Raw genomic sequence first — 487,514 nt, 5'->3', positions numbered from 1 at the left:
CATTATAATAATAGAGAAACAACAGAGAGTATATATTCTTTTTCAAGTAATAGCAATATTTTTCAATGTAGCAATATACATTAAAATGTTGAGACCTGAAGTTAAATGTATATTTTAGAGGAATATAATAAATATTCAAAATCATCATTTTATGCTTTTAGAAAATCCTACATCTTATAAAACAAGAACTTAATATTTATTGATTGACTAGCCGTCCCTCTATGTGCCACAAAGCAAGCTGAGAAAATTTTTGGTTTGGCCAAGTGGTTGGGGTGGGAAGAGGGAAGCAGAAGAAATAGAACAAATTAAAAGAACCAATGCATCTTCTGGAAACAAAGTGTGACATCTAAAAAATTTCCCATGCCAGCATCTTCAGAAATAAACGGGGATGTCCTGCAGACAGTGCTGGACATTAAGTTGCAATGCTGCGAGTGTGGTGCTATCGCATCAGCAGGGTCCCTCCCTGGCACTTACCCTGAAAATGGTGTCCCTACAGTGCCAGTTTTGGTCTTGGCAAAGAGAAGCCACACTGCAAAACCACTGGCTTCTACAGGATAAAAGTCTTGCTATTTCTACACATCCTACATAGAGGAAGAAACCTCACACTTAACCGGCTCCAGCTTAGTTTCTTGACCTGTAAGCAGGTTCTGGTTTTAAGCTACACAGCTACACACAGTCCACAATAATTGCTGATGTATCTCACATTCTGTCTCTACATCATCTTGTGCCTTGCTGGCTGGAAGAGTGGTACTTGGCTTGGCACGGACACGTGGGCAGCCCAGGGTGCTGACATACAACAAGCATATGCTGAAATGTGGGGGAAAGTGAGCTCTCTTAGGAAAGATGGAAAATGAAACAAGATGCCACCAACACTGAGAGAGAGAAGAAACCAGATATGATCCTTTAGATGACTTGGTGGAAGCTGCTCATGTTCAGAGACAGTAGGACCAAATTCAGCTCTAATTAAGTCACTAATGTTACAGGGGGATAAACATGATCTTTTATGCATCACAGGTATGAAACAGGAACACAGAAGGAACTCAACTCCTTGAGTTCCAGCATGAACACTGTGGAATTTTCCTGAGGAGGCCTGAGGGATGTACCCTGGGTCAATTTCTCCCAGTAATCTCACTGTGGCAGATGCTATCAAGCACTGCAAAAAGGTTCTTATGTGCATCACCAGGAGCTCTAGCTTGGAACCAACCAGCAGCAGGCAGAAGGCATCTCAAATGTAGCTCAAACTCCTGTGCCCTCAAGGCAACTGGTGGCAACAGCTTTGAAAATCCAGCAAGATTTTTTTTTTTGTTTGCTTCGGTCTTCATGGTGCCTATAGCTAAAAAAGTGGCAAATATTGACACTCTGACTCACATGCAAGCACATCTTTAGAAAAAAAAAAGAAAAAATTAATTTAAAAAAGCCCTAGCAAACTTCCCAAAATAGGCCAGATGCTCCCAGTGCTTTTTGTCTTCTCTGATCTGTAACAGCCATTGCCTCTGGAAATCTGTTTGCATTTACTGGTCTTTGTGAGCACCCCCACTCAGCACAGCAGAAAAAAAGTCGCTCTTGATTCTCCCGACCCAAATCACATCACTCACTACACCCTACTCTGCTTTTGAGGGGCTTTCACTTGCTGTGCTGGGCTGTGGGACGCTGCAGCTAAAATTGGATCTAGGCAAGAACAGACGGGTAGGGAGGTCTCTGTCAGAGTGGGTCACGCAAAGAGTTGAGACCCACGTGCCCCAGCTAGGCAGTGACTGACACACTCCATGCACCAAGCTGACACCAGCACAAGCCGAGGCCCTGCAGCTGCCAAGGGGTGCCCTGGCTGTACCCCACTGAGCAGCTCCAGCACAGCCCCCCTTCTCCCCTGCACGCGCTGCTGCTGCCCAGCCAGAGCCAGGCAGCAGGCACCTATTATATAAGTCTGCTCCAGGATGCCTGTCCTGTCGCCTCAGCACTGAGTGATGGATACACTGGAAAATGTTTTTTATTGCCTTCCTCATCAGGGAGACCAGTGCTCTGTGGAAGACTCTGATCCCACACTGCTCCTAGGCTGCTGGAGTTAAACATAAAGCCACATAAAGAAAGGATTATTCAATATGCAGCAACATAAGCAGATACATCTTACTGCAAAATAGGGCCTTGGATTAATCTGCTCATGGGAATTCAGGGGAAAGGAAAAGCAGGGAGCAAAGATCTGCAAGATGACAGCAGCACCAGACACATTGTTTTTGTTTCAGCGTAGCCTCTACACCAACTCATATGGGAAGAAGGTTACTCAGGATAGGCTATGTTTATGCCATACGAGTTTCTGTTATCTCTTTTATTATATTGCCTAAGTGCATAATAACTCAGTGATTTATTTGTAGCACTCCCTGAAGTAGATAAATGTCATTATCCTTATTTTCCCAATGCGAAACTCAGGCCTGGAGAGCTTAAAGGCCAGATTTTTATGCATAGGAAGGTGCTCAGCTCATACTGTAATTAAAGGAAGTTATATACCTACATATTTTGACAACAGAAATCAGTGGGGCTGTTAGGAATTTCAGGTTGCAGGCAAACCTATCCACTGATTTTATACAATTGAAAGTGCTCTGCTCTTGTAAAAATTCTAAGTTTTCTTTTCTTTTTCAGCTAAATTCAAATATCTCAACACAGTCTCCACTCTGTCAGACACCTCTGCTGTCTAAGATGTACTGGCTACTAAAGAGTCATGGGTGGTTTTTTAATTTTTTTAATAAGCTTCCTTCCCAGATAGGCAATCTCTCACTTTGCTGGAGTTGTTTGTTGTTTTCTAATACTTTCCCTTTGGTGGTTATTCCACAGATTTCTGGAAATTTACAGAGGAAAAGTCTTACAGCATCCTCAATAACAACCATCCCTTCAAATTGCACCTCCTGTTTCAGGGCATTCAGCACAGAACAAACCACGAGTCCTGTGTCGCAGGCTGCTCTGAGATCTGCTATGTCTGAAAATCCTGGTCTCAGGTGTGGGCTGGAAAGTGAGTAAGACTTGCTGAGACCCTTCTAAAGTTTATGGCAGTCTTTGCCATAACATTGTGGAATGTTGTAAGACTCCCTATAGGCAGCAAAAAGTTAAAATCCTGCTAATGCTACTGGAGTCTTTGTGAAGGAGCAATTTTTCAATTACACATAATTAATAGTAATTACCCTTTATCTTCAGAGACCAGAACAAAGAACAATTAATCCATCTTAACATCCCCGTTATGGAGGTATTAAATATGGGGGTTTTACACAGCAGATTACATAGTAAGTTATCTGGTTTACAGTTGAGTCTGTGTTCCCTAATATGGAAAGGAAACAGAAGAGAACCCTGAACTATCTAAACTAATATTCTAGTTCTTGATTAATTTAAGTAACTAGTTTGGAAGCAGCTGTTAGCTTCTTGCAGCAGCTTGCTGCAAATGAAGTGTGCTGCCTACAGATCTCTTCTACAGGGCAGCACTTTTACCATATTTGATAAATAGTAACATTCAAGTGGACAGTTTACTAATTTTTGACATATCTCTATGAATAAGGTATTTACAATTATCCCCACTGCAGAGCTGGAGAAAATGGAACTCAGAATTCTAGGTCCAGCTTCTCACTTGGCACATCACCTTTTTGTACGGCTCTTCTCTCACATTGGTTTTTGCTGCACATGGAGACCCCTGATTCTGTGTTCATGCTAGGCAGCACATGCCAAACACACAGACACTTAAAGCCCTTTATCAGATCTTAATATTTGGCTTCAATATTCAATGTGGCTTCCAATTTCCAATATCTTAATGGAAGCTCACCTTATAAACATATGGGATGTCTCTCAGAGCACATCTTGTTTTTGACTATTAAAAAATCAAAGAAATGTGAATTTACTATTTTGAACTTAAGCAAGTAGCCCAAGATCACACTGCCAGCACTGAAAGAGGCTGCAAGAGAATTTGCTTCAAACACATGGTTTTGCAAGACAATTACTCCTTATGGCAGGATGACAGCAAAGACAAGGGCAGTGCTGCAGGCAGCACACAGGGCAGCTCATGTGGCAGCTCTGACAGACCAGCAGTCTCCGACCCATGACAGCTTGGGTGTACAGAAAGCTTATGATTAATGATTACAGGTTAGGGTGATAATAAAAGGGGATAGCTTTTAGTCTTATGTGTATTGATCTGAGGGAACCTGAACTCAAAAGTGAGGAGTAGAGAGACATAGAAAATGAGGGAGAGTACAAACGAAGAGACCTAAGGGAGAAGGAGAATGTCCCAAATGTTAAATGAAAGCATCTGCATGAAAAGCTCCAGGCCAGCATGCTCACAGAATGCACTCTTCTGTCTCAGTGACCTTGTGAAGATAAACTGAACAAAAAGCTTCAGGCAACATCAGACAGGATTTAAGAAGCAGTTTTAATTTTAGCCAAATTGTTTTGTATTTTCAGTGCTGAGGTTATCTGGGGATGCAATGTGCATACAGTGGAACAAAATGTAGTTGTCTCCCCCAGCTCTGCTACCACACCTGATGGCAAATTCAGTCCTGTGCTTCCAGAAAGAAGCAAAAATCATTATTTTGGCTACAAAGGGAAGATATAATTGTGGTATCACAAGGACAGAGTATCGCAATGATCCTAATTTTACTCCAGAACGTGATTACTTGGCTACTTCATGCACAAGCAACATACCAGACCTATCCTCCAACACAGTATGTGCTGATATGCCAGTTCTTTCCACTCACTTTATGTCCTTGATCTCTATCTCCAGACTGACAGCTATTTACCATGAAGAACATGCTTACTCCCCCTGCTTACCTTAGCTTCCTCATCTATAAAATGGATGCATTCTACCTAAAAAGAGTGCAAGGATTCACTAAAATGTGTGTGTGTGTGTACGTGCATGTGTGTTATTGAATACATTTACTAGTAATTTTAATTACAGCAAATACATACAAACCCTAGGAGCTGGCTGCACACAAGATAACATGCATTCATCACAGTCTATTGCAGTCTATTCCATACAAATATGTTCTGACCTGCAACCTGGAGATACAGATGGCATGTAAATCCAAAGTGAGGGTCTAGACCTTCAAGCCTCTAGTAAAATGTCAAATAATGAACTAAAATGGTAATAAAACCAACACAGACGGGTTGGTACTAGCCCCTCTGCAGGCACACTACCACAAATAACAAACAGAAGTTGGGAAAACAAGACTTCAGTATTCCTCCTGCACCTCCCTAGCACCACCACTTTATTGGACAATCACTGATGAACATTCATAGTGATGGAGAATCTTCTACCGAAGGTTCTCAAACTGCTTTACAAATTGTCTTTAATGTGTATGGACAGTGCATGTTATTTCCCCCTGTCCTTGCATGCTCTGTCCTCCATAACCTCTGTTTGGTAAGATATCCAAGGCCACATTGTCTCTCCCAGTCTGCAGAAGACACATCCATCCTCTCTCTTGGCAGGTCTCTTGACCCATTCTTCAATTTAAATAACATTTTCTTATTTTTTTTCTCTCTCTCACATCTTTTCTTAGGAGACACTTCTTTCCCACCTTGAGTATAACTCACCATCACTTGCAATAGTTTCTTGAATCCCTGACACTGGAATCCATAGTGCAGAGTTGGCAGAGGATGAGAGTGAGGAGATGGGAAAACAAACGTGAAGATGTTGTAACCTTTTAGTCCTGTGCTGTCAGCTCAGCACCCCAGGATGCCTGACTGGACTTGCACACCTTGTACTAACACAGACAGTGACTGTGCAGGGAGCTGTGGTGACTCAGGTCTGCTCGGTGCATCCTCCAAACCAACAACAGGGAACTAAGGCAATACCCTACGTGAAACGAAGCAGCACGGGGCTATCTCACAACACTGCTCTCTGCACCATGTCTCTCCTAATCAGCCTTCTGGACTGAAAGCAGAGGCCTGTGCTGCACACAGGGCCCAGCCTGTAGCATGCACAGTGCACATGTCCTATTGGATTACAGGGCAGAGTGCACTCACATGCTCTGCTTGTCAGAGTCCAGCGTGCCTCTGCGAGAAGGAAATAAAGGAGGGGATGGATAAAAGCAACCTGAGCAGCACAGGGCAACCTGAGCCCTTTTGGAAGGCAGGATGGGGGATGCCACCACAAACACAGGGGCAGCAGGAAAACATACCTGCCAGGCACACTGTAAGCCTAAGCTGGAATCTCACTCCGCAAAGAAAATCAGTGGGAATCTTCATGGACTTTAATATTGTTCAAAAATGTGAGACTAGCTTATCACCTAGGAGCTCATTGTATTGACAAGTGGAACAGATTACAGTTAGATCTCCATTTGGATACTAAAACACAGAGCAATATGGCAAAGATCAATGCAATGCAGTCCTCTCATCGAGAAAATGCTTCTGTCTGCATTAGCTTCAAAACTGCCCCCAGTCCCTTGGATCGTGGCCCAAGAGAAAAGGTCTCTTACAAGTCCATTCTGGGCTTCGTGCTTTTTTCTCCCCAGGCAACTCACATTTTGCAGTTCTTAGAAAAAAACATGACTTGAAAATGAGATCACGGGTGAAGGAGAAGAGTTAATAGCCAAGGGGAGAGAGCAGCAGAACAGGCATCTGTTTCTGAGGGCAGAAGTTTATCACCCAGGACAGGATTTCCACTGGGTTTATCATTGTTTTCTGTGTCTAGAATGAAGGTCATTAAAGATGTTTCCACTCTGAATTAGCAATGAGTTCCCACTTTATACTGTCTCAGCACTCCTATGTGACTTGGCTCCAAGAACCTCAGTTAAACTCTTTCTCCCATCTCATATTCAGATATCTACCTCACATCTTTTCCCTTATTCCCCTCATTCCCTTCTCCTCAGTTAATTCTACTACCAGATCTTTTCAAAGAGTCCTCCCTGCTTCCTCGTCAGTGTCACACATCACAGTTTGGGACACCACTACAGAAATAATTATAAGAAGTAGCTCTGTTCGACAATTTCCTTAGCTGTTGTCATTAATCAGCACATGTCCCCAAACCCCCAATACCTGGAGCCTGAGGAGCTACAAATTCTGGAGCAGTTTTCTGCGGCAGCAAAGACAGAGTCCTTGAGGAGCACCGGGGGGGCTCTGGACGCTCCGTTGAAGCCTTCGAGGGGCCGGTACTCGCCCGCCTCCTCCGGACCTCCCGCGGCTCCCATCACACGGAGACGTCCCGTCTCCCTCACTTAGACTTCTTAGCCACAAGACAAGGGGGGGCTTGGCCAGGACGGGTGGGTGCGACGCAGCGAAAGGGACCAAAGGCATCTGACCTCCGGCAGCCCCGCTGCCCCCTCAGCCGCCCCCTCAGGCCGCCCCCTCAGCCGCCCCCTCAGCCGCCCCCTCAGGCCGGCCCCTCAGCCGCCCCCTCAGCCGCCCCCTCAGCCGCCCCCTCAGGCCGGCCCGCGCGCCGCGCGCGCCCCCTGGCGGAGGGCGGGAGCAGGCGGGGGCGGCGCGCGGGACGCGGACCGCGCGGCGACAGGGACAACGGGGACCGGCGTGTGCCGGGAATGGCGCGGGCAGCGGGACCGGGGAGCCATCGGGACCGGGGAGCCATCGGGACCAGGGAGCCATCGGGACCAGGCAGCCATCGGGACCGGGGAGCCATCGGGACCAGGGAGCCATCGGGACCAGGCAGCCATCGGGACCGGGGAGCCATCGGGACCGGGGAGCCATCGGCCGCGGGACTCGGCACTGCTGAGGCCGCGCCTCAAGTGCTCTGTTCAGTTCTGGGCCCCCCAGTCCAGGAAGGATATTGAGGTTTAATATACTCCAGCCAGAACGTGCCAGGATTTCTTCCACTAACAGTGCAGTGGGTCCAGAGGAGGGCAGCGGAGCTGGGAAAGGGTCTGGAGCGTATGTCCTTGTGAAGAGCGGCTGAGGGAGTCTGGGGTGTTTAGCCCGGTGGAGGCTCAGGAGGGACCTTATCGCTCTCTACAAGTACCTGAGAAGGAGCTGGAGTCAGGTAGAGATCGGGCTTTTCCCCCAGGCAACAAGCGACCGGAGAAGAGGATGCAGTATTAAGCTGCGCCAAGGGAATTTTAGGTTGGTCATGAGGAGGAACTTCTTCACGGAAAGGGTGATCAGACATTGGAATGGGCTACCCAGAGCGATGGAGTCACCGTCCCTGGAGGTGTTTAAGGAAAGACCGGAGTGGTGTGGCTAACGTGGTGGCGACTGGTCACAGCAGGGGCACGGTGACCTCCGGTCTTTTCCAGCCGAAGCGCCCCCGACTCCGTGACGCGCCGCCGGCTCGCGGCGGCACCGCGCACGCGCGGCCCATGGTGGGAGGCGGGGCCGTCCGGGGGCCGCGCTGTCCTCCCCTTGACCCCGCCCCTGCACGCCGCCCATTGGCTACAGCGCGCGGGGGCGCCTCCCCATTGGCCGGGCGCGCCGTCCGTCCGTGCCGCGCGCCGCGCCGCCGCCGCCATGGTGCGGTTCAAGAACAGGTGAGGCGGGCGGGAGGCGCCGCCGCGCCGTGCGGGCCGGTCCCGCGCCGTGCGGGCCGGTCCGGCGCCGTGCGGGCCGGTCCCGCGCCGTGCGGGCCGGTCCGGCGCCGTGCGGGCCGGTCCGGCGCCGTGCGGGCCGGTCCCGCGCCGCTCACGCCGCGCTGTCCCGCAGGTACGTGCTCTGCGAGGTGGTCTCGGAGGACCCGCGGTGCCGGCAGTGCATCGAGGACCGCGCGCTGGGCCTCGCCGTCAGAGACGCCATCGCACGGGTGCACGGGGACTACGGCCTGGCGTGCTGCTCCGTCTCCTTCACGGGTGCGGGCGAGACGGGCGGCCCCGGGGGAGCGGGATCCCTGCGGGGGTGCGGGATCTCTCCGGGCCCGCTCACCCGTGCGTGTGTGTCCCGCAGTGAAGTACCTGAACGCCTACACCGGGACGGTGCTGCTGCGGTGCCGCAAGGACTCGTACCGGCTGCTGTGCTCCGCGCTGCCCTTCGTGCGGCACCTGGAGAGCCGCGCCCAGCGCTACCCCTGCTTCCTCAACACCCTGCACGTCGGAGGTCAGGAGCCCCCCGGGCCCGGGGGGAGGACAGAGCTGCAATCATCCCTGCCACGACGCTGTGGTGCTGCTCTGGATCCGACAGACGTTTCTCGTGTTACTAACAGCAACTGCTTTCAGCAGATCTAAATAAGAAACAGGCACCAGCAGTTCTTTTTTGAAACCCTCGTTAATTTTGTTTGAAGCTTCATTACATTTATCACAAAACCAGAGAAGCAAATACAATGTTACATTATTTTAAAATATATTTTCAAAGTATGGTATCTTCTGATTTGTGAAAATTAACCCCCAGGGAAACTAACAGGCACTGCGTGTTAGAAATTATTACTCCACCACTTAACCTCAGCAGTGCAGAAATGAAGTCTACAGCCCCTCTGTAGCATTTGCATTAACAACCTTGTTTCCTGGGGCATTTGTCACTTGACACAATGCTCTTTGGGAAATACACACACAGCTCTGAAACATTTGGTTGTGCAGATTGTTACATGCTGTTCTTGTGACTTCCACAGGTACCATAAGAACATGTCAGAAATTCCTGATTCAGTATAACAGAACACAGCTGCTGAGGTTGTTGCAAAACTGTACAAATGAAGGTGAGTTTCTCCAGCCACTTTCCTAAAATGTAGCCTCAGTTCCTGGGGTTTTTGTAGGATACACTGGGCTACTTCTGAATCCTTGGCCTGAGAAATGTTTCTGTGTTTAGAAGTGGAGGACAGTCCAGGGTATGTGGAGAGATCAAGCAATAACCCTATGTTGCTTTCTTAATTGCAGAGGAAAGACAATGTATACAGAAGTCCTTGCTGAGCTGTTCCCTTACAGAAGAGCAGTCTCAAAGTGGAGATGAGGAAGAGGATGATGGCACAGAGTCAGACTGAATATCACTTGTTATTGTTCACCTGTATTCTGCACTTGTTTAATCAGGATGTGACTGGTTATCTTCAGTGTTAAGCAGTGCAGGGGACTGGAAAAGCATTTGTTCATAATTTAGACTTCATTCCCCATTCCAAATGTTTTTAAACAAATTAAAAAAAAATAAAACATTATTTCACTTAAGTAGGCTACTTGCCTGTTTCACTCCAAGAGTCAAAACCACTTGCACTCCTGAGGAGTGTAGCAGCTCAACGTGTTCTTCATGCTGAGGTAGAAGGGAGCTTTAGGAGTTGGCACAGACAAGGAATGCAGTTATTCTCCTTCAGCATACAAAAAGCATTAACATCTGCTTTTTACTTTAAGTGCACTGTTAGCCACAGGGCTATCCACTGTTTTGAGTGAGAAAAGCACCAGTTGTGTACACAGGAGCAGTGAGTACATGGAATGTAGGGCAGAGCTGCAGGGCTCAACTCCATCCCCCCCGTTATAAAACTCATAGGTACAAGTACTGCTTAGATATTTATTAAGTTTACACCAATCAGTTACAGGAAAGTAGCATTGCTGGTATTATCTCGAATCCATAGGAAAACAAGATACAATTGAAGATGCTGTCCCTGTGGGGGCTGCCCCTGCAGCAGGGACAGCCTGCCTTGCCCACATCACTTCCCTTATCCTAGTGCCTGTGACACGTGGAGGTGAGTTACACCAGCTCCAGCTATTCTCTCTTCCCAGTGCAAAGAAAAGTTGACTATAAATGTGCAGAGATAACAGAACACAACAGATACTGGTTAGACACTTAAGTAGTTACTCCTGTTCCTTAGCTTAAAATGACTTGCTGTAAAGACAGTTCACTGCATATTTGAATCTCTCTAAATTGTTTTCTCTGCCCTCACCAACTGTTTTCCTATATGCATTTAAAGTATTGACAGCAAGATGTGTTACCACTGCCAGGTATCTTGTCTTGGTTTCTTTGCAGTCCCCTGACAAGCTGTACTGTCTTTCATTGAGTGGGGTTAGTTGTGACCAAGCGTGAAGTCAAGCTGCTTTCAAAGAATGTCTTGCAGGTGTTTCCTCTATCCTCCTGCAGCAGTTGGAAGTATTCTTTACCTCCCTCTCCCCCTGTTCTTTCTGGTTTACAGCCACATGTGATCGGCTCTTTGGTACCAGCTTCCCGTGAGGCACACACGTGGAGCCTGTTGCTCTGAAATCAAGCACCCATGTACTAACATCAGCTTTTTAAACAGGGACACAACCACTGAGTGCCAGTGGTGTTGGAATACCTGACTCCAGGTGCCTCAGACACACACTTCCTTGTTCAGATCAGTGTCAGAGGGACGAGCACACTGAAGCCTGTACCACTGGGGCTGAAGACAGCACACTGTCAGTCTCCCACCCTAAATTCAGTGGTACTTTTCACCAGTGGCCTGCAATTAATTCTGCTAGCAGGAATGTAAAATTTGAATCTGTGCAATGTTCTAGGGCTCCATGCTGCTATGACAGCTCAGCTGCAGCATTGTAAGTGCATGTGCGTATGATTTATTGCAACTGTTGGCCTTGACTGGTATGTTACACCTAAAATTAATTTTATTCAACAAAATCCACACCACTTGACTCAGTAGCTCAAATCAAACCACAAGCAGTGCAGAATGTGACCACCCAAAGAAAGAGCGGGGAGGGGTCCAGAAGAGACATGTTCATAGCACAGATCAACTTAAACCCCAGAACCAAGCACATACAGGCCCTTATCCCAGTACAAGAGAACCCCAGTTTCTTGCTGGGGTGTAAAAGTTATCTACAGACTTCAGCTATCAGTTGTTCTTCCAACTCAAAGAGTAGCCAGTGTCAAACCATCATTCAGAAGGTTGCCAGGAGCCCTAGAGGGGAGTGTTTATTCTAGATGATCAGGTTAAAAAGAATAAGTAGCCCATGGTTGGGAAAAAACAAACAAGAAGTAGCAGCCTCACTCACCCACATTAAAACAGACCTGAACAACTGAGAGAAGTCAGGAGGTTCCTTCTACCACTAGTGCCATTTTGAAATACAAAAATCATCAAGCCACTTTAAAACCAAGTAGCCAAATTCTGCTTTACACTCACCTCAGCTTTGTATCTTTCCAAGCCAGGAGAACAGGAGGAATCCTTGCTCTTTCTTTAGGAAAAGAACAGGTACAGCAGCTAACACTCTAAAGCCAATAAGCTGTTTTGCCTGTATCCAGTGCAGCCAAAGCCAGTTTCTCGAGAGCAGTTTGACAGCTTTACTGCAACAGCACTACTGTCAGTCAGCTGGACTTCTGCCCATGGATAAAGGCTCTCTACCTTTTCTCTTGGATAATATTGCAGTACTTTGGCAGTGCCACACAGCTATAAGGATTTTCACACTGCTTATCAGGCCCAAAGGACTGACTCAGCAATTAGAAGCCTTGGCAGATTTGTATCTGGGTTGTTACTTCCAAAACTGTTTCAGTATGAATTCATTAAACAGGTGGAATCAAAACATATTACTTCAACATATATTGTCATGGTTTCCTCCTGAAGCCCCTAGAAGTCCTGGAAAAACAAGCTTAGGCTGTTCAAATTTAAATACTTAAACTATAGCAGCAAAACAAAGCAAAATTAAAAGAAAACCAGGAGAGGAAACTTCTTTTGAATAGCAGAATCACTTTGTGTGAACAACAGAGGTGCTGAACAATAGCTTCTGCTTCTGTTTCTTTCTTTTCTTGCCTCCCTTTTCCTCTGTGAAGAATGAAAACGATACTGTCATTCTTATCATGGAAGAGGAACATCACACAGAAATGATAAATGACTCTTAAATCTTCCCTGGCTTAAGTGGCTTCTACAGATCCACAACACTTACTATCAATTCACTGAACACCAGGTAGTTTAACAAAAAAATTACTGCTGATGAACTAAGGGAGACTCCATCACGCCTGAAATACAATCACAAACATGCCTGAATGATTGTAAAGTTGCTGTTGCAGCAGCAGCTCCTAGGACTGCAGCATCCAGCAGCTTGCCTTTCCAACAAGTATCACTTTGATACGTGTCCAAAAAAACCACAACTGGAGCAGACACTCCACTGAAACTCCCAGGCCCTCCCATCCAACTCTCCCCATCATCCAGTGCAGTCTCCAAACAGAAGCCAAAGCTAAAAATCAGAACTGAGCATTAAAAATAAGTTACACCAGCCAGCACCAGTTTTAAGTTTACCTCAATTTGTTTCACATTCCCTAATTTGAAATTTCAGCTAGCAGTTACCTTGACATTTTGGTCAAACTGAAGTGGTAGTTCTGCAGCTCAGGTATTTTTAGTTTAGAAATGTATAACCTGAACTTCCTTAAGATAAAGTTTAATTTAGATTCCAGTAGAGACATGGCCAACATGATTGTCAAAAGCCATCTTTGTCCTAACAGGATTCTTTGCTAGTTGGAGATCTCAGCTCCCACTAAGAGGCTGCTTTAAGCTGACAGAAGCCCTAGTCAAGCTGTTCAGAAACCACAACCTGACAATTTTCAGAACTGTTCTCTGGCCAATTTTTGGTCCCCAAAACTGCTGCTTTCACTTCTCCCAGAGAAAGAAGGAGAAATACTCAATTTTTTCACTTCAGAAAGTTTTCCTGCCCTTCCCCCTGCCTTTTACCTGATAAATGATCAGCTGTGGACGGTTTGTCCAGTTTCAGGAGAGCTGCCTCAATAGCTTGGCTGAAGGAATTCTGGAAGCTGGGCACAGGTATCCGGTCAGAGCTGTCACTTTCTCCATCACTGTCTCCAGGCACAGGGAGTGCCAGAGTGTTCTCATCTGAAAGAGGGAAGGATGTGCAGAAGATTGTATAAAACTTTCACCACACAAATGCCCCTCCACACTCCAGATCCTTATTTTGAAGTTACAAGATTTCTCACATTTAGGTGCATGGTAAAGAACCTGAAGTACTAATACCAAATGTTCTTACCTCTTGTCTTTGGAGCAGGTTTAGGCCACGTTTCTGGTTTTGCCTTTCCAACTCTCAACATCTATCAAAACAGTTGTAGGATATGATTAAATTCCACATTCTTGAACAATCCTGCAGACCCACTAAAGTGGCAAGAAAATCTAGAAACCCTTCAAGCACTCAAACCTTATGGTGTCTCCCTAAGATTTATCCCACATTGATCTTGTAGGAGAAGCAACTGTAGTCTCAGCCTAATCCCCAACTAAGACTCAAGTAATTCTGACAAGATTCACTCTGCTACATGGTTTACCTGGGCAAAGGAAGGGAAGGGAGACTCTTCTTCCAAGCTTCCACAGAGCAATGGGCTGACCTGGCTGGCAGCAGGTGACAGTGGAGTTGGAACAGACTCTACAGAGAAAGGAACTGAGAATTAAAGCCAGTTGCACTTGGCCAAGGCAGTCATTATGCTGCTTATCAGGACATAACAGTAATAAAGTTTTATTATCCTGAGTAATTACTCATTTTGATCTCATTGGTTCTCTCCATCAGTCACACAGTGGGATCTCTGAAACTGCCTCAATCTTTTCATTTAAGGATTATTTGCTTGTGAATTTCTTTTGGGTTGTTTTTTTTTTTCCTTGAGGGGCTTTGTTTACTTATTTTAGAAAGCTGGTGGGGGGTAGAGCTTTTTGTTGGGTTTATTTTAAAATAACGTGTTGGAGAATATGGAGATGACAAAGAAAAAAATGCCACTAGTGTTTTCCTGGCAAACACTTTTCTTCCCTTTTTGGGGCAATTGTTTCCTTTCTTCTGCCTCGTGTAAAAGATGGGGTAGCTACAGTGCAGATCTCATATTGTCAAGGTAGAGACAGTAAAAAGAAGACGAAGGAACAGAATGTTTCTTAACCATGTCTGCCTTTTGTGTATTATCTCACAGGCAGCCTAGGAAAGAATCACAGAAAGGTTTGGGTTGGAAAGGACTTGAAGACCATCTCAACCCACCCCCCTGCCATGGGCAGGCAAGCTTTTCATAACACCAGGTTGCTCCAAGCCCCATCCAACTTTGCCTTGAACACTTTCAGGGATGGAGCAGCCAGAGCTTCTCTGTAAAGAAGCTGTTTTCGATCAATATTGAGAAAGTTTAGCATGACGACCTGAGCAATAGATCCCAAAAGAATGATCAAGAGCTAGATGTGATGTGTTTTTCCACATGCTCACCTGTCTGAAACACAGGGCTTCTGCCAAGAGGAGACTGACAGATGCCCTGATGATCAACACTGGTAGTTTCTCCAGGGCAAGAGGTAAAAGCAGGGAACTGCTGCAGATTCTCTAGAGCAATATGGACCTCTGGATCTAGAAAGAGATTTTAAATTAAAGCGCTACACAATGCGGGGGAGGACTGTCAATATGCAAGTCATTTCAGGAGTCTAGGAGGTGCCAACTCATTTCTTTCCACCCTCTATTTGGAGACCAGTACAAGCCCTGCTGCTGGATGGAAACAGTTTCTAGGCCTTTTTTTGCTTTCTTCACTTTTCACTTTACATCGTGATTACTATAAAAACAGAGAGCAATGTACACCATGGAGATAGCTGTGCCCTTGAACGCCCTCCATCTCTCCCAAAATGCACAAGTATGCAGCAATTGCATAACATCACTTAACATCCTGACTAAAACAGCTTATGTTTTTCATTACACAGACATTGTTCCTAATACTTTGTAATCTTGTTCTAAGTACACACTACAAACTACAGGCCTTAGAGTTCATCCTATAGCTCAAGAAACCAGCTCAGCAACCAAATATGACTGAAAGCCCACCAGTTATGTGCCATCACGACTTACATTTGCCCTGTTTCTTGTTTTCTTCTATCTCAATCCTGCGTTCACGCCGCCGTTCATCACGAGCTTTCTTCTGCCGCAGACGTTTCCTCTTTTCAAGGTCATCTGGGAGCAATGCACAATAGTGGATATCAAAAACCCCACACCAATACTCTGGAAAGGTTTCCTCCAGCTCTGGGAACAGCCTTATAAGACATTAGTAACAAAATACGCTCACAAACAACATATGCTCTTCCAAGCAGTTGGGATTTTTTTATTCTTTTTGTAGCTGCTGTCTGTGAAGCAGCGAGATGGGGCTGCTCTGTCCAGCAGTCACCAGACAGTTGGTGCAAGAGGAGTAAAGTGCTAATGTACATTCTTTTTGCTACCATTAAAGGGATAAGAATAACTACAAACCTGAGAACAACTCTAAAGTCTCCTTGGAGATGACAGGTGGCTTCAGAGCCAGTTCACAAATGCTGAACTCACAGGTGAGGGGCAAGTGACAGAGGTAGCGATGACGCTGTCTTATATCCTGATAAAGAGAGAGTGATACAGAGAGTGATACATCACCACAAGGACTAGAGGCAGCCATGGTGATGAACAGAAAGAGAATGCACAATATTCATCAAATCAAATGGAAAAAAATAGCACCAGTGACACAATAGTTACTTTAGAAACTACAAACACATGATGGATGCCCTGAGTCAGAATCAAATGTTCCAAGATCTCCACCAGCTACATAATAATCAGCTGGATGCAGCTACTCCAGCTTGCTTACTGATTTTCATGTTCTTCCTCCCTTCTCACTCACATCACTGGAATAAAATTCTACAACACCAGACTTGCAACACAAATATTTTTGTACTGGACCTTCTAGGGAAAAAAAAAAATCTATATTGCAGCCTACTTATGAAAAGCAACATAAGGCCCAGCACCTTCCACAGATGCCCTTCATAGATTAGCATCCCTACCATACTTATTATTTCTTACCCCTGAGGTGAATCAAGTCTCCTCTACAATGACCAACCTGCTAAAACAAGGCCCTTAATTAATAAGAAGATAAAATAACTACCTCTGTCATGGAGTAGCCAGTTATCTCCACTACAGCTGCAGTTATCTTCTCTGGACTCTTCTCCAAGCTGCCATATTCACGCACAAGGCATCGAACGTTCACAGGGTGAAGGTACATGCACTGCCCATCCTCCGCTGAAAGGCAACACATCATCACTCCTTCCTTGCCTGTTCATTTTCAGTATCCTCCCCACCTCAGGATATCCTCCACTAATAAAATTAAAGCTCCTTCCTGAGTTCCTGTAGGACTTTTATTTCACAAGGGTTAGCTGCATCTAATGAACTGACAAACACGCTCCTCAAGGAGGGTCTCAAAGGAGGCATCTCTGCCCCGACAATTGCAGGATTTCATTGCACTGACCTTGATAGAAATAGTAAAAAGGAGAGTTGCCAAGATGTCCACTGCTAACTGTATCTTTAGATTCTTGGCAGCTTGTTTCAGCTGGATTTGGTTCCTCTATGGGGTTCATAACAGGTTCTCCTACAGTGTCCACCTCAGGTACTTCCTCCTCATCCAGCACTGCCTCTTCTACTTCCACAGGAGGCGAAAAGGAACTTGCCAGGTCAGAGGAAGGCTCCACAAGCTCTTCATCAAATGCAGAGAGATATTCCACATCACACTACCACAGCAGAGAGTACAGAGTTAGTACCACACCACCTACTTCAAAGATTATCATCTCTGCAAAAATCTTTGGCACGAGCTCACCGCACACTGCAGTGTGAGGTGGCAGAATTAAGTGCTAACAGGATCTGCCAGAGCAGATCTGTCACCCACCTTTTTCTCTTGGGAAACAGACTCCACAGCTTTGGAGCTTTCTAGGACCAGTTCTTCCACAGCTGCACTGATTCCAGCAATGCCATTGTTTTTATCCTGGTCAGCAGATAGTGCTGTTTCTCGCTCCTGGAGATCATCCAAAGGGATCAAGTTTCAATTTGCCCTTTAAGCCAGGAGACCACCCCCACAGTTATTTTTAGCCTTGCCCTGGCATTCCTTTACTGGAATACCATCTCATAAAAACCATTCTGCTGTGTTATCCTGAGCACCACATCAGACAGCTGGGGCCCAAAGGCTACAGTCTCTTCCAAGGTGTAGAATGCTACTCCAGCAGCAAACACCAGCACCTTGCTAGAAACCAGAATAATCCCACACAACCATCCATGCAGCAGAACAAGGATACTGAGCATACTCTCAAAGATAAAGCTACTAAAAGGCTCCCAAGAGGTTGTTACCTTCAGCTCCTGGATAGCTGCCTCAATGAAACAGGCTTCTGGGGTGTGTTTTTCTTCCTCATACTGTTTCAGTAATGCTGCTTTCTCCTCCAGGATCACCAGCTGCAGGACCTGCTCCCTGGATGCCAGAAGCAGCTTTGAATACTGACTGTGCTGGTCATCTGCACAGAAGGAGCACCAAATCATTAATATCTGCATGAAGATCCACCAGTTTGGACTGCTGGCTTCTTCTGAAGTTTTGTTACTGTTCACTTTTGTGAGTTACTCCCTCAAGGCAGACACCACTCAGGAAGAGTTTGATACAGACTCCACAAATTACCATTGACAAGCTGGTGTCACATAGCTGCTCTGACTCGAATCTCCCCCACACAGCACTTCATCTGCCACTTTGCCATCGAGTTGCTACACATCAGTAAAAATGAAGCCTAAACTTCTACACTGTAGGAGCATCACCTTTGAGAAGCCTTGAGGGCGTCAAAGCTTCCTGAAACAATGCAGTCTGCAGCTTCTTCCTCTTTTCTCAAAAATACTGCTGTTGGAAATTTCTGCAAAGCCACCCTGCCTTGGCTCAAACTAGTTCATATGCCCATACGTATTAAAAATCCATACAAAACATTATTACAAGGTTTTTACAAGAAGCACAGCAGAAATAGTAAACTAAAGAATTGCAGTTTCGCAAAAGGTGACCATTGCTGTTACTTTACAGCAACCACAGCATCCCATATTAACACAATCCCTGCATTCACTGCTCCCCAAGGGTCCAACTTTGTCTACAGACACCAAGTTAATGGTGAATTTCCTGGCTTTAGAGTGTTCTCAAATCCTAAATTTGTTCTTCTGTTTGTTTTATGAAAAGACTTAAAGTCCCCTAGTTTCAAATACCGAGAAACATGCAAGACCACAGCCTGCATGCTGGCTATCCATCACACATTAGAAGACTTGACTTTTTCCAGAGAGTTTAAATGCATGCAGCCTTTCCTAAATGTGACTGCAAAATGAAGTGAGCCAAGACAGCCCACAAAGCAGCAATGTTCAGTAAAATTATTTCTTTAGTCACAAAATTTTTGCGATACTAACAGATAAGATGATGATGAGTTAGTCACACTCTTGACTGCAGAAAACTGAAGATGTCAGGCAACAGATGTTTGGAATAAGGTTTGCAATAATTTTGATTATTTCCCCATAGCATTCACTGACTTCAGTTGATAAGTGAAGATGATGAAAACCTTGTTGAAGATTACAGCCTTGAAATAGTTTAGACACAGAGACAGTTATTTTTGTGAAGCTGTATAATGAGTCAGGAGGAAAATAAAGTTAAGGACACTGAAGAGCCAATAAAAGCAGTAAGAGTCACACCAATGACTGCAGGATACAAAGGACACATCAAACTATAAGCAGTGACTGTAAAGGCAGGAGTCTGCAGTTCAGTCACTTGAAGGGACAAAGGACACAAGTTAAAGCCTCAACAGAAAAACAGAGTGAGTAGAAAGATTACTGTTAATATGTGGTCATCAAGCTTTTCCACTGCTAAGCCCCATGTTTTGCAGCCAGGGTCAGTTGTCCCTACACAAATCCTGGTCACAGTCAGGAACAGGATTGCAGCCACCAGCATTGAGATACACTCACCTCTGATGTAAACAGGCTGAACCACATTCATCCACTGGGACTTGGGCAGTGCTACCAGAACACCTTTCTCTCTTCTCATCAGTTGCATTGTAATGGTGTCACCAATTGCATACTGACGTGTTTCCATAGCAACGACACTGCAACGCACAGAGGAGGTTAGCAGTGTAAACATGACATTGCAAGAAGATGCGTGATTTAATTAACATCGTCTCACCTCTTGAGGTCCTTCTTATGAACAGAGCCATAACAAATAGGACACTTACTCCAGGTCTTCTCACTCAAGGAGAGATAGTGAAGGATACATGCCCAGCAGAAGATGTGCCCACAGCGGGTGATCTTGGCAGCAGTTGGTGGGTACAGACATATGGGGCAAGAGGGCACTTCATGGCTACAGATGCGCTGGAATGGCACATGAGAAGAACAGTACAAGTTTTACACTCAGAAATCAGTTCCAGGCATCCAGAATAAGCCACCTGTAAGATCTATTCTAACATATTATCTTCCAGCTCCTTAGGCTCTGTTTATTTACCACGAAATTAGTGTACTGTGAGCTAACACCTTCAGACTGCACATGGAATAACCTTTTAAGCAACCCATCTTATTTTTTATGTCTTATCTCTACTCTAATGACATTAAAAAAATGAGTCTTCTCATGTTTCCCCTCACGTATTCATCATCTCTAAGAGTTAGCAGCATCCTCATCATGTGAATTCAGACAGTGAGAAGGCAAGCAAGCTCTGTGGCCTCTCCCACAAGCAGACTTGTGCAGCCCTGTGTAACTGTGAGACTGAACTTACCCACTTCCATGAACATGCTAGGTCTTATCAGACACTTTGGTAGCATCTCTGTGTGGCAGAGACATAACTGCCAAGCAAGCACCTTGATTTTTCAGCTCCCTTGTAGTGACAGGTAACAGTAAGCCTAACTCCTCTCCACCTACACCATGCACCAGACTGTCTTGGCAGATATAAATTACTGCTTGAGGCAACCCAAAACTTCTGACCACAATTCTCAAGAGATTTTCCATTTTGTTGCTAGGCAAGATAGGCCACCTATGCACAGAATAATTCTTCAAAATTCTACGCTCTAGTCCTCTTCTGTGGACTCATGCCCAAGTTTTCTGTTAATATCTCGATCACAAGGACTCTGTCTACAGAATGTCAGATACTATTTTTGATGAGCTCCCATCTGCGAAAGCAAGAAGAAGCTGCTAATTTTCCTAATAGATTTTAGCACTTCTCTTTTCCTGTCATGAAAGTATTTCATAATATATTCCATGACAGATCTTTCCCAGTATTGTGGGAGTGACAGAAAAGGCCTCAACTCAAAAACAGATGAGTTTTATGTAACATCACAGAGGGAAAGAGGTAGTTAAAGACAGGTTGAGGTTCTTAAGAAGGAAAAAAAAAAAATCTAGCCCATCACAACTGACCACTTGCTCCACAAAGTCCCAGTTGACCAAGGTATCTGGATCAGCAAAGTGGACTGTGTAGTCCTGTTCTTCAGAGACAACAAACTGGCAGCTGGGGAAAGGCAAAGAGACAGATGATCCACTCAGTTGTTTCTAAAAACTTTGAGAACTATCCTATAGGATTCTCTCAGCTTCTTTGTCCAGCAGAAAACTGCTGGATGCAGTCAGTAACTCCTATCAACAAGAAATCAAGAGTTCAGTTCACAACCAGATTTTCAGGATACAGGTGTGTCTAATTTCAGTTAGACACAACATCACACAGTAAGTACAGAATGAGCCAGGCAGACTGGTTTTCCAGAAACGTGTAGGAAACAGTCAGCTGCAATGGAGATCTATTAAAAAACAGGGAATCCACAAGGGGAAAAAATCTTGTCACAAAAACTACAACTACTAGGGTTCCTGCAAATAGACTTCACTACAATAAGCCACAAAACATTATGGAGCAATCAGAAGCATCAATGCTGAAAATACTTTTTATCTTTAACATCGTCAGAGATAGGATGTCCTGAACACACTTCAAATTCTGGGGAAACTTCCAGTCAAAAAGGAATTCTGCTGCTAGGTTACTATATTGATCATCATTTGGGTTATACTGCATACTTTGGGGCCCGCATAATAATCAGCATTTTAAGAACTACAACCCATATAAGTAATTGCCTTTGGGACTTAAAAATTCAGATTAGCTTTCATCTAGCAACTGCTATCCCTTCTATCTCAACAAAACAACTTTTGGAGAAACAACCATGTTCTATAAGGAACTACACAGATATTCCCAAATAGGAGTGTCATGTCCCAAAGCCACACTTGAAAATTTGAGCAGAGGATTTTTGTTTGTATCTAAAGGACTCGCTCCATCAGATGCCTTGCTAATAGGTGAAGACAACATCCCTTTAAATACAGTCATTATCACTAAGAACACTACAGAAAGGTAATTTCACCCTGGAAAAGACGAGAGACAATTAGTCAAGCCCACACACAATTCCCTGGCTTGTCACCCCTTACAGCTCCATGCCTCTGCAGAAGTCTAAGAGCCCCGTGGATCTCCCACTCACTTGGCCTGCAGGAAGAGCTCCTTGTTGAATGGTTTATGTCCCCACTTGTTCCTTTTCCCCCAGTTGCCATGTCCATTCCCATCAAAATGTCCTGCTTGGCCACGGGGTTCAAAAGTGAAGTTCAGTAAGTGGTTCAGATTAATCTTCTTGGGACCAGAGAACTGGGCAGGGCTGAACTCTGCCCGTTGAGCCTCTGCTACCTAAGAGAGAACAGCATTTGTTAGAAATTGCTGGAGTTTACAGCCAAGGCATCAGTACAGGTGGACATCCAGGCCCCATCAGTGATAGCACACAGATCATGCAGCATCCACTCACTCACCTTCTCCCTTCCCTGTTCTGCAAATCAAGTGGAGCAGTGTTAGAAATGCATGAGAACCTGAAAGTCAGAACTCAGTGCTCTTACCCCACGCTGAGCAAAAGGAGGAGAGAGTTAAAACAACCACAAAGACAAGTAAAAGCTGGCAAAACATAGTCAAGAAGTAGTTCAAATCCTGACAATACTCATTAAGACAGTAATACAAGCCTGATTACCATTTGCACAGGCTGTTTTAGTTAGTTTTCATGTAATGAAGCAACAAGTCAGAATTCAACAGAGGCAGTAGGTGAATTTTCAGCCAGTGATCTAGGTGAGAAGTGCTGCTCATCCACCAGCACTGAAAAACCAGAGTATCAGTTAAAGCCCACAAATACTCGACATTATTTAGACCCACATCAGCATAAAAGCCTCAATCTGGTTTGTTGCCCTGATTTTTAAGTGTTATGAAAGTTTTCAAGTTCTCATAAAACTTCTTTAGCCTTCTGATAATGTTTACATATTCGAGAGTCAGAGTTCCCACACAATTTCATGTATAAATAGAACAGTTTACATATTTCTCTGTGGGTAGAGAGAAATGATTGACTGATCTTTGGACCAGTGTGGTTGGAGAGGTGGTAATTCCATCCTCCAATCCACGGTCACCTTTGGAATTCTATAAATACCAGATGTTTGAATAAAACCGGCTCTTGTTCTCTTTTGAACTTACCAAGCTTCTGTGTACTCATTCCGTGTCCAATAGCGACACTGGTTTTACCTTGGTATCAGCAAGGCCAATACAATTACTTTTGTAATACCACTATCACCTGTAAATTTGCACCCCTGAAGTGTTGGACACAATCTATCTTCAGAGGGCAAACTTTGGCCTGTTTCGAAGACTGGTTGGCAGAGTCCCTTGGAAGGCAGGGCTGAAGGGCAAAAGAGCCCAAAAGACTGGACATACTTCAAGAAATCTTAAAGGCACAGGAACATGCTGTCCCCTTGCACCAAAAAATGAGGGAAGACCAGCCTGGCTCAACAGAGAGTTTTAAACGGAACTCAGGAGAAAAAGGAATTTATGACCTGAGGAAGAAGGGATGGGAACTCAACAGGACTACAACGATGTCATGAGGTTGTGCAGGGAAAGAAGTGAAGGGCCACAGCCTGACTAGAACCTAATCTGGCCACTGCTGTAACAGACAAAAAGATGTTTCCATAAATACATCAGCTACAAAAAGTGAGCTAAAGAAAATCCCCATGCTTTACTGGATGCAGAAGGAAACACAGTGGCAAAGGGTGAGGAAAAGGCTGAGGTACTTAATGCCTTCTTTCCCTCAACCTTTAATAGTAAGGCCAGCTGACCTCAGGGCACCCAGCCCCCTGAGCTGGAAGGCTGGGACAAGGAGCAGAACGAAGCCCCACACTCCAGAGACACAGTCAGTGCCCTGCTGTGCCACTCAGACACCCCCCAAGTGCATGGGGCTGGATGGGATCCACCCACAGGGACTGGGGGAGCTGGCAGCAGTGATCATCGTTTACCAGCAGTCCTGGCAAACTGGGAGGTCCCAGCTGACTGCAAGTCAGCAGATGTGACACACACCTACAAAAAGGGCTGGAAGGAGGATCTGGGGAATTACAGACATGTCAATTTGACCTCCATGATGGGCAAGGTTATGGAGGAGATTATCCTTCAAGCCATCACACAGAGCGTACAGGACAACCAGGGGATCAGGCCCAGCCAGCATGGGTTTATGAAAGGCAGGTTCTGCCTGACTAACCTGATCTCCTCCTATGACAAGGTGACACAGTGCATGAGGAAAAAGCTGTGGATGCTGTCTAGTTGTCTACCTGGACCTTAGAAAAGCCTTTGGCACAGTTTCTCAGAGCATTCTCCTGAAGAAAGTGGCTGCCCATGCCTTGGATAACCATACCACTGTGAGTAAAAAACCTGTCTGGATGGCTGGGCCCAGGGAGCAGAGGGACACGGGGTGACATCCAGCTGGGCCCCCACTAGTAGGGTTCTCCAGAGCTCAGTATTTGGGCCAGTCCTGTTTAATCTCTTTATCAATGATCTGGACAAGGGGATTGAGGGCACCCTATGCAAGTTCACAGATGACACCAACTTGGGTGGGAATGTATATCTGCTGGAGGGCAGGAAGGCTCTGCCGAGGGATCTGGACAGGCTGGACTGATGGGTCGAGGCCAGTGGTGCAAGGTTCAACAACACCAAGTGCCAAGGCCCTACACTCAGGTCACAACAGCCCCTTGGAATGCTCCAGGCCTGGGAAAGAGCAGCTGGAAAGTTGTCCATCAGGAAAAGACCTGGGGGTGTTGGTAAACAGCAGCTGAACATGAACCAGGTGTGCCCAGGTGGGCAAGGAAGCCAGTGGCACCTGGGCTGTACTAAAAATAGTGTGGCCAGCAGGAAGAGGGCAGTGAAACTGTGACACTATAAATTTTCACAAAGGACCCGTGTCATGTGTCCATGGCCTGTCGTGGCACCCATTCCTCAGATGGCATTTTCTCTTAGAGCAGAACAAAGAGCACTCCTCTTCTGTAGTTGCCAAGTTGCTCTGCTCACACTCCCTCTGGCATCTCTACGATGTTAGCACCTTTTATTACTCTCTCCCTTCCCAACCCAGGAACTGAACACAGCAGATCTATCTAGGCAGGTCAGGGTGATCCTCTCATCCCAAGAAAGGAGGCCTTGGAGTCATGGCATTACACTTCTCACCTCATCTCGTCTTCCACCATTAGAAGAGCTAAAAGGTTTGCCACTTCCGCCGCCGCCTCCCCTTTGAGGGGGCATCTTGTTAAAAGCTTTGCTTTTCTGTGAATTGGAGCGACGGGGCTGACTGGAAAAGTTCTCATTTTTTGAATATGAAGTTTCTCTTTTACGATTATAACGCTGTTTGGATCCACTTGCATTCTTTCCATCTGAAAGGAAAATAAAAGAAGAATCAGATCAGCAGCCTCGGAGTTGTACTCACCTCAGCTAAATTCACCTCAGATATGAGCCCACCTCAGCCACTATCTTAAGAGTAGTGTTTATCAGGACATTAAATCCCCCAGCAACCCAAACCACTTCATTCCTACCACTGGCCAAAGAGTTTAAAATAATATATTTGCTGTGCTCTACCTTTTTTTATAAAAAGAGTTTAATTTCTTTTTTCCCGATTTGGAATTGCCACCACCAAATATTAGTGTGTTACCTGGTACATTAAGTTATAACTATTAATATCACATACCACATCTTCATACCCCATTATAAGAACTGACAAGAACTATTTTTCTTCATTTAATTTGCCTAAACCACACAATTTATCATATTTATCACACATAAAACACACTGTACAAATACACCGCTGCCTGCGTTTTTCTTAAAGGCTTCCATTGCCTGTTTTCAATCACTTCTGCACTTTTTGCTTAAAAGATCCCAGCAGATCTAATTCTACCTTAAAAATACTTTTATGTCATCAGGCCAAAAAATGCTAATTGATCTTGAAGCACAAACCAAACACTTTGTGGCCTTGCAAGGAACATACTCAAGACCCAAGTACTAAGTCCACCAACAACCTCTGCAACAAGAGCTGTCTGCCAAAACCTGTACTTAGCACACCGCTGACCCTGACACAGGACACAGTGGTGAAGCACAAAGCAAAAAAATGCAGGAATAAAGAGCAGAAAAATCAATCCAGCTCTTGAGAGGGGTATTCTGTGCCTCAACAGCTGCTAAATCAAACTGCTAGAACAAAGTTAATACTATGAAGGCATTTCTAGTAGTCTTAACACAAGATCAGAAACGCCCAAGGACACAACACGCTGCAGACTGTGTGCTTAACCCAGCACTTCCACTACCTGCCCCAAGTTTTATTTGTAGCAGAGGTACGGTGATAAGCTCAGAAACAAAACTCCTCAGGCCCCACAAGACATCTATACACACCAACCAGCCCCAAAGTCACTCTGGATACTCAGTAAACATTACACAAACAGCAAGACCTCACACAATATCGAGTTGCACTTTATAAAAGTTTCCCTTTTCCCACTTTGCAGTCTTCCTCCCCACCCCTTAACATAAATTTTACGTGGCAGGCAAACACATCACTGTGATTCAGGATCATGTTTCTCATATGGGCAGTTTCATTGCCAGTGCTTCCAGTTTTTCCCCTTTCCCAGCACCACTTCCCATCTATCCAAGCATTTAAAACAGCTGGAATGGCATCATCCACATGAAGTAGCCTTTGTTATTTTAAGTTTTTTCTTCCACCTGCATGCCCCAGAAAAGGTGAGCTGAGAACAGGATGGTCTGTGTGTTACTGTATATTACTGAGGATCCAAGTTCTAAAGAATAAATTAAGCAATAAAAGTGGCTGGACCAGGTTCTGTGCTGGTCTGCTGTTTCCTGCACTTGTCAGACTTCTCTGGCTGCAATTACAGCTAAAACAGGACACTATCATTACTTCCACACGATGTGACAGGCCCATATTGCAGACAAACTTCATCATCAGAATTGGTAATTTACTCTGCTATTCAAAAGGCTGATCCTTTAATTCAGAATTAAACCAACTCTGTCAGAACCACAGCTGGGTAACTCAAACACATGCCTGCATAGCCGGCAGTGCTTTAATACACATCAGGCTAAAAAGACATGGCTTGAGCATTATCAGGAAAAAACACACCAGAAGTTGCCAAGTACTGAGGGTGTGACCAGGTCTGGCTGAATGATTAGACAGACCTTTTTTTGAGAATGTTTGTAGGGAAGAAGGAATAACCAACACCTCAGAGTCTCTGGTAAAAAATTCAGTAGTTTTGAAGCAGTTTCGACTACTCCTTAAGTTACTCCAGAGCAGAATTTGTCAGCTTAGAGCTCAACCACCCTCTTATATCTCTAATTTCAGCAAATGCACTAGAGGGGCACATGCCTGTTGTGCCTGTACCACTTTGCAGTTTCTCTGCCAACTTCAAATGGGGAAAAGAAACAATTCAAAAAAAGTCAGTCTAAAGTGTGTGTTTACAAGTCCCTGAACAAGGAACAGCTCACCCCTGGAGATGACAGAAGAATCTCCTACAACTTAAAGTTTTAATAGAGTTACTCACCACCAGCTTTGTGGGTCACATGGTTTACACACATTCCTGTCATACTACAGGTCCTTTTAAGGCACCTCCTAGAGCCTTTGGGAGTCACTTCAGCAACTCTCACATTTTACAGGAAAGAACTCTCCACTTGTGCCTTTTCAAAAAGGACCCTACAACAGTCTAACAATGCTTCAAACCTGATTTTACAGACGGGCTGTTTCACCCCTTCACCACAAGAATAACCGACCTCAGCAGAAGCCTGGTCCGTCAGAGTAGTAATGAAACTGGTCAGCAGACAACCAGGAGCTTGGAGAATGCATTTGTAAACTGGAACAGCTTTTCCCTACCCTGAATCTAAGCAACCTTCCAACCTTTCCAGCATGCCACACGTCAGGGAGCTCTCTGCTTTCTATCATCAATCCCAGCACTCCCACAAAGGGCAGGACAGGCTACACGCTGGCACAGAGAAAAGTGGAAGATTCTCACCGCCAGCCTCTCTTTTGAAATCCCAGTTTTAGGCAGGTAGGATTTGGTAATTTCTTCTTTACTTACGTTCTTGGCAAATGAGGAGTTAGCAACAGCCAGAGTGCTGGTGAGATACTTACTCTTCACTCAGGTCCTCAGTTAGTCCTTTTGCTGTTTTCATGGCATCTAACATATATATATATATACACAGATTTGGTGGATTTATCTATCCATTCACACTCCAAGAGACTTATAAAAAAATACTGGCTGTATAACTTAAAAACACTAGCAAATCAAATTATTCTGGGATTTTGGAGCAAGCACTGACATTTGTGGTTTCTCCTGCTGCTAGAGGACCTGTATCTCCAAAGATCCGGAGAGGGGAGATGAAGTTCACAGCATTAGAAGCACCTGTAGGTGACCACTTGGGCACTGGAGCTGCAATATTGGCTTGCTATTGGGGTGAGAACTGCTGTTTCCTTCCACCTTTTTTCTGCTGAGCTGTACTGAAGCCAGCAGCATTGCATAAGGGGTCTGGATCACACTAAAGCCACAGGGTGGTTTCATGAAAACACTCTGAGGCCACTGCTGCTGCCAAGGCAAACATCCCAGTGAGCAGGAGGTGACCGAGCTCTCGCTGCCCAGCCAAGCAGGCTCACACTGGGTGATAAGGCCCAGGAACGTTGTGACAACTGTCCATCAGCTCCAGAGGACTGCAGAGAACCCCAACAAGCCTTTTCTGCCTTAGCTACTTTATTCCACTCTAAACGGATGTGATTCCTGTTGGCACACTAACACAACATTAAGAAACTTTTCTGTTAGAAGCTTTCAGTTTAATTTAGTCTCTGAGGCCAGATTTGAAAGATAGGAGGAATCAAACTTCCACAAACAGAAGGGAATACAGTACTCTATTTAGCCAATTTCCAGCAGCACTGCAAGAGAAAGAGAAGGCTCAGGATTAAGCATTTCTGCATTTCCTCAGCTGGACAGTTACAGCAGGTAACTCTGGAAAGCATCAAACGGCAAGTGCTTGACTGGATTTAACCCAGTGACCACCTGAGGAAGGTCTGTGGTCCATAAGATCACCTTCCATTTCAGGAGATGCAAGATTTCCAAATACCTGGAAATCCTATACCTGTGTATTCCTATAGATCTACTATATTATATTACATATAAAATACATATTCCTATTATAGATATCCTATATATATACACCTATACCTGTCCTTAAAGGGGTGCACCACATCAGCTACAAGGACAGTGATAAGGAACTCAAGAAAAGGATTCCATATGGTGACATGCCAGTGTCCTACACCCACCAGCTATGAAAACATGGCCACAGTTTTGCCCAACTATTTGTTTGCCCTAATTTCACCAAGGAAATCTTTTTGTTTTAGTTTTCAGTACCCTCCAGTTAAGATATTCCTAAATAAACATCTACTCCTATGAAGAGATTCTAATTTGTCCAGCTGTCTTTGATGCCCCGTAAGGGAAGAAACTCATCCCTCTGCCCTCCGCTGTAATTTAGAAACAAGTATCACTGAAGTAGAATTATGCCATGACAAAATTTTCCTCTGTTTTATTTAAAAAAAAAAAAAAGTTTTGGGGCTTATTTAATTAAAAGTTTTGGAGTAGAAGAGAACAGTCATCAGGATTCCTCTCCCCACTGCTCCTGAGCTACCAGTGCCATTATTTCAAACCTGTGAAAGGTGACATTCCACAAAAAAATCACTTAACATTTTTATTCTGGGCTGGAACAACAGTCCTTTTACATCCTTCCTCAGTCCAGATACTGTGTCTTCTACACGAAGGGGTACCAGCCACAGCATAAATCATCTTAATCCCTTCCTGAAGGATGTCTGTATTCTGTGAACAATCCTCCACAGAGCCTCACACAGCACTACAAAAGAAGCTGGAGTGAGGAGGTGTCTCTTGGCAAGACAGGGACAGAAAAAGCTCTTCTTAAAAAGACTTCCAAGTGCTTGAATTTGAAGTTAAAATTACATTGTAATTGCACAGTTACACCACAACCTGGGGAGCTGTGGGTGAATCACCTCCCATGTCCCTCTTCTGTCCATCCTGTGGAAGGCCAATTAACACAGGTGAAGAGCAGGTAATACTTGGTTACCCAGGACACGACCATGCTTAAAAGGTCCAAAAGGGAGTCAACAAACACCTCCAAGATACTTATTTTGTTAACCCTGTGGAGTGCACTGCTGCCTTTTCAGAGGCCTCAAGTAATACAGCTGAAACTAACCACCCAGGAGGAAGGAAATTAGTACAGCAATGGTGGTGGAGCAACCTGTTGACACTCCCTCATATACTTCCAGGACTAAAATCACCAATTTTAATCCCTACTGGCTCATTTCCAGGTTTTAGAAAAAAAAAAAAAAAAAAAAAAAAAAAACAGAGGTTGCCAGGAACACTCATTCTTTTCCTAAACAAGTTTAGAGAGCTATGTGGGCTTAGGTCTTACCTTGAAATGACGACAGGAACCACACTGGCTTCTGACAAACTGCTCTGTCAGCAGAACCAGCTGTTTGCAATGCCAAGTGAGACACTTTGGGTTGAATGCCAGATGAGCAAACAACAGCCAGGTAACCCTGAGCTCCCCCAAAGCAGGTCACTGACACACGGGGCAAGGGGCATGTACAGACACCAGACCCCCTCGGTGAGGTGCAATACGCAGGTACAAGATGAAGTTAAGGGCTCTATTCACAAGCACTGGGGAATGTATGTTCTTACTACAGCACAGGGCTTTAGCGCTCAAGCTGCTTACTCCAATACTAATGAAGATAAAGCATTAATCCTTAAAGGAAGAGGAGCGTAGGAACTCCAGCTCACCAAACAGCGAGCAGAGCCGGAAGAGGAAGGAAAAAGAAACCAAAAACAGGCAGTGACCTGAAACGCTGCCTATTAAACCCAGCTGAGACACGAACAACCCGACCAGGCGAAGTTCAGCGTCGCCACACGGCCGTCCGTCCCCGCGGCCCCACGCCCACCGCCCCTCCCGCGGCGCCCCCTCCCAGCTCTCACCGCCTTTGGGCTTAGACTCCCCCGCGGCGGGCCCGGCCGAGGCGGAGCGCGGCTGCTGCCCTTTGCTGCCGGCCGAGGATGCGGGCGCACCGGAGCCGCAGGGGCTGCTCTTGTCCATGGCGGGGGCTGCGGGGGTCGCGCCGGGCGGGCTCTGCAGCATCGACGGGCGCGCCGGGCGAGCGGCGGCCCTGGCAGGGGGGGCACGACGGGCGCTGGCGGAGCCGGCGGGGGCCCAGGCTCATGGCCCGCGGGGGCGACCGGCGGGGGCGGCGCAGCGCGGACTCGGCCTCCTTCATGGCGACATCTTCTCGCTGCTCCGCTCGAACCGGGGAAGGCCGCGGGAGGCCGGGCCGGGCCTGCGGGGCTCCGGGCGCGGGGGAGAGAAGAGCTGCTCACGGAGCCCCGCGGGGCCCGGCGCTGCTGCCGCCCGAGGGGTCGGCACCACCCCGGCACCCACCGGCTGCTCGGCGCCGCACCGGCCCCGGCTCGGCCGCCGCTGCCCCGTAATGGCGACGAGTCGCCCGCAGCAGTGGCCGGACCCGGATGCAGCCGGTCCGGGCGGGCCCCGGGCATGACGGGACTTGTAGTCCCGGGCCGCGCGGGGCGTGCCGGCAGCCGCGGGCCCGCCCCTCGCTCCCCAGCCGGCACCGGGGGGCTCACCCCCCCCTCGGCAGGATAGAAAATCATTTGGTGGAAAATCATTGCCATCCCCTTGTAGCAGATAACCGCAAAAGTTAAAAAAAAAAAAAAAAAGTACCTCATCAGGCCTACTTGAAGTGATATTTTTAATTTTTTCCCTCAAAGGAGAAAAAAAAAACCACAAGGCAATTCGGATCCTAAGGACATTTCTTTTAACCTTTAAAATGCATTCTTGAATGCATCTCCTGACGCCTTTTCCATTATTTTAGGGATGAGAACTTCAAGTTCTGTGGGAGAGCAATTCTCAGCTTCTTAAAAAAAAAAAGTACAAGTGGAGCATGTAGGGGCAGCTTTACCCGCATAACTCATCCCATGATCTGAATGTACAGCCCCGCAAGCACAGCTTCACTACCAGATTTGTATGCACAGGCCACATGCTCTGTAACACCAGTATCACCAACAAATGCAGGAATCTGTGTTTTACACGTTTCACACAAATCCTCTATAAATACTTGTGAAAAATGCATATTTTATGATTGGCTTTTCGCAAATATTAAATTGAATACTATATGTATTATGTTATATTGATTAGAAGCGCTGTATTAACATTTTAATAGTATGGTAAATGTAGTTTTGTAGTTAAAATAGAGCCTATGTATGTGGGGGTTTTTTTTACTAACTCAAGCAAGAGATGAGATAATGAAGAAACTCTTCACACAGAGATGACAATGATGGGGGCCCATAAAGAATTACTGCCTCCTTATCGGAAAAGACAAACATTCTTCCACCTTCTCTCCGTCTTTATGGAACCACCAGGATTAAGGGGAAGAAGTTGACAAAAACCAGAAAAGTTCTTCATTTGCAAGGAATTTATGCATCATGTATGAGATGTATGAATATGCAACAGGCTACTGCTTTTAAAGATTATTCCTTTGTTCACAAGGCATGCTTATCGGGCTTAAGTGCCCGAGAGCATCCGGACGCCCGTAATTCTTTGCTTTTTATTGTCTTGTAATTGTCCTAACTTTAAATTTTCATTACTCTAATTGTATTACTATTTTTATAACCATTTTATTATTATTAAACTTTTAAAATTTTAAAAACCAAGTGATTGGCGTTTATAACAATACTATTTTAAGAAAAGCCTCATAAAGGCATTATTTTAACACCTGATTGTTCCCTATTTAGGTCTATTATTCCTAGAATTACTGACCAAACTGGGAGTGTAGTTACCACAGAGTTTAGATCTTCTGGATTTTTGGGGGGGTGAAACCCACAACTTTCTAACGGAGTTGCTCCTCCGCATTTGAAAAGAAATAACAGCACAAGCAGTACCAGAAAGAGAGCAGAGAGACACAAAACTTTTAAAAGCAAAACACAATGTTTTTATTAGCAAATTAGCTTGCTGTGGAAAGAAAATAAATACAAGGAAGTCTTCCCCCAAATAAAAACAACCATATAGTTCAAATAGTGCTCGACAGGAAGGTATTAGTAGCAAACACTTGCGCTCCTTACGTGAGCTGCAGTGCCACAGCCAACACTGCAGAGACCCAGTGGCACCCGGCAGAGCATCGCTCCAGACAGCTTCGATATCCTTTAGCATAAACCGTAATAAATACCTATAACAAAAACGCATTCAAAGTTCCAGGAGCAGCTCCCTGCCAGAACCGCCCGCCAAGCAGCCCCCCAGGTACTGTCCTGCCGGCGCGCTCTCGGGCGCCGCTCGGTGCCACCGCCGCGGCCGGGCAGCGTTGGCAGGGTGTGCCGGGCCCGGGAAGGGCGGCACGGGAAGGGCGAGGCCGCGGCAGGCCCCGCGCTGCCCTCACGGCCCGGCCGCGCTCCGCCATCCCGCCATCCCGGCCCGGCCGCGCTCCGCCGTCCCGGCCCGGCCGCGCTCCGCCGTCCCCGCCCGGCCGCGCTCCGCCGTCCCGGCCCGGCCGCGCTCCGCCGTCCCCGCCCGGCCGCGCTCCGCCGTCCCGGCCCGGCCGCGCTCCGCCGTCCCGGCCCGGCCGCGCTCCGCCATCCCCGCCCGGCGCCTCCGCCGTCCCCACCCGGCGCCTCCGCCCCCGCCGCCATTGCTGCGGAGCGCCCCGGCCACGCCCCCGGCGCGCCGGCCGCCGGCCATTGGTCACCGCCAGGAGCTCCCCAGGAGCTCATTGGCCAGACGCGGATGATGGGCGGGGCTTTCCCTAGCCCGGCGTGGCGCGCGCCCGCTGCCATTTCCATGGCGACGGGAACGCCGCCGGTTCTGCGGCCGCTGCGGCCCCGCTAACCGGGGACACCACGGGGAGCGGCTGCGGCCAATCTCTGCCCAAAACGATTGTAATGCTGTGGACGCTGCAATGAACAGAGAGGGGATTCGGTTAAAAGCCTCCCGCTGCTGCTAAAAGCACCGTTTGCTGTAGAAGAGCGTGCGTCGTTCTATTGGCCTGGCTGGCCGTTACCTCTAGCTGGTCAAGGAGCTTTGAGCCCACACGGGGAAGTTTCTGAGTTTTTTCTCAGTACGATAGCTGGTATCAGCAGACTCTGGGGTTACTGGAAAATCACAGATGACACTGGGCTTATCTTCAAGGCTCCACATACTTTCCTTCCCTGCAGCACGTCACCAGGAATAGGACATGGGACAGACAGATGGCCTTCAACCCAGGCCAAGGGCTACTGCAGCTCCTACTTGTCCCTGGCAGAGCACAGGCCTGTCTAACCACAGTACTCCTTGGTGACTTATGGATTTAGCTCAGCATACAGGTAGCCTGTATTTTGGAAGAGATTTCTTTGAGCTGACACCAGGCCCCAGGAAAAGTCCAAAGTATCACATGATGACAGTATTTCACTTTTCCAAAAGTTCCCCCTTGATATCTGGCGTGGATAGTGTTTAATGAAAGGCTATTACAATCAAATGAAAGGCTATTACGATCAAAGATTTATCCTCTTTGTAATGACTGTGATTGCTCTATCAACTTCCCATTTCTCCACAGCCCAAATGGACACTGCAGAAGCTGCTGGCGCATTCCTTTGGCATGTCTGTATCCTCTACCACAGCTGCTGATCACACATGGGTGTTTGTATCAAGCAGTGAAGAGGGTCTAGTTGCAGGAGCAACCCCCTGGCAGGCCCACCTGCCAAGCAGCCCCACGGGTGTTGTCATTCCCCACATGCCCACGGTGCCACCACTGTCACTGGGCAGCATCAGCCGGGTGTGCCCAGCAGGGGCACAGGTCGAGCAGCAGCAGCTCAAACACGGGCTCACGTTAAACACAAGCACCGCCAGCCCTGGCACCCACACTCAAGCACCCCTGGGGCTCCCACTCCCCTGTGAGTGCAGCTGCTGTCCTTTGTTGCCAGGCCCGCAGGGGTGGCTCCACTCCATGCCAGGGTCAGGACCATGCCCGCTACTGATGAGTGACCCGCAGCCGTGGCCGGATCCGGATGGAGCCCAGGCACAATGGCACTCGTGGCCGTGGGCTGCAATGGGAATGCTGCAGGCCCCACACACCCCCTCAGGCAGCACTCCCCGTGGCTCGCCCAGACCCAGCCATCCACCATCACCACAACATGACAAATCAGCCAGAAATAACACCCTGGCTGGGGTAGAACTTGGCTTTTATTCTCCAGTACACTTCTCCAGAGACAGCAGAAAAAAGAACCAACTCAGGTTTTGGGACAGCACATCCAGCAAAACAAGAGGGGAAAAATTATTCTTTTGATTTTACTTCTATAAAATAAGAGAATTTAGGAACATAAAGAGCTAAACACTGTCAGTACTTGCATAGCACTAGCAGTAACTGGGAAATACAGTAGATGGCTATAAAACTTGCAAAAGCAAAACTGCTCCAACAGCTCTAGTAGCAAAGGAGGAGCCTTCTCGAAAAAAAAAAATAAATACAAGGAAGACTTTTTTGGTACTTTTCCTTTTTATATCCACGATGTAATTTCATCTATTACAACATAATCCCTGCCATTGCCCTTGAAGATCAAGGCCTGTGTCCTCAGGAAGGCTGCAGTAACTAGTCAGAGTCCTGTAACTGGATGCAAGTTTCAGTAACAGTCCATGGTTCTAGCCAGACTTGAAAAGAAGAATAGCGACTTGGCCGAGGTAGAAGTAGATGAAGTGCTTGGTCTCATGAGTCACGTAGCTGCCAAAGTTCCTTCCCACGATGCAGTGCCACGTGGGATTGTATTTCTTGTCAAACTCCTGTAAAACAGATCACTACAAATTAAGAACTCTTCTAATAGGTATCTACCTTCTGAGCAAGGCAATCAGAGGAAGAACAGATGCTCTTAAGTACTAGGATTATTTCATTTACATCTTATTGCTCATCTGCTGCTTAGTCAGACACACAAAAACCCTAAAGCACTTCCTAACTGAGCAGTAGTAAGTTTAAAACATTACTTTTGTTGAAGGAAAGTAGTCTTCTATTCCCCCATAATTCATAACATGATTGAATCTACAATTCCCAAGTAAAAGATTTACCATTAGTTTTGTACTCACAGAGATAAAGCCATAATTTAGACTTCACTGTTTATCAGCAGCACAGCTGCTAAACAGAAAATTTTCTGCCACAGGCTCTATAACAACAGTATAATAAATAAATCTAAGCAGTTGTGATTTACATATTTTTCAAACAAATCCTCTATAAATTCCCAGCAGTTGCAACAAAGGATATCTGAAAAGTACTAAACTCTCTTTTCAACTTTCATAGATACTTTCTGCATCTGGAGAAAAAAAACCTGTCTGTATTCTGGTGATAGCAAACAAGTATTTCTTTAGTAGGAGCAATCGTTCTGCATGGATTAATTACTCCTCATGTTAGAGAAGCTTCTCCACCCCAAGTATCCCAAATTTTAAAGTTACCTCCACCCCCGGTATCTTGGAGCAGAGCCCCAGGCTTTGAGCGGTACAGCAGCAGAACAGCTCCAGCTGGGTGCCTTCAGAAGGACCCCGAACAAAGAAACTGCCAGGCAATTACACCCTCCCAGTCTCGGTTCCCCACCCTTCACAGTTCTGACTAATAGTAACATTAGGGGCTGGGGGCTTCTTGTTCTTTATTGGGTTTTTTTCATTGGCTCAGGACAGTCTTTTGTATCTCTCATGTTGTGATTTCTGATGACAGTTATAACTTCCTTATTTTCCAGCTTGAACCAGCTCTTGAGGCCCTTATTCACAGTTTTAGGTAAAAGTTAACATACCTATGTGAAAATTCACAGCTTGTGGCCTAAACCTTTATCAAACTTAGCTCATCATGCCAAGCAGTTAACTCCAGACAGTTTCAGTCCAATCGGCCTTAACATTTCAACAGCTCTTCCACTCAGATCGCTTTAACTTCTACTGACGCACTTTGATTTCCCCGTTCTCCTGAGCTGACGAAGCAGGAAATATAACCTGAACTAGATCTTTCTCATGTATTGTTAATTCTACATAAAGGATGACACAGATACTGCAAACAACAGATAACCAGAGCCACCAGGATTTTTTTTTTTGTCTTTTGCTTATATCACTATGTACGGAGAGGTGTGATTACAGAGAATTGCAGAGAACTACTTTCCCCCTGCTATTTTTGATCCAGCTGGCAAGAACTGTAAAGAGATCCTTAAGATTATGATAAATACAAATGAAACCAAGAATAATAAGGCAGCTCTCAGAGGAAAACCAAAGGAGAGCTCAATAGAGTCCCTGTGTTTTGTACCAGCTCATCAGTCACAGGGACAGTCAGGTGCCACGCTAGCCTCACGTGGACAACAGACAGTGGCAAAAAAGGCCATAAGCAGAAGGCGCTGCAAGAAAAAAGCAGCACCTAGAAAGGGCCACGTAAAGAAAGGGTGGGTAAAGGAACACATGGACATCAGCCTAAAGAGAAAGTCCAACTTGATTATCTAGCATCTCTAGAACTTGTTTTTCTAGCACTACTTGCCTAGCAGCATTCTCCCCGATTGATTTTTCATGTGCATAGAGATATCATGAGCACATAACAAGCCAACATCTACCTTCTTTATGTGAGCAGCGATGTCCTTCTCAATGTTGTATTTCTCCAAGGCTTGAGTTGCACATTCCACAGCATCCTGCTGCATCTCTTCTGACATGTCCGCATTTTTGATCACTGCCTTTCGATCACTCATGATTGCCTGCTTGGAGAGAAAAAGAAGGAAATTCAAAGTTGCAGGAGCACCTGCCAGAACCACCTGCTGCCAAGCAGCCCCCGTATCGCCGCGCGGTGCCCCCGCCCTGGCTGGGCATGCCGGGCACGGGCACGGGCACGGGCACGGCCCGAGCGGCGGCGGCGGCTCAAACGCCGGCTCACGTCCAGCACCCGCTCTCCGGCCGGGAGCCACACACGCACCGCCGCCCTCCCGGCCCGCCCCAGCCCCGCTCCAGCCCGGCGCCGCCCGGGAGCTCCGCGAGAGAGCGCGGCCGCTGCATCGCCCGGCCCGACGGCCCTTCGCTCCCCCGAGGGAGGCCAAGAAAGCCCGGCACGCGCGGCCAAGGGCTCGGGGTCCCGCATGGCTACAGGGTGCCGCCACCCCGGCAGCTGCCGGGGATGCGGGGAAACCGGAGGCGGCGGCCGGGGAAGAGCCCAGGCACGGGGGCTGCCCAGTCCCAGACTTCCCGAGCCGGACCCGGCCCCTCTCGCCAGCTTCCCCTGCCCCGTTTTCGAGGCCGGCAACGCCTTGCGCTCACCGTGGAGTGGGCGCGGAGCCGGTGGCGGTGGGGACGGCGCGGAGCGAGGCACGCACTCGGCTCCGCCGCCGCGGCTGTTTAACCGACCCGCGCGCGCCGCCGGCGCCTCCGAGCGCCCCCAGCCCCGCCCCCTCAGCCCCGGCCGCCAGCCATTGGTCACCGCCACCCTCACCCCGAGATCTTATTGGCCCCGGCCCGGCGCTCTTGCAGGGTTTTGCCGCAGCAATTTCTTTCAGCCCGGCATGCCTTGCGGCCGTTCCCATGGCGACCGGCGGCGATGCGCGGCGGGGCACGGCCTTGGGGCGGCCCCGGGGCCCAGCCGACCCAGCGCGGGCCCGGCCAGGACTGGTGGCTGTCAGGCCGTGCGCAGCCCTTCCCCGTCGCTTTGTTTTTTTTTTTTTCTTCACGGCTGAGCTGCTTGAACGCAGGAAGGAAGACGGGGAAGGGATACCCCGAGCACCGGTACAGGTTGGGGTCTGACCTGCTGGAAAGCGGCTCTGCGGAGATGGAGCTTGGGGTCCTCGTGGGCAACAAACTATCCCTGAGCCAGCAGTGTGCCTTGGGGGCCAAGAAGGCCAATGGACTCCTGGGGAGCATTAGGAAGAGCATTGCCAGCAGGTCAGGGAGGTGCTCGGCCCTGGTGAGGCACATCTGGAGTGCTTTGCCCAGTTCTGTGCTCCTCAGGACGAGAGAGACACGGAGCTCCTGGAGCGGGTCCAGTGGAGGGCAGCACGGATGATTAAGCGACCAGAGTATCTCTCCTATGAGGGAAGGCTGAGGAAGCTGGGCCTGTTCAGCCTCAAGAAAAGACGGCTGACAGGGGACCTCATTCATGTGTATAAATGTCTAAAGGGTGGGTGTCAGAGGATGGACCAGGGTGTTCTCAGTGGTGCTGATAAATAGGACAAGAGGCAGACAACAGGCAGAAACTGATGCACAGGAAGTTCCACCTGAGCAAGAAGAAGAATTTCTTCACTGTGCAGGTGACTGTGCACTGGAACAGGCTGACCAGAGAGGTTGTGGGGTCTCCCTCAGTGAAGATATTCCAGAACCGTTTGGACACAATCCTGTGCCATGTGCTCTGGGCTGACCCTGCTGGAGCAGGAAGGTTGGACCATATGACCCGCAGTGGTCCCTTCCAGCTTGACCTGTTCTGGAACTCTCTGAATGCAGCTGGTCACCGGTGTCTGTGCAGTGTCCGTGACTACAGCATGAGAGGGACTCTCCCAGTCACTGCTCTGGTAGGCAAAGATCATCTGTCACTATAGCTCAGGCTGAGAAAAACACCCAACAAAACCAAACATGATGCTTTGGAGGGCATCCTACTGCAAAGGACATAGAGTCAAGAAAATATTATATGAGGGAAAGAGGGGAAGATCGAGGTGTGGTCTGATGATGGTGCTAAAAGTCCCAATATTATATGAGGGAAAGAGGAGAAAATCGAGGTGTGGTCTGATGATGGTGCTAAAAGTCCCAATATGGCAGGAAGGTGCTGGGTGAGGGAGCCCAGCTCATGCCCTGGGAATGCAGTCCCCGGGCTGACTTTAATAGCACGATGTCATCTCTCCTGAGAATGGGTTAAGCAACTTCTTTGTATCTACAAAGCTGGCAGAACTCCTGGATGATTCAAATAACGTGATAAGCAGGGCAGGTTTTGGAAAAAAAAAAAAAAAAAGAAAAAAAAAAAAAAAGAAAAAAAAGAGAAAGGTGTCTAAGTGTCCTAATGCTCCTGACTGGAATCGAGGCATCTTTCACTCCTCTTGCAATTCATCAGCCTCCCTCGTGTTCCCCACGAGGCTAAAGTGAAGGAAAAAGCAAAACAGAGAAAACAAAGTTGAAGAAAACTATTTGCAAAATTACTCAAGTCCACCGTGAGGGTTGTGTTGGGTTTGGGTTTTGGGGTTTTTTTCCCGGTCACGTTTGTCCTCGCAGCACAGGTTCCGTCGCGCCGCGGAGCAGCGGTGGCACCGGGGGCCAGGAGGTTCGGTGACCGTGTCCGGCAGCGGCGGCGGCCCCTTGGGCTGCGGAGAACGCGCCGCTCCCGGGTCCGTCCCGGTAGGAGCGGCGCTCGGCGGAGCGCGGCTCCCAGGTCCGGCGCTCGGCGGAGCGCGGTTCCCGGGTCCGTCCCGGTAGGAGCGGCGCTCGGCGGAGCGCGGCTCCCGGGTCCGTCCCGGTAGGAGCGGCGCTCGGCGGAGCGCGGCTCCCGGGTCCGTCCCGGTAGGAGCGGCGCTCGGCGGAGCGCCGCCCCCGCGCCGGCGGTGACCCGCCCCGGCGGAGCCCGAAGATGGCGGCGGTGCGGCTGTGCCGGTGCCGCTGCCGGGCGCTGCTGTCCCGGCCCGCCGGCGCTGTGCGGGCGCGCCGCGGCTTGGCCGCGGGGCCGGAGATGCACTTCGGCTTCCAGAACGTGACGGAGGAGGAGCGGAGGGAGAAAAGTGAGGGCGGCGGCGGCGGCGGGAGAGGGCGGGCCGGGCCCGGAGCCGAGCTGGGCTCCCGGCAGCCGGTGATCGTTCTCCAGAGAGCCGGGGACGTGTTCGGGCCCTTGTTTGAGGCGTTACCGGGAGTCTCGGTGAATAATATCGCTGTTACTTCCCTCAGCTCGGGAAGGCTGTGTTTCTCCAGAGACTTGTCAGGCAACAGGCTCAGTGGATTCAATTTTTTGTTTTGTTTTGTAGTGAGTTTTCTCGTGGTATTTTTCAGCTCCACATAGTGGACAGACCTCCACGGGGCAATAAAGGTCACGTTTTACTTAGACATAAGCATTTTTAAGTAAATTGCATCTCATTCCCATTGCTCTTTCTTTGCAGTTTATCAGGTCTTTGAAAATGTGGCCAAGAAATACGATGTAATGAATGATTCAATGACTCTAGGAATTCATCGGGTGTGGAAGGATATCCTCATGCATAAAATGAACCCTTGCCCAGGAACACTCCTCCTTGATGTTGCTGGGGGAACAGGTAAATAATTTTGGTGAGTTCCACATGACAATGCCACACTGTTTTTCAGCTGTTGAAGTCTGCTCAGAATTACATGTCCTGCTGAGGTTTTTCTCTCGCCTTTAGCTCCCCGTCTTTAAAACTAGTGAAGCATCTACTTGACTTTCCCAGAGAAGGGGTGAGAACTGATATCTTTGTGTGAAAGTGTTATAGTCCTGCCATGATATGTTATGGGAAACTGTGGTAATTTGTAGAATGTCATGGACTCTTTGATCTTAATAAGTCCCTTTTTGTCTATATACATGTACACACACACTCTTTCTGTGTCTATCACAGTATGTTTGAGGGAGTGTTTTTATAAATATATACGACTAAAAAGAAATAGTAAGTCGGTTGGATGTTCAAAGCCTTATGTTTCAACTTCCTGGAGTCAGAAAACATTACAAAATGTGTATCTTTCCTTTGAAACAACTGCAGGTGACATTGCCTTTCGATTCATTAATTATGTTCGCTCTGTACGACAACGCCAGCTCCAGAGGAAGCTAAAGCACCATCAGAATTTGTCATGGCAGGAAATTTTTGAGAGTTACCAGAAAGACAATTTTAATTCACTAGGGGATTCCCAAGTGGTGGTCTGTGACATCAACAGAGAAATGTTAAAAGTTGGGAAGCAGAAAGCACAGCACCTTGGCTACTCTGAAGGTAAATAAATGCATTGTACTGTGGCAGTAACATTCCTGATAGCAAGAAATCATAAGGGACAGAGTTTTTTTTTGCTGTTTCCCTATGTACATTCAGGTAGAGTGGGAGCTGTGCATGGGGAAAAGGAACATGAGTTGCACAGTCACTGATTGTGCATTTTGTCTGCTTGCCAATAGCGTGGACATCCATGCTCCACAGACAGACATGGTCTTGATCCTTTGGGGGCTAGGAAGCAACACAGCTGCAGCTGCATCACATACTGGTGGTCCTGATGGAGGGAGTGTGGCTTTTCATGTTCCTCAACCTGTGGGAGCTTCCTAGCAAAATGTGTTAAGTGTTTTGGCCATTGTTGCATGGCAAGATGTTAGTAATTGTCTATAACTACACTTTAAGCAGAGATTCTCTTTTTACAACTTTGCCATAAACAAATGGCAGCCAACAGTGCTTTCCACTATTATGCAAGTTTTGGGTAAAAATCTTTGTGGCATATACACACGGTGTGTATGTGCAGAACATTGTTTTGGCTGATCTGCAAAATGAACTACTCTGTCTTGAAAAATTCACAAGTAGAGGCCAAGGTGTCTTTCTTCTAACATAACTGCAAAATGGAAATATTTGTTTTCAATATGACTTTAAAAATAATCAATTCCTTCTAGAATGGGTAAGTTCTAGCCTTTCTGGAGCAGTCTGAGCTCAGTTGTATGACTTGTCTTTCACTACAGGCTTGTCCTGGGTACTTGGGAATGCTGAAGAGTTACCCTTTGATGATGATAAGTTTGATGTTTACACAATTGCCTTTGGAATCCGAAATGTAACTCGTATCGATTTGGTAAGTTACTATAGTGTATCCTGACATGGGCTCCTTATGATATTTCAAGGGATGCAAAGTAGGAACTGCTTTGGATAAAGGAAGGTCTTAGTCTACTCCTGAAACATTTAAAATAAGTGCCATGTAGTATGCAACTTGTGTTAATAGTAAATGCAATTAAGTGCCCCACCTTTGTCATAAAAAGATAGATTTATACCAGTTGCACCCGATCCTTCCAGCTTGGCAAGCTACACAGTGTCTTCCTAAGGCAAGGGGCTGCATGCTACAGTCATTCCCCACCTTCTCCTGGCCTATGGAATGGATGGATCTACACGTGCACGGGGCAGTCAGTCTGCATGTCTCAAATCTTCCTGCAGCACCTGATCTACAGCCCACCAACAGTGGGTCCAATGCTTCCTGTCCCCTTTTGTTTCCCTGCCTGAGCCAACAGAACTGCCAGAGCAGAGTGGGGAGGAGGCTGCTGCCCCCACTGCTGTTGAACCAGGCTGTTCAGCCCACTTCTGCTGAGTGTCTTTACACGGGCTGGTGGCAGAGCTTCCCATAAAGAACAAGTACGATTTTAATTAGGATAAGTAGTACTCTTTGTTCTGAACTATCTCTGTCCTTTGAGAAGGACTGGCTGTTGTGGGGGCGACACCTGTCTGGATGCACTCCTTGTCTGTTTCGGAGGAGTATGTTACAACCTTGGCAGAGCTCCTGTGGAAGGTGAAGCATTTGCATCCAAACCACCTTGAACCATATGCCTTTAAACTTAATGTGCATGTGGCTTTTCCTGGTGCTTTGTCTGCACCCTTCCAAAGCACAGGCTCTTTGCCTTCATGCACACAGCAGGCTGGTAGCAGAGCTCCCTGGAGACCTGATACAAAACACACCCAAGCTGCCAACTCTTTTGCAGAGCTCCTGTGTAGTGTTGATATTTTATCCCATAGGAACAAGACAGTTGAAGTAAAGCAGATGTACAACCTTCAGAGGTTCTGGAATACAACTCTGCTCTTGTATGAAAAAACATACAGTTTTAAACAGGATTTTGTCTAGATTCTTGTTAGGTATTCTATATTGATGCAGGATGGAATTTGCAAAGTAGCCAAAGATTTTCTTCTTCTTTCTCTTTCCTTCCTGTTCTTACACGTTGCTCATTCGAAGCCCAGTATCATTCCTTCTTTGAACCTCCGGGTGTGCCTCACAGTAAAATCTTTTGATTGAAAAAAAATTATCATGCCTGTTTTTGATTTTCAGTTTCTTGTAGCTGAGTCACCTTCTCCCTTTTGTGTTTGGTCTGTAATTATAAGAGCTCTGCCAACAAACTTTCATCAACTGCGAGTAGGGAAAGAAAAGAAAATTGCAAACCCAACATCACAGTTTTGACACAAAGCCTTGTAAAAATCTATTTATGTAACAGCAAGAGTATTTGTGCTTTGGGTTTGTGGCACATTTGGGGGTTTTTTTATACTTGGGATGCTTCTCTACAGTAAATATTGCAGATTGCCAGTCAGGATACTCTTAATTTCCCTCAGTTCATCGGAGTTGCATGATAATATCACATGGCATGATAACAGGCAGGTGCTGTTCAACAGAAGCAAACTTATCACATCTGCTTTGTCTCAGGCACTTCAAGAGGCCTATCGTGTGCTGAAACCAGGAGGAAGATTTCTCTGCCTTGAATTTAGTCATGTCAACAACCCTCTTCTTTCCAGGTAGGAACATGGTGATGCTTTATGCCAGGTCACAAGGCTCTCTTGTTTGTACAGACAGAATAAAAGGTGGAGACACTTTGAGACCACATCTTGGTGCACTTTTAAACTCAGCTACACACTGCATAGCCTAGTGGCACAGAGACCAGCTCGTGTTGGAGAGGGTTTAAATTTGTTTCTATTAATCTGTATTTACCATCTCTCTGTGCAGGCTCTATGATCTCTACAGTTTCCAGGTTATCCCTGTTCTGGGTGAGGTTATTGCTGGTGACTGGAAGTCTTACCAGTATCTTGTGGAGAGCATCCGACAGTTCCCCCCTCAGGTAAGGCAGGATTTCCCCAGATTCATTAACACACAAAACACAATTCCAGCATAACTTGTGACCAGCTGGCTTACAGGCCTTCAGGTTGTTAATACTTATGGCACTTATTTTTCAGGAGGAGCTGAAGGCAATGATAGAAGATGCAGGCTTTTTCAAAGTGGATTATGAGAATTTAAACTTTGGCATTGTTGCCATTCACTCAGGTTTCAAACTGTGAGTCTGGGGAGCAAAACACCAAAAGTATCATTTTCATGAGGGGTATGAAAGCTGTGGAATTTTAACGATATCAAAAGGAGTTCTAAGAAGTTGTGCAGCAGATACTTGCTCAGCAGCTAGACTCAGAAGAACACAAGTTACCTCTCCCCACCAAGAAACCTGGGGAGTGACTCCAGTGGTGTTTCTTACACTTGCATTTCACTTCAAGTGCAATGTAAAGGATGTGGCCAAAACTGAGCAACGCTGACAAGCGAAGCACGTTGGCAGTGGGAGTGGATAAAGAAAGAGACTGATTAGTCTCCAAATAAGATACCTTTTTTTACTAAGCTTTAAAGGAGGGCATTATACTTGTGAGAACTAACTTGGATTTATGAAATAACTACAGACTTTTATGAAGCTGTTATTATCTTTGTCATGTGGAGTTTAAGGATTTTTTCCCATGACTCCTTCTTTCAAAGGCAAATGGAAGGCTTATGAAATAAAAGGGCTCTGCATCAACTTTCTTCTACTTAAATCAGTCTTGTAAGAAGGTTTCCTGAGAAAGGATGGATTTGGGGTGTGGGAATAGAGGTGGGGATGTTCATCCTTCATTCGCATGGCAAAAAAGAGGGTAATTCAAGAGGGCAAAGGGATAAACTTGTTCCAACAGTTTTATTAGCAAAGAAGCCATCTTTTGAAAGAAAATAAATACAAGGAAGACATTTTTGCTTCTATATATAGCCACAATGAAAATACCAGCCGCTACAGCAAAATCCCTGACCATTAACAACACAACAAAAGACCTGAAGATCAAGATGTGTTTCCCCAGGAAGGCTGAAGGTGGGAATCAGTGTGCAGTCCTGTAACTGGATGCAAGTTTCAGTAACAGTCCATGGTTCTAGCCAGACTTGAAAAGAAGAATAGCGACTTGGCCGAGGTAGAAGTAGATGAAGTGCTTGGTCTCATGAGTCACGTAGCTGCCAAAGTTCCTTCCCACGATGCAGTGCCACGTGGGATTGTATTTCTTGTCAAATTCCTACAGAATTGAGAATTAGAAAGTCAGCATTTTCATGGTAATTATACTAATATTGTCTAACAGTTGGGGAGGTTTTTTTGGCAATGATTTGTCACTTGATAACAAGTATCACTTTTGGAAGAAGGCAATTAAGGAGCAGCATATGCTCTTAAGCACAAGGATCATCTGTCACTTTATAACTCATCTGCTGCTTAGTCATACAAAAAAAAAAGTGCTTCCAAGCAGAGCAGGAATGAGCTTAAAACATATGTTTGGGGAGGTAACTTTTCCCCTGCAGTCATGCCATGATCTCAAACCATAACTACTAAGAATTTGCTTGTTCTGAATCTCCAACAAAACTGGTATTTTGACTTCATTAGCTGTTTTTTGCAGTAAGGATGCTGAAAGGACACTTGATGGAAAATTCTCTGCCATATCCCTGACACCTGGTCATGAGATGATGATGTGACATGCTGCTGTCATGAGCCTGCTACAAATAAAATCCTGTGTACAGGTCTACAGTGAGCATACCCATGCAGTCAGTGGATTTATACTGCAGTACCTAACAGCTGTCAGCTGAAGAGATTTTTCTGAGGACATGGAAGTTTCTGTTCTGCTCAACCAAACCCTTCAGCTCCCTGCAGCTCAGTCAAGCTCCCAGTAGGAGTCAAGAGAGAAAATGTGACAAAATGTAAGCTATGAACCATCTGTTCAGCATTAGCATGAACAGCTTGTCTTACATGTGGTGGGAAAGGCAAAAAACCAAACCCATTATTACATGGTCGGCAAACCACCACTCTTTAAATAGGCTGCACAGAGCCCGTGTCTTGTACCAGCTCATCAGTCACAGGGACAGTCAGCTGCCACTCTCTGCTCAGCTGGACAACGGGACAGTGGCAGAAAAGGTGTTAGGCACTACAAGAGAAAAGCAGAAGGACCTAGAAAGGTCCACATAAAGGGTGGGGAATGGAACAGAAAGAGACAAAGTCTAACTTGATTATCTGGTGTCTCTAGAACTCGTTTCTCTAGAGCTACTTGCCTAGCAGCGTTCTCCCCGATTGATTTTTCATGAGCACATAACAAGCCAACATCTACCTTCTTTATGTGAGCAGCGATGTCCTTCTCAATGTTGTATTTCTCCAAGGCTTGAGTTGCACATTCCACCGAGTCTTGCTGCATCTCTTCTGACATGTCCGCATTTTTGATCACTGCCTTTCGATCACTCATGATTGCCTGCTTGGAGAGAAAAAGAAGGAAATTCAAAGTTGCAGGAGCACCTGCCAGAACCACCTGCTGCCAAGCAGCCCCCGTATCGCCGCGCGGTGCCCCCGCCCTGGCTGGGCGTGCCGGGCACGGGCACGGGCACGGGCACGGGCACGGCCCGAGCGGCGGCGGCGGCTCAAACGCCGGCTCACGTCCAGCACCCGCTCTCCGGCCGGGAGCCACACACGCACCGCCGCCCTCCCGGCCCGCCCCAGCCCCGCTCCAGCCCGGCGCCGCCCGGGAGCTCCGCGAGAGAGCGCGGCCGCTGCATCGCCCGGCCCGACGGCCCTTCGCTCCCCCGAGGGAGGCCAAGAAAGCCCGGCACGCGCGGCCAAGGGCTCGGGGTCCCGCATGGCTACAGGGTGCCGCCACCCCGGCAGCTGCCGGGGATGCGGGGAAACCGGAGGCGGCGGCCGGGGAAGAGCCCAGGCACGGAGGAGCCGCCGGGACACGCGAGGTGCCCGGGCTCCGGGAGGGCTGAGTCTCTGGAGCGCCCGCGCCCCGTCCCTCACCGCTCGGGCGCTGCAGAGCGGACGGCGCTGCGCTCTGCTCCGTGCGCGCCTCGCAGCGCCTCTGCCCCGCCCCCTGCGCGCCGGCCGCCCCCCATTGGCCACCGGCACCGCCTCCCGGGCGCCCATTGGCCAGTGCTGCCGTTCCCTGAGCGCCCATTGGCTGCGGCGCGGCGCCCGGCCGGGTTTTACTGCGGCGTTGTCTTGCGGCCCGGGATGCTCCGCGTCCGTTCCCATGGCGACCCGCGGAGTGCGGGAGGTGACGGGAGAGCAGGGCGCACCCTCTGGGATGATCTCGTGGGTTTGGGCTCTGCATGGAAAGCTTCCACCCCTGACTCCCGAGCTACTGGTCTGCTGCGCCAGGGGACGCTTAGGTTGGACGTTAGGAGGACTTTCTTCACAGAACTGGTGGTTAGAGACTGGAAGGGGCTGCCCAAGGGTGGTGTCCCTGTCCCTGGAGGTGTTCAACGAAAGACTGGACATGACACTGAGTGCCGTGGTCTGCTTGGCATGGTGGTGTTCGGTCACCGACTGGACTTGAAAATTTCAGAAGTCTTTCCTAATCTAATTCTGTGATTCTGTGTGGCATCGTCATCAGGTGATCCTGGGTAAAAAACTTGTTCCTTAAAGTATGCTCAGTCTCCAAGGCATTGCAATGCCCCAGCTGTTTATAGAAGCTGTGTCCACCAGCTTCTGTAAAACACCTTTCCATAGCTGATATGTGGGCCCCAAAAGCCATTTTATTACTTGCCCCAGCCTGGATCACAGAGATGATGACTCTGACCAATAAGAGACTTTGTTTCTCTTTGGAACAAGCTCTTGTTGGGAATAGCCCTTTCAACAGTATGTGATATTACTGAAAGAATACTGGGATATCACCTGGGGCAGCTGTTTCAGTAATAGACCCTTTGCTGGGAGTGAAGTCCACCCATGTCAAAGGACGGAGATCCATAGCTTGAGAGTGGCACTTGATCACCTGTCCTGTTCACTTGTCTGTTTTCAGTTGTGTCTTTTCAAGTCACACTAAATGACCTCTGGTAGAAATCTCTGACCCATGTTTACTGGGTAGGATCAAGTCAGCTGCAAACGTTGTTCCTTTAGTGAACCAAATCTATCAGACTTTTATGCCATCTTTTGCAGACATCACTATTTCTGCAACTCTTGTCTTTTTTGTTTGTGTTTGGTTTGGGGGTTATTTTGGTTGGTTGGTTGGGTTGGTTTTGTTTTGGAGGTTTGTTTTTTTTTGTTTAAATGAAGCAAGATGTTTTGGTAGAACCTCAGTGCTCTGTTTTCTTAGTTTCACTCTCCCTGGGGCACTTTCTGCTTACACTCTTGTCAGCAGATAGAACATTGCTGTTGAGTCTTCCACAGCCGGTGATCTGTTAATAACAGGACTCTGAACCATGTCTACAGCAAACAGCACAGGATGATTTAAAAGAGGTTTTTAAATACTGGTTGGTAGGACTCCCATTTCCTTGTAGAATTTTTAAAAAGCCCACCTCAAGAGCAGTCATTCACCTCACTTGAAATGTAAATATTTTGCATATTCATACAGTGTAGTTACCTGCTCAGTGTCATTCAGAGCAAAAGCAGCATAACTGCAAGCAACTCTTTGCTTTTGCAAACTCTAAGGCAACCTCAGAAGAATACACGGCCCCCAGAAATACTGAAACTGCATAATGTAATACTTTTGTCACTCTAGAATACCTCAGGAATAACTCCTGACTCCCAGGTTTTAGCACTCCAATTAGAGATACAATTCACAACTTTGCTTGTGTTCTTTTGCTAGAAACGTGAAGTTTTGAGTGGTCTTGGGGCCACAGTAATTAATTAATTTCCAGAACTGTGTTCAGTATCTGCAGCACTTGCGGTAGTTCGTTGAGTACTGGACAGTTTTGTGCTGACAGAATGGAAGCATTTAACAATCCTCCAAGTGCTTCCACTGAAGTTCAGAAACACCCACGAAATCTCTGAGGAGGTGGTTGTGTTTGGTAGCTGCAGGCAGATTTCTCCGCATTTATTAAGAAATGGTTTGCTGAAGGAACAATTGTGATGACGACTGCAGGAAATGTCAGTGTGGGTGAGAGGCACGTTGTTAATGAGAAACATTAAAGCCTGGGATACATGAGAGTCCTGCTTGTTAATCAAGAGTATAAAAGTGCAGTTTCCCTCGGGACAGAGCTGCAGGGAAAGGCAGAACAAATAAACACAGGAGATGATAGCTGGGGTAGAGGAGGTGCTGAAGAAGACTGGGTAATGGATAAGGTATCTCATGAGATTGCTCTCCCAGTTTAGGCTGTAAGCACTTTTCATGAGGTGGGTTTTTACTCTGAGTTGCAGAGGTGGTTTTTTACTCTGTGTTGCACAACCCATCACTTTACTAACAGAGCTTTTTCCTGGGGCTTCCTGGGGCTCCTAGTTAATACCAAAACATGAAATAATCATTATTAGCAATAAAACAACTTCCATCTTCTTTTTCTTTCCACAAAGGCGAAGTAATCTCCACATTGAAATTTTCTATGTAAACCTGGTTTATATGCAAGAGCTTCCAATCCAATTTTATATCTACAGTTTTGTGGTGGTGGAAAAATGTCAGCAGCTCTAAATGAGGTTGTCTCCATGGTCTCCAGAGAAACTGGATCCATTTACTGAGGGCTGCAGTGAATGCAGGGGAGCTAGCACATGAGGGGTCTCTCTCCCTCTCTCAAAGTGCACCCAGGGCCCAGGGGGGCTCAGCACCACCAGTGTTAGACCCACTGAGGCACTGACATGCCCTGCCCCACAGGCAGCTCATCTGCCCTCTGTGAGCTTTTCTTTTTGGTGGTTACAGGTGTCTGAGTCAAGGTTGTAATTCCCTTATTTGTGGTGAAGTTGCATCAAGCCCCTTCATTAAGGAGATGTGCGTTTTCCACTTTGAGGCTTGGGCTGCAGGGAACAAGCATCAGGCAGTCTGTTCTCTCACTGGAGTGTGTGGGAGCAGCACTGAACTGGCAGTTTTAAGTTTAGCCTGTGCTGCATTGGGAGTGTGGGATCATCTTGTCCAAATTGTTGGTTTAGCTGTTGCCTTTAAATAGTTACTCGATGCTATTTTGGGTTACAAGCTCCTGCAGCCATTCAGTTCCCTCTCAAATTCCTCTTCCTTTTTCCCCATTCTCTCTGATGGTCAAAAGAAGAGGCCAAAATGGACAGATCAAAGGGGGAACTTCTCAAAATGGGAATTACTTGATATTACGATTGTGGTATTAATCATATTGTTTGACAGATATTTGAAGTCTTTCCTTGTTATGATTTCTATACACCTCATAAATTACTTACAGGCTGAGCTTGTATATTTGTAAAACTTCAACATTTGCAGGGTGTGAATCGTGACAAGTCTGAGGCTAAAGCAATAATACAGTGTTACAGCTTTGCAGAGAATTGGATCAGTGGTGTTAAATACAGGCTTTATTTCAATACCCTTGAAAGAATTCGAGTATCTTAGTAATTACATGTTTTATGCATCTATATGAGTATATTATGGATGCTTAAACAAATAATTAGGTAATTGCACAATGAAGAGTGGGACGAGGGTTTGCTCTCACCTCCAGACAGCAAATTCACTTTGCAAATAAAAGCACCAAGATCATCTGCCATGCTGCCATCCAGCTTCAGAGACATTGAATATTCCAGCAGCACTACTAAACTTTTACACTTTCTTTCTTCTGTCTTGCAAGTGCTCTTCTTTTGACCAAAATACATGCCAGTGTGTTTCAGCTGTGACTGCACAAAACTTCCATTTCCCCCAAATAAAATACTCAAAGGGCATTTAGGCTCTGGGCTGTCACTAAGAGCCCTGCAGAAAAGTCTCTCCTTCTTCCAGCTTTGGTAAAGGGATGTTACCTGAGAGAAAACATAAAACAAGTTGTGTGAGACCAGCTGTAAGTTACCTTGTGGGCAGGACACCTTGGCATGGAAGTGCTTCTGCAGTTTACTCCGTGTACAGGCTGCCTAAATATCCTGAGAAAGTCAGGAAAGTAAGTCCTGCCTGACTTCCTGTAAGGAATTTCTCAACATGTGCAGTAACTTCAGAGTCAGGCCAGCCTCTGTGCTGCTTCTGGACTAATAAACTGCACACTGTTTTACACAGATGGCTACAGTCATTTCTTTTACTGCTCTCTATTACTGACTAGTATTTCTGAAAGTAAATGCAGCTATGGCAGGTTATTTTCTTCAGGTTAATTCAGGTGAGATTAAGAGATTTTTGTAAGCAAGTCAATACCTGGTGGAGCTACAAAATACTCCTCTACTTTCTCTCTGGCATTTTCCAGCAGTTCTTTGGTGCAGTTGCCTTCTGTCACATCATCTTGTCTGAGATACAGACACCTGAAAGACAAAGATTACTGGTTGTCTTTAAGCTGTTCTGTGAATATGAGGTAGGAAGGGTGGCTTATCTCCAAATCTGGTTTTGATCTCTTAAATAAACACTGAGACAACTACTGGAACATTTTGAAGCACCCAAGAATGGCACTGGCAGGCATCTGGGGAGCAGTGTGACAGTTAAGACAGATTAAAGAACTGAAGTTCACCTTTGCTTTGCTCACACATAAAAATTACACGTGCCAATGACACCTTTCTCCCACACACAACCACAGGAAGACGTTTTGAGCAAAGGGGCCACGTGCATGGTGATTCCCAGGGAAAAGAGGTCCCAGAAGCAAACAGTCTGAGGCATTAACAGATAAAAGGAGGCTGCTGCGATTCACCACCTGTCCTCCAGCACTGAATCCATCGGTTCCACGCCGTCGGTGTTTACTTGATGAAGCTGATCAGCAAACTGGATCGCTTTGTGCAGCCGCTCCACGCTCGCCGAATCCCGGAAATCCACCAGGGCCAGGTGCTCCAAGCGGTCCAGCACTTCCACCGACACCTTGTGCTGCACAAAAGCATCAATACGGACAAAGTCAAAAATTAGCAAGTTTAACAGTGCTACTTTCTTTTAATTAGACACTTGTTACGCGTCAAAACCGGAGTTTACAAAGAATCCTAAGATCGCTAAGGCTGGAAAAGACCTTTAAGGTCATCAAATCCAGGCCACTGGCAGGGACCCGCCGCTTGCTGTCCCTTCAGCGGGAACGCAGCCGGTGTTTGACGCTGCTGCCGCTGCCCGGAGCGGTGTCCGCGGCGTTACCCGGAGCGGTGTCCGCGGCGTTACCCGGAGCGCTCCGTGCGGCCGGGGCCCGCCGTGCCGGCTCTCGGGGCGCGGGGGACCCCGCCCGGCGCGGAGCCACCGCCCGACGAGCAGCGCGCGCATCGCGGGACGCCGCCGGCGCGCCGGATGTGCGTCACGGGGCGGCGCGCCCGGCCCGGCCCGGCCCGGCCCGGCGCGGCGCGATGAACAGCGTGGGTGAGGCGTGCACCGAGCTGAAGCGCGAGTACGACCAGTGCTTCAACCGCTGGTTCGCCGAGAAGTTCCTCAAGGGCGACAGCGCCGGCGACCCCTGCGGGCAGCTCTTCAAGCGCTACCAGCTCTGCGTGCAGGTGCGTCCGGCCCGGCCTCCTTCACGCCGTCCCCGAGCGTCCTTCCCCCCGCTGACCCTTCCTACCGCCGGCCCGCTAGCCCAGGGCAGCCTCAGGCCTCACCAGCGGCCCCACACGCAGCTCTGCGTTTCTCTCGCCCTGGTCTGTCATGGTCATGCCCTGGTCATGACATGGAGTATTTTCCAGGCGTCTCCTGTTTTTATTGTGCTTCTTAAGGCCGCTGTGTAGGGGCTGCAGCACGTTTCTGTCAGACCGACTGTAGTTCAGGGAGTTCTCAGTACGTCCTTCAGCAACTCAAACGCTGAAGCTTTATTCAAACCAGCCTTTAAGATTACTTTTTCTAGATCACTTGTGTTTTTACATGATTTCTATTCAGGCAACAAGCGTTAGCACAAGAGGTTACAGATTTAAGCTGCAGCAGGGAGGTTTAGGTTGGACATTAGGAGGAATTTTTTCACAGAAAGGGTGATCAGACGTTGGAATGGGCTGCCCAGGGAGGTGGTGTAGTCAGGGTTTAGGGAGAGCCTGGGCATGGCCATGGTCTGGTTGACACGGTGCTTTTATTACTCATGGGTCATAGGTTGGACTCGATGATCTCAGAGCTGTTTTACAGCCTGACTGATTCTGTGGTTCTGTGTTTCGTACCAAAGAGAACATCACGTAGCCCTATAAAGAAGTGCTGAATTTAATTATTTGGTTTTCTTTTTCTTCTTTTCAGAAAGCAATCAAGGAAAAGGACATACCCATTGAGGGCCTGGAGTTCATGGGCCCAAGTAAAGGAAAAACTGAAAACTCCTCTTGATGTTGGCTGTATGGCTGGAGTCACTAAGAGGAGCCTTTGGACTAAGCCATCACCAGGTGTACCACACATGCCACCTGGAGAAGACCTTTGTTAACTGCCTTCTAGGAAGTGACAGATATTCTCTGCTTGTGAAAACAAACAGCTGAAAGAAAAAAAAAAAAAAAAAGACTGGATCGTGCGGTAACTGCTGCCTCCTTGCCAGTGAAACTTGGCGGTGGTTCAGCATCTAACGGCTTAAAACTCCATGTGAACTAACTTCCTGCTGAATGTACTCTGTAATGGGGCAATGCTGCTTGCCGTGGGCTGAGGTGGGTTCTTTTTGACTGACTGCTCTTGCTTATGTATGTAACTCTTGAAAGTGTTTCAAAAGAATATGAAGGGGGTTGATGTTCTTTCTGTCATCTCTATGCTGCTGAGTTTTGGTGATGAAATTAGTTTCTTGTAATGCTGAATGCTGAAGGGCTTAAGCACTATTTTGTGTCGGCTACAGAGATGGTTTAAGAGCACTAGTGGACCTGCAACAGCTTGGCTAAAATAAATACAACCAGGTTATATTTTGTTCAAGTAGGTAACTGTGCACTAGAGTCTGATTGTGCCCCCTAGGAGGGATGGAAGTGGCCTGCTCAGCAGCTGAAGAGAAGCCTTTGAATGCAGAGGTTACTTCAGCCTTTTCTGAGGTACCAACACATCCATGAACTTGAATTCTCTCTCCTTTAGCATTACACATTTCTGGAGTTTGATCCTCACACAGGGATGAGGCAAAGCTTGCCCCTCTCCTTTCACCAACACAGGTAAAAAAGATATTATGGCCTGGGGACAAAAGATAACTTCATAATTCTAGAATTACAGTGAGAAAAAAAAAAAGAAAGCTTCACTCTCTGCTTTTAATTACTACTAATTATTTAAAGGTTTTACTTAAAAAAAAAAAAAAAGATGCAGTTCTCAAACATTATAGCTGGCCTGTCTGCACCACAGCCCCTCACAGACCCCAGACACTGAGTCCTGTGGGCCTTGTGCAGAGATCAGAAGTGCTGCAGCCTGAGGCTGTTCCTGTGCCAGTCACAGAGCCAGGTGAGCCACCCTCCTGTTCTCAGGTGCAGAGAGCTCCTACAGTGTCAGCACAGGGCTGAAATACAGCACTGAAAAAACAGGCTTTTGGCAAAGTGCAGCAGGTCTAAGGGAAGAATCTATAAACAGCATTTTGGAGACAGCTGACTGTAGCTTTTCTTTTTTAAGGAATAACACACAAAACCAGTTTGCTTTTCTATGATCTTCATGTAGGGCTAAGTGTAACATGACTTTGTCAGCTTTAAAACAACTGTGCCCATCAGTGCCTTGTACTTTCAACACAGGAAAACTTTGTCTCAACAAACTGGTAAGCAGACAAAAAAATCACATGGAAGCACGGGGAAGGGCATCCTGCAGTACCACTTTGAGATTCTCTCTTCCCATCCATCACTCCCTTCAACGGCAAGATGCCAAAGCAGCTGCTGTGTTCTACCTTTTGGGAAGAACCACGTTAATGACAGCTGAGATAGAGCTCAGTTTCACATTGTGCAAAAAATACAGAAGTTATAGTAAGAACTTGAAAATGGTTGACTTGCAGTGAGCAAAAACTTGAAAATTAAAGCTGTACTGGCACAGGCTCATGCTGTTGGCTATTTCCTTCTGCTTCAAGCAGGTTCTGCATGACACAGTACACGTTATACACACATAAGCAGTAGAACCAAAATTGTGTTTTCTTCTGCAAAACCTGTGTGAGAGACTTTGTACAGACTGCAGCTTTATGGAAAGCAGGGTGGTGAGCAAGATATGTGCTGATACACCTGAAAATTTGAGAGCTGAAGGTGAACAGTGTGAAGGCAGAGCTTAGCTCAACATCTTTGCTGCCACTCCCTCTGCCAGAAGGGACCAAGAGAAAATCACCTTCATGACTGTTAATAAATATTGCAAAAGCTGATAATGGAGAATGTGCTTCAGTATATACTGAATTTTAATCTACGTATCTGTTCTGGCTGTGAGTTTAGAGTCATCAGTTAAACCAGACACGAAGAATATGAAATTGATTCATGTCCTATGCCAAATGCATTCCTGTTGTTTGTGTTACAGACAGGAACATGTGTTACCATTCAGGCAGTCAAACCCCTTTGCTCCTGCACTCTGTCCTGTGGGAAACTTTAATGCTTTATGCCAACACTGAACTAGAAAACTCCTAAGGATTCAGGTAAACAAGTCAAATACCAAATTCACGTTCAGAGTTGTTTATTTAAAGGGCCCCTTCACAAGTACACACGGGGGCCACAACACCATTCAGCTTCATCTCAGAAGAAACAGAGTTTCTGAAACTATGACCCCAGAAATGATGGTTCCCACTCAACATTCTGGTTCATGATGGGGAGAACCAAAGTTCCGGCTGTTGTCAGGATCTTGGTTTTATTCTTCATAACCAGTTGGGAGAGCGTTAACGTGGGGGTTGTGAAACAGAGTTTTATTCCCATCACCCCAGGGGAAACGCTGTTGAAAGAAGAAAGAAAATGAGCCAGTGGCAGCTCGTGAACAATCCCTACAGCACCTGAAACCAAGAACAGTACAGACTCAAACATCAATTCTCACAGGTTATTAGTGACAGGACACGAGGAAATAGCCTCAAGCTGTGCCACGGAAGGTTCAGGCTGGACATCAGGAGGAATTTCTTCACAAAAAGGGGTGCTAAACATTGGGACAAATTGCCCAGGCTGCTGGGGTCACCGTCCCTTGGAGGTGTTTAGGTGTAGACTGGATGTAGCACTTAGTGCCAGCATCTGGTCGACAGGGTGGAGATGAGTCAAAGGTTGGACTCCAACCTTTTATGATCACACAGCTTGACAGGCTGGTGAATTAAGCAAGCTGGCTCCCAGGGTATAGGAAGCTAGAACTGGAAAACTCTCTCCCTTAGCTGGGAGCCACAGTCTCTGAACAGCACAATCTTTGCTCTTACTGAAACATCCACCGTGCTGTGTTATGAAGACCCCAATTTTTAGTTTTTGGGATCTCCACTTCTACCTTTTAGATCTGTTTTACTTTTAAGTACAGCAGCTCTAGGACCGAAACATTTTTCAGCAAGACATTAGGAAGATCACTCTGGGGTGGGAAGGCCTGTGAATGTCATGGGTACTTCATCAGAGCTGTGACAAACCCTTACTGCCTCAGAAACAGCCGCGAGCTGGTACCACAGCCGCCTGATGCAGCAGTGGAGAAAGGAAAATGGCAATGTCAGCGGAAGCTCTGCAGCCGTGGAGGAACCGAGGGCTGCAAAGCGGCGCGGGCAGAAGTACCTTGGTCCTGATGCGGAGGTGGGAGTAGGGCAGGAACTCGGGCCGCTCGTGCCCGTGCTGTGCCTTCAGGTAGCAGTTCAGCATGCACACGGCCACGCTGGGCAGCGCCACCACGAAGGTCAACGTCTTCCACATGCGGGCTGGGCGGGGGCAGCGGGACAGCGGTTAGAACAACAACCTCGGCTTTCATCAGCGTTACCGACCCGACGGCGCGGTGACCGCAATTAGCGCCTTAACGAGGCACTGATGAACCCTGCGGCCCTCACTGCAGCGCGGGTCCCCTCCGCGTCCCTAACAGGGATCCGGGCTCACGGTGTAAGCCCCGGCGGGGGCCCACACCGAGCGTCTGCCATGCCCCGTTCCCGCAGCGAAGGGCACCGACTGTCAAGGGCAGCCGCGGGCCCCGGCTCCGCCCTCGCCCCGCAGAGCCCCGTTACCTCCGCCCTCCTCGTGTGCCCCGGCCGCCGCCATGCCGCGCGCCGGCAGGGAGCGCGGGGCGGCGGCGCCGAGCAGCAGGCGGGACACCCGTCCGAGGGCCGCCATGTCCTCCTGTCCGCACACCGGGACCGGGACCGGAACCGGAACCGCGCCGGGCGGAACCGACGGCAGCAGCGGCCGCGCTGACCTTGAGCGGGGCCGCCCGCGCGCACGCGCCGCCCTGCGCGGGAGGGGCGGGGCATGACGTCACGCGGAGTGGCCTGAGGGGCGGGCCGGCGCCATCTTGGGGCTGAGGGCGGAGCGGGCCCGGTCGGGGCTGAGGGAGCTGGGCCCGGAGGCGGTGACAGAGCCGCTGACTCGCGTAGCTGGGAGGGGACCTCGGGCAGCATCGTGTCCGTCCTCTGAGCGAACATTGCCGTGTCAGTCAGACCATGGCACTCGGGCAGCATCGTCTCCGTCCTCTGAGCGAACATTGCCGTGTCAGTCAGACCATGGCACTCGGGCAGCATCGTGTCCGTCCTCTGAGCGAACATTGCCGTGTCAGTCAGACCATGGCACTCGGGCAGCATCGTGTCCGTCCTCTGAGCGAACATTGCCGTGTCAGTCAGACCATGGCACTCGGGCAGCATCGTCTCCGTCCTCTGAGCGAACATTGCCGTGTCCAGTTTTTCCTCAGACACCTCCCGGGACAGTGATTCCACCACCTCCCTGAGCAGCCCATTCCAATGCCTGATCACACTTTCTGTGGAGAAGTTACTCCTGCTGTCCAACCTTAACCTCCCCTGGTGCAGCTGGAGGCCATTTCCTCCTGTCCTGTTGCTACTGCCAGGGAGAAGAGGCCGATCCTCACCTGCCCACATCCTCCTGTCAGGCAGAGAGCGATGAGTAGTTCAGGGAGTGGAAAGTCCTCGGGCTGTGGGGTCAGGGAGAGTGCTGGGGATGTCCCAGGCATGAGGGGATCAAAGGGCCCTCAAATGGTGCAATTCTGTTACCACTAATGTGTTTTTAATTACACGGATTCCTGGGATGATTCTACTGAAATAATAACATTACTTGAATGAACACAAGATCTCTAGGGAAAAAAAATTTACAAATATCTAGATTCTCTTTTTAGTTCTTTATTGGGGCCTGGCTGTTTGACTTTTGGCAGAAGCTGTGTAGGTGGACAGTACATTTTTCAGCACTTAAAACTGCACAGCAAAACGAGAAGATTGCCATGGTGATTATAGAAACTATAACAGTAAAAAAGCAAAGAAATGGAGCTTTTGGGAAGGACGATGGTAAGGGCTGGTCTGAGAGGAATGGCATGAAGGAATTGTGTTTTACTCCAAACAAGGTTGCTGTTGGAAGGAGCAGGTTGGTTGCTCATGTGCACACCTTGGTCCCATGGAATTGGTCACTTCTCTGTTGCCAAGACCAAGGCATGCAGCGTGGCATGGCTGTACGATGGTGGGGAGATGTGTTTGCTGCTGGGGAACAGGATTTCTTTACCCATTTTCACTCAGAGCAGGGCTTGTGTCCAATTTACTGTGTAGTATAAAGGAATAGTAAGATGGCCAGAACCTTGGAAGGCTGTTGTGAAACACACCTTGGCATAAAAATATTGCTCAGTTATTTACTTTATCTGGGCACTGTAAACTGTTAAAAGTGCTTTGGTTTCTTTGTTCTTCTCTTATTTTTTTTAAAATTACAATAACCTCTTCCAGTACTTTGCTTTTGTATGATTTTAATTAATAAATAGTTTTAAGGACAGCTTTGCTCCCATACTGAAAGAAGTTATTCCCAGGTACTGTGTGTACCTGCACAAGCGTTCTGTCAGCATGGTCATGATGCATTTTGTACAAAGCAGCCCTCAAAGCACCGGGGCTTGCCACGTGCACACACACCTGCTTTGCTAAATCCACACTGGAGGTAGATTTGGCCTTTCCACACCTTCATCCTTTGGATTCAGGCTTATGACATGTCTAACGTATCAGACTTTTAATTTAAAAGGAATTTGCATGGGGATTTTTGGGGGAAAACAGAAGATCTGAGAATTATGTGGTACAATATTTCGGTGATGGAACTAAGACTAAGTTCTGTATCCTAAAGCAAATTTGTAGCAGGAGCTACATAAACAAAACTACTCTTGTTTGTAGCAAAAAAACCTTTAAGTAAGCAACAGACAGTAAAGTTTGTGAACAAGAGAAAACAAAGAACCAGCAAAATAAGCAAACATCTGTCTAGGATGAGGAAAAATTCTCTCTAAAATAAAACAGGTTTGTGAGCTGTGCTGCTGCAGCCTCAAAACAACATGCATGTGTTAAGCAGGAGGTGAGAGCAGCCAAGGTTTGCTTCTCCCAGGTTTTCCGTGACACCTTTGCTCCTCTGACAGTCTGGAAAATGCCCTTAGGAGAAGGCAGTGGTGGCACCTCTTAGCACAGCTGCCCCAGGAGCTCACCCATGTAGCTCTAAGGGGCTCGTGGAGAGCAACTGAAAATGGGGTTTAAGTCTGTCCTGAACTGGAGTGTGGTAGCAGGTTCATTGCAGTCTGAGTTACACTGATGTAAAATGGGTCTGTCTTAGTCTTCATCATCCCAACAGCTGTGATTAATCTCTGTATGAGGTGTATCAGGAGTTTAGTGGGTCTGATTCACATCTTTAAATGTAAATTAGGAGTGACTGCTGGGAGACACAAAAGATTCCGTAAGAATAATTTCTTTTAGCTGAGGGAAGACAGGCAGGTATTGAAAGAAACCTAGATATTTTAAGAGTATTGTGATTAATGTTTTGATGTAGTTGTATGAAATGTGTTTAACCCTACAATATGTGATGGTTATTATCACTGTGATTATTGCAGTCCTCCTGACAGCATGTGTTTTTACAAAGGTGTGTGGGAAATGAGGGAACAGTCAGCTCTGGCTCTGCAGCTCTGACTGAATTATTGACCCATGGCATGGGAAGCCCCTCTCAAACTCACTACTGTGCCCTGCAGAAAGGGTTTCAGGTATGGTTTTCCCCCAGCTGACCTATCTGAGGGCCTAGAGCTTGATTTAGAAAATACCTTATCACCTTTAAAAATCCAGGCCTAAATCCAACATTTTGAGGAATTTTCATCAGCTACCTTTTTACAAAAGATCCAGCATCCCCGGAACTTTCTGAGTGCAGAAATGCTACAGAGTTAGCTCTGAAAAGGGACAGGAAAAAAAAATATTAAATATATATATATGTATGTATGTATGTGTATAAAGTGGTAGTAGCCAGTCACTGAGAGAAAGCTGTTTCAGAGTAGAGGTGGGACAGGTGGAGGTCAGGCCAGAACTCCTGTTAACTCACTTGGCTGCCCAGTACCAGTGTCCTGCTGGGCGTGCAGCAAGTGACATGTGACACTTTGATGGTGTTGCTGTTCTGTTTAGCACAATTTGAACGATTGCAGGGAGCTGGTGCAGGTGGAGTTCGGTAGAGTTGATGCAGTACAGTGAAAAGGAATGTTTGTAGTGCAAAAGCAAGCTCTGGTTGTCTGTCCATGTGCACAGTAGTGTTGTGGGAGCAGAAGGCTTTGGCTTTCAGGTGATGGCCCGAAATTTAGTGAGTTTTGAGAACCTCCATTCCACCCTGATTCCGAATCAAAGGCCACTTGCCAAAGACTCAAAGACTTTCACCTTCCTTTCAGTTACTTTTCCCAGGTGCAGCGGTGGCTGGCAGCGAGAGGGCAGGATACCAGCGAGTCACGATGCGCCGGGAGGGAGGTACCGCCGGCGCCCGGAGCAATGCCGGCCCGGCCCGCCTGGTGGCAAACTGCTTTCACCGTGCAGTGAAGGGCCTCCGTTCATCAGGTCTGGGAACAACAAATGCGCTCTCGGGAACTGCAGGCTGTAATCTCATCCCCGTGGATTTTCGCGTTTTCAGGGCCCTGCTCATCCCTCTCGAATAGCAATATTGCCTCCATCAGATAGAGTTTTAACAAACGCGGAGTTCGTGCTGCAGAGATAGCGTCAGTGTCTCAAACTCTACGAAGTTTCTGGGGGCAAAAGTTTTATTCATCTTCTCCCTGTAGTCCTGGAACGGCAGAAATCAATATTCTGACATCTGTAAATCCTTTGTTCCCCTTTTCACCAGTGCTTTATCAGCTTTGGGAGGGAGGGATGGGGGGAAGAGGGCCTTGAGAGAGCCATTGTCCCTTCCCTCGGGAATGATCTGGAACTACTATGCAAATCTTCATTTGAAGACCCTGGGAACTGGGGGAGGGCTTTAGCTGCGAGCTCAGTGGGAGGGGAGCTCTGAATCCCGGCTCACACACTCCTGCCTAGCGCAAGGAGCTGGGAAGCGTCTTTTGAACACGCAGAAGAGACATTTTGTGCTTTGTGCGCTCCTGTGAGGCTTTGCACTCTTTATGTCTCCTGTTTTGTGCCTTTTTTTCTGCCTACTTCTTCTAAATGTTTGCATAAGAATTGAGGGCAGGGGAAGAGATCCAAGAGCTGCGATTAGCAGTGATGAAGTCAGAAGGGTGCAGCACCTCTCCTGCCTCCCTCTCACACCCTGGAGTCTCCCAAGCAGTGGAGCAGCTGCAGTGGTTCTAACACACCTACATCCCGATTACTGGCATTAGCATACGGCACGGGCACAGATTCAGTAAAGCAAATGATTCAGCTGGTCAGGAGTAGCGGAGTAGAAAAATTTGCAGTTCTGAAATTACCGCGTTGTAGCCAGGTCCTAAGAAGTCACCTCTTATAGGGACAAAGACCCAGAGAGCAGAACCTGCTTTGTGAAACCCTGTGGGCTGTCCTGGCTTGGCTCCAAGCTCCGTGTCACCTGTTTTGTATTAGGGCAGGGTCCCACTGACTGCCAAGTTTCCTGGAAGTTTTGTAGGATCCTCTCTAGACCTCATGGAAGGGGAGATATCCTGGCCTGACTTTGTAGCCACATGGATCAACAGGACAGTGGGGGAGGGACAACTCAGATGCATATCTAGGCATTTTTGTTTTTATAACTACTCTAAAGGTAGTCATAGTCCTTTTGATTTCCTGACCTTCATTTTCAGGTCGTCTGTCTAGTCGTTTATTTTTCAAACTTTGAGGGGTTTAATGTTCCAGAAAACTAAATTTTACTTTTGAACAATGACAGCCCTGGAAAATGCAACACAACTCACTCTCTCCCGGACAGCTGAAAAGATGTGACCACTTAAAAATCTCATCTTCTTTCAAAACCGTAGGAACTGAGCCCTGATTCTGTGTTACCTCCCACGTCAAAGCCAAAGCAGTGTAAACCACTGGTGTTTGTCCTACAATTACTTTACTGCTTTGTGGAGGTAAAGTGCTTCACAAGCTTGGTCTCATATGCACAGTTGGGTCTGAATCTGCTCTCGTTTTCTGTGTGTAACTCTAGCATGACTCAGCTGACTGGGGTGAACCCCTGGAATTGTGCTAGCTGGAAAGCAGCCTGGACATGCCCTCTGGCTCCTGTAAGTGGCCCCAGCACCTGTGCACGCTCCCGCATCCGTGCAGATGCTTTTCTGAGTACACTTGTTTGCATGAGGGCTGGTGTGTGAATGCACATTCTTCTCACCCACGCCTCACATACGCATGCAAACACACATCCTCGAGTGCACACAGTCATTCCCTTTCTCTCATACACGTTTGTGCACATACACAGACCTTTTTGAAAGCTCCTGTTTTCAGAAAGGTTTTATTTATAGGTCCTGGCTGGTTGTGAATGTGAAAGAGAGAAAGCCCCTCAGAGGGTTCCTTTCATGTGTAAATCAGCCTAGGCTGAGAGCATTGGGGTCACTGAGAGGAGGATTTCACTCTTAATTACTCAGAGAGAAAGCAGGCAGGGGACTTTCTCAAACTAATAGGGTTGTTCTCTGCTGGGGAAATCAGCTTGAGACGCCCAAATTTCTCTTGCATCAGACTTCGGGCTCTGATTCACAGGCCTCTTCTGCCAGTAGCAAGAGCTGTCTATGTGGCACTCGGAACAAACAGTTCAGCTTCCAAAACAGCTTACTTATCAAAAATGGTTATGCTCACTCTAATAATTGGGTGTTCTTTGGAGACCAATGGAAGAGCTGACCTAGCTTGCTTGGTTTTTATGCTACTTTTATTGACAAAGATATTAGTCTGTGATACATGTATCTGTGACTCCATCTTCAGTATTCTTTCAGACCTGAAAACTCAAATTTCTCTGCCAAGTAGAAAAATGGTGTCCAGAGATTAGTCCAGTGAGCAGGACTCTGAAGTTGAACTTGAAACCAGAACTGAATTCCCAGTTCAGCCACCGAATGCCTTTGTATCCTTAGCTGTGGAATGGAATAATCTCTCTGGAACAGGGCTGTTAAGAACAAAAGTCAATATGTATTATGATACTCTTGGTAATAAGGCTGTGAATGCCAAGGTAAATGGGTGTGTCTGAAGAGATGTGTCTTTTTCCTGGGATGCAATACAAGCACAAGCACGGGAATTCCTCTGCTGAAGTAGAATTGTCACCTTTCATCTCTGATCATAAAACTGAGTCTGGAAATCTACTGCAGAGGTGAGAACTCCCAGTCACAAGTCATTGAGTTGTCTAGAGGGACTTCAGGACCTGCTTGGGCCACCACACACTAATAGAAAGTGTAGCTGTCAGTAGTTGCAGGAAAGGAATCTGTATTGTCAAGTGCATACTCATGCGAGTGTGCACTCACATGTTTTAACTTCACCTGACAAAATTTACATCTTCTCATCTGTCCTTTTCATACATGGCCTCTGCTTTTCTGAACAGGAAATAAATGCATTGAGGGCTGAACATTCCCAGCCCAAGCACAAATACCCTCCTGGGAGCCTTGATTCAGGATTCTTGGAGCTGTCGTAGTTCAGCTTGCCTGGGAAGGTGGAGGGGTTTGTCTGGGAGCACCTGTTTGAAGATGCTGTCATAGTGGTGGGAGCCATCGGCAGATGAGGTCAGCAGACTGAAGTATCTGCAGAGGTCAGAGGGAAATGAATGGGTCATTTCTTTTGCAAATGAAGAGCTGCAGCCTGGAGCAACCTTAGTAGAGCCCAGCATGTGGGTCCAGGCCGTTCCTTTTATGACCTAATGGAAATGGGGCTCAAAAGGACTTCCCTGATGGAGTTCTGTCTCCATTAAACAGCCTTTGATATCTTTCCGTCCTGCAGCATGCACTGGTATAGAACAAGAATTGGGGGTTATTCTGGCTACCAGCACACTCAAGAGGATGAAGGTTTTATGGCTGCATAGAAAACCTTGGGCTGCAGGGTATCCTTATTGCCTTTCCAGGAGGAAAGTCTTGGTTTAAGATGTAGAACACATGTATATTTCTGCTTTAGTGCTCCTTTTTACTCAACCTACACTAAAATAAGTAAATCCAAGGGCAGCTTTAAAATAATGCACATAACTGACCAATGGATTAAAAAGCCTGGATTCTGTTCTTCATTCTGGTTGTAAATTTTCAGTTACTCTGCAAAGTTCTATGGATGCCTATGCCTCACTTTTTCTGCAAAACACTGAAGAAAGGTAGTGCTTTTTGGTGTTTTTTTTTTTTTGTTGTTGTTTTTTTTTTTTTTTTTTGGTAACATCTTGAGGATTTAGGGTACAGGATGCTTTGTATATACAAAATATCACTGTTAGCACTGTCTGTCAGTGAAATCTCTTTTAGTCTACTTTTACGCAACGTTACTTTCTCTGAATTGTTGATTTAGAATTAATTTTAATGTTATATAAACGATGTCAGTTCTCTCTTGCCATTTGCTGTTTTGCTTCTTTCCAGACCACCGGGGAACTCCTTTAGCTGTGACATTGTAATGGGAGGTGGAGACACCTCGAGGAGAAGGTCGAGACAAGCAACAGCAATTACAGTCAATAACATCCTGACTTGCCTCGATTACAGGTTTGTGTGTGATCTGTGCATGTCATCTCTCCTATGAACAGGTATTTGCAATGAGGCAGGACATGAAAATAACTGTCTCCTTTGTAGGAGCTCTAGGAGCAGCTTCCTATTATTATCACTGTCTTTTCACAGCTTCAAGTAGAGTAGGGCAAGATGAGTGTTTTAAGGGAAGGCAGCTAAGGTTGGAGTCAATGTACTCAGGGTTTTCCCTCACTGCTGTGATGTTACAGCCATGAAAAGCAGCTAGAAGTTAGAACAGTCTTGGGACTGCCAGAACTTACACTAAAGGGAAACGTGAACTTTTGTTTAAATTTTACTTCTCAACCTCTGCTGTGTGTGAAGGGTTGTTTTTTATGGCTTTCATCTCTATTTTCCTTTAGAAACCTCAGAAGAACTGTACACCCTTCAAATCTGTGTTGATGTGTTTTAAATGTATGATGTGGAGCACATCCACTCTCAGTAGGCTGCAGGAAGGAGCCATAAAATCATAACACATCTTTGGAGGGGTAAGCTTGTTCTTTATTTCCTAGAAGCTGGGTTTACACCACTTTATGTAGGAAGAGCTGCAGGACAAGATGAATGTTCCTGAGGTCTCAGAGACAATTTCATGTTTGGGGTAAGGCTGAGGTTAGCTGTGGAGCCTGTGTCGAGGCAGTAATTTGACAGCAGATATGGGCACACAGTAGTGCAGGCTCTGAAAATCGCAGAAGCCTGCTGAGTTATTGTGAGCTGGAGGAGCTTTTCTGTTTGTGGGCACATGGGTCTGCCTGCCTCACATTGTGCAGACATAACTGAGACATAAAGGAGGCTGGCAAATTGCAGAACAGAGATGGAAGGGGGAACAGGGGGCTGAAAAAGAAAAGTTAAGAGTTCATAGACAAAGGACTCAAGCCTAGTTGTGAATTCCTAGCAGGTACTTGGTCTTTAAATGAAAACATTTGTCAAGTAACATACTGGTTTTATGTGGGAATTGGATAGATATCTGCAAAGTTTTGGTTTTTGTTTTGTTTTGTTTTGTTTTGTTTTTTTGTTTTGGTTTTGGTGTGATTACAAGAGATTTAACAGAGAAAGCAGTTTTACTTTCTCCCAAGGTATGTATTTTTTCATGTACCAAAACTATATAGGGCAGGCAGTATAGATGACAGCACACAAAGTGAGACACAGATATAATGTTTCTACAGATTTGGACTGATTGTAAATAAGGCATATAATGTGGTTTCCTTCGGGTAGTGTCTGACCGTTCCACCAACAGCACTGGTGAATTATCCAGGGCCTTGCATCAGCTGCACTTTGCTACACCTGGCTGCTGATCTGTGTCCCCTGTCCCACAGACCCACTCCTCTTTTACCTGGCAATGCACCTGGCGTTTCCATTCTGAGCAGCACCTTTCTCAGACCCTTTATTATGTCTTGGCACTGCACTGGGACCTCAGTGTCATCATATAGTGCCTTGGCTGTACTCAGCAGTGGCTGTGATCAGGCTGAATGTCTGTGCTGTGCCTGTCGCTGAACTGCTGGGACAGATGCATTCCACAGAGCACAGCCAGCTGCTCTGTCTGGGCTGTGTGTAACCCCTTTTTGGTGCCTGTCGGGGATGTAACAGGCTCTGCACAGCAGCTTGGTAGGCAGTCCCACTGCCACACCTCTAGCTGATGCACAGGCTTGTAGTATTTTTTGATTGGATCCTCATTTGAAATTTGTTTTTGTTTATTTGTTTTGTTTTTTAAACTTTCAAAAGCTTTTTCTTGGACCCTGAACCATTCCTATGCTGGTGCCTTGTGAGTTAGTAAGGACTCACAAGTTTTTGGTAGATGCGTGCAGAAAGTAGCTACAGGGTTGGTCATTCCTGTAAATCGTTGGATTCTTCATAAATTTAATTCTGGGCTTTTCCTTAAAAGCCCTCTCCCAAACTGGACACAAGACAATGGACACCAGCAGGCACAGCTCCCAGTGACGAGGATATTGTCACATATCCAAAAGCCTGGTGGGAGGAGCAGACATTAGGTCTGAATTCATCCTGGCAGGGAGATTTGGCTGAGAGAGAAGGAAAAGAAGGTCAAAGGCAGCTCCAAGGAAACGGCTTTGGTTTAAAATGTTTCATTAGAGTTTTCACACTGGAAATACAAAGTATGAGAATACAATTACTTGGCAGAGAAGCCATATTTAGTAACAGTCCTGTATACTTTCAGTGCTCTATATGGAAGGAGACACAATATATCCCTGGCCACCTCAGCAAATTACGGGTTTCTCTTCATAAATGTGTCTTTTTTCCAAAATATTTTACATATTTTGGAGGGGTTTTAAATCAATATTGATAAAATAAGTTCTTTCTTCAGTAGATCATTGCTCTCTTCTGTATCCATGTAAACTTTGCAGGGCAGACTGGCTTTATCTGAGCAGTGTATCAGTGTCAGTGCAGCTGGGAACAGTTTTGGGATGCTCACCTCATGTTTTTTCCCTTCCCCTCTCTGTCTGTCTTTGATTTTTCCTGCTGTAACTCAATAAGGTAATCACAGACACCCTTCTCTAAAGGGTTAGTTTTTCCTTATTAATTCAAGAAGTTGCCTTTTTGAAGATACTTGTTATCTGCCACTTGGATTTTGTTGCCTCAGGAAGTTTCACCTTTCCATGCAGGCAGGGCTGGGAGTTTGGACTGATGCGGATACCTGCAAGACCTGCCAGTGCAGGGCCATGGTAGGTGTCACCTGTGGGGAGGTAGGAAATGGGGTACCAGTATGTCTTGTCTGTGTTCTTCTTATGGGACATAGTTTCACCAAACAGCTGAGCAACTGAAATGTCACAGAGGAATATATGGTGTGGGTGGCTTTTTTAATGGGAAGCCAGGATTAGTTTACATTTGCATTTTTTCTGGTTTAAGTTATAAGCTAAAAAGGCTTTGTCATCTCAGTGGCAGTTTTATTTTGGCCTAGAAAGAAGGGTTTCCCAACAGACTGGCAAAACACAAGCACACATACAGTGCCCTGCAAAGGTAATTCCTTACCAGACCCTGAAACAGCTGAAGTACAGGTTGTCTGTCTTGCACACTGCTAATCTCTGTGGCATATTTGTACCCAGGTTCCTTTGTCAACACCTGGAATAATTTTTATGTTCTCTTTTGGCCGTGCTGGGCAGTGTGCTGACAGGGCCCTGAGCGCACCAGCTGATTCTGCAACCTCCTACTCCCGTCCTACAGGTTTGGCTGCCTGTGTTTGAGGTCTGTCATGATACAGTGGAATGCAATCTGGGATCAGAGTGCTGTGAGATGAGCTGTCTGCCAAAGAGCTGGGAGAAGCCAGCTGGGGCCTCCCCAGTTCCATTGGGAGCCATGGCACAGAGCTGCCCTTGTCCTCAGTCCTCATTTGGGATGGGCTGTAAGGCTGTTTGTGCCTGACTGTGGACCTGGCTGTGGCTGATCCTGACTTGAGTTCCTGGCTTCGCTTCAGACCTGGCACTTCATCCCTGTGGGCTCACTGATCTCCTGGCTATATGTGGTCACTGTCACCAGAGCTGCTCTGCTCTTCTTGCTTGGTCACTGTGTCTGTGTGCTCCTTTACCCAAGGCCCCTGCTGTCCTTGCTGCCCGCCCTGCTCACCTTTGCTTCTCAGGCTCCCCAAGCTCCTCTGCAGCTCCTGCTCTGCCCACCTCCTGGCATGGACCACAGCACCTCCGTGTATCTGAGACTCCTGGAGGGGATGGGCAGTGATATGAGAGACATTATTGCTATGACAATAAGGAAGATGTGGCGTTAACTTTGCCTCTCTTCAGCTACCTGAAAAGCCAAGGTGAAATTCAGGTCTATCAGCACGAGCCCGGATGCCGGGAGAGCAGCCGGCAGGAGGAGCTCGCTGGACACGTCGCTGGATCGTTCCCAGGCAGTCACAGACGCATGTTTCAAGGGCATCGCTTTAGATCTGCCTTCTTGGGACTTTCTTGCAGACAAACCACCAACAGCAGAAGACAGAGGAAACTTCGTGGTATTGCAATCGAGCAGCCCCAGTGTTTAATATTAAACTTTTTTTAGACTTTGCTCAGCTTGTTTCTCCCACCATGATGCTTTTATCTGTCATTATTTTTGATACTTGAGGTGTTCAGGAAGATATTGAGGATGCCTTTTAATCCCTAGAAGTGGCCAACTGTTTTATTTTCCAAGAAAGCCAGCGTAATTTCTTGGACAGCATTCTAACCACGGAGTAAAGAATTCAAAAAGAATGTTTGTCTTAGCATAGGAAGATATCCTCCTGGAGTCCTCATGACCTCTGAGAGGACATGCAAGCAAAAAGCTCTGAAATCTATCAGTACCACTCTGATTATTGGCTTGACAAAGTTATTCAAACAGTTCTGCCTCCTTGTATACAGTTCACCTATGTCTTCTGTGAGAAGCGGGCACAGAGGACAGTAGTAGCTCTTTTGCACAGCACAGTGTTCTCATTAGTTAGGTGCAAAGTGTCACTCTGCTTCTTAGGGCCAGTCCTGCAGCCCTAAATTTCACAACCTCCATGGCTGGGCCTCTGCACCACCTTTAAAAATAATTAAGATTTTTTTTTTAATTGGCGAATTCTTTGCTTTTGTAAGTCTGTCCCTCATTTAGTTACTAAATGGGAGCTGGGTGCCTTCTGGTCCTGAAGGTTGCTGTAATAATTATTTTGATTCTGAATGTGCCAGAAACTATTCTAATGCATATCAGTGTAAATTAAGTCAATAGAGATTCTTCAAATTTATCCTGGTGTTCAAGAGAATGGAATTCATGCACTTCAATTTACAGCTTATTAAGTGATCAGAATTAATGAACTTGCAATGACCTTTTCTGTTCTTGTTTACACATTTTCTTCCTAGTCACACATAATGTACATGATTTAGAAAACCTAGAGAGTTGAAAAGGCAGCATGTGGGTCAGATATGTCCCATGGAGCACAGCATTGTGCTTCAGGCTTTAATCATATTTTCAAAGCTGCAGTGTAGAAATGGCATCTCTGTTGATACTCAGAAACCCAGCTTGATTTTTAGAACCCTCTCTGCATTCTTAAAGCTAGAAAAACACTTGTATTGAGGAACAGTGAAGGAGTTCTTCAGAGTCACTGGATAGATGCTGAACAATTCCTTTTTTTTTTTTTTTTAGCATTATTTTTCAATGTGGTACTGTATTTCAGCCTGGAGGTTGGGAATAATACAAACCATTGGATCCATCTTTCCTTCTATTCTGAAATTTGGAAATCACTTGGGATGTCACCAAGAAAACCTCACATAAACCCTCTTTTTCCCAAGACCAACTGAACATTATTCCACTGTAATTCAGCTCAGTGTTTGAATGATGAAAGTTTCCCTTTGATTTGCCTAAGGCTAAACTATGACTATGACTAAGGCTAAACTTGTGAGGCTGTGTGCTCATCTGGTCATTCTCTCTGACTTCATGGTATAGGATGAGTTCTAAATGCTTAATCGGATCAACTACAAAAATTTCAGTGACTTTCTATTATTACTGTGAGAGAGAACACCACTAATTTGTGGAAATTCTAGCAAATGAAACAGGGAGAATTGTGAAGCAGCAGTGATTTAGGTACCACTGCACTTGGAGGTGTGAAGCAACTGGGTGATAGCTCTCGCATACCAATACCTTTATCTCATCTCTGTCTGTTGTTCTAGAAATGTTATGTGAGCACACAGAAAGATCTGTCACCAGATAAATACAGGGCTTGTGCAGCAACTTCTGCAGAATTGGAGAAGAATGGAGATCCAAAGTTAGAAGGAAAAAGAAACCCAGATGTGAGGGAGTTAAGGGTGCTCTACTAGAGGAGTACTGTAAGCATGCACAGGAGCACTGACAGTGACATTTAGAGAACCCATTTACTCAGGGAGTGGAGGTAGATGGGGCATTAAAATGCTATTGTAAGAGAGAATAAGAGATTCCTGAAGAGGACAACGCTGCTATCACAGCAACACATACACAATCTGCTTGAGGGCATGCACGTGCCCCAGACATTGCCAGGGGAGCTGAGAAGCTTGAGAAGGTTGCATATGAGGCATATGTACAGGGGGGGGTGTGAGGCTTATGGAATAAATCCCTGTATGGGAGAGCAAAATCTTCAAAGGAATGGCTGTAGATAATAAACTGCCCACAAGAAATGAGAAATAGAGGGCAGGCAGCCACCCCACCCTGAGCAACTCTGCTGATGGCTGTGGAGAGTGAGGGGGACCATGGCAGCGGACGGGAAAGAGGTTTTAAGCCATGTGGGCTGGTTCTGGCCATGTATGACTTGCTGGAAACCAGAGAAACTGGTTAGTAACTCAAGCAGGCCAACATGGAGCCCAGGGCTGGACAGAGCTCCGAGGAGAGCTACACAAGTCACTCACCCTGAACGTGGTCCCTGCAGAGAGCTGAAACTGCTCCCCTCTGTGCTGGTGGTGCATCTCAGGGGCTACCGGGCACTCCCTGTGCCTGAAGGTACCATGCAGAGAGATAGTCCCTGGAAGCTGATGTATTCCTAATTCTTTACCTCTTTTGGCTTATGTACTTGCATACTAATGTTAAAAGATGAGAGAGACCCTCAAAGGCAAGGGTAGAGAATTGACACCATACTCACTGAGCATTTGTAAAAACGGAGGGAGGAGACCCCATGGTTGCATCCAAGGAAGGCAGGGCATGCTGGATTCACAGGACTCAGCTTAAAGTATAACTGACATAAAATTCCAGTTGAAAAACAAATGTGTCTTAATATGAGTTTCAAGTACTACTCTTTTTTTCTGAATTTCTTAGTTTTTTCATTCTTCCCTTCTTAGTGCTGAGTATTCAAGTCCTCAAGACAATAACTTAACAACAGTGAGTATTTCCAAGTCCTGTTCCTTTAAAAAGTTCATAAAACTTGTCACAGTACCCTAGTAAAGCTCTTTCTGCTGTGCTATCTAATCCAAAGTAGTTTGTGTCAGATTTATGTTCTGGCAGCTCTGTGATAAACTTGGACTCTACTATACTGCAAACACAAAAGATTACTTAAACTTGTTGTTATTGAATTTGAAGGACTCTCTTGTTTCATGGATCCACACCCTCACCCTCGTACCAAGACTGTGCTCTCCAATGGCTCTGTACCTTATACATTTCCAAACTTAGGCAAACTGGAATGAAGACATTTCCACCAGTGACAATTTATTATTTTGGTAGATTTAGACTGTTCTTTTTGTTAAAGTTGTGCATGTAAAAAAAACAGAGTAGAAGATATAAAGTATTGGAGAATTCAGTGAGGTCTGGTATTTTGACCAAAGGGTCCTTGAGATGTGAAACTCAGGTTTTCCCTCTGTCACTTAAGTCTCCTTAATCCGGATGTCTCAATTCATAAGGCTGCCCTGAAACTTTGGATCAACCTGGTAAAGTTCCTAGAGAAAAACAGTTATGCAGAAAATTAGCCGACTCTTGATTCCCCTGGTGTGAGGCCTTGCAAACTTGAGCCTGAAAACATAAAAGACTGAAACTGATGTCGGTCACACCCTCATCACAAAGATTATAGGTGTAACCAGAGGAGGAATTCATCACAAAATCTCTCTGAAGTCAAGCAGAGCTCTGGAAACAGCTGCCAAATACCCAAGGCCAGAGACCTCTCATCCCAGGGCCGGTTCATCACCTGTGTTATCTGGGCCTCAAAAGCTTGTTCTATCCCCAGTATGTGGAAAGAGGAAAGCTTACTGACATCCTTTGCAAAAACTGGAATGTTTTATTTGTGAGTTATGTTTGGTGGGTTTTTTGGTTTTGTTTTTAGCTTGTTGGTTTGGGGTTATTTTAATGTTAAAATGAGTCAACATTTGGCTGAAGGAATAGTAATTTTTTTACTATGACTCCAGGAGAAAAAGGGATTTACTATCTCCCCACTTCCAAGTGAGAAGTTCACCTTATAACAGCAGATGTACCTTGGGTTTGCAACTAACAGTGATTAGCATCTGTAACAGTACAATGGTCTGTACTGTCTGACTGCCCCTGGAGCAAAAAAATCAGTTCAATCATTTATAATTCATCTTTAAAATACTTGTCTTGAAAAGGCTATATATTACTGGTGTATGACCATGCAATCTGGTGTCTGTGTTGTTTCTGTACTCATCACCATCACTATTTTGCATGTTTGTTGCCTGATTGCACTGACATTTGTAAAACATTCATGAAATTTGGGGGTTTTCTTCTAATCTTATGTCCCAAACTGTACATGTAGCTCAGTGGGACTCTGGTGGAGGGTCACTCTGCATTACCCTGAGACCTGCTGGAAGTCCAGGTATGCACAGGCAGCAGGGACAGGCGAGGACACGGTGAACTTCTCCGCTGGGTTTTGGTTTCAAGCCCCATGCTCTGTGCTGTTGTGTTGTGCTGTGAGAATCCTTCAGTTCTTCTTCCCTTTGGGTCTTTAATGCTAGCAGATGGAAATCCAGCTCAACTTTCAAAAACTCTGAATAATTTATTAAGAACAAAATTGTTGGGTCTGAGAGCTGGTTCTTTTCTCTTTTTCTTTCTCCTTTTCTCTCTGTAAACTGCCTTTCAAAACCAAAGTTTCTAATTACAGGTCAGGGAGGCAGGTTTAATCACACAGCAGAGCCCTTGATGAAGCATTAGAGAGTGTTATTTATACACCTGAATTAATAGGGATGCAGCATTTCAGTTGAGAAGAATAAGGTGGTTTTCAATTTCACTCTTTTTATGTGAAACAAACCACATCAGATTCACTGAGCTTTTTGACCTAAATTATTTGGATTCTGAGTAACTAGCAAGTAGCTGCTGTGCAGAGCTAGGGAAAAAAAAAAAAAGCAAGAATAGACAGAGAACTGCTTACATAGCAGAGGAACAACAGAAGCAGGATGTATTGGAAAAAGCTGTATTGGAATGGAAAAAGGAAGCCATTGGGAAAATGGAAAGGGTAGAAATGCATATATGCAATTGTCTACACCAAGGAAAAATTTTGGAGAGCAGTGGCATCCACAGAAACTGAAGGGCAATGTCAGTCTCTTGGCACACACTTAGATACCTCAAAATATTATGGTACTTTTAGGGCCAAAAATAGGAGAGGTGGAGATGAAGCATGTGAGGGGTCCCTGTTGCAGGGAATGGGATCCCTACCCCCTCACCACTTATAATCACCATCAGCTTTTGGTGGAGGTATTTGTTCTGTAGTACTGGAAAGAAGTGGGGAATCCCAGACAGAATTGTTCTTGCTGTGCTGGGAGCTCCAGTGTGGCTGTTTTACAGCAGCACAGAGATCCATGTTCCCTGCTAGTTTGGATATGAAACTCACATTCACTGTGGACTTTCATCCAACTTTATTCCTGTATCGAACTTGTATATTTTGGCTTCCTGCTTGGTTTCTGCTTAGAAAGTCTGTGAAAATTTGTAGCAGCTTTCTGGACAATGTTTTCAGGGCAAAAAGTTGGGCTCCTGTGTCTATGGATCTGATTCTTTAAGCTGTGAAATACGCTGAGATCCTGATGGGCAATGTTTGGGCTCTGAGATCGGTTTGTGTATCTCCCACTTGGCAGCTGTGTTGGGCCACATGATGGGCAAGGGGGTCCCCAACACCAGGCTTTTCCTTCTGGCTGCAGTTTTGGTTGTGGTTCACCTGTGGTGCCTGCAGGGCACCTCTCCCACAGCATGCCCTGCAATACCAAAATATCTGCCACATAAAAATCCTAAAGTGACAGAGAGGGAGTGTTGCTATGCTTCAAAATAGCTAAAATGCAGGTTCTGTGGGTATGGAGCTGAGAACAGCAGCAAGGATACCAGATCTTATGCTCAATATGTGAGATTTGGCATGGCCTTGAACTCCTAGAAGCTGCATTTTGCTGTGAGCAGTAGATTCCTAGAAACTGTACCCAGTAGTCTCTAAGCTTAGCTAAGAGACAGATGTATTCAACACAGTCAGTACCTATATGATATATTACTTAAGGAAAAAAAGGTTATCTACTTGCGTAAACTTAATTCAATCCCAAGATAATTTTTTGTTTGGTATACTTAGACTGTGAACCCTCTCCTCATGTATGTCTGCAAATCATCACCACAGCGCTGGAGCAGTGTGTGCAGGGAATAGGAACTGATTCACCAGGTCCAGAGCATCACAGTGCCCTGGCCATTGAATCTCTCCGAGTGTCTCCAGCAGTGTGTCAGGATCCAAAACTGGGCTGCAGGCTGGATGGAAACTCAGTTGCAGAAAAGAGGTCAGAAGCCTGAGAGAGCAGGCAAAAGGGAAGTGTTCAGCAGAGAAAGATGAAAAAACACTGCTCCCCTGGACATAGTGGGAGCAGCCAGCTATGCTTCCCAGGCTTTGCATTGCCAACAGGAGGTTTTCTACCAGGCTGCCAGGGAGGAGGATGTGAAGTCTGTGTGTGCCCTCCCTCTGACATCCCTGTTATTACTGTCACTTGCAGGTGGCTGACACCCACCGTGACAGAGGCAGCCGAGGGTTTGGTGTTGAGCTGTACACCAAAGACAACTTGTCTCATGTGTGATAGTCCGATTTAGAGAGCACTGCTGCTTTTTAGTATATATGTGGGTTTTCTTCCCCAAAAATAGCTACCTGTTGAAGTGGGAGTATTTCAGAAGGGGAGAGGATTAGCAGTGGTGACATGGACGGTCATATTTCAGGGCAAACACCTGTAAATCGGTCTAAGCCTCTAAGTAGCAACCTATTAAACTGAGTTCACCTCAGCAGCACTCGCCCTGTGTCTGCTTGAGAAGGCTGGATCCAGTTACCCAGCCCTCAGAGTACAGCTGCTGCTCCAAGCTCAGCCTTTCCCCATCTTCTGTAGCACTGCAAACGAAGCAGCTAAAGGATGTTAACAGCTGACAAGACAAAACACATTAAAGAGGTGATGACATCTTTTTAATACATCATCTGTATTTCTACTTCTCTCTTATCCCATTTTTGGCCCCTCTTGGAGCTCTGAAATGCTTTTCCTTCTTGTTTTGTTTTTATGAGCTTTTTAGTAGAGAAATTCTGTTAACATTAGAGAGGTTAGATTGAGTCTTCCTGTCCTGTCCCTTCTGTTCTGCTAAAAAGCTGCCAGCAGGGATGTGTTGCCTGGTTCTCTAGAGGGGAAGCACACAGCTGTTGTATTATCCCATGCCCTTTCCAACCTGCAGGTGTGCAATGAGAAATCAGAACATTAATTTGAATTCTCTGTTATTGCCACTGGTTTCTGGGTTTTCAGAAAGGACTTGACCTTGTGGAATTTCTGAATGAACTGCTGCAAACTCCCTTTTAATGAACTTTGTATAACAAAGTGCTAGGAACACTTTTCCCATTGATATATGGCTTAACCACAAAGTATTAAAAGATACTTTGTGAACAAACATTCCATACCTGTGACCTGGCAGTGAAAATGTTACAGGGTCACAGAGCTCAATCCAGTTCTCTCAGCAACTTCCAGAGTGATTTCTGACATTACAGTACTTTGTTCTTGGTTTCCACTGGTCCATTATCTTAGAAAATAACAACCACCTGACCAAGACTCTGAAGACATGTGAGATCTTTGTCTAGTTCGTGTGTGCAACTGAGATCGCATAAGGAAAGTATCCTTGTTTTTTCTGATATTTAAATATTCTGTTAGTCACTCTCCTTTTTGTATCTTACGTGTGTATATATATATATATATGCACTTTTATAAAATTTACTTTATATAACTTACATATACCCTTCTCCTAAGAAAATTAAAAATTGGCATTCAAAAAAATTTGCATCCAAATAATTCAAAGTGAATATCATCCCTTGTTTACAGATTCAGAAAGTAAAATTTCAGCAAAGATTTATACATATGAGAGAAAAATAGGAGTCAAATGTTATATAAGCATGTTTCTGTAAGTATGTGTCCTGTGTTGCAGTAAGTGTTCGGAGATCCGTCTGGCTTTGGAGTTTGGGAATTACTGAGAACAACTGGTGTGCCTCTGAGATGCTGCATTCATCCTTTCAGGACTGTGCTGATAGTCACTTTCCTTGCTGAAACACCTCGCACCCCTAGTTTCCTTCCATGAACAAAGAGTGTTAATTTCTTAAGAAACTTCTGCTAATTGTAACATAAGCAGTCTGGGGAGAGGGGTAAATTCAGCTGTATCAGAAAGAAGATCGAGTTATTCTTGTACAGAATAATGAAGATTTGGCTGTGTCAAAACCGTGTTCCCAAATTTTCTCTGGTGTTTTTGGGAAAGACTGCACTGCTGTGGGAAGCACTGTTGGCCTGGGTGAGTTGCTGGCATAAAGCTGGTGATAAAAAATGCACTCTGTGCCATTGCCTGGGTAAAGAACATTTCATTTTCTAGTGGGCATGAGGAGTTGTCAGTGTCATTGAAATTTTGTAGCTCTGAATAGTTGCTGTAAATTTCATCTGGGCAATATCCCCAATTGTGTTAGATATAATTACATTCAAAGTTCTTTTTAATCATTTATTTGGAACATGTCCCAAGATTCAGCGGTTTTGGACTGGGACAGAAATTGAATTATTTATTATCAATTAGAGGTTGTCAGAGCCTTTGACACCACGTTGAGCTGGCATTGTTTGGTATCTGTATTAATGATCGTATAGATAAAAGCATGAAATTATTGGTTGGAAAGCTTTTATTCTAGGCTGAGAAGGCTAGTTTGCATACTTGGCTGGATACTTCCCTACACTCACTGTCATTATGGCTCTGTTTAATCAAGTCAATGTTGCCTGTGGAATTGCTTGCCCATAAATTGATGAATTGAGTGTAAGAATAATTCCCCCTAGATTGAACTCAGTTGTGACTTCCCTTGCCATCCCAGCCCAGCACATTTAGACTCTTCTGCTTTGGCTGTGGTCTGCTACAGACCCTGGAACAATCTTAGTCACATCTGTTCTTTTCTTAGAAGAGCAATTTATTGATGGCTGCTGGTGCTATGGCAATGCTGGATGCTGAGCCTTTGTTCCCCCAGGTGAGGGGATGGAGCCCATAACCTCACAGGTGTTCCTGGGCTCTCTCACAGCTCTCTTGTGCACCCTTCTCTCATCCATGTCAGTCTTAACAATAATTTTTCTTATTGTGCTTTGGCACTTTGCAAGAAACCTCAGCTTAAGAGGGAGATCACATTACAGAGGAGCATAGTGTGGTCCTAGAAACATCACTGCAGAAAGGGAAACTGCCATGGAATCACAGGAAAGGAGCATGGAGAAGATGCACTTGTCTCCTTGAGTGGCTGAGGAGACATGATGCTCATGTGAAATTGTCTTTTCCCCATATCTTCTCAATTTTGTTGCCAGGGTTAGTATAGCCTTAGTGGGAAAAAGAAAGGGGGAGAAACCCTTCCGAGGACATACTTGCACCATTTTTTGCAGCAAATAGGTTTTTTCTGCCTGCACTCAGAGCTGCTGGAAGCTGTGTGCATTAGCCTTGTAGAGAGACTGATCCAGCATATTACAGGATGTGATTTGAACAAGGTTAAAAGAAGTTACATGCTAGATCTGCAGAGAGTGGGAACTTTTCATATGATAACAACAAAAATTCATAATTCCCTCACCAGTCCTACTCCCCATTGAAGTAATTTTCCAGTGTCTCCTGAGAATTCCAGCTTCTTGAAATTTATGTACATTTCTCAGTGGGATCACTGATCTGGTGTTTTTCTTCTTCTGATTTTCTTTTCTTGCTTCACAACACACTTATCAAAAGCAGGGTTGTCCTACTGGCACAAGGAAATTTTTTGCATACACAAGTTTTCCACTTATTTCATTGCAGTAGAGGAAACTGGGACTAGAGAAAGAGAGAAGTTCTCATTTTACTGGGAAATTTTGAGATTTCAAAATCATTCCAGAGTGTATCGCATTTTAGATCAAGCTTTCTTACAAAATTAAACTCTGGAAACATTGTCTTTTTTTGATCAGAGCAGCTCCTCTGATTTAAGTGTCTTTAAACAACAAAAAAAATCTAGCTTTTTATATAATTGTATATATTTTTTTTTATTTTGGAAAGCTTTCCTCAACTATGTGCAGTACATCAAAAAAGCCAAAATAGGCCTTTTTGACATTATTTAAATACCACATTAATTTTGTTAAACAGAGAAATCATAAAGTTTTTCAAAACAGTTGGCCTTCAACAAACATATTTTTTTCCTTTAGCATTCATCCACACACAAACACTCATTATCTAGACAAATATTTTAATACTATGTAACTCTCATTCTTTTCAAATTGGTGACTGTGTGTTAAGAAGGACCTCTTCCAGTGATCTCACTTGGAAAAGCCGAGGCTGCATGTATCCAACCTCAGGCTCAGTACTGACTTCCACAAAGGAAAGTATGCAACTGGAATTCCTGGAACAGGCCTCGCTTGAAGTATGTGCTTTGTATCAAAGATGCTATTTCTCAAGGAAAAAATAAACCAAACCAAACCAAAACCCAAGCCAACCAAAGCTCAGCCCATAACAACAAATCAACAAAAGTAAAGCCACGTTTGTTATAAATCAGTTTTTGTCTTCATTTGCAGAAGGTGCAATGGTCTCTTCATTTGCTCAAATCCTTCTACCTGAGGAAAAAAAAAAAAAAAAGTGGAAATGGAGAATGTGGCCTGTGGAGCTGCGGTATAATGCGCCTCAAATGCTACGAGCAACTCCTGTCTCACAATCTAGTAGTGATGTTTCTGTCTCCCCGCCTCCCTCTCCAGAAGCTGACAAGCAGCAGCAACTCTCAACTGAGGCAGACTTGGGAAATGACTAATTAAACAGTGATTGCAGGATTGCTTCCTGCCCTGGGTATCAGACCACAAGGGTGAAGCTTCATAAAGATGGAGTGACTGCAGGAAGCGGTGCTGTGCATACTTCCACAATGGGGGCATTATGGACACATGCCCCGGAGGCTGCCGGAGACCTCGCTGAATGGATCCTGATACCATCGGGGAATGGAGTACCTGCTAGTTCAAAGCGAGCCTGAATGCAGGTTTTAATCCTTTCTGACAATTGTTGAGAGGAAATGGCCTTTCCTCTGACCTTATCGTTGTAAACAACAACTAGTCATCAGGTTTGTCCTGCCGAGGGAATAGTCAAGGTCTATGCAAGGATTTTACTTCATATTTTTTTTCTTCTCTGGTTACAATGGTTTAATTCTCTAGACCTGAAATGCATTCTCACCCCTTAATATACTGACTTCATGTACATTCTTTCTTAATTATTGAGTCCATACAGCTCGGCCTGGTTCAAATTAGCTCCTTGGAGCTGTGGGCAAACATCCCTTGGCCAGTTTCGGTACTCAGCCCTGTGGTTGTTTTTATGATGGGCTGTTGAGAGATGCCTTTTCCATACACCAGTATCCCCAGAACTGGGTGTGAAACAAGCTGACAAACTCCTCTAGCATGACAGAGTTATTTTCACATTGGCCAAGAGGCAGGATGGGGAATTGCTGCTAGGCACCATTAGTGTGGCTGTTTTAGTATGATAGAAGGATGCAAACACTTCTGGAATTGCAGAGGTGGGTGGACTTGTCTCTGTGGGTTCACATGGCTTTTCGAGCTAAGACAATACAGATGACAGAGGAAATGAGAGTGGCTTTTGCTGCTTCTGGAGTTCAAGCCAACAAGCCTGTAAACAGCTGGACAGAGGGACAATGCAGAAAGATGGCTGACCTGCTGCACTGACACAGTTTTGGAGTGCCGAAATCCACTTCCCCCCAGACCTGTGCAGGACTTTGCCTCTGGCAGGGCCCCAGTATTGAGATGCACATCACACATCGCGGTGGCCGCCTGTAAGGATCCCCTTCCGGGTTGCTGCTCATCAGGTGCTAAGTGCTGTAACAGAGATCAGCTGTCAGAGCCTTTCTGAAAGGGAATTAGCAGAGCCATTAGGAAGGTACTTCTGTGCCTGGGCATAGACCTTGGCAGGGTATAGGAGGGTACTGATGGCTTTGTATGAATGGCTTTTTCATTTCAGTGCAGTTTATGGATAGCACTCACAGGTCTGGTCTTTGGTCCCCTGTTCTAAGACAGAGAGCAAGCCAAAAGAGGTTTCTCTCTTGCACTGCACAGCCTGGCTGATCACTGCAAAATGAGAGATGGGCTACATCAGTCAGTGTGCCTAAACTCTCTGCAACTCTCAGCTTTTTTTACTGGAACTAAGGAGCATTCATTTCCTAGGTAAAGACGATGAATTGTAATATTTTCTTGTTGTCCTGGTTGACCCAGCTTAATATCTGCTTCTCCAGCTTGTAAGGATTCTTGCTACGTATTTGACAACAGAAATGTGGTGTATTTGCAGCAGGCAGGAAGTCACTGTGTATAGGTCCAGATTTCTAGTGAAAATCTCTAAGGTTCTGCAAATGAGAACAGGTTAAAAGCCACTTTCCTTGGGTTTTTTAGGAATGTCAGAGTGGGCTGTGGTAGGCTAAAGGGAAACTGGTGGATTTTCATAGAGAGGATGTTTGTTTTTCACAACTATGAAAACCTGTGATAACTTTAGGCTGTGTTTTGTGTAACATATTTGCGAACAAAGAGAAGAGCCTGAACACTGCAAAGAGCAACCTCTGAACACCGCATACGTCCTCTGCCAAGTGAATGATCAAGGTCAGGGTCTCAAGTGGTGAAGTAAACAGGGCTGGATCTACCCTGTGCTTTGTCTCTGGCACCCACATGTGCTGTGGCCAAGAACAGGCTGTACCCAAGGCATGGGTTTCTCTGATTTTCAGCAGGATGTGGGGCTGTGGGTGGAAGAGGGTGTTATAGTAAACATTTGCAGTCTGTCCTGTAGCCACGTGAAGTTGTTTTTCTTGCTCCATACCAAAATGAGTTGGAATAATTTTACTTCCAGTTTTGTTCAGAAAACAACTATGCAAGGCTGTGACACATGTGTGCCAATGGGACTGAGACTTAAATAAGTGGGAAGGATCTCAAGAAGATCTGATGTGATATGCCCGAAGGAATTTCCTATCCTGAGGGTTGACCCCTGTAGCAAGGTTGTATAATTAGCCTGCTGGGAGATCTGGTCCTTGGGTATGGTGTGTACTCTGTAAATTGCAGGAGGCCAGCAGGTTGGTGGGGCAGTACCACCATCCCAGGTGTCTTGTGTGTGCTCTCCCCATCACCTGTGCACTGTCTGCATCAGGGTCACATTGTCACAAACTGAAAGAAAGGCTATTAGAGGAAGTAGTTCCCTTTCAGTTCGGATGAACACAGTATTTTGTGAGAGAAATGCTCCCTGTCCATCCCACTCCTTCTCCCCTCTGAGATTTACTTGTTTATGTGGTTGCAGTTGGTAGCTCTTTGCCTTGTTGTGGTATTACCTGTGTTAAGGGGGGTCATAAAAAGCTCAAGCACTTACTGATTCAGTAGTGGGAGCTGTGTCAACAGTGATAAAATGGTGCCTCTCCCTCAGTTATGGAATACCTGTCAGGTTTTCTCTTTCCACCCTGAGGTTCCCTTTAAGACTTTTTGAATTATTTCCTCTGCTTTATAGAGCTGTAACAAAGGATGAGTGGCCGGATCACTGTGCCAGCTTTACCTGAGTAAAAGGGGCCACAGACAGGCTGAAAGGGCTCCTGTCAGCAGGCTACTAATTGCATGTGTCCATCAGCAGGTTGTCCTTCTATCAAAGAATGTTATCTTGAGATGAGTCCACAGGCAGCACAGAAGGATCTTGTTGAGAGTGGCAGAGCAGGGAGCTGTAGAGTGCTGCTGCTTATTGGGATGGTGTCTTCACAGCAGGTGCAGGAGTGAAAGAGCAACACCAGCTCTGCGAGACCTGCTCTGCCTTGCAGTGATTGTGTGAAGAGGGAGTACACTTTGCTTTTCTTCCTCACAAGAGACCACTTGCATTGTGTTTTGCACTGCTTTGCAATATTTCTGGAAGTCTGCAGCAACTGCTTGGAATTCTGTGGGGAATGAATGCTGCTTTTCCTTCTTGTTTTGTGCACGCACATTATGCCATGCACTGTGTGTAAAGAAGAGCAATCTCTGTTTTGGAGCTTAATGAATGCTATAATGGACTGTCTTGGCAGTCTGCATACCTGAGGATTTTTTTTTTTCTTCCTGCATAGTAGCAGCCCAATTTGGTGTTCTGCACAACCCCAGTTATGGACTTGTCTGAGTTTTCTTGTACAGTTCAAATGTTACCTGTGGCCTGTCTTGAAAGCCTCTCACTGAGGCCAGGGAAAAGGGCAATTACATAAAAATATTTGCACGTGGTTAGACTTTTTCCTGATCTACTGAGAAATAATCACAATCACTTCCAGATTCTTTGACTCAAAGAAAGCGTCACCAGAGTTGACAAGGTCTCATTCTCAATATGTTATATATTGTAATTAGGATGTATATTGCCATCAGCACCCTGAGACCACAGGGGAACATGAGCTGAGGATTTTGCTTGTCTGCCCTCACTGAATGCATGTGAGTCTCATGAATATTTTTGAAGCAGGTCAAATACTTGCCATTGCAAATCTACAGAGGCCTTAATGAAAGCAATCCTTTGAGCAGAAGTGAAGGTGGATTTCTCCTTCCTTACAAAAATGCTCAAGGAACACCAGAATAAGTTTGAAGAGGTAGGTAATGTCTGTGGAGTTAGTTTTCTATCTGAAGTTGTGGAGGGGAGGCTCCCAGTCATTCATCTGCAGATTGGCACTTAGCACGTGTCTGGGGGCAGTGGAAGAGCCAGGCAGGACTGGGACAACAATCATATAGTCACTATGGAAATTGAGATGCTTCCCAAAAGCAAGTTTGCTGATTATATGGCAGCAAACAACTTGGTGTTAAGGGGTAGGGTAGAACCCTCTTTTTAAGTAATTGTAATTATTATTATTTAGAGGCAATTACATTGTTAAATGAACCCACAAACATTATTAGCTATCAAAGCATAGCATGTGATACTGTGGGAAGCTGGGGAAAACAGTGAAACTGAGACATAACACCTCCTTGAAACCTCCAGAATGAGGCAGAAGAAATTCCAGCACTGCTGAAAATCAGCTTTTGTGAAAAATGGTTTGTGGGATTCTCTTTAACCTGCCTACACAGATGTGCCTGACCCCCCAAAGGAGAGGGCAGCATAGAGAAGCAGCGTGTGAAGTGCAGTTCAGGTGGAGTCAAAATGTCTGGTCCAATATTGGTCCCACTGATTGACTGAGACACAAGACTACTAAAGACCCAAGAGGTCCTGAGCTCAGTGTAAATCCTGGGAATAGAAAGAGGTGATGGCAGAACAACTTGCTGTCCTCCTGGACAGTCTGGAACATCTGCCCATGAGGAGTGAGAAGCCTGTATTTAGCTATTTGTGTATTTGGATGTTGAAAGTGGGCAGGAATTTTCCTGTGCTGTTGAACCAAGGCTACATCCATGATTAGGACCAAGGTTCATTCTATTTCCTTGAGCTCATGCTGCCATTCACAGACTTACACTACTGGAGCTCATTTTCATGGTTTGGTTGCAGCTTGACGCTAACTCTGAACAAAAGCCTGGTGAGATCACAAATGTTGCCATGATTATCAAAGTTCCCTCCTCCTAAGACACATGCAGGATCACTAGTCCTTTTCCTGTACTCATGATGCTCAGGGGGCTGGAGCTGGGCTGCTGCAGCCCTGACTGCTTGGGGATGGAGTTGTTTACCGGAGGGGGAAGCTTGTGTTTCTGTGGAGGTGTGGAGGAGGCAGATGTCCTGCTTCCTCTTCCTCAGCAACCAGGAGGTTTCTCTGTTCTTCAGGACTACATACATTCAGCTAGACTTCTTTTTAAAAAAGAGACCTAATAACCTCTCCTCTGGCCTCAGTGGAGGAAAGCTTACCCTCAAACTCCCTCTCCTGTTACTTTGCTTGGTGATGCCTTCGAGCCAGGGAGGACCTTTCCTGTAAACTCCTGCACAAGAGGAGGCCTGTCGATGTGAACTCTTGCATAGTAATTAGAGGAAACAACTTTGGGCTCCCACCACTGGTTATGCAACAGGACTGGATTGTTTGTCACCACACAACCTAGCACCAGCACGCTAGTGCCTCTGTTCTGACACCCCTCATTTGCCTTCTTCTGTTCTCTAAGCATCTGCTTTGCAGATTGCAGGAGCTTCTGTCCCCCGGTCAGCTCCCAGGTAAACCCTGTCTGGGACATTTTGAGGGAAATTGTAGCTCCGCAGCAAAATGGCCCCAGTTTCCAAGGCAACTGTCCCCTCACCCTGTTTTGAACTGCCTGGTTCCCATAGAAAGTTGCCCGTTAGTCTCGTCAGCAGCTGCTGCAGGAGCAGGCCGCCTCCAGAGAAGTTGTCCTTCGCTGGACTCTTTATTCCCGTAATGAGCAGGCAGGGGGCCACGGGTGGCCTGTGCTGCAGCCCCCGAGCAGGGCCCTGGCGGCGCTTGGGCAGGGCAGCGCGTCCAGCACGGAGCTGCTCTTGAGTGGTGAGGGGGGAGTTGTGTCTTTCTACCTTCCCGGGGAGAAAGTGGTGCTTGGGGCTCCTGGGAGGTGCATGGAGCTGGAGGCTGAGGTGCTGATGGGGCTGCTCTTGGGGATTTTTTGGCGAGCGGGAAGGTGACAAGTGAATAAGGACACGGCATTTTATTTAATTAGAAAAACCAAACTCCCTAAAACTAGCCTCCGAAGGGCCTCCGTTGTCATCAGCCGCACAAAGAGCTGTGACAAATGAAAGGAACTGAGCAGAGAAAAGGCTGCTTTCTCTTTGTGTCTCTTTCCCAGCTTCTGTTTGCTTTGCTGTCTCCCTTGCTCCCATTGATCAGGCATGTGGAAACATTCCTCCTCCTGCACTCCCATTGTGGCCGCCCGGTTGCCAGGCTGCCGTTGGCTTGAATAACTTCACTAAGCCAGGCCTCTCCAAAACCATGCCATCCGGCGCGCTGGATGCAGAGCCAGACACTGCCCTCCCATCCTCCTCCCCTCCCTCCCCCCTCCCCAGCAGCGCAGGGGTGCAGTGAGAAAATGTGCCAAAGAACAAGGGAGGTAACGCGGAGCCCCAGCTGGCCCGATGCGGGGGAGAAGCACAAGCTTGCCCTAAGAAAATAGGGGCAAAAGGAGGGGACAATGGCCAGCCTGGGTTGCTGCCTTAAAAAGAAGGTGGGTGGTGGTGAGGGCTGTTAGCCCAAAGTTTCTGAGCAGAGAGGAGACAAAACGGTACGTTTCCCAGGGATACAAGCTAGTAAAGTGCAGTGAGGTAAACCCTCCCCGTGGAGGGGAGAGGTGGAGAGGACAAAACAGGAGGCAGCAGGCAGCCGGCTGGGAGCAATTCATGGCCAACTCTCACTGGCTGTGCCACAAACATGTCTTTACAGCACACAGGGCACCTTGGGCCAAGGTTGCCACTGCTGCTGGCTTGTGCAGCACCTCTTGTTGAGGTGACACCACTGTCTGGTGCAGGTGACAGCTCTGGCACACGATGTGGCTGCATTCCTGGTGAGAGTTCGGGGGCAGGCTGGGAGCTGTACCCTCAAGACCTGCTCTAGGGATTAACTTGGGGTAGTTCTGGTGCTGAAGACACGGGACTGGAGCACCTAGCCACTGGCCCAGGGACGTGGGGGTCTTGTGCTGTTGTTGCAGAGGGGCTGACACCCACCTGCAGTCCTGCTGCTTACAGCCATTATTATGCCGAATACTAATCTGGCCTATTGTTCTTAACGCTGTTTTTCATCGGTGAAGTAGCAGTAAGCAATCTGTGCTTTCAAACATGCTTTTGACTGAGCATGGCTGGGGCTGGATCCTCCGATGGTGTAAAACAGCCCTGGCCCATCAGCTCACAGCATCACCTGTGACCTCTATTTAATGTTCCCACTGCTGCCAGTTATGTGCCGGTGCTCTGGATCAGAGGAGCTCTATGACCACGGGCTGAGGCTGTGGCCTGGCAGGGGATCCTCTCCAGGTGCCACCACGCCTCCACAGGGGAGGCCCCTGCATCCCAGGAGTTGGAGCGAGATGTCCTGGGGCAGCTGAAGCCTGAGCCAAGCTGGGTTTGCTTTGCAGAGAGGTCCTGGGTTTGCCTTGTTTGAAGGGCAGGGACTGCTGAGCTCAGGTGATTAACATAACAATCCCGGAGCTCTGCCTTCATCCTGCGGCTAAAGCCTGGTTTGCGCAATCCAATTTCCAGCCTCTGCCCTTTCTTTAGCAGGCTAATTACAGCGGCAGGACAGTGGAAATGACCTTCTTAAAGTCACAGTGCCCCTCATCTACTTACCTGTCAAAACACAGAGCACTGGTATCATTCAGAGAAATAACATGTTTAGATACAATGAGTGAATGTACCGAAGTGCAGAGCTCTTCCCTGAAGTTCCCAGTGGAAACTTGTGTGTTGTTACCAGTAGTGATGTGCATTTGTAAAGCTCTATCCAAGCAAGATCCACTGACCAGCAGAGCAATGGAGGTGCAGGTTTGTTCAAATTTGAAGAAGAGTAAGTGTGCACTATTACACTGATAAATGTGCAAATGCTATCATCTCACACAGAAACCTGTGAGGGCACTGGGCTGGAAAGCTTCTGCAGTGCTGGCTTCTCTCATTAGTCATCCTAGCCTCATTCTGTCTGTAACACAGAGTGCCTGGCTCCAGTGCAGCTCTGGCTTCCTCCTGCACAAACTTGGATGTGGCCTGTGGGCCCAGAGAAGCTGTGAGTGCTCTGGTGGTTGGTCCTGCAGTACTACAGCCCTGGCATGGGCTGGATCTGGAGCCTGTGTATGGAGCCTGCCTAGGGGCTGGAGCTTCAAATGAAGCAGCATGAGAAGCTGCAATCTGCAGGAAACCCTTGGGCTCATCACACGATGCTGATGTGGCCCTTGACAGAGCAAAGGATGGTGTTCCCAGCATCCTTCCAAGGGCTTGTCCATTGGAGCAGAAACAAGCGATTTCCAAGGATGGCAGGGCTTGTTTTTGTTTGAACATTCTGAACAGCTTTGTAAAGACCTGTGCTGTAGGTGTCCTTCATATTCTTGAAACTGTGAGCAGCCAGAGAATTCGGCCCCCACCCAGAGAATAACGGAAAGTAAAAGTCTGTGCCTGACCAGTAGCCTGGCACAGGATATTTCTGTTGTGGTCCTGTTGAAATTGTCAGTGATACCTTCTTAGGCTAAGTTTTGCTTCGGATTGGCTTCATTTTGTGGTTTTAGTACTCAAAAAGAAAGAGGCAATCTCCTGGTTGCAGGAGGACCTGTGAGGTGAAGCCAGTCTAATCGGTGGAGCAGCCGTAGCTAAAGTGCTTCTGGAGCTGAAAGGATGGTTTTGCTATCTCTCCTACTTGGAAAGGAGGAAATATGGTGAGCATCGTGAGGCTTAATGTAATGAAACAGGCCAGGAATAAAATTAACTGGATAGCTGATACAGATGTGTCAGTCACACTTTGCCCCAAAGCCACTGCTGATTGCCGAGATACCTGTCCCATCAGGCATTGAGAAGAGGTAGCAAAACAATTTTCAATTCATGGCAGTCTTGGAGACCTGCTGCACACAGCAAATTTGATGCTGTGATAACTGACACTGTTTGTGACAGACAAATCTGTGGCTTGTGTAGTGAAGCAGTTCAGAAGTGCCTGCTGTCGCATACCAAGAGGTTGTGGAAATGGTACTTGCTAGGAAATATGTTGCAAGAAGATCCCAACTACCAAAGGCACCTACTGAAAGCCATAGGAGAGCAGTGAGATATTTGAGAGTACTGGGAGATTTTTTCCCCTGTTATTTTTCTTTCCAAAGGCATAAATGGTCTGATTCTATTGAGAGCTACAGAATAGGGGATTCTTGAGAAACAAGGTGAAATCATAAAAACTAATACTCTAGCACTGAAGTATAAACTAAACATATCTGAAAGAAGAAAACAATTACAGGAAAGGCTGTTACTAGCAAACTGCTGGGAGGAGGGCAAATGCATCCAGGGCAACAAGTCTAAGATAAATATAGGGAACAGTCTTGGAGGCATGACCTTGCCCATCCTTACTACAACAGCCTTTTCCTACACTTTGCTGCTGGGAAGATAGTAACAGGAGTTCTTCTATCTCCAGTGTGGAATGCAGGGTTGTAGAAAAACAATACAATTGCTCAGTCCTGTGTAGAGTGATGTGGCTTTCCAACAGGGCAGGGATTGTGTTTAGAGCTATGCACTATGAGATGGACTCACCCATGTTACTGTTGTTGATGGGGAGCAGCCGATTGCTTCAAGTGAGTCAGATATAATTTGAAATTATGTCTGGAATTATACAAAGTATTTAAAACCCTTAAGATAAAAACTGAAATAAATCTGTTACCCGTAATGCAGGTATACTCTGAGAAGAGACAAGCTGAAGCACACAGGAAACATTTATTGAAAAGGAAAAATAATGTCTCTCTAATAGGACTTTTTTTTTGTTTGTATTTTCCTGTGTGAGCTGTCCAAAGGAGAATTCCTTGTTGGAGGAAAGCCCTGCTGCTGCTGAAGGGCAGGGCTCTCGTGGGTTGTCACTGGTCAAGTGGTGACAGTAGGCAGCTTGGCAGAGTCTGCATGTAGACTTTGGAGTACTAAAAATCAAGGCAAGTGGTGTTAGCTCTTCTCCATGTGTGGTTAAATGCTTTCTCTGTAGCTGGTGCCAGGCACTGTCGCAGCCCACTGCTCACAAATGCCTTTGCCAGGTGGAGACCATGTCTGCTTTTAGCTGGAGTTAAGGACCAAATGAGACTTTGTTTTCTCTGTCACTTCTAAATGATACTTAGGCTCCTCTTTCAGGTAGGAGGTTCAGAAAATTGAATCCTTTGACACTTTCAATGGGGTAATTCACCAATCTCTCTTTTTTCTCCTGTGCTCTGAAATACATGAATAACCAAAGTGTACGAGAGCTACCCTGTACCACAGCTATGTCAGTGGAGGATCTTGTGTTTCCTTCAGATTTCACAACCCAGTAAGTTATTTGGATCAGACAGTCTCTCAGAGAGAAACCACCATAGAAATGCTGTTTTCAGCATCCCACACTGTCCTTGAACAGAAGTCAGAGACCTCCTTATTTGAGTTTTTATAGTAATTGGTTGCAGTGCCACTGTTTTAGTGCCATGCTGTCTACAAGCAGAGATCGTGCAGTCTAATTTTGTAATGAAGAATTATAATAAAACAGTAGGCAGTGCTTCCTGCAAAAAATATCTCCTGCGTGTGGCTTTGTACAGAATAAACTGTCTGGCTTAAATATAGAAACAGTGCTCTTCTGTCAGGAACTCTAAAAGAAAATGCATTTGAGTTGGTGTTTGCTGGCAGTGCATTTGGTATGTCATTCACTTACCTATCTAAATTCCAAGTGTAGTAGTTAAATCAACATTAATTCATTCTCCTATGATGTATTGGACTGATGGAAATCATTACACATTTGGGAGATTTGTGTTCCACATCACAGCGTAGCAGTTGTCCATCAGGGTCTGGCTCGCAGGTACCCAGGGTCCCTTCTGTACACTAGGCAGCATGCTGAGCTTCCTGCAATGTTGGCTATGCATTCTCCTTAGCTCCTGATTACTCTCCTTTTTTTCACTCACAAGGACCTTGAGTCAGCTACATCTGTGGCAGGCTCTTAGTAACAAAACTTGTGTTTGAAAAGTGCTATGTCTGGCAAAACAAGCAGCAGCTCTCGCGAGGTCCTTCCAAGCAGGTTTCTCTCACTGCTGTCATTCCCCTTGCACATGCACCCCACACCCATACCAGGATTTGCTTGCTTCCTTCTGGTGATTGACTCTGTTATTTTGGAGCACAGGCTTACAGAGACAAGATAGAGGATCTCCAAGGGAAGTTTTAAGTGTTCAATAAAAGAAGGAATGCGGGGAGAAAAGAAAGCACCGACTCGAATGGCATCATTCTCTTTCCCCGCATCCCTTTGAGGTTCTCCTGTCTTCCCTGCCTGCGTGTGACCTCCCTCCTCTTCCAACCAGGCTCTTTCTTTTTTCAGTCTTCCTCCTGCCCCTCACCCTCCTCATTCATTGATCTCCCTTAAGGCTTTATTAATGACTATCCATCCCACCCTTTCTCTCCCTCAGTTTTTCTGATTCTCTAACATGAGACAATTGAATGAGGCCAGACTCCTAAGCCGAAGCTGGGGGTGAGAGGGAAGAGGCGTTAAGATTTAATGATATTGCCTCTTTAAGGAATCCCTAATTCCTAACACCCATCTCCTCCCCCACCTGAGAACCAATTAAAACTCAATGAATTCAAGTGGAGGCTTTTGTGCATCACATGTGCTTGACTAACAAAGCCTTCTCCATGCTGGAATAAAAGCTTCTATTCAGCAGCCAGTTTGTTCTAATTCAAATCACTTCCACTCCAGCATCCTCTCCTTCCTTGCTGCTCCTGAGTTCCCAGGCTGGGCTGCCACCCGCACAGCCCTGCCCAGAGCTTCATGCTTCACCTTGCAGAGTCCTATTTCAGTGGCAGCGAAGCAGAGGATGGGAGATGACCTCCATATGGTTAACTGGGCAGTCCTTGCTCATTGTGTCCCTGTTCCAAGGAGCCTCCTAGGCTGGGGATGAGCCCACATGGTGTCCTGCAGGAGCCCCAGCCCTGGGAGCTGTCTGGAAAGGATCTCTTGCTGTGCCCTTGGGAAACAGCTCCTGTGTGCAGAATCCTCTGTGTGTAGACAGAAAATTACCTTGTCTATGGGCAGAGCTCAGCCTTCCTTGAAATCAGTGAAAACCCTCTCTTTTTTCTGTCACTGTGGGAGTCATGCCAGTGTAGTGACACCTGAAGTAGCAGAGAAGTCCAAAAGCACACAGAGTCTATATGAGTCCAAGTACTTTGTACTTTCATCTTCCTCAGGGTATAAACTGCACTACCTGGGAACCTGAGGGTAACTTCTGTCCTTTATTGTGCCCTGAAAATGAGCTTGGATAAGGTCATCTGGGGGATAGAATACATTTCATGCTATTCCATTTCCATATTTAAAAACCTCACTCGGAAGCTTTGTGGCTGCAGATCTGGAGCTTAGGTGACTTTATGTAGGGAGGCAATTCTCTGTCCAGATGTTAGCCAGGTAATCTTCCAGGTGTAAAACAGGCTGTAGTCAGAGCTTCTGCCTGTCCTTTACTGATCAGTGTTGTCTGAGCTGGTAGCAAAGCTGTGTGCGTGACATTAACTGGGTTATCTTTTCTCTGTTCCTGCAGCCTCCTGTTTGTACAGATACTTTTGGACTTTTTTTGCTCTTGTGAGAAATCTCTGGTAGAAGCAGGTTGAGCGCTTTGCTGTGATTGCAATGAGGTTTTTACTCCCTCTAATCTCTCCTGGGAGTGAGCTCCTACATTGCAGGCCAGCTGCCAAGGAAGCTATCTGCTCTGTTCCAGAGCCTTGTTCTGGTGTATGGCAATTCTGTTGCTCCTGAAAAGTTTTCTCAGGGAGTCAGGAAGGAGATAGCCAGCTCTTGGGTAGCTGGGACCTGTCCCACAAGAGCTCTGGCAATCGAAATGAGCTTTTGGAAGCTGGTTTTATATTTTTAGAGGCAGCAATGCTTAGAGGAATGGTTTGGGTGTATAGGCAGTTAGGGAACTGTGATGTCTGACAACAGAACTATTGCATTTTGAACTCCTCTGTAGTTTGTGGTGCTGGTGATTCTTCCTGCCACACTGCTTTGCAGGTGTCCAGCATGGCAGGGAACCAGTGTTAACACACCTCAGGGTGTGTTGCAGTCTTCTAGTCAGTTTTTATGAAAGAAAGATTTGAACATTCCTTAGAAGTCCCGTTCCTTGCTATAGCTGTGGTCTCTCGCATCTTACCAACAACCCCAACTTTGGCCATCAACTAGAGCTGAATTTATTTTACTGTTTCCAAAAAATCTGTTTGGGTCCATACTTGTCTGTCTCACTCATGTGTTTATAGATTTGGACATGGAACCTTCCTTGGATGTCAAAAACTTCTTACTATTTTGTAAATTGGCACTAATTTTTCATCCAGATTTTTTTTTTCTTTAAGTTGGCCTCTTGTTGCAGTGATGTGCAGAGTTAAAAGTAAAAAAAATGTGTTGTGGATGGATTATCCCTTAGCAAACTCAGTCCTATGTCTACATAAAAGCAAAAGAACAAGGACTCTGACAATATGCAAAATGCTTGGGGTGCTCAGACTAAGACATAAATTGTAAAGAACTGTTCATTAAATGACAAGTTAATTTCAGGTAATGCCATGTGGTATCATGACAGTAGAATCTCTCCATCAGTGTGGTAAAGAGGAAGAAGATCAGAATCAAAATCTGTTTCTCTGTTGAAAAGATACTACTTTCCCTTGAGTTAGAGAGGGCTGATTATTTGGGGAAGATAAAAAGTATTTCCCTTTAGCTTTGAGTTATTTTCTGCAGCATGCTCTCTCTGAAGATCTTGAAGCTTTTTTTTTTTTTTTTTGAAGAAGGGAGAAAACTCATTGGTTTTCAAGTAGTAAAAGAGAATTTTCTTGGCCCAAATCACCTGGCCAATTTGTGAGAAAGAGGTAGGAGCAGCACAAACAACTTATGACTTCACTGAAGAGCTCTCTCCTCTGGAGCCTCCTGTGAAATGGAGCGACGGTGTAGCAGCGCTCTAAGGTGGGGCCTGACAGTGCTGTTGCCTGCTCAGGGCCTGGCATGGCTTGGTTGGTCCCTAGGCCTGTCTGTAATAAACTCACTTAATTGAAGAGAGCAGGAGATCTGAGCTTCTGTGGTTGTGAGGCTCAGTGGGCAGAACAGCCCCTTCCTTCATGATGCAGCTGAACTCTCCCTGTGTCGAACACTGACCTTCGTCTCAGGGGCTCTGCACTTTGTTCCTGTTTCTTGTTAGTGAAATGAGTTTGATGGTCTCAGACTTTCTAGTAAATGGTCTCTACTTCAAAACAAAGTGCAGTTGGTTTGGCAGGAGAGTCCCAGGTCTGACCTGAAACTAAATTACAGCTGACCCTGAGACAGTGAGGCCCCTCCAGGTCAGGGACAAGGGCATTGTCAGGACACTGGGAGCTTGCACTGTAATTAGCAGCAAAGGTATCAAATACCTCTGTTTCCAGCATTCCTGTCCTTAAAGCAACACAGGCATAAAATCTAAATTTTTTTCCTACTGCAGCCTCACTAAAACCAAACCAAAAGGGAAGTAAGGCTGAACAAACTTCCAGTGATACCCTTTTTCTTTGTAAATCCCTCCCCATCTTACACTGTCTCCCACAATCCCTTGCTCTCACAGCATCTGGGAGTGAACTTGCCAGACACTGCATTGCTTTCAAGGCTCCAGAATGACCAACACACTTGAGCATGCTTTGCCTGACAGCAGGAGTGTGTAAGAGCAGCTTTCCTACTTCAAAAACTTGTTTTACTCCAGAGCTGCTCTACTAGCAGCTGTCTGTTCTATTCCCAGGTTTCTTCAAACACCAGAGAGGCCCTTTTAGATTCACCCTTGAAAATGTGATTTAAATACACTTTCTGTTACAGGAACATTGGAGGATTTGAGAGAGCAAAACACTCCTACTTGGTTTCCTGGGTGTCCAGTAGAGTGCCAGTAAACAGAGGCCAGGATGCATGGCAGTTAAAAACATAGAGAAGGTATAAATTACTGAGCCTTGTGCTTTTGACCTGGTCACCTGTGCCACTAACAATCCCAGACCTTGTGGGTGCACCATGGGACACCATGAGCTTGTTTTGCAGAAAATGCTGTGTGCTGAGAGCTTTCCCAGGCCTTCTTTGGAAGAGGAATGTTTACTCTTTTCCAGCTTCTTTCAAACATTTAAAATCAGTGGGAAGTTTTGGAAGATGCCTCACTATTTCCATCCTTCACAAGTGGGCAGGTTCCAAACCCCAAGGGTGTCTGTGAAGCAGTACACGTGGTTACCTCCAGAAGGGAAAGGCTAGAGCAGGGCAGGACATACTGCACAGGGATTCCAAAAACACCCGTATAATCAGATTACAAGTCCAGTGAGTCAAGATGTCTTAAAGCAGAGTATGATCCCTCTATTTCACGTGTAACCCATGAGAGTCCTTTCTTCTGATGTCTCTAAAAAGGCACTGATCATTCCTGCAAAAAGGAGTGCAGAATTGCTCATTGAATAATTGGGAATATGGCATGGAGATGGAACTAAAATCTTAAACACATTTTTGTCTGAGCCTTAAGCATTTTTTAAATGTTACTATATTAATATTACTTAAATATTTAATGTTACTATTCTCCATTTTGGTTAATGTGTCTGACAGAATCTTTGAATTGTAGAGGTTACAGTTTCATTCATACTTTTACTAAAGGGATGGTTTCAGTATACATTTCACACCTCCACTGTGAGAGAGGTTTCCTGCTGCTCCTCTGTGTCCCTGCTTTTGAGGAGTATCTCCATGTTGTCTTAGCCTTGGGCTAAATAATGCCTTGGCCAGCTACTTCAGAGGGGGCTGCTCCTTAGCTCTTGCAGTGCCTTGGCCACCAGCCAACTGGGAGCTCTGAGGAATACAGTTGAATCACTACTTACTCCTGGTGGGAAAAGGGTCAGTGACTCAGTTTACTTCAGCTCATGGAACTGCATGGGCATGAGGTAGGTGGAGAAATTTCTGCCTGGAACCAAAAAAACCCCAACAAACCAAAAACCCAACACCGCACCCCCCCTTCCCAAAAAAAAAACCCCACAAAACACCCCCTCCCCCCCCCAAAAAAAACCAAACAAAAAACAAACCAAAACAAAAACAAGCAAACAAAAACCAAACCCCCAAAAATAAAACAAACAAACAAACAAAAACCAAACCAAACCAAAACAAAAAAAAAACCCAGATAAAAGAAAATGGCATAAGGACCCTAAGGTAGCAAAATCAGCCTTGAGGGAAATCCACAGCAGGCAAAGGCGTGAAAACATAAATGCTTTAAGGCTGTGAAAAGTGAGAAAAAGATGGGCAAGGATGGACAAGTAGCAGCATGAGCAAAGTATTTCCCACTAGACTTTGAGCAGTGCAGAATGAGAGCTTCTCTTCAGTTAGAGGTCAGCTTGCAGGGTGTGTGGGCAGGGGAATTGCTGTGTCTTGGGACCAAAGAACAGATTCTGAGCCTTTTCTAGTTCCAAACACATTTAAAATATGGTGAAGGTTGCTGAAAGTAGAGTATTTAGTAACAGCCATCTCATTTCACATTCCCTGGCCTGGAAGGATTGGGAGCCTGTAAGCCTGAGTAAAGATGTGCCCTGTGGTGAGGGAAGCCCTTCCTCTCTAGGGGACACCACTCCTGCTCCAAAGCATCTGTGGTGGGTGCAGTGCTGTAGAAAAACAGTTCTGAGTATAACACACTGGATGAGTCTGTGCCTTGCAGTAGCCTGTTCTACAGCAAACAGGAGAATGACCAGGGATGACTGACCACAAGTGCACCTGGTCCCTGGCAGCCTCTCGCCTCCTTTCCCCTTCAGCAGGGAGGAGGCTCAGGCAGCAGTGATGTGTACAGAGCAGCTAAGCCTCTCCTGCAATCCGAGGATGGGAGCTTTGCCTGGGAAGACACTGGTGTCCGTCTTGATTAGGATGTGATGCCTGATATAAGTCATGTGACAAGTACAAACAAAATACCTTGGCAAAACCTTGAGGAACCAGGACAGGCTGAGCTGCTTAGGAAGATTTACAGTGTGTATTTCTGTCTTGTATACTTGCCTTGGTCTGAACCTTTCTCATCTCAGGAGCTCCAGCATGCACCCTGGATTTTAAAGATACTTTTTTCTGTTCTTTCCTCCAAATAATCTGCAAACCTTCTCAATGTTGTGCTGTTAAGTTTAACAGTTACTTAGCCCCAGTTACTTTATACCATCATAGTACCTGAATGCTATAATGTTGTCCTCTGAGAAGTGCCGTTGGGATTTGTGAGGCAGAGGTCCCATCATCTTAGATTAGAAAATAACTCTTGAAGAAATGGGAAAGTTAAAAGCCAGTGCGAATGCTATAGTAGGAAATCGATTATATCCTGAAAGAGAGGGTATGAAGAAACAGCTTCTGCTTGCTCAGCTCCTGTTCATGTATTGAGCCAAAAGTTCTCTGTTTGCTCCTCTGAGTGCTTCCTTCTGGTGCTGTTCTGCGACAGTGCCAGGACCCAGATTTCTACCTCCTGCAAGCATCTCAGCAGGGAATCCAGTCCTTCCTTTGTTCTTCTATCCAGTCCTGTTCTCCCCTTGTTCTTCTATTTTATGGAATCTACCTTCTTTAAGGCAGATTTTAGAGGTCCTTGACATGGTGCTGACTTCATCCCCAGATTAATAATTCACACATGCGTCAGACCTGCAGAGGATGTGCAGGTGCACAGATAGTGCAGCATCACTGCCTGAGGAGCTGGTGCTGGAGGCCCAGCACACTGGGCAGCCAGGCACCAGTGGTGTCTCTGCAAGGAGACATTGGAAACGCTGTGTTGGCTGTGGTGGTGTGGTTGGGGCTCACCGTGCCCCTCTTCCACTGGGATACAGGTTTCTGTTTTAAATTCAGAACTTTAACACTTTAAGATGTTCATACGGAAATCCTTTTTGTATAAGGTGTCTGGCAGCTCTCAAACCTGACTCAGAACTTTTCTTTTACCCCTCTTCATCCAGCTCTTTCCCAAACATCTTCTCAGTCTGGTGGTATTTGGTCTTGCCCGGCCTCATGCTGCACCGTTACTTGCCCTGATATGAACCCATGGACCAAAGCTCTTACATTTCTCTGTTATTCCTCTTCTCTAGGCTCCATCTATGCATGTAATTAATGTGCAAGAACAAAACAGGTTATGACATTCATTTAATTTATTCTTCAAAATTTTCATGAATGGGAATTCCCTGGCCTTCCTGGCTCCCCTCTCCCATCTTTAGCCGTCCTTATAGTTGCTAGCTTCTCCTAATATCTAACATTTATCTCTTTCTGTGTCAACTAAACCTATTGCCTTACCTTCAGTGAGCATTAGAAACAATTTAATCAATCTTCTTTAAAAGAGTCCAGCACATCTGGTGGATTTTGGTTGCATCCATACTCATCTCTCTTCTCTAATGGTGGGGAAATGAGTCCCTGTGTATCCCACCATGGGAAGCTCTGAGCTTCCAGGTGAGGAGGGGAAGAATGGGAGGCAATGCTCTGCTTCTCAGCTGGGGAAGAGCTTCCTAACAGTGGATACTCTAAGATAGGTCCCTTTTCCATAGGAAGTGAAGACTGGGAAGGGGTTAGGTAGGAGAAAGGATAGAGCAGAAAGCAGTGACTGATGGAAGGCTGGGACAAACTCTAATAGATTAGAGGGAAGGTGGAGCTCAGGGCACTTTCAAGGAGAGAGATCTCATTTTTTCAAATCTTTTGTTGCTTTTGGTCACTTTATATGCAAACTTTGGAGTATTTAAAAAAAAAAAAGATTAATGGGAAATGAAAATGTTTTCATCTGCTCTTTGGGGAGGGGGTATCCTTTTCAAGCTGCTGCAGAGAAGTGGCACCTGGGCTGGGCTGCTGCAGTGCTGGGCACACTCCATGCATGGAACAGCTCCTGTGTTAGAGCTCAGCAGCCAGGGCTTCCTCCCTCGTTTGCTGGACTGATTTAGATAGGATCATGGAGACTAGACGCCACGTAGTAGTTTTTAGAGTTTGTAGAGAGGGAGAATAGCAGGCAGGGCTCTCTGATTTTTCCCTTAGCCATCATTTCCAGGACAGTGGGTGGAAGCCTGCAATCTCCTACTGTCCTTCAGAGACCTCTCTGGTTCTGTTGTTTTGTGCTGAATCCTTACACTGAATTTACTATGCTGCAAGTCTTCTTAATGCTTTATTTTTCATCCCCTGCAGACTTCTTTCCCTTTTTTTCCCCCATGAGGCTTCAATCTCTCTTGCTGCTTTGTGGTAATTGGGGTGGTCTCCTCCTCCTTCCTTCCTCACTCCTTTTCCAGTTATCCCAGTTGTCTCTACTCTTCCTATCCCCTTTCTCTTGCTCTTTATTAGCACCTATGTTTCTCTTGCCTGCCACCCTGTTCCTCTTCTGTATTCCCACCCATCCTGTTCTTCAGTGCTCTTCACCATGTAAACCCCCATGAATCTTGCTCCCTGAGGTTTCTTATATGAATTAAAGAAGTCATTGGTGCATTTGCAGTCATTGGTCTCTTCCTATTGCTGACTCTGTCCCTCCCCCCAACCTGAGTGGAATCTAAATTATTTAATTTCCCTAAATAGCTCCTCTCTGCCTGTGTGCCTGACTCTTGCCCCAAGCAAGCTCCTGCCAGGCAGGTGGTTGCTGGAGCAGTGGGTTCCCTTCAAGGTAGACACCCCTGGCTGCCTCATGCATGGGCTAGCAGGGTTTTGCCAGCAGCCTTTCCAGAGGGTCAGCATCCTTCATAAAGCAGGCGTGAGAACCACCAGGAGCCAGTGCCAGAGCCAAGCAATGCCCCCAGGCTGCCTATGGAGCCACAGTTAATACCTTCCAGGTTTGCATCTTCAGCACTGTAATGCAAGTGTTACAAAAAATATTTCAATTCAAATTTGTTTATTAACTGTCCAAACTAAATAAAAAGTTAAACTTTTCATGGTTCCTGACTGCCAAAACCTCCCAGCAAGAGACAGGTCTCCAAGACAATCTCTCCTTAAGCTTTATATGATGAGGGAGGAAAAGAGGCGGCTGCTCTCCCTGACCCTCCCCTAACCTCCACTTTTTGGAACCTCCCTCTCACCATGAATAACTCCAGTGTCTGCCACTGGTGCTGGGCAGAGCTTTGCCAATCATCCTCCTCAGCAGGAAGTGGACATGATTTTGATAGTGTCACTCTACCACACATGAGACACTGAATAGCAGCAAGAAAACTGAGCAGTTTTGTTAATCTCGCTGGTGTTTGGCAACCTCTCAGCAGCAGCCACAGAGGCACTACAGCTGTCTGTCTGCAGCCCCAGGAATACAATGCTGCATTATTTTATATTCGGCAGATCATCTTTCCAATCATAAGGTCGGGAATGTTTTATATGTTTACTTCTCTGTGAGGAAAGCTTCCTACTGTCACTAATCAGCAGATTTTTCAAGACCCACTGTCCTGTGCATTACAGAGATGAATGAATTGATACTTACAAAACACTTCGGGGTCCTAAGGTGGATATACAAAATATCATGTGTATGTTTTGGAAACAACCTTGGAATAAGTTACATGGTAGGTTACTGTGTCATTGCCAGTGGTGCAAGTCCAACCACATCCTCCATCCAAATCTTCCTGAAGGCTCATTTTTTTTTCCTCTGATCTTCACAGATGTTAACTCACATTGATCCTATTCTCCCCTCTCCAATATTATTTTGGTGGAGAAAAAGTGAATAAAATAATAAACATTAAAAAAAGACAATGAAGCATTTTAACAGTGTCCCTGAGAGGGCTCAACTTGTACTGTCTTAAAAATAACATGTTTAAAATGATAGTAATGCACTGGTAGCAAACCAAGAGATGTTATCCTTTAGTGAGTCCAACACTGAGCTCTTGTTTCTTTTTTCTCCTCTTGTTTTTAATTAGCATTAGTAGTATGCCTATGTTGGGCAATTATGGAACATAAATCCTGTGCCAGGTGACTTGAAATTGTTAGTTAGTTCCTCCTATAAAGTATTTGCCCTCCAAATGGGAGAGAGCAGGTGCTGGGAAAAAGTAAAATATCACTGAGTTTGGGCAGTGTGGCAGGCAGCTGTGGTGGCCCTGGTAGCCCAGCTTTGTCCAGGTTTCTCAGGACATGCAAGGGGAGATGGTTGGGGTGCTGCCCCAGCATCACTGCTTCCACTGGCTCTGCACTCCTGCCCATCACTGCCAGCTGCAGTACCACCTCTGCATGTCATTAATTATATTCCCCTGCTGCACCAGCCCTGCTGCCTCTCAGGGCACCTCCACCCAAAGTGATGACTTCAGCCCTGTGGAATGAAGAGTGGGTTATTCTGGAGAAGCAGCTCAGCCTGGACCGGTGGCAGCAGGAGCTGGGATGCTGCATAGCTCAGTTCCCAGGGGCAGCTACCAAGTCTCTGGTGTTGAGTGTGTTGCTGTACCCAAGCACAGGGCCAGGACACAGGATAGGATCCTGAACCAGCTCAGGAAATGGGGTGGGTAAATGGTGGTTTGGCAGAGCTAATGGGCAGAGGATGAATTTAACTCAGAGTTGCAGCCCATGTAACAAAAGATACTGTTGCAAAGTATTGTTATAACAAAGGGGTAGTGGTTCCTCTCCAGGAAGGAGAAGATGTGTATTGGGACTTGGAAAAATAGTCATGAGAGAAGGGGAAGACAGGTCAAATGAAAATGGCACTGACCTGAGCTGTCAATACCTTGCTTTAGGCAGTGAGGGGGTACAGGGGGGGCCATGCTGGAAGGAGCAGAGCCAGGGATGCGTGTGGGAAGTATCTGGCATCACAGTAGCTTATGCCTGGAATCCAGTGATACCCTCTTGACATGAGAAGTGGTCACAGCACTGTCACCAGAGGTTTTGAGCACTGCTCTGTTCTGATATGCCACAGATGCAAACAAGTGCCTTCTCCCAGAGAGATGCTTGGTGCAGTCACGCAAGGTTTCAGCTCTCCTCTTGACTCCAACTTTACAGGTATTTCATCTGTTCCTCACTGAGCTCCTCCAGCCACCCGGGCTAGGTTGCCCAAGAGCAGAGGCGGAGTACACAGACCTGCTCAAGAAGCAGCATGTGAATGAACTTGTGTGGCAGTAGAACTCGAATGGAGCTCCGCACGAGTCTGTCAGCCTGAATGAGCAAGAAACTGCGCGGTGCCTTGGGGACCAGCCTACCCCCTTCCCAGTGAGCCGCGGGCAGAGGAGAGCGGCTGGGCTGTGCATACCTGGTGCTGCGGGGCTCTACGGGGCTCCGTGGTGCCCGGCAGCAGCTCTGCCCCGGGTCCTGCAGCCTGGGCACTGCCGTGCGGGGCAGCAAGCGGCGAGGCCGGGAAGCCCCTGACCCCTGCAGGGTCCCCGTGGGCTGCCAGAGGGCATGGAGGTACCAGGGCTCCGAGAAGGCGCCTCGACTCTCCACTGCCCGGTCGGGATCCCGGGGTGAGCAGGGCAGTCCTGGTCCCGACCTGGAAGCGCCCTCGGCAGCGGCGAAACACCGGGAGGAACAGGGCCGGGGTCTCCGGGGTCCGCCGCAGCGAGCCCGAGCGCACCGGGCCGGGCCTGGCTCCATCACCCTTTGTCCACCGCCCCGGGGCAGGTGCGGGCAGCGAGGCCAGGCCAGGCCAGGCCAGGGACAAAGCGGCTGCGAGCTCCGGGGCTGCTCCTGCCGCCGCCGAGCCCAGGGTCGGGCGCTCTCCCCCAGCGCGATGCGGGCGCGGCTCCCGGCACTCGGCCCCGGTGCCGCCGGCGGGTTTTATGCGCAGGGCGGCCGGCGGGCCGGCGGGGGTGGGAGGAGCCGGGCAGGTTGTGCCCGCCGGGCCCTCCTCCCTCGCTCCCTCCCCGCCCGGCGGAGAGGGGTCGGGGGAGGGGGCAGCATGGCCTGTCCGTCCGGCCCCTTTTCCAGCGCTCATCTGCCCCGGGAGTGCGGCGCCGCTCCTCGCAGGGAGAAGAGGTCCGAATGGAGACAGACGGCAGCCAGCCCGGCCTCGCCTCCCCGGACTCCCCGCACGACCCCTGGTACCTCTGCGGTGGCCGCCACCGGCCGCCCCCACCGCCCCCCCCGGTCCGGCCACGGCCGCCCCCACCCCCGGCCCCGGCCGCCCGGCCCGGGCAGGCGCGGCGGCGGCGGAGGCGGCGGCGGCGGCGGTGCCGCTGCCAACATGGCCGATCCGCGCCCTCCCCTCCCCGCGCGGCCCCGCCGCCGCTGCCGCCACCCCCGCGGGGTGCCGCGGCCCCCCGGCGCGGCCCCGCTCACGGCTCTCCCCTTCCTCCCGCAGCAAAATGTTCATCGGGGGACTGAGCTGGCAGACCACGCAAGGTGAGCGCCGCGGGGCCCCGCACCTGCCGCCGGGGCCGGGGGTGGTTGAGCTGGGGCTAAGCCCGGGAGGGGGGGGTGTGCGGCGAGGCCAGGACGGGACGGGAGACCCACAGTGTCTGCTGTGCTTGCAGAGGGCTTGCGGGAGTACTTCAGCCAGTTCGGCGAGGTGAAGGAGTGCCTGGTGATGCGGGACCCGCTGACAAAGAGATCCAGGTGAGAGGCCGGGCCCGCGCCTCCCTTCGCCCCCGCCGCGGCCCGACCGCCACTTTAACCAACTTTCTCTCTTCTCTCCGCACCCCCTCTTCTGCCCGGGCTGCGGGGCTCAGGGGCTTCGGGTTCGTCACGTTCATGGACCAGGCTGGCGTCGACAAGGTCCTGGCCCAATCCAGACATGAACTGGACTCCAAGACGGTGAGATGACTTCTCTCATCTCAGGGGTGCTTTTACCGGCGGAACGGCTGTGCTCGGAGCAGCCGTCGATTGTAGTGTTTGATTTCCAGTTAGAGGTTGTAAACTATTGATTCCTGATACGGATCGATCGTTCCCTTCTCTGTCCCACTTGCCGGCGGGTACCCTAGCTGCCGTCCAAGCACAGGGCTCACCGTGTGCCGATTCCTGGTGTGGGTCTGTGGATCCTGGTGATGGTTTTCTTCTCGCTGTTGGTTGTAAGGCCCGTCCGGGCAGTGACTGTAGCCCTCTCGAAGCTGGGACACCTGAACACGTTTGGGATGAGGATTTGCCCCAGGAAATAAGACGTGGCTTCGGCTTGGTTCGGAGAGAGGGAAGCCGCCCTTTCATCCTGTGTGCTGCTGAGCATGGATCCCTCCTCAGGGGTGCTGTTCCCCAGCGCCCAGGCCCTGCTTCCCTGCCAATGGTGGCCTGTGCATCCCCCCTTCCCGGCAGAGACTCCTCATTCTGTGCACCCCAGAGACTCTCTTGTGGTTTCCCCAGGTGAAGTTTTTGTAATGGTCATGGAGGTTCAGGACTTTATTGTCTCCAAGTGTGGCCAGTGTCTGCCCATGTGGGTTACCACCAGCTTCTTGGAGTGGCTGCGGCTCCAGCCCTCACTCTGCAGGTTTGGGTGATGAGGAGCCCTAGCTGGGCCAGCAGAAAGATTTGGTGGCTCACTGGACTAGTGGCTTAAGGTGGTGGGTCCTGCCTTGTCCTGTGGTGCTCAGGAGATGTGCAGACTGTTTTGAGGGGTGGGGGTGAGATGTCTGAGTGGGAGGTCCCTTCTCTTTAGTTTCAGTGACTTGCCTTCCCCTGAATTCCTTTTCCTTATTGCTGCCCTGGGGTGAAGGTGAGGGTAGTGATGGGGGAGTGGTGGGGGCTGTAAGGGTATGGCATGGTGAGGAGGCATGTTCTGGCTCCAGGCAAGGGCTGCTGAGGAGTCCAAATGCAGAGTTTTATTTCTTGCAGTGCGTGGCCCAGACGTCCTAGTCTTTATCTTGGCAGAAGGAGAGGGCGGGAGAGTGAGACCCTCTTCTTTAGGGTTTACGGTATGAGTTGCAGCAAGATTTATGTCTGTTCCTGTTTAACTGCCTGGATCGCTCCCTTTGATGTGCACAGGTCCTTCCTCCCCACGGGAGCTCCTGGTTAAACCCACTCCAGCCTTCCTGGCTGAGGCTGGGTCCCCAGGACTCCCGACCCTCCTGCTTCCAGGAGTGATGTAAACTGATTTTTGCTCTGAGTGGGGGGTTTACAGTAATGTCTTTTGAGGAGGGCCCAGGGTTTTCTTTTTTTTTTTTTTTTTTTTCACTAGCCTGTGTAAACACAGTGTCTGATCAGCTAGTCCTGTCATGAGTCTGTGGGCTGGCATAGACCCCTCTTGAAAAGGCAAGTGATGGATGTTGGTTGTAGCATTAATCCTGGAAGTGTTTCAGGGCTGGGAGAGAGCTGAAATCCACGTTGTCCATTCTTCTCCCCAAGCCGCCGCTGCCGACTGTGCGAAGGCGCTCTGCAGCCCCCGGTGCAGCCCATGCGGGCAGGGAGGGATGGTGGCCGCTGCAGGAGAACAGAAGAGCCTCGTGGCATAGGGCGCGTGGGGACCGGCCCGCCACTGAAATTCCCTGCTGCATCTGCTCTGCTCACCCCGCTGGCACGGCACAGAGAATGGGGACAGTTTCACCAGGGCCTTCTTTGTTAGGAACTTTGATCCTCTTCCCCCTTCATTCTTATTTTTTGTTTAGTGCAGTTTTCAGCTCAGTCAGATGTTTTGGGGTGTTTTGCCTCCTGAGAGGTTGATCTTAAGGGAGCACATGGAACCTCCATATGCCTTTTCCCTGCTGAGGTGAAAGGCTTTGCTGTGAATCATGGGTTAAATGACACAAACTCATCTAAATCCTAATTTAGAGTTTTATGAAACTTTGCAGGAAAAGGCCTGGTGCCCTGTAAGGACAGCCTTCTCATGGGGCTTGGTGTCTCCTGGCAAACAGCATTTGATAGACAACGTCTGCTCAACTTGTTGCTGCATTGTCTTCTGATTCTTCCTACTCTAATGAAGGCAGTTGGCCCAATTCTTGGGGGCAGCCTTGTTCTTTTCAGACTCCTCTTTGTTTGTAAGCTAGATAGCAGACTACAGGGTTATTTTTGAAAATACTTGATATGAGAATTGGCTTTCCAGGCTCAAGGTAAAAGATTTGCGTGACTTTGTAAAGCTGCAGCTGGCCTCTGCCTTAAGCTGCTTCTTTACGCACTCTGGGAAGAACACTTGGCAGTGCTGGGTCATCCCGTAGTTTCTTTGTTGCCGTTGTTGAGTTTTTGCTGGGTTTGTCTTTTGTGCTGGAGGGAGTGATCTGCTGCTCCCCTGCAGTGCAGACCAGCAGGGCGGAGGTAGTGACAGAGGTAAAAGGAAAGAACAAACCCGGACCTGACATCTCACAGGTCCTTCCCAGCCTTCCCTGTGTTTTGGGACACTGATACCAGCTAGGCTAACACAGGAGTTACGAGATCTGAGCTATAAAATGGGGCTGTAGGTGGCCTGAAGAGCATTACTGAGGACCTGGCTGGCCTGTTGGTACACCTGCGGCTTCCATGGGATTCCTCATCAAAGTCTTGTGGGGTGAACTGGAAGCAGTTTGAGCTCAGGTGACTTCCATTCACTGCAGCCTGATCTGGGTTTTTGTTTTTTTGGGTACAATCTGAGCAGTTCTGAATGCTCTTAGAAGATTTCTATCTGGGTTTGTAAAAAGGATCCATTACGTCAGTGGGTGACACTGAAATACAACTCCTCCAGGGCTATTTGTTTTAACACCAGAAATGAGGGAATAAGGTACCAGTGCCTTTGCTTTAATTAGGAAAGACTCCAGCAGCCAAGGAGCAGTCCAGTTTGAGTAACTTGAGTCCGGCACCGAACTTGCTCCCCTCTGCATGTTCCCAGGGCTGTGCCTGCAATCAGTCACCCCAGCCTCCCTCTACCTGCAACAATAGCTGGTTGTGCAGAAGAATTTGTGAAATGACTGCCTGCTCTCTCCAGCCAGGAGGACACGTTATCTCTGCCCAGTTGATCACACTTAGGGTAATGAGAAAATGAGGCTGAGCTTAGCATTGCTGAGTATGAAAGCATCTTATTGGCAGGAGCTGAATGACACTGGCTGAGAAGTAAAAGACAGTAGATTATTGTTTTTGCTTATTATCTGCCATCAACCTCCTGGTCTCCTGCCGTCCCCTGTCCTCAGAATTCGCTGTGGGTGTCTGCACTAGCCAGGAAGCAGTGGGGAGGGGGGGGTGTGCCTGGGGTGGGGAGGGCCTGGGTGGTTCCGATGCCCCAGGGAGGCACTGGAGGGTATGCTAATCTGCATGGAGCTTGGGGAACGAGGTTTATTTTTGAATATATTTGTGCTTTTCAGTTTTGCCTGTGTTTACCTACGTGCTGAGTTTATTTATGTTGTAAGCTGTGAGTCAGGATGGAGGTGGGGAAGGCAGGGAGAGGAGCTGGTGGAAGGGCACAGGGGGGCCAGGCTCCGGGGCTGTGAGACAAGTAAAAGGATGCGGGACGGGAGGGCAGCCAGGCTGGAAAGCTGAACAAAGCAGTGAGAGGAGCTGGAGAAACACAGCTTCCTTTTGGACTGTTGGAGCTGCTGGGCTGATGGGACAATGCTCCAGGCTGCCCTCCCAGCTGCAGCCAGTCCAAGTGTGGGGATGAGCCAAACCTGCCTTTACCACAGGTCTTTGTAAGCTGATTTGTAGGTCTGGATCATCCCTGATGTGATGTAACTTTACAGAAGTTGCTGTAAAAATAGGCCTATAAAGAAAGAAGTGGTGGCTGAGGAGGAGAGAAGGCTTTGTGGGTGTTTGGCTTGCAGCTGCATTAGTGTTTGTCCCAGCTTTTGTGGTGGTGGTGCTGGTGGTGGTGTGAGGCCAATGTAGGCACGCGCTCATCCGTGCTGAGCCCGGCAGAACACGCGGCACCTGGATGGCGGCGCGGGCCCGGCTGCTCCGGCCAGCAGCAGGTTTATAGGGAAGCTGAACAGGCACAATGGAGGCTCAGCCCGCGGAGGGAGGGAGGGAGGGAGGCATCACGGCTTTGTGTGCAGCGCAGCCTGGGGAGAGGGGCAGCGCGATCCCTGCGGCCGCAGCCGGCAGGCCCGGGCTCCTCGGGTTAATTTGTGCCATCCTGTCCGCTCTTTTACAGCTTCTTTTTGTCTGCTCTTCAGTCTGTGTTTGAAGGGATGAAATGTTTGGGGATTTGTGCGCTGCTTCTTTTCTGTCTTGTTACTACCCAGATGAACTCTGTACTTGTAGGAAGAGTGAAGGGTGAGAGCAAAAAAGGCAAAAGAAACCACTTTTAATATGAGGCTGGTGATGCAAGGCACCCAGGGGCCGGCCAAGCGGGAGGGTGCAGCCCAGCCTGTTAATCCCAGCATGTGATGGGCTCTCAGTGCATCTGCCCAGAGCTCAGCTGGAGATGGACCACTGCATGCTGGGACTTGTAGTCTCCCTGGGTTACACCTTACCAAGAGGGAAAGATGTCTGCAGCCAGCTTCATTTTATGCACCTCAGGTAGATTCTTTGGGTTTTTAGCAAGGTGCCACATGGGCACAGACAGCTGCACATATGGAGGAAACCCTATGTCTGTAAATAGGCAGGAAAAGTGTGTTCACCTGTTCTTCCCCACATCTCTTTCAGATTGACCCGAAGGTAGCGTTCCCTCGCCGAGCACAGCCCAAGGTAAGCACTGTGGGCAGCCCTTGTGCCACAAGGGGCAGAATTTGTGAGGGTGAACCATGTCCTTCTGTGCAAGGTGGCCAGTGCATGCAACAGAGCTGCTCACTGGGGTTTGCTCAGGACTCACCTGGAGCGGAATGCTGGGAGTTTGCATGGCACTGAAGGAACCAGGAGGCCCCTTGGTTGTACTTCAGAATGCACTAGATAGAGCTAGTGGATTAAATGCTGCCCAGGGTGAACTTAGTCCTTCCGAAATTGCAGACAATGGTAGAAGTTCCAGGTCTTAGGAGATGTGGAACAGCTCCATGCTGTGAGGTGACACAGGTGGAAGAGTGTCATGTGTGTGCACCTGTGTGTGATGGGAAGGGGAGAAGGATTTCACTTTGTGAAATGCCCTTGTGTGCTTCAGCACTGGAAAAGGCAAAAGGAGTTTGGTGTTGGATCTTATGTACAAGAGGCTCTGGTGTTAAAATGCACAGTGGCAGGAACTTTTTCCAGGTGTGCAGCTAGAAACTTTTAGCTGAGGAGCCAGCAGCACACTGGAGACTGCCTTTAGACTTTGTGTCTTCCTTTAACTTGGTTCTTGGATGTGAGTTTTAAAGTTTAGAGTCTGTATTCGAAGTGCTGTTAGGGGTGAAAGAGCTGGGGAAAAGCTGTGCTGAGAAGCAGAGAGGAAAGCAGAGACTGGTGCTGGGAGGGAAGTAAGGAGTTCAGGCACTGAGAACAATTGGTGAGCAGGTATCCCAAGTAACTGGAGCCAGGAAGCACATGGTAGGAATTGGGTTAATTCCATTAAGCAGTTTGGTGACAGAAGGTGCTTTAGTGTTAGAACGGGCTGCTCTCCAAGCCAGGGAATTGCTGCGGATTAGCCCTATGCTCCTTGGGGTAATTAGGACCATGTGTTCCTCTGAGAGCAGGGGTGTAGCCAAGCAGCTAAGGGGAGGATGCAGCTGGAGAGCTGGTTCAAAGGATGTCGGTGTGCCTCAAGCCTGGCAGCCATGGCCCCTCTCAGGGTAGTTCGTTTTGTTCCTTGTCCCAGCTGTGACAAGTGGCAGAGGGATCTTGTCTTTACCTTCTTGCAGCGGCAAAGTGATTTAACTGGGTGTTGACTGGGCTCCATTTAAGTGACTGGAGAATGGTAGTGAAATGAGGCTTATTCCATTTCAGACTGGAAGGCTGAGCAATTTGTGGGGTGGGAGGGCAAAGCCTAGGGAACCTGCCTGTGATGGCAGGCTTTCTGCCAGCCTGGGAGCCGAGCAAGTACCTCTGGGGTTGCACTGGCTGCGCAGAGTGGCAGGGCTGGGGAAGGGACAGCTGTGCCCCACACATTTGGGATGATATCACAGTGCCAAGGGAGCGGTGGCATGTTGGTGAGGGAAGAGGATGAGGGTGTTGGTGAGGGTGGCGTGTTGGTGGTAATTGTCTGACGAGGAGGTGGTGGCTGGGTGCTGGCATGTGTGGTGGGCTCTGTGAAGACAAGAGCATGAATCTGGTGTGGGACAGATCTACTAGCTGTGCTTGGCCAGAGGGCTTCAAGAAGTTGGAAGCTCAGCTGCAGCAAAGGGAAAAGCGCTTCCCGGCAGCAGAGGGGAGTTAGTGGCCTTTTGAGCCTCGTTCTCTGCTCACTCTGGGTTTATTTGGTGAATTCCTGTCCTTCCCTTTTCCAGATGGTGACCCGAACGAAGAAGATATTTGTGGGTGGTCTGTCTGTGAACACTACTGTGGAGGATGTGAAACAATATTTCGAGCAATTTGGGAAGGTAAGTCTCTTGAGTGATGTTGGATCAAAGCTGTTGCTTCTGGGGCAAAAGGAGTTTTCTGAACTTTTGTGGGGGCGGGATTAGAAGCTTGAGTCTTTTGCAAGGGTTAAGTAGATTAAAGGTCACTTACAGATGCTGGCTGCCTATAATGTCCTTGTAGGGGCTACAGCCAGTGACTCCTGCCCTGTGGTGATTTGAAACAGAGTTTATTCTTGTTCCCAGAGTTGCTAGGATGTCGGCTATGGGAAATTTTTCCCTATCCAGAAGCCTCTTGTGGCTCACAGATTTGCAGTCTGTTCAAATGCTGGAGGAAGAAGGTTTGTAGACACTCCTAACAGAGTGGCTGCTGTATCAAACCTCTGATTTGGCCTGTTTCTAACTCAAAACCTTGTGATTTATTTTTCAATAATCCTATATTACAAATAAGTCTTTTGGTCCTGAAACTTCTCCTGCTGAGTCTTGGGCAAGCGATGGTGTAAGTTTTGTATTGTTGAAGAAAGTTTGGCACTAAGGCTGTCCCTTGTGTTGGTCTGGCTCTTCTGTGGCTGGTGGTGGCTCAGGAAAAGGTGGGGCTACTGTGGCTGGAAGTCGCTTGTGTCATGGTCCATGACAGCCAGGTGCATGAATTGTGAGACTGGACTGAATCTGAGGATTGGAGGGAGCTCAGTTGTGACCTTTCAGCTGAGGAGATTGTCAGCATCTCCAGGAGTGATATCAGCAGGATTAGACTGAAGGATCCCAAGATTTTTAATGGGATTAGGAACTGAAGGGGATCGCCGTACCCAGGTTCCGAATGTGGTCACCTCTGTGGGCAGGACACTGTGACTGTTTCACTGTTGTTCAGTGGAGTTGTGCATAGGTTCGCTCTTTGGGGCAGGAAGTGTTGCATTCTGCAGCTCTTGGAATCTTCCTGCCCAGTTAGGGGGGAAGAACATGGTTTGGTAGGTGGTGACCTGGCCAGAACATTGCTGATAGAATCATGGTCATGGAGGGAAGTACTATGGAAGTTGCAGTGTGGGGATGAAGGATTGTTTTTTTTCCTGCAAAAGGGTGATGTCATGTTAAGGCACACTAATTAGTGAAAGGAAAGGGAGTTTTGTAACCAGATTTGCCATATTGCTGAAACTTTTGGGCAGAAAGTTTGGGACAAGTATCTGCTCAGAACTTTCATTCAGCTTCTGAAGCCAAATTTGCATGTCCTGGTGTGCAAAGTGGGACTCTCTTCACTCCTAAGAGAAAGTGGTCAGATATCCTCGTGTTTGCCAGTTGGTAGCTCTGTGTGGTTTCATTTTCTATAAGAAATAGGCAAACTCTGTTATGTTCCCAAGAGCTTTTACATGGTATCCTCAAGGGTGCCACCACTAAAGGTGGTGGTGTTCAAGTGTCTGTGCAGTCTAAAGGCTGTTTGACTTGCAAGTTCTCCTGTGGATGGATGTGTTTGATAGGAAAACAAACTGTCTTTGGCATAATCCCCTTTTAACCTTGACTGTATCCCTGCTAATTCAAAGAAGCATGTCACAGGGCACTCAGTTTATAGGCAGTTACAGTTGCTCTAGTCTGAGCAGTCCTTTCCAGCTCTTTTGGGGTGCTGTTTTGTTTCTCTTGTTTAATGGTTGTGTGCTGAGAGGTGTCCTGATGTCAGGTGACTGGCAAGGACTGTTGTGTGAGACTGTTTTCTGGAGTGGGCAGGAGGGAGAGTTCTGCACAGCTCGGTGCAATTCATTTCTGAAGAACCAGTGTTCTGGACAACATCCAGTGCTTCAAGTCTGCGTGAGGCTGGAGCAGTTGTTCCTTTGGCTCTGGGGAGTTTCCATGGGGAGACGTTCGGCCTGGTCAGATTGACTTGCCATTTTCAGAGCAATTTTCTGACTCATCTGTTCACTTCAGATGAACAGCTCTTCAGAGCTCTTGTGTAAAGCATCGTTCCTGGCCTGTAACCATCTTCCAGACCAAGCCTCAAATAATTCACCCACGGCCAGGAGAACTGTTTCCTGAGAGATTCTCTACAGTAGATAGCTTGGTATGGCTGATGGGTAGGATCAGTGGGAAAGTTCATTTCAGAGGAAGGCCTTGTGGCCTTCACCTCTGGAGTTCTGAGCTCTGAATGTGCCGTTATAGGGTCTGTAGGGTCAAGCCTATTGCCTTCAGTTTCAGCTGTGCCTCATGGAAAACATGATTTTGATGCACACTCTCTTTTGGTGGCTCTTTATGATGTGCTGGGGCCTCCCAGGTTTCAGAGGTCTCCTAGAATCCTGTCTTTATGGGTGTCCCACACACCACAAGTGGTCTTCATCTCTTTGATTTATGGCGTCTTTAAGTGAGAGGTGCTGAAGCTCCAGTCATGGTCTCCTCATCTCAGAAAATGTTTTTTTCATTAAGACTTTCCAAGTCATTTGGGTCCAGTACTGCTTCTGGAATTGTATCAGGACTGTGTGAAAAAGAACTTTAAGGATGCTCTTTGAAAGCAGAGCACTCACCCTCTGAGGAAAGAGCTTTGTAACTATTCCCTTCTCTTTGAAGAGGCCCCACAGTTACCTAGGACATGGCAGGACAAAAATTGCTCCTCTTTGCTCCTGCCTGTCCAGGGAAGGCATGGGAACACTTAGACCTAGAGAGGAGTGAGCCGAGAGCACCAAGTCATCCTGTCTTGGTTGCTCAAGGTACCAGGTTCCCAGGGGTGATTTTTAGTCAGTTGTTGAGAATCCAGTGGCAGCTCAGTTTGGATGTTGGCTTCAGGGGGAGATCATGCTCTACTTCTGAGGACAGGGGAGTCCAGGCTGCTGGATGGCTTTTGCATGAAGGTTTGTATGTCACCCTCAGGCCACAAGCCTGAGTGTGTCTTAGATTTGCCACCACTTAAGGTCTTTAAATTAGGATAGATGCTTTTGAAAAATACATTTTAGCCCAGACAGAAAGCATGTACATGCTGAAGGAATTACAAGAGGAAGTGCTATGGCCTGCAGAACAGATGAGGTCAAATTAGATTATCATAATGTTCTCTCCAGTTCAATTCCGTGAACTGCAGCTCACAAGTCTGCCAAGGTGGTTGGTGTTGGTGCATCTCAGGTCAGAAGCAGCACACCTCCTACATCCATTAGCAGAAAAAAAATGGAAGTTTAGTTGGGCTGCAAAGGAAATGTTTTTCTATTTCATTAGACAAAAGTCCCAAATGTGATTTTTCCATTTTGGCATTTCTGCGTATTCTCTTATTTTTGTTTGGTTTTGTTTTCTTTCCTTGCTGTGGAATGGAAGTGGCAAATGGAAGTGGCAAAAAAAAAGGGAAAATGTGTGAAAAGGAAATCCATGAGTATTACTCAGTGATCAAGCAAGAGAGGGAGAGGCTAGCACCCCATTTCTTCATATCAAAATACTTGGTTTTAACAGGCACAAAAGGTGAAGCTTCAAAGAGGATCCCAAATACAGTGTGAGTGTCTCTGCTTCAAAGAGGAATCACTTTTGGGTTTTTTCCCTTCCAAAACTCTGACTGAAATATATGGGCTGCTGTTTTCCTGTGAAAGAAAGTACAAAGTTTTTTTTTTTTTTTTTTTTTAGTACAGAGAGAGAGACTGAAAAGTGATCTCAAACTGGCGGTGGTTTGTCAGGTGCAGCTGCGAGGGCTTTGAGCATAGCGGGATCTCTAGGAAACACCTCTCTGGTTCCAAAACTTGAATCTCTCTCAGGTCCAAGCTCAGGCCATGCACATGCTTTCTAAAGGAGATCATTTTTTTCAGCTGTAGGACAGAAGTCCTGGAAAGACTTTCATTGACAGGATGTGTAGCCAAGTAGTTTGGCTTAAGTTGGATGGTGTTGAAGATCTTTAGACAGCACAAGGAATTATTTCAACAGCTTCTCTAGAGTCAGGCTACCACCCTTACTGAAACCTGCAGAAGAAAGAGAGGAGGAAGGTGTCTTGCATCCACCACCTCAGGCACAGCTAGTCCTCTGTCTAGTTCAACACGTATGAGAATGCCAGAGGAGCTCAAGTTGCAGCTTCCTCCTCTGCTATTTCGACCTGTGGGAGCATGTTGCTCTATATTATTTTTGGGAGGAAGAGGGGTTATCCATCAGAGTAATTTCTTTGGACTGTTGGGTCTCCAATCTTGTAAGCAAGGTTATTTGTTTCAAATCAAAACTGAAGAAACTCAGATCATCTTTCTAATGCAAGAGTTGGTCTGATGAAGTTTTGTGGTAGAGAAAGTCATATAAATTGCAAGATAGGAGGAGGCTTAGAACAAATGAAGTCATTTTATCATGGAGCATATCTAAACTGTGAAATCTTTGCCGCAGGATGTTGTTGCTAAAATTTACATAGGCTTCAGAATGATTGGGCAAATTCATGGAAGGCCTTTTAACATACACAGACACCCCTTTGAATTCAGAAAATCTCCAAATCACAAATAGCTTGGATGGGGATGTAGTGTTCTGGGCTCTGTTGTAATATCCTTGCCTTATCTTTATGTTCCTCCAAAGTTGTCTGTTGGTTGGTATCTTGGGAGGTTTTGGGCAAGGCAGAGCTCCGCTCTAACTTGATGCAGCTGGTCTTTTGTTTGTCATCAGGAGAGATGCTGATCTTAACAGAAACTGGAAGTGCAGAGGTCCTGGAAGAAATGGGGGCCTGCACCCGAATCAGGTTTTTGAACTCATGGTTTTGTTGTGTGCTTTTACATTTGGTGAAGCAGCAGTGCAGGAAATACATTCACAGTGACGTCTTTGCATGACTCACTAATCAGTTGCAGCACCAAGGGTGCTTGGAAAGTGCTTAAAACCAGTCTGCATCTCTCGCTGGGCCTGAGGTAATTGTGTGTAGATGAGTCGGTCATGAAAGCTCAGCCTCTCTGTGAGGCAGCTCTTGCCCAGAGAGATCTCCTCTCTAAAAATACCCTGGAAGCAAACAAGAAAAAAGATCTGGGGTCTGAGGAGGGTTCTGACCTTTAGGCTGCCATCTAATACTCCATCCAAATTCTGGACCTGAGAGGTCCTGAGGTCTCACTGGGGTGATGGCTGTTACTGTTGTGATGAGGGAAAATCACAGTATCTGAGGTGCTGGATAAGATGAGGGTTTGTAGGTCTGTCACAAATGCCTATTCATGTACTCCTGACAGAAGAATGGGGTGGTTGACTTAGGTGTATGAAATGAGTTTTCCCTGCTGACTAATGGGAGAACCCTCAGATACTGATGTCTTTAAAGGAAGACTTGTTTCTGTGCTTACAGTGGTCATGATTTTCCTCACTTTGGATTGGGAGAATGTTAATTAATTAATCCTTAATCTGCTGCTCTCTGGAAATTTCAGGGATCAAAGCTACTTGTCAACCTGCTGTGGATTTCCAAACTGGATTTTGGATTTTCTTCCACAGATCAGAGGGCAATTTATGTAAATTCTCACACATAACATGGTTGCCATGAACAGATGGGGAGGGGAGGAGAAGGGGAATCTGATCACCTCTCTTGTGGCAGTAGGCAGTTTGGCCTGTGGTAACAATGCCTCTGGAACAAAGGGTTCTCTGTGCTCCGCATCTGGTAGGCACATAGCCAAAACCACTCTAGTGTAATGGTCATTCAGGTCTTCTGGGGTTCATCTGATATTTGCCAGGTGCCTGTGTGAGAGCGGGCAAGGACACCTGGACAGGCTGTTCTGCTCTCCTGTGGCATGGAGCAGGCTCTGTCCCCTTGGCCAAGTCTCATTCCCAGAGTTCTGAGAGTGGCTCTGCAGAGTGGGGTAAGAAGGGTCTTAATGGTACAGCACACCTGTTCCCTGGAGCCAGGCTCTCTGTCCATGCATCCTCCTCCCTGGAATTGGCCTGTTCTGTTTGTGCAGCTGGGAGAACCTCACAGGGTTGTTAATGCTGTCTGTCTCCTGACAGGATGGCAGAGTGGTTTCTAGATAGTTTGGTTTGTATTTTCCTTATGGAAGCTGTCTCAACAGTTACTATTTTTCTGCCTAACTTTACTACAAATATGTTGCTGTGATTCCTTCTAGGACCAGCTCAGACATTATTATTTGCAGTTCAGGTGGAAGATGTCCATCTCCACAAACCCTTTGCTTGAATATTTACAGCTTTCAAAATCTACATTTGTGAAAGTGCATCCAACCTTTCCTATCAAACTGGCATTGGAAATTATTATTTTATTAAATCTGCATGAGTATGTCATTGGCTTCCCCATAGCAGATAACTAAGAATGGAACATTGGAAGATTGAAAGATATTAGAGTGGAATTAAACCTCTGAAAACCCCCAGGTATTTTGGCCAAGGCTGGATGGATCATTTGTGATTATGTCACCTTTAAGTGAGAGGTGCTGAAGCTTCAGTCATGGTGTCCTCATCTCAGAAAATGTTTTTTCAGACAGACTTTTTCTGAGTAATTCAGGTCTAGTACTACTTCTGGGATTGCATTGGGACTGTGTGAAAAGGAACTATTGAGGTTGCTCTTTTAAAGCATTTCTTTAGGGGACTTACCCTCTGAGGAAAGGGCTTTCTCTGAGTGAACTCTGTTCACTCTTTTTCCAAATGGCCTCACAGTTTTTTAGCACCTGGCCGGACAAAAACTTTAAGGATGCTCTTTGAAAGCAGAGCACTAACCCTCTGAGGAAAGAGCTTTGTAACTGTTCCCTTCTCTTTGAAGAGGCCCCACAGTTACCTAGGACATGGCAGGACAAAAATTGCTCCTCTTTGCTCCTGCCTGTCCAGGGAAGGCATGGGAGCACTTAGCATCTAGAGAGAAGACAGCTGATTCCTCAAGCTCAAGGTACCAGGTTCCCAGGGGTGATTTTTAGTCAATTGTTGAGAATCCAGTGGTAAACTCAGTTTGGATATTGGCTTTAGGGGGAGATCATGCTCTGCTTCTGAGGACAGGGGAGTCCAGGCTGCTGGATGGCTTTTGCATGAAGGTTTGAATGTCACCCTCAGGCCACAAGCCTGAGTGTGTCTCAGATTTGCCACCACTTTAAATTAGGATAGATGCTTTTGAAAAATACATTTTAGCCCAGACAGAAAGCATGCCAAAAATCACTCCTCTTTTTTTCTCTTCTTATTTAGGGGAGGCATAGGAACACTTAGGACCTAGAACGCAGGGAGCACCAAGTCATCCTGACTCGATTGCTCTAGCTCAAGGCACCAAGTTACTGGGGGCGATCATTTACACAAGAGCATGTAGTGACAGGACAAGGGGGAATAGCTTCAAGGTGAAAGAGAGAGAGAGAGTAGGTTTAGATTGGATCTTAGGATAAAGGTCTTCCCTGTGAGGCTGGCGAGGCCGTGGCACAGGTAGCCCAGAGAACCTGTGGCTGCTCCATCCAGGGACAGGTCCAAGGCCAGGCTGGACGGGGCTTGCAGCAACCCCCTTGTAGGTGTCCCTGCACAGAGCCGCGGGGTTGGAACGAGGTGATGAATCCCTCGGGAATGCCGATTCGCCCGTGCTGGGGTGCCGGAGGCCCCCGTTGGGTGCCCTCCCGAATCCATCACCGGCCGCGGGCACCGAGCGCTGCGGGGCGGCTTTGTGAGCCGCTAATCCGGGCCCCAGCTGCCATGGCGGCCGCGTTGCCATCGCGACGGCCCCGCCGGCGGCCGCCTTTGTTGGGGCCCGGCGCGGCCCAGCCGGGAAAGGCCCAGCGCGGCCGCGGCGGGCGGGAGGGAAGAGCGGGGGTGGGGGCGATTGTGCTGGTTCACCACCACAATAGCTGCCCGCTTACGGCTCGCGGTGCTTGTAGAGTCGGTGCAGGCGGAGCTTTGCTGGGTGCTGGATGTGGCGCCTCAGCGTGCGGGTCTGCCCAAGTTATCCCTGCTACAAGACAGGCGTGTCCCCTGTGGCGAGGGTTAGGGGGGATCGGGGCCCCTCTTTACCTCACAGGTGTGTGCTGAGACCACCCAACTCAGCTCACACGCTGCCTTGAAAGCAGACGCTGCCTTGAAAGCAGACGTAACGATGGCCATGTGTAGATTTTAATGGCAATAAAATATATCAGTTACAGCCATACACAGAGTTGAAGCCCTGGAGTTGTGTGCATATACACCTCTATATTTTTTTCCACTTATGTACTGTATAAGATTTAGTTTTTTTAGCAGGAAACAGCTTTCAAATAGAGTACATGTCTTACAATAAATATGTTCTTGCAAGGCAAGTACATTTTGGGATGCTGTGTAGGCACCTCAAAGCACAGCCATCGGAAAAAGCGCAGAAGGAGGAAGGCTGCAGCTCTCCTCACAGCATACAGCGTGGTTTGGGATGAAGTGGTTGCACATCTTCTTTCTCTGAGCGCTGTGGCAGTGCCCAGCCGTTGCCTGGGATATTGCCGTGCCAGGAGTTAGTGTGGAAGTGCAATGGGCTCTGCCACTTGCAGTTGTTCCTGCTTCCCAGGCTCTGCAGAGAGGAGGGCTGGTCAGGCAGACTAAGTCAGCAGTGGGCCCGTGCTCGTTGACACTAGTTTGTTTTTTTTCCTCATGCCCATCTGTCCTTGTGATGAGTTTGTGGTCTCCAGCTACCTGAGCTAGGTGTGGCACTGCCTCAGAGTGCCTTTTACACAGCTTTCTCCCAGAGTTTACTGGGGAAAGCTGTCCAGTGTTTACTGGAAAACAGCTATTTCTCCAGCCTTCTTGTGAACTGGGTGGGGGAATGGATCTAGATTTTAAAATGAGGAAAACTAGACAACAAAACCTGTTGTACTTTTTTTAAGCCACGTTGGGTTTCCCTCCAGCACATCACAGTTGTGCTGTACCATGAAGGGAAATGGTGCAGATGTGGGAGCAAGTGGTGATGGGGAATGACAGTGTGAGGAGCTGCCTTCAGCACCCATCTCCCTAACTGTGTGTCCCGGGAAGCTGCTGAGGAGTTGCTTCGGGTCTGTGTCAAGGCTTATGTCCCCTGTGGCTGCAGGCTGGATGCTTGGCATGTTTCTCAGGTGTTTGTTTACTTGGCTGAGGAAGGCTGAGCCAGGTTGGTAAGTGTGCGAGATGAGAAGGAGCCAGGTTGTCTGTTGTCACCTGGAGTGGATGTGTTAGACAAGGCCAAGGGCATCAAATAGGATCTCTGTCTGCTTATGATGGTACTGGAAATGTCTGTAAGGGCTCCTTCCATCCACCTGGCCCTGAGGTGGAGTGGGTGTTCTGGGGGCCTGAGAGCAGGAGACTCTCCCCTTCCTGACTGGGGATGTGGGGTCTCCATGGGCAAAGCCCGTGGCTGCCTGTGCCAGGGCAGGGGCAGCACTCTGCCCTCTCCAGTGACTGTTCAGGAGGAGGCAGCAATGCAGATTCTTCCCTGGGCGAGGCAAGGGAGTAATCCTGTAGAGTTGGGGGCGTGCAGGGCTTGCCGCTCAGGGAGCGGCTGTGTCACATGGAGAAGGAGGAGGGCCAGGGCAGCTGCTGGCCGGAGACTGCTGCCACCTCCCCTGAGCACTTGCACGTCCAGTTTCATAATCGGATTAAGGCAGTGGTATTAGAGGAGGGATGGGTCAGTGGGACAGGTTTACACTGGGGCTTACACGGAGGGGATTGAAGTGTATTTTTTAACCCTGCTCGGGCTGACCTGCGGAGTGGATGCGGCTCCGCAAGGCAACACCCGCGGGAAGATGGGGGGAAAAGTGGCACCAGGCGGTGATGTGCTGGGGAGGAGAGCAGCCCCAGGCCGGCTGGGGGATGGGATCCGGCCGCCCCTCCCCCCCGGGAAGGCAGCCCTGCTCAGGCCTTGCAGTAAATTTGCTCTAATTACAGCCTCCAGCAGTGGGAAACCTCACTTAGAGGAAAGGCTCCTCATGGGGTGGGGGTGGGGGTGCTTCCCAGCTTTCCCAGGCAGGCTCTGTTGTCTGAGGCCTCCGCTTCCCCCACCGCTGGGAGGCCCCTTATTCCTCTCCCCTCTCCAGCTTTGCTTCTCTGCCCCCCTTTGATTCTCCTCTCCTTTGAGGCCGGGATTTGGGAACAATGCCCTCCCTGCTCCTTGGCCCCCGGCTGGAGCTGCAGGCAAACAATCAGGGTCGCTTGCTGCCAGGGGCTGGGTCGAGGGGGCTCAGCCCAGCAGCACCTGCCCCGGGCTGGTGGGGGGACCAGGACCATGCTGGTTGTGGCTTGAGGAAGTGCCTGGTGTGATAGCGTATGTGCACTGCGTATGTGTGCACCCTGTTTCCTTCTTGGGGACAGGATGTCTCATCTTGATCCCCTCAGGTTTGGGAAGGCCAGGGAAGCTCTGAACAGTTGTGTTGGTAGATGCTTGCCGCAGCAGTAATAATCTGACTGCAGCCATTCTCTTTGCAGGTGGATGATGCGATGCTGATGTTTGACAAGACAACCAACCGACACCGAGGTGAGAGCTGTCTTCTGGCCCTAGGAGAGGCTACTGCAGAGGATTTGCCTCCTGTCTTGCCTAGGGAGGGGTCCGTATCCCAGCAGCAGGGGATGCGGGTTGCAGCTGCTCTCTATCTTGCCTCCAGTCGCCCCATTCTTTTGCATCTGCATCTTTTGCCAGTGGCCCTCTCAGCACAGAGAGCTTTTGTCCAGTGCGTTTCCTGTGCTGTAAACTCGTCGAGTTGCAGATATGTGAGAGGAGACGGCCCCCTCCTCTGCATGCTCACCTCCGTGGCTCCAGCCTGCAGTGTGTGTCTTACCTTGTCCCGAGTAATCTGAGCTCTGGGAAAGCTGACACGAGAGCCTGAAGAGAGCCTGCTTCTTGCCCCTTCCTCGGCCTGGAGCCCACTTGTGCTCCCAGGTCACCTTTTCTTACCCGAGTCCTGCTGGTGGAGTCTGGTTACAGGATGGGAGCAAGGCTCTACTAGTTGTGCTATATGGATCCAGCCCATCCATGGGCGTCTCTGCCCTCCTGGTCAGTCCTCAGACCAACTACCTGGTGGTGTGGCAGGGCTTGACACTTGCATCCAACTCGGAGATTTAATAGCAACAACTTGACCTGCAAACTTAGCTTCAGCCTCTTCCCAGTCAGGGTCAGTAACAGCCCTATGCTGGCTGCTTTCCTGTGTGTTGTTTGAAGCACTTCCAAGCACTCCTGCCCCCAGAGCAGCGAGGGAACTCTCCCTTCTGCTCTTGCTACACTCTGTGCCCTTCAGATTTTTACTTTTTTCTAAAGCCATTAAATCTACTCTGACTGCCAGGCCTCAGCAGTCCTCGGATGTTGTTCCAGCTTCATCTTGAAAGGGAAGAAGCATTAACCCCTGTTCCTCCATGGGTGCCTACCAGTCACTGGTCCAATTAGAGCTGCTGGGCATTTTGGGAGGCAGCAGGGAGAGCTGCCAGCCACTGTATCAACAGTGAGGGCTCAGCCCAGGGCATAGCAGGCCTGGTGGGGGTCTGATGGGGCTCAGGACTGCTTTTGACATTTTTCTGATGAATTCCTGAGCTCCTCTGCTTGTGGGTGTTGGGGTGAGTGATGTGAATCTACCTGGGCACAGACAGATGGAGGAGTTTATAGCGAGATGTTTCTGGCAGTGTGGAGAAAAGGTGGGCTTCTGGGCAGTGGATTCCCGTGTGCTTTTGAATGTTATTTTACAGCGCCATGGAATTGGCCAGCTCTGGAAAGCGGAAAGTTCTGCTTAATCCCAGCTTGCTTGTACAGCAAGCTTTAAGACATCCTCCCACCTGCCTCAGTACTCCGGAAATGGTTGCAGTCAGCTTAGAGGAGTTCAGTCTGCCCACCCGAGCTGGGCTTTGCCAAAACTGTCAGCAAAGGGGTTGGTGAGAGAAAGGAGGTGTGAGCGTGGGCCAGGGGCCAGGAACACGCTGTCCTGTCTTACCCCAGATACAAACCTTACTTTGGTGAAACTTTGCAAATCACTGTGCCTGTATCTGCCTTGCTGTGTGCAGCTGCACTGCTGATCTGTGCCTGCTCACACAAGGCTTTATGGCCAGTGCCTGCGAGGGAGCTGCAGGGTGTTCCTGCTGGTGGGGTGCGTTTAGCGAGGGTGGTGATGTCCTGGCAAGCAGCTGTTGGTTTCCCCACCGATTCTTTGTGTGAGCATCTGCCCAGATCCTCCCCAGTGTTACCAGCCATGTGGTTTGCCTTGCAAATAGCAAAGTTAAAAAAAAAAAACAACAAAAGAAACAACAAACCTGAATTTGGGACCAATTGGGTTCAGAGTGGGTGGGAAGTACGGGATGAGTAGGAGAGGACAATCTGTAAGAGGACAGTCCTGTTCTTGTACATAAAAGTAGAATTTGCTGAAGAGAGATGAGTGACAGCTGTTTTTGACAGGGCTGATTGTACTCTCCTTTTCTCCTGCCAATAAAAGGCTGTGAGTAGAGGGTTCAAACTGTGAGAGGTCTGACCTGATCAGGGAGTTTTGCTTTTTCTTCAGGATTTGGGTTTGTCACATTTGAAAGTGAAGACATTGTGGAAAAAGTATGTGAAATCCACTTCCATGAGATCAACAACAAAATGGTGAGTGTCTGGGGCAGAACCTGGGGCAGCGGGGACAGAGGTGTGGGAGAGAGCAGGGCAGTGGCACAGAGGCAGGGTGCGAGGCACTTGGGTCCTGACGCATCCTCTCTGCAGTGGGGAATCACATTGAGTCTTTTCCTAAAAATCACAGCAGTCAGTCTGGGGAAGAAACTCGCTGTATGGGAGTGAGCAAGCATAATACTGAGTTCTCAAGGAGGACAGCTAACTAAACAAGGAGTTGTACTGCACTTGGAGTTTCTGAAGTTAAACAAAACCTTGTAGTGGCCTGTGAGGGGGTGGGTTTTACCTTTATTCAGAAATGAGGAAAATTAGGCTTTGAGGCCCTAGTGCAGGGTCAGGTAGAACATCAAGGGCAACACCACGAGGAGAAAAGCAGTGTTGGAACTCCTCATTGCCTGTGCTGGCTGCAGAGCAAGAGGGAAGGCTGGCACCATGTGGGCTGGGGACAGCAATGCCAGAGAAGGGCAGCGGAGCAGTGACAGAGGTGGCTGGAGCTGGGACGTGCTGTCACGCAGGCAGCCCTGCCTGACCTGCCTGTGCTCTGTGGCCGTGTCCTGTGACAGTCTGTGATCCAGCCTGTGACAGGCGAGCCTGATCCTTACTTTCCTGTGGCAGGTGGAGTGTAAAAAAGCTCAGCCGAAGGAGGTGATGTCCCCAACGGGCTCTGCACGAGGGCGGTCCCGAGTCATGCCTTACGGGATGGATGCCTTCATGCTGGGGATCGGCATGCTGGGTAAGCCGCCGGTCAGCTCTGCCGCGCTCCCCCCGCTCCCGGCCGTGCCAGGCAGCAGCTTAGAGGTTTATTCCGGGAGCGGCGGGGCGGCCGAGGGCAGCGCTCCCCGTGCGGGGCCGCCGGGACCTGTTCGCGATCGCAACTTGCCCTCTGGTGGCACCTGGAAAAACTGCAAACGTGCCACCGCTGCCCTGCGACAGCCGGGCTGCCTGGGCACAGCCCCTGCGGGGCGATTCTGCCCTTCGGCAGCTCCTCCACGGACCCGCAATGCCGTGGCACATGGACAGCAGTTCCTTCATTTGGAATAGGATGTAACTGCAGAGCTGAGTGTGGAGTAATCTGTACCCAGGCATCTTCATCCTACACTTGTACAGGCTTTCTGATGAATTAGTTGATTAAAGAGCTGCTAACCTTCCACTTGAAGCAGTGGTTGGTCTAACGGCAGTGTCCTCACTGCCATTTAAAGACTGTTAAAATGCCCTTAAAGTTCTAGTTGAGTGTTGTCTCACTCTGTTCCCATGCTCTCAAATACAGCAAATACCTGGTATTGCAGGGAAAGCTATACATTTATAAGAGGACTGTCTTGTAAGGACAAGCTGGTGACAAGCAGGCTGGGTTTTATGTCTACCAATGCTCCCAAGACAAAAGCATTCAGATAAAAATTTAAAAATGAAAAACAAAAGTTATTTGTAGCCCTGTCTTCCAGGATCACAAAACCTCATGCCTAGATCTGAGAGTCAGCATGATCCTTCCAGTGTGGGTGCTGGTCCTGACTTCTCTCTCTTCTCACTTTCAGTGGAGCCAGGACTGAGCTGACCCAAGAGCACTGCTTGCTCAGGATCATTGCTGGTGTTGCTGGACAGGGTGTACTCAGCCTGGCTCTCTGTGCTAAGCCTGCTGAGTAGCAGTTAGTCACTGAACAAAACCCCCAAAAGGGCATTTTTCCACCAGTGTTTTCACTTGACTTATTGAAGAAAAATAAATCTCCAGCCTGTGGTTTTACCTTTACTAAACCATCTGAATTTTAAAGCAGCAAGACTCAAACTGAGTCACTGGGAAATCCACGGACTCTTGTCTTGGGAGAACTCAAATCAAATATTCATCTGTGAGTCAATGCCCTGCATTCTCACAGGCTTGTTCCTATAGGTGGTCAGCTTCCTGGGGAAGAGCAGGACTTGTGCTCCTGCCTGCACCATGAAGAAATGTTCTTTGTAACTGCATTCACCAACCCTTCTAGTGCAAAAGTGACTCAGCCATTCAAATGCCCTTTCGTTCCTGATCTCCTGTTTGTAAATCCAGCTGATGCATCACAAAGCCTTAGTCTGCAGAGCTGTGAGTCTGAGAAGGAAATCTCCATGCCCTTACATGTTTGGAACAAGTTAAAATTAAATGGGCCTGCTGAAACTCCTCTGCAGGCTCGCGCGTGTTGTGCGCTCTGCCCAGCACTCTCCTGGGGCTTCTGCTGTTACCCCTTTCTGTTGTCTAATGCCAAAGGATGCTCATGCTGCTCATGAGCAGCCAGACCTTGCCAGCTTGCAGTAACGGAGTCCTGTTCTCTTCCCCAGGTTATCCGGGCTTCCAAGCTGCCACCTACGCGAGTCGAAGTTACACTGGCATTGCACCTGGTTACACTTACCAGTTCCCTGGTGAGTGGAGCTCCCTGCTCTGTTCTTTGGTGTGCCTTCAGGTGATGGGAGCCCCTGGCATGATCTATAACCCAGGCTCTGCCCCTTTCACCCTTTCCCCTGTTTGGTCTTTCTTTAAATTGGAGATGGATGTGGAAGGGGGATTGGAGAAGCCCTGGAATAGGTGGGAACAGCTTGTCCTTCATTAGGATTATCCTCACACTGCAGTGGCAGGAAAAGCCCAAGGCTGCTCCGACGTCCTTTCTGCTGGCCTCCTCTGCAGGGCTGCTGCTGTGACACAGAAGGGCCCCGCAGCTCTGCCTGTCTCACTGCCTTTGTGTGTGTCTGTCTCTCTTTACCAGAGTTGCCACCACTCTGAAAGTAGCACAGAATGTTAAACCCCATGTGCCAGGGATCTCCTGGGCACACGAAAGGCAGGTGCCTGCAGCACTGCAGTTGTATTCTGAACAGTGCCTAGACCACTCACAGCCTTCACAAAGCATCTGCTGAGCCAGGGGGCTGCAGATCCCCTGCAAACTGGGTGGTTTCAAGCTTCTAATAGTGCCATGTGCTGAGAACATGGATTCAGCGATCAGTGGCTGGAACCTGCTGTGCCACAGCTGCTCAGAGCTGTGTGGCCTCCCCTCCTGCTCTCTGCCAGGCCGGGGAATGAGGCAGAGCACACTTAAGGGACACACTGTACTATTGCTATTGCTATTTTCTAGAGTTGTGGCAACTCTGAGCATCCCTTCCTTACTCCATCCCTCTGTGTGATGGTTGATATATGAAGTTTTGATATTAAGGGCTGGGAATGGGAAGTTTCTTCTTTGTCTGAGGTGAGCCCAGGCTGACTGGCTGAAAGTTGCTGTTGCCTCCTGGCTGTCTGGAAGCTCTCCATGAATCTAGCTGTAGTGGCTTCAAGTCCCTCATTGTAAACCTGTGCCAGGCTGAGTGTGGCACATACTGAGCACACACTAGCCTTGCTGCTGAGAGGTCAGATTGGCCGGGTCGCAGAGCGATGCTCCAGGGCAGACCTGAGGCTACACAGTGATGCTTGAACTGGCCCTGCCCTGGCCACATTTATCCAAGGATAAATGGATCCTTTCAGCCTTCAGGGCAGGAGTCCAGCACCTTTCAGCACCAGTTATAAATCAGTTTAAAGAAGACACTGGCCTGGTCGCAGTCTGGTTGCAGACTGCTCCCCCAGCAGACCCCGGCTGCTGTGTCTCTGGGGGTCTCCCTCGGGGCGTTTGATGAGTTCCTAAGCTGTCTTGCATTTCGTTTTTAGAGTTCCGTGTAGAGCGGACCCCTCTCCCGAGTGCCCCCGTCCTCCCTGAGCTCACAGGTCAGTCCCACTCATTTCCTAAACTCACAAGCTGGAAGGGGAGAAGGGGGCTTTGTGCTGTTTCAGTGGTGTTGCTGCTCCACAGCCTGGTGCAGTTAGACTGGAAATGTGCCTTATTTCCTCTTTCATCTGGATAAGCTCCATCCAAAGTTGGGGATGGAAAGATGGAGAGGCAATCAGAGCCATGTGTATTGCCTCTGAAGAGGGCCCTGCAGGTCCTTTCCTGCTGCTTGCCTCATTTTTTAGCTCCTTGCCCCAGGCTGTATGTAAACCAGATATGGAAGCTGCAGAGAGCAGGGTGACTTCCACAGGTCTACAAATGGCTTTAACCTGAGCTGTTGCAAGGATGAAATTTGGAGTGCTGGGAGGAGGGAGAGGGTGTGGATGCACTCCTGGTTACTCTAATCCCATTTCCCTGGGAGAGGGGCTGCCGGGAATGCTTTTCCTGCTCTGAGTGGTGCAGTTCCCCAGATACCCCCACACAGGCTTCCCAGGTAGGAGTGAATGTGGTGGGACCTTGCAAAGTCCTGCAGTGCTTGCAGGGAGCTGTGGAACAAAATAGGAGCAGAGGATTGTCCTCAGTGTCCTCAAAGTGCAAATGCCCTCCGGATCCTCAGCCCCTGGGGTGTGTGCAGTGTGTTCTCCCTACGTGATGTTCCTTCTATCTACTCTCCCCTCCATGGCCATGTTTTCCCCAGCTCTGTCCTGTCCCTGGTTTCTGTCATAGAAAAGCGGCTTTGTGTAGCACCCTGCTCCCCATGTGCCATTTCATTTCCATAGTGTGCCTCATTCCCAGTGCTTCCTTGGCCCCACCTGTTTCAGGGTTTGAATCTCTGCAAAGGGGTATGGAAAACCTTCCTAGGAAGCTCTTCTGGAATTAGCAGTACAAACAGGATTGAAAGGGAGTTTCTGTGGCACAAAACTATGTTAATCCTCAGGGACTCTGTTTGTGAGGATGCTGAGGTTGGCAGCCACCAATGAACAAATTTCCCTGAGGGAGGTAGGGGAAAACTAAATCCCATTTCCCTCATAACAAAACCATTCCCTGACACCATGTATGCAGCTGCATAAGCACCTTTGAGCCTTCTGCTTGGCAAGCAAAGCAGAAGCGTGTCCAGTTGTTTATTTACCTGTGTGTTTTTCTGCAAAACCCATCACATTTGTGGAGGAATGTTGGTGACTTGGTAGAACAGTTTTTCCCTCCATGTCCACCCCGGGCTGTCCTGTGCCTTTTCCTAGCAGAAGTGACTCGCCCAGGGCCTGGCTGTCACTGGTGGCTGGGGTGCACCAGGGCTCTCCACGACAAGACGTTACTAATGCTGCTGTCCTGGCTGGGTGCCACGCTAGCTTACAGTCCCGAGTGTCTCGCTGAAGTACCAGCTGGGGATCGTGGCATTCTTTCCTCCCGATACGCTTACCTCCTGTTAAGCAAGCGCTGCGCAGCCGCTTGGCTGGGCCGCGGCTGCGGTTCCCATGTATAGGCTGGAGTTGGCCCTGCGGAGGGCAGAGCCCAGCGAGCCGTGCGCTCGAGGGCCCTTGTGCCTTCGAGTGGCTGCAGCACACACGGGCTGCGCTTCACGGCTCTGTGAGGGGAGCCAAGAGGAGGGGACGGCACAGGCAGGGATGCACGCACACGTGCTTTGTCACCGCAACACAAACCTGGTGTCTCAGCAGATGAGACTGCAAAGGCAAGAAGGATTTTTCTTGGAAAAAGAGCTGGAGCTTTTGAGATGACCTTGCCTCCTTTCTCAGTAAAACCACATTCACTCATGTGTTAGGGAGTTGCAGCAGGGATGGGGCAGGAGGGTGGCTGCCAGCAGCCTTTCTTTCCCAGAACAGCATCTTTGGGGGTGATGTGAAGCAGCAACATGCCTGCATTGGCCCAGGGCCTGTAATGAGCAGCTAACCCAGATAGAAGCCTCGTATGACGTTTGCTTGACACAGGCTGGTGCCTGCTACTAAATATTCCCTCCTAAGCTAGTCTGGGTTTCAGCCTTTACGCGATTGATTTGTTCTGACCTCTTTTTATGGTGCTCTAAACAGAATCACAGTGAATTTCACATTCAAGCATGAAATGCTGACCCAGTCATTTTAAGGGCAAAGAGAAACATACTGGCTAGATGCCTCCTGCCCCGAGGGCTGAATGCCTGTGGCAGCAGAGTTGGGAATTAGAACTGCTACATATAAATTAAGACTTACTGTTTTAATTAAGCCATTTCTAGTTCCTGCTCCCTAGGTATATATTTCCTGCTTTTCTACATGGAACAATGAGGTTTTGAGCAATCAGGAGCAAAACTCAGTGTGGGGAGAATGGTATGTCTTGAGCAAAGAAATAGGGAGAAAAAGGCTATTAAACTGTTATTCAAGATTATTAACAAGAGACAGAGGAGGGGCTGAGCCTCAGGATCTTAAGCTTCAGCTGCTTCCCCTGAGCTGTTGCCATTCTCCACGTTTACTGCCAAAATCTGGATCTGTAGCTTCAGATTAACTGCATCTTGCAAGCTTAGTAGTGACAAGATACATCTGAAATTGCCCACTTCTCATTCAGCTCTTGCACACCATGCCTTTGGCTGCTCTGGGATGTGGGCTTGACAGAGCATGGCTCGTGCATTCCCCTGGACATTGGCTGTGCAAAAGAACACTGATAAATTCAGGGCTATGCACTTCCCTGTTGTCATCCTTTAATGTCCTCTGTGGTGCACTAAGCCAATACACATGTGTGAGCCCAGTATTTTGCAGCAGGAAATGCAGGCTCCCTTTGAGGAGTTTCCCATGTAGCCACGGTGCTCCTGAGATGCCTGTTCCTTCTTTTCCAGCAATCCCCCTCACTGCGTATGGACCGATGGCAGCAGCAGCGGCTGCAGCGGCCGTGGTGCGAGGGACAGGTAACTCCACTTTCCTTCCCAGCACGGGTCCTGTCACAGAGGTTTGCCAAGGGGCTGCGGGAGGGGGGGTGGGACGGGGTTGCATTTTTGGGATCTTCACTACGTAGTTCTGCTGCCTGCTGTAGGTTCCACCCCCAGTCGCACCGGTGGCTTTCTGGGCACCACCAGTCCCGGGCCGATGGCAGAGCTTTATGGAGCAGCCAACCAGGACTCAGGGGTCAGCAGTTACATCAGCGCTGCCAGTCCAGCCCCGAGCACCGGCTTTGGACACAGCCTAGGGGTGAGTGCTCCCTGCGCCCTCTGTGGAGGGAGGGAGATGGGGAGTGGGCTGTGTCTCCTCGTGGTGAGGGAGGTGAGCAGCAGCGGGCAGCCCCCTCAGCCCACAGTCTGTTTTCTAGTTATGAAATACCACCCACTGCAGCATTGGCTGTGCCACTGCTGAGCCTCACACCTGGATGGACGATGCAGAGTGCAGCAGCTCACTTGGAGCCCACATGCTTGGTTTCTGCTGGCTCTCTCTGATCACCACTCAAGGTTCTGATCTCCAGTCCTTTCCCTGATCTAGCTCAGGCTTTCCAGGAGTCCATCTTGGCCCTGATACAGGATTCTGCAGGGCGATGTGATCTTAGATCTGGCACCTCCAAATGAAAACATTTACTCTGTCATCTGGGCCATGACTGAATTTGTTGTGTTAGCAATTCTTCTTCACTGTTCTTTTGTTTAAGAGTGGGGTTTTAACTCTTTCTTCACAGGGTCCCTTGATTGCAACAGCTTTTACCAATGGGTATCACTGAAGCTGGGGACCAAGGAGGCAGGAGGTAAGACAGCTTTGAACAGGAGCAGGTAATGAGAGAGAGGAGTGAGATTCTGAGCTGGTCCCTGTGCTTGGGCTCTCAGCTGAAGCTGTGAATGTTGCTGTGAGGCTCCATGGCCTGGCCCAGTCTGTGGGAGGAGTCCTGTGGCCAGCATGAGCTCTCTCCTGAACCAGGAGGCTTGGCAGGTTGGGTTCCTACTGAACACTCCCCAGGCTGGGTGTGGAGAGTGTCTTAGTGTCTGACACAAAGAGGAAGAAGATGAAGCACTGTCAAAAAGAGAGAACATCTGCAGGGTTGGCCAGAGTCACAACCCAGTGATCTGAGAGACAAGCTTGGCTCTTCTGTGTGGCTGGGGAAGCCTCCACCATGCAGCTGGTTGTTCTCGCTGCTGCCGAGACCAGTCTCTGGCAAGTGAAGTTTTTCATCTCCTGCCTGGGAAAAGGGCAGAAAGACAATCTGATCAGTTCTGGTATTGGTCCTTGGATGGGCTGAGAGGGAACTGGTGAATAGTCTTTGTTTGCTTTGTAAATGTGACTGAAGTTAGCTGGCTTAAAATTAAAAAAAAAAAAAAAAAGTAAGAAATCAGCTTTTCAAAAAAACTGGAGGGAACAGTGTCCACAGACAGGAGCCCATGGCAGCCTGGCAGGGCTGGACTGAGCTGAGTGCTGGGAAAATGGCTGGACTCTGCTATGTCCCAGCCCTCACAGGGACCAGGCCACGTGGTGTGTGGGACTTGTTTCCCAGGCCTGCACATTGCCGTTGAAGACAGAAACATCCCTGCCATGCCCTGTCCCTGTGCCAGCCATGTGCAGAACAAGACTGTGTTGGGGCAAAGTTTGGGTGTTGGGTGTTTCTGTCAGATCACACCAGAAGAAAACCCCAGGAGGAAAGCTGTGGTTGTTCTAGACCCTGTCCCTTCCCTCCCCTGCTGTTTCCCGCAGATTCCCCAGTGACCTAACCGAGGACAGCGAGTGGCTGGAGGATCTGGTGAGCCTCGGGGGATGAGCCAAGGTTACTTTTCTCTTGAATCAAACTGCACACTGCCGGCTGGCTGCCAGGCTCCTGCCGCCCTGCCCGATCCCTCCCTTTGACCAGACCACACTGGACTGAACCCGAGGAGATCATCTCGCTTTCCTACTAACCACCGACGGTTTACGCTTCCCCCTCCCTGCCCCCAGCCCACTGATTCTTCTTTTATTTATTTTATTAGCTGTTAGTTTTATTTTTTTATTTTATTTTTTTATCTTTTTTGGGGGCTGCCCCTTCTTTTTGTTGTTTGCTCTTTCCCGAGCTAGTAGACATATTTTATGAATTGGCTTTGTGATTGTGTTAGGTAGTTTTCATTGAGGAGTATTTTTATTTGGCTTTGAAACTGTTTTGAATATTTTCAACTCTGTTGTTGTTGTCGTCAGTGTTTTTAAAGCACGGTATGTAACAAGAATGCAGTTCTGAAGGGAAGAAAGAGACAGAGAGAGAGCAAAGGCTGAGAGGAACTGCTGTATTTCTATTTTTTTTAAAGAAACTGTTTTTAATTGTTTCTGTTTTGTAAATGTGAGGCTTTGAAAAGTGTGAAACTCCAAGGATCCGAAAACGTTGGACATCGCTATGGAACAAAACAAATGTATATTTTGCTAAGTGAAAAACACTATCCTTACAGCTGAAAGATTTTTTTTTTCCTAGGTTTAGTTTTACGTGGGGTTTTCTTTTTCCTCCTGTATAATATGTAAATATCGTGAGCTGAACCTGGCTGCTGCCGGCAGCCTGGCTCCAAGGAGCAGCTCCAGGTCCTGGACTTGGTGCCGCAGCGTGAGCAATACTCTCCAGCAGAATCCTGACAGGACTTTGTTCTTTTTTTGTACACCTTTTACTGTAAGATTTTAAGACCTCTGATGAGATGAGATGAAAGGGGGGGTGGGGGGCGGGCGGGGTGAAACGTACCAGCCATCGGCTGTTTTGCTGAGCGGGTTAAAGCTGCTTCCAATTGCTTGATGTACAGACTCCATCCCTGGGCTCCGTAGCACCGGCTCTGGGCTGGCTTAGGGAAAGGGCTTTGCTGCCGTTGCTTGTCTTGGTTACTTTGAAAGGAATTCACTCTCCAAACTTTATCGCTTGCGTCAAGATTTCCTGGGAAAGGGGATCCTCCTCCGGAGGCGAGGGTATCGGAAGGGGTGTCAGCCAGGGGAGATTTGGGTAGTCGTTCTGTGAAGGGCAGGGCTCTGGGATGGGGATTCATTAACAGGGGAGAAAAGCATTAGGGTGGTGATTTGGGGGCGGGTTAAGGGCTTCTCAGGGATTATATGAATTATAGAATTGCAGCTTCCCGTTTGCTTTACTCTGTGTTCTGAAGACTGTGGGAATTTGTCCATTGTCCTGTGCGGGGTGATCTGGTCCCTTCTCCAGAACCTGCTTAGGGCTTCCCCTGGTACGGTCCAGGCCTCTGCCAGCCAGCACTCTGCCAGGGGAGGCCTCCAGCAGGAGTACATGGGGCAGGTTTGGGTCTGGATTTCAGTGAACCAAAGACCTTGTTAAGGGGGGTGATTAAGCCTTTTATTAAGATGCAGCCAAACTCTTTTCCCAGGGAAATAAAAGCTTCATCTTAAGTTTTAAAAATCATTCCCTCTCTTCCCCCAAACTGAGCCCCTGTAAAGGAGATGGGCATTTAGAAAAGGACTGGGAGGGCCACAGTGCCCACAGGGCCCTTTTTCTCTTCTATCTCTCCCCCGTCTGCTGGAACTTGTCCTGACTTGGGCGATGCGTTTGGAGAGTTCTGTTTAGGTAAGAAGGTACTTAACAGATCAGTACTGAAAACACAAAGCAATAATTTTTGTTACTGAGACAAGAGTCTGTATGTCTGTTTTTTTAAATATTTCCTAATTAAAGAAGAGCTGCATTTTATTGGGTTTATTTTTATTCTATATACTTCAAATTTGGGTCTGCGGACAGCGCTTTCCTCCCTCTTGGTGTATGCGCTGAGCTGCTTCCGTGCCCCCTCCAGACATCCCGGGCCAGCTGTGCTGCTGCTGGGCTGTGAGTCACTCTCTGGCCACTGCCTGGAGGCTGGGGCTCTGGTTTCAGGGTGGGCATTTTTTTTAAAAGAAATAAAGCTGTGTTTTTAAGCCAGTAAGTTATTACACTCCAGTGTTTGTTCTCTCCACACCTGTAACCCTTTTTCCAGATTTCAGTTTTAAATTCCTAATAAATTATTTGAAAACTGTCCTTCTCTGTCATTATTTGAGGGCGCGAGGTTTTCCACTGGGGGAGATTTCTGGACCTGGAAGGAGTTGCATCCTGCCTTAAGGATAAAAGCCCCGGGCAGGTCTCTGACTTGCTGTTCTGCTCCCACGTTTTGGCAGTGGCCAGTTTATAATGTGAGGCAGATCTGGTTTTAGTAGAGATTGTGTCTCTTTACAGAGTTTTTGTGTAAGTATTTGTAGGTTCAGAAAAGGCGATAATGTGGTGCTTACAGGTTTAGCACATACCCTGGATTCAGTTGACTGTGGTGGACCAAGGAAGCTAGATGTAAGGAGGTAAAATGTTGAGATGGGAAAGAGTAAAGTCCTTAACAGACAAAAGAGAGAAAGGAGAATTTTAACAGTATGGAATAGTAGGGAACTCTGCAATAGGGCTTATAAAAAAGTCTTTAAAACAATTTAAGGCTTAAGCCTATAAATTGGAACTAGGTATAGGTTGAAATGTGCTCACAAGTGTACCAGGGGACCAGTGGCTCTGTATACAGCACAGGTTGGGGGAAACCAAAAATAACATTGCTGGAAAAATCTTTACCCTGCTGGGAGTTTTCTCATGAGGCACTCTTGTAATACTCATGTGCTTGCTTTCCCACACTTGGTGATCCTTTTGTTGAACTAAAAATGTAAGAAATTGTTGACTTACAATTTTAAAAAGGCCAGTTAACTGGAAACTTTCTAGGAAACATCAATAGTACATCAGATACTGAGAACAGAAGAAAAGGGAACTAGACTCCTACGTTTCATAGGTAAGAAAACAATTTTTTTTTTAATTAAAAAGTTAAAAGCAGAGAAGACAGAGAACTCTTAAGTGGATATTGAAGGGAAAGTTGGCAGATTCATCTGTGGGCAAAAGATAAAATTATTTTTTCTGAACTAACTGGTACAGATTGTCCTTTACATCAACCTTTAATGTTTGTTCAATACTTGGTTAGAACACTGAGAATCTTAAATCAACTCAGCAACTACTCAGCTGTAGGTAACCCATGAGTGGGGAGCCCCAGAATGGGAGCGCTGGAAGAGATCAAAAAAGTCGGAATGGGTCTGGTTGTTCAGCACCATGTCTAGCTTTCCCTAGATGTCCTATGTATATGTCAACATCCACCAGGTACTGTGGGTACCCTGGTGTAGTTTCAGACCCTATGAGGAGGAAGGTGTCCTCATCACCCCTTTTGGAACCTACGGTGGGATGTGAGCCCAAAGCTTCCTGCATGAACACCCTGCTGTATTAGGCTATTGCAGAAAGGTGGCCTTTGCATCCTCCTCTGCTCTTAAAAGCTGAGGGTTTGTTTGGTGCTTTGGAAATCAATGCAGACTTCATAACCATGTCTAGGAATTGTATCTTGAGCGTGTAAAAATGCCAAACCCATAGCCCTGAAATGCCAGAGCCTCTGGAATCTAAATATGAGTGCAGTGTTTTTACTTATCCCTGACTGATTCCAGGAAGATTTTTCTTACCCATTTTTTGAGCTTCTTTCACGGTTCCCAACTTTCCTCATCCCATGGCATAGAAAACCAAAGGTTCTTAACTGGGTTCTGCATTGGTGTTGGAGAAAGAGAAACTGCTCTAAGTCACTGAAGTCTGCTGCGTGTGTTGAAACTTCCAAGCCTGGTTCATTTCCAATATAGATTGCTTAAGGCCACATAAAACCAGATACTATTCCTTGTTTAACCCACCTAAAATTTTTCCAGGTCACTTGGGTCCTATTTCCTACCTAGTAGTACCTCCTTCTCCTCTGTGGTTCTAAAGTAAAGAATAGCTTGATTTTATTTATTTCAGTTGAGCTCATGCCAAATGGTCATTTGATGTGAATGGACAACCTGTATCTTATTCTATGGATTATGCCAGGAGAACCCATGGAGAGATACAGGATTAATGATACATGGGATACCATAAAAAGAGGATGCAAGTATTAGTGGCAGGTGGTTACTAGTGTGCCAGAAACGTCCAACTTAACTACCATACTGCTATTATTTTTTAGTAGAGAGCCCTTAAAAATATCCAGATCTTTCAGGCTGACTTCTAATGGTAGTACTACAAGAATTTTATAGCAAAAATCTAGAGAGCAAATATTTGCCTTTCGGGCTTTTATGGATTTAACTCAATTGGCCTTCAACTGGTCACGCCACAGCCTCTGATGGAAGAAGTCTGCATTTAGTAACATAAATACTGGCTGTTTTATCTCATACCCATGTCAAGGTGAGCCTGTTGTATAAAGACTCATTTCCCTTAGCACCAGTGTTGTGTCAAGACCTGCGAGAATGAAATTCCTGGCCCTGCTTTTCCTGCTGTCAGGTAGGTGTAGGTGCCCTCGTCCTGGCGCCGGTAACCCCAAACCTGACTCTAACCTCGCCGTGTGTCTCTCCCCAGTGGGCGCAGCCAGCGCTGAGGTCTCGTCCCGGGCCGTGTGGCTGTTCCGCAAAATGATCATGTGCACCCTGCCCGAAAGCCACCCATTGCTGGAATTCAACCACTACGGCTGCTACTGTGGCTTGGGGGGCAGCGGCACTCCAGTGGACGAGCTCGACAGGTTTATAAGACTGCTTTTACAAACCTCTTTCCTTGCTTGTACTTTTCTGCTTCAGCTTCATTCCAGCTGGCCCTGCCTATGAATGTTTACAAAACTCTCTGGCTGCTGTGAAGGAAGCTTTCTTTCACAGATGGATTCAGGGGAAAAAGAATGTGTGCTATCACACCTTGATGCCTTATTACTAAGATAAAATATAATTACAGTAGCTCTTCTATGGCACAGTGTGCTCATTCCAGCATTTTATTTTGCAACAGTGCGGTGCCAGCAGCATGGACGCAACTCTGCACACTCTGCCTGGTGCTTGACCATCAACATATACAGGCTGGGCTGCAAAATGCTAGGAAATGGCATGGGCAATTTAGACACACACAGATCTGGCAGCCAAGTCTTGGATTGTGTTGGCTGAGAGCTTGTCAGCTACCAGGCACTGAGGGGAAGTGTAGAGTAAACACTGGCTTTTGCTTTCCCGGTGCTCAGTAGACAACTGTGAAGATGCTCCCATAAATACATATGTACCAGACACCTCTTGGACCATGAGCTGGCACAACTGTATCCCTTTGAGGTCCTTTGTGTCTGCCCTCTTATCACTGCGTATCTTTTTTTTTATTGTCAAGAGCTTTGTCAAAGCAAATCTAATGTATTTGTGTGTCTTACAGGTCCATTGAACCTGTGATTCTGGTACTTTCTAACCTTTTTCTCCTTGTTTCCCAGGTGCTGCCAAGTACACGATAACTGCTACACACAGGCAATGAAAATGGACTCCTGCAAATTCCTCCTGGACAACCCCTACACTAAGCTGTACCGCTTCAGCTGCTCTGAAGAGCAGATCACATGTAGCAGTACGTCCATTTCCACTTCCCTCCAGATGTTCTCCAGCCTCTCCTAGGACAGAGCAGGGCTGTGTCACACTCACGCTGCTGGGGCAGGAAGGCACAGTGCAAGTTCTTGCCAGGGGACCTGGTTGTTAGAAAGAGGGCACCTCACACAGGCACTGGAATGAGTATTCTCTATATAGCCCACAATTCAAAGTTTGTGAAGATATATGGTACAGCAGAATATAGAGAAACCTGTCTGGTCTTCAGGGGATTGAGTACTTTTCTGGGAGGCCTTCTAATGGCAGCATCCAAGAGATCAGCATGTTAACTTGGCATTGTTATACAGTTTCTGCCAGACACCTCTGATGAATAGTGGAGACTTTACAGGGCTCTGGAACAGAAGTAAAGAGCAGAGCTTGGCAAATAGGGCTGCAGGGAAGGGACAAAGGGGCAAGGACAGAGCTGGTTTGGGAGGAACACACAGCTTTCGGGCAGGGGTTAGTGGGCAGAAGCCTGTGCATCCCCAAAACGATGGCAGCAGTGAAACGGGCACACCGTGACAACAGAAATGCCAGCCCGAGCCACTGCAGCGCCTGGCGAAGGAGCCGCGGGCTCTGACCGCTCCTCTCTCTCCTCCAGGTGAGAACAAGGACTGCGCCAACTTCATCTGCAACTGCGACCGGGCCGCTGCCATGTGCTTCGCCAAGGCGCCCTACAACCCCGCGAACAAGAACCTAGACACCGACAAATACTGCAAATAATCGCCTTCATGTGCCTCAGGGCGGCCGGAGGAACAAATAAACAAATAAATAACCTAAACCGACGCCCTGGCCGCTGCTCACCGCCGCGCTGAGGGGACGGGGCGGGGCGGCGTGAGGGGAGGGAGGCCCCGCCCCACCCCCTCTGCCCACGGCCCCGAGGGGCGCCTCCGCGTTCGCTGATTGGCCCTTGGAGGCGGCGGGGGCGGGGCGCACCTGCTCGCGGCCTCGCGTGCCCCGCCCCGCCCCTCCCCTCAGGTACCCGCTGGGGGCTGCTGAGGGTGAGGATGCTGAGGGTGAGGATGATGAGGGTGAGGATGCTGAGGGTGAGGATGCTGAGGGTGAGGATGCTGAGGGTGGGGCTGCTGAGGGTGAGGATGCTGAGGGTGGGGCTGCTGAGGGTGAGGATGCTGAGGGTGAGGATGCTGAGGGTGGGGCTGCTGAGGGTGAGGATGCTGAGGGTGGGGCTGCTGAGGGTGAGGATGCTGAGGGTGAGGATGCTGAGGGTGGGGCTGCTTAGGGTGAGGATGCTGAGGGTGAGGATGCTGAGGGTGAGGATGCTGAGGGTGGGGCTGCTGAGGGTGAGGATGCTGAGGGTGGGGCTGCTGAGGGTGAGGCTGCTGAGGGTGGGGCTGCTGAGGGTGAGGATGCTGAGGGTGGGGATGCTGAGGGTGAGGATGCTGAGGGTGGGGATGCTGAGGGTGGGGATGCTGAGGGTGGGGATGCTGAGGGTGAGGATGGTGAGGGTGAGGATGCTGAGGGTGAGGATGCTGAGGGTGGGGATGCTGAGGGTGGGGATGCTGAGGGTGGGGCTGCGGCTCCCGCCCTCACCCTCCCCAGGCCTCTCGGGGCGACCGTCCCTGCCTGCCCTCACCTCCCCGCGGCTCCTCAGGGCGCCCTTCCCGCCTGCCCTCACGCTCCCGGGGCTCCAGAGGGCGCCCTTCAAGCCTTCCCTCAGCCGCCCTCGCCTCGGGCTGCCCCCGCGTTAGCCGCAGCACAGCTGTCCCTCTTCCCCGGGGCATCGCTGTGTGAGGGTCTTGAGCCGCTTGGTGCGCCTTTCTCCTGAGGGTCTCCAGTGCGCTCACCCTGGGAAGCCTTTCCCCTGCCCTGTTCCCAGTCAGGAGCTGCAGAGGAGGAGGTAATGTCAGCCTGGAAGGCAGGGAGCCCCTCTGAGGGACAGTATCTGCCCCACTTTCCCAGCCCTGCCAAGGTCCTGTGCCAAAGCTGCCCCCCACCCTTGGTACCGGTTTTGCTGGCAGCGGTTTTTGGAGGTGTGGGTGAACTCCTGGGGCAGGGTCTACACACACACACCCTGCTTGCTGGCAGGGCATGAGGAGGGCCCTGGTTCATCATCAGAATGAGCTGTTCCCAAACATGGAGCACACCCCAAGGATCTAAGAGTGCTCTGGGAAATGAGAAACAAATGGAGAAGGAAGAAGCTGGCTTGGCATGTTATTGCAAGGTACTTGCAATGCCTTCCTTCTGAAATGTATCTTTGAGGGCATTAGAATGACATTGAGAAAGGATAGAGAATTGCATTTAGTTCTTCTTTTCCTTGAAAAGGGGAGGGGATTGTGTCACAGCCAGACATTCCATTTTATGGTAGATTGAGTCCTGGTTTTGTTGCTTATTTTTCCTCAGGTGTTTGTGTATGTGAATTTTCTGGAAACTTTGAGTGCTTGGAGCCCTCCACAGAAATCCTGAGGATCCTGGATGCAATCCTATCATATGGTCAAAATGAATCATTCTTAGGGCTAGAAGAGCAAGATGAGGTCTCTTGTACTCACTCACTAGCTTAGATGCCCTGAAATTACTGTTTGTAGAACAGTAAAGCTCCTAAGTGAATGTTATTAAAATCCCCTTGTGATAAACCTTATTGTAGAGGGAAAAAGTAAAATATCATCACTATCTGGAAGGAACACTGCACTTTCAAGCTGTATTATCACAAGTAGGGAAGATTGCTGGGGTGCATTGGAAGCATTTCAGAAACTTCGTATGAATTTTACCTGTAACAGGAACTCCAGATTTGAGGTGAGCAGTGTATCTACTCCTGGCATTCAGCATTTGGAGCATGCTAGCATTCCGTAGATAAACCAAAGAGACAGATAAAGGCTCAAACTGATTCCATATCTGTCTTACTCCATACAGATTTTATAAGCCTGCATTTATGTTTGGTCCCTTCTCATTTCCATGCTGCTTTGATGGTGTGAAAGACCCACCATTAAATCCAAACATTCCCCATCCATAGGGAGCCTTCCCACATAATGCAGAGTGTCAGGCCCTAATGAACAGCACAGGTGGGGAGGCTGAAGGGGGTGTGCAAAGCTGCTCATTAGGGCTTTGAGGAACGTCGTGGGAAGAGTAAGAGCAGGGCTGGTGAGTGCCTGAACTGCCAGCGTAGGGGGGAGTACAAGGAGTGCATGAAGACCTACCATGCTGGCCTGCACTTCTGTTCCAAACCAGAAAAGGACTGCCTGGAACGCAAGGTATCCCTGTGCTCAGCAAGGGGGAGCTCTGAGACTCTACACAGCACCACAGCTGGTGCATGGGATGTTGGAGGGAGAGCAGCTCCGTGGGCTCACTGCAGAAGTGAAGTCTCAAGTCTCTTCTCTTTTCTCTATTGTTGTTTCCTATGCCAAGATTTTTCACTCTCTGCAGGGAGAGCTGAATTACTCTTAACTACATGGGCATTGCACAGATGAAAAAGAGTGCTCCAGCTGAGGTGAGACATGCAGAGAGCAAACAATTCTGCTGATGGTAATGATCCTGTGTCAGTTTCTGTTTGGGCCTGGAACCAATTCGAGACACTGGCACTGTTGCTCGTCCTCTTCAGGCTCAGCTTCTCTTTTTCTCTGCCATTGTCTAGTTAGTGGTGCAGAAGGGAAGAACTGCACTGGGGTACCCTTCCTTGGTGGGAAGGGAGATGACAGGGAGCTGCACACAGAATGGCAGGAAGAGTCTGGAACAGTGGTTTTAAAGCCCATCTGGCTTGACTTTGCTGTTTCCCTGCCTGCTGCAAAGGCTGGGACAGGGCGACATCCAAGGCAGTCCCAGGGGAAGCGGCACACTCTAGATGGTAGATTTAGTCACCTGCACGCCACTGAACCTCCCAAGTTCTCCACGCCCAGGGTTTTGGGTCATTTTCCAGAAGTAATGATCAAGCCGGTGTGTCAACAGGAGAAATCTGACTGTAAGATGTGGGAGGCTGCACTTACACCAAACCCTCTGGGCCATCTGCATTCTGTGCTGCCCCCACTGGAGCTCAGTATGTGAAATACCTTCCTCAGGCTGCTGGACTCAATTACAGTTTGCTCTGAGAATTTGCCCAGAAACAAAGACAAGATTTGCCAAATAGGAAGTAACTTTTATTTGCTTTGGGTAACTCCAACCCCACTTTCAGAGGAGCAGAAGAAAAATCCATTATAAGGTACTCTCAGCTCCGCTATCCAAGCTTCAGGAGGAACAGCTGTAAGAAAAGAGAAGCGCAAAAGCTGTTGATTCAGCTAATTTCATGTCGTGGCTTTTGGTATAGGAATTTTAGGGTCTCTCAGGCATTTCTCACGTGAGCAAACTTAATGGTATCTTGGGGAATATGTTAAGAAGTGACGTGCTCTGATCCTGTTCTAAAAGAGGTCAATTTTAGTAGTGCTGGATCAACTTAGCAGAAAAAAGAAGGAACTTCTTCATCTCAGCCTCATATAGTTGTTGTAGATATGCTCATTACCATACAGTAATAAACAATGCACAGGAAATTTACTATTATGTTCATTTATTCTAAATCATTGTCCTGGTGGCTTTAAAGTACAATCAGTGGAGAGCTGGGGTAATGACTCATCTGAGACTGATGCTGAAGAGACATCCTAACTCCTCTCCCACAAGCTCAGCTGCAGAACTGGAGAGGAGGCAGGGGTAGATGTGGGAGGTTTAGTTACCTGTCACAGAACTCATTCCAAGACTTTAGACTGCTTGGCAATGCTCCCACACCTTCTCAAAATGCTGGCTCTACTGGCACTGAACATGCAGCCTCTGGTTTTGACACACCAATGTCGTGTAAGTTTCAAGGAGGGAGAGAAGATGATGTGGATAGTGAGAAACTCAGCCCCAGCTCCTCTGCTAAGGAGGAATCAGCATCTTTTCTTACAGGAAAAGCCCCTACATGAAAACATGGTGTATGTGGAGATTCTGCTGTGCTTTAGGCATGATTTCTGCAATAGCTTTGGTTGGTGGGACAGCTGTACTGTAGACAGGGCAGCTAAAGATGGAGAGAGCTGTGTGCTTTGCTCACTGCCAAGCAGCAGAAACCCGAGTCATTGGAAAGTGGAGTCACCATTCAATGAGAGCAGAATGCAGGTGGAGTCCTGAACTGTTCTTGCTTGGCTTCAAAGTGAAGCCAAGCATCCTTGGCATCCTGTTTCCAACTGCTTGTTACAGTTCTTGTCAAAATATTAGTCCAGGACATGTTACTTGGAGTGGGAGGGGGCACTTGGAAAACCCCAACAATTAAATCCTTCAGAGCTAGAAGAGGGGGAGCGGTAGTTTCATGAAGAAGGTCAGGTCAAAAAGTTAGTGTTCTAGTTTGTGCCAGGTTCTGTATTTTACTCTGGATACAGTTTGATAGAGCTTACAATGCCATCCTAAGGATCAACAAAAAAATCACTACGTGGTAGTGATGGATCTTCTGTTAGGAGTGTGGAAATTGCACCTTTCAACAGAGATTACCTCCTGAGGGAGACCTATTGTACAGATTTAATTATATTTCTCTCTTAATTCATCAGCTGCTAGTAATTACAACCTGCATTTTTGCAACAGAAAAACAAAGCATAAACTGGCTACTGAGAATATATCTAAATAAATCATGGGAGGGAGAGAAAATTACAATGCAAATAGTCTCAATCTTCTAAACAATTTTAATTGATTCCATAGCTATTCATTAATTAAATAACATCTTCAAAAATGCATTCTGGAAAATGTAGTGGCCTCACTGAAAGTAGTGCTGGTCAGATTAGCTTCAAGTAACTCCTCTGGCATCTCAACAATATTTCATTTTTAAAGGGGTCAGATAGGAAGGAGTTTACCTTGTCAACCAACAGCTGAGAGAAATACTGACTTCCCCTCCTTGCTGGAAGATGTCAGCCTTATAGCCTGTGCTTCCAAATAATCTGTTACAAGAGCAATGCTCTTGTTCAGCTTCTATTTTGAACCTTTTTTCTTTTAAGTGACCACTGCAGTTCCTCTTGCCTTCTTTTCCTTGCACACTCTGCAGTATCCCACCAGTGACACTGGATCCCCCAGCAGTCCCACATCGCCCTCCCGTGCTACAACCTCAAATTACCTGGTCAAAATCCCTGTCCCCCCCTTCTCCTCGGGGGATAATTATAAGAAAGATATTTTGTCCTCAGACATGGTAGTCCAATTATCCTGTCCTAGTGAATGAAAAGGCACTGTTTAAAACAGCAAGGTAAGGCAAAAAGTACTTTTTTTTCATCCTCATTCTGTTTCCTGATACGTGGAGATGGTTTCAGTGGAGAGAACTGGTGAGGCTGACACGTGTGAGACTTGCTGCCCTCTCCTGGTGCCCTCAGCACTGCATCTCACAGCTGCCTCTTGGATTGGAGTTTTCTCCTTTCTGAGATGAGTCCTGCAGGAGAGGAAGAAAGAAGCTTTATCGACTGAATTGATGATTTTAAACAGCAGTGTTTGATTATGATTAGCTGGACCAACTCAATCAGGAGCAGCTTTTGAATTGTCAGTTGCAAAGGCAATGGTTGTGATCAGGTTCTCTGGAACTACAGGTGATCCCCTGTAGTTTCCTAATAGTAACAAATGGATTAGAATTCTACACTACTGAGTCTTCTGGATACTCCTACCCAATTCCCGGGGAGTGCTAGCACTTACTATGTTTTTTGTTTATGATCATGGGAAACAGTGTCATGGCCCATCAGAGCACACCAATTACAGATTAAAATTTACATCCACTTTTTGGTGCAGCGAGCACATCTCAGTCTCAGCATTTGCTAGGAACCCATATTATTACCCTGAAAGGTGACTGACCAGGGAAGGTACTCACCTTGTAAAAATAAGTTTAATCCTGATAGCTACTGAAGCTCAGCTGGTTGGGTCATGTGCAAACAATCAAAGGCAGCAGCTCTCCACAGCGGGAATTCAGCTTTAAGGATGCAAAGTGATCTAACCTGGTGGGCCCAATGTTAAGAACTGCAATTGGCAGCTTCTTCTCCCGAGCAGCAAGAGCAAACCTGTAACCAGAGTACACCTGCACGAGTACCAGAAAACAAAATTACAGGCAGCTTAGGCAAAAGAGGAGTTACAGAAAGGAATATAATAGTTGCCATTGGCAATGGGAAAAGGGCTGTACATACATGCTGTGTTAGGCAGCTGCACTGAGCTCAGGTAGGAAATGTCTTTGTTCAGGAATGCATAGAATAGAACAGTTTTTAACCTCTCTCAGTGAAGGATTTGCAGTTTCAGAGAAACTGAAACTTCAGAGCAGATTGAAGGGAAGTGTCCTTGTCTTTTAGTAAATCTCTGCAGCAGTTTTTATTAGTTATCACAGGTACTTAAATGCTGCACTTTGATGGTTCCTGCATGGCCCAGCTTAGGTAGTACAAGAACAAACTTAAGGCATTTCAATCATTCCTGTACAGAGGATTATAAGCTTAAGAAGTGCAAGCTCAAGGAATTTGTATCCACTATCCTGAAGCCAAGAGAATCACAATCAGGCAGCCTTGGTTTTATCTCCTTCTGAGAGGTGTTAAGAGTAAGGGTTTTTTTTATGTAACAGGACTTGTTCCTGGAAAAAATTATCTTACATAAACACCATTACAAAAGCTTTTATGGGTTTAGAAACCCCTGTTGTTTAGCTGCCTACCTTATAGATAAGAGGCTACATTGTGATACAAAGGACAATACCAGGCAGAAGAGATATTTCAGCTCTCTTCTTGAGAATTTAATAAAGAATGAGAGGTCCTAAAACCTGGTATTTTAGACAGTGTGCCCTGAGGCCTAAAAAGCTACCAAAGGCTAAAAATTTCAGGTTAAAAAATGTGAGGAATTAATTGTGTCAGGTAGGTATCTTATTATTATGCACAATTGTGACCTGATGGAGGAGGCAGCAGAGAGAGGTCTGAATGGAGGCATTTACAGCAGCATGAAGTAGACTGGCAAGAGAGTGACAGGGAAGCCCAAACAGGTCACCCATAAAGCCAGATTCCAACCAAGGTAAAAATAAAATACAAAGAAGCTCTGCAAAGGCTGATCTGATCCACAAGCCATTTGTAGTCCTAAGCTGTTGCACCAAGGATCATTGCAGGCAGAGTAGCAGCAAAGTAGGAATGCAGTTTGGGAGGCAAACCTACTTACCTGCATAGAGGATCCAGCTATCAGCATGGAGTCTGATTCTGCCAAGCGTTGGTGTACAAAACTGACTTTTTCCTGGCTCACTGTGTCTCCAAAGAAGGTCACATCAGGCTTCAGGATTCCACCACATTTACGGCAGGCTGGGACTTGGAAATCGCGCACCTGCTCGTCCGTCAGGAAGACATCCCCATCCGGAGCCACACCAAACGCTTCAGCTTTCCAAGTAGGATTCAGAGCTTCAAAGTGCTCCTGGAGCTCAGAACGCAAGATTCGGTCTCCACAGGCCAAGCAGAAAACCCTGAAATTCAGAGCAAAGTCTTAATGGAAAGTTTCATGTCAGCTGAAGATCTGGAGACTCTAACTTGTTCCTTAGGAGGCCTGTCATGATTTTCCACATTTATTTACCAAATAGTACAGGTCATGGAGATGTCTTTCTACTCTGTTGCTTTGTAGGAATGCTCTAGAGGAAGTGCTTTCAACCCTGCCATGCATCCTCTCTCCCAGTTCATGCTGTGCTTTTTCATTTAGAAATTTTGGGTGATCCCAGACAGGCTGTGATGGCCCTTCTCTAATATACATATCCCGTGCAATTCTGGCACTATCTACTCTGCATAATCCTTGTATCCTCATGATCCCCTCATTCTCTTTACTAAGAGGACATTTGCTGTACCAGGGAAAGGGGAAATGGATGCAGGTTTCAAGGAAATGGATCTAAATAATGCTCCAAAAAATGGAGTGGTGGTCATGTTTCTTAAATACTGTGCTGTGAACAGCACTGGCTTGTGATCTTATTCTCTACCCCAGCCCAATACCACCTTTGTGCCTGTCATCTCCAGGAACGCAGCGTGGACATTTTGCCTCCTTTCTCAGCAGCTGACACTGCAGCTGCCTGTCAGTCACCACTGACAACCGCCCTGTGCCAGCAGCTGTACCTGTGTATGCAGCCGTGCAGCTCCGTCATGCGCTGGCTCCCAGCTTTGGTGTGAAGGGCATCCACGTTCTGGGTCACCAGCCAGTGCAGCTTGCCCAGCTTCTCCCAGTCTCTCAGTACCAGGTGTGCCTTGTTTGGCTGGTGGGAGGAGAACTGGGGCCAGCCCACAAAGTTCCTTGCCCAGTAGCGCTGCCGGGCACTGGCGCTGCGGACGAACTCAGCGTGCTGGACTGGCCGTCTGTCTGTCCTGGCATAGAGCCCAACGCCCTCAGAGCGGTAATCGGGGATCCCTGACTCTGTGGAGATTCCAGCTCCAGTCATTACGAACAGCCTCTTGGAGTTAGAAACAAAGCGCTGCAGCTCCTCCACTTCCGCGGGATCTGGGGGAAGACAGGCTGGCACGAAAGTCAGGTTTGGAGAGGCTCTGGATATAGAACGGGATCTGAAATGATGCAGTCTGACAGCCCTGAAAATGCCAGACCACTTCCTGGCAGAGAACATGTTCAGCTAAAAGACAAGAACAGAACACATGCAGGTAAAAGAAAGCAAAAACCACGTCCTTAATGCCATTTGCTTGCGATTCTCTGGGAAATTATGCTGTTAAGTATTCTTTGCTCTCTTTTTTGAAAAGAAACAAATTATTTTGGAAACATAAACTAAAGCCCACCATCTAAGTATGTTCTTTTGGAAGAGGGGAACACTGAGCACAAAGTTAACAACTCTGACTTGCAGGGTTCCTGCTGTTCTACCCTGGTGTGAAGGATGGCTGCCTAAGAGGACTTGTAAAGAGCCCAGAAAGACCTGTGCATGCAAAGGCTTTCCTAGGTATGTGCAGCAGGCCAGAGAGGAAATGGCTGGAAAGCCAAGCACCTCACCCCAGAGGCACTGGCTGGTTCCTCCCCAGAAGAGACCCTTGTTCTGCATTTTTAACATTCTGCCTGCTCCAAATCAGTCTTTTATATTTACCCCATTCTTTATACATGTTGTAGGAAGGGAGAGAAAAACAGCCTTGAAATGGTTTTGGTTTTTTTCCTGACAAAGGCCTTGACTGGAGTTACTCCTGTGTGGCTTGTTTTGGTTGGTTTTTTTGTTTTTGTTTTTTACAAAGGCCTGGTGCAGAACAGGCCTTGAAATGGGACTGAAGATGATTAGGGCACTGTCTAAATGCCTCTGGCACCTCCTCTTCTGTGGGTGCCACCTCCCCAGCGTCAGTGGGGAGTTGGGTGGGCACTGCTTTGCTTCTTCAGTAGACACAGGGGCCTTCTGAGAGAAAAGGGATCATCCAAAGTGTTTGGGGCAGAAGGAACTGCCTGTCAGGTAGGAATGGGAGGGACACCCTGCTTTAAGGGAGGAATGACATGCCCTGCTGGAGACAGGCAGGATGGATGGCTTTGCTGATTAAGTAGCCTGGAATTGTGTGCAGGACCTGTTGAGACATGAGTGGGTGGGTTTGGACTTTGATTTTGTTTGGGCTTTCCAGCAGTCTGCAGTTCTTTCTCTATTTCACTATTTCACTATTTCTAAAGTATTTTTTCTGGGCCTTGCTATGGTTTTGCAAACAATGTACAAAAAGATTTGAAAGCAACAGTCCTGAGAATTGACTGTCTGGTATTTCTGCCTCCTTAAATCTCCCTAAGCAGGGAGCCTTGTACAAGATGTGGAAGACAGAGGAAGAACTTTACTTACTGATGAAAGGGGACGATCTCCTGAACACCTAAACTTCAGTTATTGCTCGGTTTACTTTAAGACCTAGTACTGGTGGGTAACTGAGGGCTTAGATACGTCTGAAGTTTAGGTGTTCAGCTCCAAGCATTGTGATACTAAATTGTTGCTAGTAGAAAAGGGTAGATTTGGCTCAGTCAGTCTTCAGTTCTCAAAGCTTTTTGTCATCATCAGTTAAAATGCAGGGATGATTGGACAGACTCCATAGTCTGAATTGTTTTTTGTATCTAAGCAGTGATTCTGTTTGCAATGATTTTTGCTTTGTTTTGCTGTTTAGCAGGAGTTGTGTTGTGCATTCCCTCTAAAGAGGTTTAATTTCCCATATGAATTAATTAGAAGGGACAAAGTCTCCCAATAAACTAATTTGAGAGTAACTTGTGTCATGATGCTCCCCAAAGGCTGTTAAACCAGCTTGATGGTAATTAAATTGCTTTAACTGATGAAAACTCTTCATTCTTGCCCCTTATCATCAAAAGATCTCTCAGAAGGAAATGTTCAGAGGTGAAATGAAATAGAAATGTAATAGGGGTTGGCCCACAAGAGAGAAAGGTAAAATTACAGATACATTTAGATACATTTGAAAGCTGCTGTGAACCAGGTAAGGACTATGGAAGAGAAAATGTTAAAGGATGGAATATTTCTTGTCAAATACGAAGCTGCTTTTAAAATGAAAGTATTCAGATTAAAAAAAAAAAAAACAAAACATCAACAACAACAAAAAACCCACAAAAAACCGAAAACCTACTTTACATAACAAGTGAAAATCTTCAAACAAACCCACGGAGATCTGAGGCTAGAGTTTGTTTTTAGCACACACCCAAGATGCTCCACAGGAAAAGATCAGGCAAGGTTAAAACAGAAGATGAATAGGATCCTACAAAAGGCTAGAGGCCAGAAATCCAAAGGGACCCCCGCGCCATATGGACCCGCACGTGTCTCTTGTGCTGTGATAACGGCGGGGACGGGGTGACAGCCGAGCCGAAGCCGGCTGATGGAAGAAGAGCGATGCGGTGAATAACGCTGAACACTCACCTTTCATGCCGCCGCCGCCCGGCCGCGGAAGGACAGGGCTGGCCTACCGGAAGGGGAGCCCTCTGGGAAATGTAGTTCACGGGGAAAAAAAAGCACAGAGACTACAAATCCCGTGCGTCAAAGGGGGGCAGGGGGGCAGTCAAAGGTGTCCCCAACATCCTAACCCCTGAGACACTTTGAAAACGCTCAGAGCTTCATAGCAGCCCTCAAGGAAACGTGTGAGGTCAAAATCCGAATTCATTTGATACAAATGCATGTGATAGCTGTGATAAAATGCATTGTAGATGCTTGTCCTTATAAAAGATGTGTTTTCCTTTAACTGATATTAACATGTTTTATGCTTAAAATGTGACTAAATAAATCATGGAAGAAAAGTTCACTGAGGGCTGTTAAAGACATGTCTAGCTTGGAAAATAGGGCAGTGCCAACCTGTCTGCTGCTGGCTGTGCACCCTGGCAGGAACCCATGTTTTTGCCTCTGCTTGGTGCAGGTTTCAGTCTCAATAATCACCTGATAATTTGTTTCATTTGCCTGGCAATAAGGAGTTTGCATTTGGTTTTGTGGTTTTTTTTCTTATTTTTTGTTTTGTTTTGTTTTTGTGATTGTTTTGTTTTTCTTCAAATGAGGCTAATATTTCTGAGGAACAAATAATATGGGGAAGGCCAGACTGCTGTATGGTAGCAGCCTGATGCACTGGATGCCCAGCAGTCTTACAGACAGAGGGCTCTTTCTAAAGATTTGGGCTGCTTTTCAAATGCATTCACCAAAGAGCTGTTGCTAAACAGTTCAAACCATTGCAGAAAGTTTTAATCCATTGTTTTTTCTCTTACAGTTATTTCAAAGACCAGGTGAGCCTGAGCGTCTGTGTAGTAGTGTGTAATTCTGTGATCACAAGGAAGAAGCGCGTCCTGCTCGCTTGGTGTGCAGTGCCACCCTGCCTGTCCCTCTGCCCCGGGCTTAGGTGTGGAGTGCAGCCTTGGTTTTAGCAGCGTCGTGAGTCTAAACGACTTTGAGTGATTTAAACTTTAGGAGTTTAAACGTGTTTTAAACTGTTGGGTGATGACTTTGCTTTGGGGGCACCCGGCAGACGCCGTTTCTCCCTGGTGCTCCCCGAGAGTGCCCTCCCCGTTCCGTGCGCCCCCTCTCGGGTGGAAAACGGCGATTTTTGGCCAGTGCCCCCGGGTCGAGCAGCGCTCATTACCATAGTGCCCTCCCGGCAACCTCCGCGGGTCCCGGCGGTGCCACCGGCTCCCGGTCCATCCCTCCGTGGCCTCCCGGTGCATCCCCGGCCGCCGCGGGGCGGCGCGGGCTGCGGGCGGGGGCGGCGGGCGGGGGCAGCGGGCCCGTCCGCACCCGCTCTGAGCGCAGCGGGGGCGCGGCGGCCGTGGCCCCGGGACGGCGCGGGGGCAGGGCAGCCTTGCGCAGTGGCAGTATCGTAGCCGATGAGGGTGTTCCGAGGCGCGATTATTGCTAATTGAAAACTTTTCCCAATACCCCGCCATGACGACTTGAAATATAGTCGGCATTGGCAATTTTTGAGAGCCTCTTCGGAGGCGGATGTTGTGTGGTCCAAAAAATAGACATGTGGAGAGAAGTAAGCGGGTACCGAGTTTAGCATCTCGATCTCAGAAGTGCGGATCACTCAGCATGCGGGTTACTCCAAGTCTGGTTTCACTGACCATTCCTCCTTCAGCATCTTTGAAAAGAGAAGATAGAGACCGAACTCTAAAAATCTAAAAAATCTCAAAATCTAAAATCTAAAAGCGCGCTCAGTTAATTAAACCGTGTCTGTTGCTGGAGCAGGTGGTGGCGATGCTCGTCAAGGACTCGTGCTGGGATGGGGCTCCCCGGCGCTGTGGCCGCTCGGGGCTGGCTGGGGCTCACGGCCCGCGGTGCCCGGGCCCGGTACGGCGGGGATGCGCGGAGGGAGCCCCTCGTTCCGCGCGGGGCTGCCCGCCGTGACGTCACGCTCACTTTGCATATCCCTCCCAGCAGCCTTCGCGGGTGCAACGGGGGCCCAGAACGGAGGGCAGAACGGAGCGCCCCGGTCCCGGTGGGGCGCGGGGGGCGCGGGGCGGGCGGGGGGCACGGCTAGGAAGGTGCAGGCAGGAGCGGGCGAGCGGTGCGACTCGCCGCGACCTTCGCGTCAGCCCCGGGGCGAGTGGTGGCAGCGGCGGGCTAGCCCAGTCAGCTTTGCGCAGTGGCAGTATCGTAGCCAATGAGGTTAATCCGAGGCGCGATTATTGCTAATTGAAAACTTTTCCCAATACCCCGCCATGACGACTTGAAATATAGTCGGCATTGGCAATTTTTGACAGTCTCTACGGAGACTGAATACTTTGGTGAAAAAAAGATTGAGATCTGATCCAATTAACTTAATCTAAGTGTGTATGTCCAGTCCTATAGTACCTCGAGGCTGGAGACGTCTTTTACGGAAAATAGTATGGCTTTTGTTCTTTCAGCGCTGCTGGGGTTTGCTGCCGCCAAAACAACGGATTAATAAAATGAGGGCGCTCTTAACAAGAAAAGCTCGTTTATTTTTTTCTCAGAGTTACTGAAAAGGGAATCGGTCAGTGGAAACGGAAGTGGAGAGGCTTAGGTGCTGGAGAAAGGTTTCTGGAGTAGCTCTTGTTGAGCAGGATCCTTAGGAGAGCTCAGCCTCTCAACAGGCAGGGAGGAATCTAGGGAAACTCTGAATCGTGCTTCCCCAGCTGCAGGAGTCCTCTAAAGCCCATTAGGGAACGCTTAGTGTAAAGTACTGTAAACTCCATTTTGTGTGCAGTTCTTTATTGACATCAATTGCTTTAAGAAAAAAAAATACAATAGAAAAAGGCTCCTTATTATCAAAGAAATCACAAACCTTTATTCTGGAAAAAGCAGCTGCTGGTGCCAACTCCTATTCTATAAGTAAACCCCATCCTTTCCTTATTTGCAGCAATTGAATAGCTAGGCAGACCCTGCGGAGGGAGACTAATGACCAGTGCACACCAGCTCTGCTGAGGCTCTGCTGCAGCTGGGAGCAGCTGCCCTCTGTCACTCTGTGTGAGTGAGATGTACCTTCTGCTGCTGACAGCTTGCCTCTGACATTCTCTGTATGGGCAGAGGATCAGATCCACGTGTGCCATCCCGATGCTCCCACCCTGCCGGTTAGACCTTGAGCTGGGCAGCTACTTGAAACTTTGGTAGAGTAGAAAATTTAGTAGTGAACATCAGTGTTTCCTCTTAATAATTACTATTATTTTTTTAATAACAGTCAGTCATGCTGGGGTATTATACACAACAGTGACCAAGAGTGACGGTGAAACCTCATAGATTGCCTTTGTCCCCCCATTTGTTCCTATTGCCAGCAATATCAATTGAAATCAAACCCTGAAGCATAGGGATGCCATTACCCTTTGGCAGAATAAGCCACACTGGTAAATAGCAAAGGATATGTAGTTTGCAGTAAGTCATACACTTCAGGTAATTTCTTGATTCTTATACACTGTGTTGATAAGTATTGGATTTATCACTTGATTGTTTCTCATCTTTGCTGCCAGATTTGTCTGTGATAATGCCTTGGTGTGGTGCTTTCAATCTGCACTGCAAAGTCATGTTCTACATCTTATACCAGAAACCAAGTTTGTTAATTTTGCTGTAATAGATCCTTTCAACAAGCGTGAAGTTGGACCTCGAATGTGGGAGTTGCATGCTGTGATTTACTGCTATTGCCTAAAGCTCTGATTGAAACTTTTTCCTTGCATTCACCTGAAGAAGGAGCAAAATCCCCTTGCATGATGTTCATGGGGCACAGCACAGAGGACAAACACTGCAATGAAGGCGCTGTCATTGCTCTGCAGTTTCAAGTCACTCTCTGGAAAGTGCACAGGTAAGTTCTAAGCATGCCTCACAGGCCAGTGTAGCTTTATTTCTCTTTTCTGACACAGGTCGCAAGTAACGATGCTTTTCTTTGCTGGTATTATGAAATGAGCTTGGATCACTCCTCTGTCTGGCAGCCAGTCTGAAATGACAGGGCACAGGTGGACAGTTAATCCATCAGCTCTGAGGGTCTGTGGTCAGTGGGTTAAGCTGCCCTTTGAGAGACTTGGTTGTAACTGGTAAATGACTCTTCAACAAGAGGGAAAGATGCCTTGAGCAAGTACTCTGGACACAGATTGTGTGGAGTCAGGAATGCTCTGAACACGGATTGTGTGGAGACAGGAAGCCCTAAAGTTCAACATTTTGTTGATGTTAACTCACTGTCTAACTTAATTTCCAGTTCCCAGCCCTGATTCCCATCTGCAAATGGGGGTGGTAACTTCTTGTTACACCTTCTGTGAAAGACAAGGGTAGATCAAAATGTCTCAGCCACAGGGCACAGCATAAGAAGAAGGCCTGTGCATTTCTAGCAGCAAGCAGGTGTTCGTGAGTCAGGGAGAGTCTGAGCCAAAGAGCAGGTAGATGATGAGGAAACAGGAGTTCAAGGCATTGGGAAGGACAGAGCTTGAGCCCACAACACTGAGAAGCTGCCTTGGCAGCTGGGGTTTTAACCTGCCCCTACTCCTTCAGCTCTCATGGGAGGGTTAGGGACTGGCAATTTTAAGTAAGAAATGTCAGTGTGTGAAAAATTCAGTTATGAACAGCACCTGGCTGTGAGCAGGTTGGTTTTAAAAGCAGGATGCCTAGAGGATAGTATCACTCATGGGACAGCCCTGCCTTCCCACCCCACCAACCCTTTCAATGCAGTGCAGAAGCCATAGGCAAAGCTTAGGAAACAATGACTTTATTTTTTTGTTTTTAACACTGAGCATCTTGAACACAACCCATTTCTTGCGGGTGCAACCCTAACTGGTTCTATGACAGCTTAATTTCAGCCCTGAGACACAATAGAAACTGCTTCCTTGATTTACATTCGCTTCCAGACTCCCAAAGGACACTGTAGGAAGCTGAAAATAAAAACTGCATACCAGGCTACAATACGAACACAGCACAGTAGGCACTTTATTTATGCAGAGGTAAAAATACGACTCAAGTTGAGGCACATGCTTGTCACATGTTGGTGGAGGAAACATGCAGACCCCAGGAAAGGACATGTTTCTAATGACTTTAGGTCTGCTCTGTGACCAGTCAGCGCTAGTGGTTCATGTTGCTCCGCCTGGGGACGTGCATCCTGAAGTTGTCGTTGTATAGCCAGTGATGGATTTTGAGAAAATTTAACAGTCCCTCCAAATAATGTTTTACATTTTGCTGAGGGAGACCAGCAAGGGGGATGTCAGGTGAAATCTTTAGCATGGATGGTGAGGCACGCAATGAAAGTCTTTACTTACATTTGTGTTGTACTTAGATCTCAGTAAGGATATTATTTTCTGACAACCGTATTTGGAGTTAAAGCTGGTATTAATTTCTTGGAGGTTTTTGACTATTCGTAAGCATTGGCTGGGATGAGGGAGATATTTCCCTGCCCCCCTAGCGATAATTCCCATTAAAGCATGACTTAACACAGGAAATAATGATGTCTGACTTGTGCTAGCAGGGGAAACTGGGCATGTTTGTACCTAGAGAGTGAAAAATACAGCACTGGAGATTGCTCACAGCTGACCTCACAGTCTCTGTTTAATGGAAATACAATTCCGTAATCTCAGCTCAACAACAGGACATGTGCTGTTCAGTCCTGGGAACATTCTCTGACTTGGTAGTAATTTTGTAAGGAAAAGAGCTACAAGAGTCATGTTTCCTGGATCCTCGGCAGTTCCCACACTGATATTTTTTGGTGTGTCTCTCATCAGATTAAGAAGTGGACATTTGGGCTGAGCAACTGCATTTACTGCCATGTCAACTTGGCTGGAGCACAGTGGGAAACAGCAGCTCTGATGAGGGTTGAGCTGTGCTGTGGCTCAGACAAAGCGAGGACTTTGCTGCCGTGGAGTGTTGTTTTATAGACGTTTGAAAGGAAAAGCATGTGGGAAATGATGGTTCAAGATCATCACTTGAGAAATCCAGGCGGGCTGTTATAGTCTTTGAACACAGTAAAGGAGAGGTAGCTGGTGACTTTCCTTTATGGTGGCCATAGCGTATGGAAAATTGTTCAGGACAGATTTCTGCTGCCCAGCTTCCCTGGGATGGGGTAAATCAGCTGAGGCTCTGAAATGTTTGTTTGAAGGTTTTGGGGCCCAGCCCTACCGCAGCACCCAACAAGCCCAGCGGGGCCGCATCACTGTCCCGGGAGGACATTCCTCTGGGAAAGGTCCTGCTCCTGCAGGGAACAGCGCGGGGCTCGTGTCGCGTTCCCGCTCAGTCTCGGACACGCGTGGGGCCTCAGGCGAGCGGGCCAGCCTTCTCCCCGGGCAGAGCCCGCGGGCGGCGGCTCTGGGCGCTGCCGCCTCGCCCGGTGTTCCCGGGGCCGTTTCCCGGCCGTGCCGGGCAGCGAGCCCGCTGTCCTCTCCGCGGCCGGGCTGGCGGCTCCCGCGGCGGCCGCCAGGGGGCGGCGCGGAGCGCGCGCAGCGGGGGCGCGCGGGCGGGCGCGCGCGGGGGCGGGTCGGCAAAGTTGCGGGATCTGGGGCGGCGGCGGCACCGGCGGGGCGGGAGCGGCTCCGGCTCCGGGCGCGGCGGCACCGGGCACGACGGCACCATGGACGACTTGGGTGAGTTCCGAGCTGCGCCGGGCTCCCCGCGGCGGGGGCCGCCTCCCCGCCGCGCTCCGGGCGGCGGCGGCCGCGGCCCGCCCGGCCACGCTGCGCCCCTCGGCGCCGCGGGGCTCGGGCCGCGCCTGTCGGCGTCCGGGGACGTGTCGCTCCCCGCGCTCCGCGCCGGCCAGTCCGGCTCCCCGCGCTGCCGCCCGCACCCGGGCCCCCGCGGCTGGGCTGTCCCGGGGCCGCCGCCGCCCGCACGCAGCCTGGGCAGGCGGTGGCAATCCCGGCCGGGAAGGGCGCCCTGCGCTCCTGTGCCCGGAGCAGCGTGGAGCGTACTCGGGTTTCAGCAAACATCTCCTCCCCTGCCCCGCCGCAGCCTCTCCAGCCTGTTCTTGGGCGAGATCTGAACTTTGCGCGGGTATGGAGTGGGGAGCCCTGGGGGGATAAGCGGAGCTTAAGCCGCGCTCGGAGCTCATCCTTGTCTTCCCACTGCTTCTCCCAGGTGTGCTGCATTATACGGTTTCCCCCGAAACCGTGTAATGCAGAAATGTCAGGCAACTGGTCTCAAGGGAAAGATCTAGAGAATTTGAGTTCCTTTGGTACCAAGCCGGAAAGGGTGTGGATCTGCCAAAATCCCTTGTGCTCTGGGAGGCATTAGGACGACTGAGTTCCGCTTATGAAACTGATTAAATCAGACACTGGGGAGGGGCTGTGATCCCTTACTTCCATCCTACCTTTAATAGAAACCAGACGTTCTGTTGACATATAGTCCAAGAAAATTGCAGGTTTATTTCTGGACCTCGAAGCTCACATTACGGTGATGGCATAAAGCTGGTGGTCACACCTTCAGTAAACAGACTTTGAATTGGGCTAATGATAAAACTTAAAGGGTAAGGAGTCCATCTGCTCCGTGGCTTTCTGGCGAAAGGTCTGCCCATGGAGGATTCATCCTTGGGGAGTGAAACCCTCTGCTTCAGTGAAGTAGCTGTTGGTGGAAACAGAAGTAATTTCTACTGCAGCTTCTTCTCATGGTTATTGTTCCTTTAAGTGGAGACAGCTCTGTTTACCTTTTCTCATATCCCTCATTCTGGTTATCTTTTGGAGATTTGGTGCGAGTTCCTAGCGTGTTGAGGAATGCATTGCTAGTCAGAACAGGATTCACCCAGTCTGTGTATTGACTTGATGAGTAGCCCTTCGAGGTGAGCATACAGGTCTGCACAGGGCCAGTTTAGTGTCTCGCCAGCATGCTCTTCAGTAAACCATGGGAGCCTCACTGTGCCCACTGCAAGAGCTGCATTCCTAAACAGTGGTAGTGTGACTTCCCAGTTGTTGGAATAGGCTGCTGCAGTCCCTTAACATTTTTTCTTTCCTCTGTAGGAGAATTAGAGTTGAACTGCAAATAAATTGTGAAAAAGATCTGAAATTGTGCCTGGTTTGTTTTTCTGAGCTCTAAAATGTATTGGGACAACCAAAAGTTAGACCTTTTAGTCTGAGCAACTTGATTTCATCAAGTCTTAATTACACTGCATCTGTCTCAGTTTTTGTGCAGCCTTTCAGACTGGACAAGATCTAATTAACAGTAGGCAGCTGAACAAAAAAGTGTGACCTTTTCTCTCTCTAAGCTTTTCTATGGTGTACAGAATTCAGCTCGGAAAAGCACACCAGCTGTTTTCCCTCTGCGAATCACTGTTAGCCCCAAAATGGCTCACTTACTGCTCTAAAGCCATTCACCTTGGGATGCACACATAATGGAACTGTGCTGTGCTGGTACAGCTCCCCTGAAATAAGTCAGACTTTTGAACTCAAGTGAGAGTTGTTTGTTTTTCTTTCCTCATTATCTCTGGGTGGATTATCTGAGTTGTGGATTAACTGTGCCATGGATACAGACATCTGCACTGGCTCTGTCCAGAGTCAAGCTGGTTAGGCAGGACTTGGTTCAGGCACAGTGCCATGTGGACAAAGCTGCTCTGCTTCCAGCGACAGTTTTGGCCCAAAAGGAGTTTGGTATTGAGCTGGGACTTGTAGGTGTAGAGTTGATGTCAAGTAAAATCAGCTCAGATACCTCCACACATTGCTTTCTGAATCTGTGTGGCACAGAAATGAGCAGTGAGTGAAGAGCCTTGCTGGGCATGAGTGAATCCCTCACAGACCATTGGTGTGTCTGTTCTTAACTCCTTGCCTTTATTAAAAATCTCCTTCCTTTTCCCAGAGCTGCAGGATTTGATCAGTGTGTACATGTCCACTGTAAAATGGAGGTCCAGAAGTATCTCAGTTTCGTTCTTGGACTGGAGAGTTTATGAAATATATGAGAATGGATTTGTCTTGCTTTGAGGATTAATTTGGAGTTGAAAAAAATCTTTGTTCCCTTTTTACCCCCTCCCCCGGTGTTGAAGAAGCTCACAGAGGAAACTTTCTGCAGGCTGGAGCTGTGCACCCTGTTGTTCTGGAGGAGCCTCTGTGGCACAGGACACACAGTGCTGGGCTGGATGTAAACTAGAACAGCCCGTGGTGGGAAGGGGGAGGAGAGCAGCTGGCCAGGCTCGTCCAGATTGTCTCCCTCCAGTCCCTCTGAGGAAGCACATTTTGCGGATGTGCTTGGAGTTTGACAGGAAGTTTGCTGAATGAATTTGCCGTTCTGCAGTGCTGTAAATTGGCACAGAGAGTACAGCTTTGTCCTAAAGACTGAGAATCCGGATTTGGGGCTCTTGCCCCTTTCAGGGGATTGCCAAAGCACAGCCTGTGCTTCCAGCACACGAGTGACTATCCACACATGCTTCAGACAATCTGCGATTCTGAATGAGATGCTGAGTTACTGGTTCTGTGGTGCTACCTTGTCTAAGTAGTATGAGGGAACAGATCCATTAGGATCTGCTTGTTGCAGAGGAAGAAACCTTATTTGTGTAACCTGTCATGTATTTATGGCAAGAGGAGTAGGAGAAGAGAAACTTTACATTTGCTTTAGTCGGAATACTGTTTGATTTTGACTCCAAAAGTTTTTTACAGTCTTTTTCTGGAAGGGTTGTTTGCAAATACTACTGGGAAACCTTTTGGTAATTCCAGACAGAAATGGTGTGGCTTTTAGAAGCTTTCATTTGATGAAATTCTCACTTCTCTACTGCTATTTTTTTGTTTTGTTTTGTTTTCAATGGCTTCAGATATTTTTAAACTGGATTTTCCAATTGAAAACAAAACAGCATTCACTGGAGCTTGTAAAAGGTGTTTTACAAAGAAGTTATATCTGTTTAATGGGGACGTGTTTATGGCAGTGTTTTGTCTGTCCACATCAACTAGATTGTGAGCTGCTTTTTTTAGGTGTGCTTGCTCACTTCCAGAAGGATTTTTCTTTTACATAAGGTTTTTCTAGCAATTTGACTTCAAAATTCTGGGTGCACAGTTCAAGGGCACAAGAGATTTTGCTTTATTAGTTGTTTTCCTCTGTTTTAGGAACTCTAATCCACCCTCTCTTCAGTGTTTAATCCTCTCAAGATTGACTTTAAAGGGAGCAATCTTGCCATTGATTTTTAATAGGAGTGTGGAGGGAGGTGCACGTGTTTCCATCTGTCATCTGTCCTAACATTTGGAAGATTGCTATGCTCTGTAGGGTGGTGCTGTCTGTCGCTTTCCAGAGGGGGATGCTTGCCTGTTTCTGACTCAGTTCCTTTAGTTTGGGAGTCATATGCTGTGGGTTTTGGGCTCACTTGACTAAAAGTTTGCTGTGAAATTGCTTATGGTCAGCTACGCCCAGGAAATGGTATTGGGGTGAAGCGCTGGTAAAGTAATTTGGTGCCTTGGCTTTCTACTGGCTCAGATTTCTGAGTCCTTCCTGCTGCTGGGCGAGGAGACTGTAAACAGAACTAATGCTCTGCACAATGGGGTTCTGACTTGTTTCAGCTCCTTAGCTGTTGTGACCCCTTGTAAAACAGGGACTTCATTGTCCTGAGCAACTCAGACAGGGAGTCCTCTGCCTCAAGCAGTGTGTGATGCAGAGAGAGGCTTCTTTTCTTGTTGCTCTATTTCCACGGAAAGGCTGGACTCTGTGCTGTCTTTAGCTCCTTTGTCCCTCGCTGGGAGAGGTCAACTTACCCTAAGTGTTCAGCTGCCCTCCTGGTTAAAACTGATCCTCCGATACCATCTCTGCCACTAGAGAAACAAGTGGGAAACTTCTCATACATCTTCATCGCTCTCTCGTTCTCTCTCCCCTTTTTCTTTCCTTCCTAGGGAATCACAATACTTCAGTTTCTCTGGACCCCTTTTTCCTCACCTCTTGCCCTTTGAAGTCTATCTATTATATGAAACAAGTTGTGAAACTGTAGAAATGACAGCTAAAATTTTAAAGTCTGGCAGCAGAACAAAGACTAATAATGCACTTCTATGTAGATCAGAGCTGGTTTTCTGATCTGCTGCTCAGACACACAGACAAATCCTTTATAGTAGAACTCTGTAACTAGGGGGGGGGAAAAGCCTGTCCATGGTGACAAAACAAATCTGTTTGACTCAAACTAATGTGTTAGTTGCAATACCCAGAATCTGATGCAGCTTTGGAGACCGCCAGAGCAGATTCCGAATGCAGTTGTGTGTGCTAGTGGAAAATCAGTGTGAGTGAATAGGATCTCTGGTCCCAGTTTCCTGCTCTGGTCTCAGCCTGTGCTTCCCTCTTTGTGTACTGAGATCCTGTGTGTCCCTTTTTGGCTGATGCGGAAGCTCTTAATGAAGATGCTCTTCTGTTCCAGCTGCATGAAAGTGAAACATTGTCTGTGGGAAGCTTTCTCACACTATGATGATGAGGTTTAGAGAATGAGTTCCTTGCTCACTTCAGGCCTGTCCTAACTAACTGAGGTTTAGTAACAAACCCTGGGAGTACAGGTTGTCATGACTGTTAAGATATTGCATTTTAAAATGTTAAATAGGGAACTGTCTCAATTGTGGCAGGATTACTACATCCAGGAGTGCAGAGTAGAAGAAGTGGCACCGTTACTTTCCACTTTGGTTGAAGTTGAATGGGTTAGAGAATAAGTTGTGATCTTAAGTTGGTTTCACTTGATTTAAGTGGTGGCTGCTGAGGTGTTCCCTGTGGCCATCTCCCTTGCTTGTGTCCACAATAACTGTTGGACAGTTAACTGCATCAGCAAGCTGATTCTTCTCAAAGTAATTTTTTTACATGGACAGTGGAGTAGGAAGTGAGGCTACCTCTTTCAGCAGTGGGTTATGTTTACTATAGCATAAGGTAACCATTTCTCCACGCCCTCAAAAATGTACCGTAACTTAAGGCATGTTGTTTCTCTGTCTGGGAAACGGGTAATTACTCCTTACCTGCAAAGTGTGGTTATGTTGGTTGAGATCTTTGTGTTTCTGAAATAGCTTCCAGCTGAAAAGCTTCTTTCAAGCTTTTCTGGTCACCATTGCTGGAAAAGTTTACAGTGGCAAGTTTGAATTAGATTTACAAGGTTTTATGCCTTTCTCAGCCCTATTGAATATTCCCTCTGTGCCTTTCTGATTGCTCATCCTTTCTTTACCCCTGTTATGACAGACTGTGAGTAGGGAGAAAAGATTTTCTTTCCCTTCCAAGTTCCCCGCAGTAGTTCTACCCTAGTCTTTCCCTTTACCACAGAGCATCGTGAAGTCATTCAAAGAATGTTGTGTGCTAAAGATAAACCATAAAAATAGGAGGTGGATGATGACTTCCTCATATCAGTTTTAGCTGTTTTTCCCATCCATGCTCGTTCTCTTTGCAAATGGCCCCAGAGCAGCAGCAACCAGCTAGCTGGGGACGGTCTCCCTTGGCTGATGGGTGTTAAAATCCATACTTTCTCTTCTTTGCATGTGTGTTTTTAAATCCCGATGAAGCAAACAAGTTGAACTGGCAACGGGAGTGCAAGTTTGGTGTTGGTGTTTCAGTTACAGGAACAGAGTCCCTGAGGTTATGTGTTTGTGCTGTTTAGCAGTCTGGTAAACTCTTCTTTTGCTCACACAAATGCAGCTTTTTCTTTTAGCAGACAGTAACTATTGTGAATTTACATGGGAAATTTATCTAAGCAGTTTGAGACAACTGTAAACTGAGGAGCCAAGAGAACTTACGGCAGGCCACAGGGGGAGGCAGCCTGCATTGTTAGTGCTTGGCTCCTTTTTCCCTGAGCTGGACTGTCTCTACACTGTGAACAAGTTCAGTTCAAGTTATTTAAATGATGATGACGTAGTCTGAAGTTGTCCAGTGCAGCTTGTCGTGCCACTTCTCACAGTGTTCTTATTACCATGAGCACATCTGCGAAGATGGCTCTGCTGGGTCAGGTACTGAGTGAGTGGCTGGCTGGCAGCATGCAGTGGAGTGTAGCTTGATTTCTTGTGGTTTTTTACTGTTTATTGCATGTGTTTAGACCTTTAACATTTTACAAATCATTTGAAGAACATAAAAAAAAAGTAAATGGCACTCTGGGGAATAAACCTTCTGAATGACACTCTACGTGGGGAATTGTGCTTTAAATGGCTCAGCTATAAATCAGACTGTATGGGGGCTCCAGGAATAAACCAATCCCGTGTTTTTGTCACAGAACTGAGCTGGCAGACAGAATTAATCTGTCTGTGTCTGTCTAGATGCCTCACAGGATCTTGCTTTATTTCCATTGCTGAAGAGGAAGGTGAACAGAGAATTTCACTTTGTGCTATGGGGAAGTTTGTGGTGGTTCAGGAACTGTGGTTAGGCTGAGTTTTAATCAGAGCAGGAGGTGGTAAAAGAAGCCAGAGGTAGAAAAGGTCATGGGCAGGAGGGCTGTAAATAATTTGCCGTGGATTAGGGGCTTAGTATTCCCTTATTTTATCCTCTTTCATGGTTCTAAAGCAGTTCAGGGCTTCTCTGTGAAAAGGGTGCTTTTGGGTTGAAACCACTAATTTCAGCTGGGTCAGACAAAAAAGCCTAGGGCTAACTGCATGTCAGTTGAGGTTACTGGTGCCCCATGAGCTTGGCTGGTCTGTGTTGCTCGTCTTGTTTTACCATTAGTTGCATCCTTTGCTCCCTGTTTCTCAGCTGCCTTGCGACTAGGTTTGGGTTGTTGTTGTTGTTTTTTCTGCTAGCAAATGACCCCTTTTGGGCAGAGGTGATCCCCAAGAGTAAGATGCCTAGAGTAGTACTTCTGGTTTGAAGCTCCTGTTCATTATGGTTTTACATGGGAGACTTTTTTTGGGCTGTGTAGGCCTGGTCAGACAGTGTGACACACAGCTGGAACTATTCTGCCTGGCTGTGAGCAGCTCCAGCAGTTAGACAGGATCCCTGCAGAGAGCTGGAGCACTGGGGGAGGGAACGAAATGCCATTTCATCCACGTCATGAATCTCTTATCAGTGGCCAACTCAGTGTTGTGAGTGGGTGAGCTGCATTGGCCTGAATAAGCTGCCTTTTATTTCTCTTGTGAAAGATGAGGAGCTCAGCACTGTCAGTCAGGCTGAGCGCTGTAGAGTGGCAGTGTGGAGTTTGAGATTAATTTGTCAGTCAGGTTCTTATAACCCTAAGCTTGTAGTTTTCAATCTATCCTGTTTGTACTTAATCTGAGATTTGCTGCTTGGCTGTCCTGAGCAGTTTGCTTGGGTAGTGCCTCACAGCTGCTCTGGCATGCTGCTCCTGTACTTCTTAACTGCTTAGATCCAGTGTCTCCAGCACCTTCTGTCATGGGGTCATGCTCAAAAGCCTTGGTGTGAGTTAGAGAGAAAATCTGTTAGGTTATCATTCATTTTTCTGGTAGGGTTGGTTAAGGGCTTCATTTGTTGGATGCTACTTTCCCATCAAATGTGAGGGAGAAATCTACTTGAAACAGATCACCACGGTATGGCTGTGGTGATGGGAAACTCTGAGAGCTTCTGGGCTGTCTGGATCTGCTGGAGCCCCCTGATTGTGTTGCTTGGGTCTGGAAAGTGCTGTGTGTGGGATGGGAGAGCCAGTGGGCTGCGAGCATTCGGAGGGTGTCTCTGGTGAGGTCCTGGCCTTGCAGGCTCGGGAGGCTATTTGCTCGGGAGGAGGGGTTGAAGGAAGGGGCTGGGGGTGGTGCAGGGAGGAAGCTTTATGTAATTCTTGGCTGGATTTTGAATAATTGTTTTAATGAAATGGAATGCAGTGTATTCAGTACTTGCTTGGCAGAAACAACTTTTTTTTTGTTGTTGTTTTCTATCTTGGAGGGGGGAAAGGAGTTGGAGTTGCTCTATTTTCCAGCTGCTTTAAACACTCTAGGCTTGGATTTGTCACAAAGGTAGAAGTGGAATATTTTTCTCAGTGAGGGGGCAGTTGCTCTGCTGTGCATGTGTGAGTCGTTGTCCTGTACATTGGATGTGTCAGTGGCAGAGCCTGGTCCCTGGTTTCTCTGGGGGCTGTGGATGCCAGTGTGGTTTGAGGTGGAGCAGGTTAATTGTAAAGTACCCAAGAGTAATGGGATGAAAGTGATGTAAGTACACGTCCATATAAAATATGCGTGCATCCAGGTACTTGATAAGAAAATTCATCTCTTTTCCTCTGTGCCCTAGTTCAGGGCATGGTGGGGAAGAACATGATGAGCTGAGACAAAGAAGTCAACTTAATTTTCAGCGAAGCAAATACGTAGGCACTGGGAATCTTGACTTCTCTAGACTAGTGCAAAACAGTCTCTCCAGTTATCTCAGAGGATTGGTGACTTTTATCATAGGCTTGGAGGAGGGACAATCAGAGATCATGCTGAAAACCCTTTTTTAGAAAGAAATTTGAAGAAGGATTTATTTCATGAACCTCTGAAAGGGAAGTTTATTCTCATGCTGCTTCTATTTCAGTACTGCTGCCATTTCCATTTTTGGTCAGTGCTGGAGATCGGTCTCTCTTAGTCATCTCTACCTCTGAAAAATCTACTTGCTTTTTAGTCTTTGTAATTTTTTTCTCAGTTATTCTTTTTTGCAATCAAGAGTTCTCTTGTGAGTAACAGCCTTTGGTATAATAAAATTTTTCTTTATCAAAGAACAACAACAACTTGTGTTCAGGGCACTGAGGTGAAGAATCTGTCATGTGTTTAATTGCTTTATTAATACTGCTCTTGGTAAAATATCCTCACTATTTCTCTTGCTGCTGCTGAAACAAGCAAGAGACTTGTGACTGGTACTTGTGTCATGATACCAGATGACAGGTACAATGACGGGTCATCTACCTTCTCATGTAGGAGGAGATAAGAAAACCTTAAACATTCTCCAGCTCTGCTCCATCCACTGGCTCCAATATACTCCAGTTCTAAAAGGGTTAGTTTTCTATCTAGATTTAACAATTTTCTTTCTTGCAGTGGGCCAGTGTCATGACATTGTGAAACTCTTGAGCCACATTCTTCTGCCAATGCTAAAAAAACCCAAAAAAACACCCCTACCTCAGAGCTCTGTAGCTACACAGCCATCAGCAGTCTCCATCGAATTGCCACCCACATCTCCCAAAGTGAACTGGGGGACCAGTTCCCACATTCATTTCTGAAACACTGTCCTCCTTTCATTCCCAGAAGCTGTTTTTAAAGTGAAAAGAAGCTGCTTTTAACTAGATTTTTAACCATGTGCTTCTTGGCCCCTTGTACTCTGTTGTCTTTCAAAGCTGTTGCTTGCCCACTGTCTGCAATAACTTGGGTTATTTTTAAGTTACAGTGCAGTGCTCATCAGACTGAAAGCTTCATTTTAAAACTTTCTGCCTATTATAGTTATAAGTAGTACCAAGATCCACACGACTGAAAAATGTGAAATATTTTGTTGTCATTTCCCCTGCCCTGTTCTGTGAGTTTACATTGTGCTTTTGGCAGCGCTTTGTGTAAAGTCAGTTTTTGATGATGACTTACACTTTTTGGCTTACAAAGGTTTCACTGTTGCTTCCAAGTCTGCTCTCACCCTGTTGCAGAGGACCTTTGCAGAAATAAAAACTTCTTAAAAGAAACATCCACCATTTTGAGAGTACTTCCTTAATAATTAGATTTTTAACAAGCCAGTTAAACCACATTTGACACAAGTTCCCATTTTAAAAAAAGGGAAACAACCCACTTCAGAGTGGTTGGCAGGTCAAGCCAGAAAGTCTTTATTTATGTCTCAATATACGAACTTTATATCTGGGTGAGATTTGCTGGGGACTCTGTATCTCCTTATTGACACAGGCTTTTAAATCTTGAGATACCTTAGTTTTTTAAGGGTAGATTTGCATTTGTTGAATATTATTTGCATTTATGCTTTTGAGAGCTATGCTTGTTACTTACTGAATGGGAAGTTGCTGAAGCTAATGAAAAGTATGTGTTTCAAGGTCTAAAATCTGTCAAGTCTGCATTCTGATATCCCATTTAAGAGTCTTCAGGATAGGAATGCCTCAATAAAACTGTACTAAATATGGGTATGATTACAGAGTCTCTTTAGAGTCCTCATTCTTTATTACTGGAGTCCTCCTTTTGCTGGTAGCCAGGGCACTCTACATCTCATTGGCAGAATTTGTGCTTCTAATGCTTTTAATGAATTCAGAATTCTTTTAATGAATTCAGAATTTACACTAGTATTTCAGTCCTTTATTTCATCATCTTTATGTGAGTCTCAAATTTTGTAACTGGCACTTTGCCTAGATGGGTCTATATTCAGATCTGTTTATGCCGCTTGGATAGGATTTCCACAGCTTAAAAGATGCTGTTTTTTCCCCCTCAAATTCCATGTCCATTATTGCATAACCATGCAAATCCTCCTCTTCCCTTTATTGGTAATAGGGTCCACATGCTTTCCTGTTTCTGTTACTTTTAAAAAGGCAGATAATTAACTTGGAATGTGCAAGCTCTGACAGTATTTTGTCCGTGACTGTGTCCAAACCCATTTTTACATAAGCAGATGGAGAGGATCACAGGGATCCTTAGCAATGTTGTTACTGGCTGTGTCATTACCTGTGTGCTGCTGGGGTGTCTGAGGTGGTGGTCCTGCTGCTGCTGAATGGGGAGATTGCTTTACTTTTACTTATCCTTTCTCCTTCTGTGTTTTCTGACTGTTTGGACATAGCCCTTCCTGCTGACTGCCGTGCTCATCTCTTCCCTCACCCAAAAGAAGACAGTCAGCTTTTTTCCACTGGGTGTGTATTCTGTTGGACTGGTTCACAGAGGGGTCTTGTGAGAGCCAGAGCCTGCACAAGTAAGTGGCAGCAGCACATGTCTGGAAGAGGGAGTAAAACCTCTCCATTTTTGGCAGTGGTGAGCTGTTAATTCGCCTTTCTGCATCTTATGAAACTGTATCCTTCACTCCAGGGTGCTCACTGTCCAGTGGAACTCCTGTGCTCCTGTAAACCCTGATGTAACATGTTTTCCTTCCCTAGATGAGTTAGTATCAGCACTTAACAAATTATGATCTCCAAGCTGACAAGTACTTTACAGCTGTTGTGAGGGGTCGCCTTGAGAGGTCAAATCCATGCCCTTCTCATTTCCACCTGAGGGCTCTGGAGCACAAGTACACCAGGATTGCTGCTGCCCAGAGATTTGGAGACCACTGCTGTGTGTTCACAATGTTGTGATTGCCACTGTTATTTCACACTAAGGTACCGCTTAGAAGCTGCTTGGAAGAGTGATCCAGCATGTGTTGTAACCTCAGTGCTTTTTATGACAACTTTCAGTTGTACAAATTTCAACCAATTACCAACGCAGGGCTTAAAAAATGCCCTTATCTACCCTCTTTTCAGTGGGCATGTATGGGCATGTAAAGGGTTGCTTGTTGTAGCTGGGTGCTGCACACCTCTGCATTCAAGCCTTGAGCTTTTGTTACCAGAGCTGTGGTTTAAAATCCAGTATCTTGTTTCCTGCTGGTTCTATTCCCATCCTTGGACTCTTTTATGTAGTGGAGATCTCCTTTGTACCAGATTTGTCAGATGTTTGTAGAATGGCAGCGCTGTGTTGTGACCTAGTGCTTGTGGGGTAGCTGCATGCTGGTGTAGCAGGAAGGGTCTGGTTCCTCAGATAGCTGGCTTGGCTGAGCCCCTCTTCCTGTAGGAATACAAGGGAGCTGGCATTTTGTCCAGAGGCCTTGGCCCTGGAAATTTTCCCTGAGGGGTCAGTTCAGTGGCTGCTTGTTTGGTGTTTGTGAATATTTATTTTTTATTTTGGCAGAGGAGAGCAGATCCTGTTGGACTTCTAGAAGCTTTCATAGGTAAAGCAAATGAAAATTATGATGTGCACAAGGAGGGTTAACTTAATATTTTGCATGTGTAAGGATAAATAAAGGACTAAAAAGACAATGTATTGTTTACTAGTGTGTTTGGGTTTATTAAGTTTTTTTTTTCCCCATCTAGAATGTTGGCTAAAATCCAGCCCAGGTCAGTAGTGAGGTGTTAACTGCTTAGATGTTTGTGTAAAATGTTTACACTCCCTCCAGTCTATTCCTCCCACCAAACTGGCCAGGATGCCGTTTCATTCCTGTTTGTACAGAGCAATGTCCCTTGCTTTAGTCTGAGCCAACTGACCTCCCTCCCAGAGGCAGTTGGGTCAGGATTGGCCATTTGCTACTGCCTTTGTCTGGGACTTCCTGGAAATGCCTGAGGATGTGTTTGCTGTCAGGCAGAGATCACAAATAGATCTTGCCTAAGAAGAGCCACTCCAGGAGAAGACTGTCAGAGGCTGTACTTAACCTCCTTGGAGTCCAAAGCTGTTTCCAATTTCACAGCTAACACACAGGGAGAGAAATGGAGACTCTCTAATTTGTGCAGATAGTTGTTCCTTGTGATCTTTTACAGTGCTAGGTATAACTGCCTGTTGAACACCAGTCAGTTTGCTTCCAAAAGGAGAGGATTCTGACAAACGACTTGGTGGCAGGTGGAGCTCATAGCAGACTGCAGATTAAGGCTGAGAAATTCCAATTTAAATTTTTTTAGTACAGGCCTGAGAGTCAGATTTGCTTTCTATTCTGATATAATATGGACTTGCTATGTTGTGTTGGTCTGTTCAGGGCTGCATCTCAGTTCTCCATTTCTGAAAGGTACATTTCTTTTGTGTTGTCAAGAAAGTGTGAATGTTATGGTGAGGATTCTGATTTGTGAGCCTCATTGGGACTCAGGTGCAGAGGCTGCAGACTTTACTGCCTGCAGTTGCTGCAGGCCACAGCCAGTTCTATCAATACAAAATGGAATATGTAGAGATTTAGGTTTAGGGTGTGGAACTGTGACAGCTGTGACTGAAAAAGGCTTCCATGTGATAAGTGCTGTAACTTGTGGGTGGGAACATCATCTGAGGACAGTGGTACTTAAATCATAGCAGTCTGAATCCCTGGAGGCCAGGAGCTGGAGCCCTGGATAAGGCTGGTTACAACTTACGTATCACCTTATGATCCTTCTCTTGTGCAACTTCCAACTTCTCTGTCCAGTGAAGCAGAGCCCAGCTTTGCTCTTCAGAATTGTGCAAATGTTGAGGTCAGATCAGCTTTTGCAGGCGCTGTGTCACAGGATGTGCCACAGCTGTGATGTACAAACCATTGAGAAACTTTTCCTCATTCTCCTGAAGATAGTTCATGGAGCAGTGGAAGAATTTTTTGCGCTTATCCAGCTTTGGAAATGGTTTCCTGTTATTCAGGACTCTTGACTGCCCAGTGAATCTGGGTAGAAAGGAACCACACAAAGGATTATTTTCTATTTTGGCTTCACACAACCATGAATCTCTAGATGCATTCAAGGCTTGTGTAGCCAGATCTGGCATTGCAGGAGCCTTTGGTAGCTGTGAAACTGAAAATATTTATTCGTTTGGTAAGGAACATGGAACATGCATTCAGTTTTTGGCAGCCCGTCTTAGCATAAGGTGTTTTTTCTTGGCATGAGCCGTTTGCTTCTCACCACTATAAACAGAGGGAAGTAAATATAAGATGCCTCTCTTCACTTCAGGTGTGGAGAAAACCATGCTATAAAAAAGAAGATGCTGTATGTGGCAGGAAATAACCCTTCCCTCCCTTCCCACCCCCTGGTCTAGCACTTCTGGAAATGAGAAATAAATGGCAGGACACACCCTTAGGAGGGAGCAGCCTCTGAAAGTAGCTGTCACAGTGCTGCTGCTTAGTTCGAGTGCTCCTTTTGGAGGCAATAGGTGCAGAATACAATAGCTCCCCCCTTGCTGGGTTTGTATGGCCTGGCTTTCCTCTATGCTGTCCTTAGATCTTCAGTGCCAGTAAGAGTTTGTTCTTCCTGCTGTTTCTGTTGCCAGCTTTTGAATGATAGGCAAGGCAGTGGAGTGGACAGCTGAGGTTAATTTGAAAAACTTCAAAAGGCTACACTTGGTTTTAGCAGCTTTTTGTCTGAAAACCAGAAAAGACATATTCAAACCGTATTTTGTTTCTCTGGAGCATTTTCCCTTCTGGAAAGGGAAAGGACTTGAAGTACAAATCACTTTCAGTGTGAGGATGCTCAGCACACTTGTGACATATTGAGGAATATTTATCTCTGACCACAAAAAGCATTTATGTACCTCGTGGGACTTCCATTATCTCAGCCATCTAATGAACGGTTCTGAGACAGTGGAAAGGGGATGGAAGTTTTGATCAGGAAGTTGGAGAAAGGCAGAATAACTATGTGTTTCTCTTTTTGTAGGTGGTGGTTCATTTCTCTCACTCAGTTTAAGCTAGAGTCTAGTTTAGTGTTCAGAGAGCTAAGTGGAAAAATTCTGGTCCTATGGGAAAATCATTTGTGGTTCCTTCACACAACTTGGACTGTAGGCCAGGGAGTGCTGTGCATTTGTACTGTTTCATCCAGGAAACTCTGCTGACTCAATCTTTAAAGCACTTGCGGTGTCTCTCAGCCAGCATGCTGAGTTGGTGACCCCATGCCCTGTGGAACTAGTTAAGATTAGGTTACCTCCCTGCCAGCTTGGTGATGTGAACGGAGCCAGCAGCCAAAGGATTTCCCAGCCTGTTGCGTCCCAGATGTCAAGATGTGGATCTGAGGTGCTCCCTCAAGGAACGGGGCTGTGACTCCCAGGGACTGCTGGTGTCAAGCTGCAAACTGGTCAGCTGGTTGTCCTGTAGTGTCGTCGTGCCCTTGAGAGCCTTGCAGCTGCTGGGCTACACAGGAACCTGCTGACTCCATGTGATGCTGCCCATCGCTCCAGCAGCCTCACCCTGCAGACGGATACACCGCTGCAGCACTGGGTGTCACAGAAATGCATTCATTTGCAAGAACATGGTGTGGGCAGGAAGGATCTAGTGGTGACGTTGATGGTTTTTCAGCACACATGCACACAAATAGCCCTCCTGCCCATCCAAGGGATCTGGTGGAACGTCTGAGCTCACATGATGGCTTCTGTTGGGTTTTTATAGCATAGAGAGTTGGCTTATCTTCAGTTTTATGGTCAGGAGTGTGTCAAAAGCCCACTCTTCAGCTCAGTAGCACAAATGAGGCATCAGTGGGTACATAGTGTGTGCTGCCCTAGGGACTGAGCCATGTCACATTTCTGGGGCTGAAAAGCCAAAATAAAATGTCAGTGTAGGCTCGGGTGGAAGCGGCAGGTTATGGTGAGGGATGTCTCCAGAATAAGGAGTGTTTCAGTTGGAGCTATCTGCTGGCTGCATCTTTTCAGGCTGCCTTTTCTGGTCTGCATCTGAGCTGCAGATGAATTATGGGAATCTGACAGGAGGGTAGGTGATTTCTTTCAGCTAATGGCAGGATGGGCTGGATTTACAATTTGTGCTCTGGCCTAAGTTTTGAAGGTGAAAGTAGAACATTTCCATTGAAAGCAGAAATTTTATTCACTTACTTGAACAGGAGCTCAATTCTGCCGTTGGTCTTTTTAATACATTTTCTAAAAGCTACTTAGAGTGGTTGGAGCTGTGCTTCCAAGAAACCTAATGGGTTTATCTAAAAAAACCGAAACCAACACCTCAGCAAACTTTTATTAGATTAGTAAGTTGAATTGGTTTAGAAAGTGTCTGGTGATCAGCGGGGCAAGTTCCAGGCACAGCCTGGGCTTGCATGCTGGGGAAGGGAGGATCCCGGGGCCTTTCCCTTACGCTGGCAGTGCGTGATGCTGTCAGCTCTGCTGGAACTACAGCCAGAGCACTCCAGCGGTTTGCATCCCCAAAAGTGCAGTGAGTAGTTACTGATAAACAGTTACTGATAAACAGTTCCTGAAATTGCTTCACACACGCTGTATTTGCACACTCTTTCACAACCCTAGGCTTAGGGTGGTAGTAGTGCATGTTAGTTGTGACCAGTTAGTTGGCCACAAGCTCTGGAATAAACTCTCCAGCTTGGGTCTCAGTGGCTGGGAAAGGAAGCCACAGTCGTTGCTGCAGCTGCTCATGCAGACCACATCTCACACTGCAGTGTCTTCTCTTTGTTTAGACATTTGCTGATAGTGGTCAGAGCTGGGTGCATGGGCTGCTGTACTGGGCAAGGCTCACTGGTTTGGCTGTCAGTACTCCAGTTCTGGCACAGAAAGGATTCACGGTGACTGCCACCACCTGATTCCAACAGCAGTTCTGGCTGTCACGGGATGAATCCTTGCTCAGTTTGTCTCTGCAGCCTGGGGTAGCCAGGCATAACTGCAGCTGTTAAGCTTTTTGGGAGCCACTCACACAAGTTTGTAAATTGCTGCTACAAAGGCAAAGTTTTGGTAATGTTAAGGGGCAGTTTTGGTCTGAAAGTAGAAAGAAGCTTCAAAATTTCAATGGCTATTGTCTTTCCTGTAATTTACCATTCCACATATTGATATTAGTTTGGACATGCTTTTTTTTTAAGCAGTGACACAAGGCATGACTTGCAGCAATACCTTGATAGTGAGAAAGCACAAGGCTTTAAACTTCAGTACATTAAGAGAGAGCTGAGTGATTTTACTGGTCATACAATCTGAACTTTCTCTAGGGCAATGTGAAGTAAAAATCCCAGTGGCTGCTCTGTACTGATACTCCAGCAGTTGTTAGGTCTGGAAAATGACTTATCTTTTGTGCCTTGAATTTTTGTGTATCTTAAATAACAATCTGCCCCTGCTTCACAAGAAAGCTGAGCACTTTTATGTGTCCTGTGTTCTGACCACCTTCTTGACATATTGGTTAAATTTTGGAAAACTTCTAGATGTCATCTCCTTAAAATGTCTTAGACAGTAAACCAAACTATTTTACATGATTTCTGTATATGTGAGCTGGGGAACTTGAGGATTTTAAGAGCATATAATTGCACTTTGAGTTTTTAAGGTCTCATTTTGAATGTAGTCTTTGTATTTTATTGCTTTGTAGTCTCTGATCTTTTTGCATTTAAAAGCATTGATTGGAATATGGTGCCTTAAGAACCTGTTAATAACTGTCTTTTACCTGGAAGTCAATGCCTGCCTTTACCCGTTCATGATTTTCCTATTTCTGATAAGGCTCTGCCATTTTGCTGAGAAAAATCAAAATGGGAATTCCTGCCATCAGTGTTTGGGGCTCCCCACACCTTCTGCAGTCCAACTCCAGGGCAGTGAGAAGTCCTAGCAAGGCTCCAGCAAATCTTCTTGATGCAGGTCTTGTAGAGCACTGCAAATATCTTTGGAAAGGCTATTTAATAGGATAAATATACCCAGGCTCCCCATTCCTCTGCAGTTACTCACAACGTAAAACTGTCATGCCAGGGATTGGGTTACTGCCTTGAGCTGTCTTCCTATATGTGAGCTGGAGCTGCATTTACTCCTGGAGGTGGTGGGGAGAAGACTTATTTGAACCTAATGAGATTTTTAAAGTTTGCATTCAGGGATTTTGCAAAGAGGTGGCTCAGATGAGGCTGCAAGCTCAAACTGCAGTTCTGGAGATGCAATTCCCTTCCCCTCACTCTCTCAGGGCACAGCAAAAATCAGGATTTGAATTCAGCATCTTGCAGGTATTCAGAAAAAAAGGCTGGAGAATGATGTGTTATTCTGCCAATGAGAGGTCTGCAATTTGTCTGATGCCAAGTGAGACATGATTAGCATGTAAAGTCCATCTCCTCATTGAGAGCTGCCCTTAGGGTTATCTTCATTTTTATTTCTATTTGCCAGTCCTCTAGGAATCTTCTGCTGCCTAAACCAGGAAAACTTGCAGCACCTGTACTTACTTGAGTAAACAGAGGCAAGCGGGAAAATAGGGGAGGTGCAGATACCTGTTCTGTGCAGCTGCAGCAGAGGAGATTCTGTAGTTTGTGCTCAGACATCTCATCCTGATTCCCCAGTGTGCTGTGTCTGGGCAGTCAGGGACATGTGGCACCAGAGATGCTGGGGGAGATGGGACTCTGTGGCTGAATGCATTTGCTCTGTGTGCTGGCTGCATGAGGAATCCTGTCTCCAGTGCTACTCACTTTCCAGATGTCTCATGCAAGAAGCAGAGCCACAGGCAACGTGTGGTTTGATACATGTGCAGATGTGGCTTTCAGCTGTTGAAAATGAAAGGTTGATATCTGAGGCATTTGAAGTATCTTGCTTCAGTTATGCTTCCATTTCCTCCCCAGCAGTAGATGAGATGTGGAAGAAAATTGACCACCATCCTTTTGATCTACTCACTGTCTTGATAATGCTGTGATTTGCTGTGTCAGCATGGCTTAATAATCCTCAGTTGTTGAGAGAGATGAACTGCATATGGAAATCCTTTCTCCAGAGGAAAGCAAATTTAGATTTCTCTAAATTGCCTCACTTAAAGAAAAAAAGGAAAAGATAAATTCTAAACTGCTTATGAATAGTGGAAAACGATTTACTGCTTGAGGGAAAATTAGCATTGAAAAGCTGCTTGAAGTCAGTTGGCAAATGTGAATTTGTCAATGCCTTGTCATGTCGGTTTTTTCAGAATTAGTCCATGATGCAGTCTGCTTCACTGTATCACCTTAATCCAAGAGCATTTTTGAGATGCACAGGAAAGGGGAAGTGAACAAAGTATGCTTTGATAGGCATGGGAAGATACATCTAAATATATGTAAATGTATATTTTTCTTTTTAGTAACTTCACTCTTCCTATTTAAGGGGGCTGAGTCCAGCTCAAATTCCTAGAAAGGGGTGTTGATGTGTGCATCAGTACAAAGGGGCCCCGGTGTTACCCAGTGCTGTTGCAGACTGTAGAGCAGCGCTGTGCTCCCTAGGCTGGTGTTACTGCTCTGTCAGACAGACCTGGGCTGTGGGAAGCTGAAGAATGTGCCCCTGGCTGCACAGAGGCCATTGCTGCTGCAGGGTGCTGCATCTGCAGGCCAGCGAGTGCTGACACGCAGCGATGCTGAAGGAGCCCGCCTTGGAGCCCCTGGAATGCCTGAGCTGTTCTGGGCCCACGGAGCTGTGGGCTGGGGAGATAGCACAGGAATGTGCACTGTAGAACTTGATCTTTTCAGTGCAGCTTGAACTGGTAAATGGGGCTTAGCCTAAGGATTTCTCCTGCTCTTCTACCTTGCTACTTTGGTGGTAGAAGGGATATTTTCTGAGTGGTTCAATGCATTGGATGTCAGCGTGAGAGTTCTTGTCCCGAGCTGTTGAAATGACCAGCGGAGCTTTGGCTTTTGCTGGCAATTACCTTGAAGCACTGCAGTTGGTATTAAAGGGCCACTTGTACATACCCAACTAATGTGCAGAGTGGTGTGCAAGATTTGTAGACCAGAATCCCGAGGACCTCTTAGTTAATAATGATCTTTGGCAAAAGTGAGGAAAGGGAGAGAGGAGCAAACTAATGTCTCTGGACCTCCTGGTGTCTTGGAGTGCTTTTTAGTGGTAAAGGTGTCCAATGTGGCATCATTCTTTAACTGTCCCTCCTCCACAGGAAAATCTTTGTAGAAAACCCACCTGAATGCAAACAGCAATGTCCTCCCATACTGGGGAGGATGTGGTTTGAGTAGCCCTCAGGCCTAAATGTGATTTCAATGGAGTGTGTAATTTTTGGGTTGCTCAGTGGAGGGGAGGAAGATTCTGCCCTTCTGTTTAATGTTTTCACACAACTTTACCAGGTGGTTTGCCAGGTTACCTAAGCCTGTGGAGGACCAGACGTGCTTATGCTGAGGTGCTCTGTGCTGCAGTGCACAGGGAGTTAGGGTTTTCTTGGCTGTGTAACTGCTCCAGAGTAGCCATGATAAGCAGGAGTGTCCAGCTGGGTGGTGTTCTAGCAGGTGTCCCTTTTGCACCCTGCTGAACAGCACCCTGCAAATGGAGTGGAAAATACAGATTTCTATATGCACAGCCCATAGATGGCTGACTCCTACCGAGTCTTTGGAAACTGGATTGATTCTGCTCCATGCACGTCTGTGAGTTGACATTTTGTCTGTGGGTTGTGTTAGTGGCTTGTTGTAGTTGTGAGAGTGGAGAGAGGGATGATCCTGGGGAGGAGCAGTGGTTTGAAGGTCCATTATAACTGTCTGGTTTACTTTACTGCTACAAAATGGTTAAATCTATTCTCTTGAGATAACTAAACGTATGGTGTTCAGCCTTGGGAGGTTCTGCCTCCTAGAGCTGTGCCTGTGGTGCTCCAGGGAGTATTTGGGGCAGCGGCGAGGCTGTGGTGAGGTCAGTGTGTGTGCTTGTTTCCGGAGTACTGGGCGGTAGCTGCTGTGAAGATGCGCGTCTCCGTGGGGAGGTGCAGCACACGTGGCACCGCCGAGAGTTTCTGTGTGCCTGAAACAGGGACAGGGTCCCGGCTCTTGCGGGGCTGAACAGGTGAGGTGAAGGCCCTGCCAGGCTGGGCACTGCCGTGGGTTTCGTCGCTCTGTGCCTGTGAGGGTGTTGGTGGTGCCCTCTGACGGAGGGTGCCGGCGGGCACTGGCCCGAGTCACTGCCTTGCGGTGGCCCGGTCAGCTGCTTCCTGCGGGCTGTGGGGACTAACCGGCTGATTCACGCGTCCTGCAGCACTGCCCCTCAGGGGTCACCTTGGGCAGGAACACTTCATTACCCAGTAAATCGATCGAGACTTTAATATTTCTATTTAAGCATTTAATATTCCATTTAAGGAGCGGTCACTGTAGTGAGCTCAGTGCTGTGAAGAGAGGCGCAGCACTGCACAAGGCACAGCATCCCTGTCACAGTTCATCAGGTTACAGATGCTGGTCCCATTTGCAAAAGAGAGAGTGATGCATCTTTTTCTAATACTAAATCTCCATTCTTTCCCCTCATCTCTTATCTCATATTGTCTTCTGGTAGTTGTACAAATCCTAAATGAATGCATGGTGGTTTGGGACCTTTTGGAATGAGGCGCTTCATGGAAAACAAAATGTTAATGCCTTTGGTTAATTTTTGGTCGGGTTTTGAATAATAGCCTCAAGTCACGCTCTGGACTGTAGAACTCCTTGGGCTCACCTCCAAGGGAGACCTGCAGCCCGTGCCTGTGGACTCGCTTCCCTCCGGCAGGCTGATGTCCGTGAGGTGGGACGGTGCCACTGCCGCTCTCACCCTGCCCTCGCCGAGGACGTTCTGCTGCTGCCGTCGGGCCCTTTAAACGGGCGCAGTTCCCCACTGCAGCGGAGTTTCAGGGAGCTGTGGTTGCTGATGAGATTGGATCCGGGAACAGCAGCGGGGAGGGACGCGAATGGGGAAGACCTTCCCTCTGTCATGGCTGTGAGCTTGGAGGAGCGGGGATTGCAGGACCTGGGGGTGAGCAAGCACAAGAAGTCCTTTCGCATCGGGAACCCGGTGTGTGAGCGCCTTTCCTGTCCCGCCGGCTTAGGGTGGTGCCTTCGTGCAGCTGCTTCGGTATCAGTTGTAAAGTTGGAGTTTAGTTTGAGTAACCGAGTAATTCCTCTCCGGCCTTTTCTCCTCCCTCGGCTTTGCCTTGTTTGCTCAAGTCAGGAAGGGGGAGGGCATGGGGGCGGTTAATCATTAATCTTAACTCCTTCACAGCCATGGGACTCAGTGCTCCCGGTATTTCCAGACCTCCCTTCTTCCGCAGACCTGTAAAAGTAAACCGGTGCGTGTAGCCGAGCTCACTCTGTGTCATCAGCAAAAGGCAGTGGGTGATGGATGCCATGGATCATCAGCACAGAGAGGAGCCGAGCAGGGCAGTGTCTGTGGCGAGATGGTTACAGCTGCCGGTCCTGCACTGAGGGCTGGAGGTAGAGGGTGGAAAAATGGTCTGCGTCCCCTCTGCAGGGCCAGAGGAGCCCAACACCCTCACGGGATTTTCACTTCCTGGTGGAGTTTGAATTGCCTTTGTCATTGGAGGGGAGAAGCAAAAACCACTCCTTCTCGGCAAGTACTTCTCTGGGAGGTTGTGTGCGTGAAGCCTCCAGTTACAGGACCTGCCTGACTGCAGGAATTGCGGTTCATCGGCAGTTCCCTGGAGGTACGTGCCTTTCACTCTGGAATCCACCAGCTGTTCTTTTGCTTGCAAAGATTCAGTTCATTTTTACCCAGCTGTGGAATACTTGTCTCCCTTCAGAGAATGTGCTTCTGGGATATTTTGGTCCCTTTAGGAAGATAGATCCTGTGACTTTAATGGTTTGGCGCATCTTTTTAACTAAACGAAAGGTGTATAGAAATAATTTAACACAGTATTTAATTTGCTAATGGCTGTATTCTGCTCTCTGAGTGCAGGACTGCTTATTTTTTCTTTTGTGATGCTTTGGCTTTTTGAAAAGAGTGAATATAAAAGCAGCACCTTCCTCATCTTGTAATGCAATAATACTGTCCTCTTCCAATACATTTTCTTGAAGGCTCGCTAAGTGCATTGGCTGCTGTGGAGTGCTGTGCTCAGGAAGTGGCTCAAGGCTGGCAGGTGTTGCCCAGGGAGCTGTGGGCAGCCATTAGTGTGAGCAGTTGCTCGGTTGCTATTCTGGTGCCACCAGCTCCTTGTGACCAGTGGGGTACACTGCAGGGTGGCCACACTCAGGCTGAGCCCCTGTGCCCCAAACCTGAGTGTCAAGTACCTGCTGTGTGCAGGAGAAGGGGTCTGCTGAGTCTCTCTGAAGACAGCTGGGTCTGCCCAGGGGGAAGGGAGATCCAGGGGGTTTCGCAGAGTGTCCCCTCCTAATTCTGCTGAAGTGTGTTACTGTTTCCTGGCTGAATTCCACATCCCCAAAGGGACCTGCCAGGTGTGTCCTGGTGATATTACATAGAGAACGTTTATGTCTCCAGTGAGCTGACTCCTTTCTAACAGCCTTGCAGAGGTGTGCACTGGTGCTGCTGCCCCAGTGGAAAGCTGGGCACGTGCCCAGGGAGGCTTTCTTTGGAAAATGAACACAGCACAGACCTGCAGGGTCTCACTGGAGTTCCCCCCGCAGGAACTGCAATGGGCTCTGCAGGGTGGTCCAACAGGTCAGGATTTGCCTTTGAGTCACTCCAGAGGGAGTGCAGGGTTGGGAATGGGCAGAGGATACATTTGTAGGGAGAAATCCGGAAGGCTGGGAATGCCGTTTTATGCCTCACAGTCTCTGATGGGACTGTGAGATTTTTGAGAAGTGTTGTGTGATGTAGGTCCTCTGCCTGGCATGAGTGTTTCTAGCTGGTGGAGATTTTCCTTCTCTTGAGGAATTTGTGAGCAGTCTCCACCCATGTAGTTAAGAATTGTTTCCAGAAGAAATGGCATTTACCTGGCAGCCTCTGGAAAATTGTTAACTGCTTATATGATGTACTGAGAGAGATTTTTGTCAGGAGAACTGAAATACATCCTTCTGCTGCACGGACGGACTGATATGAACGTGTCATGCTTCTTCCACTACCTTGGACTCTGGAGAAAACACCTCCTGAGATCTTGTTTCCTGCAGAAAGCAGTGCCTGCGGCCACAGTAAATGACTCTGTGATGATGTGGGGCCTGTAATTAGTCTGTGTCAATATCCTGTTGGAGTAGATCTCTGGACAGGCTTGCCTAGGTTGCAGTTCTGCAGAGTACAGTGAGACTACGGGTTCCTGTTGTTGGGTGTTTTTCCAGTTAAGGCAAAAATCTGAGACTGACACAGCTTTTCTGGCTGCTTTGCTACATCTTGGTGTTTTCTTTGTAGTAGAAGTTTGATTAACTCATTCATTTCTGAGTAGCAGTAGTGTTTTGCAGGGCATTTGATAGATTACCCGAGATGAAAAGTCCTCCCAAAAAACTTCTGACACGGATACGTTAAATGAGAAGAAAGAGACAAAGCTCTAGTCCAGGCTTTTACCATTTTGTTGGGTTTTTTTGCTTTTCTGCAGACGCCTTACTGGCAGACCTGGAATCAACCACCTCGCATATCTCCAAACGACCAGTATTTCTCACGGAGGAAACTCCTTACTCCTACCCAACTGGAAACCACACGTACCAGGAGATTGCTGTGCCACCCCCGGTGCCCCCGCCACCTTCCAACGACGCCCTGAATGGCACCGTGATCGACCCCTTAGACCAGTGGCAACCCAACACACCCAGATACGGCCACCAGCAGGTGAGTGGGTGTGTGCGAGTGGAGGGTGTTTGTTTTGTAAGTGCAGGATCTCTCAGGAAATAAGGAGGAGGGAATAGGAAGAAGTGAGGATGAATTTGGCTATGGACAGAGCAGGGAAATGGGGGGAGGTGGGAGTTTTTATTAGAACTAACTGGTTGGAGCAAAGGGCAGAAAAGAATTTGAAAGCCATCGTCATTGTGCTGACAAAATGGTGGTGTGATGAGATTAGTGTTAGTCATCTGTCTTGAGCCTGTGGAAGGCAGACTGAGGGTTTCCAGCACAAAGCTGTGACTCATAGGCAGGTCTGAAGTAAGGGGAAAACTGTTCCTGGTGTAGCTCATCTGATAGAGGCAGGCTTGACCAAAGAGCAGATCTTTTTTTTGTTCTGCCCTGTCAGTGTATGGGTTTGCAGTGCAGTAGTGTACATATTTGTTTTGTATTCTCTGTTTCCAATGCAAATCTCGTTTCCACAGCCTCAGTCCCAGTCTCCTATATACAGCTCTAGTGCCAAAAGCTCCAGTGCCTCTGTTCCTAGAGACGGGCTCAACTCTCCTACTCCCCGTGCCAGTGAAGAGGAACACGTCTACAGGTATCCTGTCCCTTTTAAGAGATAAGCGTGACTCACAACTTGAGCTTGCTGAGGGTCAAGCTGCCTTCTATAAGTGGAAACAAACACTGCTCTCCTTGTGTGTTATGTTGCTTTGTGTCAGTTTTGATTGCCTCTTTTGTAACATGCCACTGTAACTTTCATACTAATTTCAAACTTTGTCCTGGCCCTTGGGCTTGCTCAGCTGCAGGAGGTTAAGGATCCATCAGACACAGCAGGATCTGGATTGTGTTGTGGAGGATATGATCCAGACACAAGTGACAAATCCACCTCTAAACAGCACAAAAGTTCTTCAGGAGGTGGATGGCCTTTGGGTTATTTTTCCCTGGGAACTCAGTACTTGTGGCCTGGAGTGTTGTGCAGGGACTTGAGTTTTCAGGTAAATTCAAGCTTCTTAAAACTTCATCTCAGTAGGTGATCGATAGATAACAAGTTCACACTTGCAAAGGCAGCTGCTCTGACTCTTGAGAGGTTGGAGGAGTATCCTGCACAGTAGGACAGACCTTTCTGCTGACATAGGGATGAGTGATGCAGAGGTTGTCAGAAATTCAGCCTAGGCATCTTTTTACACTTTGGAGACTGATGTATCTTTGGAGTCATAATCTAACCTTGCCAGCTCTTTCTGCTGAGCAGGAAGTTGCTTCCAACCAGAACTAATTCTGGTTAGAGCTCACCTCCTCTCTGGGCAGCCTAGCCAGAGATGGTCCAGTGGAGATGATAATTGCAACTTTTTCAGATGACTGCATGCAATTAGTATGAAATGAAGGTAATTAGAGCCATAAGTCCCCTTGAACAAGGGTCTGGCATGGCTTGGTTCTGGTGTGAATTGTAGCTGTTGTGTTGGTTCGGCGTGAGGTATGTTCTCCTCAGATTGCAGTTGTGGATCTTATTTTTCAACCTGAAGAGAAGAATAACTTCCCTTATGGAATTCATAATTGTCACTGGTGTTACAGATGTCAGAGTTAACTTAACCTGCTAGATACTAACTTTTTGAGCATAATGTGGTCCTGTGCACAAGGCAGAAGTTCCCATTTTGGATTTGGAAAATATCTTTTTGATAAAATAAGAACATCTAGAGCATTAAAAGTTATTTCTTCATTTGTAAAACCAGGAGAAAAAATGTTCCTGCCATTGACAATGGAAATACTGTTACTACAGTGTAGCTGCTATAAAAATCACTGCATTGATGTAAAGTGCTGCTTTGGAACAGTTTGTAATTCTGTGTGGTAAATATTATCAGCCATATAAGGCTAGCAGTAATTACAGCCAGTGCTTTATACATGAATGTGTATTTAACACAGTAGAAAATAATACCAAGTTGCTTTCTTATGAATTGATTAGAGTTCCCCAAATTAAAGGACTTGGGGAGACCTTGAGTGCTGCAAGAGGCAATGACATATCCTACTGCTTCTCAGTTTCTGCTGCTAACCTGAGGCTTGTGCTTTGCCTCTGTCTCCAGTCTGTGCTAGCCCTGCGTTCCCTTGCTCAGGGAGGAGGATGTTGCTGCTTGGTGTGGTGTCAGCAGAAACAAGTCATTTTCTCGTATGTGAGCTAATGGTTCTGCTGCTGTTCTGTGCATTTTGGATCTACAGACAGTTAACTCTTTCCTACGGGGCTGGGCAGCATCTAGTCCTAAAACCAGAGGCCTTGTCCATCAGTGCTATTTTTGTGATTTACAAGAATAGCAGTGGCTATGTTTAGTCATGTCACAAAGCATGTGTCTTCTTTAGCCCCAGAGCTAAAAGCATCAGCCTGAAAAGACCACAGCACATGTGTAAAGTTTGGGAATCTAAGGAGTTTCTCTCCATCCCTCTGCTGTATCTGGATGAAGAGGTTTGACATTTCCCTTTTATCTTCAGTTTCCCAAACAAGCAGAAGTCTGCGGAACCATCTCCCACAATGACCAGCTCCTCTCTGGGCAGCAATCTTTCAGAATTGGACAGACTTCTTCTGGAACTGAATGCTGTTCAACATACTCCTGCCAGTGGCTTCACAGCAGGTAAGGAATAGGAAGACATTTGGTATGAGTGGATAATTTGATTCTCAGAATAGTAGCTTGCTTTTTCTTTCCAACATCCTTAGTGAGGGAGACCCCTCCAGCCCTTAATCAAAGATTCATTTAGTGAGGGTGGGATCTCTTGAGGTTTGAGCTGCAGCACTCTGCTCAAAGCAAGGCCAACTTCAAAACTGCTTCTAACTAAAATTTTGAAGTTAGTTTAGGTTGCTCAGGCCCTTGCACTGTTAAGTTTTTAATATCCTCGAAGATGGATGTTCCACAAGATTTCTGGACAATGTTTTGTATTTGCCTGGGATTAGCATATGTGTATGTGTGGAATGAGGCTCTGAATGGCTCTTTTCTGCTCCCCTTCCTACAGATGAGGCTGGCAGAAGCCCGTCACTGCCCAGTGTTGCTGGCCCTCACTATGTTGTCCCAGAGAACAGCAGCTCAGGGGGAGGGAAGGCTGCACCCCCAACAAAAGAAAAGCCAAAGCGAAATGGTGCACGTGGGATTGAAGATGTGCGTCCCAGTGTGGAGAGCCTGCTGGATGAGCTGGAGAGCTCCGTGCCAAGTCCAGTGTGAGTAATGTCGTGGTGGTTGCGGGCTTGGGTGAGGTGGGATGGGCTCCTAGGGGAAGGGTGACTGTAGTGTAGGGGCAGCTCCCGCAGGAGACGGATGGAAGATGGGCTTTGTCTAAAGGGTCACAAGTCAGGTGGGTGCTGGTGCTTTGTAATCTACTTCTGGATGGAAAAATGCCTAAATCATGCATTAGAGGTAGACTGTTTAAGCTCAGATTTAGAGCTGACCACAAATACCCCTGTCTGACAAAATGAATGTGCAGGCATCATCTGTTTCTTAGTGGATGGGATGTGTGTGCACACGCGAGGCAGGGTCTGCACATGCTGGGGAAGCTGGGCCCGGTTGGGCTGTGCTGGTGAAACTTCTCATGCTCTGCTTACTTGGGGGAACAGTGGGACTTCGAGTCTAGGAATGCCCTCCCATGTTTAAGCACACTCTTTCTAAAATTTTATTTTATTTTTTCCCCCTGGCCAGGCCTGCAATCACTGTGAGCCAGGGCGAGGTGAGCAGCCCCCAGCGTGTCACCGCCAGTCAGCAGCAGACCCGAATTTCTGCTTCTTCAGCTACACGAGAACTGGATGAGCTGATGGCATCTCTCTCTGACTTCAAGGTACCCTGTCATGACAGCTTAATGCTTCATCTTGTCCCTAGCCACCCCAGTCTCTCTTGCCTGTTAACCACATTTGCTGACCTTGGCTGGTCTCCAGAATGCCTCCTTTATCTCTCACATTTGCTCTGATAAACTTCCTGTGGTGTATTTGTGCTTTTTGAGTGGGGCTGTAGGTATCCTTGACTGCTATAAATTCTCATCACTGGCAGGGTAAGGCAGTTCTGGGATCTGTTTTTCCTTCAGTTCTGCAGTTTGTCTGTTTGCCAGAGATAATGAGCTTTGTTACTGCTCGGTACAGAGTGAATTATTTTGCTGTGATACAACTTAATGAGAAGGAGAGAGGCATGGGACACCACTCTGCTTACTGACAGAGACCAGGTCCTTCTGTTCTGTGGGATGACTCCTCTCTGGAGTGTGTTTTTACCCTGATGTGCTTTCCCTGAGGAGAATGGATATTCCAGGCATTTACATCAGACAAGGAGATTTCAAAGGTTTTATCTTAAAACAAAATCTCTTACTCACTTCAACATGGGATTAAAGTTGGAGCTTCTTGTGGGGGCAAAGGATAGCAAATACTATTCAGTGTCGGCATATGTACTTGAATAACTTTTTCTTTATTCATGTGGGCGTGTTACCATTCCTGCACTAGATGATGAACTGTGGAGGCTTTTCTCATGAGATTTCATTTACCCATACTCATGGAAAAATGAAAAATACTTTCTCACTTCCTACTTTCAGCTGCTTTGCTTATAGTTTTACCGAACTATTGACTTGGATTTCTTCTGAGAGGTGGAGAAAGCAAATACACTGGATAATCTCTTTGTTAGGTTTGCCTTTTTTACATACCTATCTGCTTTCTAATCCTAAATCAGTTCCTAACTCTGTTTTATCCCTATATGGAAGATTCTGCTGGATGCTTGAGATTTCCTGTCTGCGCTGAGCTCCATCCCCTCCTAGATGACGTTAGGTGGGGCAGCCAGAGCTAAGCAGTGTTTTGTGAGGAGAGGTGCAGAACATGTAGCGACAACTTTTGCTGTTTGCTGCTCTTTCTGTGCTTGGTGGGTCCCATGGAGGTCAGTACAATGCCCACAGCTGTGACAAGTGTGCGAGTCCAGAACCTAGCACTGTTGTGAGAAGCTTCACTTGCCTTGTCCTTGCTGGAATGGAATTCAGTCTGCCATTCCTGGCACATGCACCTAAATCGGTGAGACTCTTGGAGTTCCTCAGTGTTTTCTCTAGACTTATTATAGTGTGTGTTTAGTCAATTGCAAATTGACTAAACCTTAGTGTTGTCTTTTTTCCTCCTTCTGAGGTCCTGTCGTGTGGTGCAGGATAGCCACAAGCTCTGTTCAGCCTGGTTGAAACACTGCAGTGTTGTGAAGCTGGAGAGAGTTTCCACTTGTGCTCCTGGCATTCTGTGCCCTGCTCCTTCCATGTGCTGTGGGAGCTGAGCACTATGGCCTTGTGCCCCTGCTGCTTTTATCAGGAAGCTAGCTCAGGGTGTGGCCCAGCCTTTGCTCCCAGGTGAGCTCTTTGCAACTGAGAATGACCTTGCCCAGCACAGCTTTCTTTGGCAAGATACGGGGAGTGGACATTTTTAACTGTAGGTGTTCCAGTACTTTGCACTCTTGAGAAGCTTGAGAATCTCCACTAAAACCTGCGTGACAGAGATGAGCTGCTGTGGCTAATACCACCTGCCTTCCTGGCTTAGTTTTCAGTTGATCTCAGAGACCAGATTGAAATGCAGCAAGATGTTAAGATTTGGGCTTTATTAAGTGCAGCATTGGTATTTTTGTGAAGCATTGAGCTCATCTATGCCTAAACATTCTTCCTGGAGCACAAGGAACATGGCTTCTGGGATAATTTCCCTTTTGTTAATGGTGTCATTGACTGCTTTGAAGTTACTTTCCTTTTTTCCTGTCCTCCAGGTTGCTTCATTTTCCCTTTGGTCCTTTTTGTTTGGTTTTACCTCTTTTGATTGTGCCAGCTGGGCATGTTAACTTGCCTGTAAAAATGTATTCTAGTCTGTACCAGTGTCAGAATATAAGGGAGACAAGGGGAGTTCTTGCGAAGGTGGAATATGAAAGGCTGCTGTTTGAGTATCAGACCTGTGTGTGACTGCAGGATGTAGGATAAAAAACCCAAATATGATATGTAATTAGTTGGAATTGATAGAAATTGCAGTAGATGAGGATGGGAGGAGTGGAGGGCACTGGTGCTTCATTTGCCTTGTACCCCTGAGTAGAAGGTGATTATATATTACCTTTTTATTATATTTTGCTCACCCTAATTTGTTGCCCCTTCTTTTTCCTGACAGAATCCATTTGATTTTGGTTATCTGGTTAATCAGTCATCAGGCACTGAGATTACTTAATGCACTTGTTTTTTTACCCTCTGCCATTTCTGTGTAATGTGATGCTTGCTTACTGCATAGCTGGATGCTTGTAGTTAACTGTTCTCTTACTGTTGAGTGCTCACCCATTGCTGTTATTTGGAATTAGTATGATTTCAGTATGTTGAAAATACCCACATTTGAGCAAAATGTTACTCTCGCCTTGAAAATAACTGACTTCATTTTAGGAAGTCTGGAAACCAAATGTGAAGCACAGCATTAAACCAGGTTACTTTTACCAGGTGTACACAGCTTAGGCAAAATTCAGGGAGCGGGCACTGTTGGGAAATTCCCTCATTTTAATATACTTGCTAGTCATTTTGCTCTCAGCTGTGACTGTGGTCACAGTAGCCTGGCTGTGCTACTGGAAGGGAAGAGCAATCTGTAAAGAAATTTGGTCTCTTATTGCTCTTTCCTTTCTGAGAACAGTCTCCTTGTAGCACTGCTGGTGTGACTTTGCAAGCTTGTGCATGTGTGCCAGTTCCTGGCCCCTCAGCATGGCAGGAGCTCAGGTCAGCTGAAGGTTATTATTCTTCCATTTACTGACAGGTTTTGTGCATGTTCTGTTAATTATAGTTTTTTTCATGATAAGTATCTCAGAAAGGTAAGTGGAGACTGAGAGGTAGCATACATGGGGCTTAGGAAGTTATGTGCCCTTCCACCTCAGAGCATAAGCATCTGGCTTTTTTAGGCTTCTCTGGAAAATATGACTAAGAGTCAGTCAGAGCAGGTCTTGATAGCTCTTGGATTTGGAAGTCCTTTTTGGGTACATTTTTAAAACTGAGAAGGCACAGTCTTGGTCTTCGGTTGACCTGCTGTGTGAGCTTGTCCAAGTCGCTGTTCTGAGTCTCCCTTTCTAAGAAAAAGGAGTAGTACTACTTCGTCTCCTAGAATTTAGTCAGGAACCACTGGAAGTGGGGAAAGAAGGACCTATGATCTTTTGTTTTCAAAAGATCCTGTAAGTCAAGGAAAACCAAAACCTATGCATTAGTTGCTCTTCTTGGAATGTTTTTTGGATCAAAATTAATACTGATTTTATTATAATGTCAATGTGGAGTCTTTGGCCTAAGGGGAAGAGGCTAATCTGCCACCTAAGCAATGCTCACAAGGGCCTGGAATGACTGACAGGCTTGTATAGATTTGGTGTGTGTCACTTCCAAGGTGAGATTAGTGATGTGAATAGAACAAAGCCATGTCATCTGCTCTTGCTGTGAATGCCCTGAAGCTTTGTTTTCACTGCCATGAACTCAGCCAACTGGAGCATTTTATTAAGTGTATCAAGAAGAAAATGTCATGCTTTGTTCTAGTCATTGATTGAATTTTTTGCAGCTTTGGAATATGAAATTTACGTGTCTGACTGTGAGTAAGTTTATGTGACCTTTATTCACAGTCAAGACACTCCTGGGTTTGGAGCTGGCTTCCCAGCAGTGGCAGTGGCTGTGCCATGCCCCCATCACACCTGCGGGTGAACACTGAGCTGTCACTGAGGAGGAGGGCCCAGGAAAAAGATTCCAGTGTCTGTAGAACTCATGAAGATCAGTACAATGTCATACTGGTTCTGCTCTTTGGTGTCTCATTTTTCTTCCTTACTCTTGGAAGTAAGGATTTGGGTCAACATGGCTTTTTGATTTGGAAGTCAGGATTCTTATAATGCTTAATTCTGTGTCTTTTTTTCCTTCTCCTTATCTCTGTCATTATCTTTTTCTCTCCTTATTCCTTCTATATCTTCTTTTGCAGACTAGTTCCACTATGTCTCTGATTTCTGAACCTTCCCTAGAACCAGTTCTCATTTCAGCAAATGCAGACTTCAGCAACACGCCTCACAGTTTAACGGTGCTGTCCCATTCAAAACACCCTTTTGCAAGTCACAGTGGGGACTCAACAGTGTCAACATCTGTCCCCTCAGCAGACACCTGCATTGAGGAAGGCAGTGACACCACAGTTCTGCCTTTGTCAGGGCATCCTGCTGCCCCTCCACCTGTGCCCCATTTTGTACAAACTGTCCCTGTGCCCCCACCGCGGAGCTCCTCTGGTTATGCTACTCGTGGGGAGCAAGTGGCTCCTGCCAGCTTAGTTCAGCTGAACAGGAAGCCTGGCTCTTCCAGAAATGCTTCCCAGGCTGTGCCAGCTTCCAGTGTGGAGCTTCTGTGTAGATCTGCTAATGTGGAGGCACAGGGCTTAGGATATGACATGGCAAAAGAGACTGAGAAGAAGGAGCAGAGAACTGACCCCAGAATCTCAAGTGTACCCATTTCAAAGAAGGGGCAGATACCCAAGGAGCTGCATCAGCAGGGCGCACTCAGGGACAACTCAGCTCTTTCCTCCCAGGGCAGAAGTGTGGAAACAGCTTTAGATGAGCTGTGGGCCCTGGAGCTGCCTGCACATGTGCCAGAGGCACATGCAAAGAACGACAGTGTTTTGGATTCTGTTAACGAACCTTCTGTTGTTGCCCTGGATCGGTGGGATGTCTTCCCGGACACTAAAAACCCGTTGGGCTTTGTAGTGGAGCAAGGACAGGAGCTAAAAGCTGAAGTGCCACATGAAACCAAGGTATACCACTGTCCTGATCTGAGCAAGAAGAGGCAGGGCAGAGACAGAACTTTAAGGAAGGCAGGTACTGCTAACATGAACAAGGCCAGAGGAGACCAGGAAAACGAGCAATTCAGAAGCTCTACAGTCACCCCGGAATCTCCTGAAAACTTCGGGAAGGCTGAATGGGATCTGCCATGTGTCTCCAAACCACCCATTGAGAGGATTTCTGCATCAGGCCAGGCAGGCACTGAGTGAATGTAGGAGTAGGGCGAGTCCTAGCCAGGACTGTTCTGCCAGTACACTAACAGTGTGTGCATGCAGTGAGTGTGCCCGGGCTAACCCCACTAACAGCACGAGCTCTGGGCAGTGTTGCTGACAGCTGCATGTCACAGGGCTTCACAACCCCCAGCTTTATCTTGTGGTCTCTCCTGCATGTGGTTCAGCAGCACAGAACATGGCAGTTTGTAGGGACTTCCTTGTGAAGTGGACTTTTATTCCCCAACTGGGGTAAAGCTCAGTCCACAGAGACCTCCAAAAAGCTGAAAGGGCTGTTTCGTGCTACTGATTGGGATGGCAGCTCCTCTGCTCTGCTTACCATTTTAGGTCTCGTTACTGAAACCGTCAGTGTTCCTTTCCGTGCTGGAAGTACACTTTGTGCACCAGACATCTCTGACCAAGAGCCTTGTGCCTGTCAAGGGCAAACACAGAGGCGCAGCTCTGTGCCCTTGTGATGCTGAGGTTTCCGTAATGCTCAGTGGAGTGCTCATGCTGCACCTCCTATCTTGGCTTCCCACTGGTTAATCTTTCCCTTCCTTTTCTAGACAGTTATTTTTGGCTGCTGTGATTATCCTTACGGGGTTTTTCCTTGCACTGAGTCACTGTTCTGGGCTGTGCCAGGAGGAATTTTGGCATTGTGGAATAAATGCCATCACTCTTCCTGCTCACAATTGTCACTAATGTCTTTGAGTTTGTGCTGTTTGCATCTTGGGGCTTGCTCTGACTTTGCTCTTCTCTGCTGATACTATTGCCTTTGTCATTTAGATTAAATCTTTAATCAAGAGGACAAAAGAGACTGCGAATGTGCATCCAATGTCTCGGGATCTCTCTCCAAGGCGTAAACTAGGTCCTGCCATATTCCACAAGACTGAGTCCCAAGATCGCTTGATTGAGGAGCTTCAGGACAGACTGGGCATCGATAACCAGGAGCAGGAAGAATGGCAAAGCCAGGATGTCTGGCTGACAGAGGGGGTCATTGTCACTGCCAGGCCCCGGGGGGAAGAGCAGAGTGGTGAACAGCAAGTAGAGAAGGTAGAAAGCAGGGTCACACGTGCTGGGAAATTCCAGCATGTCCCTCTGTCCAGATCACATTGTATGGCGGTGCAGATTGAGTTTCTGAGCATCCTAAACAACACAAAATGAAGAAGCAATTATTCACCCTTGTCTGGTCTGAGAGGGAAGGCAGCACAGGTTCCTAGTTCTGGATGTTTAAGGACTGGAGTGGGATCTGAGGGAGCTGCTTATGGTATCTGTTGATGCAGTCTGCTGCTATCCCATCTCAAATGTCCATGTGGGGACATTCCCCCTTGGGAAGCCTTGTTTTGTTCAGTGCTGTACCTGTGCAGGGCTTTCTGGGGATCAATAAGATGGTGCTCTTCCTTAAGCTACAAAGAGCGGCACCTTTTGTAGTTCCCTTCTCCTTCTTGCTGCTTTTTCCCCTTAGATAAACATACTGGTAGCAGCCAGCCTTCCTGCTAAAGGAAGTGCTTGTTGGTTCCTCTTTGGATTTATTCACCTTTCTTTTTCCTCCGTGTCTTTCTAGGTGGTTTTTCCTCCAGAATCCCCTCTCCTCCCCAGGAGGACAATCTCTGTTCCAGTCTCTTCCCAACTCCAGCCTTCCAAAGAAGCTGCAAAGATAGTCCCTGCTAACGCTGTTCCTTCTCCTGCCTCTGGCCCTGCACCTTTTCTCTCACTCCCACCTCAGCCTTCCCATGTGTCATCTACCCCAGCTCCTAGTCCAGTCTCTTCCTCTTCCTTCAGCTTGGCTCCCCAGCCTCTCTTCCAGTGGGAAGCTTCTGATAATGATTATCATGAGGTTTCTGTTGTGGACACCCCTCCTAATGAAGATCCCAAACATTCCTATTCTTCCCAGACCTGGACTCCTAGCACCAAGGCAGTTGTCTCTGTTGGCTGTCAGACTGAAGATGAAGCTTTCTTCCCAGAAATGCAGGCAGGCTTCTCTATTCTGGTTTGTGTTTTTAGCACTGTTTTCCAATCCAACTGCTGCTTGTAATTTGACAGCTCAATAGATACAGTGTTCAGGTAAAGGCTGGTATGAACTGCTGGATGGGAGGGAGGATTCATGGACAATATCTAATCCCAGCTGTAGCACTGCACAGTGCATGTCTGTGCAACAACTTGCTGGGATATGCGGGTCCTGTGTGTCCTGACAGTCACTTTGTGCAGCAGGGACTCTCATTTCCCTCTGAGATTAAGAATGTAACTCTGAAACACAGCCTGGAGCTCTCCCTTCCACAATCTCTCTGAAGTGGGGGGGAGTAAAAGATGGCAGAACATGCGTAATGGAAGGAGCAACTCGGCAATGCTTCCTGTGTTTACCTTTTTAGGCAGATGTCCACTGTACGAGTGGATTTGGGGGAGGAGACGGGATGGTCAAGACCTGGGTTCTGCATCTCCTGCCAGAGAAGGGCTGTAGCTCCAGGGTGGTGGGGAGTCTTAACATATATGTGCAGTGCAGTGCAGTGTTAGTGTACAGGCAGCTCTAAAGCAGTGAGCAAGAAACATCTCTGCATCTTGACCTGTTGTACTTTCCAGGTGACCTCTGCTCCTCCCCTAGTCCACAGTGCCAGTCTGTTGGCTGCTCCTGCACCCTGGAGCCCCACACCCCCTGACAAGGCAGGATCCCCTTTCTGTTTCCTCAGCTTGGTGTGTGCTCTTGTGGTTGATGAGTGTGCTGGGATCTGCTCCTGGGGCTCCCAGCACTGTATTGCATGGTTTGCTACTCATAGAATTCCTTTCTGAACTTGAGTGGTGGCAAATCTCATGGATGAAGGGTGGGAGTTCGAAAAGTCTTTGCATGATCAGTTTGTCTGAGGATGATGTGCTGAGTGTCCCTTACAAACAGCATGCATTATGTACAGGAGGCGGAAACAAACCTCTTTCAGGCACGGGCTCATTTGTGAGCTGTCAAGAGGGCTGGATGGCCAGGCCAGCTAGAAACGGAGGTGTGCACAGGTATTTGTGCCTGCTCTGGGGTCAGCCCTGACTGGCAGGAGTGTGTGGTCCCTCCAGGTCACTACAAGGGTGAAGTGCTCTGTTGCTACATGTTGAATTCATCTCTTCTCCTTTCTCCCTGGATGGTATTTATCACTTGTGTGCAGCATCTGTGTTTGCCCTGCGTGGCCATAACACCTGGCTAGGGCAAGAGAAGCTGTGATTCTTTCCACACAGTGCAGCCCTTTTCCTCCTGCTACACCATGCAGGAAACCTGGGCTTTATCCTGGGGCTCTGGACAGGCTTTGTCTCCAAACACCTGTTGTCTCTCTCAGTGACAGTATCCTTGAAGTTGTGTGTGTGCTTTGGAGGTAGTCACTGTAACAGTTTTTGGTAGCAAATGTGTGTTGTGTGGTGAAGGGTTTGTTTTAGGATGAGGATGCTGGGGTGTGATAGGGCTGCTCTGTGCTGCTGGAATAGGAGAGGTAAGTTGAGAGAGGAGGGGAAAAGCTGTGTGTTAGGATCCATTGGGAGTCACACTGCATGTGAGGCAAGGCTGGGGAGTGTGTGGATGTGTGTGTAAAAGCAGCTAAATTCATGTATGTCATAAGAATGTTTATACAAATGAGCAGAAACCAGGATTTGTCATTGAGTAAACTGGTCAACTGCAAGGACAAGCAGCTACAGGACAGGGAATAGAGCTCCTCCTGTGGCTAGAAGGGCAGGGTCTGCCAAGGCTTGGAGCATTTGGAGCATGTCCCTGCTCCTTTGGCTGTGTTGGCGGCAGGCTGGTGGGCTGTTCATAGGAATAGATTTTGTCTGTTTTCATTTACTCCCTTAGTAAAAGAAAACGTGCTCTAAACCAAGCTTCTTTGCATGTCCCAAAAGCTGACAGTAGCTATGGCAGTGCCAAGTCAGCTAAAATAATCTCTATTTCCTTGTTGGGGGTTGTCTGCAAAGGGGGCTGTGGTGGCCAAGGAGAACATAGGCTTTGTTTATAAGTTACGAACCTCAGTAAAACATTCTACCCTCCTCTGGGAAGCCTTTCCAAGCCGTGTGTGCTCTGGTGGTGTGAGTTTCAGAAACGGCCTCTGAGACAAGCATCCAAATCCCCTTCTCCCCACTGTTGCATTTTCAACTACAATACACCTAGCAGCCCTAGGGGATGCACTGCCTTCTCTGCTGGGGATGCACTGCCCTCTCTGTAGGTAAACAGCAGCCAGCTGGGAGGGAGTTACTTCCTTCCTGCTTCCAGTTGCTTAGCTCAGTCATGGGGTGAGAACCACCTGAGAGTAAGGGAGACGTGGCAAACAGATGTGCAGACGGTGGTGCAAAGGGAGAAGATTTTCTAGCTGAGAGGGAGGTGAGATGAGGGAGAGAAGAGCATCTCTATCAGAGAGGAGAGGAGAGACAACTGAGAGCAAGAGCATAGGAATGGAGAGAGGCCAAGGAGAAGGGGCCCTCTGGATGGCGTCTGCTTTGTCAGCTGGCTAGGAACTGATGAGGTAAAGAGAGATTTTTGGCAGAGGCTTAGAGAGCACTGTACTGAGTGCCTGGGATGTGCTGGTGACTTTTGCTGTATGTGCAGTGAAAGAAAATCAAATTCTCAGTTCACAGCTCTGCTGTTACATAGCTCAGTTCTCTGCATGTCTCTTGTGTGTACTTGATCCTGGCTCTCACCAGCTTCTTCAGAGAGCATAGCTGACTCCTGCCTGTCTCTCCAGGGGAGTCATTGGCAGCAACAGCGGGCATTTATCTGATAAGCATAGCAGCATTCACCTTACAGTATTTGTTTTCTCTTACCTGCAGTTCATGGCGCAGGGAAAAGCCGGGAGCAGCTCCCCTCCATCCACAGCCTCCAAGCCTGGCAGTCAGCTGGATACCATGCTGGGAAGTCTTCAGTCTGACCTGAATAAACTGGGTGTAGCTACAGTTGCCAAAGGTGTCTGTGGAGCCTGCAAGAAGCCTATTGCTGGGCAGGTGAGTTGAAGGTGCTGCCTCATTGCTGAACCTTGGGCTGCAGCTGGGAGTAATGGGGAGGGCTGTTTCGTGAGGCTGGAGAGACTGGAGATGCTGGAGAAACTGAAGTACTCTATTTATCCACTGGCTAGGTACGCTGTAAGCTCCTCCAGTGACCTCTACCCTGCCCCTGAGGGACTGCCCTCTCCTGAGATGATAGGTAATTCAGTTTTCATGCTACCCCAGTCCAGGGCTCACTTGAGTAGTAGAACTTGTCATTCTTGCTGACCTCCAGCTGGGATCTTGTCATGTGGTCTAGGGGAGGGGGAGATAAGAGTTGTTCTCCAAAATCTCTTTTCCCAACAGGTAGTTACAGCCATGGGGAAAACCTGGCACCCTGAGCACTTCGTCTGCACCCACTGCCAGGAGGAGATTGGGTCTCGGAACTTCTTTGAACGGGATGGGCAGCCCTACTGCGAGAAGGACTATCACAACCTCTTCTCTCCTCGCTGCTACTACTGCAACGGGCCCATCCTAGATGTGAGTTCCTTGGGGGAGTCATGGTGATGGCAAATTGCTGCAGGCCTAGGTGTGAAAATTCCACTTCACCCATGTATCCTGGGTGGAAGGTTTTGTTCATGGATTTCTGTAGTTGTTTTGTCCTTCCTTTGAAAGGGAAACAATTGGGCACAGTCAAATTCTTTCACTAGTGAGTGGAGTTGGTTGCTCTTACCTTTGCTGAAGTTCCTTCAGAACCCCACATTGCTCCATCATTCTGGTAATGATTCCTCAGCTTTTGTTGTTGGTAGCCTGTGGTAACAGGCACCAGTGCTGGTCCTTAGGACTGGATGGGGCCCTGTGTAAGGGAGGAAGCAGTGCCTAAGATCCTTTTAGGGTAAAAAAGTGTGCAGTGGGAAAGTCTGAACGAGCCAGAGGCAGGGGCAAATTGACTCTGCTCTCTAAAGGACAGTCTATTTTAATGCTTGACTTGCTCTTGTCAGCACCGACATTAATGTGTTCTTTCCTCTCTCCAGCCCCCCTTACTCACCTACAAGTCATTTACATGACCTCCACTTTGTGTTTTTTTCTGAACAGAAAGTGGTGACGGCTTTGGACAGGACATGGCACCCTGAACACTTTTTCTGTGCTCAGTGTGGAGCTTTCTTTGGACCTGAAGGTATTGCTGGTTTATGCAAGGGGAAAGCAATCTCCCCTCTGAACTGCAGATGAGGGCATGAGGCAGAGCTGCTTCTGGGGAACAGCCTGAGGCATCACAGGGGAACTAGTGGAGTTCCAAGGGAGCTGTTGATGGGGGAAGGGTGGTGCCAGTAATAACAGCTTCTCCCTGGGGAGGAAGAACATGCCTTTGCTGGGATGGGAAGGGAACAGAACAAGAAACAGCTCTAGCTGCTGTGTATGTTAGCAGGAGGAAGGATGATCCTACCCATATGGGTTACCCTGCACAGGTTTTGTGGCCACAGGTGAAAATGGGGAGCTGATCCCTCTGCCTCTCCTCTCTTCTGGCAGGATTTCACGAGAAGGATGGCAAAGCCTATTGCCGCAAGGACTACTTTGATATGTTTGCTCCCAAGTGTGGAGGGTGTGCCCGGGCTATCCTAGAGAATTACATCTCTGCCTTGAACACCCTGTGGCACCCCGAGTGCTTTGTCTGTCGGGTAAGAAACCCAAGGTCCTTTGCTGCTGCTGTATGACCCCTCTTGTTTCCACCCTGAGGCATCTGGTCCCATATCGGGGTAAGGTGTCTGTGGGGTAGTGAAGGGCAGCCAGCCCCACAACATAAAAATATGCCAGCAGCTTTCTTGGTCTTTGTCTGTTAATATTAAACTTTGGAGTTGCTTTGCTCTTTCTGTTCCCAGCTTTAACTATGGGCTTCTGCAGCAGCTCACAGATAGAGATATTTTCTGTGACCTTCAAATAATTATAAGCTGAGCTTCTCTCTGAGCACTTGCCTCAGCAGTCAGATTTTGAGGATATTCCTCTCATGCTCCATCTGAAAATGTAAACTAATGAGAGTGACCTTGTTCAGACAAACATGCAAGTCAGTGAAATAGTGGCAGGCTCCATACAACAGGCATAATAAACAGGAATACTGCAGATTAAATGCTTGGCACTCTTTCAGAGAGCATTGCAAATATTAACTCTTACCGTCCCCAAGAGATGAGCCAAATCAGCCACTGTTTCCTAGAACGGGAGAGAAGGCAGAAACCAGATCAAGCAGCCAGAACTACAAGCTGCTGATTCCTGTTGTGATGCTCAGAGCAGACAGTCACTGGCCTGTTGGGACTGTCTGTGGCTCCTGCAGTGGTGTGCAGAGTGAGGCAGAAGCTGTGCCTGACGGGGCTGGGGGGGCTGTACCTTCTCATGCAGAGATTCAGACTCTGTCAGGCAGTTCTGTTTTCCTTTCTCCCTCCTCGGCCTGAATTAGTGAGGCCAGCACAGATTTTTTCCAGGCCACAAGATGTGATTCTCTTCCTGTTTCTGCAAAAGCAGAGCAAACATTTCAGCTGTTCTGCTGGCTGAAGGAAGAGACCGTCTACTGAAGTAACTGTCAGCATTGGTAAAGTCCTGGACTCGCTGCAGGCAAACTGCATGCTCCTGGTACTGCAAGTGTTTAGCTGCCCATGGCTCTGCATGCTGTTTGCTGGACTCTTGTCCACACGCTGGGAGTCAGCTGTGTGTGATACTCAGTGTCCTCCCTGGGGAAGAGGACAGCAAAACCAGGATTCAGGAAACTGGCTCCTCTGGGTCTTGCTGCTGATATATTTGGTAAATCTGGCAATGTCTTAAACTCTCTCCCTTACTCTGCTGCCTCAGTTTCCCACTTTTACAAGGAGAGGAGTCTCCCCAGTCTGGTGGGGATAGTGGGTGCTTCTGTTGCAAGTTCTGCAGTGAAGTGTCCTCAGCTGCCTGATGCTGAGGGTGAGGGGGAGCAGCTCTGGACATTTATTTATTAGCACATAGCTGGTGTATCCTCTTCCCCTTATCTATTTATTCAACATCATTAGCACTATAGAACAAACAGTTTCTCCCAGCAGTGACCCATGTGTAACTGGTGGAAATATTTCAGGCTGGACAATCTTTTGCAGAGTGTACCTGCCTAATGCCAGCCATTCTGGAGCGGTCACTCATAAAGATTAATTGTGCCTGTTTTTCTCAGCTGGAACCAGTCCCATGCTCATCAGGATTCTGCTGCATGAAAGTCTGTGTTGGTCCTTTCTTCTGCTTGCTCTTGTGGAGAAACTGGAGTGAGGAAAAAAAACAAAAAAACCAACAGGGAAAGGTGCTGCAGTGTTTCCCATCTCAGGGCAGGAATGTTCTCCTTTTTCCTGGCTGGATACATCTGCTAGCTCATCCATAGTATTTTCTTTGTCGAAGTGAAGCCAGCTGGGTGAAGGAGCTGATTAATTCTCTTGCTTGTGTCTGTATCTGTCCATTTCTCAGTCTTTTTTTTTTTGGAAACTCTTCATGATGGACAGTTTGGCTCAGGATAACTGGACAGTGCTGAAAGGCAGCAGTTCACCTGCCCACAGCACAGCTGGGCTGTGCCATAGAGCAGAGGATGCTTGTAGAGCTGCCCCCTCCCCACCACCCCAGCTTCTCATACAACCTGTCCCCTTTGCTTTCTCCTGCTGCAGGAATGTTTCACCCCGTTCGTCAACGGCAGCTTCTTCGAGCACGACGGGCAGCCCTACTGCGAGGTGCATTACCACGAGCGCCGCGGCTCGCTCTGCTCCGGCTGCCAGAAGCCCATCACAGGACGCTGCATCACTGCTATGGGCAAGAAATTCCACCCAGAACACTTTGTCTGTGCCTTCTGCCTCAAGCAGCTCAACAAAGGAACCTTCAAAGAGCAGAACGACAAGCCCTACTGCCAGAACTGCTTCCTCAAGCTCTTCTGTTAGAGGCACTATAGATGGGCGCTCCAGCATCTTTCTGCCACCCCCTTGGCAGTTCTGTCTCTCTGAACATTACTGTGATTTAGGAACCTTACCAGGCAGGGGAGGAGGGGGGTGGGGGGTGGGAAGTGCTGTTATGGAGAGGCAGTAGATCCAGAGATGAGATGGACCATTAAACTGGAAACGCCCTTGCTGTGTCTCAGAAGAGAGAGGCTGACATCCCTCATTATGGTGTGTGTGTGTGTCTGTGTGTGTGACTGACAGCTGAGCTTAGCTCGAGGGCTCTAACAGGGAGATTTTCCCAGCCCCCTCCTGGCAGCAGGAGGCTTTGCCAGTACATTTCAGCCTGTGTCAGCTCTCTGAGCAAATAGTGACACTTGCAGACAACACGACCCTCTGCTTTGACACTTCATTCTCTGGCTTTTGCCTGCACAGTGAGGCCACCCTGTGACTTTAGTGCCACCCTGGCTCTCCTCGCAGAGTTACATGGTGTGTGTGACTTGCTGAGACTAGAGCATCAGCACAGGCAGCCAAGACCCTGCAAGGGTTTCTCCAGTTCCATTACACTGTAAGGAGATAATACCACTTACTCTTTTTTTAATTAAGAGGAATCAAGATGTTACTGTGTGGGGTGTTTTTCTTTTTTCCCCTAGTTTGTTACTCCCTTTCTCAATGCCTTTTCTCAGCATACTGGAGCAGGAGGTGGGGTAAGCCCCAGCCATCCCTCAGCACTGTTGTGCTCTCCTGTGGGGACATGCCGTGCCAGGCAGCTCCATAGGCACCCAGGCCAGCTCAGGGAATCTGCTCCCCTCACCTACTGCTCCTGGGAGAGGAAGAGGCATCACCCCTTCTTTAAACACAGGTGCAGAGAGGTTAGAGCAGCCTTTTTCGTCCAGCCCTGTCATGAGTGAGTGTGACGTGTGTGTGCTTATCTGGCCTGGAACTCTCCCATCTATCAGGGCCTGAATCTATCACAAGAGTGACTAGAAGGAAGGGTTTAAGAAGCCAGGAAAAAAAAAATCCTAAATGTATATCCTTTCTTCTTCCTGTTTGCTAATGAGACCTATCAGCCCCTTGGTGTTTCCCTTTTCTGTGCTCTTGTTAAACATGTTCTACTGAGAGATGCTACAGCAATAACCTTTTATATTGACTGTTACTGGTATAACGAGTCCTGGGGGTCAGGTGTGCATGACACACTTGGAGTTTTACTATCAAAGTGAATACTGTATCCTATCTTTGATAAGAACTGTAGATTTCTACACTGATTTTGAATTCATATCTAATTTACTTTTAATCCTCTTATACAGAAATTGGTTTTGAAGTGATTTTAAGAAAGCAACTTTTATATCAAGCTGTGCTGTTCTAGGCAGTGTGCCAGTTGTGCTGGCTTACTGCATCTATAATCTCAATGCTTTATTAAGCCTAACTAACATTCAATATTTCCTTTTTGTTGCGGGTTGGGAGGGGCTGGAATCTATGGGCAAGGGAACATGACTTGTATTTTTTTCCCTAGCACAGGCAGGTGAACTGTGAATAGATTTGAGTTTTGGGGTTTTTTTTTCCTCCTCTGGGTCACCTAAAGGTATAATTTTGGTTTTTTTTGTAACCTATAAACTGCTGTATTTGAATCACCTGCCGTTCTCCCAAAGCCCAGCTTCCAGGATGTTAAAAGTGAGTCTTAATATGATGCTAGGGGGGAAGGAGTTCAGATTTTTTACCTTGGTTTCTCTTCTTCAGCTGCCTGAAACCAGAACAGGGTTAACTGGGGAAGGGGCTCCTTTCCTTCTGTGGAAGAAAGGTCTTGTGACTGACGAGAAGAAACTGGGAGACAGAGTCTGTTCCTGACTAGCTGTGCAGCTTTGGGCCAGTCACTAAACCTTACCGTGCCTCAGTTTCCCCATCTGTAAAATGGGGTCAGTTCAGGCTGGATTTGTGAGGTTATTGTGAGACCTAGTTCATGTTTGGTAAAGCACTTTTAGGTCTCTGACTGGAGGGTGCTGTGGAGAGGGAAGTACTGCGCTGAAATTCCCAGTGGTGTTCTGTGGTACCAGCCCTGGGAGCGGGGTTTGGAATTACAGCTGCAGGGAGCTGCAGCTCTGTCACCATTGGCATCCAGTTGTGTTTGCAGCTTGGTAGATGCATTATAGGGGTCCAGGGGTGGCTGTGTCAGAAACCAGCCCTGAAACCCATGGGTCACTCTCCCATGTAACCTCATCACAGTGCTGCGCTGCCCTGCTCAGGTCACTGAAACTGTCCCACGGATTTCCCCCAACAAACAAACCTCAGTGTGTGGGTGTGAGGCCAGAGGGAGCTGTGGGAGCGCTGGAGCTGTGTCAGCTGGGCTGAGCACAGCTGTGGGAAATTCTTGAGTCAAGAGTCCTTGTGCATTTGCCTTTTTAAGTCCATTTGACTTAAAATGGATGTTCCTAAGCTGCCTGTGTTTATCTTGCTGGATCGGTCAGCTTCCTTGGTGCCGCTGAGGGGACACACAGCTGTTGCGCGCAGATGCTGGAGAGGGGTGAGATGTTTCTGGCACTGCCCCTTTGTGTGACACCTGCAAACTGTGTAATCCGGTGCCTCAGTTTCCCTGTCTGGGGAATCTTTAACCTACCTCACTGCTAGCTGAGGCTTTGTCAGTGACACTTGTGGCACACCTGGGTGCAGGGTGCTCTGTGGGGTGAGTGGTGCTGAGAGGAGGCTCCTCTGGCCTTAGTGCTTAACCGAGACGATGTCACACTCACCTTCTGCCTTCATCTGGTGTCTGATATGCTGGGATGCCAAATAATTAGCATCTGATGCTACTCTGCCAAATAATGCCTGGTGGTGGCTGCGGCCGCTGTGGGTGTCCAGAATGCCTGTTCGTTCAGTGCAGATGCGGTTTTAGGGTAGCACAGCCGCTGTTGGGGTGTAGGGGTGCTCCGGGAGGGTGTGTGTGCGCCCCCGGGCCTGGCGCTACCCCTGGGCCGGCCTTTCACAGCGTGTCCGGGCTGAGCTGGAGGAAAACTCCGCAGGGTCGACAGTTATTTGATTCTTTCCTGCCTTGTAAGCTTCTAACTCCGCTATTTTTTTTTTTTTTTAATCTCCATTTAAAATTCTTGCAGTTACGCCAATAAAATCTTTACCATTATAGTCACGCCTGTGTCGCGGTTGTTTTCCGCCCCCGAGCTTGTGAGGGACCGGAGCCCGGGCGGGCCCCTCAGGGCTGAGGGTGGGGGGGGGCAGTGCGCTCCTCCGGCCGCCAGGGGGCGGCGGCGCGCGCCCGCCCGCCCGCTCTGCTGCGCCGCTCGCGCCTTCCGCTGGCGTCGCGCGCTGCCCACAGAGAGGCGGGTGATTGACGCGGAGCGCAGCCAATGGGCTGAGGGCAGGCAGCGCCGCGGCGCTCTGCGATTGGTCATGAGCCGCGGTATAAAAGGGGACGGGCCCGCCCTGCGGCCCTTCTTTCCCGGAGCCCTCGTGGAGGTGCGGGCGCGGTGCGGCGGCTCCAGGGCCCGGGCGGGGCTGGGGCTGGGGCTGGGGCTGGGGCTGGGGCTGGGGCTGGGGCTGGGGCTGGGCGGCCGCGCCGAGGGGAGCGGACCGCGACCGGGAGCGGGATCCTGGGCTGAGGCTAGGCTGTGGGGTTGGGAGCGCTGGGCCCCAGGGCGGAGGGAAGGGAAGGGTGGGGACCCACCTGAGCCGCTCTTCTCCTGGCAGGTCCTAGCTCGTCTTTAAACCCACCGGGCGATCCTTGGAGCACCGCCGAGATGCCCAGGGAAGACAGGGCTACGTGGAAGTCCAACTATTTTATGAAAATCATCGTGAGTGTCGACTCGGAGCCCTCGTGGGGCGCTGCCGGGGCAGGCTAGGGACAGCGGGAACCGGGCGGGCCGGGCTGTGGGGGCTTTTAAGAGAGATAGGTGAGTGCTATGGGGTGTCTGGACGAGCTTCTAGCACCAGGAAGCGATCTGAGATAGTCCAGATCAGGCCTCCTGAGAATTTGCCGTGGTGCTTGCAGACTTGTTCAGGGATGTGACTCGATGGCTGAGTGAAAGATGCAGCCTGTGGCACATCCAGCCTCATTTGGAGCTCATCATTCTCAAACTTCTGATAGGCTTTTTTTTTAAGTTTTAATGTGTTGCGGTTTTAATGTCGCTCTTGTGCACTACTCTGAATTTCTTTGTATAGTTACAGTGTGTGTTTTGCTATAGCAACTCCTGGATGATTACCCAAAATGTTTCATTGTGGGAGCAGACAACGTGGGATCCAAGCAGATGCAGCAGATCCGTATGTCCCTGCGTGGAAAAGCTGTTGTGCTGATGGGGAAGAATACGATGATGCGCAAAGCTATTCGTGGTCATCTGGAGAATAACCCTGCTCTAGAAAAGTGGGTAATGCTGCCTGAGGGTACTTCTGGGTCCTCTGCCTTGGAGGATGGGAGGTTGTCTAAGGAGTAAAACTGAAGGCTGTCATCTTTTCTTCAGGCTGCTGCCTCACATCCGTGGGAATGTGGGCTTTGTCTTCACTAAGGAGGATCTGACTGAGATTCGGGACATGCTGCTGGCTAACAAGGTAAGGGAGATCATCTCTCATTGCATGTTTATGCTGAGATGGAATACAAAATAAAACTGAATCTTCACGGGGGACAGGAAATCATCAAGGGTTGGGAATTGGCCCTTGCAGTCTTAGCCAAACTGCTTAAGTTCAGGTGCCTCACTTGTGTGTGCCTGGGTGCTGTCCCTCATGGAGGAGCACGTCAGGGAGGAGGTGATCCCACAGGATCTGAGGTGAGAGCATTCTTGCAGCTTCTCGTCTCTCCCCTCTCAGGTGCCAGCTGCTGCCCGTGCCGGTGCTATCGCTCCTTGTGATGTGACTGTGCCAGCCCAGAACACAGGTCTCGGACCTGAGAAGACCTCCTTTTTCCAGGCCTTGGGCATCACCACAAAGATTTCCAGAGGAACCATTGAAATTCTGGTCAGTGAGCTGCAGTTGTTTGAGCTGTTCCTTGACTGGAAGGCCTTGATTGTGTGGCAGCTGAGGGAGCTGTGAAGGCCAAAGCTCTCATTAGTGCCAAGATACTGTATGAACAGTGTGATTATTGCAGTTTGGGATCTGGAGGAGGGATCTTGGCTTCAATGTGCAGCGTGGGGGGATTAAAGTTCTCCATCAGATTTCCATGGGTAGGCTCTGTCAGAGGAACGTGCAGGTGAACTACCTGTAGGTAATGCACGAAAGGTGCTGCCTTTCTCTTGGACTTTATGTAGTCAGGGGCTTTCTCTGCTTGTGGAGCTGAATGTGGAGCATGTTGGTTGTGCTTACTTGCTCCTCCAGTTCCACTGTCTGTTTTTGTGTCCCACTGCTTTGACTCGCTGGAATTTCTCACTCCTTTTCCCTGATCTCCTCAGAGTGATGTGCAGCTTATCAAGACTGGAGACAAAGTGGGTGCCAGTGAAGCCACCTTGCTCAACATGCTGAACATCTCCCCGTTCTCCTTCGGGTTGGTGATCCAGCAGGTCTTTGATAATGGCAGCATTTACAACCCTGAAGTGTTGGACATCACCGAGGAGACCTTGCACAAGCGCTTTCTGGAGGTGAGTGCCACAGCCCTGTCCCTCGTGTTCTGCCTTGCTGCTCTGGGAGCCAGCACTGCCAGAACAAAGTGTCCTGTCTGGTATTTTCCATGCGCTCCTCTGGGAGCTCTCCCTGGTTCCCTAGAGAAACTGTGTGTCAGGGAGTACCTTCCTGTAGGATTCTTCATCTGAATCTGCTTCAGAAATCATTTGAGGCCAGTTAAAATCATGGAATATCCTGAATTGGAAGGGCCCCACAAGGATCATCAAGTCCAACTCCTGGCCCTGCACAGGACACCCCAGCAATCCTACCTTGTGCCTGAGAGCATTGTCCAAATGCTTCTTGAGCTCTGGCAGCCTTGGGGCCATGACCATTCCATGGGGAGCTTGTTCAGTCCCTGACCACCTTCTGGGGGAAGAACTTTTTCTTATTATTCCACTTAAAACTCCCCTGACACAGCCTTATGCCATTCTCTGAGGTCCTGTCACTGGTTACCAGAGAGCAGAGGTAAGTGACATTTAAATACTGATGCCTTGATTTCATTGGAGCTGTTACCTGTGTGTGTTGCATGCTTTCCTTTCTGTTGGCAGTGTAAAAGTTGTCATCTGGCCATCCTCTGCTGTGATTTCTAGGTTATTTCTCAGACCACAGAAACACAAGTCTGTCTCTTCGCAGGGTGTTCGTAACGTTGCCAGCATCTGTCTGCAAATTGGGTACCCAACCATTGCATCCGTGCCCCACTCCATCATCAATGGGTACAAGCGTGTCCTGGCCGTGGCTGTGGAGACTGACTACACCTTCCCACTGGCTGAAAAGGTAATGGCTGGCTCTGAGCTCTGCAGAGAGGGGTGTTAGAAGTGCAGCCAGGCACATTCACAGCATGTCCCCTGGTTTGAGAGGACTGGTACACACCTGTGTGCGGGATGTGTCTGGGGAAGGGGCACTTGCTTCCTTCCCTGTGTTATGTACATATGGCAGGAGAAAGCTGATTTATCTGGTGTTCCTTCTTTGGGGCTGAAAGCTTAGCTGAAATGTCTTTGGTTCTTCATATCTGCTACTGATTAGTGGACCCGTTTGGATTCTGGCAAAATGCAAGCACTGCCTTTATCATTGCAAAGGTTCGGTCCTGCAAAATGTTTTGTTCCCTGTGAGTTTATGTTTTTTCCCCCACTTTTACAGGTGAAGGCCTTCCTGGCAGACCCCTCAGCTTTTGTGGCAGCTATGCCTGTGGTGGCTGAAGCAGCTGCACCTGCTGCTGCCGCTGCCGCTGCTCCAGCGAAGGAGGCTGCGAAGGAGGAGTCGGAGGAGTCTGACGAGGACATGGGATTTGGTCTCTTTGACTAACAGCAGCCACCCTCTGCCTTTGTCAGAGTTGGCCCGATGGGAGAAATAAAAAGCTATTTTCCACCTTCATGTGTGCCTGCATCGATGGTGTAGTCTCCGTATCAGCTGGGGTTTGGGAAAGGCGTAATCCGAGGGGCCCTGCGCTCCAGGGCAATGGTGGTTCTCGGGCCGGGGCGCGGCAGGGGAGCGGTTGTGCTCCGGCCCCGGGTGCTGCAGGGGAACAGTTGTTCTCGGGGCCGCGGCGCAGATCTCCCCGGCCGGGCCGAGCACAGGGCTTGCCCGCAGCACGTCCGGGCAGTGCGGCCGCCTCCGGTCCGGTCCCGTTCCGACTGCCCGCGCGGCGGGGCCGGGGCTCCCGGGACGGGCGGGCAGCGCCCATCGCCGTGGCGCCGGGCCCGCCCCGGAAGCCGCTACCGGTTCCGGGGTCGCGGTGGAGCGATGGCGGCCGACACGCAGGTGAGTGTGAGACGGGCCGCGCAGGGTCCGCCGGGGCACGGGAGAGCGGCGGGGCCGCGCCCGGGGCCGCGCCTCGTCCCGCTCGCGCCCCGCCGCGCCCTCGGCCCGGCTGCGGGGCCCGGCCCGGCGCCCGAAGCCGCCCGGGGACGTGGCAGCCGGGGCGGGCCCCGCCGAGGCGCCCGCAGCGCGCCGTGCCCGGCCCGCGGGAAGGGGCCGCCGCCGGGGAAGCCGGGCGGAGCGGGGGCCGACCGGGCCCGTCCCGATGGAGGCCCGGCACGAGCCGCATGCCCCCTGGCTGCGGCACCGTGTGCGGCTGATCCCGGTTCGCACCGCCCGGCCGCGGTGTGACCGCTCCCTGTGCCCCGGCTGTGGGACCGCCGGCTTCTTCCGGAGGGGCTTGGGATGTTCCCAGAGCAAATCCCAGTCTGCTCAGCATCCGGTCCCTACTTGTACAAATACTGCCTTGGTGCTCTGTATTGGTTTGCAGAAGCATTGCTGGTATGCTGGCTGTGTAATGTGTACATAAACATCCTAAAAAATTAAAATAAAAAGCAAACTGGTGAAGCCTGTCCCAGTGGCTTTTCCGTGGAAACTCAGCGAGGTTTTGGAGTTTTTGTAAGTCACTGAGATGCTGGTGAGATCCTGTAGTGTTATACAAAATTTATAATTTTCATTTGTAGACTTAGGATAATTTTAACACGTTTTTCATGTCATTCCCTGTTCATCATTAAGCAGCATGACTAAGTGCAGCTTGGATTGAGTTTGCATATGATGAACTCATGTAGTTGAGAGCTTTGAGAGAAGAGCAGGTCCATAACAGGTCCATAACACCAGCTGGTTTGTTTGGTTCTTGTGTCAGTGACGTTGTTGGTCATCCTTTGCAGCTCAACCCAGCCTTGCTGTTCAGAGGTGCAGCACTGCTTCCAACCAGGTTTTAAGGGGACCTGTGGGTGTGAAATGGTGCCAGTCTCAGGGAGGTGTGGATGGACTTGAAAGGCCAGGAATCCACGTGCAGGATTAGCCTTCCAGCACGTAGGCAAAAAGCTTCACTGAAAGCAGCTCTGAGGAGCTCTTTGAAGAAGATTGAAAAGGGAAGGAACAGTTTTCTGTGAGTTTCTAAAGACATGCTCTGGCTTTTGGAAAGATGATATAAAGTTGCTCAGTTTCAGAGCTGAATTTCAAAAGCCTTTCCTGGAGACCTGTGCTTTGGTTTATGTAAATGCAGAAAACCTGGGTGTGTAGGTCTCCCTGGGTTGTCTGCAGTTTGAGTGCCCCTTCAAGACTACCTGGACTCAGGAGATAACATCCAGGCAGAAACTCCTTTGAATTCTGGAAGTTACTATTTTTTGCTTTGAAAGGTCCTGTACTCCAGATTACAGGTCCTAGCTCTTACTCCGTGTTACTTTTAGAGGGGTAAGTGTCTCTTACAGAGCATGAGAGCACAGATAAGAGCACAGATAATTGGAGAGCAGTTGTCCCTCAGGCCTGGGAAAGGAGTTTCACAGTGTATGAAGCACAGTGACCCTTCCTTGGTGGATGAGATGGTGGATACTCACATCTGGGCACTAAGAGGTCATGTGGCAGCAAGTGACACGTTCTGCTTGCCCTAATTTATGTTCTGTGGGTTGATATCAAAGGCAGTCTGGTGTTTTTTTGCTTTGTGGTTTTAGATTTCTGACACACTGAAGCGGTTTGCAGTGAAAGTAACTACAGCCAGTGTGAAGGAGCGGAGAGAGATCCTCAGTGAGCTGGGAAAATGCATTTCTGGGAAAGGTAAAAGCTTGGGAGCACTGTTCTGCTTACCTGGGTGGAGGAGAATGTTAAAATGTTTTGTTTCAAAAGGCTGCGTGAGGGATATTTGTTTGAGGGAGGAGGCTGGCAGCGTTTGGAGCCAGTGCTCCATCACAGGGTTAATTCCAAGTGTGGGATTTGTGGGTAGCACAGAACCCTAGCTTTTGGTACATCTGCTTTTTGTAGTCAGTAGTTGTAGCACTGTGTATGTTAGTTCTTCATTAGTATATCAGTTGAGTTTCTTTCATGACTCTTGGCTTGTTCTTTTAGTACTCATGGAATATTTGGATACACATATGTATAGAGATGGGGAATGTGGAAGATTACAGATGGTCTTAATAAAACAGCTGAAGCAAATTTTTTAAACTTACTTCTCTCATTTTCTGAAGATGATTGTGTTTCATGTGTTCCAGTTTTACCATTATTTGTAAAAATACATATAAAATGTATAAAAAGAGCAAACTTTTACTGTGATTCTTGCAAGTAATTAAGTAGATGCAAGCAGTTTACTGATTTCAGTCACGAAGTGAATCATGTTCATGTTGAAGATTAAGAGCTCAGTGATTAATGAAGAAGTATTTTGAAATACATTATTACAGATCTCCCAGAAGGTGCAGTGAAAGGCCTTTGCAAACTCTTCTGCCTTACTCTGCATCGATACCGGTGAGTAAATTGATGTGGAAAGGCTATATTATGTAATCTGTCAGTATTTAGTAGTTAAATTGGTCTGGAGTGTCTGGAAATGTTAGCATGCTGTGTCACAGAGATGTATATGACACCAAAGAATGTCATCTTGTAATTACATTCTCAGGGGAGGACTGACATTAAAAAGTTTTACAGTATTTGCCTTGCGTTTCACCTTTAATTTTGAAATTCAAACTTTAATCCTGTGGTTCAGTTTGCAAGAATGAACACCCATGTTCTTGTGAAGCAAGACTGAGCTGTCTTTTAGATGCCTTTTAGAAAATTTTAGGTGGGATTAAATCATGGTCTGTTACAGAGGAGCTGTTCAGAACCCATTTTCTTCTACAATCTGCCGGAGGGCCTCCACAAAACTGCTGTCACTTGAGGAAGGGAATGGAGGTTTCTGACAAAAACGTCTCCACTGTGCAGAACAGAAAGGATGAAATAGTTATTAGGCTGACTGCTGAAGTGAGAAAGCAGAGCCCTTAGTGTGGTGCAGGGGTGGTAGCGGTGCGGTGTGGCAGGTTTAGGATGTTCCTGCTCCGTGTTTGTCACAGGGATGCGGCGTCCCGCAGAGCCCTGCAGCTGGCCCTTCAGCAGCTTGCAGAATCCCAGCCGGAGGCCACAGCAAAAAACCTGCTGCACTCACTTCAGTCTTCAGGGATCGGCGGCAGGGCTGGAGTGCCCAGGTGAGTCGCTTTGTGTGGAAGCAGTTCTGAGTTGCTGGTAGTTCCTCCCTGTTCAGAATGAGGCTTCTGCTGCTGCTTGGCAGAGGTGTTAAAAGCCTTTAGAGACAAAGCTCTTAATGTCGTTCAGATGTTCCTCTCTTACCTCTTCCATGTCATCTGGGAAAGCAGAGGGAATATCCAGGTATAACTGCTGGTGGATTGGGGCTGAGTTACAGTTCAGCCTTAAACTTCCGGTCTGGGAAGATGAGGAACAAACTCTTTCAAGAAGAAGTCTCCAGAATTACTAGGAAACGGAATTTCATCACCTGTCAAATGTTCAGTTACCTCTTGTGCCATTTGGAAGCTTTGAGTGTCAAACCAGAACTGAAACAAACAACTTCTGAGGGCTGACTATTTCCTGTAAAAACTAAGGCTTTAGCTGCATTTTTGTGTAATAAATTTGCTTATCAGTCAGGTGCTGCTCTAACTTGGGCAAAATGGATCTGTAAAGGTCTAGTAGGTGTAATTTATATCCTAGGAAGTGTAGATTTACCTCCCTCTCCTGTTTGTACAACAGTAAGAGCAGTGGATCTGCAGCCCTGCTGGCACTCTCCTGGACATGCCTGCTTGTACGCACAGTCTTTCCAACACCTGACAAGAGACAGGGAGAAACATGGAAAAAACTGGTAGGTTCTTTAAGGTTTACAGAAATATCCCATCGCAGATATGGACTCAAATATTTCTAATGTGTTTAAGTTGCTGCAAACAATTCTGAATGTAACTGAAAACACCAAATTGGAATCTAGGTTTAGAGGGAGATTTGGTGTATTGTGATCTCTCTCCTGTTCCCCTGGAGAAAGCAGGAGGTGTATAAAGCATGAGTGGGGCAGTCTTGCACCTTTGCAGTTGTTCTACGTACTGAGATGGCTCCTGGAGCCTGCAGTGTGACAGGAAGTCCTTGTGCCTCCCTTGAAATATCTCTGTATGATACTCTGTCATACAGCTTTTGCCTTCCTTTCACTTCCTTTACACAAACGTGTGACTGTGCTCATAGCACACTGGGATATAGTTGGAACAGATTTTAAGAAGAGATGTAATCTGTTTTCAGTGTTTCCAAAACTGTTAGGCATGGTTCTGCTCGAGGTGTGGGATGAAAGCAAAGGCAGCTTTGGAAGAACTTAGTTGGAAAAAACTGAGATGATCTGAAAACTTAAGCAGATTCAGCTAATCATTGACAATCATTGACACTTGGCAGTCTTGTTTGATATGAGCTCTCTGAGAAGCAGGTGCACAAAGGTTTTTTTGGCTGTTGCCTTTGGCAGGTGGAGGTTCAGTGTTTGCTCCTTTTGGAAGTCCTGGGAGGCTCTCACAAGCAGGCGGTGGATGGGGCTGTGAAGAAATTGAACAGGCTGTGGAAAGAGGTGATGTTTACACTATGTGCCATATTCTACAGCTGTTCTGTTCTGCAGTGTTAATGTGCCTTGCTTTTTCTCTCTTAAGAACCAGGATCTGGTGGATCAGTACCTATCTGTCATTCTTGGGCTTGAACCAAACCAGAGTTATGCTGCAATGCTGGGACTTGTGGTGCAGTTTTGCACAGCCCAGAAGGAGATGGATATTATTAAACGATACAAGGTGAATCTGTTGTACAGCTTTTTTGGGGGGGAAATAAGAAGCATCACTTGTTACCATGAAAAAGGGACTGAATAGATGACTTAGTGAGGCTTGTACTTTGCATCTGCCCTGATTTCACTATCTGTCAATTCAGTAGTCCTGCACTTCTGACTGAAACAGCTGGGGTATGTTTAGAGAGGAGGTGCCAGATATGTGGCTGTTTGGTGTTACCTGTGCATTTCTGTGGATGTCCAATACACAGCTTCCTGCCTTGTCCCTGTTGTGGGAATGAAAGGCAGCATGAGTGTTGGGCTCAGGGTAGAGCAGGGAGCACTGGTCTCTGCTTGACTGGCTCATGTGAGGGTGGAAGGAAAGCTTTCAGAGGAGCAGGAGGAGGTGGAGGAGATGGGGTGTCCAGCTTGGCACCTGATGGTGTGCCGGGAGCTAAGTTACAGGTTGAGATGTGGCTGTAATCTGGTGTTTCTGCTTGTTCAGAGTGCTCTCCTGGATTTCTACTTGAAGACCATCCTTATGAGCAAGACAAAGCCTCAGAAGCATGTGCTGGTGAGACAGTGTTTAGAGCTGCTTGTGATGTTGTCCCACAGGCAGCACTGTCCTGTGCTGAGTGCCCTGTCCCCTTTGCAGGACAGCTGTTCTCCGCTGCTTCGCTACATGTCCCACGCCGAGTTCAAGGACTCTGTTTTGCCAACTCTGCAGAAATCCCTGCTGCGGAGCCCTGAGAATGTAACTGAAAGTGAGTCTGTCATCTCTGCATTGCTCTGTCAAAGAGCCTAAATCCTTAGCACTCTGGAGCTGTTGGGGCAGTGTCACTCTGGGCTATGCTTTTGGTCCCCCAGTGCAGGCAGGATTGTCTGGCATCAAGGGTTAGATGTGGAGAAGCAACATTTGTGGTGTGATCCCAAGTGTCAGGGTATGTGATAGCTACTGTTTGCACTGAGGACAGGATTTCACAGCCGAGTGCTAAGAATAATCCTGGATTATTCTGTTCATTGGGCATCAATTTCAGCAGGTTTTTTTTATTCCTACTCCTTACTAACCTGTCTGCTCTTGATGTGAACTGTGGGAAGAGTGTATTACAATGTTAATGGTATATCACATTTTGTTAAGTAACTGGTTTTATCTCTTGTGTTGTCAGCAATCTCTTGCTTGCTTGTATCTGTGAACCTGGATCTTAGCCAGTATGCTCTAGACATCGTGAAAGGACTGGCCAGTAAGTACTCTCACTTCTGGAGGGAATTATGAATTCAGAATAAAGCTTTCTGCAACTTCCTAGCTGTACCTACAACAGCTTGATTGCTGCTGAAAAGGTTGTTATAGGTGGGAGGGAGGATGATGCTGTAAATTGGAACTGGAATAGTTCACATGATGGTTCCAGAAGCTGCATTAAGCCACAAGTAAAGATAATCCTTCCTTGCTGATTTTATGCAGTTTTTTGTAAGGATCTCTTGGCACATGTGTTATTTTTTAGGTCACCTGAAATCCAACAGTGTGCAGCTGATGGATGAAGCAGTTGTGGCATTAAAGAACTTGGCTCGGCAGTGCAGCGATCCTTCGGCTGTGGAGTCGCTGGGCAGGCACCTTTTTGCCATCTTAGGGGGTGAGTAAATTGTAGGATAAGCAGTGGGGATGAATCAAGGTTTGACAGCCTCAAGGAGTTTTGTGTATGGTATTTTCTGTTCTCTTTACTGCCTGTATGGAAGGGGTGGCTCAGCCTGGATCCAGGATAGTGGGGCAAGCTTTTGTGTTTTGGAGGAGATTCTTGGTGTAACACAGAGCTGTTGCCTGTAATCACCTGTCACCTTTGTGTTTCTTGCTGGCAGGCTCAGAGGGGAAGCTGACAGTTGTTGCTCAGAAGATGAGTGTCCTTTCAGGTGAGGATCCTAGAAGAGAGCTGCTTCTCTGGTAGAAGAAATTGAGCAGAAGGCTGAATGGAAGAGATCTGTACCTCAGTCTTTAGGATTTCCAGCCTATCACTCTAAACTGGGTGTAGTTGAAGCCATAGAGGGTGCTGAATACCACATACCAGTTACTGATTTTCTATTCAAAGAAAATAATTGGCTGGTAGGCCAAAAATTTTCTTCAAAGAAGATGACTTCCACCCAGAGTGAAAATGAAGACAGAGATATGGCAGTGTGGTACATGGTGGATCTGATATCCAGATGTAGTGACAAGAGATGTCTGTGCAAGGATTGAAGTGTGAAGGGTCGTTCTTGATTGGTTTTAGATATTGTGCTGGTAGTTTGGGAATTACTGAGAGAATTCTGTCCTTTCAGGGATTGGCAGCCTTAGTCACCATGTGGTTTCTGGACCCTCCAGCCAAGCTCTGAGTGCAACTGTGGCTGAGCTTTTCATCCCTTTCCTGCAACAAGAAGGTGAGACCTTTTGCCTTTGTTCTTGGTTTGCTAAGCTGCATTCATCTTGAGCAGGGTTTACACATGGTTGTTCAAGATTAATCTGGATTCTTGCCTGCTGTGTAAGAGAATCTATTGCCCTGTTTTGATGAGCAATCCCAGGGAGACTGTGCTGTGCCTGTTAGAAGCACGTGTTCTTTTCCTGCATCCTGATGTTGTTACCTGCTTTCTGTTTTATGTTCTGTGCTTTCTGCAATTGCTGAACTGATGTGAGCTCTGTGTTTCTCCCCAGTCCATGAAGGCACACTGGTTCATGCAGTCTCTGTCCTGGCTCTTTGGTGTGTTCGGTTCACCACAGAAGTTCCTAAAAAGCTGGTGGAATGGCTAAAGAAAGCCTTCAGCCTTAAAACCTCGACTTCAGCAGTGAGACATGCCTACCTGCAGTGCATGCTAGCCTCCTTCAAAGGTAAAACTGGATAGCTGTTAATAACTTGGTTGTGGGGCTTAGGAGGAGAGTTGGCAACCTTTGTACTTCCTGATACAGAGAGCTGTGCAGATGAGGAAAGATTTTGTAAGACAGTGTCTTTTTACTGACCTCCTTCATATTTCTCCTTAACTCTTTTGCCTTCAAGTTTATAAAGTTGGTTTTTTTCATTGTATAACTAAAATCACTGTCCATCATGCTGTCTTTCATATATCTCAAAGTAATTTTTGATTGCTTTATTTTTGTCTTACAACTAAATTCTAGCTCAGGGGCCATACTTCTGTTTTATATAGCACCCAGCACAGTTGGATCTTGGTCTCTGGCTTTGAGTTTTGGAAAGTCTAAAAAAAATTTCTGTGTTTGAAATGAAGAACTCAAGAAATTATTCTCTTTTGGTGATCCTCTCAGGATTGACATCTGTTGGTCCTGCCCCCTTTGACTGCAGCATTTCATCCACATTTGTAGACCTCTGGGGTTCCTTAACTTCTGAATGTTTGAAGTGAAACAGATGGTCATGGCTTGCCAGGAATTTGCTTTCCCTCTCTCAGGGAAACATTAATCTTTGAAGTCAGACTTCCTGTGATTTGAAGTGATTTGTGATTCCTTTAATGTAACTGAATTAGCATTTTCTTTTGCATCCCATGAACAGAAACTTAATCTATTGAGATGGGACTGTTCTGTCTATGAGAAAAGGACCGAAGTGGTTGCCACTGAGCTTTTCATAGTTGCAATTTAGTGATAGTGATTGGCAAATACTTTGGGAGATTCAATGTTCCCAGTGTGTGTCTGATTTCTCTCCTTGTCTCCTGGCAGCAGAAATAATTGATAGCTGGGTTGTAAAGTGAGGACCATGCTGTTTTGTAATGTGTCTCTTTTATCCCCTCAGGTGACACATTATTGCAGGGAATGGACTTGCTGCCGATGCTGATCCAGACAGTAGAAAAAGCAGCATCTCAAAGTACTCAGGTTCCCATGGTAACTGAAGGAGTTGCTGCAGCTTTGTTAATCTGCAGGATGTCTGTAATTGAGGGACAAACTGGTAAGGTCACAAAACAGCTGGCAGAATCTAATATAAACAGGTTCTGAGGGTTGACACTTCTTGACAGTGTGCAGGAGCTACTATTTTTTAATCTGTGTATAGTTGCTACATAGAGCATCACTGATCTTCTATAAACCAGGGAAAGATTAATTCTCATCTTTCTCATTTATATCAGTGAAGAGTTCTTACTCTCCCATGGCTTTAAAAACTCCAGCTTCCGTTCACATAGGAAAATATTCCTCTTTATTCTGACAGAAGATGTTCACCCTGGCCTCACATGGTTGGATTTGACTGATGCATTGGAAGTATTATTTGATTGTTATTTGGGTAGTGTTTTTACAAACCTTTGGAAAGCATAGGGACTGGAATTCCGTCTCCCATTAGAGGATATTAAAAGAGCCCTCTGAGTTCATACATCTGCCAGGACATAAAATCAGGTGTGTTCTACCAAAAGCAACACATCACTTCCCTCCTCTTCTTTACATCTAGGAAGGTTTGCCCTATGAAAGATTAAGGTGAATTAGACTTTACATTTCACACATATAAGTCAGAGAAAGATATTTTTGTCATCTGGTGGTTTTTGGGGATGTTGACAGTTCTGAATGAGAGAAATGAGAGGCTTTAGAATTGAAGACCAGTAAGGCTAGAAGTAACTTGAGGGATTTCAGGAGAGAGAATTCTACTGTATTTTATGTACACTGATGAGTTCTGACTTATTTTGAAACATCCTTGATGGACATATGTTCTTTTCCTGTCAGAGTCTAAGCTGAGTGGTTTCTGGCAGCTGATTTTGGATGAGAAAAAACAAATTTTTACATCTGAGAAGTTTTTGCAGTCTGCATCAGAGGAAGGTAAATTGGCAGTTACTGTATATCCAGTTCCTCTTTAACTGTGTTGCTTAGTACTTGACAGCTAATGTTGTTAGCCCTGTTCTCTATCCTTGGAGGATACAGTTTCAGATTAAAAGGAGCTGTGTACTCTTCAAGGTACATCTACACTAGCTGTAGCCTAAGCTTGAAAATGAATTAATTTATTTCTCGATGAACCTGAGTTATCACTCATTTATCATTCTGAATGATAAAGAAATGGAAGGGCCTTGTGATAGCTGACACTTGGTACCCGTTTCATTGCCACTGAAGCCCTTTTGGCAGGGCTCAGGAATTAACAGAAGCACTGAGCGTGGTGTTTATAATTTGGTTTGCCCTGTCAACTTAGACCAAAATAGGTCACACACAATGGTCAGGAAAATTGTTCTGGGATCCAGCTAACAACATTTCAATGAAATCATGGTTCAGTTCCCAGTGTTGGCAGTTCTGAGTTGGATTTGTCTCTAGCTTCAATGAGAAGATTATGTAGAGGCTCAGCTTGGGGAGCTATTTTAATGTGTCCTGTTTGCTGTTCATTTGTTTTCAGGTAAAAAAACCTGTTTCCTTATGAAGTCTCATGCTGTTTTAAATATTTGTCTTTTCCCCCAGCCATGTGCACAGTGCTGCAGCTGACAGAGCGCCTGCTCTTGGATCATGCACAGCGGCTGCCTGAAAGCAAAGTTCAGTACGTACGGTGCCCTTGCTGTCCCTGATCCCTGTCTGACCCCAGAGTGCTGCTGTGGGCACTGTGGGCTTGGGACTTTGCACGGAATGTTGAATTTTGGTGCCTTTGTGTCCCCTTGGCTGCAGAGCTGGCTCCCTGGCTAACCCCGTGTGTCTGTGCTTGCAGGCAGTACCACCGGGCCCTGGTGGCCGTGCTGCTGAGCCGCACCTGGCACGTCCGCAGACAGGCCCACCAAACAGTGAAGAAGCTCTTGTCCTCTCTGGGAGGGTACAGGCTGGCCTATGGGCTCTTGGAGGAACTCAAAGTGGTTCTCAGTTCTCATAAGGTGAGTAGCCAGCAAGTGTCTGCTCAGACAGATGTCTGAGTGGTGCCAGTCACCTCCCTGCCCTAGGTTTGCTGTTAGCATTGACATACAGCCTGATGTGAACAGGATTCAGCTCCTGGAACGCCACTTTTTACTGGATTACTGCATATTACAGTATCAATGTCTGGGGTATGCCTAGTCTTTCCTACATACATAGAAAAGACTTATTCCAAATATTTTGGGGAGGAAGCTGTAGTTTTCCATGTATTTTTATTATTTTAATGCGGATTTAATATCTGCTGAAAGACCAAGTGCTTCATTCCTTTTTTTGTATCTTGGTTCTTTGGCCCTGGCTTACAGACTGCAGAAGTTGAGCATAATGTTCCCAGCCAGCTGGCTCAACCTTTTACAGAGTCTTTGCCAGAAGTGATAATTTTAGCTTTATTTTACCCCAGCTTGCCAAATCCAGTATAGTCCTCCATTCCTAATCTTCTTGTCACTGTCATCCCTGTGCTTTGGTTTTGCTGTTATCCCCTTCTTTCCTTTGAAAACTTCAGGTTTTTGGTATTGACAGGGAGATGGCATTCAGCCTGGTGTTACTGTGGGGAAGTGCGTTCAGGTCTGAGAGAGGTTTGGTGTTGCCCATTCAGATTCTGCCTCACGAGGTGCTGGTGACAGAGGCGGGAGAGCTGTCGGAGCTGGGAAGGACATACATTCCTCCTCGTGTGCTGCATGAGGCCCTCTGTGTCATCTCTAGTGTGGCAGGGCTTGATGTGGACTCCTTTGAGCCAGAGAAGTTGGCCCTGGAGATGCTGCTGGTGAGCCATCATCCATCTGTAGGTAAGTGCAGGGATAAGACTCTCATGGCCAATGTATGAGTTTTTATTGTACCTTTTTGTTTTGTCATGCCAGCAACCTGCTTCATGTTTATTATGCTCATTTATTCTTCTTGCTAGTGGCAGTGCAGCCAGGACTTTGGCCAGCCCTCCTCATCAAGATGAAGATAGATCCTAAAGACTTTATTACTAAACATCTGAATGACATTTTACCCAGGATCACCACCTACACTCTGGAGAACCAGGTGATAAACTGCTTTCCTTATGTTAGTTTTGGGAGATATCTTGGAGGAGTTCAGTACTAACTGGTCTATAAGGAAGGAGAGCTGTCTAAAAGGTGTGGAAGAGGGAGGTTAAAAGAGAATGTCTCTGGGGAAAAGGAGCTGGGATTTAAGAGGGAAAGAATGTACCAGCAACTGAGTAGAATTTTAGATAACATTCAAATACCCACTGAACAACGAATTGAGGATTGGAATGTAATGGGAGCTGCCTCAGCAGGGCGGACTTCAGGAGACAATTTTAAGCAAGACTGATTATGTTTTTTCCTCCATTTTCCTGACAGTCATCTATGAATGCAGTGGGGTCTCTCTCCCTGCTTTTACCTGGCAGAGTGCTCCCACAGCTCATCAGCACTATCTCAGCATCAATGGAGAATCCAGCTCTGTGCCAGGTTACTCGAGAGGAATTTGCCATCATGAAGACACCTGAGGGAGAGCTGTATGACAAATCTATAATACAGAGGTAAGTCTTCATAATTTCTGTGTGCATCTGGGGATTGATGACTGCTAATGTTCTTGCCAGTGGGTGACTGGGTGTGTCAGATGCTCTTTCTGCACAGAAGTTCCTGGATTTTTATGCCTGGTCCTTAATCCAGAGCAGTTCTGATTCTTTCTCTACTTTTCCTTCTCAGTGCTCAACAGGACAGTATGAAAAAGGCTAACATGAAGAGGGAGAACAAAGCTTATTCCTTCAAGGAACAAATCATTGAGCTGGAGCTGAAGGAGGTGAGTTGATGGAAAAAGGAATGCCAGGCTGGTCAGAATCTTCACTGCAAGTTGTATGTTGTTCATGGCTTCTGGCATATTTCTGTGTGCTTGTGGGAAAGATTCTCTGAACTACTTGGAATACTTCTATCTGTATGTATCCCTTTTTTAAACAAAGATTGACTTCTCTTAGCTCTGGGGAGGGTGACGTACCATCCCCTGTAAATGAACTGGACAGCATTTCTTAATGGTACCAAACAATTTGTGACCAGTGTGGAGAAACTTATGCTGAGGGACACGAAAGTGTTGTTAACCTGCTGATTTCCATTTTGTGTCTTAACTCGAGGGATATACTTGGAAGAATGTTTTGATACTGTTTTAAAAATAAATTCCAAAAATCCCCTTTTCCAACTTGCTTCTCTGACTGATTGAAGGGATGGTGTTTGTAACTCCCAGATAATTATGACCATGGCTCTCTGTTGCAGGAGATAAAGAAGAAGAAGGGAATAAAGGATGAGGTGCAGCTGACAAGCAAGCAGAAGGAGCTGATGCATGCACAGCTGGAAAGGGAGGCTCAGATAAGAAAACGGCTGAAGGAGGTGAGTTTGGTTGTATTTTTTGCCACCTCTGAGGCCACCATGACCCCAGTCACTTTGATGGAGAGAAAATGGTGTAGCAATCACCTATTTGTTTCTGATATTAGAAATGAGATTTAACAACTTGATTTTTTTCTCTGTGGAGCTTTTTTGATGGTAATCTCTTGAATTGTTTTTCTTACAGCTTGATAATGAGCTGGAAACAGCTCTAGGACTACTGGACACTGTTATAAAGAAAAAGCCTCCTGGTCTCACTCAGTACATCCCTGGTCTCATCAGTTCTTTCTTGCCTCTTCTTCGATCTCCTTTGGCTGCTCCAAGGATTAAGAAGCCTTTTCTTTCCTTAGCTTCCTGTGTCATGCCTGCTCGATTGAAAACCTTTGGTGAGTATTTGCAGTTGCTCTTTAAGGGCAGGGTGTGTCATTTTGATGGTGGTGGAAATTCTTGCTCTTACAGACTGTGGATCATGACCATGAACCACAAGAAGCCAAGAGGAAAAACCACCTGGAACAGTGCTTAGGGAGATGACTGTGATTTCCCAGAGATCCTATTGCTGGGTAGGACTGGGACCAAAGACAAGGACTTGTCTGGTCAGTGACCAGCTCTGAGGAGCAGCTGGTCACTGTGAGATCATCTTCCCTGTGCAGAGTTTGGAGGGTGTGAGTGTAACTCACACATGTTGTGAAGAAATCTGTCCCCTGACAGCCCTGGACTGGGCTTCCTCCTCTGAGCCTCTCTGCAGCCTGGGCTCTTGCCCAGAGCTTTGTTACAATTCTTGAGTCTGTGTTCCTGGGGCTTTTTCTCTTGAGTAATCTTTTGGTTTAGCCCTCTCATGGATTCTTTATTCTTCCATTCCAGGTACTTTGGTAAGCCATGTGACCTTGCGCCTGATGAAACCAGAGTGTGAATTAGATGAATCCTGGTGCCAGGAAGAGCTGCCTATTGCTCTCAACAGAGTGGTCAGTTTGCTGCATGCCCACACCATTCCCAGCCGAACCAGCAAGGGAGAGCCAGGTATGAAGTATGGTAGATAAGGTACATCCTGCTGACACTGCCCCACCTTGAGTAACTACGGACTGGTTTAATTTTCAGAGTTTGTAATATATTTTGCAAGCAAAACTTCATTTTTTTCTTTTTTATTGGATAGCTGTTCATAGATATGAAAAACCATAAGGGGTTTTTTTTTCTGCTGGTAGTAGTAGAAGTGATGTTGCAACTATAGTTAAGTGTAGAAATGAAATAACAGTATTTTTTCTTAAAGTGGTTCATACAGAAATAACAGCAGTGAAATTAAGGTTCATCTTTGCCAAGGACAGCTCCTACCTTTCAGCACCACTTAGCATAAGGGGTTCAGTGAGACTAAGTGGAGAGACAAAATAATTGCTTGTTATCTGTGATCACAGCAGTGAAGTGCCCATGGTCTCTGCTTGTTTGCTGTGTGGTGCTGCAGTTCATGAATATTTTATACTGGCGTGATTGTAGAAAGAGCAGTTCTCTCCACTCTGTAACATGAAGGCAAGCACCAGTATTTTTACAGTGCAAGGTAATGATTTGAGTTAAAGTGCACCAGTACTTGTGCCACTCTGCTGAAGATGGCAGTTTAGAAGAGGAGAGTTGATGTGTGTCCTTTGGGGGCTGGGATGGCTTTGGCTGTCTCAGGGGGTACTCCAGGGAGAAAGGTGGTCACTTCGCCCTGGCTTTGGAGCTGTTCATCAAATAACCCACTCAAAAGCTGCTATGGTAGATGGTGTATATTTTTAAGGGAAATGTGTGATTCTGTTTGGTCCCTTAGTCGCATAGTTCAGTTCTCTTGCTGTTCAGTGGTGTGACCGGTGTCACTGTCAGTGGCCATTGGCCATGTTGATCACGACTTCAGTGCTGAACATCTCAGTGATAATTTTTTGTCACCACTGTGCAATTCATTGCCATAGTAAGTGCACGTTCATTAACATTTGAATCCTTTTTCAGGCTTATTTCTAGAAAATACTGGAAGTATTTTCAGTCCTTCAAGATTTCCTATATTGTTTAATGATATTCATATCTAATTATTTTTTCCACTTTTGCAAGAGAAGGGCAGTAGTTTCCACAGCACTTTGTTGGACAAATCATACTATATTCCCAAAGGATTTTTCCTCATTTTCAAAGTTCTTTGGAATGTACTTGTGTGATTAGTAGAGATTAATTTCTTAGGTTACTATGAGACCTAAGAGACACCATACCTCCTTGTAATGTGGATGACAGAATTTATCATTCATTGCTGAAATGCCAAGATACATCCTATAATCTTTCTTCTGTTGGTCAGTACCAGCTACTGTGTAAGTAGAACATTTTTCTCCTCCAGTAAAGCTTTCTTCCTCCTGCTGTGTGTAGAGGGACAGTGGTTTAAGGCTAAAAATATCCGGCCAGTAATTAAAAAAGAAAAGTGTAAAAGCAAGCAGATACTGAGCAAACAGAGAGAAAAATCCCACATGAGAAATAGAGAGGGTTTTACTGAAGCTGTTCATGTTAAATAGGAACTCAGAATGTGTTTCTCCCTTGATGTACTTTTGCAGTATCTTTGCCCTATATAAGCTGACTAATACTGCAGTATTGTATCTGCAATGCTCTTCATCTGCATTTAGAAATTTAAACTTGGGCATTCTCTGTCAGCACAGATAGGATAGAGAAATGAAATATTTTCTGTAGACACCTGATACTTGAATATTAACTGGACTAATGAAGGACTGGAAGGAGCATTTATTACATGCTATAGCCAAGGCCCTGCAGAAAGGAAGGAGCAAAATCTTTTAACAACGGGAATCCAAAAGCTTTATTTTTTTCAAGGAGGGGAGGGGAGTTGAAGCTTGCACTAGAATTAGAAGGACTTAATTCTCAAGGATACAGCTGAAGGCTGGAATGACAGGTTAGCTAGGTTGGTAGGAAGTGTTTAAAGGAAATGCAGCTGACAAACAGGGCCTTGCTTTGGGACAAACAAACTTTATAAGTGACTGTCTAATTAATTAAATTGTTTAAATTCCATTTAGAGTATGTATTTCTATACTCTTGAGGCATTGGTAGTAATTTGGAATCCTAATGTGACTTTAATTGAAGCCAGGTAGAATCACAGAATCATTTAGGTTGGAAAAGACCATTAAGATCATCAAGTCCTCCCCTTGACGTAATACTGAAATGCCAAAAGTCACAGTTGGAGCTACACTGTTGCTGCTGTCAAGTGCCAAATGCTTAGGTTTACTCACCATCTTTTTGCATGAGGCTGAAGCTTTGCCATATCTATTATGAGCTACTCAAGTGTACATTTTACACCAGTCAGTAGTATCAACCAAGTCATGGGAGGATCAGCTGTGTTCACAGCATGGTTTTTTCCTTTTCACAGGTGCTGCCCCATTATCAGCTCCAGCATTTTCCTTAGTCTTTCCTCTCCTGAAGACAGTTATGACTGAGACACCCCATAACAGCGAAGACAAGGAGGAGTTCCTGGTCAAGATTCTGCAGATTCTCACAGTCCATGCTCAGCTGAGATCATCAGGAAATGGCGAGTCTTTGTTGGTGGATGAGGTGAGAACTGTGGGGTCAGATTATCTCCTTCAGATGAGCCATGGGATAAAACAGCTGATGCGTAAACTGGGCAAAGCAGATGAATCGTCCAGGTTAGAGTTAACTGTACAGGACTGCTTTCTGCCATGGGTACCTGCCCAGCCCTAGGTTTTGACTGGGATGTTTTAAGGGGTGTCATACATAGGCAAGGCACTATGAAATCACAAGATAAAAGTGTTTTTCCTTTCTCCCCCACCCTTTTCTCCCCTCAACCTTTTAGAATGGCCCAGAGTTGCTGCCCCGCAGGGACATGCTGGTTCTGCTGACCCGGGTGATAGGAACAGGTTCTCCACGGTTACAGGTGAGTGCTTAGCTTCATTACTACAGTCAGCATTCTCACAAAGTTTCATCAGCATCTAAATAAGGGAAATGTACCAACTGGTTTAAGTCTCTGATGCTGGTGGTTGATACATTCCCAATTTTCTTCTGTGTTTATGGTATTCTTGGATTAAAACAGTCAGCATTCTCACAAAGTTTCATCAGCATCTAAATAAGGGAAATGTACCAACTGGTTTAAGTCTCTGATGCTGGTGGTTGATACATTCCCAATTTTCTTCTGTGTTTATGGTATTCTTGGATTAAAATATCTGCATCTTTTTTTTCTGTGGGTTTTATTGCACCAAATATATTCTTCAGTCTTCCAGACGTGACATTTTTCCTTTCTTTAAGGCCTTGCTCTGCCAGATGAGCTCAGTAGTCTCTCCTCTTAGTGTTTGTTGAAAGGGATGAGGTGGCAGAAAGGTCAATAATAAAAAGCAAAGAGTTGGGCTGAACTTGTCACGTCTCGGTTTTGTCACTGTCCCTTGGGAATTTCTTCTGCTGTGGCAGCACTCAGCGCTTGCTCTGCCAGCAGTTCAAGGTGTAGTGGAGTCTGTGGCAAGTGCTGGTGCTGTTGTAGGTGCTGGCCTCGGAGGCGCTGACGGCGCTGTGCGCGAGCAGCAGCGGTGAGGACGGCTGTGCCTACGCCGAGCAGGAGGAGATCGATGTGCTCCTGCAGGCCCTGCAGTCTCCCTGCATGAACGTTCGAGATGCAGCTCTCAGGGTAGGTGGGAATCATTCAGGGTGACACCAAATTCCTTAAGTTTTTGGGAGGTGAATCTTCTCTAACACTGATGCAGAGAGGCTTCAGCTGTGATGCCAAGCCTTGGGCAGTGTGTCAGAGGCAGTCTGAACAATAATGCTCCAAGTCATGCTCTTTGTGCCGTATTTATCTGCAAAAAGGAGTACTCTGGGTTTATCCGCACCTTTGTTTCCTTAAAAGAGGTATAATTAGGACTACTTAACACCTTCTGTTTACAATTGGATAGAGCTTAGTCTTAAAGAGAGAAGCTGTCAAAAAATTCCTGTCTGTACTAGGCCTTGCTATTGGAAAGGTTCAGGCTTAGTCACTTCTGAGAACACAGAAAGAAAAACCTCAAGGGTGCTTGGTGTTCTTTGTTATGAAACAAATTCCAGTTTAGCCCACCTGAGCTGTTTTGTCTGTACTCAGAAGCAGAACAGACTGTAGTCATCAGAGCCTCTCTGCAACCTGCCTGTGGAGCACTGTTCTTGAGTCCCACCATCTCACCTACTAGCAATAGGAAGTCCTTGACCACCATGGGCAGTGTAAGGCACAAGCAAACATGAATTTTGGCACTTCCAACCACTGAGAGCTTGACTTGCCAAAAGTTTTAAGTGTTTTAAAGCTAAAAATCAGATCCTTGCACTGATTTTCCTGTTAACTAATTCAGGGACTGATGGAGCTACAAATGGTTCTACCAACCCCAGACAGTGATGAGAAAAACGGACTGAACTTGTTGCGTCGCCTCTGGGTAGTTAAGTTTGATGTTGAAGATGAGATTCAGAAGCTGGCACAGAGGTAAGGGTTCTTCTTTGATTGGGTTTTAGGGGGACCTCTTCTCTGCCCAGGGCATGGAGCTACACTCAGGGGCTTTCCCTCACAGCTGGAGGGCAGCTGTAGGTCTCTCCAGTTGTACATGTGGCAGTGGCTTCTTTGCTGAAGGATGACCCATCACCTCTGTGTGTGTACTGCAGGCTGTGGGAGTCCATGGGTTTGGAGCTGCAGCCTGACCTGTGTTCCCTGCTGATCAAAGATGTCATCTACCATGAAGAGGCAGTGCGACAGGCAGGGGCTGAGGCTCTTTCCAGAGCTGTAGCTCAGTACCGAAAGCAAGCAGCAGAGGTCATGAGCAAGCTCACAGAGATCTACCAGGAGAAGCTCTATGTAAGTACTCTTACCCTAAGAGGTTGACAGGCATGAGCTGCTGCTTTATTTTCTGTCAGTCACTTTTCCTTTTGTCTGTCCTGAAGATGTGCATTGAATCTACTGTTGTCCTGTTTGAGCTTAGAACAGACTTCAGTATCTTGAACTTCATGTTATCAGCCACTTATGGCACCTTTGGACTGGTGGAAGGGGTGCCTTAGATGATACCGAAAGGCTGTGGTAGGGCAGTGTCAGTTGAAGTAATTTTGACTTCAGACTTGATTTCTGCTTATTTTTTTACCTTGCTCTTCTGCTAGTGGTATCATAACTCTGCGCACTATTATCAAATGGCATTGCAGGTATGGTTGACAAATTTTCTGCAAAAAGAAAATTCTGTTCTTGAAAAAGGCATTTTAATGAAATCTTTTCTCCTTCCAGAGGCCACCTCCAGTTTTGGATGCTTTGGGACGAGTGATATCTGAATCACCGCCTGACCAGTGGGAAGCAAGGTACAGTCATATTCAGATTGATCTCATCACTTCCAGTGCATCCAAATGAAATGTTTTTGATTTTTATTAGAACAAAAAATTACATGCAGTTGTATTGACTTGCTGTTTTCATGTGCCCTTCAAACAAACTGGGGGCAGGCAGAACTCCATCAAAATATTGGGTGCTGTCATCTCAATGTCCTGATAAAAAGTCTTTCCTTCTCAGACTTTCTGACTTTTGTCTTAGCTTACCGTGTTCCCACCTCTCTATGGACCATTGATTGTTTCAAGAGCAGCAGTGCAAGCCTTAATGAATTGGCCAAATTCCAGATTGGATAATTACTTTCTGTTTACTTGTATGTTCTGTACAGGTTTAATTGGAGATCATCTTGTTTGCTACTTGTGTTGAGCTAATCTGTCCTTTAATGCTGATGTACCTTGTTGTAAAGGTGCTGCATTTCAGCAGTAGTTCAAGTGATCCGATGTCTAAGTTGGCTCAAGTATCCCTAAAGCTTAATTGAGATAAAAGCTATTATATGGCTGAGGGATTGTTGTCCTTGAGGGAGATTGCAGCATGGAGTTATGTAATGAAATGCACGGAGGTTGGACACACTGAGGCATTTTGTTTCCATAATGGTTCTCGCTCTCAGTTTCTGTAATTGCTGCTGATAGCAAATGTGATTGTGAGCTCTCAGTTCTGTGAGAAGTCAGTAAACTCACAGGCTCATCACCTTCTTCACAGGTGTGGCATAGCACTGGCCCTTAACAAGCTCTCAGAGCATCTGGACAGTTCTCAGGTGAAGCCCCTCTTTCAGTTTTTTGTGCCGGATGCTCTGAATGATCGCAGTCCTGAGGTCAGGAAGTGCATGTTGGATGCAGCTCTTTCAACACTCAACACTCATGGCAAAGTAAGTCTGAATGTTTCTGTCTCTATCAGGGGAAAAAAGATGTAGATATGGATATGTAGATACTGTGTTGGAGCCCACAGATTTTTAAAAAAGTTTTTTTATTAATTTCTTAGAGGTTGCTGTTACTTGTAACAGCTGATAGCTTTCATTTAGGACTTTTTATGTTTAGAGTTGTTATGTGTTGACTAAGTGTGGTTCATCCCTGTCATTGCTATAAAATGTAATATTCCTGGATCATATGGAGTTAAAATGGTATAAAACTAGAGTAATAAAAGTAAGATCAGACCCATAGATCTTTTAATCCTGTGAAGGTGAGAATTCCTTTTCAGGCTTCATGCAAATAAAAACATGAAACCTTGCTGATTGTTGGCTTAATTAAACTTAAAACACTGAGGAGCTGAGGACCATCCTTCTCCCAGCCAGCTCTTCCCCAGCAGATGGGAAAGGTGTGCAGGGTGTGAATTGCTCAGCTTCTGATTTCCTCATATGTGCCAGTCACCTCTGGACAGATGCCTGTATTCTTCAGTTTAACCCAAGACAACTGGGGTATTTTCCTATTATTCATTATTTCACAGTGTTTCTTAGAAAAAGTGTGTGAAGTTTGTGTGATGTTTCTCCTCTCCCTTGGCAAGTGGGGCAAGCAGAGGAGCGGGCACTGATGTTCAGGCCTGGGAGCTTGTATTGGTTGTATCAGAACATCATGCCGGCAGGCTTGGGGATTCTAATTTTGAATAACTAATTCTCTCTAGCAGGAAATATTTGTTGCCTGTCGGGATGGTACAAGGTTTTATGTGATGTGACACATGAAATGAACTGTAAATACAGTGCGATTGTTCAGTTGTTGGCTCAGAGAAGAACAAACAAGTCCACTGAGCATAGCAAATCTCATTCTGAGTGGACTCTAGTGGCAAGTTCTGTGGTTTTGTTTTTCAGGACAATGTTAACTCTCTCTTGCCAGTGTTTGAAGAATTCCTGAAAAATGCTCCTAATGATGCCAGTTATGATGCTGTCAGGCAAAGCGTGGTCATTCTGATGGGGTCACTGGCAAAACATCTGGACAAGAGCGACCCTAAAGTGAAACCAATTGTTGGCAAACTGATAGCAGCCTTGTCCACCCCATCTCAGCAGGTAGGTGCCTTTGGGAGGAGTTGTCAGGTTCCTCACAGAGGCAGGTTAACACCAGTATACTGTTAGGGGTAGCAGAGAGATGAAAAATGGTGACAGAAAGGTTTCACTTGGGGTGCATTCTAAGGGGAATTTATATTGGTAATGACTGTTTGGTGATCTGGTGGCTGGTGGGATTGTTTCATAGGTTCAAGAGTCAGTGGCAAGCTGTTTACCACCTCTAGTGCCTGCAATTAAGGAAGATGCAGGAGGAATGATCCAGAAGCTGATGCAGCTGCTGCTGGAGTCCGATAAGTACGCTGAGCGCAAAGGTGCAGCCTATGGTCTGGCAGGCCTGGTGAAAGGCCTGGGCATCCTCTCTCTCAAGCAGCAGGAGATGATGACCACACTGACCGACGCTATCCAGGACAAGAAGAACTTCCGCCGGCGGGAGGGTAAGAGACAGGAGCTTTTCCCTCCAGATACTCTTCATTTCTCTTGTACTTACTGCCATTGTGGTCAGGTGAAGTTCCTGCACCCCTGTGTTTGGTTTAGCTACATTTATTTTACTAAAGTTTGGCAAGAAAGAAATGGGAAGTATCTCTTGTGAGGCTGTTGGTTGTGTATTGTGTCCCAAAATTGCTCAATTCACATTGTGGTGGAAGAAGGAGTTCTAGTCCTAGACCATATAGATGTGCCCCCCTCTCCTGTTTCCAAAGGCAGGTGTTGGTGGGGGAGAGCTCCTTTTCTGAGGCCACAAATCCCTACTACAGCACAAGCCAGAAGGGCAAGAAAGCAAGAGACTTTCAGCTGTGAGATTTGAGTGCTTTTGGAACAATATTTGGCAAATTGCATCTTCTTTTCCCATCCTCCTTAAATGAAGTTTTATTTTCCTCTGACTGTCCTTTTTTGGTTTTTAGGGGCTCTGTTTGCCTTCGAGATGCTCTGCAGCATGCTTGGGAAGCTGTTTGAGCCCTATGTGGTTCATGTGCTGCCTCATCTGCTGCTTTGTTTTGGAGATGGGAATCAGTACGTGCGAGAGGTAAGGTGCCTTAAATTTCTGCTATCACAGAATGTTAAAAAACCCAGATTGAATGGATATGGATGTGAATCCTGTTTGTAATGAGGCAAATAGAGAAGGTGACCTATCCCTTGAGATACCACTAATAACAATTTGATCTTCTTAGTAACTGAAAGCATCTGATTTCATTGGCCAATAATTGGGAGCTACTTAGCCAGCTGCATCATTGTACTGAGACACTATTTACATCAAGGCTTTGTTCCCAGAGAGTCTCAGAGGAAGGAAAACAGTGTTGTGTCACAGTTTGTAAGTGTTCTCTTCTCCTTGGAGGCTGCAGATGACTGTGCCAAAGCTGTAATGAGCAATCTGAGTACTCATGGAGTGAAGCTGGTTTTGCCATCACTTCTTGCGGCACTAGAAGAGGAATCTTGGAGAACTAAAGCTGGTATGGACCAATATGCACCTGACATGATTGAGAGTAACCCACAGTTCCCTTTGCTGTCATCCCCTTTGTGTATTCCTTCATCCCTACACATGGCCATGATGGTTTATTGTCTTATAAGGGACTGTGGAACTTCTCCAGCTTTTTACAGCTGAGTTCCCTGACACATTTGAGTAACCTTTTCCCCTCTGGCATATTCAAGGGACAGTTTGTATCCTGTCTCTGTAGTTGTACTTCAGAACCTGAAATTTTCTTAACATATGCCTTCTCCCTTGTACAAAAGAAAAGTATTTTTGGTGTCTTCAGGTGGCATAGAGTGACTTAATGCATTTCAGCCTTTCTTTGTGTTCTCTAACTGGTAGATTTAGTTTGAAGTAAATGTGATCATCATCTCATGTCAGTTCTTAATACTGTGTTTTGTCTTTTCTTTTGTCTTTTTCTCCTTGGTGTACTTTCTTCACAGGCTCAGTGGAATTGCTGGGGGCTATGGCTTACTGTGCTCCCAAACAGCTCTCCTCCTGTTTACCCAACATTGTGCCCAAACTCACTGAAGTGCTGACAGATTCCCATGTGAAGGTGCAGAATGCAGGGCAGCAGGCTCTTAGGCAGATTGGGTCTGTCATCAGGAATCCAGAGATCCTGGGTAAGACCTGTCTGTGCATCTCTAATGTCCTGATGTGACTGTGGTTTATAATAGCAAAGTTCAAGTTCATCGTATTTAGGATTTAATGCAAATTTGTATAAAGATGAAACTAATCCTACAGAAGTAAAACATGAAAGCTTAACAGCAGCTGTCTGCTTCCAGGCTTTTTAAATGTTCCTGTCCATTTTTTCATCTGATGTTAATAGAGTTTCTCTTGTCCTTGTGCTGCTTGTTGCCTACAACAGCCCATGAGAGCACACCAGCTCATCCTGATAAGTTTGTGGTTTATGTACAAATAAAGTCTTTTCTCTCCTTTTTAAAAACATTCAGCAATTGCTCCAGTTCTGTTGGATGCTCTTACTGACCCCTCCAGGAAGACTCAGAAGTGTTTGCAGACTCTACTGGATACCAAATTTGTCCATTTCATTGATGCTCCATCCTTAGCCTTGATCATGCCAATTGTTCAGAGAGCTTTCCAGGATCGTTCCACAGACACCAGGAAAATGGCTGCCCAGATCATTGGGAACATGTACTCCCTGACTGACCAGAAGGTACAGTGCTTAAAAGGCCCTCTAACTGCATTCTAATTGATCACTGTGATAAGCACTAGAGAAAATTTATTTGGCTTGGAGATTTTGCTGCTAAGATAGAAAATACTATCATCCATGCAGCTTCTTAATTAAATGTATGTAAATGAGCAGATGACTATAAGGATAGTGACAGTTCTGAGTCCTTAAGTCTGTCAGCTTTGGTCATCTAGTTATTACCAGTTTATCCCTGCAAAAAGGTCTTGTAATTTTTACCATAGAAGAAATGCCTTAACAAACAAACAAGTGAAACACAGATCAGCTGCTAACAAATGGATCCAGGGTTTGTTTGAAAAGTATTTGTAGGACCTGACTGTAGGCTAAAGATCTCTGTTTAATTTTTGTGCTGATAATCTCTGCATTTAAACCTTGTGTAAATGTTAAGAATGTTGGATTTTCCTAAGACACAATCTACTGGGTTGTGAGTGAGCATTAAAAAGGTTTTGAGTGATCTGCACAGAACTGGTGTTTCTTGAACTTGCAGAATAATTCACTGTGCTTGTCTGCAGTACTGTGAGAGCAGCTAATTAAACTCAGGATGTTAAGGATGTTTGCTGATTATAAGGGGTGAATGTCCTTTACATGAAGGTGACTATGTTTTCTCTCATTTTGAATCTGGTTCTGACTTTTCGGGCTCTTTGTTTTAGGATTTGGCTCCGTACCTACCCAGTGTGACCCCGGGACTGAAGGCCTCTCTGTTGGATCCTGTACCTGAAGTAAGTCTTTTGTACAAACACAGTTTGTCTTTCAGTGTATTAGGTTAAACATTGTCCTGATCAGGCTGGCGCATCTGTAGCACCTTTGACTGGATGTTTTGCAGATCGCTGTTTCTCTTGTCTGTTAGGTGCGCACGGTGTCTGCAAAGGCCCTGGGGGCCATGGTGAAGGGTATGGGAGAGTCGTGCTTTGAGGATTTGTTGCCGTGGCTGATGGAGACACTGACGTATGAGCAGAGCTCAGTGGATCGCTCTGGTGCTGCTCAAGGTGGGGACAGCTGTGTGTGACCACTGAGCTCAGGTCTTCTCATACTAAATCAGATTAGCCGCTTGTTTCTTGTGTATATCAGCTCTGTTCCCTGCTTTTTTTCCCCAGGTCTGGCTGAGGTTATGGCTGGTTTGGGGGTAGAAAAGCTGGAGAAACTTATGCCAGAGATTGTAGCAACTGCCAGTAAAGTGGATATTGCTCCACATGTACGAGATGGTTATATCATGATGTTCAACTACCTGCCAATTACCTTTGGAGACAAGTTCACTCCCTATGTTGGTCCCATCATTCCTTGTATCCTTAAGGTATGTAGCAAAACTGAAGAATTTTATTTATCAGATAATAAAAATAAGCCTCCAGAATATTTTAAGTATAATTTTCAATAACTGTGGGATGTGCAGAGACTTGTCCAGCTTGGCTGGACTACTAGAAAAGAAGAAAGGGAATTTAAATTATAAATGATTCCTCCTAAGTTATTGGCTTGTGTCTTTTACTTGTGGTCACTAGTAATTTTTTTGAAGTCATCTTTGTGCATTCACAACTCCCTAGTTCATTTGGTTTTCATGGTGTAGAGAGAAAACATTGGTTTGTTTTCCTCCTGTTGCTTTTGTTTATTGTGCTGAAAGGCCGAGTTTTCAGAGCCCCTTTTGTGCCTGTGTGCAGGCCCTGGCAGACGAGAACGAGTTTGTGCGGGACACGGCGCTGCGCGCGGGGCAGCGAATCATCAGCATGTATGCCGAGACTGCCATTGCTCTGCTCCTGCCACAGCTCGAGGATGGGCTCTTTGATGACTTGTGGAGGATAAGGTAAGGCAGAACCAGCTTAGCCACAAACATTTCCCTTCCATACTTGAAAAACTGGTGTGATTTAGGCTCTGTGTTGCTCCTCAAAAAAATGCAGAGACCTCCTGTGAAGCAAAAACAAGTGTCTCTTTTTGCTTGTTGATTTGATTAGGATGCCTTACAGCACTTGAGTCTGCAAAGCCCTGCCAGGCTGGATCAGGTTTCCTACTACCTGCAGAGCATTCATGCTGCATTATTAATTCTGGCGGTGACTCTGAAATGCACTTCCAAGGCAGTTGATGTGGCAATATTTAGCCCTTGTGTACTGTTTTTCACTTCTCCAAATGCTGAGCAAGTTATTGTTCTCCTGTGTACGAAGATGCGCAGTGGAGCACTCAGAGCCAATAGCAGTTACTCAAAAATTAGCTGCACCAAATGATTTGTGCTAGCTGAGTGCTGCTAAGTACTCTTGCCCCAGGTGAATGTTGTTTGGGTTCGACAGATGCAGGCAATGTCTTGTTCCTTTTTAGAGTCAAGGCTATTCTTGGATTCATTGCTTTGATTTGAAAATTCTCTCAGCCCTTCCAGTTTGGAATTCACTCCTTCTCTTTCTCTTTATCATGCTACTTTCAGCCATGTTGGCAGACTGATGTTACACATCAGCCCATGCAGCATTTCAGTGCAGATCCATCTGTGCTTCACATTTGGTTCCGGTCTGTAGCTGACATCCTGTCAGAATTGGACAGGTGTTGCCTGAGTGCCCTGTTTGTAACACTTGACTTGCTCCTGTTGCCAGGTTTAGCTCAGTTCAGCTCCTTGGAGATCTTCTATTCCATATCTCAGGAGTCACTGGAAAAATGACCACAGAAACTGCCTCAGAGGATGACAACTTTGGAACAGCCCAGTCAAACAAGGTAAAGCTGCTCTTACCTGTTATGCCTTTATTTTTTTCAAATTCTCCTATTTTAAAAATCAGCATGTACAGCCTGCTGGAAAGACATACTGAATAATCATGTATTCTGTTCTTTTTATAGATTTCAGGGGCAGATAATACAATTCTGTGCTATTTCTTTGCAGGCTATCATTAATGCTCTGGGAGTGGAGAGGAGGAACAGAGTGCTGGCAGGGCTGTACATGGGCCGCTCGGACACGCAGCTGGTGGTGCGCCAGGCCTCCTTACATGTCTGGAAAATCGTTGTCTCAAACACTCCTCGCACGCTGCGGGAAATCCTGCCAACACTCTTTGGGCTTCTGCTGAAATTCCTGGCCAGTACTTGTGCAGATAAACGAACGGTGAGGAATTAAGTTGTGCCTTCCTGATCCTGCAGGTGACTGTAGAAAATAACTCCTGAGGAACACAGGATAATTCTTCTCTATAAGTAACTCCAAAGCTGTCATCAGTTTAACTGATCTGAGCATGAGCAGGTCTGAGTTCTCTGCTGAAGGCAACTGTGATTGTGATGACAGTAAAACTATTTTTCGATGGTTATTTGTAATACTGCTTCCATTCCTAGGCTCTGTCTGCACTACGAACAGTGGCGTATGGTCAAAAGCGAACATTTGCTCACAGTTCACTTTCTTAAGTTTTATAAAAAAGGAAAATAATTGATACATTTTTGGTGACAGGTTGCAGCACGGACATTAGGAGACCTTGTCCGAAAGTTAGGGGAGAAGATCCTCCCTGAAATCATTCCTATCCTGGAAGATGGACTGAGATCAGACAAGAGTGATGAAAGGCAAGGAGTCTGCATTGGTTTGAGCGAGATCATGAAATCCACCAGCAGGGATGCGGTGAGTCATATGTGCCAGGTGAAATTCCCATTTTCCCAGGTATTGATGTTATGGTGCAGGTATTGCACTTGCGACAGAAAAATACAGTGCTGTGGTCTGAAGTCAGGGCTTGTAACTAATGCTGAGTTGCTGCTCAGGCAAATTGTATGAATTTGTATCAGTCGGTAAATTTAAACATTGCCTTTTATGAGATATAATACTAGAAATCCTCCACTAGGTAGCCTTAGAGCACTGCAGCTATTTGTGCTGATGGATCCTGCTTTTCTTCCAATATTATTCCAAGCAAACTGCAGTTTAGTTTCAGTTGTGCAAATTCTGCATTCTTCACTACTTCTACTACTGAGATATGCGCATCTGTTGTGCTTTAGATGTTCTGTAATTTTATCTCTTCATCCACAGGTGCTGCTTTTCTCTGAGTCCCTGGTTCCTACAGTGAGAAAAGCACTGTGTGACCCTCTGGAAGAAGTTCGAGAGGCTGCAGCCAAAACATTTGAACAGCTGCACTCAACAATTGGCCATCAGGCTCTTGAAGACATCCTGCCCTTCTTGCTGAAGCAGCTGGTGAGCTTTGCTCAGCATTAGTCAACAACCTGATTAATGATGTTGTGGGACAAGTTTTGAATAATTAACTTAAAGGAGCAGGAGGATTGTAGTGGCAGATCTAACTAGGGAATGGCAGCAGTATTTTGTCTCCTCCTGGAGTCATGCTAGTCAGAGATAGGGAAGATATTGTGGCTTAAGCCTAGGCTTAAGAATTGCTACACCTGGATCTGCGATGGAATTGCCACTGTCACCCGATGAAGTTGCTTGGCCACTATGCCTGAAATGAAAAATCTTTCTGATGTGACAAAAGAGTTTGGTTTGGGTTTTGCTAGGTACTATGAGAATATGAGAACATTTTTTTAATAGAAGGACTTGGTTTTGTATTTATGATCACATGGAAAATTGTCCCTTGAAACAGAGCTTAGCTTGGTGTGCACACATTTCTCAGGTTTGTCTCTTTCTCTTTCCCTGTAGGATAATGAAGAGACAGCTGACTTCGCTGTGGATGGTCTTAAACAAGTTATGGCTGTCAAGAGCCGTGTGGTGCTGCCTTACTTGGTGCCAAAGGTACAATGAGAAACAAATTTTAAACTTGATATCTGTGCTGTTTCCTCTGCTTGCTGCCAGTTTTCTTTGGACCAATATAGCAAAAGGGAGAGCACAGTCTGAAATTTTCCTTCTGATTTTGTGCTCAAAACATTGTTATTTGGCTTGTAATGCATAAATATTTCATGTTGTAGAGAAAGTGAGACTCCTTCTGAAAAAACTTTCTGCTTGTCTCAATTTTTGGTGTTATTTTTTATTTTTGTAGCTGACTACCCCCCCAGTGAATACTCGGGTGCTGGCTTTCCTCTCCTCAGTGGCAGGGGACGCTCTGACACGGCATTTGAGTGTCATCCTGCCTGCCATGATGTCTGCACTCAAAGAGAAGCTGGGCACCAGTGAAGAGCAACTGGCAAGTAGCACAGCTCAGCTCTTTGTTGTGACAGGTTGCCTGAAGATAGTGCACCAGGTTTACTTTCCATCCCAGAATCTGTGTTCTCTAGATTCACAGATTGTATGTTTAATTCAGTCCATTAGCTTCTCCAGGATGAGTCTTTCTGCCTGGTGGCATATTGTGAGTCAAAAAACGTATGCTTTCCAAATCTATTTGTATCCATTTAAAAGTCTCCTTGGCCTGCTAAAAGATACAATTCTCAGTTTGCTTATTCCTGGAGAACTGCCAGAAAGTCTAGTTAACTTTGTATTTATTCTTGGTGTAGAAGACTGAGAGATTAAAGGGCTGCAGGGAGGAAATCTCCTGTTTTGCATGCTGCACTCCTCATGCACTGCTTTCCAAAACATCTGGTGTTTGGACTCCAGAGAACATCCTGGAGTTGTGACTGTGGACAGACATTTTCATAATCAGTTGGTGAATTAGGAATGAGTGACAGAGTCCCGTTGCTTTTCTGCTGTGGATACCCATTAGATCAGCTTCTAGCCCCAAGTCTGCCTGGAGATCTCTAATGTACCCACAGACGTGCTTGTAATTAGGGCTGTGACGCACAGCATTGAACTACCTAAATCAGAAGAATGTTATCTGACAAGACTCACAGTCTCTCATGCGTGAGCAAGATGGGGGAGACTGAGCTACTTTAGTTTTTGTAAATTAGCCCTCCTGCAGCTGCTGGAGCAATCAGTTCAGCAGAGTTTGGTCACCTGTTAAATTTTAAGAATTGGTTATACCTGTGTCTGCACCAGGACTGAGTCAAGCCTTTGATGGTGATGTGACCAGTTCTTTAATGAGAAACAATTAGTATGTGGGGTGTGTTGTAGTGTTTATCTAGACACAGTGGTGGGGATAACATGGAGAAACTTGGGGCTAAACTTGGCTTTGTTCTGTTTGAGAGCTAATGTAAAGTTAATTTGGACTCTTCAGGAGATGGCAAACTGCCAGTCTGTGATCCTGTCTGTGGAAGACGATGTTGGACAAAGAATTATAACTGAAGATTTACTAGAAGCTACCCGCAGCCCTGAGCTGGGCATGAGACAGGCAGCAGCTGTCATGCTGAATATCTACTGCTCCAAGACAAAAGCAGACTACACTGGGCATCTCAGGAGCTTGGTTTCAGGCTTGATTCGCCTGTTTAATGACACCAACCCTGTAGTTCTCAATGAAAGCTGGGATGCGCTTAATTCCATCACCAAGGTGAGAGGCAGCTTAGAAAGGTTACAGGAGTAATGCCTGGCCTGAGAAGACTTCATAGAAGATATCTGGATGTCATGTTGACTGATCTTTGTTTTACCCCTCTCTCCTGCAGAAATTAGATGCTGGGAACCAGCTTGCTCTCATTGAGGACCTGCACAGGGATATCCGGATTGTAGGGAACGAGGCCAAGGGCGAGCATGTGCCAGGATTCTGTATTCCTAAGAAGGTAAAGTATCAGAATAAGCTCGGATTCATCACAGCCACAATACCCCACCTTTGGGGAGAGCTGATTGATATTATAGCTATCAGAAGCAGTGACTATTTAGCCATTCCAAACCCTTATATCGGAGGACTTTTTGTAGGTTAGAGCTCTTGAGTAACCCTACAGAAGACCCCTCTTGCAATGAGGTTTCTGACAGTTCTGTTATGCACGTAAGTTATGGTTACTGGCTGCTTTTTGTGGGGGTGTAACACTGGACTTCTGTGCCAAATTTCTCTGGTTTAAAAATTCCCTGAGCCGCCACCACTTTTCTCATAGCAACTGGCTTAGTAAGGCGGAGAGGCATGAAATCAAACCAAATAAAAGTAGCTCTGTAAATGTGGAATCAGGCAGCTGAAGGTCAACAGGAAATTGAGAGAAACTCTCCAAGTTTGTGCATCTGGTGTATAATAGCAGCAAAAATAAGATCCATATTTCTTGCATCTTAGCTTCTAAGCTTTCTTATCCGATTTTCGTGACAGGGAGTGACTTCCATACTTGTGGTGCTGCGGGAAGGTGTTTTAACTGGTAATCCAGAACAGAAGGAGGAGGCAGCAAAGGCCTTAGGGCTGGTTATAAAGCTGACTTCTGCTGAAGCTCTCAAACCATCTGTGGTGAGCATCACTGGGCCACTCATTCGAATCTTGGGAGATCGGTTCAGCTGGAATGTCAAGGTGGCTCTGCTTGAAACATTAAGCCTTCTTTTAGCTAAGGTAAGATTCAAAGTATTGGACTGTGGTTTGTGAACATTTTCCATGGCAACCTTCAGAAATACCTGTTGCTGTTCATGTAAATACAGCTGGGATGCCTGCTGCTGTGGATTTAATACGTAGGGATAGCACTGTAACTGGATTGCATTCTTCCAGCAGCTTCTGGCCTACAAAAAAAAAAGCCCCCAGTGCTGAAAAACTGGACTTAGTGGAATCAGCATTTATCAATATTTCTTTCAAGTGATTAAAACCCACCATGTAATTAATTTCTCCTGTATCCGCCATTTTTATGTATTGTTAAGTGCAAAGATCTTGCGTATCTTTGAACAGAGCTGAGCTTTTATTCGTGCTCTGAGTACAAAAGGTTCTGAGTACGATAGTGTAAAATTTCTCAGTGCTACCCTTGTATTTCAGTGTGAAGAAAAGATGATTACATTGGAAAAGGTCAAAGGTTTTGTGGTAAATTTTTGTGTCACCACAACAATGGTTTTGTGGTAAATTGTTTTTCCTATTTTAGTAGCGCGTTAGATTTAACGAGGGTTCTCTGATAACAAACTGCTGTAAAAGAGGTTTTCAGGCTTTGATCTCTAGCTGCTTTTTAATACTTGACCCCACCACTTTCCCTTCTTCCACTCTGGAATAGGTTGAGATTGCTCTGAAACCATTTTTGCCCCAGTTGCAAACAACGTTCACCAAAGCTCTGCAAGACTCAAACCGCGCTGTTCGCCTTAAAGCTGCCGATGCTCTTGGGAAACTTATTGTCATCCATGTCAAAGTGGATCCTCTCTTCACGGAGCTCCTGAATGGAATTCGTTCCAGCGATGACTCTGCCATCAGGTAAGCTGCAGCTGACAGCTCAGACCTTCCTGCTTACCGAGGATGAAAGAAAGAGCTGGGATGAATGAACAAAACCCCCAATTAGAGTAAGATGCATGTATTAATGAAAGCAGTGGACTGTAAACCAGGAATGGAGATGATGAGGCCTTCTTGTGTCAGAAGATGAGCTTGAGAGTATTTAGGAGAAAGAGTGCTTGGGGTCTGCCCAGTTCTCCTCTCCTGCACATCCCCAAGCAGCCCACTTTCAGATAAAAGGCAGTATTGACTGTCAGTCTGACCTGAAGTAAAGCAGCTGTCTTGTATCCTATGGGCACAAGATTCCTAAGATACGAACTTCCTGACATGATATTTTTTTTAATGTTTGAACATTCAGAAAATATCTGTGTTGTGTTAGACAGAAACATGGAAGTACTGTCTAGGATGGAGTCTCCAGCAGTGCAGAGAGGGGATCACTCTCCCAAACCATAAGGCATCTCATTGTAATTGCTGTGCAAAGATCTACAGGTATCCAGAGCAAAACTCCTCTTGGAGGGTGGGGGAGAGGCAATGTCTGACTGTAGAATGTGATCTCTTCCAGGGATACGATGCTGCAAGCGCTGCGTTTTGTCACACGAGGAGCTGGTGCTAAAGTGGATGCTGCAATTAGGAAGAATATTAGCACGGTGCTGCTGGGGATGCTGGGACACGATGAGGTACTGCTTCAGCCAGCTGCAAAGGTCCCCTGCTGCAGACAGTCTTGTTCTTACATTTAAAATCTGAACTTTCTAACAGAATTACTGTCTAAAATAACTTCTGGGAAAATTATTAATGATGTAGTCACAGTGAAGAATTTGAGATTCCTGACCAGTCTCTGGTAACTCTGAAAAGCCTTCAGTTTAATGTTTCCTTGGCAACTGCATATATGGGTTTGACCTGCAGCTCCTCACTAACAGGTTTCAGGTAGCTCTGCAGTCAGGATTTGCTTTTTAGCTTGGAGAAAGCCTGCAGTACCTTCACTGTATGCGCGGATGTGTTTGTAACCTCTCAGGCGAGGTTTATCATTCCGTGTGAGAAATTTTTCAGATAATGGTAGAATTTTCTCCAATGAGAATAAGCTCTCCAAGTTTAATATAGGATCTTCTGTATAGAGCAGATAGCAACAGTAACATCAGGGAGATTAAATTAATCATCTAATAATTTATTTTTTATGTCAGTCTCTGCAACAGACATGAAACTGTTGACATGCTAGAAATAGAAGTAAATTTGGGGGAGAAGTGGACAGTAATGGGATGGTCACATAAGGAAGCCAAAATAGCAAAAGCCTGGAAGTGTTAAATGAAGAGTAGTAAGAGTTTATCACAGAGACCGAGATGGCTAAAAATAACATTTACAGTAAGTGAATCTAAAGTAAGCTCTTATGAACTCATCTTTTAAAACACTGAATTTCATCTTTATGACTTTTTCATTTAACAAATCAGAACTTAGATAAAATCTGTAAATCTTCAGTCTCTGCTGGCTTTTTTGACCTTAGATTTGGTTTCAAGTTCCATTATTTACAAGAAAAAATATGATCTGAAAGAAATCCTCAGGAGTACGAGTGAAATACTACTATTTATTTTCTCGTCCTCTTTATTTCCTATTGTCTTCTGACACTTGTTTTTCGTGCTGCCTGTCTCTGGGGTGTGTTGAGCTCAAGCCATGTTCTCTGTTCTCCCATCCCATCAGGATGCCACCCGCATGGCCTCGGCCGGCTGCCTGGCAGAGCTGTGTGCATTTCTGTCCGACGACGAGCTCAGCACTGTTCTCTACCAGCACTTACTGGGTAGGTCACGCTGTTTACAGGACTGGAACAGATCCTGCAAGCAGGGAAGATTCCTTCTCAGCCATTGATTCAGGCTAACCTTGTGACTGAATCTCTGCTCTGTATTTTCTTGTGTTTTTCTTTGCTCATGGCTCTTAATTTGTGCACTCTGGTACACAGGGAGCACAGGTAACTGGTTGTCAGTTGGGGTTGCCCAGACTTTTTTCTCTGGAGTTATCTGGAAACTTGATAGAAAGCTACCATGGCTGAGTAATTGCTGTTGCTGACACGAGGACAGTTGGACATGACAGGATGTTCAGGCAGGCTGGACAGGAGGGCAGTCCCACCTTTTGGGAGAGCACTGTGATCTTAGGTTGGCTGATGTTAATTGCAGGCCACATCTGATGACTTCACATGCTTTTGGACAATTAACTAATTTGCCTCCAAGTTAGAGAAAAACATCAGTTTTATAGGACCCCAGTGTTTGAGAGTGTTATGGATTACTCTCCCCTGTGGGCTTAAAAAGGAAGTCTGTTGGCTGGTCAAATTATAGATGACTTTTACAAATTTATTACAGAGTCAAAGCTTGTCTAATTTTGAACCATCAGAAGTATCTGAGTTGAACAAGAGAGTCCCTTGTTTGTGTCTGCCTCCCTGCCTGCCCAGGTGGTGGTCCTGCCTGGAAAAGGTGTTGCATTTCAGCTCTGTCTCTATGGCTTTTTGGGAGAAATGGAGGAAGCAGGGCATTGGTTTAGATGGCGCTTGTTATTTCATTTTATGGCAGTGAACTGACAAACTGCCCAAAGCCTCTCAGATGAAGAGGAGTAGCTAGCAGGAGCCCTACCATTGTTCTGTTCTTTTCTCTGCAGCAGATGTCTCTGGCATTGACTGGATGGTGAGGCACGGCCGGAGCCTGGCTCTCTCTGTGGCTGTGAACGTGGCTCCTGACAAGTTATGTTCCCCAAAATACTACAACAGCGTCCAGGAGATGATCATCAACAATGCCACGGCCGACAGGGTGAGTCCTGCCCCACGGGAGGAGTGCTGTTGCAAGCTCTTGTTGGGAGCAGTTTTGAAAGGTGTGTGAACAGGTTCCTGTGTTACCAACCAGGACAAAAACCCCCAAGTGCCATCTGAAGAGTCTCCCTTGGCTAGGTGCAGTTTTTATGGTGAAATTACACAACTGTTCTGGTTCTTTGAGTTCTGATATCTTTGGGGAGATGAAGATTATTTAATCTTTAACTGCAGAGTAGTATTCATTTGGAGCAAATTACACTCCTGTTTCCTTAGAGAGTTCTCATTCACTGACCAACTTTGCAAGAAGTGGAAATTACTCATTTTAGGAGGAGAGTTTAAATCTGGTGTTGAATGAGTAGTTTGGGTAGGAATTTTGTGGGCTTGGTGGGGCCTGCTGCCTTATTTCTTTTGGCTCATGGTTGCACTGGAATTTTTTCATTATATTACCCAATACCATTAACCCAATGTTTTTTGATGCTGCTATTCTTTTGAAAGATGGGTTTAGCTTTCCACAGAAACCGACAAACCATGAGTTTGGTTTTAAAGGCTGTTGTTGAACTGTGCTGTAATAATACCAATTCTTGTCTTTGTGGTGAAGATCCCCATTGCAGTTAGTGGCATCAGAGGGATGGGCTTTCTCATGAAATACCACATGGAAGAGGGAGGCAACCTGCCTCCCAAACTTTCCAGCCTCTTTATTAAGGTAAGAATTTTCATGTTAGCTGCCTGCTGGTGTTCTTGTGTGATCTGAATCTCTGTAGATATTTCTTTTTGAGGCAGAGTGCAGACAGAACCACTGTATTAGCCTGCTTTGAAGCTCTGAATACAACACTGCCATCCCTGCTCTAACATGGAAATTTGCTTTTGAGTCTTCTGTGCTGAATCCCAAGTCTGAGTCTTATAAATGCATTTTTCCTTTGCAGTAGCAAACAGCTGGCAGAGAGAGAGTGTGAAGAATCTGTAAGGTTTTTAAGATTGCTGAAGGTCAAACAGCCTTTGCTAGAAATGTATCAAATACCAAAACCTGACCTGAGAACATTGAAGTTAACATCTTTTTCAGTTCATTAGATTTAAATATTTTTCTTCAAAATTCCTTTATTGGTTGATTGTTTCTTTTGGTGTGTGGCTGGGGTTTTTTGGTTTCTTTAGTTGTCTGCCCTCCCCAAACCCCACCATACACCTGAGTATCCCTCTTGATAGACAAGGATAGATAGAAAGGGGTGATGCTGCAGCATATTACATTTTCAGGTTTACATTTCTTTGCAAGTTACTTGTAAAACTACCAAACATGTCAAGTTGACACGATACAGGCCAACATTCTTCAAAGCAGACTTTTTGTTTTAAGTCCAACTTTTCTATGTTAATATAGTAGTATTGTGTTAAAATATAAAATATCACACTTGCCACAAAACCTTTATCACCTTATTAATAATGCACTTAACATTCAGACATTAGCTTTCATGTTTTAAATGGGTTAAGATTAAAATACAAAACTCTCATTCTTAGAATTCTGAAGTGAAATTCACTGTTAAAATGCGTCCAGTATTCCAACCAGAGACTGGCTTGGCTGTTGTTGCTGAGTGAGTGTGTTGTAGACACTATCAGCTTTTCTGCACTTAGTGGTCATTGTCATTTCCTGAGACAGTTGAGATGAACATGTGATACTGTCATCAACTATATATTTAGAAATTTTCTGTTGAAAAGTTGTCATGTTTTCAAGGTTTGACCTTGTCTTACACAATTTAAGTCAGACGTAATTGGCAACAAGTGTGTATCTTGTGTACCTCTGAGTTGAAAACTGCTTTTCTTAGCATAGTTTTAAATACTTAAATTAGAAAAAAAACCAAACCAACTGCTTATATATGTGTCCTTGGTATATCTGAATGTAAATGTATTTTTGTCTCCTTCAGTGTCTTCAGAACTCATCCAGTGACATAAAGTTAGTTGCAGAAAAGATGATTTGGTGGGCAAATAAAAGCCATCTTCCCCCATTGGATACTCAGACAATTAAACCAATTCTCAAAGCACTTCTGGACAACACAAAAGACAAAAACACCAGTGTAAGAGCCTACAGTGACCAGGCTATTGTCAACCTCCTGAAGATGAGAGAGGGTGAAGAAGTGCTTGAGGTATGAGACACATAAAAAAACTGTAGTTGTTGGTAGTAAGGCTGTGTCACCTCATTCTGCATGTCTGTGTGGTGCCTGCAGCCTCAGAATGTGCTGGAAGTCTCTTATGAAATTGATGAAGTGGGACATCCCCATTTTCATTTAGATCTTCAGCAGCATTCTCATGCTAAGCTCTGAAGAAATCAGCGACACCTGTTCTGTACAACCTTTACAGCAGCATTAATAGAATCGAGGCATTTAACATACCCCTTTTAAGCCTTGCCTGTGCTGAGTTCCCTCAGCCGGCACTGGTAATTCATTGCTTTGGTCACTTGGATGATCACAGTGGTGCTCGGAAGTTTTTAGGATGGACTATTTCAGCATCCATTTCCAGACCTGTTTTCTAAGTCTGACCTGCTTTTGGATAGTTCCCACGTCTGGAACTGTAAAACCAGGTGGAGACTTTTGGGACATTTGAAAGACTTTAGTTGATACAGCGCCTAAGGCACTTATTCCAATTTTGAATGGTGTGTTGAAAGGAGTTGGTAATTGTTGCTGTCTCCCTTCCAGTCAGTTTCCAAGATTCTGGATGCTGCCAGCCTGGAGCTTCTCAATGAAAGCTGCAGGAGGTCCTTGCGGAAGCTGGCTGGGCAGGCTGACTCTGAGGAACAGATCGATGACACTATCCTGACGTGATAAAGCTCCCGAAGACCAGGAAACACTGAACCAACCGCTGCATCAGCATTTCAACTCAAACACCTATTAGAAATGTTTTCATTTTTGAAAATGTTAATTCTGATGGGATTTCATGAAAAGGACTCCCAGAGAGTATTTTAGTATCAAATATACCAGAATAGCCTTAATTAGACCCACACTAGATGAAAATAAAAAATTTGGTCCCCTTTTTGAAACAGCTAATGTGCAAGAGACAGACATACTAACCAATACTGGTCAGCTGTGGCCAATTGAGACATGTGGCTAGAGCACATCAGGCTTAATCTCTGGTGACAACTATTTCCTTTCCAGGGTCTGTGCAAAAACTCCAGTACTGGAGGTACGTTGGTTTTTCCACACACCCTGGCAGGCAGGAATAGAACTCAGTGAAAGTTCAGTTGTATTGTTTCTGTGTACTGCTAACTTGCTGCTTGTGACGGTTCTGAAGACTGAAAATCCCTGTAAAACGAAGTATTTAAAATAGCCTTAGAAATCACAGATGCGAAAGGGGGATTAAATGCAGTCTGTTTGGAGAAGGAACATTTAATAAAGGCTCTGACTTTGATCCTTCTGATGTAAACTGTTCTTTTTACAAATTCATTTGTCAACAAACTTACACTGTGACTTACTTTTCAGACCTGTTTGTTCTAGGGCATACGGTTTATAGAGTGGACAGTGCTGTGATCTGTGAAAACCTTTTGCAGAACTGAGGCAAAACAGGGTTTAAAGCCAAGGCAGAACTGACATTTAATGAAATTTGTAAGTAATTACTCATGTTGATTTCCAAAGTATTTTTGACTACAGATAGCTTTTTAATTACTCAACTCGTGAAACAAGTCCTTTGTATTTACGTCTTCAAAGACCTCACAAAATACTTGGCATTAGGTTTTTTGGTGAATGAGTTGTGCTGCTCCAAGAAAGTATTTTATTTTACCTGGCCACACAGATCTCTCTTGAAAAAAAAAATCAATTTACTAGTAGATTTGATGTCACTTGATGGAGAATACAAATTTTTAGAAGGCAAAATGAGCTTTATGTTCCATGTGGAGCAATAATTACGTGAGCCTTACCTATTTTGTGAAACTCAGAGAAGCTGGTTGCACCTGAGAAGCCAGAGCACTAAGATTTGTTATTTCGTGTGGGTGGTGTGTTTTGTGTGTGTGTGTAATCTTCCTTGCTTATAACTCTGGATGCCTCAAACCATTATGATGGGAGAACACAACACTACACATAAAATCTGAGAACATTAAGTGGAACTCCATGGGAGCACACATTCTGCTAGAAGCAATTTTCTGATTGTTATGGCAGTAGCAGCAAACAGAAGAACACTTTTATCATACTCATGCCTCCAACAGCAAGATACAATCATGAGCAGGTATTTGGGAATGCTGTGGTTTGTTCTGGTCAGAAGTACAAAAATCTGACAAAAGGTTCTTGGTGCTGTGTCAGTTCCCAGCCCGTGGTGTAGTGTACTGACAACAGATTTGCTGTAGGAGTTAGTGGAAGGAACTTGGGAAATCAGCTGTTTTACCTGTACCTAAGATAGGCTCAGCTCCCACTAAACCATTCCTAGCTGACTGCCACACAATTGCTAATACAGCATTATAGGATAGAGATTCCATAACCTCTCTATGCCATTTATTTTGTTATATGAACTCACCAGACTGTCAGAACTTACCTCATGTCTGAAGAAAAAGAGTTTTCCTTGCTGCTACTTGAATCCATTACTGCTTGTCCTGTTTCCACAGACACTGAAAACAGTTCATTTTTGCACCAACCACATCGTCACTTCAGTGTCTTCACTCCTGGATGAAATCAATTCAGATTTTCTACATATTTCCTTAGAGATTTCCATGTTTTCTAAACTTACACTGCTGCCCCTCATGTTGGTTTGTTTCATTCTGACTCCTCTTTGCCTCAAGGTGTCCACTGCTGGCCCAGGTCTCCCAGGGAGTTGTTTTGCAAGCCCCACATAACAAACACAGTTGTCCACCCCAGCACAAGAACTGGGTGTTCCTTTGTTGCAACACCACCATGTCCTGGACATGTTCAGTTTGTGATCAGCTATGAAGCCAAGCTACAAAATGGCTCTTTAGTTAATTATGTCTAATCTTGTATTGATGCATTGGATGTATTTCTACAAAACTGCAGTGCTTCCCAGTTGGTCTGATGGAAATTGTGTTCCATTTCATCACATTTAGCTGCATTCTGATTTTTGCCTTTCAAAATACTTGCGAATCTGAAATCATCTTAAAACTACATATTGTGCATTGAAGTGGTAATAGTCAAGAGTGAAAACTCAGCTAAATGCTCTTAAAGATTTGGCAGCTTGGGGCACTGGAATGAGTTTCACCTGTGATGAATCAGCTGTGCTTTGGGATCCCAGGAACAGCAGTTAAACCATGCAATGCAAAAACCTCTGCCCTGAAACATGTACAAAATTTGATGCCACTCAAAACCTACTAAGTAGGTGTCAAAAAGCTGTGATTGTACTGGAATCGCTCACTCCATCACTGCAGCCAGGAAGGAATGAAAAAATAGCAAGTTTTGGTGAAGATGCTGTTTGAGCTCTTGATCATGGGCACATTGGCTCACCTATTCTGATTCCAATTGATGCTCCACATAAACATGGGAAAGAAAATGATAGGTAAATGAAGCCTGTTTTATTAACTTGTTCATTTCAGCCAGTAAGATATTCTATTATTTTGATGATTTGTATTTCCAACTTAGGTAGCAGCAAGTGGAAAAACTCATTCATCTTCCCAAACAGCACTTGAATTTCTGCACTGAGGTTAGTTGTTCCTAAGAGGGAGGAGTAAAAGCTAGGAGCTCACTTGCACTTGTGGAGAATATGCTGATTTTCCAGTCACAGTGAAACACTCGATTTGGATTTTGATAGCTACTTTTGCTAAACTATTTATACATTGCAGTATAATATATGAGAGATAAAATAGCCATAATCTTTGCCACAACATGAGATGTGATAAATTGATTGTGCCAACTTGGAGACTAAAGAATTAATTTTCTCATTTCAAATGTCTTAAAAATACCAGTTGTCAGTAAAAGATAATCTTTCCCTACAACTGATGGTAATAACATCTTTGAACTGTCAAGCAACTGTCTCTGAGTGACAGCTGAACTGCGTGTATTTCAAGAAGATCAAAAAATAATTTACGAGAGAGGTATAAACTTACAAGGTGCTAAAAATTACAATGGAAGAGAGACAAATGTAAAAGCATAAAATATTCAAATATTTTCTTTTTTTTTTGATTAGTCACAGTTCTTACTCTCCATTTTATTTGGTAACATCATGACACTTCATGCTTTTCACATGATGAGGTTTCATGAGCTTAAAAATAGAGGTAATAGGAATCACTGTCATTTTGGGTTTGAGCTGGTGGTTTGTGTGCTGGATTCAAGGGATTTCCCTGCAGCTGCAGTGTCCTCAGTTACTCTGGTGGTGCTGGATTGCCCCAGTGCTTCTCTGGGGTGAGTGATATATATATAAATATATATAGATATATATATATGGGGGGGGTGTTTAAAATGCATGAATTGCAGAGGATGTGAGCTGAAGGTGAGACAGAGTAAAAATTTAACAGAGTAGAAATCTATTTAGATTTAAGTGAAATGTACCTCTTTAAGCTTGCTAACATAAATAAAATATACTGTTTAGTCTAGTAACTGCAGCACTATCAAAACTACCCCAGCTAAAGAAACAGAATACAAATTTCCAAACTAAAAAAATAAAAGATAAGACTCCTCAAACCTTGAAACAGACAGTGCAAAGTGACCCAAGAGTTCTCTCTACACTTTCTAACAAAAACTAAGTACAAGTGTAACTAACTATAGCGCAAAATCAAAAAAATAAATATACATGAACCTATTGTAAAATTCTATAATTATATAAACTAGAATGAAAAAAGATCAGAAGTTTTCAAGAACACACATGTCCTTTAAAAAGAAAAAATCCCTCACATACGTCTAACACTGAAATAAACATACCATCCCTACAAATCTTTATAAAAATTATAAAGTCTTAATTCTTCACCACACTTCAAAGGTCTCATGAGTAGATTCCAGGATGTGAGGACCTTGACAGAATGAACTTTGAAAACTATAATATGTTTCTGAAGGTTAAGATTAAGAAAGGTTTATAATTAAGTGGAACATGACCCACTAGACCAGGTTGCCCCAGTCCCCACCCAGACTGGCCTTGGACACATCCAGGGATGGGGCAGCCACGGCTTGTCTGGGCAATCTGTGCCAGGGCCTCACGACCCTCCCAGGGAACAATTTATTCCTAATACAGACTCATTTATAATCTATAACAATCCAAGTTCTTTAGTGCTAGCATACCTCTTCCTATCTGAATGACAATGCATGTTAGTAAGACAAGTTTCGTTAAATAATTCAAACTTGATCTCAGGAGTTCAAGTACCAGTGAGAATGTTTTTTTAAGAAAAATTAATCAGACCAAAAACCCAGCACTTTTCTTGTGCCATGCCTCCACTTAGAAGTGACTATCACCTAAAATGTGACCATAGTATTGCAGAATTTGTGTAGTCAATGTCTGTGCAACTGACACAAAATCGCTCAGGCTGCTGGATGACGGGGAGTGCTTTAGAACTGCCCATGTGGGCTGGGGACGGTGCAAGCACAGCTGCTGATGGGCGTGCGGTCAGGCCCTTCCTGAGCCACACACAGGCACATCTCTGGATTAAAAACCCCAGGAATTTCATTCCAAACTGGCCTGACTTGCCAGGCCTGTGACACACACCTGCGTTCTTCATATCACTGCTGCGGGGCTCTCACCTGCGGCTTGGGCTGCGCTGGGAACTGTTCCTGTACCTACACAAAGCGCTCCTTCGGAGCGGAGCTGGGAGTGCTGGGGCTCCCTCACGCCATTGATGCTTTCCTGGGGGCAGCGCCGCTTTCAGCCGCGTCCTCACAGGAGCCCCTACGGGAGCGGGGGCCGGCGGGGGCCGGCGGGGGGCGGCGGGGGCCGGCGGGGGGCGGCGGGGGGCGGCGGGGGCCGGCGGGGGCCGGCGGGGGGCGGCGGGGGCCGGCGGGGGCCGGCGGGGGGCGGCGGGGGCCGGCGGGGGCCGGCGGAGGGCGGCGGGGGCCGGCGGGGGGCCGGCGGGGGGCGGCGGGGGCCGGCGGGGGCCGGCGGGGGGCGGCGGGGGCCGGCGGGGGCCGGCGGGGGCCGGCGGGGGGCTGCGGGGGGCTGCGGGGGCCGGCGGGGGGCTGCGGGGGCCGGCGGGGCCCGGCGGGGGGCGGCGGGGCCCGGCGGGGGGCTGCGGGTCCCTCACGCTCCCGCCATGGCCGCGGGCGCGCGCCGCCCGCCTCACCCCGCGCCCCTGGCGCGCAGGCGCGGGCGCGTGAGGGCGCGGCCGTCTTCCCGCGCAGCCGCGGCGCGGGGCGGGGCGGGGCGGGCGCAGGCGCGGCGGCGCAGCCGGCGGCCCGTGGCGGCGGCCCGGCGCATGCGCGGCGGCGGCCCCGCTGTCAGTTCCGGCTGTTTGTCCGGGAAGTGGCTCCGGCCGGAGCCGCCGCCGCCCCCCGCCCCCCCCCCCCCCGCCCGCTCCGCCGCCCGCGGCCGCGCCCCGGCCATGGCCCGGGACTACGACCACCTCTTCAAGCTGCTCATCATCGGCGACAGCGGTGAGCGCGGGCGGCACGGCCCGGGGGCGTGGGTAGGCCGCTGGCGGGGTGGCCGCCCCTCGGGCCGTGAGGGGCCGGAGCGCGGCGGCGGGGCCGGGGCGGGCGGCGCGGGGGAGTCGCGGAGGGGCGGTCTCCTCCGCCCGGGCCACCCTCGGCGTTGTGCTGAGCCGGGACCCCGCGCTGTGTGTGAATGGCGGGGCGCGTTCGCTTGGGCTTGGGGAGGTTTTATCTGATAAACCCGCGGAACTGGCTACCGCAGGATATTATGGTAAATAGCTTGGCTGGGTTTGGGAAAAGGCAGATTAGACGCGTAGAAGCCGGGACACCACCGGCAATGCTGCCGGCATCAACCTTGGCGAGCGCATGTTTTGACGGCGCCCACTAATCTGTTGCTGGGATGAGGAGGGAATTCCCTTCCCCTGTGACAGGCGGTTTAGGGATCGATGGGAAGGGCTGGCTGCCCTAGGGACTGTTGTTTCCAGTGCGGCAGCCAGTACGTTTTTACAGTCATTATTGTCTTAATTATTCCTTAAGACCTTTTCTATGCTTTAGCCTGAAGTCTCAGTTCTAGATTTCCTTATTTTTTTTAATGAATCCTGGAAGAGGTGGTAGCTTTGTGTACTTCTCGTTATAGCATAGGGTGCAAATACCTAAAAACAGGAGATAAAGGCGTAGTTTGAGGTCTTTTTGAAAATAGACCTTTAAATACTTCTGCAGCAACCTCAGAAACTTCTGGAGGGCTGAGCGTGTGAACTGTGCCAGTGTCTGGTGCTTTGGTCTGGGTGCATAGGAACTGGGACTGGGAAGATTGCTGCCGTCGGTGCAGCTCGGTGTTGGTAGCAGTCCAGCAGCTTACAGCTGAATTTCCATAAACTGGAGAAGGGTGCATCCACCCTCTTCTTTTAACAGAGGTGTGGTCCGTGGGGTGGCAGGTCCCGGCATGCAGCGAGGCACAGCTCTTGATGAAAGGGTGATGTTGCACGATCTTGGCAGTTGTCACCTTCAGAAGCTTCAGCTTCATGTTAAAAATATTTTTTTCTATGCTAAACTGTGTCTGCACAAAGGGATCTAAGGAGGGAGACAGGACAACAGCTTCAGAGCAGCTTAAACCTCAGGCAGTTCTGGGAGCCTTGGATTATTGCAACCAAACGCTGCATTCTGAGTAGAGCAGTGGCTCTGTTGGTCGCTAATGACTTCCAAAACTGTTCAGGCAAGATAAACAGGATGGTGAAAACTCTGAGGAAGACTTCTCATTTTAAACAATTAAATAAATTTTGTCAGCTTAGTCTTCTTGAGCAAAATTCCTATAGTGTAACCAGTGAAAGGAGTGTTGTGAGAATTGTCAGGCTGCCTGTGGTTCTTTGCTGTAATTAAATCTCACTATGTAGTTTGACTATTGATTTTTCTTTGGTTTTGTTTTTGCTAACCCCAACAGGAAGGCTTTGTCTCTGCTTGCATGAAACAGTTTGCTTGCCTTGTTTATTGACATTTATTCCCTGCAATAGGAAGTGGACTGTTACTGGATAGGATAATTATGTCTCATCTGCTTTCCCCTGTATGCAAATCTGTCAGGGGGGTAGTAGGTTTGTGTGTTTTTAGAACAGGTCATCTTGAAAAGCTGCTGGTGATTTCAGCTGTGCCAGATATTTAAAAATAATACAGATGATCTGTGCTTTCCTTCTGACTCTTTAATTCACTCTACCGTTCAGTAAGATAGGGGTCTTGGAATCCTGTCTGACACTGAAATACACTTTTAATTTCAATTGTGCAAAGTCAACAGGCCTTTTTTTTTTTTGTGTTGTTGTTTCATTTTGCTATCTTCAAGAAGCTGAGGGCCCTGCAAGTCTTCTCTTCACATCTTCAAACAGCTCTGTGTGGGAAGTGTGGGGTCACCAAGAGTGTGGTTTCTCTGTGCGTGAACAGTGTGGGTCAGAGGCAGTGTTTGCTCAGTGAGATCGTTGTCACTGGGAGCATGCAGAACTTCCTGAGTTCGGGAGCTTTCTTCTCTCTGGAAGCTGCCAGCCTGCTGGGAGCTGTGCAGCTTGTGCAGTGGAGGGCAGTGTGACAGAGCAGTGTCATGTGCAGCTCTGCAGCATCGCCCAGGGCTGGCTGAGCTCGGACCTGGTGCTGTGGTCTGACAAGTCTGTGGCTTCTGGCACCTTCTTGCCTTCCATGGAGCTGAAGGCCAAGGCTGCTTGGTCAAGAAGCACAACACTTGATGCTGAAACATTGTTGTTTTCTCTTAGTTTCTTATTTTTTCTTAGTTGACCGGTATTTGCAGAGCTTTAATTCTGGCTAAATAACCAGTCTTCTGAAGTACGGGAAGTACTCTGCTACCTTTTTTGAGCTCAGAGGTGTTGATTATCTGCATGCTGAAACTTTGTATTTATTAATTCCTAGGAAAGGAATTAAAAAATACAAAGTTTCAGCATGCATATAATCCTCCTTAGCTTGCTAGCACTAGTGAGGAATGAGCATGGCTTCTCCAGATGGCTGGTGATTTGAACTCTTTGCCAGTGAGACGTGGCTTACTGTAATCATGCAGATTTTTAGGCTGGTTTTTATTTTTTGTTGGTAGCTGAGAACTACTGGAGTTCTGCATAGCCTTTGCATAGGTCTTCTATTCAGAAGAACTTGCAAGTTATACATCATCAAAATAATTACCTTGCATAACTTCCACCTGAAAAGATTTAATAGATAATTACCTCGGTGAAGTTGAATTTCCTATTCATGCCATAGCAGATTTATTTTGGGGAGGAAGGGTCATTAACAGCAGAGATGTTATGCAGAAATAACAACGTGGAGCCATTTAGATACCCAGATTCCCTTGGGTGGGTGTGCAGGAATGAGTTTCTTACAGTTCTTGTCTGAAGCACTGTGAAAAATGCTTCCCTGCAACAGGGTGTTATCAGGGTGCAAACAATCAGTTATGGAAAACCTGGATGAAGAGCTACTCAAAGCATTTAGAGGAATGTTTCATGGAACATTTTGGCAACAGGGACAGCTTCAGAAAGGTGTGTGTCCTTCCTGTGAGATGTGGAACAAGGCTGTTTTGGATGGCAATACAGGACAGCGATTCCCAATTCCTGTTTGGTTTAGGCTTCTGTTAGACTCTGGCCATGCTCATGGGAGCTTTGTAGTACCGAGCCCTGGTGTGATTTTCAGAGCAGTCCAAATTCCACACAGAATGGGAGGTAGGCAGTGGTGTTACTGACATCACACATGATGTGCAAGTGGAATTCAATAGAGTGCTGAATTCAGAGCAGTGTTCTGAGCACTTGTTAATTCACAGGACATGCTCAGCTTTCCCTAGCAGATGTAAGCCTACTGATTGTAAACTTGCTTTTTGTTATTATTCTTCTCTGACCACAGTTCAGAAGCTGCTCTTGGAGGGTTTGCTGAGGGCTGGAGGAGGGAGGGCACAAGTCTCCCCTCCCTGCACTGCTACCAGGAGCATCGTGAGTCTTGGGGTGACTGTACTTGATCACATCTCCACGGAGAGTGTGGAGATGAACAGTCAAAGTGGATGGTACTAAATGATGTGCTGGTTTTTGTGCAATGGATGGTTAAAATACTGTTATGTTCCTGACCCCCAGGATGACTGTATTGAAAGATTTGCTGTGTTTGTTTGTCATAGGTGTGGGCAAGAGCAGTTTGCTGTTGCGTTTTGCAGATAATACCTTCTCAGGTGAGTGGTTTGTTTCCTTCAGTAAGTGAAATGCTCTAGGTTTGCTCCAGTGCTGCTGATTGGTGAGAAATCTGTGTTTGCCCTCTGATAGTTGTGCTGAGAATACATCATGCTTTTAACTTTGCATCTCTTGGTGCAAGCCTGTACAGGCCATCCTGTCTGATCTCCACTCACAGCTAGAAGTCCCTGAGTATTGAAATACTGAGGTGGTTCCAGAAACAGCTTAGGTGGTTTAGGTTATGCTATACTCTCTGCAGACTTCCTATTAGCCACTTGGGATTTAGATTGATTGAGTATCAATCTAAATCCCAAGTGGCTAATAGGAAGTATTGATCTAAAGTATCAATCTAAATCCCACTATCAATTGTGGCAAACCACTTACATTTCTGATATAACCAATTTATTGGGAGGAAGCTCCTAGAATGTCCAAAATAAGCGTTCCCACAAGCATTTAAAGACAAGTGTTGTCTCAAATTTTTCACAAGTGAAATGCTGTCATAGTTACTGCCTATTTCTTGAGATATTTGGGTGCATACTCTTGATCAATGGGATCGAAAAATAATAATGTTATTTTGTAACACTGAGCTTTTAATTTTAAAGGTGGCTTAGGAGAAGTGGTTTTATGGCTAGGAAGAAGAGCTGTTAACTGCAGATAAAAATATGTACATCAGCATGATATAAGGTATTTTAAACAGTAAGCAGATATGGGGAACCTTGTTCTCCTGTCCAGTCTGAGAGCTGCTGCCAAGTAGTGTTCAAGAAGTGTGCTTTGGGACATCCAAAATAAACAAGACTTAGGTTCTCACTTACCCACGCTTTCCCTCTAGGCAGCTACATTACCACCATTGGAGTGGATTTTAAAATCCGGACAGTTGAGATCAATGGAGAGAAGGTGAAACTCCAGATCTGGGACACAGCTGGCCAGGAACGCTTCCGGACTATTACATCAACGTGAGTAACGCTGGCCTTTGTGCTGTGGAGCTTTGGGTCTGGATCTCACAGTCCAGAGTTGGAGTTTAGATATTTAAGTGTTGATTAACTCAGGATAGTTGTGTGGTCTGTACAGTAAAACTTCTCTCAGCTTTGTCAGAACCAACCGTGATGGTGATATTCTGGCAAGGTTTGGAACTGGGATTTCAGAGTTCCTCACCCTTCTATGCATTTCTGTGGTGGCTTTGTCTTACTCCTTTGCTGCTGGTTTCCAAATGGTAGAACTGGAGTTATTAGACTGTATATAGTAGACAGCTTGTCTCTGTGCCTGTCCAAGTTTGTCCTCTGATTGAATGCACTGCAGAAGCACAGAGTGTAAACCCTCTGTCAGTGTCATATAACTAATGAACAGCTTGAAGATTGAAGAGCAGGATTTCTCCTGGTTTTCCTTTAGGACAAATGCTTTAGCAGCTATCTTTGTGTGGAGTTCTGCTGAAGCAGACGCCCACATGTTATTAACCTTTTCCTTGGTTGGAATTCAGATTTGAACTCATTGTCCTTTTGAACAGCATGTGCAGAGCTTTTCCTGTTCCTGAAGAAACCACACCTAGAGCTGCGGTGGTGGGAACTAAGAATAAAATGTGTTTGTAAACTGATTGCAGTAAAAATGGACTGCTCAAGGGGGGAAGAGGGAAAAGTGCACTTGGAAACGGAACTTTTGTTCCTTGGGTTTTAACCAAAATAATTCTTGAAAGATCCATGTGTTTTACTTGGTCTTTCATGACTCACTTCTCCTTTGGCTCTTATTTGAGAGGAGGATCTTTTTCGGCTGATGAATTGATTATTTTACTCAGACCTGAAAAGAATGAGATTGGTTACATCTGTGTTATGTCTAAAGCACTAGAAATGGCAAAGTTGAACGTGATGTGTGCACCGCCCCTTTCCTCTACACTCCTATACGGATGTTACTGGGTTACTTCCATTGTTTCTTAAGTATTTAGCTTGAAAAAAAACTCGGTTGCCTCTTGTAGGGTTCCTGTGTGTGACATCACTTCTTGTTGGAGCGCTGCAGGCAGTTTTGGGAAGGAAGTGGTGAGGGGGAGGCAGCTGTGCAGTGCTGCAGCCCTGTCAGCTGTGACAGGCGAGTCAGAGAGCCCTGATTACTGCTGAGTCAGCAAATGGCCTTCCTGTTTGCAGATTCCCCGACGCGACTCAGGCTCGGGAACGAGCGTTGGGTCGTGGGGCCGATGCCAGCTAGCTTAGAAAGCCATGGTGTATCCAGCACTGAGCAGGGAATACCAGCAAAGGAGGATTCCTTCTGTCAGTGGGAATAGCTGCGGATGGGATCTTGCACAGTGTTTTATGTAAATTATTTTCTTGATTAACATTTCAAATAGATAAGCTGAAATGGTTTGAGGCATTTGTGCCATGACCTCTTGGAACTCTGCTGCTACTTCCTTTTGTATTGCTTTTTACCCAAGTGAGGCATATTTTACTTTAGGGGGATCTAACCTTTTGGGGTTTCTGCCTTAGCATTTCTGAATGATAACTCCATGGTCAGGGAAAAAGATCTACATTTTTTGCAATTCTGTGCAGAGAAGTTCATGTGTCCAAGTGCATTTGAAGTGCTGAGGAAAACACTTTGGGGAATGCTGGTTATCATGGGATGAGGGCTCCTCTTGCTAGGTTGGTTGGCTTTTCCTGTCTGGTGTTCCTAATCATATCAGGCAATAACAAGAATTAAATTTTAGAAACGGTTCTGGCTGGCTTGTTTTGTTTTGTTTTTTTCCATTTATTGGCAAAGTAGTACTGTAACTGATTTATTTATCCTAAACTGACTGACAAATCAAAAAACCTTGCTTGTTCTTACAAAAGAGCTTGGCTATCAAATCATGGGTGGCGTGTGAGTGCCCTGTCAACAGAATGTACTAGTCTGCCTAGTCTTTGACTAGATTGAGGTTTAGACTGAAGTTAAGAATATCAAAGGTGTTCCTTCAGTATTACAGTAGGTCAGGGAGTCCCTTTACAGTGAAAGGCAGAGTTCAGATTGATGTTGAGCCAAGCCTGGCAAGCAAGCCTGAAATTAGAGCCCATCTGGTAATTACAGTAACAGGTTGATAGTGCTGCTGTGTGGACTTAGAACTGCAAAATGGTAGAGGTGGTAGGAAGGTAATAGTGGAAAATTGGGAAACATTAAAAGGTTGTAGTAGTTTTGATTTCACGTGACTGTAGCTACAGTCAAAAGCTGAAAAGCAGAATAAAACTGTTAAGGAACAGAAATCAAGTTGGTCTGGAGTATTCTACAGAAGCTCAAGAAAATGAAACTAGATCAGAATTTCAGACTAGGAAGTATAAAGGCAGCTGGTTTTATTGTCTGTTAAATGTGAAAATACTGGGCTAGCTGGTGCCTTCTGGGAGGAGAGGCTGAGCTGTGTGAATTTGGTTGCCATGGAATGTCATCCAAATTAAATTTGATTTAAATTCACCAGGGATTTAGCATGCCAGGATGCAGCTGTATTAGCAGGAATACTTAAAATGCATGAACAGCCAGTCCCTGTACTTGATTTCCTCTTGTAGACAGGACTACTTTGTCCTGATTCAGGACTGTGGGTTTAGGATTCAAGCTTTATATAATGGCTGTCAGATGCCAGCTCAGGATGAATAGTGATAGCAGAGGGACCTTCTGCCATGGTTTCCTGTGGAATAGCATGTTTGAGAGAGGGATAAGATCTTTGAGATGATAGAATTACTGTGTCTTGTAAAGCAGATATGACTAAAAGGCTAGTAGTTAAAAGACTGGTCTGACTGACAATAGGTGTACTTCCAAGAACTTGAAAGAAAGATGAGTATGAAACAAGATTATTAGAAGTCTCTGGAAATTGTTAGAATTCTAGATGAATGAAAAAATGAAGGAAATGTGTGCTACAAAATAGTGAAATATGAACAAAGAAGCTGGATTAAACCAGTGCCCTGTCTTTCACATTTGGCAGTTAACTGTTTTCCTGAAAAAAACAACATATGGGTCCTACTGGACCAACATAGTGTCTCGTTTAAATCTGACTGAGCTTCTGCTGTGTTTCATGAAGCTGGTTGTTATTACTCCAGATGTTAATACTGGGAAGCAATTGCTAGAGGGAATATGAGAGCTTTCTCACTGGTTTCTTGCAGTAGCGAATGCCCCAACAAGTGGCAAATGTTCCCTCGTGTTTCCCAAGGCTGTGTTCAGGGACTTGAGAGTGGGGTGCAGGTGACTGAAGGACATGTAGAGTTTTGGTAATCCCCAGTTTAATTCTAGTGGTAGAACAAACAATAAGGTGTTTATTTCAACTTAAATGTTGGCTTTCTTAAGCCTTTTCCACACCTAAACTGAATGTAAAGCCTCTAGGTCTAGGGACTTCCAGCTGTATGGGAGATTGTTGGCAAGCATCTAAGGGCGCACACAGGTCAGGTTTGGTTGGCTTTCACCTCAGGATGAAACTTTCATGGATACTCCTAACGTGAATAACTGGTCTAGAATTTTTTTTTCTGTATTTCACGAAGGTATTCCCACCAGCAGATGCTGGCTTTGGGGTTTGCAGAATACATGGCAGAGCACTCCCACCACACAGAGGACAGCCAGCATCAGTCTGTGACTGAGAAGCTCAGATTAAGGACTTCAGGTCTCTTCTGCTTTCACTTCTGTGGTCTCCATTTCCCCAAAAATGTGTATGGGAAGGAGATAAGACATTCTTTCCCTTGTGTCAAAGTCTCAACTACCTCTTGGTTGCCAAAAGCACAAAATTTACACCTACTCCTCCCTGAATGCCAAAAGCCCCATCTGTTCTCTACTCGCCAAAGCCCACAACCTGTTATAAAAGCAATTCTGCACTGCATCATTCTGGAAGTTGAAGTATGGGATAGGATAAATCAGATTTTGTTTTCTAATACTGTCCTGCATTTGGGGTTGGAGAAGCTTCGCTGTACTTGTTAAGCCTAAAATGTTATCTAGGATGCTCTGCAGAGCATCCTAGAAAATAGCATGACCAGCTTTTTGAGAAAAAAAACTGTGCTATGAGACTTAAGAGTTTGAGAATAACAGGTAGTCATGGTCTTATCTCTCAGGCTTATCTCTCTTGGTAATGACAGCCAATAGAGAAAATGACATTTTAGTGTAGATGAGGGGTTGGCAACCTTTCTAGAACGATGTGCCAGACAATTTTCCGTTCCAAAAATAGCAGCAGTGTATGCTGGTAGGCACTCAGCAGGAGTCAGGGGTTGCTGTCTTGCACAAAGGAAGCTATTTCTGATGAGCTGGTTGGCAATATCAGTGGCAGGAGCTCCAAGCCCCTGCAGGGTTCCCAGTGCCGTGGTGGTCTCTGCTGCAGGGTCCAGCCCACAGCCCCCATCCCAGGAGCAAAATGCGACGGTGCTGACGATGTGTCAGGAGTGGGATCGGTACGTGCAGGCTGCCAGTTTTCCACTCCTCGACATCATATGCTTTGCTTAGAAGAAAATGTAGGTGCGTGGGCAAGGTAGGAGCAGCAGGATGCTCCGTTGGGCCCCTGGCTGGGCTGACAGGGATGCCAGGCTGGGCTCGGTGTGCACAGCAGAACGAAGCAGCTCTGCGTAGGTGCAGCTGAACCACTGCGCTTCTCCAAGGGCTGAGTGTTGTCTTGGCAAATGCAATGCTCAGTGTTGGGGAGGAAGTGGTAGGTCAGCCTGGGGGCTGCTGAATGAAAAGACTAGTAGGTGATGATATGGGAGAGCTTGAAGATAATTGGTGTATTGTTCAGCTGTGGTGAAATCCAGTGTGTTGGTAGGACTGGGGATCTTTCCCTTTCTGATGTTATCACACAAAACAGGATTCATCAAAACCAGTGTGCAGGGCATGCTAGTGTCAGGAGAGGATGGGTTATTTTTGCAACATGTGGATTCAGGCCATGGAGTACTTTTCCCTCTAAAGGATCCAAGTTATGAATAAAGTTGGGTTGTAATCAAGTAAAGCACGAATGCAGTGCTGTAGCAAGTTTTGAAGTTGTTGAAAGAACTGACTGTGAATGGACTAGAACATTTGAAAGTGCAGGATTTCTTATGGGCTGGCAATAAGTATTTCTTACCTGAGTTATTTCTTGCCAAGGGATGCAAATGCACAGCATAAATCACTGGTAAAACATGTAATGGGAGAAGTATTTGAGTGTCTTCTGCAAATGCCCAGATTGGCAGTAGGAGCAGACTGTTCTACTGCTGCAGAGCATCCTGGAGGAGCACTGATCCCCAGGGATTGTAGCTGCAGGGGGATCAGGAGAGGAAGATGTGTACCTCTGAGGGTGATCCGTGCCTCTCTGCAAGTCTGTCTGATGGTGCGTAAAGGCAGGTGGCTTCTCTTGTAGAAGGCTGGAAGTGGGAGGAGACAGTGACTTGCTTAAGCACTTCAGTAGCAAAGTGAGTTGAAGCTTTGAGATCTTCTCAAAGGTGTGTTTGGGTTAGATTCAAAGGCTGTGAAGTTCAAAGGTGGGTTTGCTAAGTTGGAAAAATCGGAGCAGAATGGTCACAGTGGACATCTCTGAAGTGCAGTGGATATACTGCAAGAAGTACTTGTGATAAGACAGCAAGGTCTAGGAATGCTGTCACAGTTTAAGGAAATATTCTCGATTTTGTATGCTGGTTTCTTGAATTTGTTTTATTAAAATTTTAATATTGATCAGATGAAAGAGAAGAGGATGAAAGGAAAAGAGTAAAGCTACACATAATATGAAAAATGGATCTTGATGAAGACCTCACTGTTAACTGTTTCCTGTTTCAATTACTTTTTATTTTTTGGGTCACAGCTGCCTGATTTGCCATAGGGAATGTACTTAGTAGCCTTGTGATTGTGGCTGAAAACTGAGAAGGTAGAGCTTGCTGGTTTTCTATTTAGCATTTTCGTGGTGCACATACTGTCTGTCTTCGGTAGCTTCGTGCAGGTGATAATGTTGGAACCCGAATTCAGGTATTTTTCTTGCATATCAGACTTGTGCATCATCTTTTAAAGGTGCCAGTTGCCCAAGACTAATGGGAATAAACTGAAATACAGCTTATTTTTAATGGCTAAAGGTAGCAGAGTGTATTGAATGCACATATGGAGTCGATCTGTTGAGTAGGAAGGTGTGATCAGAACACAGTCGCTCAACAAGACAGAAATTTTTGAGAGCTCGAGAGAACTGTGACTGAAGGTTGAGTATATTTGGAGATCTGCTGAAATTTTAGTCTGTAAGTGATCGTTCACAGATAACAGAATTACTGCAAAAACTTGATGTGGCTTATACAGCCCCAAGGATCACATTACAGCCAGTTCTGAGGATGTGCTGGGGGTACCATTGCCTTTGGTCCTGTAGCCGGAACACAGCATTCATCTTTGAAGGTCTTGACAACCTGAGCAAGGAAGATTTTAGAAGACTTGGGACTTGGAAACGTATTTGTGTAGAGTGAATGAGCAGGGAGCTCTGTAGCTTTGGAGGAGCAGCCTGGGATCAAGCTGTTATAAAAGAGCTACATGAGTCTCAATGGAAAGAAAATGGGATCACTTGGTTACCATAACTTGAGGATTTGTTGTGAATCCTGTAGAAGCTCAGTGGAAGAGAAGGTGATACCCTGAGTTAACATTTGCTGTCCTTTTGTACCCCACAGGTATTACAGAGGAACACATGGGGTCATTGTTGTCTATGACGTAACGAGCGCAGAATCTTTTGTGAATGTGAAACGGTGGTTGCATGAAATTAATCAAAACTGTGATGATGTCTGCAGGATACTAGGTGGGTAATTAGGGAGTTACAGCATCCTATTTAGTGGGCTGGCCTGCTGAAATACCAAACTGACTTTTATTCTCTTTCCTTTTTTAGTGGGCAATAAGAATGATGACCCAGACCGAAAAGTGGTAGAAACAGAAGATGCCTATAAATTTGCTGGGCAGATGGAGATCCAATTGTTTGAGACCAGCGCCAAAGAAAATATTAATGTGGAAGAGGTAATATAATATAATATAAAGAAGAGTAGAGATATAATGATTTAGGGATAATGGTGTGGGAAGAAATAAAAATTCCATTCTTCCCATTGAGAAAGAAAAAGTGCTTATATGAGTTGCAAGTAGTAGGTAAAATGTCAAAAAGAGACATTCAGCTGTTTTTTGGAAGAGTTGGGAAAGCAAAATGAAGGAGCCCACACTGCATTTTCAGTAGCTTTGCAGTGCTCATGTATTAGGCAGGAAAGACTTGAGAATGCTTGTAGGAGGTAAGGCTGCCCAGGCTTCACTCCTGGCCTCAGTTGCCAAACTGCCCTGGTTTTACTTACTGGTTTGGAAAAAGGGATAGAGGTACTGTTTAGCTTGGGAGTGGGTTGGGAAAAGGTATTGGATTTCCACTGGGGCCATAGGGGGTTGGGGAAGGTCTCTGAAGCATTATTAAGACATACAGAAAAGGGGAATGGCTTCCAAGGAGCAGCACCCCACAGGAGCCAGCCTGAGTTCCGGGGTGGTCTGAGTGTGCTTGTTTCTCTTGCAGATGTTTAATTGCATTACAGAGCTTGTCCTGCGAGCAAAGAAAGAAAACTTAGCAAAGCAGCAACAGCAGCAACAGAACGATGTGGTGAAGCTAACGAAGAACAGTAAAAGGAAGAAGCGGTGCTGCTAATGCCCCTTCCCTGCTGCAGAGACTCTGCTCTCAGACAGATCAGCCCCTCCAGCTAGACTCGGGCAATTCCACTGGGGCAGGCTTTGGGAGGACTTTCTCAGTTTTGTGCCGTTATTTAAAGATTATTTTTTCTCCATGTTTTCTATCAAGAGGCGCTGGCACCTTCCCACTGCAGTGCCAAGAAGGTATCGGATGGAATCTGGCCCCCCTCTCCTCCCCTGCTCATTCCAGTGCGCCTTGTAGACAAGAAGGACGTTGCCTACCAAGTGGACTAATTAACCCAAGAGTTTGTATATAATGTATATTGCTTTAACCAGCCTCGCCTCTCTGTTGTCGCTTTGGCTTCTGCCTTCTTTATGTCAACCAATCATGGACTGCAGAGTTCATCTTTTTAATGAAAAAGTTTAAAAGTCCTTAATTAGAGTTGGCCCCAGGCTGGCAGCGACTGCTTCCTGGGGCCTCCAGCTGCATTTCTGTTGGGCTCCAGGCTGGCAACTGGTGCCCCTGGGGCCCCTGGCTTCTCCTGGAGTCCCAGGCTTTTCCTGGGGTTTGGGCTGTGTTTTTCTAGGTACCAGGATTGCAGGTGTTGCTGCTGGAGCCTGGGGTTTCCTTTCACCAGCCCCTGGGCTGGCAGCTGGAGCTGCTGCTGGGGCCTGGAATTTCAGCTTGCCATCATCCAGATTTGTGGCTGGATCTTTGGGTTTCACCTCCTTGTGCTGCAGTCCAGCTGTACCTGTGCTCTCCTGTAGTTTGTATCAAGATACTGGAAAACAAACTGACCTGCAGAAGTGGGATTTGTTTGGATAAAACCTTTTTTTTTTTTTTTTAAAAAAGCAAAGTTTAACAACTTTGACCTCTGCTTCTGGTTCTGCCAGTGTCCTAAGTGAGGGTCCATTTCTTTTGAGAAGAACAAAAATCATGTGATTCTGCCAAAAACCCCAAACTTCTCCTTGTTGCCCTATCCACAAATAGGCAATCGGAACCTGAATGTGAATTTTGTTGGCAAAGCTTTTGTTTTTGAGAGAGAAAGGGCATGAAAAAAATCCAGCTCTTCTTATTGATGTCTGAATATGAAAGCTGCAGGATCATACCCAGGATTCTTCTGTTAGGAAGGAGGACTGCTGTTTAATGCAAAGAAATGGAAAGCTTGCTTGGGTTATGTGGTGGTGGAGGATCACACTTGGAAACAAGCTGGGCTTGCTGTGCTCAGCAGCATTTTCCTGGCCCTCGTCAGCCTTTCTGGGAAAACAAGGGCTCACTTCCTCAGCCTGAATAGATGTAGTTAAAGGTGGAGAGTGTATGTGTGTGTAACTAAAATATCAAATGTCTGGGCTGAAAGGACATGCTCAGCACCTGAATTATTGCCTAAATAATATTAAAAAATAATTTTACTTTAAAAGGCATGGAGGATATGTCTTCCTTTAAGGCCTTGAAGGTGGACATACTCCATGTGCCAGTAAGTGGCCCTATGGAATTGCTGGCCTTAGTTTGGTAGGATGTGATTCACCCATGTCCATGAGCTTGGAATCAGCCCACTTCTCTCCCTTCCTCACCCTTTCCCCAGGAGAGGCTAAATTTAGTCACTTATTTTGCCTGCATTTTTTTAGATTTTTCAGGTTGTGGTAAGAGCCCTGAGCATACAATCACATCACAGTCAATCACTTTAAAGACTTTTTCCGAAGTGCAAACGATGAATGTGTAACACGTGGGTTTTTAATGGGATCAGGTGCTGGGGATGCGCATCCAGCTGCCTTCACCCACCTCTTCTCTTCACATATCCTGCATTGGTAACCCAAGAATTGCAGTGAGCTGGGATAATGCTGCTGGGGTGAGCTCTGGTCGTTGTTGAGAGGCTGTGCAAAGCCTTAGGTCACACCAGCCCATCCTGCCTGCTCTCCAGTGTGGAATGTGGTGTGTGCTGGGAGGAGCTGGGCCAGTCCCTGGAGCTGTGCTGTGGGAGGGGAGCTGTCCTGTGGGGGTTCTCCCCTGCAGACTGAGGGGCCCAGCTGTGTGACTTTGGGAATCTTGTTGGTAGCTGTGTGCAGATCTAGGAGGGATAACTTCATATAGGCAGAATTAAAGAACATGTCTGAATTTACTGGAAATGATGCAATAAAATGAGGAAATGGTGCACCCAAGCCTGGAGTGTTCTCTTATATGGAAAAATTGGTCCTCTTTGAGTCCAGGTTTTTGTGGCCGTGGTTGGAATTCTGTCAATCCAGGTCCAGCTTCCTGGCTTAAAGTGGGAATTTTTTTTTTTTTCTTTTTTTTTCCCAGAGCTGGCTGTAGAGGAGCAGTTACCTCTGCTCTTGCCATCACTGTTCAATTGGAAGGGGTGGGGACCGTGTCTCTAGTGGTGCTGATGTGAAGTTTCCTAAATGTTGAGCAATGGAATGTCTAACTGGTTTGCTAGGATTATTTCTGTAATGAAAGTTTCTAATTATGCTTTTTAAATAATTTTAAAAAACTAAAAATAAAGGTTACAAGCTGCCAAATCTTTTTTTGAGGCTCTGTTTCCTCTGCTGTCCAGCACCTGGAGGTGGAGGGTGGCAATTAATGCTTTCAAATGTTTAGTTGCTGATTTAGATGGAATGAAAGAAGGTGGAACAGATAACTTACTTCTGTGTGAAGTGAGATGCCTGTGATTGTGCTGTTATCTTTTGTCTTTCTGCTCAGCAAAAAGTATTGAGTGAGCTTTGAAAGCTCCTCCTCCTGAGGTGACTAAAAAGCATCTGGAGCCTCTCCTCACTTTCCAGGAAATTACTGTGTGTCTAATTAATCTGTGCAGGAACTGCTGCTGTGGCTGTGCCCTCAGCATCCCCTTGCCCTGCCCAGGCTGCTCCTGGGGAGTGTGATGGAAACCTGCTCTGGGAGGGTGCCTTTGCTGTGTCTGTGCCCTTCTGGGGGGAGTAGCTGGAGGGGACTCCTGGGGACGTGTGGATGGCCTGAGCTGCAGCTGCTGCCAGCTGTGGATGTGTCACTGTCTGTGTTTGGCGTCTAAACTCCTTCTAGTTTGAGTCTGCCTCCATACCAGGGCCAGTAAAGGACACAAAGGGCTGGAAGGCAGATGATTGACCCACCTTTAGGTGTTCCCGTGCACCAAGAGAGGCAAATGTTTCAAATGTTTTTGCCCTGGCCCCTTCTTTCCTAAGCACACACAGGGGCTTTACCTGGCTGAATTCCACAGGATGATGCAGCACCAAAGATGCTGTTGGGTGTTAAATGACAGTTCAAAAAATGAGCTTGTTTTGCAGCTGGGCACAGTAAAGTGGTGAGAGCTGAGACAGTGTCGTATAAATGATCTGTTTTATTCTGAAGAGAACTATTTACAAAAGAAGTAGAGCATTGTTTTTACTAAAAATATGCCTTTATAGATTTTTATAATATGTATCTTATAAAAACCATACATTTATTTACATGACTGCTACATACAAAAATTACAGCACTGTGGTTTATGTACATATCTATAGGTACATTCTTTCTGCTTGTCCCTGCTGTGTGCTTTTTCCCTCTCAATCCAAGGGAATCATTGCTGCAGCACCCAGACACTTCCTTTCTTGGCTTTTTGGTTCAAACAATCTTGCTTTTTATAGCCGAGTGGGGAGTAGAGAGTTTGCCTGATGGAGAGGCATATCTGGAATCTACCATTCTAAGTAGGACAAGTGCATGTGGCCCTGGCTGCAGCCTCACTTCCTGCTCTCTCTGCAGAATGACTCTGTTGTCAGTAACTTTTTGATTTACTGTTCATCTCCACGGCAAGTTGCTGATCTAGGTTTGTATGAAGATAAAGTGCTAGTGACTTGCCTTTCATTTACATTTGTTCCTTGTTTACAGTTGCTTCCCTTGCAGAGTTTAGGAAGGGGAGACTGATCCCTTTTCCCTCAGGCTGGCATAACAAACATTTGCCCAAACAATCACCTGTTACCTGTGGGAAAGTCCTTTGTAACCTTAATCTCAGCAGGCATCTCTTCTCTGTGCAATATTTGAACAGTGACTGAGCAGCACTACTGTTTTATTTACTATTCTCTCAAAAGCAGGGCTGAGGGTTGTGTTTACAGTTGCTGATCCCACTCATTAAATCTCCTCTGGGATCCTGAGTACCTGCTGGATTAATGTGCTTCCTCCATCTCATCTCCTGGAGCTGATGTTTCCTTTACACCGTGGGTGTGTCCTGGAAGAGTCAAGTGCCACAAGTGAAGTGCCTTCTAGCCAGCACTGCAAGGCTGATTCAGGGCTCCTGGCCATGACAGGATGGAGGTGAGTGTGTAAATGACAGCACGGGGTGAAGTAGTTGGGACCTTGTTAAAACACAACGTGACAAATGGCTGTGAAGGACTGCACGGGTGAGGTTTTTCAAGACAGAAGACAAAACCTAGCTGCTGTGTTAAGGCAGTTTCTGTTCCTGTGGAGTAGCAGCTCAGCACAAGGAGGTCTCCTTTGGTGTGTTGTCCAGTTCATTACACCCAGTTCTCTTGTATCTCTGGGTTTAGTAGTGCAACTAAGTCTTTAGGGTGAAGGGGCTTGTTTGAAGAAACCATACCCAACTGGCACCTTAGAACATGCAGATTTTCCTCTTGCAATCTCTTCCATCACTCTTGTTAAATAAATAAAATTGCAATGGGATTAAGGATTCCCATTAAATGAAGAGATGTGCTGTGCCTACCCCTGCAACCGATTGAGTCACTTTTCTCAGCAGATGTAGCAGAAGGCACCTTCATCTCGTTACTGCATCTTCATGGGATAACTTAAGGCCCTTGCCTTAGGATTGCATCCATCCATCCATCCATCCATCCATCCATCCATCCTCACTGGGGTAGAGTCCCACACAACTGCTGGGCATGTGGCTTGAAGAGTTGGTGGGGTCTGGGAAATGACAACTGACAGAAGAAAGGTCCCTGAGGACCGAGATGGTCACGTGGCTCTCCTGTGATAGAGCATCGTTCTCAGTGTTCACCGGTGTCGCTGTCACAGGTGTCACTGTGTCACAGGTGTCACTGGCATCCACGCTGCCACGCCTCATTTTGCAGGAATCAGAGGTTGGGGTAATGCATGTGGGTGTGACTGAGTCCTGGCAGCAGGAGATGCTGAGCATGTGCCTCGTGTCCCTGCCCTATCCAGAGTCACAGTAGAGGCAGGACGGGAGGATGAGGAAGGACTGAGAGCATGTGGCACTGCACTGCAGCCCTTCCCCTCGCTTGCAGATACTGGCTACAAGTGGCTACAAGCAGATACTCAACAGCTGAGCATTGCCTAGAAAGGAGAGGCCAAGGTTCAGTTTCCTTCCCTGCCTGTGAGGCTCCTGATGCCTTTCCCCAAAAACATCAAGCTGTATTGGTGGGGCTTTGCCCAAGTATTTCCTGAAGCAAGCTCTGCAATCCAGGGTTCATTGCTTTCATGTGGATGGGTTTTACCACTCAGCTCTTCACTGTCATTGCCAATCTCAGAGCACTCTGCTCCTTGCAACCCAGAGCTGCCTTAGTGCAAGATGGTTTCATACCAGTGTGGTGGTTTCATGTAACAAGGAAATACAGGAATGCTCAAATCTTCATAGGCAGAAAGAATATTTGTACTGAGGTATTATGGATGTTCTATCCCACAGGGAACTGAATAACACTAAAACCCAAGCCACCAGCCTCTTACCTGCTGCTTAGAGGGTGTTTGGTACCTATTCTAGCAGAAAGCTTGTTCCTGTGAGCAGTGAGCAGAGATAGCAGCTCCCTGTGGGATGGTGTGTTAGCACCGAAGTTGCTGAGCAGGGCAGAGCCAAAGGTGCACCAGCTCTGTCTGCTGTGGGACAGTGTAGGTGGTGGCCTTTTGAAAGAAGCAGGAAACAAACTAGGTACTCCCTGGGTATCAGGAGCTGGGAGAATGTGTGAAAATTGCATGACAGCAGCAGGACATCTCTGAACTGAGCCTGGTGCTCCTCACTGGCTTATGATGGTAGACTGATAAAAGAGCTGTAAAGTGCCCATCCAGTGCAGAGGGGAGGTCCTTACTTGAATATTGCATGATTTCCAGCACTGCTGTGTGCCGGAATACACCAAAAAAGCCACGTTCCTTCTTGTTGATCAAGTCGTGCAAAGCAGGCTCTGGTCATCTTTGATCAAAAGGACCTTTGGCTACCTGCTCACCAAAGGGCTGAGTAGCAACTGACCCACAGGCAGGGACAAATGCTCCTTTCTGTCAGGCCATAGCCAGTGTTACTGCATAGGGCAGAGTAACCTGCAGGCTTTCCAGGGCTTTGTAGACACCTTGACAGCCTTTGGCTTCAGTGAAGGCAGATGCCAGTGTGCTTTCTGAGGATCGAGTCTGCCAACCCAGTGTCAAAGACTGACTGACATCATTGGGAGTAGGCTTTCAGTGAATTATTAGTCAGGCTTTTGGGGGCCTATCCAGTTAAAAGGACAGTTTTCTTACTGTGGGTGATGTGTATGGCTTTGGGGAAATGTGTGTGACTTGCTGAAGCTCCCAAACTACTTTTGGCCATTGGAGGAACAGCAGGTGCCCCAGGACTGAACATGCACAACTTTTATCCGGTCTGTAATTTGTTGTAGATGGTCAGTCTCCTGGGGAGAAAGCTCTGTAGCTACACACTGCAACTCTTACCTCTGTAACAGGAGGGAGCTGGAAGGACAGTGACACCATCTATCTGTCCCCTGCCCTGAGCTGCAAGGAGCCCGGATCCCAGCGAGGGTGAACGGCCACGCAGAGCTCCAGGGGAGATGGTGCCCAGGCAGGAGCTGCAGTGAGGGCTCAGCTTCCACCACGGAGAAAGCTACATTTGTCAAAACATGGTAATGCTGGGGCCAGAGTGACTCCAGCTTCAGTGGGATGGATGAAGGGTGTCACAGCTGCCAGGGTGATACAAATGGCTCCCCTTCTGTCCTCTTGCATTCAGCTCTCTTCTTCCCCCTGTGCTCGCTGTGACAGAAGTTCTCAATCCCCTGCACCGCTCTGTCTTGGGGCTGCTTATTTCCTTCTCCAGCATAAGAATGCTTTTAAGACAATCAAAGAATTCTTCACAGCAGAAACTGGACTGTGTCAAAGCGCCTAAAATATACCCTGAAGTTTATCACTTCACTTACAGAATAAGGAAAGTTTCTTTCTACTAGAATCACATTGTCAATTTGCAAATCTCCAATTCATGTAAACATTTGGTTCAGACCAGGTGCGGTGTAAATAGTGCAGAGTCTCAAGGGTTAACTCCTTTGCCCCCTTCTTTTTTACTCAGTGAATCAGACTTGGGTCCATCAGCAAGCTGGGCAGCTGCCCCACTCCCCATCTTGAAGCAGGAATTGTTGGAGAGTTTTCTCTTTTTCAAATTAATTTTTCTTGAAAAAGGAGAAGAGACGGTTTCCTTCGGCCCCGACGGGCTCGTCCCCCTGCTGCTCCGGCCTGAGCGCGGGGGAGGGCCTGGCACTCCGCTTGGCGCCGGAGCCACTGGAGAAGGAATAAGCAAGCTGGCTCCATTCCTTCGGGTGTTTGTCCATCAGCTGCTGGTCAATGACCCTGTGCATGTCATCCTGCAGCAGAGGGAGAGGACAGGGGCGTTAGTGGCAGCTGATGCTCAACGGGAGCTCGCGCGGGGCGGCTGAAATGGGTATGACACGTGCAGAGATGAGATGGAGCAGGGATGACGGGAGTGGGGACAGGGCTGTGTCCCCACCCGACAGCAGGCTCAGCTGTGCCCGCTGCCGTGAGGCTTTTCAGGGAGTGAGGAAGATCAATCACGCAATTCTGAGGGATGAATTGCCCAGGTGGTCTTGCACAGGTGCTCTGTGCCTGCTTGGGACTCTGTGCCACCCCTAAGCTGTGTTTCTCTGCTGTCTGCAGCTTGCAGATGTCCCCTTTGGGGGAGAAACAAATAAGAACAAATGCAGCTGAAAGCAAAGGTCAGAAGAAGGACGGAGGTCTGTGCTGAGCAGGTCTGTGTGCACAAGCAGGGGTGGCAGAGCTGCTGCATGGCCACTGTCACTGGGGCTTCTTTGGGGAAGGTGCCAAGGGGCTGGGGGAGGTGTGGGCCCACCAGAGCCCTCCTGGGCTTTGCACCAGACTCACCAAACAGAACTGAGCTTGTCCCTTAGACCCCCTCCTTCCCCTAGAGCCAGCAGAGCAGTGGGAGCTCTGACTGACAGCTCAACATGAACTGTGGCTTTTCAGGTGTACCAGGAATGCTCTGATTTCATCCATGTTTGCACCACAGTGAAGCTGCTTTATACAAAATAATTACCCAGTTCTGTTGCCGCTAATGATGTGCTAACATGTTCCTTGAAAACCTGGCTGTAAATTTTACAGATTTTAAACTTTCAGATCCATTGCTTCTCCTGTAATTGTATATTTAAGCTACAGCTTAGTGAAAATGTATGCACACAAACTAGCCCCACAGGAGGAATCAACTACTCTCCAGCAGTTTGGTCCCTGACTAGGGCTGAGGACGCTGTCTGGTGAGAACAGCGATACTCTGGATGGGCTGGAGTGGTGGAAGTGCTGTTCATTCAGCACCTGGTGAGGGGCAGCCTGTCAGGGCAGCCCCAGGACTGCAGGGAAGGTGCTGCCATTGCCCAGCAGGTGCCTCAGCTGCTCTGGACTGGAATCAAATCAGCCAGCTGGGACTGGAAACTCAATAATGGCTAATCTCTTGTTGCAGCATTTTCTGCAGGGAAAAGGATTGATAGCCATGACCTGGACCTGAATTTAGTATGGGGGCTTCCCCTGTGGGAGCAGGAGGGTGCAGAGCTACACAGACTGGGAAAGCTTTGGGTCTTTTTAGAGAGGGCTGGAGAAAGGAAAGGCAGAGGGAGAGTTGAAGAGGTTGAGGTGAACATCAGTATGAAATATCAGTGAGACAGGTTTCCAGAGCTGAAGCTGCCATGTGAAAATGTACAGCACTTGGATTTTGAAGGTACCTCTTCTGCTAAATGAAGTAGGTACCCAGGCTCCTGCATGGCAGATCTGTGTCCTTGATTGACCATACAACAAGGGATGAGAATGATTTACATGTATATTTATATATATATATATATACACACACACAAATATCATATATATATAAAAATACAGTATGCACTATTGAGAGTGTACTGCATTGGGTCCCTGTCCATCAGATGTGTGAGTCAGTGCGCAAAGCACTTGGATGGGGAGGATTTTTTGCTTGAGTCCTATTTTACAGCCTGTATGATTATGTCCTTAAGAGAACACTGTCATCTTGTTGACAGCCCTTGGTGAAATGCAGACTAGAAGTGTGCAAGAGCAAAATGTTACCAGATTAAAGCCTCCAATTATGCCCAGCTAAAGCAGAGACTTTTATCCTATTTGATCAGAAACTTTTCTGCAAACTCCTTTGCAAAATAGTCCCCGAAATACATAAATCACCCCACTTGTTCTGTGCCTCTGTGGCCGAGCTGCTGTTGAGGGGACATGAGGTGGCTGGAAATTATTTTGCTGCTGTGTAGTAACACCTCAGGTCAGTATGCTGGAGACAACTTACTGCCATGAAGTGAGCCTGAGCCTTAGCTCAGAGAGCTGATGGGAGCAGGTCTGGGGTTGCTGTGTTACTGCAACAGGTCCTGTTCTTATCCCCTAAGAACAGGTTATTCTAGCACTAAGTAGGCCTAAATTTATAGCACCCACCCAGACTGAACTTGGATCCAGACAGCTCCTATGCAGAGCACTGAGTGTCACTTACTGGACAATGAGGCTGAGAAGGAAAATCCCAGTCTGTCTTTCAAGAAGCTTTCCAGATGATAGAAATAGTATCTTAACTTTCCAGATACTAAATATGTGGCTAGAGAGGGTTACTCATATGTGGCTAGAGAGGGTTAATAATACGTGCACCTCAGCCTGGCTTTCCCCGTGGTGCCCTGGTAAAGCCTCACCATGGGGTGCAGGATGCTGCTCCTGGCTGGTGCTGGGATGGGGGGTGTGGCAGAATACTGGTGGGTGATGGAGACCCCCACTGGCCCCTCTTGCCAGATGATGGTGAGGACAGAGAAGGATGTGGGTGATGGTGGCAGCAGATGGACAGGGGATGGTGGGTGTGGGGAGCTCACCTCAAAGGCAGGAGGGGTGTACGACTAAAGCTGTTGGTACAGGAACTGAGAAAGGCCACTAGATCAGAAACCAAAGGAGCCAGATAGTAAAAAGCCCTGAGGAAGCAAACTGTAAGCAGGAAAAAGAAAAGAAAGAAGGGGAAAAAAAAAAAAAAAAGAGAGAGAGAAACGAAAACACAGTGGAGTTGAAACAGGAGCGAGGTTGTACGGGAAAGGTTTCTACTGGTCAGGCTGGTTGTTAGGAGAGCTGGGGCCTTGCATGGTCTGCAACAAATCACTATAAATGGCACAGACCTTTTCTTTTGAGTCTGCTTTATTTTCTGTTGAAGTAGCCCTCCCTTGGTGCTGGTTTTAGGAGGAGGCAGCTTTGTCTGCTCACAAGGATTTTCCCCACTGACCCCAAGCAGAGCATCTCCAGGGCAGCTGTGGAACTGCCATGACTTTGTTTTTTCACCTTGGTGAAGAACTGGAATTTTAGCTTCTCCTTCTTGATGGTTCTTCGGAGTTGATGCAAACAGTGCAGCAACAATCAGCACAACCTCATTCTCCCACCTTTCTGCTCCATCGTGGAAATGCACAGACATGCTGTGTGTACCCAAGGTGTGCCTGCCTAGGGGCACCTCCTGCACACACCCCTCCCCACCCCGGGGCAGAGCACCGTGCACATCTCCCGTTCTGCCAGGAGGCACAGTCTCCTTCTCCATTTTAAAGGAGTGTTTGGAGCTGTAGCATTAACTGCTCACAGCCAAAAGGGTCGGAGCAGGGAGGGGCAGCTCCCCCCACGCCCCACGGCACCGCTGGCTCCTGCAGAGCCAAAACCCAGCACCCCCAAACACCCATTCCAGGGATGCTCAGGCGGAGAACAGGACACACCCACAGGGAGCGGGGGTGTCCCCCGCAGGTGGCCCTGGGGTCATGTGTCCCACAGCCCCTGCCCTGCCAGGTGCTCACCTGCCAGGCCTCCAGCTGCTGCGAGAGGTTCACCTTCTGCTGGATGGCATCCAGGAGTTGGCTGTTGAGGGACATCATGTCGATCTTGCACTTGGTCAGCTCCACCTCCACCGCGTTCTTCCTGCGGGGACAGAAATCCAGGCATGGCACCTCTTTCTTTCTAAATGAAGAGTTAAGCATATCTAAACAAGTCTACAATTTGTCTTTCACTGGCAAGTCCCCACATCCGAAGGTGTTCATCTCTGTTGTATTCTGAACGATCTATTAATCTGAAGAGTGGGACAGAACTTTTGACCTCTTTACCTTAAAACCAGCAGATTTCTGATATGCACACTATGAAGAATACTGAAAGAAAATCAGATACACTGCTGTGTAAGATAATAGTGTGCCTGGATAATGTGCAAGATCTGCCAATAATATGGAGAGCTAGAACAAGGTAGACTCTATATTCAAAAATTTTCTCTTTTTCTTCTGTTTACATGCATAGAAAACAAATGATACGTGCTAAAAATCAAATTACTTGTGTCTGATTGCTTGATCAATAAATTGCAATATAAAACAAACATAAAAACACCTCTTAAAGAGTACAATTCTGCTTTCACTTAGGACTTGACTGAAGGAAGAATTGAAGGAAGAAATTAAAGAAGAAAGCTTATCACAGCATATACTTTTAAAGAATGACAGACTGTCAAAATTGTTTGAATTAAATGTTAGACTTTAAGGAAAGCTCCAAATTTCAGTGGAGTTGTCCAAGCCCTTGGGAACATCTCTGCTGCATTTCTTCCCAGACATCTGGTGGCCATTGAGCGTGTCATGCCATGGACAAGGTTACCCAAAGAGCCCAAATGCTCAGTGGCTGAGGTGTTCCAGCTGCTCCTTGATTGTGGAAAGGAATTGTCTCTTAGGATGGAGCAATTTCCTCAGCTGCCTAAGCTGGGAAATGCTGCTCACCATGCTGGGAGCACAAAGCTTAAGTTTTCAATTAACTGCTGTGTGATAGGAAAATGTAACGTGACTTCCTGGGAACCATCTTTCCTTGCAAACATTTTCAAGAGAAATAATTGCATCTTATTAACTGTAGCTCATTCCTTGTCTTGTAATAGCTCCCTTGTGCTCCCCTGCAGAAGAGCAATTTGGGAATTTGGGTTTACATTCCAGGTACTAGGATATAAACACAAATATTCCAGGTACTGGTTGCTTAACACTTCCTCTGAAAGGATCCTATTTTCCTATTGCTTCCCATGTTGCCAAACTTCAGCTTCAAGCAAAAATTTTCCACACCAGATGTCTGCCTCGGGCAGTGATTTTATTTCTGTTCTGAGTTAGGGATTTCTGGGGGGATGGGTTGAACAAAAGCAACTTAACCCTTGGGGTGTGAGGTGGGAAGAAAATCACAAGCCTCCCCAGGCAGCAACCAGCCCACTCAGTCTGGGAGGGATGTTTTCACTTCAGTGACAGGATGCTCTCACTTGTTGCCACTCTCTGCTCCTTCATCCCCCTCGCCCGTGCCCCATTCCCGCGGCTCCTGCACTGCAGGACAGCCAGCCCCAGATACTGGTGCTTTGCCCAGCAGGGTCACAGCGAACTGGAGAAGCTGTGCCCTTCCACTCGGGGCTGTGGTTTGAGCACCTGAAGCAGCCTTTTGCTGAGACGCTTCCCGCTGCTGGTTGGGTGCCTCCAGCGTTGATGGCAGCGGCAGTGTTGCCATAGCCACAGCAGAGCCAGCAACCCACGGAACGCCCTGCGGCCGGCACACAGCTGGGATGCTCCTGCTCCTTGCCAACAGATGGAGGTGTTACAGAGGACAGCTAGCCCAGCAAGGACAGCACGGGCGACCGAGCCACTTATAAAAAGGGATGGTGCGGACTGATTTAGCTCCCGCACCCTCAGAGCTGCAACCCTCTCCTGCTCCTCCTCTTGTCCAGGGCTTTTCCCCTAAGAGCTGGATTGGTGTGTCCTGGCCCACCTCCTTCTTGAAGGGATTATCAGATGAATCCTTTCTAGCAGAGCACAGAGGGGTAAAGGTGTCTGTCCCTCTCCTCAGCGCATTTTGGCAAGCCCAAGGACAGAGCTGGGGAAGGGAGATTTGGGGTATGGGGGAGCAGGACTGCACAGATCTGTAATAAGGATGGGCAAAACAAAGAGCCAAACCAGTGGGAGAATCCCAAAAGGAGAACCAGAGAATTACAGGACTGGAGAGGCAAAAAAGACCTTGGAACAGGAAAGGAGAGGGAGTGACCAGAGGAATGGCTTAGGGAAGAAGCCCAGGCAGGCTGTAATGGGGATGGTCAGGAAAGCAGGGCTGTGTGTCTGGAATAGCAAAGGAAGAAAAATGCGACAAATAGGGCAGACCTAGTGTTTCCATTTGGCTCCCTGAAGTCCTCCCTGCTGTGACTCACACCAGCACTAGGGATGGCACAAACGTGGTTCCCAGAATGCTCCTAAATGCCCCCAGCCAGCCGTGGGGCAGCTCTGCCTTTAGTATCTCCAGCCCTGCTCCCAAACTCCTGGCAGCATTTCCCAAGGCCAGCAAAGCCAAGACATCACTTTGTCACAGGTGCTGTGGAGAGTAGGAGAAAGCCACTGCAGAGGCATCTCCTGCCATGGCACTGGTCTGGCTGCTGGTGCCACTCACTTGGCGATGGCCTCGTCGCGGTCCCTGATGGCCTGCAGGAGCCGTTCGCTCGCCTCCTTGTCCTCGGCAGCGCCGCGCAGCCGGTCCCGCTCCTCCTTCAGCGTCGTCATCTCCACACTCAGCAGCGTCACCTGTGGGCAGAGGGAGGCTGTGAAACCCAGGGCTGCTCGGGAAAATGCACAAGTGTGTGCGGGGAAAAGCCACAGGGGCCAACCCGCAGGTTGAGAGATCCCCTGGTGGTAGGAAAAGCTGTGTCTGCTGAGTGGGGCTGTTAGTGCTGGTGCCACCCTCCGTGAAATGTGCTGAGCTGCTCTGGGATGCTGACCTGGGCAAGATGTGTCACCTGGATGGCTTCAGCAACATGCAGAAACAGCACTGAAAGCTGTGCAGGGCAGGACCCACATGTGACTTTGCTGACACTAGGGCATCAGTGCTAAAATGCTGTCCCTCTCCAAGCAGTTTGTCTTGCAGTTTGCACACATCCTCTGAGTCTGCCTGTTATAATTCTGATCTTACCAGGGTTAAATTATTGCTAACATAATTTACCAGCAAATAATATTTTTTGAAGGGACCATTATGTCTTTTGAAGTAATATGAAGCTGTAGACAAAGGATGTGAAAATTCTCTTTCATGCCATGGAAGGTGTTTCTGGCACATCTTACAATTTTAATTAGACTTTAAAATATGTCTGAGTCTTTAATAGTCTGAGAAATGATCTATCGTTTTGGTCCTGTGCAGAGTGAGTTAATAGGGTGTGAAATCATGCAAGGATTGCATTAACCCAGCTTCATAATTCTTTGTACACATTTAATTTCTTTGTCTAGGGCACACACATGCTCTGTTACGCTACTCCACCACCTGGAAACCCTTCCAGCGTTTGACCCACCTCCTGCCTCTAAATGCAGCTCAGTAGTGCTTGAATCTTCAAAGAAATCTTTAAATAGAGGGCAGACAGTCAAAAAGGGCTCACCACATCCAGGGCGTGGGAGGATCTGCCGATAGTGAGGCACGGCTGGGCTGGGGGGAGGAGGGTGTGAATGCACCCTCTCTGTGCAAGACTCCCCACCGGACTGGGGGGCTGTGCTGGGGCTGCCAGGGAACTGGGGAGCTGTGCTGGGGCTGCCAGGGAACCGGGGACCTGTGCTGGGGCTGCCAGGGAACCGGGGAGCTGTGCCCTCCCTCAGCCCTACATGGGGAGCACCTCAGAGCAATGGTGTGACAGAGAGCAGTGGTGATGGGGTGATGTAAAAGGTGCTGAGCACTTCTACAGAAATCCAAGGGGACAGAGGATCCAGAGGCCCAAAGCATGGCGTTTGGGGATAGGTTTGGGATTTTAAGTGGTTGTGTCTGTGCTTCAGGTAAGAATGGGAGGAAACAAACATGCAGAAGGTGTGAAATAACTTCTCAGTGTAGACAGAGAAGGGGATGGCTCCTGTCTCCACCTGCTCACCATGCTCTTGAGCAGGAGCAACAAATGTGTGTGATGCCACAAGATCCTAGAAGCCATTTAGAAGCAGCTCCCTTTGATTGTATCAACACCAGTGTCAGAACAGAGGGATGAGGAGGCAGCAGAGCACTGCTTCCCCCGGCTGGACCAGATTTCCACATGCATCAATTTTCTGTGGCACTGAACAGAAGACGATGTTGCCTCTTAAACAGGTGGTGAGAGTAATTATTAACCTGCAGCAAGTGTGAGGCTGGATAACAGGCAAAAGCTGTGGGAGACATGTACTTGTTGTGGGAGGCTGGAGTTCCTCTCTGAGAGTAATGGCTGCTGCATTTGTAGCTATGCCCCGTCTCTCTCCACATCACACAGAGGTGTGAGAAGAAAACAGAACTGCAGTCCTCCCTTTGCTTACTAAATATTCAGAGCTTTGTTAGCTGGGGACCCCTAAAAGCAGACCCAGGGTTCCAGACTTGCAATCCAGAGCTGGTCTTCTGGTCCCTCCTGGCCGGAGAGTTTGGGGAGATCAGACAAGCCTAAAATGTGTGAATAAGTCTGTAAAGGTCTCTGTCAGCACTGCCAGGTTGCAGAGGTCAAGCTCTTGTCTCCTCCATCTCAGGTGTGTTTAAGGGCAAGGGAAGCTTGTGTGTGGTGCACAGGACTGCAGCAGCACAGCCTGGGCTCATGTCTCACTGGGGGCAGAAGGCTGGACCTTCAGAAGTGTCTCTTGTGGTGGCCACACTGCTGAGAGGAGCAGTCCTAGGGGAAGGATGCGCTCCAGAGCTGCTCCCCTCCCCAGCCCTGATCAGCTGCTGTGGAAGCAGGACATTTCCAGCCACCACTGCCAGGGTATTTAATGATGCTCTCTTTTCCCTTTAGTCCCATGGTGGGAGCTCCCACAGCCCTACACGAGGCTGTCCGACCCCAGGTTGTGCTGACTTTCTGAACAGGGGTGTGTTTTCCTATTTATTCTCCAAAGGGTGATACAGCACTGCTGGAAAGACCAGCCAAGGACATTAATCCCATTCCCTGCTCCAGTGCCGTTGCTGCTGCTTCTGCTGCAGCCACCAGATCCCCTCCAGCGTCTGGAGTCTTGTCTCACAGAGACAAGGACTGCCAAGCACCTCTTTGGATGCCTGTGTCCATTTCCTGCCCTTGGCATAGGGCCTCAGACACAGATGATGCTGGGTGGGGATGCAATGGGATTCTGTGCTTTGGGTGTGGAGTTGGCGTTGGGATGGACCATTCCTTGCTGTTGAGGTTGTCTCAGCTGGTCCCTGGGGTGCTGCCAGGTGCCAGCCTGTCCACAATTAGGATTCTCTTGGGAGTGCTTTTCTGAGGGTTTTGTGATGCTGCTGTGGAAGATTTCAAGCCCCGCTCCATGCAGAGCAGAGCAACACCTTTATATCCATGGAATGGTGCACATACCCCTCACAAGGGCTCAGTGCAGCATTCAGGTCAGCCTGGGTACCTTTGGGTTTCCAGTACCTCGTATTAAGAAGCCTCGTACTTCTGCTGAGAAGAATTTAAGTAAAAAGCAGACTGGGAGAAAGGCCTATAGGAGGTTTGGCTGCTTAAGATGATGCTTCAGATGGGCCCCAGACCATTTGTCAGAAATTTTCATCCTAAATGCTTAAATTCTCTGCATTTGGTTTAACAAATCTCCCTCATCCAACCATTCTGGCCTAAATCCTCCTGGGTTATTTATCATGTTGGTCTCTTTGATGGAAGGCATGTCTTGGAGGATGAACACTGCTGTTACAAGACCACATGTGAAGTGTGGGAGTTGCTAACCTGGCTGTGCAGTCGCTGCAGCTCCTCCAAACTCTGCCTCAGTTTACCCCGTTCTCCCTCCATTAATTCCCTCAGGGCTCGCGAATCCTCACTTGTTCTCCTGATCTGCTCCTCTAAGGTGTCGTCGTCGCTTCGCCGAGAGCTCTGAGAGCGGGAGAGAAATCTCTTGCTCAGATTTCACTTTAAAAAAGGCAATTGTATTAATTTGGTACCAGTTTGGGATGAGGGTGCTAAACAAGGAAGAAGAAATTGTGAATGTGACTTTGGTAGAGTTTTTTGTTTCCATATACCTCCACAACCCAGGGCAGTGCTTCCACATGTGATGCAAAGAGCATGCAGAGCTTGACATAAAGCAAATTTACAGAGACCTACTGCCCATTTGGTAGCCCGTGTGGCTACAGTCTCTGTTTGTGGCCTTTTTCCACGACTCTCTGAATTTATTCAACAAATGCAACTTCATCTCTATATTCAGCCTATGGGTACTGAAATGAGGAGGGTGAGTACTCCCCCACAGCCCCCTGCAGGGGCTGCACTGTTTTCCTCACCACAGCACCCCAAGTAAGCCCTAATGGCAATGCAACCAGCTTGTAGGGAATGGGACTAGGCCTGATTTGAGCCACAGCACAAAGTGAGGTGTTTTGTTGTAATTCTGCACTTCTGTGGATGCTGAGTGGTCCCTCCATGCCACCCCCTCTGCCCAGCAGCCTGGGGACCACATCCTACAGACATCATCTTGTGCCGGCAAGATGACATCATCTTGTGCCTTAACCTGCCACGGATTTGAGTTTGGCAGCTCCTGCCAAGACATTTCTACCAATGACACAGGGACAGAACCTCCTGACATAGGGGTTAAGATGTTTTTGTGATACTGTTGCTAATAAAGCAAGGTTGGGAAAGTCCCAAAGGAAATAACCGAACCGTGATGTGTAAGGCAATCTGCAATATTTCCACGTTGAAACTCTAACTTACTGAAAATCTCCAAGTAAGCCTACTTTTATTAACTTTCCAGAACGACTCCCAGGCCAATGACAGCTGTATGAGCTTGAAACTTTGGGTGGTCTGAGCACTTCAGGCCGAAACCCCACGTGCTTGGCTCTTGACTGACCACTTGAGACACAAAGAGTGGGCTATGCTCTGTGACTTCCCATCTCAGGGAAGAGGTTTTCTGGGAGACCGGGGCCTTCAGGATCCAGCAGCACCTGCAGCAAGCTCTGGGCCAGGGGACGCGCACGAGGCAAGGCCTCTCTGTGCCACCAACTTACCGTGGAGTCTGCCCCGTCCAGCACATTCTGGATCAGTCTCTTGAGCTCGCTGAGAGCTGCGCGCAGGCTCCCGGCTGGCACGTCTTTGGCTGAAGAGGTTTCTGAGGACTCGTCCATGGAGGAGTCAGTGGACACGGCCGAGTCGGCGCTGTCGTTGCCCCGCAGGTGGGAGCAGAGGTACCGCACTTGGCAGTACGCCTCCCAGAGCTGCAGCCTCAGCTGGAACAGAGAGCCTGCCATTAGCCTGGGCTGGCAGGGCCATGGAGATCCTCCTTCCATGGCCAAGTGAAGCGTGTGATTGCCAGCCCTCACAAATATTTGCCATGCTGATTTGGAAATGGATGCAGAGGTTTACTTTCATATGGTCAAAAGAGTGTTGATGCCAGACCCCAATCCCAATTTTCTGGCCTTTTGTTCAGCTCCACATCCAGATCAAACGCATTAAACTCCCTTTTGCTCTGGGACTGGTCACAGAGGCCCATGGGCTTTCCCAGCGGCTGGAGGGCAAATACCTGTTCTCGCTCTTGCTCCAGCTCCTCTGCCTCCATGCTCTGCTCTATCTCAGAGAGCAGGGATGTGCTGGTTGTGTTGAGGTTTTGGAGACTTTTCTCCTCGCTGAGCTCCTCCACCTTGCCCTGCAGCTGTCGGTAGGACAGCCTCACCTCCTGGAGCTCCAGCTGGCTTTGGTGCAGCTTGGGAAGAAAATCAAGGAATCAGAAAAATATTAATGGAGGCAATATGGACTGGATCGATTTCTTCGTTTGTGAGGGAGCTGGGAGGGAGGAAGGAGTGACACAAAGCAGGGTTTCCAGCCAGGAGGAAAGTACTCTTGGCTGGTATTGCTGTTTATTGGAGCTTAATAATCTCCAAGTGTCATTAGACACTGTTTAGAATCCAGAATATCCAGAAAGATAAAAATAGCAGATTAATCAGCACTAAAATGAAGAACACTGTGAAGAAGTTGGGACTCAGGTAAAGAAATTTGCTGAAAACAACACAGCAGGAAGTGCATCCAAAAAGAAAGTGCTATCTACATTAAAAAAATACAAATATACTTTTAGGAAAAAATATTCAGGGTTGTTTTGCAGAGCTGAGGCTGAGGATCCAGTGCTTGGTAAACCACAGAAGTGAAATAGAAAAACCTTGCTCGTCCTAAGCCCCAGAGGTGCTGAGCTTGTTTTCTGGGGAGTGACATTTGGTGATTCATGGCTGTGAACACCATGGAGATTCTTGGGAAACCGCCTGAGCACTGGGATCTAAGAGGCCAGTGACTGCCCTCTGGAACAGTAGGATCTGGAGAAGCCCCTTTTGAAGCCAATTCTACTCTTAAAAAAATAAATAAAATGAACTGTAACCAGAGTCCTCTGATTCTTTTTGCATTTACCTCATTTCCCCAGTACCCTGCCCCACTTCCTTGCTCAGATCTCTCTCCTAAGCTGCTCTTTGCTGCCAAGATGCCTCGTTGATGTTCCTGTTACCTGTCTTTATGGGGAACACCCAGGACCTCACTTGCTGCCATTCTTGCATGAGCCATTTAATTCTTCCAGTTGTTCTGTCTCCCAGTTCATGGCCAATTTTACCGCAAATCATGACTTTTACTGCATCTCCCCACACCCTCACTGTCTCACTGCTGCCTCCTCACCTGCAGGTCCTTGTCATGGCTTTGTCTCTCCAGGATGAGGACTCGGTCCTGCAGCTCCTCCACGGTTCCCTGGAGCAGGTCATTCTCCTCCATCATGGCACTGAGGCGATGCTCCAGCTCCCGCTTCCTGTCCGTCAGCATTTTGATCTGCAGGGCAAAGAGAGGACCTGTCAGACTTTGCAGGGACCAGAGAGGAGAGACACCACATTCCCAGGAGAGAAATGAAACAGCAAAAAGCAGAAGGATGTACACAGATATTCTGTGCCTGTATGAGAGAAACTACCTCTGTGTGTGGTTTAAAGCTTACGAAAGCTCTGAAAGGAAACAACTCCTCCCCCAGGCTGCAGGGCCAGCTCCAAAGGGGCTGGGTGTGCATTGGCAGGTCAGGGAGCAGGCAGGAATATTCAAGGGTATTAAGTGAAGAACATCCCTGCCCACTCCTTGAACCTTAACATTTGAAAGACTGGGAAAATCTGGTTACTTTTCCTGGCTGGTCCTGATGGTGGCATTTTCTCCTGTAAGGGTGCTGGAGTCCACAGGGTGAGCCAGCAGGATCCATGGTGAGCTTGTGGGATCCTGCACCCTGCAGGGCTGTGCCACAGCACTGCCCATTGCTGTCCTTAATTGGTGTTTGTTCATCAGGTCCCCACCAGGGATCTTTCTGTCTTTTCACTTGTGAAGACTCCTTTCTGTGCCGTGCTTATTTTTAGCCTCCCAGTGATCGGTTGCCTTTAAAATGGGTTCATTTCTTTTAATTGTCAAGGGCAGTGATATCAGGCAAGGGACAGTTTGCCAAACAAACCCTCCATGACTCAGTTAGCTGGGAACAGTGCAAGGGATGAATCAGCACTAGCCAAGGTCACTTCTTGTTTAACCAAGAAGAAGGAGCTTTTTCCCACATTAGTACACACAGGATCTCTGGGGTCTGGTATGCCAGCCATCCACCAGTCCAGTATAACCCTAAATATTCCCTATGGCCTCCATTTCAGCTCATGAAGCATAGACAAATTCACTAAATGCCCACTGTTTTCTTGGCCTCTTTGGAATCTTGTGCCTTTGCTGCTTTCCAGGTTGCTGGAAAGATTTGGCTGCACAAAGGAATATCAGCCAATTATGTGGACTTGCTATTTCTGCAGAGTAAAGGCCACTGGAGGTATTGGAAAACTGCTCTGAGGTGACTAATGGTTTCTGTCTCTGCCCACCATCATCATGATTTGCGTGGGTTGGAGAAAGAAAAATAAGAGGTTTAATGGAAAGATTGTATTAAGATTTCATATTTGGTAGGCAGACCAGTAATGAACATGCTGTAAATAACAATACAACATAAAAAACACCACTCTGCCATGAGCCCTGGACCATGGGAAAGGCACAAGGGGAAAGGCACAAAGGGAAAGCAAGAGACAGGTGAGGAGACAAGGTGTAGCATGCATGGTGACAGGCATGCTTGGTAACAGCAATGTACTTGCAGACAAAGCCTTTCCAAGCCTCCATACTTACTTCAAGGACTTGCTGCTCCACATCAAGGGGAGGGAAAGAAAAGGCGAGGGACCAGCAAGGAGCAGATGGGAGCGGGAGAAAAGAAATCGAGATATTTTAGCAAAAGCTTTTCCAGACAGCTTTAAATAAAATAAGTGGTCAGGTAGTAGAGGTGGCCATCTTCTACCCATCTAGTTCCTGCCTATGTGATCCCCAGTGACCCTGTCAGGGAAGGGAAAAGGAAGGAAGCTGTCTCATTCCTGCAAATGTACCTGAGTTAAAACAGGCATGCGCTCCTTGCTTTCCCAAGTGCATGGCTCAGAGGCAAGAGAGGATTGATGCTTTCTTTGCAAGCATGAGGAACAGAGGAAAAAAACTCTTGCAGACCTTCCCACCATTCCTACCAGAGTTTAATCTGTACTGGGCAGCAGCCCTGCAGGAGCACAGCCATGGTTTGGCTCCTGGAAGATCCTTATCCATTCATTTTGCAGGAATGCTGTGGCCAAGGCAGCACTGGAATGTACCCTGAGCCAGCCCAGCCAGAACACCATGGAGCAATCCTTGCTGGGGGAGTCCTTTGCCCCAGTGCTGCCATCCTTCTGTTGGCTCCACCAGCTGCCTGTGTTTGCTCAGCTCCGAGAGGGTCCATACACAAGCTCCAACAGCCCTGGCTGCTTTCTGCAGGAGGGAGGCAGGTGACTCACCTCGGCCTGAAGGCTCTCCAGCCGCACGATGTGTTGGCTGCTGGAGGAATTCTTCTCCCGAAAGTCCTCCCGGAGGGTGTGGACCTGCAGGGAGAGCTGCCGCTCCACCTCCGACGCCTGCAAGGAGACACCAGCTGGAGTTACCCCACGGATCCAAAGCAGCCCTCTCCTCCTGCCCAGATACAACTTCTGCACAAGCCCAGTTTCAGCAGAAACTCTGAATTCTGCATAGTTTGGGTGAGTGAAAATCTCATCCTGGACAGACACTGGGGAGAGCTGCCATTTAAACCATGTTGATTTTTCCCTTGGGGCAGCCAAGGGGACACAGCCCATAATTTTCTTCCACTGTAAAAAAACATGATGACTTCTGTGTCCTAAAGGAAATTCACTTTGCCTTAAAAATTGTAGCCTAACTGGGGTTGAGGACAAGACCAGGAAACACTCCAATTAGATTTACACTCTCTTAACCTCTGAACATCTTTGGCACTGCTCTAATATAACAAGTACTCTTTGCCTCTGATTCCCAGCTCCTGTCAAGGCCAGATGGAGAAACATTCCCTGCACTTGTCCCTCTTTCCCACTTTGAAGCAGGGATGCCCCACTTATGCAGGGTGGTTTGAGGACAGCAGAAAGGTCACTCCTACCTGCAGGATCCAGGCTTGAGGCAGCCCTTACAAATGACAGCTTAGACATGTTAAGTACTCTCCAGGCAGCTTTATGGCTGATTTTTACATGTGAACATGCTTGTTGGGCTTGTAAGACAACATAAGGTTTTTATGACGGAACCCTAAAGAGACAGCAAAATGGATAGTTTTCTTTTTAATTAGCTTCCATCAGGTTCCATTACACTTAGGCACAGAGCTCCAACTATGCCACATGGGCTGGGATTGAGTTGATTTCCCTCAAGAGGTGGCATTGCTGTCCTGCTTGGGGTGCGTCCAGTGGCAAAAGCCACAGTGCTTTAGAGAGGGAGGTGGGATGGGAGGGAGGGATTGGAGTCAACAGCTGTGGGTGGGTTGGGGAATGCATCTTTAGCTCTGGAAAATGTGGGTCCGGATTTTCTCCAGGTGCTCTGACAGTGCCCAAGGCAGAGCTTCACCAAAGGGTGCAATTACTCTGCTCTAGCAGCTTGTGACTGGAGCAATGAGCACACAAACCCAGCCTGAGCTGCCCACAAAGGCAACACTGCTCCCTTTTAAAAATGGTCCCTTATTTTGCACAGTCTGCAGCAAAATATTCCAAACCAGAAGCATGAAGTAAAAGGCTGTTCCAGCTCCATCAAGTGGAAGAAACTGGTGGCCTCAGCACTGTTTGCTTGGAGGGGCAGCAGCAGACAGAAGTGTGGCCACCAAATCAGGCTCTGACCGCTGGCTTCTGAAAAGAGAAATGGGTTCCAACAAAAAGAAATAATCTTGTCTACCAATTGTTTTTTAGTTCCCTTCTTTATACTGTTTTTTCACTCTTCTTTAAAGCCTCATATCAGAACCCTTTGCATATTGCCTGATTTATTTAATAAAGCTTCCTTGCTTGGTCAGGATACACAGAATCTAATGACAGCTCAGCACTATAGGAAGGGGGTGGTTATTTTTCTTCCCCTAAGCAACTATAGGTTGCAAAGCATCCTGAGCAGCTATTAATTGGTGACACTAAAGAAGATGGATGGATTGTGCTTTTTTTGAACGATTCACTTGCTTTTGTAATGACTGCTGAAACATCTTCATGCTGAAACACTCTGCAGGAGCTATCAAGGATGAAAAAGCACCAGATGAAAAGCACTGAAGGATTTTTGCCTGCAAGATGCTGACCACACTCCCAAGGAGCACAAGTGGCACCAGAGGAGATGACACACCAGTATTTGATAGTTCACTGTGTAACATAATTTATATGCTTGAAGAATTCTACATACAGAGAATATAAATGTACACCAGAGCAGTAAGGAAACAAGGCAGTATTAATGGCATTGTAAAAATCCCTGGTAGGAGAATATATAGCTGCTCTTGCTCGTTCTGCTCCCCATGCCCAGACAGGAGCAGGTGAAAGGATGAGCTGCAAGGATGATTCAGATTGTGGAAAGTCTGTTATACGAAAGGAGTCTAAAAAAAGGATGGCTTGTTTTATCTCATGCAGTGAATGCTGAGAGAGGACTCCCTATAAATACATCACGGATGAGCACACAGAAGGGAGAAGCGCTATTTAAGCAGAAGCACAATTTTGGCAGAAAAGAAAGATGTGAATAAACCGGATAAGAGTATATTAAGACTGGCAACAGGAAGATTTCTACATTTCCAAGGACCTGCTGTAGGATTCCTCTTCCTGCACCATTGCAGTAGTAGAAATGGTGGCAAAAAAAATTAACTTTGTAATGGAGCCGGGTCACTTTATCATGCAGCTTCTTTCAGAGGGCTGCTGGTGACAGAAGGGAAATGAATTGACCTCAAAGGTCCCCTCCAGTACCAGGCTGCTTGCAGAACTATAAGACTTACATTCACCAGCATTAAATCATCATCTGGAATTTATCTATGTGCTGCCCAGCTCACAGGCTCACACGCCTTACTCCCACAATTATAAGCCACATGGAGGGGAAAAAAGGACTCAGTTACTGTTAGTACTTAGAGCCCTAAAGACAGACAGGATGTCACAGTGTCACTCAGTGAACACCACTTGCATCCTACCTCATGCAGTAAAGTAAAATAACATTTGCTTTAGGCTCACACAGTGCAGAAAATACTCTCTGACCAGCTGTTTAGCAGAAGTAAACAGAAATGACTGTATTTTGTGTTTCCCTTCACAGGCTAACCAGGAACAGTCTTCATCCAGTTTTTCCAGACATGAAACAAAGTCTTCTGAGCTGAGCTCTGGTCATGGAATCTTCCTTTTCATGCTACATTTGTTTCAGAGGTTATTAATCCTGCTGCCAAATTACCCTTTCTAATTGATTGTAAAATAGAGATTTTAACATCAGCTAGCATTAATTTATGAAAGCCACCTTGACAGTGTCCAGTATTTCTCAGGCTTTATGGTGTATGTTCTCAGCACTGCTGTTGGTGTGCACCTGTACATGTGTGTTTTAATCACCACTGATTACATCTAACATGCTCTTTTTACTTAGTGGCATCAGTGAAGATGTAACCTTCCATCTCCATGTCCTCTTTAATGCTCAATAAGGCTTTTGCTGAATGGAAGTGAGTTTGTTCTGCCTCAGCCAGCCTGTAGGGCTTTCTCTTCTCCATCAGTGTTTCCTAAACATTAAAAGCTAAATCTTTTGTGGTTCTGTCAATCATTTATCAATGCACTGATTTTGCTAGAGACAAGTAATATTCTTTGCAGAAAGGCAGACATATATTGCCCAACATCACAGCTTTGCTCTGTAGTTAAAAATGAATTAATTTCCTCAGTATGGGCAAATTGGCCAACGCAGCCGCCAGGCAAGATTGAAACATATCTGCAAAAGCATAGACATCAATTCACAATTAGATATATCCAATCAACTGTGAGATTTGTTTTCTGGTCTTCAGGCAAGGTTTCAATGAGATTTGGGCAGTGCAAGAAGAGCAGGAGGACATTTTGGCTTCTGCTCTAATTAAGGGCTTTTCATCATTGCAAACTTGATTAAGTTTCTCTCGTGATGAATTCCCAAGTGCTAAAATACACAAAGATCTACATGTGTAGATCTTTGGCAGAAAGAGATGCTTGCCAGTTACAAGAACTCCATGAGGTTTAACATCTGGAATATATGAGCAATAAATACATAAAACAAATATAAATAAATTGGACCACTGATGTTCCTGTGAAGGGGGGATCTTTGAGAAATTAGGGATGGACTGTAACAAATTAATGGCCTGTAGGTTAGTCTTAGTCAAAGAAAACCTTCCTCTGGGGTAAGATTTGATAAATAAAGCTAACTGATTACAAAATATCTAGCTATAAGTCATGTCACAAAGAAAAGGAGAATGGAAAAAGTTTAATAGACACTAGCTGGGTGGATAAACCAATGTTTCCATATGACTTACTTCTACAAACAAGATGATTAAGATTTAACAAAGGATATTGAAGATTTTCTTGCCTAAAATAGCTAAGAAAGAGAAGTCCTAATTAGTGCTAAATTTGTAACACTCAGGAGAGCATGTTACCCCTTTTATTAATTTGCTAATAGCTGAGTTCAAGGAACTTCCAGTTCCCACTGTGGTCCCATTAACACTTCAAACCACTAATTGCTGCCTCCCCTGGCTGCAGGTTCCTGGATTCCCAGCTCTTCTCTGGAAGGAAAATATATTTGGCTACTAAAACATAACCAGAGCAGGAAACAATAACAACAACAACAACAACAAATTGCTTTAGATTAATAATTTATAAAAAAATTGTTAATTTGGCTTCTGAGGGAAGTCCCAGAGGATTGGGATTGCTGTCTTGTCCCTGCAGCCAGCATCCCGCTGCTGGAAGAAGCCTGGTTTTCTGGGATACTTGATCCATGCCAATAAATTGGATGTTTCCCAGCTCTTGGCACATTGGCACCATAAGCCACCATCAATATTTTGCACACCTGGAAGTTGCTCGGTTTGTGAATCTTTGAGGGATTTTTAGCAAAGCTTTGAATGCAGGTCAACTTCAAGTTGTTATTTGAAATATTAGCCTATCTAGGAAAGTTCTTATATAACAGAGGTGTTGGCATTCACCACCTCTTGAGGCCTTCAGCTTGTATGTGCTGATTTATGTGCCCAGAGGGATTCCCTGTGGAATTCTCTGTGGAGAAGAGCAGTGGCACCCTGGTGGGCTGGCCAGATGCCCACCCAGCTGCTCTCACCACCCCCTCTCAACAGTGGGGGAGAAAATAAGATTTAAAAGCTCGTGGGTTGAGACAAAGACAGGGAGATTACACACTGTTAGGGGAATTTGAAGTTAAAACAGTGATCAGTAAAGTAAAAGGCAAAGCTCAGATCAGCCATTGCCTGGGACTGGATTAGCACTGGGGATTTTTGTGGTGAGGGAGAGGATGGAACTGTACTGAGGGTGGATATTGCCCACCCTGGTGGGGTTGTGATGCTGCTGTTTCCTTTGTGGTGTGAGGAGGTTTTTTGGGGGGCTGATGTCACCAGCAGAGCTGTGAAGGGTGTGTAGTGAGTGAATATTTTAATGCCCATTATGAAATTAGCATTTTGCTGAGACAAGGGGTGGAATTTATTTGCTGCAGGTGCCCAGGCACTGCTGGGGGGCTGAGAGACCCTCTGGAGTGAGGCTGGGGCTGCCCCAGGGTGGACATGGTGAGTTCCACCCCAGCCCCTCTGCAGGCAGGGCTGAGCCTGTCATTCACCGCCTCTGGAAAAATGCACTCAGGAAAGGACAGAACACCTTCTGCCAGTGGCAGCTGAGCTCAAAAGTGTGCGAAACAGCCTCGTGGTTGAAGGGGGAGTAGGAGGGGATTTGGTTAGGCCTTCTCCAGAGTCCTCTTCCTGCTTCTCCCCAGTGCAGCACAGGACATTGGAGCTGGGCAGTGCTGGTGAGAGCCAGCACTGCCCCCATCCCTGCCAAATGGGGAGCAGGGCTGAATCCTCCTTGCCTCATCCTTCACAATGCTACTGCCCAGGCTGGGGGATTTAAGGCTGATGAGCTTTCCCTCTGGTAGGAAACAGGCTGCCACAGGCCAGCTCCATTGGGTGGGGGAGCCTACACTGACAACAGGGCAGGGGGACAAAACAGTAAACAAAGAATGTTATTTTTGCACAAAATGAATCTGCCAAGAAGAAAGAAAATCAGAGATCTTGATCTAAAGGACTGCCAAAGCAAGGAGACTGAGTAATGGAGGAAAGGCACTATTATGACTCTTTTATAAGCATCAGCTGGGGACACATTAGTGATGGGAAAAGCCTCATGGCTGCAGCATTAAACCTATTCTGAGAGGGTTCTGTGAGACAAAGGGCAGCAGTGGCAGCTTTTGCTAAGCTCTGCACTACTGCCACAGTTTTGACATTTTGGAAATACAAGAATACAAGTTTCTATTGCTTGCATGAAAGTGAGAAATTTTTGCTGCAGATTTGTTCCCTTTCCTGTCTGTGGGACAAGTGGGAAATGCATAATGTGTCCTTTGACCTCACTCCCATTTACCTGAGTTTAACCATAAAAAACCCCAAGAATGTGTTTCAACAAGCCCTAGTTGTGCAGTGGGGGGCAATGGGTTAGTGCCAATCAACTCTGAGGCCTCACACCTGAGAGGCAGAGGCCCAGCTGGCTGGAAGAGAGAGCAGGGAGCAACTGAGGCTTTGTAGTTTGGGGTGGGGTGGGGTGGTCTGGCACCTGCTTCTTGAGGTGGAGTTAAGAATGGAGATATTTAGTTCCTCGGTGGAAATGTCTACAAGACTTGGCTCTTCTCAGGCTGAGGCTGGATTTCTTCTTTTTGGAAGGAAAAGTGTTTGCATTGTATGACTCTGGTTGCTTCCTATATTTCTGGTGACTGGAGGACTGTAACTGTGGCTAGAGATGGAGAAAAGCTACTGATGCTTTTTTTTTTGTTTCAAGTGTCCTTGAAAAGTCCTTTTAACAAAGACAGTGGACTTTTGCTGCATCACTAAGCAAAGTGTGAAAAAGTAGATGGTTTTCCTGGCAATGTTCTTTTTTTCCCTTCCTGTAAGGTTAGGTGATATATCAGAACCAGTGTGCAAGGCAAGCAGCTGACTGCTTTGGGAAAGAGCTTAGGGGGATGAATGCAAAATGGTGGCCTTCATCCTGTCTTTTAGTAAGTGTTCAGATAACTGTCTGATTGAGGCCAAAAACCATTAGCTTGGGCTAAATCAATTTACAGGATTAGGAACTCTGTTTAGAACAGAAGCAAGGACAGCTGGGTGCCATATGGGGGTAACTCTACCTGCTTGTAACACTTCCAGGTCTGTTGTCTGAATGAAAGAAAGAGCTTCACAAGTGGCTGTGGGCTGTTTTAGGAGGTGCTTAAACACAAGCCTCCCTTTTTTTTTTTTTTTTTTTTTGTGGTTTATTCTTGACCTAAACATTTGGCTCTTGTGGAGAAGAAAATAGAGTGTGTGGAAAAATGACTCAGCCAGCTTCCTGTGGGTGGGACTGCAGGAGGCACGAAGCTTTGAATGCTGCAATAAATTAGCACTGGAGATAATTCAGAGGACAAAGTGTGCCTGGAGGACACACCATGCTAAGTCGTGCACAAAGTGGCTCCTGCTCTCAGTGTGCAAATCCTGCTTTGCAGAAGAAGTGTGGGAGATGAGACAGCTCTGCACTGTGTCTCTTGGGGGGCTCCGCACAGAGAGCTGAACATGGGCTTGTTGGTAGCTGTTTGGCTCCTGGATGGTGAGAGGCTTAAGGTAGTAACATGTGACACCAGCAGGCTTGTCTAGTTCTGTGGGGATGCTGCACATCACCTGGAGTGAAGCATTTGTTACCTATTGCACATGGGAGCAGAAAGGCTGCAATAATCAAGTCTGGTGGAGCTGAGAGGAACCACCACATTCATTCACTGCAGCACAGCCTAGCCCTTGTTGCAAGGGGGTCTGGGGCCTTCAGGATAAAAAGTTTGCCATTCCCCTTGTGCCTGTGCAAGAGCACAGTGCCTGAAGCTTTGCATTGCACTAGCAGAGGGAATGGTATAGTTTGGAAGCTGGAAAGTTCGTGTTTTGCAGCAGTAAGCTCTGTGGTCTGCTCTCTGAGATAACTTCCAATGCATTTCTAATATTTGATTTCCACCAATAAGGTTTTGGTTTTTTTCCTGAAAAGGGCGTATTTTATCTTGAAAGACCATTTTGGCCATTACCTTTGAAGTGGGGTTTTAATCCAGATTTGCAGGAGCTCAGTCTGTCTTTGCTACATGAGCTAAAGGCTGAGAAATGTTTCTTCCAGTAACTTTCTAGTGAGCCAAAAGTGTGGGTCAGATGAGAGGACAATGAAATACAAAATGCCTGACTAGTTTGGAAATAACTGAACTGGAAACATGAACACTTAACCTGGTCATTAAAATGTTTTGGAAAATTAAGAAGAAGGCTACAATGGTGGAGACAAAGAAATGTAACATTCCCTCCTGCTCTGAGAGGCTTTGCTGTCTTTCCGTGGTAGCCTGAAGTCAGGACAGCCAATCTCCATTCTTGAATTAATTTTTTAATGAAATCATATTAGTCTTAAGACCTTAAACCTGGAGGTGTTCAAACCCAAATGGTTGTGCCTAGAAGAAAGAGACAATAATTAAGCTTCTTACAGTCTCCTGCTCTGGCTTTAAGCACTCTCCTCTCTTTATTTCAAGACAAATTAACTGAGTTCTTTTGGGGATATCTAATACATGATGGCAAACTAGCAGCTCTGTCTGCTCTTGAAATCTTCATGTCTACACCATGTTAAGCTCACAATATACTGTTTTAGGATGTATTAGTAGTAAATACAAGCCAAAAGTTTTCCAGTGTGTGTAGACTTGATGCTCAAACCTGCAGTTACAAACATGTCTGAATGCATGAAAATAGGGGTCTCCATTCCCATATATGTGAAATGAGTGAGTGCCAAAAAAGATGGGACAAGATTCAAGGAGTTGGTTTAAAATACATTAAACTCTCCCAGGAAGTCATCAGACAGGGAGAGAGAAAACATTTTCTCAAATGTATATTTAAATTTTATGGTAGATTGACCTGGACATGTTTGATTAGCTTTTAAATCCCTGCAAAGTTTGATTCCAAATAACTTCTATCAGGCTGTTTCTTAAAAACAGTGCTTATGTGTGTTTGCTCATTTCCTTTAAAACTTGATAAATTTATTTCAAAAGTGAGAGGAAGAAGAGCTAAGAAGTGGTTTTTGGAGCTTGGCTTGACTAAAGCAAGATGTGCAAGTGTTTGGTGCAGAAGGCTGATTTCTCATAGCCAGTAAAGTAGAACTTGTGGCTGCTTTCTGTGGAAAAATAAAGAAACCCAAACCCTATAATGAATATTGGCCAGATGAAAGCTACAGCTTCAAACTATTCCAATAAGGATTCCTCTTCACTAAATGTTTTAACTATGGATAGGTGCAATAGGGTCACACATGGAAAGCCAATGTCATAAAAATTAGCAAGTCCATCACAAAGTTTTGGAAAATTTTGGAAACTTTGTGATGGACTTGAAACCATGAAACTCATATGGCAGCATGTCACATTGCAACACTCAAATAAAAAGTGTTTTTATGTTCTTAAAGGATTCTTCTGGAGCTGTTAAGTAACATTTTACTTGTAAATATTTCTTGGTCGGCTAGTATTTGATCTGTCCTTCTAAACACAAAAGAACTGTGCTGAATACCTGCAGACAAAAAGCTTCTAGAGAGATACCATTTAACTTAGCAGTGCTTCTTCCTGTACTTTGGCAGCCCCCAGCCATATCTGAATTGTTCTCCCTCCTGACAGCATGAAAAGATCTGTTTAGAGCGTAAGGTCTTTGGAGCAGCCTTTGAGCACAAGGCAGACCTTGCTCTTGGTGACTGCTGACAAAAGATAATTACAAAGTGTTAGTATTAACATCTGAGCACTTTGATCTACTGAAGCTGAATCTATACTTAGTGCATTAACATGGGTAATAAGTGCAGGAATTCTGTCTCCTTTTAGCCCAGCTTTGCTCTGTTTCCACCCAGGTTGAGCCTGTGGATGCAGGTGCAGCAGATGCTGGAAAACAGTATGTTTACCTTCTGTGCAGTGCACAGATGTAAACACTGAGGGGATTAGGTCTTTAATTCCCCGATCCTCAGGGCAGGGCTTGGCCTTCAGAGCAGTCTGCACCTCCCCAGCTGTACAGAGGGGCAAATATGCAATAGTCGTTTCTAGTGTGAGCCAGAGCTAAATTCACAGCAGGTAAATTCAAAGCTGAAGATGTATTTTCCTAACCACACCTGTAAACCAGCTTTTGGGAAGCTTCTGAGTAGTTCTGCAAGTGGCCAGATCTTACGCAGGTGCCAGCCTGGCAGGTGGGGTGCTCCTCTGGAGAGACTGCATGGCTGCAGCTGTGTCTGAATGCAGGGAGGGTCTGGAAATACGGATCTCACCTTGCAGCTTTGTCCTCCTACAATCTTGCTTTTAAAAAGCTCTTGCATGAATTTTATTGAAATAACAGCTTTTGGCAAATTTGCTGGCATTTTGGTACTTTAAGTCCTACAACAGGCTGTCCTTGGAAATAAAAAATAATGCAAGTAGATGTGGAGAGGAAACATAGCTGAAAAATGAGGTGGGTGCAGCACATGCTGTGGGATGGTGTATAAAAGATACTATACTCTGCCAAATAATACATATGCAGAGGAATCATTGTCAGGGACTGGAAAGAGCCCCTCTCTGTATGAGTTTCAGGGTTTAGTGTATCTGAATATCACTAAAGGTAAAGTATGGATGGTCCTGTATGGGGGAAGATGCCTCAGTCACCAACCCTTCATGTATTCAGCTATTTTTCTGATGGAAAAGAAGTGCAGTGTTATTGAAGGAAGACAAAACTTGCTGCAGCAACATCCCAGCAGCTCTGTTAGAGTAACTGCCTGGGAGAGAGTCCACTGAAAGTGTTACAAAAGCTGTGCTTGGCTGTGGGCAGCCAGTCTGGACAAACATGTTAAGACTCAGACTTGTACCTGTAGCCAAGGTTTTGCAAATCCAGGTCAGGTGTCATTCAAGTGAAAGCCCTTTCCCCCACTGTCTAAGATGCTGCTTAGAGGGATAAGAGTCACTGAAGCTGCGTTTTTTTGGCACAGAGGCTGTTGCTTTCTGACAGCTGACTCCATGCAGACACAGCCAGCTCTCAGAAGCCTGGGCTGAGCTGGAGCAGGTGCCAGGCAGGTCTGGGACTGACCCAGAGCCCTGGCGTGGGGCTGCCTGCAAGCCTGTAAGCATTGCTCAAGGTCTTAGACTGGGAAACACTGCACAGACAGAATTAGCAGCCTGTCCTGTGTTTGATGCTGAGAAAAGATCTCTTTTCTCTGTGAAGGTTTCACAGCTGAGGCTTTGGCTGGTAAGAAGCATGCTTCCCTCCTTCACCAAAGCTCCCTGTTCACCCTCAGTGATTTGTCTTGGAGGGGCAGAGTTTGTAAACAAGGAGAGTTTCCCTACAACTGCCCTTTAGGGAAAATATTGTTGCTTTTGGCTTTGGTGTTTTTAAGCAGAAGTCAGTACCAATGTCATGTACCCTGTGCATGTGCCTTTTAACCCTACATAGGGCCAAAAGAGGGATCAGGAGACCAGCTGTACAGTGGAACAAGAAAAACACAATAAAAGTGGTGTGGCAGTGGCTGTTCTTCAGCTTCAGAGAGTCACTGACAAGTTACTGTTGGGAACGTGCTTTATTTTCAAAGTCCTGTTTGTTTGAGCGTTCTCATACTTTACCTGTGGCAACCTTTGTTGCTTTCCAGGTATGTTCATTTATCACTTTATCTTCAGCACAGAGGGCTGCCTTGCCTGAGTGTGTGTGGATTCTCCTGTACTTAATCGTGGGCTGATCTACTCCATCTCTTCTGCTACTACTACAGTAGGATTTTAAACTGGCATCTTCCCTAGCTTTGCTGCACATAAATGATTAACTTTCTCTTCCTCTTGCTGCCTGAAATCAAGAGTAATGTGACCAGCGACAGAGGAGACTGTGGTATTCAGCTCTCAGCAGTTTTCATTACTCCTGCTGCTGTAGCTCAATTTCTCTATGTGCACAAGCCACTGGTAGCAGTACTAAATCTCCCGAGCCCCTGCTGTGTGCTCGAGTGTCTAAAATGGTGCTGCTTAGAGCTTCTGCCAGTACATAGACATGTGAGTGAGTTAGGAGGGCTTTCATCCTATCAGTGCTAAAAATCACCTGCCTTAAGCCACTGATCCCTTTCCCCCCTCCTTGCAAGTCTTGCATGCGGTGAGGTGTGTGCTGGAGCTGGCAGATGGCTGGGGAGCAAACAGGTCCACACAAGCATGCAAAAGAATCGGGTTGCATCAGTGCTAACCAGCCTGTGCTAGGACTTGGGTTTTCTTCTGCCTGTCACTGCCCTGCCTACACTGGCTTCCCCATCACCCCTTGGCTTGGCTGTTTGGTGACCTACCGCCTGGAATGTTTCTATCCCTTCTCTCAGCTCTCTCTAGTTGAGCAGTCTAAGAGATATCAGGCATGGCACATTGTTGAATTCATTTTTAGACACAATGCTGTGCCAGAGATTTGTTTGCTTAATTACAGAAATACTATTATTTCTGTTGTAGTATGTCTGGATTTGGTTTTGTTCCTGAGGCTGGTGCTGATTTCAGCCTCCTTTCCTTGGCTCTGCTTAAAGATGTTTTTTGTTGTTCTGTTGAATTAGAGCAGATATTCCCAGTTTGGAAAGTTGTGAAGAACTGAGTGGACTGAAGAAGGAACAAGTGGTTTAACCATGTCACTGCTGCAGCACAGGTAGGCTTTTATCACTTAGATCTTCAACTCTTAACACTTGTATGTAATGCAGGGTGGCTCAGCTCCATGCACTGGCATTCTCTGCATCTCCTGTGTGGAGACAGGTCTCATGTCAGTGCCACACATGGCAAAAGCTGGCTTTGGGTGCCCAGGATGCCACATGAGACACCAAACTTCTTCAGCAGACCCACACACCATGTGGAGTAGAGACAAGCTTCATGCAAGTGCAGCATGTGTTGAAGCTTGATGCTTTGGTCATTTCTGCCTGAGCAGTGGGGCACGAGGGTGCAACCCAGAGCTGCTTGCTCAGAGGCAGAAAGTCTCAGTACAACCCATGTCAGTGTGTGCATACCAAGTGATGACCTGAACTCCGGATAGTTTTCAGAAATTAATAGGTTCAAGTGAAGCATAATTTTGTTAAGCTCCAGCAGGGATTTGGAATTTCCCAGTGTGATCCCAGTGACAACGAGGGACGAAGGAGATAAAGATATTAGAGCCAAGTTTTCAGCACAAGCCTTCTCTCAAGTACTGACTCAAAATACAGCTTTACATGTCAAGCTGTGAAACACCAAGTATATTCATGTCTCAAACTTATTTATTTGGAGGACAAGACAAATACTACCAGTTAAAAAGCTCTCTATTGGTTTTCACCCTTACTCAGGTTTGCTGAAAGGGTCTAAGATTTAATATTGTTTATGGCAACAATTAAACATTACCAGGAAAGGAGTGTTTTGGCCAGGTCCCTTCAAAGAGTTGGAATTTACACGAGGGTTATAAGGCTCATTGGGGCTAATCCCTGTTAGCATTATACATCATCTGACAGTTGCCAAGGAGACAAGGATAATCTGAGTGAAACAAGATATGTGAGAAGGGTATTTATGGACATTTGCCTAACGATGCTGGTGGAATGCACCAAGAAGTGATTATCTGAGTGCCTTTGAAGTACTACCTCTTCTGTGATGAATATGGAGGACTGGTACACATGCAAAATATGTCCCTGTGAAATTAAAGCAGTAGCAGCTTGGCCTTGGTTTTTTCCTTTTATCCTGCAGAGGCCTCATCCAGTGCTGTGGGTGATGCCTTAAGATTTTAGCCTTTATGTTTCCAATCCTGTACTGCATTAGTGCATAACTCTAAACTCCGTATAAAATATTAACTACTGTCTTCACATTTTGGTCAGACATAACAATTCCTCTAAGCCTAAAACTCAAGAACACCCTACAGCCTCAGGCCCTGGAAAGTATAAACAGAAGTGAATTGGGGGGGAGCAAACAGGGTAAATTACTTCATTACCTGAAATTGAACCCCTCTATGCAAATGGACCAAACTTTGTCTGAAAAACTTGTGACCATCATCCATCTTGGGTGTAGCCTCTGGGAGGCTTCTGACTGCCCAAGGTGTACTTATTGAAGGCCTTTAATAAATACCTACTGTTATTCTCTTAATTTTGTCCAGCCTCTGTTCAAGGCTCCATGGGGAAGGGCAGACAAGGCTTTTGCAGTGCTGTCAGTTCCCTGTCCAGCCACCTGCACTCTGTGGCATCAGCAGAGCATACACAAGGATAAACAATGTAAAGAAGCCATTTCAGTCTGACAGGGGCTTAATGAAAACTGTCCACTCCACATGCTTGAAATACTCACAGCTGCCTCATGCAAAGGTCTTGGATGCCGAGTGGTGTGAGGGGAAGGAAGAGTGGAGGTGGTGGTGTGCAGGTACTCACAGGCATGGAGGTGTGTGTGCTTTGTCCATGGCTTTACAGCCAGCCAGCTCATTCCTCCTCCCTGCAGGGTGAGCCCAGCTACACCACAGACACCTGGCTCTGGGTGCTTGGGTCACATTCACTGAGCTGTGGGCAGGGTCAGCATCATGGCCTACTTGGTATGTGGGTCTAGACAGGCATTTTGGGCAATTATGCCACTTTCCCTGACCTAAGGTGCCTTATATCTCTGCTTAGGGAGATTAAATAAGCCAGAGAGTTAATACCTTCATTTGAACAAGTTCATGCTTGGAAAGGCTTATGCACTAATGGTTTCACACAGCAAAATATTTCCTTGGCAGGGTGTTTCCTGGTCATGAAAAGGGTGAGAGGTTGGAGGAGGCCCATGTCTGGGACCAGGAGCACTAACATTGTGTGATCTGGAGCTGTCCCACACTGGGCAAATCTTCCCTTGCTGTGCTGAGGTGAAGCAGTGACATGCAGTGAGGGAGAAAGCTGCCTGTCTCCTTCCCTCTCCCCCAGTTTGACCTTCTTAGTCTCTGACACTCTCTCTTGATGGAGGATTAAGAAGGATGGGAAGACAGAAGGAATTTCCCAAGTTTTGAATGCCTGATGCAAAGAACTCCTTTGAAAGAGGGAGATGCTGTGAGCCAGTCTGCAGCTGATGGGCTGTGTCTCGTGATGCCAGAGTTAATCTGGGTAAGCAGAGATTAACTGAGCTGCTGGATTGGATAATGCCTGAACTGGCTTATTGCAGCTTCTGCTGATAAAGCAGCCTGAGCTTCAGAGACCCCTCCTCATCTGCAGCTCTGCAGGGTGAGGGCCTGTGCCCGTGGCAGCAGTGCCTCAGGCACAGGAAGGCCCCAAGAGGAGGTGGCATTAATGAAATCATCAATTTCATAAGCATTTTCCTGGACCCCTTAAAGCTTTAAATATTTATGAGTTAGACTTCACTAAGAGTCTGGTCCCTTGTGCTAAGGTGAAGAGTGAAATAAAGGCTAAGCAGCACAACATTTAGGGAGAATTTGTGTGAAAAGTGAAGTACAACATCCAGTAAAGCCTAGGGAAATAAATCTCTCTGGAATAGAGGCAAACCTACAGGAATAGTTTGAGTTGGCAAATCCCTGTGCAACTTCATAGCCGATCAATAGATGTTACTTAGACAAATATCACACTGCTACATTCTACCAATGGTCTCTTCTAAACAAACATGGTCATTCCAGGCTTTCTCATTTAGCTTCTAAACATAAATCTGTTGAAAGTATGACTCCCACAAAATCTGAGTCTATTCAACCATTTTGAATGTTTACATTTGTTTTCACCCTTTCATTACTTTATGTCCATGTAGAGTTAAAATACAAGTCAGTTCCAAAGCCTTTGAGATCACACATTCCTTGTGAGTATTCCCTCAGGTTTCTCTGCCTCATTCTTTAGTAATCATAAATAACAAGAAGACATGACCTGATTGATGTTAGTCAAACTCTTGCCTGCATAAAAGGGAAACCTCAGAAGGTCTCTTTCAGACTTAACTTTGCCTAGTTCTTCTTGTATCAGTGCAAAAATTAGCCAGCTTTCTCTGACTGGTGTCTACTTGACCACTTCCCAAAAGTTTCCTTTGATGGAGACCTTGTAAAGTCTCTGGGCCATCTCTTCTACTTAGCCAAAATTACAGCTCTCTTTTTTTTTTTAATATCAGTCTAATTTTTATCCTTCAATTAATACACAAGGCCATTTATGTAAGGGACACAGAGAATAAAGAAAGTTTATACTCGGTCAAGGAGTAATGTCTGAGCACTAGCTTTACCCTGTCATGCTGTCAGTGTGGGACATAGAGCACTAAATTCCTATTCCACATCTTAAAAACAAATAATAAGCCCCACCCCAGTTCCTCCTCATTCTAGAAGATCAAGAGAAAAGCTCAAACTCTTGTGTACTCTGCCTGAGTGGAGAGGAGCTTTTTCATTCACTAGGATCTTGTTCATTGGTTTCCATTGAAAACTCTGTCAGTGCCTCAGTTTCCTGATGTTCCAATAAAATCTATGTCAATCCCTTGCTAACCAAGTAAAGAAACAATGGAGAGCTCTTTAGGTACTTCTCCAAAAGGTGCCCTTCTCTTGAAATTTGTGGGTGTTTTTGTCCTGAAACACATCACCTGCAAAAGCAATAGGGACTATGGATCTCTTCTATAAATACAGACCCTTCCCTCCAGCAAGTCTCAAGATTTCTATCTGTCTAATGGTCCTGGTGTGAGTGACAAATCTGCTGGTCTACACCTGAATTGTAGAAGACTTCCATTTTCCCGGATCTGAGCTTGTAGACAGCTGAATACAATGGTGCTTTAGTCAACAAGTAACCAGGAACAGTTCAGGCTAAATAGCTGCCAAATGGACCAGCTTTCTAAGAGCACCCCTGTCACTACAAAACTGTGCCAAGTCTGGAAGTCAGGAACAGACTTTAAAGGATGTCAAGAACAAAGCTATCACAAGGTTATTTTTTGTTATCTTGGTGCACTGAAGTGCAAAGGAAGTGAAGGATTCAATTTAAAGGGCAAATCCAATGAGCTGGATGCTTTAGTTACCCAAACATCAGCAGATCGTGTAACTGTTCTGTGAAAGCTCTGCATCTATGACACATCTGCATTACTCTGCTAATCATGGTAGAGTCATAACCCAGCTGAAACTATCCAAGCAGTCCCTCCTTTTAAAAATGTTCTTTCTGTGCTTCAACATTAGAACCTTACAGGCAAGAATAGCTAGGAGAGGGCAAGAACAGTTAATGGAATTGTTTCCAACACTTCTGACCTCAGCAGTCCTCCCTCAAACACTGACAGGGATCCCATCCATGATGGAAATCTGTTGCAGGTCTTGGTATCTACAGAACTGAGCCTCTGCAGAAGGATAACTACTGAGATTGTGAGGCCAGCCTGTATCTCCTCCAAATTAAATGCTTCCTTGGGCTACTTTATGAGCAGCCATTTACTCCAGTTGCTCTGGTCCCTAGACTTATGTCAGTTTTCTTTTGTACCCTTGCCTCTGGATACTGCTGTGTCCCTGTATGAGGTGGCATTTCCCATTCCTATGGTGGTGCTGCCAAGCATGAGCCAGCTCTGTATTGCACTGTGGCCACCAGAAGTCAACAAGTGTCTTGCTGATCCTGTGTCTCTGCTCAAAATAAACTGGGTTCTGCTAAATGCCATTCTAAACAAAATGTTAAGCTCTTGGCTGTTTTGCAGGAGGCCTCTGATTTAATTGGTAATCAGAGCACCCAGTACAGCTGGCAAAACCTTCTCGCAGTAGAAGAGACTTCCCTCTTGAGCTATTGTCTACTAAATTGCATTTACAAAAAGCAAGCCTGCTTGAAAAAAAGAAGACTTTAATTATAAGGTGTGCAAACTTTATAACCAGAATGGGTCTTTAAAGATCAAATGCTTTTTAATTGTTTTTTTTTTTTCTTACATAGCTATTTGCAAAGCTTTCAATCATGTTTGTCTCTGGTTCTAGCTAGTAATGCAGTGGCTGGATACAAACACCTTCTGTGTCCTACTTTCTAGAATCTCCTGGAGGAAGTGTTTACAGCAAGTGCGAACAAGCAGAAATAGTCTGAAAAAATTTCTTCTGCCCATGTGTTCCTAACTCTGAGCTACTGCAGAATAAAACAATTCCAATAAACAATCTGGATGTAAACAGAATAGCCACTCAAAATTTTTAGTGCAGTGTAAGAGAGGAAAGAAAGAACTCATTCAGGATTTTATCTTCTTACTCCAGGACAAGTTCAGCTTCAGTTTTATGTTGGATTCTGGCTTTCAGATGTTCACAGACTAGTGGTGCTGCTGATGTCTCAAGACAGAAGCCTTGCATGAACTTTCAAATCTCTTCTAGGACCACTTGCCAGAGGAGGAAGCTGGGTTATGAGCTGGGCTCAGCTGAAGTACAGGGAAGAACAGTGTATGGCTGACTACCAAAGGCTTTACACCTACGTGGTTTGTCCACTCATTCCTGCAGATGTGCTCAGAGGGGGTGGTGGTGGGACAGGAGGTGTGGCTCTGGGATGTCTCTCGGGGCAGCCTCTGCTGCTCCATCCAGGCACGACGAGCCTCGGAGGGTGGGAGATGAGCCGTGCACAGCCTGGAGGCTCAGTGGCTCGGGCAGACAATCATTTCTCTGGTGCCACGTCCCGAGCTGGACTCCCAGGAGATGCTCTGTGCCAAGCCCCGGCAGGGTCACCTGCGTGGGCTCACCGATCTGCTCACAAGGGGCTCTTTTCACCCAGGATATAAAATGTTTACCTGTCCCAGCAGGCTCGGGAGCTCACTCTGGATGGTACAGACAACAGGCTGCCTTGGGCTGGCACAGCTCCAGCGCGATTCTGGGGGGGAAATTGCCGTGAGCAGAGGAGGACAGGTGGGGAGGGGCGCGCGGAGGATGCAGAGATGGCACGGGAACACGTCGCGGCAGCGAGCCGAGCCCACGGCGGTGGCAGACGGGCCGCGGCCACCGCCCGCCCGCCTCGGACGTCACAAGTGCGTCTCCCTGCGTGTCCCTGACTGTCGTGGCATTACAAGCAGAGAAATCACACCCGGTTGCCACGGCAACATCACCAGCTGGGACATGCCATGCTGTCATCCGGCAACCAGCGAGGGGTCCCCAGGGCCGGAGGGGATGCTCTGCTGCCGCAGAGGAGGATGAGGGTCCCACCCTGCCCCTGGGACCCAGGGATGCCATCCTTTTGCCCAGGAGCAGCGACTTGTGTAGTTCCACTACCTTATCAGCAACATTTTTTTTTCCCCTAATCTAAATAGTAGTTTAATCCTTTTCCTAGGGAGGGCTTTGCTATTCATGAGTCCCTGTTTTATTCCATGCACAGCCTTCATAGAAGCATGAAATGTTAAGGGATTGGAATGGACCTTACAGATCATCTGGTCCCAATTTCCCCTGCCACAGGCAGGGAATTTTCCCACTAGACCAGGCTGTTCCAAGCCCTGTCCAATCTGGTTGTGAACATTGCCAGTGTTGGGACAGCCACAACCTCCCTGGGTAACCTGCTCCAGTGTCTCAGGACCCTCACAGGAGAGAATTTCTTTCTAATACTTAACCTAAATTTCCCTTCTTTTAATTTGTCCTCATTCCCCCTTGTCCTACCACTACAGCCCATTCTCTTTCTGCCCATTCCATAAGTGCTCATCACCCAAAGGACTCAAGGGTAAAAATCTTTCATGAAATGAGTGCGTGCAAAATCCTTGGGCAAATTTTGTAGGGGTGCTCCCCCTCATGTTTGCTGAAATTACTTTGGCACTTCCTGTATTTATTCCTTGATGTCTGGATGGCCCTGTTCCTGTTGGGTCCCAAAGCTCTGTGTGTCCTAAAATGGGGTTAACTGGTGCTGCAGGCTTGGACTGACTCTCAGCAGAGGGTTGAGCCTTTCTCCTTGCTCTCCCAGAGGGATGGTGGGTAAGTGCCACTCAGCAGTGACCTCAAGGTGTTTCTCCATTACCTTCTAGGGCACTGAATAATTTCATTGAAGGACTCTGCAGGCGAGAACATGCAGCTGCAGTCACGTCCTATATTTACAGCTGTAGCATGGAAAGCCTCAGCACTCCCGGCCTGATGTGGCATGAAGCTGAATTATTAACAAGTGCTCTCTGCTAGAGGAGAAGCAACTGGAGAGAAGGAGCCTTTCTCATTAGTATTCCCTGGGTGATCAGGGATCTGGCTATGTGGCGTGAGGATCTGCTGATGCTCCAGAGGGGTGGGGAGCTGAGGAATGAGGTTACTGGGAGGTTTGCTGGAATCAGTGTTTGGCTCTGTCTGGTGCTGGTGTCTGTTTCCTCTCACCTCACCATGTGTGACACAAGTGTGCCTTATGCCAGGCACAAAACAGGCTCAAGGCCTTCCCCCAAGGAATGAGCAGCACCACCAAAGCTGCCATGACAAGCAGGTCTTCCAGTCCCTTCAACAGGAAGCAGTGCTGCCTTTTCTCCTGCAATCTCCCCTTCCAGTGAATTTGGACTGCTCAGTGGTGATGCAGGTGAAGATTTGCTACTCAGGACTCCGTGCTTGAGGAGTTCAGTGTAGAGCTCCTACTAATAAGCTACTCACTGAATAGGTCCACTTTGGAGAGCAAAAACTGGAGAGTTTTTATGAAAAAGAATTCAGTGTAGTGGTTGATCTGCACCTTGAAATGTAGGGATAGTAAAAGCAATTCTTCTTTAGCCCAGGTTCACTCAGGATCTTTATCTGGTTAAAAATAAACCCCCCGAAGCAGGACTTAAATTCAGCCTGTCTTGCCTCTGTGCTAAGGATGGAGCTCCCAATAGACCCTGCTGGGCTATTGGAGACAACTTAATAAACAAGAAACATAAAGAGGCCTGCATTAAGCACCTGTATAGATAAAATAAGGAATTAAAGACATAATTCATAGTGTAATTGCTACAAATCTCTGGCATGGCAAAAGCAGTGCATCTCACCCAGCACACTTCTTCCAATAACTTTCTTTTTCAGTGAATAATCTGAATTTCTTAAAACTAACAATGTTTCTATGCTGATAGACCCAGTAACCAACCATTCAGAAAAATCTCTGCAAATAAATACCTGACAACAGACCTGCCTCTCCTGTGTGTTCTTGACCATAAAAGGATGTATTTAAAATAAAAGTAATTTGGAAAGGAGAATACATTATGGTCAGCTTGTTCTTAAATAAAAACCCGTTTCTTTCAAAGCAAAGCCAGGCAGTGCCTCCCAGTTCTCTAACATGCTGCATGTTAGAGCATGAAGTGAGAAACTTCAACTGAAATATTACTGAAAGGAGGGTTTTGTGGTTTGTAAATAATACCTCCCTTGGAGAATTGTAGGCTGGCTGCTCCTGTTCTTGCTGTAGCAGAGGGATTGACTGAAACACCTCATTCTTTGTAGCAGCATGCTGGCTCTAGATGCTGAGTGAATTTAAGGAGTTGGTGATTGAGGGCCCCTCTGAGGGATGCCACAGCAGCCCAGCGCTCCTCTAAACACAAGGAGCTGTTTCAGCAGTGCAAGATGACACTCTGCCACTGCCCCGGGAAACAGATTTGCATTGCAAAAACTACCTGAGCCTGACGCTCCCCTGTGCTCCATGAACCATAAAAGAAGCCCAGCTGAACTGGGAAGGATGAGCCTCACCCAAGCTACATGCAGCAAACAGCTCCAGGAGCCAGAGCTGGGGAGCAGGAAATGTGTGGGAAAGCCATCTGGTGAAGGCACTCAGAAACAGCGTGGAAGTCTTTTTTCATTCACTTCCTGACAAAGTAGTAATATGTTGCCTCATTATAGGAAGATGACTGGGTGTTATTATTATTTGTATATTAGTAACTCCTAGAAGCCCAAAGGTGAGGACAGGACTCTTGCTGTGTTACCTGCTGTGGGCACATGTAAGAGGAGACCTTTCCCTATACACAGTCCCCCATAAAGGGACAGAAGGCATAGGATTGTGGTTTTTGTGTTTTTCTCTTTTCTTTTTCTTTTTTTATCCTTGTGGGGAACTGAAACAGATGGGAGAGACTGGAGGAGCTGGAAACAGAACATGTAATAATTCCCAAGCCTTGACTTTCTCAGCAGAACTGTTCTTTGCCTCCTATACTTTAGCTCTGAGCAGCTCTGGTGAGTGGTTTGTACCCTGGCACACTGCTCATGAGGAGCTCTACAGTTCTCCTTGGTAAACTTGGCATTTAGCTTGGTGTGGACACACTGCTGAGAGCTCCTGCACCCTTTGCTGTGCTGAGGCAGGGGGAGGGAAATCAAAGCAATGTGCAGAAGGGATTTTAATCATCATGTAGCAAATTAAAAAATACAGCGGAGGTCTTAACTTGCTCTTTGGCATTTCAATCACGTCTTTCACTATGTGCTCCCAGTCCAGCAAACCAGATTTTTCCCATGGTTTAATGCTGTTCTAACCTCAGGCAGTATCTTTGTTCTACTAAAAGCAGAGAACCAAGGGCTGTATTTCAAGAGAAGGCAAAGTTCCTTATAGCCTACTTACTATTATTAGATATTTAAAGTTCTCCTACATCACCACCTCATTGGAAGACCTCAAACCATTTTAAGGACCTTATTTTAGCCTCTTGGTGACAGAGGCAAGAGGCTAACTTTTAGATACTGGAACAGACTTAACATTCCTATCCTTGAGTTTTCCTTATCAGTCTTTGCTAGAACTGATGGTGGATTTTCTCAGTCCCAGGCACTAATTGCAAGACAGGTCCCCTTGCTGTCCTGTGTGGGTGTGTGTGCTTGGCTGGTTGGCATTAGTGACAGGTTTAGACAAGGTGAGTATGTGTTGGCTTTTCATCTCTGGGGAAGGCAGAGTTTAAAAAATGTCCTAAAGACTAATTAGTTGGTGAAAGTATGGCAGCAGCAGGAAGGAGGAGGGGCAGGATGAAGGAGATGGTGGCTGCTGCCCTGCTTTGAGATAAAAGAGGCTAAAGCCCAGGAAATCCAGAAGAAACAAGCAGGACCGTGTGGGCTGGCAGCTCCTGAGGCTGTCATTCAACACACAGAGCCTAGTGCCAAGGGGATACCTTCTCCAGGAGTGAGATGATCAAGTGTTGCTAAGTGGGGCCACGAGATATTAATTGCTAAAAACTGTAGAAATTCAAATTTAAGGAGCCAGTACCTTCTAGTGTAGAATGACTCTACCAGAGAGAAGCCTGTCTTTGTGTCCTGTGAGTGGAGCAGGATATAAAGTGTTGGACGGGGCAGACTTGAGGCTCTGAATAAGGCTTTCATCACCTTATCCCAGATTTCTCTTAACCCTCTGCTCCCAAACAATCCATGGGGATACAAATGCAGAACCAGGAACACAAGGAGGATACCAGCAACACCTTAAAGGTCACAGAAGCTGTAACAGCACCTCTTTGTAGGACTTTTCCTCTCCCAGTGCTCAGTTCATGATCCCAGGAGAGACTCCATCCTATGTCAGTATGGCTGTGGGCAAGCACATCCATGCTACTTTTCTACTTTTGTTTGTCCTTTTTATTAACTGGAAGCCTAAATGGTAACAGGAGCCAGAACTACATGGGTGCAAGGTTTAGGCAGTGCCACTGCCTCAGGGATTACATATGTAACCTCTTCAGAATGAGAGACCAGACACGTGAGACTGCAAATACACTATGGAGCAGCAAATATGGAATATTAAGCAGCCAGGAATCAAATGCTAATATAATGCTGAGATTTTAAAAAGCCTCAACTAAAGCCCTGAGAATGACAACAGATTGTTCCCTACTCTCTTTCAATTTGTCCAGGTTTTCCTGACTGTGGGAAGACTGTTTACACCCTTGCTATACCCAATATATTGCTGTATTTGAGTTACTGGCAAGTTTTGGCCAGGTGACAAACTCAATGAGCACTGAATCGTGCCTCGGCAAACATCAGCTCTGTCTCTATCAGAGCTTATCTGCATTGGAGAAAAACTGTCCTCCAAGCTGGGAGCAGGGCTGGACTGGAATGGGAAGGGCAGCACCAATACTCAGCATTTTTGAATGTGGCAGTTCTGAAGTGGGTCAGTGAAGACCATTTCTGGCACTAATAGGGAGTTAAGGGGAAAAAAAACATGCTTGGACACCACATGCTGGTAGACTTAATTTGGTGGTTCCTCTGACAAGGCTTTGTGGAGTGGCTTTCTGAGCATCTGGCTGTGAGAGGTTCCTGTAGCACAAGTATCATGTGAGGATAATCCCATGTGGTTTAAAAGCCCAAAACAAGCTGTCTGTTTTGCCTCTCCTACCTCCTAGTCTTTTCTTCCAGTTTATGCTTATTCTGGGACAATAACAAATCTTACATTCCCCAGCCAGTGACAGAAGGAGCCAAGTTCTTAGCCCTGGATAAGAAACCTGACACAACACAGGGCTTGTGCAATCTTGGGTGGAAACTCTCATCCATGGTGCATGTGGAATACGCTCTGTCCAGAGAAAAGGTAAAAGATCTGTAGCTCACTTGGGACACATTGCTTTAAAAATGTGGATAAACTTAGCAGCATTCCTAAGCTAAGGAAGATGAGGTCTTTTTGGGGTTTTTTTTTCTCTTTTCTTTTTTAAGCCAGTTAACCAAATTGGAATAAATGACTTTTTAATCCTTGACAAGAAAAATCTACGGTGGAACGAGGAATGATTTCCTCAAGTATCACTACAGAGTGTCATACCCAACACTAGCTCTTCTCACCTCCAGAGGCACGGGACAACTGCATACACAGCTTGAGTGAAGACCTGTACATCTGACCCTCTTCAAAGTCCTCTGATCCTAGTGTTGTGGTTGAGGCGTCCACCCTCTCGTAGGCAAAATCCCAGTGTCAGCCCCAGAGACTCAGCTCTGACAGAATTTAGTCTGAGAGATGTTCTTACAGCATGAGGTGGGCCTCTTCAGCCTGAATCTGTGTGTGTGTTTTTGTTCTGTGCTATTTTGGGAATAAGCAACTGATAACAAGCAAATGCTTTCGTCTGCTGGACTAACTATGTTCTCAAGCATTAAAATTTTGGTTTGTACTAACTGTCCAGTGGGGAGGAAAAAAATCAAGGTTCTTAATTCCAGAAGACAGATTAACTTCTGTGGGAAGGAGGCAGAAACTGTTAATTCTTTTGCTGTCAGAAAGAAACTCATGCTGCAAGTATTCAGCCAATTAGGCTGATTTGTAGCAGCTTCACTATAAATCCTCTTTCATTCGGAGGCAAGTTAAGCTCTTTGATGAAACATGGCATTCCAAGGAATTTCAGTAGGTTCTCACACATCTAACCATGGCAAAACTATCTGTAGTGACACACCATCTGAGAATGACATGGTATGTTCAATTCTACATTACAGCCAATGTATCTCAAAAAAGGGAGACCTGCAAAAAGCGTTTCACCCCACTGCTGCAGATTAGCCTTCTTCTTACTTGCTACATTTGTTCAGCCTATTACTAAATTATAAACAGATTTTCTAAATCAGTTCTAGATACAAAAACAGTTGAGAGAGATAACTATGCAGTAAATGACCACTCAACCCAGAAACACAACTGTTTTGCCAAAGAAATGCATCACTCCTTAGAGGTGTAAAATCAGTTTAAAAGCAGCATGTCTTACAGCGACACCTGTGTAACCTGACCAGAGGCAGAACCGTTTGTTTCCCTGGAAGTTGGAGCTTTCCCACTCCTTTGCCCCAGAGGGGGATGACAGCAGAGCTGTGACCCTGTCCCGTGCCCAGCTGTGCCACCCAGCTGACTCACCCTGCTGAGCTGGTCCAGGAGTCTTTGGTTCTGCTCAGAGAGTTCCTGGACTGCGCGCGTCTTCTCCCGGTCGGCTTCGCGCAGGTGGACCTGCTGCTTCTCCAGCTCGTCCTGCAGCTGCTTCACGTCGCTCTCCAGCTCTGACACCCTTCCTTCCCACTCTCCCTCCTTGTTCTCAAATCTCCGCCGCAATTCGTGTTTCTCTTGTTCCAGGTGCTACATGATGGGGGAGGTTAGGAAGGGAGGGAAAAAAGGTGAATGTCTCCTTTTCCTCCTCTATGCTAGGGCTAAAACCTCCTGCAGGAAGGAGGATGGTGCTAGAGCGTGACAATGCCATGGAGATGACAATTCCACATCAGGGCAGGTCACTGGCACTAAAGCCATTTTCCATTTCCAGCAATTGGCCTGTCCTTGGCCACTGGAGTTCAGCACATTGAATTTTTACTGAAATAACTGCCAAAAGAGTAAAGTAGGCTGCATGTCAATAGGCGAGATATATAGGTCAGACAGAGCAATTGATTTAGCAGAGCCCAGCTTAACTCCAAAGCAACATTTCCGTGGTCAGTGGCATATTTTTTTTAAATTGCCTTTATAGTCAAAATACACAAACTGTATACTCTTACTGTTGGTGAGGAATGTAGATGAGGCATCCCTGTTGTCATATGGGTCTCATGAACAACAGCTGAATCATCTATCCATTTGCTCCTTCTATTCCTGACCTAATTAGTTGTCTGAGAGTTTGATAGTGCACAGTAACTCCATTGTTTGATGCAGCCTGCTCTGGAATGGCGATGGATGCAATCAACTGGTTGCTATAGACATTATGTACGTCCATGTTCTGGGTTCAGGTTTCTTAGAAACCGCTCTCAGTTCTGGAGACTCTGCTCTGCTTTGGATTGGCTGGAAAATGAGGGACAGCACAAATCTGGTGAAACTTTTGCATGTTTTACAGGCTCAGTTAAATGAGGGCTTAATTGAAACAGAGCTGCAAATCAGGTCAAAGTAGATTTATGTTGTGCCCATTTGAAAGAATCCCTGCTCCAAAACACTGAGCTTGAATTTCCCTCGGTGACTGAAGACACACATTTACTTTCAGAACAGTCACAGATTGGGGACATGGGCATGTCCCAGGATTAGCAGGGAAACCTGAAAAACAGGAGTCCTCTCCTTGTTGGTTGTCCTCTGATCCCCAGAATAATCTCCTACTACTCTCTATCAGATTCCCCAGTCTTTAAGGAATGTGTCTTAGAGAAGAACAGAAACCCACTGGGCCAAACACTGGTAGCACTTGCCTATTTCTCCCAGGTGAATTGTTCCCTGGTGAACAATTCCCATGGCACTTCTGATAGGAGGGGAAAATAAACCTGCTAGGTGGAAAAGAAAATTGCACTGCATTTATGTGAAGAGGCTTTTTATTGCTTGTTAGAAACACAGGCTGTGAGGGGGCTGTTTCTCCTAGGTGCCTATTGCTGATGACACACAGCCTCCCTGGCAGGGTCCCTGTCACCTTCCCAAGCAGGTCTGAATGTCAAAACCCTCCAGTACCTCTCCAGCCTCTGGCCTATGTATTGATAATCTTCCACCTTTTTTTGCTCTGCCACACAGATGCCATGTTTTCCTCTTTCTTCACTTGTTCCCCAAATCCTTTTCTATGCTCCTTCCAGCTCAGTGTAGCAGCACGTTGCGTATGCCCTTCAAATCCTTCTGCAAATTCCAGACTTTCATGAAAAACCCTTAAATATGAGGGAAAGTTGATTAAAAACAAGGGCCCATAGTAGGGGATTTCCCCATGTTTCAGACACTAAAAGAATGAGCATCCTTGCAAATGAGAGCTAAGCAGTAATATAAATATTTTAATGCAATAGGTAGGCATGAGATCCCAGCACCTGGCCCATGACAACCATTGCAAAGAAATCGTGTTTGTAGTCCAAGTGTGGCTGGAGCAGCCACAATTTCACTTTCAGCAGCACACTGAAAATTCTGTCTTTTATAGCTCTGCCTCTTTCACTGCTAGGCAACGTTTAGAAAGATCCAGGGCCTTCTCTAAATGGAAAGTGGAACTTCAGCCTGCTGAGAAGCAGCACTGCAGCTGAAGTGCCCCAGACACCCAAATGTGATTTAGAAGCCACTGATAAGCCTTGGCAATAATTTAAAAAGCACTTTAGTCTTTCACTGCAAAAGAAAATCTCCACTACACGCAGCCCCAATAAATGGCCATCACAAAGGCTGGCGTTAGAAGAAGGTGAAGAATATGAAGTTTAATTCTGTTGTGACAGAGAAACCAGAACAGAGCAGTGGGGCATGGAGAGGCTGTTGCAAAGAGGAGGATAACCCGGATGAGATGTGTTGACTGGTCCTCCCTGCTTCTGTCAGCAGCCATCTCTCCTGGCCAGCCCTCACCCCAGCACCTGCAGGGCTGCAGGTCCGGAGGGGATTTCTGCACATAGTGCTGACAGGGCAAACTGCTGTCCTCAGTAGGGGAGTTTCTTGTTTCCTGAGCATCTCTCCATTCACCAGCTGCTCATTGATTTTTACACAGAACTGCTTTCTAGAAGATGTTTTCTTCTGAAAACAGCTTCTCTTCAACTTAACTGAGCTGGGCTGGTCCTCATCTGAAGAGACGAAAGCAAGGGGGAGTTTCCCAGCTGATAAAGAGGGTTCATACTGTAAAATGCTTGGACACAGCAGGCTCCTCTGTGTCAGAGGAACAGCACTATTAACTGCCTTAATCCCTTAGAGAGGATAAAACTGTCTAGGACCACATATCAGAATTTATTACAGAACTTCAATTTCATGATTAGAAATGAATTTAAATTCAGGCTGTGAAGGTTTGCCAGAATAAGTGTACGGCAGGAATGCTGTACCTCAGCAATGAACCCACAAAACTAGAACATATTTAATCTTGAGGCAAAGCACCCAACAAGCAGACCAGCACCTTGGTTGTTGTGAAATGGAGAGGCTTCACTGAGCTCTTGTAACCAATTCTGAACTGTGAACTGGGACAAAATATCTCCTAAGTGCTAAACATCATTATATCAGGTTGTCACCAAGGATCTCATCTGAGACTTTGTGTCACTGTCAGAAAGTTCTCAGCACAGGGAAGGAGGGAACAGCTGTGGGTCCTTCCTCTCTGCTCCTCTGAAATCGAAAAGCTTATTGTGAAATTTTATTCACTTCAGTGGCAACAGGAGGAGGCTGAGATTTAATCTGCATAGGCTGGGATTATCAAGCTAGTGTTTTAGAAGATTAATGTTGAAATTTGATTTTTTGTGTGAAGCAGCACTGGGTTAAATTTGCCAAACCCAGTGGAAAAAAAAAAAAAGGACCCTTAAGTAGATAACACTAACTCCTCTCAAATGGGTAGCCTGGAAATAGCAATCTGTTATTCCACTGGGAAGTCAGGGTGATAGTAATGGGATGAAAACATGTGAAGAGTCAGTTGTGTTTACAATCTCTTCATTTACCTTCCGAATGGGCCTGTGAGAGCAGAGGTAAACATTTGTGGGATGTTATTTAAACTACTATAAAGTCGTAGTTTCTCCCTTCTCCTTTTCACCTCTACATTTTGCAAGCAGTGAGTGGTATTTGAGGCTCCTGAACTCCCTAAGAGGCAGCTTGTTGGGTACCTAAACTTGTGCATTTTTCCTTTAACCGTAGGACAGGTTCTACTCCAACTCCTCAGGAAAACCATGTCAGCACAACACCACATACGTCTGTTCTTGCTTAAAGATCAACCTGGAAACATTCACTCTGGCAAATTTTATTACTCTGGGAAATTTTCATCTGATAAAGAGAGACACTAAGCAACAATTTGAGCAAATTTCACCTTCACTATTTTCTATTAAAATAGCAAAAGCAGAGAGATTCCCCTGCAAAAGGGAAGAGATCAGCTGGGGTAAATGACAAGCTTAATAAGAGAGAGGAATTTTTGTCAGGAGAACAAAGGGCATACAGTAATTTCACAAATCCTTTTGAACTTGACAAATGTTAAGTCTGTGAGGAAGGAATACAGGAATATGCAGGACTGTGCAGAAAGGACTGGTCTAGGGCTGTGACTTGAAATGTGAATGTTAATCCAGCACTGTTCAAACTCTCTCCAGAAAGGTGAGAGAGGTTTTCCTCAGCCTTCTAAGCAGTATTACTTATTGGAAGAAATACAATTTCAAGAGTACCTATGAGGAAGAGTGAATAATAGTGGTTCTCTCACAATTGTGCAAAAGAGTTGTTCCAAAAAAAAAAAAAGCTGCCTGCACAAGTATTTTTCTTTGTAATAGCTCTATTTTAGCATTAAAAATCAATAAATAGCTGAATCCCAGAGTTCTTGGCAAACAGCTCTCTCCAGATACCTGTAGGCATTTTTCAGACCAAGAGGCTAACAGCGATGTATCGTTAGGGCTTATCTCCTGCCATGCCTAAAGCCTTAGCTGCAACAGCTTAAGCATAAGGGTCACATATGCTCTGTAGCTCAGTACCTGCTGTGTAAATTTAACTTCTGAGGTATTTCTGTGACGAGATGAGCCGCGCACATCTCTCCCAGGTGCTCCCGGGGCAGAAGAGCCCCCGAGGAGCCTCCGGAGCGCGGTGCTGCAGCCCGGCCCCGGCCCCACACGCCGGCTCTCGGCCGGGGGAAGCGGGGGAGAACGGCAGCTTCGCCTCCCCCAGGCCTCGCAGGCATTGCTCAGACCCTTTCTTCCCCGTCACGGCCACAGCGAGTCCCGTGGGCTGCTCGGCAGGGCCCGCGCCCGCCGCCCGCCGGGGAAGGGGCCGCGTTGCGCGGGGAGAACCCGCGGGCCGGGGCCGGGGCCGGGGCCGGGGCCGGGGCCGGGGCCGGGGCCGGGGCCGGGGCCGGGGCCGGGGCCGGGGCCGGGGCCGGGGCCGGGGCCGGGCGGAGCGCGGCGGGGCCTCACCTCCAGCTTGTCGGTGAGCTCCTTGTGCATCCTCTCGTACTGCCGGCTCATGTCCTGGTTGCGCTCCAGCAGCGCCTTGCCCAGCCGCGCCGCCAGCACCAGGTCCTTCTCCTTCTGCCGGATCAGCGAGAGCAGCTCGGGGTCGCGGGCGGCGGCGGCGGGCGGCGGCTCCGGCGGCTCCCCGGCGGCGGCCAGCAGCGCCAGCTCCTCCTCCAGGGCCAGCTCCAGGGCGGCGGCCCCGGGCGGCTCCATGCCGCCGGCGCTGTCCGCCTCCGCCGGTGCTGACCCGGCGGCGGGCAGGCGCAGGCACGGCGCCGACATGGCCCTGCGCGCCGCCGCCGCTCCGCTGCGCCCCCCGCGCCCGGCCCGCGGCTGCGGCGGCTGGGCGGGGAGCGCCGCCGCCCCCGGCCCCCGCCCCCCGGCGCCGGGCCCCGGCAGCGCATCGCCGCCGCCACGGCCGCCGCCACTGCCGCCGGCGCGGCCGCCGCCACCGGCACCGGGCCCGGGTAGCGCGGGGGAAACCGGGTCCTGCTGGCCCCGGCTGCCGCGGGCAGGTCTCTCCCCTTCTGCCGCAGGCCCAGGCCAAAAATCCCCCCAAAACATCGGGGAAGTCCAAGGAGGGAACTTGGCAGCCCCGGGGGGCACAGCGCGTTCTCCTCTCTCGCCTCCCGCTGCCCCCGAGCTCTAGCGGGGCTCTTTCTGTAGCCAGAGCAGCTCTCGGGATCTTTGTGCTCAGTAGTTCACCCCGGAGAGCTGACTACAGCTTCCAACAGCCACCGGGGCTAGCTTTCAATTTCAGATTGTTTGGCATGTTCTCGGGTAACATTTGTCCTAAAGGTACCCTCAGTGTACGTTGGGAGTTGTAGTCAGTTCAGCTCCCAGTAGTATTCCCTCTATTAGGGGCAGGACTGGTTGGGGTTTCAGTTTTGATTTTGTTAATTTTTTTATCTCCTTAGATCCCCGTACAGGAGGGAGGCTGAGGCAGAATACAGCAGCATAAACCTGTATATTGTCACATTTGCTAAGACCCCATTTCCTCAATTTCTGATTATACTCTAATTTTAAGCAAGGCTTTAATAGTGATGGCACAAAAACATTTTAAAGGGAACTTGTGATTTTGATTCCAAGATTCTGCAGACAAGAAATATGAGTTTTACAGCTTTTTTTCTTTGTAGGCTGCTTTCTTGGGGCTTGCTTTCCTGTCCTTCACTTAGACCATGTTCATCTGTATGCAACAGACCCAACACATCACTCCAAGGATGTTTTTGGCTGGGACAGTTGGTGACTGATGCAGTTTTCAAGAAGGGCTGGCTCCTGCCTGGCGTCAGACTCAGGGCCCCGGAGAGCTGCTGATTATTCGTAACAGTTAGAACATGAATTGTGGGAATGCAAACTTCCCTCTGGCCATCTGCCACTGGGACTTGGCCTTTTGTGGGGATACACCCCAACAGCCCAGCTTGGGGGACCTGTTGAATCTTGGCCTTTTTCTTGGCAGCATCAGTTAACAGCAGTGCTGCTTTTTGTAATGTGAGCACCTACTCTCCAAGGACTGGGCAGACTGGTGCATCGTGCTGCCAGCACCTGTCCCACCACAGTAACTGTTGGCCCTTATGACCATTATTTACTTTTCGCTGGTGACCCAGAGGTGACACCTCCTTTATCTCACAGCAATTCCCCCAGGCACTGACTTTTCCAGTCCTTTTGTCCTTGCAGTTCCACAGAGCCTTACATTGCTGGAAAGAGGGATTGACCATAAGAAGAGATGGTTTGGACAATATTGGCCCTTTTAAAAGAACCCCTGTCCCAAGAGGACCTGTGATTGCACAGATTTTATCATTGCTATTTAAACACAGGAGGGCGTTTAATATTTAAACTGATTGTGAGCACCTTCTGCTGGAAGTGCCTACTACAGCAGACCAAGCCTCCCGGTGTTATTAATGAAATCCATTGTGGCTTTAATTTTCATCTCTAATGCTTCCTTCAATGTATAAAACAAAAAGAGATTATACTGAGATGGTTTTAATCTCCCAAACAAAGCCTGAAACAAACCCCATTGCTGCATCTGTTAGGATAGGGATGAAGAAAAGCTATTGCTTGGATGGAGAGGGAAAAGCACATATAAATCAGTGAAATGTATTGTAAATATGCCACCATCTTAGTCAGGCATCTATACAAGCTTAATGTTCTTTTGGGGACTATTGACTGCAAAACATAACTGTGTTATCTGGAGTAACCCTGGATTAAAGCTTTGTTTATGGCACAACATATTGACTTCCACTTAAAAAAAAAATTAAAATCCATTGTCCTGTGAATTTAATTATTGGTTTGGCTTTTTAGAAATATGGTATGTTACTGCTTCTAAAACTCCTTTGTATGCTACTTTATTAGTATTTTATTTTGTATGTGTCACCCCAATCAAATACCTATGAAAAACTGTTAAGAATATAACAATGCATTTTCTTTACAAAGAAATGGTGGCATTATCTATTAGGATCCTAAAATGTATTTCAGCTGAGAGCTGGGACAGTTGCTGCTTATAAGTGGACACCCAACTACCATTTCTGTTCTTCCTACTCTACTTCATCCTGGTTATTTGGAGAGCCTCAACCTGGAAAATAGAAGAATCATTTATTGGAAACAAGTCAAACATGAGGCTGTTTTGTTTTAATTGCACTGCTGAAGGCTGATGTGAGACTTCACTCCTCAGGTACTGCAATAGTGAGTGGTTCTTGTGGAGATTTAGATCAGGCATTTCAAGAGCTGATGCTCTTGCAGCACAGAAGGTTCCTGTGTGTACAGAACTAACGATCTTTTAGCCTGGAAATCACTCCAGGGATGGTCTTTTCTGAAAATGCAAAAAGGCCAGGCTGACCCAAGCACACAGAGAACCAAGAGCAAGTGACTGATGCCAGTGATGTCATCACAGAGCACAGAAATATCACCTTGCCCAGGACACACTGCCTTTGTGAGATTAGCAAACAAGGGTAAAAGTAAAGCATAGGTGTAAGAGAGTGGTGTAAGAGTCTTTGTAAGAGGGTCAATCATTCTTTCCTTCCTCAGATCAAAATCTTGCAGGTCTGTATAAACTAGAAAGCAAAGGTTCTTTTCTTATGGGGCAAACGGATGGCACTGATCTTGCATCTAAGTAATTTTTTTTTCCTTCTTGCTTTTCCCTATTGCACAAGTACTGAATCCAGTAAATAAGCCATTGGGGAGCATTGGAGAACTTGATTCAAGGAGCCATCCAGGGCAACCTGCCAGTGCAAATTCCCTCTGCTAAACAGGTTCCTAAAAGAGCGAGATACTGAAACAGGCAATCCAGCTTAAGCTGTGGATACAGCAGTGGGTATTGTCCTTCCCAGAGGGTCAAGGGGAGGTGAACTCTAAGCTGTGCAGGCTCTTCAAGTCCAGTGTCAAGTATATTGTTAAATCTGATGCTTTGAAATCTGTATTCTGCCTTGCAGGGATTTCACTGGTTGGTCTCTTCACAAAGGAAGTCTAGCAGAGGGTCTGGACCTTTGGTGGTTACATCAACAAATGCTGGAGCATGTAGGACTGTATGACTTGAGCAGGACAAAGCATTTTTCACACATCAGAAAAGCTGCAAATCCAATAAATGTCCAAGTCTTTCAATCAATATCTTCACCTCAGCTGTGAGGGCAGCACTCAGATAACAGGCACTGCAAGGGATCATCCTTTTTTGTTAAGAGTAAGGGGAGAAAAAGATGTGTTGTGGGAAAGCCACAGCCAGACCTGTAAAAGTAGGTTATTGTCCTGTGCTTTTAAAGCCGACTGTGGTGAGAAAGGAATTCCCATCAACATCCTTAATCTTCCTGCCAGTGGGCTGACAGACTTCAGGGGAGGCAGCACAAGCGATCAGGTTTCTTTTGCCATTCTCTCTCTCTCTCTCTCTCACTCCCTGCCCCACTCCCTCCTTTCTGAATGATTAATTGCTTCATTCTTCTCTCTGTTTTCCTGCACTTTATTTCTGACAAATATCTTACTTTTTTTGGTTGTTTGTGTACCTCTGTGCCGGTGTTACAGCCACAGCCTCCTCTGCTGCAAGAGGTGCAGGCAGTCTCAGAGAGTTTGGAGTTACCCTAATGAATAATTAAAGGACATATGTGTCTTGCTTGCAAAAGAGGCCAGAACTGCAAAGCGAGAGATAAGACTCATGTGTGACCTTTCTTTCTCTTTGCTTCTGTAATGTCCAAAGCTATGCAGTATGTGTGTGCCCAGCTTTTCCCTGATGCTGAGTAGAGGAAATACAGGATGGGAAGGTGTATTTGCAGAGCTTGGTAAGGGTGAAAAAACCAGAGATTTATTGTTAAGCAGAAGAGAAAGAAAGCTGTTATGAGTGTTAGCCAAGCAAGATATAGTAAAATAAAAGACCATCCTGATTTTTCTCAAGGCTCAATATCTCCACAGAGTTTCTGGCAAGTTTGTTTTTTCCCAGGGTTATCAATATCACAGAAACACAGGGTTATTAATATCACAGAACAGAAAGACCACTCATCCACCATGGTGACTCATGGCATTGAAGTCAGGGGAAACATCCCTTGACTGCTAAGGGGATAAAGCATGGATCACTCAGGAGTGCCCAAGGACAGAGCCAACACCATGCTGTGCTCACCCTGCATGTGTGTAAGGAACAAGGGGTGCAAAGGGAAAAGAATAGGGGAACAGTTTGGCTTGTAATGTGGCACATAGGAGTTAGAGATGTAACTATTTTGTACTATAGGTGTTAGTCTCTGTGAATTGTGACATTTGGAAGCATTCTGTAACAGTCTCTCCAAAACAAAGCTGACAGTGCTGGGAACAAGAACTACTCTGAACCCGGAGGAGTTGCATGGCCAGTATTTCAGGCCAGCTTGATCTGTTTGGAGTACCACACCAACCATTTGACTTTGGTTCATGCCTGGCCCTGATCTGACACACATGCTGCCTTGCACCTGAGGCTCCTTCTTGGCTTACCATAGTCCAGGGAGACGCTGGACACAGGGTCCAAGCTGGATCCTTCTTAGTGGGATGATCTTCCAACACTTATGCCAAGAAGGCTCCCATCCTCACACACCCTTGTGCCAGCTGCTGGGATTGAAGTGTGCCTTCAGCAGCATGTGACAGACTGCTGCAGCTCCTCAGAGCTGCTGGAGAAGCTGCAGAGAAACAGAAAATGTCTCATGAGCACAACAGGGTGCAGAGCAGAGCTGGGCAAGGGACGCACAGGGTGGCATTGAACACTCATGTGAGAGATGTTGGGTCTGAGTGCTCCCACACAAACCCAGCTGTGGAATGGCTTCTTCTGCAAGCCCACAGGAGGAGTAAAGATGTAATGGTTCCATGGGGACATGTACATCTGCATCTAGACTGGTGCTGTGGTTTTTTAATGAACTAGGTGTTTTCAGCAGTGGGTATGAGTTCTCCCTCTTGAATCTTACCACATAAGAATGTTTGCCAAGGCTTTTTGAAACAAACACTCTTATTAAGAATTAAAAAGTAGCTTGTGCCTTTGCCCATATTAAGGCACAAACTGAGAGAGCTGTTCTTGCTTGTACTTCTTTACAGCAAACCCTTAGGTCTTAAAATTACCTGACATGGTGTGGGCCATGGAGTTCTGCAACCATTAAGTGATTGGACATGACTTTGTGCTTTGTTGTAGGGAAAAATACTTGTTCACTATGATCTCGCTCTGCTTCTTAGGGATATGCTGTGATTTGTAATGGCTTGTTTTAGGAATGCTGGTCTTTGATCTGGCATTACTGGAATGTAATTGACCATGTTGACACAAAGCAATGGTGGGGTTTAATGCAGCCTCTTTCACTCACTGTTGTGGTCAATTATTTCATGATAATGGCAACTCTGACAGGTATTTTTGCTTCATTGAGCAATTATGTTGTTATGGAAACTGGTATTCTATAAATTATCCAAAGAGAGGCCTGATTCACTTTTTGGAAACCAGAAATTTTAAAGTAAAGAGTACAGGATAACAGGGTTTTTCATTAGCTGTATACTTATTTGTGTAAGTATTAATCCTTAGAGCTGTTAACTCCTTGGTGCAAATATCAGCATCTTTGTGTCCCTGCAGGATCTGCTCTGTTGCCACATCATTAGGAGCCAGACAATCCTGCCCAGGGGGAGGCATCCAGGGTATGCGCAGCACAGAAGCTTTCAGAGGAGCTTTTGCAGCACCCATTACCTATGAGAGTAATCCCCTTTCATGCTCTGAGCTGTTTCCTCAGCACTTTCCAAGAGCACGAACTACGATAAACATGTGGGTGGAAAACCGTTGAACAGAAGTAATTAAGTTGTTCCTGGTGAGCTAAAGCTCATTCTGCATGGATGAGGAACCCTGCATCAGCTCGAAGTAGTCAGTGCTATTCCCCAGCATCTTTCTCTTTCTTCACACTTTCAAACTGAGATTTCTTCTGGTTATTTTTAACAGTTGAGATACTAAAAAGAATATTGTCACCTTTTACATGTTCAGCTCACAGGACAGGGGGCACACTGTCTCCCTGGGCCCCAGGAGTGCTCTGCACTGTCAGGAGCAATAATACTTCTCTTAGCTCTGGAGGCACCTGGAAATCTGTCTTTGCTGTGTCAGCCTGGCCATGGGGAGACCTGCAAGTACTAGGGAACGAGTCTCCAGATGATAATATGTTTCCCTGAGTAGCGGGGTTTAATTTGGGAGGCAGTAATCAACCTTGCTATAAAAATAGCTAAGTCTTGATTTCCAGAAAAATGAAAATCCTGTGTTTTCTCATGCTAGTTGATGATTTCTAAATCCCCTTCAGTTTTGTCAACACCCTTCTGTTTCACAGAATGGCAAGTTGCCAGACTGGTGTATCATCTCCCTGGGGTCTGCAGCCCACATAGCAGGTATTCAAATTCAAAATAGCAGACTTTGTAAGAGTGCAGGACAGCTTCAGCTGGCAGAAAAAGATTTGGGTTTCTTACAAATGTGGTTACATATTGGTCTATGAGAACAATTCACAATGAAATGAAACTTGCTATGAGTGATTTCCATTTTAAGCTCATATTACGTATAGGAGTTTTCAAGGGAAAAAGAATTGCCGAATTACAGCTAAGACATACTGTCGAATTATGGGTATTGCTTTCTGCTGTTTAATTACCTGCAGACTGCACTATCCTGTTGGGAAGACAATGGCAGAAAAGTTTTCATCTGGCAAAAGTATTTCTGTAGGATTAGAAAGTAAATTATTTTCCATCACTTGTACTGCTCAGAAAACCAATGTATCTTTTTTGCCCCATTTGTGGACTTGAATCACAAACAAAAGCAGGATGTAGAAAGCTTCTTTATTTTCTTGTTTTACTGCAAACATAAGAACTCTGTACAGCACTGTGCAAAGATCCCTGGATGTGGCACATGGCATCTGCTTTTGGAGACGAAGCAAAACCAGACCTTTCCCAAAACTATACACCACCCTTCCCTGTACTGTCAGCTTTCCAAGGAGTTCAAAGCTCTTCACAGAAACCATAATGAGGCAACTCTTGGGGCGACACTGTCCTGTAATCCCTGTTCCCCTTTCACAGAGGGATGAGGAGAAGCCAAGGCAGTAACGTGCCAACAGTCCCCAAGGCCAAGGCATGCAAATCTCATGATCGAGTTGTGACCTACAGTCCTAACCCCTAGATCACAGTTTCTCTTCAAGAGCCAAGTCACAAAAGGAAAACAAAAAGTTCCTGTCAGTATCTCTTTGCAATAACTGCACTGCTTTGGTTTTTGAGTCGAGGATCAAGGAAGGAGCTACTTTAACACAGCTGAAGTCACACATAGATAACAGTGATGGTGTAAAACAGCTGAATAGAAGAAGAGCAAGAGAAAAGGTTGAAGCTCCAGAGGGCTTGAGATCAAAACATAAGGAACATGGAAAACATGAAAGAGATTGGTCTTAAATACTAGAAAGGACCAATGAAGAGAATGAATCCATATTACAGAAATTTTGCTGGTCTATTTTACAGTAATTTTTTTAGATTTTAAATTGTGAGATAAATTATTCTTGTAATTTAAAAAAATATTTCTTTATTCCTGCTGGGAGGACCTAGTTGACATCAATTGTAAATGTGTTAGGACAGAAAAATCAAAGTGTTTAACTGCTGCGAGGCACTCTCATAATATCATAATGCCTTTTGAAGCAGTAATTCAATGATTGATCAGAGGAGATCTAATTAACTGACTACATTACATGAAAAACAACAACCATGGCGAAAGCTGTGATACTCTGGGTATCACATTCATCAGAATCTTTGCTCTGCTGCATGGGTGTGGGTGTACTAAGGAAAAGCCAAACCTTCATTCAATGGATCACCTAAAAATAAACCTTAAGATTAAAAGTTTCCTTTCTCTTTCTATCCCACCTTTCCCATATTATTGCTTTGCATACTTCTAGACATTTTAGGAAGTGCATAGACCATATTTGTCACTAAAATATTCAGCATTAAGCTAACTGCTTAAATCTAATATTCACCCACACATTACCTATATGGGTGTGAAATTTAGATGTGAACATTACCTTAATAAAGTGCCTTCTATTCTTGTTTCCCATTTTTGCATTTTGCTGTACAGCATTCCATGCCTGCAGGGGCTGGGTGAGCTCAGTTGCATTGGGAATGACATTTATGAACATTTAGTGCAGCCTCAGTGTGAGTTCACAGCCAACTTCTCCCATGGGGTGTGAGAAGGCAGCCATGTGACAAAAAGGAGCCAGATACCCTTCACTGGGATCAATGAATATGCTGACATGCTGTTGTCAAAAGATATGAAGACTAGGTGCATATTTTTCTTACTCAATGGCCTTTCATCCTGCATGTAGAGACTGATAAAACTCCACAGCAATCCAGGCTCTGGGTTTGGCTGAATGCCCTTTGGTTTGTGATTCTCCTCTCTCTTGGAGATCCGGTCATTTTGTAAAGCTCCACACCTTTGCCTGCCTAGAGTGACATGAAATCAGCTTTGTTCAGCATGAAGGGAAAATTCATAAAAAAATCATATTTTGTACATTATTTCAGTGCTGTGGGTTAGCTTGCCACTTATTTAGATATCTGGTTTCTTTCAGCAACACTTTGATATTAAAAGTGTATCTTAGTTTAAATAAACATGTTTTTGCCTATTTTAGTCATCCTCTTTTAGGTCAGTCTCAGATGTAGCCTTATGTGAAGAATTTCATTTTTATTTTCCCTCACTGTTTTCATATAAAGCCATCATATAGACAGATGAGTTTTGCTTCCCCAAATTTACACTTTACATTAAGAAATTTCAGTGAAGGCCAAAAATGAAGGCAGTGACTACCTTCCAAACATTCCATTATTGAATATCCTTGCAGAAGAGTCTGTATGGCTACCCATTCCACAGTCTTCCTCATAATCCTTGCTACTCCCTGGGTCAGTTTTGTGCTATTCAGTATAAAATACACATTGTGTCAGTTTTACTCCAGTTATTTAGCTACAAAGAAGTAACCCATATACAACTGAAATATTTATAGGTTTGCCCTTCAAGTGTTTTTGTTTATTGAGTGTTTCAGAACTTACTCAGTGGGAAAAAGGAGATGCTTTCACATAACATGATATGTCTGCAGAGTTCAGGAAATATTGTCTCACTTTCTGAAGCACACCAACATCCCTGTCCAGTGCAGAAGCCTCCTGGGAACTTACTGTGGGCATGAAAGGTAAGAGCTTACTGTGATTTTTAGTGTGTCTGCACATGCGTCACCCTTGGTTGCTTCTCTTTCTCTCCTGATGACTTTTCAGCTCAATAAGGTGCAGCATAAATAACCTGCAGTGCTATAGCCACCAGAAATTGGAAAATCATTCAGCAGCACAGCCTAAGAGCCACCTCCAGCAAATGGGAGAAAGGCTTGTGGGTCAGGGAGGTGATTTATGGGAATCATCTCTCAACTGCTACAGAATTAGCACCTAGAGTTGGAAAAAGAATCTGGAATAAAGGAATCCACCTCTATGAAAAAGTGCCTCACTCTGCACTTCAAGTGTTTTGTTTTAAAAGCTGGAGTTGTATTTATAGAAATTAAAATAGAGTTCCCCTGTGCCAGCCTTTTGTATCTATTATTCTAACATGCTTGTATTTAATTTGTCTGGCTTTCTGCTACCATTAATTGTATCTATTAGTTGTTAGTCTGTTGAACCCTTCCTTTATCTCAGCTTTTGAAGAATAAGAGTAGTTTGAGTAGTTGGAGAATGTTGCCTAGGCCAGTGATTGTGTTTATAAAACAGAAACATTATGTTCCTCTTTATTTACAGTCATTGTAAATGGAAAATGCATCTATTGTTTGTGTTGCTCTGAAATTATGTATTGCTCCTTCAGACACCTGAGGACCCATTATCACCTCCTGAATTTTTGTGTTTGTCTGTGAGAGAAAATGCCCTTTATTGTCCTATCTCAGAAACACCATCTCATCAATTGGGAACCAATTTAGAATTCTTTTAATTCAGCAGATCATTAGAATATATATGACACTTCCAGGGAAAATTAAACCATGTGGAAGCAATAAAAGACTGGCAGTTATGTCTGATCAACAGTAATACTCCAGCATCTTGGTAGGAAATAATGTATTTTAATTCAGAGGCCTATCAACATTTAACAAAGCTGAATTTTGTATTTTTAGCCCATTAAAAAATACCAGTATTTAGAAATTGGTTTTGTATTGTTTTGTGTGCATTTTGTTGTTGTTGTTTTGTGGGTTTTGTATGTTTTGGTTTGTATATTTTTTTTTTTTTTGTGGGGATTAAGGGGAAAGGGTGAAAAGACAGACAGCTGCAAGGACTTGCAGCACATTCCAATTCTTTATTGTGTTTGACCTGATTTAACAAGCTTCCTCTGTTGAAATATCATCATCTATGTCGGGAATTATGTCAGGAAGCACAATATGTGCAGTGTGGGTGAGTGAGCTTGCAGAAACTGTCAATGAAGATCAATTATAGGAATTTTTGAATTACACATTAGATAAGAAGCAGATGACTTCTTTTCCCTTGCAACTGCGCTGTTAACTATTTTTGTCTAAATTAAAATACTGCCGTAGAGGCAGTGAAAATCTGTCACTGAACGTCACAAGCTGCCCAGGCTTATTGATCATTTTCTTCTTTACGACTGAGGTCCTGCAGAGCCGTGGTTTTGGCACAGAGCTCTGTGCAGATGAAGCCAGAGAGCAGCAATCCACTAACAACCTAGGATGTATATGCAGCTTGGGCAGAAATGGCCCTTTACAAATGACTTGGTAGGCATGAAAAGAAGAATGCTATTTAGGAGTTGCCATTTTCTGATGTGTAGGTACTGCTGAATGATGCAGTGGAGGCTGTGTGTCCTCTCACACCACAGCTGGGCAGGCAATGACAGGGGGAGGCAGCCTTGTTCCTTCACCTTCATTGTTTACAAATAACTTGGATCAGCCTGTTCATTGGATATTTCTGAATGTGGAATAGCATTTTTTGCCCCAAGAGGCTACATATAAGGGGGGAAGACTTTTGCAGACTCTACAAAGCTGTTGAACATCACTGCCAGCATTTCCTGGATGTGCCTCTGGCTCAGTTTGGAGCTGAATTCCAGAAAACAAGTAGGATTTAAAGAACCCTTTTCAAGAGAGAAGTAGCAGTTCTTATTCACAGGAGCTAGATGATACATCATCCTTTGAGGCTGGGATACTGAAAGGCATCAGAATGAAAGCCAGGGGAACATAGAGAGGAAAGAGGTGCAATAAACTATGCAGCCTGTGTGCAAATCTCGTTTATTCCAGCATCTTGTATTCTAAATAATCTTTATTTTGTAGTTTCTGTTAATGGAAGAAAGGTTGATGCAGAACGCAGACTCCTCCACTGATTTAAATGCTGTCTTCTTGAGGATTTTAAGTGGCAGCTGGTTGTTAACAAATAACAATTACTTAAAAGAGATTTTCAAAATTCATTTATTTATTATAGTTATTGTTGTTTTTTTGTCATTTTGAGGTTGACTATTAGACTTTTTTTGATAGCTCTTTGATATGAACAGCTGACTACTTTCTTCTTCATGCTTAAAAGCTTTAAGATGTGGGGTGTGCCAAGTCTGCGCCTTCCCCTCATTTCCAAGGCACTAATTGCCATTAATTGTTTTCATCCACTGGCACAACTCATTAATGCTGCATCTGATCCATTTCAAATTGCAGAGAAGCAATGCACAAGATCCATTGCTCTCAGGAAAAATGAGCTAAGTGGTGAGAGGAATAGAAAGAAGAAAATATTCTACCTTAGTACTTTGGTAATTAATTCAATTATAGAGGAATTTGAAATAGTAGCATAAACCCCCCTTTCATTAAAAAGTTATTTTCAAAACAAAAGTTGACCTGCAGTACTTTAAAAACACAGGAGAAAAAAGAAGTAGCCTAAAGCCATTTTTTATTCGGGAAATGTTTATTCCACAGAAACTCTTTCACATGGAGCTTCCATTCCTCTTTCAAGATTTGCATATTTGTATCCAGCCTTTGGCTAAAAATGGGAAAATGCAATTCCTTGGCAGACCATGAGCATTGCACCATTGCAACAACTTCCCACCTTCCTTTTTTTTTTTTTTTTTTAGGAAGAATATACTGGGTTTGGAGCCTTTTCTTTCCGGGTAGTAAAGGAAATTTAAAAGTGTGAGAAAACAATGTGAGCCAGGCCAATCACCATGAGAAATGGTGAAGAGCACTCCAAAATAAGCAATTTCACCATGCAGTGTCCTCCAAAGCAGCCAGAAATTGTCATTCACTTCCTTTATGAACCTTAAATTACTTCACTGTTTGTCAGTGTTATTTCTTAATCACGTATTCATCACAATTCTTAACATGGAAAAGCTGTTTAAAAATGAGAATCCCACAACAGTCACTGTAAAATTAATCTCCTGTCCTCCAAGCAAACATTATAGAACTAATTCTAGAAGGATTAAATAAAGTAACATGTAGGCTGTCATTGCCGAGCTCTTCGGGACAGGAATGAACACACCCACTCAGAGCAAGAACATCTAAAATCCATAAGGTACCAAAATCGTGATTCCAGATTAAAAAATAGGCAAGCAATCAAATCTATATTTCTTTTAGTCTCACCTGGAAGAGTCCTTTGACCTTAAAACCGTCGTTGCCTCATCTTTTATTTATACTCTGCACAAAGTGCTACTGTTGTTCTTTTTTGCCCTAGTCACACTGCCCACCATGCTATAGGGCTGCAGAGCACAGATTATTGGTTACTGGAATTTTTTGGAATAAATTTTCAAAGGAAAAAGACAGAGTTTATTTCAAGTTCAATTACACAAAGAATCTAAGTCTACCTCTGTATCTTAAATCATCAGAGTCTAAAGACTGAGTTTGTTTTCTTTTAAAAACTGGCATAATTTTAACAGACATATTTCGTTTAATCTATTTTCATACTTAATTTTGATCCTTCAGTCTGATGGGATTTGTTTTTTTAACAAAATACCTGGGCACTGATGCCCAATCCCACAATCAAGCAAATTATTGCTGTAGTTGAGGAAGGGATGTCTTTTCTGTGGATTTCTTGATTTAAGGCAAAGAAAAGAGTCCTGCTGTGAACATCTAGAATTCATTCACCCTAGGACCAACATATAATTAAATTTTAATAATAAGTTTTAGTTGTGCTCTCAAAAGAATTCTGTCTCTTCACCATAAAGGTATTGCTGTTATTTTTTTCTTTTGGAATCTAAGTAAAATATAACTGGATATGGCCATTTTTACATGATTATTCTACCTAAATTCCAAAGTAATTGAGAGTTATGTTAGATGCAGTTGCCATCTGATAAGCAGCACCTGTCCTGTTCTAGGTTTTATCTTGTAAACCAGAGCTGCCTTCCCTTCCCTATCAATGCAAACATGCAAGTGGTTCTTTAGGACATTTAAAACAAAACATTTTTTTATAATGGCTCAGATACTTTATCAGTTTTGCTTTAATTAAGCTCTTGTCACCTATTGCTGTGCAACATGTAATTCCCATTAAGTCATGACAAATGTAGTTTTTAGCAGCTCCAGGAGATGTTAATGTGAAAACATCAGTATTCATGTCTCTTGACAGATCGTGAGGTTTAATAAATTGCTTTCTATAAAATATTTTTTGTGGAAGCAGGGGTGTTCCTCTGATAGCACAAAGGAAGCCTGAAGCTGAGATATATAAAATATAATTTGCTTTTCACTGCATCTACAAGTTAATAATTTATCTTTCTGGAAAGTAATGAGGGATTTATTTTAGGCTAAATAAAAAAAATGTAGAAGACAATTAGGATTAAAAAAGCACTTCACTTTCATGAGGTTTAATGCTCAGTTTGCACAGAAAGAAAGATTCTTAGTGACCCAATTCTGTTACTATTTCATTTTGGTCACACCAGAAATTTATCATGATTATGTTTTGGCTTACAGGGAAATTCAACATATGGCTGTGTGTTAGGAGAGTGTGGTCACAACTGTGGAATGAGGAACCCTCAGAACTGGGATTTGGTCTGAAGAGCATCATCACATATGTGTGTTTGCATTTTTATGAATAAATCAAAAGAGAGATGACAGCTATGTGTCTAATGGGAAGGCCCTGTGTTTTAAAAACTGTTTTAATGGATTTTACTCCTGTAAATATAAAGAAAATAGAAGCAATACATAAACAACCCCAGTGAACATTAGCACTTGTATAATACAATTATTAGCATATTACTAATACAAACAAAAAAGGCCTTTAATATTTTAGTCAAAATAACCTTGAAGGATATTATCTCTGTGCCTACCTTCTAGTGAAAGTCTATGGAAGAAACACCAAACAGCCTTTCAGGTCTTTTGAAGTTTCATTTCCTTTTTGCTTATCCCAGGAGGATGACAGCAGGGCGGTCTTTTTCCAAAAATTCTCAGGAGGAAATTAAAAATACTGCAGAAGGAAAGACAAAGTAATTGTTTTCCTGGTGATTATTTCTCCTTGCCTTCATATCTTTGATAAGGAATTTACTTCCCGCTTCCATAACTCTTCTTCCCAAATCTGTGTTTTGCAAATATCCCTATCCCTTGTAGTATACATGACTTTTATGACAGGTTAGATACTTTGTGATAGTTTGGGAAAAGAAAGTGGAACAAAATGTGTCAGGAATCTAAGAATTGTTTAGGTCCCATTAAGCAGTGGGGAGAGCTACACTTAGCAAGGGTTTATGACAGTATTGGAGTCAGCCAAGTTAAACTCTTTATTTTGAAATAGGAAGTGGTAACCCAGGTGTGATCAGGGTTAGGGCTGAAGAAAGATCTTGGTTTATTACAAGCTCTTTTAAATATTGGTGAGTTAGAGGAAGAGATAGAGCTGATAAAGACAAATTCATTTTTATGTTGTCATACAGAATTATAGATTGACATATAGATTAGCTATGGCAAAGGCCTTGCTGAAGAGCATGATTTATTTCTGGCATCCACATCCCCTGGAAGCCTTTGCTGCAAACCCATCTGCATGAGCAGCATCACAATTTGGAAAGAACAGAGCTGGAAAGATTTGCAAGGTAGGACAAAACCCCAGGCTTTTGGTCATACTTAGCTCTTAGCATTGTGATAGCACAAGCCCTGTTTACTGCTTTCTAAGCATATATAAATTCATTAGCACCTTGGGCACAGCCATGAATGTCTCAGTGCCTCACAGATGAAGAGATTTCTGAGTAATGCTGCTGTAAATACAGAAGTTAACAGCCAGATGGTGTTGGGGGGAACTTGGCAGCTCTCTGCCCATTAAAATATGGTGAGGTTAGTTAGGATGAGGATCTGAGCACCAGGCTCTTGGCAAAAAGCTGGTGTACCTGCCTGCCTGGTCGTTTACTTCTACATGAACAGGGTATCTTGGACCTCAGGCAAGCCTGAAGGGTGTTACTGTGACAAGCAATCCTGGGAACAGTCACCTTGGAGCACAATGCAACAGCATGAGGGAGGAGAATTTGGGCCAAGGAAACAAAGGGAAACCCCTACTCTTATAATAAAATAATGTCAAACAGATGGTAACCAAATCAATGCATGGTGAGATGTCAAAACATGTTGAGCACCATATTGGGACCTGCTTGGGGAAAAGCACAGTGCTATTTATTCTGTTACACTTTTGAACAACCTATTAATTTAATAGTAGGAATAAGCCCTTGCTTTGTACAGTTGCAAGTCTGCTGCTGCTCCTTCCAGTTAAGTGAGGTTGTACCCAGGAGCAGCTGTCAAGTTCAAGGAGTGATACATAATTTGGCTGTTACAAAGGACTGGTGCACTATGATTCCTCTTAATAAAAATATCAAAGGTAGGAAGGAATCATCACTTTCAGTCTGAAGACTTCAGATCACCAATCTAAAGAAAAAGAAAATATGTGTTCTTCTGAACAGGTATGTATTTCTTTTTTTACCTGAGACATCAGAAATGGGTACTGAGGTGTTAGCACTGAAAGTGCACAATTTTTCTCTCTCTCCTCTCCTCCCCTCATCTGCCACTTCAGTTGTTTTCTTACCATTTGATAACAGTTCTAGTGCAAGTGCATTTTTATGCTACTATTTCATTTTGCTGCTAGACATTCCTGTTTACCTAAGTCTGTTACAGAGCAACAAAGAAAGAAAAACCAGTATGTGATCTTGTATCACATGGCTGCTTCTAGCAAAATATGCATTTAAAGGCCTTCTTAAAGGGAACTAATCTAACTTGAGTCTTCACTTAAATGATGAGAAAAACTGTATCTGTCCCACAGGCTTTTAAGAGCCAGCTTCTTTGCTTGCAAACACTCAAAAAATTTATTTGGAAAAATTAATTATAAATGAATTTACTGTAAATCAGTAAACTGATGGTATTGCTGAACCTGTTGGGCAGCTGAGAGAGGCCCGTGGTCCAGCCAAGCAGCTCACCTGACTGGTTAAATATGGGATATTGTGTGGGACACCAGAGCCAGTGTTCGTGTTCTGAAGGGAAAGGGGAGGATTAATGTACATGAGATGAGACCCTTAATGAGCCGTCTCCTCTCCCAGGGTGTGAATCAGCTGTTCCACAGCACCCTGCAGAGAAGAGGGAAGGAGAATCAGCCATACCTGTGATTTGAACACAATACAGAACTGAGCTGTTCAGAAGGAGAACACAGGTCTTCTGCTGCCCCCATTTTCTAAATCCAAACTGATGTGCACATATGGTGATATCCCCAGTGGAATTAGAAACAGTGTGGCTATTGAACAGTAATTCTGGCAGTTAAAACAGAGGGGGGTTAATGATATTTGCTGAGGAGACAGGCTGGAGAAAGGGAAAGACAGAGGAGCCTGAAGTTCTCTTAGTTTGGATGGCAGACTTGTTTAAAATCTAGGGTAGAGCACCTTTAGACATGGTAGGGCTCCAATATCAGGGCAGGATGTGGCATTTGACTAAAATGCATGGCAATTGCCCAGTTCATGCACAGGAAGCTCTTTATTGCATTTCTGTTTAAGAGCTGATCTCTCTGAGAAATGCGGATGTGGATGAGACAGAGCCAGTGACAGTGTCCTGAGTGGAGTCCAAAACCAAATTGGCAGTGCAGGTAGTGGACAATAAATTAGATTTTAAAAACTCTTTCAGGCTTTGCAACTTGAGATGAACCCAGCTATATAAGTTTCAGATGAGAAATACACCACAAATATGTCAGTGTTCCAGGGGTGGGCTGGGGGAGGTGAAAGGAAGCACAAATCTGTAAAATGATTTGTATAAAGTCAAATGTAATAAACCCATCAGTGCATTACTTGATCAGCAAGATGCCAAACCACTATTAGCATCATTAAAATGAATGTCAAAGAGCAAACTATCTTATTTTATATCACTCGCAGCAACATGATTATTTTTAAGGGCCACGCCACTGGGATTTTTGTTACTAGATGAAATCTTGCCCAGACACTGTCTAACAAGGGGATGTGTTTTGCACGCCTGTGATGTCTGCAGGTCACAGCAGTGCTCCCTGCCGATGTCCTCCACGGACATCTCCACACGGACCCATCGGATCCCTCCTCACACGAGGTCATCCTGCACCCCACTGAACGTTCTGATGATGCGCCACTGACACAGGGGTGCCGAGCTGGAAGCCTTTCACCAGCGCTTCACTTGAAAGTTGATTACCCTGCATCTGAATAAAAGGGCCGTACAGAAAGGGTCATAAAGGTCACGCAAGCATTTTACAGAAGGAAATTTAAAGCTTCTGAAAACCTTTCCATTTCCCCTCTGGCTGCCCTACCTGGCAGCAGCTGTTGCCAACTGTGACGTCTAGCGTAGGGTTAAGCCAGCTCCACTCAGAACTACTGGGAATGAGTCATTTTTCCCTTTTAAGATTTGGCACAGGAAAATAAACAAACAAACAAACAAACAAAAAAAAATAGGCGTGAAATACACGACAAGCGCGAGCAAACCCGTGAGGGCAGAGCAGCAACGGCAGTGTCCAAAGGCCCTCCTGTGCTCCCTCCGGAGCTGGGGAAGCCCCGCGGCACCGGGATCCCCTCGGGGTCCCCTCGGGGTCCCCTCAGAGCCCGCAGCCGCTCCCTCCCTCACGGAGCCACCGCCACACCCGGGCAGGGCTTCCGGCCCCGCCGGCCTGCGATTGGCCCGCGCCGCGGCACCGGAAGTGACGTCAGGAGCCTCACGCCCACCGCGCCGTTCAAACGCTGGCGGCGGTAAAAATGGGGCGCGCGCGGGGATTGAGGGGACCCAGGGGCCCCGGGAACGGGGCGACCTGGGAGGGCGGCTGGGGTGGGAACGGGACTTGGGACGGGGCAGCTCTGAGGAGGACCCGGGGCTTGGGACGGGGCAGCTCTGAGGGGGACCCGGGGCTTGGCACGGGGCAGCTCTGAGGGACAACCGGGGCTTGGGACGGGGCAGCTCTGAGGGGGACCCGGGGCTTGGCACGGGGCAGCTCTGAGGGGGACCCGGGGCTTGGCACGGGGCAGCTGTGAGGGGAACCCGGGGCTTGGGACGGGGCAGCTGTGAGGGGAACCCGGGGCTTGGGACGGGGCAGCTCTGAGGGGGACCCGGGACTTGGGACGGGGCAGCTCTGAGGGACAACCGGGGCTTGGGACGGGGCAGCTGTGAGGGGGACCCGGGGCTTGGCACGGGGCAGCTGTGAGGGGAACCCGGGGCTTGGGACGGGGCAGCTCTGAGGGGAACCCGGGGCTTGGCACGGGGCAGCTCTGAGGGACAACCCGGGCTTGGGACGGGGCAGCTCTGTGCGGGACCCGGGGCTTGGCACGGGGCAGCTCTGTGCGGGACCCGGGTCTGCCCGCTGTAACCTCCGGAGTCCGCGGGGCTCCGTGCCCTCCCAGCGAGGTGGTGGGGTCACCGTCCCTGGAGGTTTTTAAGGGAAGGCTGGCCGAGGCGCTGAGTGCCGCGGGAAAGGTGGCACGGTGGGGTTCGCTCACAGCTTGGGCTCGGTATCTCGGAGGTCTTCTTCAACGTAATTGCTTCTGTGCTTCTCCCCACTTTAACTGCCAGGGCGCTCCAGGCGCGTTTAAACTGCTACACTTTGTCCCCGAGGAAAAATAGATGTTATTTAAATTACATCCCCCAATATCCATGTATTTTGCTAAGAGTCAGCCAGTCAAGTGCTTCCTGATCCCTTTTTCAGGTGCTCGTTTCTATGAGATAAGCTGTAAAGATGTTGAAGTTTAAATGTGGAGCCCGAAATCCGGTTGAGGCAGGACCGATGGAGCCCATCACCAGCCGAGTTTCTCGGCTAAATCTGCTCTTTCAGGTGAAGGATGTCTGGCCTGGGAGAAGCTGATCTCAGTTTTGTCCTTGTCCATCCCCAGTATCTCAAAATACAGCTTTGCTTGTTTGGATGCTGAAACCATGCCTGTGTCATTCTTTGGGGTAAAAGAAAGGAGTAACTAGGTGAAGTTCAAAGTGTACCTGGTTTGCACAAAATTCAGTGGATAGTAACTGGTCTTATTTTTTGTGCATCTGCTGATATTTAGCCTGGTAGATTTTTCCACATAAAGATGGAATATTGTTTTCTGTGCCCTGTAATCTTCAGTTTTTTCATGAGTGAAGGAGCTGTGGGTTTGTCCCAAGATGAATTTACCAGGGGCTGCTTTCTGAGATCCAACAGCTTTTCCTTCCAGAGCTACTGTTGATGCTGATTTCTTAAATTGTTTGTACCATGAAAAGACCTGCATGATGCAGTGTCAAGGAAAAGGCCAGTCAGATCAGAGTCATCAGGAGAATATAGATTGTTAAAATTTTAATCACAGCTTTCTTGAGACTGCTAGTTTAGTTGCTTGAAACTTTGTAGGATTGCTTTGTCTAAAAGAAAACTACCTGTAACAGCTATTATAGATAGACATAGTGAGTTGATATATTTACCTCACACTTCTGTATAATTTGCCTAATTTCTGAAGTAGTGATTTTAAAATGGATATATATTATCTGCTCTATACATCTGTTATTGATTTGAGGCTTTTTATTGTTGTCTGAGACTCCATCTGCTGTTGCTGCTTTTTTTTTCCAGGGGAAGCCACTCTTTGTGACTCAACAGCAGATGTCTCCTCTCTCCCGGGAAGGCATCCTTGATTCATTATTTATTCTTTTTGAAGAATGCAGAAACCCTGCTTTAATGAAAATTAAACATGTTGGCAACTTTGTCAAGAAGTGTAAGTTTGTTTAGACTAATTTTCAGGTGTCACTTTACTAACCAGTTCTTAAGAATCTGAATGTTAGAGTAATGCTTTAGTTGCTTTGATTGTAACCCAGGACTTTGAGCATCTGATTTTTTGTTGGCAGACTCAGCTCTGCAAAGGGGATCTTGCCAGTCTTGGTAAGGATTTGTTCAGGTCCAAGAAGATCAAATGCAAGTGGCTTTTGAAGTGCTGTGACTCAAATGTGCCTCCTTCTTAGTCTGTACTGTATTTATATTTCAAGAGGTACTTTCTTGGAAAGTGAGTACTGGCTACAGCAAAGCTCTGAGTGTGCACCACAGAAGCATGTCAGAAGTTGAGAGCAGGATAGTGACTAGGAGGAAAAAAAGTTTTGAGAGAGAAACTTGGTAATCCTTGGCTCTTTCACCTTCTGGATTCCATGTGTTACCCAAGTTTTGCACGTGTAACTTGTAAAGAGTATTTCTGTACTTCAGAAGTACAGGTCCTAAAGGAGTAAGTATTTTATTGCTAATGTGCCCAGATTCCTTTTGGGGAAGAGCAAAGAAAATTTCCATCAGTTTTTCCATTAAGATGTAGCAGAAAGACATTTGATTTCAAGCAACATGTTGTGCCCCCTGTTCCACCCAATGGTTTGTAGGTATTAGCAGACAGTAATTTTCTGTTAGTTTGAAGAATTTTTAGAGCAATCTCCCATGAGTGACTGATTATCACAGTGCATGCTGGCTGGAAGTAGTCAGTGGAAAACTTGAGCTGAATATCTGCAATAAATGCCTGTGGCTGGTTGTTAGACAATAGACTGGTGCCTCCCTCAGGCAGAGGAGCAAACCCTGCCCCTGGACTAGAACTTGCTGGGTAAAGCCTTCATATGTAGAGAATATACTTTTGATAAAGGATGGCTGGAAAGAAATTAGGAACCAAAGAGGTTCTCAGCCTCTGATGTTATGAATGGGACAGAATTATGGTTGCTATGGGAACTGTCTTAGCATTTCCTGATCCTTTTGTATGTACCATATTTCAGACTTAACTCTGCATTGATACAGTCTTTTTCTAGTTCTGATGCATGGTGTTATTTTTAAGAAGCATATTCTGGAAAGATTTAACATTTCTTGAGAATCTGGAAATGAATGTTGGGATTTTTTTTGGTTTTGGTTTGCTGGAGCTTTTTTAATTTTATTCCCCAGTTTTGATATTGTCTCTTTTTTATAAAATGCCAGTTGCCAAATGTAAAAATAAGTATTTTATTTTTATAGATGCAGAGGCTATCGCTGAACTAAAGGAACTTCAACCCAGTGTGAAGGACTTTGAAGTAAAGAGTGTGGTTGGCTGTGGTCACTTTGCAGATGTCAAAGTAGTGAGAGAGAAAGTCACTGGTGATGTCTATGCTATGAAGGTGATGAGCAAGGAGTCCTTGCTGGCGCAGGAGCACGTATGTATATTTTTATGTTATGTGACTAGGAGGATAAATTGCAATTTGTTGAACACTTCCTTTCTCTCACTATTAATAGAACCGAGTTAAAAATATATCTTGAGAAAGCTCATCCTACATTTGAGTGAAGCAATAAATTTGTGTGTAGTCTTGCTGTGTTTAAAAGTCATTGTCACAGTCTATGGGTCTGTTGGGTGAGGTGCCATCCTCAGGTACCAAAACATGGCCCTTGTTGTAAAGAGCTTTCCATCAAATTATAAGAAAAGAAAAACGGATGATGAAAACCCTGCATCAGTATTGATCTTGCTGATGATGGTTTGAATTTTCAGACAATCTATTCATTAAAGGTTTTTTTTTTTTAATTTTAAAGAGCGAAGTAGAATGTCAAGAGTGGGTGTGAAGGCAAACTGTGGTGACTGGATTTTTATGGAGGGCCTCTCACTAGCTTGAGAAATGTGTTACTTGGAAACTTAAAAAAGGGATAATGGAGGTTGTTCTCATAGTTTGGTGAGAAACAGAAGTTAATCTTTGCTGACATGAGATGACAAGTAGGACAGAGATACTCCATGAAAGACCTCATGAATTTATACAATATCTGCATCAGTTGTTCCCGATACACGGTGCAGTAAGGTTGCTCCTAATATCCCTCAGCATTGTTTGTGGCTAGGAGAAATGGAGCCTAACTAAAATTACCCTTTCTGGGGCACAGATCGACAAGAAACCAAAGTATGGCACTACCGTCACATGGCACTTGCCCAGGAAACAGCATTTAATTTCTGTGTAATTTTTTTGTGATATGTGCCAAGTTTTTCTAAAACTAGGGGATTCTGATGTATTCTCATTCCCTCTCATCATGATGTAACTGAACACTTTTTTGGTAGGTGTCATTTTTTGAGGAAGAACGCAGCATATTAGCTCAGAGCACCAGTCCATGGATTCCACAATTACAGTATGCATTTCAAGACAAGAAAAATCTTTACTTGGTAATGCCTAGTTTTTTATTTTCTCCTCTATTGAACACCATTGTTGTTGGTTTATTAAAGAATAATGTGATGGTGAAATGTGCTTGTTTTCTGTAAATTTTCCTGCACTACATAGTACTGTTTGATATATGCCCAGTGTCTTACTGGGGAGTTGAATGGAATATCTTGTATATCTGTTCCTTTAAAATTGTATGTAGGTTATGGAATATCAGCCTGGAGGGGACTTGCTGTCACTCTTAAACAGATATGAGGACCAGCTGGATGAGAATATGGTGCAGTTTTACCTTGCAGAGTTGGTTTTGGCCATTCACAGCGTCCATCAGATGGGTTATGTCCACCGGTAAGTAAAGGTTGCTTTGGGTGCTTCTATATTCTGTCCTCTTTCAGTATTTCACATGCTGTGTCAGAGGAAAAAAATTAGAAAATTCATCAGACTCCCAACTATAATTGTAGCTCAGGGCATTAACTTTGATGTAAAGTTCAGACCAAAATCAAGAAAGGATTGTTACATATATTTTTCTGGAGGCTCAGTAAAAAGAAGCCTTAATGTTGCACTATAAAAAATTTAAATATTTTCCATGGATTGCTGCTTTTGGCACCAAATACTATGGGAAATTAGTGTAATTGTTGAAAATGGTTGTGTGCTGATTGGTGAACAGGGCAGTATAGGATGTTGGAGTACTTAAATATCACAGAGTTTTCTCTCAGGGCTTGGAGACTGTTACTGTGTGCACTTTCAAATCATACTGGTATTTTAAAAAATTATTCCATTCTGAGGGTGTGGAAATGTTAGGAAGTATATTATGTTCCAAGAGTTTGTAGTGGCTCCACTTAAAGCATGGGCTGTGGCTTTCTAGTGCAAGGTCACTGGCTGAATTTGGAAGATTTGCAGAATAAGTTGCGAGGGAGTTTGGGAAGAAAACTACAAAATACTTTACTGTAACTCAGTTACAATGTGGTCAAGGTGCAAAATCACCTTCTCTTTTCATCTGCTGCCCATAATTATTAACCTTCCATGAAATAAGGGGAGCTGTAATACTTCCATATGTGCTTGGAAACAGGGCAGTTTTTGGATGAAGACTCCCACTTGAAAGGTTTTATGCATGTGGTTGAGTATAGGTGAATAGGGATATCCTGTTATCTGGATGTGACAGTAGGGAATGGTCTGGAAAGGTTCTGATTGCTTTCTTCTGGCTTACAGGGATATCAAACCAGAGAATGTTCTCATTGACCGAACAGGACACATCAAACTGGTGGACTTTGGGTCAGCGGCCAAAATGACAGTAAACAAAACGGTATCAATGTGGATTTAAACTTTGTCTGTGGCTTGTTTGGATAGCCCAGTTGAAAAGGGAAAACTAACTTGGTGTCTGTTCTTTGATTACACCTTGCTCTTGTCTCTTCTGCCTTTCTTGTCCACTATGGAATCTATTCACAATTCTATTTTTCCATTTGTGAAAGGCTTTTCAAGCATGAACTCGAGTATCTTTTGCAGCCCTCAGCAGATACATATTTGCTTATTAAAATACTAATACACAAGAAAGGTAACGGTAAGTTTGCTTTCTCATGGTGCTGCACTGCAATACAAAATCATACTTCTACAGGTTCTTACAGTTGTTCAATGCTGTGTTTAAAGGGGACATGGATTTATAGTTGGAATGAAAATTGTGCCTGTTGTAACTAAGGTGACATAACTTTGAAGACTGGGGAGCTCTTGATCAAAATGAGTCACACTTAAATATTCTGGGCTTCACTCACCAGAAAGTACTGCATCAAATCTAAATCAGTGGAGATTTTTATAAGTTGCTTGTAAGTTTTGGTAACTGCATATAACTTCCAGTGAAAATTTTTTAAATTTAAATGTATCCAAGTGAGAACATGAAGTTCTGTACTATATTTCTGTCCTGTTTTACAGTTTTTATTTTTCCATAACATTTTCTTTGTAATGTGATTCTTAATATCCTGTTTTCCCTGCTCTTACATTTTCAGTGCTTCTCTGCATTGCATTTAAATTTTTAAAAAACTTTTTCTTCACACTATCTTTTCAGTCACTTATAGGTTTTTGTGTTAGCCTGCCTGCTGTTTTGTGCATTCTTTTATGCTACTCACTACAAAAATGATTGCAGCATTGGCTCCTGAATTACCTTTTCTAAGCAATCCAGAAATTCAAATATTAGTACTTTGCTGATCATGAACACTAGGTAAAAAGGTAAAGGTGACAGAGAATGTAATGAGGGCAGGAAATATTTATGTCTGAACTTGACCATTTCTGAAATTTCAGCTATATTCCTGTTAATACTAGTTGAAGCAGAGTATGTTTGCTGTTTAAAACAAACATCAGTTTAGTATTTCTGTGCTTTTTGGGATACTACTTTTCTACTTTATCTGTTTGTACTTTATAATAATAATTAGCTCTGATAATTTTACTCTTTATATCAAATACCTCACTTTGTTTGTCAGCAGTTTCCTTAACCTAGTGCTTATTTGCTAAACAGCTTTGCTTAAAATTACTTTCTTAAAATTCACGTGAAGGGCTGAAAATTATGTCTCATTAAAAAGAAAAAAAAGCATGGGGGTAAAAATAAAACCTTGTTTTATTACCAAGATGCCATTGAACAGAAAGTGCTGTAATTTCACTTGGTTTATCTTTGCTCCCAGGTAAATGCCAGGCTCCCTGTGGGCACACCTGACTACATGGCACCAGAGATGCTGACAGGGTTGGGAGGGGATGGCAAAGCCTCCTACGGCCCCGAGTGTGACTGGTGGTCCCTTGGAGTCATTGCCTATGAAATGATTTATGGAAGGTCTCCCTTCACTGAAGGCACATCAGCAAAAACTTTCAATAACATCATGAACTTCCAGGTAGAGAGAACTCCTTCCCTGATCTCAAGTAAAAAGGTTGTAACTAAAGGCTGTTTTTCTCAGCTTTACATAAGTTTATGGATGTCTCTTACTTTGTCATGTTCATAAAATATTTGGAATATATGCACTGTGTTGTATTTATATAGGTATTATAGCTATCAAGTTATTTTTTGTAACAGGTATCATCATCCCTGATTCAAAAAATCCAATGACCCATCCTTTGAAAGTTTGTGAGAATTTTTGGGGGAAGTGTCTTGTTTTACTCTTCCATTTGTGTGTGCCACTGGCCATTGTTCAGCATAAGATGCTGACCTGGGATACCGTTTGCCTTGGTGGGAATGGTTGTTCCTGTGTTCTTATCTTTACTGCAGTAAATGCATATAAAAGCCTACTTGGATCAAATGCACCATGCTTTTATTTGTGTGCTATAAATATTCATCCTTTGTACCTAACATATCTCAGAATAATGAAATTTAATCTTCCTATTCTGAGCCTGTTTTCCTACTGAGCAGAAATCCATTTCTTTCTAATGCAGAGATTTCTGAAGTTCCCAGAGGATGTGAAAGTTAGCAGTGACTTTCTTGACCTGATCCAGAGCCTGCTCTGTGGGCAGAAGGAAAGGCTGGGTTATGAGGATCTCTGCTGCCATCCATTTTTTTCTAAAATTGACTGGGACAATATCCGTAATTGTAAGTAGAATAAAATTATATTTATAAACAATTTCTGTGGTTTTTTGGTACTGGGAAAATGTGTACAATGAGTATTTAAGTGTGTTTGATCTGAATTATTCATAATGAAACAGGACTGGTTCCTGGAGCAGGTGTTTTTAACAAAACAGCTCATTTTGGTTTTTGCAAAGGCTGTGTTAACATCTCAGGTAAAAATTGTAAGGTAAGAGGATGTTTAATAAAACTCCATATGAATTTCTGATGCAATTGCCATATTACTGCAGGCACTAGACTGGAAAATCAAAATGGTCCTTTCTGTGTCCTTCTTCAGATTAAAAGGCATAATATGTTTTTTCTGGCCTTTCCCACTTCAGTTTGCTAAATTTGGCTTAATCTTTTCTTGTTGTTGTATCCTTGGCTTTCTCTTTTGTTACTTGTGAACCAACTTTGCTTAAGGTTGGGTTACTTTTTGTAGTTCCAGTAGGTGATGAAATGTCTGTGGCCATAGGAGCCATTGGAGCTTTTTGTCAAAGTCAATGGGGATAATGTATTACTGCTTTATTTTGGTCAAAAATTTGTTCATTCAACCAGGAATAGAATAAAACCAGTGAACCAGATAATTCTCTATGCAGAAAACTGTTTATAATACTATGTAAGCAATGGAATTTGGTATTTGGAAGTACTGAGGCACCAGCTCCATGGCAAAAACAAATACTTCACAGTTCATCAGTGATCTCTATGGGGATCCGATTGTGTTGGAGAGTATTTTAAATTATTTGGACTGCAAGATTATCTGGGCGAGCAACATGTCTGCCTTATGTTTTTTGTCAAATATGCTGTAAGGGAATGATTCTGCTCCATTTTCCATGATAAATTGCTAAGCCAGTGCTTCTACTTTTGATGACTATCTCAGCACTTCAACTGTCAGCTCCACAGACTGTTTGCTCACTTTTCTGTCAATTCATTAATTTTGAACTTGTGGAGCTGCTGTTCTGTTAAATTCCATTGTTTCTGCCCTTTGAGAGCCATTGAGCCTTGAGCCCTTTTCATCACTTTAGCATACATTTCCCAGTGCTCTCTGCCTTCTCTCCCCAGAGCCCTGCCTAAGCCACCAGTTTCTGTTCCTGAATTTTGTGTTGCATTTATATCATGTTACCTCAGATATAGAGAGAAGAATGACATGTGAGCATATGTTCTGGTGTTTCCTTGGCAATTGCTTGTGTAGTATTCACACAGCTGCAGGAGTTAATGGAGCATTTTGCCAATTCATGTGACAGTGGTGATGCTGATGGACAAGCCACTAGGCAGCCCTGGTGTGGTTATAATGTTGGAGTAATCATTTGGGGTTAAAAAAATCCCATTTCTGTCTGCAGCTGGCCAGCTGATTGCATCATTCCCTGTAATATCGACACCTACCTACTGTGAGGTTTCATGCAGTTTTGACCCCTCATTTTGTTGTTATGCCTCATACTTGATAAATCCCCACTGTAACTAGCACAAAACACAGCAGTCTCTGTGCTTCAAGCAGCAGATTCAATGTATCACCTATTGCTTTGCTCTCAGTAGTGGTTCTCCCTGTGCTGGTTTTTCTGAGCAGTCTTGCTGTCATTCTGTTCAAAACCTGGGTCAGGTTTGACCTGGGCTATCTAAAAGCTAAAGGCGTCTTTCTAATCTTGACCTCTGCTGATAGAGATATTTAACTGGAGAAATGACAGCTTGAGAAGATGGGTGATGGAAGAGGTCATAGGATTTAGATTTACATTAAAGAATCTCACTACCCCAAGTTAATCTGGTCAAAGACTTTAAGGTTATGGAGTGTTGCAACTGGGTGATCCTAAAGCCTTTGCCAAGTGAAGTGACTCTGATCCACAGTTGTTAGACAAATTCTGTGTCAGTATAGTCAGACTTTCCTATAGTCTATAAGGGCAGTGATGTAATTTCTATTTCAGGCTGAGTAAGGTAGGGAAAAAAATGGTACCTTTGCCTTGCAGGTATTTAATTATCATGCTGAGAGCTCCAGGACAGCCATTCTTAATACAACGATTTTGGTTAAGAATGTGTCATTAAGGGGCTTTTCAGTGTTACACTTTGTTGTTATGGTAACCTGTGAAACACTTGACTTTTTAGTAAACCCCTTTCCAAAAGATCATTGCTTCTAAAAAAAGCTCCCAACATCCCTAGGTCCTAGTAATGTATCTGCAGATGCAGCTCTTAAGTTACAGAAACAGAATCAATCCATTAAACCTAGGGTCAGGTTTATCTGAATTTGTCTCAACAGGTGATTTTTTTCCCCTTTGTTGGAGTTTGGTACTGAAACACACTTATAGATTCTGCTCTCTGTTGCTCTCTGTCTCTTTTCTGCTATTTAATGACTTCTAAAACTTATTTAAAAAACCCCACCTGAAAACAGATACCACTGCACTTCCTCCCCAAAAATAAAATCAACCAAAACTTTCAAAAATTTATGTTCATTTACTGGAGAATTTTCTGAAAATATTTTGGAATTTATTGACCTGAAATAAACATATTCCTATCTGTGTTTCAGCTAAATGATCAGGTATTTCACTGGAAAGTTTACAACAGAGCCATTTGAGTACCGAAAAGGTATCTAAAATCAGAGGTAGAGAATGGGGGAATGACATACTTGAGTTACCAGCAGCAAGGCTGCATTCTGTATAATTTGGGGATTTTTTTGGTTATCTTTTGTTATTTGACATCCATAAACTGCATCAGCTTTTTAATTTGGAATCAAAAATCTGCTTGCTGAAGTCTAGCTGGGATTGTCAGAAAACTTTCATTCTTACCTAAGCAATATGTATACAGCATAAAGAGCCTTTCATTTTAAGAACTGCTTTGTAACTACAGTCCAAGAGGGTTGAAAATGGAATGGCATATTTAGACTTGGAAACTACATATATGAAAAGACAAGAGTTAATGTCTCATGCAAACAGAAGAACTTAAGAAAGTATTAATGGCTGATTTTTAAACTGTTTTCTGCTGTTAAAGAGGCAGGACCCAAATCTCATTGTTCATAAATCCAAGACACTTATCCTTATGAACACCACATTGTCATTCAGGATGTTAACAGTAACACATTGTGGTGTTTCATTTAAATTCTTGTCTTCAGAATAATGTGTTGACTTGTTTCTTGAAGTGGAGATCACTTGCATTGCAGGTTGGAAATCACTTTTATTAATAGAAATGTATGTGTTGAATCATTGCCTTGACAAAACACTAAAGGTGTTAACATTGTAATGATAGGTTAGAACTAACACAGTGCCTTTTTTATAAGTGGTCTTAGCAAAAATTTCCTTTAGTTTCAACGCTGGGATTGTCTATTTTTCTTTCATAACACTTTGTCAAATAGGTCTGTTAGAGCCTGAGGAAGATGAATGCCTAACCTATTTAAAAAGGCTGTGTGGATGCTTTTCCTCAGAAAGCATTTATAGATCACCTTGTAGATCAAGAAGAGACACATTTTTATCCTTAAGAAACATTCTGTATTGCTTTTAAGTTTCCTATTTCAGTTGAGTCTTTTGCTGTCCCAGGGGAAATGCAGTCTCTCTTTTGTGAATTTGCAGGAAAATATTTTGAAAAGATGGAAAGACCTGGTTAAGGCAATGTTCTTTGTACCAGTCATGAATACACACACTGAAGCAGAGTTTAAAAAAAAGCCTTTTTTTCCATAAGAGACACTTCATCTAATCTTAATGATAAACTGATGAAAGTACTGGAGTATGTGTGGTGCTTTTGGATTTTTCCTTTCTCTTTTTCATTTTTTCTTTTTTTTTTTTCCTCTTAAACTTAGCAACCTACAACACCCCCTTTTCCTCTGAAAGTCATTCTTTGGAACAGATGGAAGAGGGTTACATCCTTCCACAAGTGGGGATGTATCTAGGCAAGGAATTGGCTTTTTTAAAACATGCAGTTCTCTACAAGATACTTTAAATGGTAAACAGAACATGTACATTCGTTGTAACGTGTCGGAGACAAAAGGAGCTCTTTGTACCCAACCTGTTTGTGTGAGTAGAAGCACTGGGTTTACTGTCTTTTTGAGTAGTACTTCTGCCTCCCTTTTGGGTGAGCCTGAGAAAAGTGCAAATTTGTCACCTTGTCAGATGTGATGGCATGGTGCTCACATTTATTTCTCAGAGGCTTATCTTGACCTCTGCTGAAGGATCCCTCCCTTTCAAGGAGCAACTGATAAGCACATCAATGTATTTGCATTCACCAGTCTTCATCTTGTTCTGAAAATGCTATAGTTGTATGACAGCTTTCTGATTTTAAGCAAGTAATAATAACTTAATTAGACATTATGCCATGGTGTGACCCACACTTGAGAACAAAATTGCTTGTCTGTTTTAGCTTGGTTTTACAAGACTACTCTGTTTATTCTGTGGGTATTTTGGACATCAGATAAAGGACTGCTTAGTCTGAGGAATAAAAATCTATAAGGAAGCTACCAAATAATTAGCAACATCAGACAGAGTGGATCTAGCTTTTTTTTTTTTTTGAGTTATTCCTTCTTACCCCTATGTGATTTTTTTTCTTCAACATGCTGAAACTTCTTCAGAAGTTCTGCTTCTCATTTACAGCCACTGTTGACAAGTTCAGAACTAGTTAACATCTAGGGGTGTTTTTGTCAAATGACTGTTCCCAGTTTTCTCTTTAGGTGCTACTATTTCTTGATACAAATATTGTAATAAAGTTATACTGCAGAGTTGCAGAGATTTTGGACTGTTAGTCATAGATTTTACTGAATGCAAAATAGAGGGCAAAGGATTTTTCTTTTGTTTTTAATCTAGTATTCACAATTTCTCTTCTTTGTTCTCATATTTTATTTAACACCAGAGGAAGCTGTAGTGTAAAACATTGTGCTCTTTAAACTGGTTTCCCACCAGCCCTGAAGTTTAGCTCTGTCTCACATTCAGTTTTATCTTTGTGCATCCATTGTTTTCCCACTGAGTGCTTTTTCATCTTTTTATGTGCATGCATAGTTAAATGGTATTTTCTTTCATGTGTGTGGTTTGAGTAGCAATTCTTATTGTTGGTAAGAGGAACAACTTTAATTGCAAAGCCTTGAAGATGACTCTTAAGGTCTTCTTTGCTGATTTCTGGTGGGAAGTAAGGCTTTAGATGGCTTTCAGAGATGAAGTTATCTGTCAGGCTCTGGGGAGTACAGAACAGGGTGCTTGTACCATTATAAAAAGGCTGCTAAGTTGGTTTTTGCTACCACTTTAAAAACGTCCTAGCCTTTTGCAGATGAAGCATTTGCTATTTTCTCTATTACTTTACCTCATAGACAGTATCTGCCTTCAAAAACAGTGTTCAAAATCCCAGAGCAACCCCATTCTGTGAGAAAAAGTGCAGAGTTCTTTCAGCGAAGGTCCTGAAACTAAAAAATACTAATCCTGAACTGATTCTCCTCTGCTGTGAATTGACTACAACTTTGGGCTTGTATTTGCATTAAAGATGATATGCTTACAAATTGTTTTCTGTTACTTTTCTGTTTTTAATCATTAAGAATATATGTAAGAGTAGCTGGACATTATCCTGACATTAAGTGATTTTTAAAAGGAAATACATCTCCAAATCAACAATCAATATTTCAAAATTATGTTTATCTTGCATAAATATCAGCATTATATTATATTTTTTGTTATAACCAATTAAATAGAATAAATTAATATATTTGTGATACTGACATACATTCTAAATGTTCTGGAGCTGGTAAGTTCCAGTAGGCTGAAACTGCTTACTACAGAACGTATTTAATTTGTGTATTTTCCCCATTTATCTCATTCTAATGTACTTGGAACTACTGTACACGAGCAGCATCTGCTTCATGGAATTTCTTCTCACTTCCGTGCTTGGGAGCAGCGTCAGGATGGCTCTTCAGGGAGCTGCTACCAAAGCCTGCGCGTGTAGCTGGGATTTGGCAGTTGATGGAGACAGCTTCTTTATTTTTTTTTTGTCTGTTAATGCTGGTCTGGTGGGTAGTTCCAGCGAGGGAATGGTGACTTAAAGGCGGGCAGTGGAAGGCTTTGGCAGCCTAGAGGGAGCCAGCGCCTCCAGCCGTGACTCGCTGTGCCCCTGCCGCTCACGGGCAGCAGCGTCTGTCACGCCGCAGGCAGGTAGGGTTAAAGCCGGCATGCGGGGACTCGGGAGCAGGGAGCCTGCACTGCAGGGGTTGGAATGTTGTTCCCAGTCCTTCAGTCCTCATCAGCCCTTCAGCTACAGGAGATCCATACTGGATCCATGGTAACAGTTTTAGCACACTCCACTTCCATCAGCTGGTGACAGTGGGCTGTTCTAGCTGCTGGCTGAGGAGCTGTCTCCCCTTTGCTGATCTCAGAGTTGCAGTGAGTGGGGACCCGAGTGATGAAATTAAATAAATAAATGTCAGGAAATGTGATTTAATGAGGTAGGGATTGCACAGCAGGGCTTCTGCATTCATTCCTTTCTCACACGTAGCCAAGCCAGCAGGTAGCTCGGGTGCTGCACAGCACCAAGAAGAACTTGTCCTTTTGTTCCTGAGGTTAATTAAACTGAAGCAAGCACGAGAAAATCATCTGGAATTAAACAACTGCTTAGCAAGTTAAGTGGTACCAATTTAGAAATTATAGTAAGAAATACATTGTAATTCCTGCTATTTATACCTCTCTTCAGAGCTGATTGTATCAGAGCCAGACTGCAGTGGTGTCCCGGCAAGAGTTCCAGATCTTAAGCAAGCTCTTCTAGAGAAATAAAATCAATCTTCTTTTCCTAAAGACCAGTGAGCTTTTAGTAGCTATAGTTTATTAGAACCTTGCAGGAGAAAGACAGTTTGCTGTTGATTAGAAACCCATGCTGGGAAGATTCTTGTTAGTGTTAAAGGGTAAGATATATCCCTTAGCTGACTAGCACAGGATCAGGCTTCTTTCTCAGGTAGTGTCACTAATTGGACAGGTTGAAGACATTTTTCTTTTCAAGCTGAATCAGAATTGACAGGCTTCTGGCTATATTACAGTAATGATTTTCTTAGCCTGGTGCTTTGATTTTATTATTTATGTGTTAAAAAACCCAACATCTTAACCTGAAAAAAACACAAACCCCAGAATCTCTAATGCCTAAGCTAAACCCCAGTTTGATCAGTGTGGGAGATGCTGTGCCTGCAGAGTGGTAGCCATGTTGGCAGCTCAGGGGTTAATCTCTTGTTGCTGTAATACGCTTTGAGAGCAGCAGCTCGGTCTGCTTGTGTTAGCAAGATTAAAAGCAGGAGCTGCAGTGCCATTGCAAGCACTGAATGAGTGGGACTGTTGCAGAGTGAACTGTAGCTGAATTTTGTCTTTTCTTCTTGCTTTTTTCCCACCAGCTCCTCCCCCCTTCGTTCCTACTCTCAAGTCTGATGATGACACCTCAAATTTTGATGAACCAGAGAAGAATTCGCGGGTTTTATCCTCTACGCGCCAGTTGAACCCAGCAGGATTCTCGGGGGAAGATTTGCCGTTTGTGGGGTTTTCATTCATCAAGGCTTTGGGGATACTCAGATCAGAGTAAGTAGAAATTATTGCTCAGGTGGATAGGACTGCTGGAAAAATGGGTAGGTTTGTTCCAGAGAGGATGGTGTGTGTGTGTGTGAGGGAAAGCTGTTTTAACTGACCTGTACTCTGCTGTAGGGAAGCTGCCAGATTTGGGCTTTATCTGTTGCTGGTGTATCTTGTGCATGTCCTACTGTTCTCTGATTATTTCTGGGATGAGGGGGAGGAAATGGGATGGAGAGATCCATTCTAAACCAGTTATTATTAAAATTGTAGTTCAAATAGTTTGGATTAGTTGTTGCTGTTTAGCAGGGAGCAGTAGGTGATTGCATTTCTGGTACTGCAGATCCCTGCAAGGAGGAGAATACTGAGGAGTTCAGAGATGGAAAAAGGGGATGGTGTTATTTTATTGGGTCAGAGAGTGGGCACCAAGTGCTGGGAATGTGTAAGGCTGAATCAGTGATCCATAGAAAAGGAGCTCCACTAACCTGGGAATGTGCAGTGATGGGTCAGTGAGCAAGGGAAGGAGCTGCATGGCAGCTGGCTCTGTGCTGCTGGGTCAAGTTATATAGGAGGACTGGACGTTGCTGTGGTGTGTGCTCAGAGACTGGAGATTCAGATCAAATATACAGTGGCCATGTGTGTGGAGGGATGTAAAGACCTCAGAGAAATGGTTTTCAATGGAAAGAAAACATGATTTCCAAGATAATGGAGTCAGAGGGAAAAGAAGACTACAAGTAGTGTGATATAAACCACTTGATGTGGTGGGTGGTTGGTTTCTGATGACAGAGCTATTGAAAAAGTATTAGTGCAGTGTGTTAAGTTGGGAAGTCCTTAGCTCAGGACCAGGAGGCCTCTCAGGAATGCAGTGGCTTTGGCTGGGTTAGAGACTCAATGCACTGTGTTTTCATGTCAGCCCTCATTCCCTGCTGCTGTTTTGCTCCCTTCGGGGACTTCATTGTCAATCTGTCTTAATTGAGTTTCATTTTATGTCATATTGGTGATAGTTGCTCTGCAGTAAGCTTGGCACCGAATTTGGTGATACTGTTGACATCTTTGATCTTGCTCACACCGTGAATCAAGGTTATATGATGGTTATGCCAGAAATAAAAAGGGAATCTTAGCCTTCCCCTCCTCAGCAGAGTTGCTTTTATGGCAAAAGAGGAAGGAAGGGAGAGGATATAAAACCCCAGAAAGTGTTCTTTTGGGGAAATGATCTAATATTGTCAGCAGGATGGAATGTTAGATCAGTAGATACCTGGAATTAAAATCTGTCTTAATTTAGGAGTGAGATAACTTAGGCTGTTATCTTGTCTGCCTGGAGAACTGCAATCCGTGTACCAGGTCTATGTGACCATTCAGGTAACAGTCAGAAAAGCCTCAACAGTGACCATCTATGTGTGGTAAAAACATGCATGTAATTGGGCCCAGGACTAGAACTGAAGAGGAGTGTGGGGTGAAGTCTCAGAACAGTGGTGTAACTGTGCTGGAGGCTGAGAGAGCTGTGGCAGATGGACTGAGATGCTTTCTCTGTGGAGCTGGTACCAAAAATGCGTATGGAAGTTACATTTGAATTTTGGGAATAGGTGAGAAGAGGTATAGCAAACAAACATAGAGATTAATGTCCTCTGCAGAAATTTTGACTGAAATAAAATTTCTGTTTGGTGTGGCCTGTTTTTTTTCTTAAGCTAGAACAGAAAGTCATCTTATATTTAATTTTCCCCTAAATATGAGTAGATCTTAATGGTTTCTTTTTCTTGAGTAGATCTCAATAAATGCACTTATTTTTAGCAGTAAATACTTGCCTTTTGTTCTAAGAAGGTGATTTAAGTATGTCAAAGCCTTTTTGGAGACTTTAAAATACCTGTATTTAAGTAATGCAGTGATTAGTTTATTCTCAATACCACTGCAAATGGGTCACAAAGATAACTTCTTACTTATAAAATATTGTCTGGTGTGTGTTTTCCTTGTGGAAATAGAAACTGTTTCTGTCGGTACTGCCTTGAAAATCAAATTCTTAGATGAAGAACAGTAAAGTGTGGAGGGGGCTAATCTGTTGTGAATCTTGGGATGCCTTCTCTGGAAGGTCCTAAGTCGTGAAGTTTAGCAGCCCAGATTTAAGAAAATCTTTTCCTGTGAAAGTCTATCCTTACGGTTGCTAAGTGATGCAGATCTATTTTCCTGTCTGCAGCACGAACCCTCTAGTGCTGCTTACAGTAAGGCCAGGCAACTGCAGAGTGCCGGTGACGAGGTCCTTGAAACTTTCAGCACTTTTCATCTGGGGGTTGTCAAACTCTGAAGGTGAGGGTTATGCTCTTGCCCTTGTCCACTGGACAGTAAGAAACTATGGCTGAGCTGAGTATTTCAAATACTTCAGAGAAAAGGCAGCTAAAAGAGAAGGCCAGAAGGAGGATAACAGAAGTTCTCTTTTCCACTCTCCCAATGACTTTGGGCTAGAAGGGTTTGCCTGAGTCACTCAGACCTGTTGCCAGAAATTACATGGTTGGTGTGTAGTTTAGTAGGGTCCATTGAATTACACTGCTGTGTCTGCTGCTCCATACCATGAGATTTGTGAAGAATTTGTGTCCCTCTAACAAACATGAGATTTAACAAAAATGCAAAAGGCACAGCAATAATGTGTCATAGGAAAGAATCAGGAGAAATCAAGGGCATTGCTTAAGTCGTGGGTTCCTGTACTAGCAAAGTGTTTAAGTCAATCTCTTAGGAGGGCTGGGCTGAGGCTGCAGAGAAGGACCAGCTAACTCCTCCTCTCAGCATGGCCTCTGAATTCTGGATGTGGGGGAGAAAAGCCTGTCTGACTGCAAATCTGGCTGCTGGCTTGGCTGCAAGCGTGTGACTGTGACAAGATAAGAGGCAACCAAGAGTTTAATTCCATTAAAAGCCAGCCCCACCTTACTTCCTGTCCCTAACCATGGCTGATCTCCAGTGCTTAGAACAAGTGACAGAAACCCTCAGCTGCCAAAAATATGCATCAAGTGGTGGAAGAAAATTGTTCTTGTCTTTTGCAGGTGACTAGCAGAAGCATAAGATAAATATGTTATAAATTCAGGGCTAACCAAATATACCAAACTGCCTAATAAAAATAAATACCGAATAAAATGAGTGCCTAATAAAAATAAATACCAAATAAAACATATCAAAATACCTAATAAAAAATAAGTGCCTAATTAAAAATAGCTTATTATGCAAAATTTTGCCTATGTTCTCTCTCTAAGGTCCTAAGAAATGGTGTTTTTTTCAAGATTTCTGGGATTTTATTTTCTGGTTTGCTTTGTGTTACTGGGGTTGAGGTTTTTTTTAATTTAAAAATTTGGTATGGATTCGTGACTGTCATTATAAAATACTGAGTTAAAATGGGCCATTCCTCCAAAAAGAAGGATTTCTACTGATTTCTTCCAACAGTTTGTTGGGTTCTGGTAAGCTCTTTCACCAAAGATAGATGAAAGAGGAAGTACAGGATGAGCATACCAAAAATATGCTTTGCTTCAGCGAGCTCTATTCACAGATTGATGGTATCACTGTTTGTTTTTGCTTGGTTTTTTTTAGGCCTGAGCAAGCATTTACGAGGGGGTGGAAGGTACAGATGAGTATAATGCTAAAAAGAATAGAGCATGAGGGATGGGGGATGAGATTATCAGCATGTTGTGTGGGGGCCAGGATTAGGAGAGATGGTGCCAATCATTGTGAGAAGGAAGCAGCACAGGTGAGTTGGGGGTTTAGGACAGTGGCAGAAAGGGACACAGGAAATTACAAGGTGTGATGGGATGCACAAGGTACAAGTTGGATACCAAGAATCACCTTGGAGCTTTTCCCATGCCAATGCTTTTTTCTTCTTCATCACAACCACGTTAGGGCTGGAGGAGCTTTTACACAAGCAGCACCATTTGTGCTCATTCTGCTGGTTGAGGCTGCTGCTGATCTAGCTGTGAAATCACTAGTCAGCTCTAAGTTAACTTGGCTTTTAGTCATGCAGGCACTGCTTCTCTGGAAAGTAAATTGGCACAGCCAGTGCTATGAGAGCTTGGTACTCTAGACTTGGATTTGGGGATTTTGTAATCTTTTATTGCAATTTTTTTGTTGCTGGAGCTGGTTACCTTTTGTTAATAATTTTTTTCACACTTGAGAGGAAACAGCAGAAACTGCTCTGTTGTGCTAAGAGAATTGATCCAGATGTAGCAGTTAATTAAATGAAATACTCTGAGATGGTTCCAGCCTGAATGATAGCTTTGCATCATGGCTTTTGATGTTGTATTCTATGTATTTAATTTCTGCAATGATGCTGACTGAGGAAGAATATAAGTGCCCCAGAAATGTGGGTATTTTCCACCTTGTCATGCTCTGTTGAGAGCTTCTATCACCATGACAAGGCCTATTAGATTAACCAGTATTCCATTTCTCTTGATTTCCTCTGTCTGCCCCTTTCTGATACTTTGAAGGTTGTATAGATGTTCAGGAAGTTGTTCTAATACAATTTGTACACAGGAAAGAATTACTGGGAGAGCATGTCTCCTAAAAACTGTGTGTCCAGTGCTAACTGAGGTCAACTTCCCTTGGGGATAAGATGTACTGTTTCCATGGTAGGAAAATAATCGTGTCACCAGCACATATATTTTTAAGGAATTTCTTCCTCACTTTGGACAGGGATGGGGAAGAAAGATTGTAGTTGTGTCTGCAGCCTTCTCTCCTCTTACAAAGCCAGCATCAGCCCTGAGGAGCAGCTCCCTCTGCAGTCACCTCGTGAAATCCAAGCTTGGGCAGTCTCCTGTGCCCTGTCCCACCCCATCCCACCTGGCTGAACTTCCTACCTTTTGCAGAGCTCTTCATTTCCTTCCCTGAATGCCTCCTGTTCCTGCCTGCCTTGCAGTGCCTGGGGATGTTTTCAGCTCACCATGAGAAATTTTTGAAATGCAAAATGGTGCCTGTAATATTAGGCTCTGATTCTTTTAATAGCAAATAAAATAAACAAGAAAAAATTATAAATAAAATTAGCTCCTTTGGGAAGGTGGAATAGAAGACACAAATAAAACCAGCTCTGTGAGAACTGGCTAGAGTTTTCTTAGGTAATGCCTCAGATCTGAAAATAATGGAAGTAAAAAAGTGATGGTTAAAGTTGAAATTATAATTTAAAAAAAAGATTGCTTTAGCCAATGCAGTTTAGACCTGTAAAACTAAATTTTTATTAAAAGAAGATTTTCAGATTTGTCTCAGTACATATATGCAGCTATTTACATATATTTGATTAACATTTGAAAGCAGATTCCTTAGTGTCTTTTTTAGATAATGTGAGATTTAATTTGTATTTTTAGACTGCTTTTCTCAACTATTCATTTTTAGCCTTGTTTGTACACCCAGCTGTTATGGGATTTAATATGCTTCTTTCTCAGATGGTTGCTTTTTCTCTGTAGGAGTATAGACATGCTTTATAAATTGATTTTTAAATATGGTAATTTGATGGATCAGATTGATTGGACCGAAGCTAAAGGAATGCTGTATAAAAGCATTAATTTGAAACATTTTTTTTAGTAAGTCCTGATCATAGCTCTAACATTGATATGCAGGATTCTTTCTTCTAAGTTTTTCCATATCAGGTTTCTGAAGAGATATATTAATATCTGACCTTTCAAGGCAGCATTGGTGGATTTTGCTGTGTTTGTTTGCTGATATTAAAACAGTCTTTCCTAATCACTGCTCAAGGTGGTGGTGCTGAAAATCTGTTTGATACAGAAATGTTGCTGCTTTTTTGTAAAAATCCATGTATATCTTTCTGTGCCTCTGCTGCATATCCAGTTGGATTAAGGAGTAGATTTTTCTCAGAAAATGGTGGTGATGAAACTTTCCTTGGTGTTGAGAGGAGCCTGTGCTGCTGTGTGTGGGTGTCTGGCTCTATGCAGAGAGCTGCTCAAAGCTCCTTTCTCTCCGTGGGGATAACTGGCTGCACACCAAACTGTGGCCAGGAGAAGCAGAAAGCAACGTGTGGGCAGCCTGTGTGATCTTTTATTAGCACCTTCATTGTACTGCTGCTTTTTCATCTATCAGTTAACACGGCTTCCATCATTAGCTGCTTGAGTCTCTAGTCTGAATCATTTTAGGCGAGGGAGAATGTGATTTTTAAAATTGTGTTTTGATGTGTGTACTTAATTTTTTGGTTGCAGGTTGCATATTTAAGACTTTGCAAAGCACTAAAAATATGCTCCTAAACATCAGGTGGCTTCCTATCCTTTTCTAAAATAAATTTAAACCAACAGGAATGGTAAACTTCTTAAATGCTGAGTCTCAATTAGACAGAAAGCTTAAGAACAAGTAAATATTTTCCCCTGGCTTCTGGAGTCAAATTGTTTTGAACAGTACAGTTGTGTCTCAGGAAAAAAAAATTACTTGTAAGTGGAACTCTGAAGTTCTGCAGTGTGACTAATCATATTGATATTGATTGGGTTTGTAGGGATCATATGAATTGGGTTAGGGAAGTTTCAATTTTGATTCACAGAATGTAACTAAGGATATTAAATTTTCTTCGTGTGGTGCAGATTATGACATGTTGAAGTTTGTAGGTCTTTTATACTTTGAAGATAATTTAAAAACCTGTTTAAAAATATAGTACCAAATAAAAAGCATTTCTCTGAAAATTTGTTATCTTTCCAAATGGTTATTTTGACTTTATGCTCTGTTTTTGTTGCACCTATAAATCCCTACAAATCATGCAAAACTGCTGCTGTGATTTATTGTTTTGCACTCTGACGTAGACACTGATGGAAAATATTAATATTGTAACTAGAAGTACACGTGGATTATTTAATAATGATGCACTGTCATTAGCTTTTATGGTACGTTTGATCTGCAATGATGGCCGTTAGGCTGTGATTGCTGCACAATCACATTTCTTTTATCCTGGAATAAGTAAGTACCCAATGACTTTACAGAGGCTGCATAAATCAGATTTCTGTACCTTTTGCCCATATTCATGTGCTCTTTGGCTTTGCTCTTTTAGATCTGTTTTTTCAAGTGTGGATTCCCCAGCCAAGGTCAGCTCCATGGAAAAGACACTTCTTCTCAAGAGCAAAGAGCTCCAAGACGCCCAGGACAAGTGTCACAAGGTATTTATTTATGCGATTGGCCACACCCATTGCTCCAGGAATCTGCAACCACTGTATGTCCAGGGATCTGTCAGATGCTGCTGATCATCCAGACTCGTGGTGGGCAAAGTGCTTTTCCTTCAGAGAGGTGGCTTCCTGTCCAGTACAAAGGGAGATGAATTTAGGCCATGCTGTTGCTCTAGATACTTTTAACTTAACAAGAAGCGGCTCTGGATTTTAAACAGTGCTTTTCTCTGCGTGCCACAGACGACTGCTTCTTCCTGCAGGCCCTGCCTCTTCATCAGACACACATTACAGCAGTACTGTTCTGAGGGCTCTTCCTCACTCATCAGCTCCTGCTTATATAACTGTTGTCACGTCACTGCTTATGGTGAACGTCTTGTAACGTTGCTGTGCTCCAATAAAGGGAACCTGGTGGAGTCTTTTAACACTTACTGCTTGTTTTGAGACTTTTATGAGAGTTCCTTTACTTGTCTCCCTGCTCGGTTCTGGATTTGACCATTTGCTCCTGACAAGGAGATGGGGGGAAACCATCTTCTGGTCCAGCATGGATTTGGGATAAGGTTAAAGTGACCCATCTCTGCAAGTCAGGTGAAAAATGATTGTGTCTTCTTTGCTAACTGGGGTTCGAAGAATGACTGAATATGAACAAGCAGCTTGAATGAATGGGGTGACTTAGACTTACTACTTTGTCCTTAAGAAGAACTGTGCATTCCTGGAGCAGAGACAATGGTATCGGAATTTAAACACCATTTGGAGAAACATAGCTAGAAGTCTCTTGGAGACAAAGTCCTTACAAAGAGAGCTCTGAAAGTAGCAGTTAACAAAGCTTTTGAAGCCCCCCTTTATAACCTCTTGATATTTATTGCAGATGGAGCAGGAAATGACGCGGTTGCACCGGAGAGTGTCAGAGGTGGAGGCTGTACTTAGCCAAAAGGAGGTGGAACTGAAAGCCTCTGAGACCCAGCGATCCCTCCTGGAGCAGGACCTGGCCACCTATATCACAGAATGCAGTGTGAGCCCTTACACCAGTCCTTTCAGCTCTGAAGGCCTGAAATCTGGTGGTCTTTGTCTTTCTCTTCCATCATGCTTTCAGTGGGGTACTTGATGGAGAGAAAATACTATGTGAGAGGATATCTGTTGAACATGGAGCCCTGAAGTGTTTGCACAAGCTTGATTGGTAGCTTTATTCAGATGTTGTTTCATGGTCATGTGCTTAGATCATGCAGGAGTGACTACTGTCCTGGTCTTGCTGAAACTCTTTGTGATGTTTGTCTTACTGGCTGTGCTAGAACATGCCTGGGTTGTGCTTCTTGAAGGCTTCTTAGCCGGAAGAGGATGGGGCCTAATCAGTGCCTAGACAGAAATCTTCAAGAACAAATAGGATTAGGAAGCAGTGGTGTTGCCTCCATCTGTGTTGTCCTGGGTTCAGACCCATCCTGTTCCCCAGCACAGTGTCAGGGAAGATCTAGGACAGGTGCTATTTTTCAGGTAGAATATAAAAAGGAGGCTGTAAAGCCATGTCTTCAGAGAACATTTTTCATGAGAGCTGGAATGTCTGCCCAGTTGTCACTGGCGATATTCCAGTGAGGATATTTTTATTCTAGTTGATAGTCTCTGTATTTTCAGTTAGATACACAATTATGTTTCCTCTCTTGTACCAAGAACAAAAATGCAGCTAATACTCTGTTCCAGAGAATTGAAAACCACTTCTGATGTCTTGGTTTTTTGGGAAGGACATCTTAAAATGGGGCCAAGTGATTTTCCTACATTGAATTCTACTAGGCAAAGAAGGAAAATTCAGTTTGTATCTTCCTGTTGATGAATAACACTCAGTTAATAGGAGCACCACTCCACTGGTGACTCCAAATTTGGAGGTAAGGCATGTGGTGCGATACAGACTCAGCTCTTCTGTTCCTTACAGAAATTTAACAATGATTAAACCATTTGACTCACTTAACAGCAACAAGAAAAATGTAAGTAACATGAAGTTGAAGGATTGTATCTAGGTTGTGAATTAATAGTGCTGGATAAAATATAGATAAATGCTGTCAATAATGGATGCCTTTTGTGATCTGTGTTTGGTTTTTGTCTCTAAACCTGATGTGAGGAAGTGGAGATTTGAACTAAGATTTAAGCTGAGTAAACAGTGTTTGTAAAATGGGCTGCTTCTGTTCAGATAGGAGCAGCACTGGCCATGAATTTCATTAGGGTTCCATCATTGGTGCCTCCATTTTTCTGATGCCTCGCTGCAGTCAAGGAGGCATTTGTGTAACTAAAGATCTTCATTATACAACCATTTGAGAAACCAAAGCCTATGTATTGAACATTTTGCTTTCTGCAGAGCTTAAAGCGCAGCCTGGAGCAGGCACGGATGGAGGTGTCTCAGGAAGATGATAAGGCACTACAGCTACTTCATGATATCAGAGAGCAAAGCCGAAAACTGCAAGAGATCAAAGAACAGGTATTCCTGCTTCTTTGGGGAGCAGAGTGGCTGCCCACAAATAGGCCTTCTTGGCACATTCTAGCTCTGGTGCCAGGATTACGCTCGGTGTTGATAGGCTGTGATAACTCCCAAGATGTGTGATTTCACAGGGGTTGCTGAACAATACAGGAAGCAACAAAATTCCACTTGTGTATTTTGCAAGTAAGCACAAACTCCGAACTTCACCTTTTTCTTTTCCTAGTCCTGAAAGTACTTTGTCTATACAATCCATTTATGAGAAAGTTCCAATGCTTTAGTAACATGCTGCGCTAGAAATGACCTATCCATTTTAAATGGTTAAGGTATGGAAATGTCCCAAGTTAATGAGTCTTCACCTGGGAGAGAACTAAGCTAACCTGAATTTTGTGGGTTTTTTTTGGTTTTTTTTTTTAATTTTTCTTCTTTATCTTACCATTTAAAATGCTTAATATAATTTCAAAATAGAATGTGTGTTGCCTAACTGTTCTTTTCCTGATTTGATCTGTTTGTGAAGTAGAAATGAATAATTTTCTTTTCCACCCAAAGAATGTTGAAAATTCATTAATTCACATAGTTGCTCCGAAGAAAAAAAGGTCAAAATTAAATGAAAACATTGTGACAAATGTGGTCATTGCAAGGGAGAACCCATTCAGTTTTATGAATTAACAGCAACATACTGCATTGAGAAAAAGAAACTGAAATTTGCTATAGCATTCAAACAATTCTTTGTAATTATCTATTGGTTTTCATCTTCAAAGCACTTTACAAACATTAACTGACTCATTTCAAAGTCTCTGAGACAAGGAAGCCCTGAAACCTTGGTAATAATTCTCCAGACATGAGTAGCTCTTATGTAAAAAGTAATGAAATGCAAACCCAACCCTCTGGATGTAGCTGGCCTCCACAGACTTCCCCAGCGTTCTTCTGGGTGGTGGTTTTATGTAATACAAGGGATCTAAAGCTCCCTGCTCTCTCTTCTGGTGCTTTGCTAGCAAAGTTGCTTTAAATGCTGAAATGGGGAACATTTTTGATGATTTTAAATATCCACAGATTCTTAGGCAGTACAGACACATGTAACAGAGGAAACATAATGCAAGTAATTTTTAATCAAACGCTTTGTCCCAGAATCTCTTAATTTGGCTTGTGAAGATTCACAATGACATAAAGAGGCTGTTAAATTCAACCAATGAATCCTGCAGACTTTCCTGTCTGTGGTGGCCTTCTGAGCTCCCTGAAACACATGTAACAAGAACCTTGCAACCAAAAATGCTGAGAGATTTGTGCTGACTCATATGAGCAGGTGGATCTTGGCCATTACAGACTTGGACCATGATTTTTAAGTCAGAGGATATTGGGAGTTGGAAGAGCCCCTTAGAATTTTTCTGTTGGAAACCTGAGGCTTAATAAGAGAGAATAAGTCAAATCAACAGCAAATCAGAATCTTCAAAACCCAATAATTAGGCATTTGATATTTTCAGGACGAGGCTGTAGGTTCAACTTAACCTCAGGTACTTGGATAGAAGAGTACGGTGGGTTTGTGGGTTTTTTGTTTGCTTGGGGTGTGTGTTTGGCTTTTGTTTTGTTTTGTTTTTTTGTTTTAACTAAACCTGTGCCCTGGTCGTTATTTGATGAAGAACTGTACTAACAGACAAACTTGCAACTAATCAGAATCTGTATTTTTTTGAAAGCCCCACTCATGTCTGTGTAGTTCCCTGATGTGATTTGCTTCAGGTACATGCCCTGAACTTGTCTAGTAATCTGTGCTTAGATACCTCTTGGTATTTTAGAACTCTGAGCAATGCATATCCCAGAGGTTTGTTCTGTGTTGCTTTGAGTGATGTGCCCTGTTCCTCTGATCTGATCTTGGGACTTATTCAAAGACAGTCTTGCAAACGTGATGAAACAAGAAAACCTGAAATATTACTAATTATCTCCTTTTCTTTCTTCTTTTCTCCCTCCCCATTTTCCTCCCTTCCCAAATGCTCATTGTAACAGTGGCAACTATTGTCATACCTTTGATTCTTTGGTCAAGTGTTTGCTGATATAAAAGCCCAGTATTTTAGGAAGACTAAACAAATTATGATTTCTGAGCAGAAAAGTTATTTCTTCAAACCGTTCTGCCTTTTTTGTTCACAGATGTATTTGTATAAAAAGAATATTTGAGTTAATACATGCTTAGTTATTAGAAAAAAAGCTCAAAGTTTTTTCCAGCAAGGAAAGAAGATTATCCTTCCATAGGAGATGAACTGGAAAGAGTAGGTCCCTGTCTGGCTTACTAAGTGGAGAGCCAGTTTTGGGATTACAAGCCAAAGAGCCATTCTTTGCTCCCTGTAAGGCACAGTAATGCAATCTGCTAAAGGCCTGGCTTCTTTCAATATCTGCATAAGCTCTCCATGCTGGAGAATGAGGGGCTGCCATCAGGGTCAGCGCTCGTGCAGTCACTCGTCGAGCTGAAGGGAGCTGCCTGTCTGGAGGGAGCGATGACAAACCTGATTCTGTCACGAGACAGTTACTCTTCTGAATATGGGGGTAGTCAGGCATACTGTAAGATATTAAAATGGAAAGAAAGATAGACTCCCCCACTGTCAGTCCTTCACAATCTTTGTTCCTAACTCTTGATGTGCATGTTTTCTACTTGTTCTCAGCTTCATAAAAAATACTTCGATTTTGGACAGGGCTTATTGGTGGGGGTTTTTTTGGTGGTTTTTTTTTGGTTTGTTTTTTTTTTTTTTTCTTTAGAGTAATTTTATGAAATGCATACTTGTAGGACTTAATAAATGCTAAACATAATTAAATTCTTGTCTTCCAGTGAAGATATGTGAAGCAATCTCTCGAGCTAGTCTTAGTTTGAGTTCCCAGTCTCATTGAGATGGACAATTCACATGTTCTTTTCTTCTCCCACCTTCCCCATCCAAATGCCCTGTCTTGCAGTCTCCTACATGGGGAATCTTTATTTCTGCCTGTATAGGCAAATATCTTCTATGAGCATGTGAGTTTTAGGTAGTTTTTCTAAGATAATATTTGATTTTAGGTTGTCTCCCATACTAAGCAATGTGATCCTTTTTAACTCTGTCAAGAGAAATCTGATGGCTGCAAGCCAGTGTGCTACCCCTCTGCTTCTCCTTCTTTCCTTTTACCCAAGCTGTGCAGATCTGTGATAACTGTGATGTTATCAGCCTGAGAAAATAGATCTTGAGGGAGCATCTGGGCATTTAGTAGAGACATCAACTCAAAGACACATTTCTGTTTCAGAAATTAGAAATGTAAGTAATTTTTATCATTTGTACATAGATGTATGTGTTCCTGCACTCTCAAAAAGTCAATGTTTTGATTTTGAGGTATTGAGTTGAAGGTGGCAAGTCTCAAACCAGAACACTGTGGATGTTATTTTGGTTAGTTTTTACTGTTTTATTTTGTAGTTTACCTTTGTTCTACATGCTTTTAAGTGCATCTCTTGCCTGCAGTCAGTATTCTGGAATCTGCTGTTCCAAGCATTTCCCCTGTTGCCTCTAAACTGTAATCCCTTCTCCTTCCCTTGCACCCCAACTACAGGAATACCAAGCCCAAGTAGAAGAAATGAGGCTGATGATGAATCAGCTGGAAGAAGATCTGATCTCAGCTCGCAGGCGCAGCGATCTCTACGAGTCGGAGTTGAGGGAGTCCCGCCTGGCAGCCGAGGAATTCAAACGTAAAGCTGCCGAATGCCACAACAAACTGCAAAAGGTAGTTTAGGCTTCATGGGAGAGGGGGCTGAGGCTTGCTGGAATATCTAGCGCTGTTTGACACATGCACACACAAGTTGTGGGTGTGCCCTTCAAAGATTAGCGTGGTTCGTACAACTAACACAACATGTTTTTCACGATGTGATTTATACTTGGTGTAACTGCTGGTGTTCAAATTGCATGGGGTGATGACTGGATAGAAGCCTAGCTTTTCCTGAGATTTTCATGTATTTTATATTTAAGTTACAGGTTAAAGATCAAGGAAAAAATGAGGCAGGAGAGTTGTACTCCAAACTGGAAAAGGTATGTTACTTCAGTGTTCTAGATTTTCCTTCCTGGGTCTTTCATTTTATGCACAGAAACCAAACTGTGGCTGGTCAGTGGCATGCATGGCCTCACAGCCCCCACCCTCTTTCATTTTATGTTTTAAGTCATCTTGGTGTGATTCACTGTTCTCTCTTATTTGATCTGTCTCTGGATAACCTGTTCTTAATGGATTGTGTTGAGAAGCCAGGCAAAGACAGGCTGTTATGTGACATCCAAGTTTGGAGTCAAGCTGGGGTTATATCAGGGTTTTCTTTACTCAGAAAGAGCAGCAGGAGAAAAGCAGAAAGTATTCTGAGTATTCTCACACTAAACAATCATCTTGGTAACCAAAATATTAAATCAACTGGAATTCAGCAGAATGGGAATGGATTTGCCAAGAAGTGTTTTGGTGTGTTGGAATTACAGGGGGAAACCAAGATTTTTGGGAAGCAAATTAAAGCAAATATGGTATCATAAGCAAAGAGCATTTTCTCCTCTTTGGTTTTGACTCTTTCCCTCCATCTTTTTATCTAACTGCAGATCAATACAGAGCAGCAAGCCAAAATCCAGGAGCTGCAGGAAAAGCTGACAAAGGTAACGACTGGGTGGTGAAAGTGAGTTTTTCACAAGATTTCCCAGTGAAACCTTAATGAAGAGGAGGGATGCACTTTGTTTTACCCTCAAAAATAGAATTAGTCATAGCATGGGGGATGATAAGGAAAAGGGGGTGGGAACTGGTATCTGAAATCACTGGTGCTCTCAATATGCTTTTGGCTCTTGAGACATGTCAACAGTGTTTATTTTTACAAATGAAGCTGAGTCAGAACTGGAGTAGTGTAGAGAAATTCTCATTTAAAGGCCTGTTTAGGTATGCTCTGGACACTATGCTGGTCCCTTGCTTCTGAAGAAGGGTTCAGCTGGTTTTAGCTCACTAGTAAAACACATGTTGGACTTGCTTTAATCTCCCAGTATAATCTGCTTTAATCACTTGACAGTTCAGTTCTTCACAGTAAAAATGCTGAATGATAAGGATTCACAACAGAATTAAAACACCTTTTCAATGTCTGCTGGAAGTAGTGCAGAATATCTAAGATTTGCTGTTGTGGTCAGTCTGGCACTTAAGGTGTCACTGTAAGAACAGTCAGGGAATTTCTCTTATTGGAATCCTTCAGCAGGAAAGAAGGGGGTTGTCATAATAATCCCCTGATTGAGCTTTTCAAATTTGGCACCAGCTGGGAGAGGGCTATTTCAAGGGTTAATGATCATGAACATGGAGGCCAAAACTACATAGAAATAGTACTTCTAATATTTCAAAACAATAATGTTTTAATCCCCTGTCTCCTTTTCTACCTGCATTAATGCCAAGGAATTATCTGTAGGCCAACAGGTTATTCTCCTTGTCCTTCAGTAAGAGTATTTTCTGAGTTCTTTTTAATGAACTTAGGCTGAATTTGGGATAGACTTAACTTTCAGTATGTAGAGTCAAGTAACTTGAAATATAGCAAGACAAACATGTCTTACTATGTGTAACCTAGATTTTAATTTTTTTTTTGTGAAATAGAAGTCAAAATTATGTTCTGGATGTTAAAATTTGGACTCATGCACATGTTAATTTAAACTGATAAACCAAAGGTTTGTAGTGGTTTTATTGAGAATGTTGACCATCTTGAAGTTCTGAACCTTTCATACACCAAATTTTTGTGTGTGCTTTTCCTATAATACCTTTTTTTCTTCTCTCTTGACCTTCAGGCTGTGAAAGCCAGCTCAGAGGCAACCGAGCTCCTGCAGAATATCCGTCAGGCAAAGGAGAGAGCTGAGAAGGAGTTGGAGAAACTGCAGAACCGGGAAGATTCTAATGAAAGCATGAAGAAAAAATTGCTTGAAGCAGAGGTGAGTGCAGAGTGTCTGTCCAGAGTAAATCAGTTATTGGGATATGCCTTAGTTTAGGAACCCTCACCTGGGTGGCTCTGAACAGCATGTATTCCTGGAGTAATTCTTCAGGGGAAAGTGTTGTTGGACATTAAGCCATTTTTTAATTAAGAAACATATTTCTTTGAGGAAAACTGAGGGGTTTTATTTTCAGTGAGGAGTGGATAAAGACATGTGGTTAGCCTGGGGGATTTGGGGTGCGATGAGGATTCAAAATATGAAAGCCAACCTTATATTGACTACTTCAGCCTGTTTCCTCTAGAAACTACTCCTTGCTTTGTGCTAATGCAGAGTTGGGTGGCCTAAACAGCAGCTCATATTTGCTCTGCAGGAACGGCGCCATTCTCTGGAGAATCAAGTGAAGAGATTAGAGACTGTGGAACGAAGAGAAAACCGCCTAAAAGAAGATATTCAAACTAAATCTCAACAGATTCAACAGATGGCAGAAAAAATTCTGGTGAGCAGAGGTGATAAATGCAACCTAGAGGGTAAGAGTTTGTACGGAAGGAGTCGGGAAGAATCAGAAGATGTGGAATTGCATTGAGTAAGGTGGAAATTGTTGAATAACTGGATTTGTTTCCTGTACCAGTCATTGTGGAGAAAGCTGAAGCATTCAATATTTGCACCTCTAGTTACAAACTCACTTCTGTGCCTTTAGTCTTAATAGTGCTTCAAAGCTGGAGTCATCTCAGTGGGAAAACTTTTCAGTCAACACAGTAATATTTAAATTATTTACCTCATGATTGTTTCAGAGGTAAAACATTCTGAGGGCGGGTTATGGCAACAACAAAAACATCTCTCTTTTTAAGTAAATTGCAGTGGAATTTAGAGGTCAGATCTATTAGAAGTGCTTACATTTTGAAGTGGAGAGAAATTCGTCATCCAAACTGTTTATCTCCAAAGATATTTGTTAGGAAACCATTTGCACCCACATAACTTCTCTGTTGGCAATTTCTTGTTTCTTTCCTGGTTAAAACTATTAAGGCAAGTTAGTATGTCAGTCTCTAGTGAATCAAGCAGAGGGTGTTTCTAATAATTTTGCTTCCCTGGGACAGAAAGCATAATTTAATACTGGAATAATTAAATTTATTTTGCCTTCCTCATGAATTTTCTGTGTGTTGCCAATATGATAAGGAAAAAAAGGATTACATTTTACTGGTAGTAATCCCAAGCTGAGACACACCTGAGGAAGGCCAAATGGAAATGTGAAAATAAACATATTTGGAGTCAACAGATGACCCAGGCTTGTTCTGGGTGTATAGACTTTAGCATCAGTATGCTGAGCACTGTCAAGAAAAGGTAGAATCAGTTCTTTAGTAGTGCTGTTCCTTTCAAATTGTTTTGATAGCAGGAGTGCATGGTAAGTGGGAGACTATGGTTGTGCTGGGCAGAGAGCCAACTTTATGTTTAGGAATAGTGTAAAACTTTGAATTGTTTCATAAGCCTCTTGTGTATATTTGGGGATTGTTCCTTGGTTTGGATTATGTTCTCTGTGGAGGAGAAAGTGGAAGGGAAGGTAGAAATATCAACTAATTGTTTTACACCATGGGATATGTTTAGCTCTTCTTATAGATAGTTTCCATGGAGTCCTAACAGAATGTTGGAGAGGTACAAAACTATTTTATAAAAAAAGTCAAACAGGCATTGAAGAAATAATCCTACAGAGTCTTTCCTAGTCCCTTGCAACTGATCTGGAAGCACAGGGTACTGGTATTCTTTTTTCTTCCACTCCTACCCTGTACCTTCCCTCAAGTTGTCTCTTCAAACATTTTTGATTTTTCTTGGTATAGAGAGGTAAGAAGGGAGTTGAAGATAGAGAATTGCATAGAATAAGGTGCAAATTGTTGAATAAAGGCATGGTTTTCATGTACATTATGTAGCAGTACCTGAGAAGTACCTGCTCATTTGTCTGTAAGGAATTGATGAAGAAGTAAGAAACAAGTTAGAGAAGATACTTCTGCCTGCCTGAAAGTGCAGATCATTGCTGTAATGCCAGTAACAAATCCAGTGCTACATAGAGAATACTGAGAGCAGGAATGGTAGGAGATTACCTTTTTAAGCCCACACTGGCTGTTAAGTGCCACTGCAGGAGCTGGTGAAGCTCCTGCTACAATATGAGCAGTCTGATGCTGGGAGCTTTGAAGCTGCTGCTGATCTGGTTGTCTGATTCTCTGCCAGGACCTGAAACGTGTGGGTTTCTGGGGGAGGTGAGTTGTCCCTCTTGTTGCTGGGAGACATATTTCAATTGCAAAAAGCAGCAATCTCCATTCCATGCAGCAGTGTCAGGACTAGGCACTGTCGATGACCTACTTTTGGTGAACCTCCTCTTCGAGTCTCACTTCTGGAAAAGGAGGTCTATTGCAATTACTGGAGCAAAAAAACCTTCAAGATGAGGAAGATCAGGAAAAAGCATATCAAAATACTATGTAAAGTACTAAAACACACACAAATATCAGGAAATTTTCCTGTGCTGTGCAGTAATGAGGGTAGACAGGAGATCCAGATGCACCTCAGCACCTGAACTTGTCTATGCAAGAGTCAGCCCAGTGGTAGTGAATGACAGACCTGGACCTGCTCTCTTCTAAGGAAATTGTTGGAATGACAAATATGACAATAAATGAGCATAAAGTTGTAAGCTAAATTCTTGAGAAGTGTCCTGTTGAAGGGTGATTATAGATAGACCCCAAATAATATAGTCAGACTGCAGAAATAGCTGATTTCTGAAATACAAATTATTTAAGTCCTTACTGTGCATGGCTGAAATTATCTGATGTGAAATAAAAAGGCTAGAAGGATTCTGGTATGTTCCACCACATATATTGCATCCTGCACTTTTCATTTTTGAAGCCATTTATAAATAGCATTTCTGACAACATTTGTCCAAGGAATACAGCAAAGTAAATGCTATTCCCCCTCTGAATGCAGAATGAAAAGCACAGACAGCAGTACCCCGTTATTGAGGTCTGCTGTAAGAAAACAAGTGAGGGACCTTGTTAAAAATAGATCTGAACTTCCTGTGATGCCACTGCAGCTATAAAATGTTTATAACTATGTTTTCACCAAATGTCCTTGGCCTATCTTTGGGTATATTTTACTGGGAGATGGAGATTCTTACCTTGGAAGTAGAAATCCTTGTCCTTAGCAGTGTTCCCACTCTGCAGTAGATGGGTCAGCAGCAATATGCAAACTTTAAGTTGATAATGTTCAGGTCTCATAATGCCTGGGTTTATTTTTTTTTTTTTTTTTTACCATGACAGCACTGGACTTGGGATTTTTATAGTGTGAATGAATGTTTGGTACCTGTGTAACATGTGCTCACAGCACCTACCATTTCCTTGTGCCTGAATATGATTTTTTGCTGCTTTTAGGAGCTGGAGGAAAAGCACCGTGAGGCTCAGATCGCAGCACAACATCTGGAGCTGCAGCTGAAACAGAAGGAACAATTCTATGAGGAGAAACTCAAAGTAAAAATATCTTATCTTCCTATAAGCTTTTGTGGGTAGAATGAGTTCAGGGAGAAACAGTTGCCTTTAGGCTCTGATGGCTTTGTCTTGTGAGTTGCCTTCTTGTTGCCATTGCTGCAATGTTGAGGGAGCTTAGTGGAACCTAAATCAGTTTTCTCCTATTTTTTCTGCCCTTATAACTTATCTATCTGTGGCACTGGATTAGGAGAGGTCGCATTTGAAGCCAGAACTACGGAAGGCATTTGTTGATTGTAATTTGACTTTTGATGACTAAATAATACTTAGTTAATGCTGTTGGATCTCACACCCTGAAGAAGCTTTCAGTTCCCACTGATTTTCTATGAGTGCTCACTCAGCCTACCTGCAAGTTTTAAATGCAGCAAATAGTAGACCATTTCTGAAATTCCATCTTGGAGCTGGAACATCTGCCAAGAAGCCACAGAAACCACCCACTTTGTTTTTGTCTTTTCCAGGGTACCATTAACAAACAGTTAGAAATAAACACCATCTGAAATTAGGAAAAACAAGCTGGCAAATAGGAGTATGTGCACTGGCTAAGGATTTTTCTAAAGAGCTTGCAATATGACAGTAAATGCAGCAAATGCATTTCGTAAGAATCTTTCATAAGAACAAATTATTCTCAGTAGAAACAGTCTTTATCTTGTACATTTATCTAATACTGTAATTCTACATTTGTGCTGAAATGTGAGGATGTAGTACTTAAGAGCAGAGAAGAAATTTCTGTGGGAGAAATATGAAGGGAAAAACAAATAAGATTTGTTGGAAGATCAGTGCATGTGGTTATCAGTAATGAGAGGAGAGTGATAGAAAGCAGGAAGATCAGACGTAGATGTTGAGAAATAAATGATATAACAACTGGAAAAGAGGATAAGCATTGGAAAAAAATAAAAATAAAAAGAGAACTGGTGTATTATGGGGCCCTATGATGTAGGGTTTAATAGGAGAAATCAGGAAGCCAGGTGAAAGAGGTTCAAAGGACTTAAAAAAGGACATGGAGTTGTTGTAACTGGAAAAGTAAAAACTATCCTGTGGTGTCCAGAATTTGTGTCTTTGAGAAATTTTTCTTTGAAGGAAGAGACCTTCATTTTAACAACTGATTTATAACTCTGGTCATACATACACAACATGCATTTCTAGAAAATGTAGCAATTCATTACTTTAGTCCTGTTCCCAATGACATCTATTTGTGTCACAAAAAGAAATTTTTTATTTTACAGTTAGATTTTCTTCTCTGACTGGAAGAATTTGTGTGGTCTCAGTTGCCTTCCTATCCATACCTATGGAACTCACAAATTATTTGTGAGCCATGCTGGGAGGGCAGTCAAAGGATGGGCACTTTCCTATTTCTTCTGCTGTACATATTGGAGTAGAGAGGCTTTTCTGCATTTCTGTTGCATTAGGCTGGAACAATTATTGAACACAGTTTATATGACTCAAAATAATAAATAAAATACCTACAGTATCTCCATATCTCTATAAAATCTTATTGTTAAATTCATTCTTCAGAGATAACTGAGAAAGTGCTCTTTTTGGAATTTGCTCTTCCATGGATTTCATGCAATTGCATCATGGATTTAATTTTGCTTGAGATATGACCAATTGCTTACCAAAAAAAAATCTATATTGATGATTTTCTTTCTGCTTGCCCTTTGCCCAGTGAAACAGATATAATTTAGACAAAAGAAATGTCTTCATTTAGGTGTTGGAAAATCAGATGAAGAAGGATCTTGCAGATAAGGAAGCACTTGAGAATATGCTCAGAAGACATGAAGAAGAAGCACGTGAGAAATGCAAAGTTCTGGCTGAACAGAAGGCGGTATGTGGTGTTGAGCTGGAAATCAAAGCTGTTTGAAGAGTAGCTTTCTAAAGCTGATTTCAAGCAAGATAATCTTGTTCGAGGTTCTGTACTGCTGCTGAGCTGCTTTGATGGAAATTCATTGATTAATATAAATTTTAAAAGACATGTTTCTTTTAAATTCAGAGTATCTTCAAGAATATTTCCTTAAAAAAAGCCATGCAGCTTGCTGTGTGCCCCTTGTTTTGTGCCTTGATAATGATTGCTTTTTCCTAACATTAAAGCAGTAGCAAGCAGCTGCAAATAGCTCCAGTAATTGCATTTGTGTTGCTCATTTTGGCCATTTGATCAGTTTTCTTTTAGTTTTTTTTTTTTTTTTGTTTTGGGAAAAAGTTCAGACTTTTGTATAAACTTTTTTTTGGTAACTGCTGGCGTTATGCAGTCTCAAGGGCTCACTGCTGTGTTTCAGATGATCAATGCAATGGATTCGAAGATCAGGTCACTGGAGCAGAGAATTGTGGAATTGTCTGAGGCCAACAAACTGGCAGCAAATAGCAGCCTCTTTACCCAGAGGAACATGTAAGTGTGGCAGCTGCTGTCACTGCTGAACAGGTCTCAGGAAGATCACCTTAAAGCCTTTTCCAATTGAAATGATTCTCTAATTCACCATGTAAAAGTGGCTCTTTTTTGCAGGCCTGCCCTGCTCCCTGCTTGTTTTCCACTGACAGCCTTTCAAAAACATGCTCCTCTCTTCAAATAGGTGGAGCTTGCTGTGTATTTTGTGTTTTCTCAAACATGACTGGGAAAATTGGTTTGTATTACAGTGTTTACTTTGGAGCATTTCCTAAGGCAGGTGATTTGTGTAGGTTTGCCAAATATGTTAAATGAATACTAATAATTTTATGTCTAAAATACCCCTGGAGAAGTATACATTCCTTCTTTAAACATAAACATTGCTAATAGAATTATATTTTACTCAGTTCCCCTGACACATGATTTTGAAATTGAAAACATTAAACACCCTTCACTCACAAACATTCCATCATGCCTTGATGGGTGAGAAGACAAGGAAGAACACTAGATTTTTAAGCCAAGAATTTCTCTGCATGTTTTTGAATTCTTCTATTTCAGATCCTTTTGTCTGCCCGAACTTTATTTTTCTGTAGATTTTAGCTGAGATTCCTTATCCTTACAATGTTGTTTTTCCTCCATAAATGACTTAGAGGTGTTCTACTTCAAGTGTAGGAAAAGCTTGGGTTGTTTGATACAACCTGCAGGGCTGGATTTGCAAAACAGTATTTGCCCTTACTGAGTTCAGAGATTCACCAGCTTGGTTTGCACAAAGGTTTTCAGGGTCCATCAGCTGCTGGATCCAACATCAGGCAGTGCCTTTGTGGGAAGCACTTGGATAGATTCACCTCTAATATTGAATAGAATCAGTCAAGGATGAGTTTTGGCAAATACTTGCTTTGGTTTCATTCCTTTTTTGTGGTCATTATGCCTCCAGAAACATAATGGCTCCGATTTTCATTGCATTTCAAATATCTTGCAAATTATTTTAGCCTGAGCAGCCAAAAATATTCACAGAAATAATGGAGGAACTTCATTGTGTTGCTTAATGTTCCAGATGACCTCCAGTTAATCACCCAGGGAGTTTGTTGAGGCAGCAAAGCCATAACTTACCTTCAGTCTAAAATAAAACAGAAATGTCTCGAGGTGGAGCTGGGAAGTGTATGGAAGGTTGAGTGTCTCAGTCATGGGTGCTGAACTGAGTGTAAGGACTTAAAGCATCCTCTGGGAGCCCTGTCCTTGACTGGAGAGCCACAGAAAACAAGAAAAACATATAATAATGTTTTAATATACAATTTAAAATAGATTATTGAGAGACATATTGTCAAATGATGAACTTTGCTGGATTGGTAGGAGATAGTACAGAATTAGCAACATTGTGAGAGAAAATTGCTTAATTATGCATGCAGATAGTTAATGAATTTGTGCTTATTTTGTGAATTGAGCTGTTGAAAATGTATAAATTTTTGTTGGACTGCATTTTGAACCCACAAAAGCTGCAGCTAATCTGAGCGTGCATCAAGAGGAGAGCTAGTGATTAAACTCTTCAGAGGAGAGGGGAGCTCTGCAAGCTTTTGTTCCAGCAGTATCTGAGGAAACCAGTGATTATCAGGTTCCCAAGAAGATAGCCCAGTAAACAGCAGGAAATGAAATAACACCATTTGACAGTTCTGGCTGACAATAATCTGTAGAGGTAAATTTGAAAAAACAGAGAGGGTGAAAGGGTGATTTTGCATGCAATACACAGAAATGTGAGTCAGAAGACTCAAGTTCTATTTTTAGTTTTGTTAAGTCTTCCTATTTGATGCAGGGCAACCCACATAATTTCTCTGGGATAGGATTAATAACAGCTTATCTCACAGTGAACTTCTTAAAATATTAATTCATTAATATATGTAGAGCTTTGGAGCTTTGTGAGGCTTCTAAGGAGAAAGCACTCTATGAGGCAGAATTTTCCAATGCATCATAACACAATTCCAGGAACTGTAAATAATGCAGAAAGACCCTTTTTTTTTTTTTTTTTTTTTTTTTGGAGAGTGTCCATTTCAAATGAAAATAATTAATCATTTCCAGCTCTCAAAATTCTTATGAGAACAAGTAATTATTTTTGTTCAGTTTGTGGATTAAGACTTTGATCAGAGACAGCAAAGCTTCACTTCAGCTTCATTTCAGGTCAGGTTCTATGTCCAACAAAACAACCCAACAAAAGCCCCGAACAAAACAACCCTCAACACACTACCCCCAGTCCTAAAGCATGGGGTTCCTCTTATCTCATGGAAATACACTCTGAGAAAGCAACTCTCAGAATTTATTTTTCCTCTATTGAAAAACATGTGACAAGGAACTGTTGAAATGAGAAGAATTAATTGTATCTTAAATAGCATTATAGATTACCCTCTGCAAGATTCATTTGTCTGGCAAATATGGAATTTTAGTGCTCTGGGCATATGTTGATGAATACACTAGTAATTTTTATCTTTAGCTGGGATGTAGAATTTAAGCCAGGAGCTTAACTGTTCTACTTCACAGCAAACTTGTGTTTTCCTTACTTGACCCCAGTGGAAGGACATATGTTAAGGGCATTTTGGGTTTGTCACTTGTGTGTGTCTCCTACCAGGAAAGCCCAAGAGGAGATGATTTCAGAGCTCAGGCAACAGAAGTTCTACTTGGAAACACAAGCTGGAAAGTTGGAGGCCCAGAATCGAAAATTAGAAGAACAATTGGAAAAGATGAGTCACCAAGATCACACTGACAAGAACCGCCTGCTGGAGCTGGAGACACGGCTGAGAGAGGTGAAAACATGGCTCTAATCCTCCCAGCAAACTTTCCTAAATGTACCCCGTTTTGTGAATACAGTGAGAACTAGAATTAACTTCTTGTAGTGGTATTTGAAAGTGTGTTAGTAATTTTTAAAAAAAAAGCTCATTAAAAGGAGATAAATGAAACTATTAAGGACTCGTCACCCTGAATCTGAGCTTTTAGATCATCTTACTTTTTCAGAATTCTATTTCTGTGTTTGTTTGTACAATACCCTTATAATGTTGTCTGGGTAGAGAGTAATAGCTCAGCAATGTACAATGACCAGACAGATAACCTGTAGCCTTAGAGTCTACAGCTTAGAAAGCAAAGGACAGAGCAGAATTTTTGTAAGAAAAAAGGAAGCTGCTGCTTCATGAACCATTTTCGGAGTTTTCTGGAAAGAAAACCTAACAGTAATATGGAAATATACTCTTCTAAAGATCTGTGAGTTGTACTTCAGTTTTAATTTTGTATTAACTAGTTTGGTTCTACAAATTCCTCTCCAGTCTCAGTCCACTAATTTCCAGCTAAGGCTGAAATCTTGCCTTCAGCTAAGGTTGTTGAGCAACCAACCTGTCCTACTTTGGCCAGAAGCTGACTGAGACCAGTGTAAGGTTTCTGACAGCCTTGTCACACATCTGAAGCACAACAGACAGATTCCCTTGGGATAGCAGGGAGCCTGAAGAAGGTGCTAAGGTTTGGAATTGATTCTGAACACTGAGACATATTTATCCCTGTGTGTGCTGCAAGAAAACCTGCATCAGAAGCCATTCAGGTAAACCCAGAGCCAGATGAGCTTGTGGGTTTCTATAAAAGGAATCTGAAGGGAAGATGAAACATGGAAGTTGATTGCAAAATGTATGTAATGTATGCCCAGAGATTCCCAAATAAAGATCCTTAGAGACTCTCAGCTTCAGTGAAGAAAGAGAAAGTTCATCACAAACTACCTCAACATTTTATATCCGTGTTTGGTATGTGTGAGTTACAGCTGGAGCTATTCTTGTGCCCTTGTTGTTTCAAAATGTCAGGTTGTTTTTCTTTCAAGAAAACCAGTAGATTTTAGAGAGTAGACAAAGCTGTGTCCTTGATTTCTCAGTGCCTTAAGCAGTCTGTCAGGATGTGATTTTGGGAATAGACATGGCAATAGCATCTTAAAGTGGGTTCTGAAACAAGACTCCATTGCCTGTCATGTCTTTGTTAGTAACTCACATTTGGGTACTACTTTGTCTTTCTTCAGGTTAGCCTAGAGCATGAAGAACAAAAGCTGGAGCTCAAGAGGCAGCTGACAGAGCTGCAGCTGACCCTGCAGGAGAGGGAATCCCAGATCACTGGGCTGCAGGCTGCACGGACAGCCCTGGAGAACCAGCTCCGCGAGGCCAAGACCGAGCTGGAGGAGACCACGGCTGAGGCAGAGGAGGAGATTCAAGCCCTCACGGTGAGCCCTGGAGCTTGTCCTCTGAGCTGCAGATACACACTAGAATTATGTAGGAGCATGTTTCATAAAGAGGTTAAAAGGAATTTATATGATCTAATTTTTAATTTTCGGAAATGGGTATGAATTGTACCTTGTGTTGATAGAGGCATGAATGGCTAAAATGTCAAATTTTACCTTTAACCATTTGAATACTTCCTAGTAATGGTTCATGCTGCCTAAACTGACTGATGGCTTGTAGGAGCATTATTACTTTTGTTTTGAGGTGAAAGTTGCATCTGAAATTGGTATTGTTAGGACTTTAACACTGTGATTTACTTATTTAAATAATAGCTCATGAGTTTGGAAGTACTTGATGGTCATAAATGTTTTGATGATTTTTTTTTTCCTATCAGTTACCCTGCTTTGAGGAGACTTGTTCAGGGGGAAAAAAACACCCCACCAAATTCCTAGGGAGAGTGTTCTAACACATAATTTTATTCCAATGCTTGTTTCATTAAAAATTGTCATGTGTGTCTTGCAGTCTGGTGAGTTGTGTGAGTGATAGAAAGGAAAGCAAAGTTCAAGTCCTGTCACCCTCTTCCACCCCAACCCCTGTAAATTGAGTTCTAGATTATATGCTGCTGGTTGCTGTCTCTTGAGCACAAAAAGATGCTTTCAAACTGTTTGATTCTAAGAAGTATTTCCTTCACAAAAGAATCCCAGGGTTGTGGGTAGAGAGTTTGATCTGCTACCAGCTAACCCCCACTTGAGCAGCAGCCTTTAATGACCTTCAAATCCTGTGATTTGGAAGTGTTGAAAATGTGCATTCTCGTGCTCCGGTGGCATTTAATCAAAGAACTGTTCTGAATATTGCTGCCATTGCTGGTTTTTGGGAGGGGAGGGGGGCTCAGCTGGCACAGGCACTGGTATTATTATGCTGATGCTTTGGGTAGATGAATGGCAGAACCATTCCCTCAATTCTAAAGTGAGCACAGGCTGGGCAAGTGCAGCAACAGCATCGAGGCCTAAGAATAACTGAATAGAAATGGCATTGGGTTCTTTTTGCTCAGAACTGAGGCAGTCCCTTCCCAGCTGAAAGCTTTGCATAACAGCCACTATCACTGCCAGGGGGCTGGCAGTGCACTTGGGATCCTTACCCAGCAGTGAAACAGATGAATATTCATGACCTGTGTTCACTCAGTTATTGCTCCAGTTAATGGGGCAAACTGGTAGTGCTGGACCAGCTGCTGTTAGACAGCCCAGCCAAGCAGGCTTGGGACTATTCCTGTCATGGAGTTTTTTACATACTTTTATTTCTCACATTGCCTGTTGTGGTAAGATAGCTTTTAAGCACTCATGTTTGACTTCCGCTGAATGGTTTTTTTTTTTTCCTGTTTAGTCTCTTGGCTCTAAGGAAAATGTTCTGAATGAAGAAAGGTGGCTGGATGTGCTTGAGCAGTAACCTTTCGTTTGTTAAGTTTTCAGATAGCACATGACATTAGACACTTGTTAAATCACTTTGAATTTTGAGAGAGGCCACGAGGCTGAAACAAGAACTTCTTGCTTTGTCATGCTGTGCTTGTAAATTAGGGGATAAAATGGTGCATGCAATACTGCATTCTTTAATACAAGTGTTTGAACTTTTCTGTACTTTAGATGCTGTCCTCCAAAGAATTGATTATTATGTTTTATCACTGCTTTTTAGAGAGGCTCAGGTTTAAATGTGACTTTATGGTAGGATTCAGGTAGATTGGCAGAGCTGTTTGGGGTAGCTTGCATTATACATCACTATAGTTTTTCTTTGCAAGCATTAAATTGTGTGCAGTATTTATTTTCTATGAAACACCAATCGGGATATGGAAGTAAAACCAACTCAAATTAAAATGTCAAGAATGTAAAAACTTAAAATGAGATGAACAAGTCTTCTGGTGACCATTTCAGATGGAACCTGTTACATAATTCCATTCTTGAGCTTGTACATTTTCCTAAAGCACTTCAGAGTTGGGAGCAGAAGTGTATTTTGTTTAAGTAGGATGGGACTTTTGCTAATCAGTTCTTTGCCACTCCAAAGTGCTTTCGTAGCCTGCAGCATCTGCCTTCCAAACTTTGCTTGCTGGTAGACTGTTCTGCAGTTTGTTTAGCAACAGCATTCTTGAATTCTAATGTATGAAAAATTGATCATTAACTTCTTACCTCCTTTAGGCACATAGAGATGAAATCCAGCGTAAATTTGAAGCCCTTCGTAATAGCTGCACAGTGAGTATTAAATACAGATCACTGAATTATTTTGAAATTAAGGATAATGAAACAAACAATTGCCTCATTTAATCCTTGATGACACTAGTTCCTAATGTGGACTGCTGGCTTCAAGGTGCTAGTAGGAGCTGGATGGATTGGATTGGATTTCTTTTAGGTTTCAGGTAAACCTCAGTTTTGAGGTTTTAGTCTGATCATGAAATTGTCACTGTTCTTCTTTTTGGAGAAGAAAGTAAATTAAAATATCTCATTGCAGTGCAGCTAGTAAGAATGGTGTAGCAGCTGCAAAAAGTGACTGTAGGTGAAGATCTTTTCTGCTCACAAGAAGAAAAGATTTACCTGTCCAAATTTTGAGCTGCATTGCAGATGAAGGCCTGAGTGGGTTTTAAGGAGGATTTTAACACTGTTTGAAGAGACAAGAAATGTTAAGGTTCCAAATAATACATTGACATACAGCAGAGAGAACTCCAGGATCTGAATTTTCACCTCCTGTTGCCCAAGATCTTTGACATGTCTTCAGATTCATTTCATCAGTCCAGGACAGGTGTCCAAGGGCTTTGTCTATCCACAGGGATTCTTGCAGTTTAACACTATCTTCACACTTGTTCATGATAGTCGATGGAGAGTATCTGCCTTCAAATGACATGAATTACACAAGTGTTGGATAAGGACCACAGTCCTCTGGGTCAGCAGTGATTGTAAATTATTCTGGGCTTTTTCTCTCTACCCCACACTGTAGGCAGGGCTTAATTGCTGAGACTTTTTATCTTGATTGTTTCCTTGCTACCAGTGATTTCCTCAATTGTAATGTTTCATGATGTAGGAGCAAGTCTCTAATGTGTAAGTTTTCATCTTTTGAAATAGCTTTTCAGCGTGAGATTCTTTCTATTTCCCTCACTTGCTCTTTAGCACTAAGCAAGGGGGTTCTTCTGGACATGGAATATCTAGGTAGGAAGAAGTGAGGAAGTACAGCTTCCCAAAGTGTTTTAACCTCTGTCTAAAAGAAATCCTACACAAGAAAAATTCGCTTTCTCTTCCCTTCCTCATTTCTCAATTGACTGTCTAGCTCCTGTGTGTCATCATAGATCTTACATCCAGAGCTATCTTCTGTTGCTCTGGATCTTGCCTTTCATTCAGACAGCTTTCTGTGAAAACACTTTTGTGGTCTCCATGCAGGGAAAAACCAGGTGTGGAAATTCTGTGGCTTCCATTCACTGCAGGGTCAGCTGCCTTGCAGAGCTGTAACGCATTGTCCAGTGACACTTCAGCTCTGAGTGTGGTGAACAAGCTCCAGCAGTGAAGAATGACCCATAACATTTCCAGAATGTCAAGAACTTCAAAGGACTTGTAAAAGTGTTGTGTACTGTAAGGCCCTTCAGTGGGATAAGTGGGATCAGCCATCCTCATCAATAAGAAATTAATTAAATAGTTCCTAAATGAATAATACATGCCCATGGTATATTCTCTTTGCAGCCCAGGAGAATGCATATATAATTTAATTGACCATGGATAGATAATTTCATGTTGTGTGGTATGACTGCTCCTGGCTGTCCATCCTGCCTGAGGAATGAGGAAATCGGGGCAATCTTCTATTGCCAGTGAGGATAAAGAAATGCTAATTACACTGCTTTCACCAGATGTTTCAAACTTGTTTTTGTCTGATGGTAGCAGTATGATGCAGGCTGTGCTTTTTGGTGACCATGTGACTCCACTTGAAGGTGATTAGAATTTATACTCCTTTTAAAATCCAACAACACTTCAAGGGAATAATTGTAATATGCTGCTACTTATACAGCCTGATAGAGGATGGATTTATTCTTTCAGGAAGTTCTCAAGAGAGATCCTTTTTAGGCTGACACAAACTCCTTGAACTAGTCTGGCAAACTTTGGTAGGGAATTACTTTTTATTTGATCTTATTGAGAAGCCCCAAACAGCGTAAGAATTACAAAAATAAGATTAGGCAGGAAAAAAGATTGAATTACTTCAGTACTTTTGTGGTCTTCAAAAGATAAATAAAAATTCTTAATCTACTTTTATTGGTACTGTGTCTGCTTTCCTTGTATTCTCATTGCACACTTGCTCTTCCTTTTGCTTAGGTCTCTGACCAAGGAGGCATTTTTAGGTTCTCCTTTTTCATGCTTTTTGTCACTCAGTTGAGCAAGAAATAATAGGAAATGTAATTACAACAAAAATTGTAACTTGTGGTACCTGCTGAGCACACACATGTGCTAGTGAGCACACACACAATCACATCTTATCACAACCTTCTCATTATGATAGCTCATCCAGCAAATCTGTTGAAGGAGAAAAACTAGATACCTACCTTTATTCTATGAAATAAATGGCCCATTTAGTGTTTAAAGTATTTTCCAGGCAATCAAAGATCTAGAAATAAAAGGCATTCTTAAATCGGAAAATTTACACATTTGTTTCCAGATATCTCTGAATTATGGCTTGTTCTGAGATCACCAACATATTTAAAGTTAAAAATACAACTAAGTTATTTAGGTAATAATAGAATTGTTTACAAAAGGAAACTTCCAGTAAGCAGGCAGTAAAGTATTTAAATATTTAGCAGGAAACAGTCCTATAAAAGCCTTACATTCAGCTTAGTAAGATACCAGAGAACCACCATCTGAATCATCTGGATTTTTCAGATACAGGCTGTTGCTTTTAATCTAGGAATAAATAGCATTTCTTACTCCTAATTGGATATTGCATTTCCATTTATTCAAGTTTTCCCCAGAAAAACAAGTTTTATCTTCTTCCCTTCTTGAGTTTCTTTTGTCATCATCTTGTGTTCCAGTCTTAAACATTAACAGGCTTGATCTGCACTTGTGCAAGAGCTTGGATACTGAGGCATTACATCTCCAAGCACACCAGGCAGGTATAAGTTATGTGTGAATTCCTGGTGAATTCAAAGATCCCGATTCCACATTTGCTCCATAAGTTGACATAAGTTCTGTTCTTGTGAGCTTCCAAAATAATACTCAGAGATGTTACTTTGATGCTAAATTGTCTTTCAGAGTAAAAGAATCTTGCCTGCTTGTGACAAGGCTAATACCCAGGCAAAAACTTTTATATGGCTTTGTTAATTTTTTTTTTTAAGTAAATTTCCTGTTGGGTGGAAGGGGTTATCCTTGATTCCCATTTCACAGAAAATATGATAGCAGATACCAGTTACAGGCAGAAATGGAGTTTTGTAGTTTTTGTAGCCTGACAAAAAATCAGAGACTTTTAAGGCAGTGCTGGGAGACGTTAATGAGATCTTCACTGTGGATAACATCATCATTTGAGGAAGAGGCTCCTGTTTGGGAGAGGCAGCTCAACTTCTGGGACCTAGGACAGAAACACAAGGAACTGGGTGTTTTAATCCTGGCTTGCTGTGGGAAGGAGAGGAATGCAGTCTGGGCAGTGTCCAATGGGCAACATCCCTCAAGATAAACCATGGAGAGTTTTTGGAGACTGAGATCCATGTTTAAGGTGTGTTTCAAGGCACAGATGTTGTCCGACTATAGAGAGGGGAGGAAAGTGAAGGATTAATTGTCAGGTATTAATGGAACAGGCAGAGATCCAATCTGTCTGCAGCCCTGTTTGAGAGCCTGAGCCTCCCAGTGCTGGGATTTCTCTGCCTGAAAAGCTTTGTCTCAGAGAGTAGGTAAAGACAAAAGGAGTCTGATGTCTGCTCTCACTTCCTGCTCACAATAATTTGGGGCTGAGAGACAGCTTTTTCTTGTTTCCTATTTACTTCTGACAGGTAGCTTTCTGGTAAAGATTAGTGGCGATGGGGAGGAGTGGAAATGGATAGAGCAACACTATTAGTCTGGAATTGCATTAAACTCCAAATAAGACACTGCTGATAGCATCCCAAAACAGTTTCCCTTGCTGTGTCCTAGCATTTTTCTGCATCTTTGTTGATGGCATCTGAGAACTGAACACCTTTAATGAAGGAATAGGGTATGGGGAATTTTGCAAGCTGCAGTTGCTAGTATATAAATAAAACTCCTTATTTTTCTCCTTTTCCTCATTGTTGTGCCTGTGGTTTTGCTATGTGGAACATATGGATTAAATTTAGTACATTTTATCTGGTATGCAGACCAAATCATCATGGACTGTTTGTTGCTCTGATATTTGATTTAATCCATGGCTGGAGAGGCTTGTAGGACCAGGGGGTAACAGCTGTGAATCTGCTCAGCCTCACTAGAGGAATACTTTGCTTTCCTCAGATTATTCAGTGGGGAGGGAATTATGCTGGATATGGCCCCTTCTGCTGAAGAGCTGCTATGCTTGGGTTGCTCTGCAATATTTAAAAATGAGATACAGTCCTCTGCATCAGGATGAAGATAAGCTGTGTGCTTAGATGTGGTGTGCAGTGAACAATCTGTGTAGTTAGATGATATCTCTGGTTTATGGATTAGTTGTGATGAAGATGTGCATAAATAGAGGAGAAAATTCCTGTTGCTCAGTGAGTGCTGATGCAGTGGCACAGATACAGTGGCTCTCTAGATTGTCTAGAGTTGCTTTTCCAAGGTTTCAAGTGTTTGGTTAATTTATAAACTTAAAATGTGAAGATTTTTCTAATTATATTATGGGTTTCTAAAGGTTATAATAGCATTTTCTTACTGACTTTCCTTTAATATACTTCACATTTACTTCAGAATAGCTCAGGGTTGGTTGGTTTGTTTGGGGTTTTTTGGGGCTTTTTTTGGCCTGGGGATTTCCTTAACTGAAAAGAAAAATATCTAAAGCTACTAACTCTTTCCAGGTAGAGGATTCTAGTATAGGTTGTATGGATGCCCAAGCCAACATTTCCAATTAAATGTGGTTTTTTTTTGATCTGTGTTTTCTTTTTTGTTGATCCCCAGGACAGGCATTTATAGCACATTTTCCTGTGTCAGCATTACCCATTACTTTTTAGGCTTTATAGTGTTAATAAACTCTCTAATCCTGTGAGGGTTATACATAGCTGTAGATAGCTATTGGATGTGTTAAAAAATATCCCCTTTCCCCATGAAAAATGCAAGATTGTACCAAGAGGAACAAATTTTCTCTTGTTAAAAAATCTATCTATATATCTATCTAGACTACATTATCTAGATTATAATATAGTTGGAATTTAAGACAAGGTGTTTTGGGATTGTCAGTAAATACACTGTTAGAAGAAGGAAAGAGATCATGTCACATCTTCTGGAAACCTTCTTTGTTAACTGCTTTGTTATTTGTCTGAAATTTTCCAGAAATAGCCTACTAGATAAAATGTAGCAGTGAAATAAAATATGATCTGGTTTAATTTTAGTTGCATTCAGGGAAAGAAGTCAAAATCTCAGAACCTAGATTAAAAGAAAATGGGAGCTTAACTTCCAGCCCTTAAGGAATAAAATCAACTTGAAATACAGCCAGTTTTAATAATTAATTAAGTAGTTGGACATAATAACTCTGCATATTACTTTATCCATTTTGTGTTTCCCTCATCTTGGTTTTCTTGTATTTCAAAACTAACTTAATATTTTTTAATAGAAATTACTTGTACTGGTATATAAAATAGATGGAGAAGAAACCATGAATGTATAAAATATATCTTGAAACTGCCCAGATATATGGTGTGGTTAAATATAAAATTAAAACAAATGGAAGAAAAAGTGAGTTTCTGATCTGGCAGTTAGTAGAGATCTCAGCTGTTGTAAGAGCAGTAGGCAAAACACTGTGAAAACAAATGTTCTTTTGCTCCTTTTTGCTTGTATAAACAAATCTAAGTTCTTATTTCTGTAGCAGTATAGGCACTAACATGTCCTTACAACACAGGCTGCCCCTTCTGAAAGCTTGGTGCAAACAATGCAGGGGAAAATGTGGATTTTGAATGGGGCAGTGAGAGTGCTCAGAAACAAGCACATGATCAGATTTCTTCAGAAATGTTGCGTTTTGAAGTGTGAATCATCTTGATTTGACCCTGAACATATGGGTGGCAGGACTCCCCTTCACCCAGCAGGGAGTAATGGCTGTTGGACTTTTTCTGCTCACAGTTTAAAAACCAAATACTGTTAATTTAGGTCTAGGAGAGGCATGGTAAAAGGCTGCCAAATATGCATTACAGATTCTTCAAAAAGAAGTGGTTGTCATCTTTCCAGAGAGCTGAGAAGAGCTGTGTGCTCTATCCTCTACTGCTTTAGATATATTTAAGTCCTTGGCTTGTGTAGGAAAATGGAACATTTACATTTGAATGTGTGGCCAACTGTGCTCTGAGATTTTATTTTTTCCCATCTAATGAAGTATCTTATTCACTTTTCTTTGACATCCAGGCAAAAGAGCCTCTAGAACATATTTTTAAGAGCTGAATGTGAATTGTATAGAGTTTATTTCAGTTTCTGAAATTCTTTTTATTAAGCTGATTTCAAGATTACTGAGGTTTCTTTCTCTTCTGTTGTGGTGATGTTGGTTTTGAGTTAGGAGGAGGTACAAATTCATCCACCCAGCGTTCAGGCCTTCCATTCATAAAACCAACTGTGAAATTGGCCCACTGTTGTTTATATTTGTCTTTCAATTGGAGGGGACTGTGGTTGAAAGCTTTCAGTTAATGCTGACTGAACAAATGGATGCTCCCACTTTGGCAAAGGCCCTGTTGAGATTTTGCTCTTCACTGATTTTCCATATTGTGTTACCACACTGGTTTCTTCCCTCCTGTGTACCCAGCTGCCATCCATAATGTTATTACTTTGATAGAATGTATTTCTTAACAATTTTCTGCCTTTCCTGGTTATACCCAGTATTAAAATTAATAATATAAGCAATTCCCAGGGATATCCGTCAGGTTGCACCGCCTCCACTGCACCTCTTGGTCTGTTTTCTTCAGTACCACACTTTGAAAGGCTTTCTGAGACTGATTAGCCTCATTGCACTTAGGGGAGATTGAGGCAAAAAAAGGTCACTGCAAGTCAGCAGCAGAGCTGAGAATCCAGCCAGAACTCCTGGCTCCCAATCCAGTGCTTTAACTATGACAGATCTCTCAAATGATAAATTACATTACAGCATATTTATGCTCTGAACCAGATTTTTAAAAAAAAGCTATTTTCTCTAAGACACAAAACTCTACTCCTAATTCAAGTACATTACAATGCAAAAATATCTATGACTATAATGCTGCCTGTTTTTTTTTTTTAATTAGAAAAAATGTATAAGCTTGGCAATAAATAATTCTGTGTGAATTGATTAATCTCCTCAGTTATACAGAAGAAGGATGAATGATTTCAAAAACCTGTGCTTACTCACATGTAATTTATTTTTCTTTCTAGGTGATTTCAGATTTGGAAGAGCAGCTGAATCAGCTCACTGAAGACAATGCAGAGCTGAACAACCAGAATTTCTTCCTGTCCAAACAACTCGACGAGGCCTCAGGGGCCAACGACGAGGTTGTGCAGCTGCGGAGTGAAGTCGATCATCTCCGCCGAGAGATCACTGAGAGGGAGATGCAGCTGACCAGCCAGAAACAAGTAAGGCTCTCTAGGGCTGGGTCAGGAGCTCTTGGGGGAGCTGGCAAAAATTCCTTTTACATCTGAAAACCCATAAGAAGTGATGATGCTTCCGGGGGCAGTGGCACTTAAGCCTTCCTTCCCAGGGCAGTTGAGTGAATGGAAATTTTTTATATTTCCCATCGTGTTTTTACACAATTTTATTTAGCAATCCTGCACTCTGAAGGCATTATCATTTAGAATTACTCTTTTTAATTTTGTGGCCCTGGAAATCTCCAAATGTTCATAATGAGATCGACCTGACATTATCAGGGACCACAAGTGAATGTACAGGAGCCTTGAAATAAATGGGCTGTGATTTCCCAGCTCCTGCTCGCTGCCGATTTGCATGTACTGTAATCGAAATGGTAAGGCTGAAGCTGAAAGTGCACGCTTGATGTGGGATGTGAGAATTGATAGGAGGATTTATTTTTAGACTATGGAGGCCTTGAAGACAACATGTACGATGCTGGAAGAGCAAGTAATGGACTTGGAGGCCCTGAATGATGAACTCCTGGAGAAAGAGCGCCAGTGGGAAGCGTGGAGAAATGTTCTAGGGGATGAGAAGTCCCAGTTTGAATGTCGAGTTAGAGAGTTGCAGAGGATGCTGGATACTGAGAAACAGAGCAGGTTTCTCTCCCTTCTTTCCCTTTTATTAACTTCTATGAAAATTCTCTATAGAAGCTAGTACAAAAATTATATTTAGCATAGGATATGGGAGTTGGAGCTAAATATAAAATCTTGTGAGGTAGATCTAAAAATGGTTTATTAGTTAACAGTCATCACTGATATTGTTTCTTTTGTTTCTTTGCAAGTGAATGATTCAAGGGGAGTGGTATTTATCATTGTAATTTATAAAATGGCTTGATTTATTATCTTCTGTTTTATTTTATGGAAAAAATAGTCTTTGCTCCTGACAGTTCCTGTGGGGTCTTGAAAATTTTAAGGCTGTAGTTCTAGCAGGGGCAGGAACAGGATTATGTAATATAAAAGTGTTGCAGCAAACAGTCTGGCTTTCTAATGTAACATCTTGAATTTGAGGCAACCCCTGAAAGAGTTACTGATGCCACTGCCTGCTAGGGAGAGGTCAAGCCTGCAAGGAGTTAGGTAACATTATTTTCCATTTTAATGCAGAGTGAGAGCAGATCAGCGTATTACTGAGTCTCGCCAGGTGGTAGAACTGGCTGTCAAGGAACACAAGGCAGAGATTCTGGCCCTGCAGCAAGCACTCAAGGAACAAAAACTCAAAGCAGAGAGCCTTTCTGATAAGGTAACTTTCAATCCTAGACTTTCATAATTAGATGAAATACTTTTCCACTGATATTACTTTTAGAAATGTGGCCTTGAGCAGCTTTTTTTCAAGATGTTATAGAGACAAATTAAATAGACTGGAGGGCATAGAATAGCATTCTATCTTCAAGCCAAAGACCTCAGATTTTCTTTGAAAAAGACTAAAGTAGACAGCAGCCTATGATGCCTGGAATGAAGTCCTTCAATAACTTGGTATCTGCATTTGAACAAGCCAAAATGTCTTTTGGCTGGTTTTTCCCCAGCAACCAAAGGCTCATTGTATCATTTTTCTTCAGCATGTGCTTGGTGTAGTTGGATTTAAGACTGTGGAACTGTATATTAGTGTTCAATGTTATTCTGACCCTCTTTCCCAGCTTAATGACCTGGAGAAGAAGCATGCCATGCTGGAGATGAATGCCCGCAGTTTACAGCAGAAGCTTGAGACAGAAAGGGAGCTCAAGCAGAGGCTTCTGGAGGAGGTAACCTTGGAGATTCATGTTAGAACTTCAGAAGGCTCCACATCTTGAAGAGGGGAGGTTGTGTGAATAAGAATTACATATCCATCCTTCTTCTGTATAACTGGGGAGATTAATCAGGTTGGGGGAGTTGTTTTCACTTAAAAGTTTGCAGAGTGTGTGGCCATGTCAGGCAGCAGTAAAAGTGAGCTGCTCCTCAGAGGCAGGGGAGATGGCAGCCAAGGGGGGACAGCGTGCCAGGCAAGGACAGGACCTTGCAGCCTGCAGGCTCAGACCCACAGCACCAGAACAAGAGGACCAGGGCAGATTTGCTGAAGGTACCAGTGATCATTACAGAAGCCTCTAGTCAGGAGGCGTGTCCTAGGTCAGGCCTGCAAGGCCAGGTCTGTGCCCAGGCACAGCTCTGACCAGGCTAAGGGCAAGGGCCATAGCTTAAAACCAGCTCTAGAGCCAACATGCTGAGGGGTGCACACCTGGAGGCCACAGGTGAGGCTTCTCTCACAGCTCTTTTCATCATTAATTTGGGTCACAGGTTTTGGATCCAAGGTCACACACCTGCACCATATCAGGGAATAATTGAATGCAGGCAACCATTTCTGGCTGGTGGGGGAAGAGGCTCCAGAGGAGGATTTCAGGGGTGGTTATGGACAATTAGAGCCTTCTGGTATTCTTGAGGTACTGACAGGTTGCCTACTGCTTATGCATCACCAGGAAAGATTTCTGCTTCTTGCTTTGTAACACAGCAGCATTCATGGTTTTCCTAGTCAGGGACCTTCTTGTCCCTGACAAGAAAGTGTAAATTCTAAAAGAATTAGGAGTATTTTGTCATGTGCTCTCCTCTGGTGTTAATTGGAGACAAAGATGTAAACAGCTGACCACTGTTTTCCTTATCTCATGTGACAATGACTGTCCTGGCTTATAGTAAAGATTATAGTTTTATTTTAGTTTTACAAAGTACTGAGGTGGCTTCTGGTGGTTGTACAGAGAGCTTGAGAAAATGGTGTTGCTATGGATTAATATAAATACACAGAAATGCTTGTCTAGTCACAATGCATTCTGAAAGGAAAGGAATCTTCTAGAGTATTGTAATTTTCCAGCTTTTGAAGAATTGTGTGTTTATTTATAAGTTCTGCAATGATGATTATTTTCCGAGGAGTGACAACATTTAATAGCTTTTACTTACAAACAAGAAGACAACAAACCCAGAACCCTGGCCTTTGTTTTCCTTTCAACAGCAGGCAAAGCTGCAGCAGCAAATGGATCTGCAGAAGAATCACATCTTCCGCCTGACTCAAGGTCTGCAAGAGGCTCTGGACCGAGCAGATCTTCTGAAGACTGAAAGAAGTGACCTGGAATATCAGCTGGAAAACATTCAGGTGAGGGTGAGGAAGCAGGGCAGTGCTCTGCATCATTCCCTGTGAGGCTTTAGGATGTGATTTACAGTTTGTGTGACACTTTCTTTAGGGTATTTTTTAGCTCTGTTTTGCTATCGAGTTGTTTTTGTTATTTCTGTTAAGATGAAATTTCTTGCATCTGTATGTGATTCGCAGGTTCTCTATTCCCATGAAAAAGTGAAAATGGAGGGCACTATTTCTCAGCAAACTAAACTCATTGATTTCCTGCAGGCAAAGATGGACCAACCAGCAAAAAAGAAAAAGGTGGGTGAAGAAGGTTTGAGAGGCATGGAATTAAATGGTTTTGTAATTAGTTACGTGCTGTGTATTCTTAATATTCTGTTTTATCTTTCTTTGTGTAACAAAATGTTGTCCTCATTTAAGACCGTTCTGAGTTGGTGAACACCAACTTTACTAGGCAGAATGTGTTCTTTGTGGCTTTTCTGGTTATTCCTACAACACTTAGGTTACAAACCCAGTAGCTACACCTCAATGAGGCTGTAGGAATACAGAATTTTAAGCATGTTTTTTTTAATGCTAAGTATGTATATGTGTATGAACCTATTGTGCATCAAGAGTGGCTGTCCTGTAGTCACAGCATAGGACGGAGCAGTCAGGCAATGTGACTCGTGTCACACCTTTGTCATAAGCTGTTCTGTCATTTTGAATGAAATAATTTCATTTTAACCACATATTTTGAGATCCTTTGTTTAGATGCTTTTGGAGACTCCAGGTGTGAATACTAACAGGTAATGTACGTCCCTCTTTAAATTAATCCATATCTTGACATTTTTCTCTCCAGTGCCAATATGAACTAAAAATCCATCCTTACACATAACAGAATTGCCATTAGGCCCTCTGGCCGGACTGCCACTAGCTAGTGTCACTTTGCCTAGTTTAAGCCATCTCTTGCTAGGAGTTAGGAGTTGTCTGTGTGTTTCTGTTGCTAGGGCCTGTTTAGTCGGCGGAAAGAGGACCCTTCTTTACCCACACAGGTTCCCCTGCAATACAATGAGCTGAAAGTGGCACTGGAGAAGGAGAAGGCTCGTTCTGCTGAGCTGGAGGAGGCTCTACAGAAAACACGCATTGAACTCAGATCTGCTCGTGAAGAAGGTAGGGGTTAACAGAAAAGGTGAATCTGGAAGGAGGCACACGTTTTTGGTTTGAAAATATGCCTTTAATTGTGTGCCACTCTAGCCATAACCTATGTTGTTTAATTATTACCACTGCTATGACGTTACAATAAAGCTACGCTTGATTCTGTGGGCTGTAGCTGCAGACTGGTCACACAGAGCCCTGCTAGGAACCAGAGTGCCATGTTGGTCACGTTAACCAGGGACATTTGTCTTGTCTGTAGCTGCTCATCGGAAAATATCCGACCACCCTCACCCCTCCACCCCGGCCACTGCCAGGCAGCAGATCATCATGTCTGCCATAGTGCGCTCCCCAGAGCACCAGCCCACGCCCATCAGCCTGCTGGCTCCACCCTCCAGCCGCCGGAAGGAATCCTCCACTCCAGAGGGTAGGCTCCTGCTCAGCTCCTCTTCATCTACCCCTGTCAGTGCCATCTGTTTATTGCTTTAGTTTTTACCCTGCTGATGAGTTCTGTCCCTTGCAGAGTACAGCCGGCGCCTGAAGGAGCGAATGCACCACAACATCCCCCATCGCTTCAACGTGGGGCTCAATATGAGGGCCACCAAGTGCGCCGTGTGCCTGGACACGGTGCACTTCGGCAGGCAGGCCTCCAAGTGTCTGGGTAAGGGCAGAACACAGCACTGCTCGGGGGGAGGAAAGGCATCAGCCATCTAGAGCAGGGAAAAAAATGACAGTGTGAGGACTCTGAAACTACTTGAGAAAACATCATGGTCTGGAGTGGAAGGGGAACCTTGGAGAAGCTAGGATTTCTGTGTTAGAAGTTGAGGCAGCTGTGTCATGATTTTGTTTGTTTTTTTGTTTGTTTTCTTCTTTTTTTTTTTTTGTCATTTAACAGAAGTTTTTCCCTGTCCTCTTGTCAGAATGCCAGGTGATGTGTCACCCAAAATGCTCAACTTGCTTGCCAGCTACTTGTGGGCTGCCAGCAGAATATGCCACACACTTCTCGGAAGCGTTCTGCCGGGATAAGATGAATTCCCCTGGCCTGCAGCTGAAGGAGCCAAGCACCAGTCTGCGTCTTGAAGGGTGGATGAAAGTGCCAAGGTATAAACAGGAATCTTGGTGCCCTGTCAGGTGCTGGAATATTTGGCCTTATATTACCATGGCTCTTACAATGAGATAATTGGTACAGGCCCACTACATGGGCATTACAATTACCACCACTATAATTACAATTGTTACCACTGAAATTTCTCTTTTATAGGAGTTGCATGTTTGCTTTATATAGAATCCAAGCAGAAAGTCCAACATGGCTTTGTGCTTATTTTCCTCAGGAATAATAAACGTGGGCAACAGGGCTGGGACAGGAAGTATATTGTCCTGGAAGGAACCAAAGTGCTCATTTATGATGCAGAAGCAAGAGAAGGTAACTTAGAATTTCTAGCGAGAACATGTTTTTTAATCTTCAGATATTGTTTGGTGGGTTGAGAGGCATAACGATTATTACTGTTCCCTATGGCTGTACCAAATTTAGCTAAATCTTCAGTGATAAGGCAACATTATTTTTTTCTACACTCTCAGCCATTTTATGGGCTGGCATGTCATAATAATCCAGCTGTGAAAACATCCAGTGTGCATCCACTTCCTTTTGCTGTCACAGTTATTTTCTTGCTACCTGTTTGTCTGTTCCTAATCTGTCTCCCCCTTTTCCTGCAGCTGGACAGAGGCCTCTGGAGGAATTTGAGCTCTGCCTTCCTGATGGTGATGTAACTGTTCATGGAGCTGTAGGAGCTACTGAGCTTACCAATACAGCAAAGACAGGTGAGAATCTTACATAGATGAGGTCAAATGGATTTCATCTGCCTTGCCATCAGTTAGCCTTGTTTGGCTGAACAGAATTTTCTCCCTCGAGCTTTCATTGTGTAATGCTGTAATTTACCTCCATCTGAATCAGGGGAGTAGCTCAGCACTCCAGGTCTAGTTACACCCAGGCTGTTGCTTCTGTCGTGGTAGAACTGTGGTTAATATAGTCATCAACCCAAATGGAAGTAAATCTTAAGAGATCTGTAGCATAAACACTCGCTTTATTTAAATTTCTTCTCTATTAACTGTGATGTATCATAACTTCTGCCACCATTGTGCTCTGACCACAAAGCCATTAACTTAGAAATGCTGTGGGGTGTATACAGTCTCTTATTATGAAAAAATGTTGATGTGTTGATTTGTATGTACTGAATAGAACTGATGGATAAGATTCTGTATGTCTTGACTGTTACATTAAAGGATACAGACTGTTAAAAACAAAGGTTTCCATAACCAGTTTTTACAGATTTTTCTTAATCAGTACAGGGAAAACTTTAGTCAAGTGGCTGGTTTTATTTTGGTTTTGGGTTTTTTTCCCCCACAATGGAATTTCTTTCTCTTTTGAATAAAAGGCAAGAATTTTTTTTTTGTTGAGTTAAAGACAGCCTTGTATGTATGGATTGCATACATCCAGCTAAGATTTAGGTGTAAGTTGCTAGCCTGTGCAGGACCTGTAAAGGAGAAACCAATGTGTAAATTGCCATGGTACGTCATGATAAATACAACTTCTCTCCAATGAGGCTGAAAGGTGTTAATTTTAAGTCCACTGCCAATATTCCAAACACTAATCTAAGTCTTATTCTATCTATATAACATCTCAGATGTGCCATATATCCTAAAATTGGAGTCTCATCCACACACCACTTGCTGGCCTGGTAGAACACTCTACCTGTTAGCACCCAGCTTCCCTGACAAACAGCGCTGGGTCACAGCACTGGAATCAATAGTGGCAGGTGGGAGAGTTTCCAGAGAAAAAGCTGAGGCTGATGCTGTGAGTATAAAAGTTTCATTTAATAATAAAATATTCTGGGAGGGAGCAGAGTTTTGAAAAATATTTTTTCGGTATTTGACATACTGAGGTTTAACTGAAGGTAAGTTATTGCTTCTGCCTTATGATTTGAGCACCAGGAGCCAGTTCACTGTGAGACTGATGCTGTGCATTACAATACCCTTCTTTAGACCTGGGGAGTGTAGTAAGAGAATCCCAAAATATCTCTATAATTCCAGCAGAGGAAGGAAGAGCAGTTAGGACATGGTTTAAATCCAGTCTCATAAAGTACCACATGGAACGAGCAAACCTTAAAAGAAGCAAAAACTCCCTCCCCTCCCATTCTTAGAGAGTCAGAGGTTTTATGTCTCTTGCTGGGGGGAGGTGTGTGTGGGTGGGTGTACTTTTTTAGTTTGTTTTATTCCTAATAAGAGGTTAAACAGATTTGTTTAGGTTTTGGATAGCTTTTCTCACACAGTTACACTGATAACTCTATTTTCTGGCAAAGGGAGGTTTGATTCTGTGGCATTGCATAAGAGAATTAGCTCTGGAGGTAGGGAATATCTGACTGCAGGAAATACTCTTTTTTCCTCAGGCTCACATTTCTTTTGTATCTGAGAAAAATACATGCTCCCACCAACATTTATACTTTTCTTTAATCCTTCCCCTTGGAAAATTCCACTGTTCTATTGAAGGAGGTTGGGGAAAATGGAAAGGATAGAGACAACAATAGGTTCTTTCTGAATTTAGGATAATTCTGATCAGTTTGCCTTACTGTGTCTAAGGTAGATAAAAGTTTACTAATTCTTCTGTAGGAGGCATCCCTGCAACTTTTAGCTTTCTGAGAAAAAGAAGTCTGTGCCAAGCTCTTTGCCTGTCTGAAATGATGACCTTACGTTGTTAAAATACTCACAGATAACGAGACGAAGATTAACTCAACAAGAAAAAAAATATTTTTGTCATTTACAGAAACTGCTGGGGAACTCCCTGCTGAAGCTGGAGGGTGAAGACCGTTTGGATATAAATTGCACAATGCCCTTCAGTGACCAGGTAATGGTCATGTGCACTTGGACTTTCTCAGGAGTGGATAATTGATTCAGGGAAACGGTGTCTTGATTGCAATATGTGTAATTATGCACTTGTTTGTGGGTTTGATTTTTTTCTTCACTGCTAAAGTGTATCACCCAAGTTGCTGTTGGAGCATTCCTTGTTCTCCTCACATAGTGCTATTTTTTCCCCTATTGTAGGTAGTACTGGTGGGTGCAGAAGAAGGTCTCTATGCCCTGAATGTACTGAAGAATTCCTTAACGCACATCCCAGGAATGGGAGCTGTCTTCCAAATTCACCTCATCAAGGATCTGGAGAAGCTACTCATGATAGCAGGTACAGGGCTGTGTGTCCCCGCTGGCCCTGCAGTGGCTCTGTGCTGCCAGGTCCTGCTTGCCTTTGGATTTGCTCCAGGCTTCTGTCTGGTTTTTTATCAGCAAATTGGCAGGAATGCCTTGCTGTGGTTAACACAGTCCTGTGTGAGGCTGGCTGGTAAGGGATTATGTGAATGAGCACTCAGTTAAACCTTCACGAGAAACTGACTTCAGAGCCGAGGGAGGGAACAACCAGGGACAAAACATTTCCAGGTTAGAGGTCAGTTGTCATTTTAAGTTCAATTTAAGAAGTGTTATGCTAATCAGTGAACGTATCTTCCTAATTATCGCATAACATTTTTAATGTAATTAACTATTTGAGGACCACTATGCGATCACTGGGCCATAGGGCCAACTCTTACCCTCTCTTGCCCTGTAACAAAGCTGGGACTCCTGTTGTGATTTAAGATTTCTTTATGAAAGGAACACCAGCTTTAATCTTTCCATCTGTGGTTTTCCAGAGATAATCCTTCCCACACGGATGTAGGCATGCTGAACATTAGGCTGTATCTTCATCTGAAAGCCCAAATTATCAAGTGTCTGTATGACATTTGCAGGGAATGAAAAACAAATTCTTTCCTGTTCTGCTAGTTTTGTGTTTTTTTCCTGGTAAGGGTTTAAGATGTTCATGGTTTATTTGTGCCAGGGTAGTAGAGAGCAAAGCAAATCTCAAACATAATGAGAAGGCTGTGCTAGTCAGTCACTGGACTTCTGAGAGGAATTGGCCTTGGGCTGTAATGCAATTCATTAGGGCAGTTCCTGGAAATCCCTTGCCAGTTCTGTTGGCACAGTGTGATTAAAACATCTTGTACTTGAAGGAGTTCTGAAGGGCAAAATAAAACTTCCTGTTTAATTTTGAATAATGTCTTAATGAGGCCACAATTACTGTGTTCTGCTAGACTTCACCAACACTAATAATCCATGCAGGGAATGGTTGTTCTCCTGGTGGATTTACTGCCTGTTGTGGGGTTGGGTTTTTGTAAGTTTTCTGTTTCAGTTTGAATAGGAATAATGTGGAATGAATTCTGCATGGTACCTTGTGTTTCCACAGTAACAGCCTGTAACAATGATCTGCTGCTTAGGTAAGACTTTTGTAATGAATAGGGAGTTCTCTCTTGATGAAATACACCTTTTTTTTTGTTTCTAGGAGAAGAAAGGGCTCTGTGTCTTGTTGATGTAAAGAAAGTGAAGCAGTCCCTAGCCCAGTCTCACCTCCCAGCCCAGCCCGATGTCTCACCAAATATCTTTGAGGCTGTCAAAGGATGTCACCTTTTTGCTGCTGGCAAAGTAAGTCACAGCTCCCTGGTGCCCCCAGACCACCCCTTAGACTGCTCTGAATTTCATATTAACAAATCAGCATCTTTACTCCACTGGCAACACATCCAAGACCTATATTCTTGCTCTGAATATTTTTCTTTAGATGAGAAGAATGTATGGGCTGAGGAGAGGCTGAGCTGGAGACAGAATGGGAGATTTGCTGCTAATGTGGATCAGTTTAGTCAGGATGCCATGATGGTATAGCTTAACCTGCTAGACACCAGCATAGCATGGTACTACTGCCTCCTCACTATTGACTACAGTTCTGAGATTTTAAATTAGTGAGTTCTGTCCAGTCTTTGTTCTTGAATGTCATGCTTCCAGGCTAGCAAATTTCCTTAGGTGTTTGTGTCACTTTAGTTCTAAACATTTACACAGATTACTGGTTTTAGTATGGAGCATTTAACCACAGCAAAAATTCTCATTAACAGTTACTTCTGTGGACTACTTTGGTAACAAACTGAGCACCACTCATTTCAAAGTGATGCTTAAGATAAGTTTCAGGGGTTAAAATGTAGACCTAACCTATTTCAATTTGTAAATCCCTTTTCTGTGCAAAACCTTCTCATATTTTAATAACGTCTTTCAAGCAGAAAGGAAATCATAGAAGCCATTTAAATTCATGTTCTTTTTTGAGAATGCGAAGAGGCTCTTCATTATTTCATGAATTCACAATAATTACCCTATTAATAAAATGTACTTGCTTATCTCTGCTAAGTTCATTTCGTGGCAAGAGGTTCTCAGATCCATTTCACATGCTTAGCAATAGAATTTATTTCATTGCTGTCCTGAACTATCCTTGTTATCTTCCTTACAGGTTGAGAACAGTCTTTGTATCTGTGCAGCCATGCCCAATAAAGTGGTGGTTCTGCGATATAACGAGAGCTTGAGCAAGTTCTGTATCAGAAAGGTGAGTTTAGTAACTCCCTGCTGTAGTTGAGGTTAATTCACATAGTGCTCTAAGCCTTTGCTTTGGAGCAAACATCTAAAACCTTTCTGTGGGCATGAGAACTTACTTGCCAGCTAAAATGATAACAAATTGCACTGTGCACTGACTCAAAGTGGAGTAGGCAGCAATTTCCTTTAATAAGAGTTGGCATTTTTGGAGAGATGCAGAACAGAACTGTGATTTTTTGAGATATTTGGCTTAGCTGTAATCATACCCTCAGAGATCTCTCCTCAGGACAAAAAGTTTAAACACCACATGCCTTAAAACAGTCTGGCACCCAGAAACTCATGTCCTCTCCTATGCACAAATTAAAGGATGTTCCAGTCAAACTACACCTCCCTGGGAGGTTCTGCAGGTGATTTTGCAGGCACCAGTTCATTTTGTGTGACTCAGTGTGACTGAGGCTGCTGGAGGGAAGCAGTGGGCACAGCCATGCAGATCTGGCCTCCTCAGGAGGAAAGGCATGACTGATGGAGACCTGGGCACAGATGGATGCCAGCACACCTGGAATGTCTACAAGCATTGCAGCTGATATCAGCTCCTGCTCACAGCAGGGAACACTGAGGGTCTGCAGCCCTTCCCCTGACGAGGGCTTACTTGCTCAACATGCAAAGGCATGTTTTAGAGGGCAAGTTTTCCTTATCTCCACTAATCCAGACAACTGAATTTAGATCCTAACAAGATGGCAGCAAGCCCAGAATATGCTTTTCCTTTCTGCCAACAAAATTTCCAGATAAAGTAGGATTTATGTGAGGAATCTTGTCCTCAGAAGATCTGGGGATCTGTGCGTTGTCAGGCTAACCTGCAGAGTATCTCAGCTCCTCAGTCACCAGGCAGGTCTTGGTGAACAACATCTCTCAGTCATGTACAAAGAAGGAAGGAAGGAAGATTGGCTGTGACATACAAGGGAGCTGCTCACTGCTGCTCTGGAAAACTGAGCTGCAGAGCAGAAGACTATCTTCCAGAACAGGATATTCTTCCAAAAGGAAGAGGATCTCTCCCGAGGCGAGTTGATATGCAAGTCTACATACAAGCATCACTTCCAACAAAACAAAACTTTCTTCTAGCAAGAGTTTTTGTCCACATGCTTTTCAGAGACTGCTAGGGTTTTTGAGGTTGCTGCCTCTCCCTTTTGTAAAGATAAATGTAGCAATATACAACTTTCCAGACTCAGTGTTATCTGTAAGCTGGTACAGGGGACTAATATCTGCCCATACTGTCCTTTTTTCCAGGAGATTGAAACCTCTGAGCCTTGCAGCTGCATCCATTTGACCACTTACAGCATCATCATTGGAACCAACAAGTTCTATGAAATTGAGATGAAGCAGTACACACTGGAGGGTAGGAGATAATTCCTGACAAATGCTCCAAGTGGCTCCAGAGCTTCTTTTGTAGGGTTTTTTGAAAGCATTTTAGGAAAAATGTTGGTGCTAATCAAAGTGTATTTCTCCATTCTCTTTGCAGAGTTTTTGGATAAAAATGACCACACTTTGGCCTCTGCTGTGTTTGCTGCCTCCACCAACAGTTTCCCAGTCAGTATCATCCAAGTGAACCCAGCAGGGCAGAGGGAGGAGTATCTGCTGTGTTTCCATGGTAAGTGGTGGATGGCTGTGCAGGTGTTGCACTGCTCCTGCTCTTTGAGCTGCAGAAGGTACCCAAATGCTGTTGAATTTTGGACAACCTGCTTTGGCTTAAAAGTTCCCCATGCCTGGTGGATCAGTTTTTGCACCAGATTTCTGTGCCTGAGGGAAGGACTGCAGGCAGTGTGTTAAGTGCAAACAGGTGCTTGATTACCCTGATAAGATGTTCAGGGGCTCTCAGACTTGGGCTTTGTCTGGTTTCTGTGCAGACAGATGAGGCTTTTTAACCTTCTGGTGATTAAATAAGAGAGGGTGTTATTTTTTTGCATAGCTGCTTTTGTTGCCCTCTTGTATACTGCCATGGGAATGCACAAACCCTCTGAAGCCCTCTAGCAGTAATTTTGGGTGACAATGTCATCACCTTCACAACTGTAGATTAAATAATGACCTTTGTTTAGCTGCAACAGAGAGACATGGAATCACAGCACCTTTTGGCCTGGCAGTATTCCTACATCCAACCAATTCCATGGCATTTAGAGTAATTCATGGCAATCTGGGATTTGTGAGATGCTCCTGATAAAAAGCCTGGGAACAACTACATTTGTCCCTTCAGAAATAAATGAGTAAAATTCAGGCAGGTGTTCACGACCTGGTGTGACTTCTCTTGGCAGAGTTTGGTGTCTTTGTGGATTCCTATGGAAGACGCAGTAGGACAGACGACCTGAAATGGAACCGCTTGCCCTTAGCTTTTGGTAGGTGTTGAGGGACAATCCCTTGGATTATGGAGATTATTGAAACCAAGAAGCATCCTTGTGGAATGGGTACTCTGCACTCAGCCCTTCTGTCTCCTTTTCCCTTCCCAATTCTTCCAGAAACTATGGAGCTTTTCCCCATGATTTAAGTTTATTATAAATCCAGATGGCAAACCCTCTGAAATATAAGCAATTTAAGGAAAACTAAACTTAAGTTCCATTTCCTTAGTGTTCCTGATCTAACACTGAACTGGCTAGTGGAATTTTTAACCAAGCTCTAAGTTTCTGAAGTAGTGAAGAATATATGAGGGCAGCATGGCTCCCTCAGGCCTTTTGCACTGCTTAATGGGATTTTGTTCAGTTAATAGTCTGGCTTTAATGCCTTTTTCATGATACTTTGGTTAGTAAAGTCCTTGAGATACAGTTTCAAAGCAACAATTCTTTAAATTTGCATCTCCCCCTTTACTGATGGTGTCTGTGTCACTACATAAAAAGTATTCCTTACTTTTCCCACAGGGCTGTCAGCCTCTCTTGTGCTTGCTGTTGTGTTTTAGAAGTTTTTAATAGAGAATGTATTTTGTGTTTTTTCCTGCCTTTGCACTGCTCCTCCAGCCTACAGGGAGCCCTATCTGTTTGTGACCCACTTCAATTCCCTTGAAGTGATCGAGATTCAGGCACGAGCTTCTCTAGGGTAAGTGGTTCTCTTTTCATCTCTTTGAACAGCCTGCTTTGCAGGAATATATGGACTTGCCAGGAAAAGGTACCTTGCTGCCACTGTAAAGACTTTTTCCTGCAATTTTCCCCAGAACTCCGGCACGAGCCCACTTGGAGATCCCGAACCCGCGGTACCTCGGGCCTGCAATCTCCTCAGGAGCGATCTACTTGGCCTCCTCCTACCAAGACAAGCTAAGGGTGATCTGCTGTAAGGGCAATCTGGTGAAGGAGACCAACAACGAGCAGCTGCAGCAGCAGCACCACAGAGGCTCCTCTGCCACGCGCAGGTACGGGGACATCGGGGTGTCATGGTGACGATGTCGGGGTGTTACAGTCCCTGGGTGCCTCAGGAGCAAACTTCCCTCCTGATGCCTTTTCCCCTGGTGTGGTGGGGTGCCCTTGTTCTGTTCTTAGAGCCCAGTGACAGATAATTACTGTAATGCTGGAATAGAATCACTAATGGCTTAACGGCCTCAAGGAAACAAACAGCAGCTCTAGGAAGATGTGGATAATCTCCACAAATGCTCTGTGACCTTGTGCTGGTTTGCTTTGATGTTGTGATAGAGCTCTGGCTTCAAAGCTTTTTTGAGCTCAGATACTGTTGATATGACACTAAACAGGGCTTGGCTGTAACAAGATGTAAAGCAAGAGCCCCTTTCTATCAAATAACGAGTCTGCCTTAGGGAGATAGTGCTGGGAAGTTGCGATGTGATACACAGGTAATTAAATATTGGGGCTGATGGTGCCACTATGTGCACAGAGAAATTGAGGCTTGTAGTTCATCCCAGCCTGGCCTGAACATCCCTGAGCTACAGAAAATTGTGTGAAAAGACATATATCAAATTTTAGTGTATTTTGATATGAAAAAAGCATATGGCTGGAGTGTATGAAAAGGTGTTCTCTGTATGTTGTGTATGAAGTGTATGAGCAGGTTCTCTGGCCTGTTCCGTACACATGACTTACACTGGCAATTCATGAAGGCACTTTGCCAGTGTGGCTCATGTGATGGATACTCCAGCTGCCAAAATACCTCTGCATTTTCCATCTTGGCTCAGGGAGGGGCTGTTGCCTCTCACCTGAAGGGTGCTGGGGGAAAAGTTACATTTTTGCTAAAAGAAAATGTAACGGGAAGTTTTTGTCACTCAGCGGTTCGCGTCAATTATTTTTGAATGACAGCAGCCCGAACAAGAGAGGCCCTCCCACGTACAACGAGCACATCACCAAGCGGGTGGCCTCCAGCCCGGGGCCCCCGGAAGGGCCCAGCCACCCCCGGGAGCCCAGCACCCCTCACCGGTACCGCGAGGGCCGCACGGAGCTGCGCAGGGACAAGTCCCCGGGGAGGCCCCTGGAGAGGGAGAAGTCCCCGGGCCGGCTGCTGAGCACGCGCAGGGAGCGCTCCCCAGGACGGCTCTTCGAGGACAGCAGCCGAGGGAGGGTGCCTGTGAGTGGGGCCAGAACTCCTCTTGCTCAAGTCAATAAGGTAAGTCAGGAGCCTGCAGGAAGTGTCTGTTCTCAGGGAAAGGCTTGTCGGTACTGCAGAAGGGCTGGTGGCACTGGAAAGCACAAGAGCAGATCAAATCTCACCCCCCTGCTCCTCAAATCCTGTTGGAGCAGAGCCCACATGGTCATGCACTGGCCCCGTGACCACCAGCCCTGGGCTGGATCTGGCACTGCAAAAGCTGTTTGACACTAGAATGGGCTGAAAGCAAAGGTGCATTTACTAGCAAGTGATAGAGGATTTGAAGGGGAATAATGTCTGGAGCAGGGAACGTGGGAGCCTGCTGTGCTCAGAGTGGTGCTGGCAGTGCCTGCCTTTGTCAGTGTTTGTGGAGGACAGGAGCCCTGGCTCTGCGGCAGCAGCAGGTGATGGATGCACTGCTCCCACCACCTCGTGCCTGGAAGAGAAATACCTGTGACTTGTAACTTGTCCTTTTATTTCCCTGCCAGGTCTGGGACCAGTCTTCAGTGTAAGTCTCAGCTAGACAAAGTTACTCGTCTTGACCTGCAGGAAAAAAAGGAAATATACTGAGTATATGCACTCCATCTGTCTGCAGCCCAGTTCCCAAACAGCATTCCTGGGCCAAAGCTCGCTCCGCAGCAGGAGCCGTGACGCTTTCCAAGACCGTTCGCAGCTCAGTTAATTTCTCTGCACTTTCCTGCACTCCTGTTTTTGCACTTTGTACTACTGTTACTCTTTCAAGCAGTTCATGAACTTTTTGTATCCACTTTAGTCCCTAGTAGTTCATCCAGGAAATGGGACTTGTGTCCTACCCCAGGTCATCACTGTGGTTAGCACCCCTTAACAGAGAGTTGGTCAAAGTTCTGAGATGTGCTGGGAGCCCCTGATGGCCTGGAAACAGAAGGGCCAAGGTGAGTGAGTCTTTCAATAGGAGCTGTGGTTGGATGTTCTCCACAGAAAACATGAAAAATTTCTTCTGATTAGCCTGTTCACCTGCCACTTCTGAAAGTTATTTTGTTCTCACTAAAATTGCTTTAGAGCAGCTCTGATGGGGAGGGAAGAACCCTGCTTTAACCAACCCCCCTGCCCGGCCCTGAGACAAAGTGCATTACCTATAAGCTACTGGGTTGTAAGACTTTATCCAGGTCTTCTGCATGACAGTTCACTGCATGCTGCTGCACCATCACTGGCTCTCTCCTTTTAGGTTGCTTTGCTGAGTAGTGTATTGTACCTCACTTGTAAATTAACTGAAACCTTTAGATTACGCTGCAAAATAGCCGTTAATTACTCTGGAAATTTGGCACCGAAGAGTTAACAAGCCTTATTCTATGACAAGAATTACAGTCACACTTGTGTTCTCCTCTCAGCACTGGACATGGTCTCTTCAGCAATGAGTCCTGCCAGCCTCAGCTCCCCAGGGGGAGCAGCCCGGGCTGGCTCCTCCCGTGAGCTGTAGCTTGTGGTGCAATCAGATCCGGTGTCTTGGCACAGGACACCCACAGGGAGCAGCTTTGGCAGTTGCTGACACACCTTTGCTTCCCCGTGTCTGACCTCGAGCCTTTTATTGCTTCCTATTCTCTTTTGCTGTGAACATGAAGCAGAGAGCAAATGATTTTCAAAGCAGGTTTTGACCATTCACTCTGCAATAGCAACATTCTAAGTGAACAACCATGTTCTTTACAACTGGAAAGAGCAAAACTGCATCCAATCTTCCCTTGGCGCCACACTTAAACTTCTGCTTGTCCCTTGCAAGCCTGTGCTAACCTGTTCTAGAAACCCATCAAAATTCCAATGCCTTGTCAGTGTCCTTTGGCGAGTTTCATGAGTATTGTATTCTGTTCTCTTGTCTGTTGGGTTATTTTCAGTCAGATGATTTGGCAGGAAATTTGCTGAAAGTTTTTGTCTCCTGGTCTGAATACTTTGAAAGGTCACTGAGATCAGTCTTTAAATCTTTGCATCTCATGGAAGATCTTCAAGACCTCAGAAATGGGCTTGTTGAGTCCTGAAAGTGTATATCTTGTGTCTTGTTCGTGAAATGCTTCCTGCTATAGAAATAGCTCAAAGGACTGTACATATTTACAAGAAACTTTATATTCGTAACAAAAGGGAATTGAATTGGTTTCTACTTTTTTATTGTAAACTGTGCGTTTTTCAACACTAGCTTTTTGTTTTACTGGTGGTTGTGGACAGCCATCTTCAGACACTGGAGGGGCCTCTTCTCGGTCCTCCTCGCTCCCATGAAGAAATATTGTAACATTAAATTGCAATTGAAGCTTGTTAGCATAAATGAGGTTTTAGGTCTCTAAAAGTACAGGATTTTGATTCATTACCTTTTTATTATTGACAAGGGAGGGAACCAGAGGGACAGTTCAAAGCTCCACCGGGAAAGTATTGAACTTTGTTGTTGAACAATAACCAAATAAAACAAATAACTATCTTGACTGGCATGGTGAAATGACGGCTTCCTTCTCTCTGGAGTGCCCCTGCCCCTCCTGCCCCATACCTGGCTCTGGGGAATCCTAGGTGTCACAGCTGACCCAAGAGCAAACCCTGGCAATATTTAGCATTTAATGCTCTTTATTCCCTGAACAGTAGCATAAGTGGCTTCACAAACCCCAAGCATGATCACGTGCACTAACCCAGGATTTATCCAGGTACTTCACTAGAGCAGCAGTCAGCTGCAAGCACCTACAGCTCAATCCTGCCTCACCTGTGAGATGGGCAGAGGTGAAGCACCTGTGAGTATCTGGGAAAACAGTCTTGCCCTGGTAAATGGCCCCACACATCTTGAGCTGGGAAAAAGGCATCTTAATTAACAAGAGTGTGATCTGATGACAGGTTAGGGACTTATCCCAGCACTGTACTGGGAGTAAAGCAGAGGGAAGGCAGTTCCTCATCCCACTGCTGTAAAATGCTGGTGCTTTAAGGCCTAATAGCTGCAACTTAAAAAAAGACCATTCACAAATCCAGTCAGATTGAGTACAACCTGCAGTTACTGTACAGCTCAACTTACACCTGCTGGGAAAACTTGCTAGATCAGACTTAAATGTAAATACATCTATTTTTAACTGAACTAGTTTTTACAGGGTCTGAAGTATTCTTTCACAGGAAGAGGTTTTTAATATTCACACTGCTGCCTACGGTAACTTAATTTGTCCTCCTACTGTTCAGTGTTTTTGGATCTGTGCACATACCCACCCTCTCAGCCCTGAGCAAGGGCTTGTTGGAGGCTCGGGGGGTGACTTACCAATGGCTCCTCTTACAATTTGGTCTACATGACATTCTCCATGAACATGCTCTCCATCAACCCTGAGCTGCTTGATTTATCTATTGTGCCTACTATGGTGTATATGATGAAATGCTGACTTGTTCAATGTTCCTTTATTTCTTTTACTGTGCACAAACAATACTTATTTAAAGCTCATTGTTGCAGTCCTATGATGCATGATCCGAATTGTAACAAAACTAAATTAATCCAGAAACTGGTGGAGTAAAAAAAAATTAATTATTTATTGAGCTTTTTGATTCCCAAGAACCCTACACAAATCCATGTCAGCTTGACCCCCACATGCTGTGCTGAAATTCAGGGGGTCGGGGAGGGCAGGGAGCTCTTGTTATTCCTGTACTGGTTTACTCCAGGGTCCCCAAAAGTGACTGTAACAAAAGTGTCTGCATCTACCTTTAAAAAATGTGCTCTCCTAGCAACAGCCAAGAATAAACATAACAGCACAGACTGTGAGCTGTGGGTGGGGAATGTAAGTGAGCTAATAAATCCAACTCTTGATCCAGCTTTTGCCTTTGGAGGGATTTGATTCATCCCATTGCAATAAGGGAACACAGAGTGATTAATTCATTCACTTGTCAAGCAGAAAATGACCTAGCAAAAAAAAACCCAATAAAACACCCCAAAACAAAACATCCACCCTCCTGCTGGAGAGAAAGGGCTTTGGGGGGCTGAGGGTGGCAGTGGCTTACCTGAGGAAATCTGTGGCTCCTGGGGCTGTCACTTGAGGCCACAGGAGCCAGGGACCAGCTCACCTCCATCACTGCTGCTGCTGGCTGGAGAGGCCTGGGGGCAGCTGGGCTTGGTCACCCGTGGGCAGGGAAGGGTGGAACAGAGGGAGGGTCCCTCCTGCAGGCCCTCACACAGCCTGGGCCCCCCACCCTGGGCTCCCTCCCAGCCCTTCAAACTTTTTGGGGCTGCAAAAGCTGATGGTGCAGTGGCAGCTGCAGACTCTGTACGGAGCCCTCTGCCAGCTGAGACAGGGCCAGGGGCTACAAATCAAAAATCAAAATCCTCAAGCTTTGTACACAATAACTGTTCCTGTCCTGTGGTTCCACCATACCTGACACACTGATGAAGAAGGTGGAGTGCTCTGCAGGTACCAGCAGTGACCAGACATCCCACAGCCTTGGCATTCCCTGGAGCTACTGGACACTGCAGTGGCACAGACTGTCCCTTCACACAGCTGGACCTGTGTGAGCCTCGGAGCCCAGAGAGCCACCCTGGTGAGGACAAAGACTTGGGGAAAAAGGTCTGCTTGAAGTGGCTGCTGGAACAAAGAGAAGCTGAGGGGAGGCTTAAGGCCCATCCCAAGCTTTCCAGCTGTTGCTGGAGCTTTTAAATAACTGGCCTCTTGTCCTTCGTCTAAACTTTACATCACAAATAAACATGAACACCTCGGTCTTGTTCACTGACTGAGTGCAAGAGGAGAAAGTGTTTCAGTCTGCATCCTTCAATGAAAAGCTTGTACAACCCACCAAGGCAGAAAACTGCCATCAGGAAATCACATGTATTAACAAAATAACTCACTGAAGGTGAAATTACCACAGGTGGCCAAGGTAATAACAAGACAGGTCACCCACTTCTCTTGAAAATGTTTTATTTGTTTCTAAAGAGGTTGAAAACAAGCAATTCTGTAGTTCAGAATACCAAATACTATCCATAGCACAGAATGAAGAGTTTTCAGAGAAAACCATTGCACTAGACCCAGATCTACTCAGCTACTGAAGATATTGCAACAAGGCTGGTGAACAGACCCCAGGATGGCAAGCACCCTCCCACTGTGGCTCACTCCACTCCACGCTGGCTGCTGCAGCTGTCCCCACTCGGAGACCTCAGAGACTTGTGCAAAGTGCTTTCCCCCACAGCGGGAGGGGCTGGTTATCATTGGCACGGTCGCGGTGCCCCAGGCACCAAAACAAGCCAGGGAAGGGCCCCTCCCGAGCTGGCTCCTCCCGGGCAGGCCCGGGGCACACTGGCAGCAGGTTTGCATTAATGTTGCATTTGTTTTGGGATAAAACAGGCTGTCAACACCAAGGACAGGCAGCCTGGCATTACTAGAATCACTTAGAAAACAGAAACAGAATAAAAAGTTGCCCGGCTCCAGCCCTGAGCACAGAGGGCTGCAGTGCTGCTGCATCCAGCACTCTGCTACGGCTGACACTGAGGGGTAAGTTTGGCCACTGGACACAGGAGACTTACAGTCACCCTCAGGCTGTTCCTGAGGAACTCAGCCCTAAACTGAATCCATCCATCTCCTTCCTCTCCCAGCTTAAGGAAGTCCTCCTCAGTGACAGCAAGAGAAAACAGGTTTTCCAAAAGCAGATTGCTGCAAGACACATTTACGATTTACAGAAAAATCCAGCCATTAAAAACAATTGTCTTTACCAGAAATTCCACAGGGGAAAAGATGTATTTCAGTTCTCATGAAGAGAAAAAACTACAGAGCTATTCACAGTAGAAACAGTGCACCCCACTCTACCGTAAAATAATAATGAGCTTGTAGTGATGATTATGTTGCTGATTTTGCCCAGAAAAGGCTGCTACAAAATGATCATCAATAGTCACACTTACTTCAGCCAGACAAGTTTGGAACTTGCTACTGAAATAGTGTTTGATGAGCAATGGAAGCAGTAATGAGCTTGCTTTTGCTGAGTGTTATGCTCAAATCAGATTCCCCAAGAATCCTGAACTTTCTAGACTTTGGGCTGGCAGACTCCCAGTCTGCCTCGCTGCTAAAGCTCTTTGATCTGTTGCTGTTCTGACATTATTCAGCCTAATTAAATCGGTGGTTTTTTAACTAACTGACAAGGGGCACTGACACCTTTGCCACCTGCCTGGTTGCTGTGAAGCTGCCATTTCCAAGAACTTCCGAGGTGGGGCTAACAAAATAAGGCAAATACAGGAGAACCTGGAAGTCTCAGGAAAAATATGAAATCAGAGTTTGTTTGCTACAGCACAGAGCAGAAGTACATTTGGTTAAGTGAAGCATTTTTTTCTGAGACTGCACTGGCCCAGAACAATTGGTCACAAATGACTGTGGTGCTCATATTGGCTTGTACAGCAAAGTGGTCACGTATTTCTTCTTGTAACGGTGTGTAGCACTGAGCACCATCACTCCATCCTGCAGGGGAGGAAAACAAGTGAGCACGTGCCATGCTCAGACACCCAGGCTGCCCGTGGGCAGGACATGCCCTGGCCTCTCACCTTGATGGAAAGTGCATACAGGTGGTTCAACATGACGTGGTTGGGCTCAGGGAGCAGAGCGGGGTCGCACTGCAGAGAAGAGGGACAGTGTGACAGTAACAGAAGTCACAGTGCACTCCTCAGAGCTGAGGGGTGACAAAAAGCACCTGTGACCAGCCACACCACCAGTACATCACTGCTGCTCACACTGAGTCCATCACAAACACAGTCACCAGTTCAGAACCACCCCAGGTCCCTCTGGGTAAAACCCTCTGCGTCCTCAGCAGGTCCATGAATCAGACTGTGATTATCCCTTATGTGCTTCTCGTGTCTTAACAGTTAACAAGATCAAGCTTTTGGGAGGAAAACAGCATTCTAGTTTTCCATTTTAAAGACAGTCAACTAGAAAAATAGATTTACTTCAGATGAATCCATCTGGACATACATAATAAGGAACTTACCAACACAATAACTTATCCTAAGGTTTTTCCTAAGCTGTCCCCTGCCTGCATCCAGATTTTTCCCCATCTGTTCCCACCCTCAAGGGCATTATTTAGCAAACCAAAGTGATGTACTCACAGAAATCCCTGTGTCCTTGTTCAGGATGACCTGCAACAGGTGTGGGGGGAGAATGGGTGGAGATTTAAAGCGCTCCTCTGCCTTACAGACATAGGGCTCCTGGTGGTACGGTCCTGGGGGTGAACTGGACAGCTCTGCCAGAGAGATGGTAAATATTTAATCCTAAAAACTCTGTAAGAACATCTGCTCTTTATCAGTACATGCAGCCTAAAGGAATCAATGGCACTTAAGTACAACTGCAGCAGCTAGTGCAGTGCCAGAGGATCAGTCACTGCCCAAAAGAGGGGATTTAAGGTGTCCAAAGTCTGGCTTGGAATGAGCTGTGGGGTTCTGGGCAGCAGAGCTCTGAGGGCACAACTGCACTTCAGAATTTCTCTGTCACCTCTGCCCAGCCCTTCTCCTGCAAACACTCCACAGTGCAGGCTGCCTTACAGGCTCCCTCCAAAGGACAAGAACATGGGATGCACCTGTGAAAGGCAGCTGCTCCCCGCTGCAGACTGGGCTGTGGGAAGAGCCCTCCAAAGTCTCATCAGGGAAAGGAAACACTGCTACAGCCTGTGGGGGAAGGCATCTACTAGAATCTCCTCCTGGCCTGCCTCACAATTATATAACACTTTCTCCAAAAAAGGCTTTGTCCAGGGCAAAGTTGCACAGAGCAAAACACACCCAAAAACACCTCCTGCCTCAGGTTCTTCTGAAGGAGGGTGTAAGGTACTGCTTCAGTCATGGGCTCCATCCCTACAGAGCTCAGCAACCAACAGGGCAAGGCTGACCTCAAACACGGCTCAAGCTAAATCCCAGCTCTCTTACCATGGAACATGAAACTTAAGGCAAACATTGCATTTCTGTATTATTCTTAGATAGATAATTTGTACTACACCGTGAGGATACTCCCCAGCCTGTGTTAGCATGGAGATGCACCTAATTTCTCCCAGCTAAAGTGCAACTCCTGACCCCCTCAGCCACCTCCTTCGCAGAGGAAGAGCGAATTAGGAGCAGTGTAGGCTGTCAATGTGGTTTGATGTGGTAAAGCAGAGACTGATCCACCAGTGACTGCCCTAAACCCAGCCACTGCACACAGCAGGGACAAACAAACAGTTATTGAGCACCCAGGACTTCCTCCTCATCACATCTGCGTTGCTTTGTCATAGGCTTCCTCCTCTGTGCATTCCACTTTCTTCCTTTGGGCATTTGTGATTCCTGCACACATCCACAGGGCCTGACACAAGTGGAGATTAATCTCTGCTGGAGCTTTATCTCAGATAAAAAGGGAAAATGAAATTTTGAACAGCTCTAAGAAGTGTGACATAAAGTTACCAGCAAGCTCATACCAGACATGTCTGAACATTTTTGGGAGTCCACCATCAAAGCATCGAACACTTCAAAGTCAGTTTTCTTCACCTGGATGATGTTGTTGACAGTACCCAGCTGGCTGGTTACTACTGGCTGGCAAAAGACAAGATAGAAAAATCAGAATAAAAAAAGCCTGTGGGACCAATAGATTTCTCAGAACTACATAATCAGCATTACCAAGATTGAGGTACATCATTACTTTTGAAACATGACACAACCAGATGTGAGAAGAGCTCAGCAAGTGCTAGGTTAAGAGGAAGTGCAGGATTTTAAAGTCTGAGAGTGGAAAATGCCAGCTGAATCTGCCAAGCCCACAGGGCTCCAGACAAGGCAGGGGTCAGGTCTGGCCTGGAGTTACCTTGTGACACTGCATCCTTAAGCACTTGGGGAACTGCTGGGCAGGCTGGGGTTAAAGCTCATTTTATAGCAGAGGAGGAAAAACAGGCCTGGTAGATTTTGGCACAATTACTGGACTGTGAAAAGATCTAGAGCAGCAATAGCAACATGCTGGCACAGGGAGCCAGGAAGGCACAGCAAGCTCTGGGCTGCCAGCAGTGCTGCAATGCTCTAAAAGGCAGTTTGGCCCTGGACAAGAAAAGCTTGGCATCACTTATAAACCAATGGCCAAGAGATCCTGTCCCTCTTTGCATCCCCTGCCCTCTGAGCTCAGGCTGATGCTGCCACCCAGGCCAGCAGCCATCAGAAACCTCTCTCTCACCAGCTGGAACAGCCCCTTTCTCCTCTTCAGATGCCTCACTCAATAAACAGTGACTCAAAGCAAACATTACCTCTGCAGGATCGTGTGTCCACTGCCCATCCACGAGGAACTTGTACTGGTGCTCTCCTTCTGGCAGGTCCAGGATTGCCACAAAGTTATTGTGACTGGAATTTAAGACAAACAATCAGCCCGGCAATATTCTGAAAAGTACCTTGGTCTCTAAACTATGACACACACTATGACACAGAGCACAAGCCTCCTCAGCGTGCAAAACCTTACACAGGCAGAGAATCTCTGATGCAATCCAAAGGTAAAGAATCAAATCATGATTAATGCTCATGATAATTTCCTCTGAGTCCCCCCACACTCCTGACAGCCCATAACTGGCACTGAGCTTTTGTAAAGTCACTCTCACATCTTCATGTTACTTGTTAGCACACGAGACCTCATTTATCTGCTGATGGAACAAGATCAGCTTTCTCATATTTCCTTGCCTTTCAGTATTTGCCAGCATAAATTGCATTTCCCAAATGCCCGTGAAATAAATGAACAATGAGCAGATAAAAGCAGCAACTCGATACTTCTGGGTTACTTTGGGTCTGAAGAGCTGCTGCTTGGCAATTTCCAAACTCCTTGGGCTGTGAACTCCCTGATTCTTCAGGCTTTAGCAGCATCTCAAAAAAGCTGAGAAACAGTTGATGCTGCTCCAACAGGCCACAGCCTCTGGACCCTCTGAGCTGGGCAAAGCCACTGACATGGCAAGGATGTGTCATCAGAGACACCGTGCTGGAAGCAGCTCCCCTTTCCACTGCCCAGCCCTGCTCCAGGCACAGACTCACAGCAGGGACTGTTTGGGGTTATCTGTGCGTTGTGCCCAGTGAACTGACACACAGCTCAACTTCCACCCCGTGCCATCCAAGAATGGAGAGGTCAGATTGTCATCAAGGGCTGGAGGAGAGAAGCAGGACAGTGGTAAATCCAGCCCAATCCCATCTCTGAGCTGACCCCCTTCCTCATGGCACTGAGCACTGCCAGTCCATGGGGAACACGCTGCAGCAGCACTTCATTACCTCCTGGTCAGAGGAATTTTACTCCAGTTGTTGAAGGACCCTGATAAATAAACTTCCTTCCCTCCTCCAGTCCAGCGGAAGACTGTTGGCCGAGCTTGAGTGGGGGTTTTGTCATTCACTTCCAGGTCTTGCTGCCAAGCTAGAAATTCTTCTTTGTCTAACGGAGCCTACAAGCACAATGTCTCAATCAAAAAAGGTTCTTTCCTGGCAGACTCAGACAACCTGTGTTGCACTGAACACTTTTTTGCCCTCAGGCTCGATTCTCTAAGTCTACTACAAGCAGTTTCTGCCAGATGCAGAATACAAGCTGCATTTCTAGGTACTGTTCGGAAGTTCACTTCCACAAATTCTGCAAAGGTGTTGAAGCCTTCCAAATCTGCAGGAAGAGTGGAAAGCAAAATAATGCCCCTCCCTCCAGCCCCACTTATACCTGCTTAAACACCAACTCCCTCTCTCCTTGGCATGGGAAGGAAGGGTGATGGACAGCTTTGTGTAAACTCAACGACAAAATCCCTGCAGCTTGCAAACAGCCTCAGAGCATTCCAAGCAAGCAATGCTGGGAGAACAAACCAGCAATACCTTCATTTCCTCTGAATGGAACAAGTCTGCATCTTCAGGACTGTCCATCAGGATTTTGGGTCTGTCCCCCTCCTTGGTACTGATGGCTCCTCCGGAGCTGTCCCCTCGGGAGGCTTTGTGCCCATGGCGCTCCAGCCCCGCTCGCTCGCTGCTCGTGTTCCCCATCTCTGTGGATCTAAAAGAGCAGGGAAAGCCAGATTAGCACATGTACTCCCACAGCTGGAACACCAGCAGGCGGGAAAGAAAACTCATCAGGAGCCTTGGGCTGGGTTTTTGAGTTGGAGAGCCTCAGAAACTCGATTAACCCATTGCAAAGTGACACTGTGCTCTGCACAAAGGCACTGACAGTTTTTAGCTACTGCTGATAATGTGCTACAGTTCTATACACGAGCACCTCTACCAGACTCAGGCAGCCAGGGAGCCGACCGAGCAGCTGCCTGCACACAGCACAAAGCTGTTGTGCTCCCCGAGCCAAGGGCTCGCTCTTTGCCTTCTCCTCCCCGTGCACACAGCGCTGCACCTCGCCAGCTGAACACCAGGGGAACTTTCTGTGGGAAGGCTCCAAAAGCAGCCTCACTACAATAACGTTGTCTCACCCTGCTGAGGATGCTGAGGGCAGGCGAAGGGGGTTCTAAACAAAGAGCCACAGAATGTCCTGAGCTGGAGGGCCCCGCAGGGACCACCCGGTCCAGCTCCTGCACAGACACCCAACACTCCCTCCCAGTGCCTGAGAGCGCTGTCCAAACGCTCCTGGAGCTCCGGCAGCCTCGGGGCTGTGAGCACTCCCTGGGGCGAGCTCACTCCCGCTGCCGCTCCCTCAGTCCCCGCTCTCCTCCGGGACAGGCAGCGCCTGCAGAGACCCAGCCCCGCGTGGCTGCGCACGGAAGGGGCCCGCGGGCGCGCACCCCGGGCCCTCCGCGGGGCACGGGGGGCACAGCCCGGCCTGGCAGCCCCGGCTCCGCGACCCCGGGAGCCGCCCGTGCCGAGCCGAGCCGAGCCGAGCCGAGCCGAGCCGAGCCGAGCCGAGCCGAGCCGAGCCCAGCCGAGCCGAGCCCAGCCGAGCCGAGCCGAGCCCGCCGGCCCGCACCCACCGCCCGCCGCGCTCCCGCCGCCGCCGCAGCGCTTCCGCTTCCGCCGGGCCCGGCCCGCGCCCGCCGGGGGGAACCGAGCCCGGCGCGGCCGTTCCGGGCTGCCCCGGCCGGCATGGCGGGCTGCCCCGGCCTCCCAGCTCCCGCTGCTGCCGGGCACGGCTCCGTGCCCGCCCCGGGGGCCGCCGTGCCCGGGGCAGCGCCTGAGGGCGGTGCTGGAGCCCCGGGGCAATGGCGTGTCCCTGAGCGCCGCGGGCAGGAGTCACCAGCTCTGGCGCCTGGGAGGGCACAGATGGAAGGCTAAGTCCTTAAATGATAAATGATTCCCAAATCAAATTACACTGATACATTTCTCAAAGCATTCACTCACACTCTCTGGTTTTACCCTTGGCTCTGCCCAGCTGTTGCTGGTTTTTTTCCCCTTTCCTCACAGCCACAGAGCTGATGAGGCCTGCAGGTGTGCCACCGTTCTCTTTACAGATAAATCGCGTTTTTGTCATTACAAATAGGAGCAACCTGCACACAGACAGAAGGATTCCTACCAAATGGAAGTATCCACGCACCGTAAGGCTGTGGGAAGAATTCTGCCGGGATGGCCGTGCCAGTGCAGCGCTGGCTCCCGCGTGCTTTGGGAACAGCTGCTCCCTTCCTGGCTCTGGGGCTTGAACAGCCTGCCCAGGCCAGGGTGTGCAGGCGGCTCTACCTCAGCCCTGCACACAGCCCCTGCTCTAAAATGCAGCTGCTGTTACTTTGGCATTTCACACAGCTTAGTGCTCCTAAATTCCCTGTCTCCAAGCCCGGATGTTTGGTTCTCCCCAGTTCTCTTGGCCAGCACTGTTTGCAGTACTGGGTACCGTGCCTTGCCCATCACTTGTCCATCCAGGACCGTTGTGATGATCTGCACAAGAGCCACGTAGACCCGCTGCAGGCCACGGTACCTTCACCTGGGCTCTGGCATTTGTAATGTCTTTTGTTCTTCTAGGAACCACAGAGTGGTAACAAACTGCAGGGTAAGGACTGCTAGCAGATCACAAGGCTGTGCTAACCAGTCTGTGGTAGGTACAAGCATTCATTTTAAAGTCTGCTGTTAAAATGTGATGGTTCCTCCTTCCGTGGTGATGAGCCATCCATGGTGTGCTCCATGCTGAAACCTCTGCGAGCTGCTGGTTTGTGGACAGGACACGGGCCATGGACAAGGCATCTCAGCCTCACTGTTGCTGCTTCTCCTCCCTGTTTTCCCTGTGTCTGCTCCCTTTTCAGGACTGGTTCTCGTCCCCCCTCCCCGTGACTGGTGGGTGTAGCACACTCCTGGAGCAATCAGCCTGTGACTTGCTTTGTCAGGTGCTGCTCCCTGAGAATACTGAGGGCTGGATGATATCACACCATGAACAACTAAGTCATCCCCCACCTCCTCACACACGTCTGTGTGCACGGTCCTTGCGTTCACTGGAGTGTTGTTATCTCCCCTCAGCCTGAGTGGGAGCCCCATTCCCTCACAGCTGTCAATGCAGGAGATGTGGGAAGGGAGGGATCAGCTTAAGACAAGCCACGGGCCTGGCAGAGCTCAGCCTCCCACTGATTCTCTGGAACCCTGGAGTTTTGCTCCTCCCTTTAACAGCATCTGTGACTTTTTGCCTCCGTTTATGCTCTGCAGCCTGAAGGGCACAAAAACTGTCCCTCTTCCACCCCATCTGAACCGGCCTCCACATTCCAAAGGAAGACTACAAAATACATTTTCCTCTGCCCCTATTGGGATAAAAGGACCAGGGGAAAACACAAGTGACTAATTCTGAATAAGAAATTCCCTTAAAATAAAAAAAAAGACACATTCCACTTTCAGACTCTTCACAGCCCATAAAAGTAACTGGTGAAATGTTCATCTGGTGTCCTGACTGTGCCACGCCACCTCCTAGGACAATGTGAGGTTTTAAAAGCAGAGGCTTGTAAAAGACCTGCAGGATATGAAGAGCTGTGTGGTCTCTTGTCCATGTCAGTAGCCACAAGCAAAGCTCAGCTCCTTTTTCCCTCCCTCACACCTACCTTTTTTAGTAAACACGAGCTAGACCTGGCCTGACTATTAAATCTTCTTAGTCAGAAGTTAATTTTAAGGCAGTTTGGTTCTTGGCTCTTAAAATTATGAGACTCAGCAGAGCTGGTCAAAGTTCTGGGAATCATTACAGAGCACTTTGGGTGCTGTACAGGCTGAGGGGTCAAGTGAAGTGACATCTTTGCTACTGAGTCACTCTACCCCCTTGGAGATATCACTTACCGTCCCTCTCTATCAGCTGACTCATTTTAAAAGAGAGTAGGGACCAAACAGGACAGATCTGAGGTCAGGAGAGACCTGTGTTAGGGGAATGCATGTCTTGGATTAGATGGGGTGAGGAGTGACCTTACAAACTTTTCAGGCACCGAAGTCAGGGATGACACTCACCAAATACCGCGCTCTAGGCCAGAATCTCTCATTTTCACTGTTTAGATTATCTCTCTTATTATTTGATTAGAATCAAAAGGCAATTAAGCCCCCACTGAATACTGGTTGAAATGTGAACATGAGGCTGCCACGGCTCACCATGACCGCACAGCCTGCTTTGGTCTGGATACTTCACTTCCAGTGGAGTTTCCCCTTCTCTTACCTCTGAGTAGGTGTCAAAAAAGAAATGCAGTGGCCTTCAGCCTCTGGCTGTGCAGTTCAAAGTCCTGAAGAAGCCATTGATATCTGGCAAAGTTCTTTTCCCTTGACATGATGCAAGCTTATTTAGCCAAAGAGAAGTCATTGCAAGTGGTGTGGAAGCTGACTCTGCCCTACAGCGAGAGATGACAAACTCAGAGGAGCCATCCTCAGACGTGAGCTGGGAGATCAGATTCACACATGTCATAAATCACAGTGTAAAGGACATATGAGCAAGTGCTTCTTGCAGCTTGTGTGCTGTGGAGAGTGAGCTGCATGGGAGCAGAATAGAACTCACCCCGGAGTTCAAGACAGGGTACATTTACCGGCAGAAACCCTCTGGATAAATTGCTTACTATGCCTTGGGGTCCTGAATTTGTTCCTCAGTCTTTACAGTGGCTGAGTGATCTGTTTCCAGGCCCCCTCCTGCTTTTGGGTCACTTGTGGATTTAGCCCACTTTGCCAGGCTGGCAGGGAGTGCAGCAGAGGAGGTTGGGCAGCCTTGTCAGAGGCTCAGTCCCATCTCAGGGACACGTGTCCTGCTGTGCGTGCAGAACATGCCATTGTGCTTGGCAAATGGAAAGTTGGGAGTGCACAGAAGAAATCCCTCACACACCACTGCATCCCTTCTCTGTTCCAACACTGCATGTCTCCTGAGACCTGCTGGTTCAAAATGCGGTTCGGAGGTGGGAGGATTGTAAGAGGAAACCAACATTTAGGTAGTTTTTGAGCCTGAAGGTGCTGCCTTGTGGAGACTGAGGGCTCAGTCTCAGAAAGCTGGGGGTCAGGCAGCAGCCCTGCAGAGCCCTGAGGGCTCCAGCCTTGCCTGGAGCTCTTTCCTACGAAGTCAGGGTAGGTTCCACATCTGTTCAAGGTTTGGTGATATGGACTCTTCCTTCCAGGAAACACCACCTTCCACAAAGGCTCCTGAACAGCTGTCAGGTAACCAGGGTGTTTCTAACCAGCTTGGCCCCCATCAGTTCAGTGACTTTCCTTGCATTGAGATTTTATTTGCCTTTGGGAATTCAACCCTTCAACTCTTCTTGTGTGTGCACACACAGACACACAAAGTAAAGGCTAATGGGGGAGATGACTCCATCTTCCCCCTTCTGAGGCAATCTGGAATAAATAACTGGCAGACCAAGTTAGGGCCCAGGGGAGGAAATGAGCCTAGAGAGAGATGTTTGCACACTGTTTCAGCAGAGGCACCTGAACAGATGCTGAGAGTGAGGGACACTGTGGCAGCAACCAGATACAACCTCTTTCCAGGTTGAGAGGCAGAACACACTGTGAGCACATATCCAAAGACAGAGGTCCAAAAGCTACAACTTCTGGAGCCTCACCACCCATGGATCCTGGCTACAACCACAGAAATTGAAGAGCCAATGCTGATCTTCAGGTGAAAGCTGTAAACCCCTGGCTCTGCTTGCAGGGAGGTACCCCAAGAATTTAATTTCATATTATCCCTGAGATTATTTGGTTTTGGTGCAATCTGAAGAAAGTTACACCACATTTTGAGTGTCTGGCTGACCCCCTTCATACAGCAGCAAAGAACCCCCACTTATATTTAGAAGCCTCTTCTAGGATTACATATCAAGATACGTGCACTGGGCTGTTTTGCAGAATGCAGCTGCCTTGTAAGAAGCCAAAGGTGCCAACATGATCCAGGAGCTGAGGCCAGCAATTTCAAGTTTCCATCTGTCTCTGCCTGTAATATGTGCAGGAAAGAAAAGGGAGCTGGACTTGAGGCATTAGTTGGTGCCTTCAGTGTGCGAGGACACTGCGTCCAAAAAATGGAAGCCTGAAGCAGCTTTGCAGAAGGAAGTCTCTGTTCATGCACCCAGGACACAGATGTTGAGTTGAAATACATCTTACTGCTTCCCACTTCCCTCTGTTTCATCAAATAACATCATTCAGCATTTATATAACAGGGCTTTTTTCCTACCAAAAAAGGTAGATCCAATGCAGAATAATGGACCAAATCCAAACCTAGATGTGTGACAATGAAGAACAGGTAATTTCCAGAGCTGTCAGAGAGAATGAAATTTCTATACATGCCCCTGTAAATACGGAGCAGGCACAAATTCCTCAGTCAGACACCTGCTTTCTGCCTTCCATACCCACTGCTGGCTCTAGGGCCTTGCTGATTTGGGCACTAAAAGTCATTTAGACTCCCTGTGTTTGCTGCTTGCTTTGGGATGTCTCTGTCACACCTACAGCAGAACAACGTGGTTGTACAGGGACCATACCTCCTTCCAGCACAAGCTGCACTTCCCAAACATGGTTGAAGATTTATGTAAACATAAATAAATGAAGAGAACCAATACTAATACATTAGTAAAGCAAAAATAAGATTACCTATGACACACAAGCACTAAGGACATTAGAGGAATTGCTGCATTCTCTCCTCTCTGTCACATTAAGTGGTTTAATATAAAGCCTTTATTTTTATACCAATCAATAGCACTGTAAGGTACCAACATTTATCTTCAGAAGCACTGAAGGTACAATGGCTCAATTCTCAATTATATTAAGAGTGAAACTTCAAAGATATTTATGAGGAACAAGATGCAAGTTAGATTTCCAGTATGGTTTTCAAAAGCTTCTGAACAAGTCGGGTGTCTAGCTCCTATTGATTTCAACCCTTGTCAGGCAGTTAAAAACATACTTCAAGTTGCCTATCCCTATCCTCTGGTGCCCACATAACTTTGAAATCCTCCTTTTGCTGTGATTCACTTCATTCTGAAACTGTCCAAGGGGTTAGAAAAAGGGATATTACTTTTTCCAGTAGAAGAGGCAACAAAACTTAGGAAAGACACTTCCCACATACCAGAATAGACATGAATTAAAAGTAATTTTATTCCATTTGTCAATGACATTTCTATCATATCTGATAATAAGGCAAGCTACTAAAAGTCCCACAAGACATATCAGACCATTAAAATAGTATTCAAAAACCAAAGAAGAGTTCACAGAACAGCCAATTCTAGGGATCATCAAAATCAGTGGCAAGATTCCCATGTGGACAAATCTGATCAGTGTAAATGTTTAATAAATCAGCTGGCTTCACCAGTGTTCGTGAAGTTTAATACTGCAGTAATTAAGGAGAGGTAATGCTTCACTGACTTCAATGAAAAACAGAATTTGGCAGGAAGGAAAGCGAAAAAGCACATTGAAAATATAATATCAAGGCACAAAACTACATGCTACTTCAGGCATATGCTTTAACAGGTAAAGGTTTCTGGAAGGATTTTTTTTTTTATTGGTTGTTGAACTCCTGACAGATGATTCTTATTCTTCTCTCACCTGCACCTGCAGAACTCCCTGGATTTCTGGGCAGTGGCTCCAGGTTGATGTTGGCGCAGGGAGAGGGAGTGGAAGTTGGCACAGCTCGCTTGAAGGTGTGGTAATACAGCAGAGCAGCAACTGCTGAGGGTGCAACCACTTCTTAATACTCACCAGAACTTGCTCCTTTTAATATGGAATATTTGTGTGACAAAACAATTGTATTCTGTGAAACAGTTTCCAGCTAATAAAAAGAGCTGTCCCATGCTAAATTTTCACAAGGTATCAAGAAACTGCAGTAATTTAGAGGCCATCAATTCTGGAACCTGAGGCTGCTCGCTGAGTAGTGTCTAAGGATCAGGAAGTGTGTCTGTAACTAGGCAGAGGTGCAAAAGTCTGTCCATCTCTATCTGCAGTGATACACAGACCAGTCATAGAGATGAGAGGATGAGCTAAACAAAACCCACATGAACAAAGCAGAACACAATGAAACTATGTGCCTTGCTAGAAGCACAACAACAAAGGGATGAAGGACATCTGTTTAAAAAGAAGATATTTTTTCAGATAAAAAAATAGGAACTTTTTACATATGTGAGGTTTAAAGAGGAAAATATGATCAGTGCAAATTTAATGTGGGACAAGAGCTAAGTCAAGGGAGTGCAACAATGAAAGACAACAAAACAAAAATAAATTATTAGGAAAAACATGGATGCTATGGAAGAAGAGTCTCTCTTAATAATCAAGTTATTGAAATCGGTCCCAGGTGTTTAAAAATCCAAGGTAAAGTTCTAAAAGCTGAGGATGACAAAAGAAAGCAGCTGCTGAGTCAGAGTGTGCCCACAGCATTATAAAATCACAGAGCAGGATAAAAACACAAACCCATGGGTACAGTTGTGTCATGGTGAGATTATTTTAAAGCAATGAAAAAATCCTTAATGGCCTGATCCAAAATATGCCAGAAGTAACAGGAGTTCTCCTACTAGCTTCAGTGGGCTGTGCATCAGATCTTACGCTGTGCACCATAAACAGTCTGGATACGTTGGCTTTGTCTGGCTGGGGTCAGCCAGGGAACATCACAGATCCAGCATACATTCCATGGAAAAGAGAAAGAAAAGGGATTTTTTTTTTTTTTTTAGGGCAAGATCTCATTATACATCAGGGTGAAAGAGAAAATACTGCTTTATACTGAGGTGTCATATAAATAAATAATTTTGAAAACCTGGTCACGCCATGCTGATTAACTAACTGGGCTATCAGTTCATTCACCAGCAACATGCCTCTGCAGACTTGTAGGGTCAAAGCTAACAGTCTGGAATGGTTTCCATGTCTTCTTTTTTCCCCTCCAGAGGTTTACATGTTGATATCATCCAAGTGCAGTCCTGGTCTTCAGATAGCATGCTGCAAGGACACAGAAATATGTGTGTTTAAATGAGGAGAAGACAGAGAGTTTGCCCTGTGAGTTTAAATTTTTAATTCTACAGATCTAATGGATACATTATGCCACATTAGTAGCACTTGTTCCCTTAACAAACATCCCTCTAGACTAGCAGCTCAATACAGTTTTGAGTCAAAGAGCTGAGTTTCTAATGGCATTGGTCATCTGTCAATCTGAACTGAATTTTTAAACTGGGTTACCTGAATCAATGCAAATTAGGGCCTTTCACTGCCAGGAAATGGGCTCTTATTTGACTAAGATTCATGAGGTCAACAGCATCTCTGCTTCCTTGGAGTAGTACATAAAGCAGTCAGACAAGAACAACCCTCCAGCAGTGGAGAACTTGGTAAATCCAACAGTAACACTCAACATGCTTTAAAAGGACTGGGAAACCTGTGCTGTGCATCTGCATTAGGAGAGGAAGGATCTGAGGAGTTCCTTCAACTTCTTGTGTAGACGAAAGCTCTCAGACAGTACCCATGGATGCCCTGACCTATCCCTGGATTCTGGGTTCTGCTTGAGTCTGGGGGATCTCCTCCATCAGGCAGCTGCATTCTAGCAGCTCCTCAAGGAGGGATTTGGGACCTGAGGCACTGCACAGTAAATATATCCTGCAGACACCATTAATGCCTTTGCTGACTGTCTCTTGGATGCTACTCATGGCTCCACTGTGTAGAATCCATCGTGGGAACACCTCCTCTGTGCACAGATGAAACAGCTGTTTCTGGACCAGGATTTTTCATGTGGTTTGCTAAGGAAGTCAGGCTGATGTGGCCACATTGTCTGTGCACCTGGACACTGCCACTGCTCACCCTCCCAGCTGAGGGAACACTTTGAGAGACAGGTAGAGGACTTTAGGCTCCTATGTTTTCACAAATCCAGTGAAACAAGGTAAGGATCAAGGAAATAACCAGTATGTGCCCTTACAATAGAAAAGCAGCAGTATGAGCTCCAAGTCTTGGACACCGAGAATTAAAGCACAGGAATGCCCTGACTTCAGGCTTGGAGCTCTATCCCTTACTGGCAGGCCAATCCCTGCAGCACAAGACCCTGACTTGTTTATTTTTATAAACAAGGTACAGAGGACAGGATGGCCAATGTAAAGATCTGGAGGCTGGCTGAGTAATGCCTGTCCTTGTGCTGGTCTTCAGCTTATTCTGTCTCTGAAAGACAGGCAGTCACTGAGTGGAATGCCTGCAAAGGCTTCTGAGAGCTGCAGGAACAGGATGGCAGAGATATTAAAAATAATCTTCCACTCCTTTTCTTCCTGAAGAATTATTTCTCAGTCAATGAGGAAACTGTCCCTGGTGCACAGTCTAAGCACTTACTCCTTTTCCTTCTACCTGGAATTACCAATGCTGCATTACTGCACATGTGCTTGATTTAAAACCCTTCTGATTCTGAGCAGTGCAAGCTGGTGCTTTCCTCACAGCCTGGCTGGCTTTGTGCTCCTTGGAAGCCATGCTGACAGGTGGCATTTCTGTGGCTTCCCTGGGGCGAAGTTCTAAATCAAGTGAGATTAAAGAAGGGGTCAGAAGTTCAGGCTCTTCTAGGAAAGCATTAAAATATCATAATGGTTTGCATAAAATTCCAAAGTCACAGCGTTTTGGCTTCCTTTCTCAGAGCAAAACTGTTGCTGTTTCAGTCTACTAAAGTTTTTACTTCTCTCTAACACCTCTCACTCATCCTCCACATTTCTGCTTGGCTCACTCCTACTTGTCCAGACTGCCATGAGAGTCCATGAGAGAGGAGCACAGAAGATGTGGGCTGTATATGAAATGCCTTGTGGCTCAGCTGGGTGGCAGAACTCATGTGAGCTCTAGTTCAGCCCTGAACAGCACTGCAAAGTGTCACTCAGACTCTAGAGGTGGTCTACAAGTATGTGCTGTGAGGAGCTGAATATTGTTCTGAACTTCATGGCAGGATGAAGTAGAATATGACATGTTTAGATCCAGTTAAGAAAAGGCTTTGGGATACCTAGGATCTCTTTCACTTAAGTAAGGAGGATCCAGCCCAGGCTTTTGTTTCCCTAAACCCTCAAATGTAATCTGAGGGTGTCTCGTGTCAGCAAAATCCAAAACAAACCAGAATTTGGAATCTGCTTCAAAAACGTTGAGGCTGCTCTGAAAACACAGATTGTAAATGACTTGAGTGCCCTCACTGACTGACAAAATCGCCACCTTTTGCTGAACAAAATGCCTACAGGCAGGAAGGCTGACTCCAAGTCTGTGCAAGTCTGGAGAAAGGTTTCTGAGAGGAGCATGACGAGAACAGTGGCACTGGGTGGGAGCAAACAGGGTATGGTACACACAAGCTGCGGCACACAGCCCTGCCCTGCTCCAGGTCATGGTGGTGTCCCTCAAGGAAGGCAAATACATCCCATTTCTCACTGCAGTTCTTGATGGACAACATGCCTGAGGCACACATGCAGGGCCAGACTGTGGTGACACAAATACCAGCTAAAGTTACATCTGAGCAAGCCCTGGAAATGTAACTCAGCACTCAGGACTGGCAAGGCAGGGGCACAGGGGAAGCTGACAGGGGAGGGTAAAAGCAAATGGGGAAGAGTAAGAATAAATTTGGCCCAGTGTGGAATGAGGCCCAGCCCTGACTTCACACACACCACAGCTCTGCACTCAGAGTCCTCGGCACGATGAGGGACACGCCACTTTTCACTGATCAGGACACACAAATTTTACTGCTGGGCTGTCAGCTCCAGTGATGCAAGTGATGGCTTCCCCTTGCCTACATTTAGGGGCATGACTGCAGAACATAGATGGTTCCCAAGTGTTGGGTGGGCCCTGTTCCAGGATATAAATATGTATCACTACATATCTTAATATATGTTTGCTAAAGATAACGTGCCAGTGTTTGAGACAAATGAGGCTCTGCAAAGCAGCAGGAGAAGCCCCAAGCTGACTTAGCTCCGAGTAAATCTTCAAAAGGAGAAGTCAAGGCTGTTTCTCCCCTGCAGACGTAGGTGTTGGCTGCTGTTATTCCTGTGCTACTGTTGCTCTGTGACTGAACAAACCAAGGAAGGCATGTGAGGACACTTGGAAGTAGGGGTTTTCTGAAAAGTGAAAGGATCTTCCTCTTCCCAAGCCTGGCACTATTACTGGGGGTACACTTGGGAGTATTATTGCTTGTATAAAATCAGTGTTTGCTCAAATCAGGAATTTCCTGCTCTTTCTCTCTCTGCAACTTCTATCATTTCTACCCTCAACACACCTGACTCGATATTTTTCTCCTGGCTGAGGCATGTGGAGTTGTTTTGAAGGAGGCTTCAGAGCCAGCTGAGCCTGACTCAAGTTCCTGTACCTATGAGAAAAGTTGTGTAACAGTTGATAGAGATTCCCCCCTGCCAACCTGACTTGGATGTCTCACTTTTGTTGCTCCTCAGAGGCTTCATGTTGTAGAAGAGAACTCGAGTTCTCAGTACACTTTGCATATTTGATAGTGGCAGCAGTATCTCCCAGAGGTAATTTACAGTGAGACTTGTTATCCCTTGAAGACCAAAAGAAGCCACAAGGAATGTCAGCAGTAAGTACTGGGTACTGTGGTATCTGATTAACTTCAAGTGGATAAAGTACAGGAATGAATCTTGGAAGAGTCAAGCTTTTCATACATACTGCTGAAGTCTAACTTTCAGGAAAAAATGCATGTGTAGGTCATGGAAACATTAAATCCGTGCTTAATGGTGATCAAATAAATCTGCCTTATTATTGTACCAAGGCTAATTTGTGCTACCTTACTAATATTGAAAAATATATTAAAGTTAGCATAGAATTAATTTACAATCACTTTACTTCAGCAGAGGCAAAGTGGCTGTCAGAAAATAAGCATGAGAAAGGCACATATCAGTGTGAGGTCACTGAATGGAGTGTGCAAAGCCATTCACAGCAGTAGATTGTCAGACTAAAACAATTTAGTATAAAGTAAAAATGTCCAAGAGTAAGACAACAGAGGGGACCCAGAGTGGAAAGATCAGCTGGATGCTTCTCTTCAGTCATTTTCACATCAAAAGATTGTTGTTGCCATCAAATCCTCTCCTAGAAGCAAAGGCTCTTTGGAGGGTGACAAGTGAGAGAGAGAAGGGGAGCAGTAAAGAGGCTGGAAAGGCAGAGAGCAGAGTGAATCCAGTAAACCTGAACTCCTCACAAAAGTCATGGTACTATTTGGCCAATAAAGCTCTGTGGAAACTATGTACAGAAAATAGTATCCCAGCAGTGTTCTAGGGGTTCCCAGGCACCTAGCTGCTTCCACCCAACAGAGAGTTTTCTCTTTAAAAAAAAAAAAACCCAGAACCAAAACCAATTTAAAAAGTCCTCAAAAGAAAAACGAAGTTGCATTATTCTGGTTTACTGCTGCCTGGTCACTGTGAATGCTTCAGGCCGGGGCTGTCTGCCACTCCTCACACTGCCCTTCCCTCCCCTACTTTGAAAAAATAACTGAGCTGCTCCCTTTGCCTGAGAAATGATGAGTAAGGTGGTGGAGGCAAACAGAAGAATTTACTGCTGCTGTCAATTACAAAACTTGGCACCCCCAGCTTGAAGGGACTTGGGTTTAAATCTGCCAGTGCTGAATGAGCTGAGCACAAGCTGAACCAGGACTCATGCTTGCAAAATGCACAGAAAATTAATGAATGCACAGGATACTTAGAGTCTGCAGCACCATCTAATAATATCCCACAGAGCTGGACCCCCTGTCCAGTAACTTCCCTGCAGCTCAGTATGTTGTGCTTCAAATCTTGTATGAAAATGCTGTACATGTTTAACCAGTTACTGCATTCCACTCTCCAGAGATGTCTTCATTTCAGTGGTAAATGGGGTGTTCTCTGTTTATAGCTTATGCATAAGTTTGTACAGTGCACTGAAATGCCCTCCAACCAAACCAGCCAATAATAAATTCATTTAAATTGGTTATTTTAATGGGAAGTGCACAGTATTGTGGAGAAAAGAACATATTGTTGCACAACCTTAAGAAAGATTATCAATACCCTCAATTGCTTTTGTCCTATTTTCCAGGAATCCATCTGGGTAACCCCAGAGATTAATTTGTTGAGCTTTGTTTCTATTATTGCAGGTGTGGGAGGGCAGGACAATAACACAGCATGGAGAGTGAAGGGCCTTACCCCACAGAGACACACATCAGAATGACATTTGTGGTCACTTTTGATATAGTTCTGGTCATCTGTTTTACTGTCAAACAATAGAAGAGTAACTGACTGTTGTCTCCTCCTTGCAGAGTTAAAAGATCAGTTGGCCAGACCGTGAGACTGAAAATTAGCACCTGGGGACTCTGTAATCTGAAATTTAAAGATCTCAGGTCACTTGATCTGAAAGATGGTGAAGCTGACGAGGAGAAAAACCAAAAAGCAACTGGCCAAAATTGGAAAAACAAATTGAAGCTGCAAGAGTTTCTAGAAAACCACCTGCTGCTAAGACAGAGTCGCTTGTGTTTAACTGCAGACAACAGAATTTTCTAAAGTGTCAAATATGATAAAATTCCTTTGGGAAGCATACATGCATCCCTAAATAGATAAAGAGAGGTGGTTGTGGCAGCCCTTAGAGTCTTGTTCTGGAGGCCCTGCCCAGAGGGCTGGGAGAGCCCTTGCTCACCGTTGTGAAGTGAACCACGCAGTAGATGCCGATGATGACGAGGCCGATGATGATGGAGGCCACGGCCACCCAGAGCGCGTTGCGACCCAGCCGCTTGGAGCCTTCTATGTCCCCTTGGTTGTAACTGTTCAGAGCCTGCAGAGGGCAAACAGGGAATCACAGCTCTCCCTTTCAAACACAAACCTGTTGGCAAAGCAGCGTGGCGGCTCTGAACCAACAGAACAAATCAATATCTGCTGCCAAGGTAAGCAGGGAGTCTAATTTTCTGTTCCACTCATTTTCAGTACCTTTCATTGAAGCTGCAGCTCTTTTTTTTTTTTTTTCTCAGTGGTGGGGCTTTGTTCATATGATACACACCAGCATAAAAGCTGTCAAACCAACATCCACCCACTTGCATAAACCAGTGGCTTTTATCTTTGGAAATAGTTTTGTAGAATATGGGAATTATTAGTTGGCCACTTCACCAGCAGTGAGATAAATTGTTATGCTTTACAAGACTATAAGCATAAAAAAACAGTATAAATAGGCTGCATTTTTAGAGAAAGTCTCAGCAAAACTTAAAAAAGCTTACTAATTTCCTATTTTTCCAGTATTTTACTTTTCCAAACAAAGTTTGAAGAATTAATAGGTAGTTTGCTAGTGGTGGGAAAAATACAAACCAAAGAAATACAGGTCATTTGAACAAAACATCTGAGTGCCATCTTCATGGGCTAGAAGTTGTGTTCCTTTGCATTTCTGGAAGACACTGATATTTATTATTATATCCATCCTGAGATGTGCATCAGATCTCTCCATATTATCTCAAGAGACTTGAGTTTCTCTCTACCCACCATGACTTAGCAGATGCTTTACATTCATTTCATGCTCAGATTGCAATGTGTGATAGGACCACTCTGACCTTCTAAGCTTCTGTGAGACAGACTATAGGGTTTTCTGAATTAATTTTTGGTTTAACCAAACCATTTTTAAAGGAAAAGATTCAGTGAACAACACGGAAGTACTCTAGTGCATGAGTCTAAATACAGTTTGTAGAATTTTTTCCCCAAGAATGAGATGCTATCAAAGCATTAAAAAGGGCATTATTCCTAAAAATTCTTTTGTAAAATCATGCGAGTTTGAGTTCATAAACCATAACACTGAGTCCAGATTTCTTCATCAGATTTCACTATTGAACTCAGCATACTTCCTCAGGGAATCAGATTAGTCACAACATAGTTTTTAGTATCTTGTATACATTTCAGGAGGTATCAGAGAAATGGGAAGAGTAGGAGGAGAGATATGGGGACCTGATCAAATTAACTGCTCTCTGGACTGAAGAATTCAGATTGCCTCTAGTAAACGACTGTATGAGGTATCACCAAGTGCTATAATGAAAGTGCTTCAGCTATAAATCACTTTTTGCAGCAAATACAGAACAACAGAGTGAAGAGCTGAGACTGTGGAGGGCAGGAAAGGGATGAAGTTCAGAGCACACCAAGCACTGCTGTAGAGCCATTCCTCCCAAGCAGGAAAACAATGAGGGGCATGATGTGTGTGCTGTGTCAATTAGCGAGCACGCAGAGCTAATGGGCTGGGTGCACTCGTGGTGTCAGCACTGCAGGAGCATCAGCCCAGCCCAGACAGTCTCAAAGCAACACAGCCTGCATTCCTAGAACTGCATCTCAAGGATAAGTGCAGGTACTTATTCTCTGGAGTCTACAGAAGGCTGAGATGCTGATGCACTCATGTCCTTAAAGAGAGCACTGCTATATTTCTTCCCTTCCTGGAAGCCCACATGCCTAAACATTTTTCTGGCTTGTGTTCCCAAAAAAATATCACTAATACCTCTGCTCTGCTGTCAGATTTCATTGAGGTTGGAAAGCACATAATGGGGAAAGAGGACAGAGATGGAAATGAGAGATGGACACAGGGACATGGTCAAACAGGACAGTGCCAGCCCTGATCCTGCTACAAAGGGGGTGGCACAGTCCTCCCACCTAAGCTACTCCACTGTCCTCAGCAGTCCTGGCTGCAGAAGAGCTTTCCCAAAGTACATTTGGAAAGGACTTTAAAAGGGTTATGAGGAGAAACACAGCTCAGCTTGGCCTTGAGCAGACTGACCTCCTCCTGTCTCTGCCAACAACCACCAATGCCACTGTGGCTGCAGGGAGAAACACAGAGAAGCACCACAGACACCCTGGCCCTGGACTTTGTGCTCCCCTCTTATCAAAGGACTCCCCTTGCATGGCATCTGCAGAGAGGTTCTGCAGACACCATTGACTCAGTTCCCCAGGCTTGTGGTCTCAAAAGTGAGACAGAGTTGTAAGCAAGACCTGACAGCATCAGCTTGCAGTTCTGGGCCATTTTACTAATGTATTTAGGAAGTCTGGAAAATGTCCATGTGATTTCTGCAGGTACTGCATAAATAATTTACCGTGCAAACTTTAATAAATAATGTCATTTTACTATAAATCCACGATGAAGGGGAGGAAAACAGCATTAATGATAAAGAATAGGATTTGGGAGAGACAGGAAGGAGACCAAAGTTTCTCTATGAAGAGGTTTAAATTAAATGAAATAACTTAGAAAGCATTCAATAAAAAAATAAGAGGTTTGAGGGAGTGAGTGGTTGGGGTCTGATGCAAAGCTTTTTGAAATTCATTACTTCCATCTGCTTCAAAGGGCTCCTGGTCAAGCTTCCAGTTTTCAACATTAGACAGAGACAACATCAACTGTTAAAGCTTTAACTGTTACATCTATTTATTTCCAAGGGCTGGGCAATATATTGAGAACACAGCATCTGTATGAAGCATTTGGTCTGTCCAACTTTTAAAACAAATTTCAGCCCTTTTCACCCTAACACCATATGATTTCTCAGGTTTCTGCTACCTCGCTGGCTATGAAGTCATAATGTAAATTAAAGCCACAGTTCTGCAGCTGTTTATTTACTTGAGTAATCTCAGTGACTTCACCAGGTTCACACACATCTATTTATAAAACATTCTCAGTTCAACAATAAAGTGACTTGACCTCATGTGAACAGAACCGTGCTGGATTAGCTATAAAATATTAATCCCTTTTAATGTTTATTTTCTGTTCCACACTCCCAGAGCACTGATCACGGCAAAACCAGAAAGAACACTGAGTTACTTCAGAAATCTTCCTCTGCATTTCTTACAGATCTGGGCAGACCAGACTGAGGTTCTCTGATCAGCATTTTCTAGGCTCTATAAGTCAGGCTGGGAGAACCTTAATTGGCTGTGCCTGGAGAGGAGACACTCTCTAGTTCAGACCTAAGGAAGAACGAGACTGCTGACTCAGGGTGACTCCTCACTGTAGGAACAGCTCACAGGGAAACACAAAGAAGAGGGGGGACTTGGGGAGCAATTCAGAACAGGCAGGTGCTGAGCAGGGCACGTGAAAGGGGAGCTGGCTCTGCAGGGTGCTACAGAGGAAAAACAAAACCCTACCAGTTTGCAAAGGCAAGGGCCATGCAAAAATGCCTTAACAGCAGCTGCTGAGCCCTGTTGCTTAATATTCCTGAATATTAAATATGCTGTTTAATATTCCTGAAGTGAGTACAGGCTGTCCCATATGGTGTTAGATACCCAGGTACCTACAAGCTACCTAACAATGGATGTATAAATAATAAACTCTGCAAGTAAACTTTCTAACTACAGAAACACCGGTCACTCTGCTGGTCACTGAGCTGGCCACAGCCAACACACTGCACATGGCTCGTTAGGATCCCAATTAGAGGAGGTGGCTCCCTGAGAAAGCAAGGTCCATCCTTTCCTGTCCCCACGGCTTCCACCACCCTCTAATTTGTTGTCTCTGCTTAGGGAAACCCATATAAAGACAAGGCATCTGAATCCAAGAGCAACAAATGCAGACAAAGAACTTGTTACTATCAGAGGCAGACGAGCCAAGATTGTCACAGCTTGACCACATATGTTGTTTGAAACATGGAAATGATTAAACAAAAACGTGGCAACAGAAAGAGAGAATTTGGAGCAAAAATCAGTGAGAAATAGCTTTGGAGAGACTGTTTGGAGGTTGTTACAAATATGAAATTACAGAACTAGTCTGACATAGAGATCTTAGAAATAAGACAGCTGAATGGGGGGGGGTACTGAGAAAGGGCAACAAAACATGTTCAATTGTCACACCTCAGTGCTGGCATTGAAAATATCCAATTCATTTCCCAGAGCTATTCCACAGCCTCCCTCTAGCTCTGATCCCATGAGCCAGACACAGCCAGTCCACCCCAACCAGGTCTCAGGCACAGCTGGCAGCTCACTGAGAGTTCTTTGGGTTCACCACTGCATCAAGGAGCCAAAGAGCTCAGTGACACAGTGCCCACCCCCAGCCCCACACCAGAGAAATCTCCTGTGCCACAGAAGCCTCCTGACCTGGTACCTGCCCCCAAAATCTTGCCTGTGGTTACACCTGTGTGGGAAAGAATAGGGCAGATCTGAGGGAGGTGTCCCTGGGGCTGAGTGAGCCAGCTGATGGCACAGCAATGTGACACAGCTGCTCACAGTGATCCAGCTGCTGGAAGAACCAAGGAGCAGAGCTGATGGCATCTGGGGCTGCAGAAGGGTATTGAGAGCAGTGATCCTACAGTCAGGAGTCCTGGGGAAAGCAGAACTCCATTTGCCAAAAATGCCGAGCAATGCTCACTCTGCAAGCGGCCAGTGGCTCGTTGGAGGGGGCTCTTGTAGTGCCAATATGGCAACACAGTGATGTCAATAATGCCCCTTTTACCAGCTCTCCTCTGACCCCTGCCAGGAGAAACAGACAGGTAAGGAACAAGGAAAGTTATTATTGCAATAAGGAGAACTTGCAAAAGGTTTATTCTAAAAATAAAGGAGGTAAGATCTGTAACGGTGAGGTTTGAGCCTCCAAAGGTGAGAAAGAAGTGAGGAAACCAGTGCTGGAGTTGTAAATGGGACAGCAGAAGAGACAGAAGAGACTGAAGACAAATCTGTCACTTATTTTGGGGGTGTGTTAGAACCCAGACTCTACTTTTAGAGTGAAAACATTGTCTGAATTTAGAACAGTTAAGGAGGACATGACACAGGTACACAGGGTGCTGAACCATGCCCCCTCTAGAAGCCAACAGGGCTTTTCCTTTTAGGCCCATTTTATGAAGTGGAAATTTGTAGAAAATCCACTTGTGAGGGTGTTTAAATCTGACCCAAGGTCTCAGGTAAGCTCTGCAGACTGTAAAGGTATCTTCTGTAAGAAAATAATATATCCCACTCTTGTATCTCAGTGTTAACCCTTAGCCGAGAACTAACAGTTAACAGAACTAACAGCGTTAACTCCAGCTGAGAAAGGCAGGGAGGATGCAGATCCCAGCAGAAGTGGAAATAAAATCAGCACAGGCTAAAATGCAGAACCTGCAGCTGAGGACAATGCAGCAGTTACAGGTTGCAGCTTGGAAAGGCAGGGGGTCAGGCTGTGGAAAAGAAGTTGGACGTGTTATTTTTATAGAAAAAGAGAGGTTTTAGGTAGGATGCTGTTGAAACAGAAGCTATTCCCAGACAGGGGAGGTTATTGGTCTGGTTTTTGTTTCCCCCTGTAAGGGAGTGGGCAGCTGAGACCTGCACAGGCTGTTCAGCATTCAGGAAGTGCTCTTCCCACCCTGGTTCCTTCATATCCCCTGGTAACAGTTACTGATGCCTGACTCCAGAAGCCTGCATGAACTTCAACCAGGCTGTGGGTGGAGATTTCTCCATATGGGGTGCAAAAATCTTTAGAGGCCAAATTCTGTCCTTGACAGTTAACTTCTGTACAGCCCCAGCACCTTGATGAAAGCAGTGTCACAGTGAACAGACGCTCCCAGCCCCAGATCATCAGCTCTCATTGCTTTATATAGCACCCTCAGTGTCCATGGGCAGAAAGGATGCCGAGTACCAGCAGAACCAAATCTTCCCAAAAGAAGGAAAAGGGCATATTGTATAGTTAAGGCAATGACAAAGAAAATAAACACAGAAGGAAAAAGAAAAAAAAAAAAAAAAAAGAAGAGGAAGACAGCTAATACTTAACTAAAAAAAAAAAAAAAAACAAAAAACAAAACTTGAACAATGGCTTTGGAATATTTGGAATAGTAGTTTTCAAACTTCAGCAGTGTGATTTCTCATCAATCTTTACTCATCACACTTTACAAGAGGGTGTTTTGGGATATTTTAGACATAGTTAGCTATTCATATACTTAATTACAAAAAGAAATAACTACATTTTTTCTTACCTTCTCAGCTTGGCTGTCAGAGAAAAGGATGAAAATACACAACATGTTTTAAACCTTCTTCAGCTCCCAAACAACAGAAATACATTGCAGTGTTACTGATAACACTGATCATGTATACGACTAGAAAACTCTGGATCTGACTCTGCAACTTTTAACTTAGAGAAGGAGATTCTGTTCCAACAATCCTTTGGAAGTTAAGGGGATTGCTGGGTTATTAAGGACAATGTGTATCAATTTCGGATTGTAGGAGTAAGGCTGTTCTCTCAGTTTGTTTGATATTCAATTTACATGGGCAATTGCCAACAACCTGCAATCATTATCACCGTCTATATTCTTCTAACAAAGAGGATCAAAGAACCTGTTTACTGGAAAAAAGGCACTCCTATTATATTTGATTAGCTAAAGCAGAAACCAAATCTGATTTCTGTTCTCCAGCTGACACTTCCCAGAGATACTGTGTCCAGTTCAGAGTGAGACTTAGTTGATGTAACAAACCCCATTAACTGGAATAAACCTGGCACCTGACAGTGAAAACTTGTTGGAAACTGCCTTTCACTCCACGTTTTCCATCGCTGCTGGGACAGCTCAGTGGACCCCCTGCCCGCGCCTGCTGATGCTCCCAGGCTCGCTGCCTCAGCCAGCGTCCGCAGGCTCCCGGGGCAAGCGGCTCAAAGGCGGCTGGATGCCCCTTTCCCCGCCGGGGCCGGCGGCGGCCCCTCGGAGCCCAAGCCGGAGGTGCTACTCACCATGACGGCGAACACGAAGGCGACGATGTTGACGGGATAGGCGGGACAGAAGCAGGCGAGGATGCTGAGGAGCAGGTAGTTCTTGGGCCGCGGCTGCGGCGGCCCGTCGGGCAGCTCATCCTCGATGTTGGTCTCGGGGCTGTTCTCCAGAGCCCGCTTGATGTCGGCGCCGGCGGGGAGCGCGGACATGGGGCTGCGGTGCGGCGGGCGGGCGGCGCGGAAAGCCCAGCGCTCCGGGCAGGCGGGACCGAGCGGCGCCGAGCCAAGGGAGCCGCCCCGGGACGGGGCCGGGCGGGGCGGGGGGGCTGCCGCGGGTCTCAGCGCGGGGCTGGGATCACGGGGAGCGATGGGAAGAACACGGAGCCCGACGCCGCCCGCCGAGGTTCCCAGCGCCCCGTCCCCGCGGGGTCCCCGCGCTGCTCCCGCCCGGCCCCGGGAGCGCCCCCGGCGCTGCCGCAGCGCGGCCGGGGCGCAAAACCTGCGGCTGGTCCGGCCTTTACGGAACTTCTTCAGCGCCTGCAGTTAAAGGACTAAAGCCGAGTTTGCACAACACCCAGGAGAACTGTGCTGCGTTCTTAAACTCGCGTTTCCCAGTGTCCGAGCTGCTTCAGCAAGGGGGTAAAGTCCGCAAAGCCATTTCCTCGCATCTGGACTGAATTTGCCATCTCCTAACCCCAGCCTCTTGCTGAGCTTAGCAAAAACATTGAAGAGCAGCAGAAACTAACGAACTTAAAGCATTATGGTAAATTTTTTAGCAAATGATTCAATTCTTACTGAACATGACATCTGTAAGGTGAAACCCACTTGGGGGATGCACGAAAGGGAGCAAGGAAATCAGTATTATGCCTAAAACCTAGCATATTAGGAAAAAAAAACAAAACAAACCCAAACAACCACAAGTAAATAAAGATCTACTTCCATAATGGTTTTCAATTTGGTGAGGAATGACATGGCAGCCTACACTGAGAAAGGAACAGGCTGTTTCTGCTATGTGATCCTAAGAAACTTTCACACCTGTATCAGCAAAATGGAGACTTTTGGTCAGATGAAGGCTGAAGTTGAGATTTTGCTCTCACTGGCTCGTCCTGAGAGCATTTAATTAACTAAAGTTTAAAAAAATAGTAGGGTGTGCTTACAGCTTTATGAATGAGACAATTTTATCCTCGGGAGGTTTGCAATAGACTTGAATGGAGCCACCGTTTCCCTATTCTGGATGTTATCCTACAAGATGTGGCACAGTAAAGACTTTTATAAGGAATAAAGGTGCAGTGTTTTCACTTTCATAGACATTAATCGTCTCTCAGCTGCATGCCTGGAATGTAACACAGAGTGAGAATCTGCTGATCTATTAGAATGTCAAAAGAAAAGATGGTACATCTTTAGAAAAGAGTAAGAAAGACCAGCTCCCATCTGCTTGCCAATGTAGCCATTAATGTTCAAGCACAAGCTCTGTGCAGCTGTAAAATCTCTGATCTGTTTGTTCTTGGGGGACTTTAAACACAGTCACCAGGCAAGTGCAGGGAAAACAGTTCACATCACACCACACAATTACTGTTGGGGCTGATTTCAGTAGGGATGGAGTCCATATCCTCTGTAGGGATCAGCATCTTCCAGGGCCCCTCAAGCCTTTAATCCACGAGCACAGTTTCAGGACCCATTGTAATGGCTTGGAGTTTGGGTTTGCCTGCTGGTGGTTGAAACACAGTTAAATAAGAACCTGTTATCTCGTGACTGTGAAAATCCAGCTGCTTAGGACAGTTTGAGCCATCCAAGGTGGATATAAACAAGGACAGCAAAAAGCTGTGGCAAATCAACTCTGAGGAGAAGGCAAAGTGGTGTGCAGAGATCAGTCAGAGAAACGTGACCCTGGGCTGTGAGGAAAGGATGTAGATTCTTCCTGTTTAACATCAGACATTGAGTTTTAGTGCTTTTCCAGGGGACCTCCAAGAGAGTGATCCGGAGACTGGCAGAGTCACCAGTGACATAAACAACTTAAGTTAAATCTTCTTCTGAGGACAATGAAGTGCAGATAGAATTTGGGCTCTGTTAAGATGGACAGTGTGAATCCCTTCCCAGGTGTCTCAAAGACACAGATCTAATTGTAGAACCTGGTGTTTCTTGTGTGTTTCTAGAAACCGTTAAGTTTAATTGTTCAAACGAGGCTGCTAACAGATGCTAATGGATTGCAGAGAAAGCAAGAGATAGGAAGTGGTGAGATATTCAGGGCCAATTTGTGCTAATGAGAGCTCATTAAGACGTTCTTGAGATAAAGGTTCTGTCAGGAGGCAGTTAGTGTGGCTGAATTTAGTGGTTTGTGTAGAAGATGGGTTAAAATCCAAGAACTGAGTCCTGTTAGGGCGAGACTGATTAAATTTTAAACGGCACTGACTTGTGGCCATTTACCGAGGTGAGGAAAAGGAAGGAGGTCCTCAGCTAACATTTTGGGTTCGCAGGAAGCAGGGAGGGAGGGCAGTTACAGCCCCAGGAGCCTCGGAGTAGTTGTAACCTCAGAGGGAAGAACCGCTGCGCTGAGGCGGCTCAGCAGAAAGCTGTGAAAATGATTTAAGAACGTGACCTGAGAGTTTTAAGATATAGTTCCATGAACAATCATAAAAATAGCCTTCCAAGGGAATGAGTCAGAGTACCCAATATTGCTGCTTACAGCCTTGCACTTCATGCTGAAACTTGAAAGAGAAACTGATCACTCTGCATAGAGCAGCGATTTTTCAGGGATATGAGTAAGGCAAGATCATGGATAAATTGCTTATCACGATGGGCAAAGCAGAAGGGACAGATGACAGTTGCAAAATGTTTTTTTTGGAAAGGTCTCCTGATTTCAGATGCTATGGCTTGCCAGCAGGATTCCTTGTACGGTGGAATATGGTCTCTCCACCACATTTTGCTGTATTCCTGGCTGGAAGGACTCTCCTCAAAGGCATGTTCACAGCTCAGAGTGATCCTGCAAAGAAGTTCCAGTGTCTGCACAAAAGTCCACATAAAGACCAAAAATGGCAGTTTAATGCCCAGAGCTTCTTTGGGGCTAACATGTATGTCCAGACATGATACGTGCCAAAGGGCACGTCAGGCTCCAAGCTGAGTTCTACTTACCTGAAAAAAAGTGCTCTCACCATCTTCCAACATTTAGCCATGCTTTGTCTTGAGAGAGCAAAGAACCTCCCTGCCTTCCAAGGGAAGAAAAAGATATAAACTGAAGTAATTCCGTGCCTAAAATTCTCATACTGCATCCATTATTACACAGTAATTTCAAGTTCTTATATACTTCATCACAATATCTCATGATAGTGAAGTCCATCCCGTTTTGGAGGAAAGCCCATGGGTTTGAATGATGCATACACAGCAGGGCTGTTTTTTCTGTCACATAGCTTAATATAACTCTTCCCCTGACCCAAAAGGGGGATCACCTGGAGATGGGACACAAAATGTTGGATGGAAGCCTCCCATATTCCAAAAAATAGTATTTTGGCTTGGTTTAATAAGTCTTGTACGGAAATATTTTGCAGGGGAGCAGGGGAAAACCAATCCACCCTTCTCTTTTCAAAGATAATTCTGTATCTGGTCATTCTGGTCTTGCCAAGCATGTGGGAGCCTCCCTTCTCTGCTGGCTGCCCATCCTCAGGACTGCCAGGCCCCTTAGCAACACTTCCCAAACTCAGGGACTCTGGCTATGAAGGAACACAGCCAGAGCTGCATTATTGGTTCTTGGTGCTGTGAAGTTGTAAGGAAATCTGTGCCACTCCAGCAGCCACTGGAGAGAAATGTCTGTTCCCATGCAGCCACCAGTGTCTCCAGCTTTTCCTCTTTGCAGGTCTCCTGCTAAATCAGCTCCTTCCTTGGTACATTTTGTACATTTTGGTGTCCAAATTTGCACTGATAGGTCTTTGCTTGGAAGCCTCTATTTATAGTGAACTGAGGTGAACTGTCTTCTTAACGTCTGCCTGAACTTCAGCTGCAGAGAACATTCCATCCCACCTTCCTTTTTTCCCCCTGAGGTATTAAACACAAATGGTTCACTTTTTGGTTTGTTAAAGTTTTGTTTACTGGCAAGCTTTGGAAAATAGCCATTATGCATTTGGTTTTAGATGTTTTGGTATCTTTTAGCTGCTCTTCAGGTGATTATATTGTTTGTAAAGTGAAGCTTGTAGATAGAAGCATTTTGTTCAGACATATTGAGAGCACTAAACTGAAGCATGTGGAGAAATGAAAAGGGAGAGGTTTGGGAGGCTGCTTAAACTACTTCTTATTTGGTAATTCCAAATGAATATATGAATCAAATTACTTGTCAACACTATGCAAAGGAAACAGTTCCTTGTTCCTGCTTTTGAAGTGGGCAGAGTTTAATATGTGGCATATTAAGCAGTGGAAACTTTAACGACTGGAAGGATGCACATTCCCTTCCTTAAAAATTACAGATCAGGACTGGTTTTGCTGTTGTGTTTCTGAGTGTTACTGACTCAGCAGTGGCTGTGGGGCTCTACTCTGTACACTGATGCTGTAACAGGTATTGTGAGAGAAATACTTTTCTTAGTTTAAACCAAACTTTGCAATTTTACCATTGCAGCTGCAGATTCTCATTTTTCATTGTGGGCCACAGCTGAGGGCTGTGGCTTTGGAAACATCAAAGATTTGTGATGAGCTGTTAACTATGGTAAATTATTAATGGTAAATAAATATGTGACCAGTGAAATGTTCAGATAAAAATGAAAGTTTCCTTCACAGGCTGAGATTGCTTTTTCATTCAGTGATAACCTTCTGGAATGCTATCACAATTTGAAGTCAATAAATAAGTTGACTGTGCAAGCCTGCAAGAGCTCAAACACATGTGAAGATGCCTTTGGGTGTTTTCCATGATCTGTCCTTTTCCATTATGTCTCCTGGCTTCTGACCTGTCTGATGAAGTCAGATATCAACATTAGAGGATCTGTTCCAGCAGCTCAGACAGTGCTGGGCATCTGCTCAGTGCCATGGGTGACCTGTGCTGTGCTGGGAAGAGCTCTGGTTTCATCTCAGTGCTCCACTTCCCTGCAAACCAGTTCATGCTCTTGAAAGCTTTTCTCCTTGTGCCTGGCAAGACAGTCTGTTGTAGTACTGAAAGGGCAGGATTTTATCTTACCTCACTTTAATGCTCTGAAAACAGAACATCAAAGTTCAGCTCAGTCAAATTTCCTTTAGAATTCACATGGAGAGTTACTACAAGGGAGTTAAATAGCAGATACCTTCTCATTTATAGGCTTTTTTAAACTGGACACCTAATTCTTCAGATTTCCTGCTAGGAGGATTCATTTCAGATATGGTTGTGCAATGCAGTGCTGTGAATTCAGCCTTTTGGAAATATTACTGACCATTAATTGTCTAGGAGTTAATGAAAACCATTTATAACAAACTTGTTAGTTTAAGAATTTGAACAGGTTTGTCAACCTGAGTGGTATTTGTATCATTAAAGAAACTACAAACTGATTTGTAGAGGCAAATATTGGAAGATTCCTCTTTTGAATGTTTTTTAAAAATTCAAATGTTTATGGAAATATTTTGAGGTGATTTACTATTATCTTATATTCCATTAATAAAGGTATTTGGCATAGACAATTAATTTAATTAGTTCCCATTCCACAGTCAGCCTGGAATCTTTTCATGGACTTCTCTGGGTCAGCTCTAGCTTCACACAGCACAAACAACAGGAAAACACAGGCAGGGTTGTGCACAGCTATGTTACAAGCAGGATAAGTCTTGAACAAAAGGCTAAATACACCCATTAGGGACAGTTTGGATCCGGACTCACATCTGAACTTGTAGGAGGAGCTGAATACTAATTGTTCTATAAATATTTAATATACCTAGCACTTTCCCATTGTGCAGCATCCCAAAGGAGGCATCTTTCCTTCTCTCACATATACACACCCGTACTCTTCTTTCATTAAGGGTTCCTAAATACAGTAATTAGAACAGTCATCAAATTTGCATTCTGAGATTTCTTCCTGAGAATTCTTCCCAGCTCTGTCTTTGATAATTTTCTTGTTGTGGTGGGTCAGTTTTCCTACTGGGAAATGTATTCTGTGTGTAGGATTGTGGCTACACAGACCCAGTTACCAGATGAAACTGCTGGTTACAAGATCAGCCATGGCACTTGTGATAGTAATCTATTCTGATTTTACAGTCATCAACACTCATCAGGGTAAACAAGAATCTTTCCACTGACCTTAACAGGAGCTGGAGCTGATCCCAAATATCCTGGAGTTTGTAAGCCTGAGTTTTCATCTTCTGCAATGCTACAACAGTGATATTTATTGAAACTTAGCAGAAAGAATTGTTGTTATTAGTATGCCAGGTTAAATATAATTCCATCTGTTTAACGTGCTGGTGTGGTACCATTGATTTACAAGACGGCAGAACAGAATGGTGATATATAAATCTGAAATTCCGATTAGGAAGATGCACCCCAGTTTCTGAAAACCCCTCCAGTGACATTTCTTTCCAATAAAACTGCCTATCTCCAAGACAGAGATGGTTATTTTATAATCCCTATTTATAAGATGCTGCTTTTTATGTCCAGTATAAAACACAAAGGGACTATTGTTGATAAAATAGGATGATTGGCTTCTTTTCTGCCATGGTGAAATCTTTCCTAGGAAAAGAGAATAGAGATGACAATTTCAGAACCCTTGTGAAGCAGAAGGGAAGGGTGAGTGCTGAAAGAGACATTGTTTACTCTTTTAATTGATGAGCTTTCCTGTAGCACTTGCCAGCCCAAAATCCAGGAAATTCCCATGGAACCAGAGCTTTCTCCCCAGTGATACCCAGGCAAATCTTATTTCAGTGTCACAGGTGAAACCTGAGGAGGGAGGGGTTTGAGTGACACTGGGAATGGACAGCAGGAAAGAGTTCATTGTCTGAATCCCCTCCAAGCAAGTGACCAACCCAAATTTTCACGGTTTGTTTTGGCTAATGGAATTTGCTAGACTGCTCCATCAGCTGAAATTGTAGAGGGTCAGAACAGGATGGGACAGAACTCTGATCTGAGCAGTTCCACCATATGCTCTGGTGACCTTTAGCAAGCTGCTTAGACTCTTGGTGCACCTCCAGGTGTTAAACATGTTACTTTGAACCTCCCTTGGAAGGGTCTGCTGAAACTGAGAGTCTAAGACTGTGAGATTGTTCATGGAAGCAAGAGGGAGAATCCACGATATCTGCAGGAAAAAGCTCTCTGAAGTTTAAAAAGCCCAAATCCTCTTTTATCTGGGTATGGACCTCTTAGTGTTCTGTTTCAGTCCTTTAAATTGGCAGATAAAGACCTGAGTAGCGCTGAGGATCTTGCCTGAGGAAGCCAAGCTTTTCAGGAAGCAGGAAAATGAAAGCTGCTTTTTTGCTCCAGAGGAGCTCTTTGCCACCTCAGAGTGTAAAAAGCAGAAAATTTTTCATTATGCTGATGCTGGAGAAGCAAAAAAGACAATCTGCTTTCCTTTTAGAGGAGCAACCTGGTGGCAATAGGAGAGAGAAGAGCCATCATCAAGCAAAAGCATACATAAGAGACAAAACCATTAGAAACTCCTAACATTCACAATGGCATCCTGCTCTGGGAGCTCACAGAGCTGCTCAGACATTAGCTAATTACATTTGGCACAATCCTCTCATCTTACATGCAAGGCAGACACATTAGGTTGCCTCCTCAGCTGGTATAAAGTTTGGATTTTGGCAGTGTGGCTTGTGCCCTCCAGCTGAGGACAAGCCTCTTTGTTTCCATTATTTTTTATATGTGATATATAAATAAATTTCATTTATTAATGAAATGTCACAAACCCTGCCTGCAGTTCCATACAGTGAGGAAGGACCAAGATGAAGGTTCCAACCTCTGTAACCACAGTTCAACCAGGAGCTTCCAGGCTGCGAAATTAAGATTTCTTTTTGTTGGCCACAGGGTAACACAACAGCCCTGTCAATGAAACTTGACCTAGATCATGATGACACAATCCCAGAAGAACAGCAGAACTGGGGGTTCTCAATACCTGTTGAGGGCTGCAAGGACGTTAAAAGAAATAGAAGCAAATGCTGGAATTGAGGTTTCAAAGATCAGGAGACCTGATTGTGCTTATCTGCCAGAATCACTGCAACTGATTTCTCTGAGCACCAGATCAGACCCACAGAGTTTGTGGAGGGAAGCTTTTCCACTGGATTTTGAGATGGAGGAAGAGAAAAGCATGGACAGGGGAAAGTATGATTTCTTTACCTGTGCAAATCCTAATTTATCACTGCCATATATAGAAAGAGAAAAGCAGGAGCACAATAGAACTTTAAGAACTTACTTATCTTTAATGTCTGTAAGTCAAAGAAATCTGTGCTCTTGGTGCTTTTCCCTGAGAAACAATTACCTCTTGATAATGAGGATGGACAAAATAAGGCCATTAATCAGTAAAATATTACACATCAGTGGTCACTGTGCTCACCTGGCCTTGTTTCCCCTTATTGTGGCTGAAGGATAAACAGCATTTCTCCCCAGTGGGCCCTCAGGAAGCTTTGACAGGCAGGGAAGCAGTTCATTAAACTCATCAGCTACGAAAATCACTAGGTCACCAATTCCATCATCCAGCAACTGTGACCCATCAGGAAATACACATTTGAGCCCAGACAGGTTCATAAATATCACATATTTATCACTGTCTGCAAATTCAGGTGTGTCATTCTACTGCCTTTCCCTGCAAAGTGATGGCAAACATATGCTGAGGTAATCAGGGGAAAATGTAAAATGTACCTTCAGCTGGAAAGCTGGGAAATGCATCTAATGATGCTTCACTACTGATGTTACTAAGGCAAGAATTAACCCATAATCAGGAAATAACTACAGAATAAACTCAATGCCCACTCCCCCCCTCCACCTGAATAACAAAAATAAAATAATTAATGCAGAAAAAATTGTCTTAAATCTTACAACTACCCTGTGCTCGAGCTATTTTTGTACAGAGGAGAGCAAAACTCAACAGCAGATAGAGTCAATGCTGTTTAGATGTGGAAATCAGTATATCTGTGCTGAGTAGATGCTTCCTATACTGTAGGTATTGTTAGAGGAACGTTATAAAACATCAAGACAATACAGAGAGTCTGATCTGGACGTGTTGGGTGCTAAAAGTTTGCCTTTGTAAGGCATGATAACACTCGATACGTGTAAAATGCAGAATAAACTGCTGCCGGTGAGAGATTTCTCTCGGTCCCGTATTCAGGGGAACAACTGTGATGAGAGCAGCAAACACGAGGTGGCATCGTTGCCATTTTGGTCGGAGGTGCCTGGTTACACCGCACAGAGGTAACGCTGTCAATGTGCTCTCTTCCCTTCCTTATGTCCTTCCTCGCCGGTCAATAACTTCCAGAAAGACAAGAGTTGAGCCCAGCTTAAGATCTAGAGAAGGAGCTGTTGTTTTTTTTTTCAGTGCTGCTGAAGCAAAAGGTATCCGGGGGGTATCCTATTCCAGGGTCTGCGACAATTTACAAAACCTGAAGAGATGTGACTTACACTGAGGTGGTAAATAAATCAACAATGACATAATAATCAAATTATACTGATTAATAAGCCAAAGGTTATCATAACATCTTTCCCCTGAAGAGTTCAAAGTGTACTGTAAAAAATGAATCTACATTTAATAAGATCCTAAATGATTTCATCTGGTAAATTTTCAGTGCAAGGATTTCACCCACAGGTGCCTGCTCTCCCTACCCTCAGCACACAGGGAATCAAGACCTGGGCTCCTCTCACCTCCACAGCTGCAGCAGCTCTGGAGAACACACCTGCAGAGCAGCCAGAACCTTAAAAAAGGTGTCTGGGTGAATTTTCAAATCAGGATTCTTCCTTTTTTTCCAGTTTTTCTGTACATAATGGTCACCCTTCACACACTCTGGGAGTCAGGCAAGCAATGCAGGAAACCTTTAGCAGAAAGAACAGCAATAAAAGAGAAGCTTTTGGGAATAAATGCATGTCTGATTAATAACTCGGAGTTTGCCTGGCATTTCTGCCACTTCACAGCCTCCATAACTTCCACAGAAAAAATGGCTCTTTGGGGAATGCACCACTCAGTGTAATTCTGAATGAATCATAGAACGTTTGGGGTTGGAAGGCACCTTTAAAGCAAATAATGCCAAACAGCTTTACTTTATTGGACTTGAGCACCAATTCCCTTTGCTGAGCATTGAAATCAGGGCTTTTTCATTGTTCATCAAATTCTGGATGACAAACTTGGGTATGGAAGGAAATAATAAAATCCCAACAAATGCTTTCATTTTACTACAGATTTGTCCTCTTCATTTTTCTCTATTTATTTTGTTTGGCCTCTATGGATTTTCCAGTACAATCAGTCCCTGTTCTGACACACTTTCTGATTGTCTTTACTATCCCTTTTCCCTGTGCTATCATCATTCTCCTCTCTCCATGTGCTGAGATAAATCTCACTGATGTAAGTGCTCTGCAACACGCAGCCTTTACCATTTCACTCTGAATGCAGAGATACAGGAAGAGAATTACACCTTACAATAAAAATAAAACTCTTGTGAAAAGACTGCCATTTTTAAATGTTCTGTCTAAATTCTGCAGCGCTGCTTTGACAGTCCTGAAGACTGATGTTCCAAACCTTTCTAGTCTGTGCATGACTGGGCTGTGGCTTCCATTGCAACGGCTGAGGATTTGGCAGCACATCATCAGGAAGAGCTGCCTCCCACCAGTTTAGGATATGTGTTACTGGGATAGGAGGAAAGGGGTGAGAAATTTCCTCATTAAACCAATAAAAAAGGAAACTCATGGTTCTCAGCTTCAGCAGAGCCAGTTCTACACTCAGAAGTGTCCTGCTGGTGTGGATGTACAGCCAAATCCTTATTATCCCTGGCTGGATTATCCAGGTAGCTGGAATCATGTCACACAAAGCCCTTTTATAGCCCCTCCATGCACTATTTTGAGAAGGGAAGTTCTGCTCTGTGCATTCTTACACTACACTGCTCATATTTGTTTGTTTTTCTCACTTCATGAGAGAGCCAAGACAAGCAGCACGCAGCAGTCAAGTGTTCCTCTGTGATTCAGCTTCCTTGGCAGGCAGAGCATGGAAAAACCAGCCCCATTGTAAACGAGACAAGTGCCTGGGGAAAGCAACGCCTCTGCCATGGCTTTGTGTCTCCACGAGAGGGGTGACCAGCCTTGTCGGAGCAGCAACAGAGATTTCAGTCCTCACAGGCAGCCCTTGGCAGGGCAGGGCTGGCACAGGGAGCTGAACACATCTGTTCTGTGCTGGCAAAGTCAAAGCTACCCAGGGGTTCTGTGCCTCCTTATCAGTTTTGTCCATCTTCATCACGTTCTTTTTCAGTTCTCATGCCCAGCTGTCTTAATCTTTCCATGTCACTTCCACTGTTATTCCTGACAATAACACTCTTCCTGCCTGCTGCAAAAAACCAAACTAGCCCAACCAACCAAAAACAATTTGTGCTTTAAACATGCTCATATTTCTGCAGAGTTAACTGGGAAGACATTAAGGAAGGCAGAAAACAATGAATGTGAAGAACACATTTTATGTTCTGCCTGTGGGCATTACTACCAGCTTTTGCTTTTGCAGTACCCTGTATACATCCCTATCTTACAAATATAATAAAAGTGTTTACATTTTATATCAACTTTAGGCTGCAGGTAAGAAAATATTCAGAGTCAAACTGCAGACTCTGTGTGGGCTGAATTTGTTATTCAGTTTTTGTGTGAAAAGGATTACAATGTCCAGAGTAAATATATCCAACATATATGCCCAGAAGAGTAATTCAGAAATAACCCCAAAACACTGCTGTAAAATAGTTAACCTGTAATGTATTTTTTGTACACAGTCATAGAACTGTCCATCATCATTCCTCTATTTTTATTTTAATGTTAAATCACATAAATTCATCTTTAAAAGGCCTGAAAACAAAATCTGGTCAAAAGGAAGCTGAGTTGTGTTACAAAATCCAGTCTCTTCCTACCTCTCAAGGTTCACTGGGGTGTCATGTAAGGATCAAACTGCTTCTTCATGATCTTCCGCCTCATACTGGCAATGAAATGGATTTGCTTTTAATGGAAGAGCTTTCAGGGCAGCTAAAGCAAGAAACTGACATCCTGTAGTAACCATTTTGTGGCAAGCATCAGTGTTGCTCAGAACATACAGCAAGGCCTCTTATTCTCACTAAAAATCAAAATTTAATATAATGTACAGGCGGGGTTTTTTAAAGTCAAATTTATGAAATAATTTGATGTATTAAAAAAATGGTAAATGATATTGAATTTGGATTATTATCATCTTTCACTCCAGTCACATCCTGGCAGGGAAGTGATCTCATTGCATTGGGATGTACTAGAAGTGCTGCAAGGTTTCTGTGGCCTGTGCTGCTCTCGTGTCAGAAAATGCTCTCTGACATTTGCATGCCCAGTGCTTTGCATGGAGAGGGCTGAGTTTGTACAGCACATCATGTGCTTCAGAACCAGTTCTGTGCCCTCACCCTGCCTCCTGGGCCTCTGCTTCCTTGATGTTACACTCTCATGGTCCCTAATGAACGACAAGTTCACTCTGTAGCTCTTCTGGCAGCAAACCCTAGGACATAACCACCTTTAAAATAATGTACACGGTGCCTTCTCCAGGATGTGAGACTTTCTATAGGTGCTGATAAAACCCTCTTAATATTACACACCTGATGGGGCTATCCTGGTATAAAATTTATTTCTCTTGACCTCAAGGGGGAAAAACCCCTCCAGCAAAGTCTGTTTGTAAGAATACTTTGTCATGTTGATCTGATAGCTGTGGAAACCACCACAGAGCTGAGTGATGAAGGAACACACCTCATGTTAGCTGGAAATGTTATAGAGAGACTACAGAAAAAAGCACTTATTCCGCAGGAATAAGATAGAACACTGCTTTTTCTACAAAGCTGCTGGAGCACAAGATTTCTTTCATTTGCAAAGGCAAGATTTATGGAGTATTCTCCAGAGAGTACATACTGCTTATACAGCAGCAAAATGGTTATTCTGCCACCCATGCAAAAAAAAAAAAAAAAGGCAGATATTATTTGAATTTAGTGAATGCTGAATTAGGTTGTTTGGGGGGAAAAAAGAATAAAAAAGAAAGAAAGAAAAAAGGCATAAACTGTGTTCTGATGAGTTGCTTTCCCTTGTCATTCAGAAACCCATCAGGTAACATACCTGCAGTCCAACCTTCTTAACCACCTTTTTGTTTATGGACACCTTTTGACACCTCTTCATGTTTTACCTGTAGGGATGACAAAAACTATTCTGTAAAATCTTGCCAACTCAGTAGTGATTGCTCTCTCCCTTCCAGAGATGATGCAACTTATGCTGCCCTGAATGAGACATCCTAAAGAAACCTGATACTTAGTATTCCTGAAAATTAAAGTTTCTTAAAAGAAAAGCAGATTTTTAGAGAGGTTTCAAGATAGGTACCCAAATACAAATGCACCCAATTCATTAATCACTGTTGAAAAGATAAGCTTTGTTATTTCAGCTGTGAAAAACCCCAGCCATCAAGTAGAAGACACTAAATATTTTTTATATTAGCTGCTTATAAAAATAGTGTATGAGAAAATAAGGTAGATTTGAACGAACTATGAAGAGAGTCTGTTTTCAGTGCCATGCTGTTCTAGTGGCACAACTGTCAAGTCTGGTGAATTCCTAAAGCTACCGTATCACTTTGCCATTCTTCTTTTAAATGTCATGTGGAATTTAATGCATTTAACACCATCAGGTATCTAATTACATCTCTGTGTCTCCTTATCAGCATCCACCACCACTCCAGACACCCTCAAGCAGCCCTTCACTGGCTGCAGTTTCCAGACTCCCCCTCTTTGAGCAGATATCTCTCCAAAAAGACCCTTTACTGTTTCTGCCTCCCACTGTAAGGTGAATGCTTTTCTTCTCCATTCTCGCAAAGTCAATTTAACTCACTGTTTTCCTTCAAATTAACATCTTTGTCCTTCCTACTGCTGCTTCATTCCTGCTTTGGTGCCAATCCCCTGGAGAGACAGACACACCCATTTTCTCTGTCTTATTCCCTCCAATCACTCATGCTATAAAACACCTGTCAGACTCCTTGGCAGAAATCCCAGTGTTAGCTGTCAAATCCTAAATCATCCTCTGAGGTGCTTGGTGTGTCCCACATGATAATAAGTGACATTTCCCTGAGCACACAACACCTTGAAGCTGTAATCCCCAAATTCAAAAGGTCCTTTTCCTGTCTTTTTGGGCAGCACTGCATACAGAAGAGGAAATGGCTGCTGAATGGTGGCTGTGTTAAATAGCAGCCCAAGCTATTTCTACATGGTAAAAGTCAGAGCCCTGCTTGGAAGAGCCCAGTCCCTTCATTCATCTCCACCTGGAGGAACTGAAGACAAATAATCAAGCTTGTCTATATTAATAATAATATTTTTGAAATATTAACTTCCATAGATGTGAGCTAGTCAGACATTAATTAGAAAAGAGAAAAATGCAAAGAAGGATTTAGTAATTTCACCTGACTTTGATATCTATGCCTTAGTTAATCATCTGTGAAATAGGGTACTATATTTACCTGTTCTGCAGAGATCTAACAATGATAAATCAGTTGAGGAGGCATTGATCAACCTCAAAGAAAAGCCCAAATTCAGGAATAAATTTTATAAGGAAGATCCTTTGCACAAATACTTATATCCTCTTTTAAAAAAATACATTTTTTTACAGAGAAGTCAAAGCTAAACTGCTGGAAAGCTTTGGGAAAAAATCCAGTTATTGTTTAATCTCTCATACAAGTCTCACATTTTCCTCTGCATTGTGAAGAAAATGTGTGTCATCTGAACTGGTCTGCACACATACATTGCTCATTACACAGGAGCCATGAAAAATTAGGCTTGCATTTTGTACATTTGGATTACATACTCCCTGTCTGTGGAAAATGAGATTTTTAATTTTTCTTAAAATGGGGTGAAGAAAGCAAGCTTAGAACTCTAATCTGCTGTGTAAAACCTTTGAGTGACTGGGTGGGGACTGAGTGATAAATGGTACTTCCTCAGCAGTGACCTGCTGCTCTACCACAGCTGCCACCACTGCAGCTTCAACATTTACCTCTGTCAGCATGATGTAACATTTTAACCTTTGCACTAATGCAACTCCTCACTCAGCCACCAAGCACTGAAAAATCCAATTTGTCTAAGCAAATGTACCATTGGACAAAAGGCTTTGTATTGAGTCGTGAATTCTTAAAAGAAATCTTTCTGTTAGAGTCACGCTCAGCTGTATCTACAGATTATCTGCCTGCTACAGAATCTCTTTCCCAGCTTTGAAATATAAATATGTGCCCATGTGGGTTAGGGTTGTGTGTGCTCTCAAAATTATGTCTGTATGAGCTACATGAAGATTTGGGAATTTGGGGTATGTGGCTACAAGGCAGCCGTACTTGTAATCCATTAACTGTTTTTCCTTCTCTTCTGTTAAATTGTATTTGCACTTGAATATAGTTCCAGCAATATATTGTAGCAATGAGTTCCTAAATTTAATCGTGCCTAAAAACACTTCCCATTGCTTTAAATTTTCTGCCAGATAATTTAATTTGGTGTGCAATAAATCTGGTGTCAAGGGAATTTGTGAATAACCACTCTCTAATCACTTTTTTCCCATGCACTCCATGACATTAGAGACATCTGTCATAACCTTGTCTGCAGATATTTCTCTCCTGCTCTGAGCCTCAGTCTGTTTAACTGGTTCTCATGTGGAAGTCATTTCAGAGCTCTACCATTTCTCACCACTATTTTCCAATCAAACTTTACTACTTGTGAAACTAGCCTGGATGAATGGGAAGAACAGGAACTGATAAAGTTCTTAAAGTTCTTAAGTACTTTAAAATATTTATATTTTTCCATAAATACTTTCTTTTTAGCCTCTTCTTCATTCTTAGGGCTCTTCTTGCCTTTTTGACAGCTCCTGAACAGTTCCAGAACTCTTCCCAAATGGCTCCAAGAGCTCCTTCCTGAGTTGTAATTTAGAGTGTAGCAGAGCATGCTGTCAGCCTAATAATGGTAATATAAATATCAATTAAAAGGCAATTAGTAGTACTAAATGGTAAATGTGCCTTTCTGGTCCAGTTTGACTTGGAAGGAAACAAAAAGATTCCCCTAGTTTTGTAGTGAACTGCATTGAGAGCCAGAAGATAAAGACTCTGTCAGGTCTATCAAGTGGTCAGAGGCAAAAGGAAGTTTGCAACCAGGAGCTGCAGAACTGGAAAACCTGGGAGAAATCCAGGGCTCTGTGCATTTATACTCTGCTGCCAGCCTGTACCTGGGAGATTTGCTGACAAACTCTCCTTTATCTCAGTCTATTGGTTGGTCCCCATATGTAAAGGGGTCAAAAAGCCATTCACCACAAACACCAGGACTGCTTTTGTCCTCCAATTTCTCAGGCTAATTCTACATAATGCTACTCTTACGCCTCTGCTATACATAGACACATTTTGTCTTGGCTCAGAACACAGACAGAAAACACAACAGCTTTGGAGAGCTTTACCCTGCAAGTCAGAGCATAAACTGCTCACTGTTCTTACCAACCACTCATGAATAATTTAAATACACGTTATGTCAATATTATTGTATTGACTAAAAAATGTTGAAAACCTAAATTACTATTTACTTTTGTCAGTATAAAAGTTCAGAAGCAAGAGATCTTTTAGAAAATACCCATCACTGTCATACATAATTGATAGAATAAAATCAGCTACTAAATATCACTTAATAGCTGGCTTTGTTCTGTAATGATAATGCATATGGAATTCCTGTTGAGTTCAGTGGGATAACCCTTCAAAGGAAGGCTGTGGGAATATACACAAATCTATTACTAAATGTATTTAATTTGCATATTTATTGGTCAGAAGAGAAAAAGGGAAGAAAACACAGATTTGGCTGGGATCTCAGTATTTTCTCCTGGTTCTGCAAGCTGCAATAAGAGAGGAGGATGCTGTGCTGCTGGTCTGACTGTACCACTCCCTGCTGACTGCACAGGGACAAAGTTAATCCAGGATTTGTTTATGGTGCATGGCACTGAATTAATAACATTCCACTGAAATGGTTATTACTTCTTGAAAGAAGAGAAACAACAACATACAAAGGACAAAAGATCCCCAGCACCATGCTCTGTCCCCATGGATTCCAGCAGGTCAGTATGGAATAGGCCAAACTGTTGGAATTGAGAGCCAAAGCTTCCAAAAGCCAGTGTGTGGCACAGAGCTGTTGGAAAAGGCATTCACTGCAAAGAGGAGAAACCAACATGTTACATTCTAGTCAGGGAAAAAGCCCAGCTGGCACCATGTGGGCTCAAACAGACACATCCAATTATTTCTGTAGCAGGAGCTTTTAATTGTCCCAGTGGGTTCCAGGCACCTCTCAAGGTTTTTCTAGAATTGATACATAACTCTGTGTCCTCAAAGAATATTTTTGTATGTGAAATTTCCAATGGGCTTTATCTTGATGATGTGCCCTGTGCTTTCAAACCTAGGAGAATTCTGACATTTATCCCATTATGGTGTGGATTCTTGGGGGTTTGGATTCTACAGGAGCTTCTAAGTTTTGCATTTAAGTAAAAACAGTGTGCAAATTTAAAATGTTGAGCTCATCTTTTTCCAAACTAAGATTATCTTTGGCATTCAGCTTGTTCCATGTAAATATATAAAGATACATTTGCTGAGCAATTGGGTTAATGAACTTAGAACAGACCAGACTGTGTGTGTTAGTGACTAATTCAAGCTACAGAGAAATAAACATGCTACAAGCACTGTCTTCTCTCTCTCTTTCATAGGCCCACTTTTGCCTTGGCTGATTGAATTTTAATTTTCACAACCTTTCCTTAAAATGAGCCCAATCATGAAAGCTGCATCACATAAAACATTTTATGCACTTTAGGGCTTGCTGAGTGAATGTCAGCAAGGCAAATGATTGTGCTTCTGCACATGTGCACATACAAGGTGTTCTTCAGGATTCAGTGTTAAAATTTGACAGTTGCTGTCAGTAAATACAGACTGTATCACCACCAAGTCCTGAAATTCTCAGAATACAATTCCAGCAGCTGAACAGCAGCTCTGGGTGTACCTGTGATGGGTCTGTGTCGCTGTGGGTTTCACTCATGTCCTACCATGGAGGGCAGGACATGAATCTTCCTTCAAACTTACCTTTTTGCTCCAGGGTGGTTTGCAATCCAGACACTGGCATAAACAGTAATAAACCACTGTAAGGTCATATTTTTTTTCTTCTTTCCTGACTTTCTCATGCGGCTGTCTCCTGTGGGAAAGAAGAAAAACTGAAGTTAAAAAAGGAGTATGTGAAATGAAGGTAGAACAAATAAAACTGTATATTGTTTTCATCACACTTCCTCCCCTTCTTAGCTTTTCAAAGAATACTTAGATGCATTTCTAAATTATTAATGACTGCACTTATTAGCATTTATTAAAATTGAAAGTTGGATAGTTCTATGTTTACCAGGAGATATAATTTTCATTTATTTCTAATATGCTTATCATTTATAAATGATAAATACAGTATTATTTGTATTCACAAATTTATACTACTGCTTATTATTAGCAATTAAGAATTTATGTGAAACCCAATTTGGAGGCAGAGGAAATAATGTGACTGATTTGTTTGAGAAGAGATGCTGACACACTGCTGGCATTCCATTTCTGTTTTCACTTGTTTTCTGTTGGACTCATGCCACTGGAGGTGGTAGGATTATATACCTGAGGCCAGTTTCAAGATGTGCTTCAAATTCTGTTCAGTTTTTCCTGGGTTACCATGTTGTTGGCACAGAAATAGTAAAGATTAAGTTGAAAAGATTCACTCCAGTGAGAAGAGTCTTTTCCAAAGCAGTGTAACAGAAAACTGAGCTTTTTGCAGGCCGTGGGTGCTGCTCATTCACTGCATGAGTCTCTTGGACCTGTTTTCTCCTTCCATCACACTGTCTCTAAGGAATACTTTGTTCCTTTCCCACCTTCTCTAGTTGTTCAGTTAGGGACCATTTAGAATGCTGGATACTCAAGTGTTGCTCTAGTAAATATGATACTTTTCTGCTGAGAATTACTCAGCCTGTCTGTACTACTTGGTTGGTTTTTTTGATCTGTTTTTTTGGTTTTTTTTTTTTTTTGTACTCTCAGGAGAGATTTAATTTCTTTTGTTTTTTTTAATTAATGGCTACATATTGTTGTCTCAGGTCATGACTAGAGCATGATGGCATCTCTGATGACTGTGGAGAGTGAGTTTTCCAAGTTGAGAGTCAGTTCATGAGAGGAAGGTGGTACTTGGGCATGACAAAAGCCACAGCAAAGTGATGAGAAAAGGCTGCTGGAGATGGATGAGCTTTTGATGCACAAAAACTCCAAAGGTCTGTAACCTCCAGAAGTCTCCTTGTCCTGCTGAGCAAAGATTTAATCATCACCCAGTAAGGGCTGGCAGGTGGAGGAGAACTCCAGTGTTACAATGGGCATTAGAGGTGCAGTGGGAGCCAAAGGACTGAAGACAATTCAGTGATCAAATGGAGAGAACACCTGAAGAAGGTTGTAAGTGATAGGTGTGGAGCTGTGAAGAAACCCAGCTACTTCTGCTGAGTATAATTCTATTTTATTCTTAGTGCTGTGGGGGTCCCACACTGGGAAAACAAAAGCATGGCACAAGCTCACCAGGTTTTTTCTTTTCATTTCTGAGGTAGCTGTGAAACCTCTCCAGAGTTCACTCACCTTCATCTTGTCTTCTAAAGGTTCTCTTTTAAAACCACTTCAAGCACTTTCGCCCCCCCACACTTGCAAAGTTTACAGCTGCTCACTTACCCAGAATTTAAGCATCATCCCTTTCAAGTCCATCCAAGGAAACTACCTCAATAGCAAGGAATGACAGAAACTGGAAACTGTTGCTTTTTAAAATCACTGCCCTCAGATCACCCAAAGCCCTCTGAGCTGACTTACATGTTTATTTGTTCCTTTGACTCCTCCACATCAGAGGAATATTTGGGAACTCAGTTTTCTCATGTGCCCCAAGCCTGCTGGGCTGCCTTCTGTGTGCTCTTCCTCTTCAGTGATTCCTGACCAAGTATATGAAAGTATTCTCCACCTTGCTTCACAGAACTGAGGTGATGCCTACCAAAAATGATCACAACTTGGGTAGTGTTCTGATCCTACACTATTAAATTGATTGATTTCTCTGTTGCCCATCAACTTAATTTTTAAAGGTGATTTCTTCTATATTCAAGAGTTCAACATTGGTATCTCCCTCTGCAATATGATAACAAAGGATAACAATTCCCCAGTATGAACTGGGAGAACTTTCCCCTATCTCTTGCAGCATCACACAGGTGAACTATTGAATGCCTTGAGCTTGGCATCACTTTGTCCAGTCCTTGGATCAAAACCACCCTGTCTAATTTTTTAATTTCTAGCAGTACTGGACTCACAGTGTGAGCTCAGCTGTCACTGGCCTGCAGCTGCCTGTTCACTGCTGAATTCCACATGCTCTTGGGAGACTGCACTATTGAGGAAAAGGGAAGGTGCCAGTGCAGCCTGTCAGTGAGCTGGAGGGAACAGGCAGGGTATTACTGCAGGAGAAGGAAATAAGAAATGACTCTGCTGTGCTGCCTGTGGGATAACAATAGAGGTTAAAAAAATAGAACAAGCAAAGATGATGGCAGTGAAAGGAATTTGGCACACAGGTACTCTGCAGCCTCAGAATAAAATGGTAGTAAGGATGTAGCAGCAAATCCAAGTCTAAGGAGCATCTTACCGCTCACTACAGGACACATCCCTGCCAGTGAATGTGCTGCTGACTTTTGAATCAGACTGTATTGATTTCTTTAAACACAATCCAGGCTTGAAAGCTGGGCCTCATTTGTTTTACTGACAAGTAATAACTGTCTTTTCTTACCAGAGGAGTTAAAGCACCCAAAGGCCACAAGGTGGTCATCACTCTTGGGCACAGGATATGATGATGGTCTGCTGCTCAGCACATTCTGTGATTCTGGAATTTCAGGCACCAAATTCCCCAGTTCTCAAAGGGAGCAGTTGACTCCCTCCTTCCTTCTCAACTACAGCAAAAGAAATATAAAACAGAACATTTAACAGCAATGCAGCATATAAAAGAGCTGTAATAACCATTTGGATTAAATACACCAAAATACCTACCCATAATTTCATCTTTTTGGGGTATTTATGAATGATTCTAAAGGCTCATGGGCTCTTTAAAAGCCCCCAGCAAAATAAACTCAAAATTAAAATACAGAGATAACCAATGCACTCTTCTACACTGCAGATTTACCCCATATTGCAGGAATATGACATCAAATATTTCTCCATTTAAATTCAGGCATCACAATACCCTGTTTATACAATAACTTAATAAATTTAGCTGGGCTGCCTATTTGACAAGTAGGCAAGAATCCTTCATTAAAATGCTAATGTAATCAAGGTGAAATTTGGAATACATTTATTAAAGTAATTGAGCTTCAGTCAACTGTAGTCACAACAGAGATTTTCAAGTGCCATTCAGACAAAAGGATATGTCTAATTCTACTACATTAATATCTTTATCAGTGTGAACATTAAAGGAGTTTTCTGAGCAGTAATAATGTACTGTGGAATAATTCCAGTTTTCTCTGCAGGAATATATTATTACAGATAAGGGTCAAAGACATGCACAAAGGAGTGACCCAGCAGTGCACTGCACATACAGAAAATTGGTTCCAAGTGTATTTTCAGTACTTGGTGTAACTATGCACTTACTAAATTACTCTGGAAATCCTTTAGAGACTCAAGGTCATCAGTTAATTGACCATTAAAGTGTTGGGGAATTGAACTTTTACTGCTAAGATTCTGGATTCTTCGTGCCTTTGATTAAGAAATTACTCATAAAAATAAAAGGAAATACTAAATTTGTCTTAGTGTGATAGTAATGTCAGAAACTTTTTCATCAGGGTAAGGACAAGCTAGATATTTACCAGAGTTTTTTTACATATTTTCTACTTGCTTAAGTACCCTGGGTCATCTTCACTGCCTTCAAAGAAATCACAATAAGGTTGTATTTGTTGCAGAAGGTAGAATTTTATAGTTGATAATGTCAGATCTACAGTGTGCAAAAACAAATTCAGGGGAGAGATGGTTATTAAAGGACTGATGTGATGCCAAACCCTTGCTCAGCTCAGCTGGTTTGGCTCCAGCCTGAACAGATTAGCCAGGAAAATGGGAAGAAAATTGCAAAGTCCTTGGCTGCTCTATTGTTTGATGCAATCCTGGTGTCACCAAGTGCTTCAGCCTCTCACTCTTCCTGCTCATCTCCCTCTGCCCCATTCCCTGAGGCTGGAGTTGCAGACAATTTATACCAGCTTGATTCTCTCCCTAAGGCTGAATCTTCCTGGTGAACAAATATTTCAAGCAGTAAATAAAGTAATTAGGTAGCTATCAAGCAATGTATATATACATATTTCTCTGATCATGGAAATTTTTAGCCACCATTTCATAAAATGGCTTATTCAATTTTCTTACTTTAATGGAATCAGCCTTTATATCAACAAAGCTAATGACAGAACATCTCCTGCTCCGGACACTGTTAGTAAGAATCCAGCCTTTTCCAGAGGCTGACAGCCAATTGTAAATATAAATGAAACCTGTGTGTCACTGCTCTGAGAGCCACTGCAAGCACAGGCTAAGGGCCATTTCCTTTATTTTCATAAAAGCATTTCAGTGTGCATCTGCAGCAATTCCCTGCTCGACCCATAAAAGCTCCTCTTTGGGCACCAGGCCAGACCCTGCCGAGGGTGTTGGGAGGTACCTGCTGGGCACTGCCTGACTTGCTGCAGGAGTGGCAAACTGGAGAGGAGCTAAGGCTTCCCAGGTGAAAAACAAGTGCAATTTATTTCACAGTGCAACTTCAACCATTGCCAGAAAGTATTTTCTGTGGCAGAAAATGTAGTACAACAATCCATTTTCTTATAAACCAGAAAGGGCAGGAGGCAACAACTTTGAAACTACAGCAAATACAGCTGAACTGTTTCCTGAGCAGACTAAAACTGTATTAAAACCCACTACAAATCTTCTAAATGAGCACTTTGCATCATTTGCAGCCGTGCTATCATGAGCTGTCATCCAATCACAAATCTCAAATGAGGACACTGAGCATCTGGACCCTAACGATTTCAAAGCAATATCCAGTGAAGAAAGTAGGGAGAGCAGGAAGCTGACTTAATTTGGATTAAACTTGAATTCCACACCCTTGTGTAGTTTTGGGGGCACCATGGTACTGGAGGGTCTGGTTTTTTTGAACATATAGTAAAATGGAGATTCTGACAAGCTGAAGGATTCAGGATGTTACAGCAATTCTCTGCAGGAGCACAAGTGTTAACACTGCATTAATCAGATTTCAATTGATTACACACCACTGCCCTCACTGCTGTTTCACTTTTAATAGGACACTTTTTTTTTTATTTAATCCTTCCAGTCCCCCAAAATATATGTTGAATGTATCTGCTTTAGAACACATCAGACTCCACTGGAGCTGTTGCTGCATTCTAATGGCTAAAACAATTCTTCCATGTCCCTTAACTTTCTGACAAGGTGCTGTAACAGCTAAATAGCAAATAATTGTGAAACTGCAGGAATTGCCAAGGTAAAAGAAAATCCATATGTACACAGTGCTTTTCTTATTTACCGAGCATGCACAGAACATTAGGAGAGCAAACCCTGCATTTCTTATAAACTGTCAACAGTGATACTGATTTACACCAGTTCCATTCTCTTATCAGCAAATACTGGAGCTGCTGACCATTTCATTCAGTACTGCAGGGCATTACATTCAGCATTGCAATTTATATCCATGCCAGTATGTCCCAAATTTATTTATATTAGGACCATTCTATCACCTTTCCTGAGCAGTGTAAGGCAGTCTCATTGCAAAGGAGAATTAGGGCATTGTTCACTTAAAAATTATTCAGTGAGTTATTACAGGGCACACACATTATCCTGAAATTTATTTCTGAAATTACCAAAAGCCCTGAAGTTGAATTTACGTGACAGTGAGCCTGAGCTAGCAAGTCCTACTATTGAGCTCTGCATTTGGGTCATGCTCTAAAAGCTCAGCAAGTGGACAGAAAAAGCTTGCAACTACTCATAGTTCAAATAAAAATACTAATGCAAATTAATTATAAATTTTGCTTTGGTAGTGTTCACAGCCAAGTTAGAGATGCCCACACAAGGAATCAGGAACAGAGTGGTGACTGCTCCCATTCAATGCTTGAAGAATTGCATACTAAGAACCAAATGGGTAAACAGTCATTCACCCACTTTTCTTTAATTTGGTGAAGACCAGATGATAACGACATTAAAAAATCTATTAAATGCAGGTACCAACCCCCAGAAACTCAGACATCTGTGATCATTTACCAGGCTGAACCACTGATGATTCTGCCAAGGAACTCAAGTGGCACCACATCAACATCTGTCTGAAGACATACAAACAATCTGGAATACCCACATTGTTTCAGATGTTGATTCCTGTTTTATTCTCCTGCAGATAAGTACAATATTCTGTACTCAAGTGTCTATTTAAAAAACAAAACCAGGATTTGCATAATGGGAAAGATGCACATTATCCATGGAAATCTGACCAGAAAATAAGTCAAGAAACAAGTTCAAATAAGACATGAGCAAATCTGTGGTACAGTCACAGAAGGTTGTGTGGCAGGAAATAAAGATCTTCAACAGTCAAAACACCACCCACACTGTGACAGGAGATGTCACAGGTAGATGCATTCACATAGTACTGCATATTTAAAGTGTCTCAGAGTGGTTTTCAATTAACTACAAAGATGTTAAAACACAGATGCAGCTTCCATTGTGAAATGAGAATTTCTCGTTGGAAAACGAGGAGGTTCTCTAACACTGAGAAGCCCAAACACATTTGGCTTCTAGGAGTTACAAAAAACCTGGCCCAGGAGGAGTACATAAACAAAGGTGAGTGAGTGAAGTACTTCCAGAGCAGCACCAAAAAGTCAGCTTTGTACTGATAAGGGGCAGAAAAACAGACCTGTGAGATTTCAGAGCTTAGCTTTAAATTGTTCTCAACAAAGCTGTGGGTAAGCTATAACCAAATCTTCAAAATAAAAAAATCAGGTGACGATTTCTGGGCTTTCCATTTTCTAGCTGTAATAATGTACAATAATGACTTTATGTTCATATTACCAATAAAAACTCACTGCTTGTTAAGTGGAATTTCAGTGAGGACCCTGATCCTCCACCAGGAAATAATGCTGCTTCAAGATTTTCATGTGAAAGTAGAAAACCATTCTCATGACTTAATGTCTTGCTTTACTACATTAAGGTATTTACAGAACAATGACATTTTACTGCTAAATAATAAAAACCTCATTTTACATGTCAGCATTGTTCTAGCATCCAGTGACAATATGTCATTGGGGTACCAAGAATGTGGAATTACACTGTTCTGTTTAGATAAGTAGTGAAATCTAATAAGGATGAACTATTTCCACTCAAGAAATCTCAAACATAAACAAGTATTTTTGCCTAAAAGGAAAGGATTTGAGACTCAAAGGAACAGCCTCTGGAAAGCCAGAAATGCTGATAGGAATAGCAGTCTTCCCAGTGATTGATGATAGAGATAACAGTTCATACATCCATACACTTAAATGGCTGTCTTTCCCCATGACTGCTGTCTAATTAATGTGAGCCATCATTCATGTAAAAGAAAAATTTTGCTCCTGGAGAAAAAAAAAATGCTGCAAACTGCCAGCAGAGACAGTGCTAGAAACATGCCAATTAGAGTGATTTCTGCCAAGCAGCAAAAGGGCACAAAACACTGGTTTCCAAGCAACTAACATTATAAAGTATTAAATACACTGGAAACTAAAATTGGCAGATAAACACTTCACCTTCTCAGTGCTGCCTCGCTTTCTCTTTGCTTCTCAACTCTACATTGCCTCTCCTGCCCGTTCCTATAGACTCCACTGTAACTTCCAGGAAATATATGCACCAAGGGATGCCAGCTGATCACACACCTAAACACAAAACATCTTCTGTCTGCATATATTAGAGTAGCACTGGGACAGATTCACAGGTAAGGACAGACAAGGTCATAACTAGTACGCCAAAAATAACACATTAAAGTCTGTCAGTACAGGCTGCCATTTCAATCACATTGAAATGGTTTTGTACTAAAGGGAGAGCCACAGCCACTGTCAGGAAAAGCAATAGGAGAAACTTCTCTTCAGGTTACAGTCAGTCTGTTGTTCCAGGCAGAAAGGATGGATTAGGAGAGGCTGGGCTTTCTGCATGCAGAGTGACTTTTAGAGATCTGCCTTCAGGAAACTTAAACCATTTTAAAGAGCAATCCAGTTCCTAATTTAAACCAGAAAAAGCAGCCGGTTGAACACTGTTGAACTTCCAGCAGTTTGACATTTCACTTTATCTACCCAGCACAGCCCAGGGAAAGAGGAGCACAGGAGGCATTTCCCTCAGACTCTGGCTAATTCCATGCATAGGTTCCACGTGCCCTTTGCAGGGCTTGGCTGGCTCATGGAATGACATAGACACTTCCCCTTTGGGCTTGCAGCTCAAACAGGTCAATTCTTAGACACTGAGGATGACCACAACTTGTCACTTTTACATGGTACCTGTGCTTACATGACTTGCAAAGTTTCCAGTTTCTATCATTTTTCATATCTCCTTTTTACACACACACAAAAAATGTTTTCAGCCAGTCTCATTTGAAGCAATATGCTTCATTTTAAATACTATTTTTTCAGAACAGAAGTATGTCCAGTATACTTGCATGGTGTTGATGGGCCGAGTTGGTCTCAGAAGTGGTTTATGGCAACCTGCTTTTATTTATAGATTAAGCACTACAAGTTTCCAATAGTTTTGTAGTATCTCTTGCTGTGTAGCAACTCTTAATGCTTCTGCAATTTGTTAATTAGAAAGACTTCTACTTTCTTGGTTCTCATACAGTACATCCTCATGCAAGCAGGCATTACTTAACATTATTTCTGGATCCATTTACAGGTGTCACTGGAACAAAGCAATAAGACAGGATCTCTCTCAGAACTCAATGGCATTTTGAAGTGGCTGTGCTGTTTGAGTTTGCTCAGTTCTAGTTAAAATAGCAATAGACATGAAAACATAATTCTTAGCTCAAAGCCACAGATATTTGAATGCTCAAGGACAAAGGTGGTGTCTTTCCTGCCACACTGTATTGCATCCACTAAATCCAACACTGGGAAGTACTGAGCAAGTTCCTTCCCACATTTCCATGCTGTGTGGGGGTGGAAGGATGTCCAGGAGGGAACAGGGGTCTCCTGGAGTGGCTGTGCCCAGCTCATCAGGGAACACTTCATACCTGGCAACAGTGACTGACAGTTTTGAAAGATGAGTAGTTTGCATCCTGTCTCATCATCCGCTTTTATATCATCATGAGGACTCAAGAAAATGTAAGAGAATATTACTGACAGGAGGTATGAGGTCATAATTACAAGGTTTATCTTTAGTTTAATTATGTTTTTAATGTGTAAGGCAGAATATTAAAGCCGTATGAATGCAGCTAAGTCTGTTCCAGTAATGACTCCTCAAACATTTCTGAGATAATTTTAAAATTCCTACTACTCTGCTATGTCACTGTGATCATTAAAAAAACTTCCTCACACTTTGTTCCATTATACTCTTTCATACAAACAAGCTGCAAGATCACAGACTACTTCCTGTGAATATGTATCAATTAACATCCAATTAAGACAACTGCTGGGTGTCCTTTTCAATCATGAGGAAAAGCAGCAAAAACCAAATCCACAAAGATCATTTGTATTCACGGACTCTCTGTAGTAAGTATTAGCATGCTGCTCTGCTAGCCTGACTGCTTTAATTGAGATTAAAAGTTGCTGCCCTGAAGAAGAAAACTCCAGTTTTCTTCTTTATTTCTTGCACTTTCCATTCTCCTTTTTTAACATCTGAAATTATTACAAGAAGCATTGCTGACACAGCCTTTGATCCAAACCAGCAGCATAGTCATTCTTATTTGAAATTATCTTCTCCTGCAACTTCCTATTTCAATATTTGGTTAAAACATATGTGGGGTTTGATTTCTTTGCCATTTTTACTGTTTATTTTTTCCTAGATTTAGCCGAAGTAACAAACCCTTAATGTGAACGCCTAACACGTTTTCACTGTGAAACTGTTTCCACCCAGGCATGTGAACTTAGTTTTGAATGCAGCTGCAAGTTCCATTTGTGAGACTAGAAGAAGATGGCCAAGGGATGTTTAACAGATGGGGGGATTTCTTACTTACCAGCCCTTCAAACTCTGCTTGGGATGTTAAAATTAAATTGGGCTCTTTCCATCTTCTGCATCAGGAATAAAAGGGATTCTGCAACCCGAATTTTATAGCCAAGAACAGTTTCACAAAGACCACGGTCTTCTGTGGGTTGGAGAACAGGTCTGGTCAGGACTGAACAGACAATCCTGCTGATAATGTACATAAAAGACCACAGTCCTTTAAACATATCCTAAAATATGATATCAAAACACACTAAGATCAAATCTATTCACATCATTTAAAAATATACATCTAACATAATTTTGCAGACTGCATTACCATTAAAAATTCAGTGGAAGGCAAGTTTGCATTTATCATAATTTGGCCCAGGAAACAAATGTCCTCAGCAAAATCAGGCTAAAGAGTCCAGCTGTTAGAGAGCACAACTGCACTCCCCTGGAGTAATGGGCTGCAGCTCACAAAAAGTCTTTCCCTGGAGATTCTAATTTAGTAGGTAAACTTTGAAATTAGAAATAAAATCAGAGAAGCAGAGGCAGCAATGAAGTCTAGAAGAAGTAGTAAGGTGAGTTGGGTATTTACTTCCCCGAGACACCCAAAGTTCCAGTTGCAGCTGTAAAAGCGACAATTAATTTTACATCCCCAATTTGACTTTCATAATTTAGCCCTGAGAGTAATAATATTTATCCACCTAATACCTACCAGTGCTGCAGATATGAACAGGACAATGCCTGTACACACTTGAGTACTAAGCATTATAAGATTTATCAGATTAGCATTCGTAAAAGTTTAAGAGAGTGGAAATAAGATTTAAAAAAGAGAAACAATTCCATTAAAATAGTAAGAACAAATATTACTTATGTGTAAAAACCCCGTAACTTGCATTGAAATGAGTGGTCCATCTTGCTTCATTTATATGCCTACAAATCAATCTGTTACTATTTAAGCTGAGTAAGTCTCTTAATACCAATTAAATGAGGGGAATTTGCATCCCACAGAACACTTGCAGCTATTTCTCCTTCCACTCATTTGAAAATAAAGAATGCAAAGCAACCAAAAGCAAGCTCCAAGCACCTGCAACTCGTAGATCAAGAAGTAAAGTGATCTTTGGCAGGTTATCATCAAAAGAACTTTAACTTGTCCTCAAGGAGACAATTCCTCTGAAACTTAGCAGAGAATGATGACTGAAGGCAAACATAACTAACAGTGCATTTATTGCAGAACTAAGTCATGCTTTACTAAAATGGTTTATCCAGCCTTCAAAATACATTGGATTTATTATTTTGTTTACAGTTTATTACTATTTTCAGTTAAGTTTATCAAGGGAAAATCCACTAAAATTGATTCAGTTGGCTAAGTGAATAATAAAAATAATTGGGGGCAGGGAAGGATAAAAAGGGAAGTATGTGAAATCTAATGTTACCACAAGTAGATAAAATAAATTAGTATTAATAAAATTAGTATTAGTATTTAAAAGTATTAGTATTAATAAAAATACTACTAAATAAAAATTATTAAAACTAATAAAATAATAATAAATAATAAAGTAAATTAATAAAAATACTATTATTAATAAAATTTAGAAATTGTTCTCACATAAAAATTTGGGAACATTTAAACCATAAATTAAAACCACATTGAAACATAAAACATTTAAACATTTAAACACTTAAATTTCACCTTACTGTGAAATGCAAAGCTCTGGTTTCTCTACAGCAGTACATGCAAAGAAACTGGTTTAACTTCCTTGACTTTTATGCAGTTAATCTCAAACAATGCAAGAGCTTAATTTTTCTTCAACTTATGCTGATACAATATCCCACGTTGTCTTGACTGCCACATTTGCTTAGATTTAACCTAATTATTAAGTCTTTATATAGATGCCTGTCTTATTGCTGCTTGCTTTAATTCAACTTTTTTCCCCTAGTGAATGCTCTTCAAAGACCTAAAGTCTCAGAAGCTTGTAAACACTCGTGTAATTTGTACCCTGCTGGGGATGGCAGGAGTAATTTGTCAGTTTTATTTGCAGCAGGCTGTAACTAAACCCTGCCAGATGTAAATCATCTTTCTGTGCTCTTTGCTGTTCAATTGCAAATGAATCTCTTTCCTTACATTAACACTCTCATCAACGAAGTTTCCAGAAACATTTAGAAAATCCCGGAGTCACTAAATCCAAGGCTTATGATGCAGTTTAGCAACTGTTTAAGGTAATTCCAAGAAAACAGAGTGGTCTGTGTTGGCAAGTTTGGAGTGCAAGCAGAACTTGTGAGTGCCACAGAAAAGCAGAATGAAGCCTCAGGGCTGTCAGCTTAAGCACCACCTGCAGTGGCAATGGTGACATCTGGGTGACAATACATTTTTACATATTAAGAGTACCAGTGCCTAAACGGGAGTAAACGCTGCCAAACTCGACAGACCCCCTGCATGTGGGTGCTTCGTTTCATTTGCTTGGTTTCTAATGTTTATTTATTTATTCAAATGAGACCATAAGAAATGTCCTGCTGGACCAGAAGTTTCTTGTGTCTAGTGACAATAGAAGATGGTTTCTGGGAAAAGACTGTACAACCTTGTACAGCCCTGGCTGACTAAAGTTTCTGTGTGCTTTGGGTTCCTTCCCTTGACTCAGATCCATTCCCAATTCTTTGAAGGGGAAGAGCATCTTCCCTGGTTCCGGTGGATCAGACTGAAAGTCACCAAATTGAAAATAAACATTACAGCATTAATTAAGAACAGCTCAGCACACAGAAGGTATGTGCAGTCTCAGGGTTCGGTTTCAATCACCAAATCTTTTCTGAGCTGGTCATCACCTGTGACAGCATCGTGTCATCTCACCAGCATGGAAACAAGTCTGAGTTCAAGTTTGACAGAGACCTTGCAGGAAGTTGAGTAACCACGACCTTCATTAAAACACCAGGCAGGGAGAAGAGCTTATTCAATAGCCTGGACTTAAAGAATGGCTGCTGTGAGTGCTCATGGATTAACAAACTACAAAACTTATGAATTATTTTCAAAACCAAGTGGTGCAAATAAATTTTTCTACTGAGATGCAAACTGGAGAAAAATTGTTTCCACCAGACTGGTGTAGAAAAACTTTGTATGCCAGGAAGTGTCTTTGGTGCACAAAGAGATTCACATAGGAAGTACCTGTGCAAAATGCATGTATGCTTTATAAATTGTTATGCTTAAATGCTTAAGAAATGTAACTTTTCTCTTGGGATACTATTATATAGACTACTGTGTCTGACATAAAAAGAATAACCAATTTCCAAACCTGGGAATAGAAAATTACTTACTTGTAGCTGCTTTTCCCTGAAGGTACACTCTGTCATAAAACTCTATTCTGGGTCTGTGCTTTTACCCTCAAGGAAGGCACAGACCCAGAAAAAGCCCTCAAGCCAGACACAAGCACAATTTTGGAACTCCCTCAACCATCAGTTTCTTCAATTGGAAAAGAGACACATTCCTGCCTATTAAAAATATTATATAGGTAGATTAATAAAAAAGACTTCAGATCACTCAGCTGTGTCTGGAGTTCAGGCTAAAAAGACCATGAAAACAGTAATTCCTTCCTGCACTAGATTTAGATCAAAGGGCTCATTCACTGATCCCAAGCAATCCAAAGCTCCACGGCCCCAGAATTTGTGTCCACATACTCGAGGTAGAGCAAATGCACAAAAGAGGGGGCCCAGCAGACTCAGAGCTGTGGCTGGAACATTTGCTCTGCTGTGTAGCTCTTGCACAACAGAGTAAAGTCTGAGAGCATTCAGGTGGTTTAAAAAAAAAAAAAAAAGGAGAACATTTTGCTTTTTGGAATTTTGACTTAAGAAGGCATAAAACTTGAAAAAATTGTTTTCCTATCTAAGATTTCAGCAGAACAAAGGTTCAAAATGTAAGGAGCAGTGACTTGGGTACCCAGCCTTCACCTGATGGAAATGCCAACCAGAGATTACTGGACACATTCAGCATGGAGAATCTCTTACACTGAACCGTGCAAGGAAAATAAAAATTAAGTATTTGTCATTACATAAATTTAATAGTCACAATTTAACTTCCCCCCCCCCAAAAAGATCAAAATTATTTATTGTAACAATTTGTAATAAAAAGCAGGTTTAGAATATTAAATGTCTTATTCTGTGGAAATAGGCTTTCAAAAGTAGACTGGATTTTAGAAATGAGTTACTAGACAAAGCATTAAAAAAAATTACTTCCAGCATAAAACCATAAAAGTTTGTAACTTCATTCCTTTACACTCAAGAACACAACTGATCTCCCCATAAATAACGCTAAAACGACAATTAATTATTTCCTCTGATAAGCCCTTCTAAATTTCACAGTACTTTTGGAGGTAGAAAGGTGCCAGATGGACGGAACAGACTTTGAGGGTGGAACACCTTCAGAGAAGTTGCTTCAGAAGCAAATTGGTTTTAAAAACTGAAGTTTTCATATTTTGGGCAATATTCAACTTGTATCGGGGGACATGGCTTTTGAGAGTTCAGTAGAAAATCCAATAAATTCTAAGTATTTGAACAGCCTTTGATCTTTTTTCTCCTTTTCAGTTACCATTTCCTTAAGGCTGTGCTCCCTGGCATGTCTGTAATCCGGAACAGCACCTGCTCCGCACCATCCCACAGCACAAAATGTAACAACACCCCAAAATCCATCAGCTTGTGCCAGCTTTCTCATCACCTCTGCTACAGGAGCAGCATGGAACCGAGTGACAGTCACAGCACTGTGTTTTTGTTTTGTTTTTAATAACACATTGTATTTAAAGAAAATGTTAGAAGAAACCTGACTTGGATACTCCAGGAACAGGGAATTTCCAGTCTGTTTTGTTCACGACACCTGCTTGGTTTTGTTTTCCAGCAGCAGCCAAGTGTTGCCAGCAGGCAGGTACCATTAATTCTCCCCTGATGACACAATTAAAATAAATTAAGAGTCTGTCAGGCTCGCTCCCCTCTGAGGGGCAGGAAGGTGGGCGGGAACGGAGCCCTCAGGTTTCAATGGCGGGAAAGCACCAGAGCAGTGACCACGGGCACGGGTTGGAGACGTTCAACCGCGATCATTTAGTCTTTAACGCCACAGAAATCGGAAATTTGTTCTCTCAGGCAAAACATTTCCTTTTCTCCCGTCTCTGGCCAGCGAGCTCTGCCAGGCTCTGGGGAAAGAGCTGTGTCCGCCCCGGCCTCCCTCAGGGAGGGGTCCCTCACCGCATGCCCTCCCCTCAGGCCCTGAGGGTGTGACTCCATCTCCTTCCTCTCGGGAAACAGAAGGGAAAAGCTTTTTTCCTCAATATTATCTGTCATTACAACGGCATGAATTGGAAAGGTGCAATCCGAGCTTAAAACGGGACGTAATTATAGAACAGTAGAGCTCTCTCATTTTAATTTGCCGCGCAGTTATAAAACCAGAAAACACTGCTGGAGTGTCTCGTTTGTTAAACTCAACAGCACATTATCGTGACAATCTGAACAGCCTTTGCAGCTTGGCTGTTGGTGGGTTGTTTTTTTTTTTTTAGTGCTTTCAACTTAAGAAGACTTTTATTATAGCTCATCTAATTTGCTTCAAGCCTGTTGCAGTGATCATTTCCTGACCTAAAAAAAAAAAAAAAAACAAAAAACCAAAAAAAAAAAAAAAACTCGTACAACTCCCTATGTAAGAAACAATAAATTAAATTTAAAAAAAAAAAAAGAAAAAGAAAAAATAAATAAATGAGACATCGTCATGAAGTGAGATTACCTAAGGAAACGAGCGGAAAGTTTTCTGTGGGAACGATTCTGGTGATCCCTGAGAGCTGCAGTGGGGCGGCCGCAGGTGAGAGGAAGGCGGCCCGGCTGCAGTGCTGCTGCAGCAGGTGGAGCTCGATGCCCTCTGATCGGCCAGGACTCCGCTCCCAGGCACCTGGAGGCGACCACAGCTCGCGGGAAGCCCTGGCATTCCTCAAACAACTCTTCCCGGGATCTCCTCACCTCCAGGAAGAAAATTGCAGGCGCCTGAAGTATTTTTGGATCAAAAAAAAAAAAATTTCTTTTGGTCAAACCCCTCTTTGTGTAGACTCTAGATTTCACCCTGACAATTCCCAAATACTTAGTTCCACTTTCTCTTCTAGATAATTATGGAGGTTAAAAATTGCTCAATTCTGACAAATCCATCCTTTTGTTAACATTATCCCCGTGTCACACAGCTGTAATCTTTGCAGATGACATTCTGTAAGTTCTGAGATTTTTCCAATTTTTTTGTTTATTTAAGCTGGTGAAAGACTCTGTTTCCTCAGAATTAATGACTTTTTTTTTATTCTGGGTAACTCATAAAGTTTATATGTTGTGTAAAAACTAGTATATTGACGCACCTATTGCACTCTTCTTCCTGATAATATATCGCTCAACCAGGAGTATTATGATAACATTTCCAAACTGAATGTGTTTTGATGAAAATAAATCAGCACAGCCTCATCATGAGCCAATATTTAGTCACCCAAATGCAAGATTGACCTCAAAAAAAGTGGTTTTTGATTTTATGAAAATGATTAAGCAGCTTTTGTAAAGCACCACATACAGAGATGGCTGCTGCAGTTCTGCAGGCAGGATTCTAAATGTTGAATTTTAAAGACAGTGTTCTAGCCAAACACCCAGGAATTTTCCCCCCTATTCCCTCTTTTATTGCTGCTGCTCAATACTGACCCATCCTGCCCTCTCACTAGAAAGTGGGAACACAGAACAGACATCAGGACCAAAAGAGAATTTTCAATTAAACACAAGAGGCTCCAAGACAAAGGACATGACAAGGAATAGACTGCAGAAAATGTAGATTTCTTTCAGAGCAACACTATTTTAGTGCTTAGGTAAAAAGATAAAAAGCCACAACTAAATCTGCACAAAGACAAGACACCTGATTTGTCAAGGCTGTGCTGTGCCATATCAATAATGCAAAGCACTTTGCACTTGAGGATCTCAGTTGCCAAGGGGAGCACTTGGTAAGAGCTGCTGCAGCAGCTTCCACGCTGCTGCTCTGTGCTGGCACCCACGGAAAGGGGCCTCATCCCACTGTTTTTCCGTGGCAGTTTTAATGAATAGAGCAGTTCCAGTCCTGTTGGGTGTCCCTCTGCACTCCAATGAACATGTTACTGTCAGTGGAGACACATCAGCCAAATGGAAGGAGACAGCTCAGAAGTCAGACAAAGGTTGCCTGCTGGTGAGAGCATGAGGAGGAAACTCGGAATAAATAAATTCAATTTCATCTCTGTCAGGAATTTCCTCTGACACCCTAAATAAAACATTTAGCACCTTATCCCAGCTAGCAGAGGCCTTTTCTTGACTGCGATGAATTCCACAGTTCATCATGCCTCCACTTCCTGTGCCTGGAATGGGAATTAAAACACTTCCATAAATATCCACAAAGGATTCTGATATTATGGATATCAGAAAAAGCATTCTGATATTATGGATATCATGGAAAGCACCTGTACAGAAAAAACCCTTGTATTCATAACAAAACCATCTTGAATAGCTTGGTATTGTTTATGCCATCCATGTGCTTCCATCTCTCATAGTCCTGAGAGAAATATTTTTATTTTCTTGTCTCCAAGGATTATTTACTAGTTCTGGCAAGGTTGGTAAGTTTTGTAAAATAGCTGGATCAAATTAATCACAGCTGCAATATTATTGCTATCAGGGCATTTACCCTACAGTGACTTTGAACCCTATAAGCATCTACATAATTTGATCTGCCATCTTTATAGTCTTTGTAAACTCTTTTCATTCAGATGATTTAAATTTTTTAAAATGTGTCCTTGGAAGTCAGTACAAATAAGGAAGGGAAAAAAAAATTTCCTTCTGTTTTTAGGTTTTTAGGTATGACATCTCTTTGTACCACCTATCTTTGTCTTCTGTTTCTGTCCTTTTTGTGGTCTTTGGACATTGTGCCTGTAATTAGATATTTGCAACCCTTCCAAAGCCCTTTGTGCACATTTTTGGTTGCTTACTGGCAATGACAGTGTTGCTCAGCGTTAGCTAATGTTTTCTAGATATTTTCCCCCAGTTAAGTCAAAATTACAAATGTTCTTGCCAAATCTCCCAGAATACCAAATGTCCCAAAGCCATTTTCAATTGCCAAAAATCCATTCTACTAAAAATTAATGCAATCACTGTTAAACAGAAAAGAAGAAAACCTCATCTGCACCATAATACTGCTCACTTCCCCCTTGCTATTAGAGTTCAAAATAGATTACAAAAGTGCTGAAAAGAACCCTTCAGGCACAAAGGACATTCAGAAAGCAGAAACATCCATAAACATCTTTAAAAAAATTGGTTTCCTACTTCTGCTAGTCTAACACAGGATTTCTTATTGCAATGTTATGCTAAAAACATGAGAGTTCATGAACCAAGGCAGGAGAACCTAATAAAATTATCAGATCGATATCTGCTACATCACAGACTCTATTCAATCCAAAAGCAGCAAACAAAAAGAACATGTTATTCTGTTTTATTTCAGAGTGAGAGCAAAGTTAATTTGAAAAAGAATTGGGGGAAGACACAGCTGGAGAGCAGAGTTTCCAGCCTCAGGAAATTCAAGGAAATGTAATTGAGAACAAATTATCTCTTTAATTACTTTTGACCAAATCAATAAGAAGCATGGAATAAAGAGCATGATGGCTGCCACCTGGTAGAGGACTAAGAACACCAAAGTTGAAAAGTAACACAAAAATAAAACACAGCTGCGGTAAGGACAATCAGAGCACTTCTTTTACCAAATTAAAAAAAAAAAAAAAAAAGAAAAAAGGGAAAGAAGAGTGTGAAGGGTATTAACTCGATAAACAAACTGTGAGAGCCGAAGTTAATGGTTGCTTTTTGGCCACTTGTCTCTGTTCTCAGCTGTGAAGACTGTTAATGCTTCACTATTTTGTCCACTCCCAAAATATCCCATCATTACTCAGGAATCAGAAAGAAGAATCCCCAAGACCTCTTTCCTCCTGAATCACCATTACGTCTCCCATGCCGGCTTTTATTTACCAAACACCAATGTAGGAATTCTTTACTGTTTGAGCTCAAGGCAAGCACTTATTCTTGTCAGTGTGTTAATAAACCAAAGCAGGATCTTACCTCTCCCTTGGCTTGGTTCCCAGGTCTGAGCAGGAATACTCACACCCAGAGGTTATGTGTGTGTAGCTAAGCAGGACTGGATGAGACAGAGCCCTCTGGCAAGGCAGAGATGGAGGGGCTGCAGGGGCTGCGCTGGCATCCAGCAGCAGTCAAGACTCCTAGCCTATCTTTAATAATTAATTAATAATGCGTGGTTCTCATTCCCGCAGTAGTTTAGCAGTTCAGCACCTTTAAGACATTAATCCTCACAGCAGCAGTGTGGCATTTTCCTCTTTGTCTCACTGAAGAATGAGGGTGGAACAGGACAAGTGCCTTGTCCTGGCTATTCCAAGCAAGGCAGTGAACCCAAAACCTCCAGCTTGGCATGGAAGCCCTGGATCCCCTCAGGCAGCCTGACTGAACTTTCCAGCATTTGTCACTGTCACTGAGGAACGTGTGAGGAGGGAAATTGCTGAATCTCCTCCTCTCTCCTCAACCACGCTTTAGTTTAACATTCCACAACTGTTCTTCATGTGGCTGCTGGGCACTGGGGTTAAAGCAGATTTCAGATGTGCTGTCGACACCTCACCCTCTGCCTTTTTCTCTTTCTTATCACAATTCCTTGGGGACCTTAAGATCTTCAGCATTTCAAACAGTTTCTTTAAAAGTCTTGGCACCTACATGTGAGCAGGAAAATGTGTTCATTTTATGGGCTGAGTAAATGAAATTCCACTCTGATATGACCTTTGCTTAGATTTTTTTCTTGAAGGGAAGCAGAGTGGTCATTGTCCATCTCCAGAATCCTGCATCTACATTCACAGCACACATGCTAGGATGGCTAGCTCAGCTGATATGTTCACCAGCCCCTCACGAGGTGTGTGACAGTGATCATCTGCTTTATCCTCTTCACAGTACAGCTGCAAGATGAAATTCTAGCAGAAACTAAATTTTACAGCACCAACAAGCTGGCCTGTAACTGAGCACCAACTTTTATAGGTCCTTCACACAGGGATCAAACCTGCAGATGGAGCATCTTTGCTGTCTAAAACCACAATGACACTAGCCAGAATTTAAAAATAATTGAAAATTTGATATTACAAGACAATTTTTTCCCCAGGAGTATACATCTTACTGTTTTTGCATAGGTCTTACCAAAGTGCAGACATGCCTAAAATGTTATTAATTTTTCAGTGAAACAGAGCTGACTTCTACTACAAGTACCATCCTCAGTCAAGAAAAAAAAAAACCTCAGAAAGATGAACTACTTCCTATTTCACTGTCAGACATATAATGGGAAAAAAATTATCCAAGTGCCAACACAATGCAGACAATGCAGTGAGACTTGCTATGTAGCCTGAGATGAAAGAAAAGAGCTTTGGAGTCCTTTTTCCTGTAAGCTGCTGTATCCCACTTAGCGAGTAAATGGATTTCTGGCCAAAGCCATTGTCATCACTGAGCCCATTCCCACAGAAAAGCATTCCCTCAGAGGTCCTGGGAGCAACCATGAAATACCCCACTGGTTTTGTCCATAAATAGAAAAACTCCTTCTGCAAACAGAAATGAACATTTTTCATAAGAACTAAAAATCATTTTAACCCCCAACAACAAAGAAAAACATACTAAAAAGATACAATGACAGGCTTCTGGGAATAACTTTCTCAAACAACAGCTGGCCAAGTATGACAGATTCACATAGAAGAAAGAGCTGGCAGTGCTTTGTAACAGACATTATTTCAAACCCAGATCGCAGAACTCCCTTGATCCAAAGAAAAGTTCTTTTAGTTGGCTTAGGGGCAGAAAAGCTACTGGTAGAATGAACAGCTAATTATGGTTAAATTCACCTCCGGAAGGAACTGGGGGGTGCAAAACCAGTAAACAGAACACACATCCTTTTAAAAGGATGCAGTTTTCTCATCACATCCAAATAGACAATAGCCTAATGTACAAATTATGGATTCTCTCCTTGAAGAGCAGAGGCAGATGAGTCAGATCTCTCAGCAGATTGGCAAATACAGAATTTGTTTGCTGTCACTCTGCATGCTGTGATATACCTAAGGTCAGACTGCAACCCTCCATATGGAGGAGGTAGACAACAGGAATAAACTTCTGTAGGATCATTATGGAATTTATTAAATTATGTTTTGTCTATCAAAACTTCAACTCCTATATTTATTTTTCACACTGTCTAATCTTTTTGAGATTCTAAACCTATTTCAAAAACACAGATGATTGAGTTTGTATAATGAGAAATTTAATGACCTGTAAAGTGAGTGCATCTGCCAGCCCTAAAAAAGTAATCTTTTCACCACGTGCACATCGCAATACGGGTCTGATGGTTCCACTGTTACTTTTCCAGGCATCCGCTCCTGTTGCCTCCTTAAAACAAATGTACATTTTGGGATGTAAGTTGAAGACTAAGAATATTAAAATGCTTAAATATTTCTTACAATATTTTTCCAATAACACTTTGTAGAGAAATATTCACCTCCTCTAAGTAAACTGAAAATAGAGAGTTTGCAAACAAAAAGATAAGCAAATTCTGAGCCACTGTTTAGTTTCACTCAAGCGTATTTTTGTCAAAGGGTCAAGTTCTGTGCTGGAATAAAAATCCTGATTGAATATGTATTTTGACAGGGATGAATATGATCCATATTGCAACAGCAGAATGAGTGTGTATCCAAAGACTGGCTGGCACCAACTCCATCCACAGTAAACATGAGACAGATGAACATGTTGAGAAAACGATCTTAATGGCTACGTTTTATGCAAGATTACAGAGTGTCCTTTAATCCTGATACAAACTCCAAATCACCCTTTAGAGCTATGCATACAGAATGTGCTTTAAATGTAACACGCAGAACACAATTGAAATGGAACATATAGAACTCAAAATGACCTCTCTTTATCATGTCTTTGTAATTTACATTAAAACTAGCCTTCAAGCACACACATCTAGGCTGGACATTGGTTTATATTTGTTAACATTCTGGCCTAGATTTGTTTGGTTTACTGCAAACAAAGCCTTACCTGTGACTTTAAAAAATATTAGTATTTAGGTACTACCCTACACTCCTCACAAGTGACACTCAGTCCAAACTGCTAAAGGTCTGACACGTAAATAAGGGAATAAGCCCCAGTCAAGCTTGCCTTTCTGAAGGACAGCTATTTTGAGCAGCAGTTTGTGATGGCCCTGCCAGCTGCACACACAGCCTGCCTTGCATCTGTGGCCCATTCTCTGTGAGCATTGCCTTTGTTTTGATTTCCTAGTTGGTGTCCCATCAGTTTTAAGGCTGGGTGTCACAGTGCTGTTAAATCACTGTTTCCGAGCAGCGGTGTCTCCCAGCTGACCTCAGAGCAAAGGCACTACGACTTGATTTCTCTCCACTTTCTCTGACAAGCCAGGGGTGCTGAGAGCCTCCAGCTCACACAGCAAACATGCTCTGACTCACCACACACCAACCTAGATCTCACACAGATAATCAAAACGAACATTAATTTACGAGAACAGCTCAAAGTGGAAATACCTGAAGGGAAAAAATTACATACACAGTATTTCACTGAGAGCAGCTTCTCAAAAGGGAAGGATTCGAACATTACTGATGAGCTAATGGAAACAGCAAAGTGACTTTGGAAAAGGGTTTTAGGGGGTTGGTTTGGGGGGTTTTTTAAAATGTTTTTATCTGCTTTCACTAAGAGATGAAGCAAGCTCACTATCAGCAAGAGTGATTTCTGACTGTCAGACAACAAAACTAATTTGAATTTTGAGCTTTTAGAAAAAGTCAGAAAAAAAAAAAACTGAAACAAACTAGAGCTTTCATCTGATGAACCTGGACAGGGATCACTAGGATCCTGCCAAGGTTTAATTTCTCATTTTTCATGGATTAACATCATTGTTTATGTAGTTCAGGCTGTTGCATAGTGACACAGGCTCTAAACAGGGTGACAAGAAACAAACCCAACCAAACAAATAACAGTTCCAAGATGCAGCAATGCCTCTGATGGGTGTTTAGAATGAGCTTATTTTACAGAAATCCACCTATGATCTTCCCCAGCACTGGCAGCAGTTGTGGAGCAGAGCTTGTGGAGGATGAGGAGCCTCCAGTGATGTACAGCTGCCTGCACAGAGGAGTCAGCTCCTTGAACTGTGATGAGCAATTTGTCTCACAGCTTTGATCCACTGTCACTTTAGCTGACACTGACTCCAGGAATTAATTTCTAACATTTCAGGGTAACCTAGTAAAAAAAAAATGGAAGCGGTGCATGGTAGATATCTGTAGATAACCTATCACCTGCTGCAGGTGTTGACAGCAAAGTTAAATATCTCCTGTTCAGCACAAAAGCTCTCAATTTCTTGAGCACATAAATACATAACCCTACCCAAGGCAAAGTATCAACAAAGTAAAGCAGCATAAAGGACAAAAATTTTTAACCATATGCTGTAAGCTAATACTGTGTTGGTCCTAGGTATGTGAGAGGTTTCCTGAGTGGAAGAACAGATCCTTTATTTCAACTCTCTGCCCACTGGAAAAGGACATCAGTTCCATCACAATGGAATTGGACTAGAATATGTTTGGGGTTTAATTACAAGACAGTTGCTATAGAGCTTTAATTATCTTGCTAATGTGATAAGTGCACTGCATGAAAGCCATAAATATTTCTCACTCTGGCTGAACTGATCAACACCAAATAGAGCAGCAAATAGTGGCTTTGGAAGTCATTTAGGAAGGGAACATAAACCCTCGTTACATTCAGCCCTACTGTTACGCTGTCATTATGCTGCAGATGGATCACAAACCCTCTATTTCAGCATGTTTTGGGCAAAAATCTTTGTCATTAGCAAAGTGACACTGAGCTGTGGCTTCAGGTTGTCATGCTTGGCCATCACGAGCTGAAGGCAGTCACACCATTCTTCACCAGCCAGTGAACCTGCTGAGGTCATGACACCTGCAAGAAAGTACTGATCTTAAGAGCTCTAAGTGAGCAACCTCTGGTCCTTTCCTGGTTCCTATTCCTCTGTATCCAGGCAGGAAGTGACAGGAGAGGAAGACTGCTGGCCCACAAATACACAAGTTGAATTTGTCCACAATTCAACCAGCAATAACACATAAAAGTCTTATTCTGACACTGTCAGACAGGACAGGTTTGACTTCCTGCCATTAACTCCCCGATCATAAAGGTAAAAGTTTGTTCTTTACTTTTAGGCCCTAGTTGTGAGATAACTTCATTTATTCTTAAATGAAATAGCTCTCCAAAAAGCAGGGTAAACAATGAGCCCTGAGGATCAGTTGTTACCTAATAAAGCTGTAAGTCTTCCTCTATCTGAACTGGGAACTATCAGGTTCAAGGGGTACAAGCACTATCACCTGAGAGCAGAAGTCAAAACACTGGATTCCTGAAGCACTGGGAAGGAAATGTTGACAAACACTGGGACTAAATGATGCCAGCTGGACAGATGAGGATCCTCAGCATGGTAGACAAATGAGGCTCTCTGATCACTGTTGTACCTGCAGGGGAGAAATGAACCAGCAAGGCCAAAACTATTGAAGTAAATACACTTCAGACTGAAGGACTGCAGTCCAAGGGCTGCTCTAACAGAAGAAGAATGATATGATTTCACCCTCCCAGCAGTACCACAGGCCTTAGCTCAAGGCCAAAGACACAGCAGAGAGCACACAGTGATCACACACTGAAGCGTTGGCTTCAGTGGGTTCTGGAACCTACTGCAACCTGACTTTAATTGCAGAAGAGAAAATATTACAAATAACCCTAACAGCCTTGCAATCTCCTTATTTCAAACACATGGGTTGTTATCTGCAGCCTGATGTAACACAGCTAGAATGTGCCTTTTCTGAGTGAGGAAACTTAGGGAAAAGTCAGTCATTCTTCAAAAGGGAAGATTTGTAATGGATACAGTGTATAAATGAGCCATTATGAATTTGCATGTGTCATATCAGCTTTATGAAGCATCTTTTAACCCTTAAATGAAATTGAGTAGGTGTGAATGAAGTTAAATGCTCACAGACCAAAATCTAGCAGTGTTTCTCTTGGAAAACTCTGCCTTATTCCATGATTACTGCTCTGAGGTTGATAGACAGGCACATAAAATATTTCAGTCCTCCACGTCAAGAAGAATCATAGAATCTATCCTTTCTGCCCATTAGATTAGCAGAGAGGATGCCTAAACCTTTTAGCAGCAAGTCATTGAGGAATTAAAGTTAAAACCCTCCTCTTAATACACCGGAAAAAACAGGTCCAGGCTACAGTGCTTGGAACAACGTCACAGCCCAGATTTCACAGTCAACACAAAGCAACTCCTTCAAAATGGATGGAATGCAAAGCAACATTAAACCCCCACTCCCCATACCCTGCTTTTGATCTCTTAATGTACAGAGTAAGTTACAGCTGCCTAATTAACTTGACTATTGCCCCCTAAAAATACTATCTTAGCTCTCCTTCTGTGCAAACAGCATAATGTTAATTTAATGGAAAGGTCACATTATACTACAAGGAAGGGAGTGACATTCCACTGTGTCCTTCTCTCCCTGCTCACAATCCTCTCCCTACTGCTGCCATGCATGCAAGGCATTTCCTATAAACATTTCATGAATAATGAGAAACCATCTATCCAGGGAAAATGCTGCCTTCCACCACTTGCTGTTGTGCATCATTCTGCCGTCTCAAGGAAAGCGAAACACCACCCACTTGATTGTACACAAACGGTTTTTCCTCTGCAAGTCAAACTCAAGATTTAATTATTATGCTTTCCCTGTCACTCCTGAATGCCTTCATTCACTTTGCCCACACAAGGCAATATTCCAATCCAAGAATGGGTTTCAAAATTCCTGCATGTGGAGCAAGTTACGCTGAAACTCATTTTCTTTGTGAGGGGAATGATTCCTTGTCTGTCATGCAGTGTTTGGGAGGAATTAGCAAAGTGTCCCAGCTAAACTTCAACTGCTTCAGCTGCTGTCTGCTCACTGAATCTCACCTCTCCTTTTCAGCTGGATCCATCATTCTTCATCATTTTCTACCCTGCTCTCTCAGGTGGCTTTGCTCTGCTCTGTTGGCTACAGTTTACCAGGGATGGCTGATGTGACCTCTGCATTCAGCCTGCAAGGTGCTTTTGGCATCATCTGGGGCAAAACTTTTCTATGAATATATGATTCTTCCTAGAAACTATCAGAATTCAGCCTCTATCTACAAATCTAGTTCTGAATTTCTCTATCAGTTCTGATTATTTTTCTTGGAGTATAAAAGTCTGCACATTGATGATGTTCCCCTACCCCTAATAAAGCAATTAGCATTTCCTGCTAGTGATCACAGAGCAGTTCCAAAGTTCTGTGTATGCAAAAGAGCTCAGCTTTCCCTCCTGAAACATTTTCTTAACATTTCAGCTATGCACACATTCATTCCAGACATAATTCCACTGAACACGACACTAGAGAAATCCACCAGTGTCTAGTAAGATCAGCATTAACATTCCTTTGTGCTGAGTGACACAAAGGAACCAGAAGCTCATCCATAAATTACCAAGTGTAAACCTTACTGTCCAGTACAAACTCTAAACTGAGCCTGCCCAGGAATAGGAACTACCATTTATTTCTTACATAGAACTTCTAGTCAAATATGAAAAGGGTTTTTTTCCCATTCTCACCCAAAAATAGCCATTCCATGCAATGTTTGCAGTTACCAAAAGTAATTTTTAGCTGCCACACTGCAGCTGGGGGAGCAGCAGATTCTCCAAATACAGGAAATAGTTTATTGCCTTCATTATCCGAACTACAGAGCATTTGTATGCTCCATTTCTGAGAAAGAGGCACTAAACCTGTTAGAAATCTAGTATTTTGAATATTCACAGCTCAATGTAACCTTTGTAGTGCACTTCCCTGCTGCCCCAGGCAGGATATTGCAGCTCAATTCCCAAAGCCAGGTGAGCTCTGAGGACAGCTCAGCTTTAATCACAGCAGTTAATGCACCATGACTGGACCAGCAGCCTGACATTTGGCAAGTTTACTGAAACCTTCATAACAATGCATTATTACATTTGATATGCCTCCCTTAATTCATTATGGAAGCAGCCTTTAGGAACAGAAATTGAACTTTTGGAATTGATTAGACAGTTTTGAGCTTTAACAGCACGGATATTGTGTGGTCCTTCCTGGGTGGCTGCTGTTTCACAGGTATGTCAAACTCATTTGGTGATCATAAACCCTTTATTTTTATAGAACATAACATTTTCACCTCATTAGGCTCAGGTCAGGAGTACCACCCTGCATTTTATATTCATGTTAGACAGTAAAACTAACACTTAACCAAATAAAAAATGCCCATTCTTAAAACCATAGTTCCATAAGCATGAGCCCCACCTCGAGTCTGATTTTTATCACCATTTTTGTTTCACACTCTAAAAGACAAAGCAAAACACTTGCAGGAAAAGCCAAGAGTTCAGGATCACAAAGCTTTTTGCTGTAATACCAGTTTTACCCTTTCCATATGCAATTACCTAAAGATAATTCACTTTTCTAAGTCATTTTGTGTGCAAGTACAAGAAAGTCAATGACTGTCAGTCTCACAAGGCCATGAAAAACATTTCAGCAAAACTCTCAGTACATGAGTGCTTCAACGTTATGGTTAACAGTAATAGAACCAACTACTTCAGCATTGAAGGAGTGCTGCTCTTCCAAGACAGTCAAGAATTTCTAATCCAGACTCACTACAGTGGCAGAGTAGCTCATAGTTCAGAATAAAATATAAAATTCAGAAATTCTGCACCACCAGCTTCACTATGCCTGCTAAGTAATCTCAGATACTTGACTGCGAGTGCTATTATTCTCTTGTTAGAATTACTGCAGTATGATGTCATATTTCCCCATTTTGTCCATGCACGTGTGCAAATAAGAATTTTAGTTCCTCAGATATGGTGTTACTGACACTTTGCAACTTTTTATTAAGGCTTTTTGAAAATTAAGCCCAAGTTATAATAAATATATTTTTGGTTCAGGTTATCAAATGAGCTTAATTACTAAAACCAACATTAGGCAGTGTACAGTCTAACAGCCTAATGTAATGTTTGCTGAAAGACAGAAAGCTCTCTGCCACTGAAACTTAAACATGTATCCAAGTTTGAGGCCATATATGTAAAATTGAACTTTTCTTCTTGCTTCATTTGTTCCCTTCCAGTTCTCTGACCACCTTACTTCACAGCTTCACTTTATCTTTCATTCCACTCCTCCTTTTACCAACTCTCACAAACCAAACTGCTGCAGCCACCAGTTCTCTCACCTAAAGACACAACCATTTCTTTTATTTCACAGCCCCATCATCCACATCTGCTTGGTCACCAGTTCCTCACACGCCCTCACACCTCATGCAGTCAGGTTTACTAACATTCAATGACAGCACATAAAAGTAGAAATACAGCAGCACTTCGTGGTTACATTGCAAACATCTGGTGGTCAATGCCTCCTTGGATGGGGGAGAAGGAAGTCATATAGGAGAGGGAGCCCAAGCCATTAGGTTGTTTATTTAAAAAAAAAACAAACCCTCCTAGTCCATCTTGTGCAACAAGAAATGCATCTTTTGCTATTTTAAAAAAGGAAAAATAGTGCAGTGTTACCCTCGCTAATACAGTTAAAGGTGACAGGAGACAGTTAAAAGTAACACTTGAGCAACTCATTCTGTTTGCTGGAAACCACACTCCCCATCAAACATGTACAGCCAGGGTTGCACTGGCTTGCCAAGAGCTGGAAGTGCACATCAGTTCTCACTGGGAGGAGTGGAGCAGAGACATCACCTCAAATGGAGATGGGGCATGAATCCTGCCCTGCCTGCGGTTACCAGCTGGCACACAAGTCATGGATGGAGCTTGTAGGAAAAGCCATTGGTGCAGCACCCACAGCTCCTTCTGCCCACAAACACTGAGCAGAACAGCTGCTTCCCTCTCCCTTCACTCCAGAAAGGAAAAAAACCCAAACAGCTCACAACTTGGTAACACCAAAAGGAAAAAAACAAACCCAAAGAAACAAACCCCAAACAATAACAAAAACCACAACATCCTTTTCCCCCCTCTCAAAACAAAACCAAACAAAACAGAAAAGGAAACCAGAGAAGGTTAGGCAAAGAAAAACTATCTGCAAAATCCACCTATGGTAATGAGGGACAAGAAATCTCCATGGAAACCTAAGTCAGGCATACCTGCGTCCCCTCTGCTTGGCAGAGCTTTCAGAGGGAGGCATCACACACTGAGACAAAGTCTTTCTGACATTCCAGGTCCCTCAGAGGCACCAACACATGCACCCTTTCACTGCTGTACAAGCAGTGAGAGTCTTTCCTTCACTGTGACACCACCAACTCTGAATTTGTAACCACACATGGTGCCAGTGTGCTCACAGCTGCTTTGGTTTTTTTTTTACATACTCCAAACTCACATCACTAACAGGTTTATGCAACAGCAAGGTGAGAAACTGCAGACAATTGACAAAGGGCAGTTTTCCAAATACTGACTTTTCTTGCACTCAGGAAATTGATTTTGTTCATGCTCTGCAAGATTGTGCAAGCCATGACACAGTCATGGGCTAAAAACAAACCTGTTCTGCAGATGCTTTTATTTTTCACACTGGTCCATGTGGAGGGCACATGCAGCAGTCAAATCTTCAAAGAAAATAATAAACAACTCACACAATTATGCCCAAGTTCTCTTTCTTCATTCCCAATTCTTCATCAGAAATGCACAAGGACAAACAAGGTAGACTTGGATGGCTGGGGAAGCTGAAAGCATGACTCTCACTGCTGCAATCTCTTCTGTACACTCCTTGTTTTGTCTTGTTCCCTTCATTGTGTCCAAAAGACCAGCCCATACTAACACTGGAATTCTTGGGCTGACAGGTTGTCACACGAGGAGCCTGGCAAAATAGTACAGCAGGAAAAAACAAACCCAAACCAAACAGCCTTCAATCAAATATAAATTAACCCCCGCAAGCAAAGCACATCTCCAAACTGTCACTTCCATGCTGCCAATATGCATTTTTTTAATTGTTGAAAAGATACTCAAGTGTTATCAATGAAGACTTTGAGACTGCCTCTAGCAAGCAGTGGAAAAATGTGGAAGGGCCCAGTTTCACCTGTCAGAAAGCTACCAAAATACCCCAAAGAGGTACTTGAATCTGAACATCTCACCATATTTGTATCTACCTCATATGGCTAACACAGAAAAACACTTCAGAAAGTATTTTGTGCCTTTTCACTTCCAAGGATAGTTGAGCAGTTTATGGAAAGAAATACTGGGTTATCCTTTCTCAGAGGCATTTCGTTGAAATGTTATGCACTTTAAATAGGAAATTTCAGGATATGTTTGAAGCTGGGGTGGTTTTTTTTTGTTTTTTTGGTTGTTTTTTTTTTTTTTTTTTTTTTTTAATGACTTAGGCACTTACCAGCTAAAGGGAGAACACCTGTGCTGATCAGTGACCACGGACTCAATTCAGAAAGGATTAGGAATGTCACCACACCAGTGTAGTCTGGCCAGACCAGTTTCTCCATTTTGGAGAACATAGGAAGACCATCCACCACCGATGTTTTCCTGCTGCTCCCAGAGCAATAAGAAATTATGACTAACCTTCACATAAGAGAGATGGCAGGGGAAAAAATGGTCTTTGCATTAAAAGTTCTGCCTTGAAATACATGTTTTTAGTCTTCTAGAAAGCAAGGTTTTAAATTGGAAACACTGACAGATCTCTAACTGCAGCAATAACAAACATCAGTGTAATTTCTCTTGAAAGAAATTGCTCTGCTTTCTCATCCAGTTTCCAGCTTAAAACCTTTCATTGCTGAGGCTGTTGTCAATCTTATCTAGTGACCCATTTACCCAAAGCACAGAATTACAGAACACAATATTATGACAAGTACAGAGCTGGCTTTGACATTAATAACACTCAAGATTTTGTGTACTCGGATTGTTTTTAGTGCTTGGTCAAAAAGGCCACCTTCCTTCCAATGCAAGAAGTCAACAATCCACCTCAGAGGTTTTGCAAATGAATTTGTCATGGCAATTAAGGGGAAGAATCCATCTAGCCATGATAAAAGGTGACTGACAACACCATGCACCGCTACATTACAGAATAAGAGAGGGACCTTTAACACATTGTTCTGAACACTTAGGAAATCAAAAATACAGTCTGGAGAGCTACATTCTGTGACTTTCAATGAATCAGTGGTGTCTGCAATGCACACTCGACCTCTGAGGTAGAGGGGAGCAAACCTCAGACTGAGCCAAGTAACTTCCAGTGATCTGTACCAGGGGTTGAAGGGCTCTGTCTCACGTGGACTGACATCATCTGATTTTAACCCAACACAGAAGCAGGCAGCCCTGCAGGGAGTCCCCTTCCCAACAAGGTTTGGAGAATACAAGAACCTAAAATCCTCTTGGAAGATGCCTGGGGTATTATGGTTAAAAACCATGGTCTGTCCAACTCCCCAGGAATCTCCTGGAGAATAGAGTGGCAGGGCAGATGGAGAAGAGCCACCACATGGGCAGTCTAAAGCCATGAGGGTCACAAAATCCACGTCACTGTGAAAAATATCCACTCCATTCTGCCTGGATACTGCCACACAGGGTGAATAAAAATGTCTCCTTGTTGTGGGGTTGGAGGATTTTTATTTTTTGTGGGTTTTGGAGAAGGTTTTGTTGTTGGTTGGTTTTACAAACACAACTGCTACACACCCTGAGCTTCCCCTGTCCTTCACTGGTACTGCCAGTGGGTTGGACAGGGTTCATTTTGTTCCAGTGTGTTGCAGTGGAATGCAATTCTTCCACCGTGCTGGCCCAGCTTAGTGTTTTCCCTGTAAGAGCCACCACATTCCCGAGAGACTACAAAACAACAGCTTCCAGTGAGAATATTCAAATATCAGCTCTATGTTTCCTGACACCACATTTACTTAAAGATACAAAAAGCATCCATGAACATACAGCTTGGTTGAACATATTTGTTGCCATCAAGTACATTAAAAAGTGTCTTAAACATGCAATTATTCCATATAATGCCCTGTGGCCATATTATTTTGTGAAACCATCCACACTCCCTCAAGTGGTTTTAGCTCTTAACATCTATTTTTTAAATAACACCAGTTTAGAAAGCAGCATTTGCCAGCAGATATTAACATACTCAAGCCCTGTTGAATTCACATTTTATCATCATCTTGTTGTTTACAAATTTTCCTGTCATTCATCATTGCAAATCATCAGCTGCACTTGTGGCTGAAGAAAACACTAACTCAGAAGGCAGAGATGAGTGCAAATGCATTAATCAGAGATCATGATTTTTCTACCAGGAATGTTATGCTCTCAGACACCTATAATTAGACATATCCAGTACCTATAATCTTCTCAGATATTCAAAACATAATGGGGACTGCTCAGTGTGGGTAGGAATGGAGTGAATTAACAACATAAAACAAAAAATACAGGTAAAGCAAAGTATTTTTAGACTTGGGCTATAAAACCACATTTCTGTTCCAGAATTTCTAAAAAAAAAAAAAAAATCCTACAAACAAATATTTCTGCAGAGAGCACTGACAGCCTAAATAGTGAGACCTGATGTGTGAACAGCATGAAATCCCCAGACTGGGGGGATGAAAGGAAGCAGAGGACAGGTCAGATTCCTTTTTTTCCTCTTTTTCCAACTCAGTAACCTTTTAGTAAAAGGGAAAAGAATCATCAGTCTGAGATTTCCAACACTCTGTAGTGCTTTCAGCCATGCTCTGCACAAAAAGGAACAGCAGGCAAGACCATTCATCTCTGATTGCTTCATGAAGCTCAAGCATAAGCCACAACTACACATTTAGTAATCTACATAGTTTATTTTCTATTTTAATTGTGAACTTTTAATTTGGTCAAGTTAAACAGCCAAGTTCCAACTGGGTTTCAGAGCACCCTTAAGGATCAAACCCTGGCATCATTTTTCAATACCAAAACAACAGTCACTACCTTGAATTAATCAGTATTTTCAGGATTACCAGAATTTAAAAGGGCGCATTTGCTGTTAAAAATTCTTGAAAATAACTTCTAATATTCAGCAGAAAAGGTGCTTTAGAATCTAAGGGACAAGAACACTGGGAGCACTTTCTGGATGGCCCCTGGATGAGCACAGGCAGCCAGATGCTGCTTCAGGTGGAATTTAAAAATGATGTGAACGCAGATGTTATCTGGAGCTGGGCCTGATGGCACAGGGGGCTGCAGAGACTCCATTCTGCTTTTCCACAGAAAATTGCTCAGTACAAACCAGCCCAGACACCTCAGAGTGATGCCTTAGGTTTTAGCTTTTACATTTTTTGGATTCTGTGCTGCTTTAGTGTGCACTTCTGAGCTTCACATTAGGGGATGGTGAGCTCTCTTCACAGAGCAGGGAGACAAAACAATTCCTTCTCCAGCTGGGGACCAGGGACAAATGATCCAAATCTCAGGCCCAAGAGCACAAACAACGTGGGCTGAAGAGAGAAAAACAAGAAGGACAGGACTTCATAACCTAAAGCTGGAATGGGACAATGAACTCCAATGTGCAAATGGAGCAGAACTTACAAAAGCGAGAGACCCCGTGAGCAGTCGTGCATTTTGGGACCATTTTGGTTCATCTTGGGTGCAGCCCTGGCTGGGCTCTTGTGCTGCCCAAGGTGGATCCATTGAGGCTTTTAATAAATCCCTGCTTTATTCTTTAGCTCTGTCCAGACTCCATTCCAGGGCAGCCTTCCCAAGGCATCAAGAGAGCCTCAGCTCTCCCTAGATGAGCCAACAGCGCTGAGGAAAAGAGAACAAGCAGCAGAAAACTGCAAGGCAGTGACACAGAGATCAGTGATCAGCTCTTGTCCCTGTGCTTTGTGAGTCAAGCTTGGAAGTGACTTGAGACAGTGCAAGACTCACAAAGTCAGTGACTACTGCAGGAGTGAGGAGACCAGGAGATACTCAGTTTGTTGTTTGTGTGGGTTTCATCAGAGAGTCCTGGCTCACCCCCGATACCCTCCTGAAACCAAACACAGAGGTGAAGTGAAATGTAAAACAGTCAATGCACCATCTCTGAAGCTATCCCTACTTATCTAAGCTGTATTGCAAAAACTCCATGTTTTATACCATTCTTCTGCCCATCTTTTGAGATGTTTACCCATCCCTCACCTGCCAGCATTTATCATTCCTGCTTCTCAATCCATTCTTTACCCTCAAACCCTCACTAAAATTATTTTCCTTCCATTTTCAAGACTTGCTACCTTTCCCTGAATATTTTCCCTTAAGTGCATACTCATCTCACATTTTCCTTTTCACTCAGCCTGCTACTGTCCCTGCTCCACTTTAAGTGCTCTCATTACAAACTTCAAAGATCTGTTTCAAAAAGCCACAATGTACCCATCAAAACAGTCTTGCTTTTCTTACAAACATACTGTACCACCATCAAATATTGTAGCCTGTGATACATTCCCTGTGATTACCCACAGGAAGGCATGGAAGAATGTTCCAAGCATTTATTTAAACAGAAATAATTATTTCTTTTCCCTGGAAACAAGAGCTTACCTCAAAGAAACATCTCACCTGCTTTAAAAGGGAACCAGGAAAACTTGGATCTTTGTGGAGAATCTGTCCAAGCTCCTGGTAAGGCTTCTCAAGTGGTTGAAGTACCTCTCAATGAATTATTTTTCCCCTCCTAATGATCATTTTCCCAGAACTTACTCCCTTGGAAGTTTGCTGCTCCAGGCCAAGACCTTTCCTTCCTCCTGAGCAGAGAGCCAAGCAAACCCTAAATGGGCACAAAATCCCAGCACTTTAGTGGCTGCTGGCACTGTAATTCTGCTGTTCCCAGGTGGATCTGGGAGCACAGGTGCCTCGACTTTGCTGTTCCCACCTGCATTTGATATCACAAGTCCCTTGAGTCTACAATTTTTAAATGCATCTGGTACTGGCATTGTTCCAGAACAGGAGCCTTGGTGTTTTTAATTCCCTAAATTATTAAAGCCAGTTGTTTCCCAGTTATGAAAACACACACAGCTGCCCAAACTCTGAAGCAAGAGTTTTTAATTTTCTAAAGTGTAGCCCAGCAGAAGGATCTGCAGCTAATTAACACCACACCAGGTCTCGTTCCCCTCAGCAACCCCTCGAAAATAGAAACAAATCCTGAGGGGCCAGGACACCTTACACCTAACCAGCCTCCTGGGGACCACCCAGACCACCTCCTTTGTATTTATAAGTCAAACAAAACATATTTATATCTATTTCTAGCTTCAGCACCATGGCCTGCAGTCCTCATGCCAAGGGCCTCCCACCACCCAGGGACTGGGATGAAGTTTTCTCGTCCCCTCCTGGGGCCAAGAGGGCCATGCACAAGCACAGGCTTGCCAAGGGTCACGGGGCTGTGGCAAAATGTGGAATATGTAAAAATTTTCTTAGGAGAGGATGCTTTTGATGTTTAATAATTATATATTTTCAAGCCTAATCAACAGATCAGGGCTAACAACCAAGCTCATGCATTAGAAAAATATAACCAAATTACCTATTGGTGGAATTGCCTTGTTAAATTTAGGGCTTGACATGTTTCAGTGATCTCAGGTTTAGGGGGAGGTCAACAAAGACTGGGGAAAATGGATGCTCACTGATAGTGGACACAAGAATGCAGAATTTATGGGTCATCTGGCAAAACTCCCAAGATAAGGAAGAAACTAATAAACCCCACTCAGCAGCTGTGCTGGAATCAGCTCTGACATCTCCCTGTGCCCCACAGGGCAGAGCTGCAGGGGAGTTCCTCCTGCAAAACCCACACAAGGGGACACCTGCTGGCTTCTCCAAGCATGAAGGTCACCTCTGGAGGAGGATTTTCTCACCTTTCCTTCAGCTGAAAGTCAAGCTGGAGTGTCCCCCTGCCTCAAGCTGAGGCACACCAGAGCTGTGGCCAAGGGACGTGGCCATAAATGTTTTGCCTTTAGATCAAGAGAACTTCATCACTCTACAACACTGATGGAGAGCCCAGCGGTTAAAGCACTGGGAAGAAGACCTAATGTCATTATAACAGTAAGGGCAAAATTATTCAGTATTTCAATGAATTAAACATAATCCTTGGCTACTCTCCTATGTGGCAGCTTGGGGTACAGGACAGAGCAACCCCACCCTCCCCAACCCCCTGGTGCTGCTCAGCTCTTGAGAAAATCCTTCAAACCTCACTCCTCCCACAACTGTTTTCAGTAAAAGCCTTTTAAATCCCACTCACACTTTGCCAAACAGGCTGTAACTGGTGCAAATGAAAACTCGAGATGAATTTAATACTGTACCTATTCAGCCCTAAAATACAGGGCCGATCAGCAGCAATAGCACATTATTTGAGGTATATGATTTCCAGCAGATTGGGTTTTTAGCCTGTCAAGATGACTCCAACCATCTGAATCCTGTGAGTTCTCTAAAGGGACAAGGTATCTGAAAACATCTCCTCCCTCCTCCCTCCCCTCTGCCTGGCTTTCCTCTCAGCTCTGAAAAAACACCCTTGCTATCATTTCCCTGCATTTTAATCTGTGCAACTCTTCTTTGCTATTATAACTTTTGATTTAGAGGGATGTGACCAGACAGGAGAAGCAGGGAGCCACAGTGGGGCTGTGGGGCTCCAGAGGCTGCAGGAGAAAGCAGGGGGCATTTGCAGCTGGGCAGGTTTTCCTCACCTCATTTTCTTCCCTGGCTTTATATTTTCTACAGGCTAATTTTTACTCTTAAACCTCATGCGTTGCTCTGCTTTTCTTTTCAGGAAAAGCTTCTCAGGCACGTTGTGGTCAAGGCCAGAGGTGCTCACCCACTGACCTGCTAAACTGAGGAGCTGGAAATGCAATTTCTGCTACTTTTCTCATTGGAAGCAGTTTAATCATAGATGTTTCCAGCTGAAAGGAGATATTCTGACACCCAGCGTTTGAGACAGCCATGAGAAATATCACAACTTGGTAACAATGCTCCTCTGAGCACCTGCTGGTGTTGGACATGGGCATACAGGAATGATCCAAGTGAAATACTGGAGAAAGAACCAGTTTCAGTGAATTCCCTGATACAAATGATGACATCTCATCTGGAACTGGGATTTCAGCTCGGGCAGCCTTTGTCTGCAGCAGGGTGGAACCTGCTGGGGCTCTGGCTCCTGGAGAGGGGGAAGCCAGCTGAGGCACATCACTCTGCACCCTCTGGAGCTGTGAGTCCATGCAGGAGCTGCAGAGGAGCAGGTGGGCACACAGGAGCCATCCCACAGCCCTGCCCTGCAGGCATCAACGCTGTCACCCTCCGTCACTGTGGCCAAGACTCACTCTACCCCCTGGCAGGTCTGTTTTCAATGGTTTTGAAGCACCCAAAGTGCCATTTGGCTTAAGGTGTTCAGGAGCCTGGAAGGGCCCAGAGGGGATGGAGGGGATGTGTCCTCCTGATGCTGGACACTCCCTGTCCCTCCTGCTCTCCCTTTCTGCAGTTTGTTCCCCATCCCAGTGGCACCTGCACCCCAGGGCAGCCTGCAAGCCTTGGGGCAAGGCTCTTGCACAGATCACTGTGTCTGTCTCCAGGCTCTTTGCAATTCATTTCTCCCAAAATTTTTCCATGGGGAGCCCACCCTGCAAACTCCTTCCTGGCAAGGAGTTCCCTGTGGAGCTCAGAGAGGAGCACGTGCCTGTGCCTGGCTCCTTAGTGCCACGTCCACAGAAATGAGCTCCCTCCAAGACACAGGGGATGTATTATTCAGAAACAAACAAAAATTATCCCCAAAGATGGATTGATAGGTCTATGGTTTTGGAGACACTTCCCCTATTTTCCTCCCGCAGCCCACAGAGGTTCACAGAGCTGGGTGGGATCTCCCAGCTCTTCCCTTCCTCAGCTCCATTTCTCCTCCACCCTGTTCATCTCTAGTCCCATTTTCAAGCAATACTCCAATAACAACAGGTCTGCATTTGTTTCTTTTTTCCTTCTGTGTCATTTCTCCATCCAGCTTACAATTTTGGCAGCAATTTAACAGCCTTTACGAATTACATTCCTATCTTTTTCACTGTTATTGTTAGAGGAGAAAGTCTCATTTTTCACTGTGATCTTTCAGGTTTCCGCTGTCACTGTATTTAAGACCTTTTTTTTTTTTTTTTTGTCCTTAGCTTTTATTTTCTTATCCCTGAAGGGCAGCCTTGGAAATTCAAAGCTGTTCCCTGCCCATCAGCGGATCTGGTATTCTCTTTTGGCAGTTCCACGGTGACTGTCTCTCTTCCTTCCAACCTTCCACCTAAATGACACCTTTTCTCAATAAATTACCCTTTGTCTCTCGGAGCGATGGTTCCATTTGTGACAGTTTGGATGTGTAATACTTGCATCCCAACGGATACCTCCAGGACTGTCAGCTAACAGGCCAGTACAAACCCAGTGGTGCAGAAAATAAAGAGATTTATGTATTTTGGGCTTTATTTCCTCCCTGGTAGTCGAGCTGTACTCTGCATTTTCAAAGTTTCAGTTTAAAGGTGTGGTTGCTCCTTGCCAAAAAAAACCCTCTCCTGCATTGGAGGGGTGGCTGAATTCATGGCAGAATTCCCTTTTCTGCAACATGACATCCCTTGGGATCCCTGGAAAATGCCTCGGAGCAGCCAAACCCACCCAGCCATGCCTCCCCACACTGGTGCAGGGCTTCACGGATTGTTTATGCTACAGAGGAAGCATTGATTTTTGCAAACATTTCCTAACAATAACAACAGGGATCGATTTGTGATGCTGTTGCTCATGGTTTTGCTAATGGAGGATAAATGTGTGGAACAGCAGCTTTGAGGTGTCCCTGGGCTCCCTGTGGGAAAGGAGGACTCCTGGGGGGACACACTCACACCCAGCAGTGCTGGAGGAGGGATGCAGCAGATAAATCTTGAGAAATTTGGATGCTCACACCCTGCTTCCATCAGATAACAATGGAGATATCCAAGCCCACGGCTGGCAGCAACACCATCCTCCCTGGCTCCTGCAAGCTGCCCAAAAGCAACAGATTGAACATTTTTATAGAAGTTGTCAAGATCCAACCCTTGGCTTTAGCAGCCTGGGACTTTCTTCTCGCAGCCCTGCACCTTCTGTCTCCTTTCCAAACACCAGACAAGCCAAACATTATTTTCCAGTCCCAGCATCTGGCACAGAGCTCTGGGCAAGGCTCTCAGCCTGTCGCTGGTGAGATAAATGAGCCTGTTTCAGCGGCCGACTTCATAAAAGTATATGAAAAGTAGTTAACAAAAGGGTACTTCACAAAGAGGGGAATGCAAATGCAACCTCCTAGATAACTAATTAACTGAAGGAGGCAGACAAAGGGGAAGCAGCTTCCCATCTGTGGAAAGAGATGTCATTTTGTGGAGGCTCTAATTAGTTCTGCCCCGTCCCGCAGCCATTCAGTTGCGGCGCTCACAGGCTGCTCCTGTTCCGCAGCTCTTCGGGCTCTCCAGGTACTCAGGGGGAGAGCAAAGCTGGGGGGAAAGCTGCTTCACCTTGCTAAAGTCCCCATGAGGGTCGTGTTTTCAGCAGGGACCCAAGCAGCAAGCAAATCTGGGGTTGTTTTTTGGAGGTGGCCTGTGCAGCCATCCAGAGCCAGCCAGTGCTATCCAAAAGGAGATCACAGAATCACAGAATAACTCAGGCTGGAAAAGACCTCGAAGATCATTGAATCCAACAATTAATCCAGCACTGCCATGTCCACCACTAAACCCATGGAGAGGGATTTCTTTCAGGGGGCTGTGGATGCCCCATCCCTGGAAGTGTCCCGAGGTTGGTTTGGATGGAGCTTGAAGGAACCTGGTCTAGTCCTGCCCAAGGCGTCCCTGCCCATGGCAGGGGGGGGTTGAACTCAATAATCTTTATATTCCCTTCCAACCCAAACCATTGTCTGATTTCCCCCGCTCCTTTCCAGCCAGTTTTGGGCACAAGCATTAGGTTTTGCCACCCCCGAGCTTTGGGATGTACCCCTGCTTTGGACTAAGGTACAGCTCACATGGACGGGCTCTCCAGGGAATGTGGCACCTGGAGGGAGCACTCTGGGGTCCATCCCCACTGTGCCACCGCCCCCATCTGCCCCTTTCAAGTTGTTCTCTCCCAACATCCAGCTTTTCTTTTGCCCCTCTGCCTGCGAGGGTCCCTTTGCAACCCCCAGGCTGCAGAGCTCAGCAGGGTTAACGCTGAGCGGGGCGTACCATGGGAATTAGTCACCACTGGGACCTCAGTCAAGTGTTTTATTGAATGCCCTTTTCCAAAGACATTTGTACTTGAAAAAACCTGAAGAATTATGAGCTCCCTGCTAACAGACGTGACTCAGAGGAGTGGTGGGCACACGCCACTTAAGTGAGAAGTGTCTTCTGCAGTGTGGG

At 45.1% G+C, this 487,514-nt stretch overlaps 20 protein-coding genes, 9 long non-coding RNA genes and 2 other non-coding genes across 75 annotated transcripts; 17 read left to right on the top strand and 14 right to left on the bottom strand.

The window, feature by feature from the left end:
- The first annotated feature begins 8,288 nt into the window (after positions 1-8,288).
- Positions 8,289-12,017, top strand: POP5 (POP5 homolog, ribonuclease P/MRP subunit). Of its 2 annotated transcripts, XM_068209062.1 has the most exons (5): positions 8,301-8,441; positions 8,614-8,756; positions 8,851-9,000; positions 9,509-9,592; positions 9,771-12,017. In XM_068209062.1, the coding sequence occupies exons 1-5, from the start codon at positions 8,422-8,424 to the stop codon at positions 9,872-9,874; spliced, it is 501 nt and encodes a 166-aa protein (XP_068065163.1). In that variant the 5' UTR covers positions 8,301-8,421; the 3' UTR covers positions 9,875-12,017. The 2 variants fall into 2 exon arrangements, with proteins under 2 accessions (XP_068065164.1, XP_068065163.1); XM_068209063.1 differs by lacking the exon at positions 8,851-9,000 and having other exon boundaries at positions 8,289-8,441.
- On the bottom strand, positions 10,376-31,501 carry RNF10 (ring finger protein 10). Its single transcript, XM_068209036.1, has 17 exons — positions 30,931-31,501; positions 25,088-25,290; positions 22,062-22,261; positions 20,971-21,061; positions 19,753-19,937; positions 19,539-19,675; positions 17,913-18,073; positions 17,458-17,583; positions 17,044-17,302; positions 16,684-16,817; positions 16,026-16,143; positions 15,633-15,734; positions 15,012-15,146; positions 14,104-14,201; positions 13,815-13,875; positions 13,505-13,663; positions 10,376-12,601 (listed from the first exon to the last, which is right to left on the bottom strand). Exons 1-17 carry the CDS (start codon positions 31,088-31,090, stop codon positions 12,525-12,527), a joined length of 2,406 nt encoding a protein of 801 aa, XP_068065137.1. The 5' UTR covers positions 31,091-31,501; the 3' UTR covers positions 10,376-12,524.
- A 3,651-nt stretch (positions 31,502-35,152) lies between these two features.
- On the bottom strand, positions 35,153-37,725 carry LOC137484840 (dynein light chain 1, cytoplasmic-like). The gene is made up of 2 exons (XM_068208987.1): positions 37,552-37,725; positions 35,153-35,761 (listed from the first exon to the last, which is right to left on the bottom strand). The coding sequence occupies exons 1-2, from the start codon at positions 37,681-37,683 to the stop codon at positions 35,624-35,626; spliced, it is 270 nt and encodes an 89-aa protein (XP_068065088.1). The 5' UTR covers positions 37,684-37,725; the 3' UTR covers positions 35,153-35,623.
- A 2,801-nt stretch (positions 37,726-40,526) lies between these two features.
- Positions 40,527-45,450, top strand: COQ5 (coenzyme Q5, methyltransferase). The gene is made up of 7 exons (XM_068208985.1): positions 40,527-40,674; positions 41,047-41,196; positions 41,653-41,877; positions 42,600-42,706; positions 44,312-44,400; positions 44,609-44,720; positions 44,836-45,450. Exons 1-7 carry the CDS (start codon positions 40,527-40,529, stop codon positions 44,935-44,937), a joined length of 933 nt encoding a protein of 310 aa, XP_068065086.1. The 3' UTR covers positions 44,938-45,450.
- Positions 45,451-45,568: 118 nt separating this feature from the next.
- On the bottom strand, positions 45,569-47,813 carry LOC137484839 (dynein light chain 1, cytoplasmic). The gene is made up of 3 exons (XM_068208986.1): positions 47,706-47,813; positions 47,026-47,163; positions 45,569-45,951 (listed from the first exon to the last, which is right to left on the bottom strand). Exons 2-3 carry the CDS (start codon positions 47,155-47,157, stop codon positions 45,814-45,816), a joined length of 270 nt encoding a protein of 89 aa, XP_068065087.1. The 5' UTR covers positions 47,158-47,163; positions 47,706-47,813; the 3' UTR covers positions 45,569-45,813.
- Positions 47,814-51,126: 3,313 nt separating this feature from the next.
- Positions 51,127-52,992, bottom strand: GATC (glutamyl-tRNA amidotransferase subunit C). The gene is made up of 4 exons (XM_068209256.1): positions 52,870-52,992; positions 52,448-52,614; positions 51,961-52,064; positions 51,127-51,581 (listed from the first exon to the last, which is right to left on the bottom strand). Exons 1-4 carry the CDS (start codon positions 52,990-52,992, stop codon positions 51,526-51,528), a joined length of 450 nt encoding a protein of 149 aa, XP_068065357.1. The 3' UTR covers positions 51,127-51,525.
- Positions 52,993-53,026: 34 nt separating this feature from the next.
- On the top strand, positions 53,027-56,087 carry TRIAP1 (TP53 regulated inhibitor of apoptosis 1). The gene is made up of 2 exons (XM_068208983.1): positions 53,027-53,219; positions 53,938-56,087. The coding sequence occupies exons 1-2, from the start codon at positions 53,073-53,075 to the stop codon at positions 54,019-54,021; spliced, it is 231 nt and encodes a 76-aa protein (XP_068065084.1). The 5' UTR covers positions 53,027-53,072; the 3' UTR covers positions 54,022-56,087.
- Positions 56,088-56,266: 179 nt separating this feature from the next.
- COX6A1 (cytochrome c oxidase subunit 6A1) lies at positions 56,267-57,933 on the bottom strand. The gene is made up of 3 exons (XM_068208982.1): positions 57,773-57,933; positions 57,336-57,475; positions 56,267-56,535 (listed from the first exon to the last, which is right to left on the bottom strand). Exons 1-3 carry the CDS (start codon positions 57,876-57,878, stop codon positions 56,455-56,457), a joined length of 327 nt encoding a protein of 108 aa, XP_068065083.1. The 5' UTR covers positions 57,879-57,933; the 3' UTR covers positions 56,267-56,454.
- A 7,545-nt stretch (positions 57,934-65,478) lies between these two features.
- MSI1 (musashi RNA binding protein 1) lies at positions 65,479-133,245 on the top strand. Of its 12 annotated transcripts, XM_068208974.1 has the most exons (17): positions 65,480-65,631; positions 66,012-66,137; positions 72,405-72,444; positions 103,266-103,306; positions 103,438-103,519; positions 103,633-103,717; positions 108,434-108,475; positions 110,140-110,232; positions 120,472-120,520; positions 122,523-122,605; positions 123,242-123,359; positions 124,925-125,005; positions 126,273-126,329; positions 129,146-129,214; positions 129,322-129,494; positions 129,967-130,032; positions 130,971-133,245. In XM_068208974.1, the coding sequence occupies exons 4-16, from the start codon at positions 103,270-103,272 to the stop codon at positions 130,006-130,008; spliced, it is 1,011 nt and encodes a 336-aa protein (XP_068065075.1). In that variant the 5' UTR covers positions 65,480-65,631; positions 66,012-66,137; positions 72,405-72,444; positions 103,266-103,269; the 3' UTR covers positions 130,009-130,032; positions 130,971-133,245. The 12 variants fall into 12 exon arrangements, with proteins under 12 accessions (XP_068065074.1, XP_068065079.1, XP_068065075.1 ...); XM_068208976.1 differs by lacking the exon at positions 72,405-72,444; XM_068208977.1 differs by lacking the exon at positions 66,012-66,137 and having other exon boundaries at positions 65,558-65,631.
- Positions 111,731-117,372, bottom strand: LOC137484837 (uncharacterized). Of its 2 annotated transcripts, none has more exons than XR_011005062.1 (5): positions 117,292-117,372; positions 116,877-116,943; positions 115,162-116,762; positions 112,710-112,840; positions 111,731-112,643 (listed from the first exon to the last, which is right to left on the bottom strand). It is a non-coding gene; the product is annotated as an uncharacterized lncRNA (long non-coding RNA). The 2 variants fall into 2 exon arrangements; XR_011005063.1 differs by having other exon boundaries at positions 112,710-112,809.
- A 2,156-nt stretch (positions 133,246-135,401) lies between the features above and the next one.
- Positions 135,402-137,444, top strand: PLA2G1B (phospholipase A2 group IB). Of its 2 annotated transcripts, none has more exons than XM_068208968.1 (4): positions 135,402-135,474; positions 135,646-135,805; positions 136,517-136,644; positions 137,260-137,444. In XM_068208968.1, exons 2-4 carry the CDS (start codon positions 135,699-135,701, stop codon positions 137,379-137,381), a joined length of 357 nt encoding a protein of 118 aa, XP_068065069.1. In that variant the 5' UTR covers positions 135,402-135,474; positions 135,646-135,698; the 3' UTR covers positions 137,382-137,444. The 2 variants fall into 2 exon arrangements, with proteins under 2 accessions (XP_068065069.1, XP_068065068.1); XM_068208967.1 differs by having other exon boundaries at positions 135,437-135,570.
- Positions 137,445-138,371: 927 nt separating this feature from the next.
- Positions 138,372-197,422, top strand: LOC137484828 (paxillin). Of its 6 annotated transcripts, XM_068208955.1 has the most exons (13): positions 138,372-138,516; positions 138,705-138,825; positions 149,270-149,285; positions 179,080-179,306; positions 179,780-179,895; positions 181,773-181,912; positions 182,289-182,490; positions 182,966-183,101; positions 193,066-193,236; positions 193,582-193,755; positions 194,311-194,392; positions 194,743-194,891; positions 196,872-197,422. In XM_068208955.1, the coding sequence occupies exons 2-13, from the start codon at positions 138,736-138,738 to the stop codon at positions 197,136-197,138; spliced, it is 1,770 nt and encodes a 589-aa protein (XP_068065056.1). In that variant the 5' UTR covers positions 138,372-138,516; positions 138,705-138,735; the 3' UTR covers positions 197,139-197,422. The 6 variants fall into 6 exon arrangements, with proteins under 6 accessions (XP_068065056.1, XP_068065057.1, XP_068065059.1 ...); XM_068208956.1 differs by lacking the exon at positions 138,372-138,516 and having other exon boundaries at positions 138,787-138,825; XM_068208958.1 differs by lacking the exons at positions 138,372-138,516; positions 138,705-138,825 and adding an exon at positions 140,047-140,100.
- SIRT4 (sirtuin 4) lies at positions 140,729-148,307 on the bottom strand. 4 transcript variants are annotated; one of them, XM_068208963.1, is made up of 6 exons: positions 148,183-148,307; positions 145,685-146,190; positions 144,756-145,050; positions 143,446-143,649; positions 142,853-143,016; positions 140,729-140,844 (listed from the first exon to the last, which is right to left on the bottom strand). In XM_068208963.1, exons 2-4 carry the CDS (start codon positions 146,182-146,184, stop codon positions 143,497-143,499), a joined length of 948 nt encoding a protein of 315 aa, XP_068065064.1. In that variant the 5' UTR covers positions 146,185-146,190; positions 148,183-148,307; the 3' UTR covers positions 140,729-140,844; positions 142,853-143,016; positions 143,446-143,496. The 4 variants fall into 4 exon arrangements, with proteins under 4 accessions (XP_068065064.1, XP_068065065.1, XP_068065063.1 ...); XM_068208964.1 differs by having other exon boundaries at positions 148,187-148,208; XM_068208962.1 differs by lacking the exon at positions 148,183-148,307 and having other exon boundaries at positions 145,685-146,217.
- LOC137485035 (U4 spliceosomal RNA) lies at positions 149,851-149,991 on the top strand. Its single transcript, XR_011005161.1, has one exon. It is a non-coding gene; the product is annotated as a U4 spliceosomal RNA (small nuclear RNA).
- On the top strand, positions 150,627-150,767 carry LOC137485033 (U4 spliceosomal RNA). Its single transcript, XR_011005160.1, has one exon. It is a non-coding gene; the product is annotated as a U4 spliceosomal RNA (small nuclear RNA).
- LOC137484831 (uncharacterized) lies at positions 165,061-200,291 on the bottom strand. The gene is made up of 3 exons (XR_011005059.1): positions 200,255-200,291; positions 193,060-194,071; positions 165,061-170,456 (listed from the first exon to the last, which is right to left on the bottom strand). It is a non-coding gene; the product is annotated as an uncharacterized lncRNA (long non-coding RNA).
- Positions 187,504-191,064, top strand: LOC137485020 (uncharacterized). Its single transcript, XM_068209250.1, has 4 exons — positions 187,504-188,265; positions 189,067-189,333; positions 189,845-190,252; positions 190,858-191,064. The coding sequence occupies exons 1-4, from the start codon at positions 187,684-187,686 to the stop codon at positions 191,062-191,064; spliced, it is 1,464 nt and encodes a 487-aa protein (XP_068065351.1). The 5' UTR covers positions 187,504-187,683.
- Positions 200,292-200,475: 184 nt separating the features above from the next.
- On the top strand, positions 200,476-204,089 carry RPLP0 (ribosomal protein lateral stalk subunit P0). The gene is made up of 8 exons (XM_068208961.1): positions 200,476-200,591; positions 200,823-200,926; positions 201,317-201,492; positions 201,590-201,677; positions 201,933-202,079; positions 202,511-202,696; positions 203,352-203,492; positions 203,856-204,089. The coding sequence occupies exons 2-8, from the start codon at positions 200,873-200,875 to the stop codon at positions 204,018-204,020; spliced, it is 957 nt and encodes a 318-aa protein (XP_068065062.1). The 5' UTR covers positions 200,476-200,591; positions 200,823-200,872; the 3' UTR covers positions 204,021-204,089.
- A 272-nt stretch (positions 204,090-204,361) lies between these two features.
- Positions 204,362-242,665, top strand: GCN1 (GCN1 activator of EIF2AK4). Of its 3 annotated transcripts, XM_068208953.1 has the most exons (58): positions 204,428-204,476; positions 206,147-206,249; positions 206,867-206,930; positions 207,509-207,640; positions 208,197-208,305; positions 208,942-209,040; positions 209,120-209,254; positions 209,729-209,797; positions 209,879-209,987; positions 210,390-210,464; positions 210,723-210,851; positions 211,075-211,125; positions 211,528-211,626; positions 211,898-212,071; positions 212,976-213,128; positions 213,887-213,979; positions 214,604-214,679; positions 214,845-215,004; positions 215,634-215,823; positions 215,940-216,064; positions 216,382-216,560; positions 216,730-216,823; positions 217,288-217,401; positions 217,583-217,781; positions 218,257-218,412; positions 220,772-220,953; positions 221,213-221,293; positions 221,891-222,034; positions 222,723-222,850; positions 223,027-223,216; positions 223,634-223,704; positions 224,426-224,591; positions 225,525-225,719; positions 225,904-226,150; positions 226,616-226,737; positions 227,047-227,161; positions 227,622-227,801; positions 228,132-228,352; positions 229,036-229,104; positions 229,233-229,371; positions 229,480-229,676; positions 230,035-230,177; positions 230,950-231,067; positions 231,231-231,446; positions 231,780-231,944; positions 232,344-232,505; positions 232,962-233,054; positions 233,299-233,442; positions 234,406-234,675; positions 234,788-234,901; positions 235,417-235,647; positions 236,288-236,481; positions 237,059-237,173; positions 238,186-238,282; positions 239,131-239,279; positions 239,877-239,981; positions 241,189-241,407; positions 241,957-242,665. In XM_068208953.1, exons 1-58 carry the CDS (start codon positions 204,459-204,461, stop codon positions 242,080-242,082), a joined length of 8,013 nt encoding a protein of 2,670 aa, XP_068065054.1. In that variant the 5' UTR covers positions 204,428-204,458; the 3' UTR covers positions 242,083-242,665. The 3 variants fall into 3 exon arrangements, with proteins under 3 accessions (XP_068065053.1, XP_068065052.1, XP_068065054.1); XM_068208952.1 differs by lacking the exons at positions 206,867-206,930; positions 234,406-234,675; positions 234,788-234,901; ... (6 more) ...; positions 241,189-241,407; positions 241,957-242,665 and having other exon boundaries at positions 204,362-204,476; positions 233,299-233,904; XM_068208951.1 differs by lacking the exons at positions 207,509-207,640; positions 234,406-234,675; positions 234,788-234,901; ... (6 more) ...; positions 241,189-241,407; positions 241,957-242,665 and having other exon boundaries at positions 204,427-204,476; positions 233,299-233,904.
- Positions 236,321-244,577, bottom strand: LOC137484832 (uncharacterized). The gene is made up of 2 exons (XR_011005060.1): positions 243,779-244,577; positions 236,321-238,316 (listed from the first exon to the last, which is right to left on the bottom strand). It is a non-coding gene; the product is annotated as an uncharacterized lncRNA (long non-coding RNA).
- Positions 244,578-247,589: 3,012 nt separating this feature from the next.
- On the top strand, positions 247,590-262,517 carry RAB35 (RAB35, member RAS oncogene family). The gene is made up of 6 exons (XM_068208950.1): positions 247,590-247,761; positions 251,399-251,449; positions 252,277-252,400; positions 259,025-259,149; positions 259,237-259,361; positions 259,894-262,517. The coding sequence occupies exons 1-6, from the start codon at positions 247,710-247,712 to the stop codon at positions 260,020-260,022; spliced, it is 606 nt and encodes a 201-aa protein (XP_068065051.1). The 5' UTR covers positions 247,590-247,709; the 3' UTR covers positions 260,023-262,517.
- A 794-nt stretch (positions 262,518-263,311) lies between these two features.
- BICDL1 (BICD family like cargo adaptor 1) lies at positions 263,312-312,798 on the bottom strand. Of its 3 annotated transcripts, XR_011005043.1 has the most exons (11): positions 312,180-312,793; positions 307,273-307,488; positions 281,980-282,096; positions 279,800-279,946; positions 278,670-278,849; positions 278,158-278,376; positions 276,896-277,039; positions 273,658-273,788; positions 271,023-271,143; positions 270,072-270,180; positions 267,403-267,545 (listed from the first exon to the last, which is right to left on the bottom strand). XR_011005043.1 is itself a non-coding variant. In XM_068208922.1 (10 exons), exons 1-10 carry the CDS (start codon positions 312,780-312,782, stop codon positions 267,345-267,347), a joined length of 2,079 nt encoding a protein of 692 aa, XP_068065023.1. In that variant the 5' UTR covers positions 312,783-312,794; the 3' UTR covers positions 263,312-267,344. The 3 variants fall into 3 exon arrangements, 2 of the variants coding, with proteins under 2 accessions (XP_068065023.1, XP_068065024.1); XM_068208922.1 differs by lacking the exon at positions 270,072-270,180 and having other exon boundaries at positions 263,312-267,545; positions 312,180-312,794; XM_068208923.1 differs by lacking the exons at positions 270,072-270,180; positions 276,896-277,039 and having other exon boundaries at positions 263,312-267,545; positions 312,180-312,798.
- Positions 312,799-312,840: 42 nt separating this feature from the next.
- On the top strand, positions 312,841-324,861 carry LOC137484817 (uncharacterized). Its single transcript, XR_011005044.1, has 3 exons — positions 312,841-313,016; positions 321,719-321,862; positions 322,516-324,861. It is a non-coding gene; the product is annotated as an uncharacterized lncRNA (long non-coding RNA).
- LOC137484818 (uncharacterized) lies at positions 316,682-330,691 on the bottom strand. 6 transcript variants are annotated; one of them, XR_011005047.1, is made up of 5 exons: positions 330,562-330,690; positions 329,050-329,196; positions 325,262-327,074; positions 320,985-321,128; positions 316,682-317,335 (listed from the first exon to the last, which is right to left on the bottom strand). It is a non-coding gene; the product is annotated as an uncharacterized lncRNA (long non-coding RNA). The 6 variants fall into 6 exon arrangements; XR_011005049.1 differs by lacking the exon at positions 320,985-321,128 and having other exon boundaries at positions 326,938-327,074; positions 330,562-330,676; XR_011005045.1 differs by lacking the exon at positions 316,682-317,335 and having other exon boundaries at positions 319,448-321,128; positions 330,562-330,689.
- LOC137484820 (uncharacterized) lies at positions 327,074-329,841 on the top strand. Of its 2 annotated transcripts, none has more exons than XR_011005054.1 (3): positions 327,074-327,687; positions 328,322-328,539; positions 329,617-329,841. It is a non-coding gene; the product is annotated as an uncharacterized lncRNA (long non-coding RNA). The 2 variants fall into 2 exon arrangements; XR_011005053.1 differs by having other exon boundaries at positions 329,170-329,841.
- A 32-nt stretch (positions 330,692-330,723) lies between the features above and the next one.
- Positions 330,724-399,349, top strand: CIT (citron rho-interacting serine/threonine kinase). 11 transcript variants are annotated; one of them, XM_068208910.1, is made up of 48 exons: positions 330,724-330,822; positions 331,770-331,895; positions 332,652-332,793; positions 334,050-334,225; positions 335,107-335,208; positions 335,406-335,548; positions 336,410-336,503; positions 337,867-338,070; positions 338,606-338,759; positions 346,093-346,273; positions 353,265-353,370; positions 354,242-354,385; positions 355,715-355,834; positions 359,387-359,557; positions 359,806-359,859; positions 360,403-360,456; positions 361,612-361,752; positions 362,123-362,248; positions 365,160-365,255; positions 366,976-367,092; positions 367,541-367,650; positions 370,259-370,433; positions 371,678-371,875; positions 374,057-374,110; positions 381,398-381,595; positions 382,050-382,243; positions 382,748-382,883; positions 383,278-383,382; positions 384,615-384,755; positions 384,930-385,037; positions 385,769-385,886; positions 386,131-386,295; positions 386,392-386,529; positions 386,789-386,969; positions 387,200-387,291; positions 387,582-387,686; positions 388,550-388,719; positions 389,686-389,766; positions 389,964-390,099; positions 391,285-391,424; positions 392,272-392,364; positions 393,636-393,744; positions 393,868-393,996; positions 394,655-394,735; positions 395,348-395,426; positions 395,542-395,736; positions 396,626-396,929; positions 397,397-399,349. In XM_068208910.1, exons 2-48 carry the CDS (start codon positions 331,800-331,802, stop codon positions 397,418-397,420), a joined length of 6,180 nt encoding a protein of 2,059 aa, XP_068065011.1. In that variant the 5' UTR covers positions 330,724-330,822; positions 331,770-331,799; the 3' UTR covers positions 397,421-399,349. The 11 variants fall into 11 exon arrangements, with proteins under 11 accessions (XP_068065011.1, XP_068065008.1, XP_068065007.1 ...); XM_068208907.1 differs by having other exon boundaries at positions 385,724-385,886; positions 396,629-396,929; XM_068208906.1 differs by having other exon boundaries at positions 385,724-385,886.
- A 2,828-nt stretch (positions 399,350-402,177) lies between these two features.
- Positions 402,178-408,789, bottom strand: PRKAB1 (protein kinase AMP-activated non-catalytic subunit beta 1). Its single transcript, XM_068208938.1, has 8 exons — positions 408,768-408,789; positions 407,677-407,851; positions 407,098-407,264; positions 406,098-406,191; positions 405,288-405,402; positions 403,957-404,090; positions 403,399-403,467; positions 402,178-403,315 (listed from the first exon to the last, which is right to left on the bottom strand). The coding sequence occupies exons 2-8, from the start codon at positions 407,839-407,841 to the stop codon at positions 403,238-403,240; spliced, it is 822 nt and encodes a 273-aa protein (XP_068065039.1). The 5' UTR covers positions 407,842-407,851; positions 408,768-408,789; the 3' UTR covers positions 402,178-403,237.
- Positions 408,790-409,245: 456 nt separating this feature from the next.
- Positions 409,246-419,903, top strand: LOC137484823 (uncharacterized). Its single transcript, XR_011005057.1, has 3 exons — positions 409,246-409,328; positions 413,059-416,175; positions 419,556-419,903. It is a non-coding gene; the product is annotated as an uncharacterized lncRNA (long non-coding RNA).
- Positions 414,271-429,101, bottom strand: TMEM233 (transmembrane protein 233). Of its 2 annotated transcripts, none has more exons than XM_068208943.1 (3): positions 428,755-429,087; positions 421,774-421,908; positions 414,271-416,118 (listed from the first exon to the last, which is right to left on the bottom strand). In XM_068208943.1, exons 1-3 carry the CDS (start codon positions 428,941-428,943, stop codon positions 416,107-416,109), a joined length of 336 nt encoding a protein of 111 aa, XP_068065044.1. In that variant the 5' UTR covers positions 428,944-429,087; the 3' UTR covers positions 414,271-416,106. The 2 variants fall into 2 exon arrangements, with proteins under 2 accessions (XP_068065044.1, XP_068065043.1); XM_068208942.1 differs by lacking the exon at positions 414,271-416,118 and adding an exon at positions 419,995-421,460 and having other exon boundaries at positions 428,755-429,101.
- A 5,701-nt stretch (positions 429,102-434,802) lies between these two features.
- On the top strand, positions 434,803-437,694 carry LOC137484822 (uncharacterized). Its single transcript, XR_011005056.1, has 3 exons — positions 434,803-435,009; positions 435,399-435,451; positions 436,685-437,694. It is a non-coding gene; the product is annotated as an uncharacterized lncRNA (long non-coding RNA).
- A 3,754-nt stretch (positions 437,695-441,448) lies between these two features.
- On the bottom strand, positions 441,449-443,485 carry LOC137484819 (uncharacterized). 2 transcript variants are annotated; one of them, XR_011005052.1, is made up of 3 exons: positions 442,694-443,485; positions 441,953-442,019; positions 441,449-441,778 (listed from the first exon to the last, which is right to left on the bottom strand). It is a non-coding gene; the product is annotated as an uncharacterized lncRNA (long non-coding RNA). The 2 variants fall into 2 exon arrangements; XR_011005051.1 differs by having other exon boundaries at positions 442,712-443,482.
- Positions 443,486-487,514: the final 44,029 nt, after the last annotated feature.

Source organism: Anomalospiza imberbis, chromosome 18 (assembly GCF_031753505.1).
Source record: "Anomalospiza imberbis isolate Cuckoo-Finch-1a 21T00152 chromosome 18, ASM3175350v1, whole genome shotgun sequence".
NCBI classification, from domain to species: domain Eukaryota; kingdom Metazoa; phylum Chordata; class Aves; order Passeriformes; family Viduidae; genus Anomalospiza; species Anomalospiza imberbis.
The sequence above is the reverse complement of the archived record's forward strand: the minus strand, read 5'-3'. Positions and strand labels throughout refer to the sequence as shown.

Excerpts from the sequence above, each read along its gene's own strand:
- POP5 (XM_068209062.1), top strand. The coding sequence starts at position 8,422 with ATGGTGCGGTTCAAGAACAG. Across the intron at positions 8,442-8,613 it reads ATGGTGCGGTTCAAGAACAG|GTACGTGCTCTGCGAGGTGG; the intron begins GTGAGGCGGGCG and ends GCTGTCCCGCAG. Across the intron at positions 9,593-9,770 it reads GCAAAACTGTACAAATGAAG|AGGAAAGACAATGTATACAG; the intron begins GTGAGTTTCTCC and ends TCTTAATTGCAG.
- RNF10 (XM_068209036.1), bottom strand. The coding sequence starts at position 31,090 with ATGCTGCAGAGCCCGCCCGGCGCGACCCCCGCAGCCCCCGCCATGGAC. Across the intron at positions 19,938-20,970 it reads GGGACTTTGTGGAGCAAGTG|CGCATCTGTAGCCATGAAGT; the intron begins GTCAGTTGTGAT and ends GTGCCATTCCAG. Across the intron at positions 17,584-17,912 it reads CAGCTATCCAGGAGCTGAAG|GAGCGAGAAACAGCACTATC; the intron begins GTAACAACCTCT and ends GATGATCTCCAG.
- LOC137484840 (XM_068208987.1), bottom strand. The coding sequence starts at position 37,683 with ATGAGTGATCGAAAGGCAGTGATCAAAAATGCGGACATGTCAGAAGAG. Across the intron at positions 35,762-37,551 it reads TCGCTGCTCACATAAAGAAG|GAGTTTGACAAGAAATACAA; the intron begins GTAGATGTTGGC and ends TCTGTTTTACAG.
- COQ5 (XM_068208985.1), top strand. The coding sequence starts at position 40,527 with ATGGCGGCGGTGCGGCTGTGCCGGTGCCGCTGCCGGGCGCTGCTGTCC. Across the intron at positions 41,878-42,599 it reads GCACCTTGGCTACTCTGAAG|GCTTGTCCTGGGTACTTGGG; the intron begins GTAAATAAATGC and ends CTTTCACTACAG. Across the intron at positions 44,721-44,835 it reads TCCGACAGTTCCCCCCTCAG|GAGGAGCTGAAGGCAATGAT; the intron begins GTAAGGCAGGAT and ends CTTATTTTTCAG.
- LOC137484839 (XM_068208986.1), bottom strand. The coding sequence starts at position 47,157 with ATGAGTGATCGAAAGGCAGTGATCAAAAATGCGGACATGTCAGAAGAG. Across the intron at positions 45,952-47,025 it reads TCGCTGCTCACATAAAGAAG|GAATTTGACAAGAAATACAA; the intron begins GTAGATGTTGGC and ends TCAATTCTGTAG.
- GATC (XM_068209256.1), bottom strand. The coding sequence starts at position 52,992 with ATGCGCGCGCTGCTCGTCGGGCGGTGGCTCCGCGCCGGGCGGGGTCCC. Across the intron at positions 52,615-52,869 it reads CGCCGCGGACACCGCTCCGG|CACAAGGTGTCGGTGGAAGT; the intron begins GTAACGCCGCGG and ends GCTTTTGTGCAG. Across the intron at positions 52,065-52,447 it reads GATTCAGTGCTGGAGGACAG|GTGTCTGTATCTCAGACAAG; the intron begins GTGGTGAATCGC and ends TTTGTCTTTCAG.
- TRIAP1 (XM_068208983.1), top strand. The coding sequence starts at position 53,073 with ATGAACAGCGTGGGTGAGGCGTGCACCGAGCTGAAGCGCGAGTACGAC. Across the intron at positions 53,220-53,937 it reads GCTACCAGCTCTGCGTGCAG|AAAGCAATCAAGGAAAAGGA; the intron begins GTGCGTCCGGCC and ends TCTTCTTTTCAG.
- COX6A1 (XM_068208982.1), bottom strand. The coding sequence starts at position 57,878 with ATGGCGGCCCTCGGACGGGTGTCCCGCCTGCTGCTCGGCGCCGCCGCC. Across the intron at positions 57,476-57,772 it reads GGCACACGAGGAGGGCGGAG|CCCGCATGTGGAAGACGTTG; the intron begins GTAACGGGGCTC and ends GCCCCCGCCCAG. Across the intron at positions 56,536-57,335 it reads ACCTCCGCATCAGGACCAAG|CGTTTCCCCTGGGGTGATGG; the intron begins GTACTTCTGCCC and ends TTCTTTCAACAG.
- MSI1 (XM_068208973.1), top strand. The coding sequence starts at position 65,546 with ATGGGAGGTGGAGACACCTCGAGGAGAAGGTCGAGACAAGCAACAGCA. Across the intron at positions 65,632-103,265 it reads CTGACTTGCCTCGATTACAG|CAAAATGTTCATCGGGGGAC; the intron begins GTTTGTGTGTGA and ends TTCCTCCCGCAG. Across the intron at positions 123,360-124,924 it reads GCTGGGGATCGGCATGCTGG|GTTATCCGGGCTTCCAAGCT; the intron begins GTAAGCCGCCGG and ends TCTCTTCCCCAG.
- PLA2G1B (XM_068208967.1), top strand. The coding sequence starts at position 135,537 with ATGAAATTCCTGGCCCTGCTTTTCCTGCTGTCAG. Across the intron at positions 135,806-136,516 it reads CCAGTGGACGAGCTCGACAG|GTGCTGCCAAGTACACGATA; the intron begins GTTTATAAGACT and ends CTTGTTTCCCAG. Across the intron at positions 136,645-137,259 it reads AGAGCAGATCACATGTAGCA|GTGAGAACAAGGACTGCGCC; the intron begins GTACGTCCATTT and ends TCTCTCCTCCAG.
- SIRT4 (XM_068208963.1), bottom strand. The coding sequence starts at position 146,184 with ATGTTCTCTGCCAGGAAGTGGTCTGGCATTTTCAGGGCTGTCAGACTG. Across the intron at positions 145,051-145,684 it reads CTGCACGGCTGCATACACAG|GGTTTTCTGCTTGGCCTGTG; the intron begins GTACAGCTGCTG and ends TCTGAATTTCAG. Across the intron at positions 143,650-144,755 it reads TAGCTGGATCCTCTATGCAG|GTGTACTCTGGTTACAGGTT; the intron begins GTAAGTAGGTTT and ends GTACTCGTGCAG.
- LOC137484828 (XM_068208954.1), top strand. The coding sequence starts at position 146,848 with ATGCCTCTGGCACCTCCTCTTCTGTGGGTGCCACCTCCCCAGCGTCAG. Across the intron at positions 193,237-193,581 it reads AGAAGCCTATTGCTGGGCAG|GTAGTTACAGCCATGGGGAA; the intron begins GTGAGTTGAAGG and ends TTTTCCCAACAG. Across the intron at positions 194,393-194,742 it reads AGCTTTCTTTGGACCTGAAG|GATTTCACGAGAAGGATGGC; the intron begins GTATTGCTGGTT and ends CTCTTCTGGCAG.
- LOC137485020 (XM_068209250.1), top strand. The coding sequence starts at position 187,684 with ATGGCAAAAGAGACTGAGAAGAAGGAGCAGAGAACTGACCCCAGAATC. Across the intron at positions 188,266-189,066 it reads GGATTTCTGCATCAGGCCAG|ATTAAATCTTTAATCAAGAG; the intron begins GCAGGCACTGAG and ends TTTGTCATTTAG. Across the intron at positions 190,253-190,857 it reads CTTTCTTCCCAGAAATGCAG|GTGACCTCTGCTCCTCCCCT; the intron begins GCAGGCTTCTCT and ends TGTACTTTCCAG.
- RPLP0 (XM_068208961.1), top strand. The coding sequence starts at position 200,873 with ATGCCCAGGGAAGACAGGGCTACGTGGAAGTCCAACTATTTTATGAAA. Across the intron at positions 201,678-201,932 it reads ACATGCTGCTGGCTAACAAG|GTGCCAGCTGCTGCCCGTGC; the intron begins GTAAGGGAGATC and ends CTCCCCTCTCAG. Across the intron at positions 203,493-203,855 it reads CCTTCCCACTGGCTGAAAAG|GTGAAGGCCTTCCTGGCAGA; the intron begins GTAATGGCTGGC and ends CCACTTTTACAG.
- GCN1 (XM_068208953.1), top strand. Across the intron at positions 229,372-229,479 it reads TCGCTCTGGTGCTGCTCAAG|GTCTGGCTGAGGTTATGGCT; the intron begins GTGGGGACAGCT and ends TTTTTTCCCCAG. Across the intron at positions 232,506-232,961 it reads CCTTCTTGCTGAAGCAGCTG|GATAATGAAGAGACAGCTGA; the intron begins GTGAGCTTTGCT and ends CTTTCCCTGTAG.
- RAB35 (XM_068208950.1), top strand. The coding sequence starts at position 247,710 with ATGGCCCGGGACTACGACCACCTCTTCAAGCTGCTCATCATCGGCGAC. Across the intron at positions 247,762-251,398 it reads GCTCATCATCGGCGACAGCG|GTGTGGGCAAGAGCAGTTTG; the intron begins GTGAGCGCGGGC and ends TGTTTGTCATAG. Across the intron at positions 259,150-259,236 it reads TGATGTCTGCAGGATACTAG|TGGGCAATAAGAATGATGAC; the intron begins GTGGGTAATTAG and ends TTCCTTTTTTAG.
- BICDL1 (XM_068208922.1), bottom strand. The coding sequence starts at position 312,782 with ATGTTTTGGGGGGATTTTTGGCCTGGGCCTGCGGCAGAAGGGGAGAGA. Across the intron at positions 279,947-281,979 it reads TGGAGAGCCTTCAGGCCGAG|ATCAAAATGCTGACGGACAG; the intron begins GTGAGTCACCTG and ends TTTGCCCTGCAG. Across the intron at positions 278,377-278,669 it reads TGGAGCAAGAGCGAGAACAG|CTGAGGCTGCAGCTCTGGGA; the intron begins GTATTTGCCCTC and ends TCTCTGTTCCAG.
- CIT (XM_068208902.1), top strand. The coding sequence starts at position 331,800 with ATGTTGAAGTTTAAATGTGGAGCCCGAAATCCGGTTGAGGCAGGACCG. Across the intron at positions 389,767-389,963 it reads CAATGCCCTTCAGTGACCAG|GTAGTACTGGTGGGTGCAGA; the intron begins GTAATGGTCATG and ends CCCCTATTGTAG. Across the intron at positions 390,100-391,284 it reads GAAGCTACTCATGATAGCAG|GAGAAGAAAGGGCTCTGTGT; the intron begins GTACAGGGCTGT and ends TTTTGTTTCTAG.
- PRKAB1 (XM_068208938.1), bottom strand. The coding sequence starts at position 407,841 with ATGGGGAACACGAGCAGCGAGCGAGCGGGGCTGGAGCGCCATGGGCAC. Across the intron at positions 404,091-405,287 it reads AAAATGTTCAGACATGTCTG|AGCTGTCCAGTTCACCCCCA; the intron begins GTATGAGCTTGC and ends TCTCTCTGGCAG. Across the intron at positions 403,468-403,956 it reads ACAAGGACACAGGGATTTCT|TGCGACCCCGCTCTGCTCCC; the intron begins GTGAGTACATCA and ends TCTTCTCTGCAG.
- TMEM233 (XM_068208942.1), bottom strand. The coding sequence starts at position 428,943 with ATGTCCGCGCTCCCCGCCGGCGCCGACATCAAGCGGGCTCTGGAGAAC. Across the intron at positions 421,909-428,754 it reads CCTTCGTGTTCGCCGTCATG|GCTCTGAACAGTTACAACCA; the intron begins GTGAGTAGCACC and ends TGCCCTCTGCAG. Across the intron at positions 421,461-421,773 it reads GCGTGGTTCACTTCACAACG|ATTACAGAGTCCCCAGGTGC; the intron begins GTGAGCAAGGGC and ends TTTAAATTTCAG.